This window comes from Cetorhinus maximus, chromosome 4 (genome assembly GCF_964194155.1).
Source record: "Cetorhinus maximus chromosome 4, sCetMax3.hap1.1, whole genome shotgun sequence".
Lineage (NCBI taxonomy): Eukaryota > Metazoa > Chordata > Chondrichthyes > Lamniformes > Cetorhinidae > Cetorhinus > Cetorhinus maximus.
The window spans coordinates 79,707,824-80,262,607 of NC_135882.1; the positions used below are offsets into that span (position 1 = coordinate 79,707,824).

The 554,784-nt window shown below is 41.9% G+C and overlaps 2 protein-coding genes across 8 annotated transcripts; one reads left to right on the top strand and one right to left on the bottom strand.

Moving 5' to 3' along the window:
- Positions 1-291: 291 nt before the first annotated feature.
- arfgef1 (ADP-ribosylation factor guanine nucleotide-exchange factor 1 (brefeldin A-inhibited)) lies at positions 292-301,797 on the top strand. Of its 5 annotated transcripts, XM_078540375.1 has the most exons (41): positions 292-727; positions 65,089-65,119; positions 86,370-86,408; positions 88,171-88,327; positions 91,583-91,729; positions 111,067-111,246; positions 114,645-114,918; positions 121,595-121,708; positions 125,386-125,493; positions 125,934-126,121; positions 143,437-143,570; positions 153,832-154,066; positions 158,311-158,410; positions 158,513-158,652; positions 160,532-160,640; positions 172,571-172,772; positions 173,763-173,874; positions 177,807-178,012; positions 178,151-178,235; positions 179,569-179,734; positions 183,817-183,968; positions 185,912-186,040; positions 187,902-188,060; positions 190,658-190,808; positions 191,917-192,016; positions 196,068-196,108; positions 196,202-196,371; positions 198,992-199,143; positions 199,617-199,789; positions 217,344-217,504; positions 217,852-217,982; positions 219,746-219,875; positions 232,371-232,506; positions 233,755-233,893; positions 236,263-236,335; positions 252,000-252,156; positions 252,930-253,069; positions 258,428-258,596; positions 288,733-288,871; positions 294,098-294,215; positions 300,252-301,797. In XM_078540375.1, exons 1-41 carry the CDS (start codon positions 604-606, stop codon positions 300,414-300,416), a joined length of 5,736 nt encoding a protein of 1,911 aa, XP_078396501.1. In that variant the 5' UTR covers positions 292-603; the 3' UTR covers positions 300,417-301,797. The 5 variants fall into 5 exon arrangements, with proteins under 5 accessions (XP_078396501.1, XP_078396504.1, XP_078396503.1 ...); XM_078540378.1 differs by lacking the exon at positions 125,386-125,493; XM_078540377.1 differs by lacking the exon at positions 86,370-86,408.
- Positions 301,798-318,923: 17,126 nt separating this feature from the next.
- cspp1a (centrosome and spindle pole associated protein 1a) lies at positions 318,924-511,571 on the bottom strand. 3 transcript variants are annotated; one of them, XM_078540372.1, is made up of 31 exons: positions 511,466-511,554; positions 505,523-505,635; positions 481,125-481,242; positions 480,025-480,128; positions 478,991-479,071; positions 464,121-464,219; positions 458,490-458,695; positions 457,339-457,434; positions 450,559-450,660; positions 442,481-442,572; positions 423,121-423,217; positions 421,730-421,787; positions 416,463-416,710; positions 406,938-407,059; positions 402,069-402,180; positions 400,147-400,267; positions 397,400-397,547; positions 396,762-396,905; positions 391,307-391,419; positions 385,940-386,089; positions 379,858-380,004; positions 370,393-370,494; positions 362,885-362,951; positions 351,205-351,331; positions 347,239-347,378; positions 333,292-333,426; positions 326,525-326,556; positions 325,250-325,307; positions 325,058-325,161; positions 324,011-324,146; positions 318,924-319,601 (listed from the first exon to the last, which is right to left on the bottom strand). In XM_078540372.1, the coding sequence occupies exons 2-31, from the start codon at positions 505,619-505,621 to the stop codon at positions 319,438-319,440; spliced, it is 3,522 nt and encodes a 1,173-aa protein (XP_078396498.1). In that variant the 5' UTR covers positions 505,622-505,635; positions 511,466-511,554; the 3' UTR covers positions 318,924-319,437. The 3 variants fall into 3 exon arrangements, with proteins under 3 accessions (XP_078396498.1, XP_078396499.1, XP_078396497.1); XM_078540371.1 differs by lacking the exon at positions 318,924-319,601 and adding an exon at positions 322,738-322,842 and having other exon boundaries at positions 511,466-511,571; XM_078540373.1 differs by lacking the exons at positions 464,121-464,219; positions 480,025-480,128; positions 481,125-481,242; positions 505,523-505,635; positions 511,466-511,554 and having other exon boundaries at positions 458,490-458,667; positions 478,991-479,066.
- Positions 511,572-554,784: the final 43,213 nt, after the last annotated feature.

A 554,784-nucleotide genomic window follows, 5' to 3' on the forward strand; every position in this document is an offset into this window, starting at 1 on the left:
ACCTTCCACAAAGAATCTGCTAGTAGGTGCAGATAGGCGAATTGAAAGCAGATACTTAACAGAAAGAGCGTTTCCATTCGTAAACTTCATGTTTGATTCTTTCTTACATACTTATACATATGTTGTTAAACAAGTAGCGTTGCAGGTTCATCAGGAAGTAAGGGGCAGTGCCATCATTTGCACTGACTGTACGTGTGTGTCGGTGTGCGCGCTGCTCCTGGATCAGGAAGTGAGCGCGCGATCCCGGGAGCCCGGAGCCGCCTCGCGCTCCGCCCTCTGCTGCAGCTCGGCTCTGACGCTGCTTCCTTCCAACATGGCGGCCGAGGCTCGCTAATGGAGGAGCTCGGCCACTGGAATAATCCCTCTCCCCGCTAGAACCGTGAAACCCCGGTGATTTATATAGATAGAGTCAGCAGCTCACAACTCCGTCCGAATCGCCGGCATCGTCTTCGTTTCCTCCTCGCCCTCCCCCCACCTTTGCTGCTCGCTGCTGTTCTTCAGGGGTAAAAGGAGAGAGAGAAGAATAAATTAATCATATTCGGAAAATCCAGCAGGAGAGAGGGAGAGAAAGAGCCTTGGGCCGCTTTGAGTGGGCAGCACGTCATGTATGAAGGGAAAAAGACGAAGAACATGTTTCTCACTCGGGCGCTTGAAAAGATTTTGGCCGATAAGGAGGTGAAGAAGGCGCATCACTCTCAGCTGCGCAAAGCCTGTGAGGTGGCACTAGGTGAGAGGCATCTTTTATATATTTATAATAGACACAGGGCGCGGAGGTTTCAATTTACAAAGACACTGCGAATGTTAACAAAGCCATTTCTAATGACAATGTAAATACTTTAAGTCCTAAGATATTTTTATATACTTATATGAATAGACGTGTCAAAAACTGCACGGCTCAAGTCATTTTACATAAAGTAATTTCAAGGTATTGTATTTATAAATGCAGAAAATCATCACCGACGTTTAGGTATATTCATAACATTAAAAGCAAAAAAAATTGATTGGAGGATATTGGCAGAATTCCGACCAGATGACGTTACAATGAAGCAAGGGTATCTTATAAGCTTTGTTTATAAGAGGAAAGTGCATGATAATAGGGATAGGACTCATAGTAAGTGCGATAATAGATAGCGTATGCCTCCCTACTCTACATGTGTTGTGGGGAGGATGAGAGAAAGACGGTTACTGTCAATTGATTTGGAGATGGAGCCTGGACCAGGTGACAAGATATCAAATAGAAAACTAATTTTGCTTCACAAAGGTTATCTATCATATAAAGGTTTGTGTTAATTACCCAGAAACTGAAGTATCAGCTGGTGAATGTCTTAATTTACTGTATAATGAAATGAGAATAGAAGAACTATTTTTCGGTAGAATAATAGTAATCTATGGGCAATATATGAGGTTATAGATTTATTTAATCAGAGGGGATTAGCGTTTCACTGAAGGTGTATATGTGTAACCAGAGAGTCATTTACTGCAAGCAATACCTCAGGCTGATGTTAAGGAGTACAATTCACATTTGAAGCAGAGTACTACTATATGTTCATCCATGACATTTTCAAGTTATTTATTCAGTGTGCACCCACATGGATTCAGAGTGACTCATCTCATTCTGCGTTCCTTCTCCATTCAAGTTGAATTCGGGTTGAATTCAGGTTGCTGCTGATCACATATGCAGGCTAGATTAATTATGTTAATTTTTGTTAAATTAATTTTTGTGAAACACTGGATTTGGGAATCTTTAATGATGGAGCCACAGAAGGTGGAGGATTTATGAGCACTGAGATATTTATATATGTGTTAACCTTTTTAGACTAATGCCCGTGAGGATAGATCTTGGAGTAATGATGAATTATAGTCAGTTAATACCTGATAAGGAAGGTCTTTCTTAGTTTGTACACCAAAAAATGCATACTATGTTGAATGCAGAGAATGAAGAGTTGTTTGGTTTGGGTTGGCTTGATGCTGAAGAAGAATTGAAATCAAATGTACAAATTAATTGAACAAAATGCTGACCAAGTCTGGTGTGTGTGGAAACTAAGAGATGTTACTTAGCTAAATTAATTATTCATTTAATCAACCTTTCCGTCTAACACTAGAACATCCTATAACATGACACAGTTTGTTTTAGGTGTATTGATTGCTTTCCAAATATTTCAGGTTTTAGTTTGCTGTAACTTCACTGCTTTATCACCTTTTCTACAAAAGCGCAGCAGGGAGTACACTGATATTGGTGAGACTAGAGCTTCCCACATCATTTATCCAGCCTCACTATCAACATTAAGCCTGCAACACTCTAGTTTCCATGAGGTTGTGATAAACAGATTAAAAATAGAAACTGAGCTATTTGTCGAATGAATTTTTATTGCACCAAGAACAGCAGGTTTTGAAAGTAATTATATTTCATGATCCTCTTTAGAATTGAAATCTACTCTGTTCAATATATTTAATATGGTCACGGTTGCGTGATTGCTTTCTCTTGTCTGTTAATATTTCTGTGCATTCCGATTATGGAGCTCAGGAAAGTAATATAGTATTGTGAATTCTGCTGCAGTCAAATGGGAAGCATGAGGGGTGGTTTCGCCTTGTCCACCCGGAGCGATTTATTTGCTGTTCTATTAATTTATAAGCGCCTCCTCCCCTCACTTATGATGATAATTCAGTTCGAATGCATAGCCTTTTTTCCTTCTGGAGAGGGCGTAGGGTTTGGGAGGGACGATTACCCGTGGATTGCTGGAGCTAAGCAGGTAATTATGCGTTGTCATGTAACCGATAGCGGGGTTGGTGGTGGCGACGAAGTCTGTTGGATGTTTTTCTCTACTCTGCACCAAATTGTTTTGTCAGAACATCAGCATCCGCTTTCGTGCATTTCGGACCGTTGCATATCATTGACTGTAAACTAAATCCAATACAAAGTTCGTTTTTAAATTTAATCTTCTTTAAATGAGGATATTATTGAGTCAGAACGGTATTTAAATCATGATCATTTAGAAGTGGATAGGGCAATATTTTTTCTGTAGTTGATGAACCCTTTTGAAATGGTGAGATGTTGGAATGGTACAATATAGAGTGCTTTAATCGGTTCATGTTTTACTTCCGGGTGTAGCAATAAAATTCATGAAAACCATGTCGCTTTCTCTGTTTACTGGATTATTTGGTTTCTCTGTCTTTTAACCGGGTACTTAGATTTCGTAGATTCATGACTTTTTAAATCTCACCTAAAACTGTTAACCGCATCATTGCCATACGATTGTATTTTACTCGTAAGAGTAGGTGAGAGACAAAGGGAAAATACCTACATAGCTCTTGATACTGTAGCGATTTATCAACATGCTGCAAAAAAATACTGCCAGGGTCTTTCACCATATATTGATTGCTAGGATTTCCAACAAAATAATCCCTTCCGTTTTGTTTTCAAATTCGTGCTAAAAGCACCACTGCAACCACTTCATAGTGAGTTACAAAGTAACAAACCTTGAAATTATATTGTACAAAAAAATTGCATTTATCTAGCACCTTTCACGACTTCAGGATGTCCCAAAGTACTTTGCAGCCAATGAAGTACTTGAAAAGTAGGAAGTGCAGCAGCTGATTTGTGCTCACTAAACTCCCACAATGTGATAATGACTAGATATTGTTTTTGTGATTAAAAACAGAAAATGCTGGAAAAGCTCAGCAAGTCTGGCAGCATCTGTGGAGAGAGAAACAGTTAACATTTTGAGTCCGTATGACTTCTTCACAGATGGAGAGAGGTGGAAATGTGATGAGTTTTTGAAGAGAGGGGGTGAAGCAAAAGGAGGAACAGAGAAGGTCAGGGATAGGTGGGAGCTCAGGAGAGATTTGACAAAGATGTCATGGACACAAGACAAAGGAGTGATAATAGTGTTAAAGACTAAGCCAGGTGTTAATAGTGGCATAAAGGTCAGATAGCTGGGCTCCCACCTACCTCTGACCTATTTTGCTCCACCTGCTCCATACCCTGTCTTCAACAGTATAAAACCCATCACATTCTATCTCTCTTCAGCACTGGAGAAGAGTCATCCGGACTCGAAACATTAACTCTGTTTCTCCCTCCACAGATGCTGCCAGATCAGCTGAGTTTTTATAGCATTTTCAGATTTCCAGCATCTGCTGTATTTTGCATTTATTTTAATGTTTTTGTGATATTGGTTGAGATAAATATTGGGCAGGACATCCACCTGCTCTACCTCATAAAGTAGGGATGAGATCTTTAAGTCCATTGGAGAGAGCAGAGGGGCCCTCTGTTTTAAATGTCTCATCTGAAAGACGGCACTTGGAACAGTGCAGCACTCCCTCAGTACCGCACTGGAGTGTCTACCTAGAATTTGTTTGTGCTCAAGATTTGAAGTGAGACTTGAGCCCACAACTTTCTGATTAAGAGGTAAGGGTGTTATCAACTGTGCCCTGGCTGATGCTGTGACACCACAAATCAGAGGTATTGTGAACTTGTTACGAACAAAAGATAATGCTGCATAATGCCTTTTGGTGGAAGTCGGCCATATTTTTAAATGACCCTCATATTGAATGAAGATAGATGAACCTGAAATAAAAACAATAAATGCTGGAAAAACTCAGCTGGCCTGATAGCATCTGTGGAGAGAGAAATAGAGTTAACGTTTTGAGTCACGATGACTTCAGAGCTAAAGAGAAGTAGAAATATGATGGATTTTATGCTGTTTAAGAGGAGCAAGATAGAAGGCCAGGGATAGATGGGAACTAAGGAGACATTGACAAAGATGTCATGGCCACAGGACAAAGGGAGTGTTAATGATAGTAGTAGAGACTAAAGAAGGTGCAGATAGTGGCAAAAATATAAGAGCAGAATGAACCTGACTTGTCTTGCTTATATTTAAAGGATGGTGCATCATTCGGGTGGGCTTTTGTTTTAATGCACGCTGCAGAGGAGAGAATTCTGCTAATTATGATGGGGAGTACAGTATGTTCTCTTCTCTCCATCCTCCCCTGAAAAGACCAGAGATACTACAGACAAAAGCTAATTTAATATTCATACATAAGCTGATCTGTTTTGGTGGTGTAAGCACTAAAGTGAAGATAAGTACTTAATCTAGGAGATGACTGTGCTTTAATTCTGTTAAATGCTTCCTCATTCATTGGAAGTGAAAAGAATCTTTGTAGCTTTCTGCATGTTTAAGTTGAAGTTTCTACTACATTTTGCAATGGGGTTTATTAAACACACTTGCTTTATATTGAAGTAGAAAGAATTTTATAATGATTTGAGGCACTTTTAATTCCACATGTCGTCATGTTATTTCATTGGTCATAAAACTGTAAATGTTTGAATAATTTAGTAATTTGTATCAGTGAAGATGAACTTGTTTTTTTAGAACTAGCTAATTCATTTATGTCTGTAAAAATTGGAGAGGGACTGAGGATCAGGATTCGATTATAAACATTTGAGAATATGTGGTCAATGGTTATTGTTAACTAATGAATTGTGTCAGAAATAACTAACCCATTCCTATCAGAAAATAATGGAAGGTATAATTTGCAAGAATGTGTTTTTAATAACCTTTCATGGGATATGGGTGTCGCTGGCAAGGCCAGTGTTTATTACCCATCCCTATTTGCCCTCAAACGTCGTGGTAACCTGCCTTCTCGAAACTCTACAGTCCATGCTTTTTTTAATTCATTCACGGAATGTGGGCTTTGCTGGCTGGGCCAGCATTTATTGCCCATCCCTTGTTGCCCTTGAGAAAGCGGTGGTGAGCTGCCCGCAGTGTTGTTAGGGAGGGAGTTCCAGGATTTTAACCCAGCCACATTGAAGGAGCGGCAATTATATTTCCAGGTCAGACGATGTGTCACTTGGAGGGTAACTTGCAGGTGGTGGTGTTCCCATGTGCCTGCTGCCCTTTTTCTACTTGGTGGAAGAGGTCTCTGGTCAAAAGATGTTGTTGAAGGAACCTTGGTGAGTTGCTGCAGAGTATCTTCTAGATGGTACACACTGTGCAGCTGTGCACTGGCAGTGGAGGGAGTGAATACCTAAGGTGGTGGGCTGACCTTAAATCAGACTTCATTTTACTTGTGAACTTTGTTTATAAGCTATGTAGAACACTGTGTATAGAACACTGTTTACACTTATATTTAAATAACTAATGGCTCCCTGAGAAAGTATTGAAAAACAGAATTTTTTGGCCAGTGAATCCAGGAACATTAGAAGCAGGAGTAGGTCATAAAATGCCATTCAGTACGATCTTGGCTAGCCATGTGCCTCAGTTGCACTTTTCTGCCCGCTCCCCAAATTCCTTGATTCCTAGAGAGGCCAAAAATTTGTCCGCCTCAGTCTTAGACTCAAGGAGGGGAGCTTCCACAACTCTCTGGGCCAACAATTCCAATGAGTCACAACCCTCTGAGAGAAGAAATTTCTCCTTATTTTGGTCCTGAATGATTGACCTTATCCTGAGATGGTGGCCTTGTGTTCTAGATTCCCCAACCGAGGAAATAATATCTCAGTATCTACCCTGTCAAGTGTCTTCAGAATCTTGTATGCTTCAGTGAAATCACCTCTCATTGTTTTAAACTCCAAAGCATATAGGCCTTATTAACTGAGCTTTTCATTTCAGGAAATAGTCTAGTGAATCTTTGCTGTGCTGCTTCCGAGGCAAATCTATCCTTGCTTAGATGTGAAGACCTGAACTGCAAACAGTACTCCAGGTGTGGTCTGTCCAAAGCCCTATACAACTGTATGAAGATTTCCTTGTTCTTGTACTCCAACTCCTTGTAATATGCCATTCACCTTCTTAATTGCTTGTTGTACTTGAATGCTAACTTTTTGTTCTTGTAGAAGTACACTCAAGTCTGTCTGAACATCAACATTTAAAAGTTTCACATCTTTTAAAAAATATTCTGCCTTTCTATCTTTACCACAAAATGAATTACTTCACACTTCTCATTATACTTCATTTGCCACCTTTGTTGCCCATTCTCTTAACTTGTCTATATCTCTTTGCAGCCTCTTTGTGTCCTCCTTGCAGGTTATATGCCCACCGAGCATATAACCTGCAAGGTTTGTATCATCAGCTACAGTAGTGCAGTACATAGTGTTTAGGTGTGGCAGTTTGTCTATTGTTGAGCTATGGATATTGGTGGCTTCTGTGATTATGGTCAGATTGCACAGGGGGAAAAAGCTATACACATATTGTCACTTGGAATTGACAATTAACAATAATTAAAAAACAAGAATTACTGCAATTTGATTTGCCAGTGGTGTTATGAAGCATACTGATATAGATATTGAAGGAAGACTGAACATAAATTGGAACTTAGTAAAGGCTGTTTTTAGATTTATGAATATTGAAAAATGCTTCACCTCACCTCTCATTTCTTTTTATTTCTGTGCTATCTATATTGTAAATTGCTTTGATTGCACTGGTACACTGCTTCTTATCAACTATTATTGAAGAACTCAAAGCAGGCACACTTGCCCTGGAAATAAGTTCCTGACATTAAACAGGAAAGGGGGAACATTACCTATATTTTCTTATAGTCATATGCCATCTTCTCTGCATGCACCTAAGTTTTAACCCTGGCTTCTGTTATTTGCATTCTGTATTTACTACAGGAGTTCAAAGAAAACTCCGGTTTACTAGGGATTGGCAATAAATGCAGCTTTTCTAGGGCCATCTACATCCCAAGAACACATCAAAAAATTAAAGTGTGTTTCTATGACTCTAGTCCAGCTCAATTGTGGCAAATTAAGTTATTAACTCTTAATGGTATAAGCTGTATTGCAAATTTTAATTTCTGTTTACCATTAAATGACTGCTAATTTTATTTTCTAAATGAAGTGCATTCATAGTATGGTGCAAAAAAGCAATAGCTGGTATTGAATAAAAGGTATTAAGTCCAGCTTTTATTTTGTCACCAAATTGTTATTGCGTAATTGAGAATTTGTCATTTATATTTAAATTTTTATTGTGTGAATGAAACATTATTTCGTCTAATCAAAAAATGAATGTCTTCCAATAGTTTGAACTGTGTGATACACTTGAAGGCGTTTTGTTTGTAAATTAGGATACTCAAGCACTTAGTACATAAATGAAAGTTGTTATTGTAGCAATATTTAGCATAAAAAAAGATTCCAAGGCCCCTCACAACTGGAAAATAGTACAGGAACAATTAGCATGTTATGGAGTGACAAGTTAGAATAGGTAAGCAAATTTAGAAGTTTGAATTTAGAATGAGAGGCAATCTTATTAAAACATATAAGATCCTGAGGGGATTTGACAGGGTGGATGCTGAAAGGATGTTTTCCCTTTGTGGGGGAGAATAGAACTAAGGGAGACAGTTTTAAAAAAAAAAAAGGGTCTCCCATTTAAGATAGAGATGAGAATTTTTTTTCTGAGTGTCCGCTCTCTTCCTCAGGGTGGAAGAGGTACGGTTATTGAATATTTTTAAGGCTGAGTTAGATTTTTGATTGACAAGGGAGTCAAAGGGTGTAAGGGATAGAAAGGAAAGTGGAGTTGAGGCCACAAGCAGATCAGTCATGATGTTATTGAATGGCAGAGCAGGCCTCAGGGTCCGAATAAACGTAATTTGTATGTTTGGTTTAAAACATGGGGTTTTCTTGGAAGATTTTTAAGGGAAAGTGAGGTGGAAAGATGCAGTGGTTGGTGGGGTGGATGGAGAGAGTTCTGGAGAAATGGACCAAAGTAGCTGTTGGCTTGACCTCCAGGGTTGGGGGTCAATGGAGGAAAGGTTCACAAAAGGAACAGGAGAGGATATGAAGTTGAAGGACACCGCAGAGGATGGATGAAGAAAGAAATAACTTGTGCCTTTTATAACTTCAAGGTGTGCCAAAGTGCTTTACAGCTAGTGAAGTGTTTTTAAAGTTTTGTAATGGAAGGAAACTTGGCAGCTGCTTTGTGCATAATTGTAGAATGACTTCTTTACTCTTCGATTTCAATCCCTTTATAATAAAAGCTAACATAACATTTGCTTTCTTAATTGCATGTTAAATCTCTATGATTCATATACAAGGACACCCAGGTCCCTCCTGAATGTAGACATTTCCTAGCCTCACTTTTTGACCTTTCCTATCAAAATGGATAGCTTCACATTTCCCCATGCTGTATTCCATCTGCAGCCCCTTTGTATCGTCAATCAACATTACGTTCAGTCCCCTCATCTAAGTCATTAATATAGATTGTAAATAGCTAAGGCCTAAGTATTGAACATTGCAGTATTCTGTTAGTTACAGCCAGCCAGCCAACCCGAAAATGTCCTGAATATTCCTACTGTCTGTTTTCTATCCATTAACCAATCCTCATAGTCATAGAGATCGACAGCACAGAAAAAGGCCTTTCGGCCCATCGAGTCTGCGGCAGTCAAACAAGTACCTAACTATTCTAATCCCATTTTCCAGTTCTAGGCTCATAGCCTTGTATGGCATGGCATCGCAAGTGCACATCCAAATACTTCTTAAATGTTATGAAGGTTTGTGTCTCTATCACCCTTTCAGGAAGTGAGTTCCAGATTCCCACCACCCTCTGGGTGAAAAAATTCTTCCTCACATTCCCTTTAAACCTCCTGTCCCTCACCCTAAATCTATGCCCCTGGTTATTGATCCCTCCATCAAGGGGAAAAATTCCTTCCTGTCTACCCTATCTATGCCCCTCATAATTTTATACACCTCAATCACGTCCCCTCTCAATCTCCTCTGCTCCAAGGAAAATAGCCCCAGTCTATCCAATCTCTCCTCCAAAACTAAAACTTTCCAGCCCAGGCAACATCCTGGTAAATCTCCTCTGCACTCCCTCTCTAGTGCAATCACATCCTTCCTTTAATGCGGATTCCAGAACTGCACGCAGTACTCTATCTGTGGCCTAACCAGCGTTTTATACAGTTCCAGCGTAACCTCTCTGCTTTTATATTCTGTGCCTCGGCTAATAAAGGCAAGTATCCCATATGCCTTCTTAACCACCTTATCTATTGCTGTCCCGCTACCTTAAGGGACCGGTGGACATGCACACCTAGGCCCCTCTGATCATCGGTACTTCCCAGGGTCCCACCATTCATCGTGTATTCCCGTGCATTGTTTGTCCTGCCTGTTTGTCCTGCATCACCTCAAGTTTATCTGGATTAAATTCCATTTGCCACTGATCAGCCCATCTGACCAGCTCATCTATATCCTCCTGTAATCTAAGGCTATCCTCCTCACTATTTACCACTCCACCAATTTTCGTGTCATCCAAAAACTTACTGATCAACCCTCCTACATTCAAGTCTAAATCCATCTCTCAATCCATGCTAATACATTACCTGCAATCCCTCGAGTCCTAATTTATGCAATAACACCGTGGGTGGCACCTTATCAAATGCTTTGTAAAAATCCATGAAGCGCTATTTCCACTGGTTCCGCCTTATCCATTCTACTAGTCACATTCTCATAAAATACGCTACCAGATTTGTGAAATATGATTTCTTTTCCATAAATGTATTGACTTTGCTTAATCATATTATGATTTTCTAAGTGCCTTTTACCAAAATAATATGCCTATTACTGATGTTAAGCTAATTGGTCTACAGTTGCCTGTTTTCTCTTCTCCTCTTAAATTAGCAGGGTTGTTTGGGACCTCCTAATCCTTGGGAACTGTTCTATAGTCTAAGGCATGCAGTGCATCCATTATCTCTGCGGTTATTGTTGGCAGAGCGATAAATGTTAGACAGGGCACTGGGAAACATGCCATGGAAGGTTTTACATCTACCTGAAAGGCCAGACATCAAGTTCTTTTAACGGCTCATCGAAATACAGCACCTTTGTTGATGCTGCACGAGAATCTTAGCCTAGCTTTTGGAGCTAACTCTGAAGAAAAAGTGTTATCGCTGAGACAAAAATGACAATAAGGTTAATTGTAAGGTTTTTATGTTTATGAGAATTTTCAATTTAATACATAGAGGGACAGGTCATCAGGGTAAATTAGATTATAATGGGATTGATGAGCACTTAGTGAAGAACTGGATATGGATAGTTGTACAGTTGTATTTCAGACAAATTGAAGATTTTGGAGGACAAAGGATGGGCACCTGTGAGGAAAGCATTTGAGTAATAGACTCTCGACAAAGCATGGATAATGGTTTTGGGAGCAGAGGTGGGAAATGTTGCAGAGGTAGAAATTAGTGGTTTTGGCAATAGATAAGCTATTGAATTTGAAGTTCAGTCCTGGATTGAGTAGAACATTAAGGTTTTGCATGGTTAGGTTCATCCGACTGGTTGAGTGGAGGGCTTGTGTGATTGGCAAGGGAGCTGAGTTAATGGTGGGGGTTAAAAATAATGACTCTGTCTTGATGTTAAGTTGGAGGAAATTATGTTTCATCCATGATCATCTTGGAGAGGCAATTTGATTTGAGTGTGTGTGTGTGCACGTGGTTACTAGCATGCATTTGAAAACTTAACCCTGCTTGTGGGTGATGTCACTGAGCGGCAGTGCATAGATGAGGCTGAGATGGACGCTAGGTTTTTTCATATTCATTCATGGGATGTGGGCTTCGCTGGCTGGGCCAGCATTTATTGCCCATCCCTAGTTGCCCTTGAGAAGGTGGTGGTGAGCTGCCTTCTTGAACCACTGCAGTCCATGTGCTGTAGGTACACGCACAATGCTATTAGGAAGTAACAGGATTTTGACCCAGCGACAGTGAAGGAACGGTAATATATTTCCAAGACAGGATGGTGTATGACTTGGAGGGGCACTTCCAGGTGGTGGTGTTCCCATCTATCTGCTGCGCTTGTCCTTCTAGATGGTAGTGGTCGTGGGTTTGGAAGGTGCTGTCTAAGGAGCTTTGGTGAATTCCTGCAGTGCATCTTGTGGATGGTACACACTGTTGCTACTGTGCATCGTTGGTGGAGGTAGTGAATGTTTGTGGAAGTGGTGCCAATCAAGCGGGCTGCTTTGTCCTGGATGCTGTCAAGCTTCTTGAGTGTTGTTGAAGCTGCACTGATTCAGGCAAGTGTGGAGTATTCCATCATACTCCTGACTTGTGCCTTGTAGATGGTAGACAGGCTTTGGGGAGTCAGGAGGTGAATTACTCATTGCATGATCCCTAGCCTCGGACTTGGTCTTGTATTTATATGGCTAGTCTAATTCAGTTTCTGGTCAATGGTAGCCCCCAGGACGTTGATAGTGGGGGATTCTGTGATAGTAATGCCATTGAACATCAAGGAGCGATGGTTGGATTCTCTCGTTGGAGATGGTCATTGCCTGACACTTGTGTGGTGTGAATGTTACTTATTGTGTGCTGCGTTTTGATATGGACTGCTTCAGTATCTGAGGTGATGGGACATGTCAGGAAGCTTTTGCTGTAGTAGCTACATTGGGTTTGATAGTATTCAGATCCATACGTCAGAGTATCATCGAGTAGGTATATACATTATGTATTTATGGGTTTGTTTCCTGTCATAGTACATCTCTAGTTCCAGACAAGAAACATTTCAGTTTATGGTATCTTTCGTGTATTACCAAATTCTTTGTGCAAAATACAGAACTTGAGCTTTACTTACTTTGCATTGCTGTTGCAATTGCAATACATTTGTTAAAATGTCCTTTTACTACACTTGACTAATTTACCCTCCTGTGTAAATAAATGCTGTGTCTTTTAGTTATGAAATGACGAATGATATGTTTTAGTAAAAATTGAAGGTGCATTTAGAAAATTATTTGCTTAAAAGTCATTAATGTTGCTTTGGTGGGTGGGGTGTTCATTTTTCTCCCTTTCCCTGCCCAAAATAGGGAAGCACCAAGCTTTATGTTAGTGTTTCAGCTGTTTCTTTACCTTGTTATAATCCATGTTGGCTGAAATATGGATAGTTCAGACATGTCCCATGGTATTTTCTCATTTTTGTTTGATAAGGAATTCCTTCCACAGAGTAGCACATTGAAAAATAACACAAAGTCAAGCAATATAATGAAAGCTGCCAGTGAAAGTCCAATTTATTGCTTTTGCAATAGTTATTACAAATCTAAAATTATAGTTGCTCCATGAATTTGTTGTAACAAATTGTTTTCTGGTTTTTATTGGCTGAAATTTGGTGTACTAATCTTACAAATATATCACATACTATTGTTTAAACCAGTGTAAGAGTTTGATTATATTTTGTTATGCATGGGAAACAATATATTTTGCAGGTTATTATGTATTGGGTAATTTGTGACACATAGTGATGGCTATGTATCTCTTATGCATCAAAAATGCTGTCTAATCATTCTTGACAATATCGTCTTGAGATGTACAGATTTTCAGTGTGGATTAAAATCTGGAAGCATTTGAAATTTCTTTTCTTTGGGTATCTGCATTTAAAATTGTGACATGAGGGTTGACTGGTGTAATTTATAAATTGACTAGGAAAGTATTTTATTTGTATTTTTCCATTGGTTATGCCTTGTGCTATTATCTATTTTATCTGTTTTCTTTCAGCTTTGATTGTTTTAGCTGATTTTTAATGTGCAAGTATTTTTTTTGTATTTCACCTTTTATGCATTTCTTTCCTGTTTTATGCTAAGCAAGTAGTGAATCCCATGTATTTTGTTGAAATCTTTGCCCTTTGTTTAAAGTTTTCTTAATTCTATTTGTTCAAAGGATTTGAATAATGCTGATGTGGTAGAATTTATTCTCTCTTCCTAGTTGTCTGGAGGTGGTTTAGCAATTTTGTTTTACTACTGAATTACTTGACAGGGTATCAAGCGTTAACCACATCCTGTGACTAGAGTCACATGGTAGATGCACACTCTGCATAGGTTAGTGAACCAGTGGGTTTTTACAACAATCCAACAGCTTTGATTTTTTTTAGTTTGACCGTGAGTTACCATAGTTATTAAAATCAATTTCATAACTTGCCATGATTAGAATTCATGAGCTCTGTTGCTAGTCCAGTAATAATTCTATCCATTCAAAATCTCATTGCGTTTCAGCTTCAATTATGGGAAAGCTTGCTCCATATATTGGCAAAGGAAACATTAGAAAAGAAAAATTGAATTTTTGAAGTTGGAATTAGGCTATATCAATCTATAGTTGATATATTAAAATATATTGCATGATGTTAAAGAGTTTATATTCTGTTCCTGGTAAGATGTTTACTGCAGGGCTTATTCTCAGGTACTGAGTTCTAGTGGAAAGCATTTGGTTGGACTAAAGATGCAATGTCTTGTCCTTCTTCTGCAACCTTCTGCAGTCCCATGTTGCTGCACGCTCCAATTGCTGTTCTGACTCTGGCCTAATGAGTATCCTTTTACTTCCATTCTGTTGATGGTGGCAGTCTTCAATCACATTGTGGAAATCTATCTAAATCTTCTCACCAACTCTCCCGATTTTAAAATGCCTCCTCAAATCCTGCATCTTATGCTGAAACTTTGGTCACCTTCCATAGCTTTTACCCTACTGTCTGCATGCTGCCAAATGCTTCTGCAGCAAAATATCTTGGACCATATTCTTAATAGAAGGTGGTACCTAAATAAAAGTTCCCATATTTTGATGCTAGCTGCAGGATGTAAGATTTTTTTATTTTTCTCTCTTCTCTTCTGTTTCCATTTTTATTCAGGATATTTATTTTCTTAGTCAATTCTCTAACTATTAAGGTTAGCTGGTGATCTATTCCCAGGGCTCTTGTCATTTGCACTGTAACATTCTGAGTTAATTGTAGAAATTAAGTTTAAGTAGAGACCGGTGTAGGGCACTGATTGGATGATTACTTGAGCACATATAAAGAGACGCTTATTGACACTGGTATCGGAGTCGAGTTAGGAGCTATACACTTGTAATGTTACACTCTGTGAATAAATCTAAAGCTGAATAAAGATTGGCCTCTCCTCTCCTACTTCACCAGCTGACAGTCTGGAGTTTACCATCCTGCTCTGAGATATATTAGAAGAATGCTGGGTAGTTTGCACGACATTTCCAGCCCAAATAGTGAAATATCAATGTCCTCCCATAAGACAGGTAAGATTGGAATGTCATTATGGGTTCTGCTACAAGGGTTCTGAATCAGGGTTATGTGGCTCCCTAGGGATCTGCCAAATCAGCATTTTCAAGGCTAAAATCTTTTTAAAAATCTTGATGCTTGAGTAAGGTCAACAAAAAAATGCATGAAGCAGATTGTCATTTATTTTGAAGAATGAGACCTTGAAAGATTCTAAATATATTTTTTAATCCACCTCCAAAAAAAAATCTTAATTCAGTGCATTGATACGGGTTTGGGCCGATTTGGTGGTGTCGCTGCCACTGATGTTGGAGAGGAGGAGACGCAAACCACTCCACCAAATCCACTAATGACATTGGCAGTGGCTTCTTTTTCCAAAAGACCGCAAGGTGCACACTCTCCTGCCTGCCATGTTTAACTTGAGTAAGCAGAGCAACAAGTCAGTGGAAATGGACTGAGAATTAACCAAAGTTGGTGTTAGTGATGTTCGGTGACTTTACCTTTTGCTGTTTACGCACCTGACCACTGCTTGTCTGTGCCACCTGTTTCCAGAGTTAAGCACGACACGGGTGGGTAACAAAACTGCTGCCATCAACATTGGGAGCTCACAGTTCCGGGTTTTAGACATCAGGCATTAAATTATACCTTTTATATATTAGGAAGTGAGCCTGAAGCTTAGGCACCTATTGTTTGTGATTATCAGATTTATTATCATGAAATCTTGCTGTGTGTGATCTTGCTTTTGGTTTTTGCCATTTAACAGGAATTGCTCAATAAATAGTTGTGTTATAGGGGGTCTGTGCAATTTTTACGACATGGGAGGAGGACCTCAGAGAAACAAAAAAATTCAAAGCCTTCTCTTTGCTCCATGAAAAAATTCTCTTTCCCTTCTAGTGGAACAACTTGCCTTTTATAATGATGCTCTCTGAAATATCTAAAATATCGTCAACTGCTTTTTACTTTGGGCTGTGTACTACATTTAGTCAAAGAATAGAAAAAAATTGTATTGTTATTCTTCACTTTTGTTAAATTTGCAATCAATGTTAGTCATGCACTCTTCATTTTAAGGGTATCATGGCCCATGTCATTAAAAATAAATGAAAGTAAATTTAAAATAGCTCTTTCGAATGCTGGACACTGGAGAATAATAAGGAAACAATATTTTGCACTTTATGATAAGTTACGTGTTTATTTGTGTGTGACTTTGCAGCATTTTGCCCAAATTAATTTTGTTTGCAGGTACTAGGTTCCAACAAATAGTGTTTAAGACAGTGCTTCCCAAACAATCCAAGTGAGGGGAGCAAAAAGGAATATAGTGGTAGTGGGGACAGTATAGTAAAGGGGATTGACACTCTTCCCTGTAGCAAAGAGCGACAGTCCAGGCGGCTTTGTTGCCGGTGCCAGGGTTCTGGACATCTGCTTAGGGCTGAAGAGGAACTTGCAGTGGGAAGGGGAGGATTCAGTGGTCGTAGTCCATGTAGGTACCAACAACATAGGCAAGATGAGGAAGGAGGCTCTGCATAGTCAGCATGATGAGCTAGGCACCAAATTAAGAAGCAGAACCTCAGAGGTGGTAATTTCTGGATTATTAGCTCAGTCATGTGCAGACTGGCATAGGGCAAATAAGATTAGAGAAATGAATGTGTGGCTCAAAGACTGGTGTGGGAGAAGTGGGTTCTGGTTTGTGGGGTACTGGCACCAGTATTAGGGGGAGTGGGATCTGTACCGTAGGGGTGGTCTACATCTGAACCGTGCTGGGGCTGGTGTCCTAGTGAGCTGCCTAACTAGGGAAGCAGAGAGGGATTTAAACTGAATAGTAGGGGTAAGGGATCAAATTGGGAAGATGTAGTAAACCAAGAGTAGAGACAAGGCAAGAGAGACAGGTATTAATATGGGAAATGATAAACAGGCTGTGACAGGAAGGGACAGAGAGCAAAAATCTAAGAGTAAATCAGCAGATAAGGCTAGATGCTGCAAAAATAATAAAAGGACAAAACTAAAAGCTCTGTATCTAAACGCACGAAGCATGCAAAACAAAGAAGATGAACAGATAGCGCAAATAGAAATAAATAAGTATGATCTGATAGCCATTACAGAGACATGGCTGCAGGATGACATAGATTGGGACCTGAATATTGTGACATTTAGGAAGGACAGGAAGTTAAGAAAAGGTGGAGGGATGGCTCTGTTAATTAATGATGGTCTTAGCACATTAGAGACGGGTGACCTAAGTTCAGGAAATCAGGATGTAGAAGTGGTTTGGGTTGAGATGAAAAATAATAAAGGCAAGAAGTCACTTGTGGGATTGGTGTACAGGCCTCCTAATTGTAACTACACAGTAGGGCAGAGTATAAAAGAAGAGATAATGGGAGCTTGCCAGAAAGGTACAGCAGTAATCATGGGGGATTTTAATCTACATATAGACTGGAAAAATCAGATGGGCAAAGGTAGCGTGGATGAGGAGTTCATAGAATGTTTTCAGGATAGTTTCTTAGAATAGCATGTTCTGGAGCCAACCAGAGACCAGGCTATACTAGACCTGGTATTGAGCAATGAGATAGATTAATTGATAACTTCCAGTGAAGGCACCCCTAGGTAGCAGCGATCATAATATGATGGAATTTTACATTCATTTTGAGGGAGAAATGAGTGAGTCCAAGACTAGTATTTTAAAGTTAAATAAGGGTAATTATGAGGGCATGAAAGCAGAGCTAGCTAAAGTGAACTGGCAAATGAGGCTATGGGATATGTCAATAGAAGTTCAGTGGCAGAAATTTAAAGGGATATCTCAGAATACACAGAATATATACATTCCAGTGAGAATGAAAAATTCCAAGAGGAGGGCACACCATCCATGGTTAACTAAAAAGGTTAAAGACAGTATCAAACTTAAAGAAAAAACATATAATTACGCAAAGATGGGTGGCGGGTCAGAAGATTGGAAAGAATATAAAGAACAACAAAGAATGACAAAAAAGATTAATAAGGAGGGAAAAATTAAAATATGAGAAAAAGCTAGCTAGTAATATAAAGATGGATAGTTAGAGTTTCAATAGATATTTAAATAAGAAAAGAGTTAACAAAATGAGCGTTGGCCCTATAGAGAGCGCATCTGGGGAATTGATAATGGAAAGTAGGGGAGATGGCAGATGAATTAAACAGGTGTTTTGCTTTGGCCTTCACTATAGAGGACACAAGTAACATCCCAGAAATAGCTTTAAATCAGGAAATGGAAGGGAGGGAGGAACTCGGGGAAAATTACAATCACCAAGGAAATGGTATTGAGCAAATTGTAGGGCTACGGGCTGACAAATCCCCAGGTCCGGATCGACTTCACCCTCAGGTCTTGAAAGAAGTGGTTAGTGAGATAGTTGATGCACTGGTTTTAATTTTCCAAAATTCCCTAGATTCAGGGAAGGTTCCATTAGATTGGAAAATAGCAAATATTCGAAAAGGGAGGGAGATCGAAAGCGGGAAACTATTGGCCAGATAGCCTAACATCTATCATAGGGAAAACGTTAGAAGTTATTATTAAAGATGTTATAGCAGGGCACTTAGAAAAATTCAAGACAGTCAGGCAGAGTCAACATGGTTTTGTGCAAGGGAAATCATTTAGTGGAAACCAATTTAGTGGAATTCTTTGAAGGAGTCACATGTGTTGTGGATAAAGGATGTACTTAGATTTCCAGAAGGCATTTGACAAAGCGCCACATCAAACGTTATTGCAGAAAATAAAAGCTCATGGTGCAGTGGGTAACATATTAGCATGGATAGAAGATTGGCTAGCTAACAGGATGCAGAGAGTAGGCATAAATGGGCCTTTTTCTGGTTGGCAGGATGTGACGAGTGGTGTGCCACAGGGATCAATGCTGGGGCCTCAACTTTTTACAATTTATATAAATGATTTGGATGAAGGAACCAAAGGAATTTTATCAGCCATGATTGAATGGTGGAGCAGACTCAATGGGCCGAATGGCCTAATTTCTGCTCCTGTGTCTTATGGTCTATGGTCTTATGGAATGGTTGTTAAATTGTTGACGACACAAAGAAAGTAAGTTGTCCAGAGGACGTAAGGAGGCTACAAAGGGACATAGATAGGTTAAATGAGTGGGCAAAGATCTGGCAAATGAAGTATAATGTGGGAAAATGTGAAATTGTTCATTTTGGTAGGAAGAGTAAAAAAGAAGCTTATTATCTAAGTGGTGAGAGATTGAGGAGCTCTGAGATTCAGAGGGATCTGGGTGTCCTAGTGCACAAATCACAAAAGGTTAGTATGCAGGTACAGCAGGTAATTAGGAAAACTAATAGAATGTTATAATTTATTGTGAGGGGAGTTGATTACAAAAATAGTGACTTATGCTTCACTTGTGCAGGGCATTGGTGAGACCACACCTGGGGTACTGTGTACAGTACTAGCCTCCTTATTTAAAGGAAGATGTAAATGCATTAGAAGCTGTTCAGAGGAGGTTTACCAGGCTATTACCAGGAATGGATGGGTTGTCTTATGAGGAAAGGTTGGACAGGTTAGGCTTGTATCCACTGGAATTTAGAAGAGTAAGAGGCAACTTAATTGAAACCTTTTAAGATCCTGAGGGGTCTTGACAGGGTGGATGTGGAGAGGATGTTTCCTCTTGTGGGAGAATCTAGAACTAGGGGCCATTGCTAAAAAATAAGGGGTTGCTCATTTAAGATAGATGAGGAGAATTTTTTTTTCCTCAGAGGTTTGAGTGTCTTTGGAACTCTTCCTCAAAAGGTGGTGGAAGCAGAATCTTTGAATATTTCTAAGGCAGAGCTAGATAGATTCTTGATTAACAAGGGAGATGGGGATGAAAGGTTATTGGGGGTTGTTAGGAATGTGGGGTTGAGGTTACATTCAGATCAGCCATGATCTTATTGAATGGTGGAACAGGCTCGAGTGGCCTATTCCTGCTCCTAATTCAAAAAAAACTATCTTCCAGTGTGAGCCTATTTTAATACTTGAAAATGAACATGACCCCACACTCCAGCAAAACAGCAATAAAGAAGCATAGTATTATTCAGTATATAATCACTAAAGTTTGTGTATTATAGGTCAACATATACCATAGACCACGGCGTATAAGATGGATTGACTTATATGACAACCCCATTTTTTCAGCCCCAGAAATCTTTGCCAGGATTTTTAGGTTGGCAGAGTTTCCCTTCCTGTTATCCCAGGAGTTGGCAGCAAACGCATCTCTGCCCATACTGGCTGCCCTGCAGCCATTTCACACTCCATTGAGTGTTAACTGGCTGGAGACGGGACTTCTGTCCCTCACTCAGGAGGAAGTTCCATCTCAAAAAGCTGCTGACTAATCTGATTGGTCAGCAGCTCTCTAGTACTTGCAGCGCCAGAAGCTGCAGTGAACAGGACTGAGACTGTATGCAGTACATGGAGCCTAAGTCCTGGGTCTCCAGGGCAGGTAAGCTTTGGGGTCTCAGGATGGGGAAGGGAGGTGAGGCCCGAGGGGTGGGTGGGGTGATAGGGGGTTGTGGCGGAGAGGCCAGTGGTAGAGAGGACCCTCAAGGACCTGATCTTCTAGGTGGGGGTTGGCCGATTGTGAAAAGGAGGCTGCTGATGGAGGTACCTAAGGCCTGAACATGGTTCATTTTCTGGCTTACCCCCCCCCTTTTGCCCAGCAACTCCTTCCGCCAGCCTGAAAAATGAACTGGGTGGGAAACTGCCCTTAAGTGGTCAATAATTGTCCATTTAAGGGGCTCAATTGGGCAAGGGCAGGTGGGCCTCACCCATCCAAGCGTAAAATTGCAGACAGGTTGGGGCGGGTAGGAATCCACCAGGAAGGCTATTCCGAGAAATTTTATGCTTACTGCACCCCCCTGCCCCTTGGCCTACAAACCTGCTGGTGGGGAAATTTAAATTTTTTCCCCTTGCTTTTGCACATATTTAAATATCAGTCAATCCCCCACCTTTTTCAGCTATACTCACATTAGTAGTCAGCCTCAATTTTTCACTCCACACATGGATGTTTTGCTTACTTGTACTTTATAACTGGGTACAAGCAGGCAATGTGGGCTGTGTTGTGAAGATGCGAGGGAGATCAAGACACGCCCACAGAGCAGACCTCGCATAGCAAATGACATAAATGGCATCCATCCACACCAGCAGCTCACTTCTGTATGTCTTATACGCCAACTTCTATGATAATACATAATAAAAATATGAATATCTGTGTTTTAAAAGTATTTGTAAATTTGTTATTTTACGTACTCAAGTCGTGTTGCAGCCAAGTTCTCCATATTCCCCGGTGACAGAAGACGCAATGAAGCCCCACTCCCCTGACCACCCCACTCCCATGAACTGTAATCAGCCCCCCTTGCCCACGCATACACCATAATCTACTCCTCTTCTCTCCCCTCCCCCCTCTCCCTACACACACACACACACACACACACACACATTAATCAGACCCTCTTTCCCCACCAGCAACCCCTGGCCCCCCCACCATACACACAGTAATCAGCACCACTTCCACCGCCAACCACCTATTGCCGCTGCTGCCTCCTTTTCTGGTTTAGTTGCCGGTGGCTATGAAGCAGAGTCTCAGCCCAGGGTAAGGAGCCTGTACAACAGGCAGACAGGAGCAGAAAGATGAAATTTGAAGCCACCACACATCTACAAAGCTCAGCTGCATGACCTCCTGGTTTTTTCAGCACATAGTCAATAACTGAGTTAGACTCCCTTGCCTCTGCCTGCACCAAGTCGCCGTATAGATGTCCCAGGCTGCACGGCACTTGCTGTTAAAGGGTGCTTTGGGTTCACTGTTGTTTGACGGCATCTATTCACTGAGTCCAGGACTGTCTTGCCAGAGTCTCCTCTCCATAGTCGCCTCTCCATAGTCGCCATAGTTGTCTCGGAGGCAGGGGAGCCCAGGACCCTAAATGCTGTTCCTGTGACCCCATCATGGGTCATGACCCACAGCTTGGGAATCACCAATTTAAGGACATATGTATTTAGATGAAAAATAGGATAAGTAAGTAAAGGTCCAGTTGAGTTTTAAGCAATTCAAATGTAGCTAGATAGTGACCAAACCAGGTGTGTAGGTATCTATGATTGGTAATTTTCCTCGTGCTGTTCTTGCTCTGCCACTGTAACCTCTCTGGCAAAGTTACAGAAGCCAAGTAGGAGCAGCTGTGAGGAAATTCTTGGCTTATGGCTTTTATGGTGATATTGCTAACTGAGGGCAATTAAATTCATCCTGTTGTATTCATGAGAGGGAATATTTTTTTTTAAATATCGGACTATATATTGCAGAAGTAATATACTTGCAAAAATTGGAATTAATACAGCAGAACCATCAACATCAAAAAAGATAGATTAACCTTTTGGTGGAAACCCTTTGTTAACATGACTCTTTTTTCTTTTTCAGATACTGACAGACCTGTTTACTTCAAAAGCTTTCTGTATTTATTTCAGATTTTCCGTAGACCTGAATGCAATTTTTCAAAATTTGTTTTTCAACATGATTGGTAATTTTTCAACTTATAGGTTCACAATGTGGTGAAATAATTTCATACATATACATATGCAGCATGGTGCTCCATATTCCATAATTTAAAGTAATATTCCAGGAAGAAGATATATAATCACTTTTATAATCCCAAACTGAGGTTACCACTGGACAAATCTGATCCCAGGGTGGAACCCATCCTAACTTTTATTTGTTTGTTTAGATTTGTGGAGAAGGGCTACTGAATACAGTCACCAGAGTCAGCTAATTAACTTTTAACAAATGTATAAAACCTTTATTTAACAAGAAAAGATGAACTATATTACATTACCCCTTCACCTACAACTATACCTTTACAGATATGTGCAGATTTGTAAGGATAGCACAAGTTACAAAAGCTGTCTTATACTCTAATGTTTACACTAAGTACACAATCCATGAGTATACTGTCCATGTAAACCAATAGGTGACCTGTGGTCAGGCACACCACTCTCTGAAACCAAGTGACAGATGTCACCCCAAACAGATGCTATGGATCTCTCATCAACTCCTCCCCAGATATTTGTCACACCATAATCCAACCAGTCTCACTGAACTCCATCTTTTCACACAAGGGTTTCCAATCTCCACTTTCCAAGAACTCGCCTTAGAATCTTCTCCCAAACTGACGCTTTCTCTCAGACATCTCCTCCTGCAAGGGTTCACCTCCAGGGTTTCGAACACTCCTTCCGATGTTCTTCTCCCCTGGGTCCTATGCACTCTCTCTCACTGACTCAGCTGTCAACAGCACACCACAGCTTTGCCATAGTAAAGAGTTACAGACCTTCATTTGCCTCTTTGGACCTTCTGACTTATCACAAGCCTTTATATCACTTTGACTTTGCTTCCTGCAGCTTGGAGCTTTAAGCATGAAGCCTTTGTCCCTCACTCTGAACTTCACTTAACAGGACCTTTTCCAGGCTCCTGTCCTTCCCTTTACTAGAAAGTCTACTTGGGACTTTCTCCTGTTCCACTCCCCTAAATTCTTGGGGACTTTCTTCATTAGTTTGGACTGACCAGCTGTCCTCTTTGCTGCAATCTCTCCCTAGCAGCTACTTTTAGCCAACTTTAGCTTGGAACTGGCTATTTGAGTCTTCTAGGCTGCTTCTGCCTGGCAGCTGTCTTCAAAACTGAACTCAAAAACTACTGTTTCTAGTTTCTTCTGTGTGTCTGTGGGAGGGACCTGCCTCTCTGGACCCCAACAGCCCAGTTTTTCTACTCTTGTGTTTGCTTAATTTCTCTTACAGTCATAAACTTTCATTAAAAATGCAGGCACCTTTTAAAGTGAAACTAAAACTCAACTTGACCTTTTCTTAATGCACAGATGCAGAAATACAAATCAAACTTAAATGTTAAAGCTAATATTCATTCCTAACTCCCACAAACACCAATGTAACTTACTTAAACTATCTCTATTTCCTAACATCATATTGAACTTGATCATTTCTTTGAAGAATAACGTCCATGTCCATATTTTCTATTGTTAAGTGCAATGGCTGGTTCCTAATTGGGCCACCATTTTCATGGCACTAGAAGCTGAGGCACTGAAGTTCGACAGTTTTGAGCTTGGACAACTTTATTGTTAGATTGTATTGCCCCCTGCTTTCAGTGAAGCAGAATGGAGCGTATATTCAGTGAAGCAGAATGGAGCGTGTAGTGTTAGGAACAGAGCTTAGGCGCAGATACCGAGATACAGAGTCCAACCTTGGAAATGTAGCAAAAATGTCAACTCTATTGGGGCGTTAGTAGTTTTATGATATTTAAAGAAAAATGGTTATAGTTTCAAAAAACAGATTGTATAAAACTGATTATTTGCCAAATGGATATTGAAGTATTGCCCCTGTTGGTATTTTTCTGAAGTGTTCTTTTCATGCCATTGTTATGGTTTTACAAAGATCTTTGCACCCATAGAATAAAGAATGCTTGTAGTAAGGTTGAGTTTAAGCTTTTCAGTTTTTTTTAAAGGAGCATAATAATCATTTCAACTGAGCTCTTTGTTTATAGCTATTTTATAGTTAGATAAAAAGTGCTATTTGTGCTATTGCTGCTGCTGAGAGCGCTAAGATTTCATTCAGGTGCCCATGACAAGTCAAATTGAAGAATAATTTGGTCCAAGATTGTGCTTTAAATTTGTGAGTTTAGAATCTTATTTTGCAAATGCCAGTCAATCTCTGTGGTGTTGTATGAGTTAAGATCAAACATAGTGTTCAGGTGAAGCTGGGTTAAGAGGGTGGGAGATAATTGGATCAGGGATGGACTTGATTTTAAAGTCTTGCATTCTGTGATTATTTTAATATTAACATTATAAACATTAACATTAGAGTGTCAGCCGTGGCTTATTTGGTAGCACACACTCCTTTGAATCACAACGTTCAAATCCCGCTCCAGAGCTTGAGTGCAAAGATCAAGGCTGCAGTGCTGGTAAGTGATGTACTGTCAGAGGTGCTGTCTTTCAGATGAGAAGTTAAACTGAGGCCTTGTCTGTCTGCTCAGGTGGATATAAAAAATCCCATGGCACTATTTCAAAGAGGAGTTGGGGAATTGTCCCCAGTGACCTGGCCAATATTTATATCTCAATCAACATCACAAAACAGATTTTCTGGTCATTATAACATTGTTATTTGTGCAAGTTTGCTGAGTGCAAATTAGTTGCAGGTGCAGTGTTAGTGTTAGGCTGTTTAAAGTGAGAGATGCTTTTGCGTGCAACTCTACTTTCTGTCTCTGAATTATGCTTTTTTTTTGAAAGCTGATGTCTTATAAGACCATAAGACATAGGAGCAGAAATTAGGCCAATCGGCCCATCGAGTCTGCTCCGCCATTCAATCATGGCTGATAAGTTTCTTAACCCCATTCTCCTGCCTTCTCCCTGTAACCTTTGATCCCCTTACCAATCAAGTACCTATCTATCTCGGTCTTAAATACACTCAATGACCTGGCCTCCACAGCCTTCTGTGGCAATGAATTCCATAGATTCACCACTCTCTGGCTAAAGAAGTTTCTCCTCATCTCTGTTCTAAAAGGTCTTCCCTTTACTCTGAGGCTGTGCCCTCGGGTCCTAGTCTCTCCTACTAATGGAAACATCTTCCCCACGTCCATTCTATCCAGGCCTTTCAGTATTCTGTAAGTTTCAATCAGATCCCCCCTCATCCTTCTAAACTCCATCGAGTATAGACCCAGAGCCCTCAAACGTTCCTCATATGTTAAGCCTTTCATTCCTGGGATCGTTCTCGTGAACCTCCTCTGGACCCTCTCCAGGGCCAGCACATCCTTCCTGAGATGCGGGGCCCAAAATTGCTCACAATATTCTAAATGTGGTCTGACCAGAGCCTTATAAAGCCTCAGCAGCACATCCCTGCTTTTATATTCTAGTCCTCTCGAAATAAATGCCAACATTGCATTTGCCTTCCTAACTACCAACTCAACCTGCAAGTTAACCTTAAGAGAATCCTGGACTAGGACTCCCAAGTCCCTTTGCACTCCAAATTTCTGAATTCTCTCCCCATTTAGAAAATAGTCCATGCCTCTATTCTTCCTACCAAAGTGCATGACCTCACACTTCCCCACGTTACTGTCTCCTTCACAACAAAATTGGTAATGCAAAAAATTGCAACTACTCAGAGAGCAACCATTTTAACCATCAGGTTCTTGTAATGGCAACAATAGATATTTTTCTCAGGCAATCAATTATTTTGGGTCTGAGCCAGTCTTGTAAACCAAAACTATATGCTCTTAACTGTGGGGTTTCACCACTGGAAAAAAATGAATGAAAAAGTATTTTGAATAAAATATTTAAGAATAACAGTCATCATCCAATGTGGGCCTCGAAAGCATGATTCTGGGATTAAGAATCCCATTATCTACCAGCTGAACCAGCCAGGTTTTGTAGGAACTACCTTTACAAATCCTTTCCAACTTGTTCCAATAAATGAAAAGAAAAATACAATTTTGTGTTTAAAGTTGCAGTGCTAAACTGGCCTTTTTGCAGTGTAAAACTGGCCTGGGAACAAAAGGGCACACAGCCAACATCTTGCTGGGAGAATCTGCGCATGCTCTGGCGGCCGCTGTTTGGGCCGAGTGCATGTGCGTAACTGTTCCTGATTACTTTCTGGTTGCTGGCAGCAATTATAGTGCAAAATACTTTATTGGCTATAAAGTGCTTTAAGATGTCCGGTGATCTTGTAAAGTGCTATATAAATGCAGATTGTTCCTTTTTTATTTTTTAAGTTCCTATGTCCACATTTATGATGGAAAATTTCTGCGTAAACTTGCCATGCAGTAATTAAAATGTCCCATTACTGGGCTATGAACACCTTAACCATAGGGGCCTGCAATTATAAAATTGCAAGTTTACGTAAGCAGTTTCCATTCTAGGTGTGGCCGTGTTTATAGTAGGAAAGGTTGACGGGAAGTGTATGTAGTCATAAGATTTTTGATGGATGGCAGATGATAGAAAGATGATGAACATGAGTTGTGCATGAATTGGATTATAGTGAGGGAGAGTTGCGCACTGTCAGCCACATCCTCGTCTGACTGGATTTTTAATATACTAAAATATTTGTAACATATGATTGTTTGTATTAGATGTTGGTTTGTGATCTTAAATGCTTTTTTGTATGTGCCTGCTTGACTGTTGAGCTTCCTTTGGACTCTTGAGTAAATGGCTAAATTTAACATACCATTATTGTAATACTCTGAGAGCCTGTACTTGGCTTTAATGATGTATGCAATCCACTTAAGATCATAAAAGATCTTCCTTGAGCAATTCACACTGTTGCAATCTATTAATTTTAATGAAACTTCATTTACAGTGAGATAGTTTGTGATAGAGTAAATGAGTGTTTTGCCCTTGTCAAGAATTCACTGTAAGCCTAAACTATGCTGGATATCCAAAAACTGGACATTTTTGATATTAATTTTAAATCCTTAAATTTCATAAATACTGAGTCTAACCTGGCGCATTAATGATAATTATATGATGAGTTTCACAGCTAGTAAATTAAATTAATAATGTTTTTATTCTCTCTGGGGATCTGGGTGCAGCTCCCAGTAAGAGTAAGCGTTGGAATGAAGAGGCCATTCTCAGACTGATCCCAGAGGACAGAATTAGCGAGAGTTGTTCACATGCAGGACCTGAGTCCATTGCAATGCTTTAAAATTTTTTCGCCCCTGGCCCTCCCTATTTTCCAGATACAAAGCTGCCTGTTCCACTGGTGGGATAGAGTTGGGCAGAATGGATGGAGAATCTCCAGACTTCTGATGCAACATTTCTGGAAACTATCAGATCTCATGTTTGAAATCCTGGAAACTACAAAATCTGGCATGGTCTTGGACCAGAGCGTGCTGGACTTTGGACATAGGACCTGTAGTTTAAAAGTTTTCATGCGGATTCCTTCCATTAGGTTTCGGCTAGGTGACCCTCCAACTTTTCTATAAGATCTCACGACTGTGATCTCCTTAGCACAAGCTTGGGCCTCACTGCCTTCTCCAAGCTAACTGCTTGTTTTCGCTGAGGGTTACTGTAGATTTCTTCCTCTAGCTCTAATTTAGATAAATCTTCTAGCCTCGTTATCCTCACAAACTGAATTCGAGCTCTCACCTGCCTTCTGCGACATCAATAACCAAGTTAATATTTTCTCTGCTTAAGTTGCAGGCCTGGCTAGCATTTTTTACCCCGACTCATTGTTCTGAACTGCTTTTGACTGTGAGCAAAACGCACAGATAAGCCTCTGACAAAACGGCAGTTCCTTGCAACCTGTGACCATGGTAATGTAGTATATCTGGGATGTTCCAAACAGAAATTTAGATTAATTAACTCTCAACTTCAAAACCAAACTTTTGATTCTGAGACCCACATGAATAATTGAAATTTCTAATGAAGCAAGGGCAATTCTCCTCAGACTTGCTGGTTCCACCAAAAAACACTCTTGTTCACAAGCTGCTTTTGGCTTCTTTTCATCTGGGAATCACATAAATAATTTATATCCTTTATTGAGGTAAGTGTAGATGATCTGAATCTTTCACAAGCTTAGGGATTGGTCATCCATTGTTTAGGTTTTCCCTGTACTATTTCTGACCTTATTGAATAAACAGTTTACCTTTATACTGTAACTAATCCAGGCTTGTTTGATTTGCATTCACACTAGGATTGTTTACCTGTTTCTTAAGCGGGTTTTTTTTCACCATTTATCCACGTTAAAAAAATTAATGTTTTAAAACTAAAAGTTAACTTTTAAAACATAGGAATTATGAAACTAGATATTCACAACAATGCAGACTTTCTTCCACTGGCATAATTTAATGGTTTGTGACTGATTTTGGACAAATTCAAATAGAAGTTTGGTATTTTCCCCCATATTTCCTCGATAAACTCATAGCTTTGTTTCAGTTACAAATTTATATCAGTCTAGTAAGCACACTACTCGGAGAGGAAAATTGTTTGTAAGCAAAATTGAAAGGCATGGGGACAATTAAAGTTGTGTGTGAAAACAGGGCGACAAAAACTCTGAAAGCTGTTTGAGATTCTTGGAAGGCATTTTTACTCATTTCACAGAATTGTTACGGCACAGAAGGAGGCCATTCAGCCCATCAAGTTTGTACCGGCTGTCCAGTTGAGCATCGTGACTTAGTGCCATTCTCCTGCTTTTTCCCCATACCTTTGCACCTTGTTTCTATTAAGATAACCATCTAATGCCCTCTTGAATGCCTCGATTGAACTTGCCTCCACCACACTTCCAGGAAGTGCATTCCAGACTCAAAGCACTCATTTAATATTTAACAACCTTTGCAGAGATAAGATGGGCAAAAATGAATGAAAGATGCTATGACCTTGGTTTTTCATTTTTTTTTGTTTGAATCAGAAAACCCAGGCATTTACTAAAAGAATGAAGCCACAAGTTCATGGTTTAAATCAAAAGAATTTTAGTATACAAAAATCAAAGAACATAAATAGTAATAAATACACTGTACCTTAAATACACAGTTATGTTAAAGGTGTTAAAAAAATGAACTCAGTTACTTGCAATATAAATGCAGCATTCTTAATTACACTTGTCTTCTACACCCATTTAACGTACACCCCTAATAACTCAAGTCAGAAAATTGTCAAAAATCAGATGAGCTGCTTGGTCCCTGAGTACTGTTTCAACAATTCATATAAGGGTTGAGGCTTCTTTGGGGGCCTTCCGCTTACTTCCAGCAAGGTTGTCTCTTCAAACCTCTTCCAACTGTCCTATGGATGCAAACTCCCTGTTCAACGCAGGTTTTTCTAGTTTAAGAAGCATAGTCACCATGAGTCAGAACTGTCCTGGTTCTAATATTCTTTAATTCTGGATATTTGCATGTAAAACTCACTCTCACTCACGTTCTCTCTCTCTCTTTCTCTCTCTCACACACACACTCTCTCTCTCTCTCTCACTCTCACTTTCTCTCCCCCTCTCCCATATGCCATACGATACACACAATAACCCCCTCACCCTAGTTAAATCATCATTCAAATATCCAACATCTTGTAGAAATAACTGCAAAAACTCAGCTGGTCTGGCAGCATCTGCGGAGAGGAATACAGTTAACGTTTCGAGTCCGTATGACTCTTCAACAGAACTCAGTAAAAATAGAAGAAAGGTTAAATATACGCCGGTCTAAGGGGGGGGGTTAGGACAAGTAGAGCTGGATAGACGGCCAGTGATAGGTGGAGATAGCCAAAAGATGTCATAGTCAAAAGGACAAAGAGGTGTTGAAGGTGGTGATATTATCTAAGGAATGTGCTAATTAAGGGTAGAAAGCAGTACAAGCAAGGTACAGATAGTTGGGGTGGGGTGAAGGAATTGAAAAAGGCTAAAAGGTGGGAATAAAACAATGGATGGAAGTACATTTAAAAATAATGGAAATAGGTGGGAAAAGAAAAATCTATATAAATTATTGGGAAAAAAGGGGGGGGGAAATCAGAAAGGGGGTGGGGATGGAGGAGAGAGTTCAGGATCTAAAATTGTTGAACTCAATATTCAGTCCGGAAGGCTGTAAAGTGCCTAGTCGGAAGATGAGGTGCTGTTCCTCCAGTTTGCGTTAAGCTTCACTGGAACATTGCAGCAGGCCAAGGACAAACATGTGGGCACAATGCCTCGTTGGCCTGCTGCATATCACCACCTTCAACACCTCTTTGTCCTTTTGTCTATGACATCTTTTGGCTATCTCCACCTATCACTGGCCCTCTATCCAGCTCTACTTGTCCCACTCCCCCTTAAACCAGCTTATATTTCACCTCTTCTATTTTTACTTAGTTCTGTTGAAGAGTCATACGGACTCGAAATGTTAACTGTGTTCCTCTCCGCAGATGCTTCCAGACCTGCTGAGTTTTACAGGTATTTTTATTTTTGTTTTGGATTTCCAGCATCCGCAGTTTTTTGCTTTTATCCAACATCTTGTGATCCCAGGTCCTTGATCAAACAATGATAGGATTTAAACAGATGGAGAGATTATGTCGAAAACTTTAGGCATATCAATAAAATTGTGCAAGTATGAGGTATTTAAACAAATAGTCATACTCTGAATAAAGTGTCTGCAGTTATTTTGTTTCTTCCTGCAAATGTACAGTTTTTAAAGTAAATGGTTGCACTATCAGACTTCAATGAAATAAGTGGAGATTCTTGATCCAAATATTTTACAAAACACTAGCGGATTATGGTCTTTGTAGATGAAAGTTTCTCCAGTACTTGCAAAAAGATGTATTTCAAACTGTTGCTGAGCTAAACAAGGCTTAACACTTCCTTTCAAACGTGGAGCACTTTGGTTGACAGATTAAGCTTTTGCAAAAAATAACTACCTGGATGCTCTAAATTAGCACCAAGCGCGCACAGGCTTGCTGCCTCCCTGGAACCCTTCCCCGGCCCCTCTCCCATTCCCCGGCCTCCCTTCCCCTCCCCCTCCCCCGACCCTGGCCTCCCCTCCCTGGCTACCCCTCCCATTCCCCGGCCCTTCTCCTCTTCCCCAGCCCCTCTCCCCTTCCCCAGCTCCTCTCCCCCTAAACGGTCCCCACTCCCCCTTCCCCTCCCTGCCCCTCAATGCGCTCTCTCTCTCTCTCGCGCTCTGACGCTCTCGCTCTCTCTCTCTCTCACTCACTCTCTGGCACTTGCTCTTTCTCTGGTGCTCCCTATCGCTCTCTCCCTGGTGCCCATTCCCTCCCCCTTCTCTGGCGCACCTGCTCCCTTACGTGCTCTCTGTCCCCCTCATATTTTGAGTGGAACAGTTTTTTATATGCTGAAAATAAAGATAGAATTTCCTGTGTTTTGAACACTTGACCCAATCTTCACTTGATCTCAATGTTTTAAAACAAAGGCAAAATCCTGTGGATGGTGGCGATCTGAAATAAAAACTGAGAATGCTGGAAATACTCACAGGTCTGACAGCTTCTGTGGAGAGAGAAACAGAGTTAACTTTTCAAGTCAATGACCTTTCAGCACCTCTGACAGTAGATCATTGATCTGAAACATTAACTCTGCTTCTCTCTTCATAGCCGTTTCTCTTGCATTACTGCTTTGACAGACTTTCCACTGTCTTGTCTAATTTTCTGATACCTATGATGATAATGAGTAAACCTTTCTCTTCTGACCAATAAAGATCAAACAACTATGGTGCTAGAGCTAGATGTTTTTGTGAATGGCCAGCCATTGCTAATGAATTGACCATTGCTCGAGGCCTGTGGAAAACAGCTTCCCGTCATGCATTTAAATTTTCTCATTGGTTTTTGGTCAATCTAAGATTGGGCTATCTAAAGGAGCTATTTCCTTTCAGCTATGCTTCTCCCCAAAATATACATTAAGACCACCTATCTGAGTTCAATTTGTAGAAGAAAACAGTCACAGAACAACAAACTTAAACACCCATCTTTAAAATAGTGAAACAGTAGGCCAGATCAGGCAGATACCAAGTGGCCTAAGTACATTTTAATGGTAATGCAGAGGAGCTACAGACCACTGGCTATAGAAGGGGAGCAAGGCTGGAGGATGGTTGAAACAGGTAATGAGGCTTCAGGGCAGAGGAAATGGAAAACTGGGGAAATCTGTGGGCTGTAGCATAGTCACACTGAGGTTGGAAGGTGAGGTGGGTGGGGAGGGGTGATGGTGAGTTTTAAGGTACAAGAAATCTGACATTTTAAATGTTTAACAAAAACAGAATTACCTGGAAAAACTCAGCAGGTCTGGCAGCATCGGCGGAGAAGAAAAGCGTTGACGTTTCGAGTCCTCATGACCCTTCAGCAGAACTGAATATAGTTAGGAGAGGGGTGAAATATAAGCTGGTTTAATGTGGGGGCTGGGGGGTGGGGAGAAGTTGGGGGGCGGTGGTGGTTGTAGGGACAAGCAAGCAGTGATAGGAGCAGATAATCAAAAGATGTCACAGACAAAAGGAACAAAGAGGTGTTGAAGGTGGTGATATTATCTAGGAAAATGTGCTAATTAAGAATGGATGGCAGGACACTCAAGGTACAGCTCTAGTGGGGGTGGGGTAGAAAGACTGACAGGGCATTACAGTTATAGATTTAAAAATAATGGAAATAGGTAGGAAAAGAAAAATCTATATAAATTATTGAAAAAAACAAAAGGGAGGGGGAAGAAATGGAAAGGGGGTGGGGATGGGGGGAGGGAGTTTAAGATCTAAAGTTGTTGAATTCAATGTTCAGCCCGGAAGGCTGTAAAGTGCCTAGTCGGAAGATGAGGTGCTGTTCCTCCAGTTTGCGTTGGGCTTCACTGGAACAATGCAGCAAGCCAAGGACAGACATGTGGGCAAGAGAGCAGGGTGGAGTGTTAAAATGGCAAGCGACAGGGAGGTTTGGGTCTTTCTTGCGGACAGACCGCAGGTGTTCTGCAAAGCGGTCGCCCAGCTTGCATTTGGTCTCTCCAATGTAGAGGAGACCGCATTGGGAGCAACGAATGCAGTAGACTAAGTTAGGGGAAATGCAGGTGAAATGCTGCTTCACTTGAAAGGAGTGTTTGGGCCCTTGGACGGTGAGGAGAGAGGAAGTGAAGGGGCAGGTGTTGCATCTTCTGCGTGGGCATGGGGAGGTGCCATAGGTGGGGGTTGAGGAGTAGGGGGTGATGGAGGAGTGGACCAGGGTGTCCCGGAGGGAACGATCCCTACGGAATGCCGCCAGGGGGGTGACGGGAAGATGTGTTTGGTGGTGGCATCATGCTGGAGTTGGCGGAAATGGCGTAGGATGATCCTTTGAATGCGGAGGCTGGTGGGGTGATAAGTGAGGACAAGGGGGACCCTATCATGTTTCTGGGAGGGAGGAGAAGGCGTGAGGGCGTATGCGCGGGAGATGGGCCGGACACGGTTGAGGGCCCTGTCAACGACCGTGGATGGAAAACCTCGGTTAAGGAAGAAGGAGCACATGTCAGAGGAACTGTTTTTGAAGGTAGCATCATCAGAACAGATGTGATGGAGGCGAAGGAACTGAGAGAATGGGATGGATTCCTTACAGGAAGCGGGGTGTGAAGAGCTGTAGTTGAGGTAGCTATGGGAGTCGGTAGGCTTGTAATGGATGTTGGTGGACAGTCTATCATCAGAAATTGAGTCAGAGAGGTCAAGGAAGGGAAGGGAAGTGTCAGAGATGGACCATGTGAAAATGATGGAGGGGTGGAGATTGGAAGCAAAATTAATAAATTTTTCCAGGTCCAGACGAGAGCATGAAGCCGCACCGAAGTAATCATCGATGTACCGGAGAAAGAGTTGTGGGAGGGGGCCGGAGTAGGACTGGAACAAGGAATGTTCCACATACCCCATAAAGAGACAGGCATAGCTGGGGCCCATGCGGGTACCCATTGCCACACCTTTTATTTGGAGGAAGTGAGAGGAGTTAAAGGAGAAATTGTTCAGTGTGAGAACAAGTTCAGCCAGACGGAGGAGAGTAGTGGTGGATGGGGATTGTTCGGGCCTCTCATTCTCTCAGTTCCTTCGCCTCCGTCGCATCTGTTCTGATGCTACCTTCAAAAACAGTTCCTCTGACATGTCCTCCTTCTTCCTTAACCAAGGTTTTCCACCCACGGTCGTTGACAGAGCCCTCAACCGTGTCCGGCCCATCTCCCGCGCATCCGCCCTCACGCCTTCTCTTCCCTCCCAGAAACATGATAGGGTCCCCCTTGTCCTCACTTATCACCCCACCAGCCTCCGTATTCAAAGGACCCCCACTAGAGCTGTACCTTGAGTGTCCTGCCATCCATTCTTAATTAGCACATTTTCTTAGATAATATCACCACCTTCAACACCTCTTTGTTCCTTTTGTCTGTGACATCTTTTGATTATCTGCTGCTATCACTGCTTGCTTGCCCCTACAACCACCCCCTCACCCTTCAACTTCTTCCGCCCCCCCCCCCCCCCTCCTCCTTAAACCAGCTTATATTTCACCCCTCCCCTAACTATACTCAGTTCTGCTGAAGGGTCATGAGGACTTGAAACGTCAATACTTTTCTTCTCCACCGATGCTGCCAGACTTGCTGAGTTTTTCCAGGTAATTCTGTTTTTGTTTTGGATTTCCAGCATCCGCAGTAGTTTTTTGTTTTTATTTTAAATGTTTAACTCACCCACTGAACAGAGGAAACAGTAGATTGGGAAGCTGTAGTGCCACCTTGTGATGTAATGGCAAATCAGGTTAATGGAACTTAATATTAGAATTATCATTGGAACTCTGCCACATTATGACAGGGAATTACTGCAGATTAGTGACATTTTAACATTGGAATTTCCATTAGAAATGTTCACATAGTCAGTCTACAATGGTCCATGTGCCATATGCATGGTTTTCAAATTATAAATGTAATACCCTGCCACCAAGGCAACTTGATAAATTTTACGCCAGTTGATTTGAATTATATTCTAAATATGTGTGAATGGCACAGTGGAAAATCTATGTATAAATATTTCTAATGAGAAGCCTTATTTAAACATTTTAACATTTCTCCAGATCATTCTTTTGTCAACTTTGTTAGATGAATTGAATCACTCAATTAATTTTTCAATTTGGAAAAAATCCTGTCCATTGTTTTTTTTTTCCCCCCTCAGTAACTAAAATGACCAATGTCCAAAATAAGGATGTATGAAAGATAAAATTACAAAGCAATATATATTTCAAAATATAATGATCAAAATTTGCACAGTAATTTCTTCTGTCTAGAACTACCTTCATTACAGTTTCTATTCAAAAGCCTTAGCCTATCTCGAAACCCTGGGTTCACCGTGACATTTTTATTTTTCAACAATTGGATTGAGCTTTCCATCACAGCTTTGCATTCTGAATCTGTGTAGTTTGCAGGACTTTTCAGTGTGGCACCTGTGTGCCACAAGTATAGTGAAAACATGGTGCCTATCAATTCCCCCATACTGCAGCTGCAAAACATCACCTGCCCTACCACCCTTATTTTGTGTTAATTAATTTATTTTAATTTATAATTAATAAACTCTACTACTACTAATAAGCTGTTCTACCACTAGTAAACCGTACTACTACTACTAATGAAAACCTAAATATTACTAATAAATTACCGAAGTTTCAGAAGATGGAGGAGAAAAATACACACTAATCAGTCACTTCTGTGCTTCCCTGTGACACTAGACTTCTCTCAGAACTTTGCAGATTTTCGCAAAACGCAGTCAGTCCTAGCTTAGCTGGAACTGGACAAACTAGAGGAACAGCACCTCATCTTCCGACTAGGCACTTTACAGCCTTCCGGGCTGAATATTGAATTCAACAACTTTAGATCTTAAACTCCCCCTCCCCCATCCCCACCCCCTTTTCCGTTTCTTCCCCCTCCCTTTTGTTTTTTCCAATAATTTATATAGATTTTTCTTTTCCTACCTATTTCCATTATTTTTAAATTTATAACTGTAATACCCTGTCAGTCTTTCCACCCCACCCCCACTAGAGCTGTACCTTGAGTGTCCTGCCATCCATTCTTAATTAACACATTTTCTTAGATAATATCACCACCTTCAACACCTCTTTGTTCCTTTTGTCTGTGACATTTTTTGATTATCTGCTCCTATCACTGCTTGCTTGTCTCTACAACCACCTTAAACCAGCTTATATTTCACCCCTCTCCTAACTTTACTCAGTTCTGCTGAAGGGTCATGAGGACTCGAAACATCAACTCTTTTCTCCGCCGATGCTGCCAGACCTGCTGAGTTTTTCCAGGTAATTCTGTTTTTGACTAGCTTAGCCGTTTGAAATGGTGTCTAACTCCCCTGTTGCGCTCTTCGAAATGGTGTCCTGTTCTCCTCTCAGGCTGTTTTAACTGGTGCACTGCTCTCCTCTCGCGTGGTTTTAACTGATGCCCTGCTTTCCTCTCATGCTGTCTTAAATGATGTACCGCATCTTGAACTGTTTGAAATGGTGTCCTGCTCTCTTGCGCTGTTTGAAATGGTGTCGCGCTCTTTGAAATGATGTCTCGCCCTCCTCTCACGCCCTTTGAAATGGCGTACCGCTCTCCCCATGTGCCCTTTGAAATGGTGTCTCGCTCTCCTCTCACGCTCTTTGTAATGGCGTCTCGCTCTCCTCTCGCGCTCTTTGAAATGGTGTCCCGCTCTCCTCTCGCGCTCTTTGTAATGGTGTCCCGCTCTCCTCTCGCGCCCTTTGAAATGGCGTACCGCTCTCCCCTCGTGCCCTTTGAAATGGCGTCTCGCTCTCCTCTCGCACTCTTTGAAATGGCGTCTCGCTCTCCTCTCGCGCTCTTTGAAATGGCGTCCCGTTCTCCTCTCGCGCTCTTTGAAATGACGTCCCACTCACCCCTCTTGCTCTCTGAAATGGCGTCCCGCTCTCCTCTCACGCTGCTTTAAATAGTGTCCTGTTCTCCTCTTGACCCCTTTGAAATGGTGATTGAAGTTCTTCTGAGAAAGCATTCAAATTACGGTTAGACAGAAATTCACATATCCTTAATGGCACCATCTTCCCAGCTTCCATTTGTGAAGTGGAGTCTTTGCATGCAATAATAGTTGTGATTTTCTGAGCTTCTTTTGCTATGGAAGTGAATTGCATTTCTCTGCATGTGTGCATTGTGTATCTATCATGCATCCTGGCCTTGCATGCTTCTTGGGTCCTTCTTTTCTTCCAAACGCCTCACACAGAGGGAATTCCCATTGGGGAAACTCATTTGTACCTGCTTTGTTGATGAGGGCTGATGATGGTTGTGGTTGCTGGAGGTCAGTTGTCTCAGCTCCAGGACATCACTGCAGGAGTTCCTCAGGGTAGTGTCCTAGGCCCAAATATCTTCAGCTACTTCATCAATAACCTTCCTTCCATCATAAGGTCAGAAGTGTTCAGCACCACTTGCAACTCCTCGGATACTGAAGCAGGCCATGTCCAAATGCAGCAAGACCTGGACAATATCCAGGCTTTGGCTGACAAGTAACATTCGCGCCACACCAGTGTCAGGCAATGACCATCTCCAACAAGAGAGAATCCAACCATCGCCCCTTGATGTTCAGTGGCATTACTATCACAGAATCCCCCATTATCAACATCCTGGGGGTTACCATTGACCAGAAACTTAACTGGACTAGCCATATAAACACTGTGGCTACAAGAGCAGGTCAGAGGCTAGGAATAGTGCGATGAGTAACTCACCTCCTGACTTCCCAAAGCCTGTCCACCATCTACAAGGCACAAGTCAGGAGTGTGATGTAATACTCCACACTTGCCTGAATCAGTGCAGCTTCAACAACACACAAGAAGCTTGACAGCATCCAAGACAAAGCAGCCCGCTTGATTGGCACCAAATCCACAAACATTGACTCCCTCCTCCACCGGCACACAGTGGCAGCAGTGCGTACCATCCACAAGATGCACTGCAGGAATTCACCAAGGTTCCTTAAACAGTATCTTTCAAATCCATGACCACTACCACCTAGAAGGACAAGCGCAGCAGATAGATGGGAACACCACCACCTGAAGTTCCCCTCCAAGTTACCCACCGCCCTGACTTGAAAATATATCGCCTTTCCTTCACTGCTGATGGGCCAAAATCCTGGAACTCCCATCCTAACAGCACTGTGGGTGTATCTAAACCACATGGACTGCAGCGGTTCAAGAAGGCATTTCATCATCTTCTCAAGGGCAACTGGGGATGGGCAATAAATGTGGCCCAGCCAGCGAAGCCCGCATCCCATGAATAAAAAAAATGACAATAGTTGGCACCATAACTAATGGGAACCTCAGAACCAACAGAGGGCAAAAAATAAATAAGCCAAATATTTAAATTTAAGTTTGTTACTTTTACTTTTAAAATAAGTATCACAACAGTTGATTCCCTAGTTCCCTTTGATAACCATTTCAGCAATGTGTCATTTACAGTTGATGAGCTGCATACTTGAATATGAGAAAATGGATTGCAGGACAAAAATGCTCCCAGAGTCATGGTGGATGATTTCAATGTTGCTGCTCCCCACCTGTTGTAAATTATGCCATGGCGCAAAGTGGGTAATGTTCCTGAGAGGTGGAACTCCTGCCCATTTTCCACTATCTGCTGAAAGTTTACACCGTAACAGCCCGCAACAGTAGGGGAAAAAAATCCAAGTTTGAATATCAGCAAGCTATTTGTTGTGTGTCTCACAGCTGAGCCCAATTGTAATACCCTGGCTGAGCTGAGCTAAATTAACTGAACTTAGTTTGGTGAACAAAAATGGACCATTTCTTTTCTGTATGCTTCACTGGTTTAATCAGCTGAGTCATCTAGGAAAGACCTTTATATTTAGAAAATAAAAGGTTAGGAACATGAGAAGTGGGTTAAATTTGCAATATTTGTTTATGACTACCTTTTGGAGGAGGGAGTGAACTCATGCAGTAGCCAGCACTTTTATAACTGTTGAACAGCCAGGTTCATGTTAAATGATAGAGCAGGTTCGAGGGGCCATATATTCTACACCTGCTCCTATTTCTTAAATTCTTATGTCAAATCTAATGACTGAGGAGTTTTCTAATCTAGCCATTTTTGGCAGATGGTAAAATAGCAAATAAGCTGGGTAAAGTAATCAAGAGATGCTTTGTTAACAGGTCAGTGATAGCAAAGTTTGCAAAAATGTAAGTGTTGCTCTAGTTTTGTAGGTCTAACTGCAGCTGCAGAAATAATTGGTCATTGAGCAAATGGGTAACCAAAGAAACCCTACTTTTAAATGACACTTAAGTTGCTTTTTAGGCAGTTTTTTACTTGTGGAAAAACGAAACTGGTAAGCTGTTAATATTTTAGATTCAGATTAAAATCAAATTAAAATACATCGCAATTTAGGTCAGTTTCATTTTATAATAGGGGAATAAATGTGATGGACTAATTACATCATAGTGTAGCAGTGTTAATCACATACTAATTCTGCTCCAGTATGGAACAGCTTTGATGATGCATGTTCTGATTTCTTCACAAATGTGGATCATAACATGTTTCCAGCATTTGAGAGCTACCTTTGTAGTTATACTTTAAAACTTAACTTGAAAGCATGTAATGTTTGATACTGTTGCATTTAAATGATATTTTTTAAGGTAGCTTGTTCTGCCTTGCCTGTGAGATTTCAATTGTGCAGAGTTAATTCTGCGTGCCAGTTCTGCAAATTAGAAAAGACAATTTAAGTACAAAATTGGAGGCAAGGAGATCATGGAATTTATTTTACAGTCTGCTGTCGGCGACAAATGTACTAATAGGAGAGTTGCTGATCAATTCTGATTCTTCTATTAGGCAGCCCCGCCTTCTTGTCTTTGCATGAGTATGAGAAAGTTTTTGTTTTTCCTATTTCTGCACAGGTTAATTCTATTAGGTGCCAAACTTTAATCTTTTTGTTAGTAAGTTTCAAGTTGACCTTAAGTCTGTCATTGATATCCTATGCTTCCAGCATGACTCTTTTTTTCTGCAGAAACAGTATTCCATTTGAACTAAAATTTCTTTGGCTCTTACCTGCACTTAATTTCAAGTCATGAATCATTTCCAGCAACAGTTTTCTCTAAAGAATAATCTTGAGTGACAAGGTGCAGCCCAGACATACTTGTGTTTTGACTTTGAGCTCTTCTGACATTTTTTTTTTACTATCTACACCTCATGCACACTCTTGCTCCTTCATCCTTTTCCTCCTACAGTCTGGTATTTTTTTCCAGTGACACTGTGGAGTTAAAATGCTCAGATACCATTTACCTGTATTGAGTTGCAAAGTGGATGTTTTATAAACCTGATTTATTTGTTGCTCGTTCTTGCAATATGCACTTGCTAGCAGGGCCAAGATTCATAGTTTTTCTTAGTTAAATACTCTTGAAAGATGTTCCTTGAAATATTGCATTCCATGTGGTAAAGGTACTGCCACAGTGCTGCAAGCACCTCCTGAGGCTTTGGGTCTCTTGTTCTTTTTGGATCAGATCTGGAATTAGACCATGTATCTCTGGATGGACAGCACTTAACAGCTATTTCCAAAAAGGATGGAACTTTATCTTGCTCTTTGGGCATGCTCAGAGCTGGATGGTGCATGTACTATGTAATATCTAGATGTATTAAAGGACTTAATGGATTTGCTGAGCAGGAATCACTCAGAAATTGGTCTTTGGTACTAACAATTTCACAGGGGAGGCAATGAGGGTGGTATTGTCGCTGGGCTAGTAATCCAGAGACCCAGGGTAATGCTCTGGGGACCCGGGTTCAAATCCTGCCATGGCAGATGGTGGAATTTGAATTCAATAAAAATCTGGAATTAAAAGTCTAATGACGACCATTAAACCATTGTTGATTGTTGTAAAAACCCATCTGGTTAACTAATGTTCCTTTAGGGAAGGAAATCTGCTGCCCTTACCTGGTCTGGCCTACATGTGACTCCAGACCCACAGCTCATGTCCTCTGAAATGGCCTAGCAAGCCACTCCTTTGTTTCAAACTGCTACAAAGTCACAAAAAAAGAATGAAACCAGCCGGACCACCTGGCATTGATCTAGGCACCGTCAAAGACAACTGCAATCTCAGCCCTATCGACCTTGCAAAGTCCTCCTTCCTAACAAATGGGGGCTAGTCCAAAATTGGAAGAGTTGTCTCACAGACAAGTAAAGCAACAGCCTGACACAGTCATTCTCACAGAATCATATCTTACAGACACCACAATCACGATCCCTGGGTATGCCCTGCCCCACCGGCAGGACAGATCCAGCAGAGGTGGCTGCACAGTGGTATACAGTCGGGAGGGAATTGCCCTGTGAGTCCTTAAGATCGACTCCAGACCCCATGAAGTCTCATGGCATCAGATCAAACATGAGCAAGGAAATCTGCCGATAACCACATACCGCCCCCCCACCTCAGCTGATGATTCAGTGATCCTCCATGTTGAACATCACTTGGAGGAAGCACTGAGGGTGGCAAAGGCACAGAATGTACTCTGGGTGGGGGACTTGAATGTCCATCACCAAGAGTGGCTCGGTAGCACCACCACTGACCAAGCTGGCCAAGTCCTAAATGACATAGCTACTAGATTGGGTCTGCGGCAGGTGGTGAGGGAACCAACAAGAGGGAAAAACATACTTGACCTCATCCTCACCAACCTACCTGCTGCAGCTGCATCTGCCCATGACGGTATCGGTAAGAGTGACCACTGCACAGTCGTTGTGGAGGTGAAGTCCCGTCTTCACATTGAGGATACCCTCCATCATGTTATGTGGCGCTACCATCGTGCTAAACGGTATAGATTTCAAACATATCTAGCAACTCGAGACTGGGCATCCACGAGGCGCTGTGGGCCATCAGCAGCAGCAGAATTATACTCAAACATAACCTGTAACCTCATGACCCGGTATATCCCCCACTCTACCATTACCATCAAGCCAGGGGATCAATCTCGGTTCAATGAAGAGTGCAGGAGGGCATGTCAGGAGCAGCACCAGGCATACCTAAAAATGAGGTGTCAACCTGTTGAAGCTATAACACAGGACTACTTGCATGCAAAACAGAATAAGCAGCAAGTGATAGAACTGAGCGATCCCACAACCTACAGATCAAATCTAAGCTCTGCAGCCCTGTCACACCAAATCGTGAATGGTGGTGGACAATTAAACAACTCACTGGAGGAGGAGGCGCCACAAATATCCAGATCCTCAATGATGGAGGAGCCCAGCACATCAGTGCAAAAGACAAGGCTGAAGCATTTGCTCCAACCTTCAGCCAGAAGGGCCATGTGAATGATCCATCTAAGCCTCCTGTGGAGGCCCCCAGCATAACAGAAGCCAGTCTTCAGCCAATTTGATTCACTCCATGTGATATCAAGCAACGGCTGAAGGCATTGGGTACTGCAAAGGCTATGGGTCCTGACGATATTCCAGCAATAGTACTGAAGACTTGTGCTCCAGAACTTGCTGCGCCCCTAGCCAAGCTGTTCCAGTACAGCTACAACATTGGCATCTACCCGGCTATATGGAAAATTGCCCAGGTATGTCCTATACACAAAAAGTAGGACAAATCCAACCCGGCCAATCACCGCCCCATCAGTCTATTCTCGATTATCAGTAAAAGTAATGGTAAAGATCATCAACAATGCTATCAAGCGGCAGTTGCTTAGCAATAGCCTGCTCACTGACATCCAGTTTGGGTTCCGCCAGGGCCACTCAGCTCCTGACCTCATAATGTGGACAAAAGAGCTGAACTCCCAAGGTGAGGTGAGTGTGACTGCCCTTGACATCAAGGCCACATTTGACTGAGCGTGGCATCAAGGAGCCCCAGCAAAACTGGAGTCAATGGGAATTAGGGGGAAAACTCTGCTGATTGTGGATTTATACCTAGCACAAAGGAAGATGGTTGTGGTTTTTGAAGATCAATCACCTCAGCTCCAGGACATCACTGCAGGAGTTCCTCAGAGTAGTGTCCTCGGCCCAACCATCTTCAGCTTCTTCAACGACCTTCCTTTCATCATAAGGTCAGAAGAGGGGATGTTTGCTGATGATTGCACAATGCTCTGCACCATTTGTGACTCCTCAGATACTGAAGCAGTCCATACCCAAATGCAGCTTGGGCTGACAAGTGGCAAGTAACATTCGTGCTGCATAAGTGCCAGGCAATAGCCACCTCCAACGAGAGAATCCAACGTTTGCCTCTTGATGTTCAATGGCATTGTCATCACTGAATCCCCCACTATCAACATCCTAGGTGTTACCATTGACCAGAAACTGAACTGGACTAGCCATATAAATACTGTGGCTACAAGAGCAGGTCAGAGACTAGGAATCCCGCCATGAGTAACTCACCTCCTGACTCCTCAAACCTTGTCTACCGTCTACAAGGCACAAGGATTGTGATAGAATACTCCCACTTGCCTGGATGAGTGCAACTTCAACAACACTCAAGAAGCTTGACACCATCCAGGACAAAGCAGCCCGCTTGATTGGTACCACATCCACAAACATTGACTCCCTCCACCGCCGATGCACAGTAGCAACAGTGTGTACCATCTACAAGATGCACTGTAGGAATTCACCAAGGCTCTTTAGACAGCACCTTCCAAACCCAAGACCACTACCATCTAGAAGGACAAGGGCAGCAGATAAATGGGAACACCACCACGTAGAAGTTCCCCTACAAATCACTCACCATCCTGACTTGGAAATATATCGCCTTTCCTTCACTGATGCTGGGTCAAAATCCTGGAACCCCCTTCCTAACAGAACAGTGGGTGTACCTACAGCAAATAGACTGCAGCGGTTCAAGAAGGCAGCTCACCACCACCTTCTCAAGGGCAACTGGGGATGGGCAATAAATGCTGGCACTGCCAGCGAAGCCCACATGCTCTGAATGAATAAAAACAAAAAGTTTTATGGGACAGAACACAGGACAAGTTGTAGCTCTTATTTTTCTAGAATGGAATATTAACTTTGTGTTTCCTTTACTGCCTTTTCTGTTAAGTATCCCAGAGAAATTTTGAGCAGGAGTAACCATTTTAGTGCTGATAATACCCAATAGCCTTGGAAATAGCAACTCTTGAATTTGATATGGTTTGATCCTTGATCCGTTTCTCTTTTTCCTCTGCATGCTGCTCGTTAGTGACATTATCTACAGCTATAGGGCTATCTATCTTTCAAGTGTATGATAATGGTATAGCTGTATTCCTTCATCATCTCTCTCAATCCCAAGACCACTTCCTGTACTATCAAGCTTTCCATCCAACGTCAAGACATGGATGAATTGCAACTTTATCCAATGTAAATCCAATAGGGCATTCAGATGAAACTTCTTCACTCGAAGAAGGGTAAGAATATGGAACCTGCTACCACAGGGAGTAGTTGAAGTAGATAGTGTAGATATATTTAAGGAGAAGCTAGGTAAGCATTTTCAGGAGAAGGGGAATAGATGGTTGCAATGGTATACTTAGGTGAGAGAAAAGATGGGAGGAGACTCAATTTGGAGCATTAACATTGGCATGGACTGGTTGGGCCAAATGACCGGTTTCTGAGCTGTATATCCCATGTAACACTAGGAGAACCGAAATCAATGTTTTCAGTGCCTGAAATAAACTCCACTCTCTTGCTAGTGGCTCTATGCCGCGCCCAACCATTGCTGAGACTGGACTAGATCTTGTGAAATTTACCTTGTTCGACCCTGAGTTTGCCTTTAAAACTAACACCCTTTCTATCTTTAGGACTGCCCTTTTCCGCATTATAAATATTTCTACCTCTGCTCCACCTTTGCCCCATATCAGTTCATGAACTCTGAAACTCGTAACCATGCTTAGGTTACCCCAAAACATGATTATTCAAGTGCCTTCCTCCCTTGCACCCTCCGTCCTCCACAAGCTCCAACTTCTCTAAAATCCAGCCATCCCTACCTTGTTCTCCATTAAATCGATCTTGACCATCATCCATGCCCTCACTGATTCAAACTGGTTCCTGGTAATTCAATTTATTAAATATAAACTCCACTTCTCAGCTTCAAACCCCTTCAAACCCTTGCCCAATGCTTCTATTTGCTGAAGCCTTGCTTTTCACACTGAACCATTGGTAGCAGAGCCTTTAACCAACCTGACCCAACTCTGAATTCTCCTGAAACTCTTATGCATTTTCACTTTACTCTCTTCCTCTGAAAACCTTCTCAGAACCTACCTGTTGAACCAGGCTTTCAGTTTCTCACCCTGATTGCCTGCTTTTCTCCCATTTCCCATTTTCGAAGGACTTTGGGAATTTTTTTTGTTAAAGATGTTATATGAGCACAAGTTGTTGAAAGCCTGGTTCTGCTGTGCCTGCACTGGGGTGGGGGCAAATATACAGCTGGTGGGAGGATACTCAGAAATAAGCAGAAATCGGTAAAATCTGAATATGGCAGCTGATCAACTTCATGCCCCATTCCAAGTACCAGCCACAGGCTCTTGATGGACTACATGTTACTTGTCAAGCCTCCGCTGACAGTTTTAGTGTAGGCAAACTTTTTTTCATCTAGTTAACCAATGGGGACCACATGGCACTATATTGCTAGCATATAATAAGTAGAAGGTGGATGTGTTTGTCTAGTTGCCGCTGAAGAAAGGCGAGAGGTGGTCTCTGATTACTACGTATTCCTAGGTAGTATGCAGTGCATAAGTTGGGGAATCTTCTAGTTGTGCAGTGAGGTGGTTCTGAGGTAGATGTGCCGTGGTATTTGGTGCTATAAGTGCTGGAGCAGCAAATATAGGGCTAGTGTTTCTTTGTGGAGATGTCTCGATATTCCTGAGTCCCCCATTTGTCAACCATGACTCAGTGGGTAGCTCACTTACCTCTGAGTCAGAGGGAAGGGAATCCTGCAGTGCTGGCCCATTTAGTTGGATGGATTGCTTATTTCCCTGAGGTTACTCCCCCAATTTTTGCCAGCTCACGAAATACAGCTTCTCTTTCAGAGCAGACTCCAAACTGAAAGCTAGGAATGATTAGGAGTGTGGCAAACCATGCAGTTGCCTGCTGATGAGCTGATGACCAAAGAGAAGGACTTAGTGGTCATTTTGTCTAGGGAAGAGTGTGTAGATAGCCTGGATCATGTTGAGATCAAAAAAGAGGTGTGAGGTGTCTTGAAGAATATTAAGGTGGATAAGTCCCCAGGGCCAGATGGGATCTACCCCAGAGTACTGAGGGAGGCAAGGAAAGAGATTGCTGGGGCATTGACAGAAATCTTTGTATCCTCACTGGCTACGGGTGAGGTCCCAGAGGACTGGAGAATGGCCAATGTTGTTCCATTGTTTAAGACGGGTAGCAGGGATAATCCAGGGAAATTACAGGCCGGTGAGCCTTACGTCAGTGGTAGGGAAATTATTGGAGAAGATTCTTCGTGACAGGATTTACTACCATTTGGAAGCAAATGGGCATATTAGTGAGAGGCAGCATGGTTTTGTGAAGGGGAGGTCGTGTCTCACTAACTTGATCGAGTTTTTCGAGGGAGTGACAAAGATGAGCGACGATGGAAGGGCAGTGGATGTTATATACATGGATTTCAGTAAGGCCTTTGACAAGGTCCCTCATGGCAGACTGGTACAGAAGGTAAAGTCGCACGGGGTCAGAGGTGAGCTGGCAGGATGGATACAGAATTGGCTTGGTCATAGAAGACAGAGGGTAGCAGTGGAAGGGTGCTTTTCTGAATGGAGAGCTGTGACTAGTGGAGTTCTGCAGGGATCAGTGCTGGGACCTTTGCTGTTTGTGGTATACATAAATGATTTGGAGGAAAATGTAACAGGGTTAATTTGGTAAGTTTGCAGACGACACTAAGGTTGGAAGAGTTGCAGATAGTGAAGAGGATTGTCAAAGGATACAACGGGATATAGATCGGTTGGAGACTTGGGCGGAGAAATGGAGTTTAATCCAGACAAATGCGAGGTAATGCATTTTGGAAGGTCTAATACAAGCAGGAATTATACAGTAAATGGCAGAACCCTTAAGTGCATCGACGGGCAGAAGGATCTGGGTGTACAGGTCCACAGGACACTGAAAGTGGCAACGCAACTAAGGTAGTCAAGAAGGCATATGGCATGCTTGCCTTCATTGGCAGGGGTATTGAGTATAAAAGCTGGGAAGTCATGCTGCAGCTGTATAGAACCTTGGTTAGGCCACACTTGGAATATTGCGTGCAATTCTGGCCACCACATTACCAGAAGGATATGGAGGCGTTGGAGAGGGTGCAGAGGAGGTTTACGAGGATGCTGCCTGGTCTGGAGGTTATTAGCTATGAGGAGAGGTTGGAGAAACTTGGATTGTTCTCACTAGAGCGACGGAGATTGAGGGGCGACTTGATAGAAGTTTACAAAACGATGAGTGGCATGGACAGAGTAGATAGTCAGAAGCTTTTTCCCAGGGTGGAAGAGTCAATTGCTAGGGGACATAGATTTAAGGTGAGAGGAGAAAACTATAGAGGAGATGTGTGGGGCAAGTTTTTTACGCAGAGGGTAGTGAGTGTCTGGAATTCGCTGCCAGAGGAGGTGGTGGAAGCAGGTACGATAGTGGTGTTTAAGAGGCAGCTTGACAAATACATAAATAGGATAGGAATAGAGGGATACGGACCCCGGAAGTGCAAAATGTTTTAGTTGACGGGCAATATGATTTGGTGCAGGCTTGGAGGGCCGAAGGGCCTGTTCCTGTGCTGTACTTTTCTTTGTTCTTGTTCTTTGTTGGAAAGATTGTGCATAGAGGAGGAGTATCACATCTCCTGTGGATTGGGAGGAGTCTCCTTTTTTTCTCAATAGTGGCGGTGTGGTTAGGGCGGAGTCGTTAGGGCGGAGTCATTTGGATGGTGCCTCAGGATGGGTGATTAAAAATTACCTAGCCTGTGTTTCCCCATCCCCTGCTTCTCCTGCAGCAATTAGTGATTGAAACTTGTTTTTCTAACAGCAGATTTAGAAAATATTCAGATGCTTTGAAATATGGTAAAGGAATTTTTCCACATAATAATTCCCAAGAAGATGTGACTCGTCATCTATAAAAACAGTTGAATATCAGTTTCATTTTAATTTTATGTGGATTACTGAACAGTGGAAGTTCAGAGTTACGTAGTCAAAATGCACATGATGTTGCAATATATTCCAGTGCCCAGCAGATGGGAAAAGGCACATGGCTTCCTTTTGTCCTGATGTGAAAGTCTAGGTGAATAAGGCAACTAAAATTATTAATACATACTTCAGATAATCTCATAATTACACAATATACACAAAAATAATCATTAACCCTTGTGAATTTGTCATTTTATCCCAGATTTTTATAGAGCATAAAGTGATTTACTTTGGCAGGAACGTTTTGAAGAAGCATGAGGATGAGCCCGACATCACCTGTTTTTAATGTTTTACTGAGTCATTCATATAGAATGCAAGTGACGTCAGTCCAAATCTGTTCAAGCACATTGGCATTCATTGACAGCAGAAGTTAGAATGTGGGTTACGAATCATCACGTCCAGGAAAGGGAGTATTAACTGTAGTAACCTTGTGTTAAATTGAAAGGATAGGTGTAAAATGAACTTTTGAAGATTGATTCAGTCAGGTACTGGTATTTTATGTAGGGTATATAGAAGAGAAATAGGAACAAAGGAATAGCAATAGGCTGATCTGTAGCTTAACTCCATCTACCTACCTTTGTTCTGTAACCCTTAACACCCAAGCATAACTAAAGTCTATTTATCTCAGTTTTGAAATTTTCAATTGATCTAACCTGAAATGGCTTCTGGAGAGGAGAGTTCCATATTCTGTGCAAAGAATTATTTCAGGGCATCAGCCCTGAATGGTCTAGTTCTGATTTTAAAGTTATGTCCCCTAACCACTGAGGTACCACAAGGATCAGTGCTGGGGTTTCAACTATTTGCAACCTATTAATGGCTTAGACGAAGAGACTGAGAGTAACGTATCCAAGTTTACTGATGATATCAAGCTGGGTGGGAATGTAAGCTGTGATGTGGACACAAAATGGCTGCAAAGAGATATAAAGAGATGAGGCAACAAGGTGGAAGATGGAGTATAATGTGGAGAAGTATGAGGTTATTCACTTTGGGTAATAAGAATAAAATATCTTTTTTTAAAGTGTGAAACTTGCAAATGTTAATATTCAGTGAGACTTGGATGTACTCATACAAGGAACACAAAGTTAGCATGCAGGTGCAACAAACAATTAGGAAAGCAAATGGAATGTTGACCTTCAATACAGAGGGACTGAAGTACAAGAACAGGGATGTATTTCTACAATTGTTGAGACCACTGTGGACAGTTGGAGTACTGTGCACAGTTTTGGTGAATGGCCAGACATGGTTCAGTAGATTGGCTTCTGAGATGAGAGAATTGTCTTATGATAAGAAGCTGAATAAATTGAGGCTATACTCTACGGAGTTCAGAAAAATCTCATTGAAACATACAAAATTCTGAAGGGGCTTAACAGGGCAGACACTGAGAAGCTGTTTCCCCTGGCTGGGGAATCTAGAGCACGGGACCATAGCCTCAGGATAAAGGGCTGATTATTTATGACTCAGATGAGAATAAATTTCTTCACTCAAAGGGTTATGAATCTGTGGAATTCTCTACCCAAGAGGGTTGTGGATGCTCCATTGTTGAGTATATTCAAGACTTGGAGAGAGATTTTAGCAAGGAATTAAGGGACATGGGGAGTGGGTGGCAAGTGGAGTTGAGGCAGAAGATCAGACATAATCATGTTGAATGGCACAGCAGGCTCCAGGGGCCAAATGGTCTGCTTCTATTTCTGTATGGGATTTTGGCATCATGGAACAAGAATGTATCTTCATGAAAACATGCTGTAACTAAGCTAAAAACAAGCTTGACCAATCCAATTTATCTACATCTGAAACTATTTTGAAACATTTGGTGTTATCTGATTGATCGGGAATGTCTCAAGGATTTTAAGTGATTTGAAAGTTTTCAAAGTTCATGGACTAATCAGTTACCTTTTATGGCACAAATTGCAGTGACTGATGAAATAGTGCTGTTTGTGACAGAGGATGCTGGTTCATTTGAAAGGTATTTGAGATTGTGAATTGCTTTACTACCAATGTATTTTCTTTTTTTTAATTTCCTGGTATAAGTCATATCTTCCAAGTCAGTGGAATAATATATATGAAGTTCAAACTGTTACTGTTTGAATTTACAGTTCAACTAACTGCAATCGATGTCAAAGAAATGTTTGATTTTTGTGGTGACGTCTATTAATTCTCAGAGTAGATGTGAGGTTTAAGTTGCAGTCATGAATGTGTGCTGCTGTTGGCTGCTTATTGGATTGAACAGACAGTTAAGAGGATAGCATTTGGTGCAAATTTGGTAGTGTTAATTAAATGATATAGCTGGTGAGGCTTAATTAAGGAATAGTTAAAACTCATATGACGGTGATTTACATTCAAGTTATGTATGACGCTTGTACTATTACATTGACCAGCTAGCATAGAGTTTTAGTAGGCTAGTTAATGAATTTGGAAAAAGAACATCACTAGTTACAAGTCATGTGGGTGTATTTAATCATTGCCCAGCTAGCATGTTGATTAGCTTAGGCTCTGTCATCCAGATATCGTAGGGGAAGGGTAGGATTCAATGCTGGTACCATGAAAATAGGGAAATGCATGTCTACTTGAAACTATTTCACAATTAGTTTTAATTATTAAACAAAGTTATTGCTGGTGAATTTTTTCTGTATTGATATTCAGTGACATTGTTACCATGGATGCGCCAAACTCATGCATAATCAACAAACATCTTTTCAGTGAGTAGGTTATCAGACAACTGGACCACTGGAATGTGCTCTGTCAAGATAGCATAAGTTTTGATTGTTTACAGACTCCTGTTGTGTCTCTTCATTTATTTGTTTTATTAGTTTTCCTGCTTTTGAGCTTTGTTTTCATTCAGTCTTTTAGTCTTTGTTTCTTCCCTGTATTTCATTGAAGTACAGTGTAAATGTACACTTTGAAAGGCAGCTGTCACTGCAGGGATACAATTCCCATTTCTGTCTTGAATTACACCATCAGTGGTTTGTACATGGAGTTGTTTCAGACATGGAGAAAAGAGCTGAACGCCAGAGGTGAGGTGAGAGTGACTGCCCTTGACATCAAGGCAGCATTTTTGAAGTCATTCCTAGCACAAAGGAAGATGGTTGTAGTTGTTGAAGGTCAGTCATCTCTGTTCCAGGACATCACTGCGGGGGTTTCTTGGGGTAGTGTCCGACGCCAAACCATCTTCAGCCATCAATGACCTTCCTTCCATCATAAGGTCAGAAGTGGAGATGGTCACTGATGATTGCACCACTGGCAACTCCTCAGATACTGAAGCAGTCCATGTCCAAGTGCAGCAAGACCTGGACAATATCCAGGCTTGGGCTGACAAGTGGCAAGTAACATTTGCGTCACAAAAATGCCAGGCAATGACCACCTCCAACAGGAGAGAATCTAACCATCACCCCTTGACATTCAATGGCATTACCATCACTGAATCCGCAACTATCAACATCCTACCATTGATCAGAAGCTGACATGCACTAGCCATATAAATACTGTGGCTACAAGAGCAGGTCAGAGGCTAGGACCTGCGCAATGAGTAACTCACCTCCAGACTCCCCAAAGTCCTGTCCACCAGCTACAAGCCACAAATCAGGAGTGTGATGGAATACTCTTCACTTGCCCGGATGAGCGCAGCTCCAACAACATTCAATAAGCTTGACACCATCCAGGACAAAACAGCCCATTTGATTGGCACCTCATTCACAAACATTCACTCCCTCCACCACCAATGCACAATGCCAGCAGTGTGTGTCATCTACAAAATGCACTGCAGGAACTCACCAAGCCACCTTAGACAGCATCTTCCAAACCCACGACCACTACCATCTAGAAGGACAAGGGCAACAGACAAATGGGAACACCACCACCTGGAAGTTCCCCTCCAAGCCACTCACCATCCTGACTTGGAAATATATCGCCATTCCTTCGCTGTGGCTGGGTCAAAATCCTGGAACCCCCTCCCTAACAGCATTTTGGATGTATCAACGCCACATGGACTGCAACGTTCAAGAAGGCAGCTCACCATCACCTTCTCAAGGGCAGTTAGGGTTCGTCAATAAATGCTGGCTGGCCAGCGACGCCTACATACATTGAATGAAAAAATTCTGGTCCGAATTTTGAGGTAATAATGGTGAGGCTAACTGTGCGTGTCACTATTATAGGATAAATCTATCAGCAACTTATAGTGTCTGCCCATGTGCAGTTAATTGCCAAAATCCACAAGTTGCTGTCAGAGATATCCTGCTCTTTCAGGCTGTTGCAGCCCTTGCGAATAAGATAGTCACTGAACTTGCTATGATGATGTGAATTTGGGCTGGTTATCCACTAGTTTCTCCATAGCAGGTAAGGTGCATTCAGGAGTAAGTGGGCCAATACAATTAAGGATGGTGGCCAGGCTCACCAGGTTGGAGGCCAATAAGAAGGGCTCCAGCAGGGAAACATTGGCACCCAACTGACTGAGGCGGGAGCTGCCGCTGTAAGGCGGAGGGGGAATGAGAGGGCCTTCTGAAGACTTGCTATGAAAATTTAATTTTAAAAAAGCAACAGTTGCCAGGCCATCATTGTGGGAGTGGCAGCCCCTTCACTGGATTTTTAAAAAAAATGTATTCATTCATGGGATGTGGGCTTTGCTGGCTGGGCCAGCATTTATTGCCCATCCCTAGTTGCCCTTGAGAAGATGGTGGTGAGCTGCCTTCTTGAACCGCTGCAGTCCATGTGGTGTGGGTACACCCCTAGTGCTGTTCGGAAGGGAGTTCCAGGATTTTGACCCAGCGACACTTGAAGGAATGGTGTTATATTTCCAAGTCAGGATGGTGAGTGACTTAGAGGGGAACTTCCAGGTGGTGGTGTTCCCATCAATCTGCTGCCCTTGTCCTTCTAGATGGTAGTGGTTGTGGGTTTAGAAAATGCTGTGGAAGGAGCCTTGGTGAATTCTTGCAGTGCATCTTGTAGATGGCACACACTGCTGCTATTGTGTGTCGGTGGTGGAGGGAGTGAATGTTTGTGGATGTAGTGCCAATCAAGCAGGCTGCTTTGTCTGAGGTGTCAAGCTTCTTGAGTGTTGTGGGAGCTGCACTCATCCAGGCAAATGGAGAGTATTCCATCACACTCCTGACATGTGCTTTGTAGATGGTGGACAGGCTTTGGGGAGTCAGGAGGTGAGTTATTCGTCGCATTATTCCTAACTCTTGTAGCCACAGTATTTCTATGGCCTGCTCTTGTAGCCACAGTATTTCTATGGCTAGTCCAGTTCAGTTTTTGGTCAATGGTAACCTGCAGAATGTTAATAGTGGTGGATTCAGTGATGGTAATGCCATTGAACATCAAGGGGCGATGGTTAGATTCTCTCTTGTTGGAAATGGACATTGCCTGACAGTTGTGTGGTATGAATATTACTTGTCACTTGTCAGTTCAAGCCGGGATATTGTCCAGGTCTTGCTGCATTTGGACGTAGACCAGTGGCTAAAGCTGTGGCCTGATGGCATGACAGATGGGGGAGGGCTGTCTCGTGGGGGATGGAGCACTTCCAATCCTCCCTCTGCCAAGAGGCTGCCTCCATCCGCTGCCCATGTTATGACCATGGGGAACCTGGCTGCTATCTTGGAAAATTCCAGTCGCCGTCACCCCTGATCTCCTATTCAGCCCTTTAAGGGACTTAATTGGTCACCTCCCAACCATCGACTTTTAAAATGGCCCAGAGGTGGGAACATACTGGTAGGCCGACACGCCACTTTGAGGCCAATTTTCCCTCCTGCCTCCTCCAGGGGTGAAACATACTGCTCAATGATTTCGGTATTCCCAGTATTTAATTAGAGGAAATTTCTGCTCATCCCGTTGGTGAATGTCGGCAAAGCAGTATGATGATTCGCTGAGTTGAGAGGGATGGTGGCAAGTAGAGCTGGGTGGCGAGTTGGAGTATTGTGGAAAGGCATTGGAGGAGCGTGGTTTGGTAAACTGTGTCAAAGGCTGCAGATAGGTCGAGAAGGGAAAGGAGGGATGGTTTATCTTCATCATGGTCACATAGGATGTAATTTGTGACTTTGATGACAGCTGTTTCTGTACTGTGGCAGGTTGAAGAGATTCAAACATGGAGTTCCAGGAAAGATGGGTACATATTTGGGAGACGACAACACGTTCAAGGACTTCGGAAAGGAAAGGGAGGTTGGAGTTGGATCGATAGTTTGCAACAGGTCAAAGGTTGAGGAGAGGGATGATGGCATCAGATTTGAAGAAGGTGGAGATCGAACCTGAGGAGAGAGAACCATTAACGCTCGGAGCTAACATGAGAGCTAGAAAGGGAAGTTGGATGGTCAACAGTTTATTGGGAATAGGGTCAAGGGAGAAGGAGGTGGCTCTTGTGGACAAGTTGAGCTCAGTAGGAGCATGAGGGGAGACAAGCAAGAAAGAGAATGATGTGAGTTCAGGATTAGGGCATGGGACAAGTTTAGAGGAAGTTTGACCAATGAACTAGGGGAAGGGAGGGTACTGCCTGAGGCAGCTGATCAGATGGTCTCAATCTTCGTGGCAAAGATGTCCATGAGCCCTTCACATTTATTGTTGGAGGTAAGGATGGAGGAGACAAGGAAGAGGGGTTTAAGAAGACTGTAAAGAAGTCACAGGCTAACCTTGTATTCCAGAATGATCGTAAAATAGTGAACTCTTTTGGAAGGTGAGAGCAAGAGCGATAATGCTTTATTTGTCCAGCTGTATGTGGTGATGAATGGCTAAACCAGTTTTCCACCATATACGTTCAAGTCTGTGCCCCTTGGACTTAAGGGAATGGCAATGATCGTTGTACTGGGTGAACGGCAAAGGTGAGAGAGAGTAGTGGTTTGAGAAGGAACTCTGGCACCAGAGGTAGAAGTGAACTTGTGGTTGAGCAAATCAGTAAATGGACAAATGGTGTAGTGAATGGAGGGCCAAAGGCTAAATAGTTGGGATTTTGAAAGGGAGGTTGTAAGTGAATTCAATTAGAGTTTTTTTCCAAATCTAATTTTTCTGTCAGATCAACTGTACTATCAAATCAGCCACAACTAAGATTCACCAATATGAAAATACCAGTACAAATAACAGCAAAACAAGTTAATTGTTAGAATAACTGCGCAAGAGGCTAGGAATAGGAACAGATGCGATGTTTCACTTCGCAGTAGTATTGAGGAATTATGGAATTAACTGATCTGATGGAGGTCTAACTTTGTTTTTTGAAACTGTCTACTTTCATTATTGGTGGATCCACTGTGTTTCACTTGCATTTTCTGTTTTAACTTTGGTAATTTAAAAATAATCTTTTTCTTATGTTTTTGTAAACATGAACTTCTCAGAAGTCAGAGTTGGGAATGTAGTTATCTTGGAACACATAGCTACTCCATAACAAATATTTTTTTGCAGAGCTCTGTAGTTTTTAAATTAATGAAAATGTAACAGTTCTTACCATGCAAAGAGAGATTGAGTTATTTGTCAAATATGTCAGCAAATAACCTAGTAAAATCTTGAAGTGCTGTGAGGGAATAGTGGTGAAGAGGTGATTCAAGTGTTCTGAACATCCCAGTGTCTCCTATTTCCTGCAAGCTAGATAATTGACATGACTGGGACATTTTGTGTTTACCTGCCTATCTCAGCCTTAAATACATTCAACAATGGAGCATCCACAAGCTTCTGGGGTAGATAATTTCTAAGATTCACAGCCCTTTGTGTGAAAAAGTTTCTCTTCATCTCATTCCTAAATGTGAATCCCAAATCCCATTTTGAAAGTTCATATTTCCTATTTATCATCTATTTGGCTGTATTTATGGGATCTACATTCGTAACTTCAGAAAAATGTTCCACTCCTCACTTTATCAAACAGCAAGTGTTTGGAACACTTGAATTTGACATAGCAGATCAGTGCTGATATCATTTCAGACAAGGATCATCTGAAATGGCAACATAAAAACTGGACCAAACTGTAATATTGTGAAAAGGCACTGCTTACCTGGCATATAGCTGTAGACTCAAACCACCTTCCTGCCTTACTATGGTAAACAAGCAATCAAAAGTTTGAATTTCTTAAAATTTTAGAAGAAATTTAAGTTTTACTTGTAAGAAAAAGCTTAACGATGCAAACATCATGTAGTGTTATCTCAGCACAGGGTTGGATATTTGAACTGTTGCTGATTTCTGTAAGTGGAAGTTGGACCAATTGGATAAAAGCAAAAAACTGCGGATGCTGGAAATCCAAAACAAAAACAAAAATACCTGGAAAAACTCAGCAGGCCTGGCAGCATCTGCGGAGAGGAGCACAGTTAACGTTTCGAGTCCGCATGACTCTTCAACAGAACTAAGGAAAAATAGGAAAGAGGTGAAATATAAGCTGGTTTAAGAGGAGGGGGGGGGGGAACAAGAAGAGCTGGATAAAGGGCCAGTGATAGGTGGAGATAACCAAAAGATGTCACAGACAAAAGGACAAAGAGGTGTTGAAGGTGGTGATATCTAAAGGAATGTGCTAATTAAGGGTAGAAAGCAGGACGAGCAAGGCACAGATAGCCCTAGTTGGGGTGGGGTGAAGGAATCGAAAAAGGCTAAAAAGTAGAGATAAAACAATGGATGGAAATACATTTAAAAATAATGGAAATAGGTGGGAAAAGAAAAATCTATATAAATTATTGGAAAAAACAAAAAGGAGGGGGAAAATCGGAAAGGGGGTGGGGATGGAGGAGAGAGTTCATGATCTAAAATTGTTGAACTCAATATTCAGTTTGGAAGGCTGTAAAGTGCCTAGTCGGAAGATGAGGTGCTGTTCCTCCAGTTTGCGTTGAGCTTCATTGGAACAATGCAGCAAGCCAAGGACGGACATGTGGGCATGAGAGCAGGGTGGAGTGTTGAAATGGCAAGTGACAGGAAGGTCTGGGTAATGCTTGCGGACAGACCGAAGGTGTTCTGCAAAGCGGTCACCCAGTCTGCGTTTGGTCTCTCCAATGTAGAGGAAATCGCATTAGGAGCAACGAATGCAGTAGACTAAGTTGAGGGAAGTGCAAGTGAAATGCTGCTTCACATGAAAGGAGCGTTTGGGGTGAGGAGAGGGGAAGTAAAGGGGCAGGTGTTGCACCTTCTGCGGTTGCATGGGAAGGTGCCGTGGAAGGAGGTTGAGGTGTAGGGAGTGAAGGAGGAGTGGACCAGGGTGTCACGGAGGGAACAATCCCTACGGAATGCTTCCGGGGGTTGAAGGGAAGATGTGTTTGGTGGTGGCATCGTGCTGGAGTTGGCGGAAATGGCGGAGGATGATCCTTTTGAATGCGGAGGCTGGTGGGGTGATAAGTGAGGACAAGGGGGACCCTATCATGTTTCTGGGAGGGCGAAGAAGGTGTGAGGGCGGATGCGCAGGAGATGGACCGGACACGGTTGAGGGCCCTGTCAACCACCGTGGGTGGAAAATCTCGGATAAGGAAGAAAGAGCACATGTCAGAGGAACTGTTTTTGAAAGTGGCATCATCAGAACAGATGTGACGGAGGCGAAGGAACTGGGAGAATGGGATGGAGTCCTTACAGGAAGCGGGGTGTGAGGAGCTGTAGTCGAGGTAGCTGTGGGAGTCGGTAGGCTTGTAATGGATATTGGTGGACAGTCTATCACCAGAAATTAAGACAGAGAGGTCAAGGAAGGGAAGGGAAGTGTCAGAGATGGACCATGTGAAAATGATGGAGGGGTGGAAATTGGAAGCAAAATTAATAAATTTTTCCAGGTCCAGATGAGAGCAAGAAGCAGCACTGAAGTAATCATCGATGTACCGGAGAAAGAGTTGTGGGAGGGGGCCAGAGTAGGACTGGAACAAGGAATGTTCCACATACCCCATAAAGAGACAGACATAGCTGGGGCCCATGTGGGTACCCATAGCCACACCTTTTACTTGGAGGAAGTGAGAGGAGTTTAAGGAGAAATTGTTCAGTGTGAGAACAAGTTCAGCCAGACGGAGGAGAGTAGTGGTGGATGGGGATTGTTTGGGCCTCTTTTCGAGGAAGAAGCGGAGAGCCAACAGACCATCCCGGTGGGGGATGGAGGTGTAGAGGGATTGGACGTCCATGGTGAAGAGGAGGCGGTTGGGGCCAGGGAACTGGAAATTGTTGATATGATGTAGGGTGTCAGAGGAATCACGGATGTAGGTGGGAAGGGACTGGACAAGGGGAGAGAGAATGGAGTCAAGATAGCAATTGTTTTATCTCTATCTTTTAGCCTTTTTCGATTCCTTCACCCCACCCCACCCCACCCCACTAGGGCTATCTGTGCCTTGCTCGTCCTGCTTTCTACCCTTAATTAGCACATTCCTTTAGATAATATCACCACCTTCAACACCTCTTTATCCTTTTGTCTGTGACATCTTTTGGTTATCTCCACCTATCACTGGCCCTCAATCCAGCTCTTCTTGTCCCACCCCCCCCCTTAAACCAGCTTATATTTCACCTCTTTCCTATTTTTCCTTAGTTCTGTTGAAGAGTCATGCGGACTCGAAACGTTAACTGTGCTCCTCTCCGCAGATGCTGCTAGACCTGCTGAGTTTTTCCAGGTATTTTTGTTTTTGTTTTGGACCAATTCGACTTGCTTCTGTTGCATAGTGACTGAATATTGCACTCCAGAAACAACTCCGATCATGTTAATTACATTGTGAAAGAGGCAGGTTCAAACCAGTCAAAGGTAACTTTAGGATGGATAGCGGGAACTTCACACTGAGGAATCAACATATCAAATAGACTTCCATATAGAATAATGGGTGCGAAAACCCTAGAGGCATTCACGACAACTTTTATTTAGTACAGTGCCTGTTAAGAAAAATGTCTCAAAGCACCTCACAGAGGCATAATCAAAATATTGGACTGAGAGACAAAAACTGAGATATTAGGAGGTATGATCAAAACCTTGTTGAATGTGTAGGGATTTTATGAGGATTTTAAAGGAGAAGAGGTGAACGTGTTTTAGGGGAGGGGTATTCCAGAGTGTGAAGCTTAGGTGACTGAAGTCATGGCTGCCAATGGTGGGGAACGAGGAGAGGGATGACAAATAAGAACCTGGAATTAAAGTTCAGATAATTCAAGAATGTTTTGAATCTGCTAATCAATATTTTGATTATGCTTCTGTGAGGTCCTTTGAGACATTTTTCTTAACAGGCACTGTACTAAATACAAGTTGTTGTGAATACCTCTAGGGTTTTCACATTCAATATTCTATGTGGAAGTCTATTTGATACGTTGATTCCTCAGTGTGAAGTTCCCGCTATCCATCCTAAAGTTACCTTTCACTGGTTTGAACCTGCCTCTTTTGCAATGTAATTAACATGATTAGAGTTGTTTCTGGAGCGCAATATTCAGTTACTATGCAACAGAAGCAGGAGTGATGAGAAAGGTCTGGCATTGGATAGGAAAAACAGCAGAACTTTGAGTGATCTGACATAGTGTTTGGAACATGGATGGTCGGCCAGGAGAGCACTGATGTAGTAAATTCTGGAGAAGACAAAGGCACGGATGAGGATTTTAGCAACAGATAGATTCAGGTAGAGATAGAACTACATGATGCTATGGAGGCGGAAACAGTAGGACAGGTTGGACCTGTATGCATGGGAATTTAAAAGAATGAGAGGTAATCTTATTAAAACATAAAGATCCTGATGGGGCTTGATGGTGGAGTCTGAAAGGATGATTCCATTTATGGGAGAGACTAGAACTAAGGGACACAGTTTAAAAATAAGAGGCCTCCCATCTAAGAGGTGATGAGGTGGGGGCGGGGGGTGGGGTTTACCAATCAAAGGTGCTGTTTTGTCCTGGATGGTGTTGAGCTTTCTTGAGTGTTGTTGGAGTCGCACTCATCCAAGCATGGGGAGAGAATCCCATCACACTCCTGGCTTGTGCCTTGTAGGTAGATGGTGGACAGGCTTTGGGGAGTCAGGAGTTGAGTGACTCGTCACAGAATTCCCAGCCTTTGACCTGCTCTTGTAGAGGATGAGGAAGATGAGGGAGGGAAATTGGGGAATTATAGGCTAGTTAACCTCACATCTGTTGTTGGAACGTTACTGGAGTCTATAATTAAGGATGGGGTGACAGAACATTTTGAAATTTTTCAGTTGATCAGAGAGAGCCAGCATGGAGAGGCATGAGTGGGAAGAAAGAATGATGTTCTTGGAGAGCCATTTGGTAGGAGGGGTGAAGAGGGTAATATAGAATATGCACTCTATTATGGAGAAAAAAAATAACCAAGGCCTTGTTGAAAAATCAGAGAAATCTTGTGGGGAGGAATATGGAAACGTGATCTTGGTTGGGCTTTTTTGCATTTTCTTTTGCTTTCTCTCAGTCAGGTTGAGTAATGCTTCTTTCCCCTTCTTCATTCACAGGTGCTCTGAACTCGTCTCTTCCTTCCTTTTCCACCCACACTTGAAAGTTGCTTTCTTGTGATATTTCTCTTTCCTCTTCTCCCCCTCTCTGATTTTTTTCTTTCTCTCATTCTCTCCATTCACCACCACCTCTGTCTTTCTCTGTCTCTTTCTTGTCCCTCTCACTTCTTAAACAGCTACACTGACACTGTTATGTGTACTTGAAATGAAATAGTCTAGTTGTGTGAGCTAGTCACATATCCTGCTGTTTCCTTTGTTTCCTTATGGTTTTACCTCACCTGGAGTTTCTCTTGGTAATTTATTAGTTTTTAATTAAAGCCATGCAAATCTCCTACAGGACTGCTGGGGGTTCTAGTAATTTAAGGCAAGAGTCTTCTGTGCTTTATTTGACTGAAAGAATTTTGCCTTGGCCCTTGGTAGATTGGGAATCAGTTGACTCGGAATAATTATGAAGCATCCTCCAGAGCCCTTGTAGTGATGCATGTTTGTTGTAAATGTAAAAATTAATGAACTTCTTGTCTTCTAACCACGCCAATGATTATCTATTGTGAATTTCTAACTTGAAATTTGGCATTACTGTTTGAAAAACATAATATTCCATCTTAAAATACATTGACAAATCCTGTCAGGCTTTGTCAGTGAGAACAAAAACAGAATTACCTGGAAAAACTCAGCAGGTCTGGCAGCATCGGTGGAGAAGAAATCAGTTAACGTTTCGAGCCTTCATGGCCCTTCAGCAGAACTGAAGCATAGTTAGAAGAAGGGAGAAATATAAATTGGTTTAAGGTGGGGGGGGAGGAGAGAGAGAGACATTGAGGGTGTCGTTGTTTTGGATTTCCAGCATCCGCAGTAGCTTTTAGCTTTTTGTTTTTATCTTTGTCAGTGAGAACTGTTTTAAAAATATCTGCACTTGTAACATCTGTTGCATCCGTAAGCAGCACTGTGACAAGATTTTTAATATATCCTCAGCAACTAAGACAATAGCTGCTATCCTATACTTAAGAGTTTATGCTTTTTTAAAAAAAAAAGCTGGTCAGTCTGCATACTGCTGGCTGTATCCGCAAGTTGTCTGTTGAGATGTCCCACTCTCAGAGCTTCCTTGTATCAGCCATCAGGCTTGTTGCCAAAGATCAGGAAAGTATTTAGGCAGGAATGCTAAATTTAAATGTATATTTTAATATTTTGTTCCTTACAGATCTCCAGGACACACTTCCTCCCTTCCTCTGTCTCTAGCTGACTTTGCCACATGGTTTCCCCTTCCCAAACCATGCAATCCGCAATTAGAACTGTCATTCTACCTGCTAAAAACAAAAAGCTAAAAGCTACTGCGGATGCTGGAAATCCAAAACAAAAACAGAATTACCTGGAAAAACTCAGCAGGTCTGGCAGCATCGGTGGAGAAGAAATCAGTTAACGTTTCGAGCCTTCATGGCCCTTCGGCAGAACTGAAGCATAGTTAGGAGAAAGGAAAAATATAAGCTGGTTTAAGGTGGTGGGGGGGGGGTGGGGGTGGGGGGGGGCGAGGGGGGAAGAGAGAAGTTGAGGGTGTGGTGATTGTGGAGATAAGCAAGCCGTGATAGGAGCAGATAATCAAAAGATGTCACAGACAAAAGGATCAAAGAGGTGTTGAAGGTGGTGATATTTGTCTAAGAAAAGTGCTAATTAAGAATGGAAGACAGGACATTCAAAGTACAGCTCTAGTGGGGGTGGGGTGGAAAAGACTAACAAGGTTTTAGTTTTAGATTTAAAAATAATGGAAATAGGTGGGGAAAGAAGAATCTATATAAATTATTGAAAAAAAACAGGGGGAGGGGGAGTTTAAGATCTAAAGTTGTTGAATTCAATATTCAGCCCGGAAGGCTGTAAAGTGCCTAGTCGGAAGATGAGGTGCTGTTCCTCCAGTTTGCGTTGGGCTTCACCTGCATTCTACCTGCTACCTGAATCACCTGGCACGTGTTGCTGCTGGCACTGATATCTTAGCCCTGATCTTTCCTGCTCTTCCCTACATCCCCGATCTTCCAATGTTTCTGGCTAGCTCCAGACTGCTGGGACCTGCTGCAGAATTCCCCCAAATGTGTAGCCGGTTGACCTGAAGACTTCCTGTGGCTTTTCTCTTTGCTTTCAAAACAAATAAACCTGTTGATTTATTCATGGCCCATTCATTGCAGCTGGCATTGCTGTCTGACTGCCTACCTGCCCACCCATTTCACTGCGACCCCAGAAATCTTTTGTTAAGGGCTGTCTGCTCACATGCATATAACATTCTGTTTATCCATGGCTGATTCTCTGCCAGTTCATTGCCACCAAAAGAGCATCCTGTCCCAATTATGTGGAAAGAAGGAAACTTCAGGGCCACAGGAATTTCAGATTGCTGAAGCAACAAACATTAGGCTGACCAATTCAGCTGCAAATTGTGGAGAGAGACTTAGGGAGCAAGGAAATTGCATTTTGATGGGATGAATGGTAAAGACTAATATTTTGATTTTTAGAGGTTAGTTACTAGGTGGGGAAGAAGGTCAAATTGTCTGAGTGATGAGAAGACAGTAGAAACTTGTTTATGTAAAGAGTTGTTGGACCATTGATTGTTTTACTATAGTAAATAGTTGAGGCAGAGATTATTGCATCTTTTAAGCGAGCATTGGAAAATATTTGAAACAGAGGAAGACACAAGTGTATAGGCAGTTTTGGATTGACTAAGTGAAAATCAAAATACTGCAGATGCTGGAAATCTGAAACAAAAACAGAAAATGCTGGAAGTGCTCAGCAGGACAGGCAACATCTGTGGAGAGAGAAAGAGGTAATGTTTCAGGTCGATGTCCTTTCATCAGAACTGGGAAAAGTTAGAGATGTAATAGGTTTTGAGCAAGACAGTAGATGGGACAAGGGCAAAGGAAGGCCTGTGATAGGGTGTAAGTCAGGAGAGACAGAAATACAGAAGATTTAGTTTTAAAGGGCCAGAGAAATGGTGATGGGTCAAGAAAAGAAACAAAGAACCAAAATATATACTTAGAGTAGTTGTGCTGCTGTCTGAAAGTGAAAATAGAGAACAACTGAAACATGCAAAGAAAAGGAAACAGTTTATGCTCTGAAATTGTTGAACTCAATATTGAGCCTGGAAGGCTGTAAAGTGCCTAATTGAAACATGAGGTGCTGTTCTCAAGCTTACATTGAGCTTCACTGGATCAGAACTGGAACACCGACTCTCACAGCTACTTCGACTATACTTCCTCACACCCTACACCCAATAGGATTCCATTCCATTCTCCCAGTTCCGCCGTCTGTTGCATTTGTTCGATGGTGCAACCTTCCACAGTGTTTCTGACATGTCTTTTTTTCTCAATGAAGAATTCCCTCCCTCCCCCCCACCGTGGTTGACAGGACCCTCCTCCACCGTATCTGCCACATTTCCCGCACTTCTACACTTTACCCCTTCCCCTCCATCCCAGAACCACAATAGGGTTCCGCTGGTCTTCACCTTCCACCTCACCAGTCACTGTGTTCAGTGGATCATTTTCCGCAATTTTGATGCCACCACCAAATACGTCTTCCACCCCCCACCCCCCCTTTCAGCATTGCAAAGGGACCATTCCCTCGGTGGTACCCTTGTCCACTCTTCAATCACCCCCAATGCCTCATTACCTTCCCATGGCATCTTTCCATGCAAACGTAGGAGATGTAACACCTGCCCTTTTACCTCCTCTCTCCTCACTGTCCAAGGTCCCAAACACTCCTTCCAGGTGAAGCAGCTATTTGTGTGTACATTTTTCAAATTAGTCCACTATATTCGCTTCTCAAAATGTGGTGTCCTCTACGTTGAAGAGACCTAACACAGAGTGGACGACGACTTTGCGGAACACCTCCTTTCAGACTAAATTCTGTCAACCATATTGTTTCCTTTTCTTTGCATGTTTTGGTTTTTCTCTTTATTTTCATTTTTGCACAGTAGCACACCTATTCTTGCCCCCATCACCATTCTCTTTGGCCCTGTATGACTAACTGTTGTCATTCTGTCTCTACTGTCTTCCCCCCTATCACAGGCCTTCCAATGCCCTTGTCTCACCCACCCCTTGCTCAAAACCTAGTATATTTCTAACTTTTCCCAGTTATGATGAAAGGTCACAGGCCTGAAACATTAACTCAATTTTTTCTCTGCACAGATGCTGCCTGACCACTGTATTTCCAGCATTTCCTGTTTTTATTTTGGATTGACTTAAGTATCTGTCATCTATTGATAGGTCTGTTGTTAAATTGGTGTTATAAAGTATTGATATTTGCTGAATTTGTGTTTTTTCTTTTAACAGAGGAGATAAAATCAGAAACAGAGAAACAAAGGTAAGCTATTGTTAATTTAATGTTTCATAATACTTGTAATATTTATTCCTGATGGCTTCATTACATCTAAATGTAGAATTCCACAGTAAGATATTTCCCATTATGTAGAATTTGACTTGTGTACATCTATAACACTAAAGTTTTAATGTGTAATACAAGCACAAACAGAAAAAATTCCCTAATGTTTGTGATTGTATTCCTTACATGCTGATTATGATCTATCCAATAATAGTTTGCATATTACTAACTTTAAAAGGTGCCATCTTGAATAATTGCTGTAAGCTTTTTTGTTGTTCTAAATCTCCAGAATGGGGCTTGTTTAGGATCTGGTTCATACAATGTACGAATTGGTCTTTCGGCATTTTGCAGCAGGCGGTCATGTTGAAAGTTATTTTCCATACTTTTCACAAATTTCCCTGAAGACAAATGATTAAAATCTCATACCCAGGCTTTCCAGAAAGCACTTAAATGTGTGTTGTTTTCAGCCAACTAGTTTTTGATTCATATGGAATCCCATCACTATGCCTGAGTCTTCGAGCTACTGAGAAATTTGCACGTAGAACTTGTTTGCTTGATAAATAATGAACATTCTGCTTAGGACGGAACCTCACTTACCATGTCCAGCATATAGCCTGGGAGAGCCAAGCCTCAGAGACCTTTAAATGTGCCAGGGACCTGTTGAAGTGTTAACAAGCTAGAAATGTGTAATTTACTTGGGTAATTTATGAAGTTTTTGGAGCTTGTGTGGAGTGTGGTATGTACAATGTTTAGCCCTGAGTTGCTAATAATGGCCCATGCTATTATACTGCTCAGAGTAATTCCAGAGATATTTTAAATCATGAGCCTACTGAGGCTTGCGAGAAACCTTCCCTGCTTTCCCAGCAGACCTAGTGATGCCTTCCTCCCACGGGTTTTGTCTTTTCAGCAGGATCTTGGCTGTTATTTTTCTCCATCCCTCTCCCTCTGGCTCAGTAGTGCTACTTACTTCTTCATCCCACGGGTGCTCTCTACTCACCTCATCACTCCCTTTGCATTTTATACTCAAGAGTTGCTTCCTCCCTGTACCCCAAATTTGTCTTTCTTTCCATTATAGTATATATGTGTCTATATTTCTCCCTTCATACCCTCTTTCAAACTGGTTTTCCAAGAACATCTGTCTTCAGAAGTCCAGAGTCAAGAGACCTTCAAATGTACTAGGGATCTGTAGGAGTTTGACCAGCTAAAAATGTGCAATTTGTGTGGGTAATTTATGAAGTTTGTGGAACTTGGGTGCAGCTTAGTATGGTAGGTTTGGTCTTGAGTTGACATTTGTGCTTTTAACAAAAGTGATAATGCTGAAGGTCTTGGCTCCATACCTCTCAGCGTTTCTCCTCCATTGTCAAAGTCTAAATTTTGCCTCTAGTACGAGTTAACGTCTTGCTGCTCATTAAGGTTTTGATTTGCAGGGTAATCCGGAGCAGTTTAGTAAGTCTACTCTTAATATCTGGTGGCACAGGCCTGTGTGTGTTGTCATTGCCTGCCTTCGATTCAAGGATGATGTCTACTCAGGATCAAGAGTTTCTGCTATGGGTCTTCATGTGACTGAGTTGGCTGATTTTCGACCTGTAGATCTTTGGGCACATGGGACAGGATGTTCTACGAGGTAGTGAGACCTGGAGTGCAGGAGTTCTTTCATTTTCTGCCATCGTTCTGCCTCATCATTAAGGCGTTGGGACTCAAAACATGATGGACAAGTTGTCGCCATTCTGAGCAGCTGGTAACGAGCTTCTGCCAGTCATTATGGTCAATGCTGCTGCACTTCAGGGAGAGTTTCAGTGTATCTTTGAAGCATTTTCTTTGTCCTTCCTGGGAATGTTGCCAATTTGAGAGTTGAGAGAACTGGACTTGTCGAGGGAGACAATTTTTAGCCATGCAGACACATTTGGCGGTCCATCATAGTTGATTTTGCAGGAGTATTGCTTGATCTAGCTTTAAGGAGGACACTAGCATTGGTTCAACAGTCCTCCCATTGAATCTGGAGGATGTAACAAAGGCATTGCTGATTTCTCTCTCGAATTTCTCTCTCGCTCTTGTGAATCGCTAATGCACAGTCCAGGTCTCACTGCAGTACAGGAGCATGGTGACGACAACTGCTCTGTACACTAAGATTTTTGTTGACTTTCAGCAGTCTTTGTGGTCAAATGCTGCTGTAATTTTTATAAGGCTAACTGGCATAGCTGATGTGGTGTGGATCCTTTCATGAATGGTGGCCTTTTGAGAAAGATAACTATCGAGATTTGGGAAGTGCTCAACATATATCGAGGTCTCTCCTTAAACATCTGTGGGAGGTGGAATATTTGGCTGTCCAGATGTACATTGATTTGGGTTTTGTTTTGGCGACATTCAAGGACAGGCTGAGTTTCTTGCGTACAGAATTATAGAGGTCAGGAGTGGCATGCAAATCTGGTGCAGAGTGGGCAATGATACTGCAGTCATCTGCAAACTGTAGTCCATACATATCTATGGTTGTCTGTTCAGTTTTGATATGGAGGCCACCAAACTTAGAGTCTTCCATCTCGATGGTACTTAATCTAGAGGGCACTTGATCTTTCATGAGGTGAAAGCCACTGTCAGGTAGATTGTGAATAGTATGGAGGCTATCACACAACTTTGCTTGACCCCAGTCCAGATCTTGAAAGCATTTGCTTCAGATCTCTCACTCAAGATGATTGCAGTCTTATCATGAAGCAATTGCAGGATTGAGATGAAATTTCTTGGACGTCCAAATCTTTGGAGCACGATCCATAGAGCCTCATGATTTACTGAGTCAAATGCTTTGGTCAGGTCATTGAAGTAATGAAGAGTCCCTGGTGTTGTTCTTGACTTTTTTCTTGGATTTATCTGGCAACAAAGAACATTTCGGAGGTTCCTCTGGAAGGCCTAAAGCCACACAATGTCTCTGGGATGATTTCCTCAGCCACCGGAAGTAGGCGGTTCAGGAGAATGTGTATCAGGATTTTGCCTGAAGAGGGAAATACCTTGATATTTTCCACTGCATAATTTATTTTCCTTCTTGAAGATGGGTACAATTATTGCATTCCTAAATTTGGAAGGGGTGTCCTTTGTAATCCAAAATCCATAGGGAGGGATGAAGCTATGGAGGGATTTGAAAACAAAATCAAAATTTCAAAATGAGAGTATTACTTAACTGGGAGACATTGCAGATCAGTGAGTGCAGAGGTGAATGGGGTTTGGAGTGAGTTAAGATACAGGAGCAAAGTTTTGGATGACCTCAATTTCATGGATGTTAGAATATGGGAGGATGGCCAGGAGTGCATTAGAGTAGTCAAACCTGGAGGTCATGAAGGCATGGATTGAGGGTTTTAGCAGCAGAAGAGCTTGGGCAAGTGGGGAGTTAGGTAATGTTACACAGCTGGAAATAGGCTGTCTTAGTGATGGCACAGATATGTGGTTGAAAGCTCATCTCGGGATCAAATATGAGATTGAGGGTGCAAACAGTTCAGCCTCAGACAATTGCCATGGAGTTGATGGCAGGGGCGCATAATTTGCATCGGGGGCAGAAGGCACTGGCTTCAGTCTTTCTATTATTTAATTGGAGGAAATTTCTGCAAATCCAGTACTGGATGTCGAACAAGCAGCCTGACAATATCGAGACAGCGGAAGAGTAAAGAGAAGTGGTGGTGGGGTAAAACTGGGTGCTGTCAGCATACATGTGAAAACAGACATTTTTGAATGTTGCCGCCAGGGGGCAGCATGTTGATGGGAAATAGGAAGGGACTAAGGATAGACCCTTTGGTGGCACTAGAGGCAATTCTGCTGGAATGGGAAGAGAACCCATTGATGGCAATTCTCTGGCTACAGCTAGATAAGAATGAAATGTGTGCTGTTCCATCCAGCTGAATGACAGTGGAGAGGTATTAGAGGAGGATGGTATGATCAATTGTAACAAAGGCCGTAGACAGGAAGAGCAGGTGCCTTTGTTATAGTCACTCGGTTGTCATTTGTAACCTTCATAAGAGCCATTTCAGTACAATGGCAGGGTTGGAAACCTGACCACAGGGATTCAAACATGGAGTTCCAGGAAACAAGGACACGAATTGGTAAGATAGATTTCAGAACTTTCGAGAGGAAAGGGAGGTTGGAGATGGAACGGTAGTTTGCAAGAGCAGAGGGGTCAAGCATTTTTTTTTGAGAGGGGTGATAATGACAAATTTGAAGGGCAGAGGGGTAGAACCTGAGGAGAGAGAAGATGAAACGCAACACAAGTAATAGGAGCAGGTGTAAGTCATACGGCCCCTCGAGCCTGTTCCACCGTGCAGTATGATCTTGGCCAATCTTTGACTTCAACTTCTCTTAACCACCTGTTATGACCGAGCAGTTGGTAAAACTGAGTTATTTTTTTAAAATCCAGGAGGGAAACTTTAAACAATTGTCAAAACTTATCATTTTAAGTGTTATGTTTGAGATGCAACCCTAAATTCAGGAATCATACTACCAGTTCTTAAAAGGTTTTATATTAAACTAAATGAATCAATTTATTAATTTACACAAGTTAAATATATACATGTGGCTACAAATTACTATGATCATAACTTTTAAATTCCCAAATTAATCTCCATTAAGGTAACAGCAACCCATAGACTTAACCAGACACCAGGCAAAGCATTTTCACCCTACGAATTCAGAATGAGGTTCTTTTCACTTTAGCTGCTTTGGAGACAGTTAGAGGCTTACAGTTGCTTTTGATCTCACATTGCCTCTCCTCTACACACACACAGCGGTTGTCTTGTTATACCTAGCAAAGCCCATTGAATGTAAATTCACATTGTATCACCATCCACTTTGAACTCCACCTCTCTAACAATAAAACCCCTTTATAGTACCAATTATATTAGTAATATAAACATATTGCTTGGTCTCTGCTGGCTAGGTGCCAGAATATACTCCACTTCTTGAATGCTCTATTCAAAAAATGCAAATGCACTCTACCTCTCTGTTTACATCTCAAAACTAGTACACATCAAAGCACCCAAACCAGCTGGCTTTAATCCGATTAAGACACATCCACAGACTAAACCTCTATTTTAAAAGAAAAATATTTTCCAATAATATTATCTGCATTAATAGCTTCATGACACCACCCAATTACCACATCCCTTGATTTCCTGAGATACCAAAAGTCTGTTGATCTTGGCCTTGATTATCGTCAATAATTGAGCATTCACAGTGCTTTAGGGTAGAGAATTCCAAAGATTCTCAACCCTTTGAGATGAAGATATTTTCCCACATAACATAAAAGCAAAATACTGCCAATGCTGGAATTCAGAAACAAAAACAGAAAGTGCTGGAAAAACTCAGCAGGTCTAACAGTATCTGTGGAGATAAAAACAGTTAACGTTTCGAGTCCGTATGACTCTTCAGAGCTAAAGAGAAGTAAAAATGTGGTGAAATTTATACTGTTTAAGGGGATGGAGCAGGTGAAGCTGGAGAGAAGGCCAGTGATAGATGGGGGCATAGGAGAGATTGACAAAGAAGTCATGAACAAAATGACAAAAGGGTGTTAATGGTAGTGGTACTGGCTAAAGGATGTGCTGATGGTGGCATTAAGGTAAGAAAACAGAATGTGATAATAGCAGGACATGGTTAAGCACTCTGGAAAGAACAACACGAACAAGTGATAGATATCTCTTGTGGGGGTGGGATGGGGGAGGGGATGGTGGTGGGGAAAAAGATCAAAAATAGGATAAAAGGTGGGGATAAAACAATGAATAAAAATGAAAATAAATAAAAATAAGTGGATTAAAAAATAAAAATGAATATTGAAAAAAGGGGATAAAAAAAAGGAGAGAGTTCATGGTCTGAAGTTGTTAAACTCAATGTTGGGTCCGGAAGGCTGTAAAGTGCCTAATTGGAAGATGAGGTGCTGTTCCTCTAGTTTGCATTGGGCTTCACTGGAGCATGGCAGCAGGCCAATGAAAAAATTGGGCATGAGAGCAGGGTGGTGCGTTGAAATGGCAAGCAACAGGAAGGCCTGTTGTGGACAGACTGAAGGTGTTCCGCAAAGCGGTCACCCAGCCTGCGTTTGGTATCTCAAATGTAAAGGAGACCGCATTGGGAGCAGTGAATGCAGTAGACCAAATTGAAGGAGGTGCAAGTGAAGCGCTGCTTCACCTGAAAAGAGCGTTTGGGCCCTTGGACAGTGAGGAGGGCTGAGGTAAAAGGGCAGATGTTGCACATTCTGCGATTCTGGGAAGGTGTGTGAGAGGGGGATGAGTGTTGGGTGTGATGGAGGAGTGGACCAGGGTGTCCCTGAGGGAATGGTCCCTACGGAATGCAGATGGTGGGGTGAAGGGAAGCTGTGTTGGTGGTGGCATCATGTTGGAGTTGGTGGAAGTAATGGAGGACAATCCTTTGAATGCAGAGGCTGGTGGGGTGAAAAGTGAGGACAAGGGGAACACTATCATGGCTCTGGGTGGGGAGGGTGGAGGAAGGTGTGAGGGCAGAGGCGTTGGAAATGGGTCGGATGCGGTTGAGCGCCCTGTCAACCACAATAGGTGGGAAACCTCGGTTAAGGAAGAAGGAAGCGCCATTTTGGAAGTGGCATCATCTGAACAGATGTGACAGAGGCAAAGGAACTGAGAGAATGGGATGGAGCCCTTACAGGAAGCAGGGCGTGAGGAGCTGTAGTCGAGGTACCTGTGGGAGTCATTGGGCTTGTAATGAATATTGGTGGACAGTCTATCACCAGAAATTGAGACAGAGAGGTCAAGGAAGGGAAGGGAATCTGTTTTAGTTTCAGATTTCCAGCATCCGCAGTATTTTGCTTTTATATTTTGGGGAAAAATATCTTCATCTCAAAGGGTTGAGATGGACCATGTGAAGGTGATGGAGGGGTGGAAATTGGAAGCAAAATTGATAAATGTTTCCAGGTCCATACGAGAGCATGAAGCGGCATCAAAGCAGGCATCGATCTACCGAAAAAAGAGTTGTGAGAGGGGGCCTGAGTAGGATTGGAACAGGGAGCGTTCCACATACCCCATAAAGAGACAGGCATAACTGTGGCCCATGCGGGTACCTATAGCCACACCTTTTATTTGGAGGAAGTAAGACAAGTTTAAGGAGAAATTGTTCAGTGAGAGAACAAGTTCAGCCAGACGGAGGAAAGTGGTGGTGGATGGGGATTGTTCGGGCCTCTGTTCAAGGAAGAAGTGGAGAGCCCTCAGACCATCCTGGTGAGGGATGGAAGTGCAGAGGGATTAGACATCCATGGTGGAGAGGTGGTGGTTAGGGCCAGGGAACTGGAAATTGTTGATATGATGGAGGGCATCAGAGGAATTGCAGATGAAGGTGGGTAGAGTCTGGACAAGGGGAGAGAAAATGGAGTCAAGATAGGAAGAAATTAGTCCTGTGGGCAGGAACAGGCTGACATGATTGGTCTACCGGGACAATCCTGTTTGTGGATTTTGGGGAGGAGGTAGAAGCGGGCTGTCCGAGGTTGGGAAACTACATTTTTCCCCATCTCCGCTCTAAATGGTCAACCCTTTATCCTGAGACTATGGCCCCCTATTTTAGATTCTCCAGTCAGAGGAAGCTGCCTCTGAGCATCTATCCCATCAAGCCTTCTTAAATCTTACACATTTTCAAGGAGATCACCTTTCATACTTCTAACCTCCAGAAACTATGGGCCCATTCTCCTCTGCTTCTCCTCATAGGACAACCTGCTCATCCTCGGAATCAATCTAGTGAGCTTTTGTTTCATCCCTTCTAAGGCACGCATTTCCTTTTTAGGTACCTTCTCCTCATGGGACAACCTGCTCATCCTAGGAATCAATCAAGTGAGCTTTTGTTTCACCCCTTCTAAGGCCCGCATATCCTTTTTAGGTACCTAGACCAGAACTGTATATAGTACTCCAGGTGTGGTTTCACCAAAGCTCTGCTGCCATCTGCATGGCACTTTACAAACTTCTGGACTCAACATTGAGTTCAACAATTTAAGACCGTAATCCCTGAAATGACTGTAATCCCAGACTGAATTAAGCAAGCATGAAGACAGCGCTAGTTACTGAATGCAGCTAGTCACAAAGTGTGAGCTTGGGAATTTGGTGAATGAGGGATTTTGGTGCCGTGAGGGAGGAGGTAACTTTGAGTTTAAAAGAGCACGGTGAGCAGTGGAACCGTTTAAAAGAGCTATGGGGCTCAGCATGTGGACCAGCTGTGTTCTGAGGAAAATTCAAAGTGAGACATCACAGGGAATCAGATGATTAATTGGTTAGTGAGTATTTTGCTAATTTATCTTTCAAAACTCGGTAATTTAGTAGTAATTGTAAGGTTTACGAGCAGTAGTAAAGCTTATTAGGAGCATTAGGGTCTAGGTTTCTCACCTCCAGTTTCTAATAAATAGTTTGTAAAGTTAAGGCATGGCAGAGCAGCTCGGGTATGTGGAATGCCCATCCTGTTACATGAGGGAAGTAGTGGATGCTTCCTGTGGCCTAGACAACTACATGTGCAGGAAATGTCACCAGCTGCAGAAACTTGAGCTTTGGGTTTTGGAACTCAGGCAATGGCTGGAGTCACTGTGGCACATCCGTGATGCTGGAAACTATGTGAATAGCACATTTAGGGAGGTGATTGCACTGCAGGCTAAGAGAATACAGGCAGAGAGGGAATGGGTAGAACCGCCAGAAAGTCTAGGAGGGCCAGACAGGTAGTGCAGGAGTCCCCTGAGTCCATCTCGCTCACTAAACAGTTTTTCCATTTTGGATACAGATGAAGGGAATTGGTTCCTCAAAGGTGTGCAGCCTGATCCAAGCCTGTAGCACCATCAGTGGCTCAGCTGCACAGGAGAGGAGGAAGAAGAGTGGAAGAGCAATAGTGTTAGAAGATTCAATAGTTAGGCATACAGATAGATGTTTCTGCAGCACTCTAGGATGTTATGTCTCCCTCTTTCCAGGGTTAAAGATGAGTGGCTGAAGGACATTGTTATAGGGAGGGTGAACAGGTTGTGGTCCATATTTCTGCCAATGATATAGATAGAAAGAGGAATGAGGTCCTGAAAGCAGATTTTAGATAGCTAGGAAAGAAATTAAAAAGCAGGACTTTAAAGGCAGTCATCTCAGATTACTCCCAGTGTCATGTTCTAGTGTGTACAGAAATAGGAGGATAGAGCAATTGAATGCATGGCAGGAGAGGTGAGGCAGGAAGGAAATCTTTAGATTTCTGAGGTACTGGGACCAGTGGAGCAGGACCGGGACCAATATCCTCACTGGGAGATTTGCTGGGGCACTGGGGTGATTGGGGGGCGGGAGTTATACTTGGCAGGGGGTTGGGAACCCGAGAGGGATTTCAAAAAGGAGAGAAACAAAGCTAATAATGTCATAGTGTCATAGACTTTACAGCACAGAAAGAGGCCCTTCGGCCCATTGTGTCCGCACCAGTCACCAAGCCCCTATCTACTCTAATTCCATTTTCCAGCACTTGGCCCATAGCCCTGTATGCTATGGCGTTTCAAATGTTCATCGAAATACTTCTTCAATGTTGTGAGGGTGCCTGCCTCCACCACCCTTCCAGACAGAGTTCCAGATACCCCCACCCTCTGGGTGAAAAAATATTTTACTCAAATCCCCTCTAAACCTCCTGCCCCTTTCGTTAAATCTATGCCCCCTGGTTATTGACCCCTCCACTAAAGGGAAACGTTTTTTTTCCTATCTGCCCTGTCTATGCCCCTCATAATTTTGTACGCCTCAATCTGGTCCCCCCTCAGCCTTCTCTGTTCCAAGGAAAACAAACCCAGCCTATCCAATCTCTCTTCATAGCTGAAACGCTCCAGCCCAGGCAACATCCTGGTGAATCTCCTCTGCACCTGTATTTATTATATTATATATATTATCAACATCTCCTCTGTATTTATCCATGGGTAGAGACAACTTTCCTTTGCGAGTGAACCCCTCGCTGTTCGATATATTTTCAGTTTTGTCCAAAATGATGATAACTTGCACGGTGAAAGACAGCAATAGACCTGATGACAAAAAAAAATACCGTGAAAAGGTACACAGATGGCATTTTAAAAGATTTACACAAGTGGATGTAACAGTAGACTATTGTACATAGAACTATTTATAAACTTTATGTATATTCACCAGTGATCTAGGCCCTGGGGTAGATCCTTGAAATTCAGGAATATTTTCCAATCTGTTCCTCCAGCCATAATCGATTCATCTTCAGTGGAGTTGTGCCAAAATGAAATGTTTTTACTCGAAGCGTTTTGCTTTATTTTGGCTAGCCCTATAACCTTGAGTAGTTTGATACTTTATGGACACTTTATTCATGCATCATAAATTATCCATGAATTTGTCCTTCCTTCCAATAGCGATGTCAACAAAGAAACTTAATGCCTGGCTGGATGGTTGACACAAAGCAGAAGTTTAGACTGGAAGTAACATCGTCATCATTGTTTCCTTCTGAATTCTACTTTGTGGTGTTAGTGCAAAAACACAGGACTTTGTGCTAGTTATCAAGCCTTAGACTATGCAAGGGACCTTATGGAGGCAATGGCATAGTGGTATTGTCGCTGGACTAGTAACCAGAGACCTGGGTTTGAAACCCACCAGGCAGATGGTGGAATTTGATTTCAATAAAAATCTGGACATAAAAGTCTAATCATGACCATGTAACCATTGTCGATTGTTGTAAAAACCCATTTGGTTCAGTAATGACCTTTAGGGAAGGAAATCTAGCGCCCTTTTGTGGCCTGGCATGTGACTCCAGCAATGTGGTTGATTCTTAAATGCCCTCTGAAATGGTCTAGCAAGCCATGCAATTGTATAAAACCACTACAAAGTCACAAAAAAAGAACAAAACCATTCATTCATTGGCCAGACGGACCACCCAGCATCGACCCAGGCACCGGAAACGACAACGGCAATCTCAGTCCTATCGACCTTGCAAAGTCCTCCTTACTGACATCTTGTGCCAAAATTGGGAGAGCTGTCTCACAGACTAGTCAAGCAACAGCCTGACATAGTCATCCTCACAGAATCATATCTTACAGATAATGTCCCAGACACCACCATCACCATCTCTGGTTATGTCCTGCTCCACTGGCAGGACAGACCCAGCAGAGGTGGCGGCTCAATGGTATAGGGAGGGAGTTGCCCTGGGAGCCCTCAACATTGACTCCGGACCCCATGGAATCTCATGGCATCAGGTCAAACATGGGCAAGGAAATCTCCTGCCGATTATCAAGTACCGCCCTCACTCAGCTGATAATCAGTGTTCCTCCATGTTGAAGAAAAGTAGCAAGCAAAATTGGAAGGGAATGGAAACAAAAGCTAGCATCAAATTAGGGTTAAAATACAGAAAAATGTTAAGGTGAATTAAATGCACTCTATTTGAATGCATGTAGCATTCACAACAAGGTAGATGAATTGATGGCACAAATAGAAGTAAATGGGTATGATCTAAATGCCATTATGATCTAAATGCCATTACAAGATGTGGCTGCAGGGTAACCATAGCTGGGAACTGAATACTCAAGGGTATTTGACATTTAGGAAGGATAGGCAAAAAGGAAAAGGAGGTGGGGTAGCACTTTAATAAAGGATGAGATCAATACATTAGAGACATTGGTGAGAGATATTTATAGGCCACCAAGCAGTAGTAGCAATGTTGGGCATGGTGTAAATCAGGAAATTAGAGGCATATATAACATGAGTAATACAGTAATCAGGGGGTCTTCAATCTACATACAGACTGGGTAAACCAAATTAGCACTCATACTATGGAGGATGAATTCCTGGAAAATATGCAAGATGGTTTTCTAGAACAGTTTGTTGAGGGACCAACTAAGGAATGGCTATTTTAGACCTAGTATTGTGCAATGAGAAAGGACTAATTAATAGTCGTGTTGTAAAGGAGCCTTTAGGGAAGGGTGACCATAATATGCAATTTTACATTAAGTTTGAAAGCGATGTAGTTCAATCCAAAACTAGGTTTTAAATCTAAACAAAGGAAACTAGAAAGGTATGAGAGGCAAGTCTTTTGTCATTTAATTTCACCTGTCTTCCGCCTTATCACAGACCTTGCCTTTGTGCTGTTTTTTTTATGGTCCAACATTTTTATTACTTCAAACCAAATTATGGGATTCACTCATGTTTACATAGGTTTCTGAGGAGGTCCACGTGGGATATTGGTGCCTGGCCTGAAACGTGGAGGTGGAGTTTGGTCCTTTCTGGCCTCTCACGAAAGATTTCTTACCACTTTCCTGTGGATGGCATAGCTGACACAGTAATGCAATTTGACGTACAGCTTGGGCAACCCCTCTCCAACTTCACCTACTTAAAAGCTATCACATTTCTAGCTTTTCCCAGTCCTAAAGAAAACTTGAAATATTAGCTCTGTTTCTCTTTCCACAGATGCTGCCAGACCTGTTGATTATTTTCAGCATTTCCTGTTTTTATTCCATTTATTCCAACTCTGTTTTCTGTTCTTTAACCAATTCTTTATCCATGCTGATATATTATTTCTAACCCCATGAGCCCTAATTTTGTGCAATGCCTTTCATGTGGCACTTCATCAAATGCCTTTTGAAAATTCAAGTATGCTATATCTACCCTGCCAGTTACATCCTCAAAAACTCTTCACAGATTTGTCAAACAATTCCAATTCTTAAGATTATGTTAACTCTACCTAATCATGTTATGATCTTCTAAGTGTCCTGTTACAACTTCCTTAATAATGGATTTCAGATTTTCTTAGGCAGATGTCAGGCCAACTGGTCTGCAATTCCATATTTTCTCTCTCCCTCATTTCTTGAATAGTGTTGTTAGCATCTTGTAAATTTGGAAGAGCATCACCAGTGCATTCACTTTCTCTGCAGCCACCTCTTTTAGAACCCTAGGCCTAAGCCATCAGGCCCAGGGTATTTCTCTGCATTTAGTTCCATTAATTTCTCTCAAACCTTTTCTTTGCTAACATTAATTACTTTACATTCCTAACTCTCATTAGACCCTTGGTACCCTTTTATTTCTTGGGCGTGTTTTGTGTCTTCTACTGTGAAAACAAACACAAAATATTTGTTTCACCTCTGCCATTTGTCTACCATTTCCTTATTCCCCATTATAATTTCTCCTGCCTCAGCCTTTAAAGGACTTGAATTTACAGTCACTACTGCCTTCCTTTTTACTTACAATGTATTTCTACATGCTAGTTTACTCTTGTACTCTATTTTCTCCCTCTTTATCATTTTTTCGGTCACCCTTTGTTGGTTTCTAAAACATTCCCAATTCTCAAGCTTACTACCCCGCTACGATCCCCATAGAGACCATTAACCTGAAAAGAAAGCAATTTGCAAACAATTCCAATAAAAGGAATCGATGGACAACATTTCACTTTTGAAAACTTGTACTGTCACAGTCGAACCTAAAATCAACAGAACGCTTGTCTTGTTAATGCATGCTAAATTTTGTTTCACTCAAAGATGGACTTCACTTTAAATAGTTGATATAGTGAAGATACGCCTCAAGTAATTATAAGCACTTGCATCACTTCCCTCACAAATGTGGCACCACATGCAATCTCATTGTCTTTCCAACCCAACCTCCAGTATGTAGAATCTCTCACTTTTCCCACTCAATGGATTTGACCCTCAAATTGCTTTAAGTGGCATCTGTATTTTATCCAAGGTCCCCAGACATGGCTAACACTGACAATGTGCATTTCTACAAACCCTCTCTTAATCTGGTTACACCATTCCTGATGGCATAGCTTTCCTTTTCAACCAACCAAGCAACCAGCAACACCTGGTCAGGGTCTTGTTCTCTGACGCAAACATTTAACTCTTTAGCATGCCTGAGCTATTCACACTGCTTTTAGAATTCAGTACGTTTAAGCTTATCATACACTACTTCCCCAAGAGCTTGTGGAGTTCTATTTTTCATTTTAGTGCCAAACAGAAAGTGGACTTTTCGTAAAAAGGTTCTCCTCACACAAGTTTTGTGTGTACTGCTGATAGAGACAACCTGCAACTCGAATCCCCAACTAGTTTTTCTTTGTCTTTTTTTAGCTTTCATCCCATAGCAACGTCAGCCAGAGTAGCTTCTCAGAAGTCTAATGATCTCATAGCCAGGAATCCCAATTGCACCCCTTTCCCCTCTCGCTTCACTTTGGATTGAAAGGGATATCTCTCAAATACAGATTTTTGCAAAGTATGGAGTTTGTCTCAACTCTTCTTGGCAATAATATAAGCCTCATCTTTTAACCTAATGCCATCATTAACTTATTTAGTTAGCCACAAATGGATCACTTTTCCCATGGCATTTTTGGCCTGAGTCTTCCAGTTAGCGGCAAAGCTGCACACTTTTTTACTACCTGCAAAGATCTTCCTGATGTGACACTACTGCATATTTCTTTCAAGACTTTCTGATCCCAACTGAAGAAGAAATGCGTAGCGCAGCATCTCCCCTCTAACTCCATCAGATCATAATAGAGTCCGGGGAACAAGGACATGCTCTCTTTTAATGACAGTAGCTGCCATATTCTGGTTAGTATTAAAAGATTCAATTTTTTAATGAATGAGTGAATGGATAGGCGGATAGTCTGGTCGGGGGAGGGTGGTTAGGTGGTTAGGGTAGGGTGGTGGTGAGGAGTGGCAGTCGGGCCTAGTTGGGTCTGATTGGGAGGGATATGTGGTTGGTGGTGGGTTTGGGGGGAGATAGGGAGATAGTCATATTGGGTTGGGGGGTTTGACGTAGTCTGGTAGCCAGATCTGGTTGGGGGTGACGTAGGGGTCTGGCGGTGGGGTGGTTGACTGGTCTGGTGGGTGGGGGGGGGGGGGCGGGGGGCGTAGATTAGTCTGATTGGTAGGGAGTGGTATAGTCGGGGGTGAGGAGGGGGGTAGTTGGGTCTGGTCCAGGGTGGTTGGGGTAGTTGGGTGGTCGGGGAGGTAGTCGGGTCTGGTTGAGGGGGTAGCCGGGTGGTCAGGGAGGGGATTGCGGGGGCCTGTTGTAGAGTTACCCATTTCCTGGGTAACTGTCAAGCTAAGCCTGGGTCAGAATCAGAGACATTTGCACAGGTTCTAGACAATGGGGAATTGTCCTTCGGAAGTTTAAACTTCTCGGCCAATTTCCACGCAAGTCTGTGCGTCAGGACTTCGCAGGGTCACACATCTTCTGTCATATGTCTCGTCTCTGACAATCCAGAAACTGGAAGACTTGGTCCTTTATTTCTCAATGGAATGTATATTTGCAGAGAATTATGACCTTTAAAAAATGTTCACCGTTGCTTATGTACTGTCCTTTTTAATTTAGTTTCCCAATCCATCATAGTCAACTTGTCCCTTCATTCTTATGAAATTGGCTTTACTTAAGTTTAATACTCTAGTTTTGAACTTGCGCGTGTCACTCAGGGTGATATTCATTGTATTACAATCGCAATTCCCCAGGTGACCCATTACTATGAGATTACTAACTAACCCTGTTGCATGACATAAGACAGATGTAAAATGGTGTCTCACCCTTTTTGGTTCATATCATATGCTAGGAAACTGTCTCAAATGCTTTCTATGAACAATTCAAACTACTTTTGCCAATTTGATTTGTCCATTCTAGCCTCTTGTGCATACCCTATTCCCTATGCCTTTGTTTTCCCGGTTCCCATGCTCTGGAATTTCCTCCATTTATCCCATTGCTCCTCCAGCTCCCTTGACTCTTGCAAGACTGCTCTTAGAACCAAGCTTTTTGACCATGCCTGAATTTACCCCTCTATTCTTACCTTTTGACCATTATGTCTCTGAAGAGATGGATACTTTTCTATGTTAAAGAGACTAAGTAAGTGCAGTTTGTTACACTAATGGTCAGCAAAATTTTGGGAATTCCCCATTGGAAGTGGGGAAAGCAAGCCTGTACCTTTTAAGTAGCTGATTTCAAAAGCTATTTTTAAATTAATATTATTTGGAGTTTGGGAAACAATGTCATTGAACCATCCTCCAAAATCTCCACAGTTAAACTTGTTTACACAGCCTGACGGCAGCATGATTTTACCTTGATCTATAAGTCTGCCAGTAGGCTTTCAAAAACTGACTTAATAGCAGGAGCTGGTGAATGAATGCCAGGTTTTTGGAATTGAAGCGAGAACAATATAATTGTATGAACAAAGTGCTATTGAGAACAACCTAGAACCAGCTGCCCACCTGCTCTTTCTACTGAGGATGTTATATGGTGTAGAGAACAGTAAAGAGGGTAGCAAATAACCTACGCATAAAAGTAGTTTCTTTGTTTGAAAAATGCCTAGGGTGCAGATAAAACTCCTCAGTTCCAGACAAAGTTTGATGCGTCACTGTCCTAGGTGAAATTTGATCAGTGAGTCGCAGGCTGTGTCCAATTAAGTCCTCTTGCTGTGATCGAGAAAGACAAACTTGCACTTAAAATGGTGGTACACTAAAAGACATTACTGAAATTTACCCAGCTGAAGCATCTTATTTGATACTCTGACTTGAAATGTAGGCTGACCTAAACAAATACAATATGCATCACAATTTTAGTAATCTTTTTAGCATAGAATGATTGAGCCCAGAAGGAGGCCATTTGGCCCATCTTGCCTGTGCCAACACTTTGAAAGAGCTTTCCCCATAGCACTGCAATTTGTTTTCCCTTCAAATATTTATCCAATTTCCTTTTGAAAGAAATTTGCCCAGATTTTGTGGTCTGTAGCTACCTGGCAGCAGTCACTAAAGGCAAAAAACTGCAGATGCTTGGAAATCTGAAACAAAAACAAAAAGTGCTGGAAAAACTCAGCAGGCCTGACAGCATCTGTGGAGAGAAAGACAGAGTTAACGTTTCGAGTGTGACTCTTCTTCAGAACCAAAGAGAAGTAAAAATATGGTGAAATATATACTGTTTAAGGGGGGGTGGGGGGGTGGGGGGGTGGAGAACAGGTGAAGTTGGATAGAAGGCCAGTGATAGGTGAAGGCAAAGGAGAGGTTGCAAAAGATGTCATAAACAAAAGGTCGAAGGGGTGTTGCTGGTGGTGATACTGGCTAAAGGAGGTGCTAATGGTGACATTAAGAGTAGAAAGCAGAATGAGCAAGTGACAGATGGCCCTAGTGGGGTGGGGTGGGGGGAGGGGAGGGTGGTGGGAAAAAAGATCGAAATAGGCCAAAAAGGTGGGGATAAAACAATGAATAAAAATGTAAATAAATATAAAATATAATAAAAATAGGTGGGAAAAAAAATATATAAAAATTTAAAAATAAATAATTGAAAAAAGGTGACGAAAAAGGGGTGAGGGTGGAGGAGAGAGTTCATGGTCTGAAGTTGTTGAACTCAATGTTAAGTCTGGAAGGCTGTAAAGTGCCTAATTGGAATATGAGGTGCTGTCCCTGCAGGTTGCGTTGAGCTTGCAGCAGGCCAAGGACGGACATGTGGGCATGAGAGCAGGGTGGTGTGTTGAAATGGCAAGCGACTGGAAGGTCTGGGTCATGCAGACAGACCGAAGGTGTTCTGCAAAGCGGTCACCCAGTCTGCGTTTGGTCTCTCCAATGTAGAGGAGACCGCATTGGGAGCAGCGAATGCAGTAGACCAAATTGAGGAAAGTGCAAGTGAAGCGCTGCTTCACCTGAAAGGAGTATTTGGACCCTTGGACAGTGAGGAAGGGGGGGAAGTAAAGTGGCAGGTGTTTGCACCTTCTGCGATTGCATGGGAAGGTGCAGTGGGAGGGGGTTGAGATGTTGGGGGTGATGGAGGAATGGATCAGGGTGTCCCGGAGGGAACGGCCCCTATGGAACGCCGATGGGGGGGTGAAGGGAAGATGTGTTTGGTTGTGGCACCAGTCTGGAGTTGGTGGAAATGGCAGAGGATGATTCTTTGAATGCAGAGGCTGGTGGGGTGAAAAGTGAGGACAAGGGGGACCCTATCATGGTTCTGGGAGGGAGATGAAGGTGTGAGGGCAGAGGCGCAGTAGATGGGTCGGACATACCCAGAATTACAGGTATCTCCGGGGCGTACAACCCTCCTCGGACTGCTGTTCTTGCCACACCCTGAGATCCACACTCAGTGCCATGCGCTGCCATATGAACACACTCGACCTCTCCCTCCAGCAGCATTGACTCACCCTGTCTCAAAGCTGTCCTTGCCCCCAGTTTAATTTTATTCTTCATCTCATCCGACGAGAAACTTTGTCTCTTTCTTTCAGGTGCGAAGGCACGCAAGTTCCAACAACTCATTGATACCAATGTCCACCCAGGACCCTCCGCCCCCTCCCGTCCCTCTGACCCTATCCCGTCTTCTAATCCTAGCTCCTGCCGTGTATTCACCATACCCCCTGACCTTCCCCTCTCTGATGCTGAACGTTCAATACTCAGCAAAGGACTCAATTTCAAACCCTTAAGCCCTCACCTCAATGAATCCCGGGCTTGGCACGATGCTGAACTCTTCTTCCACCACCTTAGTCTCCGTGGTGACTTCTTTGGGCAAGAGTCCTCCCCCCGTTCAACAGATCCTTTCACCTGCCTCCAGTATTCTCCCTTCACCTGGACCCCTCCCTCTGCCCTTGATCTTTCCATTGCTAACTGTCGGCGTGCCATGGGCTGTCTCAATTTCTCTGCTTCCCTCATCTGCTCTAACCTGTCTCCTTCCGAACTTGCTGTCCTCCGTTCTCTCAGTTCTAACCCTGACTTTGTTATCAAACCTGCTGACAAGGGTGGTGCTGTTGTTGTCTGGCGTACTGACGTCTACTTCGCAGAGACTGAGCGCCAACTCGCAGACACTTCCTCCTACCTCCCCCTGGACCATGACCCCACCACCGAACATCAAGCCATTGTTTCCAGGATTGTCATTGACCTCATCTCCTCTTGAGATCTTCCCTCCAAAGCTTCCAACCTCACGGTCTCCCAGCCTCGGACAGCCCGCTTCTACCTCCTCCCCAAAATCCACAAACAGGACTGTACCGGTAGACCAATCATGTCAGCCTGTTCCTGCCCTACGGAACTCATTTCTTCCTATCTTGTCTCCGTTCTGTCTCCCCTTGTCCAGTCTCTTCCCACTGACATCCGCGATTCCTCTGATGCCCTACATCATATCAACAATTTTCAGTTCCTTGGCACCAACTGCCTCCTCTTCACCATGGATGTCCAATCCCTCGACACCCCCATCCCCCACTAGGATGGTCTGAGGGCTTTCCGCTTCTTTCTTGAACAGAGGCCCGGAGAATCCCCATCCACCGCCACTCTCCTCCGTCTGGCTGAACTTGTTCTCTCACTGAACAATTTCTCCTTAAACTGGCCTCACTTCCTCCAAATAAAAGGTGTGGCTATGGGTACTTGCATGGGCCCCAGTTATGCCTGTCTCTTTATGGGGTATGTGGAACATTCCTTGCTCCAGTCCTACTCAGGCCCCCTCCCACCGGTACATCGATGACTGTTTCGGTGCTGCTTCATGCTCTCGTTTGGACGTGGAAAAATTTATTAATTTTGCTTCCAATTTCCACCCCTCCATCACTTTCACATGGTCCATCACCTGACACTTCCCTTCCTTGACCTCTCTGTCTCAATTTCTGGTGATAGACTGTCCACCAATATTCATTACAAGCCCACCGACTCCCACAGCTACCTTGACTACAACTCCTCACACCCTACTTCCTTGTAAGGACTCCGTCACATTCTTTCAGTTCCTTTGCCTCCATCGCATTTGTTCCGATGATTCCACTTTCCAAAACAGTGCTTCTGACAGGTCTTCCTTCTGCCTTAACCGAGGTCCCCCCCCCCCCCCCCCCCCCCCCCCCCCCCCCATGGTGGCTAGAGGCTTTCAACCGTGTCTGACCCATCTCCCGTGCCTCTGCCCTCCCAGAACTATGATAGGGAGGGCCCCCCTTTCCCTCTCTTTTCACCCCACCAGCCTCCGCATTCAAAGGATCATCCTCCACTATTTTTGCCAACTCCAGCATGACGCCACCACCAAACACTCTCCCCTTCACCCACCCTGTTGGCATTCCGTAGGGACCGTTCCCTCCGGGACACCCTGGTCCACTCCTCCATCACCCCCAACACCTCAACCCCCTCCCATGGCACCTTGCCATGCAATCGTAGAAGGTGTAACACCTGCTACTTTACTTCCCCCCCTTCCTCACCATCCAAGGGTCCACATACTCCTTTCAAGTGAAGCAGCCCTTCACTTGCACTTCCCTCAATTTGGTCTACTGCATTCGCTGCTCCCAATGCGGTCTCCTCTACATTGGAGAGACCAAACGCAGACTGGGTGACCGCTTTGCGGAACACCTTCGGTCTGTCCGCAGGCATCACCCAGACCTTCCTGTTGCTTGCCTTTTCAACACACCACCCTGCTCTCATGCCCACATGTCCGTCCATGGCTTGCTGCAATGTTACAGTGAAGCTCAACGCAAACTGCAGGGACAGCACCTCATATTCCAATTAGGCACTTTACAGCCTTCCGGACTTAACATTGAGTTCAACAAATTCGGACCATGAACTCTCTCCTCCATCCTCACCCCTTTTTGATCCCCTTTTCTCAAATGTTTATTTTAAAATTTTTATATATATATTTTGCCCACCTATTTTTATTATTTATATTTATTTCCATTTTTATTCATTGTTTTATCCCCACCTTTTACCCTATTTCGATCTTTTTCCCCCCACCACCCCCTCCCTCCGCCCCACGCCCACTAGGGCCACCTGTCACTTGCTCATTCTGCTTTTTACTCTTAATGTCACCATTAGCACCTCCTTTAGCTAGTATCACCACCATCAACACCCCTTCGACCTTTTGTTTATGACACCTTTTGCAATCTCTCCTTTGTCTCCACCTATCACTGTCTTTCTATCCAGCTTCACCTGTCACCTCCCCCCCCCCCCCCCCAACCACACACCTTAAACAGTATATATTTCACCATATTTTTACTTGTCTTTAATTCTGAAGAAGAGTCATACGGACAAACGTTAACTCTCTTTCTCTCCACAGATGCTGTCAGGCCTGCTGAGTTTTTCCAGGACTTTTTGTTTTTGTGGCAGCAGTCGCTGTTGACTTTGAGGAAAGCTGCCCACAAAGATCGAATGATCTCTGTGGTATGGATTTATCCTTTCCAGGTGTTAATTTCATTCTGGAACCAGCTACTGAAGATCTCTGGCATCCAGTAACAATGTTGCTATCAAGCAGGCTAAGCACTCAATCATATTGAAGAATTCTCACAGACAGCAAAACAAGAAGTAACAAGCAAGATTTATCATTCACTTTTTATAATTTTACAGAAAGGAAAATAAAGATTGGGACATACACATGGGATTAAGGTAGAGGTGAACTATTTTTATTTTCAAGTTTGTTTTTTATTTTAAAAATGGAATTTTTTTATCATGGAGTGGTAAAAGTTGACATTGCACAAATAGCTTTTTGGAGCCAGAAAGGTTGTTTAGTCATGATTATGACTTGACATACTATTAAAAATTCAGTGACACCTCATTCAACAAGATCTAAAAATTTAAAGGGTTTTTACAGTGGGCAGAATAGCGTAAATTCAATGGTATTTCATTAGTTTCCATCTGTGAGGACTTTAGCAGTGTGCCCTGTGACAATGACATCAACTGCTGGATTTCTGTGTATAACTATTCATGAGTAATTATAGCGGAAGCTGATGATTTTGGTGTCATTACAACTGTGAAATCCAGGCCTAAGTTGAATCAGCATCCACTACCCTTCAATGCAATGCATTCCAGATCATAATTTGCTGTGTAATTTTCTGTCCCTTCATGTTACATCTGGTTCTTTTACCAGTTACCTTAAATCTGTGTCTTCTCATTACCAACTCTCCTGTCACGAGAAACAATTTCTCCATTTTTACTCTCTGAAAGTTCATCGTGATTTTCAGCACCTCTATCTAATCTCCCTTTAAATTTTTCTGTTCAAAGGTGGACAATCCCAATTTCTATCCTCTCCCCATGTAACTGAAATACTTCAACCCTGATGCCTTCTAATAAGTCTTCTTTGCACTCTCTCTCTCTAAGATCTTGACATTCTACCTAGACTGTGATGCTCAGAGTTGACCACAGTATTTCGACTGGGCCCTAACCAATATTTTGCAATATTGTAACATAACCCCTCTGTTGTTGCACCTTCTATTTATAAAGCCAATGATCCTGTAAACATTTCTAACATCTTTCATAACTTGTTCTGTCAACTTCAAAGATTTATGTTCATGCATCCTCAGGTTTCTCTGTTCCAGCACCCTCTTCAATATTGTATCATTTAGTTTACATTTCCTCTCCTCATTCTTCCTACAAAATGAATCGCTTTTAGAGCAATATAACACATTCAGGACATGACTATCGACCATTCAGTGCTAGGCTTTATGTCAGAAACATTATGAACATTTAATGCATCAAGCATGTAATTGCACTTCTCTTCTTGATCATTATTTTTGAGATTAATCCATTAAATTGCACTGTAAAAGTAGTTGCATCTATCATTTCCATTGCTGTGTTTCAATGCTTTGATTTAAGTTCTCAGATGCTGCATGTAAGTTTTTAATGCCTAGTGATATTTTGACTAATTGGCATCATTAAAGTATTTATTTATTTCCCCTTTTAATAAAAGCTAAAATAAAAGGTAGCACAGTGGCCATTGAATAATTCAGGTATGCTTTGTATTGTAACTTAGTTTTACTGAAAAAAAGAGACTTTTTTGTTGAAGCTTTTCATCTTGCACTCATCAGGACAATTCACAAATCGACATTTTTTTCAGCAATACTCTAGTTCTGTACTACCAAATGACTATTTGTAACTTAGCTGTCATCCTTTCAGTTTACTTAATTATTTTTTTCTTTCTGCAGAGGGGAATTTACTAAAAAGTAAGCTTGGAAGGAAAGCCAGACCTACTGTAAAACCTTTTGAGGCTATCAAATTTTTTAAGTAACTTCTGTTGAAAAAAAATTTCCTTTAGAAAGCTGAAATGTAATGAAACATTTTGGGTACTAATAAAGCAATGCATTATGATAACCCTTACAGTCCTTTTTTAAAAACAAATGTTGAATTTGAATCATATTTGTGTTTCATTTAGTCCTCCCCATGCAGACGCAAAGGCTGTTTCTGGGACCTTGCCGCCAGTCAAATCCAAGGCAAACTTTATTGAAGCAGACAAGTATTTTCTCCCTTTTGAGTTGGCATGCCAGTCGAAATGTCCCCGCATAGTCAGCACATCTCTTGACTGTTTACAGGTTTGTATTACCATACTTGAGTCTGAAATGTAAATAAGATCATTATTTTTTTAAAAACTTGCGAGATAAGGAGGCTGTAAATAACGCCTTTTGAAATTAAGTTTTTGTTCAATGCAATTTATATTGGAGTGTAAACATTTGAAGAAATGTGGCTCAGTTGGCTCTCTGTGTGTTGTCCGCTAGAAATAGCTGACTAGCCACAAGTGCTAATTTTAGTAGAAAATGCTTGTATACAATACGGGTAAATGTACTTCTCGTGTATATTTACTTAACGAACAATTACTGCCCCTCAATGCAAACCTTCATCTCTTTGAACCGGAGTTTAGAATTTTAGCATGAATTTCTCTCTCGTTGTGCATCTTAATGCAGCTTGGGTTTTTGTCTAATTATTACAAGTGGAACTTTGACTTTATCAGAAGGATCACAGGGAATATTGACTTGCACAGCAAGATATATATCTCTCTCCTGCCCTCATCCTCCCCCCTCTGTCTGTCTGTAGCACCCCCTCTCTGTCTGTTTGTCTGTCCTCTCTGTGTGTCCCCCTCAGCCCCTCCCCCCTTGCCCCCCACACCCCCGCCCCCCCCGGCCAGTCACCGTCTATCTCTGCATGCCTCTCTCGCTGCCTGTCTAGCGCTCTCTCGCTGTCTGCCTATCTCCCTCGCCACATACCTCACCCCCTCCCGGCGGCCTGCCCGCTCGCCCCCTCCCGGCGGCCTGATTCACTCGCTCACTTGCCCAAAACTTGTCTATCCACGGTCAGACCATTGTTAACCAGTGTGAGCATCTTGCACCTTCTTCCCAGTAAACTAACTTGGCTCCCCCACCCCGCCACCACCCAGGCTTGTCAGGCAGAATTCGCAGCAGGTCACCTGATCCACTTCTTTCCTCCACTGAGATTAAAAACATGGAATGTTATATTGTTAACTAATCATTACTTCAGTAGTTGAGACACTATCGACAATCAGGATTATTTCTTCATCTTTGCATTGATCGGTTTTACATGAAGTTGTGTTTTGGGAAAATGCTGGCAACTGGTATTGGTCTTGTAACTGTTGGCTCACTGAAATATATGTTGACAAAGGGATAAAAGATATAGAAGTAACAACTCAAGATTATCCTGACATTTGTATTAAATGACATGATGTATTAAATAGAAGCTGAGAATTTAGTTCAATGGCTAGTTGTTATGTCAAATCAATATATATGTATATTATCTATGATATACATATGCACATAAAATGCCATTTTAGTTTGTCAAATTAGGATGCAATTTAGGTAACTATTTAGAATTTCAAACTCGCTGTACATAAACTGTCCTTTCAATTCTTTGAACCGAACTCTGAATCTATCATCCTTGGCTCCACCACACCTTAACCATCAGTTGTGTCCTTCTACTGACCTGTTGTCTGAGGTTGTACCAGTCTTTTTGGAACCTCAACGTCCTATTTGACCCCGATCAGAGCTTCCAGCCCCATGCCGTCTGCACCATAAAGACTGCCTACTTCCAGTGCTGTAACATTGCCTGCTTCTGCTGTCAGCCCATTTGCTGCCCAAACCTTAATCAAATCAGACCCATTGGTATCAGCATCCTCAGTGGACACAGTTATTCCATTATTCTCCTACTTGGCCTCCTATCCTCCACAAACTTCTGTTCACCCAAAACTCTGCTGCCCAATTCTGTCCTGCTTACCAGTCACCCTTGTCGTCACTGACCTGCATTGGGGTTTTGGTTCCACTGATGCTTCTCGTTCAAAATTTACATCCTGATGTTTAAATCCTTCCATGGCTATGCTGCTCTCGATCTCTGTAACCTTCATCTTGCTTGCTTAAAGGTTTAGAAACTATTTTTCCCAATAGTTGAAAAGCTGAGATTATAAAGATTGATGTTGTTGCATTACACTGCTTATGTAAATATACTTTTCTTGCCACTTGAGTTGTAGAAAAATAACATATTGGAGAATCAATGCATTATGCCTTGCAGTGGTGGGATACAGTTCACTTCTCTGCACTCCACTAACTTTCCAATCTCAGTGATATCACTATACGAGGCACTAAGTGGAGTCTTTTCCATTGGGAAGGAAGAAAAATTAGATGAAAAAGTGTCTTGGAGTTCTTTTGCTGTTAGGTTGGGAATGGCATTGAGAATATTTCTGTAAAGGTAACTGTTAAAAGCTAGGCAGCTTATACTTTAAACTATTGAAATCAGTGGTTCCCTAGCATCATATATCACACACTCCAGAGCATTACAGTTTTTATAGAAAATAGTTCAGTTACTCCCAGCTTCCAACAGGTTGCTTCCTTTATATTTTCCCAGTAGGATAACTTCTAACCCCAGAACTGTGTCTCTCTGTGAGGGTTACACTGTAGATTTCTTCCTCTAGCTCCAATCTAGGCAGACTTTCCAGCTTCGTTTAACTCCTCATGAACTCCGATCATCAACCTGAGCGTGTGTTCCCACCCTCAGTCTGTGGTATGAACGATAGAGTCAGCATTTACTCTGCTTAAGGTGCCACACCTGCCTGGCTCTCTCTCTGATTCTCAGTTGGCTACAGACTGCACAAGACAAAACTGCAGCACCTGTCTGTCTGTGATATTCCTGGGTTTAAAGGGAAGCCTGTAACCTAATCCCAAAATGGCTTCCTCTGTCACCTTTCCCATGGCAATGGGGAACATCTCAGCTTTGCATTTAAGTAGAAATTTTAATTGGTTATCCTTGATCCCAATTCCTTTCATCTTAGAAGTAAAGGGAGAGTTTACAGTACAACTGCTTATAACTTAATATCTACAACACCTCTCCAGGACTTTGGGAGACTCAGAGTCTACTCATTATAGACATGGAAACTGCTGTCATTGTCCCCAAGTATAAATGCCTTGCATTTCCCTCCAGTAAAACAACTTGAGCCTTCATTTGATCTCTAACAATTAAGCCACCCAGGCTTACTCTTATCCAGACTCCAACACAAGTCACATGACCCCTTTCATCTATGCTACAGTTAAAGCTACAGCCCTGAAATATAGTAATTTTATCAACAAAAAGATACAATCCTAAAACACAAAAATCTTATAAACCTCACAATTGTAATGGTAATTTTCTAACTAACACAGTGCCATTCTGAAATCATCTGCATGATTGCACCAACCAGGGATAGTCATTGTAGATTAATGGGCTATATATTTGTTCAAATGGTGAAAAAGACTTAACTGAATAATTTGATTTTGATCTGATGCTAATTGTCTTTGCCTTCTTTCATGTAGAAATTAATTGCCTATGGGCACCTCACTGGTAATGCCCCAGACAGTACAACGCCTGGCAAGAAATTAATTGATAGGATCATAGAGACAATATGTGGCTGCTTTCAAGGCCCACAAACAGATGAAGGTGTTCAGTTACAGATAATTAAGGTAATATTTTAATATTTGAGCTTCCCAGTGATCAGTGGAATATTTGGAAAGATTTTTATGAATGTTTTCAATGCTTTTATACAGAGTTTGATATATGTGTTTTAATTTTTAATTGATTTGGATATAATTTAGTTCACCCATTTCCAAAATTAAATGGTGTATTTACAAGGTTAATGAGCAAACAGATCAAATTAAATATAAGGTGAGGATATTCATTAAGGTGGAGGAATCATTTCTTTATAACCACAAGTGCATGTTAGTTGGAAGATCTCCTCTCCAAATTGTTAATGAATCCCAACGGTGTTTTTTTTTAGGTTTTCCAGATTAGTTGTCTCAATTAGAGATAAATGATAATCCAGTGAAATAATGATTTTATAGAGGTACTTGATGACCTCACAGATAGTCTGGCACTTGGATTATATTTCTCAGGTTTACCACAGTCCACCTGCAAGCTAACACTAAACGGTTTATCATTACTGTAACACAGCAAATTTGTGAAAGTAATGTATCATATGACCCACACAAGGTTAAAAATATTAGACAGGCTACTGATACTGAAAAATGCAAACAGAGTTTTTATAATATTTATTTTACCGCATTATTTTACTTTGCAAAGCCTGCTTTAGATTCATGCAACCTTATCCTTTCCTCTGCAAAACCACCTGATCCCAAGTATTTATGTATAAAAATATTTACCCTCCGTCTTCTGGGCAGATAATATTTGTTGAAAGCTCTTACATGCTTTGTGTTTTAAAATTTCCTTGCTCCCTCTACACACCTGCCTTTTAGTCACAGTTATTCACATAATTATAAAAGATTCTGCCACTCTTCAACAAATCTCAAGTGAATTTCAGTGTAAAATTGCCCTTCTCTGGACCTAGTACAAATACCAACCTCTTCAGCAACAACCTGAAAAGTTCAAACTCAAAACATAGTGTCCAACATTAGATGCAATTAAGCAATTGGACAACACCTGCTAAACAACCCTGATTGTGCTAAGAATTACACCAAAAACCAATTTAAGATTGTCACCCAGACTCGCAGTATGGCTCAATTACACTTGCTAGAAGCCACATATATTCACACACAGGGTACGGTCCTTTTCAGAAGGAACGTGTGCATGCTTTGCACTTTTTTCATCTAAACAAAAGCTTAGGGAACAGTCATTCCCTGGCTCATACCCCAGGACAATGCCCTGACTGATTAGAGTCGACTTGCCCGGTTTGAATTTGAACAAACCTGGACAGCTGACTGCTCCAGGCTGCATTCTCCATGGCAATGCCTCCACCAACCAGAGTCCACTTGCCAACCAATCAGCACTCTTCTCAAGGACTGTAAATGTATTCCTCTTGATACAAAAGCCAGTCTGCCGTTCACTTTTCTTATAATTTTCTGTGTCCACATGACATTTTAATGATCTATGTACCAGGACCTTCACGTCTCTTTTGAACCCCATTGTGTTCTACCTTTTCACCATTTAGAAAATACCCTGTTTCATTCTTTTGAGGTCCAAAGTCCCCTCATTTTTAACACTAGAATTCATTTGTCACGATTTTACTCCGACATGGACTTAATGGGCCGAATGATCTCCTTCTGTGCCATAATGACTCTAGGCATTCACTCAAGTCTTGGTAATTTTATGCTTCTATTGACACTGCTTGCAATGCCACTTCTCATTGGCAAATTTGGGTATGTGGTTTTTTTGCCATTTCATCTAAATCTCTAATAAATGTGGTGAACAATTGAGGACCCTCTACAGATCCTTGTAGGTGAATAGTTGCGAGCCTACACAGATCCTTGTGTGACACCACTAGTCATATTCTGCTAATTAGAGTACTGGCCCATCACCCCATCTTTCTGCCTCCTGCAGCTCAGCCAATTTCCTAACTAAGTCATTAATTTATCTTCAATTCCATGAGCTTTCATTTTAGCTGATGATCTCTTTCGAAGGACTTTACCAAATGCCTTTTGGAAGCCTATCGAAATAATATCCATAGACACTTCCCTGTCAATTGCTGTTCTATAATTTCCTGGTTTCCCACTGTCACTTTTCTTATATAACGGAGTGACATGATTCAAGCGAATGGGGAGGCGGTGGCGTAGTAGCATTGTCACTAGCTTAGTGACAATACTGGACCCAGGATGGCGGTGGCATAGTGTTATTGTCACTGGACTAGTAATCCAGAGACCCAGGGTAATGCTCTGGGAAAACGGCATATGGTGAATTTGAATTCAATAAAAATCTGGAATGAAATGTCTGATGATGACCATGAAACCATTGTCGATTGTTGTAAAAATCCATTTGGTTCACTAATGTTCTTTAGGGAAGGAAATCTGCTGTCCATGCCTGGTCTGGCCTACATGTGACCCCAAATCTACAGCAATGTGGTTGACTCTGAAATGGCCTAGCAAACTGCTCAGTTGTATCATACCACTAGAAAGTCAAAAAGGAATGAGACTGGATGGACCACCCAGCATTGACCTAGGCACTGGAAATGATGACGACAAACTCAGCAGTGTTGACCCTACAAAGTCGTCCTTACTAATATCTGGGGGCTAGTGCAAAGATTGGGAGAGCTGTCTCACAGACTAGTCAAGCAACAGCCTGACATGGTCATCCTCACGGAATCATACCTTAGAGATAATGTCCCAGGCTCCTGCATCACCATCCCTGGGTATGTCCTGTCCCACCAGCAGGACAGACCGAGCAGTGGTGGTGGCACAATGGTATACAGTCGGGAGGGAGTTGTCCAGGGAGTCCTCAACATTGATTCCGGACCCCATGATGTCTCATGGCATCAGGTCAAACATGGGCAAGGAAAACTCCCGCTGGTTACCACATATCCCCCCCCCCCCAGCTGATGAATCAGTACTCCCCCATGTTGAGCACCACTTAGGAAAGCACTGAGTGTGACAAGGGCACAGAATCTACTCTGGGCGGGGGATTTCAATGTCCATCATCAAGACTGGCTTGGTAGCACTGAGCTAACCGAGCCTTAAAGGACATAGCTCCTAGACTGGGTCTGCGGCAGGTGATGAGGGAGCCAACAAGAGGGAAATACATAATTTACCATATCCTTGCCAACAATACATCTACCACAGATGTATCTGTCCATGACAGCATTGGTAGGAGTGACTAACACACATTCCTTGTGGCAAAGTCCAGTCTTCACATTGAGAATACCTTCCATTATATTGTGTGGCACTACCACCGTCCTGAAGGGGATAGATTTCAAGCAGATCTAGCAACTCAAGATTGGGCAACCATGAGGCACTGTGGGCCATCAGCAGCAGCAGACTTGTACTCAACCATAATCTATAACCTTATGGCCCAGCATATCCTCCATTCTACCATCACCAAGACAGGGGATCAATGAAGAGTTGCAGGGTGGCATGCCAAGAGCAGCACAAGGTATACCTAAAAAAAAAAAGTCAACCTGGTGAAGCTACAACACAGGGCTACTTGCGTGCCAAAACAGCACAAGCAGCAAGTGATAGAGTAAGTGATTCCACAACCAATGGATCAGATCTAAGCTCTGCAGTCCTGCCACATCCTGTCATGAATGGTGGTGGATGATTAAACAGCTCACTGGAGGAGGAGGCTCCACAAATAACCCCATTTTCAATGATGGGGAAGCCCAGCATATTGGTGCAAAAGACAAGGCTGAAGCATTTGCAAGAATCTTCAACCAGAGTGTCAAGTGGATGACCCATCTCAGCCTCCTCTGGAGGTCCCCAGCATCACAATTGCCAGTCTTCAGCTAATTCAATTCACTCCACATATATCAAGAAACGGCTGAAGACACTAAATACTGCAAGGTTCTGGGTGTGCAAAGCAGAGGCAATTTGAGATCAAAAGGCAGCTGTAAACCTCCTCTGGTCCAACTGGCTTCACAGTGAAAAGAACCTAATTTGAAGTTCAATATTCTGGCAATTGCACTGAAGACCTGTGCTCCAGAATTTGCCACACCCCTAACCAAGCTGTTCCAGTACAGCTACAACACTGGCGTCAACCTGGCAACGTGGAAAATTTACAAGGTATGTCCTGTACATAAAAAACAGGACAGATCCAACCCGACTAATTACCACCCTATCAGCCTACTCTCAATTATCAGGTAAATGATGGAAGGCGTCATCAACAGTGCTATCAAGCGGCACTTGCTCAGCAGTAACCTGCTGCTATGACCGATGCAGTTGGTAAAGCAGAGTTATTTAAAAATCCCAGAGGGAAACTTTAAACAACTGTCATAGCCTAGAATTTTAAGTGTTATGTTTGAGATGCGACTCTAAATTCAGGAATCAGACCATCAGTGCTACTATAATAACTTTTAACAAATTCCCAAACTAATCACCATTAAGGCAACAGCAACCTGTAGACTTAACCAGACATCAGGCATTGCATTTTCACCTTACAAGTTCAAAATGAGATTTTTTTCAATGTGGAGCCAGTTGGACCATTTGGAGGCTTACAGCTGCCTTTTGATCTCACATTGCCTCTGCTCTGCACACCCGAAAATTGCTGAAGTTATGCCTACCACCACTGATTGAATTCAAATTCTCATTGTCTCGCCAGCCTCTTTGAACTTCACCTTTTAACAATTAAACCCCTTTCATAGTACCAATTTTATTAGTAATATAAACGTATTGCTTGGTAGCTGCTAGAAAGGCGTCAGTTTTCACCCCTCTTGAATACTGTTTTCAAAAAATGCAAATGCACACTATCTCCCTTACATATCAAAACTAGTATCCATCAAAGCACCCAGGTTAGCTGGCTTTAATTCAATTAAGACACACCTGCAGACTAAACCTCTGATTTAAAAGAAAAATATTTTCCAAAATATTATATACATTAATAGCTTCATGACACCTGCTCACTGATGCTCAGTTTGGGTTCAGCCAGGGCCACTTGCTCCTGACCTCATTACAGCCGTGGTTCAAACTTGGACAAAAAGGCTGAACTCCTGAGGTGAGGTGAGAATGACTGCCCTCGACATTAAGGCAGCATTTGACCGAGTGTGGCATCAAGGAGCCCTAGCAAAATTGTGGTCAATGAGAATCGGGGAAAACTCTCCGCTAGTTCGAGGCATACCTAGCACAAAGGAACATGGTTGTAGTTGTTGAAGGTCAATCATCTCAGTTCCAGGACACCACTGCAGGAGCTCCTCAGGGTAGTGTCCTAAGCCCAACCATCTTCAGCTTCTTCATCAATGACCTTCCTTCCATCATAAGGTCAGAAGTGGGGATGTTCGCTGATGATTGCGCAATGTTCAGCACCATTCACGATTCTTCAGATACTGACATAGTCTGTGTCCAAATGCAGTAAGACCGGGACAATATCCAGGCTTGGGCTGACAAGTGGCAAATAACATTTGTGCCTACAAGTGCCAGGCAATGACCATCTCCAACAAGAGATAATCTAACCATTGCCCCTTGTCATTCAATGGCATTACCATCGCTGAATCCCACCACTATCAACATCCTGGAAGTTACCCTTGACCAGAAACTGAACCGGACTAGCCATATAAGTACTGTGGCTACAAGAGCAGGTCAGAGGCTAGGAATCTTACGGCGAGTAACTCACCTCCTGACTCCCCAAAGCCTGTCCGCCACCTACAAGGCACAAATGAGGAGTGTGATGGAATACTCTCCACTTGCCTGGATAAGTGCAGCTCCCACAACGCTCAAGAAGTTTGACACCATCCAGGACAAAGCAGCCAGATTGATTGGCACCCCATCCACAATCACTCCTTCCACCACCAATGCACAATGGCAGTAGTGTGTACCACCCACAAGATGCAGTGCAGGAACCCCCCCAGCCTCTTTAGACAGCACCTTCCAAATCCACGACCACTACCATCTAGAAGGACAAGGGCAGCAGACTCATGGAAACCCCATCACCTGGAAGTTCCCCTCCAAGCCACTCACCCCCCTGACTTGGAAATATATCTCCGTTCCTTCACTGTTGCTGAGTCAAAATTCAGGACCTTCCCCTTAACAGCACTGTGGGTGTACCTACATCACATGGACTGCAGCGGTTCAAGGAGGCAGCTCACCACCACCTTCTCAAGGGCAATTAGGGATGGGCAATAAATGCTGGCCTAGCCAGCCACATCCCATAAATGAATAAAAAAGTTTGGAAGTTTATAGTTAGGGCAACTGCAGTGTTGTCATCTGCTTCTTTTAAAACTCATGGATAGAAGTGATCAGGTCTTGTCAATTTGATTTGTGAAGATGGGTGCTATTTTTAAAATTTTGGGGGAATATGGTGGTATTCTGTAAAGAAGGCTGTGAGAGTATATGCATGTAATTAAACTGGCGGAAGGTTAGTTAATACAGCTTGTCTGTAGGAGCAGAGAGATGAAATATAAAGGCTAGATGCATACATTTGTAATGAGAGGCTATAATGAAGATGAATGTATTAGTAAATAGTTTTAAAATTTTCATTAGGTGTTAGGTAAGGACTTGACTTTTCAGCAGTTAAATTTCAACGGGAGTTTAGAAGTGACAGGGGACTTTTACAACTTACAAAGGTTTCATAGGTAAACGAGGGGAGGTTATTAAATTTTATTTCACCTGGAAGTGGAGGTAATAGGAAGACTTATATTTCAGTTCCACAACAGAGTGGAAGAGAATGAGAAGTCATGTGGTACACTTTATTAAACTAGCAGCAGTTTGCCATGGGTAATATTACTGGATTTCTATAGTTAAAAATCTATAAGGGAACTATTGTCAAGTAGTTTACTTGTGTATTTTGGCCAAGTGGTTTTTTTTTTGGGAGGGATGTTTTGTAAGACTGTTTAACGGTGTAATTTTAGTCTTGTATACTTAAGTTTTTTCTTGTTAATAAATCTTCTAATCTCAAAATCCTAAAAGTGTTACTGGGATTCTATGCTTCTGGGATTAGTAGTATTCCCCTCATTTTCAAAATACAAAAAAGATCAGTCAGACAAGTTTCTCTCTGGGATTTGGCTCGCTCAGCAAATAACATGACTATGGTCGTAACAGATTCCATAGTGCTGTTATTTTCTTCATTATTTTTACTTTGCTTACATTAATTTTTGTGATCTCTGACCCTGATTCAATATTAATTTACTTAGGATGTTTGACATGCTGACTGCTCTCTCTGCTATAACTACTGCTGCAAAATAATTATTCAGCATGTCTGCTGTTTCCCTATTTTCATTGATAGTATCATTGTTATCAGTTTATATGGGGCCCACATTGCTCTGGACCACTCTCTTTTTCATAATATAATGGCAAAATTTTTGTGTTGATTTTGACATCCCTTGGAAGTTTTTTCATACTTTGCTTTTGTAGCTCTTAATATCTGTTTGCCACCATAAGACCATAAGATATAGAAGTAGGCCATTCATCCCATTCAGCCTGCTCCACCATTCAGTGAGATCATGCTGATCTGATGACCCTCAACTCCACTTTCCTGCCTTTTCCCCATACCCCTTGATTCCTTTACTGATTAAAAATCTGTCTATCTCAACCTTGAATATACTTAATGACCCAGTCTCTGCAGCCTTCTACGATAAAGAATTCCACAGATTCGCTACCTTCTGAGAGAAGAAATTCCTCCTCATCTCTGTTTTAAATGGATGCCCCCTTACTCTAAGACTATGCCCTCTGGCCCTAGACTCTCCCACAAGGGGAAACAGCCTCTCAGCATCTAGCCTGTTAAGCCCCCTAAGAATCTTTTGAATAAGGTCGTCTCTCATTCTTCTAAACTCCAATGAGTACAGGCCCAACCTACTCAACCTCTCCTCATAAGAAAATCCCTCCATCCCTGGGATCAGCCTAGTGAACATTCTCTCCAATGCCAGCATATCTTTCCTTAGAAAAGGGGACCAAAACTGTTCACAGTATCCTAGGTGTGGTCTAACAAGTGCCTTGCATAGTTTTAGCAAATCTTCCCTATTTTTATACTCCATTCCCTTTGAAATAAAGGCCAACATTCCATTTGCCTTACCTATTACCTGCTGAACTTGTATGCTAGCTTTTTGTGATTCATACACGAGGACCCCCAAATCTCTCTGTGCTGCAGCTTTCTTCAATCTTTCTCCATTTAAGTAAAATACAGCTCCTCTATTCTCCCTGCCAAAGTTCATAACCTCACGTTTTCCCACATTATATTCTATCTGCCAAGTTTTTTCCCATTCGATTAATCTGTCTATATCCCTCTGTAGACTTTGTGTCACCCTCACCACTTGCCTTCCCACCTATTTTTGTGTCATCCGCAAACTTGGCGATAGTACATTCATTTCCCTCATCCGTCATTAATATATATTGTAAATAATTGTGGCCCTAGCACTGACCCCTGTGGCACACCACTAGTTACAGTTTGCCATCCTGAAAATGTCACCCGTATCCCAACTCTGCCTCCTATTGGTAAGCCAATCCTCTATCTATGCTAATACATTACCCCCAACACCATGGGCTCTTGTCCTATTAAGTAGCCTTATGTGTGGTACCTCACTGAATGCCTTTCTTTGCTGTTCTTTGTATTTTTCCAATTTATCAGGATCTGTGCTTTTGTTTTGCATTTCTGTATGCTTTATCTTTTAGTCTTATGTTGTCTCCTACCTGCTTAGTTGTCCATGGCTATTTTTCTTCTGGCAAGTCTAACTCTTGCGTCTTCGGGAATACTGGTTGGGCATGACATTAAATTCTTCTTTGAACACCTCCCACTGCTTCTGTCATTTTATTTAACAGGTTTGCCCACTTTGCCATGACAGTCTCTGTCTCATCAAGTCGATATCAGCTTTGCCTAACTTTAGAATCTTAGTTGTTTCCTGTATCTCCCTTTCAAACACCATGTTGAAATCAATCATCTTATGATTGCTATTAGATAAGTGTTAACACACAGTTAGGCTGTTAACTAAGTCTGGCTCATTACTCATTACTGAACCCCCTTGTTGGCTCTAGGACATAGTGGAAAAAACTATCCCGGATACGTTCAAGAAATTCACAATCTTTTTGACTTGCTAGTCTGTTTATTCCAACATACATGAAAGTTAAAATTCCCCATTTAAATCATTTTGCTATATGCTTGTCTGCTCTCTGCATGTATACAGTCTGCCACTTCATAGCTGCTACCAGGGGGTCTGCACAATTCCCACTACATTCTTGATGCCTTTCTATTTCTTAATTCTACCTATAAAGTCTCCATTACCTATTTGCCTCTTGTTGTATCCTCTCTTATCATTCAAGTGATGTCATCCTTAATCGGTAAGGCTACTCCTCCCCCTCTACTATTTAGCTTATCTTATCTGTAGACCTTATAACCTGATATATTCAGTTTCCAGTCTTGACCATCTTGCATCAATGTCTCAATAATGGCTGCCACGTTGTGCCCTTCAAATTGAATTTGCGCCTGCAATTCATTCAACTTCATCCTTATATTCCACATATCTTTTATAAAGAATGCTTAATTTAGCCACACATCCTAACCTGTGCTTCTGCTCTAATGTTTTACTTACTTATTTCTTATTTCCCTCACCTGGTTTAATTACTTTGCATCCTCTAGTTTTCCCTTTACCTGCAGTGCCTAAAACACAATTTCTGTTACTCTACTCTCTTCCAATTGTTCCCTGTAGACGGCGCAGCAACCCAGAAGTTCCCGCACAGGCAGAGCACAAGTCAACCCCTTGTAAGTTACCGTGCATGTTTAGCTGTGCAAAAAATTTAAAGGGCCCTTGCACTTAAATGAGCAGCTCACAATTAACAAAAAAAATTGGAGAACATTTTTCTCTTCTCTCTTGTTTATTTTTTAACTGTTCTTTGTACCGTCTTTTCCACCTAAGTCCCCGCTTCCCAACCCACCTCCCCACACTTCATAGCTTAAAGTCCTTGTTAGTCCTTATTTACTTATCCTTTTCACTCGGACCATGGTCTGAGGTTGGTTCAGGTGGAGCCTGTCCAATGGTACAAATCCTTCCTGTCCCAGTACTGGTGTCAGTGTCCCATGAACAGGAAACCGCTCTTTGTCGCACCGCTCTTTCAGGTCAGACTTTCAAGTCAGTTCAAGATGTGCCTCACCCTGCTGCCAGGAAGCCAACATGCCATGTTGGGGGCGGGGGGATGTGCTTTCAATCCTACTTAAAATGCTATCTATTCCCTTAGTTATTGAACCCCCTATAACTAGTAAATTATACTTCTTGTCATTCTCCTCTCCTCTTTGGACAGTCTCCTGCCTGAAGGTTTTGACTGTCATTCCAACTGCCTTTATCCTTATTCTGACAAGTAGCATTTACTTGTACCTACTGAATAGGATCAGTTTCTTCAAATACTTGTTTACTATCTCATCTGGGTTCTTCTTACTCTGCACACAGCGGTCACACTAACTGTATTCTGAACCTGCACAATGTCTGACAGAAGACTGCAGGAAACTATCCAGGCATTTCTCCCTCTCCCTTACATGTCGGAGCCCCTCCAACTTGCACTCCAGTTCAGTTACTCTAATGGGGTGAGAAATTTGAGAGGGAGGCATCTACTACAAATGTGTTTGCTCAGGAGAGTTGTTGTTTACAAACTTCCACATTCTGCTGTCCAGACACACAGCCTGCTTTCCATATCTTAGACTAGATAATTTATATTATTTATATTTACCTTTTCATTTGGTCTGTTTTCCCTTTTTCTACACACTAACTCGCACTAAACACCGGACAAAAAATATGAATACTTATTGTCTCAAACTTAGGTGTCAAGCACTGAGAAAGCAACAACACCTTCCCATTCTCTCCAAATTGCCAAGTTTTGAACTCTAGTTACACTGCACTTTTTGTGCAACTACAGTTGCATTTTTGTTGACAATGAAAGACAATGGGGGGACAAAATTATTTGAACAATTTAATTGGCTTGTTTATGGTAGTTGCTGCTTCTAGATTGCATAATTTATTTTTTAAAAATTGAGCAAATTTGCTCATTGTTGATTGGAAGCTTCACTAATTAGGACTGGTTTTTGATAGCTTCGCATCGAGCAGTAGGACTTTTGAGCCAGCTTACATGCATAACTTCATCAATGCTGAGTATTTTAAGCCAATTGATATTTTTATTGGAGATTGGACATCCTGAAATCACAGTTTGATGCCTTCGAAAGGTGTGATGCTATGGACATATGCTAAATGCCCAACTTTCAATTATGTATTTGTGGATCTGCAGACATTACATGTGAGTTAACCCCTGTATTGGTTTAATACGTCTCTCCTGCATACAAATGATTGTGATTCCTGGACAGTTGATACTATAACTAATGACGAGCTGACAAAAATTGGGATAATAACCTGTGTAACATTTATAATTCTAATGTGTTAGTGGTTTTTGTTTTATATATCGAACCCCAGCAGTAACACTGTACCCATATAAACCAACGTGTACCAAATGTGCCACCATTGTCATAATTAGTTACATATTAATATTTCACCTCATGGAACGTTAGTGATCAACTATTTTGCAGTGCTTGTGTTGATCAGAAAATAGATGTGGCATCCTCATGAGTGTGCATATTGTGAATTAGTTAATTAAATAAAAGTGGGCTCAGTGATATCACCTTTCTTGAGGTGAGGAGTAGGCTTGTTGCAAATTAATGAAATAAAAGCTGAAAGAGGAGAAATTAAGAGTAAAAGAAACTCGCACTCAGATTCTTTCTTAACAGCTGAAAATTTGCAGTTGGCTTAAAAGGCCACTTACCTAAATTATCAAATGTGGCTGCATGTTCAACCAGAAAATACCAATGAGAAACACGTATCCAGCAGAAAATTGTGTCAAATTCCTAATTTTTCCCCCAAAGACACTATTCAATGAAGTGCATTTGATGCATAAAAAAAATTTGCATGTTTCTGCAAGCTAATTATCTGAAGATAAAATGCAATTTTCATCAGCTGGCATAGATTAATTTTGTTTAAAGCAAAGAATCGCATTGTATCCAAAGGTTAGGGTGGATTGTAGCAATATTACCCCTAGAGTCGGTACTGTGCAAATTAATTAAGGAAATTAAAGCAGGCTTAAAGTAAGAGGAAGTCGATAGGCTTATTTTAAACGATTAGAAAGTTTATCATGTTTTTATTGGTGGTGTCAATAAATGAGAAATTGGCCTGCACAGATTTGGAGGGTAGGAATGCAAAGGAGGATTTTGGTTATGTGAGAGGAATAAGTGACTAGTCAGCATATTATTAGCAGTATTAGCACTGCCCAAAACAAGTAGTTTAAATGTGACAAATGGACTGAAGTGACATAGATTTTAACATTTTGTGTTTAGTGTGTGCCTTTTGTGCCACATATTCCTTGGAATCACAAATAACTGTGTAGTTTCCGGTGGTTGCAAGTATTTGTGGGAAAAGTTATCATTGGCTTAAAAAGCCACTTATCGAAATTATTGAATATGGCTGCATATTCAACCAGAAAGTACCAATGAGGAACACGTATCCAGCAGAAAATTGAGGTATCAAATTCCTAATTTTTCTCCCAAAGACCCCATTCAATGAAATACACTTGATTCATAAGAAATTGCATGGTTCTGAAAAATGGTCCATTTTCCATAATATTTGGTTTCAAAGGTACAAATTCTTGTATGCACTTTGCTTCCTGTCCACAGTCTGGAGCCTGAGTTGAAAACTTGACCTGGTCTAAGTGCTGGGGTTTTCTAGCTGCTGTGAAAAAACGTGAGAGAGAGAAGTGCAAAACACGAATTTTACTTTCACCTTGTTCATTGCGCTCTAACAACCACAAAGAAAATTTGCAAAAAACAACTTTGAGACATGAATAGAGAAAGAAACAAAAATGGAAAACAAAAATAAGAACATACGAATTAGGAGCAGGAATAGGCCACTTGAGCCTGCTCCACCATTCAATAGGATCATGGCTGATCTGATTGTAACCTTCACTCCACATGTCTGCAGTTGAAGCCACCAAGTAAGCATTTTAAGCTAATGGGAATAAATTTTCTCATGTCACTGAAGATGACATTAATGAGGCACTTTGATCCTGACATAAAATATTGCAGCTGGAGTCACTCAGTCAGCCAAGCTAATATCATGACAGATAACCATGTGTTTAGTTGCTGTTCATTGCAAACTTGTTGATGGAAAAACCTCTCTGGTCAGTGCAACGCCAATGTCGGCTTTATCCAGAATTACATCCGCCATGAAAAGTAAGGAGGAAAAATATATTGTATAGAGTCATGTAAGTATCTTGAGGCTTGTAACAAAAAGCAAAATTGTTCCAATGGGAGGCTTAAATTTTCATATAGATTAGGAACACCAGACGTGTCAGAAAGACAGTGAATTTCTTGAGTGCATTCAAGATAGTTTTCTAGGATCTCAGAAGCTAGGCCAAACTAGATTTCGGAATGAACCAGATTTAGTTAATCTAACACTAAAAGAATATTTATCAAACAGTGATCATAATTCACTATTTGACTTGAAATCTAATTTAATGTTAAGTTTGAAAGGAGAAAGTTAACATGGTTACATAGGTTCTAGATTTTGATAAGGCTAACCTTAAGATGAGACAGAGACAGATGACAGCAAACTGGTCAAAACTATTATTGGGTAAAACTACTGATAGTGAGAGGTGTTCAAAAAAATTCAACTCAATACAGGACCAGTATATGCACCTAAGAGAAAAGAGCTCCTCTTAACAAATAAAACAGCCATAGTTGACAAAAGATGTGAGAGACAATATAAAACTTGAAGAAAGAGCATAAAGAACAGCAGAGAGATCCAGGGGACTGACGGAAATAATGAAGAACAATAAAAGGCAGCTAGAAAAATAGTATGAGCTCCAAAAAAGGAATAAGAAAAGGGCACTAGGTAGGAAATGAGCAAGCAGGACCTCAAAATAGTAATCAATGGAATACTGCCATTACCATGCACAAATGAGTGTAGAAATAGGGCAACAGAGTAAATTAATGCTTGGCTGGAGAGAATGTGTAGGAGGGAGGGCTTTCAATTCTTGGGACGTCAGGATCAGTTCCAGGAGGGGGGGTGGGGCTGGGGGCGGGGGGGGGATGGGTGGTGGGTGGGTGGGTGGCGGGTGGGTGGGTGGGTGGCGGGTGGGTGGAACCTGTACAGGCTGGGCGGGTCACACCTAAACAGAGCTGGGACAAATTTCCTTGCGGGGTGAATTGTTGGTGCTATTGGGGCAGTTTTAAACTGACTTGGCAGTGGGATAGGAACTAGGAGATAATGCTACAGAAGGGATACCAAGGTACAGAGAATATTGGGAGAGACGGATAGTACTAGATTAGGAAATAGATGTTAGTTGGGTTCAGTGTAAGAGGGAAAGTAATGAAGTCTAAATTAGGGTTACAGTACATGTATATGAATGTGTGGGGCGTGATAGATAAGATTGGTGAGTTGCTGATGCAGGAAACCATGTGGGAATATGATATTATGGCGATAAGAGACATGGTTCAAAGAAGGGAAAGACTAGGTAATAAGGATTCCTGGATACAAGGTTTTCAGGAAAGATAGAAAAGTAGGAGATGTGGCAGGATTGATTACGGAGAACATTGCAGTACTGGCGAGCGAGAGGATGCCCCAGAGGGGTCAAGTGCATAATATATTTGACTAGACCTAAGGAACAAAAAATGTGCAATGACTTTGCTCGGTGTAGTCTATAGGCCACCAACTAGTGGGAACGGTGTAGAGGAGCAAATTTGCGAGGAAATTACAGAGAAGTGCAAGAATTAAAGGGACTTCAATTATCCAAATTTAGACTGGGATATTGTAGTGTAAAGGGAACAGAGGTGCGAGAGTTCCTAGAGTGTGTTCAGGAGAGTTTTCTATAGCAGTATGTTTCAAGTCCAACAAGAAAGGAGTCATTGCTGGACCTGATTCTTAGGAATGAGGTGGACCATGTGGACCAAGTGTCAGTAGGGGAACATTTAGGTGATCATTGTATCATAAGGTTTAAGTTAGCTATGGAAAAGGACAAGAAGCAATCAAGAGTAAGAATTATTAACTGGGAGAAAGCCAATTTCAGTGGGGTAAGAATAGATCTGGCCCAGATAAATTGGAATCAAAAATTAGCAGGCAAAACAGTGACTTAGCAATAGGCTGCCTTTGAAGATGAGAGAGTTCAAGTACAGGCAAGGCATATTCCAGTGAACTAGAAATGTAGGCAAACAAATCCAGAGCTTCCTAGATGACAGAAGCAGTAGAGATGAATACGAAACAGAAGAAGTGTTTTTATGACAAATGTTATTTGGATAATACAGTTGAGAATGAAGCCTAGTATAGAAGATGCAGAGGGAAAGTGAAAACACAATTAAGAGAAGCAAGGAGAGAGTATGAGAAGAAACTGCAGCTAACGTAAAAGAATCCAAAAGTCATCTATAGGCGTATAAATAGTAAGAAGGTGGTATGACGAGAAATGGGGCTGATTTGGGACCAAAAAGGGAATTTGTGCATGGAGGCAGGGGGCATGGCTGAGCTATTGAATGAATACTTTGTACCTGTCTTTACCAAAGAAGAAGATGCTGCCCAGGTTACGGTGAAAGAGGAGATAGTTCAGACACTAGATGGGTTTAAAATTGATAGGAAGGAGGCATTGGATAGGCTTAAGTTTGATAAAACACCAGAACTGGATAAGATGCATCCGAGGTTACTGGAGGAAGTGAGTGTGGAAAAATGCAGATGTACTGGGCATAATTTTCCAATCTTCCTTAGACTCGGGTTGCGCCAGGGGTGTTCAAAAAAGGGTGTAAAGATAAACCCAGCAATTTCAGGCAAATCACTTTAAGCATGGTGGCAGGGAAGCTTTTAGAAACTATAATTTGGGACAAAATTAATAGTCACTTGGGTATAGGCGGGGTAATTAAAGAGAGCCGGCATGAATTTGTTAAGGGCAAATCGTGGTTTGCTAATTTGCTTGAGTCTTTTCATGAGGTAACAGAGGGTTGATGAGGGTTATATTGTTGACATGGTGTACATAGACTTTCAAAAGGCATTTGATAAAGTGCCACATAAAAGTTGTGAACAAAGTTTTAGCTCATGGAATAAAAGGGGCAGTAGCAACATAGATATGACATTGGCTGAGTTGTAAGTGAACAAAACCAAAGTAATTGGTCTTTTGACTTCTTGTTGTGCATTATTTTGACATAACTTACCAATTCTCATGGCTTATCGTTTCACCATTTCTTTGGGAAACCAAAATTCTTCAGGAAAAATCTTCAGAGACTTTTGCATTGAATAGGACGCACTGCAATATTGCACAAGGGAATGATATAGCAAGAATTTACACGTCATAATCTAGTGTTCCATATTTGGCCTTTTTAACCAGTTGTGAGTTGTCTTGGTTTCAGAGAAAATGAGAAACAACCAGCTGCTTTATACAAAAAATGACCTCTTGTCCACTTACTTCATAACTTTAAGTAAATTATAATTGTTCTAATCTATAGTATTCATTAATTCAAAGTCATGCCCACATTTACCACCGTGCATTTGAAATGAGCTGTTTTGGTTGTTTCATCTTGTATAAGGTTATTTTCAACATCGATTACTGGCTAAGTAGACCATTACTTTGTTTTTGTGGCATGACATGACCCTGGTGCCATTGCAAAGTTTTGGTGCATTATTTTTAGAAATGTTCCTTCCTAGTCACATTCAGAAAACTGAGTTTTATTTTTTTGTCAAAAAAAATAAATTTTGTTTTCCTCTTTAGATCCTCTGTTACATTTTTGATTCTTTTCTGAGCTTCATGCCTTAAATTATTTCAGCTCTCATTTTTCATTTCATCACTCTCACAGACGAGTCAGAATGTCCCATAGCTTGCTCAAAGATCAAGTTGGTGTACTAAAAAAACTAATGGCAGAATTTGTGTGGTAATTGCTTCTCACTGCTGGCCTTATAGTATAGCACACTCCAGTCTTTGAAAATGGTAGACCATCATATTAGACTTTATTTTACATTTAAATTTTACAGTTTATGCTCATGATTATTCACACTGCTATTACCATTGCTTTTGTAACTAGTGAACAATTTCCATTGAATTATGTATTTCCATTTCTCCTTTTCTGCAAGATGGAGATAGCTTCTGAAGCAACAATGTTTTTTTAAAAGGGTTATCTTTTGGCAATAAAGCTGTTGCACTAGAAGGAAAAATAACAAAAATTCCTACTCTCTTGACATCAAGGCAGCACTTGATTGAGTGTGGCATCAAGGAGCCCTAGCAAAATTCAAGTCAATGGTATTCAGGGAGGGAACTTCTACTGGTTGGAACCATGCTTGGTACAAAGGAAGATGGTTGTTGGAGACCAATCATCTCAGCTCCAGGACATTGCTCCAGGAGTTCCTCAGGGTAGTGTTCTAGGCCCAACCATCTTCAGCTTCAATGACCTTCTCTCCATCTTAAGGTCAGAAATGGGAATGTTCGCTGATGATTACATAGAGTCCAGTTCTATTCACAGCTCCTCACATAATGAAACAGTTTAGGCCCACATAGAATGGACAACATTCAGGCTTAGAATGATAAATGACAAGTAACATTCATGCCACACAAATTCCAGGTAATGCTCACCCCCAAAATGAGAATATTTAAGATCTCCCCTTGGCATTCAACAGCAATACCATCGTTAAATACTCCAATATCAACATCCTGGGGTTATCATTGGCCAGAAAATGGACCAGCCATGTAAATACTGTGGCTACAAGATCAGGTCAAAGACTGAGAATTCTGTGTCAAATAATTCACCACCTGTACCCCCCAACACCATCTATAAGGCACAAGTCAGTAGTGTGATGGAATAACCTCCACTTGCCTGGATGAGCGCAGCTGTAACAACACTCGAGAAGCTTGACACCATCCAAACAAAGCAGCCTGCTTAATCAACCCATCCATCACCTTAAACATTCACTCCCTCCACAACTGGCGCACAGAGGCCGCAGTGTGTATGATCTAAGCGATGCACTGCAACAACTCGCCAAGCCTCCTTAGATAGCACCTTTCAAACCCACAACCTCTATCACCTGGAAGAATAAGGGCAGCACGTGCATGAGAGCACCACCACCTGTAAGTTCCCTTCCAAGTCTCTCTCAATCTTGACTTGGAACTAGTTTACTGTTCCTTCACTGTTGCTGGTTCAAATACCTGGAACCCACTTCCTAACAACACTGTAGGTATACCTACACCAGATGGACTGCTCAAGAAGGCAACTGACTACAACTTTGAGGGCAATTAAGGATGGAGAGTAAATGGTGGCCTTGCCAGTGATGCTCTTATCCCATGATCATGAAAGAATAAAATAAATTACAGTATAAGCCTTATACAGGGGTTGATGAGAAAAAACCCACAATCAAATAGTCAAGAGTCTGGATGTCGTGGGCTTGGTGGCCTGATTGGCCTTTTTTACACTTCATGTTCTTGTTTTTTTAAATTATTTGTTCAAAGAATGTGGCCATCACTGGCAAGGCCAACATTTATTTCCCTCATGGAGGTGGTGGTGAGCTACATTCTTGAACTGCTGTGGCCCATGTGATGTAGATAAACCCACAGTGCTGTTAGGGGAGAGTTCCACGACTTTGACCCAGTGACAGTGAAGGAATGGCAATAACTTTGCAAGATAGGATGGTGTGTGACTTAGAGGGGTACTTACAAGTGGTGGTCTTCCCATGCATCTGCTGCCCTTGCCCTTCTAACTGGTAGCGGTCGCAGGTTTGGAATGTTTATTGAATGAGCCATGGTGAGTTGCTGCAGTGCATCTTGTAGGTGGTACACTGTTGCCACTATATGTCCGTGATGGACGGAGTGAATGTTTAAGGTGGCCTATGGTGTGCTAATCAATGGGCTGCTTTGTTCTAGATGGTGTTGAGTTTCTTCAGTGTTGTTGGAGCTGCACTCATCCAGGCGTGTGGGAAGTATTCCATTACATGCATGATTTGTGCTTGTAGATAGTGGACAGCCTTTGGGGAGTCAAAGTGAGTTAGTTGCTGCAGAATTCCTAGCCTCTGACCTGTTCTTGCAGCTACAATATTTATATGGCTCGTCCAGTTTAGCTTCTGGTCAGTGGTAACCCTCAGGATGTTGATAGTGGATGATTCAGCAATGGTAATGCCATGAATGTCAATAGAAGATGGTTCAATTCTCTCTTGTTGGACATGGTTAAATGTCGAGAGATGATTATATTCTCTTTTGTTGGAGCTTGTCATTGCCTGGCAGTTGTGTGGTGCTAATGTTAGTTGCCATTTATCAACCTAAACCTGAATATTGTCCAAGTCTTGCTGCAAGCGAGTATGGGCTGCATCATTAAAATACTTTTTGTGATTTTAATACTGTTATCAAAGGGCGTTGGTGGAAATAATGTTTATTTTATTGTTCCCTCACTCTCTGTTTAGGCCTTACTAACTGCAGTAACGTCTCAGCATATAGAAATACATGAAGGAACTGTGTTGCAGGCTGTTAGAACCTGCTACAATATTTATCTGGCCAGCAAAAACTTAATAAACCAAACCACAGCCAAGGCGACACTAACACAGATGTTGAATGTTATATTTGCACGAATGGAAAACCAAGCAGTGAGTATTGAATTCTTGAAGGTAGAGTTGATTCAGTGTTTAAAAAAAAACTGGTTTGTAGAACAACAAAATAATTGTTCACTGGAATGTCACAGACAACTTGGATATTAAAAGCTGTCTATATTTTTTTTATAGCTACCGTATGTTATACGCTTGTATTTATTTCTATAATTGTGGAATTTGAGGAGAATAAAATTGTTAGTGAAACCTGAAATGTGATGAACAGAAGGTTTGCATATATACCAATACAATATAATGGCTGGATTGATGAATTCCAAGTTATGATAGCAATTGTTTTTTTTGATGCATGAACATATTATCAAAGTTACAAATGGTATTCTGTGTGACTGTGATCTTTGTAAACTATCCTTCTCAACCTATCTGCAACCTTTGACAAAGTGTGACCACATCATCCTCCTCCAATGACTCCCCACTGTCATCCAACTGAGTGGGACAGCCCTTGTCTGGTTCCATTCCTGTCTATCCAGTCATACCCAGAGAATCAACTGCAGTCACTTCTCTTCCCACTTCACCATTACATTTGGAGTCCTGCAAGAAGCTACCCTTGCGCCCCCCCCCCCCCCCCCTTTTCTCAACTACATACTTAAACATCGTCAGCTTTCACATGTATGCTGATGGCACCCAGCTCTACCTCACCACCTGTCTCCGATAATGACCATGGCCTCTGTTGTGTATCTGATTTGTTATGCTGCTTCTTTGACTTCTAGTATTGGATAAGCAGAAATTTTCTCCAGCTAAATATTAGGAAGACCTTTGATCCCGTCTGCTCGTTCCATTCCCTAGGCGCTGACTTCCTGCTGCTCTCTCAGATGGAATCAAAAGGTTGGCATCCATGGCATCCAACTTGACCTTGAGATGAGCTTCCAACCCCATATCTGCATTATCATCAACATTTGCCACTTCCAACCCCGTAACACTGCTTTTATATGCCCCTGTCTCGGTTCATCTGAAATCTTCATCCATGCCTTTTTTATCTTTGGACATGACTATTTGAATGTTTTCTTGATTGGCCTCCCACCTTGCACCTTTGTAAACTTGAGCTTATCCAAAACTTTGCTGCCTTAAAACTACAAAGTCCCATCTATCCATCACTCCTGTGCTCGCTGACCTACAATGGCTCCTGTTGTGGCAATTTAATTTTTTCAATTTGAAAGTTCTCGCCCTTGTATTCAAATCCTTCCATGGCTCTGCCCCACCTTTTCTCTGTAGCAAATTCAAGATCTCTATGCTGCTCCAGTTGTGGCTGTTTCCACATCCCTGATATACATTGCTTCACCATTGATGGCCTTCAGCTGCCAAGGCCCTAAGCTCTGGAATTGCCTCCCCAAACCTCTCTGACACTCTATCTCTCTCTCCTTTTTAGGTGCTTCTTGAAACCTACCTTTGAAAAAGCTTTTGGTCATCTGCCCAAATAACTCCTCATGTGGTTTAGTGTCAAATTTTACATACCAATGCTTTTTCAACCATGAGATTTTGCTGTATTAAACACACTATATATGCAAGTTGTTGATTATTTCTCAAAGTTATTGTAAGTTCCCCAATTACAATTTCCGATAAGACCAGTGAATCTCACATGGCATTGTTTACATTGGGCAGGTGGCAATGCTGGAATTTGGGTGCACGTAGCCACTGAAAAAATTTGAATCAAAGCTTGAGAGAGATGTGCTTTGTGAGAGTAAAGATTTTTAAATTGGTTTTATGATCGACAAGACCTTCTTGTCACTTACCATTTCAGCAGGCCATCTTGCTCTCATGCCCACACGACTGTCGTTGGCCTGCTGCAATATTCCAGTGAAGCCCAACACAAACTGGAGGAACAGCACCTCATCTTCCGATTAGGCACGTAACAACCTTCCAGACTTAACATTGAGTTCAGCAACTTCAGACTCTGAACTCTGCTCCATCTTTACCCCTTTTTTTAATCCAATTTTTTTGTTCTTATTTATTTATGCATCATTTTTATCCTTTTTCCCCAACCACCCCCCACCACCACAAGGCCAACTGTCACTTGTTTCTCTGTTGTGCTTTCACAGAGCGCTGGCCCTTGGTCACAGCATATCAAAAGACATGTAAAAGTGGCATCTGAATAACAACATGGAGCCAAGAAGATGCACTTAGCTCATTTCAGTCTCTCCTAATGATCTGTTATCATGGTTATATGGCCCATTTAAGCTCTTGAAATTACTTTTTTAAACCTATAAATACAGTTCCCTAACCAACATCTCCCATACCATTAAGACACATTGTGTCAGCTCCTCATCCCTGCCTTAAGCCTGCTTCGCAATGCATCCATGTTTGACAGAAAGTTGTTTTATCTTATTGGGTGCTAATCCCACAAACAATCCAGCACAGCAAGGTAAACAGGTAGTGTGAACTCACTTTCCCACGTTCCATATCATGTCCAAGACACCCACCACCCCTGTTGTCACTGATTTATATTGGTTGCCAGTCCCATAGCATCTCAAATTTAAAATTCTCATTCCCTTGTTCAAATTTATTCATGGCCTCACCCATTTCTATCTTTAACCTTTTCCAATTTTACAAACCCACAAACTCTCCTTTCCTCTCGTCTCTTATTTGTCTCCCCCTTTCCTTCACGCCAGCATAGGCATTTGTGACTTCAACCAACTGTAGCCCACAATTGAAATAAAACAGAGGCAGTGGAGAGGTTGAGAGAGGTGATGGAGAGGTATCATTGGATGTTGTCTGTGAGAATGTGGAAGCTGACCTTTTGTTTGTGGATGTTATCACCAAAGGACAGATGGTAAAAGAGGAAGATAAAGAGCTGAGGATAGAACTTTCTAGGAATACAGATGTCATGGTGTAGAGGCAGCTGTCACTGCTGAAGAAACTCTGGTTACAATCAGAGTTTTGGAACCCAGCAAGGGCAGTCTCATTTGTGACTTCAGCTAGGGCCTTTTAAGTGCTATAGCAGGCGTGGAAGCCTCTGCTGCTTCCTTATAACCCTTGTTCACAAAGCCTAGCCTTTCCCAAGGCATTCCCTGCCTCTCTCCCGATCCGTTATCTTTCTCTCCCCTCTTGTGCTCTCCAAACTTAACTCATACATGAGACTTATTTCTTGCTCCCTTGATCCTATTCCAGCTAAGCTACTGAACGTCCAGCTACCCCTGTAAATGGATTCCCCTGTTCAGGTACTCTCTCACTTTCTCCTTTAAACCATCATCACCCCTTCAAAAAAAAAGCATTCTCAGCCTCTCCCTTTTCGCTTAGTTCTTGAACATGTCTCCAAAATCTGTGCCCATCTTTCCCAAAACGCCGTGTCTGAGCTAGAAAGTTGTCAAACTTAATACAGCATTCCTTAGAAATGGAAGACTGTGCTCCATTTTCAGTCCTAAAATATTTCTTTTTGCATACAGCTGCAGGAAGTAAAACAAATGGAAAAGGAGAGACTTCGGCAGCAACATCATCTCCAACAGTCCAATGTGAACCAGTACGAACCCGAATCCCCACAACTGAACCGACTTGAGGAACAGCCTATTCTTGAAGTAGCACAGGCACCTGAAATAGAATCAGGACACATCAATGAAGTGGACAAGCATATTCAAGAGGATACAGAGCCAGAAAATGGGACAGACATTTGTAATGCCGAAAATGAACAAACAGAAGTTGACCAGGCCACAGCAGCTAAAAGTAAATAAGTTTGTTTATAGCCTCTTGTACATAGTTTTTGTGACTTAGGAAAGTTTAAAGGAAGGAAATTATTTATTTGTTTCCTTAGATATGCACTATAAGGTTGGTAAACAATATCGTTTCTCAGTTCAGTTTCCATATATCGTAGAATGTAGGTCAATTCTTCCTTAAAAAGTATTCTGCTTCACTTGGTTAAGATGATTTGCTCTACGTTGTATTTACAATTCTTTCATTCCATTGTTAGCAACAGGTCCCTGTAGTATTCCACACAATGGAAAAACCTGAATAAGCATTTAATTTCTTCAGTTTCTGTTAATGGTTACAAATCTATTGGAAGATGATCCTGCCAACCAAGATGTCAAAAATCATGTATTCTTGATGCAGATGATGCTGTGGCTGCAGCCAGTGTGATGGAAAATTAACTCTGGGCAGGAAGAGATTACAAAGTGACTATTTAAAAAATTCGCTCAACAGCGTCCTACACTGGATTACGCATCTGAAAGAAAGGATCACTGTCTTATGTCGTTATGTTGTTATGTTCAGTTCTCTCCAGCATTGGTTTTAAGTCAATTTCACTTTTTGGGTTCGGCATCAATCATGGATTCTATCAACACACTTTGTGACTGATTAGAAATTTTTGTATGCTGACCAAGACCTGCTCTTCTATTGTAGAAATAAGCACAGAACAAGTTAATTCTGACACTGAACTCCAGCTAGAAGTGGTGACAACATCAGATTTGCTTTGAATTTTAACCAAGGACAGTCCACAGAATTTACATCATAACTGTATCTTCAGCTATTGGGAGCCTGTCCCACCATATTTCTGTTGAATAGACATTGGTCCCTTGTCTGTCAGCAGCAAAGAGCCTTGCTCCAGATGTCTTTAAGACACAGAGACTAACTTTTCCAAGGTATTCAGTTATGTCATCTGGATTGTTATTATCTTGTATTATGAGATGGGGGTTTAGGCTTCCCTTTAAAGACTTATCCCAAAAGTTAACAATTATGTTTAGCTGAAAAGGCACTGATTTAGTACATATCCATTGAACTCAGTATCTGAACTGCCTCATAATTAGAGGGTGTGTTTCAGTTACTGCTTGCAGCAAACAAGGACACTTTTCTGTGTAGCTGTTTCTGCCAGCCACATTTTTACTAAGGTTTTATCTTTCTAGCTGAATAGGAATCATAATGAGCATCATCTAACAAGGTCTGTTCCATGCAAATGCAATGGTTCCTAGGCCAGATAGGGTATGTTATGTGCTCCAAATGGTTCAAGTTTTCAAAGTCACCTGGCGGCACATCTGTTGTTTTCCAGGTCCCACTAAAGCACAGAGTCACATATCTAGTGGAATGTTTTAGTAGTTGTTCAGAAGTTGTCAAAGTAAATTTCTTTAGAGAAAATGCTCCTCACTTACTCCAAGGTTTGTTAAATTGAGCTTTCGTACACACTGCACATCGAAATCAAATTGGTTCTTGCCTGATTATTATGAAGAATTCCAAGATTTTCAAGAATTCCAAGATTTTCTGAAAAAACCCTCGATATGAAAGCTCAGGTGGCTGTTGAGGAAAGGATTTTTTTTTGTCTAGTCTTTAAAAGGGGCTGATGGAGCTTTCCATCTTGTGCTGCAATTGCTTTTGAAGATAAAGATAAGGTCACATTCACATTTCAGCGAGGAGTAACAATCAAACAATCTTATCAAGCTTGAAGATGTCACAGATTTGGGATTCTCTCCAAACTCACTGTGAAGCTCCAATAATTTTATGATCAGCTGTTTCTGACCATGATTACTTGAAGGAAGTACGTGTCTTTATTTATGAAACATTTGGAAACTGCAAACTTTCACGCTTTATTCTGATTCTGGACTTGGTCCTGCACAAGTTGATATCCAAATGGCTTGCAATCCTTGGATATTAGAAATCTCAAGTTTTTCTCCCTCATTGTTGGTACCTTACTTGCATTTTGCTCAACAAGCATTGTTGGTGAGTAGATTGTGTTGAAGGTGGATCTAGCTTGTATTACTTGGTATGTAGGCAGTTTGCCTAATATTATTTCTGAATTTCACTTGCATCAGAAAATTGCAGTGTGGAATTTCAAATCATGACCACCTTTTTTTTATTCATTCGTGGAATTTGAGCATCTGGTAAGGCAAGCATTTATTGCCCATCCCTAATTACCCTTATGAAGGTGATGGCAAGTTGCTTTGTTGAACCACTGCAACCCATGTAACAATGGAGGAACGGCGATATAGTTCCACATCTGGATGGCGTGCGACTTGGAGGAGAACTTGCAGAGACAGTATTCTGCCCATGTTCTTCTAGCTGTTAGATGTTGCAGGTTTGGAAGGTCGACAGAGCGTTGGCAAGTTGCTGCAGTGCATTTTGTAGATGGTACACACTACTGCCATTGTGTGCTGGTTGTGGAGGGATCTCATGTTTAAGATGATGGATGAATGGCAGATCAAATAGGCTGCTTTGTCCTGGATAATGGCGAGCTTCTTGTGTGTTGTTGGACCTGCAACCATCCAGGCAAGTAGTGAGTATTACATCACACTCATGACTTGTGCCTTGTAGATGGTGGACAGGCTTTGGGAAGTCAAGTGGTGAGTTACTTGACTAAGGATTCCCAGCCTCTGACCTGCTCTTGTAGCCACAGTATTTATATGGCTGGTCAGTTTCTGGTCACTGGTGACCCCCTGGATATTGACCTTGAAGGATTCAGTGATGGTAATGCTGTTGAATGTCAAGGGGGGATAATTAGATATTCTCTTGTTGGAAATGGTCATTCCCTAGCACTTGAATGGCACAAATATTGCTTGCTATTTATGAGCCCAAGCCTGAATGTTGTCCAAGTCTTGCTGCATGTGGGCATGGATTGCTTCAGTATCTGAGGAGTTGTGAATGATACTGAGTACTGTGCAATCTTCAGTAAACATCTCTACTCCTGACCTTAGTGCTGAGTGAGAGTTCATTGAAAATGTTGAAGATGGTTGGGCCAAGCACGCTACCCTGAGGAATTCCTACAGCAATATCCTGAGGCTGCGATGATTGGTCTCCAACAATCACAGACATCTTCCTTTATACTAGCTATGACTCCAACCTGTGGAGAGTTTCCCCCTTCATTCCCATTGACTTCACTTTTGCTGGGGTTCCTTGATGCCACACTCGGTCAAATGCTGCCTTGATGTCAACAGCAGTCACTCTCAACTCGCCACTGGCATTCAGCTCTTTTGTCCATGTTTGGACCAAGGCTGCAATGAGGTCAAGAACTGACCCTGGTGGAACCCAAACTGTGCGTAGTGAGCAGGTTATTGCTGTGTGAGTGCCACTTGATAACACTGTCAGTGACTCCACCCATCACTTTGCTGATGATTGAGAGTAGGTTGAAGGGGTAGTAATTGGCTGAATTAGATAGGTCATGCTTTTTGTGGCCAGGACATACTTGACCAATTTTCCAGTGTTGGGCAGATACCAGTGCTGTAACTGTACTGGAACAACTTGATTAGGGATGCAGCTAGTTCTGGAGCACAAGTTTTCAGTCCTACAGCCAGGTTGTTGTCAGGACCAGTATCCTTTGCTGTATCCAGTGCCTTCAGCCCTTTCTTGATATCTGCCAGTGAAAGATTGCACCACTTATTTAATACAAGCGCATATAGATATCGAATTTATAGAAAGTTAGAGTTCACTCTGCTGGTGTTCATTTCTTGGTCCAACTATTGGTGGTTCTACTTAAGGCTATCTTCAAGGCAACAACGTAAAGAATCAAAAATCTTTTCCAAAGATGTAATGTCTTGTTCTGATTGCTTGGGGTGATGAGTGATTTGCTGCAAACTACTCTGAAGATAAAAATCTTCAGAAACACTACCAAAATTCCTTTCACTACTATTTTATACACATGAGGATTGAATGCAAGGAGAAAATGTTAGATTACCTAATTTCAGTATTACTTTCCTCATTTTCTTCGAAGTACAAACTTTGCATACAAAATTCATTCTGCATTTCAGGCCCAACCATGCTTGTTTATATGACCAGATGTGACTTGAAGCATTTTCCTGTTCTTTCTGGTTTTCAATGATCTGCTATTTTCAAGATGCTAATTCTGCCTTCCCTGGGCAAAGAGTCTAAGGTAATTATTAAAACAAAATAGGAGAATATAATTTAAAAGCTCAAAAGGACAATTTCATGAAGAGCAAATATCCAGGTGATTTTTCCCAAGATTGGACTGCATCCTATCTTATGTGGAAGCTGAACTTAAAGAATAAGGAAGACTATACTGAAGGTAGGTGGCTTATCATGATTTTGCCTCTGAGTTTTGTATAATATCAGGAATCAAGAACCTTGCATCAGTGATAATTCAGTTATGGAAATAAGTGAAATAGAATATGGCAATGGAGACAGCACTGCATGATGTTTTGAATAGAGTCAGAATGTTCAAATATAATTATTTTCTCCCCAAATATTTTTTTGAGATATTTATCAAGAAGCAATAAGATATTCACAATTTAAAAAAAATACCAAGAAATATACATTTTTCTTAATAAGAGTAATTCACCATCTTTACTGTAATTGTTAAGAATTTGTCCACTGTATGTAGTGCCTGTGGAGAAAATCAGGTCCCTAGCTTCACTTAATGCTATACTACATTAATTCAGCGTTAAAGCCACAGTGAATTATTCTGGTAAGGCTTGGGAACTTTCTGTCTTCACTATATCTGCCACATAACTTGGTGCTCTAGGGGAGCAAATGAAGAACTGGGCATACCCTGTTCCATGAAGTTTCATTCATTATTTTTATTGGATGGAAAATTTGCAGGGAGTGTATGTCTGAATTCCTGATATGTGCTCCCAAAACATAACGTTGTATGTCAATAAAACTAAAGGTAAATTTATTACGGATACCCAGCCTTAGAGAGGGATCAAATCTTGAACGCTCGGATAAACCATGGTTAATGTTCACTTACTATTTTCTGTCCAGGTGATTTCACCATAATAATTGCTGCTTTCTGTGCCCTCACTAAAGAGGTAGACAGTAGAAGTTTTTGTGTCATGCCTAGATGACCTCTATTAGAAGTGAATAAAAGAGGGCAGAACATCTTGAGGGAAAAGAGGAGGACTAATCCAGGGACTTGAGTGGTACCCTTAGGTGACGCTTCTTTCTTGTCTTTTCTCCTTGCAATGTGCCACCACAATGACTGGCAGTGATTTCACAATTTTATTTTGTATAAATTGTTGAATAGGAGCTATTTATCAATGTTAAGACTGCTCCTCAACGACCTTTTTTTCTGAGTGCTTTCAGGGCAGGAAGACCAGCCAGTGGCTAGTAAATTCTCTTGTTGTTCATACTGCTAAAACTTTATAATTTTGTGTGTCTTGTGCTTCTCATATATTTATTGTTCATTTATACCTTCAGAAGCTCCACATATTAATTTTTTTGTAGTCTAGGAAGGTAGTCAGACGTTCTGCTGGTGGCATATGAATTTTCGATTGAAATACAATGGTCCAGATTTTGTAGTATCAATAACAGTGAGGCTATTAGTACTCACCATTATTAAGGACTAAATGGACAGCAACTATTGCCATCCCACACTTGCAGTTAAATGTGGGAATCGGGGAATTGCTGTCATTTTTTTTTGCCTTCTCCTCCATGAGCTTTTCCACCTTGATGAGTGATTTGGCAATCAAACACATGGAGGGTGTAAAGTCCCAATGCATATCCACTAAATACTCAGTAAACATGCCAGAAAAAGTTGCAGGTCATCCATTCAAATGTAACTGAAATTTTAATGATGTGATAACTCTTAATTGCTGCTATACAATCTGGAACTGAAAACTTACTTTTACTAGTGTGGAGACTCATTCTTTAGGTTTTAATTATGGCTAAAAATGTTAGCATTTTAAAAACTTTTTCTTTGTCTCATTTCTCTAATCTCATCTTCCTTTTCATCTTCATTTCACTTCCTGTACATTATTTTACATTGAATTAAATGTTCTAAACTATGCTTCCTGGATTAGACTGCATACTTCAGTAAGCATAGCGTACTGGTTGGTTGAAGAAGCTTGTTGCTTGCCCTGTTCACATAAGTTCCAGACCCCCTATTGAGGGTGTTACACTATGTCAGACTCCATAAGCTGTTGTGCAAAAGCCTACTAAAAAATCTGTGGACAGCTGTTTAAGTGTAATGGATGGTGAGCACTGTTTATTCGCTGCTGACTGCAAAATCCGGACCAATGTTTGGCTGACAAGAGGTAACTCTTCATATGACCCTTACTGTAACTCACTGACTAAAGAAGAAGAAAAATCAATCTTATCGCAATCGGTTCTATATAAAATGATGTTATAGGAAAAGGAAGAAAATGCTGATACAGATTTTCTCCAAGGGCACTTCAGATGCTTAGATATTAAACACTAGGTTTTGGCAAACCAGTGCAACTGAAGGTAATTCCATATACCAAAATGAGAATTGATTTTTTATATTGATGTTATAATATATTTCTGAAGGAATACGCAAATAGAATTTAAACCCTTTGAAGATTTCACATTAGAAAAATCATCCCCAAAGCCCCATTTTCCTTTATTTGAGACAAAGTTGAGGCATGTTTTACCCATGCTTGTATTTTCTTTAATTTAGTCCTGGCTGGCTGATTTGTTCTGAGCATTTTATATTTTGTCCTTACACAAGGTATTGCAAAAGAGATTGCAGGCAGCAGTCATGGGGAGGGTCTTGAATTTGAGGATAATGTACATGAAATTGTACAGAACATTCTGCAAGAGTTGGTGACCACTGTTGTTGGAGGTAGTGTATTCATTTTCATCTGTTAATTTATTTCCATGATTTTGTTCTGCATGTGTAAGTCTTCATGACATTTTTGTTTTTCCTTAATTTTCTTTGATTCCTTCGTCTCATGAGGTAATTTTTCCCCTTTCTGTCGGTATGAGTCTCAATTTCGACAGGAGAGCAAAAAAAGTTAATGATTTCTTGTGTATAGATTAATTGCTTGCTGATTCATTGAAAACTTTTTGCAGTTGTGCATTTTACATCATGAATGACCATTATGTAATCAGTAAAGTTGGATCAATATCATAATTGTAAAAATGCAGCAGGAAAATTTATAAGCAAATTTAAAATGTAGGGCAGACAAAGAATTAATTTTTCTTTATTTGTTCCTGGTGTTGTTGGCTAGGCCAGCATTTATTGCCCATCCCTAATTGCCCATGTTCAGAGGGCATTTAGGAGTCAACCACATTGCTGTGGGTCTGGAGTCACAGGTAGGCCAGATGAGGTAAGGACTGCAGATTTCCTTCCCTAAAGGGACATGGATGGGACATTAGTGAACCAGATGAGTTTTTACAACAATCAGCAATGGTTTTGTGGTCATCATTATTGAATTCAAATTTCATCATCAAACCCAGATCCCCAGAACATTATCCAGGGTCTCTGGAATGCCAGTCCAGTGACAATACCACTATGCCACCACCTCCCCTTACAGTGATGTTACACAAAACTACCAGGTAATGATGTAGAATCATTTGGTGGTATTGAAAGTTGCCAAGATGTAATGGGGACAAAGGCAAGTTACAAAGAAGACACTATATATCCAAAGTTTCAAGACAAATTTTTACAGCATAAATGATGTACTTTGTCATATTTTCTACCATGTTTGGAGAGTTGACTGCAGCCTAATGAACCTTGGGTGAGGAAAATAATCGACGATGTGTAATATATTTAAAGTATTTATCTTTTTGATGTTTGACTTTTTGACTTACGTTAATTTTAAAGGATAATCTTTTCCAGTACGCAACTAGAGCAATGACATTTATCTATCTTTTAATTTTCAAGGTGCCAATGAGAAAATTTAGATAAACCAATAGATTAAACCTAGAACCATTTGATTTCTTTGCTTCAGTAACGCACCATTTATTCATAAGATCAGGTGTAGGCCATTTATCTCCAAGAGCTTGTTCCACCATTCGATGAGGTCATGGCTGATCTGTGATCCAAATCTATACACCTGCCTTTTGCCCCATATCCCTTATGCCTTTGGTTAACAAAAATTTTCAGATTTAAAATTAACAGTTGATCAAGCATCCATCGCCATTTGCAGAACAAAGTTCAACATTTTTGTCATTCTTTGTGTGTAGAAGTGATTCCAAATTTCACTCCTGGCTCCATTTTTTAGATTATACCCCTTAGTCTTCCTAACCAGTGGAATGTTTCTCTCTATCTAACCAACTACTCCGCCGCCCCCCCCCCCCCCCCCACTTTAAATCTTGAAAGCTTCAATCAAATCACTTCTTAAACATCTAAATTCCCAGGGATACAACCCTAGTTTGTGTAATCTCTACTCATAACTTAACCCTTGGAGTCTAGGTATCATTCTGGTAAATCTATGCCTCATTCCCTCTAATACTCTTCCTAAGGTATGATGACCAGAACTGCTTACAGTACTCCAGGTGTGGTGTAACCAGGGCTTTGTGTAGTTGAAGCATGATTTCTATCCCCTTGTATTCTAGAGAAGGTGCAAAAAAAAAAGATTTAAAAGGATGATACCAGAAAAGAATGAACAGGCTGGATCTCCCTTCTCTTGAAAAGAGAAGGCTGAGAGGTGACCTAATAGGTTTTGGTAGAGTAGACTCAAAGAGAATGTTTCCTCTTGTTGGGAAGAACAAAACTTGAGGTCTTTAATATAAGATAGTCACCAAGAAATCAAATAGGGAATTGAGAAGAAATTTATTTACACAGAGTGGTTAGAATGTGAAACTCATTATTGAAACAATAGTATAGATGCTAAGGAGAAGCTAGATAAACCTATGTGGGAATAGAGGATTATGCCAATAGTTAGATGAGGAAAGACAAAAGGAGGCTCATGTGGAGCATCAATGCTGGCATGCACTGTTTGAGCCGAATGGCCTGTTTCTGTGCTTTGTAACCTATGTAAAGACCAGCATTCCAATAGCCTTTTTGATTATTTTCTGTATTGTGCACCTAGATGCCCAAATCTCTTTGGACCTTCGATGTTTCCAGCTTTTCACCATTTAGAAACAACTTTGTTCTAACCTTTTTAGATTCAAGGTGGATGATCTCATATTTGACTTCATTAAAATCCATTTGACACAGCTTCGCCCATTCACTTAATCTGTCTACTTTTCTTTGTAATTTTGTGCTGATGAATTCTCTCTAATTAAATTAGAAACAAGCTCAAATGAATTCTCCAGAATTGTAATGATTTGTTTCAAGAAAATAATTTACAGGCATTTGATTGCATTTGAAGATGGTCTTTTGTTCCTTGATGTTAGCATCTAGCTGTTCCTTGTGCTGTTCCTTATAGCTGCCACTTTCTCAAGTGTTAAAGCTGTACTGATACTTCAAGCCAACTGTATTGCAATATTTAGTCACCGTTGATTTCAGTGGGAGTTAGAGACTCAGATGCAGTGACATTTGTAGCAATTGATAGGTGTTTTAAAACCCTTATGTCAATGTCAACTTCTGGGAGGAGGTTGTACTTGGTATATTGTTCATAATGTTGTCCAGGTTGTGTGGTATAATATATCAGCCAGTATTTTTTTTATGTTCATTCATGGGATGTGGGCATCGCTGGCTAGGCCAGCATTTATTGCTCATCCCTAATTGCCCTTGTTCCAAGGGCATTTTAAGAGTCAACCACATTGCTGTCAACCATCCTTACCTGGTCTGGAGTCACATGTAGGCCAGATCAGGTAAGGATGGCAGATTTCCTTCCCTAAAGGACATTTAAAGGACATTAGTGAATTAGATGGGTTTTTACAACAATCGACAATGGTTCCATGGTCATCATTAGGCTTTTAATTTTCCAAATTTTTATTGAATTCAGATTCCTCTATCTGCTATGGCAGGATTTGAACCTGGGTCCCCAGAGCATTACCCTGGGTCTCTGGATTACTAGTCCAGCGACAATACCACTATGCCATTGCCTCCCCAAGTATGGTGGTAGATAAATCATCAGCTGAAATTTTACATTATTGCAAACAGTTTCATATGTGTAACTTTCAAAGTGAGCTCAGATCTGCCTTTTGCTAAATTTGCTATTACTGAAGAGGCTTCCTTATCTGCAGAAAGAGACCTCAGTCAGTAAAAATTTCTTGCCTACAGGCAGGAAACGTTTAATGTCACTGAGGTTTCAAAATGCCTTCACTGTATGTTCCGATGAAGCCTTGTAAGTTACAATTTGGCTGTAATGTGATGGATTTCACAGTCAAGTTTTCCAGATAGTGCAAGTTGAGGCTGAAGTGTCAGCACAGCTTTATATTTTGGGTCAAGGGGAAAGCCATTTTATCCATTTGGAATTTAGGAACATATGTAGTTGAGCTACAATTTTGATGGAGAGCTATTGTCATGGCAAAAGATTTCGGTCATAATGTTTTGCCAAATAATTTGTTTTACTTTTGATTTCCCCACCCCCCACCACCCTCCGCCCCCGTTTTCTTCCTTTAAAGGAACTCTCCCTACCACGCATCTGGGAGGATGGGACGATGTGGGCTTTGGACCTCCCCACTACCATCCTCAATGCTGCTGTGATTGGCCAGTAAAAAGTGCAGTTGAAGGTGGGTGAGGCAGTGCCAGTTTTTCCTACCCCTCCTTCAGAAAGATTTTTTTTTAAAGTCTGAGCCTGAAACTCATCCACAGATTTGAGTAGAGGGCAGCAGCCTTCAAACCATGAAGTTGTAATTGCTACACTTGACTATTAGATGGATTTTAGTTTATTGGCTATTTTTGGAAGTCTATTTGTTGTTAGCTGCAATATTTACAATAGCTTTAAATTGCTTCACACTATTTTAGCATGTTTGAAATCTTATTTTTTATGTATTTCTGATTTTTGAAGTTAAACGTACATTGTTAGTAATTTAGTACCATACAGTAACTTTGTTTATAACTGTTGTTCCTCACTTATTAAATTCTACTGACATGCATTTTCCTCAATATGGTGCCCAGTCTTTGAAAAGTTTTGTTTTGTGGAGTATTTAACTGAAATGTTATCTTTCAGATTCAGAAGAAAAGCCAGGTGGGAATGGTTGTTCTGAAAGTACTACTGGCACCCTAGAAGATGAAACTGTAGCAGTCAATGACACAGATAATGTTCATTCTAATGGAATTCCAGGGACTCCAATCTCCGTGTCATATACCCCATCACTGACTGATGACAGATTGTCAGTTTCGTCCAGTGACACTCAGGTGATGCCAAATAAAAGCATAGATTTACCCCTTATAATCCCTTTCACAAAAATTGGCTATTTTTTATTGATATTTTAGGATAATTATTGTTGATAATTACCTTTTTGTAGTTTAAATTAATAGAGTATCAACTTTAAATCAGTGCTAGAAATATAGATTTTCTGATTTCATGAAATCACTGTCATCCTGCCGACAACATGAGGTCTAGTTTTCCAGTACCCAAACCCATTCACTTCTGCATTTAGAAATTCACAGTTGTCACAAATAAATCACTAATTAGTTGATATGTTATTAAAATTAACTGAGGAACTTCCAATTTTAAAAGACATTTGGAATTACTGTCTTGGCAATTCTGAGATTCGTCAGCTAACACTTTCGGATGCTTAGAGCAATGAGCTGTCCCAATGACTTCTTACAGATGGAGCATAGAATGAGTTCTTGAACCTGAATTTATGCATTGAAATCAAAAATCCGCTTACCTCTCTTTATCCTGTGTTACAATCCGGTTAGGGACTGCTAACATTTAAACTGAAATTCAAACACCTCATTTTAACCAATAGAACTGCACAACAAAATTTCACTTAAAATACAAATTTTATTGTATATAAAAGAATTAAACAAAACTCTTACTAATAAAAATATGATTTATAACTGTGTATGTTATGCACTCAGGTTTACTTCTTACTTCCCCCAAGAATTCACTTATAAGACAAATCAATCTTGAAGCTATTTACTTATGTAGAGACCACCCATAAGTGTGGCACTGTCCTCTGGAGAGTCTTCCTCAGCTCTGGCTATTCTAAGAGGTAAAACTTTCATTTACCATGTCTTCACTGTGGATGCCTGAGTCCCTTGTTCTGGTTACTTTCCAATACTTCCAAGCTAATCTGCCTGTTGCTTTCTTTGGCACAAGACTCTGTGAAGACTACTGTCGATTCTTCCACTAGTTTCAAACGAGACAATCTTCCATCTTCTGTTCCCTCACAAAATTCAAACTGAGATTAAGCCTTACCCGCATTCCACATGGTGAGTTACTCTGCTTACATTGCAGGTCTAACTGACTATCATTTACTTTGGCTATCTTCTCTCAGTGAACTGCAAACCACATGAGGCCCAAACTGCAACTAACTTTTCCTGTAAACATCTAGATAAAATGAAACCAGAGAACCTTGCTAAGCTCCATCCATCTCCATAACAAGGTAGCTTGCTCTGGACTGTCTTCAAACAGACCTTGAGATTAATTATCCCTCATTTACAATTTCTTCTTTGATCTTATGAAATAAATGAGTTTTACAGCCTTTCAGGATTTACTGAATTCTTTTAAACTAATTTAGTTCTAAATCCCAAAACAAAAATATCTCTTAGGGGACTGTACTTCTTTGCAAGCTATGCAAGCATCACATCTCCACCTCTTTTTAGCTAGCTAAGCCCACCTGATGTTTTATAGCTCTATCTCCTCTGACTTTTAATAAACAAACCAGGGTCGCCTTTTGAACTGCCATTTATCTTAAAAGTCCAGCATTTTAATCACCTTATCTTTCCAGCTGTTTGCTTCTTAAGCTAACGTGGCCCAAACCTTTTAAATGTAATAGTCTCCAAGCTTGCTTTAATTGCACTTAACCCATTTTTACAGTTAAACTTGAATTCCTATAACTAAAAAAAATTTCCAAAACACATGAACCATGAATTAGATATTCCCAACACTAGGAATAGCTAATGTATATTGTATGTTATAAATTATTAAAATAGATGAGTCAGAATGCTGCATCCAATTCAGTAACTTTTTATTGTAACTACCAGTTTAAGATTACTTGCTTTGAATAGCATATAAGGCTACTCTATTTGTTGAAGGCTAGTGCTAGATATATTGGCTAAATGTTCCAGTCAGCAGCAGTACCGCTGTCTGTAGAGTTTTCTCCGAACCGATGATACTACCCTTTTTCAGCCGCATCTCCCAATCCCGGATGAAGCAGAAATAGGCAGCACAGCCTCTCTGGGGTAAGTCAAGCAAGTATAGGAGAGTTGGGGGTAAGAAAGGGCATGCCCCCTTTTTATGAGAGTGGCTGCCACATTCAGTTAAGTTTTTAAAGGTCTTAAGTCTTTTAATAGGTGAATGGCTGAATGAGTGAATGGGTGAGTGAATAGGTGGGTGCCTGGGTCGGGGGAGTATTCAGGTCTGATCAGGGAGTGGTCTTGGAGGGGTTAGTCAGGTGGTGGGGATGTAATCGAGTGGTGGGGGGGCGTCATGTGGGGAGTCAGGTGGTGGGGGGGCAGTCAGGAAGTTGGGGGGCATAGTTGGTGGGGAGATGGTTGGGAGGGGATGTTGGTCGGGTGGGCGGGTCTGGTCGGGGGGGTGGGGAGGGCGTGGTTATTTGGGTGGCATCAGGGATTAGTTGGGTGGGGCTCAGATGGTCTGAGGATGTGTAGTCGGTTGGTTGGGGGTGCGATAGTTGAGTCAGGAGATGGCCAGGTCAGAGGGGTAGCTGGAGGCTTGTCAAGTCAGGTGGGGGTAGACGAGTGGTCAGGGATAGGGTGGTTAGTGTTTTTGGTTGGCGGGGGGTGACTGCGGGAATCGTTTACGATGCTCAGTTGAGTTATGTAGCTGTTAGACCAGTTATTAAGCAGTCTAACATTTCTAGAATAAGTATGCAGGTAAGTCCCGCTTACCTGGCGCAAGTCTCCATCCTGAGCTCAGGGCTAGAGACATTTGCAGAGAGTCCTGGGCAGCACAAATCAGCACATCTGAAGTTTAAACTTCCTTGGCAGTTTCCACGTTTGTCTGTGTCAAGACTTCTGCAGGGTCCTGAAGTACATCTCCCGATGTATGTCACATCCCTGACCATCTGGAGACTGAAAGATTTGGGTCGTTCTTTAGATGAAATAGAAAATTAAAAACAAGCGCTTGCAATAAATTCTGGTAACAGGAATTATATAGAATCTCCAATAAGGGAACTGGCCATTTGGCCCAGTGCTTATGCCCCACATGATCCTCCTCCTCCTCCTCATTCAAATGACCTCTTCCCACCTTGCCTCCATAATCTCCCTAGTTCCTGTGCTTCATGTTCTGCATCAAGTCTCCCATACAATGTGCCAAATGTGCAACCATACCAAATGTTTCAACAAAACATCAGTATGCTTAATATTATTGGAGCTGAGAAAAATCCTTTAATTGCTACATACTTAAATGTACGCTTTGTTGGGAATACTTTTGATACTTGCCAATAAGTATTGATTAATCTTAACAATACATTATTTTTAAACCAAGTTTACTATAGATGAAGTAAAACATTTATATGGAATTCACTGCGTTTTCCATCCTGAATTTCCACTCTAGTTTGCTAGAGTGAAGGCACCCTGAGGTAGCAGCAACCACAGTATGATTGAATTTTACACCTAGTTTGAAAGGGAGAAGAGTAGGTCTAAAACTAGTATTTTAAACTTAAATAAGGGTAACTATGTGGGCATGAAAGCTGATCTAGCTGAAGTGAACTGGGATACTAGGCTAAGGATAGATTAATTGAAAAGCAGTGATAGACATTTATGGGGATATTTCACACAAACATATGAATTAGGAGCAGGAGTAGGCCACTCGACCTGCTCTGCCATTCAATAATCTGAATGTAACCTCAGCCACACATTCTTGCCTACCCCCAAAAACTTTTCACCTCCTTGTTAATCAAGAATCTATCTAACTCTGCCTTAAAAAATATTCAAAGACTCTGCTTCCACTGCCTTATGAGGAAGAGAGTTCCAAAGACACTCAAACCTCTAAGGAAAAAAAAAATTCTCCTCATCTGTCTTGAATGTCTTTATTTTTAAACAGTGACCCGTAGTTCTAGATTCTCCCACAAGGGAAAACGTCTCTCCACATCCACCCCGTCAAGACCCCTCAGGATCTTAAAGGTTTCAATTAAGTTGCCTCTTACTCTTCTAAATTCCTGTGGATGCAAGAGAAAGCTGACCAGCATTTCCTCATAAGACAACCTGCCCATTCCTGGCATTAGTCTAGTAAACCTTCTCTGAATTGCTTCTAACACTTTTACATATTTCTTTAAATCAGGAGACCAGTACTGTATACAATACTCCAGTTGTGGTCTCACCAATGCCCTGTACAACTGAAGCATCACCTCCCTACTTTTGTAATCAGTTCCCCTCACAATAAATGATGACATTCTATTAGCTTTCCTAGTTACCTGCCGTGCCTGCATACTAACCTTTTGTGATTCATGCACTGGGACACCGAGATCCCTCTGAATCTCAGAGCTCCTCGACCTCTTACCATTTACATAATAAGCTTTTTTATTCTTCCTGCCAAAATTAACAATTTCACATTTTCCCACAATTCACATTATACTCCATTTGCCAGATCTTTGCCCACTCTCTTAACCTATCTGTGTCACTTTGTAGCCTCCTTACATCCTCTTCACAATTTACTTTCCTACCTATATTTGTGTCATCAACAAATTTAGCAACCATTCCTTTGGTCCCTTCATCCAAGTCATTTATATAAATTGTAAAAAGTTGAGGCCCCAGCACTGATCCCTGTGGCACACCATTCGTCACATCCTGCCAACCAGAAAAAGACCCATTTATGCCTACTCTCTGCTTCCTGTTAGCTAGCCAATCTTCTATCCATGCCAATATTGTAACCCCCTACACCATGAGCTTTTATTTTCTGCAATAACCTTTGATGTGGCACTTTATCAAATGCCTTCTGGAAATCTATGTATCCACAGCACATGTGACTCCTTCAAAGAACTCCAATAAATTGGTTAAATATGATTTCCCTTTTACAACACCATGTTGACTCTGCCTGATTGCCTTGAATTTTTCTAAATGCCCTGCTATAACATCTTGAATAATATTCAGAATAAGTATATTCCTACTTAAAAGAAAAATTCTAAGGGGAGGACCCACCATCTATGGTTAACTAAAGAAGTTAAGGAAAGCATCAAACTTAAGGAAAAAGCATATAACTGTGCAAAGATGAGTGGCAGGTCAGATAATTGTTCAGAGTATGAAGATCGGCAGAGAATGACTAAAAGGTTAATCAGGAGAAAGAAATTAGAATATGAGAGGAAGCTAGCTAGAAACGTAAAAACGGATAGCAAGAGTTTCTACAGACACTTAAAAAGGAAAAGAGTAAGTAAAGTGACAGTTGGTCCTCTAGAGAGTGAGAATCAGGAGTTAATAGCAGATAATAAGGAAATGTCGTATGAAATGAACAAATAATTTGCTTCTGCCTTCACTTTAGAGGATACAAGAAACATTCCAGTAATAGTAAATCAGAAGGTGGAAGGAAGCGGGGAACTTAGTGAAATTACAATTGCTAGGGAAGCAGTACTGAGCAAACTGATGGAACTGCAGGCTGACAAATCTGCAGGTCCTGATGAAGTTCATGCTAGGGTCTTAAAAGAGGTGGCTAATGAGGTAGCAGATGCATTGGTGCTAATTTTCCAAAATTCCCTAAGTTCTGGAAAGGTTCCATCAGACTAGAAAGTAGCAAATATAACCCCCCGATTCAAGAAGGGAGGGAGGCAGAAAACAGGAAACTATAGGCCAGTTAGCTTGACGTCTGATGTGGGGAAGGTGGTAGAATCGATCATTAACAAGGTTATAGCTGGGCACTCAGAGAAACTCATGGTAATCGGGAAGAATCAGCATGGATTTGTGAAAAGAAAATCATGTTTAACCAATTTATTGGAGTTCTTTGAAGGAGTAACATATGCTGTGGATAAAGGGGAGCCTGTAGATGTGCTGTACTTGGATTTCCAGAAGGTATTTGATAAGGTGCCACATCAAAGGCTATTGCAGAAAATAAAAGCTCAGAATGTATGAGGTAACATGTTAGCATGGACAGAAGATTGGTTGGCTGTCAGAAAACAGAGAGCATGCATAAATTGATCTTTGCCTGATTGATAGGATGTGACGAGTGGAGTCCCGCAGGGGTTACAATTTTGATCAATGACTTAGATGAGGGGAGTGAAGGCATGGTAGCTAAATTTGCACATGACACAAAGATAGGTCGGAAAGTCTGTTGGGAAGAGGATGTAAGGAGGTTGCAGATGGATATAGATAGGTTGAGCGAGTGAGCAAAAATCTGGTAGATAGAGTATAATGTGAAGTTGTTCACTTTGACAGGAACAATAAAAAAGCAGAGTATTATTTAAATGGAGAATGACTGCAAAATTCCGAGGTGCACAGGGATCTAAGTGTTCTAGTGCGTGAGTCACAAAAAGTTAGTAGGTACAGCAAGTAATTAAGAAGGCTAATGGAACGCTATCCTTTATCACGAGAAGAATTGAACATAAAAGTAAGGAGGTTTGCTACATTGATACCTGGAATGAGCGGGTTATCTTATGAAGAAAGGTTAGACAGACTGGGCTTGTTTCGACTGGAGTTTAGAAGAGTGAGGGGTGACTTCCCAGAATCACAGAATTGTTGCTGTGTGAAAATGTTTTTCTCACATCGCATTTGCTTCTTTTGCAAATACTTTAAATCTGTACCCTCGTTCTCGATCCTTTTATGAGTGGTAACCGTTTCCCTCTATCTACTCTGCCCAGCCCCGTCTCATGATTTTGAACAGCTCTATCAAATCTCCTCTTAACCTTCTCTCTACAAGGGGAACAATCCCAGTTTCTCCAATCTACCTTCATAACTGAAGTTTCTCATCCCTGGAACCATTTTTGTAAATCTCTTCTGCTTTATTAGCTGCTTGATTGAATGAAGTATGTAAGATCCTGAATGGCATTGACAAGGTGGATGTGGAAAGGATGTTTTCTCTTGTGGGTGAGTCCAGAACTAGGGGGCACTGATTTAAAATAGGGGTTGCCCTTTTAGGATGGAAATGAGGAGAAATCTTTTCTGAGGGTTGTGCGACTTTAGAACTCTATGCCTCAGAAGGAGGTGGAGGTGGGGCCATTGAATATTTTTACGGTGGAGGTAGATGGATTCTTGTTAGGCAAGGGAATCAAAGGCTATGGGGGGTAGATCGGAATGTGGAATTCAAAACACACACAGATCAGCCATGATCTTATTGAACGGTGGAGCAGGCTCGAAGGGCCGAATGGCCTATTTCTGCTCCTATTTCGTCTGTTTGTACCTGTCCATGTGTTCTGGGGCAAGCTCAAATTGCAAGAATTGCCTTTTGGGCCTGCCCTGCCATATGATCATGCTGATCTGATCTTGGGCTCAATCCACTTTCCTGCCTGTTTCCTAGAATTCTTGACTCCCCTGTAGTTCAAAATCTGTCTATCTCAGTCTTGAATGTATTCAGCGCTTCAGCCTCCACAGCACCCTAGAGCAGAGAATTCCAAACCTTAACAACCCCCGAGAGAAGGAATTTCCCCTTGTTGCAGTCTTACACGTGTGATACTTTATTCTGAAACTATGCCTCATGGTTTTAGATTCCCCCACAAATAGAAATATTCTCTCAGCATCTACCCTTTCAAGCCCCCTCAGAATCTCATATGTTCCAATAAGATTACTTCTCATTCCTCTAAACTCTAATAAGCATTTGTCCAACCTGCTCAACCTTTCCTCATATGCAACCCCTTCATCCCAGGAATGAACCTAGTGAACCTTCTCTGATTTGACTCCAATATATTGTTATGATCTTGGTAGAGACTGATAACTTGTAAAACGAAATTTGAATTCCCAGTTATTAACTGAAAAGACCATGTAACAAGGTTTCACATTTTAGAAGGAGAAGCCTTTACTAACAAAAGAAAAAGCATAAGCACTATTAACTTAACACTATACCTCATCAGTATGAACAGAACTCTCCCCATTCTACTTTTAATTTCAACCAAGAGCTCCTTTCTTACATTACAGTTTCTTGAGTGTTCATTAAAATTTCATGGAACCAAACCAATCTGTGCCTTAGCTCCCAAGGATTTACTGTTTTTTTTCTCCCTTTTCCTGGTTATCTTCCGAGGTGAGGGGTTTCTTGGGGATTCTCCCACTAACATCTGGCTAGGTGAATCCTCCAGCCGTATTTCAACACCTCACTAATTTGAATTTCCCCAGCCTGAACATGGGCCTTACTTGCATTTTTACATAGTGGCTCCAAATCAGAAACACCCTTGATTCCTGATGGTTCTCTGCTCTTTGTCCTGGCTGGTGGCAGATTTCTTTCTGCCTTCTCCAACATACTGTATTGGTCAGTATGTGCCCTGGGCACTAACTGACCATTTCAGCTGAGATATATCAAAAGAAAAAACTTTTCCAACCCCCACAGCCCATCTCCATGCAACATGACACATGTGGCCTGTTCCCAGAGAGAAATGCAAATCAGTTATCTTTTAACTTTAAACCTGTCCTTTGATCTGAAAAGTATATGGATACTTTAAAACCTTCCTTTGCTTACCATGGGCCTTCAAACCTTTCTTTGAGGAAGTAAATGAGTAACTCGAACCCTCCAATTTACACCTTAGCTTATTACCTTCTGCTGAGATGCCTACAGACAGCCCATCTCCTCGAACACTATAGAGAGGGGTCACTGTTATCCTGGATATGAATACCTTTCACTTCCATCCCAGGAACACAATAGGACTTCCTCTTTGATCTGCAACTCCACGTCTATCTGATAAGCTATACACACCAAGTTTTTTTTCATTGATCCCAAATTTAAAATCACAGTTTCCCAAACCAGAATAATAACTTATAAACCAAAAGTTTTGATCCTAAAACATACTAATCTTAAAGTTATGCTTTTGTGTTATGATCCCAGCTGATGTTAATACTGGACAACTCAGATCCCAGGGTGAAACCTAGCTTGATAGATTCTCAATTTTTTTTAGAAACTGGAGGAAAGTTATTGAACAAATTCACAGGAGTTTGCTGATGAACTTTAACACAAAGAATAAAGCATTTATTAAAACAAGAAAAATGAACTATATTACACCAGGCAAAAAAAAAATTGGAAAGATCTCAATACAAACACAAGATGATTCAATTTCCCAATATTCCTTTATCCAGCAATACCTTTACAGACACACAAACCAGTGAAGAGTTACAACTAGCTTGACACATAGGCTTCTTGCTTGGGATTGGCACATGTGCAAACAGTTTTCTTCCGGTGAATCCTTGAACATTCACTTAACACCCAAATCGTGTATCTCCCCGAGACACCCAAAACTAACCGCATTTTAATCTCACTGTTTCAGTAGCAACACCGCTAAACTGATTATGTTACTTTGTCCTATAACTGACTGTTCATTTAACTACTGTCCCACTAGCCTTGTAATTTTTCCTTTCAGAGAGATAAGAAACCTTGTCTTTGCTCTCTGACACACGCTGACTGAACCGTCTCTCAGATCTTGTGTTTCTCTGTGTCTGTGTCACTTGACCACTGTCACGAAGCAACAGTAAGGCTTTTCTACTTTGATTTTGAGTCCCTGAACCCTCAAACCGCCTATTCAACCTTAAGGGGTTGTAAAATCTCATTAAAAATTGACTGACCTTTCAGCCACAAGTCCATCCAGACTTCGAGGCACCAAGACTCACAAACCTAACCTACATGAAATTGAAACCACTCTACCTTCCTTAACACACAAATACACAGATATATACATGAACACATACATGTATAAATTCAACTTAAAAAATATACATTGTTCATCACAATTTGCAACAATATCCCCCTTTAAATAAGGAGACCAAAACTTTACACAGTACTCCAGATGTGGTCTCACCAATGCCTTGTTATTTTGCTGTTTTATTCTTCCCGCCAAAGTTTTTCCCACATTGTACAGTCCGTCTTCGCTTAAAGTTGTAGTTGCATTCCTGAAACGTGCAACTTTAAGCAAAACAACTTTAAGTGAATTGGATTTTCCCACTAAAACCAATGTATAAGCTGTAGTTAGGTTCTGTAGGACCTTTCTCATCAGAAAAGAAACATGAAAATATTATACCCTGTAAGTTGAAATACTTTACATTGCTACATTCCTATATTGGTAAATGAAATAACTTTTAAAATAAAATAAATTTAAACATGTAAAATAAATATGGTAACTTTCTACTTACTTCCTGCTTGCTGCTGATTCTGCTTGCCACCGACCTACTTCTTGAACCTCGCACTCGCCACACATCTGCTCCTTAACCCACCCTTTCACTGCTGATCCTCTAGGCTTGCAGCCTTTCCTGCTCTCTAACCCACCCTCTCATTGCAGACCCTCTGGGCTTGTGGCTTGTCCCGCTCCCTAACCCTCCTTCTTGCTGCCAACCCTCCAGGCTCATGGTCTCTACCACTTCCTGATGACCCTTCCTCTAGCTGATCCTTCCCCTTGCTGAACCTCCCTCTCTCTCACTCTCCTGTTTGCCATTTCCCTTTCCTGAACCCTCGCTGTGAACAAGGGCTCTGCAGATGAGCAACGGGAGAGGCAGGTGGAGCAGCTTCTGCACCTTTATAATTGCTTTTATTTAAGTACAAGACACTGGTTTCAGACCCAAGTTTCTCACTCTAAAACTGAATATGAAGTTCTGTCATGCTATAATCACCTCACTCTTTCATGATGGTTTTCTGGAGCAATATGCTGTGGAACCAACTAGGGACAAAATCATTTTAGATCTAGTATTGCACAGTGAGGCAAGGTTAATTAGTAATGTCGTAATAAAAGATCCACTGGGAAATAGTGCTCATAATACAATTGAATTCCACATTAAGCTTGAAAGTGACATTCTCCAATAGCAAACACGAATCCTAAACTTAAACAAGGCGAGTTACATAAGAATGATGTGGGAGCTGGCTAAGGTATTGGGTAAATTGGCCAAAAGGCATGGAAGTAACTAAACAGTGGTAAACATTTAAAGAAACAATTTCAAATTTTCAATAAAAATGCATTTCCATTGAAAACAAAAACTCAGGAAGAAAGATCCATCTGTGGCTTGCTAAGGAGGTTAAAGAAAGAATTAGATTAAAAGAAGTGGCTTATACTGTTGCGTAGAATAGTAGTAAATTTGAGGATTGGGAGTGATTTAGAAACCAGCAAAGTGCCACCAAAACATTGATAAAAAGGAAAAGAATAGAAAATGAAAGTAATCTAGCCAGGAATATAAAAGACCGATTGTAAGTACTTTTACAAGGGGAGAGGGACTGTGAGGTTCTTGAGCAAATTGGTATAGGGAGTGACAAGGTATTGGAGGTGTTGGCACGCTTAAAAGTGGACAAATCTCCAGGTCCGGATGATTTGTGTCCCAGATTGCTGAGGGAGGAGATCGCAGGGGCTTTGACCCAAATTTTTAATTCCTCTCCAGCCACGGGGGAGGTGCCAGAGGACTGGAGAACAGCTAATGTGGTTCCGCTATTTAAGAAGGGTTGTAGAAATAATCCAGGGAACTACAGGCTGTGAGTCTCACGTCAGTGGTAGGGAAACTATTGGAGAAAATTCTGAAGGAGAGAATCTATCTCCACTTGGAGTGGCAAGGTTTGATCAGGGATAGTCAGCATGGTTTTGTCAGAGGGAGGTCATGCCTAACAAATTTGATTGAATTTTTTCAGCAGGTGACCAGGTGTGTAAATGAGGGTAGTGCAGTTGATGTAGTTTATATGGATTTCAGCAAAGCCTTTGACAAGGTCCCACATGGGAGACTTATAAAGAAGGCAAAGGCACATGGGATACAGGGTAATTTGATAAGGTGGATTCAAAATTGGCTTAGTTGTAGGAGACAGAGGGTGATGACAGAGGCTGCTTTAGTGACTGGAAGCCAGTGTCCAGTGGCGTACCACAGGGATCTGTGCTGGGTCCCCTATTATTTGTCATTTATATAAACGACATAGATGACTATGTGCGGGGTAGGATTAGTAAGTTTGCGGATGACACAAAGGTTGGCCGGGTGGTTAACATTGAGGTTGAGTGTCTTGGGCTTCAGGAAGATATCGACGGGCTGATCAAATGGGCAGATAAGTGGCAGATGGAATTTAACCCTGAAAAGTGTGAGGTGATACACATTGGAAAGAGTAATTTGACAAGGAAGTATTCAATGAACGGCATGACACTAGGAAGTTCTGAGGAACCAAGGGGCCTTGGTGTGTGTGTCCACAGATCTCAGAAGGCAGAGGGGCATGTTAGTGGGGTGGTGAAAAAGGCGTTTGGGACACTTGCCTTTATCAATCGAGGCATAGATTACAAAAGTAGGGAGGTCATGTTGGAGTTGTATAGAACCTTGGTGAGGCCACAGCTGGAGTACTGTGTGCAGTTCTGGTCGCCACGTTGTAGGGAGGATGTGACTGTATTGGAGGGGGCGCAGAGAAGATTCACCAGCATGTTGCTTGGGATGAAACATTTAAGTTGTGAAGAGAGGTTGGATAGACTTGGGTTGCTTTCGTTGAAGCAGAGAAGACTGAGGGGCGGCCTGATCGAGATGTGCAAGATAATGAGGGGCATGGACAGGGTGGATAGGGATCAGCTGTTCCCCTTAGTTGAAGGGTCAGTCATGAGGGGACACAAGTTCAAGGTGAGGGGCAGGTGGTTTAGGGGGGGATGTGAGGAAAAACCTTTTTACCCAGAGAGTGGTGACGGTGTGGAATGCGCTGCTTGGGCGGGTGGTGGAGGTGGGTTGCCTCACATACTTTAAAAAGTACCTGGATGAGCACTTGGCACATCATAACATTTAAGGCTATGGGCCAAGTGCTGGTAAATGGGATTAGGTAGGTAGGTCAGGTGTTTCTCATGTGTCGGTGCAGATTCGATGGGCCGAAGGGCCTCTTCTGCACTGTGTGATTCTGTGATCATGAAAAGGAAGAGAATAGCTAGAGTCTTAGAAGTAGAGAGAGCAGAATTTATCATCGGGAATGAGGAAATGGCAGAAACATTGAACAAATATTTTGTGTCTGCCTGCACAGTAATAGACACAAATTACATACCTGAAAGAGAGCGTAATCTGGGGGCGAACAAGAGTGAGGAAATTAAGGTAATTAATATCAGCAAAGAAAAAGTACAGGAGAAACTTCAGGGGCTCAAAGCCGACAAATCCCCTGAACCTGATAGCCTACATCCTAGGGGTCTAAATGAGATAACTGCAGAGATCTTGATTTTCCAAAGTTCCTTAGATTCTGGAATGGTCCCAGCAGATTGGAAGTTAGCAAATGTAACACTGCTATTCAGGAAAGGAGGGAGAGAGAAAACTGGCAACTTATAGGCCAGTTAGCCTGAAATCAGACATTGGGAAAGTGTTATTAAGGAAGTCTTAACAATGCACTTAGAAAAGCATAGAGTGATCAGATAAAGTCAACTTGGTTTTATGAAAGGGATGTCCTGCTTGACAAATTTATTAGTTTTTGAAGATGTAACTAATAAAGTGGAACAGGGAAATATGGTATGCTTTGATTTCCAAAGGCATTCGATTAGGAGCCACAGAAATGGTTAATACACAAGATAAGAGTTCATGGAGTTGGGGGTGATATATTAGCATGCATAAAGGATTGGTTGATGGACAGGGTACTGAGAGTAAGGATAAATGGGGCATTTTCAAGTTAGCAGTGCCGCAAGGATCAGTACTGAAGCCTCAGCTATTCCCAATCTATACTGATGACTTGGACGAAGAGACAGAGTGTAAACTATCTAAGTTTGCTGACAATACAAAGCAAGGTGAGAATGCAAACTGTGAGGCAGACACGTAGAGGCTGCAAAGAGATATAGACAGGTTAAGTGAGTGGACAACAAGGTAGCAGATGGAGTGGAATGTGGGGAAGTATGATGTTATTCACTTAGGTCATAAGAATAGAGGCCAGAATTTTTCGTTCGTCGGGCAGGCGCGCGCCCTACCTGAACAACCGTAAAATGATGCACGATAACAGTTGGGCGAGTGTCCCGATGTCATCGCACACTTGCGCGATATTTTGGTTGGCGGGCAGGTGCGGGAGTCAGCAGCGCGCCTGCCGACAATTAACAGGCCTATTAAGGCTATTAAAGTACCAATTAAATTAAATTTTCGCTGCCCGTCCAACCTTTCAGTTGGAGGGCAGGCAAAAAGCCCCTGCTCATGTGACAGAATCGCATGAGTGGGGACATGTTTTTCAACATTTTAAAAGTCTTTATTTTTCATTTTTTAAATCTTCAGCAGCCTGAGGCAGCTCTGTGCCTCAGGGAGCTTTTCCTGCGCCCGCATGTGCGAACTTACACACTTGCCCTCTTCCCTCTTTCCCCCCCACACAGGCAGCGCTGCAGCTCGCATTTCACGTTGGGTGGGCCTTAATTGGCCTGCTAGCATGAAATCGCAGTCGCGGCCCGATCGCAGGCGGCGAGTGGCTTCCCGGCTGCTCCCACTCGCCCCTTTCAAGCACACCTGATGAGGGCAAAATCCTGGCCCGAAAAGCAGAATGTGTTTAAAAGGTGTGAAACTTGTAAATGTTGATGCTCAGAGAGACTTGGGTGTACTCTTAGAAGGAACACAAAAAGTTAGCATGCAGGTACAGCAAGCAATCAGGAAAGCAAATTACCTGTTGATCTTTATTACAAGGGCATTTGAGTACACAAATAAAGAAGTCTTGCTACAATTGTATGGGGCTTTGGTGAGACCACACCTGGAATACTGTGTACAATTTTAGTCTCCATATTTGAGGAAGAATACATTTGCATTGGAGACAGAACAGCGAAGGTTCACTAGATTGGTCCCTCAGAGGAGAGGATTGTTCTATGATGAGATGCTGAGTAAATTGGGTCCATATTTTCTAGAGTTTAGAAGAATGAGAGGTGATCTCATTGAAACATACAAGATTCTGAAGTGGCTTGGCAGGTTAGATACTGAGACAATGTTTCTCCTGGCTGGGCAATCTAGGACAAGGGGGCACCATTTCAGGATAAGGGGCCAATCATTTAGAACTGAGATGAGGTGAAATTTCTTCATTCAAAGGATTGTGAATCTCTGGAATCCTCTACCCTAGAGGGTTATGGATGTGCCATCATTGAATATATTTAAGGATGAGATGGGCAGATTTTTGTTCTCTCCAAATCAAGAGATATAAGGAGCAGACAGGAAAGTGGAGTTAAAGCTCAAGATCAACTATGATCATATTGAATGGTGGAACAGCTCTGATGGCCTGTATGGTCCTCTCTACTCTTATTTCTTATGTGCTTCCCTAGAGGATCCTTTACTATGAGATCTTTAATTAATCCTGTCTCATTACACATTACTAGATCTAAAATAGCTTGATCCCTGGTTGGTTCCAGATTTGTTGTTTTCAGAAACCATCCTGAATGTACTCTGTGAACTCAGCCTCAAGGGTACCTTTGCCAATTTGATTTGTCCAATCCGTAAATAGATTAAAATTGTCCATGATTATTGCAGTGCCTTTCTTACAAGCCTCCATTATATCTTGATTTATATTCTGTTCTACAGTATAGCTACCGTTAGGTCTATGGACTAGACCCACCAGTGCCGCTTTTACTTTGCTATTTCTCATCTCCATCCAAGCTGATTGTACATCTTGATCTTCTAAGCCAAGATCAATTCTCACTATTGTAACGATATATTTTATTAACAGAGCTACTCCACCTCCTTTTTCTTTCTTCCTCTCTTTCCAAAATGTCAAGTACCCCTGGATATTCAGTTCCTTGCCTTGGTTGCCTTGCAGTCACATTGCAAATGACTCTCAGATCATACTAACTCATTTCAATATGTGCCATCAATTCATATATCTTGCTATAAATGCTGCATTGGAGCCTTTAATTTTGCCTTTTTATCATTTTACCCTATTCTGACCCTATTTGCAGCTGCACCCTTAAGTTTCTGCACTCTGTCCCTTCCAGCCACGCTCTTGTTATCATTACCCATATCGCTACCCTGCACTACTGCCTCGTAATTTCTCTTCAACTAAATTTCCCCTCAGTTGAATCTCACCCCCCACCACAATTTTGTTTAAAACCCCATCTACATCCCTATTTTTTCATTCACCAGCCCACTGATCGCAAGTGAAGGCCACCCAATGGAATAGCTCCCTTTTTCCCCAGTACTCTTGTTAATGCCCCATGAATTGAAACCCTTTTCTCCAACACCAAACTTTTGAGTCATGCATTTAACTCTCTGATCTTACTTGACCCTATCCCACTCTGCTTGTGACTGAGGTGGTAATCCCGGGATTATTACGCCTGTAGTTCTACTTTATAATTTATCCCATGGCTACTCATACTACTTCGGAAAAACCTCTTTCTGAGACATATCTACGTTTTGCTATCCATGTGAATCACAACTGCACCTTTCCTTTCCCTCTTCAAGTTCCACTCCATCATTGAGGAGATTTTCTTAACCTTGGCATTGGCAGGCAACAGAGCCTTCTGGACTCTCACTCGGCTACAGACAACAGTACCTATCCTACTAACTATGCTGTCCCCTACATTTCTTTTTGCTCCCCCAACCTGTATCATGGCGCTGTGTCACTTTTCTCATGCTCCCTGCAGACGCTCCTCTTGTCCACAGTATGAATATATCAATCTAAGGATCTGGCTATAAATCCACAAACTAATTTTATTCAACATTAAATAGGTAAATGAACAGTGCTCACTTACACTTTACAGCAGCTTGCACTCTTTGTTTCTAGCAAGGTAATATTGAAATTACGAAGATTCTTGTCCCATGGTGACTTCTAACATAAAATTGATTTTTGAAACACAGTTGCTCATGCTCATACTATGGCAAAGTCAGATCTAGCTCAGTCTCCTGACTTTATACTGCCTAATTGACAACCAACACACACAAAATGAAGCATTTATGCCCATCACAGTTTTTCTGAAGATATATCTGAACAAAGAATGAATCACTATTTACTACATCAGACTGGTTGCTATTTGGAGTATTCAAACATAGGCAATATCTGGGGCCTGGAACTTCTTTGAAAAAGTAGATGTGAATTAAACAGCTCAGTCATTTAAACATATTGACATTCATTGAGTAGTTAATCCATACGTGATGCAGTATAAGTAGCTGTTACTCCATGAACTTCAAAGCAACTACTTGTAGCCACATCACCAGTGTGTTCATAATGTGACTTTACAGCAATTGAAGCCTTAATTCTCTTTAGATTAATTTTAACCCCCAAATTAAAGGAAAGAAGCCAAAGATGCACACCCTAAATGAAAATGCTTCTTTAGTGTCACAGCTGGATTTTCATGTGCATGTACAATAATAAGGATATCTTCTAATATTAGACGTTGTTATTTGCTTTAAAAATAGGCATCTTGCGAAACTTCTGTACAGAAAGCATTCCCCAAATTTTCCTTCTCGACATTTAATAACTTAATGTAATTATGAAGCTGTGGAGCAGAAAAGGCTTACTAAACAAATAATATAATACTGTAATGGTTTTGCTTTATTTGTAGGAATGTGGAATGACTCCAGGCGGTTCTTCCAGTGCGAAGTTCTCTCACATTTTGCAGAAGGATGCTTTTCTGGTCTTTAGGTCATTATGCAAACTTTCCATGAAGCCACTGTCTGATGGTCCTCCAGATCCAAAGTAAGTGCACAAAAAGTTAGGTTCATTAAGGTACAAATATAGAGTGTACCATTTTGAAATAAAAACTATTGAAATATATCTTCTAAGTAATCTTTAACAGTTTTATTTAGTTCAAGTGGTCCTTCAAATACACTTCTCCTAGTTGGCTACTTGAATTGCATTTTAGATCAGAAAATAATAGTTTTCACAAATGTAGAGAATTAATGCAAGAGAATCACCAACTCTTATTGGCAGTAACATAATGAGTACCAGTTGCACTTATTACATGCCTTTTGTAAGGTTATCAGTCTCATCATTCAGTTCGTTTGTAAAGGCCTATCCCATTTTTATTTTCTTTCCAAATTTGTATAATCATTGTGACAGCTCTGCCATGAATTCCATTCACATCACTGTTACTATGGTTAATGGACAGAAAGCAGCAAGTAAGAATAAACAAGACATTTTTGGGTTGTCAGGCTATAACAAATGATGCAATGCAATAATCAATACTTGTAATCTATATTAATGACTTAGATGAGCGGACTGAGTGTAACGTATCCAGGGTTTCTGATGATAAAAAGGTGGGAAAGTAAGCAGTGAGGTGGACACGAAGAAGCGCAGAATAAAATAGACAAATTGGGTAAATGGGTGAGGACATGGCAGATGGAATACAACATGGGGAAGTGTGAAGTTATCCACTTTGGTAGGAAAGATGAAAAAAATAAATTTTTCAAATGGTGAGAGACTAGGAAATGCTTGCATTTGGAGAGGCCTGGGTGTCTTTGTACATGAATCACAAAGTTTACATGTAAGAACAGCAAGCAATTCAGAAGACAAATGGTATGTTAGCTTTTGTTACAAAGGTCTTGGAGTATAAGAGTGCAGAAGTCTTACTACGATTATGCAGGGCCTTGGTGAGGCTACACTGGAGTAATGTGTGCATGTTTTGGTCTCTTTACCAAAGGAAGGACATGCTTGCCCTTGAAAGAGTGCAATGAAGGTTCATGAGACTGTTACCTCACATAAGAGGATTGTCCTGTGAGGAGAGATTGAGTAGATATCTGCTATATTCCCTAAAATTTAGATAAATGAGAAGTAATCCAATTGAAACATATAAAATCCTTGACGGGGTAGATGCTAAGAAAATGTTTCCCCTGGCTGGGAAATCTGGAACACAGGGTAATGGTCTTAGAGCTGCGGATTCTTAGTTGTTTTGTATATTCAAAACAGCGTTCAATAGATTTTTGGACACTAAGGAAGTTAAGGAATATGAGGATGGTGCATGAAGGTGGGGTTGTGATAGAAGATGAGCTATGATCTTATTGAATGGCGGAGCAGACTTGAAGGGCCAAATGGCCTACTCCTGCTCATAATTCTTATATTCTTAAATAATGGTTGTATTTGTACAATGTGATTTATACTACGCAGGTTATGTGTGTTCACAAGTACATAAGTAGTTTTATTGGTATTCTAATAATGATATGCATGCATGACAAGTCCTTTGTACGTGGTTAGTTTCAAGCTGTATGGCATATTCATTTAAGAGCTGTTTATAGTTCTGTTGTCAATTGAGGATATTAACCCTTCAGACCTTTAGAAAATATTTTTTCTAAGAAACTTCCAAAGGTTTGTAAAACTATGGTAGAAGTAGAAAGCAATGTTCCTTATAGATGTAATCAAAAAGTATTGTGAGAGTTTAGGGTTAGATTAGCAAGGCTTATGCAAACCCAGCAAAATGCTGGACAGTTACAAAATGTTCTTGTCAAAGTTGACAAACACACATGCAGACATACACACAGACACCGTTTAATCGCCATTCAAGTAGTGACCTAAGGATGACTTGGATTTATTTCCCTCTTGAGTCTTCTGCTCTGTCAACTGAGCAACTGAGGTGAAAGCTTGGACTGCCTCTGGCCACATAGATATTTGTGCATATGTATGTCAGAAGGATAAACAAGTTGATGCCTGCATTGCATAATTACTCTATGTTGATGCTACATATGATGCATCAGTGCTTAACGTTATTTAAGTAAATGATTAAAGTGCCTTTTAGTACTGAATTAGTGTTGGGAATGAATGACTGCTCACAAATGAATAAGCCTGTCGGCACCTGTTTCCTGGATTCATCAATGTAAGTAGATTAGATTCTTGTTTAAAGGAAAACAAATTAATACAGGCTAAGTTTAATTTATCCATGCAGCTCTGGATGAATGTGTAGCTGAGCTAAGGGTTATTTAGATAATTTTACTTTAATTATTTTGACCTCTTTCAAATTGCAGAAGTGCTTCCTTAGGTCTTGATAGAACCAAGTGTTGTATAGTTTCTGCAAGGGTGGATGGATAATCTGTTGTGCGTTGTTTCTCCAATGTTAATTATTTTAAGCAATCAACTAAAGCCAAACTTAATTGCCGCAGTACAAAAAGCTGAATATTCACAAAATGACTATGGGTAGGCTTCCTAGCTCTTGCAAAGTTTTATTTTTTAAAACCACCTTATAACCAGTTAGGCAGACTAGGCCATTTTGTTTACTCAATGTTGTAGTTCAGTGCACCTCTAGATAGCCAAGTGTATATAGTAGGAATCCTGGAAATTTTGAATATTAGCATGTAATTAATCGCTATTGAAATAAATGATTATCATTATAGGGTATTTTTGGAACAGCTGTAGAATTTTTTTGGATTTATAATCATCTTTGTAGAAGTGATTAACACAGCTAAATAACTCATGCATAAAGGCAATTGGCTTTGTAATGTGGCAATTTTTGCTGTGGGTGGTGGAATTGCAATTGCCCATTGACTTTCTGTGGGGTTTTGCAGGACAAGTTGTTGTCAGGCATCAGGGACCTGTGTGAAGAGAGAAAGCAATTGTGTATTACATTAACCATTCAGATTGAAGAATCTTTAATAAGCAGCACAGTGTTTGAACCAGGAAGTGTAAGCTAGAATAGTTGGATACAGCAAAGACTGGCTGCAGTACTGAAGACAGGTGCTCCAGAACTAGCCGTGCCCTTAGCCAAACAATGCTAGTACAGCTACAGGCCTGGCATCTATCTGACACTGGAAAATTACCTAGGTACTCCCTGTCCACCAAAAGCAGCATAAATCCAATTTCGGCTAATTATCGTCCCATCAGCCTACTGTCAGTCATCAGCAAATTGATAGCTACCAAGCGGCACTTAATCAGCAATAACCTGTTCACTGATGCTCAGTTTGTGTTCTGCCAGCGCCATTCAGCTCCAGGCCTTTTTACAGCCTTGGCCCAAACATGGACAAAAGAGCTGAACTTAGGTGAGGTTAGAACGACTTTCCTTGACATCAAGATAGCATTTGACAATATGCTGCAAGCCCTTGCAAAATTTAAGTCAGTCAGAATGAAGGGGAATACTCTCAACTGGTTGGAGTCAAGGGGATTCACCACCGCCTTCTCAAGGACATCTAGGGATGGGCAATAAATGCTGGCCCAGCCAGCAAAGCCCACATCCCGTGAATGAATTTTTTCAAAAAAACTGGTTATGAGTAGTAAATGCTGGCCTTGCCAGCGACACTCACATCCCTTCATCAAATAAAACAAGAAGTGAATTTAATGTTAAATCAAGTACAAAATGTGAAATTAAGACAGGTAAAAAGATTGGATTCAAAAAGAGAGGTGAAAGAGACACAGAAAAATGCATTTTTTAAAAAGGATCTACAATAATTGAAAGCTGAAAGGATGAGAATCCACACTTATAGATGTTAATTTTCAGTGCCTGAGAGATTTTTTTTTGGCATGAATTAAGACTTGCCATACCATTAAAAGAGCACTTAATTGGAACAAGCAAATTCAAACTTTTTGTGGAGAGTTGAGCCTGTATCTACAATGTCAATGCAAGAGCTTCATGTTGTTCAGTACATTTGAATGAGTGGCTAGATGGTGAGCTGCAGCTTTTGCGCAGCTTACAGAGGGGTAGTGCATCTTGGACAGCAACTTCGGAATTTTCACATTTAACCATGCATGTGTGCTTCCCCTGCGGTGTTGTCTGGTTTTCTCGTAAATAATGGTAAAGGCACTTCTTCTGAAGGACCTTCTCCCATTTAGCAGTTTTTCATGACTGTAGAATGATAGGGCCTTGCCTGAAGCCTTCTTTTCAGTATATCACTAGATAATGAACCTTGGCTGTTTTCTTTTCCCACAACTATAAACCTGGATGAGATCAGCCAACTCGGCACAAACCAGGAATCAAATTTTGAGACCTCACTAGTCTACAAGATTCCGTTCCATCCTGCAGTGTACTACTTTAACAAAAAGATTCAAAGTTTTCCTGACATTTTTTTATAGTATGATTGAATTGCAATTACAGCAGTTGTGTTGTCTTTGAGCATGGGCGTGTTAGGCTGAATGGCCTATTTCTGTGCTGCATCTTCAATGTCATAAGCTAAATTGCAGATAGACAGCAGTTGATGATTTTGACTCTTGGCTTTGTCTTTCAGTTGCCAGAGAAGTGATACATCTAATATCTATTTTATTTGTTATTTTGTTGCTGAAAAAAAGAGGCATGCTGTTGAAACTTTTCATAGTGCACTATTTCAGTGCCAGTGTGATGCCAGGTACAAATCCCATACATCCCAATGACTGGCAGGTTGTATCAAACAGCACATCCCTTCAGCTGTTCACAATAGACAGAGTACTAACTGTACTCAATTGACCTGTGCTTACAAAACTCAGAACATAATGTCTGACAAGAGATGTGATTCTGCAATTGGGCAGCACTTGCTGAACAGACCCGTGTGTGCTAAGAATTACACTAACAATCAATTTAAGATTACCAGTCGAACTCACAATGTAACTCGCTTAGTTTGTTAGAAGCTACGTATATTCATATGCACAGATTTGCCCTGCACAGGCAGAAGGAATATGTCCAGACATTGCATCTTTTTTGAATAAAGTATGGGGGACAATAGCCGCCTGGTGCATTTGCCATGGCAATGTCTCAACCAATCAAAGCCAACTAACGAACCAGTTAGCACCACTTTTCTCTCATGGTATAAATTGTTGTTACCTTTGAAATTTGGCATTCTTGCATCTGCCCTGATGAATGCAAGATGAAAAGCTTTGACAGCATGTCTCTTGTTTCACCAGTACTCAAGTTCTGTACTACAAAACTATTTTTATGCTTATTTATCTATTTTATTACCTTTGTAAATATAATGTATAAATGGTCTAGAGTATTGTAATTTGATAACTAGTTACGTTTCTAGATCTGTGATCAAGTGTTTGATTATACAACATAATCTACGTCATTAATTGATTCTTAACTTAGTATCAATTTTCTACTACTGCCGTATTCTTTGTGTATCTCTGGTGTGAAAGGCCCACACTTTTGAGTATAACATGCACTTGTTAGTTGATTTTTTAAAAGTTGTGACCTCGTAACTATGAACCAGAACTAGCATAGACAATTAAAGATGCATAATTAAACCTAAAGCAATTCTGCAGCTACCAATAATTTGTCAGTTCTTCAATCACACAGCCCTATTTTGTCCAATACCAGTAATGAATGATGGCAAGCAATTCGCTATCCCAAAAGCAGTGCTTCCAAACTTTTTCCCACTGTGACTCTATTTTGACACTGGAAAATTGGTGAAACCCCAGAGAGAGAGTTGGGAGATTTGGGAGTGGAGGGGTAGAGCTGCAAGAACTGCAGGGGGTGGGGTAGAGTTGTGAGAGTGGGGTAGAGCTGTGAAAGCTTTGGAGGGGGGTAGAGCTATAAGAGTTGAGGGGGGTGAGAGCTGTGGGGGGTAGAGTTGTGAGAGTTTTGGTGGGAGGACGGTTGAGGCATGGTGGGGGGGTTGAGCTGTGGTCAGGGGGGTGGGGTTGAGCTGTGGTGAGGGGGTTGGCCTGTGGCAGGGCGTAGAGCTGTGGGTGGGTAGGGCTGTGAAAGCTATTGGGGGCTGGTAGAGCTGTGAAAGCTGTGGTGGGGGGTTGGCAGACCTGTGGAAGGTGTAGAAGGGGGAGTGAGCTGTGGAGGATGGTTAAGCTGTGAGGAGTAGGGTAGAGCTACAGGAGTTGGGATGCTTTTCCCCCCAACTGTTTTGCAGGCTTTTGTTGGATGCAGCGATCGGAGTTCATTTCATTAGGCCATGCCCACCGAGCCTCAGCAAGAAAAATATCATGTGTACACATCATTGGGCCTTGGAGTCAATACCAGGGCTGACCCACCAGAGCAAATGCTCCACAGATGCCATTGCTTCCTTAGAGAAGAGGGAATTTGTGACCCCAATTGCTCGTCCTGACAGTTTGTGAGCTTCTGCCCTACAGTATCCCACATCAAGTCCTGCTCACCCATTGCCCTGTTCTACATTGGTTCCGGGACCTCGAAAACCTCCTTTAATCTTCTCATTGTCTTATTTACATACCTTAAGTCTTACTCCACCATGCCTCAAATTCTCCCTGCTTCCCATCTACCCCATATCTCCAGTCCCCGGTGACTGGCCTCTTGTGCATTTTCTGTCCATTCCATCAATTGTAGCCATCCCTTTAGCCACTTAAGCTCAACTCACTACCCTTTCACCTCCATCTCATCCTTTGATACCCTCCTTAAAAGCTACTGCATAAAGCAAGCTTTTGGCCTTGCACTCTCTGCTTGACAACGGTTCTTTCGATTGTGCTTCTGTGAAGTAATTTGGGGCATTTTCGATTTCAAAGGTTTTGTTGTTGAAACATTTTAATTTTTGGAAACAAAACTTTTTTATTTTCTTCCCTCTTATTTGTCTTACTTTGATTTTTGTTTTAAGCTACAATTACACTTTTGGCATAATCTATCCTATCTTTTTTAACCTTTGCTTTTCGTCCTCCTGGCTTCTACATTCCATTTCAAAGTGGAATTGCAGGTAAAGCCATAAAAAACTGTAGCATTGTTTTAAGTTTTAGAAATATGGTCATAGATTTTAAGAGTAAAGAAGGACTTGTTTTTATTCATTTATGGTATGTGGACGTTGCTGGCTAGGCCATCATTTATTGCCCTTGAGAAGGTGGTGATGAGCTGCCTTCTTGTACTGCTGCAGTCCATGTGGTGTCGTACACCCAGAGTGCTGTTAGGGAGGGAGTTCCAGGATTTTGACCCAGCAACAGTGAAGGAATGGTGACATAGTTCCAAGTCAGGATGGTGTGTGGCTTGGAGGGGAACTTCCAGGTAGTGGCGTTCCCATGTATCTGCTGCCCTTGTCCTTCTCGATGGAAGGTGCTGCCTAAGGAGCCTTGGTGAGCTTCTTCAGTACATCTTGTAGATGGTACACACTGCTGCCATCGTTCGTTGCTGGTGCAGGGCGTGAATGTTTGTGAAAGGGGTGCCAATGAAGCAGGCTGCTTTGCCCTGAATGGTGTCAAGCTTCTTGAGTGTTGTTGGAGTTGCACTCACCCAGGCAAGTGGAGAGTATTTCATAACATCCTGACTTGTGCCTTGTAGATGGTGGACAGGCTCTGGGAAGTCAAGAGCTGAGATACTCGCCACATGATTCCTAGCCTCTGACCTGCTCTTGTAGCCACAGTATTTATATGGCTGGTCCAATTTAGTTTGTGGTCAAATGCTGCCTGATGTCAAGGGCAGTTACTCTCACCTCAGCTCTCAAGTTCGGCTCTTTTGTCCATGTTTGAACCAAGACTGGAATGAGGTCAGGAACCGGTTGGCCCCGGCGGAACCCAAACTGGGCGTCAGTGAGCAGTTTATTGTGAAGCAAGTGCTGGTTGATTGCATAGTTGATGACCCCTTCCATCACTTTACTGATGATGGAGAGTAGGTTGATGGGGCAGTAATTGGCTGGGTTGGATTTGTCCTGCTTTTTGTGTACAGGACTTACCTGGGCAATTTTCCGCATTGTCGGGCAGATGCCAGTATTGTAGCTGTATTGGAACTGGAATTGGAGCTGTATTAGCTTGGCTAGGGGCGCAGCAAGTTCTGGAGCACAAGTTTTTCAGTACTATTGCCGGAATGTTGTCAGGGCCCAAAGCCTTTGCTGTATCCGGTGCCTTCAGCCGTTTTTTGATATCAGGTGGAACGAATGGAATTGGCTGAAGGCTGACATCTGTGATGCTGGGGACCTCCGGAGGAGGTGGAGATGGATCATCCACTTGGCACTTCTGGCTGAAGATAGTTGCAAATGCTTGAGCCTTATCTTTTGCGCTGATGTGCTGGACTTCTCCTTCATTTACGATAGGGATATTTGAGAAGCCGCTGCCTCCAGTGAGTTGTTTAATTGTCCACCATCTTTCACAATTGGATGTGGCAGGACTGCAGAGCTTAGATCTGATCTGTTGGTTGTGGAATCACTTAGCTCTATCAATCACTTGCTGCTTACGCTGTTTGGCATGCAAGTAGTCCTGTATCTTAGCTTCACCAGGTTAACGCCTCATTTTTAGGTGTGCCTGGTGGTGCTGCTGCTGGCATACCCACCTGCACTCTTCATTGAACCAGGGTTTATCCTCTGGCTTGATGGTAATGGTAGAGTGAGGGATATTGCCAGACCATGAGGTTACAGATTGTGGTCGAGTACAATTCTGCTGCTGCTGATGGCCCACAGTGCCTCATGGTTGCCCAGTCTTGAGTTGCTAGATGTGTTTGAAATCTATCCCATTTAGCGTGGTGGTAGTGCCACACAACACATCCTCACTGTGAAGATGAGACTTCCTCTCCACAAGGACTGTGTGGTGGTCACTCCTACTAATGCTGTCATGGAGAGATGCATCTGCAGCAGGCAGGTTGGTGAGGATGAGGTAAAATATGTTTTTCCCTCTTGTTGGTTCTCTCCCCCCCCCCCCCCCCCCCCACCGCAAACTCAATCTAGCAGATTGTCCTTTAGGACTCGGCCAGCTGGGTCTGTGGTGGTGATACTGAGCCACTCTCAGTGATGGACATTGATGTCCCCCACCCAGAGTACATCCTGCACCCTTGCCACCCTCAGTCCTTCCTCCAAGTGGTGTTTAACATGGAGGACTACTGATTCACCAGTTGAGGATGGGCAGTACATAGTAATAAGCAGGAGGTTTCCTTGCCCATGTTTGATCTGATGACCTAAATCTTCATAGGGGCTAGAGGACTCACAGGGTAACTCCCTCCCAACTGTATACCACCATGCCGCCACCTCTGCTGGGTCTGTCCTGCTGGCGGGACAGGAGATACCCTTGGATGGTGGTGGTGATCTGTAAGGTATGATTCCGTGAATATGACTATGTCAGGCTGTTGCTTGACTGGTCTGTGAGACAGCTCTCCCAATTTTCGCACAAATTCCTTGATGTTAATAAGGAGGACTTTGAAGGGTCCATGGCTGGTTTTGCCATTGATATTTCCAGTGCCTAGGTCGATACCAGGTGTTCTGTCGGGTTTCATTCCTTTTTATTGACTTTTTAGCAGTTTGATACAACTTAGTGGCTTGCTAGGCCATTTCAGAGGGCATTTAAGAGTCAAACACATTACTCCGGATCTGGAGTCACATGTAGGGCAGACCACGTGAGGACGGCAGATTTCCTTTTCTAAAGGACATTAGTGAACCAGATGGGTTTTTACGACAATCGACAATGGTTTCATGGTCATCAGACTTTTAATTCCAGAATTTTATTCAATTCAAATTCCGCCATCTGCCGTGGTGGAATTCAAAGCCAGGTCTCCAGAGCATTACCCTGAGTCTCTGGATTACCAGTCCAGTGACAGTACCATGATGCCACCACCTCCCCAGTTTTAATGAATATTTAAAGAAAAGTTAGATGCAGAGCTATGCAGAGAAGGCAGTGGAAGTAGTTGTTGATTGCTCAAACAAAGAGCTGCACAAACATAATAGATCGAATGACCTCCTGTGCTACAACTACAGTAGTTCACTTTATCCAGTAGAAACAAATTCAGACTAGAAAATAATTGTTATTTTTTCTTCAATCATGACCAAAATTCAAGCAGAAGAGGCAGACTTGGTTTAAGCATTGAAATTGTGAAAACAACTCGGAAAGGAAGTAACATTTGTGAATGTGATCAATATAACCAAGAAAATATATTTTTGGAGACTATGTTAGATCGTGTTTCTGGAATCTGGATGTCTCCAGGTTTGTTTTGGACCACACCCCCAAAGAATAACTTTAATCTAGCTTTATTTAGCTTTTTTTGAAGGGATGTTAATTGCCTCTTTTTCAAAACATCAGTTATATTAAAAATTGTGATGCAATAGAAAAGTAAATTTATATCTATTTAATGAGGTTATCATTTTTGATCGTGCCTTCTAAAAAGATGTGTTCTTAATTTCACTCTTACCAATATTACTTCTAGGTCTCATGAATTACGTTCAAAGATCCTTTCACTACAGCTTCTTCTATCGATTCTGCAAAATGCTGGACCGATTTTTCGAACAAATGAGATGTTCATCAATGCAATAAAACAGTATCTTTGTGTGGCTTTATCTAAAAATGGTGTCTCTTCGGTGCCAGAAGTATTTGAGTTGTCACTTTCCATCTTCCTCACTCTGTTGTCAAACTTCAAGACTCATCTTAAGATGCAGATTGAGGTAAAGTATTAAGTTCTGCAATTCTATAATGTGGGTTTAACTCCTTGCAAACTAACATTTTGACCTCAGCACACACTCTGAGGCCTAGTTAAAAGCAAAATACTGCAGATGCTGGAAATCTGAAACAAAAACAGAAAATGCCAGAAAAACTCAGCAGGTCTAACAGCATCTGTGGAGAGAAAAGAAGAGTTAACGTTTCGAGTCCATATGACTCTTTTTCAGAGCTAAAGAGAAGTAAAATGTGATGAAATTCATACTGTTTAAGGGGGGTGGAGCAGGAGAAGCTGGATAGAAGGCCAGCGATAGGTGGAGACAAAGGAGAGATTGCCAGAAATGTCATGGACAAAAAGACAAAGGGGTACTGGCTAAAGAAGGTGCTGATGGTGGCACTAAGGTCAGAAAGCAGAATGTGATAATAGCAAGACAAGAGTAAGCACTCTGGAAAGAACAACATGAACAAGTGACAGTTGGCTCTTGTGGGGGTGGGAGTGGATGGTGGTGGGAAAAAAGATTGAAAATAGGATAAAAGGTGGGGATAAAACAATGAATAAAAATGAAAATAAATAAAAATAAGTGGATAAAAATTTTAAAATGACGAAATAAAAATTAAAAAATGAAGATGAATATTGAAAAAAGGGGGTGAGGATGGAGGAGAGAGTTCATTGTCTGAAGTTGTTGAACTCAGTGTTAAGTCCGGAAGGTTGTTAAGTGCCTAATTGGAAGATGAGGTGCAGTTCCTCCAGTTTGCATTGGGTTTCACTGGAGCATTGCAGCAGGCTGAGGACGGACATGAGAGCAGGATGGTGTGTTGAAATGGCAAGCGACAGGAAGGTCTGGGTCATGCTTGTGGCAGACCGAAGGCGTTCCACAAGGTGGTCACCCAGTCTGCGTTTGGCCTCTCCAATGTAGAGGAGACCGCATTGGGAGCAGCGAATGCAGTAGACCAAGCGCTGCTTCACCTGAAGGGAATATTTGGGGCGCTGGATGGTGAGGAGGGCTGAGGTAAAGTGGCAGGCGTTGCACCTTTTGCAATTGCATGGGAGGGTGATGAGGTGTTGGGGGTGGTGGAGGAGTGGACCAGGGTGTCCCGAAGGGAACGGTCCCCACGGAATGCCAATGGGTGGGGGACGGGGGGCGGGTGTTGGGAAGTGGAGTATCCTTTGAATGCAGAGGCTGGTGGGGTGATAAGTGAGGACAAGGGAGACCCTGTTATGGTTCTGGGAGGGAGAGGAAGGTGTGAGGGCAGAGGCGCGGGAGATGGGTCGGACACGGTTGAGGGCCCCCTCAACCACAGTGGGTGGGAAACCTCAGTTGAGGAAGAAGGAAGACATGTCAGAAGCGCCGTTTTGGAAAGTGGCATCATCAGAACAGATGCAACGGAGGTGAAGAAACAGAGGATGGGATGGAGTCCTTACAGGAAGCGGGTGTGAGGAGCTGTAGTCAAGATAGCTGTGGGAGTCGGCGCGCTTGTAGTGAATATTGTTGGACAGTCTGCACCAGAAATTGAGACAGAGGTGTCTAGGAAGGGAAGGAAAGTGTCAGAGATGGACCTAGAGAGGTGGAAATTGGAAGCAAAATCAATAAATTTTTCCAGGTCCAGACGAGAGCATGAAGCAGCACCGAAGCAATCATCGTTGTACCGGACAAAGAGTTGTGGGAGGGGGCCTGAGTAGGATTGGAACAAGAAGTGTTCCACATATCCCATAAAGAGACAGGCATAACTGCGGCCCATGTGGGTACCTATAACCACACCTTTTATTTGGAGGAAGTGAGACAAGTTTAAGGAGAAATTGTTCAGTGAGAGAACAAGTTCAGCCAGACGGAGGAAAGTGGTGGTGGATGGGGATTGTTTGGGCCTCTGTTCAAGGAAGAAGTGGAGAGCCCTCAGACCATCCTAGTGAGAGATGAGGTGTAGAGGGATTAGACATCCATGGTGAAGAGGAGGTGGTTAGGGCCAGGGAACTGGGAATTGTTGATATGATGGAGGGCATCAGAGGAATTGCAGATGAAGGTGGGAAGAGACTGGACAAGGGGAGAGAGAACGTAGACAAGATAGGAAGAAATGAGTTCCGTGGGCAGGAACAGGCTGACATGATTGGTGTACCGGGACAGTCCTGTTTGTGGATTTTGGAGAGGAGGTAGAAGCGGGCTATCTGGGGTTGGGAAACTGAGAGAGGTTGGAAGCTGTCAGAGGTGGACCATGTGAAGGTGATGGCGCCTCCCCAAAACCCGCTTCTTCCTTGAACAGGGGCCTGAACCACCCCTATCCATCACCACTCTCCTCCATCTGGCTGAACTTGTTCTCTCACTGGGCTATTTTTCCTTAAACTTGTCTTACTTCCTCCAAACAAAAGGTGTGGCCATGGGCACCAGTTATGCCTGTCTCTTTTTGGGGTATGTGGAACATTGATGACTGTTTCGGTGCTGTTTCATGCTCTTGTCTGGACCTGGAAAAATTTATCAATTTTGCTTCCAATTTCCACCCATCCATCACCTTCACATGGCCCATCTCTGACACTTCCCTTCCCTTCCTTGATCTCTCTGTCTCAATTTCTGGTGATAGACTGCCCACCAATGTTCACTACAAGCCCACCGACTCCTGCAATTACCTTGACGACAGCTCCTCACACTCTGCTTCCTGTAATTCTTTCAGCTCCTTCGCCTCCGTTGCATCTGATGATGCCACTTTCCAAAACGGCACTTCTGACATGTCTTCCTTCTTCCTTAACCAAGGTTTCCCACCCACTGTGGTCGAAGGGCCCTCAACGTGTCCGACCCTCTGCCCTCACATCTTCCTCTCCTTCCCAGAACCATGATAGTGTGCCCCTTGTCCTCACTTTTCATCCCACCAGCCTCCGCATTCAAAGGATCATCCTCTGTCACTTCCGCCAACTCCAGCATGATACCACCACCAAACACATCTTCCTTTCACCCCTCCGGTCGATATTCTGTAGGGACAGTTCCCTCCAGGACACCCTGGTCCACCCCTCCATCACCCCCAGGACCTCATCCCCCTCCCACGGCACCTTCCCATGCAATCACAGAAGGTGCAATACCTACCCCTTTACATCCTCCCTCCTCACCGTCCAAGGGCCCAAACACTCTTTTCAGATGAAGCAGCGCTTCACTTGCACCTCCTTCAATTTGCTCTACTGCATTCGCTGATCCCAATGTGGTCTCCTCTACATTGGAGAGACCAAACACAGACTGGGTGACCACTTTGTGGAACACCTTCAGTCCACAAGCCTGACCCAGACCTTCCTGTCACTTGCCGTTTCAACACCCCATTCTGCTCTCATGCCCACATGTCCGTCCTTGGCCTGCTGCAATGTTCTAGTGAAGCCCAACACAAACTGGAGGAACAGCACCTCATCTTCCGATTAGGCACTTTTCAACCTTCCGGACTTAATATTGGGTTAATGTTAACCATTAATGATGATTAATGGTTCAGACCATGAACTCTCTCCTCCATCCTCACCCCCTTTTTTTATCCCCTTCAACATTCATCTTCATTTTTAAATTTTTATTTTTTATCCACTTATTTTTATTTTTATTTTCATTTTTATTCATTGTTTTATCCCCACCTTTTAACCTATTTTCAATCTTTTTTCCCACCACTGTCCCTTCCCCCCACCCCACCTCCACTAGAGCCATCTGTCACTTGTTCATGTTGTTCTTTCCAGAGTGCTTACCCTTGTCCTGCTATTTTCACATTCTGCTTTCTGACCTTAATGCCACCATCAGCACCTCCTTTAGCCAGTGCCACTATCATTAACACCCTTTTGTCCATGACATCTCTGGCAATCTCTCTTTTGCCTCCACCTATCACTGGCCTTCTATCCAGCTTCTCCCGCTCCACCCCCTTAAACAATATAAATTTCATCACATTTTACATCTCTTTAGCTTTGAAGAAGAGTCATATGGACTCAAAACGTTAACTCTGTATTTTTTCTTTCCACAGATGCTGTTAGACCTGCTGAGTTTTTCCAGCACTTTCTGTTTTTGTCTCTTATGCCTAGTATTGTTGAAAAGCAGCATGTTATGTAAATATCTCCTAGCTCAAGCTATTACAATATATTGAATTATGTTAGCAAGGTAGGATTTTAATAGTTTGGTTAACCAAGTTTTATCTGGATAGTCGAATACAAAAATTTGCACCTGTTTTCCCCCTTTTTTCCTCTCTTTGGTTTGATGCTGATACTGTAACATATTCACATTTTCCTTCCATGCATTTATTATTTTAGGTATTCTTCAAGGAAATCTTTCTTTATATTTTGGAAACTTCTACAAGTTCATTTGATCACAAATGGATGGTAATTCAAACATTGACCAGAATATGTGCAGGTATAATTATTTTTAATTGCTTATTTTGGAGGCAATTGATGTTGTTGAGGAATTTAATATAAAGATACTAATCATTTGAATTAATCTTCATTGAACTTTCAGATGCTCAAAGTGTGGTTGACATTTATGTCAATTACGATTGTGACTTAAATGCTGCTAACATCTTTGAAAGATTGGTTAATGACTTGTCTAAGATAGCCCAAGGTCGGGGTGGTCATGAGCTCGGGATGACACCTGTGCAGGTACTGTGAAACATACTATATAAACATGAAACTAATGGTGACTGCATGACAGTAGAACATAAAAACATCATATAAATCTGCTTTGATAGAATTTCAACTTACTAGAGTTAACTTGGCCTTAGTTAGCTGAGTCCTACGTTCTTGTGGGAACTCAATTGTACAGTTTCAAATTGATTGACAGGAGTCTTTGCAAGACTGCTTAAACTTGACGACCAAAACTGGTATATGGAAATTCAACACTGGTGCCCAGTGGCTAAATCTGTGATGCTAATTCCCCCAGCATCTTTAAGAGCACGTTCTTGTTTCTTCTAAGAAAGCATCAGCCATTGTACCTAAAATCTCCTTGGAAAAACTATTCAACAGTTTTCTTACACACCATTCTTGGGTGCCCTGGGACCTAAAGTATGGGAGTCTTAGATGTGGAGCTTTTGCTCTGAGTCTCAATAGATCAGCAGCTTTGAATTTTACATGTTTTCTTCTTCCATCTGTTAGAAATTAAATATTGAGGAGTATGCATAATAGCAGCCTGCTGTAATGACAAATATTTATCAAGTCATCTGAATCTTCATATGCATCACCTTCATGTTCTACAGTACAAAGGCTCTCCTCAGGAAGCAAATCCTGTTCCCAACTGAGGAGATCAGCTTAAGACCCAATATAGAAATGTTAGAAAAGATAATTTATCTCTTGGGATAAGAGAAGGATAGCATGGTAACATTTTTCCCCAAATAATTGTCATGTTTGTTTATATGAAGTATTTCTGTGACAAAAAGTTCAGGTTAACAGTTTGACCAGACGCTTTTGGCAGTGGACTGTAAATATTTTATGAAGTTTTTTTTTACTGATTATAACTGATTAGAAGTTATGTGTGGAGATGTTCAGTGTAACAACAAAAATAAGTATATGGTGCCTTTATTGTAATAAACCAAAGATGCATCACAGGAGTGAAAATAAACAAATGTGGCATGTAAGTGACCTGATCGAAGGCATAATTCAGAAGTAAATTTTGAGGAGGCTTTTCAAGATAGTGGGAGTGTTTGCAAGGAAGAAGGATTTAGTTATAGTTTTCGGAGTTTAAGGCAAATATGGCTAAAGGCAGTGTCAGGGCAATGAAATAGAGGTAGTGATACAAAGAAGGCCAGACTCTGGATATAAGTGCAGATGAACACACATGGCTGAAGTTGGTTGTAGAGGTAGGTTGGGGTAAGGCAATGAAGGAATTTGAAAATCAGAATGAGTTTTTAATTGTGTGTTGTGGAAAGGAAAGTCAATTAACAATTGTTATCACATGTGAGATTGACAGTGGGGCACTACAGGATGTGATTGGTGGCATTTTGGATGCTTTGAGTTTATCCAAGGCGGAGCTCGGAGGCTGGCAACAAGGGTGTTGGCAAAGTTAAGCTTGAAAGTGCTTACAGATATGGATGAGGATTTCAGCAGAGTTGAAGACATTATGGACATGAAAGTAAGTGGTCCAGGTGATGGATGACTCGGTCACATGAGATACTAAGGTTGCACAAATCTGATTCTACCTCAAAATGCAAGTAAAAAGGGGAATTGAATCAAGTTAGGGTAAAGACAATGTATTCAATTGAATCATTGTTAAGTTGGAAACCATTCTGCTTCATCCAGAGTTAGCTAGCAACCAAGCAGTCACAGCATGGTTGGAAATGTGAGGCACTCTTGAAGTGGTTGCGTGGGGAATCGGAGGAAAAACAATAGGTAGAGAAATGATAAATATGTTTTTTTTTATAAATGAATTACTTACAGCACACTCAAGAAACCTTTTTCCCCATAAATTGTATGTTGATTCAAAATGTAAAGCCTTGATTTACTCACTGTCAGAATCTGATAGACATCCAAATTGTTTTTTTTTAAGGAGCTCAGTCTTAGGAAGAAGGGCTTGGAGTGCTTGGTCTCAATTTTGAAGTGTATGGTGGAATGGAGTAAGGATCTGTATGTGAATCCAAATTCTCAGACCAGTCTTGGTAAGATATTTTTGTTTTATTTTGTTAGAAGCCTTTTAATTTAGTTCTTAAAATCTACGTGCATTTATAGTGCGAGTTAGTAGAAAATATCGGATTAACCTGTTGCACAAAATAAGGTAAATATCCAATCTAGATACTGCCTGTTAATTCGAATTTTACATGTTAAATTTTTATGCATTTTGGAGATGATTCAGGAAAACTATTGGAAAAGATTTATAGATGTGGCTTATGCTTTTGCCTTTATATTAACTCCGAAATGACAGTTTTTGAATTCAACATGCTGCAACCTTTATGTTATGATGTGACAGGTGATGTGTGCCAAGTGAACTGAATCCACAAGGGAAACTTAGCCACGCTATCACAACAGTTTTGCAATTTGTATTTATTGTGAGAAGCTTTGTGCACTGAATTCAGAAGTAATGAGTCCATTAACACCTTTAGAGATTTTAAAAACTAAATTAAAACATTATTAACAAAATAAAAGATTTTGAGCACATATATAAGATTATAGTTACTTAATACAAAAAAATCCCAAAATTCCGAATTAACCTGACTCGCAACTGCACATGCCCTTTGAGGCAACAGTCCAAAATAGATTTTAAATTTAATTAGCAAGCCAGCAAGTTTACCACAGCACCTACTCAACAATGGGATTCCAAAGGCTTTCCTCCACCTTTGATTACTAGACACAGCAGACTTCTGCTAAAGTAGCTGGAGGCTTTCCCAAGGTTGTTTTACACAGCCCTCTTAGATCTTACATGCCCCCTACCCAACATAGCCTTCCAATCCTCTTTATATATGTTTCTCTCACTCTCATCTGTAAATTCCATTGTTCTATATGTCTTTGGAAATTTACTTTTCCCATAATATAAAAATCTTTCAGGTTGCCAATATGGTCAGTACCTTTGGGAGAAATAAACACACTGCTTGGCCTTGCGTATCTTGTTATTTGTAAACACCCTATCATCCCTTTGAAACCTAAACAACCCCTTCACATATCTAAAAATGCAAATTTCCTTCACACCTTATATAACAAGACCTCATCCATGTTTTCTCATTAGCATTTCAAATACCTTTTACCCCTAACTTCTTCTGATAATTTCAAGTTTGCAGCCTATCTGACTCTAATTCAATTAAACCATACAGACAGAACCATCAACACTCACACCCATAAACCTACTTTACAATAAACCACAATAATATAACGAAAAAATATTTGTTTCATGACACCTACTCCTACTGTTATTTCTTAGGCTTTTCTGTGAATTCTTGCGTTGATTATAATGTCTGTGTTTAGTTTTGTTATTTTATTTTTTGCTTTAGATTCCATTGATATACATTGTTTATATCTCTAGTTGATATTTGGCTTTTCCATTTTGGATATTGGTGAGCAAGATGGTTCCTTAGAGGACTGTAGCAAGAGCCAAGTTCGTGGCACCAGGGTGGTTCAGTAGCACAGGAGGGTAGGTGGAAGAGTGGAAGGGCTATAGTGGTAGGGGATTCCATAGTTAGAGGAGCAGACAGCCATTTCTGCAGCCTTGGGCATGACTCCAGGATGGTATGTTGCCTCCCTGGTGCCAGAGTCAAGGGTGTCACAGAGCAGTTACAGGACATTCTTTTGGGGGAGGGCAAGCAGCCAGAGGTTATGATCCACATTGGGACCAATGACATAGGCAGGAAAAGGGACAAGGTCCTGAAAGCAGATTTTAGGGAGTTAGGAAGGAATTTGAAAAGCAGGACCTCAAGAGCAGTAATCTCAGGATTACTCCCTAATCCATGTGCCAGTGAGCATAAGAATAGGAAGATTGAGTAGTTCAATACATAGTTGGAGAAGTGGAGTAAGAGGGAGGGCTTTAGATTCCTGAGGCATTGGGACCGGTTCTGGGGCAGGTAGGACCTATACAAGAAGGACAGGTTACACCTTAACAGGAATGGGACTAATGTTCTCATGGGGAGGTTTGCTAGTGTTGTTGGGGAGGATTTAAACTGGATTGGCAGGGGGGTGGGAACCTGAGGGGAAAATCAGAGATAGAGGAGAAAAACTGGCAGTGGGAAGTAGAGAAGTATTAACTGATCAGGAGGATATATCAGAGAGTAGTATCATGGTAAGTAGAATACTTGGAGAGTTTGATAGGACTAGAGTAGGCTATAGTAAGTCATTAGATGGTGTCAGAGCAAGGGGTGAGTTAAAAAGCCTAAATCAGGATTAAAGTACACATATGTAAATGCACGGAGTGTGGTTAATAAGATTGGTAAACTACAGGCACGGGTTGACTATGATATTATTGCTGTAACAGAGACCTGGCTCAAAGAAGAGCAGGACTGGCATTAAATATTCCTGGGTATAAGGTATTTAGGAGAGACAGGAAAGGAAGAAAAGTTGAGGGAGGGGCAGTATGATTAAGGATGGTATTACAGCTCTGGGGAGGGAGGATGTTCCAAAGGGGTCAAGGATGGAATCTCTCTGGCTAGAGGTAAAGAATAAAAAAGGTGCAGTAACATTGATCAATGTAGTATATAGACCACCAACTAGCGGAAGGGATGTAGAGAAACAAATTTGCAAAGAAATTACAGTGAGGTGCAAGAATTATAGAACAATTATAATGGGGGACTTCAATTATCCAAATATAGACTGGGATAGGAATAATGCAAAGGGATAAGAAGGGCGAGAGTTCCTGGAGCATGTTCAAGATCATTTGCTGCAGCAGGATGTTCCCGGTCCAACGAGGGGGCATGCAATGTTGGACCTGGTTCTGGGGAATGAGTTGACCCAAGTGGATCAAATAACAGTGGGAGAGCATTTAGGAGACAGTGACCATTGTATCATAAGATTTAAGTTGGCCATGGAGACGGACAAGGAGCAATCCAGAACAGGGATATTAATTGGGGAAAAGCCAACTTCAATGGGATGAGAATGCGTCTGAGTTGAGTGAGTTAGAATCATATGTTGGTGGAAAAGCCAATGGCTGAACACTGGGCCACCTTCAAAGAAAAAATATTGCAAGCAATGTCAAGGTATATTCCCTTGAAGGGGAAAGGTAGGATGAATAAATCTAGAAAACCCTGGATGATGAGAGAAATAGAGGTGAAAAGATGAAAAGAAGGAAGTACGCGTATGACAGATGTTAGGTAGAAAATATGATGGAAAATCAGGCTGATTATAGAAGGACCAGAGGGGAAGTGAAAAAGCTAAACAGATAAGCAAGGAGGGAGCATGAAAAGAGACTTGCAGCTAACAGAAAAGGGAATCCCAAGGCCTTGTATAAGCATGTAAATAATTAAAGGGTGGTAAAAGAAGGGGTAGGGCCAATTAGGGATATAAGAGGAGACTTACATGCGGAGGCAGGAGAAATTGCGGAGGTATTAAATGAGTACTTCACATCTGTCTTTACAAAGGAAGAGGATGCTACCAGGCCGAGATGAGAGAGGAGGTAACTGCTACACCCAAGTAATTTACAATTGAGAAGGAGGAGGTAATAGAAAGACTATCTTTACTTGAAATTGGTAATGTACCAGGACCGGATGAGATGCATCCGAGGATACTGAGGGAGGTGAGAGTGGAAATTGCAGAGGCAATGGTGATAATCTTCTAGTCTTCCTTAGACACGGGTGGTGCCGGAGGACTGGAGAATTGCGAATATTACACCCTTGTTCAAAAAGGGGTGCAAGGATAATGCCGGCAACTACAGACCAGTCAGTTTGACTTCAGCAGTAGGGAAACTTCTGGAAACTATAGTTCGGAACAAAATCAATAGTTACTTAGACAGGCATGAGATAATTAAGGAAAGGAAGCATGGATTCATTAAAGGAAAATCATGTTGCACCAACTTGCCCGAGTTTTTTGAGGAAGTAACAGAGAAGGTTGATAAGGGCAATGCTGTTGATGTGATGTAGATGGATTTTCAAAAGGCATTTGATGCAGTGCCACACAATAGACTTGTGAACAAAATTCTAGCTTATGGAATAAAAGGGAAAGTAGGCACTTGGATAAGAAATTGGCTGAGTGAGTGACAGGAAATAGAGTAGTGATAAATGGTTGTTTTTCAGATTGGAGGAAGGTCTGTAATTGGAACCCTTGCTGCTCTTGATATATATTAATGACTTAGACTGTGGCGTGCTGGGCATGATTTCAAAGCTTGCGGATGATACGAAGATTAGAAACATTGTCAACTGTGATGAGAATCGTCTTGAACTACAAAACGCCATGTTGGTGAATTGGGCAGACAAAAGGCAGATGAAGTTCAATGTAGAAAAGTGTGAGGTGTTTCATTTTGGCAGGAACAATGTGAAGAGACAGTACAAAATAAAAGGAAAAACTCTAAAGGAGGTGCAGGAACAAAGGGACCTCGGTATATATGTACATAAGTCATTGAAAGTGGCAGGGCATATTGAGAGAGCACTTAATAAAGCATATGGTCTCCTAGGTTTATTCATAGGGGCATTGAGTATAAGAGTAAACAGTAAACATGAATAAGACACTAGTTAGGCCTCATCTGGAGTACTGCGTCCAGTTCTGGGTGCCATACTTGAGGAAGGATGTGAAGGCATTGGAGAGAGTACAGAGGAGATTCACAAGAATGATTCCAGAGGTAAACAACTATAGCTATGAGGATAGATTGGAGAGGTTGTGTCTGTTTTCCTTGGAGAAAAGAAAGCTGAGAAGAGACTTGATAGACGTATTCAAGATCCTGAAGGGTATGGACAGGGTAAATAGTGAGGAAACAGTTCCCACTCAAGAGAACATCAAGAACTGGAGGGCACAGATTCAAAATAATGGGCAAAAGGTGTAGAAGTGATGAGGAAATTTTTTTTCACCCAGAGGATGGTTGGAGTCTGGAACGAGCTTCCTGAAAGAGTGGTGGAGGCAGGTTCGATTGAGGTATTCAAAAGAGAATTTGATTGCTATCTGAAAAGAAAGAAAGAATGTGCAAGGTTACGGGGATAATGCAGGGGAGTGGGATTAGGTATAATGTTCTTTCAGCAAGCCAGTGCAGACTCGATGGGCTGAATGGCCTTCTGCTGCACTATAAAGATTCTGTGATCTCTATTTAAAGCAGGGTTTTCTTATTAGTAATGTTGCTGCTTTTTCTACTTTTTCTTGCTTTAATTTCCCAAAGGGCACAGTGACATTGTGATTATGTTTTTAAACTAGTAAACCAGAAGCCTAGACTAATAATCCAGAGGTATGAGATCCAATCTCTCACCAGCTGCTGGAGAATTTATATTTACATAAATAGGAGGTGATGGCATAGTGGTATTGTTGCTGGACTAGTAATCCAGAGACCCAGAGTAATGCTCTGGGGTCTCGAATCCCACCCTAGAGAATGGTGGAATTTGAATTCAATAAAAATCTGGAATTAAAAGTCTGATGATGACCATGAAACCATTGTCAATTGTTGTAAAAACCCATCTGGTTCACTAATGTCCTTTAGGGAAAGAAATCTGCCATCCTTACCTGACCTGGCCTACAGGTAATTCCAGACCCACAGCAATGTGGTTGACTCTTAAATGCCCTCTGAACAAGGGTAATTAGGGGTGGGCAATAAATGCTGGCCTAGCCAGCGACACCAGCATTCCATGAATGAATTTAAAAAAATAAAAAGCTAGTATTTGTAATGGTGACCATGAAACTACCGAATTGTCATAAAAAATCATCTGGTTCATTTAGGTACTTTAGGGAAGGAAATCTGCTGTTCTTACCTATTCTGGCCTGTATGTGACTCCAGATGCACAGCAAAGTTCTTGTCTCTTAACTGCTCCCTGCAATCTCCAAGCAAGCCACTCAGTTGCATTCAAGAAGGCAGTTCACCAACACCTTCTCAAGAAGAATTAGGCAATAAATGCTGGCCTTGCCAGGGAGACCCAATCCCTGGGAATTTTATAAAGGTTTTGTTCAGTACTAGAAGAGGGCATTTTCTGCATTGACCTCAATATAATGTGCTCCTTACAGGGGTCTTAGAGTCTTCAAGAATACAGGCCACAGAGCTTTGGAAGAACAAGTGGATGTCTAGTAGAAGGCGATATTTGGGTGGCTAATCAAAGGGGAGTGTTTTAAGGAGGGCCTGAAAAGTGGAAAGAAAGGTGGAGGGGTTTAGTGACGGAATTCCAGAGTGAAGACAAGGCAGTTGGAGCAAGACTTCCCTACTCTTACACACCATCTCCCTTGCAGTAAAGGCCAACATTCCGTTTGCCATCCTAATTAATTGCTGTACCTGCATGCTAATTTTTTGGGATTCATGTCTGAAGACACCCAGATTCTTTTGTACCACAGAATTCTGCAGCCGACATTTTCTGCAGTCTGAAAATGACCCTTTAATCCTGACTTTGTTTTCTGTTAGTTAGCCAACCCTCTATCCATGCTAATATATCACCCTCAACACCATAAGCTCTTATGTTGTGGAGTAACTGTTGTGACACCTTATTGAATACCTTTTGGAAATCCAAATGTGCTGCATCTACTGATTCCCCTTTATCAACCCTGCTTGTTACATCCTCAAAGAACGCTAGTAAATTAGTCAAACATGATTTTCCTTTCATAAACTATGTTGACTTTACTTGATTGTATTATGATTTTCTAAATGTTCTTTTACTACTTCCTAATAATGTATCCCAGCATTTTCCCAATTTCAGATGTTAGGCTAACTTATTATGTCTCCCTGTTTTCTTGAATAGGGGCTTTACATTTATAGTTTTCCAATTGCAGGGATCTTTCCAGAATCCAAGGCATTTTGGAAGATTATAACCAACAACTGTTTCTGCAGCCACTTCTTTTACGCTAAGATTCAGGCCATCAGTTCCAAGAGATTTGTCAGCCTTTAGTCGTATTAGTTTTCCTAGTACTTTTTCTCTAGGTATATTGATTGTTTTAAGTTCTTCCATCCCTTTTGCACCTTGATTGATTTTGCACCAATATTCCTATTGAGATGCTTTTAGTGTCTTCTACCATGAAGACATATACAAAATACGTGTTCAAAGTCTCTGTTATTTCCTTGTTTTCCATTATTATTTCCCCCTGGTCTCATCCCCTAAGGGACCATTTTGCTTCATCTATTCTCTTCCTTTTTAAATGCTTATCGAAGCTCTTGTCTGTTTTTATATTTCATGCTAGTTTACTCTCATATTTTAATTTCTCCCTTTTTTTGTCATCTTTTGCTGGTTTCTAAAATTTTCCCAATCTTCTGGCCTTCCACTAATCTTCGAAGCATTGTCTTTCGATTTGATGCTATCCTTAGCTTCCTTAGATGGTTCATCCTTCTCCTAATGTCTTTCTTTCTCATTGTAATGTATCTTTGTTGTGTTAAAAGCACAATTTAAGTTCAGGTTGTGGTCTAACTGCAGAATTCACAGAATGATATTGGGCTGAAAGAGGTTACAGTGATATAGGGGTGAGGCCATGGAGGGATATGAATATGCAGATAAGAATTTTAAAATTGAGGCACTTGTGGACTGAGAACCAGTGTAGAGCAAAGTACAGGGTGAACAGGACTTGCTGCAAGTTATTAGCAGCATTATTTAGAGAAAGGGTTGGTGAGGGAGGAGGGCATAGAAATTTAATAATGGAAATCTGCTTGTACATGTGTTGAAATGTGTCCATTAGGAAAACAGGAAATGCTACTAACTGTCTACATAAAGGGTTTTTTGTAACTTTCATTGGGGAAAGAACATTTTTGCACTTCTCAAGGTAGCAGTGAAAGGTAATTAATTTTAATCACTCAGCTGCAATTTTATAAAGAATAACTTGCGTGTTTTTGGGGGATGAATCAGAAGAAAATGTATCGCTTTCAGTTTATTTTCATGTTTTTGATACATTTTCCTACACTAAGCGGATTACAAATTGAAACTGGTGTTTTCAGTAGGTTTACAATCGGGTAAAATTTGGATTTCTACATCAGCGGGATCGACTTTTAAAAGTTGACGATTGAGATTTTTAATGATTATTACCTTGTACAGCTGTTTCGTTTGTATTTAGTAGTGTAAGCAAAATCTTCTGCTATTAAAAACATTTAAAGACATTATAATGTCAAGGCATTATAGCAGGGCACTTGGAAAAATTCAAGGTAATCAGGCAGAGTCAACACGGTTTTGTGAAAGGGAAATCATGTTTAACTAATTTATTGGAGTTCTTTGAAGAAATAACATACTGTGGATAAAGGTAGATGTACTTTACTTAGATTTCCAGAAGGCATTTGATAAGGTGCCACATGAAAGGTTATTGTGAAAAGAAAATAAAAGCTCATGGCGTAGGGGGTTAGAAGATTGGCTAGCCAACAAAAAAACAGAGGAGGCATAAAAGGATCTTTTCCTGGTTGGCAAGATGTAACAAGTGGTGTGCCGGAGGGATCAGTGCTGGGGCCTCAACTTTTTGTGATTTATATAAATGACTTGGACAAAGGGACCAAAGATATGGTTGCTAAATTTGTTGATGACACAATGGTAGATAGGAAAGTAAGTTGTACTACTTAGGCTAGAGGATAGATCAATAGAGAAGCAGTGGCAGACGTAATAGCTGTAAATCAGGAGGTGGAGGGGACAGAGGGACTTGGTGAAGTTACAATCACTAAGGAAGTGGAAGCCTGGAAGTTGCTGCAGTAAAAGCAGTGAATTTGTCAATGTTTGCTGTTGCTACTGGGTAAAACAGACAGCAGCTTCTGGCTTCTGCACATGAACAGTTAAAAGTGGAAAACTGGAAATTATTGTTGCTGATACCCTGCTCTGTTACAGGCTGCCAATTGCAGTCTTTGCCATTGGAATCATCACTGAGATCACAATCATGGGCTTAAACTGATTACATGTTACTATTGCATTGAGAAAGGATGAAAGATTTAACTTTGTTCAATCATAAGTAATTTTTTAAGTGTGTTGTAAATCATAATTACTGCTGAGCAACCTCTCTGGACTTAAAATATTAATTTGAAGTGTGGAACCTAGTTCTCTCAAAAAAAATTAATTGTTACAGGTTTATTTTTAAAATGAAAGTTTGTGCTTTTATATTAAGTTTCTCCCTTAATCTGCATGGCCCAATCTTTGTTTCATTTTTTGTTCAGTGATTTAAATTTAATTCATATTTCTTGTTTTTTACTTCCCACTTTGCTGTATGTGAGGATTCTTCAGTATGATTGGTTGATTAGCCTCCCTGTTGCTCACCCTGTTCACACATTCCTTGTAGAATGTGCCATGTTCAAACTGAACCTGGAAAAGAGGAAGTCTACGCACTAGAATTTAGCAGAACTTTGTGGGTAGCTTTTTATGAGGTGAAGGGCGAGCACTGTTCCTTCACCACTGACCGCAAAATCCAGGCTAGTATTTTTTAAAGTGTTAAGGGATCTGGACAGTGCAGTGAACAGAAACTGACCTTTGACTTTTTGAACCAGTTGAGAAGGTCCGACATGAAATGGCTTTGGTCAGTTTCAATCTGGCTCCTGCTGGGCCTGGATTCTCAGAACAAAACTGTCTTAATTTGTTAATGACAAGGGTCTAACAATTCATTTGGAATACGAGTTCAGTCAGGATCCCGTTTTTGGGTTGGGCTGAAGCAGATGGGGCTGTATACTACATTTAATAATACTGGACGCATTTGATGATAACCTGGGATTCTGAATATAATAGCCGTCAGTTTGCTGAATACGAAAAACTAGCATTTTCTCACAAGATAGTCCATGTTGGTTATATTAGCTGAATTCTCAGTAATAACTATTTCAGATGCAAGAATGTTGTTTGTGCATTTTCCATTGACTGTAGTAAACATTTACCTTTCTTAACATAAATGCATATCTAATTACTTAGTTAAAATTGTTTTATTTTTAATATGACCCATATTTTACTATTCCTTAATGGCTGTCTTAATCAGGAAGGGCAGGTATGTAAAAATGTAGCTACTTGTTAGTTTGGACCTCTAGAATAGGATTAGTGTCTGTTTCACGATTTTAGTTGGTTTTTGCGTTTTAATTTTGTGTATGTTATGATCCAACAGTTGGTAAAGCTGAGTTATTTAAAAATCCCAGAGGGAAACTTTAAACGACTGTCATAACCTATATTTTTAAGTGGTATGCTTGAGATGCAACTCTAAATTCAGGAATCAGGCCACCGGTTCTGGAGAGGTTTTATATTAAACTAAATGAAACATTTTATTAAGTTACAACAAATATACATGGCTACAAATTGCTACTATCATAACTTTTAACAAATATCCAAACTAATCTCCATTAAGGCAACAGCACCCATAGACTTAACCAGACACCAGGCAAAGCATTTTCACCTTACAAATTCAAAATGCGGTTCCTCTCACTTTGGTTCCTGTTGAGACAGTTGTAGGCTTACAGCTGCTTTGATCTTACATTGTCCCTGCCCTGCACACACACAAACTGCTATCGGTTATATCCAGCACATCTCATTGAATGTAAATTCTCATTGTATCACCAGCCTCTTTGAACTCCACCTCTTCCAACAATAAAACCCCTTTTATAGTACCAATTTTATTGGTAATATAAACATTGCTGGTCGCTGCCAGCTAGGTGCCAGATTTCACCCCACTTCTTGAATGCTCTATTCAACAAAATGCAAATGCACCTCTACTTCTCTGTTTACATCTCAAAACTAGTACACATCAAAGCACCCAGACTAGCTGGCTTTAATCCAATTAAAACACACCCACAGACTAAACCTCTATTTTAAAGAAAAATATTTTCCAATAATATTATACATATTAATAGCTTCATGACAGTGTACTGCTATTAACTCTAAAATTCTATTCACTGATCTAGTGGAACATAGATGATAAACCATGCCTGTATTTAAATATATGCATAATTTTATGGGGGGAGTGCAGTTTCAGTTTGAAGGAGCTGATTTACAGATTAGGCATATCTTCTGAATTTTCCACTACACCCCTAATTTCTTCAGCATTTCAATTCAAGCTTTCTTTTCTTCATTTAGTTTGTTTGCTCAAACAAAAACAGAAGTTTGATGAGTTGCCATGTCATATACTTCGATTTAAGAAATTGATGTGAATTGTGAAATAGTTTTTGTTTCTTTGTGTGCTTTCATATATGCTGCTGGTTTTTACAAACATAATTATTTATTTTCTGAACTTGTATTTTTCTCTTGAACAACCTTTTTTATGAGGCAGACTACTATCACGGAGTGCCGTACTAGCCAGAATTTCCACAATATGTTAACCTTCTAGCAGAATTCAAAAATAAATATTCTCAACACCTGCAATGTTTATAAGATATGCATCGCTTTCACCTTGAAACTTTGACTCAATTTTCAATATGTTTTCTTGAGCTACCTCAACACATGCCATATTGAAAAAATTCTCAGATTCCCTAATAATTTCCACTTTTCAGCTAAGGTATTTCAGTAAGATTTTTTTGCCTGATACCATATTATGAAAATTCTCAGATTCCCTAATAATTTCCACTTTTCAGCTAAGGTATTTCAGTAAGATTTTTTTGCCTGATACCATATTATGAATAAGTCCTTTGGGTGATTTATATTTTTTCTGAACTCCTGGCTTAATTTTTGAGCTACTGACAAGTATGTCAAGATGTTGAGTCATGCTTACTTTCCCTTTGGTTGAGGTTTTTTCCAGCTTTCAGCTGAATCCATTGATGATGCATTTCATCATGAAGAAAAGGAATGATTATGTTTGATTTGCCCTTCTAGAATCAGATTATGGATTGAAACTGAGAGAATTTACAGGGTCTAGATCTCTTCCAATGCCCCAAATGAAAACAATATAAAACTATTTTAGATTAAAAGTCATTTTCAAAAAAAAAACAAGTCAACAGTAACAATCCAAATAGCCCACAGACTTTGAGTAGATCAGTGCTGTGTGATGTTGCAATTTGTGAAAGGTCAACGCTCCCTGTATTTGTAATTTTTTAATTAACTCATTTCTAACCTCCTTTTATAATCTTGTGTGAATGTAGGTCAAGAAAAAACTTCGGAACAAGACAACAATGACAATAAGTACCCTGACACAATAAATCGATATGGGAGTATAAATTCCTTAGATTCCACTGCATCATCGGGGATTGGGAGCTATAGTACTCAGACATCTGGTGCAGACAACCCAGAACAATATGAGGTTTTGAAGCAGCAGAAAGAAATCATAGAACAAGGAATTGAGCTGTAAGTCTCATAAAACAGAATATATTTGTTGCTTCATTCTTATTGCTGTTTACTGTTAAGTTCAATAGCATGAGAAACAAAGAAAATCTGACCTAAGTCAAGACAAACTGGTATATTGTAATATCTAATACTGTTCAACTCTACAGAAAAGAACATTTAGTTTTCATATGTTCTCAACTTTTACAAAAAGTAAATAGTTAAATGGTTGTTGATGGACTTGGAAATAATAGCAAATGTATTCAATTGAAATAGACGTCCAGCTACTTTAGAGGGAGTTACAATGTTCATTTCCTCCTAATCTTGCTCCTTCAGTTGAATAATTTATGTAGAACAGCTATCAACATGAACTAATGGCACATATGTGATTTGAGGAAATGTTCAAGTTTTGCATGCCTGTATTACATGTCTGAAGTCCCCTTGTGAAGGCATTTGAAGAGGTCTTAGAACAGCTGGCTGACTGTCACTCTTGAGAATCAGTGGCATCTGCACTCACTCCTTGTAGCCCTATTGGCACTGGGCACAGGCTCAACGCTGCTAAAGGTCATTGTTATTACAGACCAAATGTGCCCAATCAAATCTTGGAAACCATGTGCAAATGTGGTTTTCTGGCTGACTCTCAGTGCACCTATTGAAGCAGCAACAACTTCTGAAGGCCACCAGTGTCTTCAGGATATCTTTCTGGTGTCCTGATGTTGCAGAAATCTTCTAGGCTGTCTAGGTCTTCAGGGGGCATTCTGCAGATTGTGGGAAATTTACTGCTGTATGTTGGAGATGAATGGAGTGGGCTACAACCACTTGTATGCCCTTTTAACTATATGTGTGAAACTAGCACAAGAGATTTGTGCTTCCTTTTCATTGCTCTTATTCTTATCTTTTAATTGAAGTATTGAAAAATTTTAAACCAATAATTCATAAATATGAAATAATGTTTATTAAGCAAGCAGTCAGCCACTTATGCGCTTGGAATTTGAAGCAACTTTTTTTATACAGATTTAATAAGAAACCAAAAAGAGGGATACAGTATCTACAGGAACAAGGAATGCTTGGCACGACACCCGAGGATATTGCCCAATTTCTGCATCAAGAAGAAAGATTAGACACGGTAGGCAGTTCCACCTGTTATACGAAACTTTTCCAGTACCTTTACAATGTTCCCATTTGCTGGATAATCTTTCGTAGTACTTTGGCTCGGTATCTTCACACTAAACAGTGTTTTCCAAAGGCTTACATTTCCGTCCAATGAACTATTAATTCATTTTATTGAAGATAGCACAAGTTCCTTACAGTGAATAAAAGACACAAGTAAAGATACCGATTTGACATAATGGTTATTGGCCAGAGTGCTGACAGCCTTGTAGTAAATTATATAATATTTTCATAATGTAAAGAAGCAGATAAAATGGGATAGAATGATACAACACAGAAGGAGACATTGAGCCCATAGTGCCTGTGCTTTCTGTCTAATAGAGCTATCCGATTAATTTAACTCACCTATTCTTTCCCATAACCCTGCAAATTATTTTCCCTTTAAGTAATTGTCCAATTCCTTTTTGACAGTTATTATTGAATCTGCTTACACCTGCTTTTCCGGCAGTGCATTCTAAATCATCATAGCATTTTTTCCCTGTATGTCAGCTGTTTTTATTTCTCAAGGAATCTAGTGATAAATAGGTGTTGGGGAGGCTCTGTTAATGAAGGATGACATTAGTACAGTAGTAAGAGATGACCTTAGTTCAGAAGATCAAGATGTAGAATCAGTTTAGGTAGAGATAAGAAATGGCAAAGGTAAGAAGTTACTTGTGGGAGTAGTTTATAGGCTCCCTAACAGTAGCTACACTGTAGGACAGAGTATACAGGAAGAAATAATGGGGGCTAGTAAGAAGGGTACTGCTTTAATAATCAGTGATTTTAATCTTCATATCAATTGGATGAACCAGATTGGCAAAAGTAGCCTGGAAGATGAGTTCATAGAGTGCATTTGAGACAATTTCTAGTACGTTCTTGTGCCAACCAGGGAACAGGCTATTTTAGACCTGGTAATGTACAATGAGGCGGGATTAATTAAAGGAGTCTCATAGCCTGAAATACATGTCTGAAGTTCCCTTGTGAAGGCATTTGAAGAGGTCTTAGAACAGCTGGCTGACTGTCACTCTTGAGAATCAGTGGCATCTGCACTCACTCTTCGTGGCCCTATTGGCACTGGGCACAGGCTCGACACTGCTACATGTCATTGTTATTACAGACCAAATGTGCCCAATCAAATCTTGGAAACCATGTGCAATTGTGGTATTCTGGCTGACTCGCAATGCACCTATTGAAGCAGCAACAACTTCTGAAGGCCACCAGTGTCTTCAGGATATCTTTCTGGCGTCTTGATGTTGCATAAATTTTCCAGGCTGTCTAGGCCTTCAGGGGCTTTCTGCAGATTGTAGGAAAGTTACTGCAGTATGTTGTAGATACATGGAGTGGACTACAACCACTTGTATGTTATTTCAACCACATGTGTGGAAACCGGCACAAGAGATTTATGCTTCCTTTTCATTGCTCTTGTTCTTTAAATAATAAAGGAGTCTCTAGGCAACAGTGGTCATGACATGTTAGAATTTCAATTCATTTTGAGGGTGAGAAGTATGGGTCTAACTTAAACTTAAAGGCACTTACAAGGGTATGAAGACAGAGTTGGCTGAAGCGAACTGGTAGAATATGTTAAAAGGTAGGATAATAGAGGAGCAGACATTTAAGGAAATATTTTATAACTCTCAGCATATAAGTATTCCATTAAGAAAGAAAGACTCTGAGAAAGATGCCCTATCTGTGGCTAACTAGGAAAGTTAAGGATAGTATCAAATTGAAAGAAAAAACATACATTACTGAGAAGATTAGTGACAGGTCAGAAGATTGGACAGTTTTTAGAAACTAGCAACAAATGACAAAAATGAGAGAAATTATAGTGTGAGGGAAAGATAGTAAGATTTTCTACAACTATTTAAAAAGAACATAAGTAACAAAGGTGAGCATTGGTCTCTTAGAGAGTGAGACTGGGGAATTAATAATCAGAAACAAGGAAATGATGGATGTGTTGAACAGATATTTTGTGTCTGTCTTTCCTGTAGAAAGCACAAAAAGCATCCCAAAATACTTGAAAATAAAGAAGTAGGAGGGAGGGAGGAACTTAAAACAACCACAGTCACTAGGGAAAAGGTATGGGAAAGCTATTAGAACTAAAGGCTGACAAGTCTCCTGGACCTGATGGCTTGCATCCTAGGGTCTTAAAAGAAGTAGCTGCAGAGATAGTGGATGCATAGGTTGTGATATTCCAAAATTCCCTAGATTCTGCAAAGGTCCCAGCGGATAGGAAAATTGCAAATGTAACACCTCTATTCAAGAAAGAACAGAGACAGAAAGCAGGAAACTATAGGCTAGTTAGCCTAACATCTGTTGGGAAAATGCTAGAATCTGCTATTAAGGAGATAATTGCAGGACATTTTGAAAATCATAATACAATCAGGCAGAGTCAACATGATTTTGTGAAAGGGATATCACAGGGAACCTGTGGGACCGTTCTTGAGGAAGAAACAAGCAAGATGGATGAAAGGGAACCTGTAGATGTAGTGTACTTGGACGTTGTTTGACTGGGAGTCAGTGAAGATCAGCAAGCTCAGAAGTGATAGGTGAACTAGACTTGCACGAGGTAAGACACAGACAGCAGAGTTTTTTGGATGACCTCAAGGTGTAAAATGTGGTAGACCAAGAAGGGATATATTGGAATTGTCAAATCTAAAGGTAATGAATGTGTGAATGAGGTTTTCAGCAACAGATGAGCTGAGACAGGGACGTAGTGGGGCAGTGTTAAGGAGGTGGAAATAGGTGGTCTTAGTGGTGGCACAGATACGTTGGAAGATCATCTCGGAGTCAAATGCGACAGGTTTTGAACAGACTGGCTTAATCTCAGACTGTTGCCGGGGAAAGAGATGGAGTTGGTAGCTAGGGAATGGAGTTCGGAGCAGGGAACTCAAACGACGGCTTCAGTCTTCTCAATATTTAGTTGGAGGAGATTTCTGCTGATCCAACACTGGATGTTGAATAATTTCTGATATTTTTTCCAACTGTGGAGGAGTTCAGAGAGATAGTGGTGAGGTAGAGCTGGGTGTCATCAGTGTACATGTGAAAACCATACTGTGCCTTTGGGTGATTTCACCATGGGCAGGATGCAGATGAGAAATCAGAGGGGCCAAGGATAGACCTTTGAAGGACACCAGAGGTAACAGTACAGAGCAGGAAGAGACCTTTGCAAGTGATTTTCTGGCTCCAATTAGATGGATAAGAATGGATCCAGGTGAGAGCAGTCCCACCCATCTGGATAACAATGGAAGGCGTTGGAGGAGGATAGTATGGTCAACCATGTCAAAGGCTGCAGATAGGTTGAGAAGGACAAGGAGGGAAAATTTTCCTTTGTCACAGTCACATAGGATGTCATTTGCAACTTTGATGAGAGCTATTTTGGTACCACAGTGGGGCGGAAGCCTGGTTGGAGGGATTCAAACATTGAGTTTAGGGAAAAGTAGGAATGGATTTGGGACGTGACGACTTTCAAAGACTTTGGAGAGGAAAGGGATCTTGGAGATTGGACAGTAGTTTGCAAGGATGGCGGGATCAAGGATTGTTTTTTGAGTTGAGGGGTGATGATGGCAGATTTAATGGTTAGAGGGACGACACCTGAGGAGAGAACCGTGAGCAATATCAGATAACGGGAACCAGGAAGAGGAGTTGGGTGATCAGCAGGTTAGTGAGAATAGGATTGAGGGAGCATGGAGGTGAGTCTCATGGACAAGATGAGCTCAGAGGGAATGAGGAGAGATAGGAGAGAAGCGAGTGAAAGATGCATGTTCAGAGATAGAGCAGTGGGAGCATTAGAAGATTATGGAAGAAACCTACATTCTCATTAGAAATCTACTGCTGAAAAACACAAAAATATTTTTTATTACAGACATGTACTTCTGTATAGAACAATAATTTAGCTCTTATTTTTTTTAGACACAAGTGGGTGAATATGTAGGAGATAATGACAAGTTTAATAAAGAGGTCATGTATGCCTACGTTGACCAGTTGGACTTCTCATCAAAGGATTTTGTCTCAGCTCTCCGTATGTTCCTGGAAGGTTTCCGTCTCCCAGGAGAAGCTCAGAAAATTGACCGATTAATGGAAAAATTTGCTGCCAGATATCTGGAGTGTAACCAAGGGTAAGTTAGAACTTTAAGTATTAACAATACAATGTGTTTATATCATGCAAATAAATTGGTTATGTTCAGCAAGGCTGCTCTTGAAATGATAAAGCTTTGATAAAACGTATCATTTTTTTATATTGCATTTTTTTCCAGACAAACACTTTTTGCTAGTGCAGACACAGCTTATGTTTTGGCATATTCTATCATAATGCTGACAACAGATCTTCACAGCTCACAGGTAAGCTCATGTAGTTAAAAAAAATGCTACAATTTTCCAGTATTTTGGGATGATTCAAAATTTTAGCAAATTGTCGCACTACAAAGTGCAATACCAACTAGGTTTTCAAGACTGGTTATTTTTCTTCTCATTTTAGTAGTTATACGGTGTACCTTTTGCAGAAATATATATTTGAAGATCTGTATTTAAATATTAAAGTTCATAAGACGAATTAAAGACATTGCCATTAATATTTTTCTCCTTTTTAGATTTATTTAATTGAATTGTGAATGTTGCTTCGTAGCATAACCCTATTTTTATGCTGTTTTTAACCTTACACTTTGCCTGATGCGCTGGAGAGAATTTGTAGTTTTGAAGTACCTCATGAAAAATGTATAGTGTGAATGGGGAGGAGAAATCACCAAATATTCATCGGCTTGAGTTTCATGAATTAAAATAAAACAATCCAAAGTTCATCTGTATTTAACTGTATTAATATAAAACATATGCCAACTATAACTAGTGTTAAAAAGAAAAATTAAAAGTAATTGAGTTTCTGGTCAATGGTGGACCCGCAGGATGTTGAATTATGGGGCATTGATCTTGGTCATGCCATTAAATGTCAGGTATAAATGGTTAGACTCTTATTTGTTAGAGATGGTCATTGTTTGACACTTATATGGTGTGAAATGTATGCCGCAATAATTCCACCAAGTATTTTTCATTGAATTCTGCTCAATCAGACTTGAAACTTTGAGCATTGCAACCTGAAGAATGTTTCATGGCACCATTGTAATGCCAACCCAATTATTTTCCCTATTTTGCTCTCCCTATATTATGGATTCATGCTGCAAAGTAATTTGAAAGTTATTGCCAGCTCTTTAGTTGCCTCAATCAAATGGCTTTTCCTTGTGAACTTAAACGTGTTCATAAATTGTTCAATCCTGAGGACATTGCAGCTGAGCTCAAAAGTTAATCTCTCCATCCACCATCCCTCGAATGCACCCACGTTTTCTTTCTTCGCTTGCATTTTCTCACCTGCTCAGTCGCTCACCCACTCAGCCATTCACCCTACCTTTGATTTGCTCCTCTCCTTCTCCATCCTTCCCTGCCATTTTCCATGCCTGAGGAACAGCAGAGAAAAATTTTAAGTGTTTCTGCTGGTGCCTTCAAGGATATTGGTAAAGTTGATGTATACAGATGGAATTGAACGAGGGACCTTGTTGTACTATGTGGGTCAGTATCATATCAGTGAGCGAGCAAGTAATGTAGCTCTAGATTGGTACATTTTGCAAGCAAAACGTCCGTGAAAGGTAATTTAAATTATTATTTTCTGTTCATTGATTCAAAAAAGGTGAAGAATAAAATGACAAAAGATCAGTATATTAAGATGAATAGAGGAATCAATGACAGCAAAGATCTACCTGAAGAATATCTATCAGCTATCTATGATGAAATAGCAGGAAAGAAAATTTCAATGAAGGAGACAAAAGAGCTAACAATCAAGTCCTCCAAACAGAGTAAGTTAAACTATGACTTTTCTTTCTAAATTATACTGCTGTACTGAATGTCTTTCACTGAGAAGTTTCTCTCCTAAATAGTGGAGCTTTTAGCTTCTTACACTAGATACTTTCTTTGCTTTCATGTCCAGTCATTCCTGTAAATTAATCTTGTGTCCCCGACAGTCTAGATTGTGTCATTTTCCTGTCCTATATCTAATAAATGAAAGCATGACCCAGAGAATGTTTTCCCTTTCCCTTTCGCTATATAGATCTGTCTCTATCTCGCTCATATAAATCTTACCAGGGTTTGAACCAGAGTTTTATTTACGTAAGATAAATAAGCAAACAGAATATGTATTTCCCCACACACCTCGGTGTTGAAAACAACAAAGATGGAACTTGCTTTCTCTTTAAACATAGTCTTCAACCATACATTTACCCACTATAATCTCATGAGTCTGACTTCCTTCATCAGGCTAGCGTGAAAACTTAAGATAAAGTCTGTATCCACTGAATTTGTCAGTCTCAGAAGATTTCAGTTAATCAAGGGTCCTTCCATCTTCATAGAATTGTGGCACAGAAGGAGGCCCATCATAGAGCACTGGCTCTGAAGTTGACCTGGCTTCTAGCAGAGAATGGTTTTGATCCATTAACCTCTGGGTAATGGGCTCGTCATGCTTCTGCTGTGCCACTCTCAAGAGTAATTAGGAATGGGCAACAAATGCTGGCCTTGCCAGTGACACTCACATCCTATGAGTGAATAAAAAAGAATTCTGCTCAGATATCTGTCTCAAGGTCTTGAATATCTCAGGAGTGGCTGTGAAAGTTGAGGATCCAACCTTTGTATGACCTTTGTGCTTCTCACAGTCTGCGTATCATGCAGGGTGAATTGACAAGAATGTGGGTCATTTATGACAGTAGTTTAAGATGTTATGGATTGCAAATAACAGCCTTCTGGGATGATTAAACAATTGACACTACAGACCATCGTATTGTGAACCAAAGCAAGCTTGCACCTGGAGGAAAATGAAACAAAGTGACCAACTCATGCTGATGGCTCATTGTTGAAAGGAATACTGTTTGTTGTTCTGGGAGCTAATCCTTTGCATGCTGAATATGGATAGAATTTTGGCTGGATGGTTGAGATCTGATTGGAAAATAAATATAATAAGCATTGGCTTATGAATGGATGCCTATTTCCAAATTCTTTTATTAGGTAGCTTAAACTGAATGAATTAGCAAACAGAATGTCACTAGTCCAACTAGTACTAAAATAGTAATGTTGGAAAACACCATTCAATAGTAGGGTATCTGTTTGAAAACCACCCTGTAACATCTACATTCAAGAAAGATATTTTGGAAGATTAGATCTTTCATTTGGCAATGAACCTCCACTTAGGATTTAAGTTACATTCTAACCAATTAATGTTAAAACCTTCTGAAACTGAGCTGGTATGATAACTAAGTCTTAATACTTGTACATATTCTTTGTTTTCACTATTTTGTCATAAAGTCTAGTGGACTATATAAGTTCTTCAGTAGGCTCAATGTGAACAGAGTTGTTATTATTTCATGTGCACTGTTCTTGCCAGAATTGTGACTGAGTTTTTCTTATCTGAGGAAATTAACAGCAACAAATACTTACATCATATAGCCACCTTTACTGTAATAAAATGCCCCAAGGTGCTTCACATGAGCATTTTAGAAAGTATGGCACTAAGCCACAAAAAGAGATAATAGGCCAGACGACCAAAAGCATGATCGAAGAGGTAGGTTTAAGGATTGTTTTAAAGGAGGAAAGGATGGTGGAGAGGCATAGGGAGGAAATTCTAGAGCTTGGGACCTAGGCAGCTGAAGGCATGGTCACCAATGGTGGAACAATTAAAATCAAAGATGCTTGAGACCAAAATTCTATGAATTCAGATATCTCGGACAGTTGTGGTGCTGGAGGAGATTATAGAGATTGGGAGGGCTGAGGCCATGGAGGAATTTGAAAATAAGGATGAGAATTTTAAAATCAAGATTTTGTTTGACACTGAGCCATTGTAAGTCAGCGAGCACAGGTGTGGTATAGGTGAACAGAACATGGTGTGAGTTAAGCCACGAGCAGCAAAGTTTTGGATTATTCCATATTTAGGGTGGGTAGAACGTGGGACACCAGCCAGGAGTGCATTGGGATAATCAAGTCTAAAGGCAATGAAGGCATGAATGAGGGTTTCAGCAGCAGATGAGTTGAGACAGGACAAAGTCAGGCAATACTATGGAGGTAAATAGGCAGTCTTACTGAAGACCTGAACATGTTGCAAACTCATCTCTGGGTTGAACGTGACACCAAGTTTGTGAACAGCCTGACTTAATCTCAGACAGTTGCCAGAGAGAGGGATAGAGTCGGTAGCTAGGGAACAGAGTTTGGAGTGAAAACCAAAAATGATGAATTCAGTCTCCCTAATATTTAATTGGAGGGAATTTCTGCTCCTGTTAATTTAACAACAGTGGAGGAGTCAAGAGAGATGGTGGTGAGGTAGAGCTGGGTATCATCAACATAGATGTGAAAACTAGTACTGTACTTTCAGATAATGTGCTGAAGAGCTGCATATAGGTGAGAAATAGGAGACCAAGGATAGATCCTTGGGGAACACCAGAGGTAACGCTGTGGGAGCAGGAAAAGAAGCCACTGCAAGTGATACTCTGGCTAGGATTAGGTAGATAAGAATGGAACCAGGTGAGAGCAGTCCCATCTAGTTGCTAAAGTATGACCCATCATTTCATATTTTTCCATCGAAAGGCAGAATCATCATTTGTTTTCCATAACTGGTCTTAATGTGGCATCTTCCGAGTACTATTTTGGTATATCTCTTTCTATGTGGAGACCAAATAAATAAATAACGAAAATTAATTTGCTTTTTTTTTTGATCATCAAACATCCAACTTCCTCACTGCACAAGGGTTTTTACATCTGTGTCTTATATATTTTATTCAGTTGCTGGCAACTGCCATTATTGAAAGAGGATGAGTAGATAAATCTTAAGGTCATGCATATTTATAAGTAAAGCATAATTTGTTTTATTGGCATCCTTTACAAACCATTGTTTCCTCCTTTGTGATCCTTACTGAGTAGCTTAGCAAGTACTCAGATGGGAAAGAAAAATTCTAAATAGGCTGTACGCCTGAGAACTTGGCGTAACTGCAATGCAGTCGACTAATATTGAATTTTTCCAAATTAAATTGTCATAGTCACAATTCAGTGGCTAGCGAAGATGCCCATGGAGCTGCTCTGATGACATCAACTAGACAGAACTCTGCATCTGGAGATCTGAAGTCGCAAGTCAGATTTAAGTCTCCTAGAATATCAATGTTAAGTACATTTTTTTTGAAACTATAGAAAAGTAGTTCAAGAGAGTATTTTACATTGTAAGTACTTCGCTCTCCTATTCACCCACTCATATCTACTGTTTCAGCTGAATGCTGCTCTTATCATTTAATGGAAAGGTGTGCAGAAAATGGGTACAGTTAAATTGATGTGTATTTACCAATATCTTGCCTATTACCATAATATATTGCAACATTTTTTACAACATTGTTTCCATAAATATGCTTTATATCCTTGTCACATTTCACAGCTTTGAAAATCATATGTATTGCATTGTTTATGCAGCAGAATTTTTTTGATTGTTGCACTTTTCTGAAGTAGGGATTCGTTCTGATTATTAATTCCCAGTAATGAGCTATTAAAAACTGATCAGTTATGTCACCAGTATCGCTATGGATCTTAGCATTCAACCTGGAATATAGTAGCAATTGGAACTCAACATGACTCTGTGTGATGAGAAAGGATCTAGAAAATGAAATAGCGAAATCCAGGACCTTCATAGTATAAAACAAAATTCTAGCGCAACAGTAAAGCTGTGATGTAGCTGTAGGGTTCAGGTGCCGTTATAAACTGCTCATGCTTTTCATTTATCATTTGCAATCATCGGAGTTTAAAGCCTTGTTATTACTCTTCAAGGAATAGTTCCAACCAGAAAAATTGCCAATTTCACAAAGATCCCAGTATCTAATTTTTTGAATAAATGGAATTTTATTCCTTTCAATACTTGCAGATGTAGCCAGTGAGAAACAGCGAAGACTTTTATATAACCTGGAGATGGAGCAAATGGCTAAAACTGCTAAGGCCCTCATGGAGGCTGTAAGCCATGTACAGGCACCTTTTACTAGTGCTACGCACTTGGATCATGTTAGGCCAATGTTTAAAGTAAGTTATTAGTTTCTGACAGAAATGTATGCTAAATGTATTTTATTCTGTTGAGTAAATCTTACCACTTTCTTACCTTCTTCCAGAAGTCTTCAGTTTCTATGGGCATACTGCTCTTCCCACCCCACCCCAGTGCAGTTTACTTACCCAGCACCCTGGACAACAAACTTCTCTTTAATTGCCTCCACCACAGATAGTGGGTGGAGGTAATGTTTACGCCCCTGTTTGTCAGTATGTTTGTTTATATACAATATGTCTCAAAAACTAATGAACCGATTTCAACGTAATTTGGTATACAGTTAGAGTAAGGCCCAAAGAAGAACCAGTTGGGTTTTGGTGAAGATCCAAATCCAAATCCAGATCCTGGTATTTTTTTAACGGATGTGTTAACATTGGGAGGTACGGTGAATTGACATTTTTTTTTAAAATGTTGTGGGTTATTTAATTTAGAATGTTGTTGATTGTTTTAGAATGGTGTGGTGCAATTTGTCACAGCTGTCAAAATGTGAGCAGAGTTTTCAGAGCAGGTTGTTGGATGTGGATTGGCCTCATGCTTCCTCAGTGATATGGAAACTCTTAGTAAAAGGATTTTTTTCCACCTTTGTCATTACAGAGTAAGCTTTGAAGAAAAGCTGTGTGACTGTAATAACATTGACTTAACACAGCATGGTGGAGTTATATGCCCTACTGAGTGCCCTCTTCACTTGTTAAATTTAGTGCTATTCTATGATAAGCTGTGAGCAAGATAGAACAAGTGGCTTTAAGTGATGAAAAACTTGGAAATTTGAACTTGCCGTTGAGAAGTGAACCATTTTAGTTTCTTTACTTCTGTGTTGTAATCATTAAATCTTCAGTCAATTTGTAATTTGAATAAGACTTCCATCAAAAAAAAATAGCTGTTCTGTATTTATAAATTGTTAAAATTTATTATAATCTGAAATAAATCTCACAGTTCAAAAATATTATTCCAAGTAAATTTGTGAAAGTTCCTATCAATTCAGTCACCTTTGGGGTACCTGGAAGAAAGGTATTGCAACGTTTTCCCCGGCTTTTTATTTAACCTCTCTCAAAATAAATTGATAAACAACCAGAAGGTCTAACCTTGAATTGTATGTTATTCATTTTTGATTTAGTATGCAGCAGCTCAGAAGTCATTGTGTCCCATAGTGGATTCGATCATCTGAATCTGTCTTTCAACCTCAAACTTGTTATTCATTTTTAAAAGGTTTGATGTATACAACATTAATGTATTTTGCTGTGAGTCTGTTCCATATATTCAGTTCTCTGCAGTAAGAAACAAAGCTCATCCATTGTTGGGTCATGTTTTGATTATTTTTTACTGAAGTTCTCTGTCAATATTCAAATTTCAAATTAGAAGAACCTTCTTGCATCTGTGTCTGCATTCCTCTCAGCATTTTTAAAAGATGAATTATGCCTCCCCTTAATCTTATCTGCAGTCCCTTTATATGGCCTTTCCTGTTGTTTTATCCTTTAGTCCTGGGATCCTTTTAAAATAGCTTCTTTACGTTCCTCAAAAGAAAAGGAACATACTGCAGATGCCGGAAAACTGAAATAAAAGCATATATTACTGGAGATTTAGCAGTACTTCATTATAAACTGTTAAATCTTCCAATTCTAAGGAAAGGTCATCAAATTGAAAAGTTAACTACCTTTTTTTCCCCCAGTTGCTGCCTGAACTGCTGAGTGTTTCCAGCTTTCTCTGTTTTTATTTTCTTTCTTTGCTGATATGCATGGAAAAGTACATTTTAACTATGGTGTGAAATAAGTACTATAAAGAAGGAATTGCTTTATTGCAGTGCCTTTGAGAGTTATATGCCTTAAAAGTTTGGTGGTGGAAATGTTGCATTAGGAAGGTCAACTGGAGAACTATGCTGTTTATTTTTTTCATAGAAGTTTTTAAGAGGAAATTTTCTGTTCCATAGTTGGCTTGGACACCATTTTTGGCAGCTTTCAGTGTAGGCTTACAAGACTGTGATGATACAGAGGTGGCCTTTCTTTGCCTGGAGGGCATACGGTGTGCTATCCGGACCGCTTGTATCTTCAATATTCAGGTAATGACAGCGCCCTCATATAATTTAACCTGTTTTTTTTGCCCAATGAAAATTTAATGTTATAGGGACTGTTTCTATGTTGTGGTTTCTAAATCACCAGAAATTGGTATCGAGTTGAACAGAACAACAATTTATGCCACGTTATCAATGAGCTATCTCGCATTAAAACATATTTGATTTTATCCTTATGAAAAGTCACCTGTTTAAAGTATTTTTGTTCTGAGCATGTCGTGGTATTTATTTAAAAGGCATTTTATTTAAAGGATGGCACTTCAATTTTTAAAGCTGCTTAAACTGCCCTGAAACATTGGGTAGAATCTTATCTATAACAAAAACAGAAATACCTGGAAAAACTCAGCAGGTCTGGCAGCATCGGCAGAGAAGAGCAAAGTTGACGTTTCGAGTCCTCATGACCTTCAACAGAACTAAGTAGAAATAGGAAAGGGGTGAAATTTCACCCCTTTCCTATTTCTACTTAGTTCTGTTGAGGGTCATGAGGACTCGAAACGTCAACTTTGCTCTTCTCTGCCGATGCTGCCAGACCTGCTGAGTTTTTCCAGGTATTTCTGTTTTTGTTTTGGATTTCCAGCATCCGCAGTTTTTTGTTTTGAATCTTATCTATGTTGGGTGGGCTGGGCGGGGGCGGGCGCGGAGCCGATCGCTGCCCATGATCGGCTGCGCGCCACTATTTGATGCAGGCGGGCCTTACGCATGGCTGGTAGTGCTCAGCACTACCTGTGTGGGCAGGGAGAGGAGGGAGAAACGGGGCCTGCGCTCTTTTGTGCACGCGAAGGAGCGCAGCAATTCCCCTGAGGCACGGAGCTGCCTCGGAGAGATTAAGTTGATAATGAAACTTGTCAATAAATGAATTAAGAAATTAGTTAAACATGTCCCCTCATGTGACAGTCTCACATGAGCTGGGACATGTTTGTGCATTTCACAAAATGTATTTATTTATTCTATAAAACCTTCAGGAAATCTCATCCCACACGTGGATGAGGTTTTCCGAAAAACGCAAAGGCCTCCCCTTAATCTTATCTGCAGTCCCTTTATATGGCCTTTCCTGTTGTTTTATCCTTTAGTCCTGGGATCCCTTTAAAATAGCTTCTCTACATTCCTCAAAAGAAAAGGAACATACTGCAGATGCCGGAAAACTGAAATAAAAGCATATATTAAGGTTGGACGGGCAGCGTTGTTAACAATGTCAATTACTTTTTTAATGGCCTTAATAGGTTGTTGACAGTTCAGCAAGTGCACAGCCGCCTCTGGCACGTGCCCGCCTATCGAAATGACATGCGATGACGTCGGGACACACGCCCAACGTCATGGCGCGTCACTTTACACGTCGCCCCCGCACGCCGACGGCAATATTCTGCACATTGTTACCAGGAAACTAGTTGTGTAAAACAAAAAAAACTTGGACAAATTGTGCACACCTTACTTTAACTTTCGGTTTGTTTTTGGATTGGAAGGTTTATTGCAGGTTTGCTGAATAGCTTGATCTAATAGGCTAAAATGTGTTTATATTGAATGCAGTATTTTAAATATAAAAAAAGATTAATATCTTAGATTGCAAGAAAAATATGGACCCTACCATGACCTACAATAGTTAAATTGGCATTTTATAAAACTCAACGATCCATCATGCAGACTCATCTGACAGGTAGACATCATTCTCTTTCTATATAAAGAAAATGTCTTATTTTGGGGGGAAAGTAACTTCTAATATGGAGTTTTCTTTTCTCATTCATGAGGAGTGAGCACCACTGGCAAGTTATGAACATTGATGCCATGAACTAAAATTTCTTATATTTTATTTTGCATGGTAAATATCCTTTAATTGCAACAATTGCATTAACAGCTTGAAAGAGATGCCTATGTGCAGGCCCTTGCACGATTTACTTTATTAACCGCCAGTTCTGGCATCACCGAAATGAAGCAGAAGAACATAGATACTATCAAAACTCTCATCACAGTGGCTCACACAGATGGCAACTATCTTGGGACCTCCTGGCATGAGGTATAAAACGTCTTCATATTTACTACCAGGCTTCTTTTCTCAAACTGGGAGAAGCTTGTCTAATTCTATTGAGATTATATGCTTTTGAAATGGAATTTTTAAACTTCTTGGTTTTTCATCAATATTTACTTATTGATTGTTCTGACTTTTTAAATTACGTATTACACAAAATGTTTAGTCCTTGGAGAATTAACAAAGCAATAATGTGATGTTCTGGCAGAATTTTACGTGAAAAAAGTTAGTTGCCAGATGTTTCAAAGTTTCAGATAGCTATAATTGCTTCATTGCTTTGAGTATTAATTGATTTGCTTGTCATCACAGATTCTTCTATTTGTTAAAGGTTATGAATGGCTAGAATTATGCCTTCATACATGGTTTTACCATTTGTGCTAAATGTGCAGTGTAATTCTGAAAATTACTTTTCACATGTCTTGTTAACATAATAAAGCTAGGCGGTTGCACTGGATTATTGTCAGTCAGTAACCTGCATCCTTTCTTGGAACTATTCAGCACATAACCGTAAATTTTATCATAAATTGTGCAAAATCCTATTTTAAATTTGCACTACTGAAAGATACTTAACAGCCAATCTACGACTAGAAGTTGTTTAAGGACCTCGATGTTATTGGAGAGGCAGGGGAGAAGAGACTCAGTTTTGTAGTAAGGAAATCCAAAAGTCTAGGTTTCCCTCAGGTTCTGCAGAATTAAATGACAGGGCCTGATTATAATTTTTGAAGTATGATTTCCTGCCATAGCCAGCCAGATTGAGAGGCATCAAGCCACAAGTCGGGAGAGGGTGGGAGGGAGAGATGGGGATCCTGGGGCATGGAGAATCTAGGAGTCAGGGAGACATTGACGGGTGGTGTGGCAAGATTGGAGATCAGGGGACCAACACGAGGGAGGAACCAAAAAAGAATGGGGGTTGGGGGTTCCTGGAGAGGTCAAGGGGGACATCGATGGGATTCAAGGGAGATTGGGGCCTGGGAGCTCTTTGTTACAGTGCCTGTAGAAATCAGAGTGCCAGGCATTGATGTGGAGCCTGGAGAGATCAGGGGGCAAGTGTTGGGAATTAATGAGGATGTCCTGAGAGATCAGGGGAGGGGTGAATATAGCGGGGCTGCCCATGGAAGACATGGGCTGTGGGGCGCTGGGAGGATTGCACATGCCATGGAATGCACTGGATCATGGAACGGTTGATGCAGAGCACTCCTGCTCCTCTTCGCCCACAAGCAGCGCTGGAAAAGCACTTAGCCTGTTCCATGCACTGGTTCTTGCCTCCCTTTAACTGCTGGGTTTCCTGAGGCTTGGGAAAACCAGCTGGCCAGTGTTCAAGTTGGAATATTTGATCGTCTTGGGGGTCTCTGCCATTTGCACGTGTCCCATATTGGAGAGGTAGGACGTTTCATTAACATATTTAAATTAGGCTCCCATTGGAATTGGAATTAGGTTCCTGATTTAAATATAACCGTTGCCGGCCAGATTTCCCGAGGAGTTGGGAAATCCAATAGTGAAATGGAGGCAGGAGTTCTCTTCCCAACCCAGTCCCTCAAGAAAACCTACACATCCATTGTGCTGATTGAGGCCTCTCTCTATCTAGTCCCTGTTACAATTGACAGCATGTCCCTTGATCATGATTGCCAGGGCCTTCCCTGAAGATCATGGCTATGGTTGCTTGCCACTGGTTTTCCTACCCAGCAGCTGGCCAATCTAATAAATTTGGATGTCTGTAGGGCAGGAAACACGAAAAACGTTATATTGAGGTATTGTTGTTAAACGCAGCAAGATCTGCTCCCATCACCCATCATCTGCCCCCACCCCCGGCTTTGCCTGGTACCACTCCTCCCCAGCACTACTGCACCGTTCCGTCCTCCCCCCCCCTAAGAGAACCAATAGCTGTCTGACTGCTTGGAGGTGAGCAAGAGTGCCTTATGTTGATTTGTCTCCAACTCTCCCTTGATGTCAGAAAGTTTATTATCCTGCATATAACAAGGTTGAGAATAAAAATTTGCTATTGGAGAAATCTGTTGTGAACCATATTTTACTGTTATGTGGCACAACACACTTGCACTGTATCCTGGAGCAACATAGATTTTCAAAGATAAGCCTTATTACTATCTTTTAAATTCTGTGTAATTGAAGACAGATTTGAGTAGGTAAGGATTGATCTAATGTCTGACATAGTCTCCACTTTTACTGTTCTAAGATATTTGTTTGACAATTGGTAATCCGTCATATTTTCATTGTTATTTTTGGTTTTAGCTCAGTTTATACATTTTTCAATTATAGTTCTCGCCATGCAAGTTCCCGTGTAGAATATTCATTTCAGCAAAGGCAATTTTACCACAATTTTTCAATGGAAACGCTATTTCTCTTTTATGTGTACAGAATTAATTACTTCCATTTAATAAATACATATTAACAGTGCTAGATTACACAGTGTAATTCAGCTGACTTTGTAGCGAATCAGTAGAGTGCTTCAGAAATCTGTTTCAAAACATTTAAATTACCTAATTCATTTCGTTTTGTAGTTTTAATTTTGTGAGCCACTGGAAATATTTTGTAAATTTGTCTTCTCTTTTACTTGTAAATCTTCATAGATCTTAAAATGTATCAGTCAGTTGGAACTTGCCCAGTTAATAGGTACTGGAGTAAAAGCACGTTACATTTCTGGGACAGTTCGAGGTAGAGAAGGATCGGTTTCTGGATCTAGAGATCAGACGGCCGACGAGTTTTTAAGTCTGGGACTGGGTAAGTTGGCTTTGTCACTTGGATATGCTTGGAATAAATTATACCGCAACCATGTCCCACTTTCTTTGGGCTTGCTGTTATTGTCAGTGTTCCCTTTAAAATTTTCTTATTGTGCAAAGCCAGTTTTTTAAATGCATGATCCCTTCAAATCGTTGTGCTTGCCTGCATGCAGAGTATTTAACATGGAGCGAGATTTGCAGGCTTCTGCACAGCTGAGCACCCATGCAGCTTGGTGGGAACATTGATTACTGCAGGTCCCTTCCCTATCAAGCTCAGCATATTGAAACTTAACCTTTAGTGCAATCCTGCATTTTCAGTGGTTGTCTGTCACATGTTCACTACCTGACATTCCCAGTGCTCTTTTATTTTCATTTGTAGGCTGTTCTGGAGTTTACTCCCCAAGCAACAAAATCTTATTCTTGCTGTCTTCATACTTTTCTTCACCTTCATCATCCATGTCTTCATCTAGTTCCCCCATAAACAGGAGGAAAAAGACAGTCATCTGAGACTTGGTTAGGGTGCTTAGGAGGCTGAAGAAGAATGAACCTTAAAAGAAGTTTCCAGTTGCATTTGGTTTCTGAGGAACCAATATATCAGACTGGAAGTGGAACTGCAATAAATTGGAGGAATGGTTCAATAAAGTTGTCCTGAAAAAAGATAACTTGTGCTTGTATCGCATTTTCTCATGTCTTCAAGACATCCTAAAATTAGACAGGAGTCCTACCCAACTGAGCCAAACTGACACTTTAAAATTTGCATTGGGGAACTTATTAAATAGTTTCTATAATTACAGAATCTACACCAGAGAACATAATTTTTTATACACTTAACTATATACTGTTGGCATTAAAACATTTGAATCTGGGCTAGTTTTATTCTCAATTGATTTGTTCTGAGAGGCACAAATTGAGGCTGACAAAACCAATTTTCAGTGCGGCTATTGCTTGTTAGTTTTAGCGTGATTATCTGTTTAATTATACTATGTATTTGTAGTTCCTTGTAATGCTACTTCTCCCTAGAATTGTTTGCAAGTACAGATTGAATTTTGTTTTACAAATTCATCACTTAAAAAGCTAATCCAAGGGTGCTTCTTTCTATGCCTACCCAGGCACTTTAGTTGGTGGGGCTGTGGACCGAAAGCAGATAGCCAGTATCCAGGAATCCATTGGTGAGACAAGCTCTCAGAGTGTTGTTGTTGCAGTTGACAGGTAAGACCAATTTTTTTCAGATTTGCATGTCTTTGTGGTTCATTTGGTTCACTATGTGCAACTTATACTTTGACTTTCTTTCACTTACGATCTGATTTTCGATCTAACTACTTTACTTTAATGTAAGATTACAATAACCTTAGCAAATATAATGACTTGTGTTTATGTCACATCTTTAACACAATAAAATGTCCCAAGGCACTTCACAGGAGCATTGTCAAACAAAATTTAACATTGAACCTCATAAGAAGATATTAGGGCAGATGACCAAAAACTTAAAGAAATAAATTTTAAGGAGCATCTTAAAGAAGGAAAGTCATATAGGTAAGCGGAAAGATTTAGGAAAGAATTTCCAAAACTTAAGCCAATGTTGTTTTGGATGCATTCAATGGCAAGAATGTAAATCTGTGCAAACTTACATTTTTACTTTTGCATAATTTATGAATTACTACAAAGAAATTGTAAATCTGCCAGACCTGTTGGCAAAAATTAAATAATGGTACAGTTAAAATTTTGTTGGAACCTTACTTGATGTTATTTAATGTGAGCAGAACCAAGAGGTAGATTAAGGGGTTTTGAGCACTAAGTGAAAGTAAATCATTGCTCACTTGGAAAGACAGAAATAGAACTACACTGACACTGTTAATAAAATTATGTGCATTTGGAAACAGCTGTCTTTTTTTCACCTCTGCCCTGATTACTTCCATTCTCCCACTCTTTCCACATATACCTGATTTTTTTTCCACTTAAGTAATAATCCAATTCCCATTTGAAAGATATTATTGAATCTGATTTCACTACTCTTTCCTGCAGTGCAATCAGATTGCTGAGGAAAAACTGTTTCCTCAAGTCACTTCTGATTAATTTGCCAATTACCCTAAATCTGTGTCCGCTGGTTATCGACCCTTCTACCACTTGAAAGTTTCTCCTTGGTTCCTCTGTCAAAACCCTTCATAATTTTGCACACATCTATCAAATCTCCTCTTAACTTTCTCTGCTGTAAGGGGTACAGCCCCAGTTTCTCTCGTCTCTCCACGTTCATACCTGGCACCGTTCTATTAAACCCGCTCTTTTCCCTATCGAAGGCCAAAGACTTGTGTACAGACATCCCTAGGTACCTCTGTTTCTGAACTCCATATAAAATTGTACAGTATTGTTTTTATGGCCTCTCCTCATTCTTTCTATCAAAATGAATCACTTCATGCTTTTTGGTGTTAAATTTCATTTGCCATGTGTCTCCATTTTACCAGTCTATGTTCTTCTGAAGTCTGTTGCTAACCTCCTCAATTAGTCATTTGGTAGAACAAAACTTGAGTATTGCTGAAAAAAGAGACTTTTTTTTGTCAAAGCTTTTCATCTTAAACTCATCAGGACAATTCTCAAGAATGACAAATGCAACAACAATTTATATCACATGAGAAAAGAGCGCTGATTGGCTGGCAAGTGGACACTAATTGGTAGAGGCATTGCCATGGAGAATGCACTAGTTGATGCTGCCTGGCAGTTAACTGCCCAGCATTGTTTGAAATTTAAACCAGGCAGCTTGACTCTGGTCAAAGCATTGCTCTGAGGAATAAAGCAGCGATTGGCTGTCACTTATTTTGTTTAGCTGAAAAGGCTCAATGTTTGTACACGTTCTTTCTATCTACAAAGAACAGGGCCCTGTGTATTAATAGATGTATCTTTCAGTACACACATGGCCACACTGTGAGCCCGACTGATGATCGTAAATTGGTTGTCAGCGTAACTCTTAGCACACTGAGGATTATTCAGCAAATGCTGTCCAATTGCAGGATCATATCGAATGTTAGACACTGTATTTTGAGTTTTGCAAGCACGGGTTGGTTGGGTACGGTCTGTACCTTGCCCGTTGCGAACAGTGGAAGGGATATGCTGTTTGATACGATCCGCCAGTCTTTGGGACATATGACCCACATTCCTAGCATCGCACTAGCACTGAAATTCAGATACCACATTGTGATAGGCAGAACGTCTTTCTGGCTTGATGGCAACATCCTGTTAATGGAGAATACCACTCGTGTTGCTACTACATAGCAATGTGAAGCAGGTAGTTTCACCTGTTGCTCTAATTTTTCTCTTTTTTTTCAGCAATCCTCCTCACTGTTTATTAATATTTCTGAGTTTTGTGTCATCTCCAAACTCTCGAATCCTGCCCATATAGATCCAAATCCAATACATAAGTTACATATCAAAAAGTGCATTGGTCCCAACACCAACTCATCCTCCTAACGCCCCTTGCCCAGACCAACTTGTTTGAAAAACAACTGTTGACCACGACTTTCTGCCCTTAAGCCAATTTTGTACTCATGCAGCTACAGCCTCCTTAATCCCATTGGCTCCAATTTTGCTAACAAGTCCAATACTTGTCAAATGCCTTTTGAAAGTCCATACATATGTCAACTGCACTACCTTTATCGACCCTCCATCAAAAAAGCTCAGTCAAGTTAATTAAACATGATTTGCCTTTACAAAATATAGTTTTCACTTATTAGCTGTTATTTTTCCAATTGTCAATTAATTCTGTACAAATGTCTCTAATGATTTCCTCAAAAACAACATTCAAATGATTGGCCTTGTAGCTGCAGTATTTATCCCCCTCCCCTATTTTTTGAAAAGTGGAGTAACATTTTCAGTCTTCTGTCACCACTGCCATATCTAAAGAAGATCAGAAAATTGAGGCCATACCCTCATAATTTCCACTCTTAATTCCCTCAGCAGCCACCTACAATACATGTTGCATCCCATTCAAAGCCAGCGACTTTTCTATTTTGAGCACTACCAACCTTTTTAGTATCTGCTCTTAGTTTTCTTTCATCCTTTCCAATTTCTCTATTGCCTCCTCCTTTAATGCAACATTGGCAGAATCTGCTTATTCAGTGAAGACAGATGCAAATCAATTGCAAATTAAGATGCAAAGTGCTCAGTTACTGCTTAAGTCAAGCTCTCTACCTCTGCAAGAATCTGTCATTTTTGGTCCCAAATCTATCCCACCTTTTCTTTGACTATTTTTTTTACTATTTATTTGTTTGTAAAAGATTTTTGTATTCCCTTTACGTTACCCCCTAATCTATTCTCATACACTTGCTTTGTCCCTCTTGTATCTTTTATCCTTCTAACCTGTACGTTTTGTGCTCACGTTGGTTCTCTACTGAATTATGAACCCAAGATTTATCATGAGTCTCCCTTTTCTATGTAATTTAACTCCTTATATCTCCAGTTAGCCAGGGAGCTCCAATTTTGGATGCCCTTTCTTTTCCCATTCATGGGAATGTGTCTAGTCTGTACTCAAGCCATCTCCTCTATGAACGCCTCCCATTTACTGTATTACTTGCCAATCATTGTTTTCTGTCCAGATCCTTTCCAACTCACTGAAATTATTCCCCCTCCAATAGTGTCTTCACATTTGATTTTTCATTGTTATTTTTCATTATTATTCTAAATCTCATATTGTTATCTCTACTTATTTAATGATGCCCACTGAAACATGCTCCACTTGTCCCACTTTGTTCCCCAGTTAGAGATACAGCACTGCTTTCTTCATTGCAGAGCTGATGGTGGCATCGTGGTATTGTCACTCGACTAGTATTCCAGAGACCCAGAGTAATGCTCTGGGGACCCAAACCCGGGTTTGAATCCCACCACGGCAGATGGTAAAATTTGAATTCAATAAAAATCTTGAATTAAAAGTCTGATGACCATGAAACCATTGTCGTTTGTTGTAAAAACCCATCCCCAATGGCACTTAGGGATGGACAATAAATGCTGGCCTAGCCAGTGACGCCCACATCCCATGAACGAATAAAAAAAATTTAACCAGAAAAATTCTTTTGTATGAATTTCCCTGCACTGTTATTTTATTAGGTTAATTAAAGTCTCTCAGTAAAGTTCTTGCATGTTTTCTGCAAATTTGCCTGCTGTATCTCCTTCCCACTATTTGGTGGCCTAAGGTGCACATGATTGAGAGCCATGTGTGCATGATTCCATCTATAATGTTCAAAATAGAAAAATCTACATTTTTTTCGCATTCCAGAATTTTCACAGGATCTACAAGACTGGATGGAAATGCTATTGGTATGCCTTAATATTCAACATTTTTAATATTAACATGTCAGCTTGTTCTACTGGCACATTGGATAACAAATTATATTTATTTTTCATTTGCAGTTGATTTTGTGCGCTGGCTTTGTGCTGTCTCCATGGATGAGCTAGCCTCACCAACACATCCACGAATGTTCAGCCTTCAGAAGATAGTTGAGATATCCTATTACAACATGGGGCGAATCAGGCTACAATGGTCCAGAATATGGGAGGTCATTGGAGACCATTTTAATAAGGTAATTTTCTGAAAATAATCTGATGCATCATGACTTCATTTTAAGTATGCTTAGAAAAGTATTTTAAGATGTTTGCATAATTATTTACTTTTTATGGTTTATTAGCTAGAATGGTAATGTGGACAACTCCCACTCATTGAGGTGTTGTAAATTATATATTAGGTATGGTTGTGTTTATCTAATATACTGATTTTTGTACACAGGCAGTTTCAGTTGGAAACTTGAGACTTGTTACATTTATAGGTGGTGTTGTGACAGGAGGTTTAATATTAACGGTGTCCTACCTTGCCTGTCACAGATTAACCATGCCTACTGGCTCATGTAGAGGTGATATTTTACATTGAGATTATATGGTCAAAATACTTATTTTAAGTTATTAACGTCTGGATATTTTAAAATTCACTTAAGTGTATTTATTTTTTATTTGTTTCTAAGCCTCTGACTTTTTGTCACCTGAGCATTCTCTCGTTTGTCTCTGACCACTCATAATGTACATTTAAACACAATTTTCTTTTTGTAGGCAACTTGCACTTTCCCATTTAACTTTTAGCAGAACCGGAAATCTCGCTCTAGGTTACATTGCCCTTTGAGTGGACACTGCACCCCAAAAAAACTGAACCCCCAAACCCCACTAACACTGAGCCCCCAAAACACTGAACCCCCAAACCCCACTTAAGGAACCAGTCTAAAATTATTCACAGCTCCCTGATGGCTTTCTTCCTTTCTACGTACCCAACCAGGTAACTTCTAATCCCAGAACTGCCTTTCATTGTGAGGGTTATGCTGTTGATCACTTCCTCTAGCTCCAAGTTAGGCAAATCTTCTAGTCTGCATTAAATCCTCAAGAACTCGTCTTCAGTCTGAACCCAAGCTCCCACCTGTGTTCTGCGTGGTGAACAATAGTCAGCATTTTCTCTGCTTGAGGTGCAGGCCTGGCTGCTTCTATTTCTCACTGTCTCTACTTCTAAGATAGCTGCAGAGCACGCAAGACAAGCTGCAAAACACCGTCAGTCTGTGACATTCACCAGTGTATAGGGGTGCATGTAACCTAATTTCAAAAATGGCTTCCTCTACCCTCTTCCCCATGGCAATGGAAAACACATGAGAATTGCATTAGTTAATCTTTGATCCCAACTCCTTTCACCTTAGAAGTAAATGGATAGTTTGCAACACCACTGTTTACAAATCTATACCTATAACACATTTCTGGGACTTGGGGGTTCAAAGTTTACTCGTTGTAAACTCAGAGACTGTGGTCATTGTCACCAAGCATAAATATCTTGCACCTTCTCGATAAACCAGTCTGAGCCCTCCTTTTATCTCTTAACAATCAAGTCACCCAGGCTTACTGTCAGGCAAACTCCAGAACAGGTCACATTACCCTCTTCATTTACCCTAAATTTTAAATTACAGTCCCAAATTATAATAATCATATAAACCAAAAGAACAGTCCTGAAACATAATAATCTTAAAAACCTCACAATTGTAACCAATTTTTAGATATTGTATGCTTCAGCTGTTTTTTTCAACTTTCAGCTGTTTTGCTCTCTCTCCCCTTGGGCTCTCCATCTCTGCTTTTAATATAAAATATACTGAGCCTTCCAGTGTCTGTTCCCTCCATATATATAGCAGCCATTAGCGTAGACAACCAAATGTAGCAAAATTTAAAAAAAACTTTATATAAAAATAGAGACTGTTTTATGCGTTTGAAAGCAATGTCATTATGAGTAATGACACCAGTTGACATGCCCCACCTTGCAGCCCAATCTACTTTTAGATCTCCTAGCCCTACATTTTCTGCATTGCACATGCCCATGTGTCCCACTGTGCCCCCTGATTTGTGTTGCTGCACCTCAACACCAGATCCTGCAATGTTGCCCGTCCCACAATACCCCTGATTCTACCTCACACTGTTACTCTTTCTGTTATCACTCTCTCCCCAATGCATCTGTCCCTGACTGTCTGGTGTCTTTTAATTAGTCACCGTCTCCTGGACAGGTATCTTGCAAAACCGGCTTCCTGCTAAGCTCTGGCCAACTGTGGGTTTCCTTCCTGCCTTACTTCAACTTAATATAGTCTTCTGGTCTTCCCTTTTCATTGACCCTCCTCCCCCTCTCACCTCTCTTTTCTCTTTCCTATGTCTTTAAACCTGTTCTTTCTTCTGTGTTGAACTTCTGCCTAACCTTCCCCAATGTCCTCAACCTCCCACTGTATTCTACCAGCCATCCTACTTGTCCTGGCTTCTAATTCTCCTTCGTCTTCTCCTGACTTTAAACCCTTTCTACTTTTCCCTTCCCCTTCCATACTGCTCCATCTTTTCTCAATAACCTATTCTACCCTCTAGTATAACAGTTCTCCCTCAACCCTGGTCCATTACCCTCATAATTTAACCTGCAATTAAGTCCTGTTTGCAGTATCACATGAGATTTTCTAATTTAATTGTAATATTCAGTATATGTTATTGAAGTGCAAACTTCTTACATTGAACACATTTGATTTCTTCATGTAGAATTGTAACATTTTGTGATTAAAATCAAACCACATATCAATAGAGTTTTATTGAAATAGTTTTTTTCATAATATTGAGGTTATGAATTTTATTATTCCCATTTATTACCAGGTTGGCTGTAATCCCAATGAAGATGTTGCCATTTTTGCCGTAGACTCTTTAAGGCAGTTATCAATGAAGTTCTTAGAGAAAGGAGAACTTGCTAACTTCAGGTTTCAGAAGGATTTCTTGAGACCTTTTGAACACATAATGAAAAAGAACAGGTAAACTTATATCACGGTAACAAGATTTTTTTTTAAGCGTCCTTTCTGTAGTCAACTTTCACATCATCAAAGTTCTATAGAAACTATTGTAGCTGATGAGCAATAATTTAAAAAATCATAAGTTTGAAAAGTACACATTGTATCAAAGTGTTATGTTTTTGGTTTGGTAGTAACTGTGCAATTAGTATATTTTTAAAACAGTTTAACAAGGAGTAAGATAAATTGGTGAAGAGAGCACTATTTGTCTCTTAGATTTTGTTTGGAAGTCAAGTGCCATGAAATTAGGGTAGATACCTGAGTTATCTTGAATAGCATGTAGCTAAGAAATTTATACAATGCAATCTTCCCCTCTCTTAATGCCTGTTATTTATGTTTTCAAAGAATGCATTTTAGCCACATGCCTATAACTTTATAGTTACACATGTTGTGCTTTCAGTTGCATTTCTATAAAACATACTTTTTTTTCCCTGAAGATCGCCAACAATCCGAGACATGGTGGTTCGCTGCATTGCCCAGATGGTTAACTCGCAGGCTGGTAATATTCGTTCTGGGTGGAAGAATATCTTCTCTGTCTTTCACCTGGCAGCCTCTGATCAGGATGAAAGTATAGTAGAACTCGCATTTCAGACTACAGGACACATTGTCAGTGAGTATATTTTCAGTGTAATCAAGTTCTTGAAATTTTAGAAATGTTGTATAAAATATTGATTCATGTGAATGTAAATTTTTAATAAATTATGTTTATAGAAAATACAGATCTTCTCAATCCTAAGTTAAAATTTAAAATGGACAGGAGCATGTACCTTTTTCTGTTTTTTGAACTGTCCCCCAAAAAATGGACTATCTGGGATAAGGAATTTTTTTGTTACTTGCTTTTCATAGTCTAGTACCCTGTCTAGCCATTAAATCATTTTCCTTGCCCAACCATAGAAAGCTTGGCATCGTGGAAAGTTTACATTGGACCAGGCAATGTGTGAATGATGTCACCTTTGTCTAAGGGATCTAGATGCTGAAACCCATCCCAGTGGTCCCAGTTTAACCAGTTCAGATTCTAATTCTCAAATTTGGCACTTATCCCTAATTTACAGGTAGGGTACTGCACACTGCTGCTGTCTGTCACATCTTTGCAACTTAAGCTTTCTATCTCAGGCATAGCACTGCAGAGAGATGATGCAGATATTCATGTTATAATGAAAATGTGTCCTCAGTAGAAATAAATTCATTTTATACATTTAAACAGTTCTTCCATTTTTCCATATTTGTATAACATGATATAGGTTTTGATTTTTAATAAACAATTCGTATCAATAGAACATTCAACAACGATAAATATTAATGAGATATTCTTCTCATCAGCAGTGGTCCAATTCAGATGGTCTAACTCTTCAAATTTAAATTTGTTGCTTTTTTCATGTCATCTTTTCACTTGGCATCTTGATCTATGAGAACCTCTAATTGTCATTATATATTTGCCTGCTTTTTAAACAGCGAATCCAGTTAGGATGAAAATGCTTGCATTATATATCTATATAACATAGTAGAATACTTACATTGGTATGTATTTCCTGTGTTGACTCCCTACCTTACAAACTCCTGTGTCCACATTTATAACTTGTCACGTTGTAACTGCACCCTTCCACAAGTGGTGTTGCTATCATTCCTGATTTTTACCACAAAATCTCAATGCTGCAATCATCAATGCTTCCCAAATTGTTATAGATTTTTGCCAAAATATTATGTAAGGATGGACCGTATACTTGAAAAAGGGATCTTAGCCCCTTGCACACGTCTGTGTTCTACATATATATAATATGCCCTGTGTTCTAACCCCATGTTTTGCCTGAGACCTACATTCAGGTTTAACTTAATACAACGGGAAATTGATTGGTTCTTAATTAAAATGTTATAAAATTCTTGTTTTGAAATTCTTTGCGTGTGGTTTAAATAAATTTGTTAAGGTGTTGATGAAGCTTTAGGAATCTTGGCTTAAAACAAAAAAATTTCTCTTGGTATAGTAACAGACAGTTATTAAATAGGATTTAAAATTTTACCGTATTCGCAAAGTAAACTGGGACAGAAGGTTACATGATTAAAATGAACCGCTCTTACCAATGAAGAACCAGCTAGAAACACTGTGGAATATCGCTTTGTTCTCTTCTCCAACTGATGAACAATTAGCACAGGCTTCAGTTGTGTATCATAGGCTATAACTAAAAATCAAGTTTATTGAGAAGTAAAGTTAAAACAAAAGTTTTATTTTTAAATAACCACAACAGATTTCACTGGATTGTAAGACTCTCAACTCAATTCCTGCTTCAAAATATAAAATATCCCAAAGCTCAAGTATATTGCCAAAGTAACGTTTAGCTTAGACCAGATATTTGTGGTGCGAAACTTGTTACCTGAGATTGGATGTTCATAGTATTCCATGGGCCTCTGTTTGTTAACTGCCTTCAGAAGAGGTAATTACTGAAATAATCTTGATATTCTAGCCCCTCTTTACTTTGAATTTCAAACTGGGATAAGTGGAGTACATTTAAACATCCCAGCTAATGAAAGCAGTTTTCAAGTGAATGGGATCTGCCTGCTTTAGTAGCTAAAATGGTGATAGGCAAAAGAGAAATGGAACAGTATTTATAATGCAAAAGTAAGATGGCTAAAACACGATGAGTATGGAAATAAAGAATATATTAAGAGGTACTATGCTTTGGTATTGTCTTGCAAGAAATTTTGTATTTTCAAATGTGCATAATTATTTGATGGATGTAAATTGGCATCACGTTTGTCAATACAAAGAAAGCTGGGCCTGTAAATTGTTTTGCGGAACAGTTTCTTCACTTATGAACTAAATCTAGCGCATAGTAGAGATCAATTGCATGATATATTTGAGGGATAGAATTGAAGGATGATAATTAATGGCTTTCCCTGATTGGAGTACAATAGCCAATATGGTATTTTCTATTATACAAATGAGCTAGCTATTAAAAGGTTATGGTTTGGTTTTTGAAGCGGTGGATACATTTTGAAGAGTAAGAAGAATTTATACTCAAATTGAATTATTACACCTCAAGCAACAATCACTCGTAGAATTAGTGTAATTCCTTATACAAAAACAAAATGCTACAATGCTAGAAGTCTGAAATAAAACAAAACTGTTGGAAATGCTCAGCAGGCCTGGCAACATCTGTAGAGAGAGAAACAGGTAACGATTTAGGTCAGTGACCTGTTACGAACAGGTGAGATGGGGTGCAAAGACTCCTCTCTTCTATCACCCCTTGTTTGGTTGTAGCAGAAGTTTTGAATTTTAAAAGGATGCTTTATTGCCAGTTCAGTATGCACTTGACAGTGTGCAGTTTTTAAGGATTAAGCCAGACAGGTATTGAGTTACACCGGTAAGGGGTTAGTTTTATTGTGCTAAAAATTCACACAAGTAAAAATATTAGAAGTGTACAGTTATGTCCTAGTTCCCCTAATGCGCGCACACACTCAAACCCCAAGCATGCAGAAAGAAATACAACTTTACAGAATATCAGATGTTAACCTTGGCCAAGTTAAAGTGCAGATTTTTAAAAATTCAATAAGTGTTGATTGATTGTTTCTGGAGCTGTTGGTTCTCAGCTGAGGCGATTACTTTTCAGTCGTGGCTGGTATGTCCCTTTCCTCCTGGAAACACTGTTGTAGAAATCCAGTGGCTTTTAGTTGAGAGTCTCTGTCTGTTGTAGGGATGTAGACACACTTTTAACTCAGCAGAACAGGTTTGAAAGTTTAGGTAGAATATTGTAAAGGGTGAGAGACGGCCGCTCACTCCAATTAGAATACCTCTGCCAAATCCCGAATTCAGATATCCACACAAAAGGTTGTATCACAAGATCTCTCTCCAAGTTGATTGTATATTCTAAAAGGAAATTCATCAGTTCGTGTCTGGCACAGCTCCTCTTAGTGATTGTGATAGCAAAAATGATTAATTTTTAACGTTCTAGCAATTAACTCCTGAAAGGTTGGTTCTTCCATTTGAATAAGATAGGAATGAAGCTTGTCATGCCTCCAGGGAGGTCACTGCCTGTCGGGGCCTCTGTAGACCTATGGGCAGAATGGTCTGTGCCGACTGGTGTCGGCCGTGTTCGGTGGCGTGAGCGGATATTGGCTAGAAGGCCAAAAATCGGTTTCACAACGTCGTGAAACCAGCTTGCGATCGTCAGCTCAGCCCATCGATGGTGGGCCGCGTTTCCCGCCATCGGATGTTGGGAACCTCATTGTAATACATCAGCATCATATCATTGTAAGGCTAGCCCACCGGACTCATCACGCTGCTCCCCCCTCCTCCCAGCCGCTGGATCGTCTGCCCGCACGCACTTGGCAGGCTGCATTTTGAGGGGAACTTGGAGGAGAGTAACGTTGTGGAGCGAGGGACGCCTGTTGGACTTCAAGGTTGAGGCACTTTGGGGCTGGGGGCGAAAGGCTGCCCTGTTTTTGAGGTGACTTGGTTGGTGGGGGGGGGCGGGCAAAGGCTGCCCCGTGGTTGAAGATAGCGCACAAGCGCATGCGGGGTGGGGTGATGGGCAAGGGAAGTGACATTTGGGGCACCTTGTATAAAGTGACCATTCTTCTGCAGCTGAGACAGTTCAGACGTAGAACCATTGATATTATTGAAGTCGGGCCTCGAGCTTATCTGCCCACTCAAGCGACAGAGAAGCACCAAGTGCTCCAGAGCTTTTTACCCCTCAGGCACAGACTACAAACTAATGAGTGTTTTAGTGGACTGCAGAACAGTTGAACTAATGGTTGCACAATCTCCTTGCTAAAGCTGGCTGTGGAGCAGTCACTGGTGGAGGTGCTCACAGCTCCTTGTAATGTCATCATCCCAGTTTGTACCAGCCTCCCCCATGGTTCAAGCTAACAGTGCATCTTTGTAGATTAGGAGAATACCTGTGCCTGAGCTGAGCGCACAGCATGCAGTCCAATGGGCAAAGCTGCAGCCAACCGGTCAGGTGAAGTGGGGCAGAAGAAGGTGGGGTTTCGGGCAGCCATGCAGCACACTAATCTCTGGCCATCGAAGTCATGGCCACACTCCCTGGGACGCATTAAGGGGCCTTCAGACTTGACCAAGAGATGGTCTCAGTACACCCATGCTAACCCACACTTCTCTCTCTTTCATCCTGCAGGAGGAGTACATCAGGATCATGAAGCCTGGTGAACTAGCTGTATGCCTTGTGGCGTACAGAGAGCAAGGACAATGGAGAAGAGAGTGACTGAGGCGCCTGGCTGCGCAGAGGGAGGAACAGCAGCCTCTGGAAGAAGAGGCGGCTGGGGCACCCGCACGCGCTGCCGACGAGCCATCGCTGCTCAGCGCTGAGCTAGACCCAGGTCTATAGACGCCGCCTTTCATTCCTGCAAGTGACCAAGAACCAGTGTCGCCGAAGACTACGCATCTCCAGGCAACTGGTCAATTACATCTGGCAGCTACTGCATGGTTTGGCTCCACATGGACATGGAGGGCATCCACTCCACGGGCGTGAAAGTGACAGCAGCGTTCAATTTCTACGCCAGTGGCCCCTTCCAGGGCTCCACAGGTGACCTCTGTGGGATATCACAAGCCTCCACCCACAGATGCATCCATGAGGTCACAGATGCCATCTTTGCAAGGGCACACAACTTTATGCATTTCACCCGGGACCAGTAGAGCCAAGATGCAAGAGCGACTGGATTTGCCAGATCTCGGGTTTCCCACTGGTGCAGGATGCTATCAACTGCACTCACATGGCGCTCAAATCTCCGTTGCAACACATGGTCAACTATGTCAACCGCAAGGGCTTCCATTCGCTGACTGTACAGCTGATGTGCAACCACCACAAATGCATCCTGCGGGTCTGCACACGGTTACCAGGGAGTGTGCACGACTCCTACATTCTCAGTCGGTCACAGACCCCTGATGTCTTCCAGGGTCCACAGAGGCTGCAGGGATGGCTCCTCGGGGACTAGGGCTACCCGCAGAGGTCGTGGCTGATGACACCCGTGTGGCAGGCTCAGACTACAGCAGAATGAAGGTATAACGAGGCTCATGCTGCAACTTGGTGGAACTAACCATGGGATGCTGAAAATGAGGTTCCGGTGCCTGGACTGGCCTGGTGGAGCCCTGCAATGTGGTCCACAGTGGGTGTCACACATTGTCGTTGCCTGCTGTGCCCTTTACAATCTGGCACTGCAATGGAGAGCCGAGCTGGCTGAAGAGGAAATGGAGGAGCTGGCGGCCTCCTCTGATGAGGAGGATTTAGATGAGGGTGAGGAGGTCCTCGAAGGCAGCAATGAGGCCCTCATAGCTGCTAGACTTATGGAGAATGATGACGACATGCAATGAGGAGACACCATAGATCCTCACATTGCATCTATGAACGTTTGACTCTAGTCTGGCTTACGGCAGCACACGTGCTTTCTGTGATAATGATCCTGTCATGGAGACGCAGCGGAGGCCCTAATAGTCAGTCGATTGCAGGGGGTTGATGATGACATTTAGTGAGGACGCTCCATAGATCTTCACGTAGCCTCTGAGAATGCCTGACTCCTGTCTGGATGAGGGCAGCTCGCTTGCACTCTGTGATCAGGGCCATACCATAGAGATGCAGCCATGAAACTTTAAAAGCATCTGATCCTTTGTCCGCCTTCAGCACCTGACCCCTTCAGGAGCACAGCAGCACCGGTCATGGATGCTAAAAAGGTTTAAAGGTGCTGAGAGCACTCAGAGAGAATAATGGTACTCTGTGATGCCTGCCCACGGCATTCTGGTAGCAATTACTATCGAGGTGTAGGCATCAGCAGTGTGTCCAGGGAATGAGAGTCCGGACCATCACTTTGGTCTGAAGGCTGCGCAAAGCACAGGGAAGAGGCCCTGGACTGAGACATCTGCCTTTATCTTGTGCAGAAAGGTTTCACATCTGAATGACACGAACACTGCTCATCAGAACAAGGAGCCATAAGCAGGGAGAAATTCCTGGAAGTTTACTGATATTGGTGAACATTATGTATGAGCGATTAACACCCATGCCCAGGCTGTGCAACATAGCACCCTCCCTTTGAGTCAGAAGGTTGTGGGTTCATGTCCCACTCCCGGAAACCAAGAACTGTGAATGTACTCGAAAGAGTTACATGCGACCTGTTGATAACTCGAAAGAGTTACATCATCATAACAAACTTTGTCCTTGGTTTTACAGCTGACCTGAATTAGGGGCTGTGCTTGATTTCTCCCTTGTTATTGTTAATTTAGTTAATTGTTTTAACTCTACAAGAGTTACATCATCATAACCTTCCTAGCCCTGCCACTACGTCTTGGCGCTCCCCAGTCGCTCACAGCGGAGGTGGAGGCAGCCAGTTGACTGTGATAACCTAGATGGGCGTCCTTTGGAAGGCCGAGACCTGAAGGGCCCTGGCCTGCTTTTAGGGTCCTGCTGCATGGCAGTGATACCCTCCTCGAGCTGTGGATCTGCTGAGGTCACAGAAAGAGGGGATTCGGATGGGCTGGACACTCACGGAATCACCTGAGTGGATGGCCCCGGGGTGTGCACCTGCTGATCCTCACTATGGATGCCCAAGGGCCGCTGGCTGACTCCTTGAGGAGAAGGAATGAGATCAAGCTGTCCTGCACCCTCACGCATACAGACTTCCAGAGGCCAACTATGACGTCAGCGATGGAGGTAAGCCCACGCAGCAGTGCAGGAGTGACGTCCTGGACCAAGGTCTCCATGACGGCCACCATCCTACCAGTGTTGACCTCGGTGCATTGGCATACCAGCGCTATCACCTCAGCTTGAAGGTGGACAGACTCCTCCATTGTGCCTTGCAATCTGAGGAGTGCAGCGGATACCCGTCCTGATGTTCCCAAGCTTGCCTTTGCAGTTCCAGCATCTGTGACATGACCGAGTCCAGAGGCTTGTCTTCTGACTCAGACTCAGCAAATTTCTGGCCTCCAGCAGTCCTCCGAGTGCCGGGGACCAGGGAAGTCCCTGCCGCCGCCTGCTGTGGATCAGAAAGTGCAATGTGCTCACCAGGTTGTGATCCAAAGGAAACTCTCAAGCTTGGTCCCACCAAAGTGTGTATCTCTATGCTGCTGGAGGAAGAGTGCTGTGATGGGACTTCAGGGAGGGTGCCTTCTGATTCCTCTTCAGAGGTTTCTTCAGGGCTTGATTGGAGGCCCTGGGTTGTGGACTCTGTGGGCTGTTTGGCAGATGTGCCTGCGAAAGCCTCACTTGGTACAGCACCGCCGACCTCCCCATCAGCACAGGAACAGTCAAGATCCTTGCCAGCCAGCTGGATGGCTCTGTTTTCAAAGTCCGTGAGGACCTTGATCTTGGGCATTTTCCCTCCTGGCTTGCGACCTTTCCCTCTTGTGTGCCAGCTTGTCCTGCATGAATACAGATGGAGAGAGTGTAAGCAGGATGCCTGCCAGGCCAGATGATAAGTATGCCTGGCATGTGTGTGTGGTGAGTGGTCCCATTGACGGGATGAGGACAATGAAGGTGTGTATGTGAGAAAGTGAATGGTGCTGTCCCATGAACTGGCAGTGAATGAGGGCCCTGTGGATGAGTGTGTGAGGAGAGAGTGATAAGAAAAGTGACTTACCCTGGCAAATCGAAGGAGATTATTCATCCTATTGCGGCACTGGGTGGCTATCCCTTTTTTACAGGGTGTTGGCGCTGATCACGTATGCTACCACCTCCCAAGCCAGATCAGTGATGTTGCTGCCCATCCTGTGGCCAGAGCGGGAATAGAGGACATCACGGCGAGCTTCCACTGCGCCCAAAAAGCATTCAAGGGACGCGTCAATGAACCTGGGGCTTGCACTCTTCTTGCCTTTCAGGGCCATGCCTTCTTTGCAGCAGTTGTAGGCTGGAAGCACTGAGAGATGTGCGCGTGGCTAGACTTTAAATATTTATGCCCGGCGTGATGAAACAGCGAGGTGATGGTGTGACGGTCGAATGAGAGCGCGCGCGCCATGGAAACAACGTGTTTCCCAGGAATGTATAATTAATGCAACAGGTTTGGGACGATACGTCGTTTTACCCGCTTGCTACCGTACTTAGTGCAAATCAGGGACAATGCCACCCTACATCTCCATGAAATGGAATGTGGCTGCACAGATGCAAATTGGCAGCCATTTTAAGTCAGTGCCTTTGTTCTTAAGTGAAATATCCCTATTTAATGAGTTTATATGTGGAAACCACCCGATGTGATATAAAATGAATTCCATACAGCACATATTTGTGACCCCTCCACATCATGCAGAATGAAATATGACCTGTAGGAGCATTTCATTACAAGGTGTTTAAAAAAAAAACACATGCACACCCATTACAGCTATGCTCCATTGTAGTTTTGGTACCTGTGCAATTCTCAACTGAGTTAGTCTTTGGATAGCATGAGCTTTTGGATGGTAGTTACAAAACAAATCACAGGCTTTCTTGGAAAGATTCATTTTGCATTCAGGTTCTGAATTACTTTGTTTTTTTGGCTTCAAGTGTAATGGGTGATATTGGTGTCAGAGCCCAGTGGCTGTTCCCTTTGAATTCTGATTATGTATCGTTTAGGGATCTTTTGGGCATTTACTGGCATTTGGGTTTACCCCAGATTCCTGGCAACAGCTAGGTTGCTTTTGGTTACCTATGGGAGTAGGGAGGAACTGCAGTTCCAATTCATTCCGCCTAGAGGCTGCTGAGCAAAACTGTTATTATGTACATTTTCTGGACTAGGCTGTTTTTACAACTGTTAACCCTTAGGTGGTCACTTCTACAACCCATGAATTTAATAGCTCATCCCCAGGCACTTCTACAAATCTGATTTCTAGGAAGTCAGTGAGCTGTAACTTGATTTTAAGTCCCAGTATGGCATCTGGACTTTCTTACCTGCACCTCACCTTTAGTAGGCATTGCATCTACACTGCTGGATTTGTTGAGGTCTAAGACTTGAGCTTGCTCATTTGAGATACCAGTCGAGAACTCCCAATGGATATACCTAGTATACCACTTATGGTTTCCACAAGTAGTGTTCATTTTGGGATATGTTCCCTTCCCTTTCTCTTTTGTCTTGGGAATGGATTTTCCCTTAACCTCTCCATTGTCCTTTGGAACACCACTTTTTTTTATTCATTTACGGCACGTGGGCGTTGCTGGCTCAGTCAGCATTTTTTTGCCCCCCTCGTTTTGCCGTTGAGAAGGTGGTGGTCAGCTGCCTTCTTGAACTGCTGCAGTCCATGTGTTGCAGGTACACCCACAGTGCTGTTAGGGAGGGAGTTCCAGGACTTTTACCCAATGACAGGTGAGTAGCTTGCAGGGGAACTTCCATGGTGTCCCCATGTATTTGCTGCCCTTGTCCTTCTCGATGGTAGCTGTCTTGTGTTTGGAAGGTGCTGTCTAAGGAGCCTTGGTGAGTTTCTACAGAGCACCTTGTAGATGGTACACACTGCAGCCACTGTTCGTCAGTAGTGAAGGGAGTGAACGTTTGTCGAAGAGTTGCCAATCAAGCGGGCTGCTTTGTCCTGGATGATGTTGAGCTTCTTGAGTGTTGTGGGAGCTGCACTCATCCAGGTAAGTGGAGAGTATTCCATCATACTCCTGACTTGTACCTTGTAGAAGGTGGGACAGGCTTTGGGGAGACAGGTGGTGAGTTACTCGCTGCAGGATTCCCAGCCTCTGAGCTGCTCTTGTAGCCACAGTATTCATATGGCTACCCCAGTTCAGTTTCTGGTCAGTGGTAACCCCCCAGGATGTTGATAGTTGGGGATTCAGCGATGGTAATGCCATTGAATGTCAAGGGGCAATGGTTAGATTCTCTCTTAGCCTGGCACTTATGTGGCGTAAATGTTGATTGCCACTTGTCAGCCCAAGCCTGGATATTGTCCAGGTCTTGCTGCATTTGGACATGGACTGCTTCAGTATCTGAGGTGTCGCAAATGGTGCTGAACATTGTGCAATCATCAATGATCATCCCCACTTCTGACATTACGATGGAAAGAAGATCATTGATGAAGCAGCTGAAGGTGGTTGGGCCAAGCAAACTACCTTGATGGACTCCAGCAGTGATGTCCTGGGACTGATTTGATTGACCTCCAACAACCACAACCATCTTCCTTTGTGCTAGGTATAACTCCAACCAGCGGAAAGTTTTCCCCGATTCCCATTGACTCCAGTTTTGCTAGGGCTCCTTGATGCCACACTCGGTCTTGATATCAGGGGCAGTCACTCTCACCTCATCTCTGAGGTACAGCTCTTTTGTCCGTGTTTGAAACAAGGCTGTAATGAGGTTCGAAGCTGAGTGACTCTGGCAGAACCCACACTGAGCATCAGTGAGCAGGTTATTGCTAGGCAAGTGCCACTTGATAGCACTGTTGATGACCCCTTCCATCACTTTACAGATGGTTGAGAGTAGACTGATGGGGCTGGATTGGATTTGTCCTGCTTTTTTTGTACAGGGCATACCTGGGCAATTTTCCACATGGCTAAATAGATGCCTGTGTTGTAGCTGTAATGGAATAGCTTGGCTAGGGGTGCGGCAAGTTCTGGAGCACAAGCCTTCAGAACTATTGCCAGTCCTTCCTCCAAGTTGTGTTCAACAGGGGGGAGTACTGATTCATCAGCTGAGTGGGGGGTGGGGGGATGGGACGTGGTAATCAGCAGGAGGTTTTCTTGCTGATGTTTGACCTGAAGCCATGATTCTTCATGGGGGTCTGGAGTCGATATTGAAGATTCCCAGGGCAACTCCCTCCCGACTGTATTTCTCTGCTGGGTCGGTGCTGCCATTGGGACAGGACATACCCAGGAATGTTGATGGTGGTGTCTGGAACATGACCTGTAAGGTATGATTCTGTGATTATAACTGTCAGACTGTTGTTTGACTAGTCTGTGAGACAGCTCTCCCAAGAGTTGTTTGGTTCCTGCTGTACTCTCCTGTGGTTCTTCAAATAAATGAGGTATCTCCCTCACTGTCTCTTCACCTGCTTGCGAACCTCCCTGTTTAACTCTGAATTGAAATATCTGCCAATCAGATTTCTGGGTCACTCCCTTCATCCTTTTTAAACTTCACAGTTACTTCATTGACCTCTTTTAACTCTACTGGTTGGTTTTGACCTTTTTAACTTCCTTGGGTTCTATCTTAATCTTTAAACTAGAAAGTGGGGGGGAAGGGAAGGATAAAACTCCAAGAAGTATGACTAATGGGAAACAAAGCAGCAGGTTAGCATGAGGGGGGGTGGATTCAACTTCATGGAAAATTATGAAAAAACTGAAAAGGAAGGAGAGCCCAGGAGAGCTATTAAAGTCTCCAGAACACAAAATAGGACAGAGTGTTTGGAAAGGGCTAGGAATCTAACTTCAAGCACATCAGATAAAGGGACGACAATGAGAAAGGGGACGGGAAATATAGGACTGAAGGTGTTGTATCTGAATGCCTGCAGTATACAAAATAAGGTAAATGAGCTTGTGGCGCAGATTGAAATTGGCAGAAATGATGTGGTGGGCATCACGGAAACATGGCTGCAAGGGGATCAGGACTGGGAGCTAAATATCCAAGGATATACATCCTATCGAAAAGATAGGCTGGTTGGCAGAGGGGTTGGGGTTGCTTTGTTAGTAAGAAATGAAATTAAATCGATAGCAAGAAACGACGTAGGGTCAGATGATGTAGAATCTGTGTAGGTAGAGTTGAGGAACCGCAAAGATAAAAAAACCTTTGTACAGGCCTCCGAACAGTAGTCAGGATGTGGTGCACAAGATACACCAGGAGATAGAAAAGGCGTGTAAGAAAGGCAAGGTTACAGTGATCATGGAGGATTTCAATATGCAGGTAGACTGGGAAAATCAGGTTGGTAGTGGATCCCAAGAAAAGGAATTTGTGGAATGTCTACAAGATGGCTTTTTGGAGCAGCTTGTGGTGGAGCCCACTAGGGAACAGGCAATTCTAGATTTAGTGATGTGTAATGAGGCAGATTTGATAAGGGAGCTTAAGGTGAAGGAACCCTTAGGAGGAAGTGACCATAATATGATAGAATTTACCCTGCAATTTGAGAGGAAAAAGCTGGAATCAAATGTAACGGCATTACAGTTGAATAAAGGCAACTACAGAGGAATGAGGGAGGAGCTGGCCAGAATTGACTTGGAGATGAGCCTAGCAGGAAAGACAGTGGAACAGCAATGGCAGGAGTTTCTGGGAGTAATTTGGGAGACACAGCAAAAATTCATCCCTAGAAAGAAGAAGCATACTAAAGGGAGGACGAGGCAACCATGGCTGACAAGGGAAGTCAGGGACAGCATAAAAGCTAAAGAGAAAGCATACAATGCGCCGAAGAGCAGTAGGAAACCAGGGGATTGGGAAGCCTACAAAGACAACTAAACAGAGGACAACTAAAAAAGAAATAAGGAGGGAGAAGATTAAATATGAGGGTAAACTAGCCAGTAATAAAAAAAAGAAGATTGCAAGAGATTTTTTTCGATATAGAGAGGCAAAAGTGGACATTGGGCCGCTGGAAAATGATGCTGGAGAAGTAGTAGTGGGGAACAAAGAAATGGCGGAGGAACTGAATAGGTACTTTGCGTCAGTCTTCACGGTGGAAGACACGAGTAACATTCCCAAAGTTCAAGAGAGTTGGGGGGCAGAGGTGAGTATGGTGGCCATTACCAAGGAGAAGGTGCTAGGAAAACTGAAAGGTCTGAAGGTGGATAAATCACCTGGACCAGATGGATTACACCCCAGAGTTCTGAAGGAGATAGCTGAAGAGATAGTGGAGGCGTTAGTGGTGATCTTTCAGGAATCACTGGAGTCAGGGAGGGTCCCAGAGGATTGGAAAATCGCTAATGTAACCTCCCCTGTTTAAGAAGGGAGTGAGGCAAAAGACGGGAAATTACAGGCCGATTAGCCTGACCTCGGTCGTTGGTAAGATTTTAGAGTCCATTATTAAGGATGAGATTTCAGAATACTTAGAACTGCATGGTAAAATAGGGCAAAGTCAGCATGGTTTCATCAAGGGCAGGTCATACCTGTCAAATCTGTTAGAATTCTTTGAGGAGGTAATGAGTAGGTTAGACAAAGGAGTGCCAATGGATGTTATCTACTTGGACTTCCAGAAGGCCTTTGACAAGCCGCACAGGAGGCTGCTCAGTAAGATAAGAGCCCATGGTGTTAGAGGCAAGGTACTAGCATGGATAGAAGATTGGCTGTCTGGCAGGAGGCAGAGTGTGGGGATAAGGGGGTCCTTCTCAGGATGGCGGCCGGTGACTAGTGGAGTTCCACAGGGGTCAGTGTTGGGACCACAACTTTTCATTTTATACATTAACGATCTAGATGAAGGAACTGAGGGCATCCTGGCTAAGTTTGCAGATTATACAAAGATAGGTGGAGGGACAGGTAGTATTGAGGAGGCGGGGAGGCTGCAGAAGGATTTGGACAGGTTAGGAGAATGGGCAAAGAAGTGACAGATGGAATACAACGTGGGCAAGTGTGAAGTCATGCACTTTGGTAGGAAGAATAGAGGCATAGACTATTTTCTAAATGGGGAGAGAATTCAGAAATCTGGAGTGCAAAGGGACTTGGGAGTCCTAGTCCAGGATTCTCTTAAGGTTAACTTGCAGGTTGAGTCAGTAGTTAGGAAAGCAAATGCAATGTTGGCATTTATTTTGAGAGGACTAGAATATAAAAGCAGGGATGTGCTGCTGAGGCTTTATAAGGTTCTGGTCAGACCACATTTAGAATATTGTGAGCAATTTTGGGCCCCGTATCTCAGGAAGGATGTTCTGGCCCTGGAGAGAGTCCAGAGGAGGTTCACGAGAACGATCCCAGGAATGAAAGGCTTAACATATGAGGAACATTTGAGGACTCTGGGTCTATACTCGATGGAGTTTAGAAGGATGAGGGGGGATCTGATTGAAACTTACAGAATACTGAAAGGCCTGGATAGAGTGGACGTGGGGAAGATGTTTCCATTAGTAGGAGAGACTAGGACCCGAGGGCACAGCCTCAGTAAAGGGAAGACCTTTTAGAACAGAGATGAGGAGAAACTTGTTTAGCCAGAGAGTGGTGAATCTATGGAATTCATTGCCACAGAAGGCTGTGGAGGCCAGGTCATTGAGTGTATTTAAGACAGAGATAGATGGATTCTTGATTGGTAAGGGGATCAAAGGTTACAGGGAGAAAGCAGGAGAATGGGGTTAAGAAACTTATCAGCCATTATTGAATGGCAGAGCAGACTTGATGGGCCGAATGGCCTAATTTCTGCTCCTATGTCTGATGGTCTAACCCCCTAATACTGCTGGTCTGGCTATGGCCTCTTTTAATTCAGTTGGCCCTTCCTTGGTCACCTCATCCCTTGTGGGTTGTATCACACTGTGCAGGGGTGCCTTTCTCAGCTTTCTGCATCCCTGCAGAATTCAGCTGGCTTTCTCCAGCCTTTCCAGCCTCTTTGGACTGTCCTATGACTTTTTCCGGGTGCTACCCTCCAATCTGCAAGGTTGTTCCTGAGCAAAATGTCTACTCCTTGAATGAGTAAACTCGGGATCACACCCACTATAGTCCTTGCAGTCCTGGGGATTGCTCTGCCCTTCCTTCATTATTCCCCTTTACAGCCTGTCTCGGCTTCATCTATCTCCCTTCTATCTGTTCTTTGTCTGAGAATTACCAGATCTCAGTTTACTTTGCATCAGGGGTCTGCTGGTTAACTCATAGTCATCTGTTACTAGGGCTGCTTGTCTAGTTTTGGAAGCTGTTTGTTCTTCCACATGGATCTTTATGGAAATAGGGAGTGAGTTTTTGAGCTCGAGGAGAATAATCTCTCTGAGGCTTTCATAGGTTGTCTCTATGTTAAGTTCCTGTACCCAGTGGAGGAAAGCAAGTTGCTTGAACCTTTCAAACTTCATGTAAATTTGTTTGGGCTGTTTTCGGAGCTTCTGGAATTTCTGCCAGTAAACTTCGAGCACTAGCTCATAAATGCTGAGAATAGTTTGCTTAGTCATCTCATAGTTTGCTGAAATTTCATCATCAGACAGCATGGCCTAAAACTTGTGTCCCTTGCCTGCTTTGCGTTAGCAGCATCCAGCTTTCTGCTGGCCATTTCATTTGCTTTGCAAACTTCTTAGATGAGGAGGCAAATGTATAAGTCTTTTTCATCTCGAGTTTGGGATCTTATGGGAGAATTTTATAAGTTCAGCACTTGGCCCTGAGTTAGGGGTAACACCCCCCACCCTGCCCTCCCCCACTGGTGGTGCCTTCCCTGGATACAGAGGGATTCTACACTGGAATTCCCTTCCTTTTTGCCTCTCCCTTTCCTCTTGTCTCTCTTCTCTTTGGAATGCTCTTTCTAGCTCCCTTTCCTCTTTTTCCCCTTTCCAGTCTCCCTCTTTCCTATTCTCTTTCTTCTCTCTCTCCCTAGGCTAGAATTCTAGCTCAGGCCTCTTGTGTTCCAGCTGTATTTTTGCTAAACATAGTTTGTCAGTTTCCAGTTTCAAGATTGTTGACCACAAGCTTTTGAACTTTGGCTTTCCTGGCTTTTGGACAGATTTCTATCTCCAAATGTCCAGCCACAGTCTTCAACTCTTCAGTAGAAGGAGCCTTTAGAACTGTTCCAAGTTATTTCACTCTGTTCTAAAAACACACTAGCTTTGAAAGTGGACATTTTGTTAGTATAATAGCACTGTAATACACAAGAAATCTGTACTGGAGCTTTATTTTATGTCTAGGGATTAATTTAATTCTTACTCCCAATTCCTCTTGTTATTCTGTGGGTTCAAGTCTCAGATGTTTTCCTTAAATTTCTGTTACAATCAGTTTATCGAGGGTGCAATGACTACTCTCTTTTACATTAAGATAAAGGCAAAATACTGCGGATGATGGAAATTCTGAAACAAAAACAAAAAGTGCTGGAAAAACTCAGCAGGTCTGACAGCATCTGTGGAGAGAAAAACAGAGTTAACGTTTCAAGCCCGTATGACTCTTCTTCAGAACATCTTTTTCACTCTCTTTTACATTCCTCGTTTGGTTGAAGCAGAGTTTTAGAATTTTAAAAGAATACTTTATTGCCATTTTGGTATGTACTTGATTGTGTGCAGTTTGTAAGAATTAAGCCAGGCAGGTGGTATTGGGTTAGGCCCATAAGAGGCTTTATTGTGCTAAAACCTACCTAAGTCAAAATATACAATTATGCTCTAGCTCCCCCTAATGTGCGCAAACACACACTCAAACTCCATGCATGCAAAAGAAATACAAATGTCAATAAGAGTTCACTGATTGTATCCGGAGGCGCTGGTTCTCAGCTGAGGTGGTTACTTTTCACAGTTGTGGCTTGTATGTCCCTTTTTCTCCTAGAAACACTGTTGTGGAAATCCAGTGGCTTTTAGTAGAGTCTCTGCCTGCTGTCAGAATGTAGGCACACTTATAACTCAGCAGAACAGTTGGAAGTTTGGATAGAATATTGTAGCGAGAGAGCGCGAGAGACAGCCACTCATTCCAACAACTAGAATACCTATGCCCAATCCCAAATTGAAGTATCCATCCAAAAGGTTATATCACATGACCTCTCACCAATCAGTTGTGTATTTTAAAAGAAAGTTGATCAGCTCATGTCTGGCCCAGCTCCTCTTAGCCATTGAGATTAATTTTTAATGTTCCAGCAATTAAGTCCTGAATGGTTAATTCTTCCATTTGGATGAGAAAAGAGGGAAGTTTTTCACACCTCCAGGAAAGTCATTGTCTGTTAGGGACAATATAGACCCTTTGTCTCCATGAAATGGAATGTAGCTACACAGATGCAAATTGACAGCCATTTTAAGTCAATTCAATGGAATGTCCCTTTTTAAAAAATTTAATACGTGAAACCAGCTAGTGTCATAAAAAATTAATTCCATATATCACATTTTTGTGACAGATTTTTTTATCGAAATTGTATTTCCTTGTATTGCTCCAGCAACTCCTGATTGCAGCAGAATACCCCCTACTCTACTAAAATGTCACTCCTAATTCTCACAATAGCACCCCCGCCTTGTTTTCATTAGAGTTAAATTACACATTTAATTCACAATGCTCCAATTTCAATTCAAAGTGACTGTTTTAAGACTTAATGCGGGCTTTGTATCAAAAGCATCAACTGTCAATTTGAAAGTAACTTAATAAGTTTTAGTATACTTCATGTTTTGCAGGATTGAATTCAAATTTCACCTTTGAAATTATTTTCACAGTGAATGTATTTGCAAAGTATTTTCCAGCAACAATAGATTCCTTTCAAGACGCAGTGAAATGTTTGTCGGAGTTTGCCTGCAATGCTGCCTTTCCTGATACAAGTATGGAAGCGATCCGTCTCATTCGTCATTGCGCAAAATATGTATCAGAGAGACCACAGGTGAAACATTGGTCACTAGACATTTATAACATTGATATACTGATGCTGGTAATGTTGTTGAAACAAAAATCTATTGAGCACTGCGGTATGGTGTGGCTAATTTTGTGAAAATGTTTGACATTGCATCAGTGAGCAGGGTTATCTAAATTTTATTAGATCTTAACTGAGGAAGAGGGTGTGGATGTGAGGAATTTGGAGAGGGAAGTGGCAATGAAAATGTATCAATCAAAAGATCATCTTGTATATTACCATTTTAATTGGCTTGGGTGAAAAGTTCCATAATGCTATTCAGGATAGGTGCTTTCATAAGTAGCTTAACTTATTGTTAAATTCAATATATATTACAGGCATTCAAAGAATACACCAGCGATGATATGAATGTAGCCGCTGAAGACAGAGTGTGGGTGAGAGGATGGTTTCCGATTCTGTTCGAGTTGTCATGCATAATTAATAGATGCAAATTAGATGTAAGAACTCGGTAAGAATCTTTCTTCTCTGAATAATAAAGCAGTGTTTCCAACAGCATAGATTGGGTATGTTTGATAAAATGTTAAAGGTCAATAGGCAGCATATATTTTCATTGTGGGGAGATGGTGGCAAAGTGGTAATGTCACTGACCTAGTAATCCAGAGACCCAGACTAATGCTGTTGCATCCCACCATGGCAGCTGGTGGAATTTGAATTCAGTTAATAAATCTGGAAGTGAAAGCTAACCTCGGTAGTGGTGACCATGAAATTATCATCAATTGTCACCAAAAAACCTATTTGGTTCACTGAGATAAAAGCAAAAAACTGCAGATGCTGGAAATCCAAAACAAAAATAAAAATACCTGGAAAAACTCAGCAGGTCTGGCAGCATCTGTGGAGAGGAACACAGTTAACGTTTCGAGTCCGTATGACTCTTCAACAGAACTAAGTAAAAATAGAAAAGAGGTGAAAAATATATAAATATAAATATTCTTACCATTCTTACCTGGTCTGGCCTACATGTGACTCCAGGCCCACAGCAATGTGGTTGACTCTTGCCTCGTAAGCCACTCGGTACAAGGGCAATTAGGGATGCGCAACAAATGCTGGCCTTGTAGAATAAAAAAAGCTACTTGTTTTTTTATTTTGAATTTCTTTGTTTTTTGTATGCCTAACTTGTAAGCCTGCTTAGTGTATTTTCATCAATTTTGGCTGTGCACTTGAATTAAAATTATCTAACCTATTGATTAGCATTTCAAATGATTTTATTCTGAAGGATAAAAATGAAGGAGCAGCATAAGTCTTGATACCTAAAGGATGGTTTGAATTATACCAAAAAGTTTAAAGATGGGTGTTTTCTCTGTGTCTCAGAACATTTTATTATCCTGTCTCAGAATTGGTGTGGGGGTAATTGGAGACCATGTAAAGTAAAATTGGAATTACACAACCCTAATATGAAAGCAACATTAATGAAATGAAGCTGCTTTCACAGTTGTGCTGGTGGGGTGTACGTTTCTGAAACATTGACCTTGTGCAGTCTACCGGATTTGCTTTGGACAGTGGCCGCACAGAACTGGCTTAAACAAGAAATGGGCTTCCAGACGTAATGAATGCAGCATTGTTTTCATCGGGGTTGCTGTCACCTGTACAGAATAGAAGTTTAGGGTACGCCTCTGACGCCAATGGCAAGGTGGCTTTTTAAGCACACATCTTTATATGGTAGAACATCAAGGTTAATTTTAGTACTCCGTGCTGCTTCAAAACAGAAAATCTGTGATATGTTAAAGCTCCCAGCAAATTTTTAGCTTCATGTTCACTTTAGATGATTGTAAGAATAAGATAACCAATTTAATGTAAGGTAAATACTTTTATCCCGCATTAATATCCTAGTTTGTTTGCAATTTGGTAAATATCAGAACATAGGGTACTGACCTGACATTTGAATAAATAATTAGCCATAAGTTTGCTTGCACTTTGGTTATGTTGGCTATTAAATTTTAATTTTGGTCAAAAATTAAAGTTAACAGTTATGTTTAATTTTTATAAGATATGCCAATTGGAGAGGAGGTCAGAGCTGAATAAACTGAGCCATGTGGTTAGCACTGCTTGCATTGTAGCTAGCCTGTAGATTCTGGTGTAGCACATAAGAGGCACAGCTAACTTTACTGTCAGAAATGAAAATTCACTTTAATTAAGGTACATATGTAAAGATATCTTTTAGAAATATGCAGGATCAGCATGATGTGATATATGTTTTGTTTTATCCTGACACAGGGGCTTAACTGTGATGTTTGAAATAATGAAAACTTATGGTCAAACTTTTGAGAAGCACTGGTGGCAAGATCTGTTTAGGATTGTTTTCAGGATCTTTGACAATATGAAACTTCCAGAACAGCAGACGGAGGTAAGTAGATGCAATTACTCTGAGTGTTAGTATAACACTAACTGGGCTACAATCAAGACATGGGAAATAAACCTGATCCACGAGTGGATCTGTACATTGAAGCCCCAATTCCAGAGGTCCCCCCACCAAGTAGTAACGTTCATTTGCTCTATACCATTATCTACATCCTTGCTCATCTGTTGCAGTGTGTAGTAGACCCTGTGCACCCTCATAATTTCCTTCTGTATTGTAGTAAGGTGCTCAGGCAGAGGTGGAATTGGCTAGGAGATCTGGTCAATATATTGTGTTAGGTTATCCTTTATATCTTCTTCGATGTGCACGTTAACTATCTTCTGCTTGTGGATGTCCACCAGTTCCACCCTCCCCACCCGGGCTGGCATCTGCAGGTGCAAACACACTCTGTGACTGATCAGTGTGCATGGGTGATTCCCAAAGAGGTATTCTCGCTATAACATGATAATATAATATCTCCCTTTTTCCTAAATATGCAACATGAGTTGGTTCCATTGTAACCCATATAGTTGCGTTGTTCACCAGGCTGCACCCCTTCTGTCCTTTCCTGGGAGGGGGAGCCTCTGTACCCCTGCCGTTATACTGGGCTGTTTGCTTTAAGACTCACTTTGACAGTGCTATGTACAATGCCCGGGATTTAGCCAAACACCACATGGGTAAATCTTTATCTGATATATTTAGGACCAGCTTATGGTGTACATCATATAATACCTTTGTTTTCTCTTACTAACACTAATCCATTCACCGGACCTGGTTCCAGTTCCAGGCAGGGTAGCACAGTTCATCTTTCAGGCCCCATAATGGGTTGTCTTCTGTTCCTTCCTGAACCATCAGTTGTACACAGACACCATCATGGCCAGTAGTCCGTTGCATATTGCGATCCACGTATCGGAGCCCATGTTTTAACCTGTAATGATACAGTTAGTTTCTGGGATCTGCCTTCATTTCCCTGTGGAGTAAACAAATTAGCCATTAAATGATTTTACTCGTGACCAATGTTTTTAGCGCCCCTTCCCCTTCATGTCAATGCAGGCACAGGTATCACTCGTCATTATTTACCTCCCATGGCCCTACCCACTTTGGTGCAAATCCCGGCTTCGTAGGCACTACTTTACCATTACCCGCATTACTACATTGGGCACTCTCACCCTCTCCATGCCTACTTCAATTTCCATATCTCATATGATCTGCTGATATTTGGCCTCCTGCCTTAACCCGTGCAATTGCTTGCACAGTTCCTTCACAAATCGCTTGACCCTTTCCCTCACGAGTCTGCCTTTCTCATTCACAGTTACAACGTCTCCTGGCAGTCTCATAGCCCTTCCTGTCATTAGCTCATATGGGGTTAAGCTGGTTGTCCTATTGGGTGTTTCCCTAAGTCCCATGAGGATGCTGGGTAACGAGTCAGCCCACCCTTTCCTTATCTCTTGGATGGCTTTTGCTAAAGCTTTCTTCAGGGTCCTAATCATTCGCTCAGCCAATCCTGAGCTTTGTGGGTGATACAGCATGTGAAATTTCTGTTTTATTCCCAATAACCTGCATATTTCAAACTGCCAAAAGTATCCCCAGATCACGAGCTCCAGAGGAGAGGGAAAAAACAAATTAGAGTTCAAATTCGTTTAAAGTCTGAACCTTAATACACATTAAACAACCATGAAAAAAACTTAAAAACATCTGCAAGACCAGACCACAAAGGGTTAATAACCCTTTCGTTCACTGACACAAAAACAGCACTTACAGACACACAAGGATATTACATTCAAACAGGAAAACAAAATATACCAAGACATTTACTCACTCACACTTGTTTCCCTTTTTTATCAACAGCATTCTAGACTGCTGTGGTGCTTCCAGTGTAATTTTTACCAAACATTCCCTGACTCCTGTCTGTGTTCCACCCGTCGTTTTACATTTTACTTATGAAATTCTTATGTTTATCTGCTATAAGCGTACTCTGGTCCCCAATCCAAATTCCTGTTCCCTTTAGGTTGGCTCTGCGACAACCATCCTTTTTTGGGTTCTGACCTTACTGCGCGGTTTGCAATCCCCGTCAGTGTGATTCCGACCCTTGAGTTCTGACCTTGCTGCACTGTTTCGGGCCCTACCAGTGCAGTTCTGACCCTTTCCCCGGCGCTTTTACTGTCCTGAGTTCTCCAATTTGGTTCTTTTGATACTCGCCCATGTCAGTCCAGTCAGGCTAACTGCCCTATCCATTGTTGGTAAACTCGAATGTACTCAACCATCTTGCAGTGGTGACCTGATGCGAGTATCCTGCTGACTACACCAGTTGTTGTGGTGAAATTGACACCTCGGCAATTCGGATACGGTTTTCGATTGTTTATTCAAGCGAATGCAGGGAGAGCCTGTCTTATTCAATCCAATCCAAGTCAGTACTCTGCCCTCTGAGTTGTTACATTGCCTTTTATGCATTTAGTCTCTGTCCTTTCGTGACTGAAGATGTGTCCTTGGTCACCTAGGCTCACAATCTATCACAATAGGTGTTAAGTACCCTAGACCAATTGTCTCATTTTACTATGTATCTTGGCATTCCAGTGACAGTCACGTCATTACCCGCAATTGCTGTCACAATGAATGCGAAGTGTTGCAGGCCCCCTGTCTTGTCTTTCTTAGCATTCTAATGACTGGAACCTATCTACTTATAATCACTGTATTCATATCTACTATGGGTTAGTCTGGGCTAGTTTTTACTGTGTCCTTGTACTAGGATAACATATGTCAAAGATCCCAGCAGCCTTTGCTTTACAGGCTCCTTCCTAATGCCTTTTCATGGCTAAAACTACTACTGTGATTCTAGTTCTTCAACTGGAGCTACCTACTCAAATGTTATATCATGCAATAGTACAGCATAGAAGGAGGTCTTTTGGCCCTTCAGGTTAGCGCCAGTGAGTTAGCAATCCCATTAGTCCCATTTCACCACTCTTTCTCAGTATCCCTACATTTTTTTTCTCCGACAAGTAATTATCCAATTCCCTTTTGAAGGTTATTATTGAACCTGTATTCCCCACCTGGCTAGGCAGTTCATTCCAAATCCTAACCAATTGTTGTGTAACAAAAAGATAATGTAAGTGAAGTAAAGTTAAGATTTCACAGGGCAGCTCGGTCGTTTGGAATGCATGTCCTGCAGTATGTGGGAAGTCGTGGACGCTGCCGGTGACCTAGGTGACCACATGTGCAGAAAGTGTCACCAGATCCAGAAACTTGAGCTCCGGGTTTCAGAGCTCGAGCTGGAGTCACTGGCGCATCCGTGAGGCTGAGCGCTATGTGGATAGCACGTTCAGAGAGGCGGTCACACCGCAGGCTAGGAGCATGCAGGCAGAAAGGGAATAGGTGACCACCAGGCACTCCAAGGGAACCAGGCAGGTAGTGCAGGAGTCCCCTGAGGTCCCACTCACTAATCGGTTTTCCGTTTTTGATGCTGGTGAGGGCGTTAGTTCCTTGGAGGAGTGCAGTCAGAGCCAAGTTTGTGGTACCACAGGTGGCTCAGCTATGCAGGAGGCGAGGAAGAAGAGGGGAAGAGCAGTAATGATAGAGGATTCGTTAGTTAGAGGAACAGACACAGGCGTTTCTGTGGTCATAGACGTGAGTCCAGGTTGGTATGTTGCCTCCCTGTTGCCAGAGCAGCTGCAGGACATTCTTCTGGGGGAGAGTGAACAGCCAGAAGTCATGGCCCAGATTGGTACCAATGACTTAGGTAGGAAGGGGGATGTGGTCCTGAAAACAGATTTCAAGGAGCTAGGAAGGAGATTGCAAAGCAGGACCTCTAAAGCAGTAATCTCAGGATTACTTCCAGTCCCATGTGCAGTAAGGAGAGATAATATCTTGGAGGGGGCATCGAATGAGGCTTTGTGGGTAGATCTTAGGAATAAAAAAGGTGCAGCCACATTGTTAGATGGTTATTACAGACCTCCAGATAATCAGCGGGAAATTGAGGATTGAGGAGCAAATATGTGCACAGCTGTAGAGGTGTGTAAAAACATTATTAGGTGATTTCAACTTTCCCAACATTAATTGGGATAGACATAGCGTTAAGGGCTTGGATGGAGTGGATTTCTTGAAATGTGTACAGGAGAACTTTTTAGGTCAATATGTAAAGGATTCAACAAGGGACGGTGCAGTGCTGGACCTAATTCTGGGGAATGAAGCTGGACAGGTGGCTGAGGTGGTGGTGGGTGAGCATTTTAGCAATAGCGACCACAACATGGTACAGTTGAAGTTTGTTATGGACAAAGAAATCGACAAGTTGCAAAAAAATATTTTGGATTGGGGGAGAGTGGATTTTAGTAAAATAAGGCAGGATCTGGCCAAGGGAGACTGGGAACAGTTATTTGTGGAGAAATCTACAGAGGAACAGCGGGGAGTGTTCAAAAAGGAAATGGGGAGAGTACAGGCTCAACATGTTCCCTCTAGGGTGATAGGAAGGAGTAACAAGCCCAGAGAACCATGTACAACCAGAGATATTCAGGTTACGATGAAAAGGAAAAGAGAGGCTTTTAGCAGGTACAAGGGAAGCAAATCAGCAGAGGCATTAGTGGAGTACAGAAAGTGCAGGGTGAAGCTTAAGAAAGCAATTAGGAGAGCAAAGAGGGGATATGAGAAAGCTCTGGCTGGTAAAAGTAGGGAAAATCCCAAGATATTCTATAAGTATATCAATGGGAAGAGGATAACCAGGGAAAGAGTAGGGCCCATAAGGAACCAAGGGGGCAATCTATGGGTGAAGCCAGAGGACATCGCTAGAGTGTTGAACGAATACTTCACATCTGTCTTCACCCAAGAGAATGAGGATGAAGATATCAAACTCGAGGAGAGAGACGGCGAGGTTCTTAAGCAAATTGATATAGGGAATGACAAGGTATTGGAGGTGCTGGCAGGCTTAAAAGTGGACAAATCTCCAGGTCCAGATGATATGTCCCAGACTGCTGAGGGAGGCAAGGGAGGAGATCGCAGGGGCTCTGACCCAAATTTTTAATTCCTCTCTGGCCATGGGGGAGGTGCCAGAGGACTGGAGAACAGCTAATGTGGTTCTGCTATTTAAGAAGGGTTGTGGAGATAAGCCAAGGAACTACAGGCCAGTGAGTCTCACGTCAGTGATAGGGAAACTATTGGAGAAAGTTCTGAAGGAGAGTATCTATCTCCACTTGGAGAGGCAAGGTTTGATCAGGGATAGTCAGCATGGCTTTGTCAGAGGGAGGTCATGCCTAACAAATTTGATTGAATTTTTTGAGAAGGTGACCAGGTCTGTAGATCAGGGTAGTGCAGTTGATGTAGTTTATATGGATTTTAGCAAAGCCTTTGACAAGGTCCCACATGGCAGACTTATAAAGAAGGCAAAGGCACATGGGATACAGGGTAATTTGATAAGGTGGATTTAAAATTGGCTTAGTTGTAGGAGACAGAGGGTGATGACAGAAGGATGCTTTAGTGACTGGAAGCCAGTGTCCAGTGGCGTACCACAGGGATCTGTGCTGGGTCCCCTATTATTTGTCATTTATATAAACAACATAGGTGACTATGTAGGGTGTAGGATTAGTAAGTTTGCGGATGACACAAAGATTGACTGGGTGGTCAGTGAGGTTGAGTGTCTTGGGCTACAGGAAGATATAGACGGGATGGTCAAATGGGCAGATAAGTGGCAGATGGAATTTAACCCTGAAAAATGTGAGGTGATACACTTTGGAAGGAGCAATTTGACAAGGAAGTATTCAATGAACGGTAGGATACTAGGAAGTTCTGAGGAACAAAGAGACCTTGGCGTGTGTGTCCATAGATCTCTGAAGGCAGAGGGGCATGTTAGTGGGGTGGTGAAAAAGGCATATGGGACACTTGCCTTTATCAATTGAGGCATAGACTACAAAAGTAGGGAGGTCATGTTGGAGTGTGGTGAGGCCACAACTGGAGTACTGTGTGCAGTTCTGATCGCCATATTATAGGAAGGATGTGATTGTACTGGAGGGGGTGCAGAGGAGATTCACCAGGATGTTGCCTGGGATGAAACATTTAAGTTATGAAGAGAGGTTGGATAGACTTGGGTTGTTTTCGTTGGAGCAGAGAAGACTGAGGGGCGGCCTGATCTAGGTGATCAAGATTGAGGGGCATGTACAGGGTGGATAGGGATCAGCTGTTCCCCTTAGTTGAAGGGTCAGTCACAAGGGGGCATAAGTTCAAGGTGAGGGGCAGGAGGTTTAGGGGGGATGTGAGGAAAAACTTTTTTACCCAGAGGGTGGTGACAGTCTGGAATGCACTGCCTGGGAGGGTGGTGGAGGCAGGTTGCCTCACATCCTTTAAAAAGTACCTGGATGAGCACTTAGCACGTCATAACATTCAAGGCTATGGGCCAAGTGCTGGTAAATGGGATTAGGTAGGTAGTTCTGGTGTTTCTCACGTGTCGGTGCAGACCCGATGGGCCGAAGGGCCTCTTCTGCATTGTGATTCTGTGAGATCAGCACATTGGTAAGAGAGGATCTTAGATCGAAAGATCAGATGTAGAATCAGTTTGGATGGAGCTAAGAAACAGCGAGAGGCAGCGAACATTAGTGGGAGTTGTTTATAGACCATCAAACTGCAGTGCTAATGTCAGGCACAGTATAAATCAGGAAATTAGAGATGTATGTAACGTGGGTATTACGGTAATAATGGGCGACTTCAATTTACACACCGACTGGGTTAATCAAATCAGCACTAATGCTCGGGAGGAAGAATTCCTGGAGTGTGTATGAGATGGGTTCCCCTGGAGCAGTATGTTGAGGAGCCAACTAGCGATCGGGCTATTTTGGCTTTAGTGTTGTGTAATGAAAAAGGGCTGATTAATAACCTTGCTGTAAAGGAGCCTTTGGGAAATAGAAATATGATGGAATTTTGCATTAAGTTTGAATGTAATATAATTCATCCTGAAACTAGGGTCTTAAATCTGAAGAAAGGAAATTATGAAGGCATGAGGGACAAGTTGGCTATGGTAGTTTGGGAAAGTACACTAAAAGATTTGACAATCGACAGGCAATGGCTAGCATTTAAAGAAGTACTACATGGTTTACAACAGATATAAATTTCTCTAAGGCATAAATACCCAAAGGGAAAGGTAAATCAACTGTGGTTAACGAAACAAGTTAAAGATTGCATTACATTAAAGGAAATGGCTTATAAGGATGCCAGAAAAAGCGGTAAGCCTGAGGATTGGGAGCAATTTAGAACCCAGTAAAGGAGGACTAAGAAACTGATAAAGAAAGGGAAAAGAGAATATGAATGCAAACTAGTGAGGAACATAAAGGTAGACTGTAAAAGTTTCTTTCGGTATGTGAAGAGGAAAATATCAACTAGGACAAATGTGGGCCCATCACATGTGGGAACAGGAGAATTTATAGTGGAGAACAAGGAGTGGAGAAACTAAGAAGTTACTTAGCATCTGTCTTCATGGAAGAAGATACAGAAAATCTCCCAGTAGTACTAGGCGACCAAGGGACTTGTAAAAGAAATTAGTATTAGTAAAGAGGCCGTACTTGAAAAGTTAACTCGATTGAAGGTTGGTAAATCCCCTGGACCAGATGAACTTCATCTCAGAGTGTTGAAGGAGGTGGTGAGAGAGTTAATGGATCCATTGTTCATACAAAATTCTTTAGACTCTAGAAAGGTTCCTGTAGACTACAAAGTAGCAAATGTATCCTCACCATTTAAGAAGGGAGGAAGAGGGAGAATGGAGGACTACAGACCTGTTAGTTTGACGTCAGCGGTAGGGAAAATGTTCGAATCTATTATTAAAGATGTGATAACTGGACATTTAGAAAGGAATTGTAAAGTTAGACCGAGTCAGTATGGATTTATGAAAGGGAAATCATGTTTGACAAATTTGGAATTTTTCGAGGATGTTACTTGTAGCATAGATAAAGGATTTTCAGAAGGCTTTTGATAAGGTCCCACACAAGAGATTATTAAATAAAATTAGAGTGCATGGGATTGGGGGAAGCATACTAGTATGGATTGAGAATTGGTTAACTGACAGCAGAGAGTAGGAATAAATGGATCATTCTCAGGATGGCAGGCTATTACTAGTGGGGTGCCGCAATGACCTGTGCTAGGTTGACAACTGTTCACAATCTTTATAAATGATTTGGTTTTGGGGACCCAAATTGTAATATTTCCAAATTTGCTGATGACATCAAACTGGGTGGGAACTTCAGTTGTGAAGAGGATGCATGGAGGCTTCAAGAGGAGTTGGACAGGCTAAGTGAATGGGCTAGAACATGGCAGATGGAATATAATGTGAATAAGTGTGAAGTTATTCACCTTGGTTAAAAAAAAAACAAGAAGGCAGAGTATTTCTTGAATGGTGAGAGGTTGAAAAGTGCGGGTGTCCAAAGAGGCCTGGATGTCCTAATTCATGTGTCACTAAAAGCTAGAATGCAGGTGCAGCAAGCAATTAGGAAGGCAAGTGGCATGTTGGCCTTCATCGCGAGGTAATTTGAGTGCAGGAGCAAGGATGACTTACTGCAGTTATATAGAGCCTTGGTGAGACCTCACCTTGAGTGTTGTGCATAGTTTCAGTCTCCTTATCTAAGGAAAGAGATACTTGCCATAAAAGAAGTGCAACACAGGTTCACCAGATTAATCCCTGGGATGGTGGGATTGTCTTATAAAGAGAGATTGAGGTGACTGGGTTTGTATTCCCTAGAGTTTCAAAGAATGAGAGATGACCTCGTTTAAACTTACAAAATTCTTACAGGGTGTGATAGGTTGGATGTAGATAAGATGTTCCCCCGGCAGGTGAGTCTAAAACCAGGGGACATAACCTCAAGATTATCTCAAGGGGTAGGCCATTTAAGACTGAGAAGAGGAGGAACTTCTTCACCCAGTGGGTGGTGAATATTTGGAATTCTCTGTTCCAGAGGGCTGTGGCAGCTGAATCATTGAGCATGTTCAAGGCAGAAATAGATAGATTTCTGGAAACCAATGACATCAAGGAATATGGAGATAGTGCGGTAAAGTGGCATTGAGGTAGATGGTCAGCCATGATCAAGTTGAATGGCGGAGCAGGCTTGACAGACCGAATGGCCTACTCCTGTTCCTATGTTCCAATGTTGGTACAGCCCAGGACGTCAGTGCAAAAGACAAGATTTGAGCATTTGCAAAGACATTCAGCTATTCAGCAAATGGGTAATCCATGTTGGTCTGCTTCTGAGGCCCCCACCATTACAAAAGCCAGTATTCAGCCAATTTGATTTAGCATCAACAACTTATACAGTGTCTTTAACATAATGGGCCGTAACCTCCGATTAGCGTAGGAAAGTGCTGGCCCGCAGAAATTAGAAGAAATAGATATCTACTTAGCTGGTCTTGAAAATAATGTTGACACTTACATTCACCGGAGCTGCTTGGGGCCTGCATCAAAAGGCTCTTTGCAGGCCACAGTGAAGTCTGGATCCAGCGTATTCAAGGAGGCCACGCCCCTTTTTTTACAGCACTAGCTGCCGTAAAGCAGGTAAGTTTAAAGGGCCAGGGAAATTGACAGGCCAAGTAAATGTCTAAGCTAAGTAGATAGGGTTAAGAGGGGTGGTGGTCTGGGGGCGGGGGTTCCGGGGGTGTGGGGGCCATCAAAGAGGTAAGTTTTAAGGAGCATTCCAGGAGGAAAGCGAGGTAGGTGGAGAGATGTAGGGAGGGAACTCCAGAGCTTGGGAACTAGGCAACTGAAGGTGCAGCAACCAATGGTGGAGCAAATATGATTGGGAATGCACAAGAGGCCAAAGTTATAGGAGCACAGGTATCTTGGAATGTTGTGGGATTGGAAGAGATTGCAGAGATAGGGAGGGGCAAGACCATGGAGGGAATTGAAAACAAGGATGAGAATTTTAATATCAAAACTTTGCTTGACCAGGAGCCGCTGGAGGTCAACGAGTGCAGGGGTGATGAAGGAGCAGGACTTGCTGCGAGTTAAGATACGGGCCACAGAGCTTTGGATGCCCTCAAGTTTGTGGAGGCTAGAATGTGGGAGACCAAACAGGAATAGTCAAACCTAAAGGTGCTGAAGGCATGGATACATGTTTCAGCAGCAGATGAACTGAGACAGTGGTGAAGCCAAGCAATGGTGTGGAGGTGGAAATAGGCGTTCGGCATGAATATGATGTTGGAAGCTCATCTAGGGGTCAAATGTGACACCAAGATTGTGAACAATCAATATCAGATTGTTGCCAGGGAGAAGGATGGACTCAGTGGTTAGGGAATGGAGTTTGGATTGGCGAATGAAAACCATGTCTTCAGTCTTCCCAATGTTTAATTGGAAGAAATTTCTGCTCATTCAATACTGGATGTCAGATAAGCAGTACGATAATTTAGCAAAAGTGGAGGAGTTGAGAGAATTGGTGCTGAGGGCAGAGCTGGATGACATCAGTGTACATATGAGAACCAACACCATGCCTTCGGATGAAGTTGCCAAGCAACAGCATGTAGATAAGAAATAGGATGGGACAAAGGATTTATCCTTGGAGGACATCAGAGGTAATGGTGCGGGATATCATGATGCCAAGAAATGATTGAATGCACTGGTTACAACAGAGGCCATGGGCCCTGGCAGCATCCTAACTGTAGTGCTGAAGACTTGTGCTACAGAACTAACCAGACCTCTAGCCTACGTTTCCAGTATAGCTACAACACTACCCAACAAAGTTGAAATTGCGCAGGTATGCGTTGTCCACAAAAAGCAAGACATGTCCAATTCAGCCAGTTACCACCCAATGGTCCACGCTCAGTCATCAGCAAAGTAATGTTGACTCTGCTCACCGATCTTCATTTTGGGTTCCTCCAGGAACACCCAGTTTCAGATCTCATTCGAGCCTTGATCTAAATGTGGACAAAAGAGCTGAATTCCAGAGACGAGGTGAGAGTGGCTGCCCTTAGCACCAAGGCAGCAGTTGACTGAGTATGACATTGAGGAGCCCTGGTAAAATTGAAATCATTGTGAATAGGGGGAAACTTCACCACATAAAGGAAGTTGGTTTTGGTTGTGGCAAGCTAGTCTCTTAACCCCAGTACATCAATGGCATTCTCTGCATCATAAGGTCAAAAGTGGGGATGTTTGCAGATGATTGCACAGTGTCCAGTCCATTTACAGCTCCTAAGATAAATGATACAGTCTGTGCCCACATGCAGCAAAACTTGAACAACATTCAGACTCAGGCTGACAAGTGACAGACCATACCCAACCAGCCCATGCTTGCAAAACTCAAAACAGTGTCCAATATTAGATGTGATTCTGCAATTGGACAACATTTGCTAAATAATCCTCAGTGTGCTAAGAATTACGCTGACAACCAATTTAAGATTGTCAGTCGGGCTCGCAGTGTGGCACATTTGTGTGTACTAAAAGCTACATATATTAATACACAGGGCCCTGTTCTTTGCAGACAGAAAGAACATGTGCACACATTTTGCCTGTTTCAACTAAACAAAATAAGTGACAGCCATTCGCTGCTTCATTCCTCAGGGCAGTGCCTTGACCAATCTGGGTCAAGCTGCCTGCTTTAAATTTCAAACAATGCATGACAGTTAACTGTCAGTCACCATTAACTGGTGCATTCTCCATGGCAATGCCTCTCTGCTAATTGGAGTCCACTTGTTAACCAATCAGCACTCTCTTCACATACAGTATAAATTGTTGTTTTCCCCTTATATTGGTATTCTTGCAAAGAGTCCTGATGAATGCAAGACGAAAAGCTTAGACGTATCTTTTTTCAGCAATAACAGTATTTTAATACTACGTATTAGAAGGTACTCGAGCAGATGTGTTTAATTAATGAAGTTGGTGAACCCAACATCACAAAAGCAATTCAAGTGTCTTAAAGTAACTTAGCATCCACTGTCCTCTACTTATAACATGTCGACATTATATTCAATTGCTATAATCAGCAAAGGCCGTTGTGTTAGTTTATGGTTAGATTCCTTGTGTAGCTGGCAAGTTAACACTTAGCAATAACAAGTTTGCAGGATGTGTTTAAACTCTATTTAGTTCTGATTATTGCTGGTAAACTTGTAGCATTAACAATCATTGTTTGATCTTATACAACCTCATTCTTCTAAATTGGCATAGTGGAGGTCACGCCTTCCTCTGAGATGTTTCTGTTTTCCTCAGGGACAACAGGAAACTAAATTTCCAGTCTTTGCTGTAGTATTTCTTTTTTCTCCAAGGTCTGGTCACCCCAAACCTTACTTCGTTCTTACAGACATAACTCTTACACACAAAATGATACACTTACACTTATGATGATAGGATTCCCTGTACATCATTTGTTAATCCAAACATTTGAAAATATCAGACACTGGATTTACGTGATATACAATAAAACTAATGTTCAAATTTACAATGGTGATTTTATAGAGGTAACCATTAATAGGCAGGTTATGCAATATGAATAGTAAGGTACAATAGGTGTGGGGTCAATTAAGAGTTTGGGATATTAACATAATAACATTTTTATTTTTCAGAAAGCTGAGTGGATGACCACCACTTGCAACCATGCACTTTATGCTATCTGTGATGTATTCACTCAGTACTTTGAAGTACTCAATGATGTCCTTCTGGATGATATATTTGCACAATTATATTGGTGTGTGCAGCAAGGTAAGATTGACAGAGAAAAGTATTAACAAACAGTACAGTTTTTGCTATCTCCCCTACTAAGAGAAAGTACCTTTTTGTAATACAAAATATATGGAAAATTAAGATTTTGAGTTTTCATTTCAGGAGTTGTACATTACCTATAATGTAATGGATTATTGAAGTTATAAATTGAAAATTTGTCTATTTGGAATGATAAGTGTGTCTGAACATCTGTACTAAAAGAATGACCAGACATGCTGGGCTGTTAAATTACCTAAATGGTTTAAGACCAATAACTGTGAAGTGTGAAGCAATAAGTTCTGAAGGTGTACCACAAGCTGTCCCTCACACTTTAAATTCCAGGAGAAAACTCTATATTTGCTAACAGACTTGCATGTTACATGCTTTCATCAGCAACTTTTTTTTCTGTTGGGTAAGTTGGGCAGCAGTACTTCCATGGGATCAACAATCACCGAAGTACTTTTTAAACCTGACTCCCCATCAGACTTAAGTTATACACCATAAGGTGTGAAGTCCAAGCAATGAGAGTTGCTCTGCTGGAGATGATTTTGTCTGCACAGGAATCAGATTGACCTAATCTCCAAGGTATAATGTACATTTTTTATAGACGCAGACCCATTTCTACTTTCAATTAAAATTAAAATAGCTGTATAATTGCAGACTTAAAAGGCTATCAACCTAAGATAAGTTGACTTGAGAAGAGTATGTCACTTAAAACCAAAGCAGTTGTTCTTCCTAGTGATGGGGTGAAGAAGTTATTCAAATTTCACTTTATTCTGGCTGATCAAAGATGAACATTAATGCAGTTTGTGAAAAATTTTGGGGATAGACCATCTAGACTGGAGAGATGCTCATCACTAAATTTGAAAGATGTACTCTGTATTTCCTGATTTAATCCAAATTATGCAAACTGAGTAGTACATAGATGATAGACTGGAGGAATGGCTGCTTGTGGTCTGAAAAAGAAATGTTATGTTGAAGCCTTAATTTACACAGCAGCTGCACTATCAGCTTGGAATGTTATCACTTGCACCTAGTTACAGAAGTGTAAATTCAGAGTCAGTACCTGAACTTGCTGTGAAACAAAACAAAATTAAACTTCCTATAGGAGAGTTGTTATGCTTTGCTCTAGGGATAGTCAAAATGCTTTATACCTATGCCATAGCTGTAGTATGAGTGCAACCATACATAAATTGTTGAAAAAAATCTTTCTTTAATCATTCTATTAATAAGTCTCATTTTTCTCAGATAATGAACAACTAGCTCGGTCTGGCACTAATTGTCTGGAGAATGTTGTCATTCTCAATGGGGAAAAGTTTTTGCCAGAAACATGGGACAAAACTTGCAACTGTATGTTGGACATCTTCAAGACCACAATTCCTCACGCGTAAGAGACCTCTTTAATGGGGAAAAAACTTTTACTTTTCCTTACAATGCATCCTGTGTCATGTGGTTTATGTTAATCCTGTAGGAAATGTATTATTAAATTTTAAAGTACGTTGTATCACTGCTTAAAGGTTATCTAACAAAATAAAGTTCCAGTAATATGTTAGTAATAGAAAATATGCTGTGCAGTCTCGAATGGCTAAAACATTAAATGTTTGATTTTACAGATTTTATTCTTTCTCACTGGTTTACATCCCTTCCCCCTTCTGAACGAATCAATATCTTGGCTGAGTATTGTCCAGGGGGCATCAGTGTCCATTAGCCAGTTAGCAGATATTCATTCTTGAAGTCAGCAGTCAGTGTTAGCAGCTTATTCAATCTTGTTTGCATCTCAATCAAGCCCATTGTTGTACTCGCCCAGCATTGCAATCAGTACACTTCAGTAATGACTGCTGGATAGAAATCATAAGCCAGTTTTCCTGTTCCTAACCCAGAGGTTTTGAGGTTAATTATAGTTCCACTACCCCCAACTAGCTAAGATCAGATCACTCTGCCTGTAGATTGAATCTGGTACTTTCTTGGTTTATTTAGTTCAGCTACTCATTGGATATAAGATTTATCCTTTAATGTATAAATTTGGTATGCAACCCAGTTATGGTGATAGACTCAAATCATAGAGGTGAGTTTATGAAGTGGGCCAATATAAGAAAAAGATTTTGCTTTCTGAAATTTTGCAGAATACTGCAGCTCATTGCATTTGATAACTACTGCTTGCAAAATGGTAAATTGAGCTTTTTGGTTTGTTAGAAATAGGCTATGAAGTCTTATGCAGTTGGTATTTGACCTTCACCAAATTTGAAAGGTTTACAATGTATTTCCTGATTTAATCCAAATTATGCAAACTATGTAGTACAAAGTTGATTAATTCTAGGTGCTGCAAAACATTAGAGTAGAAATGGGGCACAGGTTTATTTTTCCTTTCTCTGAGCTTGTAATCTGAGTGACACTGCAGCTAGAAAGCACTCGTTGCTGCACAAGCTGAAGGCAAATCAAAAAGATAACTTCCATCTAGGTTATTCTGTTGTGCCTCTTAACTGCCAACTATGGACATTATTGTTGTCGTGGGAGATAGTTGTCCTCCCTCAGATAGAGAATGGGTGTAGTTAGGGAGAAAATAAGTTGGATAGAGTAGAGCGTACATGCATGAGGTTAGTATACTTCAAATAAAGTTTTTAAAACCTATTTGCAGGACTTCATTTTGTGGTGATTCCCCCTTACTAGTCTGGAAATATTAAAGCTAATGTCCATTCTGTCACTTTGGCTGATTGGCTGGCTAACTTAGCACACCCAATGTTGAGACTTCGGATCTTCTTTATTTATGTGGCTCAATGTCATACCAGCTGGTGCATTTACTCACTGAACTGTCAGGAGAGCTCCTAATATTGCATTTTATCTCAAATAGGACATCTCTTTGTTGATCAAAGTTACTATTCTAAAATAATGCATTATATGCAATATATATCACAGAATTGTTGTTTTCACAGAATTCTTACAGTGCAAGAGGCCATTGGGCCCATTGTGTCTGCACCGGCTCTCTGAGCATTTTAACTTAGTGCCAATCTCCTGCCTTTTCCCCAGAGCCTGGCAGAGCCAAACAGAACCAATCAGAATCAATGGTTTCCCCGTAACATTGTTTCTGTTTAAATAATCATCCAATGCCCTCTTGAATGCCTCAGTCGAATCTGCCTCCAGCACACTTCCGGGCAGTGCATTCCAAACCCTAACTACTCGCTGTGTGAAAAAGTTTTTTCTCACCTCGCATTTGCTTCTTTTGCAAAACACTTTAAAATTGTGCCCTCTGGTTTTCACTCCATTTACAAGCGGGACCAGTTTCTCCCTATCTACTGTATCCAGACCACTCATGATTTTGAAAACTTCTATCAATGAAATTTTAGTGGTAGTCTTATCTCCAGTTTGATCATATGATTCATTGATTTTGATAGACATGTTAAATAACAGCAGATCAAATTTGCATTTCACTTTGCTGAAGGATTTGCAGGAATTGTAACATTTCTATGGGCAACAATAGTAATGAATTTTGCTGCACTATAACCTTACAAATGTTATTGCATTGTGATTTAATTGTGAAAATTGATATATTTCATCGCTCAGATTTGCATTTTTGTCTAAGTTCTGAATTCTAGATTTAAATGATGTAATTCTAATTTGAATTGCTAAAATGCCAGTTTATATTGCAGGATATTTTGTGTGAGGACTGCATTAACAGAATCTTTTAGTTTTGATAGCATTGTTTAAAATCAATTTTTCAGTTGCAACAGAATTAATTTTGCTATAATTTGTGCATTTTAGATTGTTATCATGGCGACCCTCACATTCTGAAAGTGACTCCTCATTACAAGCTGATGCTGGAGAAAAACAGTTGGTATGCATTGCATTATTTCCCCAATTAGCATATTGACTTGAGATTCCAAAAAGAATGTTACTGTCAACCAGTTTTTAAAATATTAATGTGGCCTTCAACTCCATACTTGAATTCTGGCGGTTATTTTGTGTTAAAGTCAATTTAAAATGCTTTTTATTAATATATATGTATTAGATTAATACAGTTCTGTCTCCTCAAGAACTGTCCCACTCTCCTTAAAATCGGCCAGCATCGCCCCTCTCAAAAAAAATAAACCTTAGCTTTTCCATCCTTGCAAACTATCATCCCATCGCCAACCTTCCTTTTTTCTCCAATGTCCCTGAACGTGCTGTTACCTCCCAAATCCATGCCCATCTTTCCCAGAACTCTGTTTGAACCCCTCCAACCTGATTCCTACCAAGTAGTGAAACAGTTCTTATCAAAACCACAAATGCCATCAATTATTACTCTGATAATGGGAAACTATCCTTCCTTGTCCTTCTCAACTTGTTTACAACCAGTAGATAACATCATTCTACTCTTGAGCTTCGTCGTCATCCAGTTGGGTAGAACAGCATTCACCTAGTTCCATTCTTGACTGTCCAGTCATAGCCAGTAAATCACCTGCAATGTCTTCTCTTCCTACTTCTGCTAACACTGTTACCTCTGGTGTCCCTCATGGATCTATCCTTTCCCCCCTCATATTTCTCATCTACATGCTGTTTTCAGTGCCATCATCCAAAAACACATAGCCCCAAGTTTGGACATCTATGCTGACGACACCAAGCTCTACCTCACCATCATTTTTCTCAACCTCTGTGCTACCTCTAGATTGTCAGACTGCTTATATGATATCCAGTACTAGATGAACCGAAATTTTCTTCAACTGAAACATTTGCCTTCAGTCCCTGCCACAAGCTCTATTCCCTAGCCAGCAATTCCATTGCTCTCCACAGCAACTGCCTGAGGCTGAGCCAGACTTTTACTTATTCATTCATAGGATGTGGACTTCGCTGGCTGGGCCAACATTTATTGCCCATCCCTAGTTGCCCTTGAGAAGGTGGTGGTGAGCTGCCTTCTTGAACTGCTTGTGGTGTAGGTACACCCACAGCGCTGTTAGGAAAGGAGTTCCAGGATTTTGACCCAGTGACAGTGAAGGAACGGCAATCTATTTCCAAGTCAGGATGGTGAGTGACTTGGAGGGTAACTTCCAGGCGATGGTGTTCCCATCTGCCTGCTGCCCTTGTCCTTCTAGGTGGTAGTGGTCGTAGGTTTGCAAGGTGCTGTCTAAGGAGCCTTGGTGAATTCCTGCAGTGCATCTTGTAGGTGGTACACACTGCTGCTACTGTGCGTCGGTGGTAGAAGGAGTGAATGTTTGTGGCTGTGCCAACCAAGCGGGCTGCTTTGTCCAGGACGGCGTCCAGCTTCTTCAGTGTTATAGGAGCTGCAGTCATCCAGGCAAGTGTGGAGTATTCCATCACACTCCTGACTTGTGCCTTGTAGATGGTGGACAGGCTTTGGGGAGTCAGGAGATGAGTTACTCGTTGCACGATTCCTAGCCTCTGACCTGCTCTTGTAGCCACAGTATTTATATGGATAGTCCAGTTCAGTTTCTGGTCAATGGTAACCCCCAGGATGTTGATAGTGGGGGATTCTGTGTTGGTAATGCCATTGAACATCAAGGGGTGATGGTTGGATTCTCTCTTGTTGGAGATGGTCATTGCCTGAACTTGTGTGGTGCGAATGTTACTTGCCACTTGTCAGCCCAAGCCTGGATATTGTCCAGGTCTTGCTGCATTTGGACATGAACTTCTTCAGTATCTGAGGAGTCATGAGTGGCGCTGAACCTTGTGGAATCATCAGCAAACATCCCCACTTCAGACCTTATGATGGAAGGAAGATCATTGATGAAGCAGCTGAAGATGGTTGGGCCTAGGACACTACCCTGAGGAACTCCTGCAGTGATGTCCTGGAGCTGAGATGACTGACCTCCAACAACCACAACCATTTTCCTTTGTTATAGGTCTGACTCCAACCCGCGGAGAGTTTTCCCCTTGATTCCCACTGACTCCAGTTTTGCCAGGGCTCCTTGATGCCACACTCGGTCAAATGCTGCCTTGATTTCAAGGGCAGTCACTCTCACCTCACCTCAGGAGTTCAGCTCTTTTGTCCATGTTTGAACCAAGGCTGTAATGAGGTCAGGATTTGAGTGGCCCTGGCGGAACCCAACTGGATATCAGTGAGCAGGTTATTGCTAAGCAAGTGCCGCTTGATAGCATTGTTGAGGACCCCTTCCATTACTTTACTGATGATGGAGAGTAGACTGATTGGGTGGTAATTGGCCGGGTTGGATTTGTCCTGCTTTTTGTGTAGAGGGGACATACCTGGGCAATTTTCCACATAACCGGGTAGATACCAGTGTTGTAGCTGTACTGAAACAGCTTGGCTAGGGGCGCGGCAAGTTCTGGAGCACAAGTCTTCAATACTATTGCCAGAATGTTGTCAGGACCCATAGCCTTTGCAGTATCCAGTGCCTTCAGCCGTTTCTTGATATCACATGGAGTGAATCGAATTGGCTGAAGGCTGGCATCTGTGATGCTGGGAACCTCCGGAAGAGGCTGAGATGGATCATCCACTCGGCACTTCTGGCTGAAGATTGTTGCGAATGCTTTAGCCTTACCTTTTGCATTCGCAACAATCATCCAAAAACACACAGTCCCAAGTTTGGACATCTATGCTGAGAACACCAAGCTCTGCCTCACCATCAGTTTTCTCAGCCACTGTGTTACCTCTAGATTGTCAGACTGCTTATCTGATATCCAGTACTATATGAACAGAAATTTTCTCCTTCAGCCCGTGCCACAAGTTCTATTCCCTAGCCACCAATTCCATTGCTCTCTGCAGCATCTGTCTGAGGCTGAGCCAGACTTTTTATTTATTTATTCATTCACTGTTCACTGGTGTCACATTTGTCCCTGAGATGCAATTCTGACCCCATATCTGTGCCATCACACAGACTGCCAACATTCAACTCCATGACATAGTTGATTCCGCCCTGCCTCAGCTCATCTGCTGCTGAAATCTTCATCCATGTCTTTGGTATGTCTAGACTTAATTATTCCAACAGGCTTCTGACTGACCTTCCATCTTCAACCCTCTAAACTATAGGCCATCCAATGCTCTGATGCCCATGTCCTAACTTGCAGCAAACCCTGTTCACCGATCACTCCTTTGCTCACTGACCTACATTGCCTCCTGGTTAAACAAAGCCTCAATTTTAAAAGCAAAATACTGCAGATGCTGGAAATCTTAAGCCGAAACAAAAAATGCTGGAAAAACTCCACAGGTCTGGCAGCGTCTGTGGAGAGGGAAACAGAGTTAACATTTCAAGTCCAAGTCCATGACTCTTCTTCAGCACTGTTCCAAACAAGAGTCACATTTGGAACAGTTCCAAAGAAGAGTTATATTGCACTTGGACTGTTAATTCTCTTTCTGTCTCCACAGATGCTGCCAAACCTGCTGAGCTTTTCCAGAATTTTCTGTTTTTGCCTCAATTTTAAAGCCCTTGTTTTGAAATCCCTCAAGGTCCTCACTCACCATATCTTTATAACCTCCGGCCCTACAACCCTCCGAAATACGTACGCTCCTCAAATTCGGGTCTGTTGGGCATCCCCAACTTTAATTTTTCCACCATTGATGCACATGCCTTCAGCGTCCAAGACACTAAGCTCTGGAGTCCCCTAACTACACCTCTCCACCTTTTTACCTATCTTTACTTAAACACTGCTTAGAATCTACCTTTTTGACCAAGCTTTTTGACTATTTGATTTTTGATTACTTGCCCTTGCCAAGATTTTGCAGTGGTAATGGCAGCAAATCTGTTGCCGTCATTACTGCTCTGAAACTAGCAGCTTCTGGAGCCTGCCCATGTACTGTTAAGCACAGAAATCTAGAAGTTGTTGTCAGTGGTTTAGCTCTTCATGAGAGGGTGTGTTGTTAAGATCTCCCCCACTATGCAATTGATTAGAAATTATTGAACTGATGAAAATATCCATTCTTTCACTTGTGGTTTCACTGTAAAAGCCCTTGAAAAAGTTACAGTTTGTTGAATAATGTGTAACTGTTTTTAAAACATGCTAAGTTCATAATTGCTGTTAAAAAGCCTCACTCACCCTGAAAGAGTAACTTTATTTTTTGAAAGCCAGATTTTTCCAATATAAGATACTCTACATCTTTAAAATAATTTTAAAATGTTTGCCATTTTAGCTTCACTCCTTAGTCCCATGTGTATGTCCCAAGGCATAGTAGGTAATTACACAAAATAAGAGCACATATTGTTGGGGATGAGATATTATGGATCAAGGATTGGCTAACTAACAGGAAACAGAGGGACAGGATAAATGGGTCATTTTCAGTTTGGCAAACTGTCGTTAGTTGAGTGCCATAGTGATCAGTGCTGGGGCCTTAACTATTTATGATGTATATCAATGACTTGGATGAAGGGATTGACTGAATTGTAGTCAAATTTGATGATGATACAAAGGTAGGCAGAAAAGCAAGTTGTGTGAAGGGTACAAAGAGTGCAAAGGAATGCAGCTAGGTTAAGTGAGTGAGCAAAAATTTGGCAGATGGAATATAATGTGGGAAAATGTGAGATTGTCCACTTTGGCAGGAAGAATGGAAAAGTAGAATATTATTTAAATGGAGAGAGACTGTAGAATGCTGTAGTACAGAGGGATCTGGGTGCCCTTGTACATAAAACACAAAAAGTTAGCATGCAGGTACAGCAAGTAATTTGAGAGCAAATTGAATGTTGGCATTTATTGCAAGGGGGAAGGAGTATAAAAGTAAGGAAGTCCTGCAACAACTGTTGAGACTGCAACTAGAGCAATACTGTACTGTTTTGGCCTCCTTACTTAAGGAGGCATATATTTGTATTGGAAGCAATTCAGAGAAGGTTCAGTGTGCTGATTCCTGGGATGAAAGAGTTGTCTTATGAGGGAATGTTGAGCAGGCTGGGCCTGTACTCATTGGAGTTTAGAAGAATGAGAGGTGTTCTTATTGAAACATCTTAGATTCTGAGGGGGCTTGATAGGGTAGATACTTAGAGGACCTTGCCTCTCATGGGGGAGTCTAGAACTTGGGGTCATAGTCTCAGAGTAAGCAATCTCCTATTTAAGACTGAAATGTCGAGGAATTTCTTCACTGAGGGTGGTTAGTTTTTGGAATTCTCTTCCCAGAGACCAGTGGAGGCTGAGTCATTGAATATGTTCAAGTCGGAGTTACAGATTTTTGATAGGGGAGTCCAGGGAGTCCAGCAGAAAAGTGGGATGAAGACTGCAGTCGAATGGTGGAGCAGACTTGATGGGCCAAACGGTCTACTCCTGCTTCTATTTCTTATGATCTTGCCTCACAATCGTTCATTTATTTCACTATTTGTAAAAGTTAAAAAGATAAAAGTTGAAGGGCTTCAGTGGTTTTTACTTCCCGGTTTGTTGGACAGCTTGAGATCCCCTTGACTTGATGCCAGATTCCAGCTGATACCAGGAAAGGGTTGTAGACAGCTTTCTTTCAGGTCAATGGCAATTACTGTTACTTCACTGCTGACAGAAAAATCTAGCCCAATATCATCTTAGGTGGCTTACTGTCAAATTTTTGATTGATAATGCCTCTGTGAAGCACCTTGGAATGTTTTACTGCATTAAAGCTGCAATATAAATACAAGTGTGTTTTAAAAATGAGCTATTCAAACTTCTTTTTTTACTCATGTTTATGATAATGGAAGAGAATCTTTTCTATTCTTTCACGGGATGTGGGAGTCACTGACTAGATCACCATTTATTGCCTTCCTCTAACTTCCCTTGAGAGGTGGTGGTGAGCCACCACCTTGAACCGCTGCAGTCCATGTGATGTTAGAAAGAGTGTTCTAGGGCTTTGACCCAGTGACAGTGAAGGAGCGGTGATATAGTTCCAAGTCAGGACGGTGAATGGCTTGGAGGGAAACTTGGAGTTGGTGGTGTTCCCATCTATCTGCTACCCTTGTCCTTCCAGATGGTAGTGGCCATGGGTTTGGAAGGTGCTGCCTAAGGGGCCTTGGTGGAAAAATGTATGCAGAGAAACACCTTTGACCACAAATCCATCAGGCAGTGGTCAGCACATAATGTCCTAGAGGCCCTGTGGGTAAAGGAGATGGTGGATCCTGTCGGATGGTTCCCCGAGCAGACTGTCAAAGTCATTTGGCAGAATGCCTCATCGCCAGAACTTTCCAACAAGCACCAGGAGGTAGCTTGGCCGGTGGTGAGAATGGTCCTCCCTGTCAGATCCTTCCTACATGCCAGGAGTCTCTCCCCCTTCTGCACGGTGCCCTCGAGGTGACTGTGGTGGGGAAGAGACTGTTGTTCACCTCCTTGTGGAATGTGCCTTTGCAAAGAAGGTTTGAGAGATATGCAGTGGTTTTTGTCAAGGTTCATCCCGAGCAGTTTTGTGACTCAAGATTCTGTGCTCTTTGGGCTGTTCCCAGGGATGCACACCGAGACAAACATCAACTGCAGCTGGAGGATCATCAACTCGGTGAAAGACACTCTTTGGTCTGCCCGAAACATGTCGGTCTTCCAGTGCAAAGGATTGTCCCCGAACGAGTGTTGCAGACTGGCATATTTCAAGAACTAGGTGCTGAGGGATGCACTAAAGCTTGGGGCAGCCGCTGCAAAGGCAAATGGGGAAAGGTCGCTGTCTAAGATCTTTCAGCCATAGTGCACCAAGGAGCGGGGAATTGTATAGACACCTTGGGCTGTTTGACTCACAAGGAATGTATGCTGTGAATACTAAATGTATCATAATTGTATTGAAGCATCTCAGAGGGCAACATGATCTATGTCGATAACTTGAATAACATTGCACTGTTGAAATGTCTGTAATGTTCATAGATCATGAGGTGCTTCAATACAATCAATGTGGAAAAGTTGAATATGATTGCACTTTTTGTGGTGGCCATTTTGAAATGTTTTGTAATGTTCTTTCAGATATTTTATGAATAAAGTACATTTTTCCAAAAAAAGGGAACTTGGAGGTGGTGGTGTCCCCATGCATCTGCTGCCCTTGTCCTTCTAGGTGGTAGATGTCATGGGCTTGAAAGGTGACGTCAAAGGAGCCTTGATGAGTTGCTGCAGTGCATCTTGTAGCTGGTACATACTGCTACCAGTGTGTGTCGGTGGTGAAGGGAGTGAATGTTGAAGGTGGTGGATGGGGTACCGATCAAGCGGGCTGCTTTGTTTTGAATGAGCTTCTTGAGTGTTGTTGGAGCTGCACTCATGTAGACAATTGGGGAGGATTCCATCACACTCCTGACTTAGACGGTGGACAGGCTTTGAAGAGTCAAGAGGTGAGTTACTCGCAACAGAATTCCCAGCCTCTGGCCTGCTCTTGTATCTACAACATTTATATGGATGGACCAGTTCAGTTTCTGGTCAAGGGTAATCCCAAAGAAGTTGACAGTGGGAGATTCAGCGATGGTAATGCCATTGAATGTCAAGGGAAGATGGTCTCTTGTCAGAGATGGTCATTGCCTGGCACTAGCATGGTGGGAATGTAACTTACCACTTAGCAGCCCAAGCCTGAATGTCTTGTCGCATATGGACATGGACTACTTCAGGACCTGAGTTGCCAGGAATGACTGAGTTACAGTATAGTAATTCATTCATGCTGTTCAAATGATGGAATCAGTTATTCATCTTTAAATTAAAGAGTATTAGCTGTTGACAGTACAGGACATTTGACCCTGCAAATCCTCGACATTGCCAAATGGCAATTAATTTGCTACTGAGCTTATTGCCCCTTGTCGGTAATCTCATCTTTAACCTTCTATATGCTCTCTACCCTCATTGATTCCGTGTAAGGGCATGTTACAGGAGACCAGAGGCCCCTTCACCCTTAACCGATTTCTCCTCTCCTTCCACTTCTCTGTTTCCCCTGAAAAAGGCTTATTTTCTTTCAAAAAGCATTTTTTTAAAAATAAAAATAAATTAGAATGAGAAAGGAAACTGGTGTGCCTTTGTTAGACATTCAAACCTCTACAAGGGCATGCAGTGCAATTATCGTTAACCTTTTGTAGCTGTTAAAGACAGACATAATTAGTTAACATCAAAATTCAACTTTTTTAAAGAAAAAAATCAAATAACATTAAATGAAGACATTGCCTCTGACCCGTATGTTTTTTTTCTCTCTTTTTCACATCCTTTTCTCTGACCTTTCTCCTCTGCCTTATCTCAGCTTAATATGCTTTAAAATTGAGAACAGAAAAAAAAACTTCAGATGCGTAATCAGAGAGCACTGTTGTTTCTTTAGAACCATAGAAAAGTTACGGTGCAGAAAGAGGCTATTCAGCCCATCGTGCCTGTACTGGCCAAAAAGAGAAAAAAGAAAGTAGCTGCTTATTTTAATCCCACTTTCTAGCAGTTGGTCTGTAGCCACGCAGGTTACAGCAATTCAGATGCAGATCCAGGTACCTTATAAATGAGCTGAGCGTTTCAGCCTCAACCACAAACTTAGGCAGTGAATTTCAGATGCCCACCATCCTCTGGGTAAAAAAGATTTTCCTTATGTCCCCTCTAATCCTTCTACCAATCACCTTAAACCTATGAGCCCTGGTAATTGACCCTTCAGCTTGGGGAAACAAGCCTTTCCTGTCTACCCTATCTAGGCCCCTCATAATTTTGTACACCTCAATTAGGTCACCCATTAGCCTCCTCTGTTTTAAGGAAAACAACCTTACTCTATCCAATCTCTCCTCATAGCTGCAAATTTCAACTCCTGACAGCATTTTTGTAAATCCCCTCTGCACTGTCTCCAGAGCAATTATGTCCTTCCTGTAATGTGGTGACATTATTATAGTTCCATTATTCCCTGCTTTTGTATTCAATACCTTGCCCAATAAAGGAAAGCATTCCATATGCTTTCTTGACCACCTTGTCCATCTGTCCTGCCACCTTCAAGGACCTGTAGATATGCTCTCCAAGGTCTCACTTCCTCAACCCCTCTCAATAACTTCCCGTTTATTGAGTATTCTCTTGTTTTATTTGCCCTCCCACATTTTCCAGATTGAATTCCATTTGCCACTTCTCTGCCCACTCAACCAAACCATTGAAATCATTCTAGAGTCAACTGCTATCCTCTTCACTATAACTGGATGACCAATTTTTGTGTCATCTACAAATTTCCCAATCGTGCCACCCACATTTAAATCTAAATCATTAATAGATACACCAAACAGCAAGGGCCCCAACACTGAGCCCTGTGAAACACCACTGGAAACCATTTTCCAAAAGCATCCATTGACCATTACCCTTTGTTTCCTGTCATTGAGACAATTTTGGATCCAACCTTCCACATCCCCCTGTATTCCATGAGATCTCACTTTGCTGACCAGTCTGCCATGTGGGACCTTGTCAAATGCCTTACTGAAATCCATGTAGACAACATCCACTGTGCTGCACTCATCAATCTTCCTTGTTACTTTCTCAAAAATTTCTATTAAATTAGTAAGACATGATCTTCCTCTAACAAAACCATGCTGACTATCCCTGATCAACCCGTGCCTTTCTAAGTGATGGTTTATCCTGTCTTAGAATTGTTTCCAATAATTTGAAGTCAGATTGACTGACCTATAATTTTCTGGCCTATCCATCGAGTCCTTTTAAAATAATGGTTCCTCAAATAAATAATACATTTGCAGACCTCCAATCCTCTAGGACCTTGCCTGTATCTAGTGACAATTGGAACATGATCCCAGATCATCCACTATTTCCTCCCTGGCATCCTTCAACAGCCTGGGATACAATCCATCTGGCCCTGGTGATTTATCCACCTTCAAGGATGCCAATCTCTCCAGAACTTCCTCCCTCACTAAGCTTATTGTATCTAATATTTCATACTCCTCCTCTTTAACTAGAATGTCTGCATCATCCCTCTCCTTAGTGAAAACAGAGACAAAGTACTCATTGAGAACCCTACCCACATCTTCTGCATAAACCCACAAGTTACCATGTACATCTCTGATAGGCCCTAAGTTTCCTTAGTCATTCTCTTGCTCTTAATGCACTGGTAAAACATCTTAGGATTTTCTTTGATTTTACCTGTCAATATTTTTTCATATCCTCTCTTTGCTTTCCTAATTTCCATTTTTACTTCACCTCTGTACTTTCTATACTCCTCTAGGCTTTCTACAGTATTACGTCTTTTGTGACTGTCATAAGTTTTCTTTTTCTCTTTTATCTTGTCCTATATGCTTCTGGATAACCAGGGAGTTCTAGATTTGGCCGTACCACCCTTTTTCTTTGTGGGGACATGTCTACGCTGTGCCTGTAGAATCTCACCTTTGAATGCTTCCTACTAAGTTGACACAGTTTTTCCTTCTAATGGCTGTATCCAGTCCACTCTTGCCAGCTCACCTCTCAGCTTTCATAACTCGGTGTCTGTCCAAATCCTGATTTTGCATCTTCTAAAGGGCCTGGGGTTTTGCTTAGTGGTTAGCATCCAGGTGGTTAATAACAGTCAAGGTGCTCTGGGCTATCTGTAATGGAATTCTGGGTTTCTCACTCAGTGATTGCAAGGTCTTTTGATCATAGGGTTGAATGGCTCTTGTCCAGCTTAACTCTTCCCTGTTCACCTTGGTAACTTGTGGGTTCAGTTTTTCAACACAAGCACTGTGGTCAGGCTGATTGCTAGGAGATTGGAGTGTAAGGCGATTTTGGCTTTTCAGGGATTCTGGATCATTGGCCAGCTTGGGCGCAAGCACAACTGGGGTCTTCCAGTTACTGTTGCTTGGCGCTATGAGTTGGTACTGCAACAGACAGCTGATCTTCTCCTGCACCTGGGCCAGCCTTTCTGCACCCGGATGATAAAGGGGTTGCCTTAGGAAAGGGGTCTCTCCCACCCACATCTGTACCAAATAGGGCTACTGTGATGCAGCCTGGTGTGCTTTTACAGGTCATTTTAAATGCAGTGGACCACCTTATCAGGTTGCCTTGAGATCCTGCCTTAAAGTGGGTAGGTATCGGGGCCAACCTTGTTGAAAATTCTCCATTAGTCAGTTGGATAGTAAGGGGTTCAAAGTGGGCTTCACCTAGGATTCATTGCAATGCATTGTTACTATTCCATGCTTTCTCTTTTGCTTTGGGAATGGATTTTCCTCTTAGTTGTTCCATGTCTTTCGGAACATTACTGCCCTCTGGTGGATAGTCAGCTCCCTCTGTACTTCCTTGTTGATTTTCAACTAAGTGAGGCATCACCCTTACTCTCAGGTTCTATTTGGGAACTTCCTTGAGCCCATTTAAATTTGCTATAAAAGCTATTGGCTAAGTCAATCATTTGCTCCTTAGCCTGTACCTTTGGCTTGGGAGTGGCGTCCCCCCCCACTAACATGTTCCATGCCCTGTTAAACACTTCTGCCATCAATGGAGGTTCAACTCCTGCTGTACTCCCTTGTGGCTCTTCAACTGGGTGGGGCATCTCACTATCGGCTTGTCTGTTTGGAAAATTCCTTTGTCCCTATTTAAATTTGGAAATAAGGCTTCCACCAGCTATACTTCAGGCAATTCCTTAACCTTTTTCTTTCTGGTTCTAATAATTTGCCTTCCCTTATGCTCTTCAATTAAGTGGGGCATCTCCCTCACTATCCCTTTCCCTGCTCTGGGACCTCTCTGGTCTCTTTTTAATTCTGAGATATTCTGTGGCTCTGATTCTATTGGCCCGTTCTGGACCTCTTTTAACTATACTGGCCGAACTTCGGCCTTGTTGAATTTTAGCAGCTCTTGTTCGATGATTATGGGTTCTATTTCACCCTTTTGAGCCTCAGAATATCTTTCAGCTCTCTTCACCCCTGCATATTCCTGCCGGCTGATGTTGGCCTCTTTTTTTTGCGCTAACTAACACTTGTTGCCAGCCAAATGGTTCCTGAGGAGGGAAATCGATTCCTGCTACTGGTAGTTCAGGGACGAGGAGTATGTTTATGTTTCCCTCCAACTATAAGGATTGAGTGGCCTCTGTGTCCTGGAGCAGTACCACGGACTTGCTCACATCCTGTGATGGGTACGGGGACATTGTTCCTGAAAGGACAAAACTCTGAAAACAGTCACGGAGTTTGTCTGGCTCGGGCACATATATTGCCATAAGATAAAAGTAAAAAACTGTGGATGCTGGAAACCTAAAACAAAAACAAAAATACCTGGAAAAACTTAGCAGATCTGACAGCATCTGCGGAGAGGAACACAGTTAACTTTTCAAGTCCATATGACTCTTCAACAGAACTAAGGAAAAATAGAAAAGAGGTGAAATATAAGCTGGTTTAAGGGGGGCCGGGACAAGTAGAGCTGGATAGAGGGCCAGTGATAGGTGGAGATAACCAAAAGATGTCATAGACAAAAGGACAAAGAGGCGTTGAAGCTGGTGATATTATCTAAGGAATGTGATAATAAAGGTACAGATAGCCCTAGTGGGGGTGGGGTGGGGGGAAGGGATCGAAATAGGCTAAAAGGCAAAGATAAAACAATGGATGGAAATACATTTAAAAATAATGGAAATAGGTGGGAAAAGAAAAATCTATATAAATTATTGGAAAAAAGGGGGATCGGAAAGAGGGTGGGGATGGAGGAGAGAGTTCATGATCTAAAATTGTTGAACTCAATATTCAGTCCGGAAGGCTATAAAGTGCCTAGTCGGAAGATGAGGTACATATATATATTGCCATGCCTGCCAAGGGGTATGTTTTTGCAGTGAGGGTGCCTGCCGCACTACCCACTGGGGCATCCTTAGGGGAACCAATCCTGTGGAGCCCTATTAGACCCATGGGCTTCCTTCGCAACCTCCAACAGTGGGATCTGGAATATTACAATGGGTATGCACTGGTCTCTGGATGTTCTCCTTTCAGGCTGCAGCAGGGCTTTTCGCACCCTCATTTGTGTCTTTTCTGGGTGGAGGGCCTTTCCTATCTATGTTGCCCTGCTTCTCTTTCCAATGGTCATGGGGATTATTTGGAAAAGATCTGCCTGAGTGTCCTGCCCTGTGGGTGAGAACGTAGCTGTCTGCTGTGACGGCTGTATCCTTGGTTGTGAGGATTCTCTGTTCCACTAAGTAGGTTGGAGGGTAAGCAATTTTTGAATTCCTCCAACAATATCAAATCATGCAATCCCTCATAGGTGCGTGGGATTTTGAAGAAAGGATCCCATGGTGGAATGCAATTTGCTTCAGCTGTTCAAACTTGATGTAGGTCTGTGTGGGTTTCTTAGGAGCATTCTGGAATTGCTGGTGATATGCCTCCAGGACTAAGTCATAGGTACTTAGGATGGCAGCTCTAGTCTGTTCATAAAGGACGCATTGGGAATCAGCAGGGAGTAGACCTCTTGGGCTCTTCTTGACAGCTGTCCTTGAATTAAAAATGTCCAGATATCTGATGGCCATTTTAGCTGTCCTGCTACTTTCTCAGAAGTGGTGAAAAATGACTCCGAGTCACTCTCTTCAGATTTGGGAATGAATCTAGCATAGTTGAGAGCCTCAGAGTGGTTCTGGGGTAGAGAGATAGGGGCTACTACCTGATTGAGAGAGCTTTTCCCTTGCAGCTTCCAGCTGTTTGGCCTCTCTGTCTCTCTCCCTTTGAGCTGCTAACTCCATTTCCAATTTCCAGAGCGGGAATTCTTCTCTCTCCCTTTTTCTCTCTCCTGAACTTCTCTTCCTCTCTCCTGAAATTCTAGCTATATCCTGAGCTTTTCCAGCTCAGATTGGCTAGGGAAAGAGATTTTGAGTCAGGGTTGAGCTCTCCATCAACTGGCTCTGTTGGATAAGCGAGATCCAAATGCTCTACTGGCAACTGGATCAGTTCACTTATTTTCACTTTACTGGGTAATTTCAACTCTACCTCCCTAGCTACAGCTTTCAGTTGCTCTGTGCTTAGGGCTACTGATACCTCGACATTTAGGTCTCCTTGTTTCACCCACTTCTGTGTGTCGAAAGTTGCCATTTTCTTAGTGTCAGGGGAAAGGAATTTGCTGTGGTAATTTCCAGTGCTTTTCCAGCCACCAAATTTTCCCTTTAGCTTCCAATTGGCTCTTTTATATCAGATTTGGCTTGTGTCTTAAATTTGGACTCTGATCAAATTCGAATGGGTCATCCTGGACTTGAGGTCTCAATTTCTGGTACGGACAGGAGGGGGTCAGTTCAAACAGCACTGTTTTCCTGTTACCACCTGTCCATAAACAGAAGGTGTTTTGAATTAGTTTTTTTTAAGAATAAGCAGTGGCATATTGTTTCTCAGCGCCTCGGTTTTTGTGTGATCCAATTTTTACTTGTAACCCCACAGCAAACGTAAGTTAGGATTAACTCGGAAGGTTGGTTTATTTTTACACTTCAAAAAAACTTGTGAAAAGGAGTTTTCGTAACTTCCAACTCTGCATTCACACAGTAAAGGGAGGGATAGAGGAAAGGAGGTTTACAGTACCAGGACCATAGGAAAAAACTGAATATTGGTTCACTTGAGTTCCAGAGTCCCAAAGTCAGAGTGCAATGAGGAAATCTTTCACATAGGCATTTGATGGCTGGCTGGCTGGCTGGAGACCGATGTTGTAAGTTTTGCTTTTTGATGTCGTAAGCTGAAGTAGGCATGCAGAGATTGCGTCTGTTCTGTCGGCGATGATGCAAAATCTTCCAGTAGAATCAGGTTAGATGGGCCGGTGGTTCAACCTGTACAGAGTTTGCTTCTGTGTGGCCTGCCAGTCGAATGTTAAACAGCAGACTGGCTGCAAAGCTCAAAAGTAATATAAAACTGCTCAAAAGGCCAGAGTCTTGGGTCATGTGACCTTCCTTCTCCAAAGTGACTTCAACAAAGGATGTTTACCCAGCATCTGGAATTTGGCTTTGTTTTTAGGACTGATAATGACTCAGCCATTATGGGTTGAAAAGTCCAGGGGGGATGGGGGCTATTCATGTTGGTGGGGGCTATTCATGTTGAGGATCTTTGGGAAGACATTGTCTCAGTAGACCCATGGACTCTGCTAGCAAGGTTGGTTTATCAAATGGAAATGACATTCATGTCGCTCCCTTTGAAATTGGTCTGTGCAGTTCCAGGTGGTCTGTTAGAAGCTCCTCAGACATAACAAGGTGTGACATTCCCGAAACTGAGAAGAGAATGCGTTTGTTCTGGAGACTGCTGGGGGATAATTTCCAGACGGAGGGTCAACCATCTTAATTATATGTGTTTAGTAGAAAAGTCCAGTTTAAAAATAAGAAATAGTAATAAGCATAAAGTTTTAAAATGTATACAGGGTTGGGTTTCTGTATCCGTGTCAGAGGAACCCAACATAATATGCATAGAGAACATCTCACAGGTAATCAGCAATATTCGTGTTCTTCCATGAGTGTGCAAAACTCAACACTAAATCATTCAGTTTTCAGTAAAACCACTCACTGCCAGTTGTTTCAGAGATGACAATTTTTTACTAATAAAATCATTGAAGATCAGTATGTAGAAGGAGCAGTTGCATTTAGACCTGAGTAACTCTTGTTGCATGACATGAAATAAAAATAAAACTGTTAAAAATAGGAATGTAATAAATTGAAGTTTGAAATAACATAGCTTCTTTGATTCCCTATTGTAAAAATCTGATTTTATTTAAAATTGTTTACTTATTTACCTTTCTAGGATGCTATTTCTCAAAAGTCAGTGGACATTTTGAGTAAGGGTGATGACCAACAATCTGTGACCAGTGCAGAGAGGAACCCTTTAGATTGGCGCCAGAGCCAGTTTAGTCTCGTATCCAATGTTAGTGATGATGCTGCTAAAGCTAAGACACCATCAAGTAAGTTTTTGACAAGGAAAAAGAAACAGGCTCTGTAACAATGTAACTTGGAGGATTTTAAATATTGGATTCCCTGTCCAATTTAAATAATTGTACTCCAAATATGTCACAATATATTCCTCGCAGGATATTGAAATCAAAATATGTCCAAACCTGTTTCAATATGTGACATAACTTGCTGTAAGAGCATGCATGTAATTTTCCTGGGCTAATTTTTCTTCCTTTTAGCTTCCCATTCCCCCCCGGTCATAAGGTTTATGCAGGAGCGGGCGCGTACCCGATCTGGTCGGCGCCGCCATGTGCGCAAAAGAGCATAGAAACCTCCCTGAGGCACCTGAGCCTGTCTGTGTTACTTGCCACCTTTCAATAATAAATTGTCTAATTGCCCAGCTGTTTAGACTCATACTTGAGGAATGAGCAATAAAAATGAAGAACCAGAGGGTAGACGAGAAGATAACTTTGACTCGGTTACAGTAACAAAATCTGCATGCCCCTAAAGCTAATAAACTACAGTGGCAGCTTTTTTATAACAGTTGATTTACAGTCTGTATGCAGCTGCAATTATTTTAAACCAAGGCTCACATTATCACAGAATTCACTTGTGTTAAGCCAAATATTACTGCTTTATTTATTTACAAAATATCTTGACAGCTCACTTTGTTAAATAATCCACATAGCCAGCATTTATAAGTAACTTATTGATTGCATTTCCAGTTGCATGAGTTCAAAAACATAAATGATGATTGACGAAATAAACCATTCTTTTCTTTCAGAAGTATCAGAGCAGAAGTTGTTTGCTGCACTTCTCATTAAATGTGTCGTCCAACTAGAGTTAATTCAGACAATCGACAATATTGTTTTCTTTCCTGCAACAAGCAAAAAGGAGGATGCTGAGAACTTGGCTGCAGCTCAGGTATAGGCCAGTTAAACACTATTTGTAAAGTAAAAAGGTTTTTTAATCACTGTGAAGGTGACTGAAAGTTTCATGGTAATTAGCCTACAAAAATAGCATGTTAACGAGATTCAATATTTGTGAAAAATTATCTTCTTAGTACCTCCTGGTTTTAAAGCAACATCATAGTTTAATATTTCATTTTTATGGAAATTATGTAATCTGAAAGTACGCATTTTTATTTCCAATGCCATAGCAAATTCTTGTTAGTTTAGAAAAATTTGTACAAGGATTACAAAGGATATACGACGCAAAAACAGGCCATTCAACCCAACCATTCCTTGCTGGCATTTATGCTTCACTGGGGCCACCTCCCACCTTTGCTCATCTAAATCTATCATCATAAACCTATTTCCTTCTCCCTCACATGATTTTCTAGCTTCCCTTTAAATGCATCTATATTATTTGCTTCAGCTACTCCCTGTGGCAGCAAGTTCCACAACCTCACCACTCTTTGGATAAAGAAGCTTCTTCTAAATTCCCTATTGGATTTCTTGGTGACTTACCTTATATTGATGGTCTCTAGTTATGCTCTTCCCCACAAGAAGAAATATTCTCACTGCATCCACTCTATCAAAATCTTTCATAATTTTGAATACCTCTATCAGGCCTGCCCTCAGCCGCCATTTTTTCAAGACAAAAGAGATCCAACCTGCCAATCCTTTCCTGATTTGCCAACCCATGCATTTCTGGTATCATCCTTGTAAATCTTCTCTGCACCCTCTCCAGTGTATTTTACAGTGTGGCAACCAGAATTGCATCTAAGTGTGACCTAACTAAGGTTTGATACTGGTTTAGCGTAACTTCCCTACTTTGCAATTCTACCCCTCTAGAAATGAAGCCCCATGTTTGGTTTACTTTTTTTCATGACCTTGCTAACCTATGGCACAACTTTTAGTAATCAGTATATTTATTCTTCGAGATCCCTTAGTTCCTCTACCCCACCTAGACTTGCACCTTCCAAGTAGTAAGTGACCTCTCTATTCTTCCTACCAAAATGTGCTGTCTCTCATTTATCTGTATTGAACTTCATGTGCCAATTATTTGCCCATTGTCCTTCTGTAATTTGTTGCAGTCCTCCTCAGTATTGACTATCGCTGCCAATTTGATGTCATCTGCAAACTTAGACATTGCTTTTGATCCCAAAGTCCAAATGCTTAATATAAAATTGTGAACAACAGTGGCCTCAGCACTTACCCTTGAGAAACACGACCTCCAGCCTTCTGCCTGTCTGGATAACTACTATTTACTCCCACTCTCCTTTCTGCCTTGAAGCCAGCTAGCAATCCATTCTGCCACTTATCAGTTGACTGCACGTTCTCTGACCTTATTCATTAGTCTGTTATGGGGCACCTTATTGAAGACCTTTTGAAAATCCAGATAAATTACATGTATTGCATTACCATTGCCTACTCTCTCTGTTACCTCTTTTTAATAAAATCAATGAGATTGGTCAAGCAATATTTTCTCTTTTGAAATCCTTGTTGATTTTCAGTATTATTATTTAAATTCCTAATACTGATCAGATTTGTCGTTATCCTTATTCTGATCGGACATTCTGTTACCATTACATAACCTTTCAAACACAGGATTATTAAGCAGCATAGTAACCGCTGAGGATCTGTTGTGGTGCAGAAACAGCATCATTAGTATTCAGAATTGTATTTTCTAATTGTACAATCTGGATTATTTAATTTTGAAGCTGTGGTGCCTCCAAGTTAAATTTTCCCCAAAGGAGAAAGTTTGAGGCCCCTGACCTAGTGGATTGGATCTACAGTGTCACAAGAGTATAAGAATAATTTGGGAATGTAGTCACTGATAGAAACTAGCATTATTTTAAATACTAAATAAATCATTGGTTCAGCTCAAGTAATCACTGTCGCAATATAATATTTATTTTGAAATATTTCTTCATTATTTTTTTCTGTGTGAAAATATTTTAAGCCATAGTAGAAAACCTCATTCAAAGAAAGGGCTAAGCAGGCTGCAAAGGGTGCTTTTCACGCTCATGTCTAGCAGGGTAGAAAATTTAGAATTGCTTTTATACACGGGTTTGATGTGGACCGCTATAAAAACAAAGGTATAAGTCAGGAATCAGTGCTGAGGCTTCAACTGTTTATAATCTACATCAATGATTTGGATGAAGGGACCAAATGTATGCTGGCTAAGTTTGCCGATGACACCAAGATAGATAGGAATGTAAGTTGTCAAGAGGAGATAGAGAGTCTGCAAAGGGAAATGGACAGGTTAAATGAGTGGGCAAAAATTTGACAGATGGAGTATAATTTGGCGAAGTGTGAACTTATCCACTTTGACAGGAAGAATGAAAAAGCAGTATACTATTTAAATGGAGAGAGATTGCATAACTTGGTGATACAGAGGGATCTGTGTGTCCTGGTATATGAATCGTAAAAAGTTAGTATGCAGGTACAGCAAGTGATTAGGAATATTAGCATTTGTTACAAGGGGAATGGAATATTAAAGTAGGAAAGTCTTACTGCAGCTGTACAGGACATTGGTGAGACCACATCTGTCTCTTTTTTGAGAAAAGATATAATTGCATTAGAGGCAGTCAGAGAAGGTTCACACAACTCATTCCTGGGATGAAGGGCTTATCTTATGAAGATAGGTTGAACAGGTTGGACCTCTACCCATTGGAGTTTAAAAGAATGAGAGGTGACCTTATTGAAATATAGGGGAGAATTTTCTCGCCATCGGGGGGGTTGGGCAGGAGCGGGCGCGGGCATGCAGCCAATCGCTGCCTGCGATTGGCTGCGCACCGCCATTTTACGTGGACGGGCCAATTAAGGCCTGCCCAGCGTGACGCGCACCCAGAAGCGCTGAGCGCTCCCTGTGCAGGCGGCGGGAGTAGGCTGAGTCGGGCCCTGCGCTCTTTCACGCATGCGTGCGAAAGAGCGCAGAAATCTCCCTAAAGCACGGAGCTGCCTCAGGAAGATCAGTTTGAGTTTCAAAAGTTTTAATAAGGGGAAAAAAAAATTTAGGACATGTCCCCCGCCATGTGAAAGTGTCACATGAGCTGGGACATGTCTATGAATTTTAATGAAAATCTTTATTTCACATATGAATCATTCATGAAACCTAATCCCGCCCGTGGATGAGGTTTCAAGAAAAATGCGAAGGCCGCCTGGGCTCTTCACCTACCCGCCAACCTTAAGGCTGAATGGGCAGCTATGTTAAGTGGTTTAATTAGTTTTTAAATGACCTGAATAGACCTTTGACAATTCGGTGAGCGCGCACCAGACTCGGCTGCATGCCCGCCGAACTGTCAAAGTCGGAATGGCGCATGGTGACGTCGGAACGCACGCCCGACGTCACCGTGCATCATTTTACGCGTCGATGAGCGGGCCCCACCCCCGCTTGCTGAGCCGAAGATTTTGGCCATAAGATCCTGAGGGGATTTGATAGTGTTATGACATGGCAGATGATGTGTGCCAAGCAGACCAAATCCACAAGAGAAACTTGGTTACGCTATCACAACAGTTTTGTAATTTATATTTTTAACGAGAAGATTTGTGCACTGAATTCAGAAGTAATAAGCCCACCAAGACCTTTGGAGATTTTAAAAATTAAATTAAAATATTTATTAACAAAATACAAAAGATTTCAATTACTTACTGTTATAATAACTTCTAAAATTCCTAATTAACCTGACCCCCAGTTACAGTTAAAGCAACAGTCTAAAATAGATTTTAAATAGACTTAAAACAGAACCAGCAAGTTAACACAATAACCACTTGACAGTAGAATTCCAAATGGCTTTTCCCCCAACTTCAGTTAGTTATATTGCAGACTTATGCACACCCTGGCTGGAGGCTTCATTAAGGCTATTTCTCACACTTCTGTTAGATCTTACATGGCCTTCTTTCCGTATAGCCTTTCATTCTCCTTTATATATGTTTCTCTCTTTTTAATATGTAAATTATTTTGTTCCATATGTCTTTGAAACTTTATCTTCCTCATAATATAAGAACTTGCATGGTCCCAATATTGTCAGTAACCTTTAGGAAAAATAAACACACTCCTTAGCATTGCCTATCTGACCAGTTTTAAATAGACTAAGATCCCTTTGAAATCCAAATAAACCATTCATTTATCTAAAAATGCAAGTTCCCTTCACACCTTACATGCTAAGCCAGCATCCATGTTTACCCATTAGCATGTCAAGCACCTAGCTTCTTTTGATTTCAAGTTTGCACTCCAAATGTAATTAAATCACAGTCAGACCCAACGATACCTCCATAAACCTACTTCGCAATAAACCAAAAAAAATGATAATTATTATACTTTTGTCACAATAGTGTAGATACCGGGAGGGTATTTCCACATGTGGGAAAGACTAGAACCAGGAGATGCAGTTTAAGAAAAGAGGTCCACTGTTTAAGACAGAGATGAGGAGAATTTTTTCTCTCAAAGGGTTGTTAGTATGTGCAGTTCTCTTCCCCAGAAGGCATTAGAGGCTGGGTCATTAAATTTATTCAAGCCAGAGTTAGAAAGGTTTTTGATCGATGAGGGAGTCGAGGGTTATGGGGGGCAGACAGCAAAGTGGAGTTGAGACCACGACCAGATCAGCCATGATCTTATTGAATGGCGGAACAGGCTCGAAAAGCTGAATGGCCTACTCCTGCCCCTAAGTCCTATGTTCCTATATGCCAATCATTTAACATGCTCATAATATATGTTACTTTTCTCACATGACTTTAAATTCTCATCAAGCACTATTCATGAGGATCATTCATTCTGCTTTGAAAGAATGACTTGTATTTATACAGCACTCTTCATAACATCAGGACATCCAGAACATTTCATAGGTAATAAAGTACTTCTAAAATGTCAAAAAGTAGGAAATGCAGCAAGCAATTTTATGTCACCGTCACAACGTAGCCTGTAGCAAGCTGTAACTGTTTACGAACTGCTGGCTATTTGGATTTTGTACTGTCCAGCCATTCTACTGGTCAAGTTTTCTAGGTAAGGATTTCATGTGCCAATAACTTATTCAAATTGGGAGTAGGGGGACAGTGACTCTGATCTGGAAATTTGGCATGACCATTTCAACAGGTGCTAGTACAGATTTCATGGGATAGCTTTACTACATTTCTTGCCATTTTCAGTAAATCATGGTTCTAATTTCAGGGGTGACTTAGTGGTGTATAATGGAGGCTATGAACACTCCAGCCATTGGTACATCTCATTCTTAGTTTGTATTGCTGTTCAAAGATTTGCGAAGTGTTGTGTTAATCTGTAAGGTCAGAACCAATAATGCGAATACACAAATTCATTGCTTTCCTTTACAATTTACAGAGAGATGCAATTGATACTGAAGTGCATGTTGAAAAACAAGACCAGGGAATGTATCACTACTTAACTTCAAAACAGCTTTTCAAGCTCCTGGACTGCCTCCTCGAGTCTCATCGATTTGCCAAGTCCTTCAATTCTAACAATGAGCAGAGGACTGCACTGTGGAAAGCAGGTGTGTAATATGTGTCTAATAATTATGTCATGAGGTTAGATGTAAATGAACACCATCACAGGAACAGCAGAAATGGCTTGAGAAATTCATCCACATCATAACTAGTCATGAAATTTCACGTTGGAAGCAATTGTTAATGCCAAATGTTTGAAAAGAATTATACTTTTCAGCATCTCTGCAACAGTATGTTTGCACCATGGTATGGTATAATCGTAGTAAATCTTTGGGGTTTACTCTACAATTCTTTGTCAAATTAATTTCAATCACATTCAATTCTAATTGTAGTGAGAACATAATTTAATGGGAGCAGACTATTATATATAAACCATATGGCCCGTTGAGACTGCTTCACCAGTCAAGAGAATTATTTGTGTAAATATTTGTAGTAAATGCAGTGCATACCTTTCCTGTATAGGAGGCAATTTAAAAGTGTACAATTGTAAGCATCTGAATTTGCAATGTATTGTTGGCCACTATGACAAAAACAATGACCAGAATACGTAGCACAATTGTACTACAAGTTGCCCATTGTGTGTTTTGCATAAACTGGATTGTATGCTGAAGGCAAAGCACATTCTGTGACTTCAAATAATAATCTTGAAAATTGAGGGAGAAAATAGAATAACAATCAAGCTACCAAACTGCATATATTATGATCCCAAAATCCCAGGGACCGAATAGGACAAAAGTTATATTTACACTGAAAGAGAAATGGGTTGGACCTCACCTCATTTGATTGGATCTTAATATCTGTCAGGGAAGCTTGACAAATCTTTCATCTATACTATAGATCAGACGAGTGTGCTGGGCAAGTTCTTGGATGAGGATGAAAATCTACACCAGTATTTCCTCTGACTCACCATGAGCAACGCCATGGAAGAGCTCCCAGTTATTTAAAAATAATCTTTGGCGATGATTTACAAGCAATTGCCTTAATTCTAGATTAAGACAACAATTATAATCTGCTCAAACATGATTTTCTAATCTGCGTCCTTCATTTGCATTATTTAATTCATTCGTTCGATGTGGGCTTCGCTGGCTAGGCCAGCATATATTGCCCATCCTAATTGCTCTTGAGAATGTGGCGGTGAGCTACCTTCTTGAACCGCTGCAGTCCATGTGGTGTAGGTACAACCACAGTGCTGTTAGGGAGGGAGTTCCAGGATTTTGACTGAGCAACAGTGAAGAAATGGCGATATCTTTCCAAGTCATGATGGTGAGAGGCTTGGAGGGGAACTTCCAGGTGGTGGTGTTCCCATGCGTCTGCTGCCCTTGTCCTTCTAGATGGTAGTGGTCATGGGTTTGGAAGGTGCTGTCTAAGGAGACTTGGTGAGTTCCTGCAGTGTGTCTTGTAGATGGTACACACTGCTGCCACTATGGTCGGTGATGGAGGGAGTATATGTTTGTGGATGGGATGCCAATCGGGGGGACTGCTTTGTCCTGGGTGGTGTCAAGCTTCTTGAGGGTTGTTGGAGCTGCACTCATCCAGGTAAGTGGAGTGTATTCCATCACACTCCTGACATGTGCTTTGTAGTTGGTGGACAGACTTTGGGGGGTCAGGAGGTGAGTTACTCGCAGCACGATTCCTAGCCCCTGACCTGATCTGATAGCCACTGTATTTATATGGCTAGTCCAGTTCAGTTTCTGGTCAATGGTAACCCCCAAGATGTTGATTCAATAATGGTAATGCCATTGAATGTGAAGAGGCGATAATTAGGTTCTTGTTGGAGATGGTTATTGCCTGGCTGTTGTGTGGTGCAAATGTTAGTTGCCACTTGCTGCATTTGGACATGGACTGCTTCAGTATCTGAGCAGTTGCGAATGCTGCTGAGTATTGAGCAATCATTAGTGAACATCCCCACTTCTGACCTTATGATGGAAGGAAGGACATTGACAAAGCAGCTGAAGATGGTTCAGCCTAGGACACTACCCTGAGGAACCCCTGCAGTGATGTCCGGGAACTGAGATGATTGACTTCCAACAACCACAACCGTTGTCCTTTATGCTAGGTATGACTCCAACCAGTGGAAAGTTTTCCCCCGATTCCCATTAACTTCAGTTTTGCTAGGGCTCCTTGATGCCACACTTGATCAAATGCTGTCTTGATGTCAAGAGCAGTCACTCTCACCTCACCTCTTGAGTTCAGCTCTTTTGTCCGTTTTTATACTAATGCTGTAATGAGGTCAGGAGCTGAGTAGCCCTGGCGGACCCCAAACTGAGCATCAGTGAGCAGGTTATTGCTAAGCAAATGCCGCTTGATAGAACTGTTGATGACCCCTTCCATCACTTTACTGATGATGGAGAGTAGACTGGTGGGGTGGTAGTTGCCTGGGTTGGATTTGTCCTGTTTTTTGAGTATAGGACACACCAAGGCAATTTTCCACATTGCTGGGTAGATGCCAGTGTAACCATACTGGAACAGCTTGATTAGGCGCGTGCAAGTTCTGGTACTCCTCCAGTGAGTTGTTTAATTGTCCACCATCATTCACAACTGGATGTGGCAGGACTGCACAGCTTAGATCTGATTCATTGGTTATGGAATTGCTAAGCTCTGTCTGCCCTTGCTGCTTATGCTGTTTGGCATGCAAGTGGTCCTGTATCGTAGCTTCACCAGGTTGACTCCTCATTTTTAGGTATGCCTAGCAATAGTTCTGAAGATTTTTGTTAGGGCCCGTACATAGCCTTTGTTAGTATCCAGTGACTTCAGCCATTTCTTGATATCGCGTAGAGTGAATCGAATTTGCAAGACTGGCATCTGTGATGCTGGGGGCCTCAGGAAGAGGCCGAGATGGATCATCCACCTGGTACTTCTGGCTGAAGATTGTTTCAAATGCTTCAGCCTTATCTTTTTCACTGATGTGCTGGACTCCCCCATTATTGAAGATGGGGATATTTGTGGAGTCGCCTCCTCCAATGAGTTGTTCAATTGTCCACCACCATTCATGACTGGACGTGGCAGGACTGCAGAGCTTAGATCTACTCCATTGGTTGTGGAATCACTTAGCTCTGCCTGTCGCTTGCTGCTTATGCTGTTTGGCACACAAGTAGTCCTGTGTCGTAGCTTCACCAGATTTAAACCTCATTTTTAGGTATGCCTGGTGCAGCACCTGGCATGCCCTCCTACACTCTTCATTGAACCAGGGTTATGACCTGCATGGTGGTAATGGTAGAATGGGGAATATGCCAGGCCATGAGGTTACAAATTGTGGTCGAGTACAATTCTGCTGCTACTGATGGCCCACAGCGCCTCATGGTTGCCCAGTTTTGAGTTGCTGTTCGAAATCTATCCCACTTTGCAGGGTGGTAGTGCCACACAATATGGTGGGCATCCTCAATGTGAAGACATAGTCTCCACAAGGACTGTGTGGTGGTCACGCCGACGGATACTATAATGGACAGATGCATCTGCGACAGGCAGGTTGGTGAGGATGAGGTCAAGTATGTTTTTCCCTCTTGTTGGTTCCCTCACCACCTGCTGCAGATCCAGTCTACCAGCTGTATCCTTAGGACTCAGCCAGCTCAGTCTGTAGTGGTGCTACCGAGCCACTATTGATGATGGACATTGAAGTAACCCACCCAGTGTACATTCTGTGCCTTTGCCACCCTCGCCCTCAGAACACCGCTCCCTCCGAGTGATGTTCAACACGGAGGAGTGCTGATTCATTAGCTGAAGGGGTGCGGTACGTGGTAATCAGCAGGAGGTTTTCTTACCCATGTTTGACCTGTTGCCATGAGACTTCATGGGGCCTGGAGTTGATGTTGAAGACTCGCAGGGCAACTCCTTCCCAACTATATACCACTGTGCCGCCACCCCTGTTGGGTCTGTTCTGTAAGGTATGATTCTGTGAGTATGACTGTGTCAGGCTGTTGCTTGACTAGTCTGTGAGACAGCTCTCCCAATTTTGGCACAAACACCCAGCTGTTAGGAGGATTTTGCAGGACTGAGTTTGCTGTTGTTGTTTCCGGTGCCTAGGTTGATGCAGGGTGGTCCGTCCAGTTTAATTTCTTTCAGACTTTGTAGCGGGTTGTTACAACTGAGTGGCTAGCTAGGCCATTTCAGAGGGCAGTTCAGATTGCTGTGGGTCTGAAGTCACATGTAGGTCAAAGCAAGTAAGAATATTAGTGAACCAAATGGGTTTTTAAAACAATCGACAATGGTTTTATGGTCATTATTAGACTTCAATTTCAGATTTTTATTGAATTCAAATTCACCATCTGCCATGGTGGCATTAATTGCCCTGGGTCTCTGGATTACTAGTCCAGCAACAAGACCACTTTGCCACTGCCTCCCCATGCTACCTAGTAACAATCTGCAGCATATGTGGTGTTCTATATTAATGCATAAACTTATAAGTAGAAGGATAAATGCCTTAATACCTATTCAACCGTGATCTTGACCAGTTTCTAGCTGAGTTAATTGAGTTAACTCTTGCAATTGAAAAGTAGCATAAAGGCTAGGTGACAGAGTACACCTTTGACAGCATAGTTAACCCAGGAATTTGTGTTAGACAGTGGTAAACAAGCTGCCTGCAAGTGGCAGCGACAGAGTTAATTAGGTGACTACTTGGAAGTGGTTACCTAGTCAGTAGGGCCTATCTCAGGTCTTTGAAGTCTTGCTACTATAAAAACATGAGGCTCTTGCTCACGAATAGGGTAAGTCACATAGGTCAGCTCAACAAAGTACAGTTTCGTCAGAGTACTTACCTAGGAAATTTGGTGAGTGAGAGAATTCTAAGAATAAGGAAAGAGGTGCTGTTCTGGCCTTTTACAAGACAGAGTAGCCCAAGAGAGGGAGCAAGAGTCAGCAAGACCTGAGAGCTGAGGTCTCGAGGTATTAATTAGGTGAGCAGGTACTTGGTTGGTGAATGTTACAATTTTTTTCTCAGAACTGGGTCAGCAGTTTAAACTAGGCCGTGAGATATGCGCACTGTATTAAATTTATAGCTTAACTAAATACAAATAATCATTGTGTATTTAAAAGCTGAAAACCCTATTGAGTTATATAAAACACAGATATGACAGGTGACTCGTTGCAACTATAATATGTGGGATCTGATGGACATCAGTGTGATCCACAGCAACCACATCTGCAGTAAATATATGTAGCTTAAGGAAATTCGGCTCAGAGTGGATGAGCTGGAGTCCAAGCTTTGGACACTGCAGCGCACCAGGGAAGGAGAACGTTACCTGGACATTTTGTTCCAGGAGGCAGTCATAATTCTGAGGTTAAGTACTTCAGATTTGGCCGATGGCCAGGGACAGAAGGGTATGACTACGAGTGACACAGGTACAGGGATCCAGGAGGTAGTACTGGAAGAGCTTTAGCCTTGCACTTGTCCACCTGGTACAAGGTTCCTGCAGCCTATGTGGACAAGAGTAGGAACTGCAGGGAGGATGAACAAACTTACCAAGAGCACCTTGGCACAGGAGAATATTTAAGTCAGAGGAGTAAAAAAGAACGTAGCAGTGGTAGACAGTGTAGTTGCGGGTATAGATACTGTTCTCCGCAGCCGAGACCATGAATCCCAAAGGCTGTGTTGCCTGCTGGTGCCAAGATTAACGTTGGGACTGGAGAGGAACTTGGGGTGGAAGGGGAAGGATCCTGTTGTCGTGGTTCAAAAGGGATTTGAAACTGAAGTGGAAATTCTTCCTGTCTCAATGGCAGAATTATGAGTGCCACAAATTTGAACAAGAAACCTGAACAAATAAGAGCAGCAGCTCTATGATCGGTGCCGGGGAAAGAGTGTTACAAGCTGTATTGCGTTCTAAACCTCATCTTTGGTAAAGGATTTTTAGGCACTAGCTGTTTTACCTGCCATATGGAATGTGGTGTCATGAGTGTGCAGCTGAAATTGAGTGGATTTTGATAATGGTAAGAGAGCCGACAGTTGTAAAAAAAAAAGAATAATTAAAACTTCAGTCTGCAACTTTGTATAGGACATTGATTGCTGGGTAAGTCAGTATGGCTTTGAATATTGCAGTACCTGCTCCTATGAAGTTCAAAAGGGATTTGAGACTGAAGTGGAAATTCTTCCTGTCTCAATGGCAGAATTATGAGATTGCCACAGATTTGAACAAGAAACCTGAACAAATAAGAGCAGCAGCTCTATGATCAGTGCCGGGGAAAGATGTTACAAGCTGTATTGCGTTCTAGACCTCACTGAGGAAGAGAAGAGCCAGACTCGTGAAATTTTGGAGGCCTTGGCGACCCACTTTGAATCCTCTACTAACATTATTTATGAACACTGTTTTTAACAACAGAACTCAGGAAGAGGGACAGAATATTGATCATTATGTGACTGCACAGAGACATCTAGCTGAATCCTGAGCGTTTGGGCAACTGAAGGGTGATCTGATCAGAGATAGGATTGTCTTAGAAACAAGAGATCCTGCCTTGAGAGTTCATCTGCTGAGAGAAGACAGACCTCCCTCAAGAAAGCTATTGACATCTGCAAAAGCTCTGAAGTGGTGATTCATCGGCTGAAGAGTACTGATGAGGCTTTGCACTAGGCTGAGGGACAGTCCAGGCCTTCTAATCACAAGACAATGTAAACTGTCTGTCCTTTTCTCCAGAAGGGCCAGCTGAAAGATCAAGGCCAAAATACTGGATGTATATGTTACGGAAGACATCACAAGAAAGAAAAGGAAGCATGTCCAACTTGGGGAAAACACTGCTCTACCTACAGAAGTTGAACCATTTTGCTCACAAGTGTCTTGCTAGAAAGAATAAAAGCAAGCAGCTAAAGATGGTTGCTGAAGGGATGTTGGACGATGATTCTGATGGTTCACTCTGCGCCCTAGAGCAGGTTAGCACTGTCAAGTCTCAAGGTAAAAATGGTTTGTGACTATTGGAATGATGACTATAGAAGAAGAGCATCAAGTTAACGTGGCATGTCAGATAGATACCAGTGTTATGTGCAACATCATGAGCTTCACAGACTTGTATGAAGTTGCTCAAGGTGGTGACCTGAAAATGAAGCCGTCAGTGATAAAGTTGAGGATGGATGATGGAATGATGCTCACCCCAAGAGGACAAAATAAGCTGAGAGCCCAGTGCAACGGAAAGAAAGAAGATCTGAAGTTCCAGATAGCCGAGACTCGGCAAAATCCCCTCATCTCAGCTGAAGCAAGTCAAAAGCTTGGACTGGTAACCCTTCATGTACCAAAGGAGGTTTGCAGCATTTTGCACAGCACCAAGCCATTGACAGCTGAACAGAGCCTGACAAATCACAAAATTGTTTTCATAGGTCTTGGATGCCTTCCTGGTGAATATCATCTTCATTTAGATGAGAGTTTGAGACTTACTCAGTATCTTCTGAAGAAAGTTCTAGCTGCCTTCAAGTTCAGCCTGAAAGACAAAATGGAGGAGCTTGAGAAGATGGCACTAATCAAGAAACTGACAACTCCTACAGACTGGATTAGCAGTAAGGTAACAGTGAAAAAACCTGGAAAGCTGAGAGTGTGCATAAATCTAAAGTATCTCAATAAAGCTTTAAAGAGATCTCACTACCCCATGCCAACTATTAAAGAAATTTTGCTGCATCTTGACAAGGCAAAGGTCTTTACTATCCTAGATGTGAAGGACGGATATTGGCAAATGAAGTTGAACGAAAGCAGTTTTCTGACTAGATTCTGGATGCCGCTTGGAAGGTATAAATGGCTGTGCATGCCGTTTGACATTTCTGCTGCTCCAGAAGAGTATTAATGCAAATAGCATGATAGTCAATGATATTCTAGGAGTGGAAGTGACCATGGAAGATCTGCTAGTCCTTGGATGTGGAGATATGATTAAACAAGTCATCATAGACCATGATCAGAATCCAGTAAGACTGAGGGAGCGCTTGCCAGATGAACCTGAAACTGTACAAGAAAAAATTTCAACTGAAGATGACTCAAGTCAAGTATATAGGTCATGTACTGACAGCAAAAGGACTTCACCCTAATGCTGATAAGGTGCGAGCTATAGCAGAGATGCTGCAGCCAACCAATGTGATGGTCGCTCAACCATTTGTAGGATTTGTGAACTACCTAACTACATTATTGCCCAGTTTGTAGTCATAGTGCTCACTGCAAAGGATGTTCAGTGATATTGGGGCACAGAGCAAGAAGCAGCTTTCACTCACATCAAACAACTAGTGGCAACAACTTGGTTGGAGCAACCCTTATGCAGTGACGCTAACCAGTTGCGTTTGCATACAGAGCATTAACATAACTGTACGGCACTACGCACAGATCAAGAAAGGGTGCCTGGATATTGTCTTTGCTTGTGAGTATTTTAATTGGTACTGGCACTGGTACTGAGAAAGAGGAAGCTGTTATATTTGAACAGGCTTAACTTAAACCATGCTGGGACCTGTGACCTGGGGAATCAAATAACAAGTGGTGTAATGAGGACTAAATAGTTGACAGGAGTCAGTGACAGGGTTCATGTGAGGCGAAATTTAGAAAGTTAACGAGAAAGGACAAGGCAATATTGCAGGGTAGTGATACGAGTAATGAAAGCCTGAGAAAGGATCAGAACCTACGTGCATGATATACATAAAAAAGAAAAGGTGATGGTAGAGCCGTACTGCAAGTCACTTCAGAGCATCTTTCTCAAACCGCCCCTATCTGTTCCAATGCGTTTGCAAAGGTTGTTACTTCATTTGCAGAGATATCATTTGGAAGTACAACCAAAGGAAGCAAATGTACATCACCGATATGCTGTTGAGAACAGCACTTCCTTTGAAGGAAGTTGATGATGCTGGAACAGATTGTGACATCTTCCAGATTCAACAGAAGCAACAGGACAACATGCTCTGGAAGTCATCAATCCAGGAGAGATATTGAATCTGACAGACAAGCATCTCGATCAGATCAAGCAAACATTCAACACACACAGCTAAAGTCAACCCACCTGGCAACTTGGAACCTGTGTAGTGTTATGACACGGCAGATGATGTGTGCCAGGTGGATCAAATCCATGAGGGTAACTTGATCGCGCTATCGCAACGGTTTTGCAATTTGTATTTATTTTGACATGTGTGCCCTGAATTCAGAAGTAATAAGTCCACCAAGACTTCAGAGATTTTTTAGAAAACTAAATTGAACATTTATTAACAAAAGAAAAGATTTCAAGCATATCATATCAAATTACTACTACAATAACTCCTAATACCCCCAATTAATCTGGCTTCCAGTTACAGCCCCGTTAAGGCAACAGTAAAAAAAAAACGATTTTAAACAGATCAAGGCAAGTCAACACAATACCCTGGACAGTAGAATTCAAAATGGCTTTTCCCAACTTCAGTTTCTGTAGACAGCAGTCACAAATACTGGAGGCATCTCAAACTTCATTTAGATCTTACAATGTCTTTCCTAACATACAGCCTCATTCTCCTCTTTACATGTTTCTCCTTTTTAATGTAAATTCCATTGTTCCCATATGTCTTTGGAACTTAACCTTTTCTCATAATATCAGTCTTTTCATGGTGCTAATATTGCCAATAACCGTTGGGGAAAAAGAAGCGCACTGCTTGGCCTAGCTTCTTTGGTTAGGTGTAAACATCCTGCCATCTCATTGAAATTCAAACTGCCCTGGTTTATCTAAAAATGCAAATTCTCCTCACCTTACATTCTAAGACTTCAGCCATGTTTACGTTTTTAGCATTTCAAAACTATTTTCTTTTTGATGAGCCAAAGATTCCAGACCAGCTGTCTCCAATTCAATTAAATCCCCCCCACACATACACAAACTATCCAAACCCCGCTATTAACCTAATAAATAAATCACAGTAATATTATGAGAATTATTATACTTTCATGACAGTAGAGCAGTTGTCACCTTGGTCGTGCATGATGAAAGTGAATTATCAGAGCATATATTATAGACATATGCGTACAACCAGAGAAGCTTCTGCTTCATAGCAGACAGCTGATGAGGAAGATTTCATTTTGCCAACTCAGCAAGGAACTGAGCAACCATCAGTCCCAGAGGTCAGCCGTTCCCCAACAAATGCAACAGATCAGCAGCAACACTTGCCATGGCAGCAACATTCCCTGAAGAGGCAACGTCATCCCAGGAATCAGCAGATACTAAACGAACAGCTACTAGCAATCCACACACATACTATTAGACCAGAACGCTTTAAAGATTGTGTGTGCAGTGCATGTATAGGGTCAGATGAGAGTGAGATAGACTAGAATGAACAAGGAGTTTTTTTCATGCGCGATGATTTTCTTTATAGACCATGTATGTGGGTAACTTTCAACTACAAATCGTACATGCAATTTGTTGTTCCTCCTTATGAAAAAGAGGATGTTTGGAGAAATGCCTTTGTGCACTGTGGCTTGCCAGTGACACATGCCCTCTGATGTCATCTTTCGTAAATAAGAATATTAGGTCAGTAGCCATTTTACCCACCAAGTGAAACACTGAGGAAGTTTCAGGCCAATCCACATGAAACAAACTGCTCTGAAAATTTCCTGCTTTGACAGCTGCGACAAATTGCACCACAGCAGCTGACACAATCCACAACATTTTTAAACAATCAACAACATTCTTAAACAAAAGTCAATACACCCTTTCTCCCAGTGTCAACAGATCCTTAAAAAAATTCCAGAAAATGGATCCAGATCCACATATTTTCCAAAAACTAATCAGTTCCTCCTTGGGTTATACCCTATCTGTGTACCAGGTTTCATTGAAATTGGCCCATTAGTTTTTGAGATATATTGTTTACAGACAAACAGGCCAATAGGTGAAAATATTACCCCTGCCCACCTTCAGTGGCAGCGGTAATAATCTCTAGAATACTACCTGAGCCAGGAGCAAGTTAGCATAGGATAAATAACTGTTGAATTCAGGGATTAAAGATTGGTATGGGAGAAATGGGTTTCAATCATGGGGCATTGGTACTGGGAAAGAGGAAGCTGTTCTGTTTCAATGGACTTCACTTGAGCCATGCTGGCACCAGTGAACTGGAAAATTGAATGGAGAGTTTTAAATGAGTTAAGTGGAGGGTGGGGAGGGAGGGTTCATGTGAGACACAGTAGGACAGAGTCTAAATCAAGAAATAATAGAGGCTTGTAATAAAGGTAATAATCAAGAGTGACTTTAATCGTCATATAGATTTGACAAATCAAATTGGCAAAGGTAACTTTGAAGATGAGTACATAGAGTTTGTTCAAGACAGTTTCTTGGGAGAACAATACATTCTGGAACCGGCCAGGGAACAGGTTGTGTTAGACTGGGTAATGTGTAATGAGACAGCATTACAGTAACAAAACTTCTCTAAGGAAGAGTGATCATAACATGATAGAATTTTACATTCAGTTTAAGGGTGAGAAGCTTGGATATGAAACTAGTGCCTTGAATTTAAATAAAGGTCTCCTTCTGGGTCATAAATGACCCTATGACCATAAAGGTAATCACAAAGATATGAAGACAGATTTGGCTAAAGCAAACTCAGAAAATAGGTTGAAAGGTAAGATGGTAGATAAGCAGTGGCAGACATTTAAAGAGATACTTCATAACCCTCACATAAGATATATGTCCCATTGAGAAAGGAAAACTCTGAGAAGGATGAATAATTCATGGCTTACTAAGGAAGTTAAGGATAGTATCAAATTGAAAGAAAAGGTGTAGAATGCTGTATAGATCAGTGGCAGGCCAAAAGATTGGGAAATTTTAGAAACCAGCAAGGATGACTGGAAAAAAATAGAGGGAGAAATATGAAAATTTCTAACAAGAAAGATAAAAACACTTCAAGAGCTTCTGCATGTGTATAAAAACAAAGAGAGTAGCTAAAGTGAATATTGGTCCCTTTGATGATGAGACTGAAGAATTAATAAAGGAAGCAAGGAAATGGCAGAGACTTCCAACAAGCATCTTGTATCTGTCTTCACAGTAGAAGGCACGAAAAGCATCCTAACAATAATAGAAAATCAAGGGGAAAAGATGGGGAGGAACTTGGAGCAATCACTGTCACTAGAGAAAAAGTACTTGGAAAACTAATGGGACTAAAGGCTGACATGTCCCCTAGACCTCGTGGCCTGCATCCTAAGGTCTTAAAAGAAGTGACTGCAGAGATAGTAGATGCATTGGTTGTAATCTTCTAAAATTACCTAGATTGGACAGAAAGCAGGAAACTATAGACGAATTAGCCCTACATCTGTCAATGGGAAAATGCTGGAATCCATTATTATGGAAATAGTACAGCAGGATGTTTAGAAAATTATAACATTGTCAAGCAGTCAGCTTGGTTTTATGAAAGTAAATTTGTGTTTGACAAATTTGTTACAGCCCTTTGAGGATGTAAAGGGGAGACACTGGCATGGTGATAATGTCACTGGACTAGTGATCCAGAAGCCCAAACTAATGCTCTGGGGACATGGATTCAAATCCTATCACAACAGTTGATGGAATTTAAATTCAATCTGGAATATAAAGCTAGCCTCAGTAATGGCGACAATGACAACTATTATTGATTGTAAAAACCCACCTGGTTCACTTATGTCCTTTAGGGAATGAAATCTGCTATCCTTTCCCGGTCTGGCCTACATGTGACTCAAGATCCACAGCAGTGTGGTTGCCTCTTAACTGCCCTCTGCAATGTCCTAGCAAGCCACTCAGTTGACGGGCAACAAATGCTGGCCTTGTGAGCCACGCCCACATTCACAAAAGAATAAAAAAGGGGTGGATAAAAGGGAATCAGTAGATGTAGTTGGTAGTTGGTGTATTTGGATTTCCAAAAGGCATTTGATAAGGTACCACATAAAAGGCTGCTACACAAGATAAGAACTCATGGTGTTGGGGGTAATATATTAGCATGGATATAGGATTAGCTATTTAACAGGAATCACTGTGTCACAATAAATGGTGGCATAGTGGTAATGTCGCTGGACTAGTGATCCAGAGACATAGGCTAATGCTCTGGGGACATGGGTTCAAATCCCACCATAGCAGCTGGTGGAATTTGAATTCAGTTAATAAAAAATCTGGAATATAAATCTAGTCTCCATGATAGTGACCATGAAACTACCTTCGATTGTCACAAAAACCTATCTGGTTCACTCACATCCTTTAGGGAAGGAAATCTGCCACCCTTACCTGGTCTGGCCTACATGTGACTACAGACCCACAGCCATGTGGTTGACTCTTAACTGCCCCCTCAAATGACCTGGCATGGGGAATTAGGGATGGGCAACAAATGCCTACGTCCCATGAAAGAATTTTTTAAAATTCCCAAGTTGTAACTAAGGGGGTGCTACAGAAATATATGCTGAGGCCTCAACAATTTATAATTTATATTAATGACTGGATGAAGAAACAGAGTGCATTGTTACCAAACCTGCTGATGCTACATAGATAGATAGGAACACAAGTTGTCAGGTGGGCACAAAGAGTCTGCAAAGAGATGTAGATAGGTTAAGTGAGTGGGCAAAAAGTTGACAGATGGCGTATAATGTGGGAAAATGTGAGACTGTCTTTGGTAGGAAGAGTAGAAGAGCAGAATATTATTTAAATGGAGAGAGACTATATAATGCTGTGGTGCAGAGGGATCTGGGTGTCCCCCTACATGAATCTCAAAAAGTTAGCACACAGATACTAACTGTAATTAGGAAGGCAAATAAAAGATTGGCCTTTATGTAAAGAGGATGGAGTATAATAGTAGGGAAGTCTTACTACAACTGTACAGAGCATTGGTGCGACCACACCTAGAGTACTGTGTACAGTTTTGGTCGCCTTATTCAAGGAGGAATATGCTTAGTTGGAGGTAATTCAGAGAAGGTTTACCAGGCTGATTCCTGGGATGAAGGGGTTGCCTTATGAGGAAAGGTTGAGCAAGCTGGGCCTATATTCATTGGAGTTTAGAAGAATGAGTGGTAATCTTATTGAAGCATATAAAATTCGGAAAAGGTTTGATAGGGTAGATGCTGAGAGGATATTTCACTTGTGGGGGGAATCTAGAACTAGGGAATACTGTTTCAAAATAAGGGGCCTCACATTTAAGATAGGAATGAGGATGAATTTATTTTCTCAGAGGGTCGATAATCTTTGGAATTCTCTACCTAAGAACAGGGGAGGCCGAGTCATTGAATATATTTATAGTTCAGTTAGACAGTTTTTTGCTCAATAAGGGAGTTGAGGGTTATGAGGGAGCAGAGAGAAAACTGGAATTGAGGCCACGATCTTAGACCATAAGGTGTAGACAGATTTTTAATCAGTTATAATCCATTAGTTACAGGTCGCCATCCTGAAAATGCCCGACCCTTATCCCAACTCTCTGTCTTCTATTAGTTAGCCAATCCTCTATTGATGCTAATATACTACTCCAACACCATGGGCTCTTATCTTAATAAGCAGCCTTATGTGCAGTACCTTATCGAACACCTTTTGGAAATCCAAATATATTACACTTACTGTTTCCCCATTATCTATCCTGCTTGTTACCTCCTCAAAGAATTCTAATAAATTTGTCAGGCATGATTTCCCCTTAATGATGCCATGCTGACTTTGCTTGATTATATTATGTATTTCTAAATGTTCTGCTATTACACCCTTTATAATACTCTTAACATTTTCCCAATGACAGATGTTAAGCTAACTGGTCTGTTAGTTACCTGTTTTTTGTCTGTCTCTCCCTTTTCGAATCCTCTGGGACTTTTCTGGAATCTAAGGATTCTTGGAAGATTATTACCAGTGCTTCCACTATCTCTGTAGCTACTTCCTTCAATATCCTAGGATGCAACCCATCATGTTCAGGGGACTTATCAGCCTTTAACCCCATTAGTTTCCCTAGTACCTTTTCTTTAGTGATAGTTATTGTATTTATTTCCTCCCCTTCCCCCTTTTGCCCCTTGATTATTTAATATTTTTGGAATGCTATTAGCATCTTCTACCGTGAAGATTGATGCAAAGTATTTATTCAACCCCTCTGCCATTTCCTGGTTTCCCATTATTATTTCCCCAGCTTCATTCCCTAAGGAGTCCATGTTCACTTTGGCCTCTCACTTCCTTTTTATATATTTAAAGAAACTCTTACTGTCCGTTTTTATATTACTTGCTAGTCTACCCTCAAAGTTTATTTTCTCCCTCTATTATTTTTTGGTCATATTTTGTTGGTTTTTAAAACGCTCCCAATTCTCTGGTTTACCTTATCTTTGCCACCTTGCATATTTTTTCTTTCAATTTGATACTACCCTTTAACTTCCTTGGTTAACCACGATTGGTTTATCCCCTTCCTAGAATCCTCCTTCCTCACTGGGATGTATCCTTGCTGTGAGCCATTAACTATTTCCTTAAACCATTGTTCATCAGTTTTTTCTGCTAAACTCCTTTCCCAGTCCATTCCAGCCAACTCTTCCCTCATTCCTTTGTAATTAGCTTTATTTCAGTTTAGCACAGTTGTTTCCGACCCAAGTATGGTTGCTGTTTCCTAGGCGATCTTTTACTCTTGAGATCATTTATTAAACCTGCCTCATTACACATTACCAGATTCAAAATAGCATGATCTCTGGTTGGATCCACAACATATTGTTCTAGGAAACTGTCCCGAATACAGTCTATGAATTCTAGCTCGTGTACCACCTGCCAATTTGATTTTCCCCAATCTACATGAAAATTAAAGTCACCCATGATTAATGTACCACCTTTTTTACATGCTCTCATTATTTCATGATTTATTCTTTGGCCTACAACTTAGCTACTGTTAGGGGGCCTATAGACTACTCCCACCAGTGTCGTCTTCCCCTTGTTATTTCTTACCTCCACCAATATGGATTCTACATCTTCTGATCCAAGATCATTTCTTGCTGTCATATTTATTCCATCTCATACTAACAAAGCTACCCCACCACCCTTTCCTTCCTACCTGCCCTTTCAAAAAGTCACATGCCCCTGAATATTTCGTTCCTAGCTTTGATCTTCTTGTACCATGTCTCCGTAACCATGTCTTATTGAACGACAGGGTCAGTGGGCCAAATGGCCTACTTCTCCTATTTCTTATGTTCTTAAAACATGACACTCTGTCATGGTTTTCTAACCTAATATATATTCGCTACTGGTCAACCCATTGATGTTTTTCTACTTCAGTCAAGCTCTAGAAGAAACTCCACCGACACAAGGGAAATAATTTAGCTGCTAGTTAAGGTCAGAGCTTGTATTACTTGAAGCTACTAAGCAATGACATTTTAATGAAGTATAGAATAATACAGCACTGATGAACCCTTCTGGTCTATCAGATCTGTACCTGCTCTTTCAAAGAACAATCTCCTTCAATTATTCAATTTCCTCTAAGCTACCATTGAACCTGTTTCCACCACCTTCTTAGGCAACACATTCCAAATTCTAACCACTTGTGTACAAAAATTTATCCTCATGCCACCTCTTTTTTTGCCCATTACCTTAAATCTGTGCCCTCTGGTTATCAACACTTTAGCCAGTGGAAATAGCTTCTCTTTATTTACTTGCAGATTCCTCCATGATTTTCAAAAGTAGTAGTTTTTATAGCTTTCGTAAAATTATTTTCATTTTTCTTAAAGTTTTTAATTTTCCCTATTCGTGTTAATTTGTCAGTTGTAATTACCATTCAAGATATCACCATAGCATATTACTCAAGGCTATTGTGTCCAATTTTAAATGAGCAGCACTTTTATTTATAGAAAGAGATTAAAGCTGCTAACTTGAGTCAAAGTAAGATGATTACATTCTTAACTGCAAGTTAGTCAAGCTTAATTCTAGCAAAATAAGTTATCCATCAATTTATACAAATAATACTATTATCTCAAATTAATGTGTGCTTTTCATTGCATTTTATGCATTGTACCTATTTTGTATCATGCACAAATATTAGTAAAATACCTGTTTTATTTATACGAGGCCTTAACAAGGTTGGGAGATAGACTTCAGAAACTTAGCCGACATACCCAGAGTGATAAGAGACTGCAAGGATGTTATGAATTTTTACATGGAAAAATTGAATGGGGTATGTTTGTTCACATAGCATTTTACAATAGTACATTTTAACACAGGCTTCATCAAAAACTGTAGCAACAGGAATTAAGAATTTTGGACAATGTAATAATTGATGTCACATGGCTTTGTCAACAAAAAGTCAAGACAAGGTAATCTACAGATGAAGTAGGTTTACAGAATGGGGTATAAATTGGCGTAATTGTATAAATGTTAATCAGTGCCTGTTTTAAAGTTGTTAGTTCTGTCCTTACGGTATTTTGCATAATACTTCGATTGTATTATGGTCCATAACTTGTGGTTGTAATGCGTAGTTAAACTTGAAAATCTGGAAGTTCCAGTGGGGGTTACCCTGCTCCTCCATATGGTGCACTGTTGCAGTTTTTGCAGATGGAATCAACACAGAATCGCTGATTTGATGTGAACTTCAATTATTTACACACTAATTTTGTTGTAAAAACCAACTAAAATTATAAGTCTTTTTCAATCAGGAAGCATACTAAGTCATAATTATAGCTGAGCAATTCTCTGGCAAACCAATGGGAACTAATTTGGAAGTGTGATGTCTCATTCCCTCAGAAGAGCATTTAAAAATGGCAGCTTTTTAATAAGAATAAGAAAAATAAAATTCTTTTTAATGGATGCTCCATGACATTTAAGCTTCTCCTTTAATTCTATGTGTATGTTGCAATATTTATTTTGCTTTCTGTACAATGATTTAAATGTGAATTATATTCCTTGCTTTTTAATTCCTGCTTTTCTAGCTGTGAAAACTCTTCAATCTGATTGGCTGATTAGCCTACCACTAATTCCTTATAATGGCACCAAATTCAAAGCGATGTTGGAAATGAGGACACCTGTACTCTTGAGCCTTCTAAATTTTTGTAGGCAGCATTCTTGAAGATTAGGGGCTGGCCATGTCTCTTCACCACTGACAGCAAAATCCTGACCATTATTACTTATAATTAAGTAATAAAATTTTCAACAACTTGGGATGCAGAGAAATAAAATCAGTCAGAGTGTAAGACTTCCTTTACATTATAGTTTGTGGAGTTGGGAAAGGCTCTGCAATGTTATTGCTGGTACAAGGGTGCAATAACAGCATGCTAAGTTTCCATAGGCACTTCATAAATTTGAATGTAGCCATTTATGTTAAGAGAAATCAACAGGAAGATAATGTTTTTTAGAGAGGAAGTGCAAGCAAAAATAAGAATGTTAATGCATATGCCATATTTTTGTGTGTGTCAATCCTTCATCATATAGATCAATGTTAACTTTTTCTGATTTAAAGCAATGGAAAAATGTTTTTTGGATTGGAGCCTAAGGCTGTCTCACGGAGTGGTAGGATGTGGATCCTATACAGATAATTATCCAGCTTTTGTCATGTGAAGAGATGCTGAATGGGAACAAAATTGGTGCACTACTACAGGGAGGAAGGGAAAACTAGAGAAAAAATAGGCACTGCACATGAAATCCCCAAGCACTGGTTTTCTCCACAAGCAGAACTCCTATACAACCCTTATTCCTTGTGCCTAGAAGATGGCAGAGAATTGGAAAAGAGGACAAAATAGCTAAGCAAATATAATTCAAGATCTGCAACATCTTACCCATGGGGAGAAGCCATAACTAGGGGTCACACTATATGTGAGGGTGACATCCTCTGCACCAAAGTCATACCTTTTAGTAATATCAAAGGCTGCTTTTGCACACTGCATATGATACATTTTACAACTTATTACAACAAGTTTTACTGACATTTTCTGAAGTGAGATCCATGTACTAAAGCTTTCAGGAGAAGAATAATTTACTTCAGCAGAAGAAGCAGTATTATATTTTCAGAAATGGATAAGCTGCCCATGATTTTCTTCTTTGATAATACTGGACAATCTGCTTCTTGAAATGTCATGTTGCTCATTTTGTTGTATTATTGTCTGTAGCTCCTCCTGCACTGTCTCTTTTTGGAGACATTTAAATAAAAGCTGCAATGATCATCATCTGCTTTGCCATTCCTGGATGCGGCAAAAAGACAGTCTGGTTGGATAAAAAAGCATATACTATTACTAAAATTATAGATTTTCTTTGCAAAGACCATACAACAAAAACATTTCTTGAGGTTATCCACTTATTGTAAAAATTTAGGACCTACAATGTAGGTGACAATTTTTAATGTTTGCAAACATTAAACCAGTGTGAGCATAGTCACATCAATTTAACATCTAATCTTGCAGTCTTTGTTCTATTTAAAATAAATAATTAGATTGGTGGGTCATGCATGTCCTTGGTGGATCTCCCATCTCCTTGGTGAATCTCGCATATCATTGTTCTAGCATACATGCATGCAAAGCAGAGAGAACTGTATTAAAAGAGCTTCTGGAGGCCCCAGTGTTTACCTTGTATTTCCTTGACTCTCCAGTAAGAAGCACAGTGAATGTAAAATTTGGCACAGTGTGCCACACTTCAGGTTGGAATGTAGAGAAAGAGGCTGAGGCGAGAGAATGAAAGATTTGGGGTAGAGAAAGCAGCAGGCAGCATTCAGTGGAGAGCAAGGGGCTACACACAGAATTGATATACATTCATATAGCACAACAAGATTTTTAATAATGTTGATTGTATTTGTAAATGGTGAGTGTAAATTGAACCATGATCTGATGTTACTGTCTCCATTGGTGTGACAAAACTGTCTTACCCATTGATCCAAAGAGTAACTAAAAGCGCTTTACCACCCATCATTCAACTCTGCATTTTAATTCGGCTCACTTACTTCCAGTTGCATTAATTGTTCTTCTTAATTGCCTGATAATGATTAAAAATGTTTTTTTTTAATTCACTTTACAGGGTGTGGGCATCTCTGGCTAGGCCAGCATTTATTGCCTATCCCTAATTGCCCTTGAGAAGTGGTGGTGAGCTGCCTTCTTGAACCGCTTGTAGTCTACATGGTGTAGGTACATCCACAGTTCTGTTAGGGAGGGAGTTTCAGGATATTGACAGTGAAGGAACGGCGATACATTTCCAGGTCAGGATGATGAGTGACTTGGAGGGGAACTTCCAGGTGTTGGTGTTCCCATGTATCTGCTGCCCTTGTCCTTCTAGATGGTAGTGGTCGTGGGTTTGGAAGGTGCTGCATTAGAAACCTTGGTGAGTTTCTGCAGTGCATCTTGTAGATGGTACACACTGCTGTCACTGTTCGTTGGTGGTGGAGGGAGTGAACGTTTGTGGAAGGAGTGTCAATCAAGCAGACTGCTTTGTCCTGGATGGTTTTGAGCTCCTCGAGTGTTGTTGAAACTGCACTCATCGAGACAAGTGGAGAGTATTCTATCACACTCCTGACTTGCACCTTGTACCTTGTAGATGGTGGACAGGCTTTGTGGAATCAGGAGATGAGTTTCTCGCCGCATGATTCCTAGCCTCTAATCCTCTTGTAGCCACAGTATTTAAGTGGCTAGTCCAGTTCAGTCTCTGGTCAATGGTAACCCCCAGGATGTTGATAGTGGGGGATTCAGTGATGGTAATGCCAGTGAATGCCAAGGGACGATGGTTAGATTCTCTCTTGTTGGAGATGGTCATTCCTTGGCACTTGTGTGGTGCAAATCTTAATTGCCACTTGTCAGCCCAAGCCTGGATATTGCCCAGGTGTTGCTGCATTTGGACATGGACTGCTTCAGTATCTGAGGAGTCGCAAATGGTGCTGAACATTGTGCAATCATCAGCGAACATCCCCACCTCTGACCTAATGATGGAAGTAAGGTCATTGATGAAGCAGCTGAAGATGGTTGGGCCTAGGACACTACCCAGAGGAACTGTTAGGAAATAATAATTTTGGGTTTGAGTAATATACAGTTTAGTACGCCTGTATGTTAACAATCGACAAGCTTGGTTAGAATGCAGTCTAGACTCCAATAAACTGATCACCTCTGCCTTTTGCCAACAGTAAGTGCCCAATTTAGAAACAATTTTATGAATACTCATAGGAACAGGCCATTCAGCCCCTCGCACCTGTTCCACCATTCATGCCTGATTTGTATTCTAACACCATCCACCCACCTTGGCTCTATATCCCTTAATACCCTTTGCTAGCAATGAAAATCTATCTCTATTTTAAATTATTATTTAAAATAGCCTCTTCATCTTTTTATGGGGCAAAGAAGTACATTTTTTGCAACCCTATGCATGAAGAAGTGTTTTCTAACTTCTCTCAAGAATAGGCTGGCTCTGGCTCTGATTTCTAAGGTATGTTCCCTTGACTTGGACTTCCCCACCAGCAGGAGAAATCTTATTCTAACCTTAGATTCTTTTCAAAGTCCTAAAAACCTCAAATTGTTCCTTAACTTTCTATATACCAGGGATATATATACACATATATACTAGTTTATATAATCTCTCATAATCTAACTTTTGAAGCCCTTGGTGAACCTGCGCTGCATTCTTTCCAAGGTGAATGTCTTTTTAAGATATGGTGTCCATTACAATACTCCAGTTGTGGTCTAACCGTGGGCTTTATATAGTGGTCGGAAAATTTCCTTCCCTTTATATTCAACCCCTCTAATTAGTAGGCTTTTTGACTGATCTTTAGTCCCTGACGACCACATTTTAGTGATCAGTGTGGATTAACCCCTAAATCCCTTTGTACCTTATTGTTCGAACCTTTCACCATTTTAAAAAAAATACTTGATCTATCCCTTTTTGATCCAAAATTCAGATCTCGCACTTACCTGCACTGAAATCCATCTGCAGTGGTTTCACCCACGCAAACTGTCGATGTTTTTTTTAATTTTATGATCCCAGTATTAGTGTAATCGGCAAGCTTAGATATATGGCTCTCTACTGTGTTACCATTAATGAATATAGTTTATAGTTGAGGCCCAGCACACACACCCATGTGAGACCCCACACGTCATTTCCCTCTATTTCAAGTGCAAACTCATTAGTCCTACTCTGTCTTTTACCACCCAACTAATCTCCTAACCAGGTCAATAATTTGCCTTAAAATTCCATGAACTTCAGTTTTCTGTGAAATCTCATTGAATGTTTTCAGAAGTGCACAAAAATTATACCCATAGACATCCCCTTGTCTACCATACTAATTACTTCCTTTTTGTATGCTCTTTCCTTCAGTTTTGGTATCTCTAACCTCTTCTGTCAACTATTGCTGTTTTCTTTGCTGAGTAGTGCTCTTGCCCCTTAGGGGTATATGCTGCTCCCATGTTAAGCTGAATTTTTTTGAACACCTTAATTCAGTTCCTTATGTTTGAGTTCCAACCGAAAACTATTTAGAAATTGAAAGTTACTCAGAAGACTGCAAGAATGGCAGTTCTGTGAAGATGCAGATAGGGTCTACTCTTAACGTTTGGATTAAGACCCATTGTTGAGGCAGTGTAAAGGAAAATATTTATTAATCTGCTTCCGTTATTGAATAGAGTCACTACAACACAAAAGGAGACCTTCAGACCATCGAGTCCACGCCTGCCCTTTGCACAGCAATCCAGTCAGTTCAATTCATTTGCTATAACCCTGTAACCTTGCAAATTTATTTCCCCCAAGTGCCTATCCAATTTCCTTTTGAAATCATTGATCAGCGTCGCTTCCACCGCCTTGATAGATAGGGAGTTCCAGGTCATTACCACTCCGTAAAAAAACGTTCTTCCTCATATCTCCCTTGTATCTCTTGCCCAAAGCCTTAAATCTGTGTTCCCTAGTGCTCATACCATCAACTATTGAAAGTAATTTTCTGTTTACCCCACCTAAACCTGTCGTAATCTTGTACAATCTGAAGAAGAGTCATACGGACTCTTCATAGTCTTATACAAACCGAAGAAGAGTCATACAAACTAGAAATGTTGGCTCTGTTTCTCTCTCCACAGATGCTGTCAGACCTGCTGAGCTTTTCTAGCCCTTTCTGTTCTTATTTCAGATTTCCAGCATCTGCAGTATTTTGCTTTTGCTATAATCTTATACGCCCTCTGTTAGAACTCTCCTCAACCTCTTTTGCTCCAAGGTGAATGGCCTCGGCTTTGCCAACCTAATCTTGTAGTAAAATGCCCTCATCACTGGCACCATCCTGGTAAATTTCTTTTGCACTTTCTCAAGGCCTTCACTCTGTGGCTTAACCAGAGGTTTGTAGAAGTTCAGCAAAGGTTTTGTGCTTTTGTACCCAATGCCTCTAATTACAAAGCCCAAGATCTCATAGGTTTTGCTAGCTACTCTCTCAATATGAACTGCCACCTTCAAAGATCTATGCATGTGCACGCCACCACCCCCCCCCGCCCCGGTCCCTCTGTGCCTGCACAGTCTTTAGAACTGTGTCATTAAGTGTATATTACCTCTCCACATCTATTCTGCCAAAATGTATCACCTCACACTTCTGTGTATTAATTTCCATTTGCCATTTGTCTGCCCATTCTGCTAGCCTATCTGTCCTCTTGCAGTCGATTGTTATCATTCTCACTGATTTTCGCAGTTCCAAGTTTGGTATTATTGGCAAATTGTGAAATTTTACCCTGTATTCTAATATCTATAAGTGTTTTTATTTTATTCTTTCATGGGATGTGTGTACTGTTGGCGGGGCCAACATTTCTTGCCAATCCCTAATTGCCCATGAGAAAGTGGTGGTGAGCTGCTTCTTGAACCACTTCAGTACATGTGGTGTCCAATGCGTTTAGGGAGGGAGTTCCAGGATTTTGATTGAGCAATAGTGAAGGAACGACAATATAGTTCCAAGTCACGTGGTGGGGAGCTTGCAGTTGGCGGTGCTCCCTGGGTCTGCTGCCCTTGTCCATCAAGTTGATAGAGGTTGCAGGTTTGGAAGGTGCTGTCAAAGAAGCCTCGATGAGTTGTAGTGCATCTTGTGTATAGTGCACACTTTTGCCACAGTATGTCAGTGGTGAAGGGAGTGAATGTTTGTGGATGGGGTGCCAATCGAGCGGGCTGCTTTGCCCTGGATGGTGTTGAGATGCTTGAGTGTTTTTGGACCTGTATCCATCCAGGCAAGTGGAGAGTATTCAATCACTATATACAAGATGCACTGCAGCAACTCATCGATGCTTCTTTGACATCACCTTCGTGGCTTTATTAAGCCTTGTAGATGGCGGGCAGGCTTTGGGAGTTAGGAGGTGAGTTACTTGCCTCAAAATTCCCTGTCTCTGACTTACTTTGTAGCCACAATATTTATATGGCTGGTCCAGTTCAGTTTCTTGTCAATGGTAACCTCCAGGATATTGGTTGTGGGGAATTCAGTGATGGTAATGCCATTGAATTTCAACAGGAGATGGTTAGATTCTGTCTTTTTGTAGATGGTCATTGCCTGGCACTTGTATGGCGCAAATGTCACTTGCCACTAATCAGCCCAAGCCTGAATGTTGTCCAGGTCTTACTGAATACGGATATAGACTGCTTCAGTCCTGAGGAGTCACAAATGGTACTGAACATTATGCAATCATCACTGAACACCCCACTTCTGACCCTACTATCCTCCAGAGGTGTGCTGTATGCTGTTGAGGTTTCCCCACAACCTGGCTGAGTGATAGGAAACAGAGCAGTTTTGGCAATTACTTTAAATTTGCACCCTTTTGTTCTTCATCCTTTCACAAGTGCGAATAGTTTCTCCCTATCTACTCTACCCAGATTCCTCATGATTTTGAATATCCCTACCAAATCTCCTCTCAGCCTTCTTTACTCCAAATAAAGAGTACAGGTAATGGATGTTATTTGGGTTAAAGGAAGGTTTGTAGCGGAGTTCCCCAGGACTCAGTGTTGGGACCTTTGTTTTTCCTGGTATGTATTAATGACCTAGACCTTGGTGTTCATGTCACAATTTCAAAGTTTGCAGATGAAATGAATTGGAAGCATTGTGAACTGTGAAAAGGATAGTATAGAACTTCAGAAGAACACAGACAAGTTGGTGGAATGGGCAGACAAGTGGCAGATGAAATTCAATGCAGAGAAATGTGAAGTGATTCATTTTGGTAGGAAGAACATGGAGAGACAATATAAAATAAAGAGTGCAGCTCTAAAGGAGCTGCAGGAGCGGAGGGACCTAGATGTATCCATGCATAGATCATTAAAGGTGGCATGACAGGTTGAGAGAGTGGCTGATAAAGCATACAGTATCCTCAGTTTTATTAATAGGGGCATAGGGTACAAAGGCAAGGAGATTATGTTGAACTTGTATGGGACACTAGTTTGGCCTCAGCTAGAGTATTGCGTTCAGTTTTAGGTGCCACACCTTAGGAAGGATGTTACGGCATTAGTGAAAGTGCTAAAAAGATTCATGAGAATGGCTCCAGGGATGAGGAACTTCAGTTATGAAGATAGATTGGAGAAGTTAGGACTGTTTTCCTTGGAGTAAAGAAGGCTGAGAGGAGATTTGGTAGGGGTATTCAAAATCATGAGGAATCTGGGTAGAATAGATAGCGAGAAACTATTCACACTTGTGAAAGGATGAAGAACAAAAGGGTGCAAATTTAAAGTAATTGCCAAAAGAAGCAAAAGCAATTTGAGAAAAAGCTTTTTCACACAGCGAGTGTTTAAGGTCTGGAATACACTGCCTGAGTGTGGTGGAGGCAGGTTCAATCGAAGCATTCGAGAGGATAGTAGACTGTTATCTGAAAAGGAAGAATGTGCAGAATTATGGGTTAAAGGCAGGAGAGTGGCACTAAATGAATGTTCATTCGGAGAGCCACTGCAGGCACGAGGGGCCAAATGGCCACCTCCTGCGCTGTGACAATTGTGTAATTCTGTGATATGATGGAAGGAAGGTCATTCATGAAGCAGCTGAAGATGGTTGGGGCTAGGACACTACCCTGAGAAACCACTGCAGTGATGTCCTGGGCTGGGATGATTGCCTCCAACAACCACAACCATCTCCCTTTGTGCTAGGCATGACTGCATCCAATGGAGGGTTTTCCCCTGATTCTCATTGACTTAATTTTGCCAGTGCTCCTTGATGCCACCCTCGGTCAAATGCTGCCTCGATGTCAAAGGCAGTAACCCTCACCTTATCTATGAGATTCAGCTCTTTTGTCCATGTTTGGATCAAGGCTGTAATGAGATCAGGAGCCGAATGGCCTAGCGGCACCCAAACACACCGTCAGTGAACAGGTTATCGCTGTGTAAGATGGCATTGTCAACAATCCCTTCCATCATTTTGCCGATGACCGAGAGGAGGCTGATGGGGTGGTAATGAGCCAGATTGGATTTGTCCTTTTTGTGGACAGGGTATACCTGGGCAATTTTCTACCTTGTTAGATAGATGCTAGTGTTGCATCTGTACTGGAACTGCTTGGTTAGGGGCATGGCTAAGTCTGGAACAAAAATCTTCAGTACTATTGCGGGGATATTATCAGGGCCCATAGCCTTTGCAGCATTCAGTGCCTTTAGCTGTTTTTTGATAGCATGTGGTGTGAATCAAATTGGCCAAAGAGTGGAATCAGTGAAGCTAGGAACCTCAGGAGGAGGCCAAGATGGATCATCCACTTGGCATTTTTGGCTGAAGATGATTGCACATGCTTCAGCCTTGTCTTTTGCACTCATGTGCTGGGCACCTCCATCATTGGAAATGGGGATATTGATGGAGCTGCCGCCTCCTGTTAATAGTTTAATTGTCCGTACCATTCATGACTGGATGTGGCAGGACTGCAGAGCTTTGATCAGACCTGTTGGTTGTAGGATCAGTTACCTCTGTCGCTCACATGCTGCTTCTGCTGTGTAGCATGCAAGTAATCCTGTGTTGTAGCTTCACCAGGTTTGTACCTCATTTTTAGGTATGCCTGATGCTGCTTTTGTCATGCCCTTCTGCACTCATCATTGAGCCAAACCCTTGGCTTGTTGGTAGCGGCACAGTGAGGAATATGCTGGGTCATGAGCTCACAAGTTGTGGTTGAATACAATCCTGCTGGTGCTAATGGCCCACGGCGCCTCATGGATGCCCAGTTTTGAGCTGCTAGATCTGTTCTGAATCTGTCCTATTTAGCATAGTGATCATGGCACATCATGATGCATTGCATGCTCATTGTGAAGCCAGGACTTTATCTCCGCAAGCATTGTGTGGTGGCCATCATACCTATACTGTCATGGATAGATGTATCTGCAACAGATAGCTTAGTGAGGACAAGATCGATTAGGTCTTCCCCATTGTTAGTTCCCTCACCATCTGTTGCAGGCCCAGTCTGGCAGATATATACTTCAGGACTCAGCCAGCTCAGTCAGTAGTGGTGCTACCAAGCGACTCTTGGAGATGGACATTGAAGCCCCCCCTGCTCCTGCTCCCGCCCCTACCCCACCAGAGTGCATTCTGGACCCTTGCCACTGTCAGTACTTTGTCCAAGTGGTGTTCAACATGGAGGAATACTGATTCATCAGCTGAGGGAGGGCAGTAGGTGGTAATCAGTAGGAGGTTTCCTTGCCCATGTTTGACCTGATGCCATGAGACTTCATGGGGTCTAGAGTTGAAATTGAAGGCTCACAAAGCAACTCTCTCCCAACTGTATAACACTATGTCACCGTCTCTGCTGGGTCTGTTCTGCCAGTGGGACAGGACATACCCAGGGGTAGTGATAGTGGTGTCTGAGACATTGACTGTAAGGTATAATTCTGAGAGTATGGCTAGTCATTGGGACAGCTCTCCCAGTTTTGGCACAAGTCCCCAGATGTTAGTGAGGGCGGCTTTGCCGGGCCGACAGGGCGGAGTGTGCTTTTGTTGTTTCGGTGCCTAAGTCGATACCAGATGGTGTCTCCAGTTTTATTCCTTTTGATTTTTCTGTAGCCATTTGGTACAACTGAGTGGCTTTCTAGGCTATTTAAGAGAGCAGTTAGGAATCAATCACATTTCTGTGGGCCTGGAGTCAGATATAGGCCATACCAGGTAAGGATGGCAGATTTCCTTCCCTAAAGGACATTAGTGAACCAGATGGATTTTTATGACAATTGATGATAGTTTCAAGGCACCATAGCTTTCAATTAAATTTTATTGGTTATTGGAATTTAAATTCTGTGGTGGTATCTGAACTTGTGTCCCCAGGGCATTAGCCTCGGCCTTTGGATTACTCATCCAGATTTGGATTACCACTATGTCACTGTTTGTCTAGCGCTCAGCCTTGGGAACACCATTGTTTACCATCCTCTGCCTGAGAAGTAATTATTTACCGCGAGTCACTCAGTCCTGTCCTATCCAGACTGACACTGACCCTTCTATCCGTAAGCCTCAATTTTTTTAACCAGCCTTTTACGTGGTGGTTTGTTAACATCCATATGGACAACATCCACTGCATTCCTTTCAACACTCTTCTCTATTACTTGATCAAAAAATACAATTAGCTTAGTCAAACATACGGCAGGATTTTACCATTGGCGAGTGGGGGCGGGGCCCACTCGCCGACGTGGGATGACGTCAGGCGGAACTCCCGACGTCATCCCGCCCCATTTAAATTTTCAGGAAGGCGGGACCACAGCAAAATCAGCTGCGCGCCCGCCACCCTGTCAATGGCCAATTGAGGCCATTGACAGGATCAATTAAGCAATTAAACGACCTGCCCGTCCAACCTTAAGGCTGGTGGGCAGGCCAGGAGCCCCAACGGCAACTAGAAAAAACATGAAACCTCATCCACCAGCGGGATGAGGTTTCATGTAGGGTTTTAAAAATTTTAATAAAGTTGTTATGGAAATTATGAACATTGTCACATGAGGGGACATGTAAGGGAATTTCTTTTTCTATTTTTAATATTGTTGAAAGTAGAGGTGATCTCCCTGAGGCAGCACTTAGCCTCAGGGAGATGAGTGCGCTCTTTCGTGTACATGCGCGAAAGAGCGCACTCTCGATTTTAGGCATTCCCCCCCCCCCCCCCACCCCCCCCCACACAGGGAGCACACAACGCTTCCCTGCGGACATCACGCTGGGCGAGCCTTAATTGGCCCACCCACGTAAATTGGCGCCACGCCTCCGATCGGTGGTGCCAATCGGAAGCGTGCCCATATGTGCCAGCCCATCAACTTCCCTCCCGACAGGGGGAACATTCTGCCCATAGTCTTCCTTATACACATCCGAGGAAGATTTGTGCTATCTTTGTGTGTTAAATGTAAATACACTATATCTTGTCGTAACCTGATGTTCCAGTATCACACAGCATATATTTTGAGCATACTGCAGATTGGCATCTGTGTGATGAGCACTGTCAGCAATAACCTGAATAAAGCAAGCTCTTGGATGCCGGAATACATCTTTGAAACAGTGGTAGATATCCTGGCCTGACTGCAAAGCTCTATGTTCTGAATTTGTGCTACTAGTGAGAAGTTCTTGGGAATCCCAAGCTGATTTTACAGTAATTGGGCCTCAATTGGCTCAGCGCAAGACTTCCACTCCCATCTGAGGAAGTTCCGCCTCCGAGAACTACCAGCCAGTAAAATGGTAGCCAGCAGCTCTCTAGTCCCAGCAATGCCACCAAGAACAGTGGCCACTTCTGGGTCAGCAATCAGTTTCCAATGCTGATCGTTGCTGGAGCCAGATTAAAGGGAAAGTGAGTGGGGGTGGGAATCAAGATTGGGAGGGAAGAGGAACATGTGGGAGCAGATAATACAGTGCGGGCACTGGGGCAGCCCTCAGTTGGGAACAGGATGCCCAAACAGGAGGGTGCCCCTTCCCTAGCCCCCAGCAAAACTGTCAAGGTTTATTTGGCAGCCTTGCCTTGTGGGCTGCCCTCCACCACTGGTAAAATACCAGTGACCATGGGTAGGTAACGTACATGGCCCCTCCCAGGGCCGTTGTAAAATTCCACCCAATGTGTGTGCATGTCTTTCTCTGTTGCTTATTTGCTGCTTGTTCTTTCCACATCATATTCTTTCTGCCAATTTGTATACTTCTAATAGAGTTGAAAGTATATTTTGTTTAATTAATCATACAAAAGTAACATATGGTTGAGTATGTGTTAGAAATTGAGTAAATAATTTAATTATTTCAGAATGAAGTCATATATTGAGGATTATAATTGTGAACCTATTTATTGTAGCTCGTAACATTTTTATAATGTGGTAAATAACATGACCTTTGTAAAAGAAATGTTGTCCGTTAGAATAATACACAAGTTATTTGAGATATTACTGGAAATAATTGATTTTCTTTTCAGGATGAACTATTTTTATTGGCATGTTCAGAAGTTTTGTTTAAAGTGAATGTTTCCTTTTCTTCTGTCCATACAGGATTCAAAGGTAAATCAAAGCCTAATCTTTTGAAACAAGAAACCAGTAGTGTTGCTTGTGGCCTGCGAATTTTATTCCGAATGTACACAGATAAAAATCGTCGTGATGCTTGGGTGGAAGTTCAGCAACGATTACTTAAGTAAGTAATAATTCCTGTGACTGTAATTGGAAAACCCAGCTGTCAACTCTGAGGCTTGTAGTTCTGATGAAAGAACGTTGAGAACTAATGGGGTGAAGGGAAATCATCAAACCTTGAACAGTTTTATTTATAATATCTTTAAGATGACATATTTTCAATTTTCAGACTTCCTTTATTCCTTTGAGGTTTTGGTTTGTGGGATGATTAACACAGACCGAATTTTTGTTCACGTTGTAACCATAGGTTGATCAGTAGCTAAAAGAGGAAGATATTTTAATGTTTTTAGTTTAATTCTTCATTAATTCTCCTTGAGACATTGATTGCTTGCTCTACATTTTTAGAATTTTCCATTCTTTCAAATCTCTACTTTTTTTTTTAACTTTAATTTTATGTTTCCAAAAATGATTTCTCTGCTGGGACTAGTTTCATCATCCCAAAGGAAATCTCTATGGCCTGAATTTTTCCCTCATCAGGCGCGTGCGATCGGCGGGCCCGGGAGCAGCCCGGAAATGGGGCTCTGACCGTGATCGGCCCCTGACCGCGATTTCATGCTGGCTGGCAAATTAACGGCCAGCCAGTGTGAAACACACGCTGGAAAGTTTAGCGCTGCCAGGGTCGGGGGGAGGGAAAGAGGACGGACGATGACGTCACTGTGAGCATGGGTGAGCACTTCAAGAGAGCTCGCTGAAGGCAGACAGCTGCCTCAGGGAGCTGCAGATCTGCAAATAATGAAATGAAGCACTAAGAAGCTGCAAAAGAAATGTCCATGCATCACAATCAAGCACCTGAAAGCATACCTCATAAAAATGCTGTCCCCAGATATTTCTTTTTACTTCATTTCCCAATGGAGATTTCATCCCGCCCTTGGATGAGATTTCATGAAAAATATAAAGGCTGCCTGGCTGATTCGCCCGTCTGCCAACCGTACGGTTGGATGGGCGACAAAAATTTGCAGACAATTGCGCCGTTAATGGGCCTAATTGTCCGCTTAATTGTTGGCGGGCTCACTTCCGGCTTTTGCATGTGCCCGCCGAGCGAAATATCGTGTAAGTGCACGATGACATCGGGACGCTCGCCCGATGTCATCTCGCACAATCTTACGCCTGATCAGGTCAGGCAGACACCCACCCGCAGGACGTAAAATTCCGCCCCATCTTTCACAGTGCAGGCGAAAATCAGTGGTGACCACACAAGCTCATTGCATCTTCTCTCAATGCTCCTGTGTGATTGTCCTTCTCATCCATGCCTATCTTACTTTCAGGCTCGACTGTTCTAATTATCTCTTGGCTGGTCCCCCACCTTCCATGCTTTGTAAACTTCAGTCCACCCAAAATTCTGTTGCCAATATTCTATCTCTCATCAAGTTCTGTGTACTCATTACTGATGCCCTGGCCAACCTACATTGGCTGCTGGTCTCCTCCAATTTAAAATATTTAAATCCCTTCATGGCTTCACCCCCACCTATTTCAATAACATTGTCCAGTCTAACAACTTTCTATTCCTCTAACTATGGGCTTTTGTACATATCTCTGTCCTTTCACCCCACCGTTGATGGACATAACCTTCATATATAAGCCCCATACTTTTGACAATTCCCTTCATACACCTTTGCGTTTCACCTCCCTCTCCTCCTCTAAATCCATCCTTAAAACGAACCACATAGACCGCCCGCCCCTCTTACTATCTGCTTCTTTGGCTTGGTATCCATTTTGTCTGTTTATGCTTCCATGAAGCACCTAACAACATTTTTCAACATTAAAGGCTCTATATAATGTAGACATCACTAGGCATTGTATATACCGCAGTTGTACTGTTATTCCAGTAATCCTTTCTACATCCAACATATTTAGCTACATTGAAAGATATTTGCTAATATTTCACCCATTTTTCCAATCTATCTAAATCTAGTTTTAATATATTCCCTTTTCCTGTGTTCCAGGCTCCATTGCTAAATTTCTTATCAACCATGATTATTAACCGTACTATTTATGCTCTGCTTCAAATCATTAATAAACCAGAAGGGCCCCCACCAGAGACAAAACCATGTTGGAAAGCAACCTCATTTAAAACCAAGCATTCACCTAGGATTCTTTAGGCAATTTGGGATCCATCTCACAATATCCCTCCTGGATCTATGGAGCTTAATTTTAGCATAGTTCCCCTCATGTAACACTTTATTGAAAGCCTTGTAGAAATCCAAGTAGATGACATTCACTGGATCTTCCCTAAATTGGGTCGGATGTGTCGAGCATGACCACTGATTTCTGAAACTATGCAAAGTATAGCCTATAACCCTAAGTATATTAGGTGATCAACAATAAAATTGCTAATGATCCGCTCTGTTTATTTCCTGATCAATAAGGTCAACCTCTGCAATCTATAATTGTCAGTTTGTGATTTTAAAACTTTTTAAAAAAAAATAAGGGAACTATATGTGCTTTTCTCCAATCATTCAGCACTTCTCCAGTACTTGAAGCATTAAAATGCTTACTGTCATCAAGAACTTAAGCCATTTCCTTCTGTCTTCCAAGGTAAATTAAACCTGTCCGTTCAGTTTTTTCCCCACGTTGAATCCCTTTAATTTAGCTTGCACCATTTCTCCTGAAAAGTTTTAGCAATCTTTTCTTTTTTTATCCACTCTACAAGTGGGCAAGTCCATCCCTGTTTCAGTTCAGAACAGATGCAAAGTATCTGCTCATCTTATCATCATATAATTCTGCCCAAGTCATCCTGCAACAGCCCTAGATGTTCTCAGATCATGCTATACAAAGCCATGGACCACACCTGGAGTACATTGAACAATTCTGCATACCATACCTTAATTCTGGGTACCATACCTTAGGAAGAGTATATTAGCCTTGGAGGGAGTGCAGTGTATGTCCACCAGAATGACACCTAGACTCTCAACATTAAATTATGAGGAGTGGTTTTTTTTTTGTTTTTATTCATTCATGGGATGTGGGTGTCGCTGGCTAGACTAGCATTTATTGCCTACCCCTAATTGCCCTTGAGAAGGTGGTGGTGAGCTGCCCTCTTGAACCTCCGCAGTCCATGTGGTGTAGGTACACCCACAGTTCTGTAAGGGAAGGAGTTCCAGGATTTTGACCCAGTTTTGACCCAGTGACAGTGAAGGAACTGCGATATATTTCCAAGATGCGTTTGTATGTGGCTTTGAGGGGAATTTCCAGGTGGTATTCCCATGTGTCTGCTGCCTTTGTCCTTCTAGATGATAGCAGTCATGGGTTTGGAAGGTGCTGTCTAGGGAGCCTTGTTGAGTTCCTGTAGTGCATCTTGTAGATAGTACACATTGCTGCCACTGTGTGTTGGTGGTGGAGGGAGTGAATGTTTGTGGATGGGGTGCCAATCAAGCAGGCTGCATTGCCCCGGATGGTGTCGAGCTTCTTGAGTGGCGTTGGAGCTGCACTCATCTAGGCAAGTGGAGAGTATTCCATCACACTCCTGACTTGTGCTTTGTAGATGGTGGACAGGCTTTGGGGAGTCAGGAGGTGAGTTATTTGCTGCAACATTTGTAGCCTCTGACCTGCTCTTGTAGCCACAGTATTTATATGGTCCAGTGCAGCTTCTGGTCAACGGTAACCATGACCACACCCCCCTCAGGATATCAATAGTGGGGGATTCAGTGATGGTAATGCCACTGAATGTCATGGGGTGATGATTAGATTCTCTCTTGTTGGAGATGGTATGCCTGGCACATGTGTGGCAACAATGTTACTTGTCAGCCCAAGCCTGGGTCTTGCTGCATTTGTAAATGGACTGCTCCAGTATTTGAGGAGTCGCGAATGATGCTGAATATTATGCAATCATTAGCGAACATCCCCACTCGTGACCTAATGCGGAATGGAGGTAATTGATGAAGCAGCTGAAGATGGTTGGGCCTAGGACACTACCCTGAAGAACTCCTGCAGTGACGTCCTGGAACTGAGTTGATTGACCTCCAACAACCACACCCATCTTCCTTTGTGCTGGGTATGACTTCAACCAGCAGATGGTTTTCCTCCTGATCCCCATTGACCCCAGTTTTGCTAGGGCTCCTTGATGCCACACTCGGTCAAATGCTGGATTGATGTCAAGGGCAGTCACTCTCACCTCATCTCTGGAGTTCAGATTTCAGATTACACAAACTAAGGACGTATTCCCTGGACTTTAGAAGGTTAAGGGTTGATATGATTTCAGTTTTCAAAGTATTATGGGAACAAATGGGGTAAATAAGGAGGAACTCTTTCTGGCAGCATCGGTGGAGAAGAAAAGAGTCGACGTTTCAAGTCCTCACGACCCTTCAACAGAACTGAGTTCTGTTGAAGGGTCGTGAGGACTCGAAACGTCGACTCTTTTCTTCTCCACCGATGCTGCCAGACCTGCTGAGTTTTTCCAGGTAATTCTGTTTTTGTTTTGGATTTCCAGCATCCGAAGTAGTTTTTTGTTTTTAGAAACTCTTTCTGCTGGTTGGGGAGTTTAGGACTAGCGCGTGGTCTAAAAATTACAGCCAAATCTTTCTGGAGTGAAATTAAGAAAAGTTTCTACACACAAAGGGTGGTGGAAGTTTGAGACTCTCTTCTGCCAGTGACAAGTGATGCTAGGTCAATTGTTAATTTTAAATCTGAGATTGATAAGTTTTTGTTATCGAAAAGTATTAAGAAAATGGGACAAAGGGGATTATATGGAATTTGGTTGCAGATCAGCCATGATCTTATTGAATGGTGAAACAGGCTCAAAGGGCTAAATAGCCTATTTCTGGCCCTGTGTTTCTAACTTGTGGCTCCTCACAAAATCATAAGATGCTTTCCAATTATTTTGGTCGTATTCAAGTGTCCTTCTTTCTAAATTTGTTTTAACTTGCCTAATATTTCTTTTTATTGATGCTAACAACTGTTTATACTTTTCCTTAGCAAAGAACTGTTTCTTTTATAAGCCTTGAAGTAATTTTTTCTTCAGTGCAAGTTTCCTAAATCGTCATACAGCCATAGTAGCTTTTTTTTTAATCAAACACACTCCTTCTCACATGCATATATTAGACTTCAAAACCTTTCAGGATCTTTTTTGAAATTGTCCCATACACTGTGTTTTGCAATAATCCTCACCTAATTCATTTTCTTCTCTCTTTTAAGGCCCAAAAAGGCTTTTCGTTTACAACTGAGTTCTGTTTTTTTAAATATAGTATACCGATGTTATGTATTGTATCTGATACCAGCAATTTTCTTTTAATAGCGTTTGCAGTGAAGCTCTCAGCTATTTCCTGACACTTACCTCAGAAAGTCACCGAGAGGCCTGGACCAATCTCCTACTCCTTTTTTTAACTAAGGTCCTTAAAATAAATGATGAAAGGGTAAGAATGGGAATTAAAACTGCCAATTTATGCATGTATTAGAATGAAATTTTTTTCTATAATATGTCTTTAGTTGTTGATCACAAAGTGAACATTATTGTTTGATGCAGGTTATGCCTTTTTAAATATATATTTGCACTAGTCAGCCTATCATGTTTATTATTTTTTTCATTTACTCTCACCACACATCATAACTATCTTACCCTGGATTTTAGCTTTTAGTTTCCTTTTGAAAGAACCTACAAGTCTAAATTATAGCGAGCAGTAATTTCATTAAAAATGCATTTAGCTGGGGCCTTCTAAATTTGGAAAACTGCTATTATGCAATTTCAAACACTATTAAACTTACAATATTAAATTTGTGGGCATTTGGCTTGCAACATGCAATTTTTTATCAACATGTAATTAAACTTGCCCCTTCAAGCCTTGTCCTGTGTTTTAGATGATGCTATTGAAGCCAACTTATGGTCTTCCACACTGTTCTGAAATGCGTCAGAGAATTCTGGCTTATTTAATAGTTTAAATATGTGTCAAAAATCAGTGCAGAAAATTTATAATGTATATAGTATGAACTGACCAAATGGATATCAGGCCCCTTTCAGCATTTAGGCCAAAGACAAGCAGGGCTATTCCTCTAGGGGTAAAGGCTGATGCTGAAGCACCACATCGACTTTAGAACATATGGCAAACTTTTTTCTAAGTTAAACCATTGAAAAGCAATATATTTTAAATTGGGATAGGATTTTCCCTTTTTCAAAGCTTTCATTTTACATATGAACATACGAATTAGGAACAGGAGTAGGCCACTCGGCCCCTCGAGCCCGCTCCACCATTCAATAAGATCATGGCTGATCTGGTTGTAGCCTCCCACCTACTCCTGATAACCTTTCGCCCCCTTGTTAATCAAGAATCTAACTAGCTCTGCCGTAAAAATATTCAAAGACCCTGTTTCCACTGCCTTTTGAGGAAGAGATTTCCAAAGACTCACGACCATCTGAGAGAAAAGATTTTGCCTCATTTCTGTCATAGGAGGAGAGATTGGTTCGACTGGGCCTGTATTCACTGGAGTTTAGAAGAATGAGAGGATATCTGATTAAAACGTATAAAATTCTAACAGGGATAGACAGACTAGATGCAGGGATGATGTTTCCCCTGGTTGGGGAGTCTAGAATCATGAGCCACAGTCTCAGGATACAGGGCAGGCCATTTAGAACTGAGATGAGGAAAGATTTCTTCGCTCAGAGGGTGGTCAAACTGTGGAATTCTCTACCACAGAAGGCTGTGGAGGCCGGGTCACTGAGTATATTCAAGAAATAAATTGATGATGACCCTAATGTCCAAAATATTAACGGGTATGGAGAGAAAGTGGGAATGTGGTATTGAGATAGAGGATCAGCCATGGCTCAAAGGGCCAAATGCCCTACACCTTCTAGTTTCTATGTTAAATGAGCGATCCTTTGTTTTTAAACAATGACCCCTAATTCTAGATTCCCCCACAAGAGGAAACATCCTCTCCACATTCACTCTGCGAAGACCCCTCAGGATTTTAAAGTTTTCAATCAAGTCACCTCTTACTCTTCTAACGCCCAGTGGATATAAGGCTAACCTGTCTAACCTTTCCTCATAAGATAACCTGCCCATTCCTGGTGTTAGCCTAGTAAACCTTCTCTGAATTGCTTTAATGCATTTACATCATTCCTTAAAAGGAGATCAGTACTGTACACGCTACTCCAGATGTGGTCTCAGTGTCCTGTACAACTGAAGCATAACCTCCCTACTTTTGTATTCAGTTCCCTTCGCAATAAACAATAACATTCTATTACCTTTCCTAATTACATGCTGTAGCTGCATACCAGCCTTTTGTGATTCATGCACAAGGACACCCAGATCTCTCTGATTCTCAGAGCTCTGCAATTTCTCACCGTTTAGGTAATATGCTTCTTTTTTATTTTTCTTGCCAAATGTACAATTTCATATTTACCCACATTATACTCCATTTGTCAGGTCTTTGCCCATTCACTTAACCTATCTATGTCACTTTGTAGCCTCCTTATGTCCTCTTCACAACATACTTTCCTACCTATCTTTGTGTCGTCAGCAGGTTTAGCAACCATACCACTTGTTCCTTCATCCAAGTCATTTATATAAATTGTAAACATTTGTGACCCCAGCACTGATCCCTGTGGCACACCACTCGTTACATTCCACCAACCAGAAAAAGACCCATTTATGTCTGCTCTGTTTCCAATCTTCTATCCATGCCAATATGTTACTCCCTACACCATGAGCTTTCATTTTCCACATTAACCTTTAATGTGCCACCTTATCAAATGCCTTCTGGTAATCTAAGTACAATACATCCACTGGTTCCCCTTTATCCACAGCACATGTGACTCCTTCAAAGCACTCCAATAAATTGGTTAAACATGATTCACCTTTCACAAAACCATGTTAACTCTGCCTGATTGCCTTAAACTTTTCTAAGTGCCCTGCTATGACATCTTTAGTAATAGCTTCTAACATTTTCCCTATGACAGATATTAAGCTAACTGGCCAGTAGTTTCCTGCTTTCTGTCTCCCTCCATTTTTGAATAAAGGAGTTAGATTTGCTATTTTCCAATCTAATGGAACCTTCCCAAATCTAGGGAATTTTGGAAAATTAAAACCAACGCATCAACTATCTCACTAGCTACTTCTTTTAAGACCCCGAGGATGAAGTCCATCAGGACCCGGAGACTTGTCAGCCCGCAGCTCCAATAATTTACTCAATAACATTTCTCTGGTGATTGTAATTTTCCTGAGTTCCTCCCTCCCTTCTGTTTCCTGATTTACAGCTATTTCTGGGATGTTACTTTTATCCTCTATAGTGAAAACTGATGCGAAATACTGGTTCAGTTCATCTGCCGTCTCCTTATTTTCCATTATTAATTCCCCAGACTCACTTTCTATCGGACCAACGCTTACTTTGTTAACTCTTTTCTTATTTAAATATCTATAGTAACACTTACTATCCATCTTTATATTTGCAACTAGTTTTCTCTCGTACTCTAATTTTTCCCTCCTTATTAATATTTTTGCCATTCTTTGCTGTTCTTTATATTCTCACCAATCTTCTGACCTGCCACTCATCTTTGCGCAATTAAATGCTTTTTCTTTAAGTTTGATACTGTCTTTAACTTTTTTAGTTCACCACGGATGGTGGATTCTCCCCTTGGAAGTTTTCTTTCTCATTGGAATGTATCCACTCTGTGTATGCCGAAATATCCCTTTAAAAGTCTGCCACTGCATCTCTATTGACCTATCCCTTAACCTCATTTGCCAGTTCAATGTAGCTAGCTCTACCATCATGCCCTCATAATTGCCCCTATTTAAGTTTAAAATACTAGTCTTGGACCCACTCTTTTCTCCCTCAAACTGAATGCAAAATTCCATCATATTCTGATCGCTGCTACTTAGGGCTGCCTTCACTATGAGATCTCCACTTATTTTAAATACTTTGATCCCACATATATTACCTTACAATTGTTTAACTTACAAGAGTCTGCCATATGTTTTAAAGTCCACGCTGAGCTGAAACATCAGCCTTTCCACCTAGAGGGATTGAGGAACACTTTTAAATCATGGGAAGAAAGGAGAGATACCAGAGACAATCATTGTTGCTCCCTGAGCCATTTTTAATGCACCAGTATATTGATTTATATGTTCTGAGCTTTGACCAAGGCCTGTTTTTTGTAGTTTTCTCAATAATAATGTAATTGAAATCCCAAAAGGACCAGAGAAAAATCCAATATTCCTGCCCAATGAAGTAGAATTTGTATTATTTAGCCACCAAAAGCCAGTGGCGTTGACAAATATGAATGGTTAATCTATATTTCACAGCTAATGTTTCCAAGTATTTTTATATGTTAGGCTGTAATGGCACTGTGATCCATTGACATATTTAACAAATTTTGTTTTCAATATCATTTACCTGCAGGCCATTATTTAAAATGTAAATTGATCATCTTGACTTGTTGAAATTATACACAAACTGTTAGCTGCTTTTAAGAATTCTAAATCAAAGATCACAATCTGGCTATCCACTAAGGTAATTGACATGACAGCAAATAGCCCTGTTGGGGAAGAAAATCAACTAGAATAGTCAATTATTTTAAAAGTAAAATGCTGCAGATGCTGGAAATCTGAAATAAAAACAGAAAATGCTGGAAAATCTCAACAGGTCTGACAGCATACGTGTATGCTAAAGTTTCGAGTCCAATATGATTTGTTCAGAACTGAAAAAGAGTCATATTTGGCTGGAAACATTAACTCTGTTTCTCTCTCCATAGATCCTCCCAAGCTTGCTGAGATTTTCCAGCATTTTCTGTTTTTAGTCAATTATTTTATTCATTCCCAAATATTCACTTCAGCCCAACCAATAACCACCCAATTTAACCAACAAAAAAACACATTCCAGTTCCTTTTGATCATCTTTGGATTCTCCTCACCAGCATCAATGCTATTAATCTAATCATTGGACAATATATGAGAAAAAGCCCACCAGTTTCCAAGTATTTGTTTTTTGAATTTGTTTGGTTGAACAAAAAATTTACTGGTTTCAAAAAATGAAAAAAATGGATATGTGGTTTCACATGTCTTTGACTAGATTAATTTTGAAATAATCATTTTCAACATCGTCATGAAAATCACTTAAAGATGAAGCTCATTTATTCCCACATTTTGATGCCACACCTTGCTTTGTCAGAGTAATAAGGATGCAGATTTGTACTCCTGATTGGTTGAGCATTGAATTTCTGTAAGAGGCGCTAAGCAGAGACTAAGAGTTTCTTCATTGGAAAGGAGGAGCAAAACTGCAAATGTTGAAAATAATCAGCGGGTCAGGTAGTACCTATGGAGCGAACAGACAAGTTTATATATAGGATACAGACCCTTTCTCAAAACCATTGTACAAACATTTCAGGTGGGGACTGTTTTAACAAAGGGTCTGTACCCTGAATGTTAACTTGTCTGTTTATTCACTGAAGAAAAGTTGATGGAAGAGAGTACATCATTCCTATCACACCACTAAATAACAATGGCATTGGTGAGGAAAGAGACCTATTATAATGATTGAGTAGTCATTTGTGTTTCTTTTGAAATTGTCCTAAGGTGGTGAGTATTTTGGAATAAATAGCATCAGGGACTAATTTGGTTCACTCACTTGCTAACCTGAATTCCCTTGATATGATACAACTGTGACAATGGTGGAACCATGATCTGAGATTAATGTGGAAATTGATGAAATTATTTAATTAAATAATATTCATAACATTTTATAATTCAAACATTGTACCAAGGAGCCCATGGAGCTCTGCTGCACCTGAAGACTAATCCCTACAAAGTTAGACTGTGAATTCTCTAACAGGTCTGACACTTATTTGGGGATACCTCAACCTCAATCATTAAAAAAGTGCTAAATTGTTGGCTTTCATTTGGAAAAATTGTGCAAATTTAACGTAATTTACTGTGTTTCACCTCTGAGTTCTTACTTATACTTAGCACTAAGTTCTATCCAGGTAAAACAGCTGAATAATAAGTACTTGATACCTTTTTCCAGAATTACACAAGTTTTGTAATCCTCATTGACCTGAAACTTAATTTCTTACACGTTTACCCACTGAACTGGACTCATTTTTTATAAAGCAAGTTTATTAAGATGGAATAACATCAATAGAGTATTAATGAATGTACCCTTGCAGGCAAAATGTGCAAAATATAACTGCATTAAGACTGACAACCGAAGTAATATGTAGGGGAGAGGGTGGTCATAAGATTTGATGCAATTTGGAAGCTGAGTACAAGGTATTGTACATCAGACTTTAGTTCCAAAGGGGAAAGCTTTATTTCAAAAAGAAAATAATAGAAGATTCAGCTATGATAAAGCACTAGAGATGTTGATTATATCAGCTTAAAATATGGATAGAAATATTGTGTAATGATATGGGTACTTTTTCCAATATTTTAATTAGCTGTCCTTTGTCTTTGTTTTCTTTCCAGTTCAAGGCCCATGCGTCAAAGTACTACCCCCTTTTGTGTGAAATTATGCAATTTAATCTGATTCCTGAATTGAGAGCTGTTCTACGCAAATTTTATCTCCGCATTGGTATAGTCTTTAAAATATCTCATCCTTCAGACCAAGATCATGGATCCACCAAGCAGTAACGATGACGGAGAGCTTAGCTAAGGCATTCTGTTTATAAATCTGAAAAGGACCAGGCTGCAGTTGGCTACTTGACTCACTCACTCCTGCCTCGATCCTTTCTTGATCTTTTTGTAAAGGATGGTGCTTTAACTCTGTTGGTTTGTAACCTGCCTAAAAGATGCAGATGAGTGAATCGTAATCTTAGTTTAAAATGCTCTATTCCGTTGAATTAATTATCTGAATGATTCAAGGTAAAGATTGAGTGCTGACACATGCTGAGCATGGAATCAGCATTTCATGGTTTGGTCACACTTTGAAATGCAGTTTGGTGTGGAGAAGAACGCTGTGACTCAAACTCAAACATGGACAGGATGCAGTGCATATTGTACAGTAGAGAAAGTATTTAAATGAGTACTGTAGTTTAAACTTCTGGGGAGAAGAATTTGACGCCATGAGTAATATATATGCTATAAGGGAAATCTAATCGTGTAGCATCTTACAGGCAGGTTGAAAGATATGATTAAATTTCAATTGTTACAGATACTAGGAAAGATCAGTTGAACGTAACATTTTTTGTTTGCACAACTCATGACCATTAAAGATACAATGACCATCCTTCTGTGAAATCTGTTGTACAGAGATGCGAATCTGTAAAATACAATATTAACACTATGTAATTCTTCCAGAATGGGTTTCTTTTATTTCAATATTTTATGTTGATTTGTTGCTGTCACAGCTACTTTATTGTTCATTGTGTGCACTGGGTTGTTTTGCTTTTGACTTTGTGATTTATTTTAAAACTTTAACGTTGCTCATGCAGCTGTAACAGAACCTGGGGTGTGTGGACAATTAATAGAGGAAAGAGGCACTAAGGCCATTATGTTAATGTAATTAGCGGAATGGTTACCCTGTCAATAAAGGTAAGTTTTCCCCTAACTGTATATTACAGACTAGGGCCTGTTATATATTAAAAAAAGGATTGATCTTGTCAACTGGAACTTGAATCACTGCAGGTTGATCTGAGGTGCATCTGCACTGACAAAAAACTGTCTCCATGTTTGATGTAGGTTCTACTGTCTGTGTATAAAATTTGATGTTAAATTAAATATATTGAATAATGAATCAGTTTAGGGTTGGGATAATGAAATATACTGAAATCTAATTATTAAGAAGCTGTGAACTGGGCTTTAATAAAAAAAAGAAATGGATACACAGAGTTCCAAGCATTCCTAGTCACTGTGGATGTAGAAAATAAATATTTGGAGAAGGTTAAAATGTATATGGTACAGACATGTAAAGTTTTCTATGTAAAAATATGTACAACTTTCTGTACAATATTGGTTATCATCTGGCATACTCTAATCAGGTCATGGCTCAATAAAGTTTTTGAACTCTCTTTTACCAGTGCAGTCCCTCTTTGATTACCAGTATCTAAATTGGCTGTTTGTTTACTTTTAAGCAAGCAACGATTTGTTACTACCTGATGTTACGATTCCAGCTGATGTTAGTACTGGACAAGTCAAATCCCAGAGTGAGAACAGATTTGATAGATCCTAACTTTTTTTGGAAACCATGGAGGAAAGTTACTGAACAAATTCACAGGAGTCTGCTGATGAACTTTAACACAAAGAATAAAATATTTATTAAGCAAGAAAAATGAACTATATTACACCAGATAAAAAGGTTGGAAAGATCTCAATACAATAAGATACTTCAAATTCACACTATTCCTTCATCCAGCAATACCTTGACAGACATACAATCCAGTGAAGAGTTACCACTAGCTTGGCAAACAAAGGCTTCTCACTTGGGACTGACAGAGTTGCAAACAGTTTTCTTCCGGTGAGTTCCTGAGCATTCATTCTATGCTTTTCACCCAACTCGTATCTTTCCACAAGGTACTAAAAAAAAAGGCACTCTAAACTCAGTCTTCTAGTAGCACCTCTGCTAAACTGATTACTGAGTTCTATAACTGACTATTTAGTCAACTACTGTCCAATAGCCTTGTTATGTTTTCTTCTCAGAGAGCTGAAAATCTCTGTCTTCACACCCTGACACAAACTGAACTCTCTCTCCTGTCTTTTTTCTGTGTCTGGACCACTATCACTAGGCAACAGTAAAGCTTTTTTCTACTTTGTGTTTTCCTCCCCGCAATCACTAAACTTTTAACTCATCTCTCTACCTGCAGGGGTTGTAAAACCTCATTACAAATCAATATATACTAACAAACCCAAAAGACCTGACCTTTTAGCCAGGGTCTTTTTTATTCATTCATGGGATGTGGGCGTCACTGGCTAGACCAGCATTTATTGCCCTTGGGAGGGTGGTGGTGAGCTGCCTTCTCGAACCGTTGCAGTCCATGTGGTGTAGGTGTACCCATAGTGCTGTTAGGGAGGAAGTTCCAGGATTTTGACCCAGTGACAGTGAATGAATGGCGATATTCAGGACGATGAATGGCTTGGAGGGAAACTTCTAGATGCTGGTGTTTCCATGTGTCTGCTGCCCTTGTCCTTCTAGATGGTCACGGTCGTGTGTTTGGAAGGTACTGTCAAAGGAACCTTGGTGAGTTCCTGCAGTGCGTCTTGTAGATGGCGCATACTGCTGCTACTGTGCATCGGTGGTGGAGGGAGTGAATGTTTGTGAATGGGGTCTATTCAGACTCCTAGGCATCAAGACACTCAAACAAACTAAAATGAACCTGAAGCTATTTTATCTCTCAACACTCAAACATATATATGTTCGACTTAAAAATTATACATTGTTCATAACAATGAAGCAACAATTCATCTGGCTTGCTGTTAGTTTATTTGATGGGCTGGAAGAAATAGTTTGAACATTTCCAATGCAAACTAAGAGGGTTCATTATTTTAATGATCTTTTCAATGTGCACGTGTATACATGTATAATCTAATAGGGTCCATTAACGGGAGGAGATGGTTCCATGAACCCAGCACAAGCATGAGAGATGAGGCTGAAGCATTCACAACCATCTTCAGCCAGAAATGCAGAATGGATGATCCATCTCAGCCTCCCTCTGAGATCCTCACCATTACATTTGTCAGCCTTCATCCATTTTGGCTCACTTTGTATAACATCAAGGAATGGCTGAGTGCACTATCCATGCAGCAACAGCTATAGGTCTCAACAACATCGCAACTGTGGTACTGAAGACTTGTGCTCCAAAACTAACCGCTTCTGCAGCCAAGCTGTTCCAATACAGCTACCAGATGTGCCCTATCCGCAAAAAGCGGGAACAATCTGGCCAATTCTCGCTCCAACAATGAACTTGATTATCAGCAAAATGGTGGCATGTGTAATTGACAGGGCTTTCAAGTGGCATGGGGGAATGCAGTTAGGACGGAGTGGACCTGTGTGTCCTCAACATTGATTCCTGACCCCATGATGTCTTATGGCTTCAGATCAAACATTGGCAAAGAAACCTCCTGATTATTACAACTATGAGGTTTATAAGATTATTGTGGTACGGACTGTGTCGTTAAAATGAAGGGGGTCATGTGACTTCTGAATCCCACCTGACGACAAGCCTGGCTAAGTCAAGGGACCTGCTGAACCAGTTGTGAAGTTCTCACATGCAGGAACAAAAGGCAAGGGCAGCTGTGCTAACAGTAAATAGACTAGTTGGATCCAAGCTTTTGGGTAGAAGAAGAATGAGGGCAAAGAATAGAACAGCAGTTAGTGTGGTCAGCAGAAAGAAGAGGCTGGAGGTTCTTTGGCTTCTATCAAAGCTAGATGCTAGAGCAAGACCGTCTCTATTTGATGACACTCATTCCATAGCCATCTAAGGAATTTGGGAGATTTGTCCTGACAAGGTCAGGGATGTTCTTCCACAATCCTCACGGGGAAGGTGAATCAATGGAGCAAGCTTTCCTGCTGGTAGTGGATTTGGGAATCTCTCCTAAAACTGAGGGAAGTGCGTGGAGACTGGTGAGTGCAATGGGAAAACATGAACTCTGTGGACTGTTTGCTACAAGGATTGTAATTCTGTGGAGTGTATAAGTATAGATGAGGATTGTCTAAGGCATGAGGACTTGCCTACAAAAAGAAACTAGTGTGCAGTCAATAGCTCTTTTAGTCATTGGTTACAGTGAAAGGTTCTAAAATGTGAAATCTTGCTGTGTCATTCTTTTCAACTATTAACTGCAAGTTTGAATTTTGTTTCAAATATTATCGATCTGTACGGGGATCATAACATGATTAGCAATTGCCGCTCTCTCTCAGCTGATAAGTCAGAACTCCTCCATGTTGAATACCATTTGGAAGAAGTAGAATGTAGCAAGGCCAAAGAATATACTCTGGGTGGGGGACATTAGCAATTCTACTGACCTAGCAGGCTGAGTCATAAAGGACATATCTGCCAGACTGAGCTTGGAGACGGGTGGTGAGAGAACCAAAATGAGGGAACAACTCCTCATCTTCACCAATCCATCTGTCACAGATGTATCTGCTCATGACAGTATTGGTAGGAGTGACCAACACACATTCCTTGTGGAAACAAAGTTCTGCCTTAACACTGAGGACATCTTCCATCATATTGTATGGCACTTCTACTGTGCTAAATAGGATAGATTCAGAGCAGATCTGGCAAATCAAAACTGGACATCCCTGTGGTGCTGTGGGCCATCAGCAGCAGCAGAATTGTATTCCACCACAATATATAACTTCATGGCCCAGCATATCCCTCCTCTATTACCATCAAGCCAGGGGAACCAACCTTGTTCAATGAGGAGTGTGGAAGAACATGCCAGGAGCAGCATCAGGCAAACCTAAAAATGAGGTGCTAACCTGTTTGTGACAACACAAAACTGCATGCATGCCAAACAGTGCGTAAGTAGTATGCTACAGGCAGCAATAAGTGATCCCAGAACCAACTGATCAGATCTAAGCTGCAGTAATTTCAAATATTATCAGTCTGTACGGGGATCATAACATGATTTCAAGTGATATCAGGAAATGGCTGAGTGGCCTTGATAGAGCAAAGGCTTTGGGGGCTGAAACATCCCAGCTTTAGTGCTGGAGACCTGTGTCCCTAAACTAGTCGTGCCTCTAGCCAAGCTGATTCAGTGCAGTTACAACACTGGCGTTTACTCAACAAGTTGGAAAATTGCCCAGGTTTGTCCATCCCACAAAAAGCAGGACAGATTCAGCCTGGCCAGTTACCAGCCCATCGGTCCACTCTTGATCATCAGTTAAGTGAAGGAACGTGTTGTTAACAGTGCTATCAAGCGGCACTTACCAATGCTTACTTTGGATCCATCAGGACCTTTTGCATCCGGACCTCAGTATGGGTTTGGTCCAAACTAGGACAAAAGAACTGAATTCCAGAGGAGGTTCTCAGAGCAGTGCCTGAAGCCTATCCATCTTCAGCTGCTTCATCAATGACTTTTGCTCCATCATAAGGTCAGGAGTGGGGATGTTCGCTGATGATTGCTCAGTGTTTATTTTTATTTGTAACTCCTCAGCTAATGAAACAATCTGTGCCCTCATGCAGCAAGACCTTGACAACATTCAGATTTGGGCTGAAAAGTAGCAAGTAACATCATGCCATGCAAGTGCCAGGCAATGCCTATCTCCAATGATGGAGTCAAACCACCTTCCCTTTACATTCAGTGGCATTACCTTCATCTAATCCCCCACCATCAACATCCTGGAGAAACTTAACTGGACCAGCCTCATAACTACTGCGACTACAAGAGCAGGTCAGAGGTGGTGAGTAACTCAACATCTGAATCTCTAAAGCCTTTCTTCTATCTACAAGATACAAGCGTGGAAGATGGTGGAATACTCTCCACTTTTTTTGAGCAAATCCAATAGAACTGGAAGTTGCACAAAATCCAGGACAAAGCAGCCTGCTTGATTGCACCTCATCCACCAGCTGAAACATTCACTCCCTCTACCTGTGGCTCAGTCCATAGCATCCTCGCCTTTGAATCAGAAGGTTGTGGGTTCATGTCCCACTCCCGGAAACCAAGAACTGTGAATGTACTCGAAAGAGTTACATGCGACCTGTTGATAACTCGAAAGAGTTACCACCAACACAGTGGCAGCTGTGTACACCATTTACAAGATGCGCTGTAGCAACTCAGCTTCTTCAACAGAAACTTCCAAACCCCCGATGTCTACTGCCTAGAAGGACAAGGGCAGCAGCTGCTGACGAAAACCACCACCTGCAATTTCCATGCAAAGTTGCAAACCATCTTGACTTCGACTTATTGAAGTTCCTTCATTGTCGCTGGGTCAGTCTTGAAACGCCCTGTGTAACAGCACTGTGCACATACCTACATCACATGGACTGCAGCGGTTCAAGAAGGGATGGGCAATAAATGCTGACCCACATCCCATGAATGAATTTTTAAAAAAGTAATGTAGATGGGAGCAGAAAGTTGCAAAGATACTTGATAGATTAAGTGAGTAGGCTAAACAGAGATGGAATCCACAAAGTGGGTAGGTATGAGGTCATCTACTTTGGATGTAAGTGATATAAAGCATGGTAGCACAGTATTTTCTAAATGGTAAAAAAAGCTAGGAAATGTGAAGGAGCAGCAAAATTTAAGTTCCATGTGCAGAAATCACAAAGCTAGTGAACAGCTACAAAAAGTGAATAGAATGTTGGTCTTTGCGTTATAGGACTCACAATACAAAGGGATGGAAATTATGCCAAAGTTGTGTAAACTGGTTAGACCACATATGCAGCATTGCTTTCAATTCTAGATGATGTCAGGAAGGATATGTCAACCTTTGAATGGGTGCAGTGCAGATTCATCAGAATCATGCAGGGTAAAAAAAATTTAAATTATGAAGACAACTTGCAAAGACTAAGCTTATATTACCTTGCATATAAAAGGCTAATGAGTGACTCAAGATGATTAAATGAATTGATCAGGACATGAGAAAGCGTGCAAATTTGGATAGCCCCCTGAAATTGGACTCTGGATTAACCCATGTCTGATCAAACTAATAAAGGCAACATGTAAACTTTCTACTGCCTGCTAATTACAATGATTGTGGCATGGAGCCCAGCACTGAACATGCTGTTGAGTGGTGGCACACCTGAGTAGGAGACCCATGTTCATCTGAAGCTTGCATCACTTAAAGCTATCCTATGCTACTTAAAGCCAGACTGCACCTCTCAAATGTAATGTTCATTCTGGCTGCAGCAGGGGCTAGAGTTGGAGACGAGGGAGAACTTTGCGAAATGGCACAACAGGCCAGAGAACATGCACCAAGGTTCATTGATGCAGCACTGGAAACCTTGATGGAGCAGCTGCAATGAAGGAATGAGGTCACCTTTCCTCAGGGAACCAGAAGGTTCTCCAAGCACATCCTGCAGGAACGGATATCCAATGCAGTCACTACCATTAGGGAAGCTTCGAGGACTTGAACGGGTGCCACAAAAAGTTTAATGACCTCGTATGAATCGTCAAGGTCAGCGAATACATTTTCAAATGCCATACTCACCCAACTGCATTACTAGTCTCATACTGCTCCATTTACCAGAACCCTTTCACTTACCTACCAACAATCTCCATCAATCCAAACTCGCAACTCACATTTATACCTTCACATCACCCTCACACACTTAGCATTGCTGCAAGTCACGTACTTGCATTTCACACCTTACACACACTACCAGCTATTAATCTGTGGTAGGCACATCACCCAAACATATTGTACCACACTCACTTGACACACCTAACTTGTGCTTGCAGGGCAGGTTGTCTCACAATCAAAGACAACAACACCTCATCAACGGGTGGCAGGTACAGCTGCACATTCTCACTCTGATGCAGAATGTGGTGCTCAAAATCATTGGTAGGGTCATGACTGAGGCCACGGTTAGCGGTGGGGCTGAAATTATTGAGGATGACAGTTTGTCCCTGCCTTAGTCACCTTGTCATCCCACTCCCCCACCAACCCACAATCTTCTGATTTACAAGCTATAACTGGTGTCACCACACATCTTTCACCTTCTCCCTCACCCAGACCTACCCTACTATCTTTATACATTCCGATACCTGAGAACTGTTGCCTGGCCATACAGTGGGCAGCAGGATGAAGTTCTCAAGAAGCAAGATACTGATGAAGAAGGAACGTTGTCACAATGCCTCATATTTGCAGTCACTGACTCAGATACTGGCACTGCGTGAATTTTAGAGGGCTGCTTAAAGGTGGGATCACTACAGGGTGCGCTAAATTTTCCCGGTCATGTGGAAAGGGGTTTTTAGGCAAGACGAGGGGGAAAATCAGAGAAACTCATTGGTGAAGCCCCCTTTGAGCGATCTTGCCAGAGGCAGGTTCTGATTGGCACCGGAAATCCACCTGTCAGCAGTGGGGGGCTAATTGGACTCAATTAATTCCCCACTTGGGACGACATTGGGTCACTGCCAGAACCTTTCCAACAGCATTAGCCCCCTTCTAAGGGTGAAATACAGTCATTACCTGGAATTGGCCTCCCAGCCGCAGACCAGGGTCCATCGATACCTCATTTAAATCCCCCACACCCAGAACGTGGGCATCAGAGGGCGCCTCATCTTGAGTTCTATCGCATTCTCCTCCTACCTACATTAACAACACCCACCTCTCCCAGTGGGACTGCCGACCAGAAATCACTGAGGCCCCTCGTTTTGGCCCTCTCAGTTTCCTAGTCTGCCTGCTGTCCTTAATTTGATGAGGCTTCTTAATTGGTTGCTTCTGAGCAGATTGCAACTGACATCCTGCCACAGCCACTTCCAGATCTCCTGACCCAGAATTGAGGCTGACGTCGGAGTCCTAGTAATTTCAGCAAAATCCAGGTTGTTCAGCCAGGCTTGGGAGAAAGAGTAACATAAGGGCCAGCTCTCCAGAGAAAAAGTCACACATGAGTTCTGCTGCAGTTGGCTTGGATAAGGACCAGTTCATTACCACTTGCTGCGTTAAAAAAAAAAATCTTCCGTACATTTCTTGCTCAAAATCTTAGTCCCCCAATCCTTGTAGGGCAACGTTAAAGTTGACTAATTATTAACAATGTGGGCAACACTGATACTTCTGATATTAGAGGGTTAGAAGTACGGTTGCAGGAAGTATGCAAAAGAAATAAATAAGAACTTGCACTTATAAAACAAATTGCACATCCTCAGAATATCCCAAAGCTAAACAAGTATACTTTGATGATAATGGCTGTAAATGTTCAGAATTGTTTGTATTCTTAAATTGCACCTGAATATTGGTTGATTGAGTTCATGTAGGCCAAGGGATTGAAATAAGGATCCCTGATATGCACATGGCAACCATCTACCATGTCTTACACAAGGTGTTGACCTAGCAAACATTGAACTTTCCACCTGTTTGATGCACTGCACACTAGCAGGTATCCCTGTGGTGACTTTGTAAAATCAAGTTTGTTAAAAGTTATAGTCACCATAGCTACTATGGGAAGAGCTATCCCTTTCCCCTCTTAAGAGACTATTAGCTAAAGCTGAATCTCATGAAATTGAAAGACAAATTATTAATGCCCTGGTTAGGACATTAGTTGAGCAGAAAGTGACATAGAGTAGGGATAATGGACAGGCCCTCTGATTAGCACAATGTGACTAGTGGTGATAATGTGACATTATTCATTTTGGACCTAAAAAGTATAGAACAGAGTCCTTTATAAATTGTGAAAAGCTAGACATAGTAGAGATCCAAAGAGACTTTTTTTTATTTGTTCATAGGCTGTGGGTGTTGCTGCCTAGGCCACCATTTGTTGCCCATCTCTAATTGCCCTTGAGAAAGTGGTGGTGAGCTGCCTTCTTGAACCGCTGTTAGGAAGGGAGCTCCAAGATTTTGACCCAGTGACAGTGAAGGAACCAGTGACAGTGAAGGAATGGTGATATAGTTCCAAGTCAGGACGGTGAGTGACGTGAAGGGGAACTTTCAGGTAGTAGTTTTCCCTTGCATTTGCTGCTCCTGTCCTTCTAGCTGGTGGAGGTCGCAGGTTTGGAAGGTGCTGTCGAAGCCTTGGTGATTTGCTCCAGTGCATCTTGTATATAGTACATGTTGTTGCCACTGTGTGTCGGTGGTCGTGGGAGTGAATGTTGAAGGTGATGGGTGGGGGTGCCAATCAAGTGGGCTGTTTTGTCATGGATGGCATTGAATGGTGTTGTTTGAGTGTTGTTGAAGCTGCACTCATCTAAGCAGCTGGAGAGTGTTCCATCCAGTTCTGACTTGTGTCTTGTAGATGGTGGACGAGGTTTGGGGAGTGAGGAGGTGAGTTACTTTCTGCAGAATTCCCAGCCTCTGAACTGCTTTTGTAGCCACAGTGTTTATATGGCTAGTCCAGTTTGGTTTCTGATCAATGGTAACTCCCAAGATCTTAATAGTGGGGGATTCATCAATGAACTTTCTTCCATCATAAGGTCAGAATTGGGAATGTTTGCTGATGATTGCACAATGTTCAGCACCATTCCCTACTCCTCAGATACTGAACCAGTCCATGTCAATATGCAGCAAGACCTGGGTTGACAAGTAGCAAGTAACATTCATGCCACACAAGTGCCGGGCAATGACCATCTCCAACAACAGAGAATCTAACCATCGCCCCTTGACATTCGATGGCATTACCATCGCTGAATCCCCCACTATCAACATCCTGGGGGTTACCATTGACCAGAAACTGAACTGGACTAGCCATATAAATACTGTGGCTACAAGAGCAGGTTAGAGGTTGGGAATCCTGCAGTGAGTAACTCATCTCCTGCCTCCCCAAATCCTGTCCATCATCTACTGGGTATAAGTCATGAATCTGATGGAATACCCCCCACTGCCTGAAACAGTACAACTTCAACAACACTCAAGAAGCTTGACACCATACAAGGCAAAGCAGCCTGCTTGATTGACACCCCATCCACAAACATTCACTCCCTCCACCACCAATGCTCAGTGGCAGCAGTGTGTACTATCTACAAGATGCACTGCGGGAACCCGCCAAGTCTCCTTAAACAGCACCTTACAAACCCACGACCGCTACCATCTGGAAAGACAAGGGCAGCAGATATATGGGAACTCCACCACTTGGAAATTCCCCTCCAAGCCACTCACCATCCTGACTTGGAAAAATGTTCCTTCACTGTTGCTGGATCAAAATCCTGGAACTGCCTCCCTAAAAGCATTGTGGGTGTACCTACAGCACATGGACTGCAGCGGTTTAAGGAAGCAGCTTACCAGTAGCTTCTCAAGGGCAATTAGGGATGGGCAATAAATGCTGACCTAGCCAGTGACACTCACATCCCATGAATGAATATTTTAAAAAATTATATGGCTGGCCCAGTTCAGTTTTTGGTCAATGGTAACCCCCACGATGTTGATAGTGGGGGATTCAGTGATGGTAATGCCTTTGAACATCAAGGGGAGGTGGTTGGAGTTTCCCTTTTTTGGAGATAGTCATTGCCTGGCACTTTTGTGGCATGAATGTTTCTTGCCACTTATCAGCCTAAGACTGAATGTTTTTGAAGTCATGCTGCATGTAGACATGAACAGCTTCATTATTTGAGAAGTTGCAAATGGAGCTGAATACTGTGCGATCATCAGAAAATATCTCAACTTCTGATGTTCTGAATCAGGGAAGATCAGTGATGAAACAGTTGAAGGTGGTTGGGTCTAGGACTCTGCCTCCAACAACCGCAATCATCTCCCTTTGTGCTAAGTATGACTCCAGCCAGTGGTGAGTTCTCCCCAATTCTCCAGTGAAGAGATTCGAGAAGCTGGGTCTGTTTTCTGTAGAGCAAAGAAGGTAAGGTGGAGATCTGAAGGGTTTTGATAGAGCTAGTAGGGAGAGCTTACTTCTGTTGTGGTATGATCCTAGATCAGACTCCCAAGCTTTTGGTAAGATCCAGTTAAGGACCAATCACATTTTGTTGAAAAAGGGACACTTGTTAAAGAGTAAAGCCACAATGTTCCATGGGTTTTGAACAGGCAATAGTAAACATCAGAAGGTCAAAAAGATAAAACAATGTATGATATCTATTTTATAGTCAGGGTTAATATAAGGTACCTGTGAATTATGAGTGAACCAGAGAATAGCTGTCGCCTATTTGTTTAGTTGAAAAAGGCACAATATATGTACATGTTCTTTCTGTCTGCAAAGGACAGGGCCCTGTGTATATGTAGCTATTAGCATACGTAAGTGAGCCACACTCCAAGTCCGACTGATAATCTTATGAACATACAAAATAGGAGCAGAAGTTGGTCATTCACCCCCTCAAGCCTGCTCCACCATTCAATAATAGTTTATCTGTTTGTGTTTTGAGTTCCACATTCCCATCTACCCCCAATTACCTTCGATTCCCTTGCTGAACAAAAATCTATCTACCGCCACCTTAAATATATTCCATGATCCCCGCCCCCACCACACTCAGGCAGAGTTCCAAAATCACACAGCCCTCAGAAAAAAAATCTCATCTTTGTCCTATAAAGGTGACCCCTAATTTTAAAACAGTACCCCCTAGTTCTGGACTCACCCACAAGAAGAAACATCCTTTCTGCATCCACCTTGGCAAGACCATTCAGGATCTTATATACTTCGATCAAGTCACACCTCACTCTTCTAAACACCAAGCCCAGACTGTCCAACCTTTCCTCATAAGACCCGTTCATTCCAGGTGTCAACCTGGTAACCTCTTCTGAACCGCCTCCCATACATTTACATCCTTCCTTAAATGAGGAGGTCAAAACTGCCCACAGTATTTGAGATGTGGTCTCAACAATGCCCTGTGTAACAGAAGCATAACATCCTTTTATATCTGTAAATAACCTATTTTTTATTTTTCTTGGACTGTGGCTTTAAAAAGCTACCATGGCTGCAGTTGAAAGACATGTTCACTGGAGCAGGATGAGGAATAACTACAGTGTTGCTATCCTGGTGCCAAAAGAGAACAGGATGGTGCAGGAAAAGAGTTCTGGACGAAGGGGAACTGCCTGAAGACAGCATTTTAATTGACTCCTGACCAGGTGACCAGGATTTTGTGTGGTAACAGTGCAGACAGAACAGCTTCTAGCCTGAAAAGAGGGAAGACCTAAAACCTCTCTCTCCTGTGTTTGTAAGATTCCAGCAATTCTGCTACAATAGCTTGCTAACTATCCCTCACATCCCTGTAACCTGCTTTCTCTGAAAACCCCTGCCAAGAGGAAAAGGGGAAAAATCACCAGTGGAGACATTAAAAAGCAAGTTTTTCAACCAGTGAACCACAGACTGAAAGCGATGGGAGACCACCTCGTGTCATCAACAATAAACTGCAAGGAATTTGGAAGACATCGATCAAAATCAACCCATCTAATCCTGTACTCTAGATTGGTGCTATTGAACTATTTTATCTCACCCTTAAAATCCATGTTTTGTGTGTCTTGTGTGTGTGTGTGTGTGTTTGTGTATAGGGGCTTAAGAAGGGGTAGAGTTTAAGTTATTGATTTAGAAATTAGCTTAAGAAGTTAGAAGTTTAGAATTCATATTTCTTTATTTTGCCACTAGTTAAAGACAGTTTGTTCAATAATTATTTACTTATTATGTTTACAAACCTGGTGCTCGTATTCTGTTAACCTAAATTAAACAGTTAGGTAGAATTGGGGCAATCTGGTAGTTTGGTCAAACTTTTCACATTTGTTATAGCTTGGGAAATATGGTGCTTGTTGTTACAGCACACTCTCCCCAGTGAGTTGTGACATGTCCAATTTCCCTTGTAATAAAGTATAGCGTTCCATTAGCCTTCTCAATTACTTGCTGTACCTGCATACTAAGTTTTTGTGACTCATGCACTAGGACACCTAGATCCCTTTGCACCTTGGAATTCTGCAGTTGTTTTCCTTTTAAGTAATACTCTGCTTTTTAAAATCCTTCCTGCCTAAGTGAACAACTTCATATTTTCCCACATTATACTCCATCTGCCAGATTTTTGCCTATCTATATCTGTCTTCTTCACAACCTACTTTCCTACATATCTTTGTGTCATCTGCAAATTTAGCTACCATGTCCTCACTCCCCTCATCTAAGTCACTGATATAAATTGTAAAAACTTGAGGCCTCAGCACGGACCCCTGTGGGACTCCATTTGTCACATCCAGCCAATCAAAGAACCATTTATGCATACTCTCTGTTTTCTTCCAGCCAGCCAATCTGCTATCCATGCTAATATGTTACCCCCTACACCCTGAGCTTTTATTTCCTGCAATAACCTTTGATGCTGGCACCTTATCAAATGCCTTCTGTAAATCCAAGTATAGTATGTCTACAGACTCCCCTTTATCCACAGTGCATGTTACTCCTTCAAAGAACTCTAATAAATTGGTTAAACATGATTTCCCTTTCACAAAAAGATGCTGACTCTTCCTAATTACCTTGAGTTTTTCTAAGTACCCAGCTATAACCTCTTTAATGATTGATTCTAACACCTGTCCCACGACAGACGTCTGGGATACTTAATCTACTATTAACTCCCCATTGTCACTCTCTAACAGACCAATACTCACTTTACTTATTCTATTCCTTTTTAAATATCAGTAGAAACTCTTGCTATTCATTTTAACATTTCTAGTTAGCTTCCTCTCATATTCTAATTTCTTTCTCCTGATTCACCTTTTAATCATTCTCTGCCATTCTTTATATTCTGACCCATCTGACCTGCCACTCATCTTTGCACAACTATATGCTTTTTCCTCAAGTTTGATGCTTTCCTTAGATTCTTTATTTAACCACAGATGATTGGTCCTCTCCTTAGAATTTTTCTTTATACATGGAACATACTTATTCTGAAATATTCCCTTAAATGTTTGCCACTGCTTCTCTATTGTTCTGTCCCATAGACTAGCATCCCAGTTTACTTCAGCTAGCTCAGCTTTCATGCCCACATAGTTGCCCTTATTTAAGTTTGGAGGTGGTGGTGTAGTGGTATTGGCACTAGACTGGTATTCTAGAGACCCAGGGCAATGCTCTGGGGAACCTGGGTTCAAATCCCATAGCAGATGGTGAAATTTGAATTCAATAAAAACCCAGAATTAAAAGCCTGATGGTCACCATGAAGCCATTGTCATAAAAACCCATCTGGTTCGCTAATGTCCTTTAGGGAAGGAAATCTGTCATCCTTACCTGGTCTGGCCTACATGCAACTGCAGACAATGTGGTTGATTCTTAAAATGCCCTCTGAACAAGGGCAATTAGGGATGGGCAATAAATGCTGGCCAGTGAATTTAAAAAAAAGTTTAAAATAAACCAATCCTACCAGTGACTTCTTTCCCCTAATATTCCTAATCTTCACCATAACCAATTCTACATCCTGATCTCCTGAACCAAGTGCATCTCTAACTATTGTACCAACATCCTTAATTAACAGTGCTACCCTGCCCCCTTTACCTAGCTTCCCATTTTACTTGAAAGCCATATACCCCTCAATATTCAGGACCCAATCCTTGTCATCCTGCAGCCACGTCTCCATAATAGCTATCAGGTCAAATTTATTTACTTCAATGTGAGCTATCAATTCATTTACTTTGTTATGAATGCTATGCGCATCTAGATATAGAGCCTTTAGTTTTGTCTTTTTGTTATCTTTGTAACATCTAGTCTTGACTGTTGGTGTATTCTTAGGTTTTTTTCTTTCTGTCCCTGCTTGCCATTGTCTGACCCTCATTTCCCAATTACAATTTTGTCTTGCCTTGAATCTACCCCTTACATCTACCCAAACTTGATCCCTCACGTCCCCCCCGCAACCCCCCCCCCCCCACCCCCCACCTTGTTTAGTTTAAAGCCCTCTCTACTTCCCTAGTTATGCAATTCGCAAGAACATTCATGGCAGCATTGTTCAGGTGTAGACCAGCCCAACAGTACAGCCCCACTTTCCCCAATACTGGTGCCAGTGCCCCACAAACCAGAACCCACTTCTCCCACACCAATCTTTGAGCCATTCACGTCATCTTATTTGCCCTATGCCAATTTGCACATGGCTCAGGTAATAATCCAGAGTTTATTACCTTTGAGATTCTGCTTCTTAATTTGGTACCTAGCTCCTCATACTGACTATGCAGAAACTCTTTCCTTGTCCTGCCTATGTCTTTGGTACCTACATGGATCACGACAACTGGAACCTCCCCCTCCCACTACAAGTTCCGCTCCAGCCGTGAGCAGATGTCCTGAACCCTGGCTCCAAGTAGGCAATAGAGCCTTCTGGACTCTCACTCTTTGCTGCAGAGAACAGCCTCAATCCCCCTCACTATTCTGTCCCCTACAATTCTTGTTTACCACCCCCCCTCCCTCCACATGAACTGCTTCTTGTACTATAGTGCCATGTCCATCCTGCAGATCTCACTTTCATTCACACAGGTTGCGAGCACCTCAAATCTGTTTGACAATTATAAAGTCTGAGGCTCCTCCACTCCTGCCTGCTTGGTCTTTACCTGCCTCACTCAGGGTCACAGCCTCCTGTCCCTCACCTTGGACTAAAACAGACAACCGTAATATGAGGTGTGACTGCCTTTTGGAACATGTCCAGGTATTTCTCCCCCTCCCTTCTGTTGCGCATCGTCTGCAGTTCGTCTTGTAGATCAATAATCCTGATCCAGAATTCCTCCAGCTGCTTACACTTTCTGCAGACGCGTTTGTCCTGAATCACCTTGGCGTCCAAAAGCTCCCACATCCACAGTTGCAAAATAACACCTGTCCTGTCATTGTTACTTATGTTATTTACTTTCTTAATTAACTTAGAATATTTCCTATGTATGTCACACCTCTTTCCCCCGTGCAGCGAATTTCCACGTTCACCTAATTCGCTACTCACTTGGTCTCCATTTTACTCAGGCGTAGTCCCGTCTCCTATTACGGACCTTAATGATTGTGCAGTTTGAATATCCTGTCTCTTTTATGGACCCTCTGATGAGTCACTAGCTAGTTTAGCTTCCTGCTACAGTAATTAACACCAATTGAACCAACTGCTTTCAGCTGATTGACAGATAACTGATACTCCAGGCAGTTCTCTGCTTAACAAACTGGTCTAATTTACTTAAGTTGTTAGTTCTATGTCAGATCTTGATTCCTAATCAATATTTAAACTTGTAAAACTTACCAGAATTTACCACGTGAACCTAATTTGCTAATCACTTGGTCTCCATCTCACTCAGGTGTAGTTTACTGTCCCCTAGCATGCCCCTTACTGAAATTTTAAATTCTTAAATCTTTATCTTGAAATCTTAAATATATCTTAAATTGGCTGTCAGTGTAATACTTAGCACACTCAGGATTGTTTAGTAAACGTCGTCCAATCACAGAATCACATCTAATGTTGGACACTGTGTTTTGAGTTTTGCAAGCATGGGCTGGTTGGATACGGTTAGTACCTTGCCTGTTGTGAACAGCTAAAGGGACATGCTGCTTGGTCCGCCAGTATATGGATATACAGCCTAGCATCACACTGGCACTGAATAATAAACCAATGAATGGTTCATTCCCCAGGGCAATGCCTTGATCAGAGTCAATCTGCCTGGTTTGAATTTAAACAAAGCTTTGCAGTTAACTGTCAGTCATCAGTAACTGATGCATTTTCCATGGCAATACCCCTACCAGAGTCCACTAAACAACCAATCAGCACTGTCTTCTCATGAAGTATAAATTGTTGTTTCCTTTATATTTGGTATTCTTGCAAATGTCCTGATTAATGCAAGATGAACAGCTTTAACAACGTGTCTCTTTTCTCAGCAATACACAATTGTATTACTTGATACAAATGGAGGATCTTACAATTTCCCTTCTAACTTAAGGTAAAACAGAATGTTCTGAATGGGGGATAGTGTGAGCATACTAAATGCTACCTGGCCCAAGTGATTTGTAATGGAAACCTACAGAAACTCAAGTGGCAGGTTTCACACCTTGACACAAAAGTCAGCTAGTTTTCTGGATACAGAGACATCCAGATTCAGAAACATTGGGGCGGAAACAGAATCAGGTGCAGCTGCGAAAAGCAGTGGAAAAGATTATTTTTGGGTTAGCCATCAAGGAGGATGTTGGTGTGGACTGGTTCTCCATTTGAAGAGACAGACGTGTGGAGCTTTAAGGAATAAGGCGGCACGAGAGTGGGCCTTGCTGCTGTTGGCTTATGGATACTCTGAAAGCCATTCCAATCAGTCTTCTAAGGACACTGAAAGACTTGTCTTGGCGTGGCAGGGAAAAGGGAGCCTACTGAAATGCTGGGAGGAATTTAGAATTTAAATCAAGGCTATGTCTGCTGGAAGTATGGCGTAAAGTAAAAAAGTGTCATGTTAGTTAATGGGGAAGTTCCTTTTCTTTAGTTTGGTATATGAGTTGCCTGTTTAGTCTATGATGATTTTAGTTTTATTACAGTAAAAGTCATAAATGTGAAATCTTGCTGTGATTCTTTGTCAGTCACTGGGAAATTTATCTCTTTTTAAAAGTTATTGTCTCTACAGGGATCATAGCACTCTTAATTGCACTTTTAGAGCAGGTGGCAACTGAAACTGGCATTTCATGATATTTGCTTTTAAAAATACTCAAGGCACACATTTAAAAATAGAATTTTATTACATTTTGCACACAACTGCATTACAACAAATCTGATGACCAACATCAATTAAAGAATAATGCAAGTACAAAAAACAAAACAATGATATATAAATAGTACATTCAGCTAACAGCACTGGTTAGTGCCAGATCTAGCAACCAAAATGCAAATTTTGTTTGGACTTCTTCCAGTGTAATTTTGCAAAATAGTGATCCATGTGAACTCTTATTATGTAGCACACTTCAGTGTTCAACAAAAACATGAATACAAGATAATTTGTTTTTTTTGCATTTTGTTTATTCAAGGCCACATGCTGGTTAGCAGAAAGAAACATTAATATACAGCATCCTGAATTGAAGTACCTAAATAACAAAGTGCATCGAGAGTCTGCAATAAACATTTTTCCTTACTGAAGGCACATAGTCTTTGACTAATTTTACCAGCTAATTTGGTCATAAGCTGTGGAATGGCCTTGCTTCCAACTGAATCCTCATGTGGTAGGTGAAGGTCCTCACTCAAGTTGTGTATGATCAGCCATAAACCTCCTTAACGTTTCTGATGTTCCTGGTCGTAGCCAGACCTCAGTAGCCACCGTATCAACAGAGCTTGGTCTTTCCTTATCTCTTGAAATGAACTGGCTCAGAATGTCACGATCTTCCACTTTGAGGTCATTATCTGGCAGTGAAAGCTGAAAGTCAACTCAACCGCATAATCATCAAACTTTCCCCACAGATTTGGGAATTTAATTTCAAACAAAAATTATAATTAATTGTTGCCATTAAGTTAAATGGCCAGAGACAAAATTAAAGAATGGCAGCACAAGATCAGCATACAGGGCTCCTCCCACCCCCACCCTCCCAGATCTAGGTAATCTTTGAACCTGTCTTCTAGAAATTATTAACTATAATTCAGGGATCCACAGGTCAAATGCCAGGTCTATGCTACTCAAACTGTTTCTGTGCACGAGTGCAGACTGTATACCTAAATGAAATTGCCATTTTGCCACAGAGCTACCGCTTTGGCATTAATTACATCAAGGATCAGGTTCATAGAGGGTGCCCTAAACAACAGCAGCACGGGTTTTGGTTTCAACTTGTTTTACTCTTGCTTTTGGACAGCAGCTGTTCATAATTTTTCAATTCATACCTCCTCCAGCATTTGTATCATTTTAAGAACATAATAGCAGCAGTAGGCCATTCAGCCCTTTGAGCCTGTTCCAACACTCAATGAGATCATGGCTGATCATCTTCAACACCACTTTCCTGCACTATCCCTGTATCCCTTGGTGTTTTTAATATGTAGAAATCTAATGAATTCAGTCTTGAACACACTCATTGACTGAGCCTCCACTGCCTTCTAGGGCAGAGAATTCCAAAGATTCACCACCCTCAGTGAAGAAATTCTTCCTCATCTCAATCCTAAATGGCCTGTCCCTTATTCTGAGGCTGTGTCCCTTGGTTCTAGAGCCCCCAACCAGGGGAAACATCCTTCCTGCATCTACCATGTCAAGTCCTGTAAGAATTTTGTATGTTTGAATGAGATCATCTCTCATTCTTCTAAACTCTGGAGAATAAAGGTCCAGTCTATTTAATCTTTCTTCATGGGACAATTCCTCCATCCCAGGAATTAATTTAATGAACCTTTGTTGCACTCCCTTTATGGCAAGTACATCTTTCCTTAGGTAAGGAGACCAAAACTGCGCACAATACTCCAGGTGCAATCTCACCAAGGCTCTATATAATTGCAGTAAGACATCTTTACTCCTATAGTCAAAGCCTATTGTAATAAATACCATTTGCCTTCTTAATTGCTTGCTGTACCTGCATGTTTGTTTTCAGTGCCTCATGAACAAGGACACCCATGTGTCAAGAAGATATAATAATTCTCAATGTTACTGGAATTTATTGTAAAATAGATTAATAGCAGGATGTGTCTGTGTGTCCATGAGTCTGTGTGTATGTGAGAGACTTAATTGAATTAGTCTGGGTGCTTTGATCTAAGAGGAGAGGTTAAGTTTGAAATGTTAATTAGGTAAATATGGGGAAGTTTAGAAACATAGGTGTCAAGGGAACATTTGCATTTTGAAATAAACCAGTCTAGATTGTTTTCAAAGGAGGGGTGAAATGTGTCACCTAGGCAAGTGAAGTTTAGAAAGTGTGTTTATTTTTCCCAAAGATTACTGGTAAAACTTAGTGTTATGAGAGGGTTTTAGTATCAGGGGCATAAAGTCCAAAGACATAGTGAAATAATGGGTATTTGCATTCAGAGGGGAAAATACATATAAAGGAGCAAAGGCTGTGTGTAAGGCTAGTCATTCTAAGAACAAGTCATTCTAACAAGTGTGAAATGCCTTCAACATCTAAACAGTCTACAGAGAACTCAAGGAAACTCACTTTGAACTTGACTGATTCAAGGTATCATGCTTTTTTGCCTGGGTCTTTTAAAATCTGTGTGTCTTACTGTTGCCTTAATGAAAGTGTAACTGGGAGTTAGATTGATTAGGGGATTTAGAAGTTATCACAGTAGTAATTTGTAGATCTATGTATGTATTTAAAATCAGTTCTTTTATTAATAAATGTTTAATTTAGTTTTATAAAAACTTATAAGACTTGGTGGTCTTATTACTACTGAATTCAAGGCCTGCATCTAGAAATTTATACAAACTGCAAAACAAGTTGTGGTAGTTGTTTCAAGTTTCCCTTTGGGATTTCAACAACTCGGCATTTACCATCGGCTGTGTCATAACTTCAATTCCTTTTGAAGTTCAACACTTCCCAGCCCCTCTCACCATTTAAGAAATACTCTCTATTTCTGTTTTTCCTACCAAAATGGATAACCTCACATTTCTCCACATTGTATTCCACCTGCCAAATTTTTGCCCACTCACTTAGCCTCTCCAAATCCCCTTGAAGCGTTTTTGCATCCTCCTCACAACTCTCGCTTTCATCTCGTTATTTGTCATCTGCAAACTTGGGAATATTACATTTAATCCCCACATCCATTCATTGGATAGATTGTGAAAGCTGGGGCCTAAGTGCGATACCTCACTAGTCACAGACTGCCAACCTGAAAATGAACCATTTATTCCTACTCTCTCTTTTCTGTCTGTTAACCAGTTCTCAATCCATGTCTATATATTACTCCCAATCCCACGTGCTCTAATTTTGTTTACTAACTTCTTTTGTGGGGCCTTATCAAAAGCTTTCTGAAATACTAAATATACCACATCCACCAGGTCCCCCTCCCTTACCTATTCTGCTAGTTACATGCTCAAGAAACTCCAACAGGTTTTGCTTTGTAACAACAGGCTCAACATGCCTTTAAGTTGGTTGGGGGGCAAGAAGGACCCACATTGGGCACTTCTTTATTACCATGAGGGCTCATCTCAAATGGCTTTGCATGGGAGTGCTTTAAAGCTGCTTGCTTAATGCACTTGTGATGGGTGTCAGTACATATCTCACTGGTACAAGGAAAGTGTTAAAAACAAACAACAGAAATAAGGATACTTCCTGCTAGGCCGGATATTTTTGTATTTTCTTCTATTGTTACAAAGTTCAGCATAGATTGTTGTGAGCGAATGGATTTGGGTGTGAGAAAGGATTTCCTTTCTCAAAAAAAAATACAATTATACATCCACATCTTTCGTCTTATGGTGAACTGATGTACATACTCCTCAGTTTACTCCCACTTCTGAATTCTCATTCCATTCACCCATATTTGAAACATGTACAAATATAATTGAAAATATTACTTATAGTTTACAATATGTTTCATATTTAATGATTGCACTGTTTTTATAGGTATAATGTGACAATTTAGCATGATGAAAACTGCATATGTATGTGCTGCTGTTGTAAATTTTCACACTGTGCTTTTGATTGCAGTATCTAAGAGGTCATCACTTACCAACTTAATTCTGGAGAGTAAAAGTCAGAGTTCATGACTGCTTAAAATATACTGAGTTGCTTGTCCTAAATTAGAAATGACTAATGCGCGAAAGTCTAAATCAAGTTTATCGAACACCCACCCTCCCAAAAAAGAAAAATCAAAGAATAAGTTAGTTTTCAATTACGGAATAGTTATAGATCCAACACTCTGACAGTTACTCATGATGACATGATCAAATTCTGCTACTGCTAATTGCCCACAGAACCTCATGGATGGCCAGTTTTGAGCTGCTAGATCTGTTCTGAATCTATCCCATTTAATACGGTGGTAGTGCCACATAACATGATGGAGGGTATTTTCAGTATGAAGACAGGACTTTGTCACTACATTTGGTGGTCACTCCTACCACTACTTCACAGATAGATGCACTTCAAACAGAATAGCGAGGGCGAGGTCAAGCAGGTTTTTCTCATATTGGTTCTCTCATCATGTGCTACAAGCCCAGTCTGGGTGCTTTGTCCTTCAGGTCTCAGGCTGCTAAGTCAGTAGCACTGCTACTGAGCCACTCCTGGTGATAGACATGAAGTCCCTAACTCAAACTACATTCTGTGTCCTTGCTGCCATTAAATCATCAGCTGAGCATAAGAGTAATTCACCAGAGTCAATGTTGAGGACTTCAGGGTCACTCCCTCCCTGCCATATACACTATACTGCCTGGTAGGTCTGTTTTGCCAGTGGAACAGGACATAGCCAGGGATGATAATGGAGGAGCCTGGAACATTGGCTGAGAACTATGATTCTGTGAGTATGATTATGTCAAGGTTATTGATTGACTAGTCTATTGGACAGCTCCCAATTTTGGCACAAGCTCCTAGATGCTACCAAGGAGGACTTTGCAGAGTTGAGTGGACTGGGTGTGACTTGTCATGCCAGTGGTCCATTCACTTTTATTCTTACTAACTTCTGTGCCTTGCGAGGCCATTGCTGTGGGTCTGGACTCACATTTGGCCAGAATGGGTAACAACAATAGAATCCCTTTTTTAAAGGAAGTTAATTGAACAAGATGGGTTCTTACCACAATCCAGTAGTATCATAGTCACCATTACTGCTATTAGCCTTTTAATTCCTGATTTTATTTGTGAGAACATGTGAAGTATATTTCCCCATTTTAAATGAAATGGAATCCGTGGATATACCTGAATGTTGAAGATTATCCAAATGTTTCATACGTTGTTCGTTCCTGGCTCTTACTTGCTCCACATTAAAACTGGATACAGAATGTAGAGAGATGTTGTCTGGTTGTGGTACAGGTTGTCTGCTAGGATAAGTATCCTTTTTTGATGAAACAAAAAGTGATTAGATTTTGTTATCAGTTAGCATGTGCGCATAATGCAAAGCACTAAATTGCTTATCAATCACTGCAAATATGAAAACAAATTCTCAAAACTTACAAAGCTATCAATGTGTACGAAGTTTTCAATTTTGAAATAGTACGCACTATATTGTGCAGTTAACAAAATGCAGCTAAAGGCTAAAGTTGATTTCTAAACAGAGTTATGCCACTAGCAATGAGTAGATTAATTTTATGTCACTGTTCAAAGTCTTTTGCAACTGAATGAAAACTTTACTTTGTAACCTCAAACAGAAATTGACTAAATCAGCAAAAAATAACCACTATTCTACATTTTGCCCCAGAGATTCTGCATAAAGCTAAATATTTCTTGTTCTTTTGGACTTAAATAACAAAGTTAAATTGTTTACAATGGGGTTACATTTGCGGTTAACGATCTGTAGCAAAAGGTCAGTCAGTGAGCAAACAGCTTTGATGCCAAAACAACTGAGTCCTGAAGTTGTTGACTTCCTAGCAACCTGTTCAGAGCAGTTGCCTGATCTCTCTCACACATGATATATGTCTTGAGAAAAATAGCAAACTTGGATGAATACAGAAGAATATCCTCACAAAAAATAAGAGTGTGGATTTATGAGTTGCTAAAGTGCTGAAGTGATGATACCTGGATTTGTGTGTACAATATAAACTTGAAAGTTGCAAGAGAAAAACCATTATAAGAAATACTTGAATGATCACTAAGTTTTTCTATTTTCAACAGTTTTAAGAGTTTTTAGTTACTTATTGTGCTGCAAATGTGTAGAAGTTGTTGCACTGCAAAATACATTCAATCTAAAATTAAATTAAATAGTAACAAAATAAAACAAAACTATAATAAAATCAATAGGCAACATACAGAATCAAAGTCTAATCTATTATTGCGGCGACGTCGCTCTCGTGGAGATAGTTCAGATATTGTCCCAACATCCACTGGAAAAGGGAAAGTTTCTCCATGGCTTCCTGTTTAACAGAGGTTAAATTAACTTTAACAGGGGCTCTGAAAGTGTACCTTTGCAAGTATTTCAGAGATTGTGAATGTAGCACTTACCTATAAAGGCACTCTCTGATTCAAGCAAAGTGTTCTTCATCAAGTCTTCATGTGGATCCTTTGGCAGTTGGAGTAATTTCCACATGATTAACATAGGAAACTCACATGGCAAGTAGCATTACATGTGCAAGTACAATAGAATGAACAATACAGCGCTCATATCAGCATTCTGAATCACACAATCACAATGCAATTTTGAGCATTTCATCTTATAAAAGGAACTCAACAGTACAAGATTTTCTTTCATTTAAGCAGTTAAATTGTAAACATATATAATGGAAATATATTTACAATTATATTAAAAAGGCCAAAGAAATAGAAATCTTCTTTGAATCTGAGAGAGATCTGAATTTGGAAGTGCAAGTCAATTCAATTTACCTGTGTAAAATGTAATGATCCATGGTTGGACGGTATTAAGGTGTTAATCAGAATCACAGAATCACAGTGCAGAAGAGGCCCTTTGGCCCATCGAGTCTGCACCGACACGTGAGAAACACCTCACCTACCTACCTAATCCCATTTACCAGCACTTGGCCCATAGCCTTGAATGTTATGACGTGCCAAGTGCTCATCCAGGTACTTTTTAAAGGATGTGAGGCAACCCGCCTCCACCACCCTCCCAGGCAGTGCAGCCCAGACCGTCACCACCCTCTGGGTAAAAAAGTTTTTCCTCACATCCCCCCTAAACCTCCTGCCCCGCACCTTGAACTTATGCCCCCTTGTGACTGACCCTTCAACTAAGGGGAACAGCTGCTCCCTATCCACCCTGTCCATGCCCCTCATAATCTTGTACACCTCGATCAGGTCGCCCCTCAGTCTTCTCTGCTCCAACGAAAACAACCCAAGTCTATCCAACAAATTGGGAGCTGTCCAATAGTTAAACCCCTGTATTTGCATGATGCGTTTACAGATTGAGATTGAAGATTATAAAATTTAAAATTAAAGTTCAAAATTTAGAAACACTTCAAATTAGCCCACGATATGGAAATTCCACAACCCCAATATCTCCACAAACATACATCATTGTTAACTTAAAGTCATTTTTGCTTGTAGAAAGAAAAAGTTATCCAGTAATGCTAATAAAACAGGAATTTCTTGAAGTAAAAATCTCAACTTGAATAAACAGAAAATTTGAATTGAGCAACTTTGAATCAAGAAGCGTAGGTGATATGTAGTTTATGCTTTTAAAATATTGGTGCTATTAATCTATTGCCAGAGTTTAGAATTCTTTTAGGACTATAGACATTAAATTGCTTACCATAAGATTCTACTTACCAGTTCAATATCACGTGGATTCATACTAGCAACTAGAAAAAACATGAAAAGAAAAAAAGATTGTTAAAAACTTCACATAAGATAGGATAAAAAATATAATTCCTTAGGGCATTAACCTGCACAAAACATTGCTGAATTTTCTTTTTCTGGCATTAACAAGCAACAGAATGTCCAGAGTAGGGTGGACACCAAATCACCACTGCCACAGCCCCAGCTGGAAACTTTAAACGTTCAGTACCCACCAATGTTAGCTTGTCAGTATTATATCCCTTATTCTTTGAAATAAGTTTAATCGCCACATAGAATGCAAATTGCATTAATGATAGGATTGGGCTGGGGATCAGCGCAAATTAATATATCCTCAAGAAACTCAAGGTTCACAAACTTGTGTGACTGCTTCTACAGTTCTACTGTTTCTTGCTTCTGTACCCTTTGTATGTAGAGTCTGGTTCTGACTCTTAGTTCTTTATCCCAGAATTGATAGCGGAGAGATCAAGAACAACAATACAAACATCTCCAAATTATTTCAGATTTGGTACTGCATAAAGAATATCTTGGCAGAGAACTTTGTACATTGAGTTTAAACTCTCTTAAAAGATGTACAGTAGGCAACCTAACATTCTTAACCAGTTCAACGAAAAGTAAAAAAAAAAATGAATTTTTTAGTTCCAAGCGCCTGGCTGGAAATCTGAAATAAAAAGAGAAAATGCGGAAACACTCAATAAATCTCTGGACAGAGAAATGCAAAGATGGCACTTTAGGTTGAAGACCTGCTAAAGGTCTTTGACCTAAATGTAACACTATATTTCTCTCTCCACAGACACTGCTTGAAACTGTCAAAAAACATTATACAGACTCATCTTCTAGACCACTCTTGCCAATTTGAATGTTCCAGTCTCTATGAAGATTAAAGTCCCCCACAATTATTACACCTCCTTTGTTACAAGCTCCAATAATTCCTTGTTTAATGCTCTGTCCAGTGGTACACTACTGTTAGGGGGCCTATAAACTATTCTCACCAATGTTTTCTGACTCTTGCTATTCCTAATTGCCACCCATACTGATTCTACTACATGATCTTCTGGGGCCAGATCCTTTCTCATTAATGTCCTTCTGTCATCCTTTACCATCAGGGCTACCCCTCCTCCTTTGCCATTCTGTCTTTCTGAAATATTGTGTACCCTGGAATATTTATTTCCCAATCTTGATCATCTTGCAGCCATGTCTTTGTAATGGCAATTAGATCTAAATCATTTACCTCTATTTGTGCCACTAGATCATCTACTTTATTGCAGTTGCTTCATCCATTCAGATAAAGAAACTTTAACTTAATTTTTTTACTCCTATTCCCTACAATGACGTTATGCGCCAATGTGCAGTTTTTGGCCCTTCCTGTCCCAATCTGCTTGTCTTTATCCACATTGCTATACTGTTCTGCACTGTCAGAGATTGGATAGGCTAGGGTTGTCTTCCTTAGAACAGAGGAAGCTAAGGGGTGACCTCATTGAGGTGTACAAAATTATGAGGGGCCTAGATAGGGTAGACAGGAAAGACTTGTTTCCCCTAGCTAAGGGGTCAATTACGAGTGTGCATAGATTTAAGGTGATTGGTACAAGGATTAGAGGGGGCATGAAGAAAAACGTTTTCACCGAGAGGGTGGTGGGTGTCTGGAATTCACTGCCTAAGTTGGATGGTGAGGCTGAAATGCTCAACTCATTTAAAAAAGGTACCTGGATCTGCATCTGAAATGCTGTAACCCACAAGGCTACAAACCAAGTGCTGGAAAGTGGGATTAAAATGAGAGGCTAGTTTCTTTTACCTCTTTTTGGCCAGTGCAGACACGATGGACTGAATGGCCTCTTTCTGCACTGTAACTTTGCTATGGTTTTACTGTTCTGATGCCTTGACCTTTCTCTTCGGATTTCCGAATCTCCCTTCACCAAACCCTCCCCTGCTGTTAGATTAAAGCCCTGGTTATACAATTGGCCAGGACACTGGTCCCAGCCCAGTTCAAGTGGAGCCCATCCAAGGCAGATTTCTTTGCTGGGCCTAGTGCTCCTACATAGTGCTACTCATGGCCGTAGCATGGCTAGTGGAAGGCTGTTGACTTTCAGTGGGAGAGATGCAGATGGCCTTGCAGGATGACCTAGAGCTTTGAGGATCTGGCTTCAGACTGCACTACCTCACCTTGGGCAGCAACAATCTCAGGCTAGCTGGCTGAAAGGCAACAGCAAGGGTTCCAGTAAGTGCATGAATACTGTCATCCTAGGAGCCAGAGAGAGCCAAGGGAGCCAGAGAGAGCCTAGGGAGCCAGAGAGAGCCAAGGGAGCCAGAAAGAGCCAAGGGAGCCAGAGAGAGCCAAGGGAGCCAGAGAGAGCCAAGGGAGCGCCAAGGGAGCGCCAAGGGAGCGCCAAGGGAGAGCCAAGGGAGAGCCAAGGGAGAGCCAAGGGAGAGCCAAGGGAGAGCCAAGGGAGAGCCAAGGGAGAGCCAAGGGAGAGCCAAGGGAGCCAGAGAGAGCAAAGGGAGCCAGAGAGAGCAAAGGGAGCCAGAGAGAGCAAAGGGAGCCAGAGAGAGCAAAGAGAGCCAAGAGAGAGCCAAGAGAGAGCCAAGAGAGAGGGAGAGCAAAGAGAGCGAGAGAGACAGAAGAAAGAGAGAGACAGAAGAAAAGAGGGAGGACAGCAGGTTGGTACACAACAGAGTCACGTCACTCACCTGAGTCGTGCCTCAGTTATCCTAGTAATCTGCTGGAGCAGATATTTCTGGACTGTTGTGAGATCCGGCAAACCATTTTGAACACTAGCATCCACAGCCACTACAACAGAAATTTGGGCCAGCATGGTACCAAACTGGGCTTGCTTGGCAACAAGCAGAGAATCTCATGACCTCAGCCTGAGCTTCCACTGCAGCAGTGAGACATTGGGTGACTTCTGCCTATCTTGTAAAGGAAGCTGAAACATAAGCCTTCAGACACTGCATCACGTCTGGGTCCACAAATGTTCTCATTGAGTTGGCTGCCATTTCATAAGATGGGTGCCAAGCTCTGCACTTGAAGCCTTGTGTCAAGTTGGAGCTTGACTCCATGCTCCTTGACAGTCACAACAGGCTTTCTGATAGGTCTGCCAAAGCACCAAGCATTTTGGTGTGCATGCTCATCAGCCTTTCCGTGTCTGCTGCCCCATCAAAATGTTCATCAGAGTCTTCAAATGGCACCTGTCTTCAACCACATGTTCTGGGGAGCTGACACCTCATGTAACTTTTTACTCCTAGAATGGTTTTCAGCCAACTTGTGTCCGGTGACTCACCATGTGCAGATCCCTTTCTATGCTACTCTCTAAGATACACACAGAGCCAGTATCTGAGCTGTATCACATCAAGTGACGATCCTTTTTTCTCTGAGGGCTGCCCTTCCTCTGGACCTTCATCCTCAGACACCACTGTTTTGTCAGGTGGCAGTTCTCGGATATCTGAAAGCATCTGAGGGGTAGGTAGATGGGTGGAGAGCAAGAGCTGCATGTTTATGCCATTTGCAGCCTACGCCACGCTGGTTTTTTGCTAGGTTATGTGCTACCTAGTCCTGAAAAAGGGAGGGAAGAGTTTTAGTGAGTGTGTTCCAATGTGTTTGGATAGTGTACCTGTCACAGTTTAATAGATGGATGTAAGCGGAAGCTGTGAGATGTGGATGTAAGCCTTGCAGCAGTGGTAAGTTATGAAGGTGATGTGAGCCACGTGACAAGTTAGGCACGTACCCCATCTTAAAAATTTTTTCATTTGATGAGGGTGTTGCTGACTGAGCCAACATTTGTTGTCCATCCTTAACTGCCTTCAAGAAAGTGGTGGTGAGCTGTTTTCTTGAACTGCCACAGTCCAGGCAATGAAAGTATACTCACAGTGCTATTAGGAAGGGAGTTCCAAGATTTTGACCCAGTGACGGAGAATGAACCATGATATTGTTCCAAGTCACGATGGTGTGTGTCTTGGTGTGGAACTTGCAGGTGGTGGAGTTCCCATGAGTCTGCTGTCCTTGTCCTTCTAGGTGGTAGAGGTCAAGGATTTGGAACCTAGTTGAGTTGCTGCAGTGCATCTTGTACATGGTACACATTGTTGACTACAGGCTGTCTCAGACAATGGGAGGGATCATCATGTCCCACTGGTCAACCCCCTCCTTCCTCAAGTCAGGCAGACACCAACCAGTAAGGTGCTGACCCACCACAGTCCATCTGCTTCAATGTTGCTTGGAGCTTAAGAGTACCTCCTCAACATGTAGACAGGACCCTTTGCACCAAGCAAACAAATAAAACAAACAAAAGGAAAGATGCCAACTCTTCAATTGGCAAGCTGGAACATCAAGAACATGTATACGGGACTAACTGATGACTTGTAGCTGGTTGATAACACGCGCAAGACAGCCGTGATTGACATAGAACTTATAGGCTGAACATCAACGTAGCATCCGTACAAGAGACCAGGCTCATTGAGAGCAGATCACTGAAAGGAAAACATTACATGTTTATCTGGCAGGAGCATAGCTCAGATGAAACGCATGAGCAAAGTGTAGGCTTCACTGTAAGGAACTTGCTATTCTTAATGATAGAAAGCCCCACAAATGGTTCAGAATGTGTTCTCTCCATCTGCCTCTCAACTCAAGCAGGGTCAGCTAAACTCATGAGTATCTATGCTCCAGCAGTGTTCGCCACTACTGATGTGAAACACTAGTTCTATGAGGAGCTCGACACTGCTACCAGCAGAATCCCCAAATCAGAACATCTTTACCTATTGGGGATCTCAACACAGTTGTGGGCGGGGGCCATGAGGCATGGCCCTCCTGCCTCAGACATCATGGCCTGGATAAGATAAATGAGAATGGACAAAACAACTCGAACTTTGCTGCTACCATGAGCACCTTCTTTCAGAACAAATCTCCACTGTATCCTCCGGATTCAATGCTAGTGTCTTTCTTGAAAGCAGCTCCACAAGCATTCAGGAAAAACTTCTGCAAAATAAACTACGATGGACTGGAACACCAGATCCAGATGGCCAAAAAGTATTGCCCTTGCCAGGTCCAATTTTCTGAACTCAAATGGCCAACGCTCCAGGGGAGGACAAAGAAAATGCTTCAAAGACACTCAAACTCTCCTTGAAGTACAGCTGCATTGAGCTTGCTTGTTAAAAATGGTGACAACTGGTCCATCAAGTTGCAACATGCTTTGAGCTGCAATGTCTTAATGATGAGGCAGAGCAGCAGCAGAGAAGAAAAGAATAGGATGCAAATCCTGCACTCCAGATCCCATTACCTCGTGGGACGTCCTCCTCCATGTGCCCAAAGATCTGGAGGTTGAGAATTAGCTTGTTCAGTCACACGAAGATCCATGATAGAAACCTGAGTAGATGTCATTCTTGAATCAAGGGACAGCTGCTGATGACTGAAGAAGCAAGTAGAAATGAAAAGCTGGCTGAGAAGAGCCCAGAGAAAACAGAGGTCAGTGACTCATGCATCTTCTCAGCCCAGTCTCTTTCTCTGAAGCAAAAGTGGCAGAGACTGCCATGCCAGAGTCCGGTTCCTGAGCCACAGCAGATGACGCTTAATGAGACAGAAGGTTGGCACAAAATTGTCTACTCAACCAATTCATAGTCCCTGCGTCAACGGCCTTCCCAAGTATTTGTAATCTACAGTTCTATTATCTACTGGATGGAAAAAGTGGACATTATTTCACCACACTCGTGAATCGTGCCTTACAGATGGTTGACAAGCTTTGATGAGTCAGGAGGTGAGGTACTCACTGCAGAATTCCCAGCCTCTGACATGCTCTTGTAGCCACAGTATTTATATGGTGGGTCCAATTAAGCTTCTGGTTAATGGTAACCCCGAATGTAGATGGTGAGGGGTTTCAGCGATGGTAATACTATTGAACGTCAAGGGGTGGTGGTTAAAATCCCTTCTCCTTAATGTCAGATGTGTAGCTGGAGTGTAGTACTAGCTTTAGTATTGATGGACAAGACAGACAAGTAATTGCTGAGTTTTATCAATACACACATGATCAGAGAGTCCATGCTTTCAGGTTGGAAAGAACAACGAACTTTGGAAGACCCAAATATGCCCAAAATACTTTACAGCCAATGGAGTATTTTGGAAGCATACTCACTGTTGTAATGTAGGAAATGCGGCAGCTAATTTACACACAGCATGGTCCCACAAACAGCAATTAGATAATAACCAAATAATCAAAATAACTAAGAGCAAGATTGAGGCCAGGACACTGCTCTTCATTCTAGTACTATATAGTATAATTTCATTTTATATGGCCACCAGATGGGGCCCAGGCATTACATCTCATGTGAAAGGCAGCAATTCCCTCAGTATTTGATTGAAGTGTCAAATCTGGACTATGTGCACGAGACCCTAGTGTGAACTCAGTTCCGATGAAACATTATTAGCTTGAGACGTCGATTTTTTTTCTCTCTACACAGATGCTGCTGAATGACTAAGTATTTTCAGCATATTCTATTTTTATTTCAGATTTCCAGCATATGCTGCATTTTGCTTTTGTATTATGAACACAGTTCTTTTTCCAGCAATTTTTGGCTCAGTATTTGATTACATCAAAATTAGCTAAACGCAAAATTCAGCCTCACAATCACAATTAATTTGCAAACATAGCACTGAAATTTTCATCCATGTAAATAAAATGAGCACAGTTTATAACCTGATAAATGTTATGCATAGCTCATTTTGAAGAAAATATTACTGTTCAATTTTGTATCACTCTGACCTGTTTTTTTCCTCTTCATTATGTCCAGTTTCTTTTTCTGTTCTCTTAATAATGCCTCCTGTTGAATCTCCAGTGTATTACTATCATTTGGAGGGTCTGGGTACACTTGCCTTATTTCAGCGCGTGTCGCTGAATCTGTTTATAATAGAAAAAGTGTTACAAAAAGAACATATTGGTTACAAATTCCAAAGTAAGCGACAGATTAAAAACAATCATTCTCCATAAGGAAACAAGTCATTCTGAAATTAACCGTTCTGTCCTAGATGTGGAGTCAATAAACTGTGATTTGCTTGATACTATGTTAAACAGATCACAATCATATACCACATCAATTCCCAACACTAATATAAAAGCATATAAACATTCTAACAGTAAATCTGAATAAAGCATTGCTGTTTTAAATTAAAAATATATTATTCATTCAGTAAAAGGAACATACTGGGACAGATTAAAAATACCCTCATTTAGGGTGAGAAATTCATTCACATTATGCAGGCTGATCTCAGTTCCCAGGGGACAGGTAGCATGGAGGCCACTACCTACCCAGTCCGCACAACGTCCTCCACTGATAAGGTGCATGCAGTTGTGTCCACTGAACACAGAATTTGTACTATCCTGACATCACACAGCCAGTGTTCCAAATTTGAACAATGCAGTTCCTGGAAACATATACATGGTCCTCTTCAGAATAAGAAGCATGAAGCAGCAAGATGAATCCTGTTACGAAAAAGGGCAGGGACCCTGAAGGCAGGTAAGTATAGTGATATAAGATTACTGGTTGAAGAAACAATTATACCTGTGAGGTGTGATGATATGTAGACGGATCATCAAATGAAGCCATATGGGTTGAACTGAAGATCAAAAAAGGGCAATAATATGACTGGAGTGCACCATAGATCCCCAAACAGTCAGAGGGAGATGGAGGACCAAATATGTATGCAAATCTCAGAGGTGCAGAAACAATTATGGGGGGTTTCAATTACCCAAATATTAACTGGGATAGAATTAGTACGAAAAGCACAGAAGGAGCAGAATTCTTAAAATGCATTCAGGAGAATTTTTTTAAAGCCAGTACATACATAGTAAGCCCAACAAGAGAAGGCACGGTGATAAAAGCAAAATACTGTGAATGCTTGAAATCTGAAACAAAAATAGAAAATGCTGGAAAGACTCAGCAGGTCTAACAGCATCTGTGGAGTGAGAAACAGAGTTAACGTTTCGAGTCCATGCGACTCTTCTTCAGAGCTTCAGAACCAATATGTTATTTTATGAAGCTCTGAAGAAGTCATGTGGGCTTGAAACATTAACTCTGTTTCTCACTCCACAGATGCTGTTAGGCCTGCTGAGTTTTTCCAGAAATTTCTATTTTTGTAAGAGAAGGTACGGTTCTGGGCTTAATTTTAGAGAATGAAGCTGGGCAGGTGGAAGGGGCATCAGTTGGGAGGACTTTGTGAAAATGATCATAATTCAGTTAGATTTAGGGTAGTTATGGAAAAGGGCAAAGATAGACCAAGATAGTCCATAGAAAGCAGGACTAATCCAACCTAGCTAACTACTGTCCATCAGTCTACTCTCGATCATCAGCAAACTCTTGGTCTTCAGCAAAGCGAAGGAAAGTGTCGTCAACAGTGCTATCAAGTGGCGCTTACTCAAATAATCTGCTCACTGATGCACAGTTCGGGTTCCGCCAAGGACACTCAGCTCCTGACCTCATTACAGCCTTGGTCCAAACATGTACAAAAGAGCTGAACTCAAGAGGTGAGGTGAAAGTGGCTGACCTTGACCATCAAGTGACTGACCTTTGAGTGTGGTACCAAGGAGCCCTGGCAGAACTGAAGTCAAAGGGAATCAGGGGGAAAACTCTCCATTGGTTGGAGTCATACCTAGCATATTTATGAAACTCAGGGTTCTGTACACTTCATAAACCACTCTCTCAACCTGTCCTGAACCCTTGACTGATTTGTGCATATTCCCCCAAGTCCCTTTCCTCCTCCACCCCCTTTAGAATTGTACCTATTAGCTCATATTGTCTCTCCACATTCTTCCTACCAAAATGAATCACTTCACACTTCTCTGCATTAAATTTCACCTGCCACTTGTCTGCCCATTCCAGCAACTTGTCTATGCCCTTTTGAAGTTTAACACTATCATCCTCACAATTCACCATACTTGCAAGTTTTGTGTTGCTCGCAAATTCTGAAATTGCACTCTGTATACCAAAGTCTAGTTCATTAATATACATCAGGAACAGCAGGGTTCCTGATACCGATCCCTGGGGAACTCCACTTTCAAACTTCCTCCAGTATGAAAAACAACTATCCACCACTACTCGGTTTCTTGTAACTCACCCAATTTCATATCCATGTATCTACTGTCCCTTTTGTTCCATGCGTTCCAACTTTGCTCCGTTTTACAATTATCAAATTTCTTTTGGAAGTCTACATACCCTACATCAATGGCATTACCCTCATCAACCCTCTTAAAATACTCAAGCAAGTTAGTTTAACACAATTTGCTTTCCTTAATTAACACGCTTTTGCCTAAGTGATTATTAATTTTGTCCCGAATCATCATTTCTAAAAGCTTCACGACCACCTTTTTCCTTATTTTGAACAAAGGTGTAGCATTTGCAATTCTCCAGTCCCCTGGCATAACCTGTGCATCTAAGGAGCATTGGATAATAATGGCCAATGCTTCCACAATTTCCATCCTCACTTCCTTCAGTACCTCTGGATGCATCTCATTCGGTGCCTTATTAAATTCAAGTACAACCAGCCTATCCAAAACCTCCTCTTTATTGATTTTAAAGCAATAAAGATCTGAACTACCTCCTCTTTCACAATGACCTGGGCAGCATCTTCTTCTTTGGTAAAGACAGGTACAAAATATTCATTTTGTACCTCAGCCATGCCGCCTGTGAACATGTGTGAATCCATTTTTTGGTCCCTAATCAGCTCCACCCTCCTTTTACCATTTATATGCCTACAGATGATTTTTGGATTCTCTTTTATGTTCACTGCCAGTCTCTTCTCAGCCTCTATCTTTGCTTCTCTTATTTGCTTTTTTCAATTCCTCCCAAAGCCTGAATCTCAGTTGTATTGTCCGCTTGACATCTGTCATAATCACCCTTTTTCTGCTTCATCTTACTCCCTATCTCTTTTGGTATTAGGGAGCATTGGAGTTGTTTGCCCCATCTTTCCCCCTCATGGGAATATACTTGGACTGTACCTGAACTCTCTCTTCTTTAAAGGCAGCCCACTGTTCAGTTGCAGTTTTGCCTGCCAATATTTGCTTACAATTTATCTGGGCCAGATCCATTCTCATTCCATTAAAGTTGGCTCTTCTCCAATTAATTATTCTTACACTGGGGTGCACCTTGTTCTTTTCCATAGCCAACCTAAACCTGGGCCCAGATCTTCCGGTCAGCATTGGTAAGAGTCCATGCGATGCCGGCTGAAAATGGTTGGGCCTAGGGCACTACCCTGAGGAACTCGTAAAGTAATGTCCTTGGCTGGGATGATTGCCACCAATAGTCACAACCATCTTCCTTCGTGCTAGGTATGGATCCAACCAGTGGAGAATTTTCCCGATTCTCACTGACTACATTTTGCTAGGGTCCCTTAATGTCACCCTTGGTCAAATGTGCAATATCATCAAGGTTAGTCACTCTCACCTCACGAGCTTAGCTCTTTTGTCCATGTTTGTACCAAGGCAGTAATGAGGTCACGAGCTGAGTGGCCCTGGGGAAACCCTAACTGAGCGCCAGTGAGCAGGTTATTTCTGAGTAAGTGCCTCTAGATAGTACCGTCAACAACTCCTTCCATCAGTTTGCTGATGATCGAGAGTAGACTGATGGCACGGTAATTGGCCTGCTTGGATTTGTCTTGCTTTGTACAGAACACATCTGGACAATTTTCCACATTGTCAGGTTGGCTATATAGATTCTTGCATGGCTTTTAATAAGGGCCCGCGTGGCAGGCTGCTCACCAAAGTAAATTCCCACGGGATCCAAGGCAAAGTGGAAAGTTGGCATCAAAATTGGTTCAAAGGCAGGAAGAAGGGGTAATCATTCATTGATGTTTTTGTGACTGAGCAGCTGTTTCCAGTGGGGTTCCACAGGGTTCAGTACTAGGTCCCTTGTTTTTTGTAGTATATATCAATTATCTGGACTTGAATGTAGTGGGTATGATTAAGAAGTTTTCAGATAATACGCAATTTGGCCATGTGGTTGACAATGAAGAAGATAGCTATAGACAGCAGGTAGATATCAATGGACTAGTCAGGTGGGAAGAGCACTGGCAAATGGCGTTCAATCTAGAGAAGTGTGAGGTAATGCATTTGGGGAAAGTAAACAAGACAAGGGAGTATACAATAAATGGTAGGATACTGAGAAATACAGAGGAACAGAAGGACCTTGAAGTGCATGTGCACAAATCCCTGAAGGTGGCTGGACATGTACATAAGGTGGTCAAGGAGGCCTAAGAAATACTTGCCTTCATTAGCCAAGGCATAGGATATAAGGGCTAGGAGGCTATGCTGGAACTGTATAAAACAAAGTTTGGCCACAGCTGGAGTACTGCGTGCAATTCTGGTGATCGCACCATAGGAAAAATGTGAGTGCGCTAGAGAAGGTACAGAGCAGATTTATCAAGATGTTGCCTGGACTGGGGAATTTTAGTAACAAGTAGGTTAGAGTTGTTTTCTTTGGAACAGAGGAGGCCGAGGGGAGACCTAATTGCAGTGCATAAAATTTAGAGGGGTCTAGATAGGAATGCCCTTTTCCCCTTGGTTGAGGAGTCTATAACCAGGGGGCATAGATTTGGGTTAAGAGCCTAAGGGGGAATTCTAGGGAAAATATTTTTTCATCCACCCAGAGTGGCGGGGATTTGGAACTCTGCCTGAGAGAGCAGTAGAGGTAGAAACCGTTGTAACATTTAAAAATAACTTGGATATGCACTTGAAGTGCCATAACCTACAAGGCTACTGACCAAGATCTGAAAAGTGGAGTTAGACTGGATGGCTCCTTGTCAGCTGGTGTGGACATGATGGGCCGAATAACATTCTTCTGGCCTCCTCCCGTGCTGTACATTTCTCTGATTTAAAGCAAAATTCATCAAACCATTTCCATTGAAGTGTCTGAAAGTACTCAAATGTCTTTGGAGGTGTTTTACTCCATTTGCCAGAAAGTGTTGCTGCTTCCATACAGGGATGGCAGAGGAGGAAGTGGCCTGGTCACACAGAAGCTGCAACAGGGTGGGGTAGCTGTGACAGTGCCTTTGGGTCTACAATATGATACGAAGATGGAACAGAGGCTGTGGCATTCTCAAGCTTCACGTCATGCTCTCTGCCAAGTAGGAGCATGACACTTGCATGCTCTATAGTGACAGAATGCTGACTGACCCTGCAGGCCAGCCAAAGCATCCATCATCTGTGAACATGCCCATTCAGTGCTCTCCTGCACATAGCCTCATTGAGGCTCTCATCTGAGTCCACTGCAGCACTACTTCTTGTCTGCCACCTTGCCCTCTGGTGAGCTGACAAACAAACCATCTTTTACCCTGGCCAGCTTGCAGGTCACTCATGCCCAGTGACTCAACATGTGCTGATCACAATTGTATGTTAACTTAGTGCAATGCCAGTGTCCAAGTTGGTAGCTCTGCATGTGTCAGACCAAGTGATGCAGCCTCGTTATCGGTGCTGAGCTATTGCTCCCTCCCTTCCACTTTGGGCTGCTGCGCCTGTGCAGGCAGCAGTTCTTGGATGTCTGAAAGCAGGAACGCAAGAGGAAAGTTGTTGCGAGGAATGGTGTTGAGATTGGAAGCGAGAGGTTCATCATCATACAACCATCAGCTTGCTTATCATGCCAGATAGAAAGATGAGGGTGTGCTAGGAGTTAAGAAGAGGCACAAAGCATGAAGATGCCGTCATTTTTCATGTTCTCAGCCTCATCACAGTCAACTCCATGACACAGATACCCAACTCCTCCAGTCTCAAGCAATATACACGTCCTTCTCCCACTGGTTCTGCTCTGCTCCCTTCCATTGTGTGCCACCTTGCCCTGCAACAGAGAGCAAGCAAAATATCAGTGATAGCGCAGCCCTGTGTTTGGTTATGTTATGTACTGCAGTATTACGATCTTCATAGAGGTCAATTTTTAAAGAGAGATTTGAACTTCCTGAAACAATGACCTGACAAGATTTCACGTATTAAAACTTTTATTGTAACTATGACTAAAAACACACTATTGACTAAACACTACATTTTTTTGTAGGCAACTTACACTTTAAACTACAGAAAGTGACATTTCCCTTGTACACTTATCACTCATCACACTCTCCATATAATTACAGTCCTTTTAGCAAACAGTTCACAGTTATTCCCAGCTTCCAATGCGTTCCCGCATCTCCGTTTCACTGAATAGTAACTTCGATTGACCATCTTCAGGTGTTTGCCTCAATTTTTGGAGAGTTCCTTAAATCCACCATCGGCAGTAAAGGCAGTTCTGATGATTCTTCTTACCCCGGCCATGACAGGATGAATCTCCCAGAATCCTTAGACGACTGCTGGGTGAGTCTCTTTGACCACAGACCGTCTCCATCTCGCATCTGGCTGTGGTAGCTCGCAAAGCCAAGCAGCCTGTTCTCTCTGGTTGTCACACAGAACCTTTGCTGTCTGTCTGTGATATTCATTGATTTGTAGGGAAGCCTGCAACCTGATCTCAAAAATGGCATCCTCTGCCCTCTTCCCCATGGTGACGTGAAACATATTAACATTGCTATCTTTAATTCCAATCCCTTTTATCTTAGAAAGTAAAGGGGCAGTTTACAGCATAACTGTATACAACCTGGTACGTACAACTTATTTCTGGGAATTTAGGACTCGGAGTCTATTCAGGTAAACTCAACAGACTGCTGTCATTGTCTCCAAGTGTAAATACTTTGCAACTTCTTCTCAATTAAAACAATCTATGCTTTCCTTTGATCTCTAACAATCAAAGCATCCAGACTTACTGTCAACCAGACTGCAGAATAGGTCACATGACCTCCTTCATTTACGCAAAATTTAAACTTGCAGTCCCAAAATGTATTATTCTTATGAACCTCAATTGTAACAGCAGAGATGTGGAGAGGTGGGTGTGAGGCTGGCAGCATTAGTAGATATACTAGGGTGCAGTGCTGTGCAGTGCAATACTGCTGATTCCTGAATGCAAGAGTGAGTGATGGGGGTGTGACGTATTGATCATTTTGAGAGGTTGATGTTATTGTTGGTAGGAGATGTCATATGAAGATGCATTCGCTGGCCTATACCACCTGCACAAGGTCATTAGACCTTGTGGTACTGCTGCCAGGTCCTCGGGTCCAGGCTGTCAGCCTTCCTGGCCGCCTGCTCCTGCTCCCTTCTAAGGGTGATCCTTGAGAGTCTCCTGCACTTCCTCCATGGGACCATGGAGGATGACGGATAAACTTCAGGATGAACAAAGGGGCAGAAACCTGCTAAGATGACAAAGGAACTTGAGCAGTCTGTCAGATCGTAGAATGCATGGTGCAAATATGCCCCCCAGTCCAACGATAAGTAACAATCCCATTCAGAGATACATTCGGGTGACTGGGAAACAAAAAACTGTTGCAATGGTGCACTATGGGGTGCTGCTCCATGGTATATCAGTGGGCCAAACTACGGACAATGATCTATGCATTTCAGGCATGGATCACTAACAGAACTCTTGGAAAATGTAGAAGGCCATGGATTTAAGTACCACGCCATCATTCTGAGATGGTGAAAGGTGCTATACAAATGCACTTATAAATGTTCTTTTATTTTCATCTAAATGCTTGATATTGACATCTGATCATTGAAATGAAAAGCGTTCCATTCCTAAATGTTCTTCATCATGATAAGTGGCAATCAAAATCAATCACATAACAGTTGGTGTTTGAAACATAAATGCAGTATCAGTGTTCGGGTTGAAGCACATTGTTGAAGTTCAAGAAGGAACAACATTGCATTACATCTTGATCATACAAAAAGAGCATTTAATCTGGTTGCTTATTCAGCTAATTAACTGGGATTTATTTGTTCACTAGGGAAGTGTTTCAGGTATGTTGTCCATAATTGGATAAAGTTCATGATAGCTAGGGAAGAACCTGAAGACCGTAACCACACTTTTAACGTAAACATTTTACTGGTTAACGCAATTCACAATGCGATGCTCCAGCCATATTAATTCACAACTTTGAACAGAATTTTAACAGGTAGACCTGCTCACAGTGGGGTAGGTCGGCAATGGGTCAGGAGCCTTAAAATTAGTGGAGCGAACTTTGCCATGTATGTTTTTTTTTAAAAACTCAGCCACTGGATTAGCATCCCACTTCTCGGTTTCCCACCCAGTCAGAGCAGGTGAATGCTATCACATCTGCACTTGAATATTAATGCCTCACTATTTAAAGTGACCCTGACAGGGGTCAGAATAGTGCATGCTACAATGGGTCTCAGACAGCAACTTAAATAATGGTGTCTCAACATGGAAACGATGCTCTTTGGTTCTCTAAAGCATCTCTAGAGGTCATATTGTGGGCTATATGGGCCTGTAAAGAAAAACTCTTCCCAACAGATGGTGGGGGGAGGGGGGGGGGGGGGGGGTGGCGGTGCCCGGGGCAGGGGCAAGAGGCCAGGCTCTGAAGCTAAGTAGAAGTGGCTAAGATGAACTGTAGCGCTGTGGTTCCTCACTCATGGATACTGTGCTATATGAGGCTTAATGACCTTATCAGAGCAGGAAAGGTGAGTGGCATGCCACATTCAAGTGGCAGCCCCCCACTCTGATCTCACTAGCCTTCTCCTGCACAGAACTCCTCAGACCAACACAATTTGCTGCACCACGCATTCCTCTCTCAAGGCACCTTCTCATATCTCCATCTGAACAGCCACCCCTGATACTCAACCCTCATCTTATTGGTATTTCACATCCAACCCTCAGTCACCCGCCATAAATGCTGCCCTTTCATTCTTTAATCACAATCATAACTCTCTGCTTTTTATCTTTGCAGGAGAGAGTACAGAGGCAGAGAACTGGTGATGGCCCTCTAGTAATCGCCACCAGTAACCATTGTGGAGAACGAGGCATTTCAAATGAGCACATCATCATAGTGCATGGCCATTGGTGATGGGAGATGCAGGGGTCCCCCAGATACCTAGTGACAGAATTAGATGTCACAGTAAAATGTCACATAATAAATTACTCATGATATGGTATCACCTGCAACTCAAAGATGGTCATCTGCACATTAATGACTTTGAACCCTTTCTCTTGTCAGTTCTAATTCAAGTCTTTCATCTTCCTCAGGTCCTTCAAGCATGGTACTGGATTTTGTCACATGACTGGTGCACCATGCAGCAGCTTCGAGACACACAGGAGGTAGTGTCCAAGACTGGGACAGCAGTGGAGAGTCCTCAGTAGACGCAGAGCCTCGGGGATCATTTGGAGCAGCAGCAGAAAATGTAAAGAAAATGTAAGTTTCTGTTAGCATTTCCAGAGGCATTGTATACCATTGAAAAGAGATTGGAGGAGTCAATTTTAACTATGAGTGCCATTTCGTCTCAGTCCTTTGTGGTAATATTCACCTCCATGGAAAATCTGGTCACCTGCATGGGCCAACAGATGTAACAGGCAACTAAGTAATGCCGGCCATCGCCAATACCCTCCACATTCAATCTGCCAATTTAAACAGGGTGAAGGACAGCCTTGACTAAGTCTTTTGGTGCTTCACTGAAGTGCAGCAAACTGCTCTCTAACACTCGGCTAGCAGGGAATTGCAGGTGGATCATGAGAGGGAAGATGGAAAAAGGGTACATGGAGTGGGTACTCTACTTTAGCTGTTCCCACTCTTCCCCTCTTTCTCTCCCCACCCCCCCACCCCACCCCACCACCCCCTCCCTCCCACCCCTGGGTAAGAGCCTGACATGTAGAGTCATTTCCTACTTTACAGATGCAGGTGGAGCAATTTTTGGCAGGACTCTCATGGGCTCCAAAACCCAGCAAATGTCAGCCATGAGCATCTCAGCAGTCAAAACAGGAAAATGAGCAGCCTATCTCTAGCTCTGCTGAGGCCACAGAGGTAGCAACACATAGAAGTAATAAGAAAAGGAAAATAAATAATTTATAGTTTCACAGGAGAAATCACTTGGGTGTTAACGCATTTGTTCATTGTAAATATTTATGCACCATAAACTTGATTTCAAGTCTCCATGGCCCACTCATCTGCATTATTTGCTCTCACCTTCAAATTGGATATCAGGTAAATGGTATGACAGCAGTAGAGGACAAGCAGCAGTCAGCAGGTGCTGTCTTGGGCACCCCTGGTAATGGTATGCAGTTGCAGAGATCCTGGTCACACCAGGCTCCCTCCTCCTCTGAAGGTGTAGTCTGGTCATCAAACCATTCCCACCTGCAGCTCTAATTCTCTCTGCTGCACCATGTTCTGTAAGTCACAACATACTAACATCATTCAGGACCCCCTTTTTGGCGCATACTGAAGGGTGCCCCCAGATCTGTCCAGATATCGGAATTGCACTTTTCACAAATCAATAGATTGTTCTACAATCAGCTCTGTTGCTCATGTGGTTTCTACTGTGTCTTTCCTCTGCATCAGGGGAGGGTTCCTCACAGGTGTCATTAGCCATGCTCAGAGGGTATCCCTTGATTCCAAGGAGCCATCTACAGAGTCTGCTTGGAGCCTTGACTGGCACAGAATGAGTGCATCATTGCAGATTTCTGGATATCTTGCACAGACATACATCATAATCTTCTGATGGTGACATACCAGCTGCTAGGTTGGAGGTTTTGTTCTAGTCAGCTTTAGATGTCAACAACCACCTGGTGAGAAAATCTGACTCTCCTTCGGAAATGTTGGTTCAGTCATATCCAGAAAGCTGATCCTCTGTCAGTATATCGTCTGTTGGCGGGTCTTATCTCCTATGAGCTGGAATTGTGTGTTCCTTCCCTTTGCCCTGTGGAGTGCAAGGCATGATGTCCACCACCAAGAGTGGCTCGGTAGCACCACTATTGATCGAGCTGGCCGAGACCTAAAGGACACAACTGCTAGACTGGGTCTGCGGCAGGTGGTGAGGGAACCAAGAGGGAAAAACATACCTGACCTCATCCTCACCAACCTGCCTGCCGCAGATGCATCTGTCCATGACGGTATCGGTAGGAGTGACCACCGCACAGCCGTTGTGGAGGCAAAGTCCCAGCTTCACATTGAGGATACCCTCCATCATGTTGTGTGGCGCTGCCACCATGCTAAAAAGGATAGGTTTCAAACAAATCTAGCAACTCAAGACTGGGTATCCAGGATGCACTATGGGCCATCAGCAGCAGCAGAATTATAATCTGTCACCTCATGGCCCAGCATATCCCCCACTCTACCATTACCATCAAGCCAGGGGATCAACCTTAGTTCAATGAAGACTGCAGGAGAGCATGCCAGGAGCAGCACCAGACATACCTAAAAATGAGGTGTCAGCCTGGTGAAGCTATAACACAGGACTACTTGCGTACCAAACAGCATCAGCAGCAAGTATAGACAGAGCTAAGCAATCCCACAACCAATGGACCAATGGCATGCCCTCTGCAGTCCTCCCACATCCAGTCGTGAATCGTGGTGGACAATTAAACAACTCACTGGAGGAGGAGGCTCCACAAATATCCCCATCTTCAATGATGGAGGAGCCCAGCACATTAGTGCAAAAGATAAGGCTGAATCATTTGCTACAATCTTCAGCCAGAAGCGTCAAGTGGATGATCCAAGTCGGCCTCCTCCGGAGGTCCCTTGCATCACAGATGGCAGTCTTCAGCCAATTCAATTCACTCCACGTGATGTCAAGAAACGGCTGAAGTCACCGGATACTGCAAAGGCTATGGGCCCTGACAATATTCCGGCAATAGTACTGAAGAACTTGCTGCACCCCTAGCCAAGCTGTTCCAGTACAGCTAGAGCACTGGCATCTACCCGGCTATGTGGAAAATTGCCCAGGTACGTCCTGTACACAAAAAGCAGGACAAATTCAACCTGGCCAATTATTGCCCCATCAGTCTAATCTCAATCACCAGTAAAATAATGGAAGGGGTCATTAACAGTGCTATCAAGCAGCACTTGTTTAGCATTAACTTGCTCACTGATGTCCAGTTTGGGTTCCGCCAGGGCCACACAGCTCCTGACCTCATTACAGCCTTGGTTCAAACATGGACAAAAGAGCCGAATTCCCAAAGTGAAGTGAGTGTGACTGCCCTTGACATCAAGGTAGCATTTAACCGGGTGTGGCATCAAGGAGCCCTAGCAAAACTGGAATCAATGGGAATCAGGGAGGAAAACTCTCCGCTGGTTGGAGTCATACCTAGAACAAAGGAAGATGGTTGTGGTTGTTGGAGGTCAGTCATCTCAGCTCCAGGACATCACAGCAGGAGTTCCGCAGGGCAGTGTCCTCGGCCCAACCATCTTCAGCTGCTTCATCAATGACCTTCCTTCCATCATAAGGTCAGAAGTGGGGATGATCGCTGATGATTGCACAATGTTCAGCACCATTCGCGACTCCTCAGATACTGAAGCAGTCTTTGTCCAAATGCAGCAAGACCTGGACAATATCCAGGCTCGGGTTGACAAGTGGCAAGTAACATTCACACCACACAAGTGTCAGGCAATGACCATCTTCGTCAAGAGAGGATCCAATCATTGTCCCTTGATGTTCAATGGCATTACCATCACTGAATCCCCCACTATCAACATCCTGGGGATTACCATTGACCAGAAACTGAACTGGACTAGCCACATAAATACTGTGGCAACAAAAGTAGGTCAGAGGCTAGGAATAATGCAACGAGTAACCCACCTCCTGGCTCCCCAAAGCCTGTCCACTATCTACAAGGTGCAAGTCAGGAGTGTGATGGAATACTCCCCATTTGCCTGGATGAGTACAGTTCTCACAACACTCAAGAAGCTTGACACCATCCAGGACAAAGCAACCTGCTTGATTGGCACCACACCCACGAACATTCACTCCCTCCATCACCGACACACAGTAGCAGCAGTGTGTACCATCTTTAGGAATTCACCAAGGATCCTTCAACAAACCCACGACCACTACCATCAAGAAGGACAAGGGCAGCAGATAAATGGGAATACCACCACACAGGAAGTTCCCCTCCAAGTCACTCACCATCCTGACTTGGAAATATATCGCCATTTCTTCACTGTTGCTGGGTCAAAATCCTGGAACTAATTTCCAAACAGCACTGTGGGTGTACCCACACCACATGGACTGCAGTGGTTCAAGGAGGCAGCTCACCACCACCTTCTCAAGGGCAACTATGGATGGGCAATAAATGCTGGCCCAGCCAGCGAAGCCCACATCCCATGGACGAATAAAAAAAATCCCTGATGACTCCCATTTTGTTCACCTGCCGAGTTTCAGAGAGCCACTGAAACCCATGCATAGGCAATTCAAGCCAAAATGCAGGGTCAAATCCGCAATCAGCTGCCAGTTTACAGATTTACATCGCTTACCCACCTGCCCCATGGGAGTTTCCCCACGTGATTTGTTAAGTGCGCCGGAAGTCAAAAGTGGAAGAGGAGGTCAGTGGGTTCATGCTAAATTCCTGACACAGACCTACATCTGTCCCACCCTTTACAAATTAACATTCGTCCTTTCATTGGTATAATGTTACATATGTTAATGTCCTTGACATCAATAAATTAGAACGAATATTGGACCACAACACTGAAATCAAATAAGATAGTCAGCACCAGTACTGAAAGCATTAGGTGTTGTGAGCAAAGCATTCAGTTTTCCAACACAATGGACAATTATAAGTTAAAGAAAAAAATGACTTACTTAGGAAGTTCCAACACCAGTTCCTACACCTAGAAAATTTAGGGCCATTACATCTGGACCTACCTCTGTATTTCAGTTCATTGAAGTCTCTAATATTTCTTAAATTAACAGAATCTCTCCCTTTTGATGAAGGTCGGTGTACCAGGGTCTGTATACGTTGTCTGGCCAAATCAAAGACATCAACGTAATTTCTCTCTCGCTTCCTTTTGAGAAACATTTGAAAATAAAGGATATCAGGTACAAAAAGAGAAAGGATTAACTGCACATTTCACTTCAATTCAGTTTACAGATTCAGTTACTATTGCTATCAAAAGCAAAATAATCCTTACAATAGCATTTTTGCCAAGTTTGCAGCATTCAATTAATATAGTAATTGGCAGTCACTTGCAAGGACCTTAACAGTTCCAAACTAATTGTTCACCTAATTAAGCAGAAAATTACTGGTTTGGGTACAGTACTAATTGAACATTCAAAAAAAATTAGGAAATAAATGATATGATGCATACATTAGCACCAGCTCCAATTCTATTGATACCCATGCTAAGTATATAATTGTGCCCATCCACTAGAGTCTTTGAATGCTCCTCCTTCTAAATTCTTGTTCCTTTTAAGCACAATATACTTTTTGCTGTCTTTAAGAGGCAGACAGGCCTTCTTTAATTGGTCTTCTAAAGATACTTAGTGTTTGTCACAACTCGGAGGAGGAACACTTTTGGCTCTAAGTGCTCAACCTGCCAAAAAATTATCACTTTGTTTTTAAATATCATGAATGTTCTGTCTTCATAGAGACCACAATCATTTTTGGCAGTTCTTTCTTCAAGAACCACTGTTACAGGAACCACCCAACCTCAAAAATTCTTCAGTACTTCATATGAGTATCCATGGAAATGGAGCGGATGTGGGAGTGAGTACATCATATATGTGTTTATAGCGCAGAAGCATGCCACTTGGCCCATTGTGTAAAGATAAAATTAGGAAAAATAAATAGGGCTGCTGGTCTGAATAAAATCTACTTGAGGGTCCTCAAAGATATGGAACACATGCTGAGGGTCTTCAAGGATAAGGAACACATGAGAAAGGTAGTAATGTAGACCCCATCTTTAAAAAACAGAGATGAGACAGACCTGGGTAACTATTGGCCCATTAGTTTCAGAGCAGGAATAGGGGAAACACTTGAAAGAATCATTAAGTATGCAATATATAACTACTTAAGTCAGAGAGGCAGAAAGGGTCATAAGAGATGTTCAACATGGCTTCAAGAATGTCAGGCCTAACAAATTTGACTATTTTTAAACAAGTCGCCAAGATGGTCGGAGTGAGGAACAACAACAACTTGCATTTATATAGCACTTATATGTGATAAAAGGTTTGAAGGCACTCCACAGGAGTGTTATGAAGCAAAATTTGACACTGAGCCACATAAAGAGATACGAGGGCAGAAGAAGTTTGGTTAAAGAGGAAGGTTTTAAGATGGGTCTTAAGAGAGGGAATTCCAGAACAAAGGGCCTTGGCAGATAATGGCATGGCCACCAATGATGGAGTAATGAAAATTGTGGAATGCTCAAGAGGCCAAAATTGGAAGAGTGCAGATATCCTGGTGGGTTGTGGTGCCAAAGGAGATTAGAGATAGGGTCCAGCAAGGCAATGGAGAGATTTGAAAACAGGAAAGAAAATCAAGTAGACATTGCCTACTAAGACCTCCAATAAGTTTTGACAAGATATCACATAAGAGGCTTCGTTACAAGATATCAGCAGCAGTACATTTAACTGGATTGAGAATTGGCTGGAAGACAATAGGCAGAAAGAAGTAGTAGATGGATTGGGTCTGCATGGAGACTGGTCACGTGTCCTGCAGGGATTGGTGTTAGGACTACTGCTTTTCGCTACTTTTATTTATGATCCAAATGCAGGATCTGCAAGTTTGCAGATGATGATAAAATTTATGACCATCCGGGCTGTAGAGGATGCTTAAAAGGGGTAGCTAATGACATAGTACATGCGTGTTAATTTTCCAAAATTCCCTAGATTCTGAAAAGATTCCATCAGACTGGAAAATAGCAAATATAATCCCTCAATTCAAGAAGGGAGGGACACAGAAAACTATAGTAGGCCAGTTAGCTTGACGTCTGACGTGGTGAAGGTGTTAAGAGTCGATCGTTAAAGAGGTTATAACTGGGCACTTCGAAAAACACAAGGTAATCAGGAAAAGTCAGCATGGTTTTGTAAAAGGGAAATCATGTTTAACCAATTTATCAACGTTCGTTGAAGGAGTAACATGTGCTGTGGATCAAGGGGAGCCTGTAAACACATTGTACTTGGATTTCCAGAAGACATTTGATTATGTACCACATTATTGCGGAAAATATAAGGTCATAGTGTAGGGGGTAAATATTAGCATGGACAGAGGATTGGCTGGCTGGCTGAAAACAGAGAGCATGGGTCTTTGTTTGATTGGCAGGATGTGATTAGTGGAGTCCCGCAGGGAGCTGTGCTGAGGCCTCAACTTTTTACAATTTATATCAATGACTTGGATGAGTGCAGCGAAGGCATGGTATCTAAATTTGCAGACGACACAATGATAGGTAGGAAAGTATGTTGTGAAGAAGACATAAGGAGTTTGCAGAAGGATATAGATAAGCTGAGTGAGTGGGTAAAAATCTGGCAGGTGGAATATAATGTGGGAAAATGTGAAGTTGTTCACTTTGGCAGGAAGAATAAAAAAAGCAGAGCATTACTTAAATGGAGAAAACTGCAGAATTCCGAGGTGCAGAGGGATCTAGGTCACAAGAAGTTAATATGCAGGTACAGCATTTAGTCAAGGCGGCTAATGGAATGCTATCCTTTATTACGAGGGGAATTGAACATAAAAGTAAGGATGTCATGCTTCAGTTATACAGGGCATTGGTGAGACCTCATCTTGAATACTGTGTGTAGTTTTGGTCTCCTTATTTAAGGAAGCATGTAAATGCATTGGTGGTGGTTCAGAGGAGGTTTACTGGACTGATACCTGGAATGAGTGGATTGTCTTATGAGAATAGGCTGGACAGGCTGGGCTTGTTTTCACTGAAGTTAAGAAGTATGACGGGTGATTTGATTTAAGTATATAAGATCTTGAATGGTCTTGGCAAGGTGGACGTGGAAAGGATGTTTTCTCTTGTGGGTGAGTCGACAACTTGGGGGCAATGTTTTAAAATTAGGAGTTACCCTTATAGGACAGAGATGAGAATCTTTTTCAGAGGGTCGCACGGCTTTGGAACTCTGCCTTGGAAGGCAGCAGAAACAGGGTCACTGAATATTTTTAAGGCAGACGTAGATAGATTCTTGCTAAGCAAGGGAATCAAAGTTTATCAGGGGTAGATGGGAATGTAAAACGCGAAACATGAACGGATCAGCCACGATCTTATTGAATGGCAGAGCAGGCTCGAGGGGCTAAGTGGCCTACTTCTGCTCCTATTTCGTACGTTTGTTCTTATGTATGTTCATACGTATGTACGTTGACTGCTACAGCTGAATCTAGATGCATTGGGGGATTGGATTTGTGATTGTCAAATTATGTTTACTTCAAAAACTGCAGTGTTATGCATCTGGGCAGGTAAAATAATGAACAATTTCCTGTGCTTTTCCCATATTCTTTAAACATAATTTTCTTTGTAAATGTAGGCACTGAAGTTGTTTCCCATGCCTGGGGAATCTAGGATACGAGGACACAGTCTCGGGCTAAAGGGTTATTTACGGTTTGTTTAGAAGTAAGATGAGGAGAAATTTCTTCACTCTGAGGATTGTGAATCTTTGGAGTTCTCTACCCAAGAGTTGTGTATGCTCCATCATTTGAGTATATTCAAGGCTGAGATAGATCTTTGGTCTCTCAGGGAATCAAGGAATATAGGTAGCAAGAAGGAAAGTGGAGTTGAGGCAATAGATCAGCCATGATCATATTAAATGGCAGAGCAGGTTCAAGGGGCCTTATGGCCTGCTCCTATTTCTTATGTTACTAATCTAAGTAACTGATATATGATCTTTTCTTTTTACTTGGCCATAGGAAAGGTTGCATCATCTTCCTTGTCAGCATTTTGAAAATGCCCCTGAAGACGTCGTTCTTCACTTCGTAGCTGTCTCCTCAATGCCGACAGCTCACTAATTATATCTTTCTTTTCCTCTGTCAAAACACAGGTAGAAAAAGTCCAAATTACAAATAAAAATACAAGAACTTGCATTTAAAAAGACTCATATCACAACCTCATTACATCCTTTCAAGTGCAATAATTTATGTAGGCAAACATGACAGACAACGTGTGCACAGGAAGGTCCAACACACAGCAAATTAGGACTGAAGTGTTAAATTAATTATGCGCTACAGTTTCATAATAGAGCTTGAATACACAATCTTATAATTCAGAGGCAAAAGTGGTACCAACTAAGCCATGAAGGTTTAGTTTGTGCAACGAATGAAATCCTTGTAGTTATATGCAGACATGTAACTAACCACAAGTATCAGCAATAATCTGTGAAAGGTTTGATTTTCATAAGCATCTCTTTCAAAACTTACAAACTTCTTATCAGACTACAATTCTTAGAATTTTCAAACATACTTTGATATTAGTTTTTGTCCCAATTTATGTGATAATGCTTTGAACTGGTTAGGGACATTATGGAACAGCGGATGGTAAAATTGGAGCTGCTCAAATCCCAGAGGGAAACTTAAAACAGCTGCCACAACTATTTTGTAATTTATATTTTTATTTTGAGACGCGTGCCTTGAATTCAGTAGTATTAAGTCCACTGGGTCTTAGAGGTATTTTTTTTTTACAAAACTAAATTAAACATTTATTAATAGAAGATTTTAAGCACATACACAAGTCTACAAATTACTACTATAGTAACTCCTAACTCCCCTAATTAATCTGGCTCCCAGTTACACCTCTGTTAAGGCAACAGTAAAACAAGATAGATTTTAATAGACCCAGGCAAAGCACACCATACCCTAGGCAGGGATATTCACAATAAGTTTTCTTAGCATCGGTTCCTGTAGACAGCAGCTTGGTGCATAGAAGCTGGAGGCTTTTCACACTTGTTAGTTCTTAGAATTTCTTCCCCTTACAAATAACCTCAGCTCCTTTATATATGTTTCTCCCTTTTTAATGTAAATCCCATTGTTCCAATGTGAAACTTTACTTTTTCCATAATAAAAATCTTACATAGTACTCATATTATCAATAATCTTTGGGGAAAATAAACACACTGTTTGGCTTAACTTCTTATGGCTAGGTGTAACATCCCATCATCTCTCTGAAATTCAAACTACTCTGGTTTATCTAAAAATACAAATGTTCCTCGCACCTCACATTCTAAAACTTCAGCCATGCTTACGTATTTAGCATTTCAAACCTAGCTTCTCTTTTGAACACTCAAAAGCTCCAGACTAGCTGTCTTTAATTCAATTAAACCCCCACACACACATCTCAACATAGAGAAACAAATCCAAACCCTATTATTAACCTATCTTTACAATAAATCACAATAATATTATGAAAATTATAATATTTTCAAGACAGGGGCAAGTAACTTTTTGTGTAAAATAGACAGAATTTGAAATCCCAGTTACTTACTGAAAATAAAGCCACAAGATTCCATGGTTTTTAAGAGAAGAAATTTTACTACACAAAAGCCAACAAAGCAACAGTAAATACTGTTTATCTTATGCTCCAACATTCAGAATTAACATGAGGTAAACATGAAGGAATAGACAAACTGTGGTTGAATGCACCAACTACACATCAAATGGCAGACACAACCAAGGCATATCCAACAAATTTCCTCAGCAACCCACGTTAAGTGTCAGTGATCACTGTGAACAACAAAAATCTTTTCAACTCGGCCTTCCTCATGGACGGACTTCAGTTCCTCACCTTCGAGGATAAAGTCTCTGATTTCCTTCAGCAGCAGCTCCAACTCAGCCTGGAAGCCCTCTTTCTTATTCTGTCTGCAATGAGTTGTCAGGCAACCAGACTCGAGCTCACACTGCTCACCTCCCAGCCATTCGATCACTTCATCCCACAGTATTTGCCAGGCTGCACTACGGAGTCTATGCTCAGCCACAGTTCTAGCTTCCCAAATGTGCTGCTGCCAACGAGTGTTGCCAACCTTCTTCTCGTGGACTTTTCTTTGCCCCAACTCCGCGCTTCACTGAGATGACCCTGCTCCTAGGCTAATCCTGAGCTCGCAGCTTCACGGAGTTATCAATTGTTCCTGGGCATCTCCGAGCCCCATCTGCATGGAGCAACTACTGCCCTTCAGTCTCACATTCCCACTGCTCCGAGACTTGTGCTGCTGCATTCCTACTGCTTCTCCAGCCCAAACTAATCTCATCATGTGGGCTCATTTTCATGCCAAACTCCTGGTCACCTGGTCATTCTTTTTGTGCCATCTCCCCAGGTTCTGTCAAAGAAAACCTGGAACCGAACATGCGCAGCCCATCCCCTTGCAACGCTCTGCACCTGTGCCAGAAGCCTAGGCATGCCGGGAGTTGTAGTTCTCAGCCTTCACTCCAAAAACACAGAAAAGGTAGATTCCTTCACAATACATATAACAGATACCTGTATGTCATTACAAATTTCCTTCTTCCACCCTAAACACCATTCCCAGGGAAGTAAGTGAACAGGTAAACTAGTCCTAAACTTTGCTACTGATTCTCTGCAACTGAATGGTAAGAAATACTCCCTTTGACATGAATGCCTAATCCCTATTCCCTTGGACACTCCAAAGAAGGATCATGCGCCATTCTGAAGTTGGTAGTTTATTCACCAATACTTTCTCATCAATACATGGTTTCTCAGGACTCTGTTCTATCTCCCCTCTGCTTATTTCTATATGAATACCTTCTCAGTCACTCAAGGTTATGACTCAACGAAATGGGAAGGGGCGAACCAGTTGGAAGTTGGGAGTGACGTTAGACTAATTCCTGTAAAAACTGCAATTCTGCACAGAGCAGGCAGTGAAGTATAACTGTAGCATGGGGTTTTCGATTGTGATTAAGTTAAAAGGGGTATATCTTTTCTGTAGTTTAGAGTACTCTTCTCCTGCTAAGTAATGTTTAGCTGAAGTTGCTTCTAGTTTGGTTGTGACAGTGAAAGCCTTTAAAACTTGAAATCTTGCTGTGCAATTCCTTTAAGTCAGTCACTGGGAATTCAAAAATCTTTTTAAAAGTAATCAGTCTCGATAGGAATCGTAACAATCCATATTTGTACAGTTGATTCTACTTTCGATTAAACTCGCGCAGTACACACAACCTCACTTTCAACATTATCGCATATCATTGCAGTTGGAGCTTCTTCATGAACTTCATGGGACAGTGAGAATTCTGCTTCCTTCAGCTCTTTCCACTGTCTTACAAGTCTAATCAAGAGCTATCATCTCACTACTTTGGTGCCTCAACACTTAAGTCTTCGCCCACTGGCATCCTTGAGTGGTCTGTCTTTTGATCTCAAATAGAACATCTTCTGCATTGTTAAACCTGTGTTCATGAAATATTTATGTATTGTGCTAAGATTTCTTTCAACAACTTCCTGGTAAATACAATTTTGTACAAGACAGAACACAATTCCCATATCAGAGAAAACTCTTAAAATACCTCTCACATTCTTGGATAGATACAAGAAAGAGCTCATCAGCTGTTAGGTGATCTTACTCTTAACCCCTATCTTGCAATCTCTGTCCTCTTTATGAGCAAGGCTATAATCAATGCTCCTCAGAACTTTCCGCTCTTTTACCTCCCAAGTCCCAAATATACCATTCTACAACATGATGGCCTGGAAATTGGGTTGCATGGTGCCCGTTTTTCAGGTGCAACGTGGCCTTCTAAGTTGCCAAAATAACAGGCAGGATATGAATGAGCTCTTCTGATACGAAGTGTGCCAGCTGCCATTTTGGGTGAAGACAAAAAAAAAGGCATCCTTTACCCACACTTGAAGCAGATGTTAGCCCTTTGCAGATGCAAATAAGGATCCTGAGATCCCCGACTCCAAAACTCCTACCCCGCCCCCCCACCCCTCCCCGGCCTCCAGGCTCTCCAGTGACAATCCTTGCTCTCCCTCCCTTCAGCCCCAACTTCCCCCGCAACACATTACTGTAGCTCCTCTAATCCACCCAATGACATCACTTACCTATAGGCCACTATGGCATTAGCAGCAGCTCAAGCTTCCAGAACTTACCTTCTTGACCTCCTCCCACAGCACAGTACCTATACAAATTAAATCCTAGGCACAATATCCAGGAGCCCTTGGACCCTACCATTCATGCCTAGAGACAACATTCCAAGCCTTAATTTCTAGGCCAATGCCTCCTATTCCAACTCATTTTCCAAGATCTCAAAATTGCAACTTACCTCAGTATTGCCTTTCTCTTTTAACCTTCAGCTTTTTTAAACTAAAATTAGCTAATCACTGCACCTCAATACTCTCCCCTCCAACCTTGCCCCAGCTCTAATTCTGAAGGTGAGCCATAGTATGGATAGTGGACTCTTACTTGGGTTTCCTAATTAGCAATAAACAATAAAAATGTGAAATATGACCAATTAAGCCCATTCTTCTACTTGCACAAAAGCACTGCATTTCACTTTCTCCAGAATGTTGTATATGTCAGTTTTCAGCAGTGAAGCCATTCTGGCGTTAGACTAGCAAAACAAAAAATCAGTTTATTTATCTGAGAGGAGGTAGGTTTTGTATCCAACTTATTGTCCCATTATATTTTTCTTCCTTCAAAGGTAGCAGCATCCCTGACTTGTCAATTGTTGGTAGGTGCTCTTACATAATTGGTAGCACAAAGGTCCACAAAGTGTATCTGTAAAGTTGTAAACAATTTATTAATTTATGAGTATATGTTTTTAGAAACTGTAGCTGAATCATCAGCATTGCCCAAGATTGTACTATGAAATTTAACACTGCTTGCCCAGTCCTCATGAATGATATAGAAGGGGAATGGAGAGGCTAGCCGACTTTTTGGGGGAGGGGAGAGAAAGAGTGGAAAAGTAAAAAATAATTTGGTCCTTCCAATCTGTGCAAGAAAACAGACCAAACATTAGTGTCATTTTTTTGGTCCCCAACATGGAAGAATGGCAATGTCACTACAACTTTGGAGCCTTATTTTTTAGCCCCTCTTTGTAATTTCATGCTAACTTGATGCTTTCAAGAAAGAGTAGGGACACTTTTTAGGGAAAAGGTTCTTAATGGTGATCATAAATCTGAAACATGATAATTATTCAACATTGATCTGCTAGGCAAACTTTGCTATATATAGTTTTGATGAAGGTCATCATGCAAAAAGTAAATACATTCATAGGAAAAGAAGTAGTCCATTTAGCCCCTTGAGTCTGTCTTGCCATTCCATTAGATCATAGCTGATATGTATCTTAACTCCAGCTACTGACTTGGTTCCCCAACCCTTAATGCCCTTGTCTAACAAAAAAAACAAATCAACGTTGAACGTTTCAATTGACGTAGTGTCAACAACTTTGAGGGAAGAGAGTTGCAGATTTCCACAATCTAGTGTGTGAAGAAATGCTTTCTGACATCATCCCCGAATGGCCTAGCTCCAATTTTAAGGTCATCCATACTTTTTCCAGACTCCCCACTGGAAATAGGCACTCTCTATCTACCCTATCAACCCCTTTAATTATCTTAAACGCCTCAATTAGATTACTCCTTAGTCTTCTATACTCAAGGGAATACAAGCCTAGCTTATGCAACCTCTCAAAATTTAACCCTTTCAGTCATAGTATTATGGGAGTGCATCAGTGCTGTACCCCCTCCAAGGCCAATATACCTTTCCTGATGTGCCCAGATATGAAGTAGTATTCTAAATGGAGTCTAACCAGAATTCTACAATGGTAACGTAACTTCCATCCCTTTGTAATTCCAGCCCCGTAGAGATAAAAAGCCAACATTCCACTAGCTGTTTTTTTTGTGGCCACCATTAACTTTGTGATTTCTGAACTTGTAAATTTTCTCTGCTCCTCCAGTTTCTAACCTCTTACGATTTAGAAAATATTCCAATGTGTCTTTCTTGCATCCAAAGTAGACGACTTCAGGTTTCCCCACATTAAACAGCACAGAATCATAAAATGCTTACAGCACTCTTACTCAGGGCATTCTATATCCTAACCACTTCCTGCATAAAAAAGTTTTCCTCACTTCACCTTTGGTTCTTTTGCCAATCACTTTAAGTCAATGTCCTCCATGTTCCCTCTAACTTTTTTTCCATCCATGTGTGGAACGAACTTTGTTCTGTGCACCAATTTCAAAACGTGTGGATATTTTCCACCAATAAAAACAAAAAACCTATATATATATATATATATATATAAAATATATATTTTTCATAAAAACTGCCATAGGTTTGGAAAAAAAAGAAAGGATACCACCTTCATCCATTGACACAGTAACATGCCAGTCCACAAATGACCAGATTTACTGAATTGAATTTTAAATTTATCACGGTAGCATTTGAACACATGCCCTCTAGGTTTTAAATTCAGTGCCATAACCACAACACAATCATACATAACAGAGGCATTTGTTAGTTTTTATATTGTAGCTTGTATTTTAGTTATTTGACAGAAGAAAATTTGAATTGGCAATGGCTGCGTGTAAGGAGAGGGTGTCGCTTTCAATTTGACAAGCTCAAAGTAGAAAGAGCTAAGGAGGTTCGCCTTTTAAATTGACAAAAATGCAGAAAAGGCAACTTCTACTTTTTCAGCTTATTGAGCATTTTCTTTATTTAAAACTGCTATGAATAGTGAGGAAAGTAACTCAGTAATTTCTTCACATCAACAAACAATCAGGCAGAGGTAAAGTGTCTCTGTGAATTTGGAGAGAGGTTAGTTCTTATGAAATGGAGGGTGAAGCTGAGGGAGATGCAGTGTTCTTGTAAATTAAGTGAATATTGAAGGGGGAAAACTACATCTGGGAAGTTGAGAAAAGCATTGTGGAAAAGAGAGAATGGAATACCAGGAGAAAGAATTGAGGTAATTTTTTGAGGGAAGTAATGGCATTTAATCCCCCACATTTTTTTGGATTAAAAATCCATGAATTTTGAAGTAATAAACTGGTTCATCATTTTAAGTAAACTGTCTCTCACTATTCACATAAAAGTGAACTGGGGAGAGGTAGTGTTTGGAAGTGTGCATGATTTAAAATGTCCCATGAGAACCTCATAAGAACCTCTTAATTATTATTTGGAGATCTGAGCTGGGAATCCAAAACTTTTCACAAACTGCTCGAAATGTCCTTGCGTTTTACATGTGTCAAATATGTGTCAACCTTCCTTTAATAATTCGACAAAACTAGCAGATGCAGCAGAATTAATTGGCCCAAAAATCCTCTTACTTTTTTTTTTATTCGTTCATGGGATGTAGGATAGCCCAGCATTTATTGCTCATCCCTAAATGCCCTTGTTCAGAGGGCATTTAAGAGTCAACCACATTGCTGTGGGTCTGGAGCCATATGTAGGCCAGGTCTGGTAAGGGCAGCAGATTTGCTTCCCTAGGTTAGTGAAACAGATGGGTTTTTACGACAATCGGCAATGGTTTTTATTGAATTCACATTTCACCATCTGCTGTGGTGGGATTTGAACCCACAGTAAGAAATTATTGAGTTACCAGTCCAGTGACAGATCTCTGGATTACCAGTCCAGTGACAATACCACTATGCCACCGCCTCCCCTCTAACTTACTAAGTCTTTCAACTTACTACCTACTCGCCATTTCCCGTCTGCACCTCACCGTCTCTCCCAAATCGTCAACCCTCCTGCTGCTTCCCTCCCCCAACCCTCCCACTTGCCCTTTCCCTCCCCCAATCCTCCTGCCTGCCGACCCTCCCACTCACTGCTTTGTTCCCCCCAACCTTCCTGTTGAACTCAACGCTTCGCTTTCTAAACCTCCACTCGCCCAAATCCAAGTGCTCAGGAGAGGGGCAGCAGGAGGGAGAAAGTGAACAAAGAGAGTGAAAGGAGCTGCGAGTGGGGGAGGGGGAGTCCAGGAGGGAAGTGGCAAGCCAGGAGGGTCAATGAGCAGGCCACAGGAAAGATAAATAGTGAATACCACTGGTCTAGATCATTCGGAATCTGCAATATAGATAGAGGAATGCATTCTATCAATTGAAAAAAGAACGGGACCCGGCACACACCAAGAAAACTGAATGTAAAGCAGCACAGACAAAGAGTTGTGGGCAGCTGGTAGCACTAGTGTACATAGGAAAAACAGACCAGCTGAATCACAAGAACCAGGAGACTCTCACTGAAGTGTCTTCCATTGAGGAAGCAGTAGGTAAGTGCATTCATTTTTGATTATATAGTATAGGTTTTGTAAATTTACAGTTAGAATGCAGGGCAAAGCATTGGTGGAGGTGGCTAGTGCTCTGTGCTTAGTGTTGCACTCCTTAACATTGCTTAGCAGGAAGTGGTGAGCGCTGTTTTCATTGGAGCCAAGGAGAGAAAGAGGAGGGAAAAACCAGAGACTGAGATTGATCCAACTAACGGTCTTCAGGAGGGCATCTGCTTGCTGTTTAGTTTCAGGGAGTCAGCTGGTATGCCTTAGCCAGGCTGACTGATAGTTTCAGGGCTCCGGGAACTGACACAAGTGAATTTCGGCTGTTAATTCCACATGATTAATCATGCCAGGCTTGGCTCCTGTCTGTTAATTTCCTGTATTAGGAGAGTCTACCAGTTCTTTGCTCATGGGCTAGAGTGGCAATAAAGTTTCATTTAATCATCAGGATGTGCACGTGATAATTAAATGTGCAGCATTTGATGGCGTGACGACCTTTGACCCAGGAGGAGTATAGTAAGCAAAATTTGTAATTTCTTTAAAAACGCCTATGGAATCTGTAATTGGCTTTAAGAATGTTTGAAAAGGGCTTTTAAGAGTTTACATCAATTGTAAAGGGAACAAATGTAATTTTCTTGAACAATAGGAAATATTGGTCCATGTGACCCGGCGACACTGGACCTGGAAGCAGTACCAACAGAAAGGAAGTTCACATGCAAAAGCCATACGGCCAGACACAAAGGAGAGCTGCAGCAAAGGAGAACACCGAGAAAGCACGTTTACAAGGAGCTATATGTGAGAGATACAGTTAAACAGGACAGAATGTTGAAGACAAGGTTAGAGCAGGAATTGTGAATTAAACAATTTTACTATTGCCACAGCAAACCAGACCATTTAATGGGGTTTATTAAAGGGATAGGATAAAGAAGTCTCTGGGCAATCTGTGGCATCAAGACTGTTGTGAACCTAGCTAGGAAGGTTCTGCAGGAGTGTGCCACTTGGGTGGCAACCATCTCCAGGGACCTCGGAGGAATACTGACTGCCGTGAACACGACTCAAGGGCCTAATCGATGGAGTAGTAAAGTGAGAGATCCTACTTGCCAGCAGCTATGTTACAGGACTTTGGAACTGCACACAGTGCCACATATCTGCGGGGAGTGATGTGAGTGCTTGGGGTTTTGTAAGACATATCTTTGTTGTATCTACAATTTCAAGTGAAATTTACCTTTTTATTTGAAGTATCATTTGGCTGTCAATTCATGTTTAATTTGCATTGGCTCTGACTCATGTTTAAGTAAAAGTTACAAAATGTTAAATCTTGTTGGTAACCTCTTAATATGGGGGTCATTTTGGTAAATTTGGTTATTTTGGTTTATGGTTTCCCCGTGTAATAATGGACTGTTGCACAACTGCACAGGCACGCAGCTTAGAGAGAACAGTGGTGTCCTACAGTTCTTGACCCATCCCAATGGGAACTGTTTCCCCTATCCACTCTGTCCAGACCCCTCATGATTTTGAACACCTCCATCAAATCTCCTCTCAACCTTCTATTGTCCAAGAGAACAGTCCCAGATTCTCCAGGAATCCACGTAACTGAAGTCTTTCATCCCTGGAACCATTCTTGTAAATCTTTCCTGCACACACTCCAACACCTTCACATACTTTCTAAAATATGGTACGCAGAATTGGACACAATATTCCAGTGAGGCTATACCAATGTCTTAAAACAAAGTTTACTTCACCTTCCTTGCTTTGTACTTGTGCTTCCATTTATAAAGCTCAGGATCCAGTATGCCTTATTAACTGCTTTCTCAGCCTGCCCTGCCACTTACAACAATTTGTGCACCAAATCCCCAGATCCCTCTCCTCCTACATCCACTTTAGATTTGTATCCTTTATCTGACCTTTCCTTATTCTTCCTACCAAAATGAATCACTGCACATTTCTCTAGATTAAATTTCATTTGCCACATGTCCTCCCATTCTACCAGCTATGTCCTCTTGAAGCCCATCACCTTCCTACTCAGTTCACAATATTTCCAAGTTTTGTGTCATTTGCAAATTTGAAATTGTGCCCTCCATACCTAAGTCTATGTCATTAATATGCATTAAGAAAAGCACCATGGGTAACCCCACTATATATCGTCTTAAATAAGCCTGTTATGTACACTTTATCAAACGTCTTTTGGAAGTCCATATACACCAAATCAACCACATTGCCCTCATCAAAGCTCTCTGTTACCTCATCAAAAAAAACTCAATCGAGCTAGTTAAGATTTGCCATTAACAAATCCATTATGCCTTTCCTTTATTAATCCACATTTGTCCAAGTGCTTGTTAATTTTGTCCTGAATTATTTTGTCCTGAATTATTGTTTTTAAAACTTGTTCCATCACCAAGGCTAAACTGACTGGCCTGTAGTTGCTGAGATTATCGTTACACCCTTTATGAATAAAGGTGTAATGTGCAATTCTCCAGTCCTCTGGCATTACCCCTATATCCAAGGAGGACTGGAATATTATGGTCAGTGAATCCACAATTTCCACTCTTATTTCCTTCAGTACCCCCAGGTGCATCTAATCTAGCACTGGTGACTTAGCAACTTTATGTAGAGCCAGCCTTTCTAATAGTTCCTCTTTATCATTTTTTGCCTAACCAATGTCTCAACTACCTCTTCTCACTACAACTCAGACAGCATCTTATTCCTTGGTAAAGACAAACGCAAATAACTCATTTAGCACCTCAGCCATGCTCTCTGCCTCCATGTGCAAATCCCCTATTTGGTCCCTAATTGGCCTTCCTCCTCCTTTTGCAACCCATACTATTTATATGCCAATAGAAGTCTTTTGGATACCCTTTTAGGCTGGCTGCCATTCTTTTCTCATACTTCTCTTCATTGCTCTTATTTTTTTTTTCATTGCCCCTCTGAAATTCCCATATTTAGCTTATATTAACCAATGGACATCTGCTGTAAACACTCTTATTCTGCTTTATCTTACTCTCTTATCTCTTCGGTCATCCAGGGGTCTCTTGCTTTGTTTGCTCTACATCTCCCCATCTTTCTCCATCTGCCACTGTTTTAACCAATCACTTTCCCATCAGTGTGCCTTTGCAATGTTTTGTTCCTATCCACACTATTTACTGTGCCACTTAATTTACTGACATCAACAGTTCCTAAGTAATTGATATTAAACTAAAGAATTAAAAAAACTCTTTAATCTAAACATATAGAGCAAACATCCAACATGATCAAACAACGTTTGAGCCGATGTTATAATTGTGTAATTTTTTTACTTCTCATTAAACTTAAATAAAATACCTAGAATTCTCCAATAGCTAAAGTTACAATGTACAGCACAGTACACATAATATATATCTGCTTGAATAGGTTTACCAAATGCTCGAAGCTGGTTTCGTCTAGCAGGAACTGGTGGTGACTCGGTCCCTGACTGTGGATGATCCTATTAAGCAAAACAATTTTTAAGACAATTCAGGTAGTACAAATTTATCAAAGTAACATGTTTTAACATTTCAACTTAAATGAATCAGAGTTATTGAAACATTTCAAAATCCAATCCTGGGACTTACAGATTTTTAGGTTGTGGCTTTTGTAAATTTTGCATCTGCTGTTTGTTAGTCTCCACTGCCACAATGAAATATTGCAGCTTTTTTATTAAAATAATCTTGATGCAAGAGCTCTGGCAGCAATTGCCCTCAGAGTTACTTTGAGAGAGACAAAGACTTCTTTCCTTCTATAGGTTTTATCATCAAAACAATTTTTAACTTAATTACTTTTAAAAACAGATAAATGGCCCGCTCAATCCTATATCTTCTCAGTTACTTTCCTTTTCCCTCAATGGTCAAGTTCCTATTTTTTTCTTCTGATTAATAAATGTCAAAGCAAGAATATAACCAACATGAGCAAAATCTTTCTTCCCAGTAATTCGCCATCACGTTCTACTAAATAAAATTTACCTATTACATAGGAAGTAAAATTATTCTCAGATATACAATAAACATCCCCCATTCATCCAATTTGTGGTAAATTCTGTGTTTAGGACCACAAGCATAGAAAAAAATTACAACTTTATTTTTAAGCTTACCCAGAAACGGCTCCATCAACATTCCCTACTTCATTGAAATTTACACTAAGTGATGACGCTATTTGGCCTACTATATCTCTGCTGGCCCTCTCAAAGGGCTTTTCTCTCAATCCAAAAACATCTACAACTCCTTTTCCCATACCAATTAAAATTTTTGTTTTGTAAATGTTGAGCCACTTTTCTTCGAAAGACTGTTATGGATTCTGCTTTCGCCCCTTTTTTCCTGTATCACAACAACCTTCAGTATAGAATCAGTACTACTAATATTTCCTTTGCTCTTTTAATGATGACCTGAATCTGTGGCTTTTAGATACTGACTCACTAACCGGTGTGAATAGCTTTGCAAGTTTAATTTATAAAAATATAATTATTTTGAGAAACTCTTGATAGTGGCATGCCAGGCAGCTTCCCAATCAAAAGAGGAGTGCACAGGGATCTGTTATATCCCAAAACTGTCCAACTTGTACATTGAAGCTACCTTCAGTGATATAGAAGATCTTCCAGGTTGCAACACTAGGGGTTTGAATGTCATCAACTTGAGACATACAGATGACATCGCAATGATTGCTGAGTCATAAAAGGCACTACAGGAAATTATAAATGAAGTGAAAATAAGGAGTGAAGAACATGGATTAAGAATGAATGTGAAAAAGACCAAATGGTGATAAGCAGAGACCTAATCTCAGAAGTGAAAATTGAAGTAAATGGACAAATCTTGGAACAAGTGAAAAGGTTCACATACCTTGGGCAGATTATCACAGATGATGGAAGGTGTGATTGAGATCTGAAGGAGAATTGAGAGAGCCAAGGCCATCTTTGTCAGAATGAAGAATGCGTTAACATCGAAGAAATTAAACCTGAATCTTAGGAAAAGAATGCTGAGGTGCTACATTTTGTCATCTACGTTACATGCTTCGGAGGCATGGACAACAAAGAAACTATTGAGAAGTTGAATGCCTTTGGGATGTGTGTATAGGAAGATGATCCTTATATCCTACACAGACAAAAAGATTAATGAGGAAGTGCTGGAAATGGCTGGAGAAAAAAGGAAATTAATACCACGCATAACATCAAAGAGAGAAAAATACAATAATTCAGTCATCATTAGAGCTGACAGTTATTGGGGCGAAAGATTTAACAGAAAACATAGAAAGGGAAAAAAAGGATGATGGATATAATGGACTGGATGCAGTTGACTTATGTGGAATGTGTAAGGGCTACACAGAACAGACAGAAGTGGAGATCAATGGTAGTCAGCCATCTCATAAGATGGCACCAAGCAACAAATGAGCAACTTTATATTAAATCTACCCTCTGTTCCTTTGTTCAAATGAAAACAGCCCCAGTTTTCCAACCTTTTCTCATACTTGAAGTCTCCAACCCATGGTATGAAAATGAAACCCTTCTGAATCCCATCTATGGCCTTGATATCCTACCTAAAGTAGGACACCTTTTTTAAAAACTTAGCATTGCACAATAGCTTTATCAACTTTTCAACCCACTTATTGGTTAGTATGTATGAATTGGCCAATCTCTCTGGTGCTTTTAAAATTTTACTATAGCGTACATGTTTCTCTTTAGATATTGCCCCACATTTCTTTGTATTAAATTTTATCCAACATCTACCTGTTTAAGCTAAACTACCTTGACTATGTCCTTCTAAAGTCATTCACTGTTATCTTCAACGTTAATCACATTCACTATTTTGTCTTGTCTGCAACAGTTCCAATTATGTCCCATGCTCAAGTCTATCGAGAAGAGCAATGGTCCCAACATTTATCCCACTGTTTATAGTCCTCCAGTCTATGTATATGGATATCTAAATTGCATTGCTCCACCACAGCTCCTAGTCTCTCGAGTTGTCTTTGTTGGGCCTAAAGTGGATGACTTCACACTTGCCGACGCTACTTCATCTGCTTTAGTTACACCTACTCATTTGTATTTGTTCCTTTGGCTGCTCCCATGCACACAACGTATTGCACCTCCTCGCCTATTGTCATCTGCAAACTTGGATATATAACTCTCTAATCCTTTATCCAAGTTAATATATATTAATGAAAAGCTGAAGACCCAGTTCAGATTCCTGTATTCTACCTGTCACAGAGCTGTCTCCAATTCTGTGCTTTCATATACTTGCTAATAATTTGAGTGGAACCTTATTAAATGCCTTTGATTTACAGATGCCAACCACAGACATTGCCCTATCCATCATGCTAGGAACCTCATCAAAAAAAAAATCAACAATATTAGTTAGACAGGACTACTCTTCGGGAATTCATGTTGACTCTCTGATCAGCTGATGCTTCTATAAATGTTCAATAACGCTTGTTGCTGATTCCAGTACCTTTACCACAACCAATGTTAAACTAACAGGTCTGTAGTTACCTAGTTTTTCCCCTGACCATCAATTAATTGAGCAGCCTTGAAAATTTTGATATCCAAAGACATAATTCCTGAATCTAGTCAGCTTTGTAAAACTATGACTTAACACAACTACATTTTCCTCACCTATTTATTTTAATCCACTAGACAGTAAGATATCAGAAATTTATACACCTTAAGTCTCATTATTTAAACATTCTGGCTGTGAAGTTAGGTTCCATAGTGTCCATGTTGTCTGTGCTATGGAAGCACCAAGATTAACAAATGGCGCACAGCTTTCCAACACAGTGCTCCATGATTGTGAGGGTGCTAGCATGCTTAGATCTAAATATCAATCAGGCATTCTGATTTGACACAGCTCTGAAACTTGGATCCCACATGTTCAATGAATACCTGTGCTATTCATTCACAGCTGAACAGTGGCCCATGCTAAATCTCATCATCTGTGATTCTAGCTGTGAAGCACTTTACCTCCTCATCCTTCTTTACCTCTCTGCAGCCTTTAGCACAGAGATCACACCATTCTCCTCTGATGAATATCTTGCTTTGTCCAACTCAGAGGGACTGTCCTTGCTTGATTAAACTTCTCTGTCTAATTGCAGCCAGATCATTTCCAGCAAAGGTTTCTGTTCCCACCCTTATATCTTTGGCCCCTTCATCAATATGTTTTTATATTACTTTTAACAATATGAGAACAGTAATGTGAGTACAGTAATGAGAGCAGAATTGGCTAAATTTCAAAAGCCTGTCTTTTTTCCCCGGTGATAGCATTAGAGAATTAGAACATGACGGTGATAGCATTAGAGAATGATGAACTCCTGGACCAGGGACAATGCACTGTAAAGATAGGCACATATAAATAATTAAGCAAAGTGTAGAAATATTGGGTTGAATTTTCACCATGGAGACAGGCAATAGGAGCTGGGACTATCTTTGGACCAGAGACCTGCCTTCAGTGGGAAACTGGTGAAAGTTCAGATTTTCATGAGGTTGAGCCCATAATTGATATGGAGATGTGTTTCCTGCCCACATAGAGCCAGTGGGGATGAGAATGGAGACAGGTCAGATGAAGTGTGGGATTCATTAGACATACCTTGGCAGCCATCACCAAGGCTGAGGCCTGAGGGAGAGATCTTTGTGCCACAACCTTCCACTTTACCAAAGGGAAGTGAGGTGTCACAGGTGAGTTGAAGGCCTGCCATCGGGGCAGGACAGTCCCTTGCTTCATTGTTGCTAACCTGAATCTAATGTTGGGGGCAAAGAGGGACAGAGGGGAAGGTCCTCTTCCAAGAGGGTGGCAGGAGGAGACCACCTTGTTGTGCAGTAAGGCATCTCTCTGTTGAATATCATCTCACTTCAGCCCCAAATCCTGCTCCTCCCCAGGCCTCACTTCTTTAAGGTCCACACTTATCTGGAGTGCAACGTTATGAAAAGTGTAGCAGACTACCACAATGACCAAGGCCCTTGAAAGAAGGTATTGGAGGGCACCACCTGACTATTCCAGGTACTGGAATTGCATCTTCATAAGTTTGATGGCCTGCTCAATAGCTGTCCCGCTGAACAGGTGGCATCGGTTGTTTTTGTCTCTGTGCCTCAGTCTGGCTTTCCTGTAGAGACATCCATGCACTTTGGCGGGGTGGAGACAGCCTAGACAGGAGGGGGATGTAGGAGTCATGGCAGCTGACAGGAAAGCAAACACACATGGAGAACACTTTGTTGTGGTCACAGACCAGTTGGGCATTGAGGCAACGGAAGCCCTTCCTGTTGATGGATCCCACTGGCCGGTCACTGGGTGCCTTGATGGTCACAGCCGGGTAATCAATGATGCCCTGCACCTGGGGGAATCCAGTGATGGAGGTAAATCACAATTCCCTCTGTCCCTGCCAGGCCATGTCTGTGGTAAAATAAATGTGCTGTCCAGCTCTGGCAAAATAAGTATCAGTGACCAACAAGATGCAGTGGCATGCAGCTGTTTTTGAGGTGCCACTAAGGTGAGCAGCTCATCTTTGGAAGGAGCCAGAACTGAGATATCCAAGGCACAGTGACTTTGACAGCTACAGGCAGGGCATAGCAACCAGTGTTGCGAGGTGCAAGGTCTTCAGCAAGAAGGGCACAGATGTCTATGACAATGCCTGGAGAGTTGCAATCTCCTGGAGCACTAGTTATCAGTCATCTGTCTCCAGTCGTCAGTCTCCAGGTAGCTTCATCATCATCTGTTGGTCCTGTGATGGGAGTTTGGCCTCCATTGTCCTTCTCTCTTCTTTTCCTCTGCTGTGAGGATGCCCAGAGTTCTACCCTTCCTATGATCATGTTGCCCATCATTGCCACTTGGCCCAAAATCTGAGATTTGTGTCCACATTGCTAGCTGGAACCTTCCTTCTGTTCAGGTGGCTGCCCAATTGTCCTTGACAGTTTTGACCCCTGCTCTTTGGCATATGAAATAGGAAGGTGGTGGGAAGGCGCTGAAGGTGTTCAAATCCCAGGCTGCTGAGTGTCCATTCCCTCTGCCATCTGCACAGCACCAAGGGCACTCACTTACCTAGTGCTCAGTCCCCTTTGCCTCGCTGGCTGCCTTATGGCCCTCCACTCTATATCCACTTCTCTTCAGGTGATCAGTTTCTGAAGGCATGGGTAACTGTCTGGCTCTTTAAAATTGAATCTCAAACCTGACAAGCTGTTAACAAGCTTTTCAACAGTGTTAATTGGCCTCAACTGGGAGGACAGTGCAATTCACGTCAGCCCTGGTGATTATTACCGGTGCTGGGATTAATGCCTTGAAATTCACACTTTGCACAGCACCAGCCACTTTTAGGGTCCTCTTCTCCCTTCCCACCTTTGGGGATCCTGGAAATTCATCCCATTGACTTTAATTAATTAGGGTTGAAACGCATAAGCTTTTAAAAGTTTTTTTAATCACAGCAATGTGTTGTGAGAGCAGGACATTGTTACAATATGAATGGCAACGAGTTGTTATAAGAGCATGCATCAGTGGTTGTTTGGAACAAAGTTATGACTCGTGTACAGCAATGATAGGAAACAACGGTATAATGTGAAAAGGCATGGGTCCTCTATTTTGTTTGCCAATTGGTTTGAACAACAGTAAGGTCATTACACATCAGGTGATATTACATCCAACAGAGAGGAGACCAGAAAAAAAATTCTATAAAGAAAACAGTGTTTATAATTTAGAAAGAAAGAAACCTCTTGCTGCTTTCGAGATCTGGTAGCATGATCAGGCTTGGTTGGAGATTCTGCATTGTATCCACGCACTTACACACTAGCCTTATGGTAAAAACTTAAGATTAACATGCTGTCAATAATAAATGAAGTAAATGATCAGACATATCACTGTTTCTAGCTTTATGAATCCTTTCAAAGGATAGAGGGCTTAAGCAACTCCCTAAGGCTATATCATCTAAAAATGTGAGATCAGCTTTCATGTGAATGCTGATGATGTCCAGCTGCACCTCCCAATATCTCTTTCAACTCCTCCAGTGCCTGTCACTGTACTGTTCAATATCCAATCCCGAGTTGCAATTTCCTTCAGTTAAACACTGGAAAAATGAAGATTTTGACTTCGATTCCTGTCACAAACTCCACACAATCGCCATGGATTTCATCTCCCTCCCCAGACACCATCAGACTGTTTGCAGTTTCAGGGTCCAGGTGACCTTCCAATTTGATATCCCCTCCATTGCAAAAATTGTCTTCCACCTCCATTGCTCACTTCAGCCCAGCTACTGCTGAAACTTTCATCCATGCTGTTGTCAGCTCCAGACTATATTATCTCAATGCTTTCCTTGCCATTCATCATAAATCAGCACTACCAATCTTTACTGTCTGTATCCTGTCCTATACCAATTACCATTCATCCATCACTACTCTGCTCACTGTCTTAGTGGTTCCCAATTGCCCAAACCCTTAAATTTAGAACTCCAATCCTCATGTTGAATCCTTTCATGGTCTCCCACTGCCCATCTTTGAAACTAGCTACCATTGAATAGATATTTCAATTTTCTTCTGCTACCTGAGAATTCTTGTCCAAGTAAAACTACAACTTTAATGCCAGTTAGTGATAATTTTTACTCACAAAAATTAGACTGAGACCATACAAAAGCTAATTTAACTTTTACGTTCATCACAAAGGGAAAGACTTTCACCCCAACACACTGAGCTGGATACCAAACTGAAGAGAGATGAGAATTTAATTCTAACCTTTTCTTTCTCTCTGTAGAAGTTGAAGTTTCTAACAGTTCTTTCAAAATTCTGCAACCCTATCTGAGAAGTCCAAAGTGCACTTGACTACCAGTAAGGCTATACAAGAAAATTTTAGACTTGACTTAAGTCAACGTACAAAGCACAGTATTAATTATTATTGAATTGTTCATGTAATACAGTAAGAATTGAAAGTACTCACCAAGTCTAATTCATGGATTGAGCCATCGACAGCAGACAAATCAGTTCTCTGAGTAGCAATCTGTTTCTTCCTTACAGTTGGAATAGGTGGAGATGGTGGTCTCTGAAATACAGAAATTTATTTTCAATGCTTTATTTCAGTCTATTAATATCTTTTGTGCACTTTCTACTTTTCCTGCTGAGCAATGTCATACTTGGAAATCAGAGCTCTTACACAGGGACAGCAGTAGGACATTTAGCCCAATTAGTCTGTTCTGGCATTCAAATCATCATTTTGAAAGAAGTGGTGGGAAGAAGGAAGAGAAAGCAGAGAGGTGAGCCCCATATGTTTATAAATCAAAAAACAGCACTAAATATCCCACTCTGCAGCCCAGTTTTGCCATAGTGGCTGATAAAGACTCAGGGGCAGTTTTCCCCAATATTTTAAGTGCTAAAGAGATTCCCGAGATGGTCAATATGAAATCTTAGATTGAAACACTGGTCTGGTGAAAGACTCCATCTTGATAAAAAGAGATGGATGCTCTAGAAACAGCCACATGGAGGCTCATTACAGGGCTGATAGTCCACTTAAAATGCCTGTTGGCACTCATTAAAGAGATCGCAATGCATTTTAGTGGCTAGCACTCGTCTCAAACTCCCTTTCTTTATGACCAGCTGTTTGAGAGTAAACAGGTTATTGGTGTGGATTTCAAGCACAACCTGAAAAAGATACTCACCATTTCATATCCATTTGCTAGTGGAGCTTTGCAGAGGACCCCAAACACATTGGGATTCTTTCTGGCACACTTTCAAGGCTTCACCAACACTCTACTAACATTCATTCCTGAAATTCTCTGAGGGCTTCACTAAAAAGTGCAGGTGCTGTTGAAAACCTTTGAGGAGTCACCAGGAGAAAATGAGTTGGCCATGGGCATCTTGCTAGGGATTCTCTCGAGAAGAAATGAGCAGAGGGGTTGAGGCAATGCAGAGCAGTACCAGCTGCTGAAGGACAGCGGGACAGGAGGGCAAGATAGTGTACTTCACCCCTGTGGATATAGGACATTACATTCCTCTGGATCTCCCCTCCAGGACCTTCAGTTATGCTTCAGAGAACCCATGCACCCTCTGTCTAGGTCCCCAAGGCATCTTTCCATGTTAGCTTCTTGCCCAGCCAGTGCATTGCACACTTTCAGTACAAGTGGTTGAGTGCAGGCTATATATAAAGCTCCAGGAAAACTGCATCTAATCCACAAGTGCTAAAACAGTAGCTGTGGGTTTTGGCACCTACAGGTATGTTTAAATCAATGATCATCAATTAGTCCAAAAATTATATGTCAAATCTGGACCTTCCAACGGACCTTTTAGCACAGCACATATTTTGCAATGTTTTCATTCTTTGGCCAAAAACCCATTTAATCTGCAATAATAAACGCTTATCAAGGGCTGCAGTGGGAACTCACATTGTAAACTCTGGGGGAGAAATCGGAGGGCATCTCAGAAAGTGAAGATTTTGGAGTAACTTGGAAGGGAGTCCTCAGAGAGGGAGTGGTTGGAGGGTTGAAACGGAATGGGGGTTGGGTAGAATTGCAATCAGTGGACAGAGGGGTCAAAGCAATTGCAATTGGAAGCTGGGGAGATAAGGAATTAAGGAACCCGGGCAACAACCCATCTAAATTTTTACATTGTGCACAGCCTATACAGTTAAGTGAGCAGTACCTTCAAAATTATTTCTGCACTTTCAGGACTTGTGCAATGCCTGTGCAATAACTTCTGGGTTGGAACATTGAACCAGGCAGCAGCCAGCACATACTGCCTCAGGACAAGTCAATGTTGCAGCAGGGACCTGAAACAGGCATTGTCCTCTAACGTCCATATGCTAACTGCTAAAGGTCTGCTTCAGGCATGGATAAAGTGCACCTCTTGTATGACCCTATGCAGCATGTCAGACAGTACATTTCCTGTCTGCCATTTCTGTACCTTGGAAGTCCATGTTAAGCCTGAGAAACAGCACAATTTAACCCCATTTTTCCAAAAATATCAAACTGGATAGTACGGTGATCTCTATTATGACACTGTATAGAAGTGCCCACTCTGAGCCTCATCCTTAATTGTTTACCAGAAGAAAGCAGAACTGAAACCCAGGTAACATAATTGGTAGTGAAATCATATGGCTAGAATTAAGAAATAGGAAATTGCCATTTGGTAATTAAGTATTGCTGAAAAAAAAGGGACATGCTATCAAAGCTTTTTGTCTTGCACTCATCAGGGTAGCTTGCAAGAAATTTCCAACAGTAATGGGGGAACAACAATTTATACTGCATGAGAACAAAGTGCTGATTGATTGGCAAGTGGACTCAGGTTGCTGGAGCTGTTGCTATGCCAAATGCAACATGGAACAGATAACTGCCCAGCTTTGTTCAAATTCAGATCCGGCAGGTCAACTCTGATTGGTCAAGGCATTGTCCTGAGGAATGAAACAGGGAATGACCGTTCCCTCAGCTTGTTTAGTTGAATAAGACGCAATGTGTGGACATGTTCCTTCTGTCTGTATAAGGAAGATATAACGATGTTATTGGAATTTATTGTAAAATAGTGGTATCTGTGCCTATGTGTGTGTGAGACTTAATTGGATTAAAGGCAGCTGGTCTGAAGGCTTTGATATATTAGATGATGAGCTAGGTTTGAAATGTTGAGTAGGTAAACAGGGGGGAAGTTTAGAATGTAAGGTGTAAAAGGACATTTGCATTTTTTTAAAAAACAGACTAGATTGTTTTCAAAGGAGGGCTGAAATGTGTCACCTAGCCAGATGAAGTTCAGAAACAATGTGTTTATTTTTCCCAAAGATTACTGGAAAATTTTATGATCAGGGAGGTAAAGTCCAAAGACAGTGAAACAATGGGAATTTGCATTCAAAGGGGAAAATATGCATAAAGGAGAGAAGGCTGTGTGTAAAGGCAGGAATTCTAAGATCTAACAAGTGTGAAACACCTTCAGCATCTAAGGCTCAAGCTGATGTCTACAGAGAACTCAAGTTAAGGAAATTCACTTTGAATTCGACTGGTTCAGGGTATCATGCTTTTTTGCCCGGGTGTATTAAATCTGTGTGTCTTACTGTTTCCTTAACGGAGGTGTAACCGGGAGTCAGATTAATTAAGGGATTTAGAAGTTATTGTAGTAATTTATAGACATATGCATGTGTTTAAAATCATTTATTTTATTAATAAATGTTTAACCTAGTTTTGTAAAAACCTATAAGGCTCGGTTGTCTTATTACTATGGAATTCAAAGCCTGCATCTCGTGGCAGTTGTCTCAAGTTTCCCTCTGGGATTTGAACAACTCAGCATTTACCATCAGCTGTGTCATAACAGTCTGCAAAGGACAGGGCCCTGTGTGTGAAATGTATGTGGCTTCTAGCATGCGTAAGTGAGCCACGAGAGCCCAAATTACAATCTTAAATTAGTTTTCAGTATAATTCTTAGCACAATCAGGATTGTTTAGCACGTGTTGTCCAATCACAAAATCACATCTAATGTTGGACACTATGTTTTGAGTTTTGCAACCATGGACTGGTTGAGTACAATCAGTACTTTGCCTGTTGAGAACAACCGAAGGGACATGCTGTTTGGTATGATCCGCCAATTGTTGGGACATACGGCCTATATACCTGGCATCACACAACACTGAAATTCATATATCACAATGCTCACTTGTGTGATAGGCAGAACATCATCTTGGCTTGACGGCATCATCCTGTTAGTGGACAATATCACTCATGTTGCTACTGCACAGTGACAGAGTGCAATGGCTAGCTATAACCATTGCTCAAATTTTTGAGATACCTTACCTTAGGGTAATCTGAGGTAGACTGGCACTTTTCAGGACCGAAAGTGGCAGCCTCAAGCCCATTCATGAATTTGCATGATATACAGCAAGCAATGATCTGATCAGGGTAGCTATTATCCTGCAGGATGACTTTGATGTGCCCTAATTCAGCATCAAGCTTACACGGTCAGCAAACGGCCCTATTTTTAACGACACCATGAATGCCCAAATAGGTGGTGTTGCCATGGGATCCCCTCTAGGCCCAACTCACGCAAATATTTTCATCGGTTTCCACGAGAAACGCATCTTCAATGGAATGACACCTAACTCCTACCCTTTGCATATCCCTGATATGTAGAAGATACTTCTACTATATTTGAATCTGCAGCTTCATGTAAGAACCTTCTTACATACCTTAATGGGCTTCATCCTGCACTCAAATTCACCACTGAAATGGAACAGTCAAACGAGCTCCCTTTCCTTGACATACTAGCTGAGAAATGTGCCAATGGGTTCTCTACTACTGTCTGCCGTAAGCCTATGTTCACTGGTTAATATACTGTTGGCATTCTTAATTTCACATGCCATAAGATTGGACTTACCGGCAACCTCCTAAATAGGGCCTGAGCCATTTGCTCACCATGCATGATTGATGCTAAATTAAGGCACAGCAAAACCATCCTGCAGGATAATGGCTACCCTGATCAGATCATCGCTTGCTACATATCATGCAAACTCATGAATGGGTCTAAGGCCACCACTTTTGGTCCTGAAAAGTGCTCAGTCTACCACAGACTACCCTGAACGGGTAAGGTATCTCAAAAATTTGAGCAACAGATAAAGCTAGCCGCTGCACACTGGAATGAAACAGGTTTAATCAATAATCATATAGTGAAGGAGCCTTTAGCTGACAGCGATTACAACATGATAGAATTTTACATTTAATTTGAAGGTGAGGAGTTTGGGTCAAAGACTATAGTATTAAACCTAAATAAAGGTAATTTATAAGGGTATGAAGGCAAAATTGGCTAAAGTGAACTGGAAAGCTAGACTAAAAGGTAGGACAGTAGAGTTGCAGTGGCAGCCTTTTAAGGAGATGTCTAATACCTCAGCAAAGATTTATCCCAGTGAGAAAGAAAGGCTCTTTGAGAAGGATGGATCATCCATGGTCAAATAAGTTAAGGATACTATCAAACTGAAAGAAACACTGTACAATTCTGCAAAGTTTAGTCGTCGGTTATAAGGTTGGACAGATTTTAAGAACCAACAAAGAACAAACTTAAAAAAAGAGGGAGAAATTAAAGTATGAGAGAAAGCTAGCTAGAAATAAGAAATAGGATAGTAATAGTTTCTACAAATATTTAAAAAAGAAAAGAGCAACTAAAGTGAGTGTTGGTCTTTTAGAGAGAGAATCTGGGTAATTAATAACGGAAAACAAGGAAATGGCAAAAGCTTTGAACGGGTACTTTGTGTCTGTTTTCACTGTAGAAGACTTAGAAAACTTTCCAAAGATACTTGAAAATCAAGAGGTGAAAGAGAGGGATGAAATTAAAATAATCAGCATCAATAGGGAAAAGATACTGGGAAAACTATCAGACCTACCGGCTGACAAGTCCTCAGGACCAGGTGGCCTGCATCCTAGGGTCTTAAAAGAAGTGGCTGCAGAGGTAGGAGATGCATTGGTTATAATCTTCTAAAATTCCTTAGATTCTGCAAGGGTCCCAGCAGATTGGAAAATAGCAAATGTAACACCCTTATTCAAGAAAGGAGGGAGACAGAAAGTAGGAACTATAGGCCAGTTAGCTTAACATCTGTCATAGGGAAATTGCCAGAATCCATTATTAAGATGATTATAGCAGGATACATTGAAAATCATAATGGGATCAGGCAGAGTCAACATGGTTTTATGAAAGGGAAATCGTCTATAACTAATTTATTAGAGCTCTTTGACGAAGGAACAAGCAACGTGGATAAAGCAGAACCTGCAGATGCGGTGCACTTGGTTTTCAAAAAGGCATTTTGACAAGGTGCCACATCAAAGTTTGCTACACTAAATAAGAGCTCATGTTGTAGGGGGTAAAATATTAGCATGGGTTGAGGATTGGTTAGCTAACAGGAAACAGAGTAGGCATTAATGGGTCATTTTTGTGTTGGCAAGCTGGAATGAGTGGAGTGCCAAAGGGATCAGTGTTGGGGCCTCAACTATTTACAATCTATATCAATGACTTGGATGAGGAGGCTGAATGTATGGTAGTTAAATTTGCTGATGACACCAAGATAGGCAGGAAAGTAAGTTGTCAAGAGGTGAAGAGTCTACTAAGGAAATAGATAGGTTAAGTGAGTGGGGAAAATTTGGCAAATGGAGTATGTGGGAAAATGTGAACTTGTTCACTTTGGCAAGAAGAATAGAAAAGCAGTATACTATTTAAATTGAGATAGATTGCAGAACTCGGTGGCACAGACAGATCTGGGTGTCTTGGTACGTGAATCACCTAAATTATGTTGGTACAGCAAGTGATTAGGAAGGCAAATGGAATGTTGGCATTTATTGCAAGAGGAATGGAATATAGAAGCAGGGAAGTTTTTCTGCAGCTGTGTAGGGCCTTAACTAGATCACATCTGGAGTACTGTGTACAGTTTTGGTTGCCTTGTTTGATAAAAGATATAAATGCATTAGAAACAGTTGAGAAGGTTAATTTGACTCATTCCTGGGATGAAGACTTATCTCCTAAAGAAAGGTTGAATGGGTCGGCCCTGTGCCCATTGGGAGTTAAGAAGAATGAAAAGTTATCTTTTGGAAACATATAACATCCTGAGGAGACTTGATAGGATGGATACCAGTGGTGGTGGTGGTGGGGGTGGGAGGGGGGGGTTTCCTCTTGTGGGGGAAGACTAGAGCTAGGGACACAGTTTAAAAGTAAGAGGTCCCCTTTTTAAGATGGAGATGAGGAGTAACTTTTCTCTCAGAGGTTGTGAGTCTATGGAATAAACAGTGGAGTCTGGGGTCATTGAATTTATTCAAGGCTCTATTGAATAGATTTTTGATAGACAAAGGAGTCTAGGATTATGAGGGGACAGACACGAAAGTGGAATGAGACCACAACAGATCAGCCATGATCTTATCGAATGACAGAGCAGGGCAGTGTGTACCATCTACAAGATGCACTGCAGGAATTCACTAGAGCTGAATAGCATACTCCAAATCCTATGTTTCTATAATTCTTGGAGTGCATTTCAAACTACATATCAGTGGAGATGAACTCATAACGGAGTTTAGTCAGTTGGAGCATGTGTTCACCTATGTCTTTGACACCTAGCTGCAGCAGGAATTATGAGAGTGCTAACCAAATGAATCACGATAGACCAGATAGAAACTTAAATGAGCATGCACTGGAAAGAGGATATAAACATTCAGGAACATGTTCTACCGATAAAGCCTGTTGGTCCATAGCTTCAGCTTGGATGAGTTTCTTTTACAAAAAAGTTGCCATATTTCACCAATATTTGGAAGAGCATCACTGACCTTCCCTCCATCATAAGATCAGAAGTGGGGATGTTTGTTGATGATCACACAATGTTCAGCACCATTCGCAACTCCTCAGGTACTGGAGCAGTCAATGCCCAAATGCAGCAAGACCTGGGGGAGAATTTTCTCTCCGTCGGGCGAGCTGGGCGGGAGCGCAACTGATCGCTGCCCGTGATCGGCTGGATGCCACCATTTTAAATGGGCAGGCCAATTCAGGCCCGCCCCAGCATGATGCGCACCCGGAAGCGCTCAGCGCTCCCTGTGCAGGCAGGGGGAGAAGGGAGAGTCGGGGCCTGCGCTCTTTCACGCATGCGCACGAAAGAGCACAGAAATCTCCCTGAGGCAGCTCCGTGCCTCGGGGAGATTAAGGAAAGTCATTAAAATTTGATAAATAAAGAAATAAATTATTCAGACATGTCCCCTCATTGTCACATGAGGTGGGACATGTTTATCAATTCACATGAAACAATTTATTAAATTAATAAAGCCTTCATGAAACCTCATCCCACCCGTGGATGAGGTTCCATGAAAAATACGAAGGCCGCCTGGGCTCTTCGCTTGCCTGCCAACCTTAAGGTTGGACGGGCAGCCCTGTTAATTACTTCAATTAGTTTTTAAATGGCCTTAATAGGCCCTTGATAGTTCAGTGGGCACGCAGCTGACTCTGGTGTGCGCCCGCCGAACTGAAGATCGGAATGACGCGCGGTGACATCAGGACACACGCCTGATATCACCGCGCATCATTTTACGCGTCGGCGAGCGGGGCCCACTGCACGCCGACCAGAAGATTAAGGCCCTGGACAATATCTCAGCTTGGGCAACAAGTGGCAAGTAACATTTGTTCCACACAAGTGCCAGGTGATGACCATCTCCAACAAGAGAGAATCTAACCATCACCCCTTGACATTCAATAGCATTACCATCACTGAACCTCCCTGCTGAACTATCAACATCCTGAGGCTTACCAATGACCAGAAACTGAACTGCATTAGCCATATAAATTACTGTGGCTACAAGAGCGGGCCAGAAGCTAGGAATCCAGTGGCAAGTAACTCACCTTCTGACTCCCCAAAGCCTGTCCACTATCTACAAGGCACAAGTCAGGAGTGTGATGGAATACTCTCCACTTGCCTGGATGAGTGCAGCTCCAACAACACTCAAGAAGCTTGACACCATCCAGGACAAAACAGCCTACTTGATTGGCACCGCATCCACAAACATTCACTCCATCCACCACCAACACACAGTGGCAGCAGTGTGTACCATCTACAAGATGCACTACAGAAATCCACCAAGGCTCCTTACACAGCAGCTTCCAAACCCATGACCACTACCATCTAGAAGGACAAGGGCAGCAGACACATGGGAACACCAGCACCTGAAAGTTCCCCTCAAAGCCACTCACCATCCTGACTCAGAAATATATTGCTGTTCTTTCACTGTTGTTGAGTCAAAATCCTGGAACTCCCTGCCTAACAGCACTGTGGGTGTATCTATGCCACATGGACTGCAGCAGTTCAAGAAGACAGCTCACCACCACCTTCCCAAGGACAATTAGGGATGGGCAATACATGCTGGCCTAGCCAGCGACGCCCACATCCCATGAATGAATAAAAAAATATAGCAGGTAGCTCCATACAAAGTTGTTTTGAAGTTCAATGATACAATAGAACTTGCCTTTTCTGAATAAGGACTATGTGGAACACATTTTCTTTATTAATTTTTGTTTCAATCAACATCCATGCTATAACTGGGAAACCTCAGAAAACAATTTAGAAATGTCTTCAAGATCGATTATGACTTGCCCAATTACACTCCCCAACGAGCTGAGAAACAATACTGGTATTACAATCCTCAGGAGCAATATATATGGATATTTCAGCATCCTTGGATCACTGCAGTATTGGCTGCATTGGGGGCTCCTGTAAATGGAGCCTTATCTTTATCAATCGCCATCCTCCTCCTTCAATGCTAAAGCCACCCTGATATTAACATAAAGCAAAGCGATTATGAATAAATGTCAATAAATATCTTGCTATCAATTATCACCCACTTCTAAAAGATCAGAATACTTTCAATACACTTCCCTTGCCCTTGAAGATTCTTTTAAAATTCTAAAGCAGAAAGATTTAGTATACCTTCTCATCTATCCTTGCCGATTGTTCGCTCTTGAGTTGCTGTCGAAACATCATCTCCTGTTTTTCTTCCTCTTCCTTTCGCTTTCTTTCTGCTACTTTACGACGTTCTTCGGCCAACCGTGCAATTTCTTCATTTTTAATTCTTTGCTGGTGGGGTGGAGGGGTCAGGGGACAGTTAAATTAAAATTTACATTAAAAAGTTGCATTAACATTGATGCATAGATGCATATCTCAGTTTTTTCTGAAGTTCCGAAAAAGTGTCATATTGGACTTGAAACTTTAACTTTGTTTCCCTCTCCAACGATGCTGCCAGATCTGAGTTTTTCCAGCATTTTCTCTTTTTGTTTCAGCTTTTTCTACCCTTCTTCCGTCAAATTCTTCAGCCCCCATATTTTAGATTAGCACTCATAGGCAGGTCTCAATGTCTTTGAGACTATTTTTCCTGAACTTCATATGTAGATATTCTTTCAGCAACATGCCCAGGATAACAAACACTGATCATTTAGTTAATAACTTTTAGCTTCTATAATTATGCTGTTCCTCTAAAAGATTTCAATGAAGTAAAAGAGAACACTGCATAGTGTTTATCACAGCTACCAAAACAATGACCTGGATTTTGCTGTACTAATAGCGGCAAGGCTGTTGCCATTATTATTGGGTAAAACTGACGATTTGTGGTGATAGCATATGCACAGTTAAATGCAGAAATCAGGGGGTTGCTGTCTAGTGTGATATCCTGCTCCTTCACAGGCTGCACAGTTACAGTTTTCACCAATGGAGTCTACGTAGAGATCATTGTAATGACATGAACTTGGGATAATAATCGATTATATCTGTATTAAAGAGCAAAGAGAACTTAAACCTTGTTCAACCAGGAGTAACTAAGCTTTTAAAAATGCATAATTTGTAATTGCTGAGCAACCTCTCTGGCCCTGAAAAATGAATTTAACAAGGAAAGGGTCTCACTCCCTCAGAAGAAAATTCATGTTGCAGATTTTTGTCTTACATAAATTTATACTACTTTGTGCTTTGCTTTTACATGCTTCACTTAATCATATTTGTATGAGTCACTCTATACTTTGCTTCCCTTAAACAGTATATATTTCACTACATTTCTACTTTTCTTTAGTTCTGAAGAAGAGTCATCTGGACTTGAAACGTTAACTCTGTCTTTCTCTCCATAGATGTTGTCAGGCCTGCTGAGTTTTTCCAGCAATTTTTGTTTTTGTTTCAGATTTCCAGCATCCGCAGTATTTTGCTTTTATGTTAGACCCCTTCCTACGTGTGGTACATGTCTGAAGTTACGTGCACAGTGACGTGTGAAGTCAATGACACCCTGAGTCATAGGGAAACCTGCTACCCTGACAAAGCCGTATGTTTGTTCCGCCTGCTTCTCTTTGGCAAAACAGAATGAAACATCTTCAACTTTCCTTGCATGCAGAGCCTCAGTGACTTCCCTTGACAATGTTGGATGGCGAACTGCACAATGTTGGAAATATCGCCTGTTTCAGCCTGGAAAAAGCCCGACACTAAAAGTACAGACATGTCGCACACTCTGTTACCTGAAGCTGAGGTAGCAAAATATCTCTCTGAAGACCCTGGGTGGATATGGCCTCTTGCTGAGAGCCCTTCTTCTCCCCCACCCCTTCCTCCCTCTGAGCAGCTTATCCTTCTGTGTCTCCTCTGCATTTTCCCTGTCATGTTGCAGGCCGAGGAAGGAAACTACCACACGCATGACTGAGAACAAGTGGTCTGAGCATCAGCTGCTGCAGCAACAAAAGCAATATCTTGCATTTATATAGTGCCTTTAAAATAATAAAATGTCCTAGGGTGCTGTACAAATGTTATCAAACAAACTGGACACCAAACCACAAGGAGATGACAGGACAGATGACCAAGAGCTTGGTTAAAGAGGTGTCAAAGGAAGAAAAATAAGCAGAGAGATTTATGACCTTGGCAGTTGAAGACACAGTCGCCAATAAGCAAGATTAAAATTGGGAATGTTCAAGAGACCAGAATTAGTGGAGATCTTTGGGGGAGTGGGGGTGGGGGTGGTGCCTGTACAGTTGGAGGAGATTAGAAATAGAGAGGGGACCATGGACGGAATTAAAAACAAGGGTGAGAATTTTAAAATCAAATCAATGCTTAACCAGGCACCAATGTACGTTAGCAAACTTACTGGTATCACAGTTAACTAGAATGTCATTTGTGACTTTGGTTCGAAGTCTTTTGGTACTTTGATAGGGGCAGAAACTTGATTGGAGGGATTCAAAATGGATATTCTGGAGAAAAATGGGTACAAATCTGGGGAATGACAACAGTTCAATGATTTGATAGGTAAGAGAGATTGGAGATAGGGTTATAGTTTGCAAGGATGGAGGGGTCAAGGTTTGGTATTTTGAGAAGGAAGAAGATGACAGCAGATTTGAAGGAGAGATTTGAGGAGAGAGAACCACTAATAACATCAGCTAACATTGAAGATAGGAAGGGAATTTGGATGGTCAGCAGATTAGTGGGAATAGAGTATAGAGAGCAAGAGATGGATCTTATCGACAAGATGACTTCTAAGATAGCAGGAAGGCAGATAGGAAGAAACTAGAGCAAGATGCAAATTCAGGGTTAGGGTAGGGGAAACCTTAGAGGATGTTTATCTTAGTAGGCTACTGAAGAAAGGGAAGCAGCAGAAAAAGTTGAACAGATGGTAGGAGATTTTAACTTTCCACATATTGACTGGGACTCCCATACTGTAAAAAGGCTGGATGGCTTGGAGTTTGTCAAATGTGTTCAGGAAAGTTTTCTAAATCAATATATAGAGGTACCAACTAGAGAGGATGCAATACTTGATCTCCTATTAGGGAATCAGACAGGTCAGGTGACAGAAGTATGTGTAGGCGAACATTTTGGGTCCAGTGACCACAATGTCATTAGTTTTAAGTTAATTATGGATAAGGATAGGTCTGGTCCTCGAGTTGAGATTCTAAATTGGAGAAAGGCCAATTTAGTGGAAATGAGAATGGATCTAGGAAGAGTGGATTGGGATAAGTTGTTTTCTGGCAAGGATGTGTTCAGTAAGTGGAAGGCATTCAAAGGCGAAATTTTGAGTGTGCAGAGTTTGCATGTTCCTGTCAGGATTAAAGGCAAAGTTAACAGGCATAGGGAACCTTGGTTTTCAAGGGATATTGGCAATCTGGTTAAGAAGAAGAGAGAGGTGTATAGCAGGTATAGGCAACAAGAAGCAAATGAGGTACTTGTAGAGTATAGAAAATGTAAAAAAATACTAAAGAAGGAAATCAGGAAGGCAAAAAGAAGACGAGGTTGCTTTGGCAGATAATGTGAAGGTAAACCCGAAGGGTTTCTACAAGTATATAAAGAGTAAAAGGATAATAAGGGACACAATTGATCCCCTTGAAGATCAGAGTGGTCGTCTATGTGTGGAGCCTCACAAGATGGGGGAGATCTTAAACAGTTTTTTTGCATCAGTATTTACTCAGGAAACTGGCATAGTGTATAAGGAAGGAAGGGAAACAAGCAGTAGTGTCATGGAACATATAGAGATTAAAGAGGAGGAGGTGCTAGCTGCCTTACAGTGAATAAAGGTAGATAAATCCCCCGGGCCTGACATGATATTCCCTCGGACCTTGAGGGAGACTAATGTAGAAATTGCAGGGGCCCTGGCAGAAATATTTAAAATGTCCTTAGCCACGGGTGAGGTGCCAGAGGATTGAAGGGTAGCTCATGTTGTTCCGTTGTTTAAAAAAGGCTCCAAAAGTAAATCAGGTAATTACAGGCCAGTGAGCCTGACGTCAATAGTAGGTAAATTATTGGAAGGTGTTCTGAGAGATCGGATATACAATTATTTGGACAGCCAAGGGCTGATTAAGGATAGTCAGCATGGCTTTGTGCGTGGTAGGTCGTGTTTAACGAACATTGTAGAGTTTTTCAAGGAGGTTACCAAGAAAGTAGATGAAGGAAAGGCTGTGGATGTTGTCTACATGGACTTTAGTAAGGCCTTTGACAAGGTCCCACATGGGAGGTTAGTTCAGAAGGTTCAGACACTTGGTATCCATGGAGAGATTGTAAACTGGATTCGAAATTGGCTGTGTGGGAGAAGACAGAGAGTGGTAGTGGATGATTGCTTCTCAGACTGGAGGTCTGTGACTAGTGGTGTGCCTCAGGGATCTGTGCTGGGACCATTGTTGTTTGTTATCTATATCAATGATTTGGATGATAATGTGGTGAATTGGATCAGCAAGTTTGCTGATGACACTAAGATTGGAGGCGTTGTGGACAGCGAGGAAGGCTTTCACAGCTTGCAGAGGGATCTGGACCAACTGGAAAAATGGGCCAGAAAATGGCAGATGGAATTTAATGCGGAAAAGTGTGAGGTGTTGCATTTTGGAAGGACAAACCAAGGTAGGACACACACACTAAATGGTAGGGCACTGAGGAGTGCGGAGGAACAAAGGGATCTGGGAGTTCAGATACATAATTCCCTGAAAGTGGTGTCACAGGTAGACAAGGTTGTAAAGAAAGCTTTTGGCATACTGGGCTTCATAAATCAAAGTACTGAGTATAGGAGTTGGGATGTTATGGTGAGGTTGTATATGACATTGGTGAGGCCAACTTTGGAGTATTGTGTGCAGTTCTGGTCGCCTAACTACAGGAAGGATATCAGTAAGATTGAGTGCAGAGAAGATTTACTAGGATGTTGCCGAAGTGCAGAGAAGATTTACTAGGATGTTGCCGAGTCTTAAGGAGTTGAGTTACAGGGAAAGATTAAACAGGTTAGGACTTTATTCCTTGGAGCGTAGAAGAATGAGGGGAGATTTGATAGGAGTTTACAAAATTATGAGGGGTATAGACAGAGTAAATGCGAGTAGGCTCTTTCCACTTAGATTAGGAGAGATAAACACAAGAGGACATGGCTTTAGGGTGAAAGGGGAAAGGTTTAGGGGGAACATTAGGGGGAACTTCTTCACTCAGAGAGTGGTGAGGGTGTGGAACGAGCTAGCATCTGACGTGGTAAATGTGGGCTCACTCTTAAGTTTTAAGAATAAATTGGATAGATACATGGATGGGAGAGGTCTGGAGGGTTATGGACTATGTGCAGATCAATGGGACTAGCGGAATAATATTTCGGCACAGACTAGAAGGGCCGAATGGCCTGTTTTCTGTGCTGTAGTGTTCTATGGTCACAAAGAGCAAAACCCTTGATGTGAGAACCAAAGTCTTCATCTTACACCACACCACTCCCTGCAGACTTCACCAACTTTAAATAGCGGTCCATACCTCTTAACACTTCCACTACCTTAGCAACATGCAGTAGAAATAAATCAGCAACTAATCGGAGAGAGGTGAATGATCCCTTCAAATAGCACTGGTTATGGTGATGGCGGGAGTGAGGGGGAACGCTTCCAGCTGCTGAACGCATGTTCAACCGTGCAAGGTTATGAGGACATTTGTTGCAGTTTTGAGCTCCGAAACATCACCACTACAATCAAAGTAGTGTTAAACGATGACTGATATCACGATCTGCCTGCTCTGCATAGTTCCAATTTATGTTCTAGTGCCCATGCTAATGACCTGCCTGGTCCACATCTGAATTTTATGGGGTAACTATATGACATTATATACATTATATGTACAGTTTTGTATATCTAATACTACACCTATATTATATATACATACGCTAACAAAGGCCAGGAAGCCATTCAAGCCCTTGAGCTTGTTCTGCCATTTTACTTGTAAGGTTATGTTCCCTTGCACCTGACACCACCACCAGAGGAAATAGTTTCTCTCTGCTAACTGCTTTAATAATCTTAAACACCCAATTAGATCAGCCCTTAATCTTCTATAAATTATGAAAATCAAGCCTACTTTATGCATCTTGTCCTCATAGCCCTTTTAGCCCAAGAATCATTCTGGTGAATCAGCACTGCTCCCACTCCAAAGCCAATATAACTTTCCTGAGGTGTGTGCTCAGAACTGAACCAGATCCTTTTAAAACTAGCTTCCACCCCCAAGAACTACTGAACAAATTAAACAAAGTCCAGTCACATTTTAAACTGAAACAGAAGGCTACCTCCTCTTCTTTACGGCGTTTCTTTTCTTGCTCCTCTTCAAGCTCTTTTGCAATTCGTGCCCTCTGTTCAGCTAGACGTTTCTCCTCTTGTTGCTCTTCAAGTTTACATTTTTCACGTTCTTCCTCTGCCTTGCGTCGCTTCTCTTCAATCTGGAACGCATTAAAAACTAATTCAAAGCTCTTCACTTGTAATTTTTTTTTGTTTAAAGCAGCTTCTTACTCAAATCCCTATATTCCCTGAGAGGAGGAAAAAATTCATCCTTCAGGGTGTTGTTCCTTGAAATTTTCAAACTTCAAATTAGCTTGTCATTCCAACTTTGCTGCATCAAATCCTCACACTAAACGGATCTTCAATTTCTTGTTTAGTTTAGCATGGGTACTAAAACATTCAGTTCTATTTCTGGTGCTCAAGACTTAAATTAATTTATAGATAAAGGACTGTAGCAAAGGAGCTTTGGTCATTCATAAATAGTATATGAGTGTAATCAATTTCAGAAATTGAAATGCTAGAATCTCAATTATTTTCCATAACGTTAGGAACCTCCACAGCATATAGCAAAAATTGACAGCTGTGATCCCCCTTACCCCAAATTATTATAGTCTGCCTTAGTACTCATCTCTGGAGCCATGTGTCATGATGAGAGTTAAGGCAATATTTTTGCCTACTTAATTCAGGCGTCATGGCAGACTCAGTTACCTGAAAGTGGTCATTGCATGAGGGAGCTGTGAGCCAACTGACATGCTGCTGTATCACCAGCTAAACATGTTTTTAATTCATTCATGGGATGTGGGTGTCGCCGGCCAGGTCAGCATTTATTGCCCATCCCTAATTACCCTCAAGAAGGTGGTGGTGAGCTGCCTTCTTGAACAGCTGCAGTCCATGTGGTGTAAGTACACCCCTCAGTGCTGTTAGGGAGGGAGTTCCAGGACCTTGACTCAGCGACAGTGAAGGAATGGCAATATATTTCCAGTGTAGGGTGGTGAGTGGCTTGGAGGGGAACTTCCAGGTGGTGGTGTTCCCATCTATCTGCAGGCCTTGGCCTTCTAGTAGTCGCGGTCGTAGGTTTGTAAGGTGCTGTCTAAGGAGCCTTGATGAGTTGCTGCAGAGCATCTTGTAGATGGTACACACTGTTGCCACTGTGCATCAATGGTGAAGGGAATGAATGTTTGTGGATGGGATGCCAATCCAGCAGGCTGCTTTGTCCTGGATGGTGTCAAGCTTTGAATGTTGTTGGAGCTGCACTCATCCAGACATGTGGGGAATATTCCATCATACTCCTGATTTACGCCTTGCACATGGTGGACAGGCTTTGGGGAGTCAGGAAGTGAATTATTTGTCAGTGTTCCTAGCTTCTGACCTAGTGGTTAGCCAAATGGCTAGTCCAGTTCAGTTTCTGGTCAATGGTAACCTTCAGGATGTTGATAGTTCAGCATGGGGGTTCAGTGATGGTAATGCCATTCAATGTCAAGGGACGAAGGTTAGATTGTTTCCTGTTGGAGATGGTCATTGCCTGGCACTTGTGCGGTGAGAATGTTACTTGACGCTTGTCAGCCGAAGCCTAGATATTATCCAGGTCTTGCTGCATTTGGATATGGACTGCTTCAGAATTTGAAGAGCTGCGAATGGTGCTGATCGTTGCGCCATCAGTGAACATCCCTTACGATGGAAGGTAGGTCACTGATGACGCAGCTGAAGATGGTTGGGCCCAGGACACTACCCTGAGGAACTCCTGCAGTGATGTTCTGGAAATGAGATAATTGACCTCCAACAACCTCAACCATCTTCCTTTGTGCCAGGTATGACTCCAAGCAGAGTTTTCCCGGATTCCCACTGACTCCAGTTTTGTCAGGGCTCCTTCATGCCACACTCAGGGCTGAAGCATTTGCAGCAATCTTCAGCCAGTCTTTTGCACTGATGTGCTGGGCTCCCCCATCATTAAAGATGGGGGTATTTGTGGAGTCTCCTATTCCAGTGAGTTGTTTAATTGTCCACCACCAGTCACGACTGGATGTGCAGGACTGCAGAACTTAGGTCTGATCCTTTGTTTGTGGGATTGCTTAGCTCTGTTTAATCACTTGTTCCTTATGCTGTTTGGCACGCAAGTAGTCCTGTGTTATAGCTTCAGGTTAACACCTCATTTTCAGGTCTGCCTGGTGCTGCTCCTGGCATGCCCCCCTCTGCAATCTTCATTGAACAAGGCTTGATCCCCGGCTTGGTGGTAATGGTAGAGTGGGCAATAAGCCAGCTATGAGGTTACAGATTGAGGTTGAGAGCAATTCTGCTGCTGATGTTGGCCCACAGCGCCTCATGGTTGTCCAGTCTTGAGTTGCTCGATCTGTTCGAAATCTATCAGATTTAGCACGCTGGTAGTGCCACATAACTCGATGGAGGGTATCCTCAATGGAGACGGGACTTCATCTCCACAAGGACTGTGCAGTTGTGACTCCTACCGATACTATCATGGACAGATGCATCTGTGGCAGGCAGGTTGCTGAGGATGAGGTCAAGTATGTTTTTCGCTCTCTTTGGTTCCCTCACCACCTGCCGCAGACCCAGTCTGACAGCTATGTCCTTTTGGACTTGGCCAGGTCGGTCTGTAATGGTGCTACCAAGTCACTCTTGGCGATGGATATTGAAGCCCCCCACCAAGGGTACATTCTGCACCCTTGTCACCCTCAGTGCTTCCTCCAAGTGATGTTCAACATGGGGGATGTTCATCGGCTGGGGGCAGGAGGTGGCATGTGGTGATCAGCAGGAGGTTTCCTTGCCCACATCTGACCTGATGCCATGAGAGTTGATATTGAGGACTCCCAGGACAAGTCCCTCCTGATTGTACATCAGAGGTGCCGCCACGTCTACTGTGTCTGTCCTGCCAGTAGGGCAGGACATACCAAGGGACGGTGACAGTGGTGTCTGGAACATTATCTGCAAGGTATGATTCTGTGAGTATGACTATGTCAAACCATTGCTTGACTAGTCTGCGAGACAGCTCTCCCAATTTTGGCATAAGACCCCAGAGGTTAATATGGAGGACTTTGCAGGGTTGTCAGGGCTGAGTTTTCCATTGTTTCCAGTGACTAGGTGGATGCTGAGTGGTCCGTCCAGTTCCATTCCTTTTTCTCTTTATAGCAGTATGATACAACTGAGTGGCTTGCTAGGCCATTTCAGAGGGCATTTAAAAGTCAACCACGTTGCTGTGGGTCTGCAGTCACATGTAGGCCAGACCAGGTAAGGACAGCAGATTTCCTTCCCTAAAGGATATTAGTGAACGAGTTGGGTTTTTTACAACAATCAACAATGGTTTCATGGTCATCACTAGACTTTTAATTCCAGATTTTTATTCAATTTAACCCAGGTCCCCAGAGCATTACCCTGGGTCTCTGGATTACTAGTCCAGTGACAATATCACTATGCCACCATCTCCCCAGAGGCAGCCAGACTAATCTGTTGCAAAAATGCTGGAAACCCCAACTCCTGTTGTTCAGATAATGTTCAAAAATCTTCATTAGCAATCAGAGGTATTAGGATAGTTACTATGTGAGCAGTCAAGTTTGTACTGTATTACAGTTTTAACACCTCTTCACACTTCACCCAAAAAGTAGCATTTGGTTGACATATATATGGCATTAACTTACAATGTAAACTTTCATCAGTCTAAAGTTATTTATTTCTTGTAAAACAAACGTGTTAGGTAAATCCATAATTAAACAGGGATTAGCAAATTAGAATTTGCTCTAATTTCCTTGCCTAACTTCCTAGCTGGCAAAAATCACAAGAGAACATTGGAGCTAACTTGACTTTTGTACAGATAAATTTTTCAGTCAAAGCCAAATTCATAGCAGAGTATCTTTAACGCATCCTCTTGGAGCAGTCATCATGCTATTTCGCAACATTACAGTCTTGATTTAGAGTAAGCTGGCCGAGTCAGTATCGATCCTCAAAGATTTGCCTTTGGTCCAATGGAGAGAGTTTGGTAATCGAGATTTTAAAAATATCAGGAAAATGGTAAATTATTTACAGTAGGTAGTGACTTCCTCATTCTTTGACTTTCAGTACACTTCTATCTAAATGTCAGGTTACATACGGTAGATCATTATCAATGCAAGAGGTTTAATAATCTGCAATCAAGACGATAGCCAGTAAACTGGGATTTTTGGTGAAAGGAGTTTCAGCTCACAAGAATCCAATGGATTCATCAGAATCTTATGAACTCAAGAGTTCCACTTTGCAGCACAAAAGGAACACAACAGGGCACCTGCGAGGCTTTTTCATGTAACAATGTGCTTTAGGATATTCCTATACCAACATCACCAACCAGCAGAAGCACTAGGCAGAAGCCGCAGCAATGGCAACTCGGAATGACTTAGCATTACATCCCACTCAAAGGATGAAAGTGTACTTAATATTTAATAAACAAATCTGTTTGAAATTGTGTGCATAATTTGTGGAAAACCAATGCTGTATTCAGTACTGCGAAAAGCCAGATCAAAATCTGTTCTGAAGCCAAGATCAAAATTAAGCAACTACACAGCAATAAGCTATGTGAATCCCTTAATATTTGCAACAAATAATTTCATTGTGGAAGACTTTACATCTCATGTGGAAAGGAAGAGATAAATATAGGAGTGTTGGCCCAAGATCTTGCCATAATTCTATAACTGCAGGAATGACTGAAAATCTCCAATAGCCCATTAATCTGTGATTTCATTCATTGATTAATATTCCATCATGCTACTTACTACCAGCATGAAGTTATTGAAAAAACTAAGCCCTATTTTGACACCACAAGATTATCAACATTTAGTTGAACCACATAGATCAAAAACATCTCAGTCCAAATTCCTGGTCTGTGATGTGTTAAATAACAAAAGCAGCAATGTAGGCAGTAATACTAGCCTCAGCACCATTGGGTTAGGAGGAGAGCAAAACAAAAAAAATCAGCCTGGATTCTAACTCCTGGTCGCTGTCTCGTGACCCACAGTCTGAGTATGCACTTTAAAATCAGGATTGTGTTTGGTTCTGAAGTGCATCATGCTTGAATTGTATGTCAAAACTCTCACTCAACATTCAAATTGGGACAAAAACCACTTGCATCATGTACTGACGGCAACTGACAACTATAGATCTGTAATTCAGGAAGGAGTTGAGGTCTTCAGGAATGAAGAGGGAAGAAAATTGATAAGAAAAATGATTTTGAAACTTATATTCTACTCAACTTCTCTTAACCTAGTGTGTAACTGTCAGAGAATATCATTGACTACATGTCCATTTTCCATAAAGCAGAACAACTATAGTTTGAAGCCTGGAGAAGCTGAAAAGAATAAATTGGTTCAATGGGAAATAAACATTTCTTCAACTGCATTTACTTGTAAGCGTAGATATTCTTTGTACTTTTGTTGCTCCGTAACTTTTTTTTCAAATTGCGGTTCATTGAAAGGACTTCCTTGGGAAAGCTGCGCTGTATTTGCAAATGTAAACCCTACAAAAAGAGAAAAGAAAAAATATTAAATGGCTAAATTTGCCTCACCTTGAAAACATCTGGAAGCAGTTACAATGCATTGAACAAATAAATGTACAAGGAGTTGACCAAAATCAAACAAGTCAAGCTTGGGGACTTTGTAATCATCTGAAACCAAAGAGCAGCACACATCTTTGAACACTATCACATTCATATTTATAATCTGTAAAGTATTTTTGTCCATTTTGGTGCCACAGTTTTCAACATGATAGAAAATATTTGAAGCAATATTTGGTGTTAGCTTCTGGACAGTGTGTAAGACACCACATAAAGATCTCCCTGCCCACATCCATGTTACAATTTTGGTTTCGACTCTAAATACTTTCCATGAGCCTTTGTCTTTGACCACTCCAATAGATGAGCCCTTATTCCTTACAACCTAATGTGTGCCTTAACCTGTCAATTAGCTAGCCAATTTGTGGCAAATTTGGTATATGCTCAGATGTCCTTCCTCAAATTAGGATAGCTGCAGAACAACCACTTCGTTTTACCACGTCTTAGGTTATAAATTGGCACAGATCTATTAATCAGTACATGGTTAGGTGAATATTGAAAAGTGATGGTTAAGAAAAATGCATTCCTTCATTACTGGACTTCCAGTAATGCAATTCTCCTTCAGTGATGTGCTCCAATGTTAGCCTATATTAAGCTCCATTGACAGCACAGTAGCCACAGATGCAGTCCTTGCCACCAGGGGCCCCTCCACAGGCATGGAGCGACAGTAAAGGAGGGCTCACCCTTGTTATGACCAATGCAGTTGGTACAGCTGAGTTATTTAAAAATCCCAGAGGGGAACTTTAAACAACTGTCATAGCCTATAATTTAAAGTGTTATGTTTGAGATGCGACTCTAAATTCAGAAATCAGACCACCAGTTCTCGAGGTTTTACATTAAACTAAATGAAATATTTTATTAATTTATACAGGTTAAAATATATATACACATGGCTACAAATTACTATCAGAACTTTTAACAGATTCCCAAACTAATCTCCATTAAGGCAACAGCAACCCATAGACTTAACCAGATACCAGGCAAAGTATTTTCACCCTACGAATTCAAAATGAGGTTCTCTTCACTTTGGTTCCTGTGGAGACAGTTGGAGGCTTATAGCTGCTGTTGATCTCACATTGCCTCTGCTCGGCGCACACAAAACTGAAGTTATACCTAGCAATGCTCACTGAATGTAAATTCTCGTTGTATCACCAGCCTCTTTGAACTCCACCTTTTAACAATAAAATCCTTTTCATAGTACCAATTTTATTGGTAATATAAACATATTGCTTAGTATCTGCTCGCTAGGTGGTAGTTTGCGCCCCACTTCTTGAATGCTCTATTCAAAAAAATGCAAATACACTATCTCTCTGACATATCAAAACTAGTACACATAAAGCACCCAGGCTAGCTGGCTTTAATCCAATTAAGACACACCCACAGACTAAACCTCTATTTTAAAAGAAAAATATTCTCCAATAATATATACATTAATAGCTTCATGACACCCCTGCCAATCCAGGATCCCATAAGCATCTACCTCGTGGTCATGCCACATGCAGGGGTAGGAAGTGACCCTTAACTGGACACCTAACTGGTTTAACTGGCCACTAAATGAGCAGTGGTGGCAGGCACACATAGGACTCCCCTCCCATCACCTTCTGCTGCCATTTTATAAGCCCTCCAGCTTACCAGCCTGTCTCCAGAGGATTGGTAAAAATCAGCCCATGTCCAGAGGGCTGGTAAAACCCAGGCCAAGCTTCCTGGCTCAGAGGAAAGAAATCACCATATTAGCAAAACTATGTAAGAAAATTTAAAATAAAACCAGAAAATTCTGGAAATTCTAAGCCTTTAGGCAGCATCTGTGGAGTGAGAAACAGAGTTAATGTTTCAGGTTGATGACCTCTCATCAGAACTGGGAAAAAATAGTAATGTAATAGATTTTAAGCAAGTGGAGGTGGAACAGAACAAAAGGCAAGTTCTGTGATGGGTGGGAGACAGAACAGATTAAATGACAAAAGAATTGGTGGATGCAGGGCCAAAAGGAGTGGTAGTGAGATAAGCAAATAAACCAAAGGTGCGTCTAGAGAAATAAAAGAGGTCAGGTACAGCAAAAGGGAAGGTCAAGGATAGGTTAAAAGGCAGGGGAGATTAAATGACAAACAGAACAAAAGGCAGAGAGTGGTAATGGTTCCATGGCATCTTTGGTATTTTATCTTACCTGCCTTCTAAACTGTCCCTGACCTTTCCTTTTGCCCCACCTGATCCTTCCCTCTTTTTCAACAATACAAAACTCATCACATCTCTACCTTTCTTCAATTTCGAAGAAGAGTCATATTGGACTCAAAATGTTAACTCTGTTTCTCTCTCCACAGATGCTGGTAGACCTGATGAGTTTTTCCCAGCACTTTGTTTTTATTTCAGACCTCCAGCATCCACAATATTTTGCGTTTATTTTAGCGTGTCTAGAGGTGGTGTGAACAGCAGAATGATGGACAGCTGCTGTCCGAAAGCAAAAGCAAGACAGAAAACGACCAAGAGCAAAACTGACACCTGCAAAGAAAATGGAAACAAAATTGGAGCAGAAGTTAGCCTGAATTGTTAAACTCAATGTTGAGTCTAGAAGATTATAAGGTAGTAAAGTAGAGAGCACCCCACAGCTTACCTTTCCACCTGGCTTTGTATCATCAGACACTACCCAGGGGAACTCCTGCAGTGCTGTCCTGGAGCTGAGATGACTGACCTCCAACTACCACAACCATCTTCCTTTGTGCTGAGTATGGCTCCAACCAATGGAGAGTTATCCTACTGATTCCCAATTTTGCTAGGGCTCCTTGATGCCACACTCAGTCAAATGCGGCCTTGATGGCAAGGGCAGTCACTCTCACCTCACCTCGGGAGTTCAGCTCTTTTGTCCATGTTTGAACCAAGGCTGTAATGAGGTCAGGAGCTAAGTGGCCCTGACTGAACCCAAACTGGGCGTCAGTGAGCAGTTATTGCTAAGCAAGTGCTGCTTGATAGCACTGTTGATGACCCCTTCCATTACTTTACTAATGACGGAGAGTAGACTGAGGGTCGGGTTGTATTTGTCCTGCTTTTTGTGTACAAGACGTACCTGGGCAATTTTCCACATAGCTGGGTAGAAGTCAGTGTTGCAGCAGTACTGGAACAGCTTAGCTAGGAGCGTGGCAAATTCTGGAGCACAAGTCTTCAGTACTATTGCTGGAATATTAGGCATAGCCTTTGCAGTATCCAGTGCCTTCAGCCCTTTCTTGATATTACGTGGGGTGAATTGAATTAGCTGAAGACTGACATCTGTGATTCTGGGGACCTCCGCAGGAGGCCGAGATGGATCATTCACTTAGCACTTCTGGCTGGATATTGTTGCAAATGCTTCAGCTTTATCTTTTGCACTGATATGCTGGGCTCCACCATCATTGAGCATGGGGATATTTGTGGAGCCTCCTTGGAGGCTCAAGCAGGACAAATACAACCCGACCATTAGACTCTCTCGGGCATCACTTCCTCTCGAATGTCATGGAGGTGGTTAGCCTTCTTATTGGAGATCATAATCACACAGCACGTGTGTAGTGCAAATGTTACTGGCCAAAGCAAAAACAAAAATAAAAATACCTGGAAAAATTCAGCAGGTCTGACAGCATCTGCAGAGAGGGATACAGTTAACGTTTTGAGTCCGTATGACTCTTCAACAGAACTAAGGAAAAATAGAAGAGAGGTGAAATATAAGCTGGTTTAAGGGAGGGTGGGACAAGTAGAGCTGGATAGAGGGCCAGTGATAGGTGGAGAGTGCCAAAAGATGTCACCTATCACTGGCCCTCTATCCATCCTTTATAACTCCAATCAGTGGAGAGTTTTCCCCTTTTGTCCCATTGACTTCAGTTTTGCTAGGGCTCCTTGATGCCACACTTGGCCAAATGCTGCCTTGATGTCAAGGGCAGTCACTCTCACCTCACCTCTGGAGTCCAGCTCTTTTGTCCATGTTTGGACCAAGGCTGTAATGAGAGTCAGTGAGCAGGTTATTGCGAGTAAGGGCCAGTTGACAGCACTGTCGACGATACCTTCCACCACTTTGCTGATGATCGAGAGTAAACTGACAGGGTGGCAATTGGCTAGGGTGGCTTTGTCCTACTTTTTGAGGACAGGACATACCTGGGCAATTTTCCACTTCGTCAGTGTTGTAGTTGTGCTGGAACTGCTTAGCTAGGGGCAGAGCTAGTTCTGAAGCCGAAGTCTTCAGTACTATTGCTGGAAAATCCGGCCTAGCCAGCTATACCCAAATCCCTTGAAAGGATATGAAAAACGCAAAGAAGCAGCCATATTTGCATGCAACAAGGCCTGGACAGCATCCAGGCTCAGGCTGCCAAGTGACCAGTAACACTTGCGCTACACAAGTGCTGTGTGTGAATGATCTCCAATAGGAGGGCTAACCACCTCTCCATGACATTCAATAGCATTGTTGAGATGCATGGAGAGGAAATGATGCCTAAAGTGCGTTGTCTGGAATTCGGTTCATGTGGGAATTTGATGCAGACGGAGAAAGAGGCACTCCTTTTTCTGCCTTCAGTACTTAACGGTCAAGGCCGAAAGCCTTTGCAGTATCCAGTGCCTTCAGCCATTTTTTGATAACACGTGGAGTGAATTACCCTCAAGGTGGTAGTGAGCTACCTTCTTGAAATGCTGTAATCCACCTTGTGCAAGTTCACCCACAGTGCTGATATGAAGGCATGGGCGTGAGTGAGCTGGGGAGGGCAGGCGCGGGCTCAGGAGCACAAGAGAGAAGAAGAACTTGAATTTATATTCTGCCTTTCATGACCTCAGGATATCCCAATGCATTTCACAGCCAAAAACACACTTTTGATGTGTAGTCACTCTTGCAATTTTAGGCAAAAGGGCAGCCAATTGGCGCACAGCAAGGTCTCAATCAGTTGCAAGATAAATGACTAGATAATCCATTTTAATGATGTTTGTTGAAAGTTAATTAATGCATACAGTGCTGGAATCTGATCTTAAAGATATGGCAAAATAAAATAAATCAGACACTGTTACACAACCAATGCTCTCGGGATGCAGTTGAAAGCGGGAATGACAGGGAGACCCCTCAAAGTAATGACACCAAAAAACCTTAAAAGTAAAGCTTCCTTTTGCCATTCCCCGAAGACAGTTGGTACCAACACAATAGAATAGAGATAGACAATATTTGGGAATTAAAAAGGGAGTTATCCATACCACAGCATGTGAATCTCTTACATTCACATTTGTTTTCAATATTTATTAGCAAATGAAATTACCTTGGGTTTTCTCTTGAGGAGCATTAGCATCTGGCCTGGCTAAATTCAGATTAAGAGATCCCACAGCTCTGGAATCCTGATTTCCTTGATGAGGATAGTCCCTGTAGGCATCTTCATTCTGTTTATGCATTTTCTTCAGATCAGCTGCATGGTAACATCAAACATGAACAATAAATGCATTTTAGAACAGAGTAAAACACAATTGATGGATTAATGATGGAGTTCTCTAATTTCACCTCTTGAATCTGGAGTTAAATCCAGACCAACCTGGTGGAATAAAAGCCTCTATTCAGTTATATAAAATACAAATGGGAAGCTTTACCCCATTTTTTCATGGGTGCAAGCCTACACATTTGTATATAATTCAGCAAAAATGCTATTTAATTAGGCAGCCTCACTCAGAGCAACATGTTGCTGGAATTCAAAATTATGCAGAATTCTTCTCCTATTGAGGTTAAGGCATGTTATTGGACAAACTACAGGCAACTTCATTCTCATTTCGATTTAAGCTATACCCGACTTAAGACTGGTCAATGCTGGCACATGTATATAAAATGGCCAAGTATATTGATGCATCACAATTATATGCCTTAGCTTGTACAGCACAAAATTGTATCAAAAAATATTAAAAATCGTACTTAGCAGATTTCCTTCTGCATCCCTGAGAGGTGCACCACCTCCTCCTCTTCCCCATGGATTGTAAATTCTCATTTCCTCTTCAAGTTTTGCATCGTATCTCTCCTTTTCTTCCTTTTCTTTTCTCTTCATCTCTTCCCTTTCTTGCATCTGTATGAAGACATCAAGTAGCTAAGTAATTGTCTGGTCTTAATTTTAAAAATTAGCTAAAGCAGAGTACAAACAGGAACAGCATGTTGTGAAACTTGCAATTATGAAAATACTTAGGCAAATATCTGAATCATAAGTTAGGGATAGCCATAAAGAAACTGTACATATTACATAAATAGACCCACAAAACATTTGGTAATGTCATAAAGTGATTAAGCTTCACTCTTAGAAACAAACCAAATGCGCTACTGCTTTATGCAACATTGTGAACCATATATTATAATTTTTAAAAACAAACATTTTCAATGGTGTCAGCTTGGATTTGTTTTTGTCAGTAGGGTACTTATTACAATTCAGGCTTTCTCCCAATTCTTTACTTAAGCTCAAAACAGTTTCCAATGGCAGGCATGTATCCTGTGAACATCTTTATGCATGCTGCCAACAGGAATAGCATGCCACAGGATTAACAATTGTCCCTTTACCATAAAATTTCACAATTGAAAGTTGCATTCATTTCCTTTCCAGAAGGCACATGGTGTCAGCTAATATCATATAGGCTAAACTCAGTCATTGAATGTAATTTTTTTTATTAGTCCCTGGTATGTGAGTGTCACTGCAAGGCCAGCATCTTTTGCCCATTTCAATCGCCCTTTGGAAGGTGATGGTGAACTGCCTTATTAAACAGCTACACTCCATGTGGTGTAGGTATACCCACAGGGCTGTTAGGAAGGGTGTTGCAAGTTTCAGATCCAGCGATGGTGAAGGAATGGCGATAAATTTCCAAGTCAGGATGGTGTGCGACTTGGAAGAGAACCTGCAGGTCATGTTGTTCTACTGACCTAGTCTTTCTAGGTGGTAGAGGTCACAGCTGTCAAAAGGTGGCTGGACAAGTTGCTGCAGCGCATCATTTACATGGTGCACACTGCTGCCATTGTGCACCAATGTTGGAAGGAATGGCTGTTTAAGATGGTGGACGAGGTGCCAAATAGGCAGACTGCTTTGCCCTGGATGGTGTATTTTGTGTTGCTGGGCCCACACTCATCCAAACAAGTGAAATTATTCCATCACACTACTGACTTGAACCTTGTAGATGATGGACAGCCTTTGGAGAGTGAGGAGGTGAGTCATTCGCTGCAGAATTCCCAGCCTCTGACCTACTCTTGTAGCCATTGTATTTGTATGGTGGTCAAGTTAAGTTTCTGGTCACTGCTAAGTCCCAGAATGTTGATGGCGAGGGATTCAGCAATGGTAATGCCATTAAATGGAAAGGGGAAAAGTTTAGATTCTCTCTTGTTGGGGATGGACATTGCCTGGCACTTGTGTGGCGTGCATGTTACTTGCTAATTATTAGCCCAAGATTAAATGTTGTCCAGGTCTTGCTACATGCAGGCATGGACTTCTTCGAATGTAATCAACTGAAATATCCCCACTTCTGACCTTATGTTGGACAGAACGTCATTAATGAAGCAACTGATGATAACAGGACCTAGAACATATCCCTGAGGAACTCCTGCAGTGATCAACTGGATCTGAGATGATGGGCCTCCAACAACCGCTGCATCTTTCTTTGTGCTAAGTATTAAGCAGGAGATACAACAGGTGCCAAATACGATACTGTCCCTTGAATGCTCCCGCTCAATATTAATTTCCACCCCAATGACTTTCCTTTCAGCGCTCAAAGAAATATATATATTCCTAGACTCTAGGCAGCATTTGCACATTGCTCTAACTCACTTTTACCCCTAAAATCAAAATAATTTACTTTATTGAAAGCATTTAAGTTTCATTTTAAGTTGACCATATATTTGTCCATCTAAAGCTTCATATGTAGTAGCAATATTGTTCCATTTAAATTTGCTTTGATCATATTGTTCTAGTAAACTCTTCTATGATGTTACTAAGTTGAAATTGATACTGGGTTACACGATGAATCCATTAACAATAAAAGAATTTTACTGGCAGAAACTCTTACCTATGCTTTTGTTGTCTTTATGCCTTCATTTCTCCAATACCCTTATCATTGCTTTTGCACACTTGGAAGAATCAAATTGATTCAAAATGCAACCACTTATATCCCATCCTGTTCTAAGTCACACAGGTTCCACCCTCCCCACCCCATCCTCACTGACGTTTATTGGCTCCCACTCCTCCAAAGTATTAAATTTGACACTTATTATCAAAATTCTTCCATGGCCTCATTTCACCTTTTCTCAGCAACCTCATCTAACTTTGCCTACCTTTGGACCTACCACTTTGATATCTCAGTATCTGTCCTTTTATCCCTATTATTTTAATTTCCCCTTTCTGTGAAATAATTTTTATTCATTAAAAGGTGCAATAGAAATTCTGATGGAATTAAGAATTAAGCCATTCGAAATAATTCTCAAGTTACATTCCACAGTTTGAAAGTTAGGTTTTTTTTAACCATTGCAATGTACCATTTTTGGCTAGCAAGATAATATCTAAATAGAAATATTAGTGTCTTTTGTCAATTATCTTAATTTAAAGGGAAAAGCTGTCCAAACAATAAAATTTACTAAATTAGACAGAAAATTGACAAAATAAATGAGCAGAAATGGAATAAAATATCTAGCTTCACCTGCTTTTTCAAAGAGTCCTGGTAACTTTGTGCACTCTCTTTTGATAAAACTGTTTTTTGTTCTGGCAGGAATCCAGCACCTAGGTTTCTGACATTAGAGGCATCATGTAGCTTTGTTGTTCTGCAAAACAAACTAAGGCTTAATGCTGTGCTTGATTATTAAATTCGCAAGCTTCTATGAAAATACTGTAAGATGACAATATCTAACTTGTCAGTTGCCAACTCTGAAAAGGTAATTTCCCCTTATATACAATTTCATACTTTACAATTCAATATACATTTGCAGGCCTATCAGGCTATCAAAGCAAAATGACTTTTCTGAACTGCGCACTGTGGGAGACTGGACATCCAGATTCAATACAACTGCAATGAACAGCAGTAATTAAGCAGCTAATATTAATTTTAAAGGACTTATTGTTAAAATATTGCTTATGTCACAGTACTTTTGATTTAAATAATCATTTGGTGATACAGAACCTGAGTATTGCTGAAAAAAGACTTTTCTCGAAGCTTTTCATCTTGTACTCATCAGGACAATCATAAGAATACCAATATCAGGGAAACAACAGCTTTATACTGTGTGAGAAGAGTGTGCTGATTGGTTGGCAAGTGGACTCTGATTCGTAGAGGCGTTGCCGTAGAGAATGCACCAGTTAATGGTAACTGACAGTTAACTGCCAAGCATTGTTTGAAATTTAAACCGAGCAGCTTGGCTCTGACTGGTCAAGGCATTGCCCTGAGGAATGAACCAGCGAATGGCTATCACTTATTTTGTTTAGCTGAAATAGACGCAATGTTTCACAGGGCTCTGTTCTTTTTCAGCAAAGAACAGGGCCGTGTGTGTTAATAGATGCAGCTTCCAGTAGACACAAATGCACCACACTGCAAGCCCAACTGACAATCTTAAATTGGTTGTCAGCATAACTTTTAGCACACTAAGGATTATTTAGCAAATTATTTAGTCCAATCACAGAATCAAATCTAATGTTGGGCACGGTGTTTTGAGTGGAAATTTTCTTGGTCCTAGCAAGGACAGCTGAAGTGAGGCCTCAGAGTTACCAGTGCTGAACTTGTGGTGAAATCTATTGATAAGGCAGTTCAAACTCACCAAGACAGTATCTTCTAAATCCGCAACCTCTAACACCTAGAAGGACAAGGGCAGCAGATGCATGGCAACACCACCACCTACAAGCTGCCTTCCAAGCAGCACACCACCCTGACTTGGAACTATATTGCCGTTTCTTCATTGTCACTGGGTCAAAACCCTGGAGCTCCCTCCCTACTAGCACTGTGGGTATACCTACACCACAAGGACTGCAGTGGTTCAAGAAGTCAGCTCACCGTTCCCTTCTCAAGCAAATTAGGGATGAGCAATAAATGCTGGCTTTGCCAATAGTGCCCACAACCCCATGAAAGAACTTAAAAAAAACAAAGATGAGCAATCCTAATGCTCTTTCTTTTTTTATCTTTCCCTGCAATATCAGGGGAATCCTCCTGAGCCTATTTTGGCGAGTATAAACTTGAAAATAAATGTCTTCTGATAGACCATTTCCCGATCAAAAGAGGCTCCACGCTTACAAGAGGGGTCTCTATGACACTGCTCGTGACCATAATTTCAACAATTTTCCTTTTCCATTATCTTCTTGTACAAGACATCATCTCGAAAATGGAGAAAGGGAGCTGTTAACCTAGTCTCAGAGCCGTGCCAACGATGCTCAGAAACAAGATTTTAGGATATACTAGAAAACTTGCATGAAGCAGTGGCTTTTGCTTGACACCAATAGCATCAACAACATATGGCAAACTACAAGATACAAATCTACGTATGGCATGTCATTACAGGGCATATCACAAAGGCTCCAATGCATTACAAAGCTGCAGTTTAACTCAGACAGAATGGATGATAGAAAATAAAAACTTACGAAGCTTGGTCTAAGAAGGAAGCTTGTGGATAGGCTTGCATTGGTATGTGAGTCAGCCCAGTGGGAGAGTTGACCAAGGGCATAGGTTGTACTCCCATGACTCCTGGGCCATCTATACAATAAAGCAAAAACAATGTTTCAGTATAATATTTAGGGTTAAACAAAATATAAGATCTGGATTAGTTAAAATAAATAAACAATTTTTTAAAAAAGCATGCATCAGATAGGCTACTCAACTGGAAATAGTTTCTCCCCACCTACCCTGTTCCCCTACTATCTTGAAAACTTCAATCAAATCACCTCTCAATCTTCAAAGTTTCCTTGGAGGTCAGTTATCATTCTGACAAACTGATATTGCACTCCCTCCAAAATCAACATATCTTTCCAAGGGGTGGTGTCCAGTACTCCGGGTATAGCTTAACCAGGGCCTTATATACCTGAAACATGACTTTAACCCCCTCGTATTTCATTCCTCTAGATATGATGGCAAGCATTCTAATAGCTATTAAATTATTTTCTGTACCTGTTCATCACATTTTAATGAGCTACTCACCTGGACCCCCAAGCCTCTCTGGAGCTCCAGTTTCTACCTTTTCGCCATTTAGAAAGTACTCTGTTCTATCCTTTTTAGGTCAAAGGGGATAAGCGCACATTTTCTTTTAAAGAAAATCCATTTGCTACAGTTCTGCTCATTCACTTAATCTCTTTGTAATTTAATGCTTCCATCTGTACTTCTTGCAATGCTGTGCATCTTTTTATTCTTATTAAAACTTGGTTTTCTATCCCATCACCCAAGTAATTAGTAAATACAGTGAATGGTTGTGATCTCAATACATATTTTCAGGATGCCATAAATCACATCCTACCAATTAGAGTATCTAACCATTATTCTTATTCTCGTATCACTCAGCCACTTTCCCAACCAGGTCCAAATTTCCCTTCAATTCCAAGGGCTTTAGCCATGAGTCTCTTTTGAGGAATTTCATCAAAAATCTTCTGGAAGTCCATATTAATAACATTCATACTGTCATGCTCATAATATGGACTCTGATTTATCTGAAATGAACATTTTACCTGAAAACAAAATTGAGAAAAGACATCCTGCTTTTGAATCAAAATGGAGTTGAGCGGTCAGGTGACCTTTTTCTTTTCTGTCAATATACATAGGACTACACAAGGCCCTGGAAGCTGGCCTGCCTGTCTGGGCAAGACATTAAAAGGCAAATGACCTTTCAGGACATTTCATTTAAAAGCATTAAAATGCAATATGCCTTTTGTGTGAATTCATGCTTGCCATTATCCAAATAGTTACAGAAACCAACTCTCAAAGGACTTGCAGGCTTCTCAACTGAAGAGTAGAATTCCAAAGAATGGGTGAGAAGAATCCTATTCTATCGTAAGCACATTGTAAGGAACATATCTTTTTATTTCTGTTGGAGTTACAATCCTGGACCAGAGTGTGCCATGAAAGACAGGATGGTGCCGGAAAGGAGTCCTGGACCAGGGAGCTGCCTGACAACAACGTTTTAATTGGCTCCTGACCAGTTTTTCTGTCAGGGCAGTGCAGCAGAATAGCTCCTAGCCTGAAGGGAAAAGACCTAAAACCTCTCCCTCCTGTGTGTGTATGATTCCAGTAACCCTACAACAATAGCTAGCTGGCTTTTTTCTCCTCATATCTCTATAACCGGCTCTCTCTGAAAACCCCTGTCAAGAGGCAAAGGGGAAAAATTACTGAGAGACATTGAAAGGCAAGTGCTCAACCAGTAAACTAAATACTGAAAAAGAGTTGGAAGACCACCTCGTGTCATCAACAAGAACTGAAAGGAATTTTGAAGACATGGATCAAAATCAACCCATCGAATCCTGTACTCCAGAATTGGTGCTATTGAACTGTTTTATCCCACCCTTAAAATCTATGCTTTTGTGTGTCTTCTTTGTGTGTGTATAGGGGTTTAAGTAGGGGTAGAGTTTAAGTTATAGAGTTAGAAATTAGCAGTTTATATTTCTTTATTTTGCCACTGGTTAATGACAGTTTGTTCAATAAACAGTTATTTACTTATTAAGTTTACAAACCTGGTGCTCGTATTCTGTTAACCTAAATTAAACAGTTAGGTAGAATTGGGGCAATCTGGTGGTTTGATCAAACTTTTCACATCTGTCGTGGCTCGGGGAACAGTGGGGCCTGATATTACACTGCACTATCCCCAGTGAGTCGTGACAACATGTAAATGGGTGAAACACAAACACTACTGTGTGCCAGTGGCCAGGTCATCAGAGACAATTTGAGAGGACAATGAAAACAGATACTATGGTCTCATGATAGAAACCGGGTTTTTGATAAAGGACACATTTCAGAAGCAGGGGGAAAAAAAAAGAATTCCAAACCAGCAAAGGCAGTAGAGAATTCTGGCTGGCCTTTGCCTACCTTTTTGAGGAACCAAACCAGGTTTTCACTGCAAGGGTTCGACTCCAACCCAACTGCACTGAAGCCAGTGAAACCTGCTCCTGCAAGCAGTAAGTCACCGCAAACCCATTTTCATAAACGTCTATTTTTTCAGAGGACCAAAAAGGGAATCACAGGCCTGCAACATTTCAAGCCTTCATCTTGAAAGGGGTGTGCGTGTGTGTGTGTGTGAGAGAGAGAGTGTGAGACAGAGCTGCTGTGTATACATTTTGGATGCTGACTAATAAACATTGATCCTTTTTTAAAAACTGAAAAGAAAACCCTGTCGTTGTCTGTTCTTAACAGTCACAGCACTCAGTGGGGTTACAATACTCTTCTTTTAAAATGCAGCTGCCTTTGGTCAGTTGAGAGGTGGAAAAGGGGAAAGCATCCCACTATCTCTCCCCTATCCATAATAATAGGCATTCCCTTGACCATAGCTTTGGTCCACTCTTTAAAAAATTCAATCAGGTTCATCAGGCATGGCCTACTCTTTACAAATCCATGCTGGGTCTCTCAAAGTTTGAGGGGTTCAGCCACCCTATATTTAATTATAGACTACTAATTTCTTGACAACAGATATTAGGCTAGTTGTTCTGAATCCCCTGATATTTCTCTTTCAGCCTTGTTAAATGCCGAGTGACATGCACAATTTTTCAACCTAAAGGAATGGTTTCAGAATCAAGAAAACTTTGGAAGATTATAGTATTTTTCTAGGCAGCCGTCATAAAAGCATTCTACAAACACATCTTCCAGACTACCTTTGTCCACTTGATATACTCAGTCTATATAATCATTACAGGCTCCAATTATTTCTTGTTTAATGCTTTAACCATTGGGATAAATATTGTTAGGGGGCCTATATAATGCTACTATCAGGATTTTCAGACCATTGTTATTCCTAACCTACACCCATACTGATTCTACTTCTTGATCTTCTGAGCCAAGATTCTTTCTGCGCCCTGTTTTAGAACTTATCATGATGCTCTTTTGCTTAGTAATCTGCGAACTGTCCTGCAAATAAAATTGAGCAGATCTTGCCCATCCTCTTACTGACAAATATAACAAACGCCACAAAAAGATGAGCAGCTAACCCTTCCTCGAAAAGGAAATCTAGGTTCTCAGATGGAAGTGAAAGCTTAATTGAAACCTGATGAGATAATATTACAGGTTAAGCAGACATAAGTGTTACCTAACAGATCACCACACATCCTCCTTCCGGAGGTTAACTGCCACCCCCCATCAAATCTCCCCTTGCCTACTGGACATGAGAGCAAGATTCGTTGCCACACATGCCTGACCCTGTGCCATTCCTTCACTCTGTTCTTCCTAAATACTCCTCCTCCTCTCCCCCCACCTGGTTCTAATTGTTCCCTAATCTTCAACGTGCATAAGGAGGTGAACTAAGTGTTTATAAAGTATAATTCAGTACAGGTAAGAGTATCCTTTATCCATAACCCTCGGGGCCAACTGGGTTTCAGATTTCAGATAATTTTGATTTTCGGATACTGCATATAGGCCTACGCCCACTTATATTACAATGGCCGAAGCCTAGGCTCGCTATAGTCTAAAATAAACACAATGGCTGGACAAGTAAGATGTACCACTGAATAATAAATACAGGGTGCCTGTAATAAGTTCCCACCCATGGCACCATCTGTGATTCTGCTTGTAGGAGAGGGTTCACAAGGTAAACAGTGCAGACAAACAACTAGATTTCCCATGCTAAAGGTCGGGTACGATCAGGAAGGCTCATGTCGGCTAGGTTTGTGTCGGCTAGTTTTGTGTTGGCTCAGATCACAGACTTCCCATGCTAAAGGCTGAGTGCGGCTGGCGAGGTTTGTGTTGGCTCGGGCCACAGACACCTCACGCTAAAGGTCGATGAGGTGCAAAGTGCAGTTTTTGGATGTGTTTGGGTTTAGGACTTGCGGATGAAGGATACTCAACCTGTATAATGTTATCACAAGTTATGACACTACAGCTGATAGATCCATTAACAATTGTTTTACAGATATTTTTTGAGACTAACATCAAAGGGATACTAAGATTCTTTTCAAGTACAGTTATTGAGGTATTCACTAGATTTATGAATTTAGTGCATTGATATCACTGAAACATTACATTCTAACAGCCCATTTACCTTTTAAGAGCGAATACAGTTCTTAAACTGAATTTAGCTTTTACTATCAAGAACATTTTCCAATTTTACCTTCCTTACAACTGAAAATTGCTACAGATATCAGAATTATATTTAAACAAAATTCAAGTACAGGAGTTCACTCTCCATTTACATATCACAATTGTATGTAAACATGGGTAACAATAAACTGATATTGTCGAATTAGATTACTACAAAACACCCAATGAAGAAGAAAATTTATATTCCTTTAGTCCAATTTGCTTATGAAACGTAATGGTATACTTACAGTATGCCAAGTTTGGATCCAAAGGATTCCTAGCACCATAAAAATAATAAGCATTATCATAAGGTGTTTGGTAATGTTCTGTCAGCACAGATGGTGGAGGAGGTGGAGGAATCACTGTGATCCTACAATAAGAAAAATACCTGCATCAAATTCTACCTGATATAAAATGTATTTAATTGGAATTATTCTCATTTTAATTAGTTCTTTAAGTGGTACTGCTATTTAAGAGCAACTTTTGTTCTTAGAGGAGTAACAGCAAAGTAACACCAAGTATATTTTTGCAAGTTTCCACTCAAACACAAAGTGGGTAAGAAGCAAGTTAAAATAATGTGCTAATACTAATTACTGTGCTTTTGCAAAACTCTCAACCTAGTTGACCAAAGTAACCATTATTATGCTTCAAAATTGCACTACAGTTCAAATTACCCATTGTGAGGCATTGATATCTCTATTTATTTAACCATATAGAATGCTCAATCAATGCTTTGTTTCAGGTGCTTGAGTTGTAGTCCACATCAAATTCCCTCCTCGAAAGCTAAACACAAGCTTTATGGTCAGGAGGGAGTTATTTGAGTTTTTCAGGTCCTGATCTTCATTGAGATATATAAAAATTTTGAAGGGTAAATGCTGGGAGGATGTTTCTCCAAGCTGGGGAGTCTAGAACTAAGGATTACAGTGTCAGAATATCTTTTGATACATGTAACCTCCAGTAGAGAAGTACATAAAATTACATGAAAAGTATAATACAGAAACAGGTTGCTTGGCCCAACTAGTCCATGAGAGTTTTTATCCTCCATGGGTAGTAACCCGAATCCTTTAATGGTTTAATTAATCACTGACAATTAGCTGACAAAGATGCAACTACAAGCACAGTGGAAAAATTGCATACGTAACTACTTCAACAACGTGACATGAGAAATAAAAAATAAATAGGAGGAGTAGACCATTATGTCCCTTTGAGCATCTTCCATCACTAAATAGGATCATGGCTGATCTTCTGGCTCAACTCCGCCTTCCCACACTATCCCTACATCCCTCAATTTCCTTTGTATCCAAAATCAGTCAATCTTTATCTTCAATATATTCCACGACTGAAGGCAGAGAATTCCAAAGATTCACAACACCAAGTGAACAAATTTCTCCTTATATCAACCCATATCAATGGCTAACCCCTTATTCTGACACTGTGATCCCCAGTTCTAGACTCCCCAGCTTGGAGAAACATCCTGCCAGCATTTACCGTCAAGCCCCTTCAGAATTTTTATATATCTCAATGAAGGTCAGGACCTGAAAAGCTCTCAAATAACTCCTTCCTAACCACAATCTCAGGTGAGGCAGATGGTGGTTCACCACTCAGGAAGATGGGATTTATGTCTTAGGTTGGAATAGGGGTACCATACGAATAAGTAGATTATATTATGGTGTACAATTATGGTATTATAATTTTTTAGAAAAACTGTCTAAAGATCACATTTTAAAAAAAGCCTTGGACCAAGTTTAAAGACTGTTATCAAAATGGCTCCAGGTTTCCAGACAGAGGTGTGGATGTCAATCATCTTTCTCTTACCTCCAAAGGGGCCCAGGATGCATTCCTCAGACATATAAATTTAAAATTCAATGAGTGTTCCAAAAGACTAACCAGAAGCTCATTCAGCTGATAGCTCTTCCTCCAAACACAAAGACACTAACTGATAAACCACTGTCAAGTATGGACAACATTGACCCTTTGATCACTACAGCAGGTAAGACGACTTTGGATAATTGTAATGGAATTCCCATTTGCCTAATATGGAAAATGACTCGACATTGTTGTACAAGTCACATGATAATAGTGCCCATCTTGCCTTAGCTGCAAAAAGCACTGAAAAGTGCAAGAGAAAAGCAGATCCACAGAGAACCATTTTGAAAAGACTTCAGTCCAGGGAGAAACCGAGAAAAATCAGCTACTGGTCTGCTGTAAAGTAACTAGACAGCTCTGCCACACCTGTAGAACAGAAGTAAGGAACCTTCTCTCCTGCCTGTAAACCCCAATTCCACCTACTAAACTCATGTATTAAAGAAACCTCTGGCAATTCAACAGTGGAAGCCATTGTAACTGCAGAGACAACTCTGCAACCTCAAGGCCTTCACTTCGGACACCTCGACTTCAAAACATATCAGGTCTGTACCGAATATGGACTAATCTTGATTCATTTTTAAAGTATTGTGTTATCTTCATTTTTAAATAACATTAACACAGGCTACGGGTGAGGTCCCAGAGGACTGGAGAATGGCCAATGTTGTTCCATTGTTTAAGAAGGGTAGCAGGGATAATCCAGGAAATTACAGGCCGGTGAGCCTTACTTTACTGGAGAAGATTCTTCGTGACAGGATTTACTACCATTTGGAAGCAAATGGGCATATTAGTGAGAGGCAGCATGGTTTTGTGAAGGGGAGGTCGTGTCTCACTAACTTGATCAAGTTTTTCGAGGAAGTGACAAAGATGATCGACGGTGGAAGGGCAGTGGATGTTATATACATGGATTTCAGTAAGGCCTTTGACAAGGTCCCTCATGGCAGACTGGTACAGAAGGTAAAGTCGCACGGGATCAGAGGTGAGCTGGCAGGATGGATACAGAATTGGCTTGGTCATAGAAGACAGAGGAAGGGTGCTTTTCTGAATGGAGAGCTGTGACTAGTGGAGTTCCGCAGGGATCAGTGCTGGGACCTTTGCTGTTTGTAGTATATATAAATGATTTGGAGGAAAATGTAACTGGGCTAATTAGTAAGTTTGCAGACGACACTAAGGTTGGAGGAGTTGCAGATAGTGAAGAGGATTGTCAAAGGACACAACGGGATATAGATCAGTTGGAGACTTGGGCGGAGAAATGGCAGATGGAGTTTAATCCGGACAAATGCGAAGTAATGCATTTTGGAAGGTCTAATACAGGCAGGAATTATACAGTAAATGGCAGGACCCTAAAGTGCATCGATGGGCAGAGGGATCTGGGTGTACAGGTCCACAGGTCACTGAAAGTGGCAACGCAGGTGGATAAGGTAGTCAGGAAGGCATATGGCATGCTTGCCTTCTTTGGCAGGGGTATTGAGTATAAAAGCTGGGAAGTCATGCTGCAGCTGTATAGAACCTTGGTTAGGCCACACTTGGAATATTGCGTGTAATTCTGGTCGCCACATTACCAGAAGGATATGGAGGCGTTGGAGAGGGTGCAGAGGAGGTTTACCAGGATGCTGCCTGGTCTGGAGGTTATTAGCTATGAGGAGAGGTTGGAGAAATTCGGATTGTTCTCACTAGAGTGACGGAGATTGAGGGGCATGGACAGAGTAGATAGTCAGAAGTTTTTTCCCAGGGTGGAAGAGTCAATTACTAGGGGACAAAGATTTAAGGTGAGAGGAGAAAACTATAAAGGTGATGTGCGGGGCAAGTTTTTTACGCAGAGGGTAGTGAGTGTCTGGAATTCGCTGCCAGAGGAGGTGGTGGAAGCAGGTACGATAGTGGTGTTTAAGAGGCAGCTTGACAAATACATGAATAGGATGGGAATAGAGGGATATGGACCCCAGAAGTGCAAAATGTTTTAGTTGACGGGCAATATGATCGGCGCAGGCTTGGAGGGCCGAAGGGCCTGTTCCTGTGCTGTACTTTTCTTTGTTCTATGTGTGTATTATCAACATTATCCTTTCTTAGGCAACATCCAGAGCAATAGAGTGAAATAAACTAACCTTTCCTTTTTTTTTTAAGTAAAAAGACTTTGCTGCAGGGTTATTTTAAATTGACTCCATGAGTAAGAAAACACACACACACTGTTCACAGATGATTTTCGGGAAACCCCTTTTAAAGTGTCCGTGACAATTATTTTAACTAATCAATTGATTGAGATCCTCAAAATACCAAAAGGATTAAACTCAGTTCATGATGTAATAGTCAAAGAGGCTCCATCTAATTAGATTCAGTCACCTTCTCTAATGACTAATTAGTAATTGGTGTTACTTAAACTCTGCCCCAACTGAAAACTCATGAAAAGACAACACAGTTTGAAGCAAGGCACAGCTCTATATCCATCATAAGTGCAATATTATGTTCCATCAATTTTAAAATCAATTCTTGTTGCTACAAAACTATCCAGTTCCCTCTTAACACAATCTACCATTACAGTCTACCTGAAGGGTCCAATTCATCATCATCTACACAAGGCAGTTAAATCCAAACTGTCTGCTCATCTTCACACATTCATAGAAGTCCATGCCCTGAGTTGTGAAAAATTTGTAAGGGTTCTGTATATCCTGAAATTTTGGCAACTTTGATAAGTTTCCTTTGAGCTTTATTTCCTATCATGTGTATATGCTCAGCTTCCTTAAGTTCTCATCATTTTCAGTGCCTAACAGTAGTATCAGTTTATTTAGTAATACTTTTCTAGCCAAAAGGGATTGATAATTGCCAAATATAACATTTCTGATTTTACATTTTACTTAATATTTGTGGTCACAACCAAGAGGCTAATGGCTAGTCATGTAGTCAGCAAGCCCTCAACATACCAGTAATGTTTGAAGTAACAGTCTAAATTAACAGTAACATGCCAATGTGGGTAAACGCAACAAGCTGATATAATGTGAAATATATAATGGGAGAAATAGTGGGATTTGTCACAGGATACCATGCATAACAAATCATTTGCCCCAGCTATAATCAATCTATGCACATATAAACACATCAGAACCCATGCGAAAACATCTATACTATTTTAATACAAAGAATATGTAGCGTACAGATAAAGTTGCAAGTTGGTTCCTATAAGTTGACCAAGTTATTTTACATACCGACGACTTAGCCAAGTTCTTTATTTGTACTTGGGATCTGGGTAGCTCTAGCAAGGTCACAATTATTGACTATTCCTGATTTTCCTGAGAAGGTGATAGCAGGCCTTTGTTAATCTTTGGAGCTGTCATGCTGATGGTGCTCCAGCAATGATGAAGGAATAATACTTTATCTCCAAGTCAGGATGGTGTGTTCTGGAGAACTTGCAGGTGTTGGTATTTTATAACATTGCTGCACTTGTTCTTCATGATAGAAGTCATGGGGTCAGGAAATGCAGTTGAAGTAAGCTGGGCAAGTTCCTGCAGTGCAACCTGTAAGCACACTGCAACATCATGGATAGAGAGCCATAATGTAGAAAGGACTAATCCACTGAAGTTTCTGATCAATGGTCACACCCAAGCATGTTGTTAAGGGGGGCTTAGCAATGGTGGTGCTGTTGAAAGTCAGTCACTTGTTGGTCCAATCTAGACGTTATCTAGGTCCTGCTGTAGGCTAGCATGGGCTGATCAGAAGTGGTTCAGAATTGAGCTAAATTCTGTAGAGCAGTCAGCAGTTCCCTAGTTAATGACAGGGATGGTCATTGCTGAAGCAACTAAAAGTGGTTGGTCTAAGAGGGAACTCAAACCTGAGCAACTCCAGCAACAATGTCCTGGAGCTACGATGATTGGCCCAAATAGTCATTACCATTTTCCTGCATTGTCAGGCATAACTCCAACCACTTCAGAATTTTCCTGCTGATCACAGTTTCTTCCTGATGCTACACTTGGTGCAAATATTGCCTCATGTCAAACGTCGTGACTCCCACTCTGCCTATAAAACCAGAGTTACAGCGCAGAAAGAGGCCATTTGATCCATCATATCTATGCTGGAGCAATTCAAAACTAGCACCACTGTCTTACGCCCACCCCAAAACCTTGTGTCCACTTCTGGTTCAAATACTTATCACATTTGTTTTTCTTAAAAACTGCCTCAGGCTCAACAATTTCTTGACAAAACATCCTATGGTCCAACAATCCAATTTTTCCCAGATCTCTTTCCTCACTTTACTTATGACAATTTTTAATTGATTACTGTCTTCCAAAGCGAAAGCAACAGTTTTTTCCTATCCACTCTATCAAAACCGCATGGGCTAGGAATTGACACATTCCTGTTTTTGGGCAGAGGGGTCACAATTTGCAACCTGCCTGCGCCAGTTCATAACAAGGTGGCCAACATGTAAAATTGGTGCACCTAACTCATTTCTATGATAGTACCGTAACCCAAAGTGGATCCCCCACTGCACTAGTCTTGGTAGCGCTGCCAGCGGCCAATCACATTCACATGCCTAAAGGGCATTAGAGAAGGAAATCTGCTGTACTTACCAGGAGTGGCCTACATGTAGCTCCAGACCCACAGCAATATGGTTGACTCTAAAAATGCCCTCTGAACAAGGGCAATTAGGGAGCAGCAATAAATGCTGGCCTAGCCAGCCATGTCCATATCCCGTGAACGAATATAAATTGTAAAAAGTTGAGACCCCAGCACTGATCCCACAGGGAAGAGAGTTCAAGGATTTTGACCCAGTGCCAGTGAAGGAACGGCGATATATTTCCAAGTCAGGATGGGAGTGACTTGGAGGGGAACTACAAGGTGGTGGTGTTCCCAACGATCTGCTGCCCTTGTCCTTCTCGATGGTAGTGGTCGTGGGTTTGGAAGCTGCTGTCCGAAGAGCCTTGGTGAATTCCTGAAGCGCATCTTGCAGATGGTACACACTGCTGCTACTGTGCATCGGTGGTGGAGGGCGTCAATGTTTGTGAATGTGGTGCCAATCAAGTGGGCTGCTTTGTCCTGAATGGTGTCAAACTTCTTGAGTGTTATGGGAGCTGCACTCATCCAGGGAAGTGGGGAGTATTCCATCACACTCCTGACTTACACCTTGTATATGGTGGACAGGCTTTGGGAGTCAGGAGGTGAGTTACTCATCACACAATTCCTAGCCTCTGACCTGCTTTTGTTGCCACAGTATTTATATGGCTAGTACAGTTCAGTTTCTGGTCAATGGTAACCCCCAGGATGATGATAGTGGGGGATTCAGTGATGGTAATGCCATTGAACATCAAGGGGTAATGGCTGGATTCTCTCTTGTTGGAGATGGTCATTGTCTGACATTTGTGTGGCACGAATGTTACTTGACACTTGTCAGCCCAAGCCTGGATATTGTCCAGGTCGTGCTGCATTTGGACATGGACTGCTTCAGTATCTGAGGAGTTGCGAATGGTGTTGAACATTGTGCAATCATCAGCAAACATCCCCAATTCTGACCTTAAGACGGAGGGAAGGTCATTGATGAAACAGCTGAAGATGGTTGGGCTGAAGGCACTACCCCGAGGAACTCCTGCAGTGATGTCCTGGAGCGGAGATGACTGACCTCCAACAACCACAACCATCTTCCTTTGTTCTTGGTATGACTCTAACCAGCGGAGAATTTTCTCTGATTCCCACTGACTCCAGTTTTGCTAGGGCTCCTTGATACCGCGCTCAGTCAAACGTGGCCTTGATGTCAAGGGCAGTCACTCTCACCTCGCCTTGGGAGTTCAGCTTTTTTGTCCATGTTTGAACCAAGGCTGTAATGAGGTCAGGAGCTGGGTGGCCCTGGTGGAACCCAAACTGGGCGTCAGTGAGCAGGTTATTGCTAAGCAAGTGCTGATTGATAGCACTGTTGATGAACCCTTCCATTACTCTGCTGATGATAGACTAGACTGATGGGGCAGTAATTGGCCAGGTTGGATTTGTCCTGCTTTTTCTGTACAGGACATACCTGGGCAATTTTCCACATAGGCGGGTCAATGCCAGTGTTGTAGCTGTACTGGACCAGCTTCACTAGGGGTGCGGCAAGTTCTGGAGCACAAGTCCACAGTACTATTGCTGGGATATTGTCAGGGCCCATAGCCTTTGCACTATCCAGTGCATTCAGCTGTTTCTTGATATCACATGGAGTGAATTGAATTGGCTGAAGACTGGCATCTGTGTTGGTGGGGACCTCCCGAAGAGGCAGGTATGAAGATTGTTGCAAATGCTTCAGCCTTATCTTTTGCACTGATATGCTGGGCTCCTCCATCATTGAGGATGGGGATATTTGTGGAGCCTCCTCCTCCAGTGAGTTGTTTAATTGTCCGCCACCATTCACGACTGGATGTGGCAGGACTGCAGAGCTTAGATCTGATCCGTTGGTTGTGCGATCACTTAGCTCTGTCTATCACTTGCTGCTTATGCTGTTTGGCAAGCAAGTAGTCCTGTGTTATGGCTTCACCAGGTTGACATCTCATTTTTAGGTATGCCTGGTGCTGCTCCTGGCATGCCCTCCTGCACTTTTCATTGAACCACGATGATCCCGTGGCTTGATGGTAATGAGAGAATGGGGGATATGCCAGGCCATGAGGTTACAGGTTGTGTTTGAGTACAGTTCTGCTGATGCTGATGGCCCACAGTGCCTCAATGATTCCCAGTCTTAAGTTGCTCGATCTGTTCGAAATCTATCCCATTTAGCACGGTGGTAGTGCCACACAACACAATGGAGGGTATCCTCAATGTGAAGGCGGGACTTCGTCTCCACAATGACTGTGCAGTGGTCACTCCTACCAATACTGTCATGGACAGATGCATCTGCAACAGGCAGGCTGGTGAGGATGAGGTCAACTATGTTTTTCCCTCACCACCTGCCGCAGACCTAGTCTAGCAGCTATGTCATTTAGGGCTCAGCCAGCTTGGTCAGTAGTGGTGCTACCAAGCCACTCTTGGTGAGGGACATTTAAGTCCTCCACCCAGAGTACGTTCTGCGTCCTTGCCACCCTCAGTGCTTCCTCCAAGTGGTGTTCAACATGGAGGAGCCCTGATTCATCAGCTGAGGGAGGGCAGTGCGCGGTAGTCAGCAGGAGGTTTCCTTGCCCATGTTTAACCTGATGCCATGAGATTTCATGGAGTCAATGTTGATGACGTCCAGGGCAACTCCCTCCTGACTGTACACCACTGTGCCGCCACCTCTGCTGGGTCTGTCCTGCCGGTGGGACAGGACATACCCAGGGATGGTGATGGTGGTGCCTGGGACATTCTCTGTAAGGTATGATTCCGTGGGGATGACTATGCTAGGCCGTTGCTTGACTTGTCTGTGAGACATCTCTCCCAATTTTGGCACTGGCCCCCAGATGTTAGTAAGGAAGACTTTGCAGGGTTGACAGGGCTGCGATTGCCATTGTCGTTTCTGGGACCTAGGTCAATGTCAGGTGGTCCTAATTTCTGCTCCTATGTCTTATGGGATTTGTCTCAGTTTTGCATCAGTCCTCAGCCTGGAATTTTGCTGAGGGGTCTATTTGAAATTCTTACTGTTCAACTTTGCAGCAACTGTTTTACAACTAAGTAACCTGCTAGGCCATCAAGAGCCAACCACGTACAGTGAAACTGGAGTCATCTGTCAACCAGACCATTCCCATGAAGGTAAATAGTGAACCAGTTGGATTTTTACCACAATTTGGCAATTTTCATGGTAACTTTTTTTGCAACTTCAGATTATTAGGTTTATTGAATTTGATAACAAATTGTCATATTGGGCTTTGAACACATTAAACTAAAAGGACCTGTATACCCATACCTCAACTGCAAATCAACACTTTCTCCTCTTTTTCTTTATCACGTTGCACATTAAAAGCATAGCTCAAATTTAAATGTCACATAGCTTTTACCTCGGAACCATTACATTCCTAAGGGGATTCCACATTCCACTGCTCAGGCCAATATTTGGGCCCCTGTCATCAACTGGAGGATTTTGGAAAGCTACTCTGGGACGTTCTGGAGGCTGTCTCTCTTCCACAGGAGATCTTTCATCACTTGAATGTTTCACAACATGGACTTCACTTCCTTCATAAGAGGCATCATGCCTGCGAGGATCATGTTGTAGTATTACAGCACCAAATTCCCTTATTCGATTTGGCTGTGGAGTTGAATAAAAATTACCATTCCATTACCAAATTTCTTCGTCACTGTCAACAGCAACAACCAAAAGACATTTACACAGTGACTTTATCACAAAAAATAGCCAACTTTATTTTAGGCATGGATATAAAGAAAACAGATGCTAAATGCCAAACCAGAAGTAAGAGATTAGATAGGAGACTAAAAGTTTGATCAAAGAAATTAACCTTGTAACGGTGTCTAAAAATGGAGATTCAAGAAGGGACTTACAAAGGGTAGGATCAAAGTAACAATGTTTAGTCTTTAACGATGGTATGAAAGGAAGGGGCCTAAAGTCAGAACAAAAGTTTGTTTGGTAGGAGGTATATGGCTGAAGTAGATTACAGGCAGAGTGAGCAAGGCTGTGGCGGGATAGAGAAGGACTCTGAAGTGGGATGGGGAGAATGGAGGAGCCAGCAAAACTTGATGATTATGTCAATGATAGAGAAGTTCAAGAGGGCATTGGGGCAATACAGGTTATGCACAGCAGAGTTATGAACAATCTGGGAGTTTACAGAAATTAGAAATTACCAGTTAAGAGCTCATTAGAATAAATGAGCCTTCAGGTGACAACAGAATGGATAAAGATTTCAGTAATGGAAGGGCTGAGGCAGGCTTTGATGGCAGATGTAAGTGGTTTTGGGGTGGATAGGATGTGGTGTTTGAAGCCGAACTCAGGGTCAAACAAAATATCAGGATTACTGATGGAATGGTTCAGACTGTCATCAACAATAGAATCAGTGGCAAGGGAGCAAAGGAACTGGACCGGTTCCTGAATAGGACAGAGGTCATATCACATAGAAGACAAATGTTTTCATACATAACACTTGGTCTATGTGATCTCCTGGACTGTCGATGATTGACTAAGAGGATTGGCCTGGTCATCATGGTGTGGGACAGGCCTCTGGGGCCAACTGATCTTTTCCTGGGGGTCAATGTTTATATATTTGTTTTGATGCTGTATTGATGCTATGATTTTGCAACTTTATTGAATTTGATGAATACTAATGTTAAAGATAATGCTATGCAGAAATTTAAGTCTTTATCCTGAGAGTTATAGTGCACACTTTAATAAACCGAATTAATTATCTATTTAAAAGAGAAGTCATCAGTGGTAGAAAATAGATTGAAATATTGAACTTGTAATCCTTTAATGACTTCTAGATCGGTTTTTTACCTATTTACTCCATAACTCACCTCAGAAAAATGAGTTCTGCCTTATTTTTTGAGCAAATGGAGTATAAGCATGGAAGGATCAAAAAAATGATGCACAGAAAATAGTGGGAAGCACAACCAAAATTTCCCAATGCAAGCTCCTGTTGAGCAAACCCCACGTAAAGAATTCATATTGGTAAAACCAGCCCTCTTGTGTCTAGGTTTCATTTTTCTGGAAAGGTAACATGCACACAAGTACAGGAAGTAGCACTAAGCTGTCAAAAAAATTATAAACTTTATGTTCTCTCAAAACCCTATGCCTCTTGACAGATATAAAACAGTGCCCTTTGCTGCATAACAACATCATCTCAGTTGCTCCTGTATGAAGTGCACTGAAACAGAGATCACACAATTTGTAACAGGGTTAGGCATAGATTTGGGTTCATCTAAAGCTTCAATTGAAGCAAACAAAATAGACTTTGAGTGTTCCAGGATAACTTTTTTAATTGTGAAATTGAAGGATTAGATCAAGTTTCAATTCATCATCTAACAGGGCACAGGTGCCATATATCTATTTGTTAGAAGTTTCAAAAAAACTTGGACCTGCATTACATGCTGTCTAAAAAATCCTCTCTCTGGTTGTCATGTTTTGTCACTTCTGTGTTAACCTTTTCTTATATTCATTGTGTATCAAAGCTTGCAGAGATCACCAAATTAAGAGGAGTGCTAAGCAATAGCAGCAGGAAGGTGCAAAGGGACATGGCAGATTGTGCATGTGCGAAATAAGTCACATGGAGTTGAATGTGAACAACTATGAGGCCATCCACTTTGAAAACAATAAATTTATTTTGTAACGGGGAAGAGGTCTACTTTCCAAAAACAAAACCACAGATGACTAAAGAGGTAAGAGACAACATAAAACTAAAAGAAAAAGCATACAAAAATGTAATGAATAACACAGAGCCTGGGAAATGGAAGAAATACAAAGAACAGCAAAGGGTGACAGGTAGTGAGAGCTACAAAAAGTTTGAACAGAAATAATCAAAATCAACACAAATTTTGTATTCCAAAAGGAAGGATGGTTAGAGCAATGTGGGCCTCTTTAAAATTGATAACGGTGATATCATAAATGAAAATAAGGAAATGGTGGACATTTGAATAACTGCTTTGCATCAGTAATTACAGCAGAGGAAAAGGTCAGCATGCTGGACATCCCAAAGAAACTAATATCGAATTAGAAACAGGGATTCCACAAAATTAACATAAGCAAAATGACAGAAAATAAAGGCACTAAAGAATGACAAATCCCGAAGGCCAGATGGTTGCCATCCCCAGCTTTTACAAGAAGTAGATGAGAACACTGCAGATGCCCTAACTGTAATGTTCTGAAGTTCTCTCTATCTGGGAACCGTTCCTTTAGAATGGAAAACTGCATATGTGACGCTATTTAAGAAAGGTGACAAAAGAGAAACCAGGAAATTATAGACCAGTTAGTTAGTTTAAAATATGCTGACAGGAAATTACCATAGTCTCCACACAAGGATAGAGTGACTGACCACCTTGAAAATTTACAAGAAAGCATTTGATAAGAGATTGCTAGTTAAAGCTAGCTAATGTTAAAACTCAGGAATTAGAGACAAATTACTTACTTGGTTGGGAAATTAGCTGAGTGGCAGGAGACAGAGGACCAATGGGTAGGTACTGTAGTTGGCAGAATGCAACTAGTGGTGCCCTGTAACGGTCTGTATTGGGGCCTCAACAATTCACCCTATTTATTAATGGCTTGGATCATGGGAGAGAAAGCCATATATCCAGGTTTACTGATGCCACAAAGATGGGCACTGTAAACAGTGAAGATGAAAGCATAAAATTATCAAGAGATATCAATAGATTAAGTGTATAGGCAAAACTGTGGCAAAGGATTTCAGTGTAGACAAATGCATGGCCACATAAAAAAGACAGAACAAAGTATTTTCTAAATGATGAAAGGCTAGAAACAGTGGAGGGCCAAAGAGATTTCGGGGTCCAGGTGCATCGATCATTTAAATGTCATGAACAGGTGCAGAAAATAATCGAAGAGGCTAATTAATGTTGTCCTTTATATCTAGAGCACTAAAATATAAGGAGATAGAAGTTACTCAACAGTTATACAAAGCTTTGGTTAGACCACACCTAGAGTGTCTTAGGAAGGATATATTGCTCTTGGAGGGAGTGTTGTAGCATAGATTTACCAAAATGATACCTGGACTCCAAGTGTTAAATTACAAAAAGGGATTATATACCCTAAGGTTATAGTTCCCCCAACTTAGAAGGTTAAGGGGTTATTTGATTGAAGTTTTCAAGACATGAGTGAACAGAGAGAGTAATTAGAGAGAACCTATTTCTGCTAGTTAAGGAGTATGGGACATCGTCTAAAAATTAGAGCTAGACCTTTTAGGAGTGAAATTAAGAAACACTCCTTCACACAATGGGTGATAGAGGATTGGGACTCCCCAACAAATGGCAATTGATGCTAGATAAATTGTTAATTTTAAATCTGGCGATTGATAGATTTTTGTTAATCATAGGGATTAAAGGCAAAGGCAAATTGGATCACACATCAGCCACGAATAACAGAACAGGCTCAAGGGGCTAAATGCTCCACATCAGTTCCTGTGTTCCTATAAATGGTGAGAAAAGAGCTTTGGGAGGCAAGTACATGAATCATTTAAAGCTGGTAGACAGGTACAAAAGGCTAATGAATGCTGGCCTTTATCGCGAGGCAAGGTTAAAAAGTGGAAGAAGCATCACTTCAGTTTTATACAGCCTTGGTTAGGGTACATCTGGAGTACTGCATTCGGGTTTGGGCACTACAGCTCAGAAAATATATACTGACCTTGGAGGACATGCAACATAGATACACAAGAACGATACTTAAGAGTGTTAAATTATGAGGACAGGTAGTATAAGTTTTTTCTTGCATTCCCTTAAGTATAGAAATTTGAGGGTTGATTCAATTAAGTTATTAAAAGGATTCAACACAGTAGTAAGATAAATTGTTGCCTCTGTTGAGGAAATCAGGAAAAGGAGAAATAATCTTAAAATTAGAGCTAAACCATTGAAGAATAAAAATCAGGAAACACTTTTTCATAAAAGAGTAGAAGAAATCTGGAATTTTCTGTTCCAAAAGGCTGTGGATGGTACAATAACTGGAGTTTAAGGCAAAGTTATAATTTTGTTAGGCAAGGGCATCAAGGGACATGGAGCTATGGCAGGTAGAGTTGAGGTACAGATCAGCCATGATCTTTCTGAAAGGCAGAGCAGACTTGAAGAAATGACTGGTCTACTTAAGTTCCTATGGAAACTGCATATGTAAACTTATGGAAACTGCATATGTAAACTTCTACACTTGGTACACTCTAATTGCACCCTGCCAACATTGGCAGCACTGTAGCACCTCAGTTTGCCTTTCCCCAGAGGTCTGCATTTATTTTTCCAAGTATCTGTGCAATTTTCTTTTGAAATTTATTATAGTTGGATCAAAACTTCCATTCTTTCAAACATAATATTCAACTGCTATGCAGTACAAATCTGCTGTACACCATGTTCACAATTAGGAACTGATAAGAGATCATGCTACCATAGACAGGGTAAATTCTCATTTCCTCTCCTATCTAAAAGATAGTAAGATCAACAGGACAATTCTAATAGGATAAAATGACTCACCACTGCAGGTGACAAACAGGTGTTTACTGTTCAGTGTATAGCCAGACCCCAAGTACTATCAAAAGTCACACCCATGCTGAATGTACAGAATTTTGAAAGCTCTATTTAACAATGCATATATTAAAGGTTAAGTTCTTACTTCCTTCTCTGGGTCTATGGCTCCTGAAGCAGCAACTCTGAGCTCAAGCTCTTTTTCCCTGTGACAGAAAGGCAATGAATCATAAAAATCAATTGTATTTCATTCCCCCCAATTTTCTACACTTACCTTTTTCCAGGAAAAGCATCCCATGCTGAGATATAATTCCACGAGCAGCAGTCGCCATGAGTCAGACACTGACAATCATCAGATTACTTTACCATGATAGCCAACACAATGAAATTTAACTTGACTCACCAACATTTGTACATACACTTCCAGCAAAGGTCACTGGATAGCAATCAGAAGTGAGAACCCTAGCCTAGTTTTCATCAACCTCATCCCGGGATGTTGAGCCCAGTTCCAATGTCCCTGTGTCATTCTGACTTAGATCATGAAACTCCCTAAATACCAGACATTCAAGTTGGTATGTATGGTTTAGTTTCACACTGCACAGTGCATTTATCCACATGTCATATACAGCATAAAGATGACTTTGAAGAACACCCATCAAAAATAGGGCAGCTTAGCTTTATTTTCAACAAGCTATAATTATTTTATCACTGTCCCAGTAGTCTACAGCAAACATGTTTTCTTTGAAGGATTTCTTAACTTTCAAATGCATGATTTTATTTACAAATCAAGATCCATGTCAGTTTCCAGCTTAAAGATCAACTACACCAGCTTTTAAATACAAACAAGTAGCCAGATTTTGAGAAGCAGTAATACTTTATATTGAAAGTATTTGCCCTCTACACAATAATATCTTATGCTTCAAATGCTAGTACATTTAATGGTAACATTCCTCTTTTATTTCTTTCATGGGATGTGGGTGTCACTAGCAAGGCCAGCATTTGTTGTCCATCCCTAATTGCCCTTGAACTGAGTTGTTTGCTAGGCCATTTCAGAGGGCAGTTAAGGGTCAACCACATAATAGCCTGTTAACATCATTTTAAATAAGAGTCATCTTGCTAGTTAAGAAATTAAGAATAATGTGTTTCAGTATATTTGCTCACACCTGATTTCACTCCTTTTTTTAAGAAAAGGAAACAGAATTTAAAAAATCCAAAACTCAGCCATATATTTTCAATTTCAGTTATCCAGTTAGGTCCCTAATACTTTGCATTTATAAAAAATGTAAAAGAAAATGGAAGTTATGAAATATTTCTTAATTAATACTGAACATCTCATTAGTTATGCAGTCATAATGTATCAGCATGTCTGTAAACTAAAAATAACTGGGATTAATTAATTTATAAAGGGAGAAAATAATTGCAGAAAATTGTAAGTGAACTAAAAATATTCCATTACAGTTTTAGTTCTAGTGCGAATAACCTTTAGGCATTGGTAAGTTTTAAATATTTATGAAGTAATTTAGTTCAACTATAAATTACCGTATCTTGTTTTTCCGTTTTTCTGATATTTGTTCCAACAATTCCTGTCTGTATCGCTCCCTTCTTCTCCTTTGCGCACTCTCTCGTTCATTGTTACCTGAAGATTATGATTGATATTAAAGTTGCACCACTCTTTCCCCAAATTTTACTAAAAAAATAAAGATTCTCCAAACATCTAATTACATAACTATGAGCAATCCACTAATTTGGATCATTTAACAACTAATAAGAAACACAAGAGTTGTCCATTTTATAGACAGTGCCTTGTGAATCATCTGGTAGATGAAAGTAGTTTTGAATGGTATCTGTACATTGGAAATAGAGGTGGGAGAAACTGAGTAATGTTACAGTTAACATATCACATTAAGGTGTGCTTCGAGAAGCTCTGCATGCATGTTGCATATATAACCACCATTCTTTCATAACCGCTGGACCAACAACCGGGAATTCGCCATCCAACAGAACTTTGGGATTACCTTCACCACATGGCCTACAGCAGTTCAAAATAGCGGCCCAGCAGCACCATCTCAAGGACAAACAAAGAAAAGCAATAAATGCTGGCCTAGTCAGCCATTTCCACATCCCAAAAAGTTATTTGAAAAAAAGCTCTACTGCCTATTGGATAATCTCTGTTCAGAGGACCATCAATAATATCTACCTTTTAATATTAAATAGATTCCATAATAGGTTTGAAAATATTCCAAAAAGTCTTGAGAACCTAGGTCCAACAACTGGGTGTTGTTGTCACGGGATGCCAAAGTCTGCACCCATCATCACCTTCCTCATGATGAAATCGATAACCAAGAGAAAAAGGAATGGACGGATTATGCAGCCTTGCCATGCTTCTGTGATATTAAAAGAATCGGTGGTGCCCATGCCGGTGTTGATGCAGCAGCTGGGGTCACACAATGTAAGGCTTTGAAGATGTTAATATACCACTGCATGATGCCATACTGCCTTGCAATATACCAGAGTGACTGCTGATTGATGATATTGAAAGCCTTGTTGAAATCAATGAAGTCAATAGCAAGCATCTTCTGATACTCCAGGCTCTCTCTATGAGGTTCCTGAGCATAAAGATCTACTAGCAGTATGATCTGTCACCCCAGAAACCTGCCTGCCTTTCACGAAGGATACCGTCTACTTCACTTTCAACCTGTTGAGGAACACCATGCTGAAGACCTTGCCAAGTACTGACAGCAGTGTTATGACTTTTCAGTTGTTGTAGTCACGAAGGTTCCCCTTCTTCAGCAGCTTGACCATTACTCCTCACTTCCAGTCATGCGGGACGTCCTCCGCAGTCCAGATCTTGTTAAACAGGTCCGTGAACTCTGTTGTGACAGTGTTCTCGCTATATTTCAATAGCTCTGCTGGTATCTCGTCGATCCCAGGTGCCTTGTTGTTCTTTAGGGTCTTGATGGCTCTTTGAATCTTCGATCTGGCAATTTCTCCCAGGTTGACATTTAGCTTTGAGGCTTGGTGCTGTCATTGAACTCGAATGTGGAGCTGGGGCTGGGCTGGTTGAGGATCTCCCGAAAAGTGCTCAACTCATCTTGCTTCCAGCTCCTCATCCATCAATAGCTTCCTAACTTCCTTACCCTTGATTAGTACAATGGTGTTGCTGGCCAAAGAATTGTGTACACTCCAAAACATAACTACCAGTCTTGAAGTAGCAGTGCCAAGCTTGGTGAATTGAATTGGCTCTAAACTGGCATCTGTGATGCTGGGGACCTTCGGTGGAGGCAGAGATGGATCATCCACGCAACACTTCTGGCTGAAGATTGTTGCAATGCTTAAGCCTTATCCTTTTCAGTGATGTGCTGGGCTCTCCCCATCATTAAGGATGGGGGTATTTGTGGAGCTGCCTCCTCCACTGAGTTGTTTAATTGTCCACCACTATTCACACTAGATGTGGCAGGGCTGCAAAGCTTAGATCTGATCCGTTGGTTGTGGGATCGCTTAGCTCTATCGTTCTGCTTGGCACACAAATAGTCCTGTCTTGTAGCTTCACCAGGTTGTCACTTCATTTTTAGGCATGCCCTCCTGCTCTCTTCATCGAAGCAAGGTTGATCCCCTGGCTTGGTGGTAATGGTAGAGTAGGGAGATATGCTGGGCCATAAGGTTACAGATTGTGGCAGAATACAGTTCTGCTGTTGCCGATGGCTCACAGTCTTGAGTTGCTAGATCTGTTCAAAATCTATCCCATATATTACAGTGGTTGTGCCACACATGATGGAGGGTGTCCTCAACGTGAAGATGGGACTTCATCTCAGCAAGGACTGTGCAGTGGTCATTCCTACCGATACTGTAATGGACATATGCATCTGCGGTAGGCAGGTTGTTGAGAACAAGGTCAAGTTTGTTGGTTCCCTCGTTACCTGCCGAAGACCCAGTCTAACGTCCATGCTCTTTAGGACTCAGTCAGCTTGGTCAGTAATGGTGCTACCGAGCCATTCTTGGTGATGGATATTGAAGTCCCCTACCCATATTGCATTCTGTGCCCTTGCCACCCTCAGTGCTTTCTCCAGCAGGGGGAGAACTGATTCATCAGCTGAGGGGAACCAGCAGGCAGTTTCCTTGCCTACATTTGACCGGATGCCATGATACTTCATAGGGTTCAGAGCCAATGTTGAGGATTTTCAGGGCAACTCCCTCCCAACTGTATATCACTGTGGGAAGGACATACTCAGGATGGTGATGGTGATGTCTGGGACATTGTCTGTAAGGGATGATCCATGAGCATGGCTATGTTAGACTTTTGCTTGATTAATCTATGGGATAGTTCCTCCCCAGATGTTAGTAAGGAGGATTTTGCAGGGGCGACAGGGATGGGTGTGCCGTTGTCGTTACTGGGCCCTCGGTTGATGAAGGGTGGTCAGTCTGGTTTCATTTCTCTTAGACTTCATAGTGGTCTGATATAACTGAGTGGCTTGCTAGGTCATTTCGGAGGCATTTAAGAGTCAATCACATTGGTGTGTGTCTAGAGTTACATGTAGGCAGACTTCCTTCCCTGAAGGACATTAGTGACAATCGACAATGGTTTAGTGGTCACGTTTAGACTAACTTTTAGCTCTGGGTTTACTAACCAAATTCAATTTCCACCAGCTGCTGTAGTGGGATTTAAACCCGTCCTCAGAACATTAGCCTGGGCTTCTGGGTTACTAGTCCAGTGACATCACCATTATGCCACCACCTCCCCTATAATCCTTCCTCGGAAATGGAGACCATCCAGTTGTGGTCTCCCCAACACCCTGTATGGTTGTAGCAAGACCTCTTTAATCTTGTATTCTGATCCCCTTATAATAAAAGTCAACATACCATTTGCCTTCCTAATTGCTTGCAGTAACTGCATGCTAATTATCTGCATTCCTTACACAAGTACACCCAAGTCTCTCTGAGAATCAATATTTACAAGTTCCACACCTTTTAAAAAATATTCTGCTTTTCTATCCTTACAACCACAGTGAATAACCTCACACTTCGCACATTCTACCACCTTTGGGCCAACACTTAACCTGTCTATATCTCTTTGTAGCCTCTGTGTCCTCCTCAGTTTGCATTCCTACCTAACTTCATATTGTTATAAAGCTTTGATAGATTACGATCTGTGTCTTGGTCTAGGTCATTAATATAGATTGTAAATAACCCCAGCATTGATCCTTGCGCCGCTCCGCTATTCACAGCCTGCCAACTTGAAAATATCCCATTTATTCCTACTCTTTACTTCCTATCCATTAACCAATCCTCTATCCGTGCTCATAGATTACCCCCAACTCCATGAGCCCTTATCTTGTGCATTAACCTTTGTGTGTGGAACCTTATCAAATGTCTTTTGGAAATCCAAGTATACTACATCTACTGGTTCCCCTTTATCTACTCGTACTATTTACACCACCAAAAACTCTAACAAATTTGTCAAACGCAATTTCCCTTTTGTGAAACCATACTGACTAACGTTTGTTTCACTACTTGATTTTCCTTTTTATATAATTGTAAAAGCTCTTACAAACAGTTTTTTATATTCCTGGCTAATTTTCTCTCATTGTATTTTTTTCCCATTTTATCAACTTTTTGGTTGCCCATTGCTGGTTTCCCAAATACTTCCAATCCTCAGACTTGCTACTACTGCATGATGTCCATGTATAAGTGGACCTTTGAAGCCTCCAAAAATTGTTCCAAAAACAGGGGTTGACTTGTATGTCAAATATAAAATGTAAATCACCAGTGAGTGTGGGTAGTTGCCATTTTGAAATGTGAAAAAAAAAAACTGGTAATTCATATTAAATTAATGTGACACGGCCTACTGAATAAATGAATTGTACAATGATACCTTTAACCACAGTGTAAGCTTTTTAAAACCAGTCAGATTCATTGCCTTCAGTGTCCGATGCAGAGTTCATCAAATTCATTGAGTCACTATGCCAAGGCATCATCAGAAGGATCTCACTCTGGATCAGATGTGGTGCTCTCAGTTTCAGAATCATCCCTCCCCAACATATCTTTCTCTCCATCAATTGAACTGGGAATCTCAAATCTTTTGAATGATCTAAGGACAGCTTATGCACAAATAGAATTCCACAACTTGATGACGTACCCATACAAAACATCAAGCAAGACAGTGTACATGTTTCCACTCTGTGAAAGTTTTGCCTCTGTCTTTATGCTCTTATGTTCAACCATCCACCTATTACATTTGGCTCAAAAATTATCCTTGAATGGCTTGTTGATGCACACATCCAAAGGTTGAAATATGGATGTTAGACCCTGTGGTATAACTGCAATGTGAGTGTTATTTCTTCACAGGTGCCTCTTGATCTAATGTGGGATCTGAACATGTCCCACACTAATAAGCTGTATTCATTATATAGGCCACCGGGATGCCTATTCTACACATTATCAATCCACAACTTCACTCCATCCTCATCCATCCAATCATTGCCATGGACAAGCACAAAACATCCTGCAGGGGACTTGATTTTTGGCATAATTTGAAGTAAATTACCACAAACTTTAATTTCATTCCATTGGCCATGCAGGCTAATACCAGCATCAAGCTTGTCTTCTCATGTCCTGTGGCTTTCGCTAGAACAGTTTTTGCACCTTTCCACTCCACAGTTCAGTAGCTGGGCATATCAAAATTCAAGGGCATTTCATCCATGTTGCCAATGTGGCAAAATGTGTTCTCATGCTTTTGCTGCTGTCTGATGATGAATGGCTGGAAACTGGTAAATTTGGCAACAAGGTCTTTTGGCAGTCTCTGAGTAATCTTGGTCTTCTGTCACAACACTAGACATTTCCCAACTAGTGTTTGCTATGAAATCTTTGCCGGACTCATGATTGATTTGGCCCACTTGCATTTCCGGTGACGATATAACCATTCTGACAATTTTTGAGGACCCATCCTAATGCATGCTACTCAAGATCAGGCCCATGGCTGGTCACTGTTCTTATGGCACATTTAGTCTTGGGGATCTTCAGGATGGATTCCTTCTTCTTTTCTCGTTTTTCGCTGACACTAAATTCCCTCGCTTCAGCACAGTTATTTGATGAGCTAGCAAACCTTTAGCTTGAAACAAGCTTCAGATTTCATTTGTTTTATTGGAAGACTCATTTCTGTTTGTTGGTCATGCGGGGTCTGCCCTGTGTGGGCATGGCTTAAAGTCTTGTGCAATTTCGCAGCACAGCCCCTGTTGCCTGCTTGTGCCCAGTTACAAGGTAAGTAAAACATGCATCTGGAGCAAAAAATTGAGGTTCATTAATGTGAGTCTTGCATGTCATGGCTGAAATGGCAGGTTGACTTATATGCCCAGTATATGCAAAAATCTGGGGCTGGAAATATGGGGTTGTCTTATACCCCAAGTCGACTTATATACTGTGACCTACAATTCTCTTTGCAACATTATAAAGTTCTACTTTTAATCTATACTACCCTTAACATCCTTAATAAGCCATGGATGGATCTTTCTTGCCTAGTTTTTGTTTTTCAATGGTATGTATTTTTGTTGAACATTTTGAATAATTTCTTAGATGTTTCCCACTGTTTATTTACTGCCATACGTTTTGTTCTATTTATCCATTCAACCTGAGCCAGTTCTCCTGTCATACCTTCGTAATTGGCTTTGTTTAAGATTAAGATTCTTGTTTGTGGTTGGACTATGTTGTTTTCAAATTTAATATGGAATTCAGTTGTATTATGACTGTTATTTCCCAGCAGATCTTTTCCTATGAGATTACGAATTAACCTTGCCTCATACAATACTGTATCTAAAATTGTTTTATCATGGGTTGGCTGCAATGTATTGCCCTCTGATACTGTCACAAAACGTTCTACAAACTCATCTTCCAGATCACCTTTGCTAATTTAATTGGTCCAATCTATATGAAGATTAAAGCCCGTCACAATTATTACATTGTCTTTGTTCCAAGTTCCAATAATTTTTTGTTTAATGCTCTGTCCAATGCTATAACTACTGTGAGGGGACTGATAAAACTATGTTAATTGTTGGTTCATTTTGTTGTGAAAGATACACAGGTGATGGGCATGATTTGATTAAGGACTGAAAGCATGGAGGCAGAGATCTGCAATGCTGCATCTTGTGAATAAACCTACTATCAAAGAAAAGATCTATGCCTTGTTTCATACTTCACCATCTGGCTTGGCTCCATTTAACAAACTACCCATACCAGCGTTTTATAACTCTTGCCATTCCTAATCTCCACCCATATTAATTCTACTTTCTGATTTTCTGAACCAAGATCCTTTCTCAGTAATGTCCTTATGCCATCCTTTCCTATCAGGGCTAATCCCTCCTCCTTTTCCATTCTGCCTATCTTTTCAAAATGATGTATACCCTGGGAATATCTATTTCCCAAACTAAGTCACCTTGCAACCATGCCCCTGTAATGGCAATTAGATCTAAACCATTTATCTCTATTTGTGCCACGAGTTCAACCATCTTATTGTGGATGCTTTATGCATTCAGATAAAGAGCCTTTAATTTTTAAAAAAACTGTAATTCCCTGAATGGATCTGAATCGCTGATGCTTCGTGTCTCTTCTCCTATTCTCCTCGTCTTTACTCGCATCACTGCACTGTTCTATTACCTCAATTTTTTTCTTTGGATTTCTAAACCTCCCTTCAGCCAACCCTCCCCCTCTACTCTTAGTTTAAAGCCGTATACACAGCCATAGTTATATGATTCACCAGGACACTGGTTCCAGCCAGGTTTAAGTGAAGCCTATTATAATAGAATAGCTCCCTCTTTCCTATGCATTGGTGCCAGTGTTGCAAGAATCAAAACCCATTCTTCCCACATCACTCTGAGCCGTGCATTTAATATCCCCCTACTCTACCATTACCATCAAGCCAGGGGATCAACTCTGGTTGAATGAAGAGTGCAGTGGAGCATGCCAGGAGCAGCACCAGGCATGCCTAAAACTGAGGTGTCAACCTGGTGAAGCTAGAGCACAGAGCTACTTGCATGCCAAACAGCGGAAGCAGCATACGATAGACAGAGCCAAACGATCCCACAACCAACGAAGCAGATCTAAGCACTGCAGTCCTGTCACATCCAGTCGTGAATAATAGTGGACAATTAAACAACTAACTGCAGGAGGCAGCCCCACAAATATTCCCATTCTCAAGAATGGGAGAGCCCAGCACATCAGTGCAATAGACAAGGCTGAAGCATTTGCAACCATCTTCAGCCAGAACTGTCAAGTGAATGATCCATCTTGGCCTCCTCCTGAGGTCACCAGCATCACAGATGCCAATCTTCAGGCCAATTTGATTCACTCCACGTGATATCAAGAAATGATTGAAGGCACTGGACACTGCAAAGGCTATGGGCCCTGACAACATTCCGGCAACAGTACAGGAGACATGCTCCAGAATTAGCCATGCCCCTGGCCAAGCTGTTCCAGTACAGCTACAACACTAGCATCTACTCATCAACGTGGAAAATTGCCCAGGTATGTCCTGTCCACAAAAAGCAGGACAAATCCAACCCAGCCAATTACTGCCTGATCAGTATACTCTCAATCATCAGCAAAGTGATGGAAGGTGTTGTTGACAGTGCTATCAAGCAGCACTTACTGAGCAATAACCTGCTCACTGACCCTCAGTTTGGGTTCCGCCAGGGCCACTCAGCTCCTGACCTCATTTTAGCCTTGGTTCAAACTGGACAAAAGAGCTGAACTCCAGAGGTGAGGTGAGAGCAATAGCCCTTGACATCAAGGCAGCATTTGACTGAGTGTGGTATCAAGGAGCCTGAGACAATGGGAATCAGGGGGAAACCCCCCCCCCCACTGGTTGTAGTCATACCTAGCACAAAGATGGCTGTACTTGTTGAAGGTCAATTATCTCAATCCCAGGACAACACTGAAGGAGTTCCTCAGGTTAGTGTCTAGGCCCAACTATCTTCAGCTGCTTCAACAATGACCTTCCTTCCATTATAAGGTCAAAAGTGGGGATGTTTGTGGATGATTGTACAATATTCAACACCATTTGTGACTCCTCAGATACTGAAGCAGTCCATCTTCATATGCAGCAAGACCAGGACAATATTCAGGCTTCGGCTGACAAGTGGCAAGGAACATTTGCACCAAACAAATGCCAGGCAATGACCATCTCCAATAAGAGAAAATCTAACCATCTCCCCATGACATTTAATGGCATTACCCATCACTGAATCTCCCACTATCAACATCGTGGGGGTTACCAGTGACCAAAAATCTGACCTGGACCACTCATATAATTACTATGCTAACAAGGGCAGGTCAGAGGCTAGGAATTCTGCAGTGAGTAACTCACCTCTTGACTCCCTAAAGCCTGTCCACCATCTACAAAGCACAAGTCAGGAGTGTGATGGAATATTCTCCATTTGCCTGGATGAGTGCAGCTGCAACAACACTCAAGAAGCTCGGCACCATCCAGGACAAAGCAGCCCATTTGCTTGGTACCCCACCCCACCACCTTCAACATTCACTCCTCTCCATCACCAGTGCACAGTGGCAGCAGTGTGTACCATCTCGAAGACGCATTGCAGCAACCAAGGCTCCTTCGACAGCACGCTCCAAACCTGCAACCTCTACCACCTAGAAGGACAAGGGCAGCAGGTGCATGGGATGCCACCACCTGGACGTTCCCCACCATCCTGACTTGGAATTATATCACCATTCCTTCACGGTCACTGGGTCAAAATCCTGGAACTCCCTTCCAAACAGCACTGTTGGTATTCCTTCAACACATGGACTGCAGCGGTTCAAGAAGGCAGCACACCATCACCTTCTCAAGGACCATTAGGGATGGGCAGTGAATACTGGCCTAGCCAGCGGCACCCACATTCCATGAACAAATTTTTTTTAAAACTTGCCTTTGAGGCAGTACAGTGAAGGTTCATTAGATCAGTCCTTGGGATGGGAGGCTTATCTTATGACGAGGGGCTGAGTCAATTGGGTCAAAATTCTCTGGAGTTTAGAACAATGAAATCTTATTGCGACATACAAGATTTTGAGGGGGCTTGACAGGGTAAACACAAAGATTGTTTCCCTTGGCTGGGAAGCTGGAACACAGATAGGGATATGATCGTTTAGGACTGAATTGAAGAGCATCAACTTCTCCTGAGAGTCTGTAATTCTCTATCCCAGGGGGCTGTGGATGCTCCATCATTGAATATATTTACAGCTGAGATGGACAAATTTTTAGACTCTTGGGGAATCAAGGAATATGGGCAGGGGGCAGGAAAGTGGAGTTGAAGCCAAAGATCAGCCACAATGGTATTGCATGGTGGAGGAGGCTTAACAGGCCATACGGTGTAATCCTGTTTCTATTACGTTCTTCATCACCTATCCACTATGCTTGTGACCTCCATAAAAAGTTCTGAATAATGCATCTGAATGTCCTCAACTATTTATACTCTGAAATGGAAACTCTCAGACTACCATCAATCTAGTTCTAGAGATCTGACTTTGTTAAGTCCCATTATTTCCTTCATTACCTGTGTTTTTACAAAAAAGAACTATAAATCAAGTTTGTCCCCTTGACATACTTATTGGTGGGCTTGTAGCACTCCTATCTTGTCCTCTTCCTCCACTGTGAAAAGAATAGAGAACTCATCTAACTTAATTTAACTTTTCATTCAGCCTTCTACTTAAATGATCTTTATATCCATTGAAAGCTACACTAATTTGGCAGAGAAATGGGCATCAAAATGAAACATTTGAGAGGAGAAACAAGATGCACAGAAAACAGAGAAATATCACTAGTTAAAGAATAGTTCAGAAACAAGGTAAGATCAGACAGGGAAAATGTAAGGCAGTCTAAAATGGGTTTGGAGGACATGTGCAAGAATGCACATTTTGGCAAATAACGCTGGTGAGCTTCAAGCACAAGTTGCCACATGCCATTGATATAATGACAAGAACAGAGATCAGGCTCAAAATATTGGCTACAGGTAGTTAGCAAAGATAGAGAAGAGGAGGGGGGATGGCAGTATTAATTAGAACTCTTATACAGTACAGGAAAGGGATGATGTAGATGAAAGGTCAAAGACAGAATTTATTTGGTTAGAATTAAGGAACAATAAAGGAGCTATTATGCTACTGGATATATACTGTACTATAGGCCATCAATACTGGAAAAGAAACATAAGTGAAAATTTTCAGGATCACTACAGAAAGAGCGGGGCAGGAATTCCTGCACTATCTACGGGAGAACCTTTTTGGTCAGTATGTTCCCAGTACAAAAAGGGAAGAATCAGTGCTGGACCTAGTTTTCGGGAATGAAGTGGAACCATTGGAGCATGTTTCAGTGAGAGCGCAGCTGAACAATGACCATAATATATTTAGCATAGTTATGGAAAATCATGCATAAAAATACTTAAATGGATGGCATTTATTTTACTGAATTAAAAGGGATGTGGCCCAGGTGGATTGGAATTAAAAATTGATAGGCAAAGCAGTAGTTCAAAAATAGGAGGCCTTCAGAGAGCAGAAAGTTCCAATTCAGAACAGGCACATTCCCATGAGATGGAAAGTTAAGGGCATCCAAAGAGCTCGCAGGATGAAAAGAGATGTATGGATTAAAATAAAACAAAAAAAAGGCATAAGTAAATGAAAAGGTATGTAATACAATAGAGAACCAAGCTAAATAGGCAATGTACAGAGGAGAATTAAAATGGAGAATAAGAACAACAGAGAGAGTATGAGAATAGATTAGCAGTTTAACATAAAAAAGCAGCCAAAAGTCCTATCAAAGCATATAAAGAGTAAAAGAGTAATCAAGGATGGGTGGAACCCAGCAGGGGTCAAAATGGAGACAATTCTTGTGGAGGAAGACAATATGGCTGAGGTAGTAAATCAGAATTATACACTTGTATTCACAGAGAAGATGCTGCCTCTGCAATAGTAAAGGAGGAAGCAGTGTCAATATGGTGTATGGTTTAAAAAACAGATAAAGCGGTACTTAAAAGATGGCAGTTCTCCAAGTAGTAAAGTCACCGCATCTGGATAGAATGTATCCTAGGTTGTTGAGGGAAGCAAGGGTGCAAAATGGGACCACAGTCTTCCATTCTTCCTCAGAAATGGGATTGGTGCCAGAGGCCTGAAGGACTGTAAATGTTCTAGCCCTGTTCAACAAAGGAGGAAGGGGCCAACAGGGAATGTCACAGGTCGATCACCCTAACATCATCGTGGAGAAATTTATAGACACATTAAGACTGGACAAAATTAACTGGCACTTCGCAAAATGTGGATTAATAAGTAAAAGCATATTTTGCTGAAGTTAAATTGTGTTTGATTAACTTGATTGAGTTCTTTCAAGTAACAGAGATGATGGATCAGGGCAGTGCAGTTGATGTAGTGTACATGGTCTTTCAAAAGGAGTTTGATTAAAACAGCATATAACACACTTGTTTGCAAAACTGAAGTCATGGGACAGAATTGGTAAGGGACAGAAAGAGAGATTAGTAGTCGCTTTTCAGATTAGAGGGATGTGTGCAGTCGTGTCCCACAGGTATCAGTTTAGGAACTGTTCTTTTGATATACACAGTATCAATAACCTGGACTTTGTTATACAGAGCATGATATCAAAATCTGCAGGTAGCACTAAACTCAAAATGTATTAAACAATGAGGAATGTAGTAAACAATTTCAAAAGAACATACACAGCAAAATGAGCAGAAAAATGATAAGACAAGATTTACAGAGAAATATGATGTGCTATTTTGGTAGAAAGAATAAGGAGAAGCAATATAAACTAAATGGTACGTTTATACACAGGGTGCAGGAGCAGAGCAACTTGAGGACATATGTACGTGTATCTTTGAAGGTGGCAGGACAAGTTGAAAAGGCTGTTGAAAGCACTGGACACATATGGCTTTATTAAGAGAGACAAACAATTGCAAAATTGGACTCTCTAGAGCTGCTGGCTGATTTGATGTTGCTTTCAGGAACTTCTTCTGCACATGTGCTTAAACACCTGTGCTGATCGCTACACTGAACAGATATGCAGCAGCATATCACCTCCCCCATCCCCAACAATGCTATTTAAAGGTCCTGACACCAACTTGCAGGTGAGGTGCTTTTTGATTTACTTCTGCTTAGGCTGGGTTTGTGGAAGTACTGAGTGGCATTTTGAGAGTTATTTTGGAGAGCTGGTGCTTAAAATCAGGAAACACAGAATTTGGTAACCAAATGGTTTACTGGGGAGACGGTGGCATTGTGGTATTGTCACTGGACTAGTAATCCAGAGATGGTGGAATTTGAATTCAATCAAAATCTGGAATTAAAAGTCTAATGATAACCATGGAGCCATTGTCACTTGTCGTGAAAACCCAACTGACTCACTAATGTCCTTTAGGGGCGGAAATCTGCCATCCCTACCTGGTCTGGCCTACTTGTGACTCCAGAACCACAGCAATGTGGTTGACTCAAAGTACCCTCTGAAATGGACTAGCAAGCCACACAGCTGTCTCAAAATGCTAAAAACAAAGTCAGGAATAAGGAATGAAATTGGACAGACCAACCGGCATCAACCTAGGTACAACAGCAAACTCAGCCCTGTAAACTCTATAAAGCCCTCCTTACTAACACCTGGGGGCTTGTGCCAAAATTGGGAAAGCTGTCTCACAGACTAGATAAGCACAGCCTGAGAGTCATATTCATGGAATCATACCTTACAGACAATATCCCAGACACCACCATCACCATCTCTGGGTATGTCCTGTCCCACCGGCAAGACCCAACAAAGGTGGTGGCACGGTGGTATTCAGTTGGGAGGGAGTTGTCCTGGGAGTCCTCAAAATCGATTCCGGACCCCATGAAGTCTCATGGCATCAGGTTAAACATGGGCAAGGAAATCTCCTGCTGATTACCATGTACCGCACCACATCACCTCCCCTCCAACCTCAGCTGGTAAATCAGTACTCCTCCATGTTCAACAATACTTGAAGGAAGCACTGAGGGTGGCAAGGACATCGAATATACTCTGGGTGGGGGACTTGGTGATGTCCATCACCAAGAGTGGCTCGGTAGCACTACAGACCAAGCTGTCTGAGTCCTAAATGACCTAGCTGCTAGACTGGGTCTGTGGCAGGTGGTGAGGGAACCAACAAGAGGGAAAAACATGCCTGAACTTATCCCCACCAACCTGCCTGCCACAGATGCATCTGCCCATGGAGTGACCACTACACAGTCCTTGTGCAGACGGAATTCTATCTTCACAGCTGTCCTATACACAAAAAGCAGGACAAATCCCACACAGCCAATTACCGCCCCCATCAGTCTACACTCGAACATCAAGAAAATGATGTAAGGGGTCATCAACAGTGCTATCAAGTAGCACTTGCTTAGCACAAGGACACTCAGTTTGGGTTCCACCAGGGCCACTCAGCTCCTAACCTCATTACAACCTTGGTTCAAAAATGGACAAAAGAGCTGAACTCCAGAGATGAGGTGAGAGTGACTGCCCTTGACATCAAGGCAGCATTTGACAGTGTGACATCAGGGAGCCCTGGCAAAACTGGAGTCAATAGGAAGCAGTGAAAAAACTCTCCACTGGTGAGAGACATACCTAACACAAAGGAGGTTGGTTGTGGCTATTGGAGGTCAATCATCTCAGTTCCAGGACATCACTGCATGAGTTCCTCAGGGTAGTGCCGTAGGCTCAACCATCTTCAGCTGCTTCATCAGTGACCCTCCTTCTATGATAAGGTCAGAAGTGGAGATGTTTGTTGATCATTGCACAATGTTCGGCGTCATTCACGACTCCTCAGATACTGAAGCTGTCCATGTCCGAATGCAGCAAGACCTGGACAATATGCAGGCTCGGGCTGACAGGTGACAAGTAACATTCACGCCACACAAGTGCTTGGCAATGTCCATCTCCAATAAGAGAATCTAACCATCGTGCCTTGACATTCAATGCATTATCCTTCACTGAATCCCCCACCACCAACATCCTGGGGGTTACCATTGACCAGAAACGGAGCTGGGCTAGCCGAACAAATACCATGGCTACAATAGCAGGTCAGAGGCTAGGAGTCCTGCAGCAGGTAACTCACCTCCTCACTCCCCAAAGTCTGTCCACCATCCACTAGGCACAAGCCAGGAATGCGATGGAATACTCTCCACTTTCCTGGATGCTTACACCATCAAGACATAGCAGCCTGCTTGTTTGGCACCCCACCAACAAATATTCAATCCCTCAACCACTGACACACAGTGGCGGCAGTGTGTACCATCCACAAGGTGCACTGCAGGAACCCATTAAGGCTCCTTAGACAGCACCTTGCAAACCCACAACTGTAACCATCTAAATGGACAAGAGCAGCAGACACATGGGAGCACCATCACCTGGAAGTTTCCCTCCAAGCCACTCACCATCCTGACTTGGAAATATATCGCCGTTCCTTCACTGTCACTGGGTCAAAATCCTGGAACTTCCTCTCTAACAGCACTGTGGATGCGCCTACAGCACATGGACTGCAGCGGTTCAAGACGGCAGCTCACCATTACCTTCTCTAGGGCAATTAGGGTTGAGTTATAAATGCTGGCCAACCAGCGACACCCACGTCCTGTGAATGAATAAAAGAAAAGATACACGGGATAGGGTTATCATGACTCTTGGTATGCAGCATGACCATGAAGGAAAGCAAAGGCTAGAGAGAGGTAATTTTGTGAAGAGGGAGGAAGACAAGAACTCTCCATAGAATGTCCTACCTCTGCTAGTTTCCTGGGAACATTTTTCCAACCTATACCTGATCAAGGAACAATGTGACTCTGATTCAACAAGGAGGCAGTCAGTCAACAGTGCAATCTGTTGCAACTTGGAGCCTCACACCAGGGTGCAAACGGCCCTGCCAGTGATTGTAAAGGTCACTTTTATACATCAGGGTCTTTCCACGTGGGCGCATGCAACATTTCAAATATTTCCCAGTACGCCATCCATTGAAACATTCAGGTGGTCATGGAGACTGTCTATTCCAGAAAAAAGTACACTGGCTTCTCCCCCAGAAGGAAAAAGATGATAGGACATGTGACTTCAGAGGATCGAGGGGATTTCCGATGGCATGGGACATCAACTGTATGTACATGGTTCCATGGGTTCTCCCATGGTTCTTACATGTGCACGTAGAGGGGTACAGAAACTGCAAAGGCTACCATTCTATAAATGTGCAGTTGGTATGCAACCACTCAACACCTCATTTTATAGCGTACATCCACTATCCTGGCAGCAGCCACAATGCTATTCATTTTATGCCAGTCAGCCATACCCACCAGCTTCAGGCCTCTACTGCGAACTAGAGGCTGCTTCCTCAGGGAAAAAGCCTCTCTTCTGCACGTGTGATTGATGAGCCCCTTCTTGCACCAAACCAAGTGAGGTAGGCTGACCTATGAGAGTCACGGAACCACAAGAAGCAAAGTGAAGCAGACAACTGACATGCTCAAGCAGTGGCTCTGCTGCCTTTATTGCTCAGTGGAACGTTCTAGTACATTCTGGAGCATGGTTTGAAGTTTGTGATGGTCTGTTGTGCCCTCCCTAACTGTGAGTGCAATCATTGCCTCCAAGATTCAAGAGGCCACCTCAACATGATGCAGGCAGAATGCATCCTGGAACCTTCACTCTGAATAGGCTATCAGAGCGAATCTTCTCAGACTCCACTTTCAATAAAACTACTTCCCCTAACCACAATGCTTCATTATATTTGAGACATCCCATCACAATGTCCTCATGGCCACCATCCAACAATAAACGCCACTCACAAAAACGTTTTCATTAACATCTTTATCCAACAACATATACAAATGTAAGAACTATTCACCCTCGTGAATTCCGATAGGCAAAGACACCTGCAAGACAAGCACTATCTAGTGCTCCTATGTGGTGCTACTCTAGTCGCTGCAGCATGGCTGCTGGAAGGCTCCTGGCTTTCAGTGGGGGAGACTACAGATGGCCTTGCAGCTCAACCTCAAGCAGCTCTGCAGTTTGACACCCTGGGTTTGGACTGCACCACCTCAGCACAGGCGGCAGCAATGTAGGCTGCCAGACTGATAGGCAACAGCTGGGGCACTGGTGAAGTAGCAGTGGTGACAGTACGGCCGCTTTATGCTCCACAGTGTGGAACCTCAACAACCCTTGTAATCTGTGGAGCAGAAATTGCTGCGATAGTGCTCAAAAGGGCACGTGGGCTAAGACCCGCAGCCATGATAGCAGTAGTCTAAGCCCTCATGACCTCAGTCTGAGTTTCCACTGCAGCACTCAGACATTTGGTAGCTTTCTCCTGTGCTGCAGTAGAAGCTATGACAGTGACCACCTGATGCTGAATCACGGCTTGGTCATGGAATTAGCCACCACTTCCACGGTAATGTGCTCCAAGTTCTGTGTGATGCCCTCTCCCACAAATGGAGCCAGATTTCAAGATCCTTGGCAATGGCATAAGGCTGTCTGGCAGGCCCACCAATTCACCAAGCATTGTCCATGTTCATCAGCATTCTCCTGTATGCAGTCCTGTCGAAGTCCTCATCTGAGGTCCACGTAGCAGAACTGGTCTGCGACCTCATCCTTCGGAAGCTGGAACATATGCTATCCTTTTCCTGTGGCCTGACTACAGTCCTCTCTGCCCAGCAACTCACTGCATGTTGATCCCAATTCTACATTGTCCTCTTAGGTGCACACAATGCCAGCATCTGAATGGATGGCTGCGAGTCCCAGATCAAGTGACAATGGTTCCTCAGCACTGGTGTGGGTTGCTCACTCTTCCTCTTGGGTGTGCTGTGGCTTGCCAGTGGGCAGTTCTTGGGTGTCAGAAAGGTTGAAGTGAAGTGCAAAGCACGAGATCCAGATAGGAGGATGAGGGTGAGGTCAGAGTTGAGAAGGGCCATAGATCCGTAAGCTCATTATAAATGATCTTGGTGACACTAGATGCTATAGAACCATCTCCTCCATTGGGCTTAGTAAGTGAACTTGTACCTTGTCACCACCAGTACTTTGCTGTTTTTTTTCTGTTACAAGAAAGAGGGCAGAATGTCAGTTATTACATAGTACTGTATCTGAATGATGTGGCTGAATTGCTTGATAGCAATAAGTGAGTGTGAGGCTGCATCAGTGGAAAGTGTGTGGAATGTTAGGTTTGAGTACGGAGTGCTCGGGACTGGTGCTTGTTGAGTGACAGGCCTGCGGTGCATTGAGCAATGGGAGAGGATGGTGGTGTGTTGGGTATGAGATATAATGTCCAAATGATGTCCACTGATCTTGACTACGCATGTGAGGTCATTAAACTTCTTGAACCGCTGACGCCAGGTCCTTTGGATCAGGCTTTGGGAAATTACCTTCGTGGTCACCTACTCCCATTCCTGGGGGGGTATTCCAGGCCCAACATGGAAACATGGCCTTCTTCCTCCTGTGCACCTCCAGGACAAGGGCCTCCAGCGCCACATCTGTGAATCACAGAGGCCTCTCTATATCCTGGTGGTCCATCTCCCCCGATTACAGTTGCATAAGTATTATTCAGAAATAGCCTCTTGTGAATCAGTGCACTGTCCCGACTATTCAGGAATAGCCTCCTATGAATCAGTGCTTTAAAAGGGGCAGTGTTTTTAAGGTCTGGGGGCAAGCTTGAACATATACGAGCCTCGCAAGCTATTAGGCCCCTGCATGGCCTCCCATGCAGCCAGTCAACAGCAAGGGTCACAGGCTGCAAGCAGAAATCATTTAAACAAGGAGCCAGCACTAAGTTTGCATGTTGCCTGCCTCAACTGGAACTGGCATGCGTAGGCCGCAAATCGTGTCCCTTACACCAAAAATGTGCGCAGACCAATTTTTGCTCCCTAGAGTACAAAAGCAAGGAAATTACATCAAAATTTTATAATCCACCAATTTGGCGTCAGCTGGAATATTATATTCAATCCTGGAAACCACACTTTGAGATGGATTCCAAAGCCTTGGAGAAAGTGCAGAGGTGGTGTACCAAAAATGCTACCAGGGATGAGAGACTTCAGTTATGTAAGAGGCTGCAGAGAAGGTTAAGAGAAATTTGATAGAGGTGTTCAAAATCATGAACAGTTTGGATAGAGGATATAAATTTTAATCATCAGATGCAGCTATAGATCCAGATAAACAAATGTGGATGTGAATTATAATGGAAAAAATAAGACAAAAAGACAGACCATGGACTGAATTATATTTATATGCCCTAATCCAATTAACCACTCTCCTTAAATCTCATTTAGCACTTTTTAGGATGTTTTCATCGCACATCAAATTAGGATAGAGGAACAAATGCCACAAATATTTAACACAAAATTAGTGATTTAGCAACCATTATTCAAAGCACAACAAGTTAACTTCCAATCTATTATTCTACAGGATGAAGTGAATCATGTCTTGGGAGAATACTCAACTAATATAGCTTACAACATTTTTTTTAAGCATCGTGGCCAGACACCTCTAATACCAGTTCTCCAATAACTCAGATTTTGTTCCCAGTGTACCTCATTTGAGCAGATGTCATGGGACTGGCATTGCGAAGGGTGGGGTAGGAGTGGAGGGGAGGTGGGGTGTGGCAGGAAGAGAGATAAGTACTGGAGAGTCACCAATACTCAAAGAAGCATACCCTGACAAAAGTCAGTATCTTTGGAAAGACAAAAGAATAGAAAATTGGGAAGGGAGGACAAAAAAAAAAAAATTCACATTTAATTCTTGTATTTTTTTATGCAGGGGAAGTTAAAGCATTGACTAAGAACTTAAATGCTCATGCCAAATATATATTCAGATCATGGTTCATGAGAATCTGCCTCACAATCTGGTTGCAAGCAAAATACTAGTTCTTAATATTTAACAAAGGTTTTGGTTTTGACTTACCCACCAACAATCCTGTTCCAAACATAACATCTTTCACTGAAGCAGACTTGGAGCGTTGTCTCTGAGAGTCATATACTTCGTTTATCAAATATCTATTGGCAGAGTGAAAGCACAAGAATATTATAGTCAATACATCATTCCTCTGTAGCACATCATGATCAAAGGTAATAATGACTTTATAACAACTGCACACATAAATGTACTGTATTAACTTACACTTCGAGTTAATCACACAAATACAACTTAAATTTTAACTTCAAGGTCAAAAACCCAAATCTCAACACATACAATAATTTCATACAAACCTCAGGCATTTACCAGTTACAAATCATAGAAAATATATTTACCCTTTTTGAATTTCCCTCATTTGAAAGTATGATACGTAAAGGAAAGTAGGAGATCTGCTTTGCAATGGCAGTGCAGGCTGTGTATCAGCACTAAGGCAATGAGACTGTCCAAGATTGCCATATCTGTCAGAAATGTCTCTGTCCTGAGATTCTTCAGTTCAGTGTTCTTGAGATGAAGGATGAGTCATAAGGAAGGAATTGAAATTTCTGGATAGTTTCTTATAGAGCACTGGTGCAGGAGAGGAGAGTGAGATTTTCATTCAGAAGGGTAGGGGAAACTAAGGAGCAATAGAGGTGGTCCTGCAGACATGGGTCTTGTCTAACAACTACAATGTACTTGATGCCTGAGAGGATAAAAAGAATGACAGAGGGGGAGGGGGAGCTGGGGGACCAAGAAAGAAAAACTTGCATTTATATAGCACTTTTCACAACCCCTGGACATCCCAAAATTATTTACATCCAATTAAGTATTTATGAAATGTAGTCACTGTTGTAATGTAGGAAACAGCAGCTAATTTGAGCACAGCATGTTTCTAAAACAGCAATGCAAATGTCCACATAATCTGTTTCGGTGATGATTATTGATGGATAGATACTGACAAATATACTGAGATTAAATTCCCTGTTTTTCTTCAAAATAATGCCTTAGAATCTTTGTGCATCCACCCAAGAGAGCAGATGGGGCTTCAGTGTACTGTCTCATCCGTAAAAACAGAATTGAAATGTAGTACTTATAAGGGATTAATTGTTTTTGGGGGGGGGAGGGGGGGGTTTGGAAGGTGGAGTGTTAAGATATTACCCTCTTCAGCCACAAACAAACAGTTCAGTGAGGTGAACATGTAGCTAAAGATGTGGTGCAGGAAGAAGGGGTTCCACTTCATGGGACACTGGCACCAGTACCAGGACAAGAGGCAGCCGTACCGTTGGGATAGATTGAACTTGGGACCAAAGGCCTGGCAGAAATGATAAATACAGTGGTTAAGAAAATGATTGTGTAAACTGACCAATTCAGTAGCGAGCTCAGTCAGAAACAATAGCAAAAATGGTAGTTTAAAGATTTAAAAAGGGATAAGAGCAGAGTTCAGGTCACCACCAGCAATTCAGACAATTCAATTGAAGGGAATACTAACATAGCTCAAATAGTTAAAGTAGAAGTGACAAATAAGAAATGTATTCAGTTAAATGATGCGAGAAAGGCAGCATCAGAACAGAAGGACAGGCTAAGTTCTCATGCCCAAATAGATGTTGCAGAAACCAACGCACAAAGTACAAGAAATAAATTTAGTGAATTAAGAACCTAAATGCACCTTAGAGAAACTGACATTGTAGGCAATACAGGCACATGGCTGCAAGCCATTCATGATTGGAGTTAAATACCCCAAGGTGTAAGGTCTTTAAAAAGGATAGGAAAACTGGAAGAGAGTAGTCTTGTTGATTAAAGTATCTATTACAACGCTACTATGAGAGCACAGAGGGAAGGGAAAGCAATCTGCAAAGATTCAGGTGGTTGGAACTGAGGACTTCAGACTGTAATCATCCACAGGCTTCTACATAGTAGCAATAAAGTAGCAGAACATATTAATTTAGAGAATACCCAGGCTTGTAACAAAAAGTTGTTTCAGTGAAAGGTGCAAATTTTATTTGATGAGTGCCCTTAAGCTAGTTTTCTGAAGTAATATGCTCTAGCACCAAGAGTGAAGTATTCTATTTTGTTAAGGAAAATAAGGAGGTCACATTCACTTTGAAAACAGGAATCTAATTTGGGTGGAACAGGAATGAGATCTGGGAGTACAAATGCACAAATCACAAAGTTGTCACACAGATCAATAAGACCTTTACAAAAGCAAATGAAGCACTAAGGTTTATTTCTAGAATTGAAAAGTTGAAGTTATGCTATATTTGTATCAAACCTTGGTAAGACTACCCTTGGGAGTACCTTGTGCAGCTTTGGCCACCTTATTATAAAAAGGATATAGAAATATTGGAGAGGCTACAAAACAGATGAGATGAAAACTGCAAGGTTAAATCTATCAGAGAATAATGAAAAGACAGTTTCTTTTGTCTTGAAAAGGCAAGGCTTAGGCGTGACTTAGTAGAAGTATTTTAAGATTACAAAAGGTTTAAATAGAATGAACACGGGAAGTTAAATCGGGCTTGGCAGCACCACTTTGAGACCCTTTAATGTCTGAAATGGCATCTGTGGCATGCATGCACACTTCTGACACAAAGTATGCTGGATACCATGTTGGTAAACGGTTTAGCACACGCACAAAGTCTGACAGAAGTATACTGAATGGGTAGATTATGATGTCATTATAGCCCCGAGGTCCTGGATGTAGTGCTGCAAAAGTCTAATGACTTCACATGATTCTGTTGAAGGGTCGTGAGGACTCGAAACGTCGACTCTTTTCTTCTCCACCGATGCTGCCAGACCTGCTGAGTTTTTCCAGGTAATTCTGTTTTTGTTTTGGATTTCCAGCATCCGCAGTAGTTTTTTGTTTTTATGTTGGTATCACCACTGTCCGGCAACACAGATGCAATACAGTCCTATAGCAATAACTAGGATTCCTGAGGCCCCATCTCAGGGACGTCCCATGGCGCACAAAACTGCAATCCTCTCTCAGGATGACAGCATTCGTCTCCCCATCACTACTACTCCACCAGTGCCTTTGCTACCACCTATTGCCGTGGTGGTGTAGTGCTAAGCTGGGCCTTCTAGGGCCAGGGCTGCACGACATCTTCCAAAGCAAGCTGCAGTCTTCCTTACTGACAGTTGTCAACAGTCTGCCAGCCATGCTGTGGCCACTGGAGTAGCACTGCTGAGGAGCACTAAGTCAGGCAAAGGCAAAAAGGCGACAGGCATTAAGAGAATGCACAAGCATGCACAATTGATACTTGTATGCAACATTGGATGGTTTGATTGACAAAGTTGGTTTGGAATGTTCATTTTTGATTGTTTTTATTTCAGCATTGTGATTAAGAGGATGCTGTGAGGGTTAGTAACAGAGGAAAAGCTAAGGTGTATGACTGTTGATTGTTAAGTAGAGGCTGCATTCACTGGAACTGCAGTTAGGGGGACAGATAATAAAAAGGAAATGTGTTGATTGTCACCTCCTTTCCTCCTTCACTGCATGCAGCTGTTGGTGGCAAGGGTCTGCCCTCATGATGACTAAGTTTTGTAGCATGCAGCAGACCACGACGAATTGTGACAAGTGCTCCGGACAGTACTACAGGGTTGTTCCAAGGCTTTCCATGCAGTGAAAGCATTATTTCAGTACCCTCATGGTCTGCTCAATGACGTTTCATGATTTCACGTGACAGCATGGCTCTCGTGATATGCATGCTGCCCAACAAAGTCATGAGATAGGTGGTCAACAGATACCCCTGTTGCTCAGTAGTCACCCTTCAGTTTCTTGTCGTGGCTCAAATACTGATGGTACAGAGGACTGGCACAAATGAAGACATCATGACTACTGGCAGGGTACTGATCTGCAAGATACGTCAAGTTTGTTAACATTCAAACTGAACACTGAGGGAGTAACAAGGGAAAGGTTATCAGGGGTAGGCAGGAATGTGGGGTTGAGGTTACATTCAGATCAGCAATGATCTTATTGAATAGCGGAGCAGGCACGCAGGGCCAAGTGGCCTACTCTTGCTCCTAATTAGAATGCTTGTATGTATGTTTGAGTGGAACCCTTTGTGGTTGCAGTACATCTCTGAATTTACTTGTGGTGACAGCAAAGCAACATGTGCACAGTCAATGGCACTTTGCATCATAGGGAAGCCTGCTATCCAGGCAAAGCTGCATACTTGCTCCACTTGCTTCTGAGAGGCAGTGTAATGAATTCTTTGCACACAGTTAGTAGCCTCCATCATATAATGGAGGACAGCGAACTTCAAGATATTGATGTCACCTGCTCGAGCCACGAAGAAGTCCTAAGCTCATGGCCAGTTACGTTTGCAGCCACTTGCAATGTAGTCCTTGTCCTGCTGAGACTGCAGTTCTGCCTGGAGCAGGTAGCAGATTTGAGTGAGTACCTCCTTAGTGAAATGGAGACATCACACACACTGTTCCTGGCTTAGGCTGTTGTGAACAAGTTGCTACCTGAAGACCGTGGTTGGATATGACTTCCTGAGATACCTTCTTCCCCCCTCTTCGAACAGCATGTCCTCCTCTTTGTTGTCTCTGCTGCTTCTCCCCATCATGCTGCAGGACAGAGGGGTAGAAACTTCAGCATCCACAACTGGGAGCAAGTGGTCTGAGCAGAGCCCTTGAAATGAGAACCAGAGCCATCACTCTATCCCACTCCACTCCCTGACAACTTCTTCAACTTTAAGTAGCAGTACAAACCTCAGAGTACTTCTACTAACTCAGCCACAGCCAGTAGAAAGCAATTAACAACTAACCTGAAAGTGGTTGATGATCCCTCTAAATAGGGCTGGCAGGGATTAGGCCTGCTGCTGAATGCATGGTCAGCTGTGTAAGGTTAAGAAAGGACAGTAGCTGACGCTTTGAGGTTGAAAATGGCATCGTTATGGTCAGTGTTTCATTCAGACTGACATCATAATCTGTCTACATACTTCCTGCACATGCTTCTAGCCTCCTCGCAAAAGACCTATCCAAAATGGTGTCTTGCAAGACCAGCATCAAAAGTCTGTGCACATGTTACACAGATACCATTTTAAACATGAAATGTAGTGCTGGAATACAAATGCTACACAACGTAATTTAGCAACCAGAGAGTTTGATGGTATAGTGCATCAGTGAATAAGATCACATCAGGAAAAAAATGGTAAGTTCAAATTAAAGTTGTTTTATTTGAATATACAAAGCATCCATAGGGCAGACGGATTACTGCCACAAAGAAAAATGGGTTTGATGCCCTACAGAGATATAGTTGAATGGTGACCAAGGCAGGGGATTAAATTTACCAGGGTACTTGACATTTTGAAAAGGACAAAATGAAAAAGGACAGGGATAGGCCTGATAATAAAGGATGGCATGAGGACAGTGGTGAGGAAGGATCTGGGCTCAAAAGAGCAGGAAGTAGAATCAGAATGGGTGGATGTAAAAAAATAACCAAGGACAGGGACAGCAACACCAGTGGGCAAAATTACAGCAATAGCATTGATTATGAGTTTTTGGAACGTACACAAGACAATATTCTAGATCAACAGGATAAGAAACAACTGGGAATCAGGCTATTTTAAATCTAGTTTTGTGCAGTGACTGAAGGTTAATTAATAACCTTCCTCTAGGGAAGAGTGAGCATATGATAGAATTTTATATTGAGTTTGAAAAGTGATTTAAGTGAGAAACCAGGGTTTTAAATCTGAACAAAGTAACCTGCATAGGAATGAAGGACGAGTTGACTAGGGTAGATTGGAAAATTATATTAAAAGATATGATGGTAGAAAAGCAATAGTAAACTTATAAAGAATTAAGTCATAATTTGTAACAAATATGTTTTCTTTATTCATTCGTGTGATGTCAATGTGGCTGGTTAGGCCAGCATTTATTGCCCATCCCTAATTGCCCTTGCGAAGGTGGTAATGAACTGCCTTCTTGAACCGCTGCAGTCCATGTGGTGTAGGTACACCCACAGTGCTGTTAGGGAGTTCCAGGATTTTGACCCAGCAACAGTGAAGGAACAACGATATATTTCTAAGTCAGGATGGTGAACGGCTTGGAGGGGAACTTCCAGGTGGTGGTGTTCCCATGCATCTGCTACCCTTGTCCTTCTAGATGGTAGCGGTCGTGGGTTTGAAAGGTGCTGTCTAAGCAGCCTTGGTGAGTTCCTGAAGTGCATCTTATGGATGATACACATTGCTGCCGCTGTGCGTTGGTGGTGGAGGGAGTGAATGTTTGTGGATGGGGTGCCAATCAAGCGGGCTGCTTTGTCCTGGATGGTGTCGAGCTTCTTGAGAGTTGTTGGAGCTGCACTCATCCAGGCAAGTGGAGAGTATTCTATCACACTCCTGACTTATGCCTTGTAGATGGTGGACAGGCTTTTGGGAGTCAGGAGACGAGTTACTCACCACAGGATTCCTAGCCTCTGACTTTTTGTAGCCACAGTATTTATATGGCTAGTCCAGTTCAGTTTCTGGTCAATGGTAACCCCCAGGATGTTGATAGTGGGGGATTCAGTGATGGTAACGCCATTGAATGTCAAGGAGCAATGGTTAGGTTCTCTCTTTGTTGCTCCCTTGAGGAATAAAAGCCCCATGTAAAAGGTGGTCCAACAAGAGAAGTTAAAAATGGTGTTAGATTAAAGGAAGAGGTTTATAATGGTGCCATACAGTAGTGAGCCTGTGAATTGGAAGATTTTACAATTCAAAGGATGACAATGAAATTGACCAAGAAACAGGGAAAAAGAATGAGACTAAACCAGCAAGAAATAAAACAGGTTGTAAAAGCTTCTATAGATGTCTCAATAGGAATAGATTAATGAAAGTATATGTGGGCCCATTATAGTCAGAGACAGTAGAAATTATAATGGAGAATAATGAAATCACAGACACTAAATACAGTAGAAGATACAAAAATTCTGGAAATAGTAGGGAACCAAGGGTCTATCAAGAATGAAGAACTTAAAAAAAATTAGTATTAGTTAAAAAAAAGTACCACATAAATGGCCTGGAACTTAAGACCTACATCCTTTGCTTTTGGACCAGCAGTTACAGATAGTGGATGCATAGGTTTTGATCTTACAGAATTCCCTTAATTCTAGAACAGCCTTCATGGATTGGAAGGTAGCAAACATAGCTCCAAAAGGAGGGAGAGAAATAGGCTAGTTAGCTTGACATTAGTAGTTGGCAAAATGCTAGAATCTATTATTAGGGGCCGGGCAATAAGGCACTTAGAAAATTATAATGATTAGACAAAGTCAACATAGATCTATGAAAGGTCAATCATGTTTGACAATCTGATGGAGTTTTTTTTGAGGTTGCAACTAGCAGGGTAGTAAGGGGGAAACCAGTGGAAGTAACTTACTCAGATTTTTAAATGTCATTCAATAAATTGTCATACAAAAACTTATTACACACAATTACAGCTCGTGTAATATAGTAGCATGGATTGAGGATTGGTTAATGCACAGAAAAGAGAGAGTAAGGGTCATTTTCAGCTTGGCAGGCAGTAAGTTAGAGTACTGCAAGGATCAGCTATTCATAATCTAAGCCAATGACCTTAGATGAGGGGGTAGAGTGTAATATGCCCAAGTTTGCTTACGATACAAAGTTAGGTGAGAAAATAAGTTGCGAGGACGATACAAAGGTATGTCAACAGCTTGAGTGAAAGACAAGAACCCCCGCTCCACCTCCTTTTCCATTTTGGCTCTTATCAAATTCTTTGGATATTTAGTTTCCAACCTTGGTCACCGTGCAACCATATCATTGTAATGACTAATAGATGAAACCCATTTATCTCTATCTGTGCCATTAATTCATCTATCTTGTTATGAATACTTTATGCATACAGGTAAATCCATGTTCCCATTAATCTGAATATATCTAACGTGCTGACAGACTTTTGTGTTCCGATTTACAATTATCCAAAGAAGCAATAATGCCAAGAAAGCTTTCCAAGCTCCCAACATACACTAAATTCATACAGGGCAAACTGAAAGCTAAAAACTCAAACAGAAATAGGACTGGTTTGTCTGGGCTCAGGAGCTATATGTTGTGTACCCTTGCCATGAAATGCTAAAATGCAAGATTGTGGACATTTACCTAGATTTTCCTGCCGCTGAAACAGGTCGTCTTCTAGAATCTTCCTTGTAGTCCTCTTCAATGTATGCTGGCAGATTGTGTTCTCTCCTCTCTTTATATTGCCTGTAGTAGAGGGTTTAGCCAATGTCATGTCAAAAAAAATTGTACGCATTTCATGTTTTAATCAATAGTTCCTGTTGGATATGATTTTCAATACAGGAGAAAAGTCACATGAGAATTTAACACAAAATTGTAGTATCAGCACTAGCAATGCCAAGTAGTTTCAGCATGCAACTGTTAAGTCACCAGAACTTATCACTGAAGTTGAGTGGACCAGACAAAGTTCAGATTTCCACACTAGTACACACATTTGAGCTGGAGAGACTATTTTAAAACATCAGGAATGTAATGAATAATCTAAGAATGTAGTGCTAAGGATGTACTGCTTCGTCAAATGTACCCCACTACTCAAATAGGAGTCCTTACTGGCATTCTGTTGAACATTCATCTTTAAACCAGTACCATTACAAAATAGAATAATTGATCATTTATCTCTGTCATTTGTGGAACATTACTGATGCAGATTGGTTGTCACGATTGTCTACATAATAGCCAATGCACTTCAAAAGAAATTCATTTTGTGAATAACTTTGAAATGTTTCAATATATTAAGGCAATATTAATAAATGCATACATTTATTAATACAGAGGAAAACATCTCACTTTAATCTAATGTTTTTGAATGTAGAGAACTCAAAGGAATGCATATTTGCATGTTATAGTAATCTATTTACTTGTCATGAATGGAACTGGTATAGGTAGTTACTTTCTCTATTCTAATACCACAGGGGAGTTAAAAATTACCTGACCAATGTTACACATGTTCTTTTAATTCACTCAACTTTTTCTCAACAAAGAAAATAAAGCAGCATATGCCGTGCAGGTTTAAGAACATAAGAAATACGAGCAGGAGTAGACCACATGGCTCCTCTGTAAAGGCAGGCAGAAAACAGCAGGCTGTTTATTTTCTGTTTTGTAGCACTAATGTGTAGCAGGACTAATGCAGTTGAATGAAAACAGACAGCAGTTCCCCTGACAAATGACTAATGTATACTGAGACATATAAATCAGGAAAGTTTCAGGTTCAGTCCCTGGTCTGTGCGTAGTTAGTTAATGTCAGTCAACGCAGCAATTAGATGCTACAATTTGCCTCAAGTCCCCTAGAAAGGAAAGTAAAAAAAATCAGATAGGATTCTCTAATATCCAGTGACCCCAGATGGAAAGGGCCTTTATTTCGTTGTTGAGTGAAGACAGGCTGTGATACATTCAAAAATTGAATAGCCCTTCAACATTCAATCATGCATGAAAATGGTCGCTGGAGATCCATGGAATCATAATCCAGAATGGGTCTACAACTTCAAGATAGGATAGGGGAAAGCAGAGATTAGATAAACATTTATAGTAGGTAATCTAAAATTCTACCTCATTCATTCAACAATTTGCATTTAAACAAAATACTGCAGAAACTGACAGCAACCTGAATTCCTAAATGTTAACAACAACTTGAAGTGCTAGCCTAAGCTAGTTACTCCTGGCATTTCCAGATAATAGAGAAACTAAATTGACCCAGCAATGGATACAGAAGTGGTCTTCCCTACATAATTCCTGCCATGCAGAGAACAACAGGAAGTGCCAAAACCTATCAACCAATGAATTCCAAAACAATTTACTTCCAATTAAATAAAGTGACAGAAGGATGACTTTGTGCATACTCCGAAAGAGCAAGAGTTCTGCTTCTGCAATTACATATAATTACATAGCATTTACCGCACAAAGAGGCCATTTGGCCAAACTGGTCTGTGCCAGTGTTGAAAACTTTACATTAGCCTCATCCCATCACGTTACATCTAACTCTATCTGCACATCCTTCTATTCCTTTCTCTCTCATGTACTTATCTAGCTTCCCCTTAAATATTATTCAACTCAGCTACACCTTGCACATTCTGACCACTGCCCAGGTAAAGAAGTTTCTCCTGAATTCTTTATTGGATTTTAGTGACTATTTTAAAAGTTACAGCCCCTTGTTTTGAACTCCCCACAAGTGGAAGCCACCCCTCTTCGTCGACACTATCAAACCCTGCCGTCATTTTAAAGGTGTTGGTTAGGTCACCCCTGAGCTTTCACTTTAAGAGAAAAGAGCCCTAGCCTGCTCCTTCTTTCCTGATAGATTATAAACTCTCAATTCTGGAATTATCTTTGTAGATCACAATATCCTTTTCATAACAAATTGGCCAGAAAGGTACACAGTACATTGCATTGTTGAAACATGGTTCTTTACAAGTTTAACATAGCTTCTATGTTTTCACCTAGAAATGAACCCAGTGCTTTCTTTACATTATTTATGGCTTTGTTAACACGCACTACTACTGCTAATGATTTGTAATCGTGTACTAATTGAATAACCATGGTCTACAAGAGCAGTCAGATATAGTGCAAACCTAAAAGGAAGGGCTTATACAAAGATCTGGCCAGCCTCCCACATTCTACCCTCCACAGGCCTGAGGTCAACATTGCTGCCATGTCCTAACAAACATTGTCCCAGTCACCAATCATCCCTATATTCATTGATCTACATTGGCTCCTTGTTAAGCAGTGCCTCTATTTTAAAATTCGCATTCTGAAATTCAAGTTCCTCCATGGCCTTGCCCCACTTTATCTCTAATCTCCTCCAGCCCTACGAGGTATCTGCAGTCCTACAATTCTGGCCTGTTGTGCTCCACTACTGGTGGCTTTGACTTAACTTGCCTTAAGGTCTGGCATTCTTTTCTTATACCTCTCAGCCTTGTGTGATTTGGTATCAATTTTTAAAAAATGTTCCTGTGATGCACCTTGGGATTTTTTACCACATTAAAAGCACTATAATACAAGTTGTTGTTGAAGAGATCGTGTGGACTGAAAATGATATAAAAAAAAACAGCAAATAGATACAAAGAATATGATAAGAGCTATAATAAAGGAATATGAGAAAGTGCTTTCAAGGGATATCAAGGTCAACATTAAAGGTCTTTTGAATAAATGAAGAGAAAGAGGAAGGCTTAAACGAAAGTAAGCACCTTAATGACAGATGCAGGTGATACTGTAATTAGAAATCAGGAAATGGCAGATTTAGTAAATAGCGATTTTGCATTCATCTTCACAGTACAAGTATAGGTTGAAAATGAAACACCAGGGATAAAAGATAAAAAAAATCAAAGAGAGGAATTACTAGATTAAATTAAGTAAAAACACAGTGAAGGAGAAACAAATGTTACTAAAGATAGACTAGTCTCCTGAACACAATGGTTTTGACACAGGGTATTAAAAAAAGTGGATGAGGAAATCGTTAATGCTGTTACAACCAGGTGAAGAGGAGTGAACTGGCTCCCTTCTGTTCAACCTCATCGGTTGGTGACAGCAAAGGTTCAAGTTTCTTTTTCACGAGGATATGCCTTTTCCAAATCAGAATGTAATTAACTATTTATGCAGTGAGCAATATGGAGCCAAACAAAGTTTTCTCAAGTTAAAGAAACAGCAAATTTATTCACCACTAAACCAGGGAAAGGAATAATAAAAATGTGACATTACACACACAGGTATCAGAAATAAGGGAAGTTAGAGTCCCAATAAAAGAAACAGGTAAAAGAATATACGACTAAGTATCCTTTGATCGTCCCTGAGGCATGGATTTTAAACGTTGCAGCCAATTGAGGTGAGCTGATTTCTTGGACGTGGTGAGATGTACAAGATGCTGTAGTTATTACAAAATCTCAGTTTGCTGGTAGGTCTCCAGTCATGTTAATTTCTCGAACCGGGTAATACATTTGTTCCAAGAGATAGAGAGGGAAGAGAGCCCCTTTCAGCCTGTCTCCTCTTCTGAAATCTTTTTTGCAATCTCTCTCCCATTAACTCTCTTACTCGAATCACAACTGTTCTGCTCTCCTGTGGTCTTGATACCCAGATGACCCTAAACTGTGTTAGGCCCTGGATAACATGTTCTTACATTGTTTTTTCCTTTTGGTTACAAACAAAACCTATCTTCATTTGAAAAAATTAGGCTTCAGGGTTCAGAAGATGCTTTTCCTTTTGGTGGCAGGAATGACAAGTAATTTTGTCAGTAACCCTTGCCTGTTCCTTGCTGTAACTCCAGATTAAGTATCGTTTAAGGGATATGGTTGGTTTACATGGCTCTTAGCTCCCAGATTGCTGGTAAAAGCCAAGCTGCTCTTGATTACCTGCCTATAGGGGTATTCTGTGCTTCTCACTGGCCTGCCTTCATGCAGAATGCATTTAACGATTTATGCAATGAGCAATAAGGAGCCAATAAAACAAAGTTTTCTTGAGTTTAAGCAAAAGCAAATATATTAACCACTAAACCCGAGGAAAAAATAATAAAAACATGATGTCACACGCACAGGTATCAGAAATAAGGGAAGTTAAAGTCCAATAAAAATGTACAAGAATATATGGGTAAATGTCCTTTGATTGTCCCCAAGGTGTAGATTTTTAAACGCTGCGGCCGATTTAGGCAAGTTGGTTTCTTGGATGCAGTCAGATGTACAAAATGTTGCAGTTATTATGAAATCTAGGTTCGCTGGTAGGTTTCCGGTAATGCTGACCTCATGAACTGGGTAATGCACTTGTTCCAATTGACAGAGAGGGAGAGAGCCCCTTTCAGCCTGACCCTGCTGCTGAAGAAGTCTTTCTTGCAATCTCTCTGCAGCCTGCAGCCTGGCCTGTTATACTTTACCCATTGTGTATTTTAAGGGGTTTCAGGTGAGTCTGTCTGTGGCAGCCATTGTTTCAATATCCAGCACTTTGCATTTTAATGTCTCTTCCTTAGACAGCGACGAGTTTCGATGGGTCTCTGAATTATAGGAAACGTCCGTCTCTTCACACTCCCCTCAGGGTGTCTTGTTTGCTTTTTCATTGTCATCTTGGAAGGTGACCTTGTACTTTTTAAGTACTGTCTTATTTCGAATTGCAAAATTTCCAGTCAGTTAAAAGTTAAAAAGTCATATTTACAAAAGTAAAGAGGCATAACTTCATGACAATGCATTTGTCATCATCTTTCAAAACACACTAGATTAGAAATCATCACTGTGGATTGAAAAATTTACAATATCACTCCACTATTCACTAAGGTTGAGAGGGATAAGCTAGGAAATTATGGGCCTATAAATCTAATGTCAGTTATGGGAAAGGTGCTTTTATTTGAGGAGGGGGGAGGGGTGACTGAGCAGTTGAGCAACATGAGCTGATCAGGGATAACCAGCAAGGATTTGTGAAGAGTAAGCCACATCTAAAAACCTATTTAATTTTTTCCAAGGCTGAACGTGGTAGACTAAGGAGTTTCTATGCATGTTATTTATATGACTTCCAGAAGACATTTGATAAGGTTCCACTTAAGAGACTGTTAATAAAAATGAGGGGGAATGGAATTGGAGGCAACAGGATAGAAGGTAGAAGACAGTATATGTACTCAAATTGCCCACCAACCCGTGACCCCACCACATCCCAACCCCCCTGCCAGATCTGTATTGGGTTCGCACTTTTTCACTATATTTCTAAGTCACTAGGATAAAGATGTAGAAAGGCTCTATTTAAGATGGCTGGTGGTGCCAAGTTAGATGGCACAGTAAACAGCATAGATGGGACCATAAAGCTGCAATGGGGCATTGGTAACTGAGTGGCAAAAATATGGCAGATGAGTTCAACACGAGAAAGTGAGAGCTCATCCATTTTGGACCCAAGAATGGTAAATCAGTGGAGTTAATAAATGGGAAGAAACTGTGAATAAACAGAGAGTTAACAGGTAAATAATTTAAATATCAGTGAACTAGGAACCTTATAGTCAGAGTCATAATGACACAGAAGAAAGCCATTCAGCCCATGGAGTCCATGATAGCTCTCTGCAGAGCAATCCAGTCTGTTCCATTCACCACTTTGCACCATCTAATTTAAAATAAAAATGATCATCTTGATTGATGATTAAAAACATCAGACAATGTTTCCACATGCTCATGGAAACCAGCAGTGTTGTTACAACTAACTGTTGGATCCCAACTCTTGCAAGCCAGTCCCTTCAAAAGGCATGATGTCACTGGAAACTCTAGACGTCAGTATGCCTGATCTGATAGTTCATCTGGGTAAGAAGGATTTGTACAGGATCTGGATGGGCCAGTATTTGCTAAATCAGGAAATCTACCAACAGATCTTTATTCATCTCTTACTGCTCATAAAAGGGACAGACATTTCCATTTCATACAACATAAACAATCTATGGTAAGTGAGAAAACAGGATCAACCTGCAAGACCCTTTTTCACCAGACCAGACAAGGCCACTGCACTAACTACTAAAAGCCACCTCAGAGTTCAGGATTCTATTTGTGTGGCAGGAGCTTGCATTGCACAGAGCTTCCAAGGCTTCATCCTGTGCCTACTAAATGGTGGATCCATGTCTATGAGTCTGTATGACCCATATATAGATAGTTTACATCAAGGAAGGTGGCTCGTGGAGTCAAGGGCCAGTTCCCAGGCTTCTCCAGGCGCAAGGGGCAGGCACCCACTATTGTCAAAGTTGGTCACTACTTTATGACTATAAAATTTGAGGAAAATCCATGACTTCTGGAAACCTTCTATCCCACAATGTAATTGGAAACCTTGGCACAACACAGGATCACTTCTGCTAAAAAAAAAGTTCTGCAATATGAACAGGGTGTATGAATATCGACATGGAAATAATAGCTCTGAACGATTATTCACCTGTTTTCATTTCTCGGTCTCTGGAAGTAGCTGCCAGAATTTGGAAAGTTATTTTCATAACCATCTGATTTTCTGTCTGTTTGTGTCTGAACATGTCTGGAAAGGAATAATCCATAGTTTAAATACTTTGCAATGCCCTTTAATTGAAGAGACCAACGGCATATGGTACCATTGTAAAAGTGTTCGAAAACATATTGTTCCTGTACATTTATATTCGTTTGCGCTGACAGTAACACTGAAGTTAGTAGAAAACTAAACAGTAAAACAAAACAGCTTTTGCACGACTGTAGGGAATGCATATCACCAAAGTGATTTCAACACATGCCATAAACAGCAGTGCCATCCCAACAGCAGAATAAATGTGTAATAGTTTACAAGTGGCAGCAGTTATGCTCTTTTACTAGTTCTGGACTGAGCAACCGTGGCACACCCATCACATAGGCCAGCAAAACCATTTGAGAATACTCATTGTCTATAAATTTCATTGTATGCGCGCATATGCGCAGTTGCTTTAAATTGCATCATGGCCATTGTTGAATTGTTTTTGAATTTCGTCCCTATATCTGTCTCTCTTCCTCTTTCCTTTTAATTCACTCCCTAGAACCTACCTCTTTGACCAAGCTTTTGGTCATCTGGCCTAATCTCCTTATGTGGCTCACTGCCAATTTTGTTACATATTGCTCCTTGAAACACTTTGGGACATTTTATTACACTGAAGACTATAAATACAAGCTGTTGTTGTTGATTAGCTAGTTTCTACATTTTATGATATCGTTCTCCAATTAGAATGCAGTTTGAGAGGGGATTTGGATGACAGAACTGTTGAATAGGCTTGAATAACTTCCTTGAACCAATTGTACCACAGGTCTAAATGAGTGAACTCAAAAAAGAATAATCAATGAGGTGATAAAATTTTAAAATATTTCATAAATGTGGTTTAGACATCAATTTTCCATCAGCAATTGTGAGAGCCTCAAGAGACTATATTCAAAAAGCATGTCACTGTGATTGTGAATCAAGTAATTAGAGCTAGTTGAGTGGTCATTTCAGTGCAATATGATCATAAAAATTATCTACAATAAAAAAATGTAAAATCATCAACTTTTTCCATTTTTGCTTAGACTGTAACAATGCTTCATCAATATTATTACCTTCTCTGACCAATCCCAGGATCATCAGATTTGCGATATCTATTCTCTTCGTGTCGCTTTTGATTCAACAATTCTTCATAAGCCTCCATTGACGCATACGCATCTTTCCTGTAAGAGGCTGGTTCGTGTATGGGTGGATCAGGTCTTATGTGAGCAGCACCCTGAAAGCTGGTGTCATCTGAAGGATCAATATTCTCCTTATAATACTGGTTACAATTTTGAAATAAATCAATTAGTATCCAAGTAAACACATTGGTTCTAGAATTAAAATGCATACAATTAAAATATTTGTATTAAACATTTTCTACATAGGATGCAATTAATGGTGATACATTAGAAATCATTTCATAACATTTCAGAAATCTGAACTGCCAGTAATAGAAACTGCCTGACAGCATATGAAGGAGAAATGAATAGGATATGTTAATTGGGCAAGATGAAGTAAAGTGGGAGACTAGTGCGGGGCATCAACACTGACATGAGCCTATTGGGCCAAATGGCCTGTTTCTGTACTATTAGTACTCTGTAATACTATTGACAAGTTCACTGTCTTAATATGGCAGCAAGTAGTTGTGAACAGTTGTTTTGCAGGAAAGTATACAGTGGTGACCCCAGATCTCGATATTGTGAGATCACTGCACCTTCTGATGCATATTAACAACCTGGACTTGGGTATATGGAGCATAATATCAAAGTTTGCAGATTATACAAAACTCGAAAATATAGTAAAGAGTGGGGAGAATAGCAGCAGACTTCAGGAGAATATAGACATATTGGTGAACTAGACAAATAAAATTCAATCTAGGGAAACAAGAATAATGCAATTTTTCAAAAATTCATTCAAGGGGTGTGGGTGTCGCTGGCTAGGCCAGCACTTATTGCCCTCGAGGTGATGGTGGTGAGCTGCCTTCTTGAACCGCTGCAGTCCATATGTTGTAGCTACACCCACAGTGCTGTTAGGGAGGGAGTTGCAGGATTTTGACCCAGCAACAGTGAAGGAACAGCGATATATTTCCTAGTCGGGGTGATGAGTGACTTGGAGGGGAACATCTAGGTGGTGGTGTCCCCATGTGCCTTTTGCCCTTGTCCTTCTAGACGGTAGTGGTTGTGGCTTTGGAAGGTGCTGTCTAAGGAGACTCGGTGAGTTCCTGAAATTCATCTTATAGATGGTACACATTGCTGCCACTGTGCATCAGTGGTGGAGGGAGTCAATATTTGTAGATGGGGTGCCAATCAAGGGGGCTGCTTTGTCCTGGATGGTGTCAAGCTTCTTGAGTGTTGTTGGAGCTGCACTCATCCAGGCAAATGGAGAGTATTCCATCACACTCCTGACTTGTGCTTGTAGATGGTGGACAGGCTTTGGGGAGTCAGGAGGTGAGTTACTCACCACAGGACTCCTAGCCTCTGACCTGTTCTTGTAGCCATTATATAGCTTGTCCAGTTCAGCTTCTGGTCAATGGTAACTCCCAGGAAGAGTTTTGGAAGGCAGAATGAGGGGAGGTGATAAAAACTAAATTATACCAATTTACAGAGGGTGTAGGAACCTGGAGGTTTATGTGCAAAAATCTTTGAAGGTTGCAGGACAAGTAGAGAAGGTTGTCCAAAATTAAAAGCATATGGAACCCTTGGCTTTATAGATAGTGCTAGAATACAAAGTAAGGAAGTTATGCTAAACCTTTACGGATCACTGGTTAGGCCTCAGCTGGAATAGTGTGTTCAATTCTGGGTACCAAAGGATGTCAAAGCCTTGAAGAGGGTGCAGAGGAGGTTACATTGTAGGACAGAGTATAAATCAAGAAGTAATGGGGGGATTGATTGTAAGAAAGGTACTGTAATAATCATGGGCAATTTTAATCTTTCATATAGATTGGACGAATCAAATTGTGAACTCATCCTCCAGGCTACCTTTGCCAGAGTACATTCAGGACAGTTTCTTAGAACAATACATTCTGGAACCAACCAGGGAGCAGGCTGCTTTAAATCTGGTAATGTGCAATGATATTGGATTAATTAACGAATTCTAAAGTAAAGAATCCTCTAGCAACAGTGATCATAACATTATGAATATCACATTCAGTTTGAGGAAAAGAAATGTGGGTTGAAAACTCATGTCTTGAATTTAAATAAAGGCAATTATAAGTGTATGAAGACAGATTTGGCTAAAGTGAAGTGAGAAAATAGGTCAAAAGGTAAGAAGGTGGAGAAGCAGTGGCAGACATTTAAGGAGCTATTTCTGAACTCTCAATGAAGATATACTTCATTGAGAAAGAAAGACTAAGAAGAAGGATGCACCATCCAGTCCAAACTAAGAAAATTAAGGGTGGCATCATATTGAAAGAAAAGGCATACAATTCTGCGAAGTTTAGCGGTGGGCCAGAAGACTGGGAAAATTTTAATAACCAGCAAAGGATGACTACAAAAATAATAGAGAGAGAGAAATTTGAGCATAGGTGGCCAAACCTTCTGAAAGTTAGAGCCGCAGACGATAATCTTCAGACAGTCGAGAGCCGGAAGACACAGACAACCTTTACAGACATATTTTTATTACTATTGCACACACTGAGGAAATCTTCAAATTTTTCCTCTCTAACCTTCCGGGATTCCTTCACACACAATTAGGATTGTGAAAAAAACAACCCCGATACAAACCATTGATACATATCAAAGCTAGAATATGCTCAATGCTTAACTGGCTTTGACAGTCTTGCTCTTCCAGTGTGGAAGATCAGTGAAGTTAAGAAACAGATTGGTTTTACTTGAAAAGAAGTTATAACCATCTACTGAACAACAAATTTGCATCAGAGTACCTGTGCTCCAGAGGACCTTGTGGCATTCCTACCTCTGGGCCAGAAGCTCTGGGTTCAAGTCCTACTTCATGACTTGATGGCCACAGGTGGTGTGTTAATAACATGGCCAAATAGGTTGATTATCAGCCTGTAAATCCTTCCAATACACCTGCTGGCAGGTGGTAAGAGCGGGAGAGTTTCCTGATCAGTCATACTGCAGAAGGCAATGGCAAACCACTGCAGTCCTTTGCCAAGCATAACAATGGACCAATTCAATGCAAATCCATGCTCGCCAATGCTTTCTTAAGGCATGGCACCTAAAGGAGGAAGACCACCTGTGTCCCAATATATTCTTACATTCCTGTTCTGTATTAAAACGTTTCCTCCCTTTCCAGACAGAGACCGCAAGTTGGAGGGTCAGCTACGAGCGGGTGGGTTAGGATGCCGGAGAAAATGGTACAGAGCTAAAACCTCTGGAAACTACAAAAGAAATCTTGCAACGGCGCTAGAACGAATCACTGATCTTAACCCTCCTCCCTCCCAGTGCTGCTGTCTGCTCTCAGTTCATGACAGAGGCTGCACCCAGCTGTTTACCTCCTACCAATGCGTGATTTAACAAGTCTCACAGGACAAGGAATGAGCCACATTCTGGTGTGTTAAAGAGCGACATGCGCTCACAAGCTACTGTTTGGCCACCCCTAAATTAAAGTACAAGAGAAAACTAGCAAGAAATGAAAAAAAGACAGAAAAGCTTGATAAGTGTACAAAAAGGAAAAGAGTTGCTAAAGTCAGCACTGCTCCCTTCGAGGATGCGACTGAGAAATTAATAAATGGGAAACAAGGAGATGGCAGAGACTTTGAACAAGTATTTTGTATCTGTCTTCACGCTAGGAGACACACAAAGCATCCCAGGAATAACAGAAAATTGAGATGCAAAAGAAACGGAAGAATTAAAACAACCACAGTCACTACAGAAATAGTACAGGGAGAATTAATGGGACTAAAGGTTGACAAGTACCCAGGACTTGATGGTCTGCATCCTTGGATCTTAAAAGTGGGTAGATGCATTGTTTATAATCTTCCAAAATTCCTTGGATTCTGGAAAGATCCCAGTGGATTGCAAAACTGCAAATTTAACACCTAAATTCAAGAAAGGAAACTATAGGGCAGTTTGGGAAATGCTGAAATCCATTATTAAAGATGAAGTGGCAAAACATTTAGAAAATAATAATACAATCAAGCAGTTAAAATGGTTCTGTGAAAGGGAAGTCATGCTTGACTAATTTCTTAGAGTTCTTTGAGGATGTAAGAAGCAGGGTAGATAAAGGGGAACCGGGAGATGAGGCATATTTGGGTTTCAAAAAAGCATTTCATAAGGTGCCACATAAAAGATTACTACACTGAGCAAGAGCTCATGGTGTTGGCGTAACATATTAGCTTGGATACAAAATTGGCTAACTAACAGGAAACGGAGTCAGGATAAATGGGTCATTTTCAATATGGCAAACTGTAACTAGCACAGTGTCACAGGGATCAGTGCTGGCCCCTCAACTATTTACTACCTATATTAATGACTTGAATGAAGGAGCTGACTGTATTGCAGCCAAATTTGATGATATACAGATAGGCAGGAAAGCAAGTTGTGAGGAGAATACAAAGAATCTGCAAAGGGATATAGATAGGTTAAGAGTGCGCGAAAATATTTGGCAAATGGAGTATAATTTGGAAAAATATGAGGTTGTTCACTTTGGCAGGAAGAATAGAAATGCAGAATATTATTTAAAATGGAGAAAGACTGCAGAATCCTGCACTACAGAGGGATCTTGGTGCCCTTGTACACGAATCACAAGAAGTTAATATGCAGATACAGCAAGTAATTAGGAAGGCCAACATAAGCTGGCCTTTAATGCAAGGGGGGGTAGAGAATAAAAATAGTTAAGTCTTGCTCCAACTGTACAGGACATTGAGCACACTGCACCAAGAGTATTGTGTACAGTTTTGGTCTCCTGACTTTAGCAGGGACATACTTGCATAAGAAGCAGTTCAAAGAAGGTTCACTAGGCTGATTCCTGGAATGAAGGGGTTGTATTATTGAAACATATATGATTCTGATGGGGCTTGACAGGATAGGTGCCAAGAGGGTGTTTCCCCTCATGGGGGAAATATATATTTAGGGAGTGCAGTTTAAAAAATGAGATCTCCCTTTTAAGACTGGGATAGAGAGAAATTTATTGAGGGTCATTAGTTTTTGCAATTCTCCTTAACAGAGAGCGGTGAAGGCTGGGTCACTGAGTATATTCAAGGTTGAATTAAACAGAATTTTGATCGACAAGAGAGTCAAGGGTTATTTGAGGAGGGGGAGGGGGGTGCAGGGGAGCTTGTGGCGGGTGGAGGGACAAGCAGGAAAATAGATTTAAGCCACAATCAGATCAGCCATGATCTTACTGAATGACAGAGAAGGCCAAATACTCTGGGGCCATATGGTCTACTGCTGCTCCTACTTGTGATTTTATAATCTTATGAAGTTGTTTGAACGGGAATGTATTGCCTGAAAGGAAGGGTACTGAAAGCAGATTCATTCGTGCCTTTCAAAAAGAATTGGATGAATATTTTAAAAAGGAGAAAATTGCAGGTTATGGGGAGAGAAAGGATAAGTAGGACTAACTGGATAGCACTTTCAAAAGCCAGCACAGACAACGGTTCACATGGTCTGCTTTTCAGCTATGCCAATATTCACATTTTTTAGTGAGATACCATAAACCATATTTTTTGATTTGATGTTAATGTTAACTCCCTGCCAGAATATCATGATTGTTTTTTTCTGGACTGAACAAAAAATTGTCACCTTCGGTAGCCACCTGCCATTTCTTCTTAATTGCTCATATTTGTCTTGCTCCCTAAGAAACTGATTGTACTCCTGGCTTCTTTCATTTCTCAGTCTGTCCTGAAATAACATTCAAACCATGATTTAATGTATCAGCTAATTCAGAGAGATTAACGAAAAGCAGCATAACTGACCAATCACTGCAGATGTACAATCAGGATTTCAAGGTCATGGGGAAGTGAGCAAGATATTAGGTTGTATAGCTAGAGCAATTCAATTGTGGAAATCATAAGACCTGCCTTATAAAAGGCTTTGGTGTTGCTGCACTTTGAACAGGTTGTGCTTGCACAGGAACAGGAGAGTGAGCACATCCTTAGTGGGGCACAGCCAGAGTGGGTATTTGGAATTTGGTGCAAAGCGAGAATTGAACTGGTGAGTCTTTCTCTTTAATGTTTGTAAGTTCAGTAGTCTAGTTAAAAGGTTGGAACAGTAGTTGACTCAGCTGACTGTGCAACAGTTAACTGTCAATCACCTGAAGCCTGATTAGGGCCTGAATAGGGGTTAATTACTATTTGAAGCTTAACTAGTGGTGAGTCAAGTCAGCTCTATTTAAAAAAGGGACTATCTAGAAGCATGCTACAGTGTGCTTGCACAGGAACAGGAGAGTGAGCACATCCTGAGTGGGGCATAGCCAGGGTGGGTATTCAGAATTTGGTGCAAAGTGGGAATTGAACTGCATGGGGGACAAGGTGCTCTTTGCATTTTTTCCTTGCTATCCAACTTCTTAAATCTTCAGAGCGTGCTGCAGCAGTTGAGGATACAAGGGAAAGGAATCACTGGTGTAAGGTAAGTGGGTAAGGTATTTAAACTATAAGCAATTAAAGTAGTACGGTCTTTTTGTGGTTTACAGTTTGTATACTCTACAGTAACGAGGATCAGGAAAGAAGGGCCCTAGGGTAATTGGTTTAATTTAAAGGGATAAGTGATGGCAGGAGCGCTCAAAGCCGTGGTTTGCCCCTCATGCTCCATGTGGGAAGCCAGGGACATTTCCAGTGCCCGGGACCAGGATGTGCAAGAAGTGTGCCCAGCTGCAGCTCCTGGAAACTCGGGTTTCAGAGCTGGAACGGCGGCTGGGGACACTGTGGAGCATCCGCGAGTCTGACAGCATCGTGGTTAGCACGTTTAGAGAGGTGATCACACCGCAGATGAAGGGACTTGAGGAAGAAAGGGAATGGGTGACCACCAGGCAGTCCAAGAGAAACAGGCAGGTAGTTCAGGAGACCCCTAGGATCCCGCTCGCAAATCGGTATTCCATTTTGGAGGCTGATGAGGGCACTGGTTCCTCCAGGGAGTGCAGACAGAGTGAAGCTTCTGGCACCATAAGCAGCCTGTCCGTACAGGAGGGGAGGAAGGGAGAAAGAGCAATAGTAATAGGGGATTCTATAGTCAGGGGAACAAACAGGCGCTACTGTGGCCATCAACGTGACTCCAGGATGGTATGTTGCCTCCCCCGTGCCAGGGTCTGGGATGTCACTGAACGGCTGCAGGGCATCCTGAAGGGGGAGGGTGATAAGGCAGAGCTCATGGTACATGTTGGTACCAATGACATAGGTAGAAAGAGGGATGAGATCTTGCATCAAGAATTCTGGGATTTAGGCAGTAGGCTGAAAAGCAGGACCTCTCGGGTTGTAATCTCTGGATTACTCCCAGTGACATGTGCTAGCGAGCTCAGAAATAGGAGAATAGCACAGATGAATATATGGCTTAAGAGTTGGTGCAGGAGGGAGGGTTTTAGATTCCTGGATCACTGGGACCGTTTCTGCGGAAGGTGGGACCTGTACAAGCGGGACGGTCTACATCTGAACCAGAGCAGGACTAACATCCTTGCAGGCGGTTTTGCTAGTGCTGTTGGGAGGAGTTTAAACTCATTCGGCAGGGGGAGGGGACACAGAATGTTAGCAGAATAGAGACACATCATAATACAGTAAAATAATCAAGTCAGAGGGAGTACAGCTGCAATAAGATTCAAGGGAATAAAGCAAGGCTGGATGGCCTCTGCTTTAATGCCAGGAGTATTACAGGTAAAACAGATGAGTTAAGGGTGAGGATTGATACATGGAATTGTGATATAGTAGCCATCACTGAGACGTGGTTGAGGGAAGGGCAGGATTGGCAGCTCAACATTCTAGGATATAGAATCTTCAGGCGAGACAGGGGAGGGGGTAAAAGAGGAAGCGGCGTTGAGTTATTAGTTAAGGAGTCCATTACTGCAGTAAGGAGAGATGATATCTTGGAGGGGGCATCAAATGAAGCTTTGTGGGTAGAGTTTAGGAATAAAAAAAGGGGCAGCCACATTGTTAAGTGTTTATTACAGACCCCCAGATAGTCAGCGGGAAATTGAGGAGTAAATATGTGCACAATTTGTGGAGGTGTGTAAAAACAATAACAATAGGGTAATTATATTAGGTCATTTCAACTTTCCCAACATTAATTGAGATAGACATAGTGTTAAGGGCTTGGATGGAGTGGATTTCTTGAAATGGGTACAGGAGAACTTTTTAGATCAATATGTAGAGGGTCCAACATGGGATGGTGCATTGCTGGATCTAATTCTGGGGAATGAAGCCAGACAGGTGGCTGAGGTGATGGTGGGCGAGCATTTTAGTGATAGCGACCACAACATGGTACAGTTTAAGTTTGTTATGGGCAAAGAAATCGACAAATTGCAAAAAAATGTTTTGGATTGGGGAGAGTGGATTTTAGTAAAATAAGGCAGGATCTGGCCAAGGTAGACTGGGAACAGTTATTGTGGGGAAATCTACAGAGGAACAGTGGGGGGTGTTCAAAAATGAAATGGGGAGGGTACAGGCTCAACATGTTCCCTCTAGGGTGATAGGAAGGAGTAACAAGCCCAGAGAACCATGGATGACCAGAGATATTCAGGTAACGATGAGAAGGAAAAGAGAGGCTTTTAGCAGGTACAAGGGAAGCAAATCAGAAGAGGCATTAGTGGAGTACAGAAAGTGCAGGGTGGAGTTTAAGAAAGCAATTAGGAGAGCAAAGAGGGGATATGAGAAAGCTCTGGTTGGTAAAAGTAGGGAAAATCCAAAGATATTCTATAAGTATATCAGTGGGAAGAGGATAACCAGGGAGAGAGTAGGGCCCATAAGAGACCAAGGGGGCAATCTATGGGTGGAGCCAGAGGACATCACTAGAGAGTGTTGAATGAATACTTCACGTCCGTCTTCACCCAAGAGAATGAGGATGAAGGTATCGAACTCAGGGAGAGAAACTGCGAGGTTCTAAAGCAAATTGATACAGGGAGTGACAAGGTATTGGAGTTGTTGACAGGCTTAAAAGTGGACAAATCTCCAGGTGTGGATGATTTGTGTCCCAGACGGCTGAGGGAGGCAAGGGAGGAGATCGCAGGGGCTCTGACCCAAAGTTTTAATTCTTTTCTGGCCACGGGGGAGGTGCCAGAGAACTAGAGAACAGCTAATGTGGTTCCGCTATTTAAGAAGAGCTGTAGAGATAAGCCAGGTAACTACAGGCCAGTGAGTCTCACGTCACTGGTGGGGAAACTATTGGAGGAATTTCTGAAGGAGAGTATCTATCTCCACTTGGAGAGGCAAGGTTTGATCAGGGATAGTCAGCATGGCTTTGTCAGAGGGAGGTCATGCCTAACAAATTTGATTGAATTTTTTCAGCAGGTGACCAGGTGTGTAGATGAGGGTAGTGCAGTTGATGTAGTTTACATGGATTTCAGCAAAGCCTTTGACAAAGTCCCACATGGGAGACTTATAAAGAAGGCAAAGGCATATGGGATACAGGGTAATTTGATAAGGTGGATTCAAAATTGGCTTAGTTGTAGGACGCAGAGGGTGATGATAGAAGGATGCTTTAGTGACTGGAAGCCAGTGTCCAGTGGCGTACCACATGGATCTGTGCTCAGTCCCCTATTATTTGTTGTTTATATAAACGACATAGATGACTATGTGGGGGGTAGGATTAGTAAGTTTGCGGATGACACAAAGATTGGCCGGGTGGTTAACAGTGAGGTTGAATGTCTTGGACTACAGGAAGATATAGACGGGATGGTCAAATGGGGAGATAAGTGGCAGATGGAATTTTACCCTGAAAAGTGAGAGTTGATACACTTTGGAAGGAGTAATTTGACAATGAATGGCATGACACTAGGAAGTTCTGAGGAAAAAAGGGACCTTGGCGTGTGTGTCCATAGATCTCTGAAGGCAGAGGGGCATGTTAGTGGGGTGGTGAAAAAGGCATATGGGACGCTTGCCTTTATCAATCGAGGCATAGATTACAAAAGTAGGGAGGTCATGTTGGAGTTGTATAGAACCTTGGTGAGACCACAGCTGGAGTATTGGTCGCCACATTATAGGAAGGATGTGATTGCACTGGAGGGGGTGCAGAAGAGATTCACCAGGATGGTGCCTGGGATGAAACATTTAAGTTATGAAGAGAGGTTGGATAGACTTGGGTTGTTTTCGTTGGACCAGAGAACACTGAGGGGCGACCTGATCGAGGTGTACAAGATTATGAGGGGCATGGACAGGGTGGATAGGGAGCAGCTGTTACGCTTAGTTGAAGGGTCAGTCACAAGGGGGCATAAGTTCAAGGTGAAAGGGGAAAGGTTTAGGGGGAACATTAGGGGGAACTTCTTCACTCAGAGTGGTGAAAGTGTGGAACGAGCTACCATCTGACGTGGTAAATGCGGGCTCACTCTCAAGTTTTAAGAATAAATTAGATACATGGATGAGAGAGGTCTGGAGGGTTATGGACTAGGTGCAGGTCAATGGGACCAGCGGAATAATATTTCGGCACAGACTAGAAGGGCCGAATGGCCTGTTTTTTCTGTGCTGTAGTGTTCTATGGTTCTATGTTCTATGGTTCTATGGTGAGGGGCAGGAGGTTTGGGGGGAATGTGAGGAAAAACTTTTTTACCCAGAGGGTGGTGATGGTCTGGAATGCACTGCCTGGAAGGGTGCTGGAGGCGGGTTGCCTCACATCCTTTAAAAAGTACCTGGATGAGCACTTGGCATGTCATAACATTCAAGGCTATGGGCCAAGTGCTGGTAAATGGGATTAGGTAGGTAGGTCAGGTGTTTATCACGTGTAGGTGCAGACTCGATGGGCCGAAGGGCCTCTTCTGCACTGTGATTCTGTGATAGTGTCCAGTTTTATTCATACAGCATGGTCAGTAATATTGAGGCCCTGAGAAGATCCAGTGAGGCAAGTAGAATGATTCCTAGTCTTAGGACTCTTAGATAGCAGAAAAGGCTCAAGGAACAGGGGCTTTTTCCATTGAAGAAGTGTAGGCTTTAAGGAGATATGGTAGAGGTTATTAAAAAGTGATGAAATTAATAGATTGCATTTGGTTGAATAGATTGCTTGAGGTAGGTAGGGAAGGAAAAACTAGAGAATATCAGAACAAAATGTAAAACCAAAGTTAGAATGAAATGACAGGATGCATTTCTTTTCAGAGTTAGAGAATGTATTAACAAAAAAGAGTAGTCTCCTGGCCCAAGGTTATTCTCTGGCCGTGTTGTGATTCCTAGGAGATCACATGACTGGGGGAGGGTAGGAGAGAATTTGATGATGCATGTAGGCTGTACATGCAGGGTTAATAGACCAACTCATTTTATTTCTCTTGGAAACTAAATTGGTCCTCCCCCCCATCACCCCACTTCCATCCCACATTTGAGTTGCATGCAATCTGCACAAAGAAAGAAATTGTGCTCTTAGGTTAAGCTTCGTTACAGCACAGTTAACAAAGCGATAGGTGTGGGAAGCTTCATGACCTATGGTCCTGGGCACCTGAAAAAGAACTGAAGGTCTAGATGGAGGGGTAGCAGGAGGCAGGGGAGGAAATATTATTGGACAGATTTCGTACACAAAATTCATTCAGTTGGCAACTTGATATTCTGTAACAAATTTTATTTTTAGTACTATATGATCTGATGTTACTGAAACTAGGCAAAGCAAAAAAGATTTTCCAAGAAGTATTTTGTTACTTTAATTTCCTTTTTTCTTGATAATTACTTCATTGACAGCCATCTCCTGATGGATAGTGTTTATGTATCCACTGATATTTGTTTATTATAAAAGCAAAAAAACTGCAGATGCTGTAAATCCAAAACAAAAACAAAAATGCCTGGAAAAACTCAGCAAGTCTGGCAGCATCTGCGGAGAGGAACACAGTCAACATTTCAAGTCCGAATGACCCTTCAACAGAACTAAGTAAAAATTGAAGAGAGGTGAAATATAAGATGGTTTTGGGGGGGGTGGGACGAGTAGAGCTGGATAGAGGGCCAGTGATAGGTGGAGCTAACCAAAAGATGTCACAGACAAAAGGAGAAAGAGGTGTTGAAGGTGGTGATATTATCCAAGGAATGTGCTAATTAAGGGTAGAAAGCAGGACAAGCAAGGTACAGATAGCCCTAGTGGGGGTGGGGTGGGGTGAAGGAATCAAAAAAGGCTAAAAGGTAGAGATAAAACAATGGATCGAAATACATTTAAAAATAATGGAAACAGGTGGCAAAAGAAAAATCCATATAAGTTATTGGGGAAAAAAAAGGGGGGGGATTGGAAAGGGGGTGGGAATGGAGGAGAGAGATCATGATCTAAAATTGTTGAACTCAATATTCAGTCCGGAAGGCTGTAAAGTGCCTAGTCGGAAGATGAGGTGCTGTTCCTCCAGATTGCGTTGAGCTTCACTGGAACAATGCAGCAGGCCAAGGACAGACATGTGGGCATGAGAGCAGGGTGGAGTGTTGAAATGGCAAGCGACAGGGAGGTCTGGGTAATGCTTGCGGACAAACCGAAGATATTCTGCAAAGCGGTCACCCAGTCTGCGTTTGGTCTCTCCAATGTAGAGGAAACCGCATTGGGAGCAATGAATGCAGTAGACTAAATTGAGGGAAGTGCAAGTGAAATACTGCTTCACTTGAAAGGAGCGTTTGGGCCCTTGGACGGTGAGGAGAGGGGAAGTAAAGGGACAGGTGTTGCGCCTTCTGCAGTTGCATGGGAAGGTGCCGTGGGAGGGGGTTAAGGTGTAGGGGGTGATGGAGGAGTGGACCAGGGTGTCCCGGAGGGAACGACCCCTGCGGAATGCCGTCAGGGGGGTGAAGGGAAGATGTGTGCATCATGCTGGAGTTGGCAGAAATGGCGAAGGATGATCCTTTGAATGCGGAGGCTGGTAGGGTGATAAATGAGGACAAGGGGGACCCTATCATGTTTCTGGGAGGGAGAGGAAGGTGTGAGGGCGGATGCACGGGAGATGGGCTGGACACGGTTGAGGGCCCTGTCAACCGCCGTGAGTGTAAAACCTCGGTTAAGGAAGAAGGAAGACATGTCAGAGGAACTGTTTCTGAAAGTGGCAACATCAGAACAGATGCGACGGATACGAAGGAACTGAGAGAATGGGATGGAGTCCTTACAGGAAGCGGGATGTGAGGAGCTGTCGTCAAGGTAGCTGTGGGAGTCGGTAGGCTTGTAATGGATATTGGTGGACAGTATCACCAGAAATTGAGATAGAGGGGTCAAGGAAGGGAATGGAAGTGTCAGAGATGGACCATGTGAAAATGATGGAGGGGTGGAGATTGGAAGCAAAATTAATAAATTTTTCCAGGTCCAGACGAGAGCATGAAGCAGCACCGAAGTAATCATCGATGTACCGGAGAAAGAGTTGTGGGAGGGGGCCGGAGTAGGACAGGAACAAGGAATGTTCCACATACCCCATAAAGAGACAGGCATAGCTGGGGCCCATGCGGGTACCCATAGCCACACCTTTTATTTGGAGGAAGTGAGAGGAGTTTAAGGAGAAGTTGTTCAGTGTGAGAACAAGTTCAGCCAGACGGAGGAGAGTAGTGGTGGATGGGGATTGTTCGGGCCTAATCTGCTTATATTTATGTTCTCATGATAACATGGAAACTGCCTTCCTTACCTTAAATTCAAAATGGAGAATAGAAAATGGGGGCCAGGCCAAGTGATTGACGTGAAGTCAGTCAAGTGATAGTTTCTTTGTTTTAGATTCCAATTTAGTTATAGATGGACAAAACGCCACCAGAGAAGAGAAACTAGACTGTTGAACTATTACTCCACTTTACTGCCTGCCCCACTCCCCCCCAACAACCACCACCCCCACACCACCCCTATAGTCCGAGACTTCCTTGTAGATCAAAAATCTGTCTAACTCAGCCCTGGATATATTCAATGATTCAGCCTCCACTGCTCTCTGTGGAAGAGAATTGCAAAAACAAACAACCCTCAGAGGAGAAAATCCTCCTTATCTCTGCCTTAAATGAAAGCTCTCTTATTTTGGGACTGTGTCCCCTGATTCTAGATTACCTCATGACAGGAAGCATCCTCTCAGCATCTACCCAGTCAAGTGCCCTCAGAATCTTAAGTTTCAACAGGGTCATCTCTCATTCTTCTAAAGTCCAACGAGCACCCAACCTGCTCAACCTTTCCTTATAAGACAATCCCTTCACCCCAGGAATCAATTTGGTGAACCTCCTCTGAAGTGACTCCAATGCAAGTTGAGCACTGCTTAAATAAGGAGACCAAAACTGTACAAAGTACTCCAGGTGCAGTCTCACCATTGCCCTGTACCGTTGAAGGAAGAATTCCCTACTTTTCATACTCTCCTGGCAATAAAGGCCAAAATTCCATTTGTCTTCCTAATTAATTATTGAACCTGCATGCTAACTTTTTGTGATTCATGTAGAATGACACCCTGATCCCTCTGTACCACAAACCTTCTCGTAATAAATACAAATTGCAAAACCTTTGTGATAGCATGGCCAAGTTTCCCTGGTGGATTTGGTCAGTCTGGCAAATATCACCTGCTGTCTCATAACATAACGTTCTATTGCTTTTTCATCATTCTTTGCTGGATTCTAAAATTTTCCCAGTCTTCTTGAACTTGGGGTGACGGTTTAAAAATAAGGGGTCACCCATTTAAGAAAGAGATGAGAAGAATTTATTTCTCTCAGAGTCATGAGTCTTTGGAACTCTCTTCCTGAAAAGGCAGGGGAAGCAGAGTCTTTGAATATTTTTAAGGCAGAGCTAGATAGATTCTTGATAAACAAGGGGGTAAAAGGTTATCAGGGAGAAGCAGGAATGTGGCGTTGAGGTTACAATCAAATCAGCCATAATCTTATTGAATGGCAGAGCAGGCTCCAGTGGCTAAGTGGCCTACTCCTGCTCTTAATTTGTATGTATGTTTGTATGTTCTGGTCTACCACTCATCTTTGTAGCATTGTACTCCTTTTATTTCAATTGGATACCATCCTTAACTTCCGCACAGATGGTATATTCTTATCGTAGGGTTTCTCTTTCTCATTGGAGTGTATCTTAGTTGAGAATTATGAAATATCTCCTTTAATATCCGCCACTGTGTTCCACCATCTTACCTTTTGACCTATTTTCACAGTCCACTGTAGCTGTCTTCATAAATTTATAATTGCCTTAAATTTAAATTTACGACATTAGTTTCAGACCCATGTTCCTCATCCTCAAAATGTAAAATTCTATCATGCTATGATCACTCATGCTCAGAGGATCCTGTTGCATTATACCAAGTCTAAAATATCCTGAACCCTGTTTTTGTTCTTATTATTCATTCATAGGATTATAGGCGTCACTGGCTAGGCCAGCATTTATTGCCCATCCCTAATTGCCCTTGAGAAGGTGGTAGTAAGCTGCCTTCTTGAACCACTGCAGTCCATGTCATGTAGGTTCATTCACAGTGCTATTAGGGAGGAAGTTCAAGGATTTTGACCCAGCTGCAGTGAAGGAATGGCATGTAGCTCCAAGTCAGGATGGAGTGAGGCTTGGAGGGGAACTTCCAGGTGGTAGTGTCCCCATGTGTCTGCTGTCCTTGTCCTTCTAGATGGAAGCAGTTGTGGACTTGTAAGGTGCAGTTTAAGGAGGCTTGGTGAGTTCTTGCAGTGCATCTTATAGGTGGTACACACAGCTGCCATAGTGAATCGGTGGTGAAGAGAATGAATGTTTGTGGATGGGATGGCAATCAAGCAGGCTGCTTTGTCCTAGATAGTGTCAAGCTTCCTGAGTGTTGTTGGAGTTACCCTGATTCACGCTGGTTCCAAAATGTATTGTTCTAAGAAACTGTCCTGAATACACTCTATGAACTCATTCTCCAGGTTACCTTTGTCAATTTGATTTATCCAATCCGTATGAAGATTAAAATCGCCCATCATTATCCCAGTACCTTTCTTACAAGCCCCCACTATTTCTTGATTTATACTCTGTCCGACAGTGTAGCTACTGTTAAGAGGCCTATAAACTACTCCCCCAGTGACTTCTTTCTTTTGCTATTTCTCATCTCCACTCAAATTGATTCTACATCTTGATCTTTCAAGCCAAGATTATTTCTCACTACTGTGCTGATCTCAGCCTCTTTTTTTAAAAACAGGGCTAGCCTACCTCCTCCTTTTCCTTTCTTCCTATCTTTCCAAAATGTCAAATACCTTTGAATATTCAGTTCCCAGCCTTGGTCACCTTGGAACCATGTCTCTGTAATGGCCGTCATATCATGCCCATTTTTTTCAATTTGTGAAAATTCAGTTTTGTTACGAATTCCACGTGCATTCTAAATTCTAAAACACTAAAAAGAAAGCTTTTAATTGTCTTCTTAGTATTTTCCCCTATACGTTAACTACTTCAGGATATCATATGAAATAGAAAGAGATGTCCAACTTGTCACAGCAGAAAACTCTGCTACTACCAGAATAACTTCAGCTGTGATTTACTACTATTTCCTGACTCTGTGATTTAAGCCAAACAGATGCATGAGTGAAACATAATTAGCATGTGTGAGAAAATGGAAGATTCTAAAGTGGGACTTTAGAACCCCACTAATGCTACACAGTCACAGCAGCCAGAGAACATATTAACTACATAATCTATTTGCAGTACTGTAGCTGATCTCCATAGTGTTATTCAAAAAATCAGAACATGCACTCATCAGGAAGACAGTACATCAAGTGACATACATGCTGAGGGAGAGTGGTGTGTAACTTGGCCTATACTGTGTTATTTACATAAATAATGACATTGTGAAATAAATCCCAAGAACATTTCTCTACACATGCAAGGACAATTAGGCAATGTTTCCTATCACTAGGGAAACTCTCCTGTTTATAAATCTCCGGCTCCTCAACAAATTCAAGGGATACTAACAGGAAATTATATTTCAGTAAGAAATATAACCATCATGTTTCAATATGTGATGCCTTAATCTAAAATATACATACAACATTCAAAATCTCATTGCTTTAACTAAAGATGAGAGTTATCTTAACGAACGCTGAATACAAATGTCCTTGAATACATCGATACCAATCAGATGTCTGCAATCTTTGCTGGTACTTAGATAGTAACCTCACTCTTGTGCATCTATAGGAGCACGTTTTCCCCAACCCAGAAGAATGTCCCCTGCTGCAGGTGCTGTTTGTCTCACTTGTTACTGCACATGTCATTTGTTAACATTTATTTTATCTAATTGAGGGTTGACCTGATCAAGGTCTTTAAGATTATAAGGGGATTTGTTAGGGTAAATGTGGAGAAAATGTTTCTGTTTAAGTGAATCCAAAACTAGGAGTCATAAATATAAACAATCTCAAATCTCCAAAAGGAAATTTAGGACAATTCTTTCCTTGGAGAGTGGTTAGAATATGGAACTTCCTGCCACATACAGTAGTTGTGGAAATAGCACAGATGTATTTAAGGGGAAGCTAGATAAGTACATGAGGGAGAAAGGAATAGAAAGTTATGCTGATAGAGTTAGAAAGAATAGGATTGAAAGAGGTTCATATGAAGTATTAACACAAGCATAGAGCAGTTGGGCCTAATGACCTGTTTCTGCACTCTAAGTTCTAAGTAAAAAATATTGTTCAAGCCAGATAGTTAGGATAATTATGAAAATATTCAACTGAGTTCTTAGAATTTTATGTGGACAGTTTTACATATCTAGGATGTAAAATATGCTGGACTGATGTGGTGAGACAAGATGTCAACCTTGACAAAGCATCAACCATCTTCAGGAACTCGGCCAGATAGGAAATTTTAAAGGAGCAACGGAGTTTGGAAAATTCAATGTCATTGTGATTCAGGTGCCCATCAAAGTGTTGGGAAGACATGAGAAAAATATATTTTTAAGGTTCATAAATGTATATGTCTAAACTGTCCAAATCACCTTGAAGCCTCTTAACATCCTCCTCACCACTCACATTCCACCAAGTTTCACGTCATCAGCAAACTTGGAAATTTGCATTTGGTTCCTTCATCCAAATCATTGATATATATTGTGAATCGCTGGGGCCCAAGTACTGATCCCTGCGGTACCCCACTAGTCATCACCTGTCACTCTGAAAAAGACCCATTTACTCCAACCGTTTCCTGTCTGCTAACAATTCTCAATCCATGCCAATATACTACCCTCAATCCCACGTGCTTTAATTTTGCACACTAACTTCTTATGTGGGACATTATCAAAAGCTTTCCGAAAATCCAAATACGCCACATCCACTGATTCTTCCTTATCTATTCTGCTAGTTATGTCCTCAAAAAACTCTAGTAGGTTTGTCAAACATGATTTCCCTTCCACAAATCTATGTTGATTTTGTCTAATCCCATTGATATTTTCTCAGTGTCCTGTTATCACATCCTTCATAATAAACTCTAGCATTTTCCCCTGCTACTGATGTTCCGCTAACCAGTCTATAATTGCCTATTTTCTCCCTCCCTCCTTTTTTAAATAGTGGGGTTACATTTGGCACTCTCCAATCTGCCGGGACTGTTCCAGAATCTACAGAATTTTGAAAGGTGACAACCAACGCATCCATTATTTCCATGGACACCTCCTTTAGTGCCCTGGGACGTAGATTATCAGGACCTGGGGATTTATTAACTTTCAGTCCCATTAATTTCACTAGCGCTACTTTTTTAGTAATACTAATTTCCTTCAATTTCTCCTTCTCACTAGGCCCTTGGTTCTCTAGCATTTCTGGGAAGTTATTTGTGTCTTCCTCTGTGAAGACAGAACTAAAGTAGTTGTTTAATTGCTCTGACATTTCCTTGTTCTCTATTATAAATTCTCCTGTTTCAAACTGTAAGGAATCTACATTTGTCTTCACTAATCCTTTTCTTTTTACATACTTACAGAAGCTTTTACAGACCTCTTTTACATTCTTTGCAACTTTACTCTCATACTCTATTTTCCCCCTCTTAATCAATCGCTTGGTCCTCCTTTGCTGAATTCTAAACTAATCCCAAACCTCAGGCTTGTTACTTTTTCTCGCAACTTTATATGACTCCTCTTTGGATCCAAATACTATCCTTAATTTCTTTTGTTAGCCATGGTTGTACTGCTTTTCCTGTTGTGCTTTTGCACCAGTAAGTAATGTATAACTATTGCAATACTTACATTAAATATTAGCCATTGCCTATCCACCGTCATGCCTTTTAATGAAGTTCCCCAATCTATCTCAGCCAACTCACACCTCATACCTTCGTAGTTTCCTTTGTTTAGATTTAGGACCCTAGTTTCAGATTGGACTACTTCACTTTCCATCCGAATGATGAATTCTATCATGTTCCCTAAAGGATCCCACACAAGATTATTAATTCACCCCTTCTCGTTGCACAATATCAAATCTAGGATAGCCTGTTCCCTAGTCGGTTCCTCAACGTACTGGTCTAAAAAAAACTCTCGTACACACTCCAGGAATTCATCCGCCACAGTATTATGCTAATTTGGTTTGCCCAGTCTGTATGTAGATTAAAGTCACCCATGATTATTGTAGCACCCTTGTTACATGCATCTCTAATTTCCTTCTTAATGCCATCCCCTACCTTATCACTACTGTCTGGGGGCCTATAGACAACTCCCACTAATGTTTTCCGCCCCTTGTTGTTTCTTAGCTCCACCCTGATCCTACATCTAGATTTTCTGAGCCATTATTCTCTCCTACTATTGCACTGATTTCATCCTTAACTAACAATGCCATTCCACCTCCTTTTCCTTTTTGCCTGTCCTTCCTAAATATCGAGTATCTTTGGATATTCAGTTCCAGCCTTGTTTGCCCTGCAGCCATGTCTCTGTAATCACAATCATATCGTACACATTTACATCTATTTGTCCTGTTAATTCGTCTACCTTATTGCGAATGCTCCATGCATTCAGATACAGTGCCTTTAGACTTGTTTTAAATGAGTCTGTGTTTGGCAACTCCAGTGAACAAAGTACCCGGTAGACTGCGACATATTGGGATATATAAATAATTACCATCTCAGTACAAGCAGACTGTTAAAAAGAGCCCAGAATATAAATGAATGTCAGATGATTAATATGTATGAACAATTTGAAAACTGGGATGAGTGAGGTCAAATAAACATGGAATACATAAATAATTTAAAATTTCATTGTTGATTTGTAACTGTTCTTTGAAGTTTAAAAAGCATTTGTTAGTGTTAATTTTAATCAAAACTTAGTCTCAGTTGGTAATGCTTAATTCATTAGGGATTCAGGGATTTAAACACGAAAATGAAAACTTCAAATTTGATACATGGAGGACTGGGAGCCAAGAATTATCAGCAAGAGCTAGACGCGGAATAGTGGACAAACACCAGAGTTTGGATGATTTGAAGTTTACAGAGCGTTAGTTACAGCCCATTATGCATTTAAGTTCTGTATTCAAAAGGACTGAACCTTTCCTCAATGTAAACACGACATTGTATGCCAAACTCTAATAATGCCATTGTCAATTGCAGCTTATCTATTTATTCAATTACCAAGTTAAGCAAGTTTACATTGCATTAAACACAAACTTGCTTTATGTACCTACCTTTGCTGATTTTCTTTCAGGGATAGGAAGTGAAAGCCTCTCAGTTTTTAACTCCTGCACCCTTACGGTCCTAGAATTTTTCTGGAACAAGCAAGTAGTTAAAATCAATTATTGAAGTACAATTCCTTTCTCTGATTACCCTATTAGACCAAAGATTCTCAAGTATTTTGAAGTTCAACCAAAAGTCTCAGCCGCTTGCACACGGTTTTCAATGTTAATACAAAGTCTACAAAAAAAAAACTCAAATAGATGGTATTGTCACTCTCCTGCTTTTAGGTTTCCAACTTGCACCCAAACTATTTTGCTTCATACCTTCTTTCACACTCTCTCCCTACTACTTGTACCACTTGCACTTCTAACCCTTGCTTTTTGTCCATCTTCACCACTGCGTTTCTTTCTCCTGACCATCCTTTTTCAAGCTGCCCTTAACGATTATGTCTTGCTTATCTGTGTCGTCTTCCCTGCACTTCCTAGCAGGTCAAAGCTGCACCCATGAGGACCCAGGAAGTCTAAAGCTTCTTTGCCATAGGACATCAGTGGCAGAGAAGAAACAATAACTTTTAGCATTGAATGCTACACATAGGTTTAAAGAAAATATAGAAGTTCTCTCAATGGTTCATTAGAATAAAGGCAGCTGAATCTGAGAATCTATGCTGTTCCTGTCTTTGTTCTGCTGAATGGGAGAAAAAAAAATGGAATGAAAAAGGGAGAAAGGAGAATTCCTACTCCTGAAATCCAGTCAATCACTGTTCAAAATATACACATGGAATTAGATAAGTAGAGATCAAGCTCATTTGTGAATCTCTTCCTCCTTCCCAAAACCACCCCATCTCTCCTATTTAATTAGTCTATCAACAATAAGCATCTAATTTCTAGAGAAAGATGAGAGCAACAAAAAAATTAAGGGCATTTTTAATAAACAGCAGGAGTTAACATGTTTTCAAAATAGGGGAGAAGAGAAAGATCGGTGTCTTTACATTTTTTTTTCTGTCTACACCTTGGGACTGGCACAACATATCATTGCAAGACTCTACCTCTGCCATGTAGCGTCTGTAGTCTTGTCGAAGTTCCTCCTTCAATTTCTGTTTCTTCAGATCATATTCCAATCCAAGTGGCAGGCTTAACCCATAGTTTTCTTCTGAAAAGAGTTTGTTTTTAAAACACACAATTTCTGTATCTTATTGTTGCATATTCATGTATACTTCAGTTACGAAGATAGATTGGAGAAAGGGGACTCTTCCTTGGAGAAGAGAAGATTGAATAGATTTGATACAAGTATTTAAAATCATGAGGGGATTGGACAGAGTAAATAAGGAAAAATTGTTCCCACTGGTAGAAGGTTTGAGAAAAATACAGTGCAGTTTAAGGTAACTAGCAAAAGAAGCAATAGAGACATGAAGGAAAGCTTTTTCATGCAGCAAGTGGTTGGGATCTGAAATGCATTGTACCAGAGTATGGTGGAGGCAGGCGAGAAAAAATTGAATTATTACCTGAAAAGGAAGAATGTGCAGGGCTACGGGGTGGGTGGGGGCAAGTGGCATTAGGTAAATTGCTCCTTCACAAGCCGGTGCAGACACAAAGGGCCGAATGGCCGCCTGTGCTATAACAATTCTGCAATTCATGCTTTTGAGTAAAATAACATGCAAAAAACAAGTATTTTAAAATAGATGTTTAAATCATGCACTTCGGGATTGAAGTTTGACAAGTTTTATTACAATACTAAACATGTCTGTCAAAAGCATATAAAGTTTTGAAAAATGATAAACCCAAAATCTAACAAGAATATTAAATCTACATTATCCGTAAAATTAGTGATGTAAACTGAGCAGAATTTTAGAATGAGGATCAATGTTAGCGTGGACTAGTTCAACCAAACATTCTGCTTCTGCATTCTAATTTCAATGCAATGCTATGTCATCATGGAACTGAATTTAACAGCTTGTATTGAAATAGCTAACCAATATTGTTCATGTACACAAGGAAAACAAGCATCTCAACAAAGACCAAAGATTCTGCCCGAGGCATTCATGTTCAGAACAGTTCAGTCCAACACCGAAAGCTACATTTACCCACTGGGCCACAATAGGGAGGATAGAATTATTTTCCAGTGTGTTGCATGTTATCTGTACTGTACCTTCAGATATGCCACTCTGTAGATTTTCTTTCATAGACTGAATACCTGGAAGAATATTTCCTTTATCTATGGGGTCTGAAGTTTGATCGGTTTTATTGATTGGTTCTGAAGAAATGGTCTAGAAAAAAAAAATCAAGTTATAAGAATAGTTTGAGACAATTCCAGTTGATATATCAGGAAGACAATGTAAATTGTATATTAATTTTGTTTAATTGTATGCAGTTGGTGGGCATTAACAAGGGAGTCACTTGTGCTCCTATAAACAGGCTGAAACTGAATTTTTCCAGCATTTTCTGTTTTTATTTCAGATTTCCAGCATTCATGATATTTTGCTTCAAACTATGGTTGTTGGGTTAGGATGTCCATGTTTGTAATATCAAAAAAAACTTATAAAAGTGCGTAAAGATTGGCTCCAATTCTATCCTAGACCACCGGGATTTCAGGGCCATGGTAGCAGAGAATGACTGCCCAAAGGTGAAGGCTGGGAGCCAAGAAAAAATTATTTCAGACACGTAACTAAAATCCTAGCAGCCATTGTGAAAATGGCAGAATGAAAGTGCAAAATTATCAGGGTATGATTACTCTTCAAGGCTCTTGGAGTCAGAACCATATGGTCAGTGGAAGAATGAAATGAATATATGGTCACGGGTTACAACCCTACCAATAAAAAAAAAACAAGGTATGACCTTAACATTGTCGCCTTCCAAAAATAAGTAAAATCTGAAGTATTTTGAGAGATGTATGCCTGTCAGTTGGATAACAATGAAGGTTTGGAACTTATATTTGAGCTCCTGTATGAAATATACAAGAAAGACAATCTGCTAAATGCCTATGTGGCATGGTCAGAATTTGATAACCTTCAAAAACAGATGGTCAGTCCATGGAAGAACATATCTTTAATTTTAACAAATTGTATTAAAGATTGATGAAATTCAATTTAGGGATCCCTGAATCAGTATTAGTATTTAAATTAATGGATTGTGTGAAGGCGCTTCACATGGATAGGCAACTGGTACTAACAGGTGTTTGGTTCTCACTGTTGGATCAGCTCTCTGTAGCCTTGAAAAACTCCTGGAAAAGGGTCATCATTCCAGCTTTCATGGAACAATTGAGACAGTCCGCAGCGACAAAAATAGAAGACGCAACGATTGCCAGATTTTGAAGTAGTTCAGATACCAGACACATCCATCCATACAACAGAAGGATTAAAGACAGGCATAATGAGGATGAAAGCACCTTTAGCAGATCTGCCTATTACAACAGAAGCAAAAATTGGAACAATAATATGCAAATGAATCCCAGGAATGCTCAAGAAAGAGTTTCAGGTGCTTCAGGTGTGGCTTCATGTCACATTATCTGGTGAACTGCACAAAGCAAAGAGGCAGGCTCATTGAAAAGTGACACATGACAAAGAGAATTCAGAGGAAGAGGGTGAAGATAATGATCAATCCAAACAAATATTGGTCAAGAATTTTATTCCTGTGATGAATGTGTTAGTTGTTATTTCCTTTAACTGTACAGTACTAGATAATACTTGTACTTCGACAGTAGGGTGAACAGATTGATAAAATGTTATTATGACTAAGACAACACAGGGTTAATGGATATTAAAGACTATTTGCTTAGGTTTGACAATGACAACATATTGAGATCACTAAAGGAAATTAAAATTCCACGTATCATAACTAAAATAAGTCATTTTATAAGTGCTGCCATAGTCTCTAGCGAAATATCTATGCTGTTGAGTAAACCTTCTACGTAAAAGGCACAAATGAAACTTGACATGAAACATTAAAAGAATTACATCTGGGTAAATGCATAAAATTCCCATCCATAGGTGACCCCCCCCCAGAACATGAAACTATTTTTAATGTTTGACATGCTAATCTTGCTGTGCAGCTAGTTTCATATATATTTCCGATAGGCAAGAATAGGAAATGTCCTTTAATTTGGGAGGCTAAGGAAGTATACAGGGCTGTTAAAAGTACTGGTTCTCGTGGAGGCAGTGGATATGAGATTTATTTGTATAAATTGTATTTATAGACAACAAAGTTTTTGTTTTAAAAAGTGAAACGTTGCGGCGTACTTCTGTCAGTTTATTGCTGGGTGTCTGGATTTCTTCTTTAAACATTAATGCTCCCCAACAGGATCGTAACACTATTTCCTATAATCACATTTAGGTAACACAGCCGTATTTTTCCATTGTAAATTCTAAGCCCACATTTACGGCAGAAACAAACACTCTATTCTGTAATTTCATTCTCTGGCCACTTGGTGGTATATTGCTCAAAATACTCAAAAGGCTGAGGTATACCAGTTTTCACTAGAGAATAGAAGATTGATAAGGGATGAAGATCCACATTTATGCAATTGCTGAAATACAGAAATGTTCCATAATAACATTAGGAAAAGTTGCCTCAACCTCCCAGAGCAGCATATGTCAAAAGCAAACTATTCACTCCTCTAGAAACCAACTGGAAGAATATTAAGTTCTAAAAGAGAGATACTTTTTATCTTGCATTTATCACAACAAACACAAGAATGGCAAATTTCAAACAATCTCAAATATTCATACTCCAGGAGAAAAGGGGTGCTGATTGGTTGGCAAGTCAACTCTGATTGGCCGAGGGGCTACCCATGCTCCCCATGCTTCCGGGTAATTCAGGCACAAGAATTGAGCATATTCCTTTTGTTTGCCGAGAACGGATCTTAGCAATTGAATGTATTTCACTTCTAGCAAGCCTAAATGAGGCATGTTACGAGATTGACTGATTATGTTAAATTGATTGTTAGGGAAGCAATTAGCACAAATGAGTTTTCAGTAAGTGCTGCCCAAGCGCAGAATCACATCTAACAGTAACCATTTTGTTTTAGGTTTTGCAAGTGCGGACTGGTTGAGCACTGTCTGTACTCTATTACAAATAGCCGGGGGAACATGTTGTTTGATTCGATCAGCCAATCGTTGGGATGTATGGCCTACGTACTTGGCACTGCACTGGCACCAAACATTATACATGACATTGCTGAGTTTTGTGGCAGGCAGAATGTCTTTTGGGGCTGATGGCAGCATCCCATTAGTGGAAAATACCAGCTGCATCACCACTGCATAATAGCAGCATGATATGGCTTGTTTAATATGCTGTTCAAATTTTTTGAGTTAATTTGCCTTTCCAAGGTAATTTGAGATAGACCAGGCACTTTTCAGGTCCAAAAGTGGCGGTTTTTGGCCCCTTTCCCAGTTTGTGCAATACAGAGCGATATGATCAGGAAAGCCATTGTACTGCAACTTTGACGCGCTCTATTTCTACATTGGGCTTGCAAAGTGAGCAAATGGCTCGGGCCACATTTACAAGATTGCTGATAAGGTCAATTTTTATAGCGTGTGGAACTGTACAAATCCCAATGCATATATTGACCAGCGAAGGTAGGCTTGCAATAAACAGAAGTGGAGAAACCATTAGCAGATTTCTGAACTAAATTGAGGTATAAATTTTTCAAATATATTGAGGTATAAATTGTTGTGATCGTTAGAAATTTGGCATTCTTGTGTTTGTTCTTATGAGTGCAAGATGAAAAGTTTCGGCATCTCACCTTTCAGCAAGTGACTGTTTCTAAGATTAAGTTGAATATTATAAACACTGCTTTCTACAGCACTATGACAATGAAAACGTCATCAATAAAACACAACAATTCATAGGCTGTAATATTAAAATGACATCCTGCGTATTCCCCTCCCATCTTTCACTCCTTAAACTGAGCTCATTAAAAACTCTGCTGCCCTGTAGGTTTACTCAATTGATGCCTGGAATGGGTGGGTTGTCTTATGAGGAAAGGTTGGACAGACTGGGCTTATTTCCAATGGAGTTTAGAAGAGTGAGGGGTGACTTGATTAAAGTATACAAGATCCTGAACTGCCTTGACAAGGTAGACGTCAAAAGGATGTGTCCTCTTGTGGGTGAGTCCAGGACTAGGGGGCACTGTTTTAAAATTAGGGGTCACCCTTTTAGGGCAGAGATGAGGAGAAATTTTTTCTCAGAGGGCTGTGCGACTTTGGAACTCTGCCACAGAAGGTGGTGAAGGTGGGGTCATTGGATACTTTTAAGGCAGAGGTAGATAGATTCTTGTTAGGGAAGGGAATCAAAGGTTATCAGGGTTAGATGGGAATGTGGAAATTGAAACACAAGATCAGCCATGATCTTATTGAATGGTGGAGCAGGCTCGAGGGGCCAAATGGTCTACTCCTGTTCCTATTTCTTACATTCTTATGTTTTTATACCTAAACCATACTAAGTCCCATTCACTTATTATCTCCTGTACTGCATTGGCTGCCAGTCCACCAATGCCTCAGTTTTTATATTCAAATCGTTTCATGGCCTCCATCTCCTTACCCCATAACGACAAGTTTTACCACCCTCCAAAAACTCCATACTCCTCCAACTCCTGTGTTTTGTGCATCCTCACATCCTTCTCCCCATGACTGGCGGCCGTACCTTCAGCTGACTGGGCTGTAAGCTCTGGAATTCTCTTTCTAAAAGTCTGACTAACCATCTCTCTCTCCCACTCTCTCTCACTTAAAGGGTGGAATTTTCCACCCCATGGCGAGCTATTCAAAAGTTCATAGACTTCGGTGGGAACGAAGATCCCGCTGGCAGGAGGGACCAGAAAATTACAGTAAAGATGCGACTTAAATTAATCTCTGACCAACCTTCTGTTCATCTAATGACTAAATGTCACATTGCCAATTTTTATCTGATAATGTACCCATGAAATGCCTACTAGGTTTAACACTATTAAAGGCACCTTATAAATGCAAGCTGCTGTTGTTGCATTAACTTCTGTGTGGGGCAATCAAGATTTTTTTAAACATCTGTTAATTTACCTCCTTTAGGGGATTTAAGCAAATAAAGATCTTGCATTCATGTATGTCCTCAGGATGCCTCAAACAATTTACAACCAAAGGATGACTTTCGCACGAGACCATGTTCTGGACAAATGCAGCAGCCATTTTATACAACAAAGTATTCAAACAGCAAATACATGAACGGCCAGATTTCTTTTTGGTGTTGCTCATTGAGAGAAGAATATTGGCCAGGACAGAAAAAGAACTTTGTGCTCCTCGTCAAATAGAGTCAACAGCTCTATTATACGCGCACAGAGAGCAGATAAGACCTTAAAATACAACACCTGCAGCAATGCAAGCACTCCTTCAATCCTGAACTGAAATTTCAGCCCAAAATCCATACTGGAAGTCACAACCTTATGACCAACTCTCATCTATGAGTAAGGTTAAAGCTGAGTTTTACTTGAGGTTGCACATTATTCTTCCTAGCAGGACTGAGTTTACCAGCAGGCTGTTCCCTAGGGTTGATTTAGACTATATTTTGCCAGTTTACTGCAAAGCAGCTTTGCACTGTAACTTTAATGTTGGGGTGAAGTACATCTAGTGCAAGGGGCTGGGAGGGGGGGTAAGGAGAAGATGCTGGTGATGGCAGGAGTTAGGATTTTGAGCCAGCAACAGTGAAGAAACAATGATATATACTTCCAAGTCACAATGGTGTGTGGCTCGGAGGGGAACTCGCAGGTGGTGATGTCCTGGTGTCCCCATTCAGCACAGGGTGAATAAGATTACAGTTTAGATAGGATTAGATAAGATTAGAGCCATACAAATAATATGGTTACAGGAGCAGGTCCGAGGCTAAGAATCATGCAGCAAGTTAACTCACCTCCTGACTCCCCAAAGCCTATTCATCATCTACAAGTCTCAAGTCAGGAGTGTGACAGGATACTCACCACTTACCTGGATGAGTGCAGCTCCCACAACACTCAAAAAGCTTGACACCATCCAGGACAAAGCAGCCTGCTTGACTGACATCCCATCCACAAAAAATATTCACTCCTCCACCACCGTCACACAGTGGCAGCAGTGGCACAAGATGCTTTGCAGAAACTCACCAAGGCGCTGTAGGCAGCAGCTTACAAACCCACAACCACTATCATCTAGAAGGACAAGGGCAGCAGATACATGGGAACACCACCATATGGAAGTTCCCATCCAAGCCACTCACCATCCTGACTTGGAAATATATCGCCATTCTTTCACTGTTGCTGTGTCAAAATCCTGGAACTCCCTCTCTAACAGCACTGTGGATGTAGCTACACCACAGACTGCAGTAGTTCAAAAAGGCAGCTCACTACCACCTTTTCGAAGGCAATTAAGGATGGGCAATAAATGCTGGCCTAGCCAGCAACGCCCACATACCATGAATGAATTTTTAATAAGTTGAATGTGTGGCTTAAAGATTGGCATGGGAGAAGTATGTTTCAGTTCATGGGGCACTGACACCAGTACTGAGGAAAGACAGAGCTGTACCAGTGGGATGGCCTTTACCTGAACCGCGTCGGCACCAGGGTACTGGCGAATCATATAACAAGGACTGCAGAGAGGGGTTTAAACTAAATAGTTTTGCATGGGGGATGGTGTTCGCTTGAATAGAGATTTGGAAAGTTAAAGAGAAAGGACAAGGCAATAGTGCAGGACAATAATATGGGTATTGATAACCTGAATTTGATAGAAAGGGACAGAGCATACAAACATTAGGGTACACCAGCAAATAAGGTCAGAGGAGCCAAAAACAGTAAAAACACTAAATTAAAGGCTTTTTTTCCAAATGCTCACAGCATTCGTTACAAGATGGAAAAATTGATAGCACAAATAGAAATAAATTAGTATGATATCATAGCCATTAGAGAATGGTTCAAAGTTGATCAATGCTGGGACCTGAATATTCAAGGGTTTTTGACATTTCAGAAGGACAGGAGGAAAGAAAAAGGAGGTGGGGGTACCTCTGTTAATAAAGGATGCGATCAGTACAATAGTGAAAAATGATCTTGGTTCAAATCGTTTGAGTAGAGATAAGAAATAGAAAGAAAAGAAGTCACTGGTGGGAGTAATTTATAGACCCTCAAACAGTAGATACACAGTAGGACATAATATACATCAACAACACTGGCTTGCAAGAAAGGTGCTGCAATAATCAGGGGTGGCTTTAATCTTCACATCGATGGGACAAATCAAATTAGCATAGGTAGCCTGGAGGATGACTTCATAGAGTGTATCTGGGACAGTATCTTAGAACAATACATTCTGGAACCTATTAAGACCAAATTATTTTGGACCGGGCAATGTGTAACACGACAAGGGGAGGCGGTGGCATAGTGGTAATGTAACTGGGCTAGGAATCCAGAGGCCCAGGCTAATACTTTGGGGACATGGGCCCAAATCCTGCCAAGGCAGCTGGTGGAATTTAAATTCAATTAATAAAATCTGGAATATAAGTTAATTGTTGTTACTGAGACTATCAATTGTAAAAACCCATCTGATTCACTAATGTCTGTTAACGAAAGAAATCTGCCGTCCTTACCTGGTCTGGCCTACATGTGTCTCCAGATCCACAGCAGTGGTTGACTCTTAACTGCCCTCTGAAATGGCCTTGCAAGCCATTCAGTTCGACGGCAATTAGGATCAGGCAACAAATGCTGGCTTTACCAGCAACGTCCACATCCCATGAAAGATTTAAGAAAAAATTAAAAACCTCATAATAAAAGGATCCAAGAGTGGTCATAACATGGTGAATTTCAACTCAATTTGTGGGTCCATAACTAGTATCTTAACCTTAAATAAAGGCAAGGGTATGAAAGAATTCGCTAAAGTGGACTGGGAAAATAGGTTAAAAGGGAAGGGAAGGCGGTAGAGAAGCAATAGCAGATATTTAAGGAAATACTTCATAATTCTCAAAGATTTTTACTCCATTCAGGAAAAAAACTCAACAAGAAGGATGCACTATCCATGGCTAACTAAAATTGTTAAGGATGACATCAAATTGAAAGGCAGAAAACACTGCGAAGATTAGTGGTAGGCCAGAAGATAGGAAAATTTCTGAAACCAAAGACAACCAAAAAAAAAGTGTGAAATTGGAGTATGAGGGAAAATTAGTAAGAAATACAAAAGCAGACAATAAAAGCTCCTATAAGTATTTTAATACGAAAAGAGTAGTTCAAGTGAGCATTGGGCCCTTAAAGCGTGAGACTGGAGAATTAATAATTGGGAACAACGAAATGGTAGAGGCTTTGAACAATTACTTTGTACCTGACTTCAGAGGACACAAAAAGTATATGAACATACAAAATAGAAGCCATTCGGCCCCTCAGGCCTGCTCTGCCATTCAATAAGATCATGGCTGGTCTTGTTCAAATTCCACATTCCCATCTATCTCCATTATCCTTCAATTCCCTTGCCTAACAAGAATCTGCCTTAAATATATTCAATGACCCCCACCTCCACCGCCTTCGGAGGCAGAGAGTTCAAAGTCGTAAAACCCGCTGGGAGAAAAAATTCTTCCTCATCTCTATCCTAAAAGGACAGTCCCTAATTTTAAAATGGTGCTCCCTAGTTCTGGACTCACCCACAAGAGGAAACATCCTTCCCATGTCCACCTTGGCGATAGCATTCAGGATCTTATATACTTCAATCAAGTCACCCCTCACTCTTCTAAACTCCATGGAAACAAGCTCCATTTGGTCTAACCTTTCCTCACAAGAAAACCCACTCATTCCAGGTATCAGGCATCTTAAAGGTAGTAGAAAATCAAGAGGCAAAAAGGGACGGAGAAACCCATAGTGAATATTGCTGAAGAGAGTCACAATGCCAAAGCGTTTTTCCTTGCACTCATCAGAACAAAGGATAGTTTCTATTGTTCCATTGCCTTCTCCATGGCAACGTCTCAGCCCAATCAGCGCCCTTTTCTCCTGTAGTATAAGTTGTAGTGATCATTTGATAGCTGGCATTTTTGAGTTTGTCCTGATGAGTACAAGACGAAAAGTTTCAGCAACATGTCTCTCTTTCCAGCAATATTGTTCTGTAAAATGACTATAAAGTAATGGGAAAAGGAATGGAACTTAAGGCTGACAAGTCCCCAAGACTTGATGGTATGCATCCCAGGGTCTTAAAAGAAGTGTCTGTAGAGATACTGGATGCATTGGTTGTAATCTTCCAAAAACCCTAAAGTCTGGAAAAGTCCCAGCAGATTGGAAAACCACAAATGTATCCCCTCTATTCAAGAAATGAGGGAGAATGAAAGCAGGAAACTATAGGTGAGTTAGCCTAAAGTCTGGCCTTTGGAAAATGCCAGAATCCATTATTAAAGAGTGTGATATTGAGGAAATCATAATACAATCAAGCAGAGTCAACATGATTTTGTGAAAGGGAAATAGAGTTTGATAAATTTGAATGGGTTCTTTGAGGGTGTAACAAGCAGGGTGAATAAAGGGGAACTAGTAGCTGTGGTGTATATGGATTTCCAAAAGGCATTTGATAAGGTGTTGCATAAAATGTTACCACACAACAGCTTATGGTTTTGGGGGGTGATATATTAGCATGGGATAGACAGAGAGTAAGGATAAATGGGTGATGGAAATAGAGCTAGTTTAAGTTAGTTACATTGGTATTTGTTGGTGTTAGGAATGAGTTTTAGGTTCAAAGTTTAAGTTTAATTTGTATTTCTGTATGTGTGTGTTAAGAAAGGTCAAATTGAGTTGTAGTTTCACTTTAAAAAGGTGCCTGCATTTCTAATGACGTTTTTTACAACTGTTGCAGCTAAGGTATACAAGGAAGGGTGGAAGAATTGGGCTGTTGCCTAGCAACAGGGCCCAGAGAGGCAGGTCCCTCCCACAAACACACACACAAGAACTAGAGAAACAGCAGTTATAAGCAGTTTGAAGCCAGGACTCGAGAGAGAGCTGCAGATTTCCCAAAAGAACCAACAGGTCCCAAGACCAAAGGAGTGAGGCAGAAACAGGGGAAAGTCCCAAGAAGGCTTGCTAGTCAAAGGAAGGACAGGAACCTGGAAAAGGTGCTGTGAATTTAAGAGTGAAGGGCAGAGAGAAAGGCTCCCAAGCTTCAGATTTAAAGATACAAAAGCTGCAGAAAGCAGATTTAAAGCAAGAACAGCTTGCAAGAGAAAAGAAGGTCCAAAGAGATGGCTGAAGGTCTGTAACTCTTTGCTATAGGCAGGTGAAGCAGTAGTAGTACTGTTAACGTTGAGTAGGTGATAGTGCGTGGAAGACAGCTTGAATGTATGTGGTAACCTAGGAAAGAGGGACATCAGAAGGAGAGTTCACAACCCTGGAGGTGAACCCTTGTGGAAGGCATTGGAGAGAAAGCGTCAGTTTGTGGGGGGGCGAGTTCATGGAGAATGGAGATTGGAAACCCTCATCTGAAGGACGGAGCTCATTGAGACTGGTTGGCTTACGGTGTGACAAGTGTCTGGGGGATGTTGAGGAGAGATCCATAGCATCTGGTTGAGGTGGCATCTGTCACTTGGTTTCAGAGTGGTGGGTCTGACCACAGGGTGCCTATTGGTTTACATGGACTGTGTACTTACTGTGGACATTAAAGTATAAGATAGCTTTTGTAACAAAAACAGAAAATGCTGGAAAAACTCAGCAAGTCTAACAGCCCATCTGTTGAGAGAAAAACCAAGTTAATATTTCAAGTCCGTATGACTCTTCTTCAGAGCTTTGTAATGATGGTTATCCTTAAAAATCTGTATATATCTGTAAAGGTATAGTTGTTGGTGAAGGAGTATGGTAATATAGTTAATCTTTTCTTGTTTAATAAATGTTTTATTCTTATGTTAAAAGTTCATAAGCTGACTCCTGTGACTGTTCAGTGGCTAGTCTCCACATATCTAAACAAACAAATTAAAGTTAGGATCTATAAAGCTGGGTTCCACTATGGGATCAGGCTTGTCCAGGGGTAACCTCAGCTGGGATCATAACAATGGGTCATTTTCAGAATAACAAACTGTAACTAGTGGAGTGCCACAGGGATCAGTGCGGGAGCCTCAACTGTTTGCAAACTATATGAATGACTTAGATGAAGGAACCAGCTATATTGTAGCCAAATTTTCTGACAGTATGAAGATAGGCCAGAAAGCAAGCTGTGAGTAGGATACAGAGTTTTGCAAAGGGATAGAGGTAGGTTAAGTGAGTGGGCAAAAATATGGCAAATGGGATATAATATGAAGAAATGTGAGGTTCTCCACTTTGGCAGGAATAGAAAGCAGAATATTGTTTAAATGGAGAGAAACTACAGAACACTGCATTACAGATGAATCTGGGTGGCCTTGCACATGAATCACAAAAACTCAGCATGCAGGTACAACAAGTTATAGGAAGACAAACGGTAGAGAAATCTTAATTCAACTGTACAGGGCATTGGTGAGATCACACCTAGAGTATGGTGTGTAGTTTTGGTCACCTTACTTAAGGAGGGACATACTTGCATTGGAAACAGTTCAGAGAAGGCTCACTAAGGTGATTCCTGGGTTGAAGGGGTTTGTCTTATGAGGAAAGGTTAAGCACATTGGGCCTATACCCTTCGGAGTTTAGAAGAATGAGAGGTGATTAGTATGTTCTTAGTATTGCTCAACTAAAACAGAATTTATAATAATTCTGCAGAGGCCTCTAAAACAAGAGCTTTATTGGAACACATCTTACTACTCTGGTTATATCTTCCATGAGGCTGCACAAGAGAGAGCAAACCATGTGAAGCTGCATCATTTCCTGTAATGTACACAGTATCTGATTAGGATATTAAACAGTTAGATTTAACCAATTATATTACATCTCCCCACAAGTCTCCAATTCCCATTTATACACTGTGAAGATCAAACAAACCACGACTTTAAGAAATGCAACACACCAGCGTTTAATCTTGTTTTTTTCCCTTGGGTCCTCTTCTTTGCTCCATTCTTTCTATAGGGACAGCGGTTGTGGCAGTTTCACCTATCTACCCAAGCGGGTCCTTACCTCCCTTGGAGGAGATTGGGGGTTTGAGTCCTCCGACTGGTCTATCAGACCCTGTTGGGCAGGTGGAGAATTGGTAGATGACTCAGGTTCACCAATCAGGTAGTCATCTTGACTGGTGGATGAACACAGCATCTCTGCTAAGTTAGGCTGAGTAGATGACTGCTTTCACGGGGTAGGAAGCTGCTTCTGTATGGCAACAAGCACACGCCTGTTCTGTCTCACCGTACTGTGCTCTGTTTGGATGAGGTCGGACCGTGGATAAGGTGTCTGTTCAACACTTGCCTGTGGTGAGCTTGGTCTTAGATCCAAACTGGCTCTCCTTTGGGGGTAGGTTGCATGCCTTATGTCATGAAACTATAATAATTTTCATAATATTATTGTAATTTATTGTAAAGGTAGGTTAAAAGTGGGGTTTGAATTAGTTTCTGTGTAGGTGTGTGTGTGGGTTTTAATTGAATTACAGACAGCTGGTCTGATGTTTTGATGTATCAGAAGGGAAACTAGGTTTGAAATGCTAAATATGTAAACATGGCTGAAGTTTTAGAATGCGAGGTACGAAGAACATTTGCATTTTTAGATAAACTAAAGTCGTGAATTTCAAAGAGATGGTAAGGTGTTACACCTAGCCATAAAAGGCTAAGCCAAACAGTGTGTTTATTTTTCCCAAAGATTACTGATAATATGAGAGTGTTATGAAAGATTTATATTATGGAAAAAGTAAAGTTGCAAAGACATATTGGGAGAATGAGATTTACATTAAAAAGGGAGAAACCTGTATAAAGGAGATGAGGCTATGTGTAAGAAGGCGGCATTCTAAGATCCAACAAATGTGAAAAGCCTCCAGCCTTTACGTACCAAGCTGCGGTCTCCAAGAATCAAAGCTAAGAGAATTCACTTTGAATATCACTGTCCAGGGTATTGTGTGCTTTGCCTGGGTCTGTTGAAAACTTTTGTTGTTTTACTGTTGCCTTAACGGAGGTGTAACTGGAGATTACTTAGAGGCTTTAGGAGTTATCATAGCAGTAATTTGTTGACCTATGTGCTTAAAATCATATTTTTTAAATACGTGTTTAACTTAATTTTGTAAAAAACCTCTAAGACTCAGTGGACTTATTACTATTGAATTCAAGGCACACATCTCAAAATAAAAATACAAATTTGCAAAACAGTTGTGGCAGCTTTTTCAAGTTTCCCTCTGGGATTTGAGCAGCTCAGCATTTACCATCCACTGTGCCATAACACTTGTGACATTTGTCATAGTTCCACATCTGGCTGTAATGATATTTGTCCTTTGTCTCTCTCACTTTATCCAAGTAATCAACTTGATATGTGCACATAAGAGTAGGGAATTGAGCTCCCAGTCTTCTTATGAGGAGTTCACATGGTGCTAAACCATTTTGGAGTGGAGCTGAACAATAGCTTAGAAGTGGAGTTCAAGGTCATCTTTCTTCTTCAGCAATGCTTTCACTGTACGCACTCCTCTTTCAGCTTCACTGTTGGCTTCAGGGTATCTTGGTGAACTCATAATATGTACAAATCCATACAATGCCAGAAACTCCTTAAAACAGCCATTGACAAACTGCAGACCATTGTCTGAGGCTACAATGCCTCAGATTCCATGTGTTGCAAAAATCTCCTTCAACAATGTAACTGCTTCAGACATGTGATCCTGCAGCTGCTTTGACTTTTATCCATCTGGAGTAGTAGTCCATTATGATCAAGGACATCTGACCTCTGTGTTCGAAGAGGTTCATCCCAAGACTGTGATGAGAAAGAAGGTGACATCAACAGTTCTCGTCTCCTTACGATGAATAGTATAAGTATTACAGTATAAAATCGTCTCTTCCAACAATTTTCAGAGACCTAGGCACCAAATGAGGAGGCGGGAGCGTAGTGGTTTTATCGCTGGACTAGTAATCCAGAGACCAGGGTAATATAATGGGGACCTGGGTTCAAATCCTGCCAAGGCAAATGGTAGAATTTGAATTCAATCAAAATCTGGAATGACCATGAAAAGTGACGACGAAATCGTCTATTGTTGTAAAAACCCATCTGGTCCACTAATGTCCTTTAGGGAAGGAAATCTGCCATCCTTACCTGGTCTGGCCTACATGTGACTCCAGGCCCACCAGCAATGTGGTTGACTCTGTAATGCCCTCTGAAACGGCCTAGCAAGCCACTCAGTTGTATCAAACTGCTACAAAGACTCAAAAAAGGAATGAAACCTGATGGACCACCGGCAATGACCTAGGCACCGGAAACAACAATGACAAACTCAGCCCTGTCGACTCCACAAAGTCCTCCTTACAGGGGGCAAGTGCCAAAAGTGACAGCTGTCTCACAGACTGTCTCACTGACATAGTCATCCTCACGGAATCATATCTTACAGATAATGCCCCAGACATCACCATCACCATGCTGGGTATGTCCTGACCCACCGGCAGGACAGGCCCAGCAGAGGTGGCGGCACAGTGCCATACAGTTGGGAGGGAGTTGCCCTGGGAGTCCTCAACATCAACTCCGGACCCCATGAAGTCTCAGGGTATCCGGCCAAACATGGGCAAGAAAACGTGCTGATAACCATGTATCGCCATCCCTCACCACTTGGAGGAAGCACTGAGGGTGGCAAGGGCACAGAACGTACTCAGGGTGGAGGACTTCAATGTCCATCAGCAAGTGTGGCTCAGTAGCACCACGACTGATCGAGTCCTAAAGGACACAGCTGCTAGACTGGGTCTGCAGCAGGTGATCAGAGAATCAACAAGAGGGAAATACATACTTGACCTCAGCCTCACAAACCTGCCTTCCGCAGATGCGTCTGTCCAAGGCAGTATCGGTAGGAGTGACCACCACACAATCCCATCTCCACATTGAGGATACCAGCCCCGTCCCCAGAACTTGCCACGCCCCTAGCCAAGCTGTTCCAGCACTGCTACAACACTGGCATCTACCTGGCTTTGTGAAAAATTGCCCAGGTATGTCCTGTACACAAAAAGCAGGACAAATCCAACCCGGCCAATTACCACCCCACCAGACTACTCTCCATCTTCAGTAAAGTGATGGAAGGGGTCATCAACTGTGCTTTCAAGCAGCACTTGCTTAGCAAGAACCTGCTCACTGATGCCCAGTTTGGGTTCCGCCAGGGCCACTCAGCTCCTGACCTCATTACAGCCTTGGTTCAAACATGGGCAAAAGAGCTGAACTCGAGATGTGAGGGGAGAGTGACTGCCCTTGACATCAAGGCAGCATTTGAACAAGTGTGGCATCGAGGAACCCTAGCAAAACTGGAATCAATGGGAATGAGAGAGAAAATTCTCCACTAGTTGAAGTCATACCTAGCACAAAGGAAGATGGTTGCAATTGTTGGGAGTCAGTCATCTCAGCTCCAGGATATCACTGCAGGAGTTCCTCAGGGTAGTGTCCTTAGCCCAACCATCTTCAGCTGCTTCATCAATGACCTTCCTTCCATCATAAGTTCAGGAGTGGGGATGTTAGCTGATGATTGCACAATGTTCAGCACCATTTATGACTCCTCAGCTACTGAAACAGTCTATATCCAAATGAAGCAAGACCTGGACAATTTCCAAGATGGGCTGACAAGTGGTAAGTAACATCCGCGCCACACAAGTGGTAGCAACGACCATCTCCAACAAGAGAGAATCCAACCATCGCCCCTTGACATTCAATAGCATTACTATCACCGAATCCCCCACTATCAACATCCTGGGGGTTACCATTGACCAGAAACTGAACTGGACTAGCCATATAAATACTGTGGCTACAAGAGCAGGTCAGAGGCTAGGAATCTTGCAATGGGTAACTCACCTCTTGACTCACAAAAGCTTGCCCACCATCCACAAGGCACAAGTCAGGAGTGTGATGGAGCATTGTCCACTTGACTGAATGAGTGCAGCTCCCACAACACTCAAGGATCTTGATACCAACCAGGACAAAGCAGCCTGCTTGATTGGCACCCCATCCACAAACATTCACTCCATCCACCACCAACGCACAGTCGCAGCAGTGCGTACTATCTACAAGATGCACTGCAGGAATTCACCAAGGCTCTTTAGACAGCACCTTCCAAACCCATGACCACTACCATCTAGAAGGACAAGGGCATCAGACACATGGGAACACCACCACCTGAAAGCTCCCCTCCAAGTCACTCACCATTCTGACTTGGAAATATAGCACCGCTCCTTCACTATTGCTGGGTCAAAATCCTGGAATTCCCTTCCTAACAGCACTGTGGGTGTACCTACACCACAGACTGCAGCAGTTCAAGGCAGCTCACCACCACCTTCTCCTGGGCAATTAGCGATGTGCAATAAATGCTGGCCCAGCCAGCGAAGCCCACATCCCGTGAATGAATTTTTTAAAAAAAGAATATTTTGCTCTGGTTCGACATTTTGTGATGCTCAAATCGCTTTCATCCACAGACTTCACATTCAACTGCTTTGTTCAACAGGGTCTACACAAATTCTCATAGATCCCAAGCACCAGCCTGTTGGTTCTGTCACAGTTGAAATAATCCCTGCTTCAACATAGAGTCAATCTCCATCTTTACTTTTGGCAAGAGTGGATGAGGAACTTTCCTGGGCAGAGATATACTGGCTTTGTTCTGGATGGACAGTGCATAGTATGTTGTCTTCAGCTTTCCTAGTCCTGGAAATAGCTCCTTTTTGGGCTGATATTCTTGGCTTTCCTGTTCCTGGTTCACTAATGTCCTTTAGGGAAGGAACTCTGTCGTCCTTACCTGGTCTGGTCTACATATGACTCCAGACCCACAGCAATGTGGTTGACTTTTAAATGCGCTCTGAAATGGCCTAGCAAGCCACTCAGTTGTAATAAACCACTACAAAGACACAAAAAAGGAACGAAACCGGACGAAACACCCGGCATCAACCTAGGCACTGGAAATGACAATGGCAATCGCAACCCTGTCAACTCTGCAAAGTCCTCCTTACTAACATCTGGGGGCTAGTACCAAAATTGGGAAAGCTGACTCACAGACTAGTCAAGCAACAGCCTGACATAGTCATCCTCACGGAATCATGCCTTACAGATAATGTCCCAGACTCCACCATCACCATCTCTGGGTATGTCCTGTCCCACCGACAGGACAGACCCAGCAGAGGTGACAGCAGTGGTATACAGTCAGGAGGGAGTTGTCCTGGGAGTCCTCAACATCGACTCCGGACCCCACGAAGTCTCATGGCATCAGGTCAAACATGGGCAAGGACCCTCCTGCTGATTACCACGTACTGTCCTCCTTCAGCTGATGAATCAGTGCTCCTTCATGTTGAGCACCACTTGGAGGAAGCACTGAGGGTGGCAAGGGCGCAGAATGTTTTCTGGGTGGGAGACTTCAATGTCCATCACCAAGAGTGGCTTGATAGCACCACTACTGACCGAGTCCTAAATGGCATAGCTGCTAGACTGGGTCTGTGGCAGGTGGTGAGGGAACCAACACGAGGGAAAAACATACTTTACCTCATCCTCACCAACCTGCCTGCCGCAAATGCATCTGTCCATGACAGTATCGGTAGAAGTGACCACTACACAGTCAGTGTGGAGACGAAGTGTCACCTTCACATTGAGGATACCCTCCATCGTGTTGTGTGGCTCTACCACCATGCTAAATGGGACAGATTTTGAACAGGTCTAGCAACTCAAGACTGGGCATCCATGGGCACTGTGGGCCATCAGCAGCAGCTGAATTGTACTCGAACACAATCTGTAACCCCATGGCCTGACCTACCCCCAACTCTGCCATTACCATCAAGTCTGGGGATCAACCTTGGTTCAATGAAGAGGGCATGCCAGGAGCAGCACCAGGCATACCTAAAAATGAGGTGTAAACCTGGTGAAGCTAGAAAAAAAGACTACTTGCATGCCAAGCAGAATAAGCAGCAAGTGATAGACAGAACTAAGCGATCCCACAACCAATGCACTGTGTGCAGTCCTGCCACATTCAGTCGTGAATGGTGGTGGACAATTAAACAATTCAGTGGAGGAGGTGGCTCCACAAATATCCCCATCTTCAATGATGGATGAGCCCAGCACATCAGTGCAAAAGATATTGCTGAAGGATTTGCAACAATCTTCAGCCAGAAGTGTCAAGTGGATGATCCATCTCGGCCTCCTCTGGAGGTCCCCAGCATCACAGATGCCAGTCTTCAGCCAATTCAATTCACTCCACGTGATAGCAAGAAATGGCTGAAGATACTGCAAAGGCTATGGGCCCTGACAACATTCCGGCAATAGCACTGAAGACTTGTGCTCCAGAACATAATGGTGCCCCTAGCCAAGCTGTTCCAGTACAGCTACAACACTGGCATCTACCCATCAATGTGGAAAATTGCCCAGGGTATGTCTGGTACACAAAAAGCAGGACAAATCCAACCCGGCCAATTACCGCCCCATCAGTCAATTCTCCATCATCAGTAAAGTAATGGAAGGGGTCATCAGTGCCATCAAGCAGCACTTGCTTAGCAATAACCTGCTCACTGATGCCCAGTTTGGGTTCCACCAGGGCCACTCAGCTCCTGACCTCATTACAGCCTTGGTTCAAACAAGGTCAAAAGAGCTGAACTCCCAAGGTGAAGTGAGGGTAACTGCCCTTGACATCAAGGCAGCATTTGACCGAGTCTGGCATCAAGGTGCCCTTGCAAAACGGGAGTCAATGGGAATCAGGGGAAAAACTCTCCGCCGGGTGGAGTCATACCTAGAACAAAGGAAGATGGTTGTGGTTGTTGGAGGTCAGTCATCTCAGCTCCAGGACATCACTGCAGGAGTTTCTCAGGGTAGTGTCCTAGGCCCAACCATCTTCAGCTGCTTCATCAATGACCTTCCTTCCATCATAAGATCACAAGTGGGGATTTTGCTGATGATTGCACAATGTTCAGCACCATTCGCGACTCCTCAGATACTGAAGCAGTCTTTGTCCAAATGCAGCAAGACCTGGACAATATCCAGGCTTGGGCTGACAAGTGGCAAGTAACATTTGCGCCACATCTCCAACAAGAGAGAATCTAACCATCGCCCCTGGATTTTCAATGGCATTACCATCACTGAATCCCCCACTATCAACATCCTGGGGGTTATCATTGACCAGAAAATGAACTGGACTAGCCATTTAAATACTGCGGCTACAAGAGCAGGTCAGAGGCTAGGAATCCTGCGATGAGTAATTCGCCTCCTGACTCCCCAAAGCCTATCCACCATCTACAACGCACAAGTCAGGAGTGTGATGGAATACTCCCCACTTGCCTGGATGAGTGCAGCTCCTACAACACTGAAGGAGCTGGACACCATCCAGGACAAAGCAGTCCGCTTGACTGGCATCACATCCACAAACATTCACTACCTCGACCACCAATGCACAACAGCAGCAGTGTGTAACATCTACAAGATGTACTGCAGAAACTCACCAAGCCTCCTTAGACAGCATCTTCCAAACCCATGACCATTACGATCTAGAAGAACAATGGCAGCTGATAGATGGGAACATCACCACCTGGAAGTTCCCCTCCAAGTCACTCACCATCCTGACTTGGAAATATATCGCCATTCCTTCACTGTCGTTGGGTCAAAATCCTGGAACTCCCTTCCTAACAGCACTGTGGGTGTACCTACACCACATGGACTGCAGAGGTTCGAGAAGGCAGCTCACCACCACCTTCTCAAGGGCAACTAGGGATGGGTAATAAATGCTGGCCCAGCCAGCAAAGCCCACATTCCATGAATGAATAAAAAAAACTCTGCAAATCAGATGCAAGTTGGTACGGGCCTTCCTTCTCAAAAGTGAACAACTCTGTATGTGATTCAAAACCAATGTTTCTGTGATTTGTTTCTCTCGATCTTGGAGGGTTGCCTTCAGTTCCACTATGACCTTGAGTTCTATCCCTCTCGATCCATGTAGTTTTATTTTGCAAGACAGCTGAAGGGAGCTTCTCTCCAACCACTGGTTCAGAATCAGAAAGAACCAAAACCGCTGCAAACGTGTCTAACTTAAAGTGCATCTTGTTTCCCTCCACGAGGATATCAGCACTCAGTAGTTTCTGCTTGGTTCCTGCTTCTCTCCAAAGAATGGCACCTCAATATCATGAAGATCATTTACTTCATGGATCTTACCAGTTTCAAAAGCTTTTCTTTATATGTATTCTGCACAGACTTCTTGCTACCACACAACCTGGAAGTGGCCCATTTTTCCATATAAATAGATTTTGGCCTCTTTGGTAGAGCAGATTTCACACCTGTGTTTTTCCCTGCCACCAATTACTGCTACTTAGCTGGGACTGTTGATGGACGTTCTTCCTGCCTCCCCCATTTTTTTACGACAGCTTCTGTTTTTAAATTTGAGTACTGTACTCAGTCAGCTGCCATTGAGATATGATTTCCCTGGTCACCTCAGAATCACAAATCTATTTTGCTTCCTGACCTCAGTTTGTCTTCTCAGTTGGATTGCCTTTGCTAAGGTTAGATCATCTCTCAACTGCAAATGGTCAGGCAAGGCATCATCCAATACTCCCATGACAATTCTGTCTCTGACCAGCTTATCCTTTAAGGTGCCACACCCAAATTATTCTGCAAGTCTATATAGGTCATTTATAAATTCATCCACATTTGCCTTTTGACATTGGCTAAGTTTGTTAAATTTAGTCAGCTCAACAACATTCTCAGATTTAAGAATGCATCAAATGTAATACTTCATTGCAACTCGCTTTGGCGGGCGGGGGCGAGCCAGACGGCGAGGGCCGGGGCGGGGGCGAGCCAGACGGCGAGGGCCGGGGCGGGGGCGAGCCAGACGGCGAGGGCCGGGGCGGGGGCGAGCCAGACGGCGAGGGCCGGGGCGGGGGCGAGCCAGACGGCGAGGGCCGGGGCGGGGGCGAGCCAGACGGCGAGGGCCGGGGGCGAGCCAGACGGCGAGGGCCGGGGGCGAGCCAGACGGCGAGGGCCGGGGGCGAGCCAGACGGCGAGGGCCGGGGGCGAGCCAGACGGCGAGGGCCGGGGGCGAGCCAGACGGCGAGGGCCGGGGCGGGGGCGAGCCAGACGGCGAGGGCCGGGGCGGGGGCGAGCCAGACGGCGAGGGCCGGGGCGGGGGCAAGGAAGCGCGAGAGAGAGAGACGGCGAGGGAGCGCGAGAGAGAGAGACGGCGAGGGAGCGCGAGAGAGAGAGACGGCGAGGGAGCGCGAGAGAGAGAGACGGCGAGGGAGCGCGAGAGAGAGAGACGGCGAGGGAGCGCGAGAGAGAGAGACGGCGAGGGAGCGCGAGAGAGAGAGACGGCGAGGGAGCGCGAGAGAGAGAGGGACGGCGAGGGAGCGCGAGAGAGAGAGGGACGGCGAGGGAGCGCGAGAGAGAGAGAGAGACGGCGAGGGAGCGCGAGAGAGAGACGGCGAGGGAGCGCGAGAGAGAGAGAGACGGCGAGGGAGCGCGAGAGAGAGAGAGACGGCGAGGCAGCGCGAGAGAGAGAGAGACGGCGAGGCAGCGCGAGAGAGAGAGAGACGGCGAGGCAGCGCGAGAGAGAGAGAGACGGCGAGGCAGCGCGAGAGAGAGAGAGACGGCGAGAGAGAGAGAGACGGCGAGGCAGCGCGAGAGAGAGAGAGACGGCGAGAGAGAGCGAGAAAGAGAGACGGCGAGAGAGAGCGAGAAAGAGAGACGGCGAGAGAGAGCGAGAAAGAGAGACGGCGAGAGAGAGCGAGAAAGAGAGACGGCGAGAGAGAGCGAGAGACGGCGAGAGAGAGCGAGAAAGAGAGACGGCGAGAGAGAGCGAGAAAGAGAGACGGCGAGAGAGAGCGAGAAAGAGAGACGGCGAGAGAGAGCGAGAAAGAGAGACGGCGAGAGAGAGCGAGAAAGAGAGACGGCGAGAGAGAGCGAGAAAGAGAGACGGCGAGAGAGAGCGAGAAAGAGAGACGGCGAGAGAGAGCGAGAAAGAGAGACGGCGAGAGAGAACGAGAAAGAGAGACGGCGAGAGAGAACGAGAAAGAGAGACGGCGAGAGAGAACGAGAAAGAGAGACAGCGAGAGAGAGCGAGAAAGAGGGACGGCGAGAGAGAGAGAGAGAGAGCGCGACGGCGAGAAAGAGAGCGTGAGCCAGCGAGAGAGAGAGAGAGCCGCTGATAGAGGATGCAGAGATTTCCAAGGATGATACAAGAAATGCCTGGGTATGCAGATCAGGAAAGAATTGACAGGCTGGGTCTCTTCTCTCTCGAAAATAGGTTAATAGAGGTCTTTAAAATTATGAAAGGTTTGGATAGAGAGGGATGTAGTGAGAATGTTTCTTCTTCTGCAGAAGAAGAAACAAACTAGAGGCCATCAGTGTAATAGTCACCAAGGAATTCAGAGGAAACTTCTTCACCCAAAGACTAGTAGGAATGTGGAATATGTGGAACAGGGGGTGGTTGAAACTAATAGTATATATGCATTTAAGGCAAAACTAGGCAAGCATATGAGATAGAAGGGAATAGATGGTTACAATGGTAGATTTAGATGAGAAAATTTGAGGGGAGGCACGAGTGGAGCATTAACACCGGCAATGGCTGGTTGGACGAAATGGCTCATTTCTGTGCCATATATTCTATGTGATCCTACGTAATAAGGTCTGGAGCCAAGAGAACCTAGTGGAAAACAGACTGAGCATTGGTGAGCACACTATCGCTGACCAAATGCTGCTGGATAACACTGTCAACAACACCGTCCATCATTTTGGGGATGATTGAGAATAGGCTGATGGGGTGGTAATTGGCCAGATTGGAGTTCTCCTGTTTTTTGTGAATAGGACATATCTGGACAATTTTCCACATTGTTATATAGGTGCTACTGTTGTAGCTCTTTTGCAACAGTTTTTGTAGGGGTGCAGCTAGTTCTCGAGTATAAGTCTTCAGTACTACAGCCGGGATGACCTTTGCTGTATCCAGTACCTTAAGTTGTTTTTTGACATTACGTGGAGTGAATTGAATTAGCGGAAGGCTTGCATGTGTGATGATTGGATCCTCAAAGAGGAGGCCAAGGTAGACCATCTGCTCAGCACTTCTGGCTGAGGATGCTTGCAAATCCTTCAGTCTCCTCTCGTGCACTGACGCACTGGGCTCTACTGTCTCTGAGGATGGGGATGTTTGTGAAGCCTCCTCTTCCCAGAAGCTGTTTAATTGCCCACCACTATTCACAACTGGATGTGGCAGGACCCAGAGCTTTGATCTGATCGGTTGTTTGTGGGATCTCTTAGCTCTGTGTATAGCGTGCTGCTTCCACTGTTTAGCAATTATGTTGTAGTGTTGCAGTTTCACCAGGTTGGTACCTCATTTTTAGGTCTGCCTGGTGCTGTTCCTGAACTCACAGCAAAGTTGGCATTGGTAGAAAGCAGAATGAGAGCCTCATGGGTTGCATCACTCCACTTTGCTCTGGAGGCAATTTGGACATCATCACCTGATTTACACACCGCCATTTTTGCATCAAGAAAAAGGTGAAGCTATTTTGAGCAATGCTATACTTGTGCAAATGCACTGCTAACTGTTAAGTATATAGGACTGAGCTTATGTTCCCTATAAGCAATAAAACTGTTCCAAATTAAGTTCAACTTGATACAATGCACTTTCTGGATAAATGTTAGCTTGGTTTTCATTCGAGTCTTAAGTTAATGTGCTCCTCATCAATGTTCTTTTAATTTGTTTAGTGCTGTCAGAGGTCAAGCCTGACGCTCATTTCACAATTATTTTTGCTGTAAAGCATACTTGAAATCACTTTTCATCAGCGTTAAAAACTGTGTTATAACTCCCCATTGCTTAATTGAATTTTTTGTAATTTGCAGTTTTACATGATACTGCTTTAAGCTTATAAATGAAATTAGTATAATTTACAAAAGAAACATTTAATACAGTATTAGAGTTTTAGTCTGAGCCACAGATAAGCACAGTAGAATTCAATAAACATAAATTCTTATTTAAAATTGCCTTCAGAAATTGATGCAATTGCACCAATGTTTCCAAGTAAAACTTATATCAATACTGTTCCTATTTCAGCATTTAAAATTTAAAAGTAGACTTGAAATTGCATCTATCCATGCAGGTAATAGTGGGAAAATGCTTCTACATTATATGCCTTGGGTTCTTCTTCTTATATGCATATTTATTCTAAATGGAAAACAAATGCAACACCAATTCTGGGATTAAGTACCACGGGATATATTTTTTGACCTATTCTTTTCCCCTACCTCCTGTAAACAACAATTGATTATTATAAAAGCAAAATACTGCAGATGCTAGAAATCTGAAACAGAAACTGCTGGAAAAACTCAGCAGGTCTGACAATATCTGTGGAGAGAAAGACAGAGTTAACGTTTCGAGCCCGTATGATTCCTCTTCTTCTTATGTTGCACTCATCAGCTGCCCATTAAATTAAGTACAGATGTTTGATTCTCGCCATTAAATATGTCACACTTGAACAGTAACCTGACTACACTTTCATTCAAGTAATTATTCAAGTTTAAAATTTATTGTTTTTAATATAGAAACTTTAAAATCAACTTACTCTCATCTCCATGTATGGTGGATCTTGGTCCAGCTCGACTTTATCTTGTGCTAACTTGGCCCTCTGTTCTTCAAGGAACCTTTCCAATTCATCTGCCATTGTCAGCAAAGTACCTTTAAAACATTTAATTTTCTAAATTAGAATACTGGCTCTATGACTAAGCATAGCTCAGCTGAATGGGGGCAACGTTTCTATCTGAATTTTGGGTACTTCTTACAGTATATTTGGTGAAACTAATCAATGAGCCACCAAAATTGCAAACGCCTAGTTCTGTCTCAGAAAATAGCTAGTGTGGGAGAATGGAGCCAGCAGCAGAGCTATGCAGCTTGTGATGGCCATCCCAGTGCTTAATTGAAGGATGCTGGAGCTAATCCAAGACTGGATATCAGACAAGTTGCTTGACAATGCAGAGGGATAGTGGAGGAGTAGACAGACACTGCAAAGAGCAATAAAGAAATGTATGCCCTTTAAAAATTGAGACTGAAACTGATCAGTGACCTAACTCCATATGCCCAGCTTTGCTCTATATCCCTCAATACCTTTGCTAACAAAAATATATCAATCTGTTTTAAAATTAATAAGTGATCTGACATCTTTGTGCAGGAGCTCCAAACCTCCATGATCCTTTGTAAGGTGTTTCCTGATTTTATTCCTGAAAGGCGTGGCTCCAGTTTTTTGATTATACCCCAAGTTCTAAATTCCCCAACTAGTGTAAATCTACCCTATCTGTTCTCTTAACTAACAAGAAAACTTTGATTAAATCACCTGTCAAGGGGCTAATTTATAAAATTTCAAAAACTGGACAAAGGCCTTTTTTAAAATGGCTGAAGCTATTTCTGTCTGTGACTCTTCAACAATAGGAGCTAATATGGCAGTTTCGCAGAAACTGACACCTCATTATCTCTGAAGAGACCCTAGCGACCCCTTGTGGGCTGCAGAGATCGAATTCAAAAGGAACTATACAAAGGCTATCTACATTTCATTAGCCAGGCCTGGCCAAACAAAGCCAATTCACCTGCTAGGACAAAGGACCCCGCAACCTCCCATTCAGGACTTAATGTTTGGAACACTAACAATCTCAGGGACCCAGACAAAGGGATACACACCCTTTGTCAAAGCCAGAGTGGAGAGGTGGGAGTCATGTGACATGAGCCCCTAGGGTAGTACCAGAAGGCAATATTACTGGTTCTAAAAAACCTCAGTCTGCCATTTTTTACCATCGATAAGCAGCAGCACCAGAGAAGGGGCTCTGTCCAGGTTTGAATGCCTAGCCCAATCTACACTGTTTATACTGGAACTTCTGTACCACCGTCCACAAGACTGATTCATCTCCGCGCGTCTACCTCATCGTGGAAATCAACTCTACCGAAAACATGAATTACACAGCATCAGTTTTCAACCTGCTGACCTCGGTGAAGGAATATAACATTGGGCTTTGATTCTGGACACTGGGCCCATCTGAAACACTAATTCTTTTCTCTGTGGTCTTTGCCCTGCCAATCTTTCTTTTCTCTATCCCTCTTTTATTGCATGAGTGCACAGGGGGCTACAGGGCGATCCCCCTCTCATGTTTTCAGTATGTACAAATAAATTAACCCCTTTGAGTTCATCTTATCACCAGTTTACTGTGAGGTTAACAACAGAAATTGGAACACTTTAAAACCATGGGGTTGGGAAATACACCACTGCTTATAAAGGGGGAAGCAAATCAAAACACCCTTCTGTTCATGGGCGAGTGGGGAGAGGAGAAATCAGGGCTGTTTAAATTAACCCCCCCCCCTCCTATCTGTAACAAACCCCTCAACCTTCTAACTTTCAGGGAATATAATCCCTATACATTCAATCTCTGCTTGTAGCTCAAACTTTGGAGGAGTAGTATCATTCCAGTAAATTCATACTGCACGCCCTCCACGGCCAACGTAGCAATCTTAATGTGTGGCGCCCAGAACTGCTCTCAGTCTCCTGCTATCGTCTAACCAAGGCTTTGTATAGATCAAACATGACTCTGTCCCCTTGTGTTCTATTCCTCTAAATACAAAAGCCAAATTCTATTAGCCTTTTTGATTTTCTGTACCTGTTCATAACATTTTAATGAGCTGCTTACTTGGACCCCTAGTCTCTTTGGACTGCCACTGTTTCTAACTTTTCACCATTTAGGTCCAATGTGGTTGACCTCACTTTTGTCTACATTGAAATCATGTGCCACAGTTTTGTCCATTCACTTAATATATTGACGTGCCTTTGTAATCTTACACTTCCATCTACATGTTTACAATAACCACCTATTGCTGCATCATCTTCAAATTTAGATATGTGACTTTGTCCCATCATTTAACTCATTAGTGAATACAGTGAATAGTTGAGACACCAACATAGATCCTTGCGGGACACTAGTCACAGCCTGCCAATTAGCAATCCTGCCCATTATTCCTGCTCTGCCTCCTTCCACTCAGCCAATTTGCTAACCAGGTCAATAATTTGCCCTCAATTCCATAAGCATTGATCTCAGCTAACAGTCCCATATGAGGGGCTTCATCCAATGCCTTCTCAAAGTCCATGTAAACCACAGACATTCCTCTGCCTGTTACTTCAGTCATCTGTTCAAAATATTCAGTGTGACTCTGGTTAGCTGAAAATGTTCAAAGTGTTCAGTCACCCTATCTTTAATTGTAGACACTAATTTCCCAACAGTGATATTAGGCTAACTGGTCTCTAATTCCCTGCATTCCCTCTCAGAAGGCTGAAGGGGGCAGCTAACACCAAGTGTGACAGAGAAATTCAAATTGTTAGAAGGAAAAAAAATTGAATGTTTTATGACACCCTCAGGACATCACAAAGTGCTCAACAAATTTTGAAATGCTGCCACTGTAGACAACTTAGCAGACTGTTTCTATACAGGAAAGTCCTGAAAAAAGAAAATTAGACAAATGACCAGTTACTCAGATATTGGTGCCTATGGTTGAGATAGACATGTTCATCAGGATACCAGTAAAACTAATAAAGAATAGGGCCACTGAACATAAAACTCAGCTGACAGACAGGGACTTGCTTTGATGTTTTATTCAAAACACAGCACCTTTACTCTCCCTCAGTACTGTACTGAAGCAGTATCTTGGATGATGTGCTCAAATCCTGGAACAGGGCTTGAACCTACAACCTACTGGCTCAAAGTTAAGACTGCCACAACTAGCATTATTGAGACTAATTTCAGAGGATGAATTAAGCACATCACACATTGTTAGGAGTACTGGATTAGGTGTGATTAATTCTGTATTGGAATTGACGTGCAAATTAAACCCAAAATCTAGTAGCAATCTCATTATATTATAGGATATTGCTCCCTACCATGTAGTAGCAATGAAAACAAGTGATGTAAATGACATTGGGTTGTAACTTCTTGCGGCACTTCTGTTAGTTTGACACAACCTTACATGTTCATGTTGTTACATTTGTGTGTGTAAACTGCTGAAAGTGCAGGCCAATAATGTCACAGCGTGGGAAACTGGGCACCTGAGGTCTGAGTAAACAGGACAAGCAACTGTGTTTCTTTAATCAATCAGATTGAAGGAATGTGAAATTAGCAGCTCAAGAACTAAGTGTAAATTATACTGGGTGAATTCAATGCCAAATCAGGTCCAGAGAGACCAAAGAAAGACTGGATTAAGAGAGAGAGAAAAAAACCAGGAAAAGTAAACTAAAATAAATTTTATATTTTTAAAATCCCCAACAATTAAAACTTAAAGCAATGAGACTCCACACTGGAGTTTATGTCACAGACCCAAGTAGCCTTTGATTTTTTTTTGAGTGCATGGGCATTTCTTTAAATTTTCGTCCCTTTAATTTTTTTTGCATGACAGCAAATAATTTAATGCGCTGACTTGTGTGTAGTCTGCACAGGAACTTTCAGGTTGCTGCATAGCTGTGTGGTTTACATGGAACATTAGCAGGGACCGAACACAATGGCTTTGGTCTTCCCAATATTTAACTGGAGGAAATGTCTGCTCATCCAACACTGGATGTTGGAACAAGCAGTCTGGCATTTTTCAGACAGTGGAGGGGTCCAAGTCGTGATGAGATAGAGCTGGAGGTCATCAGCATACATGTGGAAACTGATGCTGTGATTGCGGATGATGTCAAGGGGCAGCAGTTAGATGAAGGAGGGAACTGAAGTCAGATCTTTGGGAGACAGGGGTAATGCTGGGGAAGCAAATGCTGTTTACTAGAACATAAGTTAGTGTAGGTCATAGGGCTAGAAACTTGACTTGACAAACAGGAACAATTTTTTACATTTCATATTTTCTCCATCAATCTGTCACCAGTCACCCCACAATATATTCATCACCAAGACTGTTTTCCTCCACCAACTGTCCACCTATGACCTACCTCAGGCCACTGACACCAAAATCTTTATTCATGCCTTTCTCACCTCTGGAGTCAATTTTTCCAGCATTGTCCTTGTTGACTTCCCATCCTCCAAAATATCCAACTTGTCCAAAGCTCAGCCACCTGTACACCCTGTCCTACACTGAGTCGATTGCACATAAATTCTTGTGCTTGCTGACCTGCATTGGCTCTCTGATATTGAGAACTCTCTATTCCAATAGGCTGAGGATGCTGGATCAATTGGGGCTTTCAAGGCTGATTATTTGTTAGTAAGGGTGTCAAGGAATATGAAGATAAGGCAGGTAAATGGAATTGAGCTACAGATCAGCCATGATTGAAATCAACAGTAGAACTGGCTCAAGGAGTTGAATAGTCCGTCCCTGTCCCAATATTACTATGGACACCCATTCCCACACCCTCCCAATGCCCCAATACATCCTCCAGCAATAATGTCACTTCTCTTCATTGTACAACTGCAACCTTTTGTGCATCCCATCCCGATTTCACCACTTCACTGATTGCAGAACCTTCAACCACCTTAACCCCAAACTCTTCCAACTTCTCCACCTTTAAAAATTTATCATATAAGCACCTCTCCTAATACTCTCTCCCTGGCACAATCCATTTTGTTACAGCCACACCACCACCGCTCTCTCACTAATTTAGTAATATTTTCTACACCAAAACACTATTTAAAAAAAAGTAAATCGACCAAATAAAATTAAGTTATTTTCCATCAGAAAGGGAGAGGGGGAAATGGAAAACACAACCTGGCTCCACAGAACGGCGCATTTGTCGTCAGGCAACTTTAGTACACAAACTTCATCTGTGCTGAAGCCAACCTCTCCAGCCAACCTGCGGTCAGTCTCTGAGCAGGAAGTTACCACAAAATGTACTTAACGCAAAAGGAAATTATTTTCAGCAATAGCTGTAAAGTAGACGAAGTAAACGTGCAGCACAATAGTTGTCAAAACGATGAGAAATGCGCATCACAAGGTAGGGGATTCGGCGTTCCCGGGCTGAACCACCAACAACCTGGCAACGGGCACACCCCCCCTCAAACTTCAACCCGGCAACGGGCACCAACAACCTGGCAACGGGCACCAACAACCTGGCAACGGGCACCAACAACCTGGCAACGGGCACCAACAACCTGGCAACGGGCACCAACAACCCAGTAACTTAAACTCGACAACGGGCGCCTCCTGCTCTGCAATATAAATCCGGCAACGGGCACATCCCGCTCCGCAACATAAATCCGGCAACGAGCACCTCGCGCTCTGCAACATAAATCCGGCAATGGGCGCACAACCCCCACCCGCTCCACAATAACAGCACAGCAGAAAAACCCTGCACCCTACAACTGCCAGTCAACGCGTCTACAAAGCAACAACCCGGAGAAAAATGGGGAGAGGATGGAGGGAAAGGAACGGTAAATATGGGGAAATAATGTAACAAGTAGGGACAAGTTAACGGGTTCAGGTCCTCCTCGTTTTGTCAAAGGTCTTGAGCAGAATATCAGCTTGTAAAGAAAACTTAGGTTTGCCGCCGGCTGCTTACACTCATCCGCTCCTCGCGCTCTATACAGAAGATTTAAACCAGACTGCGCGAGAGCCTCACACCAACCGTCCGCCGAATCCTCCTGCCCTGACTCCTCAGGCCCATCATGCATTGCGACCGCCCAGAACCAACCAGCCTTAATGTTTTTTTGTCCAGTCTCGTAGCAGCAGCTTTGACAAAACGAAAGCCAAGAGCGAACTTTCGAGACACCCACCTCCGTGTGTGCGTGTGCTTCCCTGCTGGGCTGGATGATTAATGCTGAAGAACTTGTCAATGAAAAAGTTTTTCGTTTTTCCTCAGTCACATCTCATTCATTTTTACACCTTGTCGCATGTTCTTTATTTTTATTTCCAGGATCATTTGTTTATTTTGTACGAGTTTCGAGTTTATTTTCCACAGTCACCTTTAGTTGATTTTTATTTTTTCCCATTTATTGGCTTATTTCCCCAGAATGTTTTGTAAGTGACAGCATTCAACACTGTTCTAGCAACTCTAAGAACACAAGAGATAGGAGCAGGAGTACACCACAGTTGAGTCTGCTCCACAATTGAACACCATGATAGCTGATCTTGAGCTTCAACCCTGCTTTCATAGGTACATAGGATTTTGGAGCAGTAGGCCATTCAGCCATTCAACTTGCTCCACCATTCGATAAGGCCTATGGTTGACCTGGTTATGGTTCAACTCTACTTTCCTATCTGCCCACCCTGTAACCCTTAACTCTTGTCTACCAATAGTTTATTTAACTCAGCTTTGAATAAATTAAATGACCCAGCCTCCAGTTCTCTCTGGGGAAGAGCATTTCACAGAGGGAAAATTAGTTCAGACCGGTTCAAGATTGAACCACTGCCCATATATCTTGATTCCCTGAGATACCAAAAAATTGTCTATCCCAGCCTTAAAAATAGTAAATGATGGAGCATCCACAATCCTCCAGGGTGAGGAATTCCAAAGTTTCACAACCCCAAGTGAAGACATTTCTTCTAATCCCGGTCCTAAATGATCAACCCCCTCCTGCAACTGTGCCCTTGTGTTCTAGATTCCTCAGCCAGGGGAAACAACATCTCAGTGCCAATCCTGTCAAGATCCTTCAGAGTCTTGTATGTTTCAATTAGATCATTTCCATTCTTCTAAACTCCAGAGAACATGGACCCAATTTACTCAGCCTCTCAACATAGGACAACCATCTCAACCCAAGGACCAATCTAATAAACCTTCGCTGAACTGCCTCGAATGCAAGTGTAACCTTCCTTAAATACGGAGACCAAAACTGCGTACAGTACTCCAGGTGTGGTCTCATCAAATCCCTGTACAACTGTAACAAGACTTCCTTATTCTTGTACTCCAGTCCCCTTGCAATATAGGCTAACATGCCATTTGCCTTCCTAACTGCTTGCTGTACCTGCATGCTAACTTTGAGTTCTTTGTACGAACACACCCAAGTCTCTCTGAACATCAACATTTACAAGTTTCATGCCTTTTAAAAAATTCTGCTTTTCTATTATGACCAAAGTGAATAATCTCACATTTCCTCACTTTAAACTTCATCTGCCATCTTTTTGCCCGCTCACTTAACCGTTTACAGGCTCTCTGCATTCTCCTCACAAATTTCCACATATCTTTGTATTGTCTGGAAACTTAGATGCATTACTCTCTGTCTCTAAGTCATTAATATAGATTGTAAATAGGTGAGGCTTTATGTCATCCTTACTATGAAGGCTACCCCTCTTCCTTTGTCATTCTGTCTGTCTTTTTGAAATATTGTGTACCCTGGAAGATTAATTTCCCAACCTTGGTCATTGTGTAACTATGGACAGAATTTTTTGCCTGTCGGGCAGGCGGGCCCGACCCAATGTCCGGCGGGCAGGGAGCCGATTCCCGCCAGAGAAGCGAGCCCCGCCGCCATCTTACGTGGGCAGGCCAATTAAGGCCCGCCCAGCGTAACATCCGGCAGGAAGCGCTATGCGCTTCCTGTGCGGGCGGGGGGGATTCCCCAAAAGTGAGAGTGCACTCTTTCGCGCATGCACACGAAAGAGCGCACATCTCCCTGAGGCTAATTGCCACCTCAGGGAGATCACTTACACTCTGAAAAATGTTAAAAATAGAAAAATAAAAATTCCTGAACATGTCCCCCTCATGTGACATGTTCATAATATACATACTAACTTTATTAAAATGTTTAAAACACTGCATGAAACCTCATCCCACCGGTGGATGAGGTTTCATGTTTTTTCTATTGCCCACAGGGGCTCCTGGCCTGCCTGCCAACCTTAAGGTTAGACAGGCAGGTCCTTTAATTGTTTTAATGATCCTGTCAATGGCCTCAATTGGCCATTGACAGGTCGGCGGGCGCACAGCTGATTTGGCTGTGCCCCCGCCTTCCTGAAAATTTAAATGGGGCGGGATGATGTCGGGGGTTTCCCCCGATGTCATCCTATATCATTTTATGCGTCAGTGAGTGGGCCCCGCCCCCTGCTCACCGATGGCAAAATTCTGCCCTATGCCTCTGTAATGGTGATTAGATCAAAACCATTTATCTCTGTTTGTGTCACTGGTTCATCTATCTTATTGTGGATGCTTCACACATTCAGATAAAGAGTCTTTAATTTTATTTTTTACCATGATTCTCTGCATGACCTTACTCACTGATGCACAATTACTGTTAAACTCTCTGCCCCTTCCTGTCCCAGTCTGTTTCTTTTTACCCACACGGCTACACTGCTTCAATTTTTCACTTTGGACTTTTAAATCTCTCTTCACCCAACCCCATCCGCCAGTACCTCACCCACCATTTGCTTAAAGCCCTATCCAAACCCCTAGTCACACGATTCACCAAGACGCTGGTCCCAGCCCAGTGCAGTCCATCCCAACAGAACAGCTGTTTCTTTCCTAAGTGCTCTACCAGTGCCGCATGAACCGCATTTCCCATGCCATACTTTAAGCCACACATTTAATTTTCTAGACTGGCTGATCCTAATGACAATTATCACGTGGTTCAGGTAACAATCAAGAGGCAGCTATTTTTGATATTTTGTGTTTTAATTTGGATCCTAACTCTTAAAACTCTCTCAGCAGAACATAATTCCTAGTTCTCCCTAAGTTGTTAGTTCCTATGTGGACCACAACAACTGGATCCTCCGCACCCCCCCCCCCCCCCCCCCCCCCGCTGCCACCCACCCCCACCCTGCACACTTCAAGTTTGTCTCCAACCACAAGGAGATGTCCTTAATCCTGGCATCAGGCAGGCAACACATCCTTCAGAGCTCATAGTTGCAACTTCGGACAACAGTAAAGTTGTTGTCCCCTTGACAATACTGTCCCTTTTCACTGCCGCGTTCCTTTTTGCTCTCCCCACTTGAATGGCATCCTGCACCATGGTGCCATGGTCAATCTGCTCATCCACCTTGCAGTCCTTCTCCTCATCTACACAGGTAGCATGCACCTTGTACCTGTTGGTCAAAGTCAAGGACTGAGGATCCTCCATCCCCCTGCCTCTCTCACACTCACACTCTCCATTTCTGCCCATTGTCCAACTCTGAAGTTTTACCTAAAGTAAGGAGTGTAACTGCCTCCTGGAATAAAGTGTCCGAGTAAACCTCCCCTTCCCTAATGCTCTGTAATGTTCAGACTCCAGCTCAGTAACTCTGAGCCTAAGTTGCTCAAGTTACAAACACTTACTGCAGATCTGGTTGGCCGAGACTCCAATGTTTTCCACAGATTCCTACATGTTGCAGTCACAGTACAGCACCATCCTTACCATTTCTGCCTAATCTTATTTAATTAGCCAGTTAGTTATTAATTTACACAGCAAGTCTCCTAGCATGGAGAAAAGAAGAACATGAACCAGCTATTGGGGGCTAAAGAAAAGGGTATAAAAAGCAGCACCTCTTTCCCCCTCTGCACTGAATTCCCACCTGTACCAAATTCCTGACTTAGCACTTGTTCCTCATTGCATTCAACCTTGTCAGCTCATTCCATGATCACACTCTCCCAAAACTTGATCACCTAATCTAGGGGTGGCATTTAAGTGCTGGAAATGCTTAGCAGGTCAACCAGCACGTGCTGAGAGAAAACAGAGTTAATGGACTGGATTTTACCAGGCACCATGGTCCCTGCCCCATCCCCCACCCCCAACTCCCTGGCTAAAAATGTTGGTGGGGAGCCCACCCATGATCCTGATAGCTACCCTGTAACAATTTAACGTGGGAGCAGTGTTAAATGCTTTAAGGCAAGACTTCCACCTCTTTATTGGGAGAAATTCCTGCCTTAGAGGGCTGCTGGCCAATCCACTGGCTGGCAGCTTTGCAGTATCACCAATACCAATGGCAATTGCTGGGACTACAGGCAGTCCCACCACGTTGAAGAACCCAGGTGGGTACAGCTTCGGGAGTCTAGGCAAAGGGGTTGAGGGGAGGGATAGGGAGGTGCCTCATAGGCCCTGGGGACACACAATGGAGTACCCAGCATGCGCAACACCAGCCCATGCAGCTAAAGCTCCCAGGCTTCCTGTAAGGTGAGGGCCTCCCCCGCCATGGGTAAATTGCTGGCAGTGGCAGGATAAGGCCCTTAAGCGGTCATTAGTTTGCCACTTAAGGGGTTCAATAGGCCCCTTAAGCCGGGCAGGCCACAACTCTTCCTCCGCCAGCCCCCTGCACCGCCCTGCCCCCGCCCCACCCAGTCCCCTACAAAATTTCAGACATGTCAGGTTGGGCACATAAAATCTAGCCAAGGTTTCCAGTCAATGATCTTTTAGCGGAACTGGGAACAGGTAGAGATGTAATCAGTTTTAAACAAGTGGAAGGGGAAGGTCTGTGATATGGTGGAAGGCAGGCGATTTTGCCACATGCACACTCTCTAGCTCTCTCTTCAGCAGCATCAACCCACTCTAATTCAAAGCTGTCCTGGTCTGCAGTTTCATTTCAACAGTTGCCTCCGTAGTGTTTTAACAAAATACACTTTTTTAATTCTTTCAGGTGCAAAGGTCCAGCAACTCATGGGTACCACTATCCTGAGCTTCCAGACGGCCGAAACGGAGAAGGAAGAACAAAAACGCTACAAAGTAGACGAATATAATTTTCATCCACCCCGCAAGAAACTGTCAAGAGTAACAACAGCTATACACTACTGAACCAACCAGGCGTGGTTTAACCTCAAGCAATGGAAGAAATTGATGAAACCATACCCAAGCACCAGTCCAACCTCCAAGCCAACAACAAGAACAAGCAACATCAGAGCATACCACTCTCCCAACAGAACGGCGAACGAGATGTGGTTATAAAGCTGCAGTGTTCATATTTCACATATCTCTGAACTCGTCATTGGCAAGTTCCCCTCTATTATCAGTCAGAAACTTTGCTGGTGTTCCAATTGAAGTCCCTATCAATTTCTCTGTGATTTTGTCCATAATAACCCTTTTGTCCTTACTATGTATTACTGTAGAAAGACTAAATCTGGTCACCAGGTCTATAAAATGTAAGACAAAAATATTCTGCCTTTGTCCTGCAAGTTTAGGAACTAGTTCATTGAAGTCACATACAATTGGACATGGTAGTGTCCTTTGATGCTTCTTACGCATTTCACATTTCTCATTAATTGTAGTATAAGGGTGCTGTGCATAGCAAGGGTTAATGTGGGGCTGGAGAACAGTACGCAGTATGATTTAGAAAGACATATGACAGTAGACAGGAGACAGAGTTGTATGGAGAGACTCGAGTTAAGTCAGCATGAAGTTAGCTCCTAGTCTGGGCTATACTTTGTACATATGTATATAGTAATGTGTTATCAACAAACATTACCACTCAACCTGACAAGCCTCTGAATCTCTTTGTGATACCTACTGAACAAACCCTTCTATTAACCTTGTATACTCTTCTTCAACTACACTGGTATCTTTTAGCAGGATTTTAACTTTTGACAAATAGGATGAGAAAATTGTAGCTTTAAGACAATATGTTTTTTCTCTCTGATCCTTATCACTGGATGCCATTAATACGTGACTAATACTGATCAGAAATATCAGATTTTGTTAAGGGGGTACAATAGTGTCCTGATTGGGAAAACTGCAGATCGACTGACCTTCCAAAAATAATTGCTTTATCATGCTGCATGTCAAATTTAATTTGTGCTTTTATCATAGAAGGTTTACTCAGTAGCATAGGTATCTCACTACAGACTTCATCAGGGCATACATAATGGCTTACTCCAGCTCTTTTACATGGAATTACAATTCCCTTTCGTGACCTCAATATGTTGTCATCAGCAAACCTAAAGCAAGTAATACTTATATATTCCTTAAACTTGCATTGGTCCTCACTACTTAGTGAATTAAGATAACATTTTAACCAATTTGTTACCAAAGAATGTAACAAGCAGAGTGGATAAAGGGGAACCAGTATAAGTGGTGAATTTGGATTTTCAAAAGGCATTCAATAAGATGCCACACAAAAGGTTACTATACAGGATAAGAGCTCATGTTGTTGGGGGCAATACATTTGCATGGATACAGAATTGGCTAACTAACAGGAAACAGAGAGTTAGAATAAATGGGTAATTTTCAGCTTGGCAAACTGTCATTGGTAGAGTGCCACAGAGTGCTGGGGCCTCAACTATTTACACTCTATATTAATGACTTGGATGAAGGGATAGACTGTAATGTAGCCAAATTTGCTGATGATACAAAGATAGGTAGGAAAGCAAATTGTGAGAAGGACAAGAGTTTGCAAAGGAATAAAGCTAGATTGAGTGAATGGGCAAAAATTTTGACAGATGGAGTATAATGTGGGAAAATGGGAAGAATAGAAAAGCAGTATATTACAAGTCCAATATCTTTTATCTGTAAATCCAAAAACTGATAAAATCCAAAAACCACACTTTTTTTGAACCTCATTGACCTTTAGTGTAGGAAATCAATTTATTGGAGTTCTTTGAAGGAGTCACATGTGCTGTGGGTAAAGGGGAACCAGTGGGTGTACTGTATTTCGATGTCCAGAAGGCATTTGATAAAGTGCCACATCAAAAATTATTGCAGAAAATAAAAGCTCGTGCTGTAGGGGGTTACATATTGGCATGGATAGAAGATTGGCTAGCTAACAGGAAGCAGAGAGTAGGCACAAATGGGTCTTTTTCTGATTGGCAGGATGTGACAAGTGGTGTGCCACAGGTATCAGTGCTGGGGCCCCAACATTTTATAATTTATATTAATGACTTGGATGAAGGGACCAAAGGAATGGTTGCTAAATTTGCTGACGACACAAAGATAAGTAGGAAAGTAAATTGTGAAAAGGACGTAAGGAGGCTACAAAATGACATGGATAAGTTAAGTGAGTAGGCAAAGATCTGGCAAATGGAGTATAATGAGGGCAAATGTGAAAGCATTCATTTTGGCAGGAAGAATAAAAAGGAGGCTTATTATCTAAATTGTGAGAGATTGCAGAGCTCTGAGATTCAGAGGGATCTGGGTGTCCTAGTGCATGAATTACAAAAGTTTAGTATGCAGGTACAGCAGCTAATTAGGAAATCTAAAAGAATGTTATCATTTATTGTGAGGTGAATTGATTACAAAAGTGGGAGGTTATGCTTCAGTTGTACAGGGCATTGGTGAGACCACATCTGGGGTATTGTGTACAGTACTGGTCTCATTAAAGAAAGATATAAATGTGTTAGGAGTAGTTCAGAGAAGATTTCCTAGACTAATACCAGCAATGGGCGGGTTGTCTTATGAGGAAAGGCTGGACAGGTTAGGCTTGTATCCACTGGAATTTATAAGAATAGGAGGCGACTTGATTGAAACCTTTAAGATCCTGAGGGGTCTTGACAAGGTGGATGTGGAGAAGACGTTTCCTCTTGTGGGAGAATCTAGAACTAGGGCTCACTGTTTAAAAATAAGGGATCGCTCATTTAAGACAGAGATGAGGAGAAATTTTTTCTCTCAGAGGGTTGTGAGTCTTTGGAGCTCTCTTCCTCAAAAGGTGGTGCAAGCAGAGTGTTTGAATATTTTTAAGGCAGAGCTAGATAGATTCTTGATTAACAAGGTGGTGAAAGGTTATTGGGGGTAGGCAGGAATGTGTGGCTGAGGTTACATTCAGATCAGCCATGATCTTATTGCATGGCGGAGTAGGCTCAAGGGGCCAAGTGGCCTACTCCTGCTCCTAATTTGTATGTTTCTATGCATGGAAAGTAATTAGGAAGGCAAATGGAATATTGGCCTTTATTGAAAAGAGGATGGAATTTAAAAGTAGGGAAGTCTTGCTGCAATTGTACAGGCCTTGGTGAGACCACGTCTAGAGTACTGTGTGCTGCTTTGATTTCCTTACTTAAACAGGGTTAGGTTTGCATTGGATGCAGTTCAGAGAAAGTTCACTAGATTGATTCCTGGGATGGAGGTGTTGGCTTTTGAGGAGAGGTTGAGTAGGTTGGGCCTATACCCATTGGGGTTCAGAAGAATGAGAGGTGATCTCATTGTCCACTTTGGCAAAAAAACAGAATGACAGAGTATTATTTAAACGGTGATAGATTGGGAAATGTTGATGTACAAAGGGACTTAGGTGTCCTTGTACACCAATCACTGAAAACAAGCATGCAGGTGCAGCAAGCAGTTAAGAAGGCAAATAGTATGTTGGTCTTCATTGCGAGAGGACTTGAGTATGGGAGCAAGGATGTCGTACTGCAGCTGCGGCCTTGGTGAGACCACACCTGGAGTATTGTGTGCAGTTTTGGTCTCCTTCCCTAAGAAGGGATATACTTGCTGTTATGTACCGGGTCTTGTTTAGTTTGCCGTACCTTGCAAGCCAATTAATTATGGGATCGCAGAATCAGTTTTGTTTGTTACTCAGTTGCTGAAGTAAAATAAACAAAAACACAATGTTCAACTACCTCCACACCTATGTGAGTATTGATTAATCTTTCTAAAATTATCGGCAGTACCAGTATTAAAACATAACAAATTGGTGACGAGGACCTTTGCAGTAATACCACTTGAAAAGCAAAACTAAAGTGAAAGAACTACTAAAAGAAAATTACTAGAAAAAAAAACATGCCCGCCGATATTCCCGAAGCACAAGTTCAAAAACAACATGGCCCTGCAGAGTTAAAAAAAAGACTTCTCCAGGAGAGAGTTGGTGCAGTTCTAAAAGTTTTGAGGGTTTCAAAACAAAAAAGGTCCACAATCACTAGGATCCTCTCAAGCTCGAAAAGCACGGGAAAATTACTGGGAGAACACCAGCTGGCTGCAGACGGCCCCGGAAGTTAAAAAAAAAGCAACAACTGCAGAATAAAAACAAAACAAAAAAATTTACCTTCAGGTCGGGGAGGTTTCTGCAATGGTTCTTCAGAAGTTTGGAAAGAAAACACCCACATTCTATGAGAGCCCACTAAAACCAGAAAAGCTTGGGAAACTCAAAAGACAGAAAGCTGACAGCTGCAGAGAAAGCCGAAGTAAAAGAGTTGCAGCTCTTCAAGCGGCAACACATTTAAGGTGGAAAATGACTAACTTACCGGACCTATGGGACATTTCGATGAGACTGTTGAACAGTGGAGCACCTACACTGAATGCTTTGAGTTTTTTGCCCTTGCAAATGGAATTGAAAATGGTAGAAAGGAGGCAACTTTCTTAAGTGTGATGGGAGCTAAAACATTTGGTTTATTAAGAAGCTTGGTGCAACCTAACAAACCTGGCACAAAATCATATGAGGACATTGTAAAAGCCCTGGAGATGCATTTTTCCCCTAAGCCATTTGTCATAGCAGAAAAATTTAGGTTTCACAAAGAAACCAAGAAGAGGGAGAAACAATTGCGCAGTATGTTGCCAGTACTTAAAAGGCTCACTGAACATTGTGAATTCAAGGAAGTGCTGAACGATACCCTCCATGACAGGTTGGTCTGTGGCCTTCGTAATGAAGCAATCGAGAAATGCCTCCTGACAAAGGCTAACCTCACTTTGCAGAAAGCCATAGAGATTGCAGTTTCCATGGAGCTGGCTGCTAAAGAAGCATAACAGCTGAGCGCACCAATTCGAGGGCATAATGTGACAGTTGAGTGTGCACACAAAATAGCAAGCAGCCGAGAATGTTACCATTATGGGAAGCCTGGACACCATCCATATGAATGTTGGTGCAGAGACCTTGAATGCCATCAGTGTGGCCAGAAGGGACACAAACCAGGGGAAAAGAAATCTGCAGACTGGTGTAACAAAAAGAAAAGTCTGCATGTCATACAGCAGAAACAGGAGGACCAGAGCGACACCGAGTCCGAAGAAGAAGTGCTCCTCCACATCTTGTTAGTGGCAGGTGGCTCACAAGGCTACTGGGTAACACCACTGCTGGAGGACCAACCAATATGAATGGAACTGGATACAGGTGCAGCAGTTTATCTGGTCCCAGAAGCTGTGTATAAGGAAAAGCTTAAACATCTTCCCTTGACGCCTGCAAAAATCATTCTGAAAACATTTGCAAGGGAATCTGAAGTTAAAGTTGAACTAAATGGACAGATTGCTAAGCTGTTTGTGGTGAAAGGCAACTACCCAGCTTTAGTTGGTCAGTCATGGCTTGAGAAGGTCTGGTTAAACTGGGCAGAAGTACACAGCATTGCAAAAGAAGTAACTGTCTGACAGCTGTTATAAAAAAACATGCTGTTGTTTTTGAAGGAGATTGGGAAGCATGAAGGGAAATACTGTAAAATTGAATAGCAAAGCTGACTCTCAACCAATATTTCTGAAGACCAGAACCGTGCCTTATGCCATACAACCAAAGTCAAAGCTGACCTGGGACGTCTGGTCAAGATAGGACTCTTGGTCATATCTCTCATAGCAAATGGGCAAAACCCATCATTCCAGTGCTCAAGAAAGATGGCTCCATACGTACTTGTGGAGATTTCAAGGTTACCATTAACCCTGTGTTGTAAGGTGAACAATATCCACTTCCCTATATTGAGGACCTTTTTGCTGGGCTGGCTAGTGGACAGAAATTCAACAAAATAGATCTATTCCAGGCCTACTTACAAATGCATGTTGATGAGAAGCCACAAGAATATCTTACCATCACAACACACAAGGGACTGTACCGATATTGCCGCTCGCCTTTTGGAATAACATCAGCTCCGGCCTTGTTTCAGGGGACCATGGACCAGATCCTGAGTGGCTTGAATGGAGTTCAGTGCTACCTTGATGACATCTTCGTAATGGGAAAGACTGATGAGGATCATCTCAAGAACTTGGATGCCACCCTACAAAGGCTACAAGATTATGGCCGATGTGTTCGCAAAGACAAGTGCGAGTTTTTTTCAGCCCTCTGTGGAATATCTGGGGCACATCATTGATGCTGCTGGGCTCCAAGGTCAAGGCTATTGTGGATGCTCCAGTTCCTCGGAATACTAGCCAGCTTCACTTGCTCTTAGGGCTGCTGAATTATTATGGGAGATTTATTCCACAGCTGGCAACCCTGCTGAAACCCCTGCATGAGCTTCTGTGTCAGAATAAAGCCTGGAAATGGACAGAAGCCTGTGATGCTGCATTCAAGAAGGCAAAGACAGCGCTGACAGATTCCGAGGTACTTACGCACTTTGATCCCTCCTTACCTTTACAACTTGCATGTGATGCATCACCTTATGGAGTTGGGGCCGTTGTTTCACACATAATGCCCTCAGTTATGGAGAGGCTCATAGCGTTTGCTTCACAGACTTTAAGCAAGGCAGAGAGCCATTACGATCAAATTGAACACAACGCACTGAGAATCATTTTCGGAATCTGGAAATTTCACCAGTACCTATTTGGATGGAAATTCACGCTGCTGACTGATTATTGACCACTCATCTCAATATTCAGTCCACACCCAGGCATCCCTTCTTTCACTGCAAGCAGGATGCAGCGTTGGCCATTGATGTTGAGTGCTCACATATATGACATCAAATATCGAAAATCTACTTTGCATGGCAATGGAGATGGTCTTTTGAAACTGCCGCTGCCAATCAGCCATGTGGACACTGCTTAGAAGGACATCTTCTACTTTGCACAGGTGGAGAACACCCCCATCACTTCAGTCCAAATCAAGAAAGATACTCGAGTGGACCCAACATTGCCAAAGTCATGCATGGCAACTCTCACCTGACCATCATCCTTATGTTTCCAGGAGGATGAAGTTATCAGTCACTTCAGGATGTTTGCTTTGGGGCATTTGAGTTATTATTCCACCAACATTGTGGAAATCCGTGTTGAACCAATTGCATTCTAGACACTGTGGAATAGTTCAAGATATTGCAGGAAGCTACTTTTGGTGGCTTGGCCTGGACCAAGACATTGAAGTCAAGGCAAGATCATGTTCTTCATGTCAGAGTGTGAGAAATATGCCTCAATTGGCACCCCTCCATCCATGGGATTGGCCAGAAAACCCTTGACAGCGCATCCACATTGATTTCGCTGGTCCATTTAAAGAAACAATGCTCTTGGTGGTTGTGGATGCTCATCCCAAATGACCAGAAGTTTCAGTGATGACTGCTGAGAGTACAACTCAAAGGCTAAGGGAAATGTTCAGTCGTTAAGGGTTAACAGAACAACTTGTGACCAACAGTGGACATCAGTTTGTCTCGCAGGAATTTGATAATTTTTGAGAAGTAACGGAATTCATCACATCACCTTAGCACCAAACCACCCGTCCACCAATGCATTCACAGAGAGATTTGTTCAAACCATAAAACATGCTTTAAGATCGGCACAAGGACATTCCTCCATTCAAAAGCGTCTGGACACATTTCTGCTGACATACCGAAACTCGTACTTTGGTTTTGTCTTCACAAAGGAGGACACAAGTAACATACCAGAAATGTTGAGGAACACAGAGTTTAATGAGAGGGAGGAACTGAAAGAAATCAGCATTAGTAGGGAAATGGTGTTGGAGAAATTGATGGGATTGAAGGCCAATAAATCCCCAGGGCCTGATAATTTACATCACAGAGTACTTAAGGAAGTGGCCCTAGAAATAGTGGATGCATTAGTGGTCATCTTCCGAAATTCTATAGACTCTGGAACAGTTCCTACAGATTGGAGGGTAGCTAATGTAACCCCACTATTTAAAAAGGGAGGTAGAGAGAAAACAGGGAATTATAGAACAGTCAGCCTGACGTCAGTAGTGGGGAAAATTCTAGAATCCATTATAAAAGATTTAATAGCTGAGCACTTGGAAAACAGTGGCAGAATCGTACAGAGTCAGCATGGATTTACGAAAGGGAAATCATGCTTGACAAATCTACTGGAATTTTTTGAGAATGTAATGGCAAGAATTCATAAAGCGTATGCGGGACAGTTTCCTAGAACAACATGTTGTGGATCCAACCAGGGATCAGGCTATTTTGGATCTGGTAATGTGTAATGAGGCAGGTTTAATAAATGATTTCAGAGTCAAAGACCCCCGAGGAAACTGTGGCCATAACATGGTAGAATTTAGCATTCAGTTTGAGAGTGAGAAACTTGCCTCAGGGAGCTGAAGACTTTAAAACCAACAAGTAAAGTTTCTAAAATCTAGAAAAAATTGTCCACGCGTCACAATCAGTCGCCTGAACATATACATGATAAAAATTCTGTCCATACATTTTTATTTTTTTTATTTAATAACAGAGACCACATCCAGCTCTTGGATGAGGTTTCATGAAAAATGCAAAATCCGCCTTGCCGATTCACCCATCTGACAACCGTAAGGTTGGACAGATCACAAAAAATCGGAGACAATTACAACTTTAATTGCACTAATTAGCATCTTAATTGTTGGTAGGCGTATTTCCGACTTTTGCATGCACCCACCAACCAAAATATTGCGCGAACGCGGGATGACGTCGGGACACTCGCCCAACGTCATCTTGTACGATTTTACGTCTGATCGGGTTGGGTGTGCACCCCCACGACGACCTAAAAATTCTGCCCTGGGATATTAAAGGAAGTAGCTACAGAGATAGTGGATGCACTGGTAGTAATCTTCCAAGAATCCTTAGGTTCTGGAAAAGTCCCAGAGGATTGGAAAACTGCCAATGTAACACCCTTATTCAAAAAGGGAGGGAGACAAAAAACAGGTAACTATAGGCCAGTTAGCTTAGCATCTGTCATTGGGAAAATGTTAGAGTCTATTATAAAGGATGTAATAGCAGAGTATTTTGAAATGCATAATATAATCAAGCAGAGTCAGCATGGCTTCATGTAGGAGAAATCATGCCCGACAAATTTATTAGAATTCTTTGAGGAGGTAACAAGCAGGATAGACAAAGGAGAACCAGTAGATGTAATATATTTGGATTTTCAAAAGATGTTTAATAAGGTACCGCACATAAGGTTGCTTAATAAGGTAAGAGCCATGGCATTGGGGGTAGTATATTAGCATGGATAGAGGATTGGCTAACTAATAGAAGCCAGAGAGTTGGGATAAGGGAGGCATTTTCAGGATGACAACCTGAAAATACAACGAGTGGAGTGCCTCGGTGATCAGTGCTGGGGCCACAATTATTTACACTACATACTAATAACTTGGATGAGGGAAGTGAATGTACTATCACCAAGTTTGTGGATGACATAAAAATAGGTGGGAAGGCAAATGGTGAGGATGACAAATTTGCACTAAGTGTGGTAGCGGGCGGGCAAAATGGCGTTCCACCCGTTGATGCCAATGGCGGGTTTTCACGCTGTATCGTCCCAAGCCTGCCACATTACTTGTGCATTCCCGGGAAACACGCCATTTCCATGGCAGGCGGGCTCTCATTTGCCCACCCACTATCACCCCGCCATTGCATCACACTGGCTGCCATGTTTAAACGGCAGCCACCAGCACAGCGCTCATCGCCACCAGCTCATCACCCTGCCCGGGAGACATGACCAGCAAAGGGAAAAAGACTTCAGCCCCCCACTTCAGCCATGGGTCCATCAAGTGACTGCTGGATGCCATGGAGGCCCACTGAGATGTCCTGTACCCGGCTCTGACCGCAGAATGGGCAGCAACGTGACCAATCTACCTTGGGAGGCAGTGGCAGCGGTGATCAGCGCCAACGCCCTTGAGAAGAGGACAGCCACCCAGTGCCGCAAGAGGATGAATGATCTCCATGTTCTGTCAGGGTAAGTCACTCTTCTCATCACTCTCAACTCACACACTCACAAACCCATCACACATCCACAGGGACCTCACTCACTGCCAGTTCATGGGACATCACCATTCACTCTCTCACACTCACTGTCATCGTCCTCAGCCCGTCCATGGGACCATTCAACACCCACACAGGCCAGGCATACTTATAATCTGGCCTGGCGGGCATCGTGCTTACACTTTCTCCGTTTCTATCCATGCAGGACAAGCTGGCACACAACAAGAGACAGAGTTCGCAGGCCGGTGGAGGAATGCCCGAAATTAAGGTCCCCATGGTCTTTGAAATGGAGCCATCCACCTGGTTGACCATGATCTGGACCGGTCCTGTGCTGACTGTGAGGTTGGCGCTTCTCTACCAAGTGAGGATCCAGCAGTGCAATATCAGACAACCATGCCGTGAGTGATGTGTCCTCTTTCACAGGCCATTGCCATGCACTAATTATCTCTCCTTGATTTCGCAGGTACATCTGCCAAACAACCAATAGAGTCCATGACCCAGGGCCTGAAGAAACCTCTGAAGAGGAATCTGGAGGCACCCTCCCTGAAGTCCCATCACAGTGCTCACCCACACCCTCCACCAGTGCAGAGACACACACCTCAGTGGGACCTGGCTTTAGAGTAGCCCCAGGATCACAATCTGGTGAGCACATCGCACTGTCTGATCCACAGCAGGCGGTGACAGGGATTTCCCAGATGTCCAGCACTCGGAGGACTGCTTTAGGCCAGAATGTTGCTGAGTCTGAGGCAGATGATGAACCTCTGGACTCGGTCATGTCACAGTTGCTCGACCTGCAAAGGCAAGCGCAGGAACATCAGGAAGGGATGTCCACTGCACTCCTCAGATTGCAAGGCACAATGGAAAAGTCCGTCCGTCTTCAGGCAGAGGTGATAGTGCTGGCATACCAACACACTGAGGTCAACACTGGTAGGGTGGCAGCCGCCATGGAGACCTTGGTCTAGGACTTCACTCTGCACCGCTGCGCCGGCTCAACTCCATAGCTGGTACCATAGTTGGCCTTCAACAGCATGTATGCAAGAGGGGTGCTGGGCAGTTCGATCTCACTCCAGCTACCTCTGCTCCTCAAGGAGTCAACCTGGGGCCCCCAGGCACCTACAGGGAGGAGGGTCAGCAGGTGCACACTCCGGGTCTATCCATCCAGGAGACGCCGAGAGTGTCTGGCCCATCCGACTCCCCTCTTCCTGTGACCTCAGCAGCTCCAAATCCACAGGCCGAGGAGAGTGCCACTGCCACACAGCATGACCCCAAAGCAGACCAGGGCCCTCCAAGTCTCGGCCCTCCAGAGGATGCCTGCCAAAGTCATCACAGACAGGGCGTCGCAGTCAGCAGGATGCCTCCGGCTCCACTGTGGATGCCCGGGGAGCAACAAAACGTGTTGGCAGGGTTAGGACAGTTAAGAAGAATTAGTTGCACAGCCTGGGCACGGGTGTTAATCATTTGTAAATACTGTTCACTATTGTCAATAAACTCTCAAAAATGTCTCCCTGTCTATGGCCCCTTGTGCTGATGAGCAGTGTGCTTGTCACTCAGATGTGAAATCTTTCTGCACAAGGTAAAGGCAGGTGTCTCAGTTCAGGGCCTCTTCCCTGTGCTCTGTGCAGCCTTCAGACCAAAGTGATAGTCCGGCCTCATACTCCCTGGAAACATTACTGATGCCTGCACCTCATTGGTGCTTGTCATTGCTGCCAGAATGTAGTGGGCAGGTGCCACAGAGCTCTCTCATTCTCTCCGTGTGCTCTCAGCACCTTTAAGGAGGGGCTGGCCTCCATGTCTTCAGCACCTGTGACCATTGATGCTGTGCTTCAGCTCCAGAACAGCTCAGGTGCTGAAGGCTGACAGAGCATCAGATGCTTCTAAAGTTTCATGGCTGCAGCTCTATGATATCACCCTGATCACGGAGTGCAAGCGAGCTGCCCTCGTCCTGAAAGGAGTCAGACATTCTCAGAGGCAATGTGAAGATCTATGGAGTGTCCTCACTGCATTTTATCATCATCCACCACAAATCCAGCACTTATGAGGGCCTCCCGAGCTCGCCTGCCTCATCTAGCCAGTGCGAGGGCCTCATCCCCATCATCGTCGCCTCCGAGGACCTCCTCACCCTCATCTCCGTCGGCATCCTCCTCATCAGAAGAGACCTCCAGCTCCTCCATCTCCTCCTCAGCCAGCTCGTCTCCCCATTGGAGTGCCAGGTTGTAAAGGGTGCAGCAGGCAATGCGTGACACCCTCTATGGACAGTATTGCAGGGCTCCATCAGATCAGTCCAAGCACCAGAACCTCATTTTCAGCATCCTGATAGTTTGCTCCACCAAGTTGCGAGCTGCAGCATGAGCCTCGTTATACGTTCATTCTGCTGCAGTCTGAGGCCGCCGCACGGGTGTCATCAGCCACGGCCTCTACGGGTGGTCCTTGTCCCCAAGGAGCCATCCCCGCGGCTTCTGTGGACCCTGGAAAACTCCAGGGATATGTGACCAACTGAGGATGTAGGCATCGTGCACACTCCCAGGAAACCGTGCGCACACCTGCAGAATGCATTTCTGGTGATCGCATACCAACTGCACATTCAGTGAGTGGAATACCTTGCGGTTGATGAAATCCACTGTGTATAGCGACGGAAACCTGAGTGCCACATAGGTGCAGTCAAGCGCACCCTGCACCTATGGAAATCTTGAGATCTGGGAGAATCCAATGGCCCTTGCATCCTGGCTGTCCGGGTCCCAGGCAAAATGCACAAAGTTGTGTGCCCTCGAGAAGATGGCATCCGTGACCTCATGGATGCATTTGTGGGTGGTGGCTTGTGATATCCCACAGATCTCACCTGTGGAGCCCTGAAAGGAGTCACTGGTGTAGAAATTGAGCGCCGCAGTCAGTTTCACAGCCAATGGCAGTGGATGTCCATCATGTCCCCTTGGCACCAAGTCCTGCAGTAAGTGGCAGATGTGAGCGACCAGGTCCCTAGACATGCGCAGTTGTCAGCAACACTGGTTCTCAGTCATCTGCAGGAATGACAGGCGGCATCTATAGACCCTGGGTGTCGCCAGGTGCTGACCAGCCACGGCTCAATGTCACTCCTGGGCAGCATGTGCAGGAGCCCCAGCAGTCCCTTCTTCCTGAGTTTGCTGTTGCTGCCTTTCCACGGCCAGGAGCCTCAGCCGCTGTCTCCTCAATCTTCTACGGTCTCTGTCGGCCATCAGGCATACAGCTAGGTCACCAGGCTCCATGCTCCTGATGTGGTCATCCTGCAACGTGAAAGAAAGAGAGACATGGTTAGCATGGGTGTACTCAGTTCCTTTCCCGGCCCTGTGTGATGGGCCCTTAGCGCTTCCCGAAGTGTGCTGGCCACCCCTCAGATGGCTACAGATGAGTGCACTGCATGGCTGCCGTCAGCCTGCGACATGGGGAGACTGCTCTTAACTGTGATGCTGAGATTGCAAGGGGCTCTGAGCGCCTCCAGCAGTGACTGCTACATGGCCAGTGTTGGCAAGGAGATTGTACAACGTGTGCAGTCCAACTGCTCCACGGTCCAGTAAAGTAGTCACGGACTCGCAGCCTGTGCTGGGGGGGTTGGAGAGGCGGGGGCAGTAAGATTTGGAGCACTTGGTGGCACTTTTGTGTCTCCACATTGCTTACATGGACGGGCAGGCTAGGAGCCTGACCCCAATCATATCACAGTGGCTGCGCCTGAACTGTCTCAGTTGCAGAGGAATGGTCAGTTTATAAAGATGTCCCTAAGTGTGACCACTTCCATCGCCCTCCCACCTCGATTTCTTGTGCATGGGATTCAATGCTAGGGCAGCAGTTGACCCCCCAGCTGACAACAGTCACCTCCAAAGCTGGGCAGCAGTTGCCCCCAGACAACGCCCCCCACCGACAGTCGCCTCTGTGGCAGTGCGGCATTTCATCCCAGCCCCCGGCACCCCTGAAGCCTGCAAAGCAACTGGCGACCCTGACAAGCTCTGCAGAACAATGCTGTTCACTCACCTCCAGTTCCCCTAAAGTGAAGGCCACCAAGTGCACGTCACCTGTGTGCTGTTGTGAAACATGTCGACGTGCTTTCCCGATGACGTGGACTAATGATCCAGCGGGGGTCCAAGAGCCTGGCGGGATGGACTTTTAATGATATGCTGATGTATTACAATAAGCTCCCCGAAGACCGTCGGTGGGAAATCTGGCCCATCGTTGGTGGGCTGAGCGGACGATCACAACCTGCCTTCCCATTGTCGTGAAACAGATCGCGCCATATTGTCTGCACATGCCACCTATCACGCCTGCCACCAGCAGGCACAGAAATTTCCAACCAAAGAGTCTACAGAGGGGTATAGACAGGTTAAGTGAATGGGCAAAAACTTGGCAGATGGAATATAATGTGGGAAAATGTGCGGTTATGCACTTTGGCAGGAAGAATAGAGGAGCTGAATATTATTTAAATGGAGAAAGACTGTAGAAGGCTGCAACACAGAGGGATTTGGGGTCCTCGTGCATGAATCACAAATTGCATACAAGTTCAGCTGGTAATAGGGAAGGCAAATGGAATATAGACCTTTATTTCAAAGGGAATGGAGTATAAAAATAGAGAAGTCTTGCTAAAACTATACAAGGCACTAGTTATACCACACCTAGAATACTGTGAACAGGTTTTGCCCCTTTATCTAAGGAAAGGTATACTGGCATTGGAGGCAGCCCAGAGAAGGTTCACTAGGTTGATCCCGGGTACGGAGGGATTTTCTTATGAGGAGAGGTTGAGTATTCAACCTATATAGTGCCTATATTCATTGCCGTTTAGAAGAATGAGAGGCGACCTAATTGAAACATATAAGATTCTTAGGGGGCTTGACAGGGTAGATGCTGAGAGGTTGTACCCTCTTTTGGGAGAGTCTGGGACCAGAGGGCATAATCTCAGAGTAAGGTGTCATCCATTTAAGACAGAGATGAGGAGGAATTTCTTCTCTCAGAGGGTAGTGAGTCTATGGAATTCTTTACCGCAGAGGACCGTAGAGGCTGTGTCATGAAGTATATTCAAGGCTGAAAGAGACAGATTTTTCATCAGTAAGGGAATCAAGGGTTTTGGGGAAAAGGCAGGAAAGTGGTATTGAGGATTATCAGGTCAACAATGATCTCATTGAATGGCGGAGCAGACTCAATGGGCCAAATAGCCTACTTCTGCTCCTACGTCTTATGGTTTTATTGCTTTTTTGCCATTTTTCACAATGGCCACTAGATTTTTAGTTTTATGTCCAAATTTTCTTTTCTTAGTTTCCAACTTTCAGCTTTAGGCAATCATTGTCTGTGATCATGTACTAATCTAGGAAGCCCAACAGTGAAGGATAGAACTGAAGCCAATTTTTATGCACTTTTAATAGCTTCAATTTATAGATGTACACATTAGAGAACATGCACCACCTAGCCATACCACCTCAGTTTTAGTTTGTTCCTATTTATAGGAACACAAGTGAATCATCAGTTAATATCTACCACCTACGTACAACTAAACACAATGATTTGTAATTAACACCTGTTTTCAAGATCCAAGAACAGGCCTGCCCATTTCAATCTGTTCCTGCCCCACTGAACTGTTTTCATCCTGTCTCGACTTTTTTGTTCTCCCCTTGTTCAATCTCTTCCCACCTACACATGCGACACTTCTGATGGCCTCCGTCACTTGATCAGTTTCCAGTTTCATAGAATTTTAGAATCACAGAATGGTTCCAGCAGAGAGGGTGGCTATTTGGCCTTTGTATCTGTGTCAGTTGTCTGTGAGAGCAACTCATCTAGTCCTGTAACCTGCCCTTTACCCTTAGCCCTTCAGGATTTTTTCTCTTTGGTTCCTATACAATTCCCTTTCGAAGGCTACAATTGAATCTGCCTCCACCATTCTCCAAGGCAATGCATTCCAGATCTTATCCAATCACTGCATGAAAAGGCTTTCTCATGTCGCTGTGGGTTCTTTTGCCAATTGCCTCAAATTGATGTCCTCTCATTCTGAACCATTCTCTCAATAGGAACAATTTATCACTATCTTCTCTGTTTAGACTGCTCATGACTTTGAACACTACAATCAAATCTCATCTCAAACTTCTCAAATCTAACACCTTTAGCCTTTCATGTTTTAAGACAACCTGTCTTCTATTCTATCGGCTTCTCTAATCTATCCATGTAACTATAGTTCCTCATCCTTAGAACCATTCTTATAAATCGTTTCTGCACCCTTAAAATTGTAGTGCCCAGAATTGGATGCAACACTCCAGTTAAGGTTGACCCAATATTTTATATAGGTTCATCATAATCTCATTGCTTTGTACTCAATACATATATTTATAAAGCGCAGGGTTTCATATGGCTTTTCAACCACTTTCTCAACTTGCCCTGCCACATTCAAATATTTGTGCACATATGCCCCAAATATCTCTGTTCTTGTATTCCCATAGAATTGTACCATTTATTTTATACTGCCTCTCCTTGTTTTTCTTACCAAAATGTACCACTTCACACTTATCTGCATAAAATTTCATCTCACACATGTCCATTGATTCCACCAGTCAGTCTATGTCCACTTGAAGTCTATCATTATCCTCACAGTTCGCAATGCTTCCAAGTTTTGCGTCATTTGTTAATTTTAAAATTATACAGTATACACCCGAATCTAGATCATTAATATATGTCAAGAAAAGCAGTGGGCCTAGTACTCACCCCTGGTGAACAGGACAGTACACCCTCCTTCAGTCTGAGAAAAAAATCATTCATCACTACTCTTTGTTTCCTGTCACTCAGCCAACTTCTTATCCATGCTGCCATTGTCCCTTTTGTTTAATGGACTTCAACTTTGCTGGGAAGTCTATTATGTGGCACTTTATCATGGGCCTTTTGGAAGTTCATATACACCATATCAAGGGTATCCTCCTCATTAACCCTGTATGTTACCTCATCAAAAATCTCAATCAAGTTAGTTAAACAAAATTTTCCTTTAACAAATCCATACTGGTTTTCTTTAATTAATCCACACTTGTCAAGTTATTTAATATTGTCATGGGTTATCATTTTTAAATCTTTTGCACCACCATAGTTAAACTGACTGGCCTTAGTTGGTAGGCTTATCTTTACACTCTTTTTTGAACAAGGATATAACATTTACAATTCTGCAGTCCTCCAGCATGTCCCCCGAATCTAGGGAAGATTGGAAGCTAATAGCCAGTACCACTGCAATTTCTACCCTTACTTTCCTCAGCATCCCTTGGGTGCATTCCATCTGGTCCTAGTAGTTTATCAACTTTAAGGCCAGAATTTTTCGCTTGGCATGCGCCCGACATGCTCAAGCGTAAAATGACCTGCAATGACGTCAGGCAAGCATCCCAACATCATTGTGCATAAGCATGATATTTCGGTCGGCGGACGCATGAGGGAGTCAGCAGCGTACCCGCCGACAATTAACAGGCCTATTAAGGCCATTTAAGTAATAACTAAATGCAATTTTTCACTGCCTGTCCAACCTTACAGTTGGCGGGCAGGTGAATTGGCTAGGCGGCCTTTGGATTTTTTATGAAATCTTATCCACGGGTGGGATGAGGTTTCCAAGAGGAATTAAAAATAAAATTAAAATGTTTAAATCTCATTTATAACATGTCCCTGCTCATGTGACAGAGTCACATGAGGGGACATGTTTACCTTATTTTTTAAATCTTTATTTGTAATGTTCTAAATCTTCAGCTCCCTAAGACAGCTCTGTGCCTTCAAGGAGCTTTCAGTGAGTGCACCCCCGCGCATGCGGAAACTTTTGCACTTGCCCTCCTCCCACCCCCACCTCAGCAGCGCTGTGCGCTGCAGCACGCAATTCACGCTGGCTGGTCGTTAATTGGCCACGCAGTGTGAAATCGTGGTTGGGGCCCAATCGCGGGCGGTGGTCGGTTTCGTGGCTGCTCCCGGGCCTGCCCGCCATGCCCACCCGACGAGGTAAAAATCCTGCCTTGAGTACAGCCAGCCTTTCTAATAACTCCTCTTTATAAATTTTAGTCCATCTAATATTCAGTTACCTCCCCTTTCAATCTGACTTTGGCAGCAAATTCTTCCTTTGTAAAAGACAGATGCAAAATATTCATTTAGTACCTCAACCATGCCCTCTGCCTCTATACGTAGACCAACTTTTTGTTCCCTAATCATCCCTTCTTTTATTCACATTTTAATATTTACATGCCTACAGAAGACTCTTAGATTCCCTTTTATGTTAGCTGCCCATCTTTTTTCACATTCTATCTTTGCCTTTCTTATTTCCTTTTTAACTTCTCATTTGATTTTTCTATATTCACCCTGGTTCTCACTTGCATTATCAACCTGACATCTGCCATATGACCCCTTTTTCTTCATCTTACCCTCAACTTCTTTCATCATCCAGGGACAAATGGCTTTGGTTCCCCTACCTTTTGGACTTCGACTGTATCCAAACCATCTCTTCTTCAAAGACAGTCCTTTGTTCCATTGCATTTTTACCTGCCAATCTTTGATTTCAATTCACCTGGCCAGATCTGTTCTCACCCCAATGAAATTGGCCTTCCTTCAATTAAGTATTTTTACTCGAGGTTGCTCCTTGTCTTTTTCCATGTCTAAGCTAAATCTTACGATACTATGATAACTGTTCCCTAAATGTTCCCCTACCGACACTTGAATAACTTGACCCACCTTATTTCCCCAGAACCAGATCCAGCAATGCCTCCTTCCTCATTGGGTCATAAACATTTTGATCAAGAAAATTCTCCAGAACACACTTCAGAAACTTTCCCTTCTCTCCGCCCTTTATGCTATTACTATCTATATTAGGATATTGCTGAAAAAAGAGACATGTCAAAGCTTTTCATCTTGCACTCCTCAGGACACTTCACAAGAATACCAATATAAGGGGAAAACAACAAATTATACTCTATGTTGATTGAGTGCTGATTGGTTTGCAAGTAGACTCTGATTGGTAGAGGCATTGCCATGGAGAATGCACCAGTGATGATGACTGGCAGTTAACTGCCAAACATTGTTTGAAATTTAAACCAGGCAGCTTGACCTTGATTGGTCAAGGCATTGCCCTGAGGAATGAGTCAGCAAATGGCTGTCATTTATTTTGCTTAGCTGAAACAGGCACAATGTGTGTACATGTCCTTTCTAGCTGCAAAGAACAGAGCCCTGTGTATTAATTAATATATGTAACTTCAGGTAGATGCAAACGCACCATATTGCGAGTCCGACTGACAGTATTAAATTGGTTGTCAGCACAATTCTTAGCACACTGAGCACACTGAGAATTATTTAGCAAATGTTGTCCAATCGTGGAATCACATCTAATGTTGGACACTGTGTTTTGAATTTTGCAAGTATGGGCCTGTTGGGTATGGTCTGTACCTTGCCTGTTGTGAACAGCAGCTGGGACATGCTGTTTGATACGATCTGCCAGTCTTTGGGACATATGGCCTACATACCTAACATCACACTGGCACTGAAATTCATACACCACATTATTCATTTGTGTGATTGGCAGAATGCCTTTTTGGTTTGACGGCAGCATTCTGTTAGCACACGCATATGGTGGGATTCCGAACGACCTGCCTAACTTTCACATGCAACGTGAATATCTTACAGCATTGCAAGGCCTTAAGATCAACCCAGACATACAGATCAGTAAACCTGACCAAAGGACAGGAATAGTCATCCTTGACAAGCTTCACTATATCAAGCACGCCATTCTTAATGACAGGTCCAAATTTGTATCCATTGGACTTGCTGCTCAACATGGCCGAACAGCCTTGCTCAAAAGTAAGCTATAAAACACTTGCTGGAATTGTGTAAGAGCGATGAGCTACTGCGTGATATATATGACAGCGTTTATCCTCACGTTTTGCTACGTCCGCGTAGCGAATGGTGTCCCTTTACGCCCTCTCTTATCTGTGACCAGTTCTGCACAACATGAATTGGCCAAATGGTTGGGTGAATGGTTACAACCAGATTTGACCAAATTTTCCATATACACGGAGAAGGACTATTTCACATTTGTGAAGGCCATACAGGACTTGGTATCAGTAGCAATGCTGTGTCCATGTGCTCATTTGACATTGCTAGCCAATTCACCAATGTTCCACTTAAGGAAGCCATAGATATTTGTGCTGCAGCACGATATCATGGTGATCTAGACCACCACAATTGCATGAATCAGTATTCATTGAACTTATGAACTTGGCAACTTGTGCAGTTGAGCTCAGTTTTAATGACACCATGTTTGCCCAACTTGATGGTGTTTCCATGGGATTCCCTTTAGGCCATTGGCATTCCGAAAGGTGCGTTCCCTCCATGACATCCTAGCCTGTTCCTCAATTATCCCCACCCGCCCCCAACCCAAACATGTCCTCAGATTCTTACGGTGCTTTTCCATGCAAGCATAGGAAATGCAACACCTATCCTTTTACCTCCTCCTTTCTCATCATCCAATACTCCAAGCAAGTCCAGGTGAAACAACGATTCATTTTTATTTTTTGCAATGCACATTCCTGTCTTCTCTACAATGGGGAGACCAAACACAGGTTGGGTGACGCTTTGCAGGACACATCTGTTCAAACCTCATTGGGCTTTTGGTCACCTGTCATTTTAATTCTCCACCTCGCTGCTATTCTGACCTCTTTGTCCAAGGCCTCCTGCTGTGTTTGAATGACGTTCAATGTAAGATTGAGGAATAGCACCTCATCTTTTGATTGGGTACTTTACAGCCTTCCAGACTTTACATTTGGTTCAATAATTTCAGATTGTAACTTTGACCTCATTTTGCTTCCTTTTCCTTTGCAAGTTTTGGTTTTTCTCTATTTTTGCTTTCGGACAGAAGCTATTCATGATTCTACCATTCACATCTACTCTAAACATATATTTTGTTTCTTTGCTTTCCCTATTACCATTCCCTTTGACCTTACAATAACAACTCTTTGTCATTTAATCTCTCCTGCCTTCCGCTGTATCATAGACCTTCCCTCTTTTTCTTTTTCCCACCTTCTTTCTTTCACTTGTTTAAAACCAATTACATATCTAACTTTTCCAAGTACTGATGAAAGGTCATTGATCTGAAATTTTAGTCTGTATGGATGTTGCCAGACCTGTTGAGTATTTCCAGCGTTTTCCTATTTTATATCAGATTTCCAGCAATATTTTGCTTTTGCATTTAAGGAGTGCTGTACTGTTGGATGTACATCTTTCAGATGAAACATTTGTCAGGATTTTTAGGTCAGTGAGCTGTGGGGGGGCCTACTCGCTGACGTGGGATGACATCGGGCGGAACACCGGACATCAACCCGCTTCATTTCCATTTTCAGGTTGGCAGGGGCGCAGCCAAATCAGCTGTGTGCCCGCCGACCTGTCAACGGCCTATTGAGGCCATTTAAAAAATCATTAACATAATTAAGGGACCTGCCTATCCAACCTTAGGGTTGGTGGGCAGGCTGGGAGCCCTGGCGGGCTTAAGAAAAAGCATGAAACCTCAACCACGGGTGGGATGAGGTTTCATGAGGGTTTTTAAATATTTAATAAAGGTTTGAGTTAAAGCGATGGACATGTCCCAACTCCTGTGACAGTGTCACATGACGGGACATGTCAGGAAAATTTTGTTTTTGTACCTTTACCATTTTTACATTTGGAGCCGATATCCCTGAGGCAGCACTTAGCCTCAGGGAGATGAGTGTGCTCTTTCACGCGCATGCGCGAAAGAGCGCACTCCCGGCTAAGGGATTCCCTTCCCGCCCACACAGGGAGCACAAAGCACTTCCTGGTGGATGTCATGCTGGGCAGGCCTTAATTGGCCCGCCCACGTAAAATGGCAACGCGCCCCTGATCAGAGGTGCGCCTGCTTGCGCCCGCTCCTGCACTTCCCCCCCACAACGGGGGGAAAATTTTTCCCATTAAACCGATGCCAAATCCACTACTTCTCAAAAGTAAACTAAAAAGTCCCATGGCTTTGGTTGAACAATAGGTCAATTGTCCCAATATCCTATTCAATCAATACCATCTAAGCAAATTATCTGGTCATTTATCTCATTGCTGTTTTTGACACTTTGCTCTGTGCAAATTGGAGGCACATTTGTCGATATTGCAACAGTGATTACAATTGAAGTACTTTGTTGGCTATGAAGTATAATGGGACATATTGTGGATTGAAAGGTGCAATATAAATACAAGTTATTTTATTTTGAGGCAGACCACCCTGTAAATCACAATATTACCAAAAATAATTCAAATACTACTAAATTCTGTTCAATGTCTTCTCTTCAATGTGCATTCTTATGTTAGAAATTTCCATAATATAAAGGTGTTAGAACAAGAAGTGTTTGAAATAAAGTGGGAGCTAAGATCTAGAGAGGAGATTTTTAAAAAACGGGAGCCAAATGACTTTAAAAGTCAGAGAGCCAAAAGCCAGACCGGAGATTTAAAAAAAGCGGGAGCTGAGTGTCAGAGCGGAGATTTAAAAAGAGCCGGAGCTGAGTGTCAGAGCAGGGATTTTTAAAAAGCAGGAGCTGAGAGTCAGAGCAGGGATTTAAAAAGAGCAGGAGCGGCGAATCAGAGCGGAGATTTAAGAAGGGCTGGAACTGAGGGCAGAATTTTCTACCTGTTGGGCGGGTGGTGCGGGAGTGAGCGCGGGCCTGATCGCCGCCCGTGATTGGGCCAGCGCCACCATTTTACGCGAGCGAGCCAATTAAGGCCCACCCAGCCTGAAGCATGGCTCCCAAGGACAGCAGGAGTGGGCGGGCGGTGGCGGGACGGCAATGACTGCTGGGACCAATGGCGACCCGGCAGCCAGTTCTAAAAAGTTGCTGCAGCGCTGTGAATCATGGCCAGTGGAAGGGCTCCCCAGAGCGCTGCTGGTGAGCAGGTCAGGCAGAAGGGTAGGGTGGGGCGGCAGTGTGCCGCTCATTTTCCTGATGATTGCCTTGTTGCCCTCCTCGAGGAGGTGGCAGCATGGCAGGCGGTCCTCGTACCCCAGGATGACCAAACGTGGGTGGGAGGAGGTTGCGGAGGTGGTGAGCTCCCGCGATGTGATGTGGCGCACCTGGATCCAGTGTCACAAGCGCTTCAATGACCTGTTGCGCTCAGGAAGGGTGAGTACCATATTGGCATTGGTCACTTAACCCAGCAGGTAGGTTTTCCCTCCTGGTAACAATCCCCCACCCCCTGACCTCACCAAGTCTGAGTGTAGCGACTGCATTGAATCATTGACGGCATGTGTCCTTCTCTGGGTGGGCCAGCAGATATTGCCCATGCCGAGGTGACCCTGAGAGGGTGGTGAAGAGATGGGTTCTGCACCCGCAGCATGTGGTACACTGAGACCCACCTTACTGTTTTGGGGCAACCTGGAGGAGCTGCACCTAGGCGCAGTGCTGGGACTCCAGGACATGTCAAAGTAAGGGTGATGACATGCTGAGGGGGGGGGAGCTTCAAGGTGGCGTGGCACCGATCGATCTGCTGTCCTCTGTGCTACACGTGCTTGTGCCTCCTTGCTATGGAAAGTTAGACCGTGTGGTGCCAAATGTGATGTAGGCAGCATTTGGCCAAGGGGGTGGTGGGTTGGGAGGGGGGGAAATAGACCTGGCATCTTTGTGTGAGTGTTCGGCAGCAGTGGGGTGAGGAGGCACTGAAGCCCTGCAATGTCCCACTCTGGTTGGGATGTGCCGTCCACGAAGAGAGTCCAGGTACAAGTAGCACTAATCAACGCTCTTCTCTCCTTTTCAGGAGAAGAATGCACATAATGCTGCTGAGCGGGTGAGGACTGGCGGCGGGCTGGCCCTGTTGCCGATTCTCAGCCGCTTCAAGCAGGAGGCCCTAGATTTGGAGAGGCGCCATGCGCCCAGGCCACCTGTGTCGGTGAGGCTGGGGTGCCAAGGGCAGGTATGTATGCCCAGCAGTGCGGTCACCATTGTTCTCCCAACAGCCTTGGCAGTGCTGAACGCTCAGGGATTGAAGTTTGCAACATGGCTTGACCATTGTTTATGGAAGGATGAGTGCAGAATGATCCGGGGACAGGGATGCACATTGACATTGTCTCCACGTTAACTGATCCAATGTCCTTGTTCTTCCATTCAGCATCAGTGGAGCAGGGCTGGGAGGAGGAGCAGCAGGGGCCCCCTCTCACACCTGAGGGCCCTGAAGTCACGGACTCACCAGCATCACACCATCTCTGTTAGGCAGGCACCAGCGCAGATACTAGCACCTCGGTGGGAATTAGAACACCGGCTAGCGTCCCGGGCACAGCAGTGAGGGCACTTCACAGTCACTGGAGGAGCTGGCAGAGACAGAGAGTGCCCATGGCGCCAGCAGTCGGAGGACTGCATGGGACCAGGCACATGCTCAGTCATCCGTGACACAGCAAACTCAGGAAATGTGGCAGGATGTGCGGGAGCAGCTGGTGGAGATACATGAGGCTATGCTTGGCTTGGAGTCCATGGTGGAGGAGTCTATGCGGACTATCGCCGAAGCAATGAGCCTCATGGCCAAGCGCCATGCGTCCTCCATGGAGAGAGTGGCGATTCTTGTGGAGTGGCTCCTCCAGGAGACCAATCAGGGCTTCCTGGGGATGCGCTCGGACCAGCAAACCCTCACATCGGCATTCACCTCAGCTAGTCATTGCCAGTGTGGGAGATGGTCTGAGCACCAGCTCGGTGCCCACCCATCCACGGCGAGCAGGGTGGTCCGAAGCGGCAGCAGCAGCCTGTCCTCTCTGTGGGCTCCTCTCAGGGCTCTCCGGATGAGGGTGGCTACTCCTCCGCCCTTCTGCCAGTGACCGTTGCATCCGGTGAGGCTGCGACGATTGGGGAGATGCCAGCAGTGGAACTGGCAGCTCCCTCCCAGGCGGGGCCAGCACAGGCTCCCCGGCCAGAGGATGACCGCCAAGGTCATCGAGGCCAACAGGACAGCAGAGTGGGCAGGCTGCCTCAGATGCCACTCCCAGCGAGGGGTCAGCACCAAGATGTAGCACCCGAAAATGTAAACATAGTGCACCTTAGGCACAACACGGGTTCATCACTGGTGCTTTTGTGTTGGCCCACAATGAGGTCTTTATGAGTTGGTGTGATTTTTAACACCTTTCTTATTTTGTTTTCTTAAATTCCTTTGGTTATAATATTAAATTCGGACACGTCACCATGGCTGAGGGTACCTTTTCGCTTCTGCAGGTGGATGGTTTCCAAAAATGTTATCGGTGATTTGTGGGACATCTAGCTTTATTGACAAGGCCCTTAGTTAATGTTCTTATCCAGGCAGATTTTGCACTTAGGTATCGAGTATGGAGCCTGCAGCTCAGGCTTGTCCTAGAGGTCCATATCTGGTGTGCTAGCTGAAGGTTCATTGGATTAAAGCCTCCCAGGTGTCCCTGCCTCTCTGGAGTATGCCCGGGTCAGTGTCTACCCCCTCAGCATTTCCTCATGTGTGCTCATCCATGGACTCACTGCTGGACTCATTGTGTGCAGCCGCAGCCACTGCGCCTACATCTTCTTTGTCCACAGTGTCCCCCCTTTCCAGCGCAAGATTGTGCAGAGCGCAGCATGCAACCACTATCAGCAACACACGATCCGGGGGGTACTGGAGTGCGTTCCCTGAGCGGTCCAGGCATCGGAAGTGCATCTTGAGAAGACCAATGGCTCTCTCCACCACAGCCCTTGTGGAGGCGTGGCTCCTATTGTAGCGCTGCTCAGCTTCTGTTCTTGGATGGCAGTGAGGTGTCATGAGCCACGTTCTGAGGGGATAGCCCTTATCACCCAGCAGCCATCCATCAAGCCGGGCTGGAGCACTGAAGAGCCCCGGCACCTGGGAGTGTCTGATGATGTATGCGTCGTGGGAGCTGCCTGGGTACCTTGCACAGACTTGTACAATCAGCATCCTGTGATCACACACTATCTGCACGTTCATGGAGTGGAAGCCCTTCCTGTTGACGAAGGCACCAGGCTCACCTGCTGGCGCCTTGATGGCCACATGTGTACAGTCTATTGCACCCTGGACGCGGAGGAAGCCAGCAATCCCCGCAAAACCTCTGGCTCGCTGTGTCTGGCTTGCCTGGTCCCAACAGTAGTGGATGAAGGTCAATGCACGCCTGTACAGAGCATCTGTAACCTGCTTGACACAAGTGTGGACAGCTGATTGGGAGTCACCGCAAAGATCACCCACTGATTCCTGAAAGGAGCCAGAGGCATAGAAGTTGAGGGCAGCTGTGACCTTTAGAGCCACTGGCATGGGGTGTCCATTACACAGTTCGCGGAGATCTCAGGCCAAATCATCTGACAGATATAGTTGGCTGTCTCCCTTGAGAGACGGAGCCTCCTTTGGCACTGCACCTCAGACATATTGAGGTAGCTGCTTCGCCGCCTGTATACCCTGGCAGCCCCTTCCGCCTTGGACTACCTCTTGGCCATGTATCCCTTGTGCCTGTGTCTGTCCTCCCCTGGAGGAGGTTGCTCCCCTGGAGGCTGAATGTGCACTCCTGGCCTCCTCCCGCTTCTAGCGCTCCCTTCCTCCTCAGAGGAGGTGCCTCCAGTGGAGAGTTCAGCTCCCATTCCCAGGCTAAGGGAAGATTCCTGAAACCTGTAGGCCCAGAAAAGATTCCTCACTGCAGAGTGCTGACCTGAAGGTTAGGAGTCCAAACCTAGCATCTGCTATGGGTTTTAAAGTATTGCAGATCACACAGGCAAGTATCAGTAACTTTGAAAAAACAATATTTGACAGAGCATACTCGCGGCCCCACTGAGCCCTCTTATCCAGCCTATAGATGAGGTTCATAGAAATGTGTGCTACCCACCTACCCATTGCACCTGTGCGCTGACCCAAAGATTGCACGGACGCTGAAAAATCGCCATCGATTGGCGCCTCAAGGGCCTTAAGTGGCCCATTAATTAATGGATTAGGATTAACGCATTGGAGATCATCATGCGCCCGCCCAACGAAATATTGCGGAGTCACGCGGTGACGTCAGGATGCTCACTGGACATCGCTGGGCGTCATTTTAAGTGTGGGCGTGCGGGGCCTGCCCCTACATGCAAACGGGAAAATTCTGGCCTGAGAGTCAGAATAGAGAATTAAAAAGAGCGAGAGCTGAGTGAGCAGAGATTTAAAAAGAGCGGGAGCTGAGAGCCAAAGCGGAGACTTAAAAAAAGCGGACGCTGAGAGTCAGAACGGAGATTTAAAAAGAGCGGCAGCTGCGAGTCATAGTGGAGATTTAAAAAGAACGGGAGGTTTGTGCTGGAGCGGAGATTTAAAAAGACCGGGAACTGACAGAGCGGAGATTTAAAAAGAGCTCGAGCTGAGAGCCAGAGCGGAGATTTAAAAAGAGCAGGAGCTGATTGCCGGAGTGGAGATTTAAAAAGAGCAGGAGCTGCATGCCGGAGCCGAGATTAAAAAGAGCTGATTGCCGGAGCGGAGATTTAAAAAGAGCAGGAGCTGCGTGCCAGAGCTGAGGTAAAAATCAAAGTGAGGTGTGACAGGAAAGCTGGTAAGTAATTGGTTAGTGAGTATTTCTCTTTTTCTCTCTCTGAACCAGGGCATTCATTCCAACTGAGAGTCCAGAAATTAAAAATTGAATCGAACAACAGAGACGAATAAAGTAGAAAAGTATTAGCATAAAGCACGTCTAGAGGCATTAATTAAAATTACTAATTTAAACCAAGTAGTGACTAAATTTTAAAAGAGGGAAAATATTTTTTTTAGAACGTGGATGGGCAGCTGAGGCATATTGTTTGCAATTCCTGTGTCATTTGGGACCTTCAGGACACTTCATGTACATTAAGGGGCCATGTGTGTAGGAAGTGTCTGCTTGAGCTCCAGTTCATGAGAAGAATTTTACCCCCGTCAAGGGGGGAAGTGCAGGACCAGGTGCGGGGAGCGCGCCTCCGATTGCACCCCCGATCGCGGGGGGGCGGGGGGGGGGGGGGTGGGGGGCGTGTGCCGCCATTTTACGTGGGTGGGCCAATTAAGGCCCGCCCAGCATGACGTCCGCCAGGAAGCGCTGTGCGGTCCCTGTGCGGGCGGGGTGGATTCCCTCAGCCGAGAGTGCATATTCATCTCCCTGAGGCTGGGTGCTGCCTCAGGGAGATTGGCGCCAGATTTAAAAATGGTAAAGGCGCACAAACAGAAATTCCCTGACATGTCCCCTCATGTGACACTGTCACATGAGTTGGGACATGTTCATCGCTTTAAATCAATCATTTATTAAATTTTTAAAAACCAACATGAAACCTCATCCCACCCCTGGATGAGGTTTCATGCTTTTTCTGAAGCCTGCCAGGGCTCCTGGCCTGCCCACCAACCTTACGGTTGGACGGGTAGGTCTATTAACTAGTTGAATTAGTTTTTAAATGGCCTCAATTGGCTGTTGACAGTTTGGCGGCGCACAGCTGATTCGGCTGCGCCCCCACTGACCTGAAAATGGACATGGGAGTTCTACCCTTCGTCATCCCGCATCATTTTATGCGTCAGCGAGCAGGCCCCACCCCCCCGCTTGCTGACCTCAATATCCTGGCCTATGTTTACCTTCTTTCTGAAACTTCAACAAGCAGCAGAGAGGCAAGAAAGTACACTGTAGCCAATAATCTAAATTTGGCCATAAATGTTCCTGATCATAGACAGGTAACAACAGTACATCATCAGGAGTCTTTTATTTTTGAAAGTTTAAGCACCATATTAGGTTGAACTGGCCCATTCAGAACAGGAAGCTTCCAGGTTCAACCATTGGTCTGTGCTAAATTAGTTGATCTCAGCCACGGTAGCGATAACTTGCTATAAAATCAACATGGTTTCCTATTTACGTTCCATATAAAAATGGGGCAGGATGTTGTTGGTATTCAAAGCATGCACAATACATGGCATGAGAGCATGTGCGTGAGAGCGTGGCAGAAGCAGATTCAATTATGGCTTTCAAAAGGGTATTGGATAATTAGCTGAAGAGAAAGAAAAATTCAGGGCTAGAGGGAAAATCCAGGGGAATAGTACTAGTTGAGTTGCTCTAGTAGAGAGCTAGCACAGACACGATGGGCCGAATAGCTGCTTTCTGCACTGCAGCCATCCTATGATTCTATTCTACGATTCTACGGTTGCACCTCAACACAACTGACACCAATGTCCTCTCAGGGAGGCTCACGAGTGTGATTGTAGGGGGTTTAAACTAAATTGGCCAGGGCATAGACACCAGCAGTGAAAGTAGAAAGGATGAATAATATACATTACTTGAGAGTGATGGATAGTACTAGAGAAGGAAGCAGTACAATGTTAGACAGGAGCAGATGAAAATTAAGAACTACAAGGAATACAAAGACAGGTTTAGAATGCATAGGCTGGATTTTATGGGTCACCCATGGTCCCTGTTCACCCAGCTAAAAAGTTGCTAATGAGCCCGCCCACCATACAGATGGCTACCCCTCAGCAATTTAATGCTGGGAGTAGTGTTAATTGCTTTAAGGCGAGACTTATACTCCTATCTCTAATTCCACCTTAGAGAGCTGCCAACGCATTGAATAGCTGGCAGTTTTGTAGTCCCACCAGCTCCAGGTGAGAGCCTTGGCCACTGCTGGGACTACAATCAATCCCAACGAAGAGGAACTCTGACTTAAGGCAAGTCCTGGTGGATAGGATGATACATCACTGAAGCCTCATTGACCTATCGATAATTGCCTTAGGATACAATGTCCAATTGACTGTTGCACCCTTTGTGTAAGTAAAGCCAGTGTCAACTGTCCACCTTTCTTAAACAACTTTGAATTGATTTACATCATGTTCAAAGCTGCAGCTGAGTTGGTAACCTTCAAGGCACAAAACTCCAAATTATTATTTTGTTTCATCAGAAGTTGCGAGCAGACTATTCTTGTTCTAGCAGCCTCCAAGGCCTAACAACATGGCCTTCTGCTGATGCTTGTCTGAAAATATCTCACAGTTCAGCAAGCTTAATTTTCAAAGACTGAAAAACAAACATTTCTTCCATCAGCATATTTCTAGCTTCCCAAGTCATACTGGTTGGATGTCAAGCTTAAAAATTATATCAAAAGGCTTTTTAATTTTTTATTCTACAACAAAGGAGCAAATCTGCAGAGAAATCACAGAGATGTGCAAGAACTATAAGGACTGTAATTACTCAAATATCAAATGGGAAAAGGTTAGAGTAAAGGGAGAGGAATGGGAGAGGAATTTCTGAAATATGTTCAGAAGAATTTCCTTCAACAGTATGATCTTGGTCCAATTAGAAAGGAAGCAATGTTATATCTGGTTCTGGGGGATGACCTAAGACAAATGGACCAAGTGTCTCTGGGGAACACTTGGGTAAGAGTGATCATCATATCATAAAGTTTAGATCAGTAACGGAGAAGAGAAAGGAACAATCTAAAGTAGAGAGGACTACTTTCAATGGGATGAGAGGGGGTTGAGCCAGGGTAAAATGGAACCAAATATTGACAAGTGGTGAGCAACATTCATGCCAGACAAGTGCCAGGCAATGGGCATCTTCAACAAGAGAGAATCTAACCATTGCCCCTTGATGTTCAATGGCATTGCCATTGCTGAATCCCCCACTATCAACATTCTGGGGGTTACCATTGACCAGAAACTGAGCTGGACTAGCCATATAAATACTGTGGCTACAAGAGCCAGTCAGAGGCTAGGAATCCTGCGGCTAGTAACTCTCCTCCTGAGTCCCCAAAGCCTGTCCACCATCTACAAGGCACAAGTCAGGAGTATGATGGAATACTTTCCACTTGCCTGGATGAGTGCAGCTCCAACAACACTCAAGAAGCTTGATACCATCCAGGACAAAAGCAGCCCACTTGATTGGCACCTCTTCCACAAACATTCACTCCCTCTACCACTGATGAACAGTGGAAGCAGGGTGTACCATCTACAAGATGCAATGCAGAAGCTCACCAAGGCTCCTTGAGTAGCACCTTCCAAACCCACGACCACTACCATCTAGTAGGACAAGGGCAGCAGATACACGGGAACAGCACCACCTGGAAGTTCCCCTCCAAGCCACTCACCATCCTGACTTGGAAATATATCACTGTTGCCATGTCAAAATCCTGGAACTCCCTCCCTAACAGCACTGTGGGTATACCTACACCACAGGGACTGCAGTGGTTCAAGAAACCAGCTCACCACCACCTTCTCAAGGGCAGTTATAGACTCATAGATGTTTACAGCACAGAAGGAGGTCATTTGGCCCATTGTGACCGTGTCGGTTGACAAAAATCTGACTACGCTAATCCCATTTTCCAGCGCTTGTCCCATAGCCCTGGAGGCTATGGCAATGCAAGTGAATATTTAAATACTTCTTAAATGTTATGAGAGTTTCTGCCTCAACCACCCTTTCACGCAGTGAGTTCCAGATTCCCACCAACCTCTGAGTGAAAAAACTTCCCCTCAACTCCCCTCTTAGCCTTCTATCCCTTACCTTGAATCTATGCCTCCTGGTTATTGACCCCTTTGCTAATGGAAAAAGTGCCTTCCTATCCACCCTATCTATGTCCCTCATAACCTCTATCAGGACCCCTCTCAACTTTCGTTGCCCAAAGAAAACAACCACAGGCTATCCAATCTTTCCTCATAGCTCAGACCCTCCAACCCAGGGAGCATCCTGATAAATCTCCTCTGTACCCTCTCCAGCGCAATCACATCCTTCCTATAATGTGGTGACCAGAACTGCACGCAGTACTCCCAGTTGTGGCCTAACCAGCGTTTTATTCAGTTCCAGCATAACCTCCATGCACTTGTATTCTATGCCTTGGTTAATAAACGCAAGTATCCCATATGCCTTCTTAACCACCTTATCTACCTGCCCTGCTACCTTCATGGATCTGTGGATATACACACCAAGGTCCCTCTGACCTTCAGTACTTTCTGGGGTCCTACAATTCACAGTGTAATCCCTTGCCTTGTTAGCCTTCCCCAAGTGCATTTCCTCAAACTTTTCCGGGTTGAATGCCATTTGCCACTGCTCTGCCCACCTGACTAGTCCATTGATATCCTCCTGCAGTTTACAGCTATCCTCCTCACTATTTACCACCTGTCATCTGCAAACTTCTTGATTATATCCCCTACATTTAAGTCCAAATCATTTATGTACACCACAAACATCAAGGGCCCCAACACTGAGCCCTGCGGAACCCTACTGCAAACAGACTTCCAATCACAGAAACATCCCTCTACCATCACCCTCTGCTTCCTGCCTCTCAGCCAATTTTGGATCTAACATGCCACTTTGTCTTGGATCCCATGGGGTCTTGCTTTCTTAACCAGTCTGCCATGAGGGACCTTATCAAAAGCCTTGCTAAAGTCCATGTAGACCACATCAAATGCATTACCCTCGTCAACACTCCTGGGTACCTCCTCAAAAAATTCAATCAAATTTGTTACTAGGCTGACTGGCCTGTAATTCCTGGTCTATTCTTTCCTCCCTTTTCTAATAATGGGACAATGTTATCAGTCCCCCAGTCCTCTGGCACCTCATCTGTGGCCAGAGAGGATTTGAAAATTACTGCCAGTGCCTCTGATGCCTCTTCCCTTACCTCTCTCAACAGCCTGGGATACATCTCATCCAGACCTGCGGATTTATCCACTTTTAAGGCCACTGAACCCGCTAGCACATCCTCTCCCTCTATGTTCATTTCCTCTAATATTTCACAGACCTCCACCCTGATGTGCATACCTGCGTCATCCTTTTCCATTGTGAAGACAAATGTGAAGTATTAATTAAGGACTGTATCCACGTCCTCCGGGTCCACACACAGATTAGCTCTATGGTCCCTAACTGGCCCTACTCTTTTTCTAGTTATTCTCTTGCTCTTTATATATTTAAAAAACCTCTTTCGGTTTTCCTTTATTCTACCCACCAATGCTTTCTCATACACTCTCTTAGCTTTCCTAATTTCCTTTTTAAGTTCCCCCTGCACTTTTTATACTCCTCTAGGGACTCTGCCATATTAAGCCTCGGTATCTGCCATAAGCTTTTCTTTTTTTCTTAATCCTAACCTTTATTTTCCTTGACATCCAGGGTTCTCCAGACTTGGTCCCCCCTTTTGGGATGGGCAATAAATGCTGGCCTAGCTTATGATGCCCATATCCCATGAATGAATAAAAAGACTAATGGAGCAATGGGTGACCTTTAAGGAGGAGATGTTTCCGTGCAGTTTGCATGCAGTTTTGGTCTCCCTACCTAAGAAAGGATATGCTTGCCACAGAGGGAGTGCAGCGAAGGTTTACTAGGCTGATACCAGGAATGGCAGGACTGTCGTATGAGGAGAGATTGGTTTGACTGAGCCTGTATTCAATAGAGTTTAGAAGAATGATAGGGGATCTGATTGAAACGCATAAAATTCTAACAGGGATAGACAGACTGGGTGCAGGGAGGATGTTTCCCCTGGTTGGGGAGTCTAGAACCAGGGGCCACAGTCTCAGGATATGGGGCAGGCCATTTAGGACTGAGACGAGGAAAAATTTCTTCACTCAGAGGGTGGTTAACCTGTGGAATTCTCTCCCACAGAAGGCCATGGAGGATGGTCACTGAGTATATTCAAGAAAGAAATTGATACATTTTTGGATATTAGGAGCATCAAGGGGTATGGAGAGAAAGTGGGAATATGGCATTGGGATAGAGGACCAGCCATGATCATATTGAATGGTGGAGCAGGCTCGAACAACCAAATGGCATACTCCTGCTCCTAGTTTCTATGTTTCAGGTACAGGCTATTGTCCCGATAAGAAGGCAGGAAGGAAAATATATATATATCTACGTCAACCTGGCTACATTATAAAATTATTATTTTTATTTTAAAAATGGTCAAGACTTTACCCTGACTAGCCATGACTCATACCAGAGGAATTTTTAACCTTCAAAAATCAGCAGGGACCTCATTAACTTCAAAGATAGCTGTGACTGCCGACAATCAAATTCCAAAGAAATGCACCAACCCTCTTTGCATTTCTAAGGCATCTCTATGTGGAAGTCCTCGCTTCTGGAAAGTTGGATCACCCTGCAACAGTTTCAGCGCGCTAACCTCTGAAGGAATATGCCACTGCACATTTGATTCTGCACTCTGGACTCACGTGAAACCATAACTCTTATTTTTATTGTGGTTTTGCCCTGTACCTCTTTCTTTCCCTTATCCCCATTTTATTGTAGGAGTGCAAAAAGGGGTGGACATTGCGAAATCCTTTTCCCGCATTTTGCATGTGTGTAAAATAAACCAATCCTCTTATTCTTTCCTCTTATCTTGAGTTTACTGTGGGGTTACTAACGGAGGATTGGATAACAACAAAGCTGAAAGGTTAGGGAAAATATGCCACCATTTATAAAGGGGGAAATCAAAAATCAAAAACACCTTTCTGATTATGGATGGATAGTGAGAGGAGAAATCAGGGCTGTTCAAATTAATCCCCCTCCGGTCTGTAACACTAGGTATATTCCTACAAAGGCGAAAGGTAGGGCAACCAAAGCCAGGGGTCCTTGGATGACATGGGAGATAGAGAATATGATTAAATAAAAAAGATGTATGATGCCCTTCTGCCTCTTTCAGCTTTTCCCGTGTTACATGGGGTTACCACAATGTTGGTTGATCACTTTCATGTCAACCATAATTTTTTCCGGATTTAGCAGGCCCTTTTACAGCCGGATTCCCTTCTTGCCACCAACCCTCCCCATTTATCTAAGCTGGGGACTGGCACCAATACATGCTAGCTTGCCTGCATCAATATCTGGGTTCATTTGTAGCCAACAAGTCCTGGAGTGAAACCAGGGCCTTCCAGCTCCGAGGCAGGAAAGCTACCCACTGGGCCACTCCAGCTCAAAAAAGGTGTATGAGGCATGTCAGGTGAATTCTTCCGACAAGAACCAGGCCAAATACAATAAGTTTAGAGGGCAAGTGAAGATGAAAATAAGACTGGCAAAGAGAGAATATGAGAATAGGATGGCCATTAACACTAAAGGGAATCCAAAATGTTCTACTGGCATGTAAATAGTTATTGGGTTATAAAAGTCTGGGTGGGTCTTATGAGGGGCAAAGAGGGTGATGTATGCTTGGAGGTGCAAGGCAAGGCTAGAATACTTATTGAGTACTTTGTATAAAAGCAAAAAAGTGCGGATGCTGGAAATCCAAAACAAAAATAAAAATACCTGGAAAAACTCAGCAGGTCTGGCAGCATCTGCGGAGAGGAACACAGTTAACGTTTCAAGTCTGTATGACTCTTCAACAGAACTAAGTAAAAATAGAAGAGAGGTGAAATATAAGCTGGTTTAAGGAAGGGTGGGACAAGTAGAGCTGGATGGAGGGCCAGTGATAGGTGGAGATAGCCAAAAGATGTCATAGACAAAAGGGCAAAGAGGTGTTGAAGGTGGTGATATTATCCAAGGAATGTGCTAATTAAGGGTAGAAAGCAGTATAAGCAAGGTACAGTTAGCCCTAGTAGGGGTGGGGTGGGGTGAAGGAATTGAAAAAGGCTAAAAGGTAGAGATAAAACAATGGATGGAAATACATTTAAAAATAATGGAAATAGGTGGGAAAAGAAAAATCTATATAAATTATTGGAAAAAAAAAAGGGGGGGATCGGAAAGGGGGTGGGGATGGAGGAGAGAGTTCATGATCTAAAATTGTTGAACTCAATATTCAGTCCGGAAGGCTGTAAAGTGCCTAGTTGGAAGATGAGGTGCTGTTCCTCCAGTTTGAGTTGAGCTTCACTGGAACAATGCAGCAGGCCAAGGACGAACATGTGGGCATGGGAGCAGGGTGGAGTGTTGAAATGGCAAGCGACAGGGAGGTCTGGGTAATGCTTGCCGACAGACCGAAGGTGTTCTGCAAAGCGGTCACCCAGTCTGCGTTTGGTCTCTCCAATGTAGAGGAAACCGCATTGGGAACAACGAATGCAATAGACTAAATTAAGGGAAGTGCAAGTGAAATGCTGCTTCATTTGAAAGGAGCGTTTGGGCCCTTGGACGGTGAGGAGAGGGGAAGTAAAGGGACAGGTGTTGCACCTTCTGCGGTTGCATGGGAAGGTGCCGTGGGAGGGGGTTAAGGTGTAGGGGGTGATGGAGGAGTGGACCAGGGTGTCCCGGAGGGAACGACCCCTGCGGAATGCCGTCAGGGGGGTGAAGGGAAGATGTGTGCATCATGCTGGAGTTGGCAGAAATGGCGGAGGATGATCCTTTGAATGCGGAGGCTGGTGGGGTGATAAGTGAGGACAAGGGGGACCTTATCATGTTTCTGGGAGGGAGAGGAAGGTGTGAGGGCGGATGCGCGGGAGATGGGTCGGACACGGTTGAGGGCCCTGTCAACCACCATGGGTGGAAATCCTCAGTTAAGGAAGAAGGAAGACATGTCAGAGGAACTGTTTTTGAAAGTGGCATCATCAGAACAGATGCGACGGAGGCGAAGGAGCTGAGAGAATGGGATGGAGTCCTTACAGGAAGCGGGGTGTGAGGAGCTGTAGTCGAGGTAGTTGTGGGAGTCGGTAGGCTTGTAATGGATATTGGTGGACAGTCTTTCACCAGAAATTAAGACAGAGAGGTCAAGGAAGGGAAGGGAAGTGTCAGAGATGGACCATGTGAAAATGATGGAGGGGTGGAAATTGGAAGCAAAATTAATAAATTTTTCCAGGTCCAGACGAGAGCATGAAGCAGCACCGAAGTAATCATCGATGTACCGGAGAAAGAGTTGTGGGAGGTGGCCGAAGTAGGACTGGAACAAGGAATGTTCCACATACCCCATAAAGAGACAGACATAGCTGGGTACTTTGTATCGCTGTTTACTAAGGAAGGGGATGCTGACAAATTATTGGTAAAAGTGGACATGTAAGTGGTGAGGGATGGGGTGAAAATTGATAAGCAAGGTGTACTAGAAAGGCTGGCTATGTTTAGAGTGGATAAATCACCTGGCTTGCATCCCAGGTTGTTGGAAGAAGTGGTGGTGGAGGTAACAGAAGGACTGATCATAACCTTCCAATTTTCTCCAGATACAGGGAAGGTGGAAGAAGATTGGAGAGCAGCAACTTTTAAAAAATTTTCTCATGGGATGTGGGGGTCGTTGGTTAGGCCAGCATTTATTGCCCATCCCTAACTGCCCTTGGTCAGAGGGCAGTTAAGAGCCAATCACATTTGACAGCTTTATTCACAAAGGGGTATAAGGACATTCCTAATAACTGCAGGCCAGTCAGTTTAACATCAGTGACAGGTAAGGTTTTAGAAGTAATCGGGGTAAAAAAAATCTGATGCTTGGAGAGGTTTGAGTTAATTACAAAGAGCCAGAATGGATTTGTAAATGACAATCTGATTGAAATTTTTGATGAAGTAACAGAAAAGGTTGTTGAAGAGAATGCAATAGATTTTGTCCATATGGATTTTCAGAAAGCATTTGACAAAATACCACATAAAAAGCTGGTTAACAAAATTGAAGCTCATGGAATAGGAGAGTCAGTGCCAGTTTTGTTAGGGGTAATCGCGAGCATGTTTACCCTTACTGTTAGTTCTTGACGTTAGGATTTTATAAAAGGACAAACTTACATGGACACAGGGTTTTAGGCTCAACCACAAACTTGCTTATGAACAAAACATTCCCAATGCCCTAAAACAAGAGCTCTAAACTAGTGTAACGACACTATGCAACACTCAAAACTCCAACTTATTAGTAAAAGCTTCCACCAAAAAGAAAAACCCACAGGCAAAGCCCCACGTTTCAGCCCCAAGGCTTACTCAGTCCAACTCAAACCCCTTCAGGATTTAGTTGCTACCCTTAAAACTATCCTTAAGCCTCAGCCCCAATATCCCTCGGATCTGGCTATACTTACAACTTCCCACATGGCTGGTTATTCCGGTGCGAGCTGTAAGTCCATGAATCAGGTTGACCATTCCTGATCCTCCTTGGTGACTGCAGTGCCAGACCCTATGGTCTTTGGCCTTTTATTACAAACTTTATCCATACTATCAAAGCAATTTTCTGCAGACATTCTGTTGGATGGTTGGTGCTTAGCATCTACTAAATATTTTTAGTTTGGTTCCTGCCTTGGTCTAGACAAACCCATTCATCGCGAAGTTGTTTCCACAACCGAAACAATGAACCGCATCCAGGTGTGATGTCTTTGGCTCCCAAGTTGATGTACATGTGATAAAGTCCATTTCTCCTTAGCTGTTGTCGATGTTTGTTTATATAATGGCGGTTGTCTGGGGCCATCTGCTAGGATGGTCTCCC

Bases quoted from the DNA above. Each gene is read 5' to 3' on its own strand.
- arfgef1 (XM_078540375.1), top strand. From the start codon at position 604: ATGTATGAAGGGAAAAAGACGAAGAACATGTTTCTCACTCGGGCGCTT. The intron at 183,969-185,911 runs GTAAGTTATTAG...TCTGTTCCATAG, and splicing joins ATGTTAGGCCAATGTTTAAA to TTGGCTTGGACACCATTTTT. The intron at 253,070-258,427 runs GTATAGGCCAGT...TACAATTTACAG, and splicing joins AGAACTTGGCTGCAGCTCAG to AGAGATGCAATTGATACTGA.
- cspp1a (XM_078540372.1), bottom strand. From the start codon at position 505,621: ATGGCAGATGAATTGGAAAGGTTCCTTGAAGAACAGAGGGCCAAGTTA. The intron at 479,072-480,024 runs GTAGAGTCTTGC...TGCTTGTTCCAG, and splicing joins ACAGACGCTACATGGCAGAG to AAAAATTCTAGGACCGTAAG. The intron at 442,573-450,558 runs GTAAATGTCCAC...CTCTGCCAATAG, and splicing joins TCAGCGGCAGGAAAATCTAG to ATATTTGATAAACGAAGTAT.